This window comes from Aptenodytes patagonicus, chromosome 2 (genome assembly GCF_965638725.1).
Source record: "Aptenodytes patagonicus chromosome 2, bAptPat1.pri.cur, whole genome shotgun sequence".
Classification (NCBI taxonomy): domain Eukaryota; kingdom Metazoa; phylum Chordata; class Aves; order Sphenisciformes; family Spheniscidae; genus Aptenodytes; species Aptenodytes patagonicus.
The window spans coordinates 93,149,063-93,697,031 of record NC_134950.1 but is presented as its reverse complement, the minus strand read 5'-3'; the positions used below and the strand labels follow the sequence as shown (position 1 = coordinate 93,697,031).

General features: G+C 42.4%; 5 protein-coding genes across 18 annotated transcripts; 2 read left to right on the top strand and 3 right to left on the bottom strand.

The window, feature by feature from the left end:
* Nucleotides 1-33,212: 33,212 nt before the first annotated feature.
* On the bottom strand, nt 33,213-81,982 carry ZCCHC2 (zinc finger CCHC-type containing 2). 4 transcript variants are annotated; one of them, XM_076330414.1, is made up of 15 exons: nt 80,938-81,982; nt 67,103-67,214; nt 63,661-63,737; nt 61,093-61,164; nt 57,689-57,801; nt 55,665-55,759; nt 52,261-52,344; nt 50,432-50,489; nt 47,631-47,769; nt 46,064-46,128; nt 45,078-45,172; nt 42,319-42,447; nt 40,125-41,633; nt 39,025-39,097; nt 33,213-33,432 (listed from the first exon to the last, which is right to left on the bottom strand). In XM_076330414.1, the coding sequence occupies exons 1-14, from the start codon at nt 81,892-81,894 to the stop codon at nt 39,030-39,032; spliced, it is 3,573 nt and encodes a 1,190-aa protein (XP_076186529.1). In that variant the 5' UTR covers nt 81,895-81,982; the 3' UTR covers nt 33,213-33,432; nt 39,025-39,029. The 4 variants fall into 4 exon arrangements, with proteins under 4 accessions (XP_076186529.1, XP_076186528.1, XP_076186531.1 ...); XM_076330413.1 differs by lacking the exon at nt 33,213-33,432 and having other exon boundaries at nt 37,097-39,097; XM_076330416.1 differs by lacking the exon at nt 33,213-33,432 and having other exon boundaries at nt 37,097-39,097; nt 47,631-47,766.
* Nucleotides 81,983-121,093: 39,111 nt separating this feature from the next.
* TNFRSF11A (TNF receptor superfamily member 11a) lies at nt 121,094-150,200 on the bottom strand. Of its 2 annotated transcripts, none has more exons than XM_076330411.1 (10): nt 149,950-150,200; nt 136,954-137,035; nt 136,358-136,483; nt 135,665-135,808; nt 134,431-134,524; nt 133,966-134,060; nt 132,977-133,084; nt 131,018-131,070; nt 128,494-129,337; nt 121,094-124,309 (listed from the first exon to the last, which is right to left on the bottom strand). In XM_076330411.1, the coding sequence occupies exons 1-10, from the start codon at nt 150,007-150,009 to the stop codon at nt 123,930-123,932; spliced, it is 1,986 nt and encodes a 661-aa protein (XP_076186526.1). In that variant the 5' UTR covers nt 150,010-150,200; the 3' UTR covers nt 121,094-123,929. The 2 variants fall into 2 exon arrangements, with proteins under 2 accessions (XP_076186526.1, XP_076186527.1); XM_076330412.1 differs by having other exon boundaries at nt 131,018-131,067.
* Nucleotides 150,201-158,246: 8,046 nt separating this feature from the next.
* Nucleotides 158,247-246,290, bottom strand: RELCH (RAB11 binding and LisH domain, coiled-coil and HEAT repeat containing). Of its 4 annotated transcripts, none has more exons than XM_076330407.1 (29): nt 245,636-246,290; nt 228,303-228,392; nt 219,963-220,034; nt 219,799-219,854; nt 219,575-219,688; nt 217,481-217,684; nt 217,298-217,389; nt 215,987-216,295; nt 211,455-211,530; nt 210,957-211,052; nt 201,929-202,041; nt 197,129-197,219; nt 192,221-192,292; nt 191,271-191,411; nt 190,416-190,580; nt 189,403-189,550; nt 185,931-186,087; nt 185,232-185,355; nt 184,118-184,166; nt 183,600-183,679; nt 182,050-182,156; nt 181,356-181,455; nt 176,943-177,025; nt 175,941-176,004; nt 174,217-174,355; nt 173,157-173,273; nt 171,971-172,059; nt 167,151-167,221; nt 158,247-160,060 (listed from the first exon to the last, which is right to left on the bottom strand). In XM_076330407.1, exons 1-29 carry the CDS (start codon nt 246,147-246,149, stop codon nt 159,940-159,942), a joined length of 3,654 nt encoding a protein of 1,217 aa, XP_076186522.1. In that variant the 5' UTR covers nt 246,150-246,290; the 3' UTR covers nt 158,247-159,939. The 4 variants fall into 4 exon arrangements, with proteins under 4 accessions (XP_076186522.1, XP_076186525.1, XP_076186523.1 ...); XM_076330410.1 differs by lacking the exon at nt 176,943-177,025 and adding an exon at nt 176,197-176,279; XM_076330408.1 differs by lacking the exon at nt 219,963-220,034 and having other exon boundaries at nt 245,636-245,879.
* Nucleotides 246,291-246,585: 295 nt separating this feature from the next.
* Nucleotides 246,586-453,471, top strand: PIGN (phosphatidylinositol glycan anchor biosynthesis class N). Of its 7 annotated transcripts, XR_012994658.1 has the most exons (30): nt 246,586-246,635; nt 266,163-266,422; nt 270,443-270,564; nt 271,713-271,811; nt 277,144-277,250; nt 283,211-283,335; nt 284,596-284,726; nt 288,602-288,718; nt 294,616-294,656; nt 296,584-296,643; nt 297,726-297,818; nt 299,703-299,758; nt 314,794-314,872; nt 317,112-317,294; nt 319,991-320,127; nt 321,689-321,788; nt 321,914-322,006; nt 323,400-323,491; nt 328,130-328,241; nt 333,995-334,103; nt 337,842-337,944; nt 340,421-340,523; nt 342,695-342,781; nt 345,429-345,484; nt 345,968-346,043; nt 425,455-425,535; nt 434,529-434,645; nt 436,725-436,893; nt 452,108-452,319; nt 453,404-453,454. XR_012994658.1 is itself a non-coding variant. In XM_076330400.1 (29 exons), the coding sequence occupies exons 2-29, from the start codon at nt 266,196-266,198 to the stop codon at nt 359,843-359,845; spliced, it is 2,802 nt and encodes a 933-aa protein (XP_076186515.1). In that variant the 5' UTR covers nt 246,586-246,635; nt 266,163-266,195; the 3' UTR covers nt 359,846-360,144. The 7 variants fall into 7 exon arrangements, 5 of the variants coding, with proteins under 5 accessions (XP_076186515.1, XP_076186517.1, XP_076186518.1 ...); XR_012994657.1 differs by lacking the exon at nt 452,108-452,319 and having other exon boundaries at nt 453,404-453,468; XM_076330400.1 differs by lacking the exons at nt 425,455-425,535; nt 434,529-434,645; nt 436,725-436,893; nt 452,108-452,319; nt 453,404-453,454 and adding exons at nt 347,356-347,429; nt 350,351-350,393; nt 352,126-352,178; nt 359,722-360,144.
* An 89-nt stretch (nt 453,472-453,560) lies between these two features.
* On the top strand, nt 453,561-457,402 carry RNF152 (ring finger protein 152). Its single transcript, XM_076330406.1, has one exon. It carries the CDS (start codon nt 453,569-453,571, stop codon nt 454,178-454,180), a length of 612 nt encoding a protein of 203 aa, XP_076186521.1. The 5' UTR covers nt 453,561-453,568; the 3' UTR covers nt 454,181-457,402.
* The last annotated feature ends 90,567 nt before the right edge of the window (nt 457,403-547,969 follow it).

Here is a 547,969-nt window from a genome sequence, read left to right as displayed (position 1 = left end):
TTAACTCCAGAGTGTTTACCCCCAAGGTACTTGTAGGCAGCGATAGTATCCCCTGGCAGACTTCGTATTCTCTCCGACAGACTAAACACACTCTTCTTGTCTCCTCTGGTGAGATAGTCCGTATAGTGTAGGAACACAGAGTTAAGGTCATTTAAATAGCCTTGGGTCAGATCCTCAGTGGGGTGGACTGGTATAGTTCCAGCTCTGGATTTATGCCGCAGCTTTCTGAGTCCGCACAGAGCAGCCGCCATCTGCGATACAACTTGGAGAAGTGGCTGGGGACCGAGCTGGCCTCGCTCTCCCTCTTGCCAGGCTAACTCACCACTGCCAGCGGCCTTACTAATGAAGGGCTTTATGCAATTAAAAAACAAAGTAGCGGTACTGAAGTCCCGAGGGTGGAAAAATTGTTGGGTTTATCACTGCCCTCTGAAATCTGTTCAGGAGCAGAAGGCTGCAGTGAGGCTCCCAGCATCCTGTGAGCCCTGAGTTGCTCCATGAGGAAAAAAGGGACCGCGCTGTCGCTCTTCATAGTTTCCTGAATATGAAGGCAGCAGTTTCTGTAGTGACCCAGTATCTCCAAGTGTTAGTGGTACCAAGACTGGTTATTTCTGCTTTATGCAGGGAAGTGTGCTTGAAATCTGTAAGTATATGCATATTTAAATTGAATTCTCCGGCTTCCGAGAAAACGAGGCTATTCTCCGTTTCCCAGTAACTGAGAGATACTCTTAAACTCTCCTGGAATTGAGAATTTTGATAGGGATTAACTGTTGTTGTGAGACATGGGAATGTAGCTTACGAAATTGTTGTTTGTCAGGAGGAAGTGGAAGGGTGAAATACACATTTCCCTTTTCTGAAGTTTGATTGATGACAGCTATTTGGAAGACAGGTAAAATGAAACAGGATGGTTTGCAATCTGCAGTTTTCCAACCGGAATCTGGCAATCCTGAAGAAGAGTTTTCTGATTACAGGAGTTGTCAACAAAAAATAAGGGAATAAAAAGTAATTTATCACAGATTACTATAAATTACTCCATACCAAAACTCCTTATACTGAATGAAGAGATTATACATTCCCACAGACAGTGGCAGGAAAATGCCAGAAGATCTTGAAACCACAAGATGGCTTTTGCGGGCAATGTTACATCCAGGGTTATCAGAGCCAGAGAGTCCTCTGAGCAACAGAGCAGACCAAAGCTTAGCTGAAATCCTCGCAGAGGCTGGAGCTGTTGTGATCTTTACTGCCTACACCTCTGTCGGCAGCTACTACAGCTACGGCAGGAGGCATCAGGCTGCCGTACGCAACCGTGGAGCTGACTGAGTAACAGCAGCAGTGCTTGGAGTATGTTAACTCCTGTTCAGCTGCTTCTGAAATCTGCCTCCCCCGATTCTCACAAATTCCTGTAAAGCCCTCGGGGATACACTGTGCTGTTACGAGATGTTTCTACAAGGGGAGGGACAGATGGTGGACATCAGCTGATGTCTGTGGTTTTCCTTACTCTTTCACCGTGAATGTAGGGGAGAGGACCAGGTCCAGCTTCAATTCATATTACTGCCAGTTCTGCTCTGTTCTGTTCTTTAACATTATACCACTTCACTTCATGTAGCCCCTTGGTTTAGCTACAGTTAATATTTTGCTGGGCAATTTAATGATGGCTCATTGGTACTGCCTAATTTTTCTGAAATGTCTGCTGCGGTGGAATAGTACAAACAGCATACAGCCTTTGTAGACTCAGTTTTACCATGAGCTATACTCAAAGAGAATTTTTTAATTATATCAAGTATGCGATGATTACCCAATTTGGTTTTTGTTTTCAAAGATATCATTTCAGAATAGCATGCCCTCATTAAACAGGAATTGCTTAATCCCCAGTCCTTGACTGCAGAAAACTCGACAGACAAGTCAGTTCTGGATCAAAAGCTGATGAGCGCTGAGAAATACTAATGTGGGAAAGATTATATTTATACTTTCTCTGCTATAAGTCATCATCAATGGTGCTGTTAAATGTTCATCTGTGTTTTGAGAAGGTATGAATCACTTTAGTATTCCAGTTAACGTGTGAAGGTGGGGAGGGAGCTTAGAAGAAATTTAATGTCCTTCAACCCTGCAAAATGTTAGGGAGCTTACTCAGCTCTATTCTTCAGTAGCCTGTTTTTCTAGTAAGGGAGAATTTCCCTACGGACAGGGAAGCAAGAGACTTATTTCAATGTCAAAATGCTGAATCAAAAGACAAAACATTTGCCACTGTAAAAATAATTCAAAGACCAGGAGATGGATGAGCAAAGGGACCATTTCAAATTAAACAATATAATAATATCCTTCTTTGTAGAGAGAAACTGAATGTCATCATATGGAAGCTATTCTCAAAATAATACTTAATTTTATCAGTAGGGATGAATTTCATCTTTTAAAATGCTAGGTATGCACCTGTATCCCTCATCCATATGGGCAATTGTCACAACTGTAGGAGCAAATTGGATATGCAGGTAACAAGGAACTGAAAATTTATGTTGATTGCTGCTCCAGCTGTGAGCTAAAGCACAACGGTGTGTCTAAGTTCTGTGCCGGTTGTGCTTATCTTGGTGTGTAAGGCCTACAGTGTAGTAAAGCATTTAAGATGGTGTTTATTCAGGGAAACTCTTAATTTTAAATGTGTTCTTAGACTGAGCATAGGATTAAGAACCATTCTTGATCTGGGAAGTTTCCATTAATTGATGCCTGAAATAGAATTAGGCTGTAAATTATCTCACAGGTTACACTTGGGTTTATATATTCAGGAACCCTGGAGTCACGTTGCCTGGAAGGTTATTTGTACCTACAGCCCCCTAAATAATTTTCAGCAAGGCTTGATCTGTATTTCTGATTCCAAAACCACTTCCATACAAGTAATACCGACACTACTACATGTTCTTCAGCAATGCACCTCCAAGCACTTTACAAATGTGGGTAAGTGTAATTGTTTCCATATTACAAAGAGAGGAGAACAGAGGCAAGTACCTTCTTGGTTGTGCATTAAGCCCCTCTCAAGGCAATGGGCAGAACTCAGGTCCCCGTGTCCCGAAAGTGGAGCTCCAGGCTGTGAAGCTCTCTTCTTGCTGAATGAAAGTCCTGTCCCAGCTTTTCTGGGCGGAGGGGCTGGAGCTGGGTGCAGAATTCCGTTGTTAGCTTGTTCGACTGACACGCAGCATTACTTGCTAGCAGTATGTGGCCACTTGAATTTCAGTTTCTTGTAGAACTAACCTGTATTGTTTTCAGCGAGGTAAGGTTTTCCTAAGCCATCGTCAGCGGCGTGATGTGGAGATCCTTCGATTACACAAATGTTTCCCATTGTGACACACATAGGCCGAGTTGTGTTAGCATTGCAGTTAAACACTGGGACGTGCAGCTTCATTAGCAAATTTTGGAATTTCTTCTCCAGCACACGCTTCTTGTTCCCATCACGTATGAAGGCGGCAATTTACAGAAGTAAATAGCAGCTTCTCCATTCCTGTTCAAGGTAATGAGCAGCTGACACTGAGTTCACCGTGCTGCTGAAAGCCACGCGCAGGGAGACAAATCTGAGAAAAAGAAACGCCAGCTTTGATACCCGGGTTGATTACAGGTCTATGTTATATATTCTAGTGTCATATTAAATGCTGTATTAAAATTAAAGCAGTATTTTACAGATTTTGTTTTGAATTTGTGTTGATACTAATTGCAAAGCCAGACCTTGTAATTGCCAGTAAACTCAGCAACCCCTATACACTAATCCTCTTACTGTGTCTTCGGCTCTTCCATGTTAAGCTATGTGGGTTTTTTGTTTGTTTTTTTAAAGAAAAAGAATTTCATTGCCTGTTAGATATTAATGCACTAAAAGATTGTCTTCCAGAACTTTATAAATCCTTCCTTGTAATTATTTCTTTTTATCGTTCGTGCTCATATGGTGTCTTAAGCCCTTTTTGTTTTAGAGCTCCACAAGTCCTCGAGGTACAGTATTCATCACTACTGGTAGAGATGGGTTAATGTGGATTCATTAAGCTGCAGCCAACACAGTGACTTGAATGCAATGGTTTTACATAACATATAGCCCTAAATAGCACGACTGGCACATTTGAAGTGACCCAAGAGAGTCAGTCATTTTTGATACCGGCTTTTCATGAGGTTAGTCATCTCCCATTAATTCCCTTGTAAATATCTTAGCGGGTACTGTCTGTTGCTAAAAGGCTGTACATAAAGGCCTTTCAGGCAAGACCGAGGATATGTTTCCACCATACAGCAGGTTTGGCAACAAAATTGGTTTAGGAAGTTCATGCCCCTACTCACTTTTTGCTGCTTCTGCACGGTGTGTTGCCCGCTCCAGTGTGCCAGTGTGACTGGAGCTGCACTGTCAGTCACGTAATGGAAATGCTCTGCATTAAAATGAATTACACCTTAAGAATCTCAGGTATTGCTTTAATACAGTAAGAATCTATCACATAAATACATGTTATTTGTTTGTGAATGGCATAAGCACTGAAGTGAGAATAGCAAAGTGGAAGCTAAACTCTCAAAATACGTGTTACTGATGATTTATACTAGTACAGAGTGCTATCAACAGCTGCATCTACAGTAATTTACTGGAAGTATAAACAAAGGTGCACATTATGCCATTTCAAGGAACCTTTTTACCTTTATTTCTTCAACACCAAAGCTGTACCTTGTTAAAAGTAAACATAGAAATCCTCCAAGGAGATTAATAAAATAAAGCCTTATACAATTAAAATATTGGCAGGATCAACCTAGAAGTTAATACTAAAATAACTCACTGTCACATCTGCAGCTCCCCAAGCAGCCCTCTCAGAAGGGCTTTCAGGACATCGGTAGGGAACACATCTGAGCTCTGATTAATAGGACCAGAAAGAGTTAAATCTAGGAGAGCAGGAATTTTTTTCTTTAGCTACTACAGTGACAAAATGCCCATTGACTTCTAGGCGGGGGGCTGCACACCTGTGTGCAGAATCGCCCTCCCGTGCCAGGTCAGCGGCACGTGGGCATGCCTACCAAAGATGCCTCGGTTTAACATCTCCACCCCTCCCTTGCTCACTCGCTCAGCCATTTCAGCTATGACTGGGTAGTCACAGGGCTGCGCCACGCTGTTGCACGAGGTTAAGAGTGCTCTTAGTAATACGCTGGAACGCTGGGAATGAGCCCAGTATTCATGGATGAGTCTAAACAAAATTTCCAGGAAAATGAGGCTGCCATTTAGCCGATAGATCATATGGCTCCCCACGCAGTAACCCAGGTCACTGTAAGGCCCTGCTCTGTGCTGTCTGTCAGACTGTGCAGAAGCTGGCCTGGGACTGGTGGGGAGGGAAGCCGCAGGAAAGGGGGAACAGCTAATATTTTAGCATCCAGATTTTGCTGAGATGAAAACCTGCATCGTTAGCTTTGCAGATGTTGGCTGAGGCACAGCAAACTACAGTCACATGTATTTATTTGGCATCCAAACTGTTTCAGAGGCAGTATCATCCTGCTTTCGGTTTTCCAAAGGTGTTCTCTGCTGTTCTGTAAGTGCCGAGAACAGAGCTGAATGCTCTGTGAGACTCCACCTACTCCGGTCAGAGCAAGGATAAACCGGGTTCTACAAAATGATGTGAATTCTCATTGCTAGAGCAGAATAAGGTCTTAGTTTTTCCAAGCACATAAATGCTGAGGCACTATCACCGGTAGCACGCTCTCCAGGATATTCAGTGCCTGTGACCTACCTATTCCACAGATCAAGACATGTTTTGCGGTTAAAATTTTCATCGGCCTCTTGAGAAGACAGGCGATGACCACGTGAAAACCCATCAGTGTCCCCTGTGCAGCTGGGAAACGCTGTGCTTTGAAAGTCAGCTGGATTTTTAGGAGCATTGCTTTTGCCAACAGATACCGATAAGCTGTTTTCATAATAGTATCACAAACTTCAGCTTCCACCTACCTGACACATTTCTTTGCCACACCAAACAGATCAGTCCTGCACCAGTAGTGTGTCTAGGATTCAGTAGTGCCGGGAACTGAAGCTTTCAAGCATGCATTTCCTGACAAAGGTGTAGCCTGGAGCACACGGTGAAGGTTTTCCTTGCAGAGTTGAAGAGGCGGAGGGAGGGAACTGGCTTGGTACCTGTGACCGTGAGTAATCAGATTTTTTTAAAAAAACCCCAACAGCAGTGGTGTTTTCTCCATGCAGTTGGTCTACAGTATAGCAAATAAGACCTAGCCGTAGAGCTCTGCTCCGCAGCATTTGCAGACGGTCTGCTGGCAGGGCTCACATCCGTCGTGACTTAGCACAGCTGGGCTGCGTGCATTTCTGTGTGATAGCCAAATTTTTTGTGTCCTACCATTCTTGGCTGCCCTTTTATATTTTCTCCATATCAGATACCATGGTGTACAAGGAACCTGCAGTGGATTCTTAGGTGACTGGCAGAAAACCATTTACCACATCATTCTCCCACATGGTGGCATTGCTTGCAAAAAGTATCCTCATTCTCAGTGTGTGACGCTTTGTTTTCCGGTGCTTTAGCCAGAGTTCTGCTGCCTTGAGGGATCATTTACCTTCAGGCACGCCTGCTCTTCATCGCTTACTCTGAGAATGAACGCTCTTCCAGATCAGACGAACCATGTAGCTCTCCAAAACCAGCAGCCAGACTCAGGAGCTCTCGGAGGAGCTGTACAGGAACATGCAGAAAGTGGCAACTAGAATGGCTCTGCTGACTCTCCGCCTGTCCTCGGTGGCGTGGACCAGCTTTCACAGTGTCGGTCACACTGCGCCGGAGTCACCATGGAGTGACAGAGGTCAGGCAGGTACAAAGGCAGGCTGCTCCATGACCAATGTGCAGCCCTGAAGGGATGCATGGACAGGAAGAATCCAAGGATTTCGGGAAGCCTCTATACGAGACTTACAATGAACACATCTCATTGCAGAGGGGAAGTATTGCTAAGTAAGGTGCATTAAGGCAGATGACCTCTGGACCTCCTCTGGAGGTCATCCTTCTCAGAGCAGGGCGAATGTCAAAGTGAGATCACATCGCCCAGGGCCTTGTCATGCACAAAACCTAAGTGAGGCAAGACTTGACAGGCTGAAATTAGCAGCCTGAGTCACGTGGCAAGAAATTGGTTGTCTATGTGGTCGCTGTCGAATGAGTGTAGCGACAGATTGTCAAATACCTAACCAACGGCTCTTTTTTTGCAAAAGCTGAGATATAGAAATGATTTGTAAATCATATGTAAGATTTCCTACCTAGATCTTTCCAGGAATATAAGTGGATTAGACTACTGGTCCTTCTAGATAGCGTCCTGCTGCAAAGCGATTGTTTCCGCACACTTCAAGGAAAGATGGAAGGAGGGTGATGGTAGATGGTGTGGCATAACCAGCCTCAGAAACCTTTTCCCAAAAACTGCAGTGGTTGGATGCTGGCTTCTCCCCAGAAGCACAAGTGTAAATCCCTTCCAAAGCTCTTGTTTATTTTTGTGCATGTATTACCAGTCCTCTTTCGACTCCTGCTCAGATTTTGGTTGCGATGATACTAGGAAGGAAGGAATTTGGCTGAGTAATTGCATGTTGTACAAAAAATTTATTTCATTTTAAATGTGTCCCTTTTCAACTTAATTGAATATTGCCTTGTGTTTATACTGTGGAAGGGAAACTAGCAGCATGTATTTATGAGCGGGTTTGCTGGACAGGGGCTAGGACTGGCTTCGCACTGCTTCAAACCAGGGGAAATCACAACAGAGTAGAATAAGCAAATTAAGGGTTCTGGTTAATCAAACTCAACAGTAATTTGCAACAGAAGGAAAAACTTGAACAATTTCTTAGTAAAGTTAATCTTTATAACACACCAAAGATTTTTTTCTATTCCCCCCCTCATTTTCCTTCCAGGAAGGATTCAATACAATTTCTTACTACAAGGCAAAAATCAAGCAAACAGCCTAACCCTAACCCTTTGTTCCAGCTGTAAAACAGACACAAGAACATCCCTTATTAAAGGGACTAATCAAGTACATGATCCCTTTTTCCTTCTCGTAAAAGTTGTTGGAAAGCAACCCAAACAATGTCGTTATTAAAGTTTTGCTGGGAAAGTTCCTTCTTTGGCAGGGGAAGGGTAATTGTGATAGCAAGCTGCTTCTGTTCCCGAATTCCCTGATGTGCTGGGGTCATGTCACATGTTTACACCCTGCTTTAACAAGGAATAGCAACATGGACAGAAGTGCTTATTTGTGGTGCCACTACATTTGAGCAGATGTTCTAGGCTCAATTATCTCTGTACTTCAGCTGGAACATTGCATTATTCTCTAAGCTCCATTTCTTTGGCTGAAACCGTTTTGTTGGAAGACACTGCTTTCTGTAAGCTGGTGCTTCCGCTCCTCCATGTAGTAGAGCCTGGCAGCTACCTTCACTGAGCAAATTTATCTTTTTGGATTGCTTCTGCAGCATAGCTACAAATCACATTGAATGTACAGCTGAACAAAAGGCATTTTATAATATGGAGTATCTGCCCATTATAAGAATATCCAGCATTTTAACACAGGATCATTAGTCGCCAAGAGTAAATTGATAAATTATCAAGTTCTGCGTATTTCAGTCAGTGTTCAAATACACCACACTTGTGTAATGCAGGAATATTCTAGGTTCAGCATCCTCACAGCATGGGTGAGTATCTCCATATATAACGAAGTTGTGAAACAGAAAGACACATCCCGCAGCTCCTGAATCACAGCTCTGAAATGCAGCATGACAATTATTTCATCTCGAGGCCAACGGTGATGAGCTCTGTCAGCATGGCGAGTAATTATAAGAAATAGGGATCACTTGACTCATTTTTTCTTCCTGCCTTTGCCAAGTCTTTAAACATACCGTTTTCACCACCTAAAGCCTACTCCATTCATTTACTGCATCACCTTGTGCTGGAGTTATGTTTATGAAAAGGGACTCTGCATTTTTAAAGTTTTTTTTCTCTTTGCAGCAACATAAACATTTTAAACGCTTTCCGAAGAGGATATGTAATTTAGAATGCATAAATGAAGTTGAAAATAACTGAAAATAATGAGATAAGCCAATAAAACTGGCAGGGGAATTGGCCAAATGGTAGCTCAAACAAGGTAAATCAGATACTTAAAGAAGAGCTGAATCATTTTCTTTTAAAATCCAACTGAACACGCAAATCCTTATCTCTGTCACCTAGTGTCTGCCACATCTACTTTATTAACACACATGCACTTTGCTTGGTAAAAGGGCAGAATCTTTCACTACAATGTATAGCGAGATGAGGCAGCTTTGGACCATTTGGGTAATTCAGTAGGATTATAACGAGAGGGAACTTGTTAAAAGTTTATTATTTTAGTAGTAGTGTTCTCCAGAGAACATAATAATAAATTTCCTACACTGTGACTGTCTGAACAGATTATCCAACAATTACGTATTAATTATTAATCACCCAGTGATTCAGAAGCCACCCCATGGCTCTCTAGTGCAGGAACGCTACTGTGTTTGCAACCTAATGATATGATTTTCCCAGCTGCATGTTGCAGCGCTCAACCAGGCGGAAGGCTAATGGCAGAGGGAGCGATAAAGTTACAGGGATGCCTAAGGTTATATCTTGCCTTGCTTGGAGAAGGTTATGACAAAGTAACCTAAACAAATTCAGCAGCCAAAATACAGAAAACTAGTTAGATGCTAGATGATAACCAGAATTGGAGTGGGAGTGTGTTTTAAATGGTCTGCATAGGGATTAGTGGAAATACCTGAAAATAAACAAATAGGTAAGAAGATCTTTTTCTCATGCATTCCCCAAGAACACCTTTTCCAACTCAATGTTTAAGTGGCAAGCCCGAGAGCTGTAATTTGCATTATCTGTGCGCATTCTTGGCTGTACCTATTTATCGCGCAAGAAAACAAGATTGATTTCTCATTCTTAAGCACATTTATAATGTCTGTGCAAATGAATGTAGGGCATATCCCAGCTGGATCAATATTTATGCAACCTACTTTAGAAAGAGCAAGGGAGTTGCTTCAGAGCAGCAGGGGATCTTGTCATTTCTTTTCCTACAGTTTCCTCTTTTCCCCCTTTTCAGTGAAATTCATTTGCATAATACTCCGTGCTCGCTGCCAATTAAAGGGAGTTTTAATGAAGGGAGCCCCCCTCGTCCCTCTGGAGGGGTGAGCTGCCGCCAGGACCGGCGGCCGGAGGCAATGCCCGCGATTCGGGAGCCGCTGGGGCGGAGGAAGGTGTGTCTGTGCTCGGAAGCTGTGGGCCAGGCCCGGCGCGGCGGGCTGGCGTGAGGAGTGTGTGGTTATGGCGAGCTGTGCGAAGGCAGCGATGATTTATGCCACCCTCCGTGGCGAGGGGAGCTCTCCTCTCCTCTCCTCTCCTCTCCTCTCCTCGCCGGCCGGCGGTGGAGCTGGCAGCTTCCTCCCCTTCCCTCAAGCCCCGTCAAACCACTTGTCTTTGGCCCGTGGCTTTGCACACTTCATTCTACTTGCAGGAGAGCAACAATTAATTATCCTAATTAAATCCAACTGCGGAATATCGAATATTGTGGTTTATTTCATACTTTAAAGGTTCACCTCTTTCGTGCATGCTTTCCCCATATTGCTTGTCACAGCTAATCTCTTTCATTCATTTTGAAACAGAGGGAGGAAAGAGAACGGTGCATGTAATAAATCAAAAGGCAGTAGTGAAACATTGAAAAGAGCCAACCTCCCAGCAACATGCCAGCACCCATGTTTAAAAGGATTCTCCTAAACAGCTGTTTTCTCACAGCTCTGCTTTCATTTTCTTGATGCTTGGGAGGGGACGACTTCGCCGACCCGCAGACAGAGGTGGCGTCTCTGAATAACCTTTACTCTTTCTTCTGCCCTATTTACCAGAAATGTCTTTTTTTACCCTGACTTGAATAAACTCAGGGGCCTTCAAATGCCCCTGGTGGTGTAGGTTCCTGCACAGCAGTGCATGTCTTCAGAAATAAATTGGGAGTTGGAGATCAGTAACTTTACAATATCCGTGTCCTCTGATTCACTAAGTCAATTTAATTCTCCATCCAATAAAATACACTTTACATATATAAAACATTCCCTGAAAGCGTTATTTTTTTTCTAAAGGGGCTCCATCATGATTCAAACGTGACAAACTCTAGGCTGTTAAGGAGTCTTGATTACCATGGCCGTACCACTGAAATGCAGCATTAGCAAATACAATATATTGAATGCCTCTCTTGTAAATAGTCCAATTTTTCTGGGTAACTAACTTGGCAATAAGAACCCTGTCACTTCTGTGTTGACAAAGTATCTTAGTTACTGAGTAACTATAGAGATGTTTCCCTTATGCTTGACGTAGTTATCAAAATGTCTTTCATTAGCTGGTGAAAACTTCAGGGCTCAAAGTGTAATTCCTAGAACATAGTTCGCTGTTTGTAGTGGCGTACAAATTTAGGGCGGCACAGGCCAGCTATGCACCCACAGCTAAAAAGATTTTCAATTTATTTTTTTCTTGCCAGTAGCCCCTTAGAAGCAAACTGGAGAAGCTGAGGCCACCCTCCAAATCAAGTCTCAAATTCAGGCTGCCCCAGGCACGCAGGCAGAAGAGACCTCCACAGACACGTCCAGCGGCCACAGCTATGGCACCAGCCACAGAATACTTTGTTTCCCTTAAAGCTCCAGCTCCTGGAGTCCTGGAGACCTGTGACGATTAGGTAAGGACTAAGCTTCGCGTTTGCTTGTTCAGAAATGGGGACGCATTTGAAAGTGTGTGCAAAGCTTGCCCTGAGAGCTCCAAACCCAAAACAATACCGCTTTTGCTACGTCCCTGATCTGCAGGCAAATCTTCCTCCAGGGTCCCTGGCCTGTGCTGGTTTAGTACGTAGGGGTGGTTCAGATTTTGTCCTGCTGCAGTTCACTTTCTACACATCTTGACTCGCTGGAACCTCTGACGGACACCCCAAATCTGGATGCGTCCCGTGGCCTGGAGAGCACGGGCTAGTGCACTGCAGTGGGGGATAATTCCCACTTGGCGTTCACGCTGTGCCCTGTGTGGGTGATTTTTCTCCTACAAACAACACATAACGTGTAGAAATCCAGCCTGAGCTGTGCTCGGTAAAGGAACGCAGGCAAGAAGAGACCCCAGCGGGCTATTTACTGTCTTTGACTGACTTAGGGTATTATATATACCACACAAAAATATTACTTATAATGTAAATAATAATATATAATCTGTACCCACATTGTTCCAACAGATTGTTTGTCTTTGAAGATACGCAGTGATGGAGGTGGTGGAGCCTCCATCGCTGTCGTCTGTCCCCTGCCTCGCTGCCCTTACCAGCTACAATTATTTCTCAGTGACTAACCAGAAACTTCCTTGCTGCCCCACAGGTAGACAGTAGAGTAATTCCCTTCTGCTTTGCAGCCCCACACATTGAAATACTCTTCTTTCCTTCTTCAGGCAGAACAACTGCAGTGCATTTGGTCTGTCCTCATAGGTGATGATCTCCAGGCCCCCTGTCAGCCCCATGGCTGCCCCCGCACCATGTCCGACTGGGCACACTCCTTCTCGGGGGGCCTAACCTCCAGCTGCACCTCTGCTCCTGCAGGGTAGAGGAAAAGGGCTCCTGCCCGCGCCTTGCAAGCTGCATCCTTGTTTGTACATCCCAGCATGGCATTTGCCTTTGTCTCAGAAACACGGTGCTCCCGGGCGTAGCTCGCCGGGATCCTGCCCAGCCGTCTGCCAGCCGGGCTATTGCCCAGCTGGATTTGTCCGTTGTTCCTGCCTGACAGCACCGTCTCGTACGAACTTGTCCCTTCTCTGAATTGCACCCGCTGTTTATCCCCATCCCACCCCACGGGGTGGGTGTGCAGACCAGCGTGGCTTCCCTGCTGCCCTCAGCGGCACCGGTGACGATGCTGAGTGGTGCCAGCCCTGGCACCAGCCTGCCCTGTTGTTCCTGGTACATCTCACCACCGCGCCTGCTGCCGCTCACGCTCTTGCTATGGTTTTCCAACAAGCTTTGTGTCACCCTCTCGTAAATTTCTCTTTTGAGCTTATTTACGATGAGAATGACATCAGAGACACTGTCAAAAGTGCTCGAAAGCCAAGACACATGACCTTTATGGCCTCCATCCTTTCTGTGAGACTGGTGACTGGCTGGAAAAGGAAATAAATTTGCTCTTGCTCATTTAGTGCTCGTTCCTTTTGTCATCAAGTGTGAGCAAGTCTGATAATTTGCTCCAATATTTTCCTGGGCATTGAAATGAGGTTGGTTAGTCTTTAATTCCCCAGCTTCTCTTTTCCCCCCAGTTTTAAAGGCAGTCACCCTATTTGTCCTTCTTGACTGTCACAGTTTGACTCATCCTCCGTCAAGTCTCACAGACAAACTACTCATGGCCCAGAGGTGTCATTAGCCAGGTCTTCAAGTATCTGAGGTTGAAGTATAGCTGCCAATTTGCGAATAATTAACTTCTGCATGAACTCTTTCCCCTGTCCCTTCCTTATTAGAGGCACCTATCTTACCCTTTTGCTGCTGCTGGTATTTGCATTATCCACCCACATGCAACTGGTGTTTTGGGGAAGAGAAGTAGAAACTAAAAGGCACTAAACACTTCTACGGAAAGGAAAGCGATGAAAGCTTTCCTATTTCAGTGAGTAGAGATCTGCACTTACAGAACGATACCTGGCCTTCCTGGTGTCCCTTGCTAATCCCATCTTGGCTTATGCCTCGGCCCTTTCTTGCCCCTGCATGCTGGGGCGATGCTTTGTACGTGCTGCCTGTCGGCTTGCCAAGTCTCCTCTTCCCGGGCACTTCCCTCTCATGTTGGGGATGGAAAACGACAACAGTTAAAGAATAAAAGGTGGAGCTTTTAGAGACCAAATAAGTGAATCATGCCCTGGGACCTGTCACTATGAATAAAATAAAGCAATAAATCAGTGGGTTTCATGGAAGCAGCATGGCCCAAGCTTTGCTTGCAGAGCCAGGACAACAGATACACGCATCCACAGATCCGCACAAATGCGGTCGTTTCAGACATGTGATGCCCACCCTAGCTCGCAGGACTGACTAGGCAGATTTTTCACAGTGCTGTTTGCATTGAAAGGAGTCGGTTCAGAGTGAAAAACGCTCTTCTCCGGCAGCGTAAATCAACCCTAAGGAAACTTCACGCCCAGCCATACGGTTAACACCGGAGCTGTTGTGCCCTTTTGATCCGGGGAGCAGGGACATCCCCGAGGCAGCGCAGGGAGAGGTGGGGAGCGGGTAACGGGAATGCCAACGTACAGCTATTCGCGATCATCTTTGGTAAAAGCCAGTGGCTGCTCTTTGCCACTTACCCACCATTTCTTTCTTCTCTTTGGCTGACAAAAAAAAAACCCACCAGGTTTTGTTAATAACGAAGGGAAGAAAAATGGCTCACGGAGCCGCAGCTACCATTCCCAGACGTGCCATGAGCGGCTCCGCTCAGGAGACCTACGCTTGATTAACCTGAACCCTGGCTTCTGAAATACTGGAGCAAGGGCTGTTGTGGGGCTTCGTCCAACAGAACTGTGGGTTATTTTTTATTGCTTCTCATCCGTTTTCCCTGATTTTGACAAGGCCAGGGAGCACCTTGGCTCAGCAATCTCTGCTCTCAACAGTACGAGGAGAACCATGCATCGACTGACCTTACTGGGGTCCCTGCCACATAAAAACCCTCCTGCCACCTGGGGTGCTACCTGCACCCCTTTTCTTCCTCCTTCATGGATATTCATGGCAGTAAAACTACATATACTCTGAATTAGTACGAAATTTTAAAATTTTGCAATGAACGATTTCATATAAAATGAAGTTCCTCTGTAATTCTTCTGTATATTTGTTTCAATAAAATTCATGCATGTGCAATTCCCAGGGTGAAATCCGAGGTTTTTTAGGAGGGAATAGAAAATTAACATGATTCTCCATACACTTTAATCGCCAGACATTGCCGGTTTCCTCTCTACTGTAAACTGCTGATAGTGTCCTGCTACTCAATTTATATTTTCCTTTGCCCGCATATCACTTTCCTTTTCCCAGGGCTGCCTCTGTTCTATATTCTTTTTTTGTATGTCCTTTTTTTTTTTCGTTCCTCACATCTAAGATCATTGTTTTGTCGTGAGACACTGTCTTCCTCAAAATGCATCAATAATAGAGAAAAATGGAGAAGCCAGTCAACGCCATGGTAGGCAAAAGGGCTAAAGTAGGTTAGGCAGTTAACATTCATCAAATATTTAATAAGCGATATAAATGGAGGCCAGCTATACGGGATATTTGATATGTTTTCGCTTTGCGCAACCTGGTTAGTCCCTCGCGCGTCTCGGGGGTGTCCTCAGCAGACAAGTCCCTGCAGAGCACCCCAGCACTTACCCGTGGCCCTGACCTACATTTTGCACGGCGCGTGCGCCTGTCTTTCCCCAAACGGCAAAGCGGCGTTTTGAAGAGGGTTTCACGCCCGTTTCAAGGTGCCCGCAGCCACGCGCAAGCAGAAGCCAGTCAGTCGGCCCCCGCTCGCGTTGGCTGTGCTGTGGGCTGGTGCACGCGCTGCTGTTGTAGGTAAAGGTTCGTAAGATCTTACTGTAAAACAGCCTGTGTGTTTCCTCTTTTCTTATTCCACCCTTTCCTTATTCTATTTTTTCCTCTTATAGCAGAGGCCGCTCTGGGAGAAGCCAGTGTTTCCCAGTGGTAAGACCAGTTTAGCCAGCGTAATTTTCCTAAGCCGCAGTGCTGGAGGGTCGGCTTTGGTTGGGATTGTTTTGTGTCGGGTTTTTTCCCCCCAAAGCACCAGGAAACATGCTAAGGAAATATCCTATAAAGGCCAGGGAATGGGCTCTCCATTCAAAAAGGCTTTAAGATTCACAGGGAGGCGAAGCCAGCGAGCGCTGCGACACGCCGGGCTTTGCCCCCAGCAAGCCACAGCGCGCTCGGGGCTTACCGGGCCTCCATTCCGTGGTGCCTGTGACAGATGGGGCCAGGTCCCTTCTTACGCTGGGCTGGGCTGTAATGCAAAGTCCTGTGCCTGTCCTGAACCCATAGATACAAGGAGCTGGAACAAACTGGCTGCCTCGCCTCATCCCTTAAATCGCGCAGCGTACCCTTTCTACTGCCAGGCTTTTTTTTTTTCCAACAGCCTAGGTGTAGGTGTACTGCTTTACTCAATGACTACTTGCTGGCACGTGGATTCCTCTTTCTTTACAGCGAGCCTGGGGATCCCGACGGCTCCCGCAGTTTGTCTTTGCACCCCTATTCCCCCCACATCGAACTGCCTGCCAGACACCCACACACCTTATGGCTCCCGCAGCACAAACTTTTGGGGCCTTGCACAAGAGGTACCCTCCGAGTCCATCCCTTTGCTTTCATTTTTGTTTATCAGGACCCCTGTATGCCGCAGCTGTCTGCCAAGCGGTTCCCTACGTGTAGGGGAGATTACGAAAACATGAGGCAGCAGGATAAGCAGGGAGGCACAGGCTCAGAAACGTGCTCTGATTTGCTAAAATTGCCTGGTGAAGCTTACAGAACGACTTCAGGCATTTGCGAAACACGTAACAAAAATAGCACCTTTAGGCAAACATAACCCTAATTTCTCCACTTAATAATTAAAAGGGCAAATTTAGGGGAAAATACTAATCCCTGTCCATAGAAGACTTGCTTTTCTCTTTTACTCCAGGCTATAATTATCAATGGAGTTAAACATTTATTGACGCTTGCGCAAGCACAGCCAGAGCAAGAGAGCTAAGCAAAGGCAAACCATTTCAACAAAGAAGCCGGAGCACTTTGACGCTGGCAAGAAGACGTAGGGTTCGAAGGAAACGAAGATGAGCGAGATTGCAAAACCGGGATGCCTGCACTTGCAAATTGCTTGTAATGGCTCCAGAAATTACTTGTCTAGTGCTGTTGTTTTACCTTTTACCTACCACTAGGTATGCTGCTAAACTCATTATAGGGCTGTATCAAGTCATATAATTTGTTTACAGCTAGTTATTTTCCATTATAATAAGAATAGCATGATACATGCACGCTGGCATTTTGGTGGTAGTATGCAGGCGCGCCTTCTGACGGCAGTTTATCGCTTGCCGAGAGCCCGGTTGCAAAACACTATTTAGTCCTATTAGCCGTAATTTCAGGGGCCGACTGGGGAGCACGAGTCCTCCCTTTGCCACACACAAACACGCACAGTTTAAACTTGTTTCCTTCCTAATTGCGGGTGAGCAAAGCACAGGCGCTTTTCTTTCCGTCTGGGTCATTTAGGGTTTGAAAAGAAGAATACGAGGGAGACAAGAAATTATAACCTGAGGGTTTTTTCCTTCTTCCACATTCGCTGAACCCGTGCAACAAGCGCTGTCTGAAAGCAGTTTTCTAACCTCTCTATCCCAGTTGTAACACATGCAATCCTGTAACTTCTTTTGTAGCAGGAGCGATGCTTCGCGCTCCCAGCAGAACAGCCTAAGCCCTTCCTCTGGGTATCAGCTCAGAGACTTATTGCTGTCGTTTGGCCACAATCCTTAAGCTGACCCGGTGTGCAGGGATGACAAAGGCGGTGAATCAGCTCCAGAAAAAGGACAAAAAGGAAAACAAGAATTGTATTGCTGGCTGAACCTCAAGTGCTAATGGGAATTTGGCCTGCCTGAGGCAGAGCGCAGATTTGGACTGGTACGTTGTAAATCCTGGTAACGTCCTTCTCTGGCATTTGGTGCTTCTTCTAAAAAAAATTCAGGTCTCGGGATTTGGAAAGGGTTTTTGCAAAGTTTTTTAAGAAAAGTAAAAAAAAAAATGCAAGGAAGTAAAAACGATTCAAAGCTTTTACAAAATATGCAGAAAACTATTTCTTTTGACCAGTTTTAATAAGTACCACCAGGTTCTGACTGAGGGGCATAAACACTTTTTTTGGAATAGAAACATTTTTCCTGGTAACTTATTCTTCTCCAAGCTTGCCATGAAACACAGAACAGGTGTCAGTAATGTGCCCCATAAACACAAAAATACTTTGGATAACATCTTCTATCGCAAGATTCTGCCTTTCAAATGTTCCTCATTGCAGTGAGCACTGTGTTTACCAAGAAACAAAAGATATAAAGAGAACAGCTTCTGTTTGGTACAGTAATATATCTAGAACAATTGTTTCACGGTAATGGAAAACCCCTTGCTGTTTTCACTGTATATTTTGAGAAAAATTCTTTCTTGCCAAGATGTTTTATGAAAAGCTCAGGCTGTCCTAGTATAAAACCATGCTGTACGCTTAATTTAGTCACAGAGAGTTGATATAAAATGCACGGACTGCAAACAAGAGGTGAAATCTCATGACTTCACGTGAACCCTCTCTCGTGATAGAAGACAACTCCTGACTTCGGTTTTTACTACAGTAATACAGAAGTCCTGACACACATTTTCAATTAATAATATCTGCACAAGTTTCACACCACAGCTCCAGGGGCAAATAAACCTCGTGTCAGAACAGTGGACATCCCCATCGTCATGAACGTCACCTTTACTGAGCATTTGGTGGCTGAAGGCCGGAATCTGTGGCTGAAGGGTTCACTTGGGAGTGTGGTCTCTTTCTTGGTCATTTTTCCCGCCTGACTCCGGTGCCAGGCTCTCCCTGCCTTCCCACGCATGGCAGAAATCATCTTCTGATTTTCCTGGAGTAGAGAGTAACTTGGGTCTCTGTGTAACCCTACCCTTGTTTTTTTAGGGCTGGAGGTTTTTTTGCATTTGTCTTAGAAAACCCCAAATTATTTTTTCCACCAGTGCCGCCTTGCAGGGGTGTTTCTGCAGCAAGGGGAGAGGCTGCCAACACTGACCGTGGCAGCTACGGTGCATTTGCTAAAAGCCTTGCGATGTGCGTTATGCAGAGAAAAGTCTTCAGCTCTCCTAGTCTGGTCTTGTGGGGCTCCCAGCTGAATCTCGGTGTCTCTGCCTGGAGATGGTTATCCCCTAGAAGAGAGTCTACTGGGGACATGTCAGAAGACGGCAACTTCATCTCTCTCCCAGAAATAACCAAGATGCTGCAACTGCAAGGGGGTTACAGTGGGTGGATTTTTTCCAGAAGCAAAGGGGAAAAGATTCAAAGCCAGAGCTCACCAGGGCACTGCTTCTAAAATGTCCCTCTCACTATAAGCCAGATAAATAGGAGCAGCTAACTTTTTAAATTTTTTTTCCCTTTTTTTTTTTTTTTTTTTGGCCTAGGATGTGCTCCTGTGGCAGCATGAGTGGCCCTGGGTATGTCTGATACATCTTGGGGAAGCCAGTTTTGACAGGGATTGCTTCCCCTGGCTATTCAAAGTGGGAATTTAGGATTCACTGTGACCACATGTAAAAGTTTGCTTTGTTGAGATGTCACTGTCGTCTGATGCTCTAAGCTGGGGTTTTGCGGCCGCTTTGACTTTCTTCCCTGTTGCTCACAGATGGGACCTCCGTGAAAGACTGTTATGCACCTTGCATTTTCCACTACAGTAGACACCAAGTATTAGTTCAGATGTGTTATCTTTGTTCCCTCAATTATGCCAAGCACATTAATCTTGATGCAAAACAAATTAAAATGTCGTCATCTATGTCGGGACAGTTTCTGTGCGTGTATGTAATGTACAGAGTTTCCAGTGTCTAGGGTGTGCTTCATTACCTGAAATCAATTAGTCGGAGTTCCTTATCTCCAGTACAGGATCCAATTGTTGTGTAACTCCGGAAGAACCTTCTGTTGTTACACAACATTATTTGGTGTCACCTCCATCTGCGATACAACTGTGTGATCTAAGCTGTACTGCGAGCACGAGCATATTTGTACACCATACATACCTCTCCCTGCCTGACTGTGTATAAGTACACACACCAAACACCGCTTGCTTGGTTGGGCAAACAGGGAACAATCCTCTTTTTCTCACAAAGCATGAGGAAAATGAGGTCAGAAGCTGAAGCAGGTCTGTGACCACCTTGATTTTGTATTGGAGCTGCACGAGTGCAGGCCATTGTACACACAGGGCAGACAACCAGCCCTTGCCCTAAAGTACCGAAACCCCACACGTCCCGTGCCCAAAATGACTCTTGCAAAAGAAAACACGAATCGCCTGTCAGGTCTGCGGCTTCTGGGCCAGCTCTGCTTTCCACTCCCGACTTTATCCACCTGGGATTCATAAACCCTGGGTCGTTCCCATTTATGTCACATCAAAGAGGAGGACAAAACCCGCTCCTGCCGCCCACACACATGCATTGGCTAATCTTTGTACCCAGGGTCAGCGGGGGTATAGCCACGCAAGATGTTTTGCTCTGTCCAGAGAAGGGATTGAGTTGGACACCGCTGTACAAAAGCACGTGAGGGTCACTGGCGCTGCCCTGGGCTGCAGGACTGAGTGAGTGGCAACTATGTTGTGGCCTTCGGTGGCAGCAGGAGCACGCCGTCTGATACGACGGGTTTCTTTTATTTCAGTCAAGCTTAGTCTCACATTCTTTCATTTAAAATAAAAAGGAGGGGACACCTAATTTATGTACCTCCTCCCACACGTGCTGTGGACACGCGTGCAAGGATGCGGAGCCATGCACGGAGCGGGGCTGTGCGTGCCGGGGATGGGCGCTGCCACCACTGGCTCCCAGTGGGCTCAGGGCTCCGGCACCGGTCACACAACACGACACGATGAAGCATTTGGGCCTCGCTGCAGCCCTTGGTTGCACCTCACCGTAGCCCACCCAGGGTCATTAACACCGGTGTCTCTCTTTACAGCCACAGACCTCAAGCTGTGGCCAGTAACACCAGACACAGCAGCAGCGGGGACACCAGCACGTGGCGATTCGACTCCTTTTAACGTCCCTCAGAGAAGAGCAATAAAGGTCAGAGCTCGTCATTTTACAAACACGTAGGGACCAGTCCTCTTCCCAGAGCTCTTGCAACACCTAGAAGGTGAGCAGGCAGCAATGAAAGAGAGAACTGGGCAAACAGGTCTTCTAACAGTATTTAAGTCCCCAGCTCCCACTGAAACCAGAAGGCAGAAGTTAGCCTGGAAGATCTGGCTTAAATGAAGCAGGAGATGGTCACACTGCAGGTTGCACAGTGGTAGAGAAGACAGTAATCCTAAAGTCTCCCAAGTCCCAGCCTTATGCTCGTTCTTCCTAGGTTCATGCCAGAAATGCTTAATCTTCAAGAAGCTCATGCTAAGATTTCTGTGTTTGTTTAAAGTTTTAAAATGAAACCTAATCCCCTACAGGGAATCCTCCACTGCAATTTTTTTTTTTTTTTAGCCCAGATGCAAAACAACCCTAAACCTGCTCTGCAGATCCGCTGGCACAGAGGAGATGAAATATGATTTTGTTGGGTTTTTTAAACCCCTTATTGATTTTTTTCCTGGGTTCATGAAGGGTTCACAAGTGAGAGTGATGGTCCTTTGGGTATGACTGTCCATTTTTAAGTGCCGCCTTCTGCATTAAAGTGTTAGAGGACAGGCTGCAAAAAGAACAATATGGACAGTTATGCCAGAGGGCTTGCTCATGCCCTGCAGCCCCACCAGCTTCATTTCAAATATGGTTTTCACCTGATGTAGTTAAAGCAGCACAGAGAGGGCTGTGTGGAGGTTGTAGCCATTTTAACCAAGCATGGTGCAGTTGACTTCAAAGAGCAGTGAATTCAGAGGCACTGGCCTTCTGCAGGTGGCAGAGGTGAAGGACCTACTTCCTCTTGGACCTGCTGTCCCATCTTAGTTTGTAATTGCCCGATTGATCTTCTTGACACCGAGAGGCTGGGCTCTGTCCACAGTGCACGGATACAGAGCCATGGGCATCCTCTGGGCACCAAACCCTGGGGGCTGGGGCCAGAGTTTGGAGGTGGTAGAGCAGGGCTCCCACGAACACAAGCTGATACTCAGAAACACCTGCACGTGGCTGTGCGTACCACCCTCTGGAAAAGAGGACCACTACAGAAAGGAGACCCAGGAGCTGAGCTCAAGCGTGGACCTTGATCATAGAATGACGGATTATATTGAGTTGGAAGGGACTCATAGGGATCATCAAGTCCAGCTTGCTGCTCCTCGCAGGACTACCTAACACTAAACCAAACATCAGCACACTTCTTGCCATCCTCAGGCTCAGGTTCTTCGGGCTACAGATGCCAGTTTGTACTAGGATGGGGCCAAGCAGATCCAGTTTGCGCATAGCTTGAGCATCAGTCGCCCAATAACCCTGTAAGACACATCTGCTGGAGATGCTGCCTGGTTTCCAAGCCACCACCTGGCTCTCGGTCATGACTTTTTCAGAAATCTTGTTCTTTGAAACAGTTAGAGCATGTAAACTGGAACGGCAAAGGGAAAGAGGTGAATGTACTGAAAGAAAAGATGCTATGCAAAGAGCGTCTCTGACAATTTCAACCTAAACGAATGCCATCTGGTAACATCACAAGAAAGTGAAAAAGGAGTCTTGTTATGGGAGGTGCTAGACAATGGTGATTACAGTTGTAGTTGCCTGAACTGCAGCTATACATGTAAAAAAAAAATAAAATCAGGTGTACCTATGAATAAAACATAGAACCACACAACAATTAAGGTTGGAAGGGACCGTCTGGCCCAATGTCTACCCAAAGCACAGCTCGCTTCAAAGTCAGAGCAAGGCTTTGTTCAGGAGAGTTTTGTGCATCTCTGTGGGAGATGGTTTGACCACCATCCCTGTGAAAATTGTTTCCTAATGTCTAATTGGGATTTCTTTGGATGTAACTTCCATTTGGTGTCCCTGATCCTTTCACTGTGCCCTTCCAAGACGACTCTGGCTCTATATTTCCTGTGAGCAGCCATTAGGTAGCTGCAGATAGCAGTAAGGTCTCCTTCTCAGCCTTCTCTTCTTCAGGCTGGACAAACCCATCTCTCCCATCCTCTTCTGGTACACCGTGTCCTTCTGCTGGACTTGTGCTGGTAACGTCAATGCTCCTCTTGTACCAAGGACCCTACAGCTGGACACGGTACACTTAGATGTGGCCTCACAAATACCATGTGTTTTCTTCCAGAGAGGCTGATAGTTTGTTTGGTTTGGCTATATTCTAACTTCTCAATTTAAGGGATTTTACTTTTCCTGTTTAAATACGCTACTGACAAATGCTGGACATATGATACTCAGAAGGATCCTTCAGCTGACCCCACGTGGCTGCTCCCATCTTCTTATCTGGTTTCTAATCGTCAGAGCAACGAGGCTCCGAAACAACTGAGAGAAGCAGGACAAAATCCAGCCTAATTACCTCTATAACAGAGCTAGGGCAGTCTGTAGCAGGAGTCTACAGCGAGCTGTGGGTGATGGTACAGGTTGCAGTCTCGAACTGGACTCTCAGGATGTCTCTTAAGCCCCTACATTCCTCTTCACCATTTTAAAATGCAAAACTCCTTGCCCTTACCTCAATGCCTGTAAAGCAAGGCACAGCCTGCAGCAGCGATCTCAGGTCATGCTTTTGTGCCACTCCTTTTTTCCTCTGAATGTGCAGTCACACAAGGTGAGCCAAGCAGCTTCTCGCACCCCGCTTTCCTCGCCCCTACAGGCATGGGCGCTGCTCCCACATGCATCCTCCCTCTTCCACGCTCTTTATTTTTCCTCGTGGTCCGACTTATACCTTTTTTATTTGGTAACAAGCTCCACCTTGGCTCTGTGAGAATGTCATGAGCTTCAGCCCAGCATGGTGCACCGTCCAGCCTTGCGCACAGTCTGGTCTTCCCCATGCATTTCCTTCAAGGTGGCCTCTGTGCATTGGGAAAACATCACAATAAAAGCTAACCAGCATTGAAGGCTGAGCCAGCTTTTATTCTGATAAATAATCAGGTCGCATAAACGTTATTGGACATGATCAGTTGTATGATCTCTGCAGGCAAGTACTTCAGCAAGGAGGGTGTCGTGGTTTAACCCCAGCCGGCAACTAAGCACCACCCAGCCGCTCGCTCACTCCCCCCCAGTGGGAGGGGGGAGAGAATCAGAAGGGTAAAAAGGAGAAAACTCATGGGTTGAGATAAAGACAGTTTAATAGGGAAAGCAAAAGCCGCGCACACAAGCAAAGCAAAACAAGGAATTCATTCACTGTTTCCCACTGGCAGGCAGGTGTTCAGCCACCTCCAGGAAAGCAGGGCTCCATCACGTGTAACGGTTACTTGGGAAGACAAACGCCATCACTCCCAATGTCCCCCCACTTCCACCTTCTTCCCCCAGCTTTATATGCCGAGCACGACGTCACATGGTATGGAATGTCCCTTTGGCCAGTTTGGGTCAGCTGTCCCGGCTGTGCCCCCTCCCAGCTCCTTGTGCACCTCCAGCCTTCTCAGTCAGTAGAGCATGGGAAACTGAAAAGTCCTTGGCTAGTGTAAGCACTGCTTAGCAACAACTAAGACATCGGTGTGTTATCAACATTATTCTCATCCTAAGTCCAAAACACAGCACTGTACCAGCTACTAGGAAGAAAACTCTATCCCAGCCGAAACCAGGACAGAGGGAAAGCTCCTTGGTGCTATGCTTCGTGGTAGAGCCAGAGCTTTGCATGGTCCATGGCCAAATCCTATCACATTTGAGACGATCACATTTGCCTCTGGGCAGGCAGGCAAGGAGGAGCAGGGCAGGGGCACTGCGGCCAGCTTTGCAAAGCCTTTCTTGCTCCTCCCTACCCTTCCCCCAGCGCTCCCTCCATCCCTCCCTGCCCTTTGCTGGCTGCAGGTTTGAGGCAAGCTGAGGCACGCGGCCGGCCTCCGGAACAGGAGCTGGTGCACACCAGCGGATTTCAGCCTCGGGATGTTTCCCTTTGAATAGCTTGACAGCAAAAGCTTTCATCCTGGAGAAGACTGACTTGCATCCACGACTCATCCTCCCGTGTCAGTGGGATTTGCACACCAGTGGCTAAAACCTGGCTTTGGCTTTAGGTCGAGTGCTTGAGCGGGGTGGAGCTGCCAAGGTGGCCTTCCTCCCCAGATTCAATCCCCCTGCCCTCAAGGTCTTCCAGGACAGCCCCGGATATACGGCATGTCTTATAACTGAATTGCACCTTGGCAAAGCTGCTTGGTATTCATCCTTTGGGGCCAATTGCTGGCTATCACACAGAGCAAGGGCAATTCACGAGGAAGAAAAGGCATCTTTTTAAAAAAATAAAGTGGGTTGGTATTTTTTTCCCCTACAAGGAAGCCTGCGAGGCAGAGTGACAAGATGCATGAAGAGAACATTTATGCAGACGAGCAGCGTGGCCTATTTAAGAGGAAAGTGAAAGAGCAATTATTCCGCAGCTCTATTCTGATGTTAACCAAAAAATAAAAAAAGTCACGATTTGGCAAAAGGACCACACGCAGCCAAGGAAGCGGCACTGGCAGCAGGGGGGTTACGCTGGCAAAGGGACCCTGAATGGGAAGCAAATGAAAGCCGAGGCTCCCGCTCACAAAATCACCAACCCAGGACTCGCAGGAGCAATTGCCATAAGTAAAAGCATTAAAACCCCTCTGTGAGGCAGACTGGAGGCAGTACGGAAATTAAGCCAATTACTATTGTACTCGTTTCCCTGTTCAGAAAGGCTGCACACAGTGAGGGCTAACTCTGCCCTCTATTTCTGGCCAACCAAGCTCACACAACCTACACTGCATCTCAGACTAAGCGTGTGGTGGAGCTGTCCGTATATTCTATAGGCACAATCCCATAGCTCTTGGGAAGAGATTTTTGGAAGCCTTTGCAGAAGCCACCACTGACTTGCACTAAAAGAGAGTAGCCAGTTTTGTCTACAAAGCAGCTATTTTCTCATTTTTTATTTTGTGACTTAAAGGAGCTTTTCTTATTTCAGGTTTCAGAGAGGGGAAGAGAGGACTAAGTTTGGGGGAGAAGGTACCGGATTCGTTACCCACAGTGCAGCTGAAGTGGGTGCACCGACCCTCTCTCGGCAGCTGTGTCGACACATACAGCAACAGAGGAGAAAGTTAATGTGATGGGTCTAAGGCAGAAAATGAATTCATTTTGGTATATGAAGCACCTGTCTCAGATTTCCGAGTGGAAACCTCACCGGGATGAGCAAGAGCAGCTCACACAGCGTCAAACTACCTGCAAGCTTCAGCGCAGAGGGCCCTCCATCCCCGCTTACTCCCTCCGCTTTCCAGCCACTTTCTGAAATGGTGACTTACAACACAGTGGAATTGCCCGCTCCTGTGCTTCTGAAAGGTGGTTCTTGAGGACTGACCAGCACCCGTGGACTCTAAGCCCTCAAAAGCAGATTCCCAGGGTACTCTGCTAAATAGCTCCCCGAAGAGCTTAAAGTTTGCTCTCGTGAAGTCCAGGGTAGCAACCCTGCTGTCCTTTTTTCTCATTACACTGAAAATTTTAAACTCAACCATTTCACAATCACTGTGGCCAAGACAGCCACCTACCACCACATCCCCCACGAGTCCTTCTCTATTCACAAATAGCAAGTCTAGGAGGGCATCTTTCCTAGTTGTCACAGGTACTCAGTGTGCCAAGAAGTTATCTCCTACAAACTTCAAGAATTTCCAAGACCTGCTCGTCACAGCAGTGTGATATTCCCAGTTGATGTCTGGGAAGTTGAAATCTCCCATAAGGACAAGGGCTACCAATACAGAAATTCCTCCTAATTGCCTACAGAATAACTCATCAGTGCTTTTTTTGCTCTGAAAGCGGGGATTCACGCTCTTTCTTAAACTCGCATTTGGCATCTAACTCGGGTGCTCTCATCCCCCCCTTTCCTTCCCTGACTTTCCTCACCCCCAACTACACCAAGGATGCAGGGATGTACCTACACAGGTCCGGGAGGCGCACAGAGGACCCAGGTCCACCACCAGCACATGCCGCAGCATCACCCTGCCGGAGCCCAGCTGCGCCCTCCTGGGCAGCAGTCCCAGCAACGGCGCAGGCAGGTGCCCAAGAGGCAGCACGGGGAGGCCACCGTGCATGGCGGGGCAGAGGGGTCAGCTGCCTGGGGCCGAGTGGCACTGTGCACCATCAGGTCAGGGAACAGGCCTGATTTAGGAGTATGGACGTAGCCCTGGGCTCCTAACACTAGGCACCTGCTTTTCTCCCAAAGCCAATGCCTACTGCAGACAACGTGATTTATGCCTTCAGCTTTGTACCTCTGTTTACAGTCAGGGGACAAAAGCATCTCTGTGTCTCACAGAGGGATGGAATTAATTACAGAGAGAATTCCTAAGTGCTCAGATAACTGGATTTTTAGGACCCCTATACATACTGTAGCTACATCCTCGAGGCTTAAAAAAAGAAGGAAAAAAGCCCCATGCCACGAACATCCCCACAGCTGGATAGTGGCAGGATGCAGAACAGGACGGGACAGGGAGTGAGGCGTGTGGCTGCGTGCACCCTCCTCACAAGGGACATGACATGTTCAGAGCAAAGGAAAAAGCACAGAACGGGAGCGTGCAGCACCAGAGGGAGAAAGGAGTCACATCAGAAGCACTGGTGCCAAGCTCAGCTATCAGATGCTGGCAGGTGTGCCTCTGTTTGGATGCAATTCCACTTGTAGCTAGCACAACAGAGGAAGAAAATTGATAAAAATTGATAATCAATTGATATAAGTTGATAATTGTTAATTTTGTCCATTGCTCCCACTGTAAAGGGTGTGCAGCAAGGGCCTCCTTCAGCTGCCTGCACTGGGGCGTCTCACTGCCACCCAAGTCACCCACAGCTACTTGTGGCAGCGATGCAGGGATAGAAAATAAGGCTCAAGACATACAGGAGACACGCACGTGTCTGGAGAGGCAGCTGGAGGCCCGCTGGGGTGTGCCAAGGTTTCTCAAATGATGCTAGACATCTATGCGTGGGCTACTGAATCGAGGCCCCTGTCTATGATAACAAACACAGCATTAAGTAGGACAGGAGAAGATAGCAGCTTATTAAGGAATTGTCATGATAGATCCAGAAGGGGGATGTCCCACAGATCTTGTTTTGCATGCTTGTGGAGGGTATTTGGACATATCAGCGATGGAGATGGGAGGCCACCAGCTGAAGCGTAGTCCTGAGGGACAGCTGAGACCTGTGGGACTCGCAGCACTGGCTGGGTCAGGGCAGGATATGGAGACATATTCCCACCTCGCAGGTGTTCACTGGGAGCTGCTGAGCCCAGCAGTGGGAGCTGCAAGAGGTACAGGAGCAAAAGCCATTCAGCACCTTGAGGGCAGGGCAGGTGTGAACCGCATTTCTTAGCTTGCGTTTCATCTGCATACGTTCACCTGAGAGGTTTTTACTGCTGCTCTGTTTTCAGCTGGAACTTCAGCATGAGGACATGAAATTTTAGAGCAAAGGAGAAGCACTCTCAGCCTGTCTTTAAAAAAAACAAGTTGTTGGGTTTTGTTTTTAATAGAAGAGAGAGATAAGCCTGTCAAGGGAGGAGAGCCTCAACCCCCCACACTGATGGTGGCTTCAGAGGTCCTTTGCCTCAAGCAGATGCCCCAAATACCTTGGGGAGGAGAAACATCCAGTTTCCAGGCAGAGCAAGCAGGACAAGGGCACAGCAGAGCCACCGAGATCTGCCTGTTGCACCAGGTTGGATTTCCACCGCTGGTCGTGTGTGAGCCTCGCATTCCCCATGGGCTGTAACACAGCCAAGCTCAGCTCTGGTTTGGTCTCTGGGGCAGCAGAAGCGTCCCAAATACACGTGCACTTCCACCTCATGCCATGCTAGTATAGAGGTCAGCTGTCCTCCTGCCACCCACTTAGCTCCAGTGACCACCAACGTGACGACCTCGCCTGTGCCCGAGTTTCCACTTAAATCCCACTGGAGACAGAAACGACACCTACACTCCTGTCCAACGTCCTGTGCCCTGGACACAGGCGGGCCTTGTCTCCCCGCTGTAACCGATGTTCACCATGCATGAGAAGACAAGGCCAATCTGCTTGATGCTCAGAAGAAAATGAGTCTGGGGAGCGAGCTTGTCCCCAGTTACCTTTTCTGAACTTTTAAAACTTTTTGAGCCAAAACATGACATCATCCTAACATAACACAATGCTAAAATAAATAACACAGAAATAAAATACATAAATGAATGAAAAGATAGCTCTGGGAAATTACTCACAGCCAGTGAAATCCAAAAAAAGCAGGATAGAACAAGGTCTTTGTGGATGTGCTGAGGCAGACAAACAGCAGAGTACAGCATTCGCAAGGGATGAAACGGAGGGAAACCACGGGAAAACGGCACAACCGGAGAAGAGAAAGTACTGTCCAACACGCCCAGTGGCAGACCTGGAAGCAGGGATTTTAGCGGCTGACCCAATTGCCTCACTGGAAGCGAACAGGTACAAGGAAGAACACAGGAGGTGGTAGCACAGTAGGGTTTCAGGCCAAAAATGAGAAGATGAGAGAAGGCCCAACAGAGGCAGCACAATGGAAACAGAGATGAAGGGACAAACGACTTTATCTTTCATTTGGATAGTTGTGCCCAGCCGAGCCCAAGTTGCTCCTCCCAGGTGCTATCCACATACCCCACCTGCAAGAGCCCGGCTGGAGGGCTCAATAGATAAAACAAAGGGCAGGCAAAGCCCTAGATTGGGAACAAGCAGCCCGTAGGCTAGAAACATCTCTGGCAATAAAACAACCCTCACTCATAATGCATTTGCATTCACATTGGTAAGGCAGTGCCACAGGATTATTGCTGCTCTTTGTCTCAGGGAGGGAAAAGTGACACTTTAGACCCCACGTGCTGACAAGTGCTGGCAAATGAGTTTTTAGCTGAGGCTATGGTATCTGTACGTTAGAAAAATGTATTTTGCTTTCTCTGATAAGGCAGTGGCGGTCCAGAGCGAAATCTGCTCTCTTTCACCTGTCCCTGCTGCCTCAGGCGCACTATGCAATACCTTACCTTTAATAGGTCTCAAATGAGTGGTGAAATCCATAATCACACAGTTTAATGGCTTCTGCACTGCTGCAAAAATACTTGCATAAAAGTGTAGCTGCAAAGCCCTGTTTACTTCACTGGAGAGACACAGCTGGCTCAATCAGCACCGCATTGTTTTGGCTTTCCATTTGTTGCATGACAGAAGTTAGCTCAAGAGTACCTGGGACTGAATTGGAACCTGAACCAGCCTTAAATAAACAATATTTAGTGACTGTAATAGCTACATTTTAGTCTGATTCTTTCCATCTCCCCTTTCCTCAGCTGCATTTTGCTCTTCGGTTTTGCTGCAATTCTCAACACTTAAAATGGCGTCTTCTACAAACTGGATGACCTCCGTCTCTCTTTTATTTGCCACCCACAGCGCTTTAGCCCATAGCCGATACAGAACCAGTAAGAAGCAAACCATTACCTACCTGGAAGGGGTTTTGCAGAAGGCGCCCACAGGAGATGAAGAGGTGAGCTGTGCAAGACACTGGACCGTGCTCACCAGGGAGCTGCAGGAGAGCGAGCCGGCAGCCCCCCAGCAGAGCCAGTGGCTGGGCACGGGTCCGTCGACAGCCCCAGACCAGGTGCATTGGTGGGGCAGGTCCAGGGTCCACCCAGGGGTTCTGGAAAGAGGGGGACACCTACAACATGGGTCTGAGACCCACCTGGGAAGACCCATCCACCACTTAACTGGGATGAGGCACACGGACAGTATCGTTCCAGCAGGCATCAAAGCCCCCAGCTGAGCTAAACTGGGGCTGCTGGGCCCAGGGCAGGGCAGGGTGGGTGGAGGCCCAGGGGGAGGCTGGGCAGGCTCATTAGGGCCTATTAGTGCTCCCAAGGCCCTGATGATGTCAGCTGTTCATTTTTGCATTAGCTTTGGCTTGTTTTTTCCACGTCCTTTATTGAAAAAACACCCTGCTGGTGCTCTGCGCGGCAGGTCGGTGAAGTGCGGCTCCCCGCTCAGGGACGGCGCAGACAGCTGCAGTGGCTCCCCCGCCATCGCTCCCTCTCCTGCCTTTAAACTCTCATGTTTCCTTGTATCAAAGGCATGGCCAGCTGTAAAAATAATATCCTGGCATGGATGAAACAATTACAGCATGATATGCAAACACCTATGCAGAGCAAAGCAACGCTGGGTACAGCTCAAGCGAAAGAGCATTTGAAGCAAAATTAATTTTATTTAATTTTATTAAAGAACCAAGGGTGCTCCCCAGCTTTCAAGTGGCAACAGGAGGAGCCTGGCACGTCCCTCCATCAGAGACAGGGACGGGAAGAGCTCGCCGACCAAAGGGAAGCGAGCATATGGAATACGTTACCCACGTCCATCATGGAAGTAAGGAGCTTTAAAGAGTTCAGAAGGAAACTAGATGCATTTCCAAACAAAGAACCGCTGAAAAATTGGGGGTGAGTGACAATGCACGGTGGGGATGGGAGGGAAGAGGGCTCACATAGCTTTCCCTCTGCCTGAGTAAGCCTGAAGTCTTTTGAATATGGAAGTTGTCTAAAACTGATTAAAGATGTGCACTGAGGAGCTGAAAGATGAAACTTTAAGTCATAAATCAAGGTTTTTTTGGGAAAAAAAGAAGTAAAGGCTCAAATAACTGGTTAAACTTTCTAGGTGCCCACACTCTGGCTATACACACCATTGGTACTGTCGGGCTGGCTTGACCTACTCTGTCCCAAACCTTGCTGTACTTGCTTGCGAGAAGACTACTGGTTAGGAAGGCTTTTGCTTTTAAAATTGAACAGAAAAGCAGAAACGATTGAAATTTGGAAACGAAGCTTCTGCAGCACAGACCTCCACTGAGCAGTCCCGGTCCCTGCGTGGCTCCCGATCCCAGTGCCCGCTCCTCTGGCATCATGTGCAGCATGTTATACCCCCCCACCCATGCACAAATCAAAACCTGCTTTAAAACTATCTAGCTGCAGTGCCTTCACCTGCCACTGACCAAGAGGTGGCACTCCCCTGCCCGAGGGGATCTGAGGTGCTCTGGGAAGAGCAGGGGGGTCAGGGCAGGTCACCAGCTAAATGCAGGGTGACATATAACCTGTAAGCCACAGGATGGTCGCTGCTGAAGTGAACTAATCTTCCAACTGCCGAACACCTCCTGCTTCTGTGGTCTTTACCAGAAACGATGGGGCTGTCGGTGCAAATGAAAACAGGCGTCGCTCAGGTGCCTGAAAAAAACTTCAGAAATTGAACATCAGCACCCTCTTTCTTTAAAAACCTGTGCCAGGTTTTGGGCAGCGGTGCCCTTGTCCTTAGCCAGTAGGCAGAGTGCCAATCGGGAGATAACTGCCCTGCTTCTGCGAACCTGCCAGGCCTGCGCTAGGCGGTGGAGAAGCACGGCAGATCCTCTGGTTGTCCCGTGCAGGCACCGGCATCAAGAACCTGCTGGCAATAGATGGCAATAAAAGCATCACAGTATTCTCTTCCACGGTCGAGAACAAAAATTTAGGAAAACGCTGTCATAAGTCTCTAGCAACCTGGCTAGGCAGCTCTGGCTTGGACAAAGCGACAGCTATGTCGCGTCTCAGGGTAGCCGCTCTCTCCAGCGGCGCTGGAGGCATGACAGCCTTTGGGCATCGCGCTTTAGTTGTGGAGTAGCCAAGCACATTTGTTTTCCTGTCTAACTCTAAATTGACATCCCATTCTTTGCCTCCTTCACCTGAGAACTTGCTAGAAGTAAGATATCCTTCCTCAGAAAGGAAGAAAAATGTGGTGGTTTCCAAGTGCAATGCTAAGTCCAGCTCCCATTTAGCTGCCTTTGCAGTGGCAGGTACTGGCACAGGCTCACGCTGAAATAGTTACCCCCTTGCACAGGCTATTTTATTTTGGATTAGCAAGTTTTCAATATTATTGTCTGGGAGTTTGCCTACCATGGATTAAAGCATTTGAAATGGCCCTCCATCACGTGCATGGTTCTAGCATGCATGTAAAAGAGATTTTAAAAGGCTAATCAGGGCAAAAGCAAGATGAAAAAAAAAAGGCAAACACACAAATGAAAAATGGAAAACAAGTCAAAGGGAGACAACACTCTAAAGGGTGTTTTAGCTAGCTGACAACTCTGTGTAGCCGTAAGAATTATGAACACCGTAAGATTTTAAATGTATTATTATAGTCTGTTCAAAGTGCACATAAATTAGCCTTATGCAGGTTGCTGGAAGCGCCATCTCTTCTATTACGTGTCCGATATGGTCAGCTGCGCTGTGGTGAAATGCAGGATTCAGCTGGTTTTGTACCAAACAGATGCAATCGCTTTTTGGAGTTCTTTGCTATGAAATGGATCTGAGCTGCGGTAAGAAATCGAGTGATGTGTGAAAACTCTCACCTCAAGCACACCCCAAGGCCTGCTGGTATTTTTTTGGCATTGCTGTTGCTTTCCCCTCCCCTCCTTAGACTCTGTTGCTCTTTTCATTGGAGGTTTTTATTTCGTTATGTTGACAGAGGCCAGGATTTCCTGGATTACACGCTCAGTTTGAAATACCTAGAAGTCCTTGTCAATATGCACCTCAGAGCCGATCTGGTCTTTAAGGAGTAATTGAAGTAAGTCCCGTGATGTTTTCATCCAGAAGTCTTCCCACTGCTAAGCTGTCTGCTCTTTTGCTGGCGCATGTGCATACCTTGTAAAAAAACCTATAAAAAAAGGAAAAGAGCAATTTGATAGCAACACAATTAATTGTATACGTTATATTGACTACTCTACCTAGACATGCCATCAGTTTCCAAACTTGTTTTCAGTCAAAACAAGAAAAAAATCTGAAGTTGTTGAAAACACCACGGTTTAACTTTCAAACTACAAATGGTGTAAAATATGACTATTATAATGTAAGCATAATATTTTATTATGTAAATGATGTTTTATTATGTATACTACTATTTTTTTCTAAGGAGTCCCTAACCAGTACTTTAAGACGAAAATTAAATGGCAAATAAGTTTTTGACGCAGCAATCCCCATCTTTCATCAGTCACGCCAATCAGCATCGTAGGAGTAATTGTTCACTTCGTATCGGTCGTCAACATCCTCTGTTTCTGGAAAAAAACATACTTTAGAAGTCAATAAAAATGGCCATTTTAGATCAAAGAGGGGAGTTCTAAAATGAATGCGCTAATGGTTAAGATACAGCTATTATACCCTTTTACCAAGTTCAACAATTTTTTTTTCAGCCTGTGCTTTTGTGCATTGTTTTATTGCCCCGTTCAGACAACAGTGACCCTTCACACTAGTCAGGGAGGATGTATCAATATTAAAAATAATGGGTTTATTATGTTCCATCTCTTGGGAAACACATTCCTGAGCATGAGACATTCCAGATAAATATCTGATCTGATGTTAAATACTATATTGTGGACCTTCAGACTAAGTAGAGAGAGACAAATAAGAGAAATTATCCTGAAAGATAAGCAGACTCCCTCATGAATTATTCTGATTTGCAAAAAAGGCTATATGGGCTTCAGAAAGCATTCCTCACTGTATGAATACAAATATCTAGAACCATTTCTAATACTCGGTGGTTCGTAAGACACAGCTTTCACATTTGGCTCCAATTCTCTGGGTCTTCACTATGAGACCTGGGCTATTTTAGCTCTAGGTAGTTAATACTTCAGATATGCCTTCAGCATGCTTATTTTTTTGAGAAACAACAATTAGTGAGAAATTCATGTGAGAAAATATATAAACATGAGAAAACCCTACAGAAACTAACGTTACAAAATCACAGGTCAAAGAAATCCCCCAAGTAAGCTTACTTAGATGGCACGAAGATGCTGAAACCAAGTTAAACTGAAGCACCTTACGTGGTGCCTCACAAGTTCCCGTATATTCCACTGGTAGAGTTATGCTGCCACCTATTGCGAAGATGAACTTTAGAGACTCATTTCATTTTGCTAGGAGACATTTGCAAGAATTACCCCTTGTCTTTCTCTTTTTTTTTATTAACAGTACTTTCTTCCTAAATATCTGCTACTGATCATTGCTGGAGGCAGGATGCAGGCATAGGTGGACTTTCGGCCTGTCCAAATACAGCCGTTCATACATTTTGATCTCCCATCTACTCCAATGTACAGCGATGTACAGAACTCGACTGTCTGCAGCTGTTAGCTCAAAGGCTGGATCAAAACTAGAACCCTGTTCCTCTACCCTGATTAGCAGCCGAGGCGTACAACAGCCACGGGTAGAGAGGCAGCACGCTCTCCCTGCAATAACGCTTTGAGATGTGCGTTTCCTTCCTCCCTTGCCAGAGGAGCACAGGACTGTATGTTCGTACCTGCATCCTGTCCACGTAACTGAGGCAGCACTCGAGCTCTAGTATAAACTCAGGCCTACGCCTTTAGGACACCTCTTCTTCTTCCTCGCAAGCACAAGCGCAGTCCACATACCCTTTATATATATTGTGCCTAATTCTAGCAGCCGTAGTTACCAGCCCTGAGCAGGAAGCACTATTGCGCAAAGCTGCTTTTTTGTGCACGCAGAATTTAGGCAACCTTATTCCAGGAGAGCAGCTGCAGGAGGCCCAGGTCAGCACATCTCTAGAGGCAGCCGCGAGCAAAACTGAAACAAATTACGATGGTACTTCCATCTCTCTACAACTGGAATAGCTTGGCAGCGGTTGAGTTTTGCAGTTCTCAGCATACCTTTCTGCACCTTTTACTTTCCATCTACCTTGGCACAATGCCTGTGCCCTCTGTTCCTTCACCTCTTCAGGAGTATCAGCTAAGTCATGATCTAGGCATTAGGCCACCACTACCGTCCTAAGGCCTCTTAGCTGGGAAAATGAGGCCACCTGTTCACTCATAAGCAAGCAGTGTGCATCATCGCATTCCCTTATGCTCTCATCTTCCCAATCCTGTCCATGACCGACTCATTGTTCATTTTCTCTTCCGGCTTTAGGAACCAAACGCTTTGTTCAAACAACAGGTTTCCATCTGCAGCAGCACTGGAGCAGGCAATACAAACCGGGAGCAGCGCAGTACTCGGGAGTCACTCCTGGACAACCTGGGTAGCTGCTCAGGCCGACCAGCTAGTAGGATTTTCTCATTTATCTTTAGGGCATTCAACCGTTTCCAAGCCACTCGGTAGGAGAGAGAATCTCTCTTGAACTGCAGCTGTAGTTGAACCCGATTGCCCAGATAGTAGTGGTGTAGCCAAAGAGGAGAGGTAGGTATGAGTGCTCTTAGGTCTCCAGCAAAACAAGCATCAGAGGAACGGGGCATTTTATACTGTTTGCTGTGCCAGAGGGCATGCATTTTTAAATTTTTGAATCAATAGATCCAACCAGGATCTATTAAAGTCAGGGTTGCTTGCAGCATGCACAGATGGTCAGTCAGGCAAACGAGAGTATCAGCAACTCAGATGGCATGGTAGGTAGCAGATTTCATTTTCAGAGTAATACGATAATTCAGAGATTCCTTGGACAGGTGTACGCACTCCCTTGTGTCCAGGGAGGGGACACAAGACACTTGCAGAAATGGAAGCTGTATGATGATGTCTGTATGACACCTGGGTTTCAAAACCCCCCATTATTATGGGAGTTGCCTGAAGAAAAGAGGTCAGGTTCATCAGCAACTTCGAGCCTTCTCATCACGTTAGCTGGTTTCTCAGGAAGTAGGTTGTTCTGTGTAGTAAGCTGGGGTAAAGATCTAAGATAGTCTGTGGTCCTCAGCTCTGCAGATAAGCTGCTGCTAAGCAGTAGGAATTAGAAGCGCTGTCTATACAGCAAAGTGAGGTGACAGAGTAATTAGTACCCTGCTCTTTCTACCCGAGCACATGTGGGTACTTCATTCGTATCAAACCCTTCAGCTGTAATCTGCACATTTCTAAGCTTCTTCCCTACTCCCGGCAACTCCTGTTGTCCTTCCATTTATTTTAGCAGATAGAAGAAAGATACCACTTTCAGTTAGTACATGCCCAGCACACACATTATTTGCACTGCAGTCAAAAAAAAGCCCGTTTAAACTGGGTTTTAGCCCAAATCCAGGAGCCATCAGAATATAACACAGGCTTAACTCTTCTGAAAGAGCTTAGGTCAAAGTCCTGGGTCTATCACACAAGGTCATCCTCTTTCTCCCAAGAGATCTATCTACCTTAAAGAAGTTTAAATCAAGAGACAGTATCCTGACTTCAGATACAAGACTGACCTTACCTGAAGTCAAATACTCTCAGCTTCGCCTTCAAAGTGACAGATTCCAACCAAAATGGTAGCTTGCCAAAACCTTCCGCCATCCCATCCCTATACCCCACGGCAGAGCATCACACGTATTTCATTGTTCTCAATGATAAAGGACAGTTACTTGCACACGTACTTTTTTTTTCTTTTTTTTTATTGCTGTTAATTCAAGGAAAAAGGTTGCATAAAATCCAATCTCTTCTAGAAATATAAGTGACCTTTCCAGTACATTTCAAATATCAAAGTATATGGTAAACATACAAATAAAGAGAAGGTAACATACCTCCTATTTACAGTACAGTATTTTAAATCATAAAATAAGTTCCATAAAGTACAACTGGCAGGTAATTCACAATACAAGTCCATTGGTGGTTTAACACCCTCACTTCAACTCAAACGCAGTTCATTCATTTCAAGTGGTCCAAAAATACCCAGATCAAATAAAAATTTTAATCAAAATAATTTTCATTTACTACTTAAACTTCTTTTTTAAATTAAAGCTTTCATCTACCTCCCTCCCCATTCCCCCCCTCCAAGAAAAAAGTTTCAAAATGTACACTGGTGCTATAAATATAAATGCTACCTATGAAGAAATGTAGTAATCAAGCTTTTTTTCTTCAAGTTTTTTTTGTTTGTTTAGCAATTTATTAGACGGCTGAACCAAAGATTGATTTTACTTCATCCCTCTACCGGACACCAGGTCTGATTTTAAGAAAAAACATTTCTGCCATGAACTGTGAGGAATGCCAAACCCTATGGATATACAGTGGTAGTTGTTCATCGGTGTTGAATGCAGCAGTCAAAAAATACACTCATCTTCCAGATAACCTCAGTGCACTTTAGGAAATCAAATATTACCTGGAAGCAATTTAGTACATATATTGGCTTTTAAAAATAAAATAAAAAATACAGCAGCATTAAACTTACTTACTCATGATACTGACATGATTAATACCATCTTAACACTCATTTCAGTCTTTCACATTATACCGTAATTACGCATAGTGGTAAATTGTTATAAAATAGTGACTTTGCTATTTGGTAGACAGGTTCTAATACTAATACCTGACTATTTTGTAGAAAACCATAGCTTTTGTTCAGTTTGAAATAAAACATTTACATTCTAAGTACAATGCAACACTGTAATAGTTTAGGAAAAAATATTCAATCAAGTAACGTTCATTCTGTGTTGACACGATGTAGAATAGCTTTAAAAAAGGAAAAAATGCCGTCAACTTTCATTACAAATGCAAACACACTGAGTACAACATTCATACCATTTTTTTCACCTTTGTTGCTGAACATACAGGCTAAAAAGCTACAATGGAAGAAAAATCTGTCAATTTAAGCTCGTTCATTTTTCTAAATCTGTTCCAGTCCACACAGTTTCAGCCCCTTCCTGCTCTATGTGTTTTCATTTATTTGGGACTCTCAAGAGCTGTGTATATGTATTATTCTCAGATACAGCACACATACAGTATTGTGTGTTCCTTTGGACTCTCCTAATAGGATGTTTGAACATCTCCCCTCAATTCATGAGCATTAATTTAGAGTATGGGCAGGGTCTGTATGAACTGCTAAACACTCATGCAAGTCCAACGAATCCACGTGGACAAACAGGGAAAGAAAATAAAACAGCAGCATAAGGAGAACGGGGAGGGAGGGAAGAAGATTGTGGTGGGGAACATGACCAAGTTTCTTCTTTCACCATATGGCTGCTCCACCAGTGATGTCAGAGGTCAGAGGATTTTTTTTTTTTTTTTTTAAAAATGCAGTAAACATTGCACATGTCTCAAGTCTTCAGTGCAAAAGCATGGTTCGAATGCTCTTTTTGATTGTTTGGCTGTGTGTTTGAATTGCATGCATTACGCAAGCCTTTTGTTGAACCAGGAGGAGACCAGGGACTCAGCTTTCTTCTTTTGTATGGAACAGAGGTGCAAAAGCAATGAAAAATTCCAAAAGAATATAGAACCGGGAATGTCCCAAAACACAAGACCAACCCCCCCCGCCCCCAACCTTCCCCCAATTTCCCAAGCTTCAGTTTAAGTAGGCAATGTTTACTTGTTTCAGTCTGCAGAATCCAAGGTATCATTGGAAGGGGGAGGGGGAGGTGCGTATCTCAGTCTGTAAGTGCCTAAAACAGGAAAGAGAACTACTAAGTCACTGCTCACAATTAAAATGGATTACAAAACCACTACAAGGTATCAAAATGGACATGCTCTTCAAAAGGCACTATCATCCTCCAGTCCTTTTAAAGTAGGTCCTAAGATTTTATACTATTTTCTTTCATCTGCTTGCTAAAATTGTAAGTTTAAAAAAAGATATAGACCGTAGATACAGGACTTTACCTTTACCGGAAAAATGCAAGGAAAAGAAGACCCCCACCAAGGTTCGCCTTTCCTGTTCCAGTCTGACCAAACAAGTAAAGTCAGAATGGGCACAGGCCAAGAATCAAAAATAGTTTATGCTCTACGCAAACACTGCGTTTTCTCCATTATTCTGGATGGAGAGAGAAATGGCATGTAAGGCTGAAGCCATTCCTTTGATTTTTAGTTCCAATTGGTTTCTGCCTTTTTGCTGCAACTTGTCTGAAAAGTTAAAGCGTGTTTCATTCATGTATTGCATGATGGGGCACAGAAGGATGGCTGATTGTGCAAAGGGAAGCTTTAGAAGAGTTAAAATTATCAAATGGCCAGTCTGTTGGTTTGTTTTTTTTAAATTCTCACAAGTCTTAAGAATCCAAGTTTGTATCATAGACAGTAATTGATATCTTTCACTTTTTGCCAATGAATTCTCTCCAAAAACACACTGAACAGGAATGGAAAAATTGAAACAACATGCAAGTCTCGTCATAATGCCAAAAACAAACCAGTGAAAAAAGAATGACAATTTAGGACTGATATAGTTTGACTTCCCAGCTCCAAATCATACCCATTTTCAACTTCACGCTGTGAACCCCGTTCCCTTGCACTGTTCTACAAAATTTTCAGGTATAGATAAGATACTTTGCAGTTTTAGAGCAGGTCACTAGTGCACAACCATTTACACAAAACATACACACGCACGCACACCTTTCTGCAAGACCAGAAACAGCACATTCAGAAAGGTAAAGAGAAACTGCTAAACTCAAAAGCAAGTCCGCTGGGAGTTATCATGATTACCTTGTTGACTGGCCTCCATGGATGACTGCTTACAGTCCTGCGCATAGTGTCCACTTACACCACAATTGTAACATGAAACGTTCCCATTCTTCTTGGGTCCCGACCCATTTGTGTTGGCAACTACGTTAGGTGCTGGATATACAGGATAGAACCTCCCAAATCCTGCCATCTGCTGCATACCATAGTTGGCTTGGCTCCCCATCACTGGGTCATGCATAAGCCCGTTTGCATATGGAGACTGAGGCAGGAAGAAAGGAAGTTGTGTTCCATTGCTTTGATGTGCTTGATTGAGGTAGCTGCCATTGCAAAGTGATGGCAGAGTGAAGAAAGATGGAACTCTGTAGACTTGTCCATGAAGTGGATTATGATAAAAATAGCTATTAATCTGAAGGCTTCCATTGGTCCCACAGCTACACCTACGTCCGCAAGAACCACAAGGACCAGATCCCAACTGCTGCGGAGGTAACATTGTCCCGTTAGTGTTATTATTTCCAACAGCGTTTATGTAGGATGTGCTGTCACTCTGTGCAGTGCTGTGTGTTAAAGCAGGGCTCGGGCTAGGGGCAGGGCCTGGCGTATGTGTAGGTATTGCAGGAGGAACAGTGGACTGGACCTGACCAACACCTAAGCCAGCTGACTGAGGTGGTGAGGAAGTCGCTACAGTGTTTAGCACGTTTGTATTCTGGTTGGGCAACACACTGGTAGCATGAGGACTGCCTGGCAAAGCGTATGAAGCTGGTGGAGGTGGCGGTGCTGCTGTGGAGAGACCAGCTGCTGGAAGAACTACCTTTAGATTGGTAGGCTGAGGGATTGCTCCTGGGTTTCCCTCAATGTGAGGCACCATTTGATTCAGTCCTACCACCTGGGATGCAGGTTTTGTGATGGGATCTGTAGTAGGAACTGGGGATCCTGGGAAACTACCTGGATTGTGGACTGGGATAAAGGCAGTATTTGGTGAACCAATACTTAAGTTTCCTGTCGGCTGCTGCGGTCCATTAACTGTGCAACTTTCCGATGATCCCTGTGGAGAGGGCATTTTCAATCTATGTATTGCCAAATGCAAAGCAGGGCTACCAGGCTGGACAGAATGTGGAAGGAAAGTGGATGGGACGGGCAACGGGGAAGCCATCAGCTCAAGGCGTTTCTCAGGTTCACCAGAGGTCACTGGGCCCATTCCACCAGGAGGTGAATTTGCAGACTCTCTCACTGGCGAGACAGCAACAGGCGTGGTAACAAGCATTCCCATTGTTTTACCATCTGCAGATATGGGTGGCGGGACAACTGCTTCAGGCTTTTGGGCAGCGCTGTGCATCACACAGTGTAAGGCAGGCATGAAGGAAATATGTTGAAATTTTGCATTCAAAGGATCTTCTGAAAGGCTTCCATTTTCATTATTCACTGAAGAGATCTGAGCAGACGATTTGTTCATATTTGATGAACTGACAGCACTGTAGCCTGTAAACCTGGTTGTATTTTGATTCCCAGAGTCCTCAGAATTGCTGTCTGTATCTGTGGAGACAAAAGCATTTGTCAGAGTCAGAAGAATGAATCTGCAACAATATAGTCATGTCCTCGACTCATTTACCCATATAAAACTTCCTAAGTTTGATGATGCAAATGATAGTTATAACTTTGAGATTATTTTCATTCAGGAAAATCAAGCTAGGTCAATCTCCATCACTTGCCTATATCAAACTGCCCAACTAGCTACTGTGTCTTTGACTTGTGTATATCTGCAAATGTGAAGAGTAGGACACAGACCGAATTAGGAATTTGCATCTACTTAGAAAGACATTAACACAGCTTACTCAAATTTGGAAGGAGTGGCAAATTAAACTGTCAATACAAAAAGAAGGACCTCTCAGACACATAATTCAATATTAAATCGGTCTCTTTCATGCCGAAGTCTTTCCCATTACTGTACTGCTGAAATTTCTCAAGAGAGCCATGCCACTGAGGTCAGAAAATTACTACACGTATGTAGTAACCTAAAACTCAACGGTATTTAAACAGTCCTGCTATTTGCTAGAAGCCTTCAAACCGTCCAGTCATGAAACCCACAAAGCAAAATGTGTTCTGTGGCTAGCTCAGAAATAAAAGCAGCTAATAAAACTGAGAAACTAATTAAAATTAATACAAGAAAGAGATTAGTCTAGGAATAAAGATGTTCATGCACACTATCCATAAATACCACCTCTGTCTTTTTCATCTTCACTATCAAAGCTTTCCCTCCCATCATGTCGTGGACTAGAAGGAGAACTGTAACTTTCAGATGATGTTTCTCCACATGTGTCATGACCAGATCCAGCGTCCAAATTCAGATCTAAAAATAAAAATTGGCATTTTTATTTTTAATCTCAGTATATGGAAGTGAGGTTATTTTGGTTTGTTCACATCTCACGCTAGTTCAGATTTTTGTTTGTTCCTACTTAATTGCATCTGTCCCCTGCATTCCTAACATTCCCACTCCCAGCAGTCAGGACTGGTCCTGTCCCTAAATTTGCGATGACTGAATCCTTGGTGTTAAAGAAGGTGACACTGAAAATTGGTATTTATGCAGAGCAGTGAAAAGAAATGATCATCCTTAATAAATTTTGCGATGCTTATACCAAATTGCATTATAATAATAACTTCCTCTGAATGGTAGCAATCAAATGTTTCCTTTTAAAGAAATGCAATACTCCTTGGTCATACCAGCAAAGGCAGAAAGCTAACTCAGTGGGCAACATCAAAATAATACACCCTTTTACAATTAACTCTTCTGGAACAGGCTTTACGCAAACTGTATCAACAAAACCTGTTTAAAGCAAAAGAGGTGAACTAAAAAAGTGTAAAATTGTTTTCTAAGTTCTGAATGGGATCATGGGAAACTCATTTGCTGGAAACCAGCTTTCAGGGTGAGTTTAGATCCTATTAGTGAAGTCAAGTAGCTAGTATGCTCTGGCTTTCAAGTTCAGCCTCAGAGGTGAAGGAGCAAGACAGATGCACCCTCTCTCAGAACATATACCAGACACTAGCTTCAAGGAAACACCAATCCCCAAAACCTTGATTGGTAAGACTCCAGGACAAAAATTAGAACACTATTATTTATTTTATTAATTCTATTAAATTATTATTTTATTTATAAATTATTAATTCATTTATTATTGCTATTGCAAGCATAACAGGTTGGGATAAGTCATCAAAAAGCTGCCTTAATGCTTCAACTCTTGAAATAATTTCCTGGATTAAACCTGGTCAAATTATTTTAAACAAGTGTTTTGAATAGCTAATATAACCTGGAGCAGCAAGTGTCAACTTCACATCACTGAAAGGAAGAGTCTAAAGCTAGCCACAAAGTATCAAGTCTTCAAAGTTACAAGTGTAACTAACTGATGACTCAGAAAAGCTAAAAATAGGGAGGAAAAAATGGAAGAACACATGATGCAGTTAAGAGTTACTGACTCAAAATAGAGCATTTCAAACCAAGCCTGGATACATAAAGCTAGGCAGAGATTCAGATTGCAACATGGAATTTTTTCTTTAGACTGTATCTCAATAGGGTATCTCAAAAGACATTTTGATGTTTGTACACAAATGCACAGGTAGAAAGCTCATCTCTGAGCAGGACTTAATTGCTTCCAGCCTCTGTGGGTTGCAGTTTCTTCTTGGAGGGGCCCTGACTAGCCAACAGTATCAGACAGGCAGTTTCACATCTGTGGAGTGGGTAGTGAGTGGACAGAACCCTTGTGGCAAAGCATTCCCTATTTAATTTTGCACTGCGTCACACAAAATTGCACCACCTCTTAAAGTTATCGTCAGTTCATAAAAGCTCAGTGCGTTTTGCCTGACAACGAGAACAGTAATCAATCAGAAACGTACACAGCAAACCTGTCCTGTAGAGTATGTTTTCTGCCTGTACAGCCCTCAGCTGTAACTTTCTAAAATTGTCCTGGTTTTGCTAAGTTTGTGAACTGTGAATTCATAAAGTTTTAGTCAAATACTGTTTGTAGAAGGTAACAAAAACTGCCCATAAAACACATGACAATAATTCAGAATGGGATCCGCCTGGAACTCTCAACAGTGAGAAGTGGTGAGAAGAAAGAATGAACGCTTAATCAAGACTGTACCCCAAGTGGAAGCAAAAGCAAGACAAGGCACTTTGTAAGAGTCCTTTTAACACTTATGCTGATTAGGTGGTATAGAAGGCGGCAAATTCTTTGTCAACTTTCTGTCATGAGAACTAAGTATCAGAGAGGCAAGGCTGCAACTGATACTGGGAGCTTAGAAAACATCAAGATGGCAAAGTCAATGGGTAACGTAGCCCTTCAGAAATTTGTAATAAAGCTTGGAGACTCAATTTACTGAAGGAACACGAATATCATTTTGTCTTATAACTGACTGATGTACACAAGTCTTGGCCTAGACACTAGAGTTTGCTACATTACCCAAACTTGAAAACCCTGTTAGGGTAGCATACACAGTTCTGTGTTGTAGCTCAGTAGTCACTTGGTTTAGACACTACAGTTCATCAATGGTTCGCACCAGAGGGTTTTTATACAGGTTCCTCATGGCCCATTCCACAACAGCTGAAGAAATTAGTAAGCTGCAAAGAGAACACTAATGACGAGATGCTGGACCTCCACACACTCGGACTGCTAAATTTCATAAAGAAGAAGCCCAACATTAACTGTTTCTGTAACTACTACTCCACATAAGGAAACTTATGGAGACTTTACTAGTATTTTTCCAGTTATGTGTGGAAAGAGAGAAACCCTAAGCAACTGCATACAGAAGACTTGAGTCTAGCATGTTCTATACAGCAAGTCAAAGCACAGACTAGACAGCCAACATGCTGACTTGCACCAAAACAGATTTCAGGCTTGTGATTTCCCCTTTACTGCAGAACAATGAATAACCCAGCAACACTGGAAATTCTATTTCTTACAAACAGCTTGGGAAAAAACATCTTACCTTTTGCTGTCCCTGTACGGATGTGCTGTGATGCTGCAACTCTAACTCCATTAGTCCTGTTATTCAACCGGCAGTCAGTTTTCTTTGCTTTCTCCCTGTGTAAATAATTTTCATGGGTTTTTTTCCAAATGCATGGGCACAAATAACCAACCGTGAATGAACATATAACGCCACTGTAAACAAAGGCAGTGACTCCAGGCCAGAATTGTATATTTAATAACTATAACAACAAATGTAGGTAATAAAAAAATAGGTAAAGGCTGTTAGTGCAATATACCAGGAACAAAACTGCAAGCAGTGTTACTAAACACTATGAATAAAGATCTAAAAAAGAAAACACACAAAAAAAGAAACAGTGCAGCTGATTCTAAAGTCGCCTTTGAAAGCTGATGTGTGTAATGCAGTGTACACCAGACTAGCATAAAAGCGTCTGGCTACAGACTAACAAAATGAGAGAAAGTCAACTTGGAAGTAGGCAGAGTATTAGATAATGGTGGAAACGTTTTCACTTCCTCACAGTGCAGGACTGGGTAGCCCACAGGAAGTTCTGAAGCCCTCTGATGTGCAAATTATCTTCAATAAAAGATTTCAGCAAGTTACCACCCACCGCGTAATGTTAAAGGTTGCTGTCAATCCTTATTCGATTTTCAGTGTTTTCTGGACAGCTTTACACCTTTTAACTTTCAAATAAATATAACATGAAAAAAGGCAATTCAGTATCGGTTAAGAACCTACTTCTGCTCCTTCATCTTTTTGCTAAATGACAACTGGTATTTTGAGAAATGAATGCATACAATTACATTCTATTTTTCAAGTTACTTCTTTTCAGAAGATAAAATAAGGATTTTTATGTAGACTGGCTTCACGCTATGCCAGCTCTTGTTCCACAACAGCAAAACAAAGCACCTAATTGATTGCAGACTCTGTGTACCAAGGTGAATGCATTACACTTTGTTTCTGGATTACTGGTTACATCGGAAACCTACTTTTCCAGCTGTGGCTTTCCTTTCTTCTTGTTTACTGTAGACAGACTTCGTTTTTCTGCTGTATGCTAGACAGAAAATACAAAGACGCCAGTCAAACAACAGAATTTGTATCACAAAAACCAACAAAAAAAACCCTTCTACACCGAGAGGTCTGCGAGTCCAAGACTAGTGTGCTCACAGGTGCTATAACCATACAAACAACTACTTGTACAGTGCATCCAGGCCTTTAGAATAATGCATCATCTTGCGTTTATGCCATTATCAGCAAAACACTCAGCAAATTACTACTTGCAAATATTCCAAAGATATCAATCAAATTATTGTTTGCATGCTGTCTTTCCTCTTGAGGATAAAAACAAATGTGTTTCATCACATACCCCCTTAAAAATGCTAATCACAAGGCCTAAGGGGCTACAGAATTTATTGATTTAAGTAGAATCATTTGATGGTTGGAGGGTAGGAAGTACATGTGGCAAATTATTTTTACATAGTGACAAAGCAGGTACCCAGCCTTAAACTGGAGGTTGCTGCTAAACTAACTCTAGAATACAACCTAGAAGCACAGAAGAAAAAACATAGCATCTGCGTAATTCTTTAAGTATACGATTACTAGCTGCTAGTAATATCTCAAATTTTACTCCTTTGCCAAATACATGAAAACTCAGAAATAATCTCTGTCCAAATATGCTGTATTTGGACATCCTTTAAATAGGATGTAGCTTTTCCTCTGCTTTAGTATATTAATTTTTTTTTTGCCTCAAGTTTGCAATAGTTCAAGCTTTGATGCAGTCTACCATTTCATCTTTAGAACCAAATCTCAGTTCATTACCCTGCTTTGTGAAATAAGGAAACTGTTTTTGTTTGGCTTGCTATTCCCCACATAATAATCAATAGCCAAATTCTGCATGTAGAATAAGAGTAATATTAAAGTTCAAGGTAAGCAGTAAGCAACCTTCCTTCCCCCAATTTCAGTAGATTATTTTATTTATAAAGAATTATTCTTCTCAACTATACTCACACCAAAATTGACCACTGAAGAGACACAAGTCTCACAAAAATTGTATATCCATCTAGCTATTAAGTATTAATCTTTGTTGAAAGAAGTTAAGTTACTTAGATAATGCAGGTAAGATAGAAAGAATATGTTTAACCTGTTGTCCCTACTGTAGCATTAATATGGTTTAGTTTTTAATACAGCTTCTAGTTTATTCCTTGCAATAACATAGAAATTCCCCAGGCGTTCTGAAATTCTCTCTGATGACAATATGTTACAGTAACAGGGAAGTGTCTGATCAGAAATGAACATTAGACTTCTCTGATTACTTATATCCTACTGGGAAATTTTATTTACAAATTCATAAACAAAATATGCAACTTTATGAGACAGTAGTAAGTAATTATGAGGGTTTTTCTAATCAAGATAAGACAGTAGCAACTTGAACGTCAACACTTATTTGTACGATTTTAGCAGGGCTCTTCATCTTTTAAAGCTAAATCTAATCATGTGTAGTGGACAGTCTTCTCAAATGTCTCAGAATATTGCTTTAAAGAAAAAACAGCAACACACCTGGTCAAGTTGGTTTGTACAGTGCTCTGGGTGCTGCTGGACAATACAGCTTTTTCTTCTCCAGTCCATTACCCCATTTTGCTCAGAGTGCTGTATGTTAAGGCTATCCAGTGAAGAACATTTTGCACTGCTAGTGCTGCTGAAAGGAAGAAACAGAAGTTATGCCAACGTGAACAAACTTGCAGGCTTTTCCTACCAACACACACATTTTTGCATCGTGTTGGGAAACCGCAGTATTTTGCTTTCAGAAAACCCTAGAAATGCTCAAGAGATTTAAAAGATGTAAATTACAGGAGTTCTTGTGCTCTAAAGTTATACTAATGATCTGAACATAATTGGAGTTCCTTTTTCCATTTGTCTACTATAATTTGATGCAAAATTCAGAACAACAGAATTTGTAGAAAACAGTACTTGAGAGAAGAGTTTCCATGGATATTTCTGCATGTTTGCTTTTTTCATACCAGACGTGGGGAAATTTTCCAGATAGAAATGTATTCTGGATTAATCTTCTTTCTTCCTTATCGTTAATAACAAAGCTGGAATTACTTTGTAATCCCTATTTCAGAATTCATGAGACACTTAAGAAAAGGAACGCATGGCTACTTACAGATCATACTGCAGCTGTGTTTATTTGAATTTCAAAATAGTTATCTCGCTTTGTATTTTTACCTTCAGGATTGCTAGTTTTGAGTAGTGCTGGGAAAGGGAGTTGCACATGGCATTTACTTTGGACCTTATAATGCCTTCCACAGAAGCTTCTCTTAACAGCAGCCGATCAGAAGCAATATTTAACTAGGTCTGAGAGCACTGGTCAACAAAGACTGCTGGAAAAACAGTCAGGGTTCTAACAGAGTCAGTAGGGCACATGGACCTATAAGCTTTTCATCTATTGTACAAAACCACGCCCTATTACTGACTGGATGCACCCCCCTCCAAAAAAAAAAAAAAAAAAAAAAGAGGAGTTAACACTTTTAAATTCTTTTCAAAATACTTATGCTGATAATTGAAAGTGCCTTTTAATTCAGGGCTGTTGGCAAGCTGCTTCATGAAGGTTACTGCAATATGAAATGTTACTCAGTCCCCATGATGGCAGAAATCTAGCTCACTCCAAAGCATAAGACATGCCGAAGTTCCAGTAGCTACTTACCAAATACCTCTCGAAATTAAGTGCTCAAACTACTTAAAAGATGTACAACAAAATGTTAAAAAAAACCTTTAAGAAAATGGTGAGAACCCAAGAAGGTCCCAAAAAACAGGCATGAGCCCATGACTGCAGAGATATAAGCAAGTTCACTTTAGAAACTTTTGCCGAATGGAGTTAAGTGAATCCACTGCCAAATTTACTGTCTTTTCATGTAAGCTGTGATACTACTAAATTTTTTATTTCGTATGTCCGACCTTATTCCTACCAGTAAATTTTTGGACCTTTTCAAGAGTAAGACTGCCATACTGAATAAAAACAAAAGGTAGACAGATGTAATGTACAAATTTTCCTAAAACGTACCAATGCTATTTGAGATGAACTGCTCTTGACTCTAGACAGTTTTATACATATGTAAAAGAGAAAAGTTTTATTCAGTGCCATTTCTTTAGAACCCAAAATAACAGGCACAGATTTTAAGAAGACAGATACATAACACGAACAGGAGAGGACTAACAGACCTCTAGCAGTCAAGTAGTAAACACTTTTTCCCCTCTTAAATAAACAGAAGATAATAGCTAGAAAAAGGAGTTTCTACCAAGGAAGTTCGTGGAAAGGCCTGTCCCTGTCTTTCCTACCTGGAAGACAGATCCTAAACTACAGCCAGCTTTAGTATACTTTATTATACAATGAATAAGAAAAAGACAAATTTTTTATTAGTAACTATATGCTGGTAAGTTTGGATCCCGCTCTTACAACTTCATAGTAGGCTGTATATCCACTGGTATAATCAGATTTTGTCAAGATGACATTCTCTTCTTGAAGAAATGTAAGTTGAGAGTAAGTAGGAAGGTTAAAAAACAAAACAGAAACAAACCACTAAGCTGTTCACTTGCTAATTTCACAAGAATCTTGTCTGTGAAAGATCTGTGAACCTTAACCAACATTGTTTTGTGCTATGTTTATATTCTAATTCCAGGTAATTTTCCCACCCTGAGATAAATAAGTTTTACAGATAAAACAACACAGAACAGAACTGTAAACCACAATAAAATTTGTATCCATTTTTTCTCTTAATATAGTTGAAGTATTGCACAACTATGTGCAAACATATCCAAAGTTTCTGGTCAAAATACGTTAATGGGTGAATTCACATTACATACTTCATATATCTGAAAGCATATATAAACTACTTTAATATGGTTAAGAAGTGCTTCCACTTACAATGGACGTAAACCAGCAAGGTATACATGCTTTTGCTACTAAGCAAGGGAAAGAATGGACTACCTTCTCCTATAAGGTCATCTTTGAAGCTACTGAAGAAAAGCTTAAAATCAACAGCACCGGAAATTTGTTACTCAGCTTATAAACACAAATCGAAATATAAATGCAAGTAGTGAAAATTCACAAAATTTGGGGGAGAGTTCCAAATGACCTAGACCTACAGATACAGAAATAGGATCTTTTGAAATATTTTTCTAATACAGATTAAGTTAATAACACCCCCCCCAAACAACAAAAAATAAGACAAGAACACCCCACCCCAACCAAACAAAAACCCCACAAACAAGCTTTAATCTAGAAGGAAACACATACTCTCAAAGCACTAACAAATGAAGTTCAGAAATGTAGCATGGTCACATTACATCCTAGTACCTACTTGGCAACAGGACTTTTTCCATTATGTTTCTTGTGAACTGCTGTGTGTTGCATTACATCTGGAAAAAAATAAACAAAGCAGAATTTCAATAGCAATTCCTATTTCCTCTTTTAGATCAATCCAACAAATTCATCTTTCCATCACTACCAGACACTTAGCAGAAGACATTTCCGTTAAATAGGCTAGGCTTAATTTACAGTGCTGAAATTAACAGGTGTTGCATAGAGGAGAGATCAGTTTGTATAGACAGTATAATCAAGACTCTTTACCTTCCATTTCACAGAAGAATGAAACAGAAAGCTAGGAACTATAACAACCGTTTATGTTTGCTCACCTCTATATTTAATCGTAGGGACTAAATGCGTGACTGAGTATCACCCAGTATGAAAGGATGGAGAGAGAAGAAAGGATTCAGTCAGAAAAGTACAGAATTTTGTATTTTTTTTCTGAACTGCTAAAATTCATCTCAAAACTGTCACACATTCTGAATAGTGAATGAAGACAAGTCTTACACAGAAGTATTGCATTCTGAACCTCAAAATTCACTATGCCAGTAAAGCTTTGCAAATTACATTTGACATAAAAAGAGACACTGTTTCAAACAAGAAACAAGAACTTTAGAGATGTGGTCTACCCTTTTCTTTAAGGCAACCGTTAAATTTTAACAAAAGCAACTTTTCTTGATTCCAACTCTTGATGATCTTGACCTTCTTGGTAGCTATCACTTTGCCTGAACTCCTCTCAATGCTACACATAAGTCCAAATCATGATTGGGGGGGGGAAGGGAATCATCACAATTTTTAAACTTCTGGTAGCACTTCACTAAAATGGCACAAAAGGTGTTCTGAAATGCATTTGTAGTTTCATCAGGTGAACAGATTTTTTTCTTAAGGACAGTATATAGAAGACTATTTGAGCATCTTCCAAATATATTGTAAATTTACTTGGTGCATTCTGAACTCTAAAGAATATGGTGGTGATTTTTTTAAATAAGGAAAAGCTGTCTGAACTGCATATGCAGATTACTGTTTGCACATAAGATCAACCACAAGCTTCTTATTAGTTATTAATGTTTAACAGGATAAAAGTGGTGTCACTCTGTGAAAGCTAGTATAAGTGTTCAGTGGTCCGTGTTCACCTATGAGTCCCATTTCTCATCCTTTCCACCTAGCAGAAGCTTATACTTGTTCGCTACTGAAAGCGATGCAAAACTGGCTTGCCATTCCTTTCAAAATGAAATTACTGACCAGCCACTAGGCTGCTGCTTCCACACGTGAACTGTTTTTGAGATATTTGGAAAACACCAGCTTTCAGACTGTAATCACGACTCACTACAGTCCCAAACAGTCCTTATTAACAGTCCAGAGTATAAAAACAGCATAGGTTAAGAATAAGAAGAGGAAAACCTGAACATCCTTTCCGAGTAAAACTAAAAGCTAGATAAATTTGGCACATTTAATGCAAAACAGTCTGCAATTCTTGAAATGCTGCACTGAACTTCTAACCCTGGTAACTGAAGAATAGGTAAAGACATGAAAAGCTACAAACAATCTTGGCTCAAGTGAATTGTAAAGTGTATCTTCCTGGTTGCTCAACACAGCTGTGAACTTCTGCCTCTGAGCTGTCTATGAACACTCCCAGTCCTTGGATTATACAGCAACCTCCTAAGGAAACTGCTGAAAATATACAAAAATTCTTCATTTACATAGCAGATTTCATTCAAATCTCTCAGCTTTGTACCAATGAAGAAAATCAGTCAACTGCATGATTTCCAGAACTGAGTGTGGCAAAATTTCTCAGAGAAGAACCACCTTTGAGTACACAACTACCTTCCTCCTGACTTGAAGCTTCTGAACTGTCCTCCTTGAAGTGTTCTGGTGCCTTAACCGTCTTCAAAGAGGGTTGTAAGTTACCTGCAGAGAATAAAGTTCACGTAGTAACTTTATAGATCTTGAACAACTAGACAGTTCCTGAATGTTTGCACTAAACTGGAAGCTAGGGAAACGGAAGACTGAACTTACTGGTTTGCATATGGCAATAATTTGAACATTGTCTCCTCCAAAGCAGGCCATCTCCAAGAGTAAAGGCTCTATGGAGATACTTCTATTTTAAAGAAAAGAGTGTGCAAAACAATTTTAAAGCTATGGTGCAATTTCAAAAGGTTGGGATCGTGATTACAGTATTAAAAATATTCCTATTATCCTGCACTTTGGATTTTTTTTATAATCTTTTTTGTGTTACAGCAGGAAATGGGAGGAGACCAAATGATAGTTATTAGAATTCTTCTACAACAAGTTATACTCCTCCATTGTCAAATCATTCACCTGCCAAGGGACCTACTTGGGCCAAGGTCTTCTAGTGCCCTTAACACAGTCTTCATGAACAATTTCTGCCTTTTTATGCCAGATGGGATAGAAAAAGAAGTGGCAATAATATTTACAGGTTTTTTGCAAAAATACCACTGCCATGCTCTAAAAAAGGACTAAGTATGGTAATGAATCTACCTCCAGGAGTCTACTCTTTCCCTCTCAAAAAGTTCCAAGTTAGTGCAGATAAAAGCATCTGAAAGCTGTTGTTTAGGAGCTTGAAACGTTGATAGGAAGATCTCTCCAAATATTGTCTGCACTGAACATGCTAAGCCCCCAGAGATCATGCTCTAATAAAGTCTGTTGGAATCAAAAGTCTACTCCAGCCTGAAAAAGTGTCTAAAATAACTGACGTTATGAACCAGGAGGGAGCTAATTGATTTCCTCCTTAATGGAACCATGGCGGCATAATTACACTTACTGAATATATTATTCAGTGTGAGATCCCAACTCACATTTAAGGTATAAGACCCTTCACTGAACACAGAATTTATTTCCACATAGGTTTTACTAAAACCATACCCTTCAGAAAGAGTGAATATTTTTGTATTTCCGTGAAGAGACATTTTTATCCTGAACTCTAAATAGCAACTGAAGACCCATTAAAGCCACAACTGCTTTGTCTGCCAATTAATTCTGCACATCCGTTTGAGAACTGATGAGACTTTTCTTAAAGACACGCTTCCCCCACTCCCCTCCACTGTCATCACGTTCAAAATATGCCACCACAGGCTAGCTTGCAGTTGCAAGTATTAGCAGGATTTCAGGAATCCCAAACAGGAAACCTTGAAAAACACACAGAGGCCACCTGTGGTGAGCTACCCCAGACAAGTCATCCAGTCCCCCTTCTCAAAAGAAAAACAACTATGCTTAGATTTATCGCACTATTTGTCTTCACCAAACTTTTTCTTAATATCTAACTCAATGTCAGGGCCCTGAACCATACCAATGGGCTTTGCAACCTCTTCCCCTGCCCTCCCAAGGGCTTCACCTGCCTGTGCTCAAGATCCAATCTCATACAGAGCAGTTCTTCAATTTTGGGTGAGACTGCTGGGAAAGAACTGGCAAAGGTCTCATCTGGAGCCTCCATCCTTTGGCTTGGGAGCCACACTTGAGCTCAGGCCCTTGCCTGGGGTGCAGTGCAGCCATGCCCGTGCCTGGCCATGTACCTCACTGATCCTGTTCTTAACCCTGACCCACTAACTTGTTTTTCTGCCTTGACCTCAGATCTGCCCACTGCTTTGGACTTGTCTGGTAATCACCAGATTCTTGCCTGACCCTGGTCCTAACCTTCCTCACAGCAAGTTAAGCCCAGTGCTTTCTGTCTTATCCATCAGAGAGAACAGATCATCCTCTTTACATTATGACTCTTTGGTATTTGAAGACATAAGTCATCAAAGTAATCTCCTAGCAGAGAGGAGTTTTTCTTCCTCTCTGCTAAACAATTAAGTTCTTCATCCTATCTGTCCTGCATTCTAGATCTGACAAATCCTCACAAACTTTCGTGTACCCAATTATTTATTTATTATTATACAAATTATCTCCCATTTATAATCACATTATAATCTGTAAGACTTCCTGCAGAATTGACATTTGTCCATTTTACTCTTCTGATCTACCTACCCCACAGATCATTTCTGCCCTGCACTAACCCAGTCAAGTCTATCGTGATGGAACCTGGCACTGGTTCTTTTTCAGACCATTTCAAATTATAATCAGGTACAACAACACATTTGCAAGTTTTTCCCACTTAGATGTAGTCTACAGATTAAAATATGCATACCCTGTGCAGTGTGCCTATCATTAATGTGAATCTTTCTGGACTTTGGAAACTCTTTCCTCCGCAATTCATTACACCAGAGTTGTCAGAATTTTCACAGGAGTAAATTCCAGCCAGTTTCACAATCATCCTGGACCTCATTAGCTTAACTTTTTCACAGAACTGCCATGTAAGAATGTCCTAAGTGTTACTAAAAAAAAAAAAGTATCGCAAAATGACCTACAGCTTCTACCCTAATCACAAGGCTTCTATCTGATCATGGAAAGAATACATTTGTCACAGCAGATCACACCCATCATTTCAAATTAAAGTCAGCTGTCATGCCTCTATTTTCTTCCAAGCACATATGAGCAGTCTGTTTGAAAACTCCAACTTATTCAATTCCTTACTAAGGTCTTCTGCAATTTCTGAGGCAATGGCCTCGGAGTCAGTGCCTTAACTGTCATGGTGTATAACATGCATCGAAAGAAGGAAAGATTCAACAGAAACAAAGACCACATCCTAAGGCATCCATACAGAGAAGCTAAGGTTAGGTTGTACAAACAATTTGTAACACACAAGTAGGTAAGAGGTCCACCAAGGAAATCTCTGCAATGCAAATGCTTTGAACAAGATTCTGTATGTTCTGAAATTAGGACCGTCCCACTATTTATGTACTATATACCCCAAATTAATCTTAGTTTAAATATCAAGACAAACACTTCATCTCCAAAAGAAACCAAATAAAAAACAGAGGTGATTTTTTTGGGTCAGCTCAAGCTTTTTGTTCCAAAGTTTAAGATTTCTTAAAAGGAAAAAAGTCCCAAACTGTTGCACATGCTCAATTCCTAATTACTTATTTTAACAGCATGATGGTACAAAGAAGGAAGAAAGAAAAGAACACAAGCTGATGCTACATAGCACTTTCCCACTGTCAAAAGCACGAGTACCTGCTGAAGTGAATATTCATTGGCAGGGAGTTCAAACACGACCAGTGGAATACAATGTAACATGAATACATAATTATAAAAACATAATTAGGCATGACAGGAAGAATAGCTTTTTATAGACTTTTTGTTATATAAAACAGCATTAGAATATTTCTTACTGTGAGTGTGCAAAGATTCTGATGAAATTGATTGGAAGAAGTTGTATACTCTCTGATTCTGCAGAAAAGCTTGCGATGTATTTGAAAATAGCTGCCTGAAATTTAAGTGAGAGTTTGTTAAATATTACTTATAAAAGTAATATTCCATAGGAAGAATACAAAAATTTACTACAGTACCACTTAAGAGCAAAGTAGGCAGTTCTGAAGAAGTCCAAATGCTTGAACTTGCACGTTCGGCATAAACAATGTTAAATGCTACTTTTGAGCTTTGTTGTTCAGTGCTAGTGTAAGGTTGGAATACAGCCAGTACAAGAAATTGGTATGATGAATTTTTTTTTGATGTAAAAGGTATGTGCTTTTGAGCCATCCCAATTCAAACATTTTAGCCACCTGTAACATTTTATTGAAGAGGAGTTTGGACTGAGTCAAAAAAGCACTGGACTTTATATTTTAACATTTAATTTCCCAAAACAATGCACCTGTTCCTTAAATACACTTATTTGGTTAAATACGAAGTTGAGTTCACCTATAATGTCAGTATTTGAGTTTCATCATTATCTCCAAGAGCAAAGGGTGGGATTCTCAATACCACCATGCACTGGTCTGAGTCTGTTCCCAAGAGGTCAGTGACAACTTCTATTAGCTTCAGAAAAGAAAACAGGCCAAGAATGAATGGTTTTTACATCCCACACCAATTTTTCAGTTATTGCTCACCAGGAAGCACTACCCGGTTCTATTTTTTTGGAGGGGGGGCAGGGGAGAGCAATTTTTGGCAATTGGGCACATACTTAAGATCCCCAAATAAATATGTATTAATGCTAAACTGATACTGTAAGAAAACTCAATTTGTATACAGTAATGCTATTATCACAAGATTATTCACGTAGCATTCCAGTACAGTCACAACTTAGCTTGCAAATTGTAATTATAGTGCCATGCTACAACATGGTTGGATACGTTTAAAGGTTATCCTCAAACTGAATATCTTGGGCTTGTAATTACTGTGCAGTGAGGTTTCACCTTTCTGTATTACAGATATGTCCTCTTCAGTCAACCTGTTTAACAAGTTTATTCATTTAAAACCAGAATGTTTATTAGCCAAAAATTACTTGCACAGATTTAGTTTTTGGCTTGACAATCAAGCCAATAAAGACAGACAAATAATATTACAGGTCAAAGTAAAAGAAAATTGGGAAGGGGGAGGTTGAAGCACACAGCAGCTCCGTATCTTCTATAGCTAAGCTATTAAGACAAAACCCAAAGATCTGATATGCTTGGACCTGCAGTATATTCTGAGCAGGAGCTTGAAAAGCAGTGCCTGATTCTTCAACAAGTACCCTAAGTCAAGGGACACTGCCTAACCTGATGAATAATTTAAGTTGTTTTGAAGAAGTTGAACAACCCTGACAGGAAGGAACAAACATAACAAGGTATCTGTAACAAACAAAAAGAACAGGGAGGCCCACCCAAATTCGTATTGCTGTTCTGAATTACAAGATTTGACCAACATGTCCCACACCCCAGGAAGCATCCTCACCGCTAGACAGTAGGCTATGAGGCCATTTTTTTAACATGTGTGAGCTACAATTGGTTTTATATACATGCTTCACTATTACTGTTCATTCTTTTCCAAATTCTGTTCTGTCTCTCACTCCATGCTGTCATAAAATTAGAACATATGTGCTTTGAGTTACTGTTTCTAATATTTCTAAATATACCCTTGTATAATGGAGGTAAGACCCTTGCTGAAGCGCTAATCATTGCTATATAATGCTGCTCAGGACAAACATTTTCATAATTGTATGATTACTTCTTTAGAAGTAATCCATTAAAGTTTAATAAGAGTCTAAATTTAAAAAAAAAGAAAAAAAAAGAGTTAAGGGTATCTATTTCATCACTGCCTTCTGATTTTTTTCACAAATTGTGTTTAGGCAGCAGAATTTCCACTGTCCCTAAAAGTCATCTAGTTTGACTTCAATCACTTTTCAGGTGATGCATTTCAGTTTATTTGCTAAAATATTTACCTGATTATGGGCTCAAGATCAGCATGCCTTCGTTCTTCCCTCTTCTGAAAACCCTGATTTAGTGCTCTTAAAATAGTCTTGTCAAATGCTTCAGAAGACAGTTCCTTTGGGAGCTGAGAAAAAGGTTAATGTTAAAAAAACGAGTAGTTGACATTTTAAAGACTGTATTTGTTCACAATCAGTCTTTATATCTTTTGGTATCAAAAAGAAACTGTATTGTTCCAGTTTGAAGTAAGGTAACTTACAGACTAAAGGTACAACAAATCATCATAATTCAGTTTTGCTAGAGAAATGCTTTGCTGTAAAGCCTCACATCAAATCCGAGTGTAAGATGGTTTAAAGCTCTATTTGAAAGAATTACATTCAGAAATTTACCAGAACTATGTTCTTTTCCAGAATAATTTACAGCCTTTTTTAATTTATTTTTTAAAATATTTCACACACAGAAAGTAGGTCTGAAAATAACAAAAAAATTACCAGGGAGGACTCAATGCACTGTACTCACTAGCATCACTTAGCTAGATTAAATTATTTTAAAGAAACAGGAGTAGAAAGGAGACTGTTTCAATTATATGATACACTAGACTTCAGTGGGCAATAATGAGATTAATCAATAGCAAGTCCTTCTCCAGTTGCTATTAACACTGAAACTTCTTACAAAAATTCATTATAACTGTTTCCAGTGCCAGTATTACAAAGTGAGGTCTTTTGATGTTCTAGTTCAGAAGGCAAAATTCTTGCATCTAAAGAGCATGTCTATTTTAAATGAAGAATATTCCCTAGAACAAAGATTTTTCACATTTACCACTTCCAAAATGATGTACTTAAGTACATGAAAGCTGATCAGATTTGTTAATTTATATTTTAAAAAAAAAAAAAAGGTCTTTTAATTTTGGAGCAATTAGAAGTGAAATGCCATAGCAAAAATGCTTTTTCCTAAAGTTAAAAGCTATTGCTAGTCTGGTTAACATCTGCCATCAGTTATGATCTAAGTAATTTACACTAGAGCAGCATCTTCCTCTTGCGTATCTGGAATACACCCAATCCACAGTGCCAGCTGGATATTACATCCTGCTAGTGGTACAACAGCAAAGCACTAAGTAATTATTTCACTGAATGAAGTGATACTATTAGAGAGACACTATGTCTAATGTAGATAATTGCTTGGTAACATACATAAAAGGAACTTCTGGACAGACAGACTCCAGACAGACAGGTGTTGTTAGTATTAGATTAGTACAGTGCTATAGCACCTGAAGATATAAAACCAGAAAGGAGTGCTGAAAGCAGCTTTTCTTAACTGACCCCTTTAGCTTTAATATGTGCTATTGAGGAACTCTGACTGAAAAATTAGTCAGTATTAACCAAAAGGTATCAAAAAGCTACTGCAGAAGCATGGGGATGAGCAAACCTCCTGTCCTGGTGTTTTGTATTTAAATTAGTCTCCGGAAACAGCCACAGCTTTTTTTCTTTAAAACTTTCATTAAAAGGAATTCAATTCCTTCTGTAGTTAAAGATTCAGAGTTACACGAACCCAAGATTAGGTGCTTACTATCTTAACTTCAGGTAATGAGATAGCCTTGTTACTACACGTTTGTTAGCCCTTCCACATATGTGGGTAATTTCCTACATGCGAAGAACAACTTCTGCTTATCATGTAAGAGAAGGTGCTCTTTAAATATAAGGCATCCAAGTTATCCCATTTACTACCTTAGTTTTTCTCACCGATGCTTCTATTCTGAAACAATTTTTACAGTTATCTTACTCCTATCACCCACAACTTTGGAATTTCCTATCAAGTATTTTGACCGTTCTTTTCTCTCCCTAGAAAATTGAGCATACTACTTAACAATGCCATGCAGACTGGAAATAAGAATAACAAAAAGCCAAAATGCAAGTGCATATGAACTGGACAGCATTCGTACTTCTACGGTGCTTTTTAAAGTAAGGTGTTTTATCCTGCTTTAACAATTCTCTCTTTCTTCTCTACTTACGGCTATCAAACCAACACAAATCAAATATATTTTTCAGCTGTGCACATTCTCCACAGAACACCTCAGCAAGCTCATAGCAGCCTGTGGTTGTCCTCCTCTTGTCCTGCCATCTTCTATATATCTAGACTCTGCTGGAGCAGTCAAGCCAGCATGTGGAACACTCCGCATCTGAAGAGCTGCCATCAGTCAAACCAGACAGCTCTGCAACATTTTGGATCCTGTCTGTTTGCCTGGCTCCTCCTCCTGGCAGCATGTAGGTACTAGAGGGTTCGTTTCAGAAACTGGTGTTTGTCTTTATTTTACAGGTAGAACAGGAGGCATGCAGTTGAACACTCATCCCAGAGCTGCACGGGATCCCATATGACAGTCCTGCTTTTAAGGTTCTCTTCAGGAGCAGATGCATGTACCCTATGTTGTGGGACACCCCATCCGCAACCAGAAATGCCATCCATAATTCAAATCCTCACAAATCAAGCTCTGGGAACTCTTGGAACTAGATATTCCAACTAGATTAAAGCAGTAGTGAATACTCACTGCTTCATTTCTACAACACTAGAAAACATAATGTTGATAATTGAAACAGTGAACAAGACAATGACCTTTGTACAGTAACTGGCTTTCCACTTGTAATTAACACTGCAGTTAAGAACACCAGATGCTATCAAAACATGCCCAAAACAGATCTTTCATTAGTGCCCTGAACAGTGAGCTTAAATACAGAATTTCCCAGAATAGGTGGAACCCAAACAATTAGACACTGGCAATGAAACACACAGTTTGAGGTCATCACACTCGTGGGGTCTACATGTGGCCTATGCACACAAATGCATTCCCTGCTTGGGGCAGGGGGTGGAGAACAGCTTAGAGAACTTTTACTTTTTTTAAACACGCACAAATAGTTGCTAGATTTTCTCAAATTTAACTCCTTGCGATAGCAAATATGCCTGCCTTTGTTCTACTGAAGAACACAACAGTAAAATTAAGAACTATTATGCTCATGGCTCTGCCTCATTAATTAGAAACAACAAATGATACTCTTAAGTTCATTCTAACAGGGACACCAATCAGCAAACAACCAGTGCTTGTACCTATACATTAACTCTGTGGGGAATATTAAAAACTCATCTGGTAGTTTTATGGTAGTTCAGTTAAAACTATAAGAGCAATTTCAGATGAGACAAACGATGTCCTCCTGGGAAACTCGCCAAATATTCTGTTGAGCTGCTTTATCTGTCAAGCTGCTCCACCACAATATACATTATTTAAATAGTTAATACAATTGTGAAGTACAAAAATCTGGTAGCATGCTTTTGTTTCTGTAATGACACCCCAGAAATCACAGCTCTCCTAGACTACTTCCGAAGTTATAAACCTGATGTGTAAACACTACTTTTATATTTCAATACATACTTTTAGCAGGAATTCCTGAAGCTCCTGGTGTGTTTTTGTTACACACGTTACCGAAAGATCGGACCAGGTTACCTAGTAAGGAAGGAAAAGAGAATGAGGAAAGTTTCTTTTTCCAAGTATCATACCAGTTTGCTGGTCTTAACATTTCCATCTCAGTAGAAGGGTTAACACTTGCAGGTAAGTAAATACCAGGCAAAACAGGGATAATGGTGTACCTTTTCAAAGACGTATACTGATTTTGAGTGTACATTTTAAGATCACCTTCATGTTATTTGTTGCTAGAGAGAGTATGAGTAAATTCAGGTGAATGCAATGAAGTCCCTGAAGATTACTGGCTTACTGACTCAGAAAGAAGCCAGGCAGAAGGCTCTGTAATTATAGGACTTGTGTCAAACAGACATCATTAACTGCAAAAACCAGGTAGCAGAGAAAAGGACTGTAGGTCAGATGTACTGAATTGAGCTCTCGCTGCCATTATCATGAGTCAAGACCAAAAAAAAAACCCAAACAAAAAAAAAAACCTCTTTGTTTATGTTACCTATAAAATAATTTTACCTGCCTCAGGTTTGAATCTTAAATGGTCATATAGAAGTTGCTGTAGGGTACAATTCATAGAAAGTACTGCAAGTTACTAAATAAGTTACTCAAGAATCAGACAGCATTTTGGTATACGCTTGTATAAACTTTCAGTAGCTTATTGTTCTGACACAACATGCAAGTAGTAAAACAGCACCTTCACATGCATATTTTGAGAAAAAAGAAGTAAGCTTGGTTAGATGAGTGCTGCCTGGCTTTAAGCCCACTTCTGGGCTTAAGATTCCCATTACATGCATGGGAAGATTCTGTGTAATGGGAGTGGACATGGCAATTACAAACATTCATTTACTCCGAAGAGTTGATAGGATAACGTCAATCACCAACTGCCTTCAACTTAGTCCCCAGAAATGCCAACTACTCTTGGTGCCCTCAGTTGGGAAGCCATGACTGTAATTGCTGTTATAACCTTAAAAAAGCAGTGTCTGGGCAAGCACAAAATGATCTGCAGTGAGGAGCACAGTATATACCTGCACAGATGAGGAGAGGAAACTCTTTCCTAAAAGAACTGAGGTGGAGGAGTTTCAAGCTTACTCAAATACTTCCCAGAATATCTCCACATTCCCCCTTTAACAAAGAAATTCAAAACCACTGTCAAATCCGTCTATGTGCTGAATTTTCAAAATAGTTTTGTGACTTTAAATATTAACAATCCATATGGGCATTCTGTACAAACCTCTCCTACCTACTATTGTATTTTACCTAGTACTCAGTTCACAGAGTATTTGGACAAAAGATCTTTGACAAGGTTGAAATACTTGGGCAAGTTAACCTTTAAGACTTTGAAGGCTAAATTCCACATTACTGTCCTCAGCAAAAGAAGGGTGCAGAATTTTTTGCAAATTTCACCTTCAGACATGATCAACAACAAGGTATCTGTTGCCACTACTTGACTTCAAAAACAGAAATAGTACACATGTCAACTTAATTCTAATTTTAAGCTTCTAGTAATACCAGAAAAGACAAAACTCTATAATTCACAACTCTTTAGAGAATTCAATATCAAATTTTGGGACGAACACGTCAGTTTTCAGCTCAAAATGGCATTTTTTTAAGTTTGCCTCTTCAAAGAGCTCCCATGACCCATGTCAAATGGCCAGTTACAATGTTTCATCTAAAACATTATTTTGTTGGGGGAAAAAAGGTAAAATTTAACTCTATGTTCAAATAGAGTTTGACCAGAGTCACATCTATTGGCCAAATGACTCATAATGTTAGTCAGTCCTCGCTAAGAAAATTACTACTTTGATTCAATTAGAACATCGCCACCAACGGCCTCAGCAGCTATTACTTAACACCTACAGCCTTTAATACCAAACCTCAATACCGAATGCTTCTTTTCCAAAGTAGTAAGAAGCAGTATTTCAGTTTTGTTTAACATTCACTCACATTATTGTTTCATATGTTGCCTGTGGCTATTATAATACATGAAGACTATACTAGGTAGATCTTCAAGTTTGTTGACATTTTTTAGCTTGTTTGTTTTTACCTTAACAAACAAACCCCAAACAAACAAACCAACCAACCCCCAGTTTTGTCAAAACCCACAGGAACCATCCTCTTATGGTAAACATTCATGAAAGAGATTTAAGAGGACCATATGACTCCAAGCAATATATTACTGCAGACACAAGAACTGCGCTCCTATGCCACTTGAGCAAACAATCAACTGGTTTTAGAGTTCTTTGTAATGCTTACCCCAAACTAGCAAAAGCCAAGTTTCCTGAAGTGATGCCACACACCCAGCTATGGCCGGTGTTTTACACCTTCCCACCTTATGCCCACAATTACATAAAACACCTGATCTGCACATAGAATCCAAGAGAATTATAGGGTAATTCCAAGAATCTCTGAAGACCCTAATGTAATTCAAAACTGCCTTCTGAGCAGGTATTTGAAACAAGCTGTATATATCTACAATACATAGGTATCACGAAGACATTTACTTTAATATTCTAGAGCTTATTTGCTTACTTTGAACGTGTACTCCAAATGTTTGTCAGCCCTTTTTCTTGGTACTCCTTTCAGGGTTATCTTGTCAATGTGTACAGCTGAAAGAAAAACACCTTACTGTACACGCCAAAATTACAGTTTTAAAATGTATCTACTTACCTAGCCACTCTGAGAATTACTGTATGCCATTTACTGACTCACACAACCCCACTCTTTCTCACATGCTATTTTACTATAACAAACTGCAGGGGGCAGGTGGAGCCTTGCTCTCTACAAAGTATTTCTCTGGCCTGACCACAACCCCTTCATTGCAGATGATGGGAAACTGTGCATTACCCAAGAGCTTATTTAGACTGAAAGTCACATAAATACAACAATATAACCACTACAAGTGAAAAGACAATGAAAGGAAGTCAAATTGCATCTTTACTCCAAGAAGTAACAAGTGCTGATAAAAGCCAGTGACAGTGCCTTCCACATCCACGTTTCTGAAACATCAAGTAGTAATGAGAGCAAACTAAGGCAGAAGAACCACATTTCTGAAAGGCACTTAGGTGGAAGGAAACACTTGGGGAAGGCCTGAAGGAGACAGAAATGCGTGTTAGCAAACAGAAAATGAAAAGGAGAAGCAGAAGGCTACTACAATCGTACTGTAAAGAGTTATCATTAAATTGAACTGAAAAGGAAGAAAGGTACTTTAAAGTACTTGCTACTTTAACATTCCTTCCCCATAGCCTACTGTATTCAGGAATAGGCAAGTTCTGGCTGTGACCTGATAAGAAGCAGCACCATATGACTTTCAGGGTCTGGAGATTTTCTTGAGGGCACATAACATTGTTCAGGTAATACTCTATATAAAAATCCTCATGTAGCTGAGATGGGCTTTTCACTTTTCTTGCTATGCTGACCTAAGAATTCAAGAGAATTTTATTCCTTTACAAGCATGAACACATCTTTACATGTAAAAAAAATTATTTAAAAAACAGTTCGACCAGCCCTACACCATCAGTGCTTCCTTTCAATGCTTTTGAAACTTTTTCTTTTTTGGGGGGAGGTGGGAGGAGGGTGGTGTTACCAGCTAAAGTTTTCCTTTCAATTTTTAACTGCATGTTTACATGGGATATACTAGGAACTATGCATAACAATAAAAAATAATAATAATAATTAAAAAATCAACCTCCTACAAGTGTATGTTACAAAGCTTATTCTTGGAGATTAGCTAATTACCATTTCATCTAACTGAAGCATCTTTAATGAATTTTGTTAAAGTTACAATTATAGTATCATCCCCATCGAAAATGCCAGTTCTAAGAGAACTAAGTATTAGCAATTTCCTTAAAGGAATAATAAGCCAGCATATAAACCTATTGATAGCGTTACAGCTTCCAATTCTTTTAGTAGAGACTGACAAATACTGAGTGTGCTGGTGTTCACTGGTTGTAACCCTCTACCTGGGAGTTAGAGCGCTAAACAATCAGTTCATTTTTATCAGTTAATGAAGATTAATTATTACAAAGCAAAGAAATCAGATGAGCTAAGGATGCCAGACAATAACATACATCTATGTACTGTGAAAAGCCGAATGTTTGGTGACCTTAATTTTTACCTGTCTGGTATGGATAAAAGCACTGTTAGAAAAACGACTATGGCGTAACGTGAGTTTTGGTGCAGTAAAGTTTCTTAATGGCCAATGTTAAAATTGATACCATCAGCTGAATTGATATTCATAAGTTAGTTAAAAAGTTGATTCCCATGACTGGAACTGAGAATAGTGGTTTAAATTGCATTTCACTACATTCTTATATTTAGCATACATAATTATGGAAACTAACACCATTAACATTCACAGACAAGCTTCTTTTCTAATGAGATTATGTTTAAACTATTGAATGTTCTCAATGCTAAATATATTTGTCCTCAAGTATAAAGAAATTTTACCACCCAATGCAGTACCTTCAGCTTCCTTAACTTCTTTTTGTTGCTGTTGCATGCTTCATTGTAGTAAGTGATAAAACAGGTAATTACAGTGCTGCTGCACAGCTTTAGTTCCACAGTTTCAATAGACCACTTTAAAATTCTGTTTCCACAATCACATTTTAAATATTCTAAATGGCTAGACTGAGAAGAAATGTTTGAATATACAAGCCAACTGGGCGCGTTACATTTCTACATTTATTTTGGACACAACACATGCATTCAGGACGATTAAGTCAAGCATGTATACGTGACACTGCTTCCACTGTAAGTATGAGTTAAGATTTCTAAAAATCATATTCATCACAGCTGAGAATAAAAAACGTGTTTTATTATCATGTGCTATTTCTAACCCAGTAACGAGGTTTCTGTAGCAGGGACTCCCTTTCTATCACGTACCTATATAGCAAATATCACAAAATTACTCTGATCCTTCACTCTAGTTTCTAACTATGATAATACGAATGCTGAGAAGTATTTAAGCTCTTCGCTAGATTCAATTATTCAACTTTTCTGTGCTTCTGTTACTTAATTCAGGAGCGCTGCTAAAGAGAGTCTCCCTTTTGTGTTTCTAATTTGTGAATATGAACACTTTGAACTCTGTAAAAGGATTTGAAACAGGTTTGTTGTCTGTAATCTGCCATAATCTTTCTCTGTGTTTTTTTTCAAGGAATTAAAACTCTCAAATTGCCTGCCTTCAAAGTGTAATTAAATCTCCACAGTAGAGACAAAAGGACATTTATGAGGACAAAAGGAATAGCAATAGTTTTTCCAGATTGCCAGCTCTCCACTATCTGCAAGATAGCGTAGACTAATTTTGAGTAGACAAGTGATTCGCTAATCTTGTTGGAGAATAAAGGGTAAGAATAAATCTGTTTTCAATAAAGCTCCTTTCTTCAAAGAGAAGAAACTGTGCTGGCAATTGCACAGAAGAGTGCTGTTCACGCTCTGAAGCCTTGTTCTCATTCTCCCCAACAGAGCCAAAAGATGACTTACTTCTACGGAAAGCCTCTCACTTCTCCAAACTACCACTTGTACAAAACCTCCTAATACGTGTTTTTTCTTTCTTTGTTTGTTTTTTAAGACTAATCAAATACAACTGAATCAAGTAGCAAAAGCTATGCACTGTTTCACACTATCTTCACGTTTAGTTTTGCTTCAAAAATCGAAACATCGTTAATAAAATTGCATTAAATTTTCTTGTTTTCTCCCAAATTCCACCTCTTTTTTCAGGAGGAAGCCCATTTGCAATCAATTTTCATGCATGCAGTCACTAATAATTAGCAGCTAACAAGAATGACAACTTGTTACAATAAAGAAAAGACCAAGTAGGCAGCAGAGAAGCTATTATACTTACCAATCATTGCAGTTTCTCATTCAGATGAACAGCAAGACAGATGCAAGATTTCTACACCTCCAGGCAGAGTTTAGCATTCAAAAAAACCCCCAACTTTAAAGTGTTCCTCAAAAGAAACCTCAGACGACATACCTTCTCGCTGAGGTCTATGGGAAGCCATTGGTAGTCCATCATGAGGTGCTGTGGTTCGTTCTAGCAAACTGGTCTCATTACTTGACATGCAGTCACTATGGGAAAAGTCATTCTAAATTGAGAAGGAAAAAAACGGAAGCGTCTTAATAGAATGTATTATTATCAAAGCTTGCTCTAAACAGCAGAAATAAAAAAAAAAGTTCCTTATTTGGTGTTCTACAGGAGAAAAACCTGAAGCTCTTGGCAGTGGCAAAAAGGTGGTCATTAGCCATTTCAGTTCTTACTTTTTTATTTATTTATTAAATGTCAGCTATAACCTCCAATGTTTCACTGACCTTATTTTAAAAAGAGAACAGGGTGGGGGACAGATCACGTGCCTTTAGGGTATCTCAAGCTGGACGATTCAAGATTATTAGCTCAGAACTTCAGCGCTAATTTACTGTTAGTATGAACTCTTTCAATTACTAACCTGTGAAGTCATCTACTCACTACACTCTAAACACATTCTCCTCAATTATATTTATGCCCTGTATCTTCAGCCTGCCACCTCTTCTATGTAGGAAATCATGAACAACTGTTTGGACGGTCTGTCAGGACATACGGTCCTAACAGCTAAATCCATGCATCTCTTACTAACTAAACATTCAGAATGCAACCAGTTGCCACCAACACCCTCTCTTCCATAGAGAAAAGGACAGACTGAAAGCTCATCTCCCCCCACATTTGCATGCAGACTTCAAAATTAGATGCCAAGAATTACTACTGTTTTAATACAGTGCATAAGGAGGGACAGAACAGGAAGTTGAGGTGCTGGAGCGTGTCCAGAGAAGGGCAGCGAGGCTGGTGAAGGGTCTAGAGAACAAGTCCTGTGAGGAGCGGCTGAGGGAGCTGGGGTTGTTTAGCTTGGAGAAAAGGAGGCTGAGGGGAGACCTCATCGTTCTCTACAGCTACCTGAAAGGAGGTTGTAGCGAGGTGGGTGTCGGTCTCTTCTCCCAAGTAACAAGTGATAGGACGAGACGAAATGGCCTCAAGTTGCACCAGGGGAGGTTTAGATTGGATATTAAGAAAACTTTCTTCACCAAGAGGGTTGTCAAACATTGGAACAGGCTGCCCAGGGAAGTGGCTGGGTCACCATCCCTGGAGGTATTTAAAAGATGTGTAGATGTGGCATATAAGGACATGGTTTAGTGGTGGAGTTGGCAGTGTTAGGTTTATGGTTGGACTCAATGATCTTAAAGGTCTTTTCCAACCTAAACGATTCTATGATTCTATAAAATCATACATGACAGATAACATGGACAGATAAGTAAAAGAAGAAAGAACAAGTTAAGCTAACAATGATAAACTAGAGAAAAGTATTAGATGAGTATGGACTTCAAGTGGTTTCTCTAGGGTAACAAGAGTCTATATAATTTTTCCCAAATGAAGAGAAAACATTAATGTATCAATTTATAGGTTCTTCAGTAACCAGGTCTTGTTAAAAAAACCAAACTGACCAACCAAGCTAAAATTCAGAAATGTTTTAAAACATCCACTGACTTTAGATGCAACTGTTTTTGCCAGTTGACCAGTGTAATTCCATGTTTCAAGGAAACAACACATTGCCTTAAAAAACACACATCCATGATGAACTAGGAAATACTGGAAGTTACTAGCGAGTTTCTGGATTAATCTGTTTTAAGTGAGGCACCTCTATTTATCTGTAACAAGTAGTACAGCATATGAGCTTAGCAAGTACCTAAAAGCCATCAATATGCAAATACCATATTGATGGTAGCAGCGGCGGCAGCAGTGCAGAGGGGGAGAGAAGATGGTTCTCTGTTTAGCACCACAAATCAACCAAACACTGTTTTTTATTAAGCACTGGAAGCTAAAACAGTGGGTAGGTTTCTTGGGAAAGCTTTCAAAAGAAGCAAGTTAAACAGAGGACATTCAATGCACTGCAAATATTTAGCAACTGGTCAGCGTGAAAACTAGAAGGTAAATAAATACCTATCTTATTAGTAGCTCTATAAAACAAAATTCCTGGGAGAAATGGATACTTTTTGGAGTAGATGGATATTGAAAGTTCAAAGTCTGTTCCTCTCATTCAGGACGAAGAACATTGCTCCACTGAAAGACCTTCATAAAAGATGGGTAAAGGAAAAATATAAATCTTCAGACAGTATTCTCATTTTTAAATATAGGAAGCAAAAGATTCTGGAAGTAAGTGCCAGAATATATGTGACTTTTTTTTTTCCCCCTGAAGGACTTGTGCAACATGATGGGACAAACCAGCAGCCAAGACTAGTTTCCTTGTTTGGTACAGAGGACCCCAAGACTGTCACAACAGGCAGACCAGAATGAGGAAGCACAGAGGTGTCAAAAGACATTGGAATCCCCTTGCAATTTGTGAAGTCTTCAGTGAACTTCTTCAGATTTGACAGATGTACCAACTAAAGTTTGCTTCATCTTACTAAAGCAGCTTTACATCGTCTGTAGCGTGGGTACAAACTGTGGCAACTCCTAACAATACATTCAACTCCTTTAGGACCCAGTAAGCATACAGGCATCAAGCCTGCCCTAGGCATACTGTTAATCTAACTTTCATCAGTCACATCAACAGCAGTACACAATTAGCAAGTGAACATCTATGTGCCTTTAGACCGCACTACAGATGGTCTGAGGAACTGAATGACATCTTAGCTGTTTCATCTAAATCAGCGTATGGTTTGTGTTCTACACTGAGTGTCAGTTAATTTCAGGTTTCAAAGCAATCACTTAAAATACAGAGCATGCTTTGTTTCCTCGAGATAAAACTCACACCAGTCCCTAGTCACTCAGTAAACAATCTCAGCAAACTTAACTGACCAAAACAGTATTTTGTGCTTCAAACATCTAATAAATTATGAGCACAATGTCGGACTTGGAATAAGAAAGGAAAATAGCTGTATATCAACAAGATTGCATTTTAAGAGCTTTAGCAAATTTCCAAGTTTAGTTTAATTTAAAAAAAAAAAAAATCACAAGCATGCTCTGGAGAGCGCCACTTTCAGATCTCCTCAAAACTCCTATTGGTACTGTTTTGTCAGACATTTCATAACAACTGTGGACATAACCAAACCCAAATACTTCACTTTTTAAGTGTTAACTCCTGGTCATGCATTATTCACAAAACTGTTGGCATTTGAGCATTAAAGTTACCCTGTTAAAACTGTGATTCATTTAAGACTGTCCATAAAAAGCACTACAACTATGATTAACTGGCCGTGTCCAAACTACATAAGCTAACAAGTTTAGCACATATTTTGGTATGAGAGTGAGTGTCTTCCTGACATGAAAACAAACTACTGAACCAAGATTTCTAGAGAAGATCAATGTCAATTCTCTGGCAGAGGTAAGGTCTTCCTTAAACTACGGCCACACGCTTTGCCAAAAGCAGCTTTCGTATCTTTCTTCCACGCTGCATGCCGAAGACGACAGACATTTGGATTAACCCTGACAGAGTCTCTCAAACTATTCAATTTGTTTTACTTTTCTAAGATGTCTTTTTCCACCTCTGAAATCATGATCATAAGAGCTGAAGGCAGTGCTTCATTCATTTTAAGGAACAAGCTGAGACTTCCACCTACTCAAGTACTTTTTTTAAAAAATTCACAAAGGGATCTAAAAACAATCAAATTTAAAGTCAGACCTTCTTTTGCATTCAAAGTCAGGCTATTTGTGTTGATTAAGGGAAAAATAAATTACAGCCTATTCTAACAAATAATTGCTAGTTAAGAAGTCAAAGAAATTGTGAGCAGTTTTTAGAAGAGAGGTGTGGAAGTAAGATTTGCTTCAAAGACGTATTCTGCTCAGCTCATGTCAAAGAAGCATTAAATATTGCTGCTACACCTCCTAATACTAGAAAACTGCTTCTCACCTAGCATATACATCATCTTTGTAACAGTGTTCAAATATTTTTGCAGAGAATTATTCTAGAATGGTTACTTTTCTATCCATGGCAGCATTCGGTACCAGGTGAACTACATCCACGTTTGAAGACTCCCTCTAAAGTATTACATGGTTCAAACAAGACCTGACATCGATGATTTTATAAATCATCATAACTGTAAAAAAGTTCGTCATTTATTCACTTGAAAAATTCTTCACCTAGAAAATTAAACCAGTAATATGTACTGCATGCATTCTGTGAATGACAGCTCTCACAATACCTACTGGAATGCAGGATGTACTGTCTACCTCCGTCTAGGGTAATCCAGGGCAGTCATAGCTTTACCTTACAGCCTGCAAGGGTTATCTCTGTTACAGCTCCAGATCCTGTCTTAAGCTGCATTACAACTCTTCACATTTGGTGTTAGCTACTATGACAGTCCTACATCAAACACTCACGAGTAACTAAAATACAAGTGGCATTGTCAGAGCGGACAACTCTAGCATGGAAGTGACTGGAAAGTCTAGGCAGTCTGGAGGGCCAACGAATATTAAGAGTGACATCGTGGGTTGCTACCCGGTGCCAGTCACACCACACACACAAGTCCTTTAAAACTGGGTATGCTGCCGAGGAGTTCCTGTCGATGGTCATGCTGTATAGCGCTAATTGTGCTAGTCATTTCCTGTCAATGAATAAAATGTATTCACACAACACATGCAAGTGTAAGGTTAATTCTTGGATAAGCCTTTGTCACTGTAAGGCTTTCACATGTAAGGATTCACTGCAGCTCATAGTGCTGCTGCTAATGATTAAAATACAGTGAAGCAAGAAATGTGGGTGGCCCCAAACCAGTTGCCAGATAATTAATTTCATAATCGCACAGATCTTTGTGACAGGCTAGAGTATTAACTACATTTCTCCCAGAAAGTGAAATGAGCTAAGAGAACGCTCTAAAAATTGTCTGCTCTCACAATCTAGACCAGAGTTTTGTATCCAAGTCGTCTTTCCTCATATGGTTGAAAGCAAGTACCATATTAAAAAAAACCCCACCTGTCACTCGAGATGTTTCCCATGACTGTAAAGACAAGCCCCAAACGTCTAAAGTGGTGAGCCATCCTGCTCGGAAGGATGCTGCTCTGTATAACTAACGTGTGTGAGCAGAGCAAATCTCAGCTAGTCTATACATGACAGATGTCCAAACTCTGCCTTCTATTAACGTAGATGGCTGATCAAAAAATGTCATGCTGGTATTGGTTTGGCAGTATGTAATGAAATCTGTTATCGGATAGCCTACTAATCATCATGAGCAAGTGATTGATGCACATAAGTCTTCTAATGTTTGCATTGCACTTTCATAAAAGAACTATTCATGCATCAGCTCTGATGAGCACTAACAAGGGAAACCTGCTTACAGCAGCTGGACAGCTTGATTAGTTCTACATGCCCAAATATGAAAGCTTATTTTTCTGCAAGACTTCAGTAAACGTGCTGTTAGGGACAGCAGTACTTAGCCTTGCAGGCTGTGCAGATGCAAACTGGCACAGCTCATTCATTCATGTACAAGTGGGAACTGGCAAACAAAACCAGATGAAAGAAGGCATCTTGGAAGAATCAAGGTCTACCTCATGAGCATGAATTATCAACTACAGCATCTGTACCTCAGAGAAATTTGAGTGATGTCAGAATAATCATTAATAGATGCGGTGCCAGTTACAAGACCAAAGCCATGATCTGCTTGAAACAATCCTTACAAGCTACCACCCTTATTGCTTCACAACTGTGATACAGAGATGCATAGCTATGTAGCTATGTTAGCACAAAGGCTAAACATCACCTCTTCAGAAGCAACAATCAGCTGAAACTGCACGTGTACCTGTGTGCTGCTGAACCTTCTCTTGATGACAAGAGCAGCAAAGAGGAAGCCTTACCCAAGACTCTGTGCAACTATATCTGCACCGTAACACCTAATTCTTGCTGTTGCTTGAATATAGGGATAGAACTTTCATGCCATCTTATACTTAAATGGAAATTCAGCACATGCATTTAATACTCACAAATGCAAACATACAGGGCAGCAATGCTTCAAAATCTGTTTAATGTTGACAACTGTTGATGCAATAGACTTTCCCGTGCAAAAAATCTACTACTGTCTTGGGCAAGCTGCTAGCCAAATGCAAGATCAAGGCTGAAAACAATTTCCCAAGTGACACTGCTGCTAAGTTATGCTTCAGTTCAAGCTTTGAACTACGCAATGGCACTGTCCGATTGATTTGAGATGCAGAGAGCTGTCCTACAAGAGTAAGAACAGAATCGGCCTCAAGATCTAAGACCACAAAGATCTACCAAATGACCTCTCTTTTGGCCACAGCCAACAACTTAAATGCTTCCTTGTTAACTTATCTTTTCACATGCACAATCAACCTCCAGAACAATAATGCTTATTCCACATAGAATCACAGGCTGGAGAAATGGGCTGACAGGAACCTCAGGAAGTTCAATAAGGGGAAGCGCAAAGTCCTGCACCTGGGGAGGAACAACTACAGGCACCACACAAGCTGGGGCCTAACCCGCTAGAAAGTAGCTTTGCAGAAAAAGACCTATACATATAAAAATGTATATAAATACATCTGAAGGGAGGGTGCAAAATGGATGGAGCCAGGCTCTTCTCAGTGGTACCCAGTGACAGGCCCAGAGGCAGTGGGCACAAACTGAAACACAGGAGGTTCCCTCTGAACATCAAGAAACACTTTTTCACTGTGAGGATGACCGAGCACTAGCACAGATTGCCCCGAGAGGTTGTGGAGTCTCTGTCCATGGAGATACTCAAAAGCCGTCTGGACATGGTCCTGGGCAACTGACTGTAGGTGGCCCTGCTTGAGCAGGGAGAGGTGGTGGACAAGACGACCTCCAGAGGTCCCAGCCAACCTCAGTCATTTTGTGGTTCTGTGACCAGACATAAAATCCCATAAAATGCAAAATAAAAGCCTGACTGGCTGAACATACGGTTCAAACAGATAATGTGCAACTGCCCTATTAACTCGTATCTAGTAAGCTGGACTGCATAGAGAGAACGCACAGTTGCCCAAGAGTACTTCAAGGCATATTTGTTTAGTGAAACTATTTTAAGAGCTCACCTGTAAAAGGCAGCAACAAAACACTACAAGGGAGACAGAAACCTTTTGAAAAAACATCAGCTGATTCAGGGAGGAAAAGCACACCATATGACAGCTTCAGCAATCACATATTGACTAACTTGTAGCACTGTGAAATCATGACAATGTTGAGACAAAGGGCATACCAAGCTCTTACACAGCATTACAACTTCAGCTATCAAGGCCTGGTGGCAACGACACTTGAAGTACCAGACATATCAGCTACAGCAATGATTTACAGTGCTGGGGGAATACCGCACCTTGCGTTTGCTAGAAACACAGCACGTTCTTTCTTTAAGTCTCATCTGCATCTGAGCTTTTAACTGGACTTAAACCACAGTTTCAGTCCAACCTAGCTAGCCCATGACAAAGTAGAGAACTTGAAGCTAAAGCCAGCAATGTAATAGTTCAGATGTTACTGCATCGCCAGTTGGTTTCTCATCCAACAACTTTGTATAACTTCAGTACCATTACAGTTGTCTGTTGAGTGAATAAGAAGAAAGTTACTTGAATGTATCAGTTCAGACTTATACAAAAAATTATTCTCACAATGGCCTAGAGTGACGGAAAGATTTAAAAAACATTTGCCCCTTAAGAGTGGTTCACTGAAGTACAATTAGTACTGAGAAGAGACAATGTCTTCATTACTACTTTTAACTACTGGCAGAGGGTAATATGTCATTTTGTCCAATTCTTGAACTCAAGAGGTCTAAGCAGCATAGTTTAAAAGTATTCTTTCATGTATGGCAGTTCCAAATAACAGAAAATCTGTCATGTTCTTATCTCACTCTTAAGACGCTTCTCAAGGCATTAAATCTCCTTTCACTATTAAAAGTATTTTTACTTTCTTCTCCCAAAAAGGACAAGATTAAGAGGTTGAGGAAAGGCAAGAAGCTCACGAGGGAATGCAGTTTCCAGCCAGATCTCTGAGCTTGTCCTCTGCAAACTTCTGTCTCTGAAAGTATAAACCCTTAGACTTGGAGGATACTACAGAAATTAACCAAGTCTTGGAGGAAAAGCAGACATTTAGTATTAGTTACAGTTAATGGAGAATCAACTGTAGTGTTTCCTAGGGCAGCTATGGCTAGACACCGATATTGGCAAGTAAATGAGGTGACAGAGATTTAAGCAGACAGAATCCTACAGACTTCAGTGGTTTCATAGATACAGCCATCTTACTGCTGTTGTCTGCATCCTTTCCTCCAGCTCTTTAGAAAGAGCTGAGAGTCCTCGGTACTCCAAGCCCAGCGAGATCCTGCTATCCACAAGTAAGTCAACATTGGGCAACACTGAGAACCAGACCACAGCTTAACAACAGTAATCTAAGTGCAAGCACTAGGAAGTCATAGGTATCTTTCCAATGCCCTCAGTGCTCATTTAGTATGTTGGAGACAAAACTGGCATGGAAAACAGCGAGAGGCTGATTAACCCTGGTATAAAGGGACTGGGCAAGGCTACAAACTCACCTTGTCCTAACACCTCATATTTAGAACTACTACACGACTAAAACAACTGAGAGCAGTGAAAGTTTTTACTCCGCAATTTCCTGGAGCATTAGCATGCACATTTAGACAGAAGTCTTTCATTTTAGGTATTGTCTTTTATCTAGTTATGACTTCCTTTCCAGAAGACTTCCAGTAAATGTTTCTGGAAATCCTTAACTCCTGCTTGGAGGCAGAGAAATTCCTGTTCAGAGACAAGGGTGTTAGGTTCACTGAAGGAGCCGGAATACTTTGTATCTCAGTATGCAAAACTTGTAAAACATTCATATTTTCCTGGAGCATACCACCATTTAAAAGATCTTTGCCAAGAGTAAAATGACATTTGTTATCTTTCTGCCTCTTATTTAAACCAGACTCTGAAGACACACTTTTCCTTATACTCAATTCTAGGACACTAAAAAGAGTGCACTGCAACTTCAAAATGGGAATGCCTGTATTTTTGTTCTCACAGACAGAGCTCTTAGATTCTAAAATTAAGATCTACTACCTTGTTCTGCTGCAAGTCACTGAAGATCAATTATAAAAGCACTCTTCTAATTTGCAGACAAAACATCCTATAAATAGAAGCCTACTAAGAAAAATACTCTGTAAATAGAAACTTTCCCTTTGTTTGTAAGTAGAGACTTTTTCTGTAAAGAATCCTCCAGCCAGCTAATTATAACACTATTCAGCAAACCATTATCTCCAGGAGATTGCTTGTTTCAACAGAACCTTAGTTCTGTTACTGTCAAGTATGCCTGATTAAATGTTCCAGTGTCTAAAGCAAGCCACATTTATTATGTTAGCACATATTCAGACCTCCTTCAATATTTCAGCATTCTGATCTCAGATCTTGGATGGGATGGAGCAAGATAAGCAATAAAATCAAACAGCTTTGATACCGATACACTTATTAAACAAACATAATCAATACAAGAATTAAGCTATGTGTTCTGTTACTTAAACCAATACATATAGTGGTATCAGCACTCTTTGCACATTAATGCTTGTTTTATGACTACAGATGTGAATGCTGCTAGTTTATTCTTACACTTCAACTTTAGATTGAAAGTTCATATTCTGCATAGCTTAATGTACCAATGACTTTTTTTCCAAAAGGTGTTATTATAAACTACACCTTCATTTAAAAATCTGCAAATAGTATCAAGTGTTTCTACCTGAAGTAAAAAAAAAAAAAAAAATTCAGAACACTTTCTTAAAGAAACACAGTTTATGCAATTATAAGGCAATCCTACCTCTGCCCATCCCACTCCAACAGTCCTGTCTCCTACAACTTTTGAATTTATCAGCCATTTCCAGCTAAATTTGTTAAAATGTATCACTAAGAAATGCTAAGTTCTTAAAGGATCAGTAAAATAGGAGACCAAAAAGAGCAGCAATCCTACTAATCCCTTGTCAAGAAGCAACTTTAATGTGATGGCACAGATCCTATCCAGAAAACATAATCCAAATCATGGGAAAAAGCAAACTGCTTTATGTTCTAGTAAATCACCCACAAATTCTTTGTAGGCGAATCTCTCTAGTCCTGCTGCTCATTATAACTAAATGTTATAGCTCCTGGAAACCTCAAACCAAGACATTTTGTTAGATATGCCACATGCAATAACATAGTCCTTGCCCTAAGGAATTCAGAACCTAAACTTGACAAATAAACTACCTGGTTCAATTCCAGGTCTGAACTCCACCACCTCCGTAGGTTGACTTCACATCACCGTTGCTTGCCATAGGTACATATTATGTCATAGGTCATGTGAACAACAGCTCTCCTACCACCTCCAGGCCGTTCAGAAGACATGAGCTGAGAAAGCCCGGGAGTGTTAAGAAGACCAGAGCTGGGCTAGCAGCCTCTCAGCACAAAACTTCTCTTGTGGTTTACCTGCTCGATAAACCGGGCACACCACAGACCCTCTCGGGACAGGCCGTGCTCGCGGCAAAGCCTTCCCGCAAAGACCCCAGGGTCTTCCCACGCCCTAGGCTTCCCCCCCCGCGGCTCTCCCTTCGGGAGAAGGGCTGCGGGATCCCAGGCGTTCCGGGCAAGGACAGCTCCTCGGACCGACGCCCGGGCGGGGCCGCGGCGGGGCTCCGGCAGCGCCCGGCGGGAAGGGGGGGAGGGGGGGAGGGCCGGCGGGACGCCCCAGGCCCACAGCAGCGGGCGGCACGTGGCGGCACGCCGCCCTCCCATTGGGCGGCCGGGAGCGCGGGCCCCCTCCACCCTCCGGGGGCGGCGGGACCGGCGCGTGATTGGGCCCACGCGCCGCTACGTCGGTGCGGAACGGCCGAGACCCTTCTCGTTATGCAACAGAGGGCGCCTCCCCCCCCCCGGCGGGACGGAAAGGAAACCGCCCTGCGGCCACGTGACCAGGAACGCAGGCTCCGCCGCCGCCATCTTGAATGGGGGCGGGAAGCGCCGGTGACCATTAGTCACCGCATCCCTGGCCGGGGAGGGCTCTCGCGGAGCGGCTCGGCGGGGACCGGCCCTTTCGCCGCCATCGGCACGGTGGGGGGGGAACAGGGGCTGTGCCCTTACGGGACGGGGAGGCGCCATGATCGATCCGGCCTCCCCGCAAACAAAGCGAGAGGTCACCCGCCCCCCCCTCCCCCGGCCGTTCTCAGGCCGGGAAAGGGGAGAAACCTCCGGAGCGTTACGGTGCTCTTTGGGTTGGGGTCCCGTGTCCCGTCCCGTCCCGTCCCGTCCCGTCCCCTTAGCGGTTCTTCTGCCCTCGCAGAAGCTGGCTGTCCCTATTTAACGGGGGAGGAGAGAGTTCAAGTCCCCCTTCCAGGTGCGGCCATTGCAAAACGTGACAGGAACCGCCTGCTCCGGGCACTTCCCGTGCCGCCGTGAGGCGCGGCAGCAAGGCGGCCAGCGGGCTGGCCCTTGGGGGCACGGCCCAGGCCAGGGAAGGCTGGAAGGGCGCAGGGCACCGCGAACATCCGAAGGGCGGGAGGTAAAGCTGCTCGTGCTGCACGGCTGCTGCCTACACGGCCACAGAGCGGGTTATAACCACAGAGGGAGCCCAGCCCTTCTGACCCGCGGGCAGCGGAAGAAAAATTCAAAGAGGTCTTTCTGAACCGTTTTAGTTCACAAATGCAGAGCCCTAAAGGCACTTAAATTTCAGAGATTAAAGGAGGATAAAAAGCCTGTGGACACCTGACAGGATTTGAAATCAAGTCCAATTTAACAGTACACCTGCATTTTGCCGGGGAAGCCTTTAACACTACTAACTCCATTTCCTCCAGCATCTTACCTGCGAGGGTCCCACTCTCCCTGCGAACGTGAACTGAAAGTACTCAGCAGAAACCCATCAATCCCGCTGTTCCCTGTCAGCCATTATTTCCCGGAAGAGGCTGTGCTGTATTTACAATTTAACCATTAAGAAAGGAAAAAAAGGCCTACAGAAGGGATGCCGTTTCAGTCCTGTGTGGACTAGGGAATATGTGATGTGCGTGTTCAGCCAAGCTGACTCGGGTCTCTCAGTGTTCCCTGAGTAAATGAAACCACCACAACTTGGAAGGCTGCTGTTATGCTGAAGCCAGAATGCTGCACAAAACAGACTTCAATTCCAGTAGTTCGTGAGAGCCTGATCTCCTAATGCATTTGGTGGGACACACTGGGCAGCTACAACTGATGTGCCAGTTTCAGGCAGGGGGTATGTTTCCAGTTATTAGCACTTTAAACCCAGCAAGTAGTGTCCCGTCTTACCACTTCCTGCAACTCGATCTTCTCCTCCTAAAGATGGACTTCCAGGATTCATTTTGGGATAGAACTAGACCTGATGCAGGTCAATGAGCCGAAATAAACACTTTTTGGTCTTACACTACAAATTCATTATGATTTCAGTACCATAACTTCTACCCACTAGTTTATGACCTGCCAAATGTGCTTTGGCCTTAAAATGATACAAGCATTTACTTAAGGTATTTGAAGGCTTAGAAAGTCATCCCTGTCTCCTCTGAGTACTTCTCAAGAGCATATCCTGTCTTTACCAAACAGAAAAAGGAGCCATTCCTTCCGTATGGCAGGCAATGTAAAACAGTTTGCTAGGAGTGGCTGAATTGGATAGCACTGTGAGCAAACTTAGAAACAAAATCCAAAAACCCCAACCCTTACCGTTTCGTACCTTTTTCTGTTAAGTACCCGATGAAAACCTGATGCGTTTAGTTGAACAGCATTATAAACACCTATCTTCCAGCCCTTTCTTCCCCTTTGCACGAGAGGCCATCTATAGACCAAAAACTGCAGAGCTCCAAGATGATGGCTTGGTTGCATAAATATGGGGCAGATTTTAAAGCCAACGCTCATCAAGAGGGCAGCAATGAACGGCACTGGGGGAAAAACTTAGTTTAAACACAGCTGCTGCACAGGAGAATGCTTCAGTGGCACTCACTGAAAGTCTTCATTCTCAGTGACAGCCACCTTCTAGCAACAAGTGGCACATCTGCTTCCAAGATGTGCTTTGCTGTTTCCTGACAGCCACCCAGAAAATCAGCTTTTCTCTGAACAGAAGCTCCAGCTGTGACATCTTAATTTGCTCCTTTAGTGGAATGATTACCACCCCTTCCCAAATGTCTTCAGCCACCTTACTGAACATGGCTTTTCAGAGAACCAGCCTTAGAGCCGCTGACCCCTGACTGCTGCCCTGATCCTTGCCAAGTCCAAGCGCCTAAGTCTCATTGCGGGGGGGAGGGGGACACGGACAGACAGGTTCCATATAAAAATTATTTCAATGCGCTCTATTGTTTTAAGCCCCTAGAGAACACTCTCTTAGGCCATACGGTTTCTCTCTAGCATTATTACTATTTTTACAAGTTCAGTCAAGCTGTCGCTTGTACTTTTGCATCGTGCAACTTCTTCAGTGGCCTACAGTGTACGAGGCAGCCAGTCAAGCTGTGGCAGTACTCTGCACCCTGCGCTCCAGCAAGGCAGGATTCAAAAAGCAGTGCTCCAGAAAGCATAGCAGGCCAGAAAAAGAAGTCCTCCCTCCCCAGTTCTACTACGTCATAGTCAGGCACTGTTACGACACAACATGAAATTTGTACTAGACACTCTACAGCAGCTTGTGGGGGTGGCCGGGGCCTACACTGCCGGGGGGCGGGGGGAAATAGGACGAGCAACGAGGCAAGACGGGAGGGGCCACATCCCAATGGGGGGCTTCGGGGAAAGGCAAGCGGCCGCCCCCAGCTCCTAGAAAATCGGGAGGGGGTGAAGGAAGGAGGAGGAAACCGCCTGATGAGATGGCGCAGCGGGAAGAGACCAGGACGCGGCGTTACCTGGCCTTGGTGGCGGCCGAAGCCCTCCTCTTCCTGGTCCCCGCATAAGGCCCTCCGCAGCCGCTCCAGGTGCTCCCGCAGGGTGACCCGCTGGTGGAAGGAAAAGGCCGGGTGCAGCGAGGCCATGGTGAAGAGCAGGAGCAGCTCCTCCTGCGCGCCGAAGCCCAGGCCCTGGGCGGCGGGGAGGCTGGCCTGCCCGTTTTCTCCAGCTCCGTCCATCACCACCACCACGTCCTCCTCCTCGGCCCCCTCCTCCTCGGCAGCGCCCGCTTGGGGCCGCCGCGCCGGGCAGCTCTGCAGGATGGAGTCCACCTGGGGCAGGAGGCGGTGGAGGCGGCCGGCGGCCTCGCGGTTCTCGGAGCCCAGCAGGGCCAGGTAGACGATGAGCTTGGAGCGCACGGCCGGGTCGCGGAAGTCGCCGAGCTGCCCGGGGTCGCTGAGCCCGTTGGCCTTTGCCTCCGAGTCGCGGAGGCAGTGGTAGTCCTTGCGGGCCAGGTCTTCCAGACAGGAGCCCAGGAACCGCAGCTCCAGCGGGTTGCACAGGTCCAGCAGCCCCACCATGAACTCCAGCCGCTGCGCCGAGCCCAGCACCAGCCCAAACCACTCGTACACCGTCTCCTTGTCGGTGCGGGCCGCCGCCGAGCCGGGCCCGCCGCCGCCGCCGCCCGGAGCGGTGAACGCGGCGGCGGGGGGCGGCGGGCCAGGCCCAGGCCCCGGCCCCGGCCCCAAGCCGTGCAGCTGGCTCGGCCTCTCCAGCCCGCACCCCCTCCCCGCGGCGGCGCCTCCGCGGGCCGGCGCCCGGGGCACCTGCTGCAGCTGGAGGTGACAGTCCAGGGCACCGCCGGACTCCTTCAGCCCCAGCCCCGCGGCTGCCGCTGCTGCTACTGCCGCCGCCGCCTCTTCCGCCGCCGCCGCCTTGTGGCTCGTCTGCTTCAGGGGCAGCTTCATCTTCAGCATCCTCGGCACGGGGGGGACGCGAGCATCCGACGGGGCCCGGCTCCGGGACGGGGCCCGGCCCGGCAGCGGGGGGTGGACGGGGACGCGGCGCGGCCGGGGGCGGCGGTCAGGAGGAGCCGCTCATGCTGCCGCGGCCCTGCCGGCGCGGGAGAGGCGCGCGCAGGGGCAACGGTCCCGGCGTGTGCGCGCGTGGGGAGCGGGCGGGAGAAGGGCGGGCCTCGCTCGCGGCGGCGTCTGCGGCTCCCGCAGCGGTTCCCCCTCCCCCCCTTCCCCAGCGCCTGTGCGCGCGCCCGGCGGCCCTCGCGCGCGCGCAGAGCCGGAGGCGGCCGTTGGCGCTCGCGGCCCCGGCCGGCGCGGACTGAGCCCGAGCTCCCGGCGGGGGGCAGGGCAGGGGGACACGGCCGAGAGGGGGCGGGCGGAGCGCGCCTCTCCGCCTATCGGCGCCGCCGACGTCACCGCGCTCGCCAGCGCGCGCGGCGCCCGCCGCTTAGGCCGGGGCCTGGGCAGGGCGGCGCTGCGTGTGGTGGGCCTGGGCCTGCGGCAGCCGCCGCGCCTGAGTGAGGGCAGGGGAGCCGGCGTCCCCTCTGCCCACGGCAGGCGCTGGCGCCCAGGTCGTGAATAAGCGGAGGTCGGTTCCTCCGCGGGCGCCGCAGCCCAGCTCGCTCCGTGCCGCCGGGCGGGCCCGGGGCCGAGGCCTCGCCGCCGCTCGCAGTCGGGAGGTGCCCGGCCGCGGGCTCCCGGAGGCGAGGCAGCCCTCGCTTCCCTGGCTGGGGCTGTCTCTCGCCTCCTAATAAGCGGAAAGCGGTCGCGCTTGACCCCGGGCCGCGGGGGCCGAGCTGGGCGGCTACCCCGACCCCAGGGCGGCGCTTTGAGGCGGGGGCGTGCTGGACGGTGTGACCGCCTCCGCCGCGGGGCGGTCGGTATCGGCGGCCTGACTCCTGGCTGAGCCTCGCGTTTGCCTAACGAGTTCAGTTACGTGCGCAAATGGGAACAACTCAACAGTTCACCTGAGACCAGTCGAGGAACAAACCGCCCTATCTCCTAGCTAAAAGATTTTCCTGAGATAAGACCCCGTGTCGACTGATGACTGGGCTTTGGTGTGCAGAGGCACGTGGAGTTACCCATAGCTGGCAGGACGGGGCACAAAGCTGTGCCACGCCGATGGAATAATGCTAATTACAGAAACATAGCTGCAACAGGCTTTTACAATTCTAGGGCAATCGAAACTATTACTATTGCAAAATGTCTCATTTTTTAATTACTACTGTTACAGTATCGTGGCTTTCTACCAGGCAGTTTTACAATAGGGAAATACAGGGAATTTTACAGAAAAAAAGTACGGCAAAACAGCTTAGGGATAGTCCATCATGAAATGGCAGGCTTGCTTCATTCCCATTCCCCCTGTTCTGCTCACAGCTGTTGTGATCCACAAGGACGAGGAGCCTACAATTACAAGATTAAGCAGCACTCTGAGTAATCAGAAAGTTGCAATGCTCCTTGCTTCGGTTCCCATACATTTACATAAAGACAGTGTATTTGCAAACAGAATCAAGCCCGTGGCTTGCAGAACAAAACGGTGAAGAATAAAATGTGTTTTAATTACAATTATGCAAAGCAGCATCCCTGAACTGCTTACAGCAACAATGTATAAATTGCCAGCGCTAACTCCCCCTTATCTATCTGTCCAGAAGCCAATCGTGCTACAGTGAAGGAGCCTGCTCGTTGAACAACTGAGTAAATGTCACGCAGATTACAATAATCTTGTACGCATCGCTGGGATTTGCCACAGAGCAGTCCTGAGTAGTGGTTACAGACCGAACCATATCCTGGATTTTTATATATATGCAGCAAGCACATGTATTTTATTTTAAAAAATTAAAGGACTAACTTGTAGGTACCATATGTTAGGTTTATACGTTCCTAATTGCTGCTTGATCCTCTTCCGGTAACACGGACGGACTCGAACCTGACTCACTGCAGCTCTCCTCGCTCACTAGCATCACGGCAGCGCTGTCACTGTCGTCACGGCCTCGTCCAGGACGTGTGGCTCCAGGAGCGTAGCGGGGAGTGGGAAATGGGTCAAGTCCTACCCTTTCGTCCCGGACTGCCAGCAGTTCTTTGCTGGTTCCAGGACCGGGAAGGTGAAGAATAGGCGCAAGAAGTCTCATAAACCCATTTTATCCTCTTTTATTTTATGCTGTTTGCTGGTTAGGGCCTGTCTGGGCCCGCGAATCATTCCTACAGCTATTAGTCAAAGCAGCTATCATAATACCCCAGGATAATATTTTCTTACATTGTCATTATGAAGTAGTAATTCTAGAATTACAGCAATTCTTGTCGTATTGTCGTTACGGTTTTTTTCAAAGAAAAATTACCGTGACTATCTCAGGGGATGTGCCAAGCTGGAATCGTGGAAGCACAGAAAAGAGGCATGAGGTTTCTGCTTAGTAATTTGAACAGATATTTAGTCTGAATAGAATTTGCAGGATCAGAATTACAATGATCTGAATGTTAGAAATAACATTTCCTACTTTAACAATACGTGATTCAAATCAAATGTGACATAGTTCCAAACAGGTAACACCACAGAGAGTGGAAATGGAATTTAATTTTGGGGGAAGGGGAGGAGGGGGATGACAGAAAGGGAAGGTCTGCTGATCCATTCGTAAATCCACAAAGGTAAGATAAATTGGACACGCACGAGGGTAATGGTTGAAAGTACACTCCCCGAGTCCAGAAAATACTTGAGCCCATCCCTATTTGCCATAGTTCCCAAGCGGATATTTAGTTTCACAAATAAGCTTAGGAACCTGATTAACTCAGCCCTTCTTAAGTTCCCCTTTCTTAACGGCTTCAACTATGATACTTGAGAAAAACAGATTTGAAAGATGTGAAGTCAGGAAAGAAAAAAAAAAAGGAAAAGGAATAGCATGAGAAAGCAAAAAGAAGACAAAGATACTCCAGGTATATTCTGAAATACTACTATTTCAGTAGCTGAGGGAGGTGGCGGCAAGAAAGAGGACAATGTGGAAAGAGAACTGAAACTCCGGTGCCCAAGTGAAACGAAAGTGAAACCCAGGGCTGTGAATGGAAGAAGGACACCGTGGGGAAATGCACGAACACTGACAAGCCAGCACGACAGGAGAGGCTGCTATAAAATTTGACTTGCCCAGGGCAGCTGCCCTTGAGGTTTTTTAATCTGATTTTCTTAAAAAAAAGTCTAGCTTGCATAGATCTTTAATGACTGTTGGCCCCACGGTCATGCTGACTTAGGGTGAGCGCGGTACAGAGCCTTAGAGGGAAAAACACATCTGTAACCTCTCTCTAAGTTGAAAGCCAGATGAACTCTGATGCAACACAGAGCAGGCGGAGGAGCAGGCAGGACGATGCTGCCGGTTTGGGAGCCCCGCACCCCTGCTCTGGGAAGTGGCGCTCGTTAGAGTGCAGCAGGGGTCCGGTCTCGTGCCCCAGGTCAAGGGCCAGAAATGAGCCACGTGGAGCAAGATGCCGTGTCCAAGAGAGTCACCATTGCCACAACTCGATTTGCAGTAATAGGACTAGTGACTTCCCTGAGTCTTCCTCCACCTCGACAGCACAACCCCTGTTCAAATCGTCAAAGCCTCGGAGCCTCCTGAGTGCACAGAGGCTTCACCGCTGATCTAGAAATGTTGTCCTTGGTGATAGATCCTTCTGTGAACCTGGTTGCCGCAGGCTGCTGGCTCAGCTTTTACGCCTGGCTGCGACCATCACAGTTTGGATGAGTGAGCGGTGGAGAGCACACAGGCCAAGGAGCCCCCCGTGTTTCCTGTACTTTGTGTGTCAGCACACTGCGTACAGGCAGCCACAATGTGTCTTCTGAGTGTAACGGCCGCCCTCACTAAGTTCTTACAAAGAGGTTATCCGCATTTTGGGGTTTTTGTTCAGCAGGCCTAAAACTTCTCCAGCAATGCTTTTAGGTGGGAGAAAGCCATTAAGAAGAATAAAAAGCACGACGCTGGGACACTGGACTGAATGCTGAAGCTAAAGGAGGAACTAACAAAGTAACTTTCAACACTATCCACATACATTTATTTTGTGTTTTAAATTACCCTATTTTTTTCAATATTGACTTCTGACCAAGGCAGTCAGAGATTTTCTGTTAATTTCAGCAACGTATAAACCCAGTTTCGTAGTCTCCGTTTGTTTGTTCCTCAACCACTACTAAGGATCTGCTAAACCTTGTTTGTAAGGATGTGAATGAGGTTAATCTGTGGCCCCTTTAAAAATCAGATAAGGAAGCTGTAGGCTGTACGTATAAAAAAATATATATTTTTTAGGGTGTATATATATATTTCATAGAGAGTAGTATATGTATTTTTCATCTATAACAGCATATATATGTTTTTTTTCACGTTGATACTGTTGCCCAGCTACTGTCTCTGCTATTAGCGTTTTCACTTTTACAAAAAGCTGTAACAAATGCTCAGTGAGGATCTTTGCATGGATTCCCATACTACAGGGTAGAAGGTACGTAAATAAGGAAACAAAAAGCCTCCCTTCTTCCCTTCTTCCCTTCTTCCCTTTCCCAGACTGTAGGAAGATCAACTGCCTCTTTATACAAAGTTTGCAAATGTGTTTAATTCACTGTCAGTAATATGGACTGTAGTCAGGTCTCTCAGCCAAGCTCCCGAGGTGTAAGGGAATGGTTTCAGGCAATGTCACACAAATAGCACACAAAAAACAACCTGGAAGAAAATATAAGTTCCCTGATAAAGCTTTGAAGCAATTTTGCTGACTCATGATTTGTCATTTATCTCACGATAGTTGGCATTTTTTTTTGACTATCTATCTTACCATTTGTGAAACAGGAGGTAGTTACCTTTTAGCCCTGAGATCTGGCAGAAAAAGTCTGGAGAACATGACAACTTGAAATTCGCTAAAAATAAAACCTGACAAATCAATAGGTTGTTATTACTTATTTTTTTATTCTTATTGCTTTGATGGGTTTTGAATATTTGAGCTGGCTTATTCTTTCTTTGGGCCTCTTTCAGCAGAAGTTGAACAAGCTTATATTTGAAAACTAAAGATATGTTTAAGAAATGACATTTTTTTAATATGCATTTATGGAATGAAGACAGGCATTTTTAGGACTTTATATTCAATATGACTAGTAAAATGCAGATGACCCGTAGTCCTAATTATGTCAGCATCCTGTGCAGGAATAAACACACAATTCTAAACACAGTTTAAACAATTTCAACATAGTTTTGGATTTAAAGTTGCCGAAAAATAAGTTTAGTGTAGGCAGAGGGTGTGTTCCCAGGATCAACTTCATGATGAAAGACTATTTCTAAAGTCAAAGTTGTTGGTTATTCATTTGCAAAGGTCACCTATCCCCAGGCCTCTTTGGCAAGCTTGCCAATAAAGGTACTCTTACGAAACACGGTTGCAAATTTCAGCTCACTGTTCAAGGGAAGCTGAACTGAGGCTGCAGCCTTTCTTATACATAACTGTCAAAGGTGAATTACTACTATGTTCAGCTGGATGCAGCTCAGAAACATATGAAGGATGGAAACATTACCAAGCTGCTGAGATAGGGGGGCCTATTTCAACTTCTGGGCAAATGGAGCGGGCTCCTTACCTGCACGGCATTCCAGCCCATGGTACGCGTGGCAGTCTGTATCGGTTTGCTTTTCTCCATGTAAAATAATAAATAAAAGTTATTGAGAGAATTTCAGGAGAGGTAAGGATACAGTAGCACTGGGATATTCCTATCCCTTGGATCTTCTGGCCAGCAGTTTCCCTATGCTGATGGAAATTCTCAGTGGGATTTTACCATTGCAGAGCACAGCCTGCACCGATTTGGATCATGCCGAGTTCAAGCCGGTATAAAGTGTGCGGTACCAGGATACGTTGTACCCAGAACTGACATTTGCACAGAAAGCTACTACCTGATCTAGATAACAATTCAGTTTCAGGGATGAAAGCAATGGGATTTTCAACGCCATTCAGCTTCGGGCTTTCTAATATGCCAGCGTGGACAGTGGAGAAATGGCCGTGACTCCAGGCAGTTACAGGTGAACCATCACTGTGTGCTTTCACAATGAGCAGCACATGAACGTGTGCACGTGGGCAATCGGCATGCACAGCTCAACTAATGCCAGGGCTTTGCTGTCATCGGAAGCCCTACTTAAATAAGACCATTAGACAGAAGACTGTTTAAGTACATGCCCAAACCAGTCTCTGTTCTAGTTAGCAGTGAAGTACGTCCTTAAGTGTAAGGCAGTGAAATTTAAACACCTACACGAAGAAGAAAAGACTTAGGCCACCTTAAATATCTGATGAAAGTCAATTGAAATCTGTTCTGAAATGAGGGCTCGCAGGAGGAATGTGGGTATGGCTCAGGCACGCAAGAGCCTAAGCACCAGGCCTGCCTGATATTAGTCATGTACATGATAATTATGTATGCAACGAGCACCTGGGAATCAAACCCTCCTGAGAGGTTTATTGGCTAGATTATTTCATAATCTCTACGCTTGGGCCAGGAGGAGAAGAGCAACCTGCCGATCAAACTGTAAGGAACCGTCATGTGCACTGGACATTCTTCAGAGCAAAACTCTCGCCAGTGTGAACTCAAAGGTACTGGGGGAAGAAGCACTACATCCTGACCTTTAAAATGTGCAGTCACAGTCACAAAGACCAAGGGATGCCAGCGTGAGCTGCAGAAGAGTCATGAGTCACTTGTGAGATTTGTGCTGCAGAAGGAACATGTTATCCCTTCGCTCTGCTGGTAGTGCCAGTCTCTTTCTGTCTTAAATGATCCATCTGTTGCTGCCCAAATTAGACACGCAGCTCTCGCCATCGCTGTGCAAAGTGGTCGCCGTCAGTGCTCAGAACATGGCATTCTCCGTAGCTTGAGCCTTGCTTAGCATCTTACCTACAGCCAGGGAAACCCCCTCATGCCAAGTATGGCTTATGTCCCATTGAAGCCCTCAAAAGAGGAACTGTTGTTGCAACTGCCAGAGATGATATGTCAACGCCGCGACCCTGTAGGTCTTCACCAGCAAGCCCAGATGAAGGACAAAAGGAGAGATCTTCCTCGGGAGTTGCTGTCATGAGCCTATGGATGAGATGGGTGTCTGGTGGCAAAACAAACACCTCAGCTGCACAGCTCACAGTGTTACTGGAGGTGTAGGGTGGTCAGCAGCTACTGGTCATTTGACTGCTCATTTGTCGTCTTCTCCACACACTTTGTTTGGCTCAGGGCACACAACATCGCTGTTCAAAAAAAGCTGAATCTTCAGCTCACCTTGGTATGCCGTTGCTGTTTGTTTGAATCCACTGCATGCATTAACCTGAAATAATGCAGGTGTTACACACTGCCATTCAGTTATTTTAAAGTAGGTTGTGAAAATATGTAAATCCAAAGAAGCAACCTTCACTTCCCTCATGCTCTCTCCCACAATATATGTATTTATATTGAGGTGCCCATAGTTCAAATTATCTGTCCTCGAAAGTATTACTATTTGCTCTTTGGGGATAGCCAGTATTCAGTTCAGGGGTGAATCCCTGCTTGTAAAGCAGTTCTCCTCCATTTGGCAACCTCTCGGGAATAAAACAAGGAATTGGAAATCTCTTGATGAGTAGGTGTTTCATACTGGAGGTGTTTCTGGCTTTCCACTTTTGAATAATGAGTAGGTTGCTTTGAAATAATGACATTTGTGGGAGCTCTTTAAGTCTGATGTGTATTTATTAGGACTTTATGGCATATAAGCAGGATGGCTTACAATCTGGGGTGTATGAGGAAAAGCATCACAAAATCTATTCTGGAAAAAAGAGGTAATTCAGTGAATCAGTCGAGTGGATAACTCCTACAGAAGAAAAAGAAACCTACATAAGCTCTTGTTCCTACTGAAATTAATAGCCCCACTTCAGTGGTTTTTAAAGGACCAAGGCATCAATTTTGGTGTTCAGTGTCAAAACCTCAAATCCCGAGCAAACCTGAAGCAGGGGACCGTTGTACAGAAAATATCTAAAGCGTCCCTGGGCACTGAATATCAGCATGGATCCTTGGAGCTACTAGTGCAGCCCATGGGAAGATGTGTGCATCACCAGCACAGCCCTCAGCTCAGCCAGCGTCCAGCCTCCCCCCCGGGGCATTGCAAACTCCCACGGAAAGGCCCTCCTCTGGTTGGGTGGTTTGGTTATTCTGACGGTAGTGCCCACTCTCAGGAGCAGCTGTGTTTCTTTTTCATAAGGAAGAAGAGTAATTTCTGTGTGGGGGATACAGGGCATCTTCCGTACATACATGGACACTCACCTCATTCTCACTCCAGTTCAGCAAGGGCACTCCAGCATGCGCTTAGCTTGAACTTGCATATAAAAGTGATGATGCTTGTGCTTTGTTTAGCAGAGAGAGACGTTTCCTGCGGTTGAAGCCCAAAGCCTTATTCATTTTTTTTGTGCTCAGTTACAGGCTGTCTTTAATAATTGAAGACAAGTGATGGGTCACAAAATTACCCCATTTCACCCTTCCCCCATTTCATCCCTACCTCAAGGGATGTTTTCAACAGGATATAATCATCATCCACAATCACTTACTAACTCTTGAAATAATAGTTTAGTCATGCCTAGCTTTCTCTAGCATGTATTGAAAGAGCAATCAGTGTTTGAAAGAGGAATACCCTTTCTTTCCCAGGAATCTGGAAAGCATTACAGGCTCCGAAAAACTAAAAAGCCTGGCTGAAAAATCATTGGTAAAAAGCTGGGTTTTAATTAATAATTTTAAAAACTTTTCTGTCAGAAAACCTCTTAGCGTCTTCCTCTCAATTAAGCAACTCAAGATTTACTGACTTTTTCTGCATTTATCCCATTTTTTTTTCTCCTCTTTATGCCATTTTATTCACAACTGCTCTTCTTCCTTAAACACTTGCCATTGGATATCGGTGAGCTTCAGATGTCTTTTGGTGGCCTTTGAAAGTCATTCCTTTAATAAATCTGTTCTTAGCCCAAATGATGATCTCTTAGTCCCTCCAGCTTCAGGCACCCCTTCTGCTCTCGCAATGTTGGCCAAACAAGGTTGCTCAGTGTCATTGCCGCAGAGGTCCCAGTATTGCCTGCTGCAAGGGAAGACATTATCTGTAGAAGTCAGGCTGCCTCAAGGACAACATGGATGGGGCCTGGAGTGCTTCCAAGAAGGGCGGAGAAGATGCTTCCAGAGCTGGTGGGCTCAGGACCAGTGTGGACTACTGTGTTTGCCTCAGGTCCCCATTCAAGACCTTCCTTTTCTTCTGCCCTACACATGAATCACCCATTTTGGTGATAAACTCATTTGGCCATGACTGAGCCTTCCTCTGCATTTGTGCAGTGGCTAAGGCATTGATCGAAGCTTCTAGAAAGTAGTAGGATATATAATAACAGGGTTAATTAAGAAATCCTCTCTTAGTCAGGGACACATGTTGCTTTCTATATCTTTAATATGCCTGATGTACTTTGGGACACTAAAAGAATAGCAAACCATAATACTTTGAGTTTGCCTGAAGATGATGAAAAAGCCCTGATGATAGAGGACTTAAATTGGAAAACGTTGTGAGCATGCAGTCCACAGTGCGGCACTCTTATCTATCTTGACAACCAGCTTTATCACCTCCCAGAGAAAAGGTGGCAAAATCAGTTAAATCAAATGAATTACTGTTGCAGCCTTTTGCCTAAAGAGGCACTCCAGCTCCCTGGGAAAGGATGTTCTGTTAACTGCATTTTGAATCATTTCAAGAGTTTAACTTTTTACCAATTTAATTACTAATCAGTGTCGGAAGCCAGTTGCAAGATAATTTTGCCCAATTCTTTCTTTTTCTTCCTCTCCCATTTTAAAGGCTCTCTGGGGATCGCCCTTCTTCAGTCCTGAACACTCTGTTTAAACACTTCAAAAAAAATCTTTGAAATGTGAACATCTAGCTTGGATATGTAGCTTAAATCCAGCATCTAATGAATTCCAAGAGGTTCCCAGCTCCCTCAATTCCTCTGAACATCACAGTCTGACTAATTTAAAAATTCTATTGTCCTAGGAGCTCATGTTTTTTAAGCACTTAGCGAGCATAGTAATGAACACGAGAGAAAAGCCAAAGGAATGTGACGGAGACATGAATTTCAAACTGCAAGTGCCAAAAAAAGTGAACACTTCTTTTCCTTTTAAATAAGCTTGCAACCATAAAAGAAAAAAGAAAATAACTGTCGAAACTGAATTGAGACATGCAGCCTAACGAGGTTTCCTCTCGCTAGATCTCTGGAAATGCTTGGACTTTTCTTGCCATCTGCAAAATGCTTTTCAAACACTGTTTACTTAATCTTAACCCTCTCCTGGGGGACCGGTGGGAAATTACCGTGTTCTTTTTCAAGGTGTAGAAACTGAAACAAACATGGTTAAGCCTCATCATTTAGGAATTTATTCCCAGCAGATGTAATCTCTTCGGCAATTCCACCTTCAGGAGTGATGGCTGGAGGGAGCAATTGGAGAGGAGAAGAACTGGGAAATTAGAAAGTTTCCAGAGGAAGGGATCTTTAACAGTGAACAGAGATCAAGGAAGAAAAATAGGTAGACTGGAATCATGCTTAGGATTGGAAACGGTTATTTAGATGCTCTGCAAAATGCCTGAGAGGTAAAGTGAAATCCATAGGCCTGGTGGGGCAGGGGGAGGTGAAGACGGTGCCTCAGAGGAGCATGCATGCTCTGAAGGAAGCAAAGAGCGAGTCACACACCCGCACGAGGCTGTGGCACTAACCCTCTCCTGTTTCTGTCTTCCTTTCTCCTGCCTGCGAAATGGACCTAATACTTAGGCAGATTTCCCCAGGGAGGGGATGAAAGCACTGTGAAAACATTGAACAAAGGAGGACGTTTAATGCTAGAAGTGAGAAATACAGCTGCACCTGATTGCCTCTGGTTAGCCAAACACTGACCGACCACCATCTACCGTTGCCGCCGCAAAGACATGTATACCTAGTACACGTGTTTTAGCACTGTCAGTTCTCTTGCCAGTCTTATGCCAAACTATTTGTTTGCAGGTCAAAAAACCTCGATGGCATATCTGAAGAATACACGCTTACCCTGCCCTGCAACGTCATCAGAATAGTGGTGGTTTACTTGTTGGCTGTAAGACCTGGTAAGCAAGGTCTAATAGCTTGCTTCCCACTGGCTTGTCTCTCCTGTGGCCACCTCAAAGCTTTAGCCCGAGAAGCTTGGCAGAATTGGTCCATAGTGTGCAATTAATTGCAGATTAAAAATACAACTTCAGGAACTTTGCCAATGAGATAATGTGAGACAGCGCTCTTAGGCGCTCAGGTAGACTGATTTATCCCTAAGCATCTGCCCTTTTAAAGATGGTCTGAGCAATCAGAACTTTTGACTTTTTAACTTTAAAAAAACAAGAAAGAAAAAAAGCAAAGCTTTTGAAAATTTTACTGCATGGCATTCAGTGCGAATTAGAGAATGATGTCAGACCTGAAAAGTATTGCTTTTCATAAACAAAATTATTTTAAATAAACGCTCTATCAAATTGTATTGTAAGGGGGGCAGCAGAAGCAGGGCGTTATGTTAGTTCTGTATTCCTAACCTGCATTGCCTGACCCTGTCAATGGTCAACATGAAGATCTGTTTTACTGCACTGTAGCCATATAAAAAGGAACTTAAAATGGAAGTAAGGTGATTGGAACCAATGAGAACATCCAACAAAATGAATCTGCATTGAAAAATGTTGTTTTGTCAAGGCTGAAATGATTTGTAGGGATGCATTAGTTGTGATGAAATTCTTGATGGTCTCAGAATACTAGCATTACCTTCTTACTGCCAACCAGGATACAAACAGAAATAAAACATTGCGGTTTTTCAATCTTGCAATAAATGCTTCAACACAATTTTGTTCTGTGGCATGAAAATCGTTTCCAAACCTAATGCAGCTTGATAACACATTTTGAAACGGTGGGAGGGAATTCTTGTCCTGAGGCTAGCTACAAATTATACTTGTGTCCTCTTTAAAGACTGTTTACATGACTACAAGGGTGCAAAATTGCTGTTTTATAAATGAGACTAACTCAGAACATAGGGAGTATCATCTCAGATGAAGCTTGCATATACACCCACGGTGTAAGTATTGGATACTGTTTGCTTTTGTAGATGTGGCTTTCTATGCCCAGAAGCCTATAAAGAAGACCAGCATAGGTGTCATCAAGGAACAGCTAATAAAATAAGAACCGTTGAAAGAAATAGACCCTGGCCCATCCTTTGGATCATCATTTTACATATCAGAACTCCTGTCCTTCTGGAAAGTCCATAAAAGTAGCAAATTCTGGATACTGTTTATTCTATAGGTATAATGGGCATGTATATTTTTGGCAGAAAATGCTGCCTATTAGCCTCATGCTGTCTTTAGCACAAGGGAGGGGAAAAGTCTTTCAAACCTCAGGCCTCACCGGAGGGAAAAGTAGCTGACAGGAAAGCGATGTTGCACTGGTTACAGGAAGAAATTATGGAGAACAGAGCTGAAAAAAGAAAAATGCAAAACGGCCAGGTTTCAGCCACACTGAGGGAGACAAGGTGGAAAGGCTGTGAAGGAAAGCAAGGTTAAGAAGAAAGCACAGGACAAGAAAAGCTGCCAACTAATTTCTAGTGCTCAGGAGAGAGGCCTGAGCACTGCTCCCATGTCTGACCCGTCCACATGCCTCAGCTGTGTAAGGGTGCAGGACGGCAGTGTCAGCTGCTGGTGCTTTCCTGACCCCACTGCAAATTGGTTCAGGCAGCCAAGTGAGCAAAAAATTACTGGATTTTTTTTTTTTTCAACTTGGTAATTTCAGTTTTGTATCCTTTAATTTTCTGGCTTGCTCTTCGAACTGTCTCACCCAACTTTGTGTTGGGGCAAAGCGAGTGCCTGGCTGGAACTGTGCTTGTTCCAGCTCTGACTTAGACCGGCTTAAACTGCCATGGAAATACACCCAAGATGTTTTCTAAGCCTAGCGTGAAATCTGCAGGCCTGGGTCAGTGTTAGTTGCTTTAGAGCTATTGCTAGCTGTACACTGGGAATCTCTTCAAGTTCAAAACTTGTTTTTTGCAGAGACCACCAAGCAGACATCACAGACATAATAATAATTAGACATCACATTTGAGCTTGCTTAAACTAGCAATTGATTTGGCAGAGACCTCATCCCCTATTACGCATACCTTGAACTATTCAATCTCTATTTTCAATGTTCTTTGCTTAAATCCAAGCAAATCCAGAGTCTTTCCTGAATCCCAGCCCACCCGTAATACTGAAAGATCTGAGAACTTTAAATATTTTTATTTGTGCTCCCTTTTCAGAGAAATTAATGGAAGAGCATGGATGTATACTGCATTTGTATGTGCTAATGCACAGGTAAGTTATCCTGCTCTACTTAAAGAGCTGTAGAGGCAGAGTTACTTGATTTGGATAAGTCATGAATGCGTTGCCATTCCAAGAGGCATCCATTCCCGTTTGACGAGTACTGTAAGACTTACTGCATCCTGGTCTGAATAACCATTTTCATCTGCCAGCAAGCAGGGAAGAGGCTGCTCTGACACAGTAGCATAGTGGGACTCGAGAGCAATCGTTTGAAAGCGGTAACGCTCACCGACGTGGGAAGGCTGGTAGGAGAAGTGGTCAGGCCAAAGTGACATGGATACACATCAGAGAAAAACGTAAACTAACTGAACAATTGAGCAGAGGTAACGGCTATATCCCATGGACATGAGGGTTGAAAAACACACAGGACAGAGGGGTGGGATATAAAAATGAACAGAGGAAAGGAAGTAATTTTATAGCTTGTCGTGCTACCACAAAGAAAGTTGTCGGGTCCCAGTCAGTGGTTTTCACTCACATTTTCAGCAGTGCAATGTGAGCACGAAATGGTTGCCACCATTCACCTTTGCTGCTTTTTACACTGGTCATTGACTGGTGCAAATGTAAGTGGTTACTAAAAATGCACTGCTAATCCACTAACAGCACCCAGAAAAAAGCATTTTGTGTCCCTACAAAACCTTCCGTCGTAAAATCTTTCAACAAATTGCAAAGAGCAATATGGTAAAGCTCAGAACATCTAAGCCAGGCGGGCTTTTTTTCATCTCATGTTGCAGATAGCAAGTTGAGGTGCTGAGAGATGTTAAACACCTGGTTTAAGCTGCAGAGGCTTGAGCATAGCTCAGACCAGTAACTCCCAACTTGGACTTAGCTCAGCAAAATGAGAACCCTCCTTCCCTGAAGTAATAGTTTGAAACAGGAACCAAGAAGAGAAAGCTGCTTTGACCAAAATTTAAGCTCGGTTTTAAATTAGAGTGAGTAGATAATAGGAATACAAAGAACTGGATAATGTGTGTGCGCGGGAAAGGAGTGAAGGTAGGTAGCTAAGGAGAGGTGGTAGGATTAAACTGATGAGATGCTTTTCTACTAGTCGTAACAATAAACTGTCCAGCAAAAGCATAAAGGAAACATAAATGGTGTGACTGGAGTGTATGCATACACAGGCTAGCTCTAATCCTGCTGCCCCAAGAAATGAGAGCAACAAAAATGTGGCAGTGCAGACTGCAGACAGAGAATCAACTAACTCCGGAGAGTTGCTGCCTCCCAGTACATCTAATACCGCTTGGTACCTGAGGGGATTCCACCACACAGCTCCAGGTTGCAAAGTCAGCCGGTGCGTAGCTACCTCGCGGGTCTCTGCATGACACTTCATCACACGGCCGGGATGTGCTCTCGGAAACGAGCCCAGGCGTTGATCTGGCCAGAGAAGTACTTCAGCAGGTCGTGCTGATGAGAAAATCCAGACTTGCCAACCATCTATTAAGAGAAATGAGTGGGTTTTTTCCTGTCTTTGAGGAAGAATCCTTGCCTGTCACTTTTAATTAGCCAAATTATAGCTGTCATTGTGTTCTGCAGCTCAATAAATACTAGGAGTCTGCTTCAAATATTATGGGGAAATTAAAGAGACAGTCTTGATAAGATCCTTTCTTTCAACCAGAAGAAATATGACTTCTATCATGACACTTCACTGAATCAAGCCTTTGTTTCATCCAGGCTCATTTTTCCCCTGCATTACACTTTCTAGTAATATCTAAGGACTTTAATAGAACGGTGCTGTTCTCAGGAAAAAAGGAAAAAAAAATAAAATTGATAGATGGACAGGCCTCTGCTACCAGGCATGCTGACCTCTCACTCTTACAGCCAGGATGGTTGAGTACTGCATAGCTTTGCCTCAAGATATCGTGCACATAATGTCTTCATATTCTTTCATCAGACACACACAACCATGTACTCCTGAACTGGAATTTCCCCTCCCTTGCTGGAGTTTATGGAGTTTTGATTATAAATGTGGCACACACAACTGTTGTACTTTTTTCTCTGCATAATGATTTATCAACCTACTGGAGGCAGCTGTTGTACAGGCTTTAGTTCAAGTACAGTGCATTACAGAAACAGACTCTACCTTTCCACACTGATCCTATTTTTTTCTTGATTTGCTGTTGCTCTAAAGAAAATATAGATCCAAACCTACCTAGATTATAAACCATTCATACTAAAGTCCACATTTATATACAAAAAGCACAGGAATAACCAGTGAATAAAAGACTTCCGTGTTTGAATTCTATATTAAAATCTTACTCCAGCCGTAACAAGAGTTGGTAACAGATTTCAACTACTCCTACTCTTCTTAAATATTTAGTTACAGAAAGCCTTTGGGATCTCAGTCAAGGGTGTGGAACCCATTGTACTCAGCACAAATCCAGAACACAAGGATGGTGAGTTTACAGCACAGATATAAGGCCAGATGCAATGGACAATAAATGGGGAAATAGATGGAACCGATGAAATGATACTGATCTGTGTGAGCTGTCCTGGTCTCAGCACCCTAGTGGCTTAGCCCTTGTCTTTTCTTTTTATCAGCACCGTAAAAAAGCAGGGTGCTTTAAGGTAGCTAGTGAAAGGAGTTAATAAAATAGCCTTGTGCACACCTTCAGTAAACTGCATTAAAGTAGGAAAAGTGGCATTGGAGAAAACCTGATGGTGTTCATTTCGTTAGCTTTTTAGAAAGTGGAGATGGCAACATCTAGTGGAGAACAGCTCAAGAGGCTGGCCCTTTTTGGTGGGGACAGGGGTGGTGTTGCTCAGAGCATGAACACAGGAGCCGGCAGAGAGAGGGAGAAGGGAGTCCAGAATCAAAATCAAGGAGGGAGGCCAAGTGGGAGCAGTTAGACGGAGAGATGGAAGACGGACAACACATGGCAATAATATTGAAGGGGATGGAAATAAAATGCTGTGCTGTTTAATACAGGAAAAAGAGCACAGAGGAGAGAGGTCAGGTGGGGCAGACCCCGGAGCGAAGCTCACCTTTTCCAGTACATTTGAATCTAAAGAAAGGAAGACACACAAGATGATGCGTGCAAGGACACTAATCAAGGATGCTTCTACATTGCGTATGATGCAGGGAGCGATATAGCTGTGTCTGCGTGGGGCACCCTTGCCCCCTGTATCTCTGAAGCTTTGCCCATGTTCCAAGTACATTTCCAGGGTTTGTTATTAAATACAAACATATTGTTTACTCTCCGTTTCCCTTAGAAATACCAAGTCACCCTGGGAAAATACAGCTAACTTCTATAAAATTGTCAGCACGCTGCTTGGTAATTTTAGTCCCGTCTAAGTCCGTGCTATGCAGTTAAAAACTGGGCCATGTGCTTCCTGTTAAAGCAGAACATTGTGTCCCACCTCGAAAGACACAGCACATTCAAGTGTCCGCTTTTAGTGGGGCAAACTAATATGTCTGATGGGGCAGCAAATCTGAGACCTATACAACACTAGCCACTCATTTATCAGTCTTGCAAATGTGCAAATAAGATACAGGCTTGTCAATAAAATACGTTTCAATTTAATTTTCTCCAAGGCAGAAAAACAAAAGAAGAGACCCAGAAAAAAAAAAAAAGATTTTTGGCGCCTGAATGTCTATCCATTCATTTTTGAAATCTGCTTTTATTTATCCTCTGGTTTTCATTGATCTCTGATGATAAACGTGCCAGCTGAGAGAACTTAGTTCTAACAGACAGTTTTTCTTCCCTCTGCCAAAAATGATCAGGTTTCCTCTGTGACCCGTGCTTGGGAGTCTTCAGTCAACTCGAAATATATCTCCATTCAGGGGATTATAACCAAATTAAATACAGCTTTGCTCCAAAAGATATTTTTTTTTTAGGGTCTTCAAAATGAATTTTCATTCCTTTTCTCTCTAAAACACACAGGTTTATTGACAGCATGTGTCAGTCTCTGAAATCCAACGCAAGTTTCTTACTGGACCTTATTACATATTCCTCCTCTTCTCTCATCTTTCTCGGCCGAGCGTCTCCCCGCCCATCTGCTATCTCCTTCCCCTCCTGTCTCCAGACCCGAACGCTCCTCCGTCAGCCTGCTGGCACGGTCACCTCCACGCACCCGACCGTACAGGTCCCCAGGGTGGGGCCGGACCACTCTGAGTGCACCCGTGAGGCCCTTACCGGTGCATCCCCCACAGCGGTTTTCAGCGGGACTTTGCGGGCTCCTGGGCCACCTCTGGGTTTGCTGCTCAGGGTCCTCCCAGCCCACTGGCAGGAGGCAAAAATTAGCTACTCACAGGTCTGCAAATGGAAAAAGGTGGAAAACTGCTGCTTAAAACCAACCCGCTTCCTCCTCGCTGCTGCCAGTGAATCCCTTTTCCTCGGGCTGTTTCCCCTGGCTTATTTCCTCCTGAGCCTCTCTGTGTGCATTTTCTGTATTTTCTGACTGCAAGCATCTCAGAGTCAGCTCTGTCCCATCCTGAAGAGCTGAAAATCCCTTTTACAGCATAAGAGTTAATTCAGTAGCAAATCCCAAGGAGCAACTGATTTAAACATCATTTAATTAAGGGAAAGTCCTTCTTTTAGCCTAGATTTGATGCATCCGTATACCCCAAACATACACTCAGTGGTTGAAAAGGCTTGACAGGGCATACAACAGCATGCCACATTTGCAGTGTGAGTACTGGCACTTTTCATGTGAAATGCGGGGGGTGGTGAGACTACGTACTAGCGCTTCTCCATTTGCATACCAATACTTCTGAGTTTTCACACGGGCACTTCTGAATTTCCCTTGTGACTGACACGCTTTATATAGCGTGGGTACATGCCGGAAAGCAAATGCACATCAAGAACGTATTTCTACATGCGCTTGCTCCACTTGGTCTCTGTTTTCTCCCCTGTAATAAAACCTCCTAACCCATTTAAATCAGGAGGGTTAAATTTTAATGGTTCAAATAGCCCAGCATATAAAGCAATGGGTAAGTTGAACATTGATTGTGCTTCAGTAAATCAGGAGTTACTCGGGGGTTACTAACTAGCTATGACCTAGTCTTTACCACAAAGGAGTCGTTAGCTTGGACCGCAAAGGGGATGAGGACTTGTAGAGAAGTGGCTGCATTTGCAGCTCTATTACCATTGTCTGGTTGGTTAATTTTATTGGTAGCATAAATCAAATGAATTTCATTTGGTAATGGTGAAATAATGCATCTATAAATAATACTTAACACCTTATGTAAAAATATTTAAAATAAAAAATGGTATGACATTTTACCTTTCCTGAAATTAAACTTCCTGCCATTACAGAAATTCAATTTTAACCTACTGGTGAAAACCCAGCAAGAAGAGCAGTACAATTATTATTAACAGGTTAGTAAAAAATTCCTATGACACCACCAAATGTTTCACTTTTAGGTTGGAAACACGTTCAGCTCACAACTTGACTGTCTGCTTCTGGTTGTTTAACACCAGCAATCTAAATATCCTTTGACTGGGGCTAATGGGGCTTTTTGTATGCAAATTCCCACGGTTCAAGTAAGAAAGCGAAAGTGATTTATAGTACATGCAGCCAGGCACGCTCGAGCATCACACATCGTTGGGGCGAGTCGAAGCCCAAAGCCTTGGCACCAGCAGAGCCGGCTGTGGAAGGGGTCCCTCGCCCCTTGGCTAGCCGGGCTGACACGAGCAGGGCGCCCCGATCCCGGCCTCATGGCGAGCGGTGGGAGGGCTGCCGCTCCTGAGGAGGAGGACGTGGGACCAGACGGCGGTTGTTTAGCTTGGCCGTCCTCGCCTCCCACGGCGGCTGCTCTCTCTGGCAGCATCTAGTTGTTCCCACAGTAAGCCTGGTCTTACCCTGGGATGCTTGCGTTCACTTACTACTTTGGATGTAGCTGAAGTTTTCCTGAGGAGCTCAAGCCACGGCACGGGAAGCACATATTCAAACAGTTTGCAGCCCGGGCCAGAGCGGAGCAGGATTTCTCTGGCAGGGGGAGAAGGCAGTTTTTTTGCCTCAGGCCCGTCTCCTGGCTGGATGGCGAGGGGCGGTGGCAGGGGAGGTGGGAGAGCTCTGCACAGAAACCCACAGGAATCTCCGCATGGAAAGCCTTTGGCCGCCTGAGACACTGGCCTCGAGCCAGCTTCCCTGGAAATGAAAACAACTACTTAACAGTTTCATAGCCTTCTTTATGTTTATTTGTAAAGCACTTCGTGACAGGTGAGTTAACATTAACCATTCCACAGACAGCAGAAGCAGACAGAGGTGTCCAAAAGCACCTGGCAAATTAATGGCACAAATGTAAAGAGAAGCCGGGGCTTCTCATTCACAGGCCACGTTAAAAAAAAATAAATTAATGAAACCCGTGGAAGGTAAGAAAAGAGCAGTTGTCTGTAAAAATGTTTTCATAGGATCACTGTTTGAGCTGTGACTCCAGGTGATGTTGTTTAAGTCTGTAAGCGGACAGCAGCTTCGCAGTGTGCTCTCCTTCCTTGAGGAACCACATTGGGAAGAGCCATTTGGACAGAAGGAAACATGGCTTGGATGCTGACAACCTGGCTTTATTTCTTATTTCGGGGTGACTTAAGCCTTCAGAGGTCTATACCAATTAGCTCGTAACTTGTTAATGATGTGGTAAGTCACTACGTCTCCATTTTGCCCAAGAGATGTAGAAGACAAATTAATGGCCTGCTTTATTGTTCCTCGAAAAAAAGAGTATTTTGCTCCATTTAAAAAATGCAGTTTCTTAAAATAATATCTTATAAAACTTAAATAGTGGGTAGACTTACATCCTTGCTGAAAGCCCCATAAAACCAGCACGTACACACACCAAGAAACCTGCAAAATGATGCAGCAACCAACCCAATGCAAAGTATCATCAGCAATGGCTCTGAATCATCCAGGGAAATGCATGTCAGAATCACTCCTAGAATAAGAGTCTGTGGCTGCTCTGCTCTTTTTATTACCAGAGAAGAGTTTGATGGCAGTAGAGTGAACCACGTTTTTATTATTTGCTGCACAGTTCCCTGTGGCACTGATTTATGTAGCCATCCTCGTTAATTTATGTGTGGAGATACCACATTGCTCAACTTAACTGCACCCTTGCAGTATCAGAAATACACCTGTAGAACCGAAGGAATAACTTCATTAGCTCAGCCAGCAGAGGGAACTGCTCATCAGCACTAATTGCTCATGCTCAGGCCTAACGTATATCCTACCAAGTTCAGTAAATACCCAGTAAGTTATGTACTTCATGTTTTCTACTCTGTGTCAGACTGCAAATCCTCCAGCCTATTCCAGTACCGTGATCTCCCTCCCCAACACCCCCCAGGCCTTCACCTCCCCTCACCTTGACCTTACGGCTTTCTCTGGGAAGGACGGCGAGCTCTGAAGCCGGTTTTCCACAATAGCATTTTTGTGTCTTTCTGATCAATTGAGTACTCGGCTAAGTTCAAATCCTGGCTAAAACATGCAAAGTCTTCTTCCCCCTCATCTCCCCTCTAATCCTGCTCACATACCAAATATATTCTGCCAAACAGCAGCTGTACAAAACAAGGGTTAAATCAGGCAGCTGATATTTAGCCACAACTCAGCAAAGCCAGAGGCGGGTTTGACCCACACTGACTGGATGTGTAACTGGGCTGCGAGCTTGTACCGCAGCATCACAGCCACAACGCCTCAGCCAGCGCCCCGGCAGGTACCGCTCCTCCAGAGCCCCCCTTGTAATTCCTCCCAGCTTCCCACAGAGGAAACACACACACGAGGTACCAAATACCCCTCGCTGTTAGCGTTGCTCATTAACAGTCACTTCAGAAGCACTGTGGTTACCAACGGCTAGTCAAGGTATGGTTTGATTGCATTCCCTTCCCTGCCTCACCCCAGGCTGAGCCAGTGCACTTCACAGCTTCCAACATAAAATACTTCCCAGTGATAACAATTTGCTTCCAAGAGGGCAAATCAAGGCAATTCCTTACACCATTTGTGATAACAGTCCAGGTTGCTTTATCCAGTGCTCATCCTGGTGTTTTATTTCCCTGCAACAGCTAAAATAAAAGGTGCTTGCAATACCTCCTCCCTGCCGACAGCTGTAGCTCCCATTCTGGCAGGAGCAGCCCCATCAGCGCTGTCACACCAGCTGGAGCAGGAAATGAAAAATTTTCCATGAAACTCAGGCAGCCCAAAGGGGATTCATCAGCTTGAGAGCAAGGAAGGCACGTGGCCGAAACCTCATTAAGCAGCTTCTGATGATCTCAGATCTTGGAGTTCACCAAGCAACAAGAGGAGCTAAAGGCAGCTCTCTGTTATACCAGCCACCTGCAGGCCACCAACATCGCTTTAAAGGCCGACGGGCAGCCAGAGCGTGGGCTGTGTCAGCCATACCTCGGTTACAGAGGCCATATAGAAACCCGTATGGCAGCTCCATGACGCTTCATTTCCTGCACCCCGAACAGCATAAGAAAAGGCTTGGGTAGCTGGAGACCTAGCCCGCTGCATTCACATAAAGTCAGCAGGGGGGATCTCGTTTGGAGGAATATAATGAATTAAACTGGAAGAGGTCCAGGATTCAAGTTACACTAATTATGGGTTTAAAATAAATGTAACACTAAACACCTGCTTCCTTCGATCCTGAGAAAGGTGCCTTAGAAGGGTGTTATGTCTAATTTGTGCTTTTACAACCTTGAGAGGAAGGTGCTTTTACCATGTGAAATTAATTGCTTAGGAGCCCTCCCTGGGCCCTCACATGGAAATCGGAGCCTTTGAAAAAAATGAGGGAGTTAAAAGACAACAGCTGTAAGATGAAACTCATGATGGAATAATGGCAGCACCTTAGAGAATTAATTTTACTTTTCCCTGTAATACATCCATGGTTAGCTTAGTAGTTTTCCATCTGTTTAACCCTTCCTTTTCCATTACAGTTTAATTTAAAAAAAACCCACAAAACTTTACATGGCTCAGCTATTCCTTTTCCAGCTTGGATTATTTTTCTTTTCCATGTTTAAAACAACTAATTTAGGCACACAAAAAGCTGTCAAAGCTCAGAGCTGATGAACCTCGCCCAACCTACCCCCATCTCACACTCTTCAAGGGAGCCTCTTTCGTCTGGGGTCCCCCTGCGGCATAGCAGCCACCCTCCTCCTCCAGGTACCCTCTGGCCAGGCACAGCTAGCATCAGGTAAGCAGCAGCCATGCCTGTGCATGCCGCATGGGAGCAGAAGCAAAGCACTGCAGTCGGAGGAAAATTAGGGGGGCCACGTGCTCCAAAAAGCCCTTCAAGGGTTTCTGGGGACACCTCTGACCGCAGTCTGGTGACGCAGCTCCCACCCATCGTGTGGCAAAGCGCATGTTCCTCTCCTGCGTGACCTGGCATGCAGGTGCCTCTCCATCCTGTGGCATGGCCTCCTGGAGGGGCAGGGAGGGGAGACGTAACCATTCCCGCACGCCGATCTTTAAAAGTTGTGTGACCTGCACAGAGCCGTAACACCTGGGAAACCAATTCCCTTTGGGACTGGCTAACAACTTGTAAATACTACTCACCCAGAGCAGTTATCCTAGGACAGTTATTTTGGGACGTGTGTAGTCACTGTCATTCTTATTTCTTGCAGCAGCTTGTGCTTCCCCCATTTCCGATGCCTCCCATGTGCTGTACCGCACCTGCGGGGAGACTCGTCCCGGTCTTCCAACTTTTCGGGCAATTAGGAGTAGCTGCCATTTTATAAAGGAAAATAACGAAATACAAGAAACATTTTCCTTTTCTCTTTGCCGGCTTAGTGGCATCCTTAATCAGGTGGGAACGGGGATTAGCTGCCCGTCCAAATTTAGAGTTTGACAAACTTAGCCCTGAAAATAGCAATACTGTTGATGTCTCAGAGTCACTGGGTACTCTGTGGGGCGGTACATAGAAAGTGGAAACCATCTGACTGACTTGCATGCATTTTCTTGCTCTGCGAAACCAGATATGAGATCAACCCTCCTCATTTTGCGAGTTGAGTTTTCCCAAACTGAATAAAATCAGGTCATTGCTTCCAGCTCTGCACTAACTGTAAACACCCCTTGCCCCCCACTGCTGCATCCTCAATATGTTGTGGCCCCAGAAGTACATCCTTGATAAAATGGTCAGGCAGTCCCACTGCCGTCGCTCCGGGGGAAGGGGCGTCCTGAACGGCTGGGGGAGGAAGGTGGGAACAGGCCAGCAGGTTTGATCAGAAGAGGTGGCAAATTACAGAGCCCAGAGGGAAACAGCCCCGAGAGGCTTAACTCAGGCAAAATAGTTAAAACACTTAATTTTTGCACTTGTTGATGCTATTTCAGTGCCTCCGTCTGTAACATCTGGTTGCCTTAGATACATGAGGTAACTACGGCAACTAGATATTACAGGGAGAGGGATAAGAAATAGATCAACATGACTGAATTTGCCAGGCTCTAAAATAGCTTTTCGGTAAAGTAGGGGCAGGTGCAGAAGGTACAACAGCACCGTGGGGCACCGAACGGCAAAGGTGGCCGTGGCAGGAGGATACCCTAGCATTAGGCTGTGTAAGCCCCTGGGTGCGTTACCCCTTTACGTCTGCTTGCAGCAGGATCACTGGCCAGTGTGCACTAGCAATACTTGGGATGCTCAAAGGGGGATGCCCAGCATTCATACTGGAGCTATTTTCACAGTAAGCCATCCCATCCCCACCTCCCTACCCCCCCCAAGAAAAGGAAGGAGCTGGGAGCTCTAAGTTGTCCTCCCCAGTTTTCTAACTAAAAGGGGGGATATATGAGGAGAAAAGATTGTGGCGAACAGAATCACTGTGAGCCTGAACACACTCACACCCTAAATATCACCACTTTAATGGCACAAGTGACACTGCGCCTTGGTGATGTAATGTACTGTAATGCCACAAAACAGATCAGAAGATGATGCACAGTTGTCGTTTACTGATTATTTTGGTGCTTTTCAGGATAATTAGTTAATCTGTTAGAAGGCGAGCAGCTTTCAGGCTGTGTATGGTGGGCTGTCATCCCTGTAGAAAGTCATGAAAGTGCACTGAAATGTCCCAGTGACCTCTTTGCTCCAGACAGTAGGGAGGAGTGTGTGTTCCCAGATTTGAAAGTGAACCAGCCAAGACTGCCAGAAAGACATGTTTATGCCCAAAATGTCTGTCTGACTTTTTTTCTGGCTTGCAGGAAAAGCTGTGTTAATAAATCCGCATGAAAAGCTGGATCCGCATGCTGTCTGAATATCCTTCACCAGGATCATTCCTACACAGAAATTTTCTCTACATAGCTCGGACAAAGCCTTCATTTCTTACTTGACTCAAAACTGCAGACATTGGGAAACAGAAGAAAGCCAGCACTACTGCTCCATCTGTTGCATTTCATTAAAAATACCTGTAAGATCAGGGTGTTAAAATAGCTAACCAGCCCCGGTTCTGCAAATGAAAGGCATCATTCATTAATCCTGGCAACATTGTCTTCCTGACCACAAAGGGCACTGCCTTATTATATTGCTTACACATGAAATCTGAGCGTCTAACCCAGAAGGTCCCCGCCTTTTCACCTCAGCATGCTCCTCGAGTGAAGTCTGCACAGAGTTTTGTTTTCCTTGGGATGTTTTCCTCATTAAACAGGCTAGTTGGTAACTAACATGAGGCTGTATTTTTCCCAGCAAATTGCCCGCTTGGTATGCTTTGCTATTTATCTTCGGAGACGTGAACTAGTTAGATGAACAGAAATGAAATTCAGTCTCAGAAAATGTAAAGTAATACACGCTGGAGGAGTAGTGAGAGCAATTCAAGCACCTTAAGGGCTCTAAATTAACTGCCTCAATTTCGTAAGGTGACCCAAGTGGCAATGCATAGCTCAATGAAAATCATTGCTCAATATGCAATCAAAAATGCTGGCAAGACATTAGGAGGTTTAAAGAATGGGCTGCAAGTTAAAAAAAATAAGAAAATATTTTAAGACTATTTCAAATGACCAAGCAATGGGCAGACTCAGGTATAATATTGTGTATCCACTGGTCAAAAGATTTCAGAAAAGGTATCACAAGGGTTTGGAGGGATTTAATACAAAATAGCAAATAAGAAACATTTCCAATCAAAGAGAGATTTGAAAGAGCGAGACTGTATTCTTTAGGAAGCAGAAAACTAGGAGGGGAGCTGAGGGCAAGCATGGGAAATGAGAAATGATCTGGAGAAGAGAGATCAGGAGCTTCTCCTTTTCCTTCTTTGTAATACAAATAGGGAATATTCAGCAAATTAAAAGATCGGAAGCGCACAACATAAAAAAGGAAATACTTTTACACACACCGTGCAATATAAATCCCGGGAGACTGCTGTGAAGGCAGTCCAGGAGGTCACTGCCTGGACACCCTTTCCTATTTTGTACCGGCACTGCAGTCCCTTGAAGGACCATGTGCTGGCCTCTTGGTCACCCCACATCACTGGCTGAAACCTTAGCTTGAAACCTGAACGAAAGCAGCCACGTAGCAAGATGTATGAGGTCTGGCAGCTAGGAGTTGGGGCACCTGCTCCACGCTACTTTGTTATGGGGTTGAAAGCCACCAACAGAGGGGTAATAGCAAGTACGTGATGATAAAGAGCTGCAGCTGCTGGCTCAGTGAATATAGGTCAGAGCTGCAAAACCTTAATCTACAGAGGAAGTATGAATGTCAAAAACATAATCAGATTCAAGCAGGACTGCAAGTTGTGTGGGTAACCAGAGCCCTCAGAGTTCACCTAAATTAACTGATAGAGAATTTATCTCTTTCTATGTAGATACAAATGGGACTAAGCAGCAAGACCTTCTGAAAACATGGTGACTGATAACACACTGACGGTGTTGATAACACACCGATGTTTTAGTTGTTGCTAGGTAGTGCTTACACTAGTCAAGGACTTTTCAGCTTCCCACGCTCTACCGACTGAGAAGGCTGGAGGTGCACAAGGAGCTGGGAGGGGGCACAGCCAGGACAGCTGACCCAAACTGGCCAAAGGGACATTCCATACCATGTGACGTCATGCTCAGTACATAAACTGGGGAAAACTGGCCGGGGGGGCCGCTGCTCAGGGACTGGCTGGGCATCGGTCGGCAGGCGGTGAGCAGTTGCATAGTGCATCACTTGCTTTGTGTATTATCATTATTATTATTGTTGTTATTATTTTTATTTTATTTTATTTCAAGTATTAAACTTTATATCTCAACCTACGAGTTTTCTCACTTTTAGTCTTCTGATTCTTTCCCCCATCCCACTGTGGGGGGAGTGAGCGAGCAGCTGTGTGGTGCTTAGTTGCCAGCTGAGGTTAAACCACGACAGTAGAAGAATGGGGTCACACCACATCAGTTTGGCACAGAGGAGCAAAGTAACTGTTTTGGGGGACACGATCCACCAGAATACTGGTGCTCCACTGTATGTTAAACAGTACATATGTGAAACATCACTGTGTGTTAAACAGCGTTGTATATATGTTAAACAGCAAGCATCACTGTGTTAAACAGAAAACAGAGAAGCAATCTTAAGCCAGACAGAAATTTCTCAGAAGTCAATTAGCATTTCACCTGTGAAGAAGTTCCCTTTTAACAATTCAAACCCATCTTTAGATCTTTCTTCCCTGTAAAACTGTTGGAGGTGACTCCCTCGCCATCACCAAGTTGCCATGTTAATGCTGTAGCCACCGAGGCAGCAGCAGAGGACGGGCGATGGCATGGTTCCCGCCATGGGCAGGAGCGGTAGAAGGGCTGTTAGCAAAGCAGGTGTTTGGTGGAGGAGCAAAAATTTCAGGTGAGGAAACATTATGACTTATTTTTACAGACTTCAATTTTGTGAGGCCTTTACAAGAGCATTTTTCTTGACATGTGCCAAAATTCATATGAAAGCCAGTCACATAAGCAGTACTGCTAGGTGCAGAACACCTAATGATTTCAATGGGAACATCGTAGTTGGGCTGCTTGCAGAATCCAGGAGCCCTGCGCTGCACATAACATCTTTGGTACTGTGTCAGTCTTAATAGGGGATAAGCTGCTCTAATCGGACATCCATTTAGGGAGCGAAAAGAGACCCTTCAAGTCTTGCTCTTTGCAGACACACATCTTTCTCACTGTTACTCTGAAAAGTGACATTGATTCTTTTCTCTGTAGTGGAGCCATGATTACTTCATTTATATCTATTGAGGTCTATGGCAAAAGCTTTTGTGAAAAGAACCATAATTTTCACAGCTGACTTGAAAACTAGCATGGGGACAGACAGAAGAAGACCTAAATCTATTCAAAACTCAGCGAACAAGGTAGTATCCTACTGGGATGAGGGTTTAACCCCTCTGTATGAGCTATCTCTCAAGGTGAAGTAAGGCTATATCCCCGAGATTAGGCTTTTTTTCTTTATAGTGCCATACACAGTGGTTTGAACACTGTACCCACCTTTGGTCATTTCCTAATATTCAGGACATTAAGCCCTGCTTTAGTCTACAGAGGCAAAAGAGAAGCCTGGTCTTTGTGTGATGGGACCTGGTTTTTACAGAAGTGGATTATTGAGACTGGTTTGAACACAAAGAAGCCAACTGATATTTTTTTTTTTAACCTACTAGGCATCAGAAGCAGAACTGAAAAAAAACTCCTGACCATCTCTTTTTATACAAAGAAGTGTGGTGATCTGCAGTGGTAGCTGCATGGGCTCTGAACAAAACAGCCAGTGTTGTATCAGAGGAGGAGCGTGGCAGTATCTCAGGCAGTGCCCATGTGGACATGCCCCGTCCTCCTCTGCCAGAGCAAGGGAGCCCCTAAATGCTGCAAGGTGTGACTGGTTCAGTGAGTGATTTAGATGCTGTTGGTTGGCTTAAAGGTGGCTTGCTGTATAGAAAAGAAGAAGAAGAGGTAATGTGCTCTGAAACCAAGTGTGGTGTAACCAGGTCGCACCTTCATGAGTGCTGCCCAGTGCGCTCCTGCCTCTCGGAGGAGACGCCTGGAGACCCACTGCTGGGCACAGCCACGCAGCTGAGAGGATGTACTGCTACTGCTCCCTCCAGTGAAGTTTCTCCTCTTTTGGCAGACAGACTTCAGAAATGCAGGTCTTTCTCCAGGAGCACTGATCTTGAGGGACATATCAAACGGGGGCCTGAACAACTGCTGAAGGCTGTGACAGCTTCACCGAGGCCAGAGAAGCCCTTCTGGCCATCCCCCTGCCTCTCCACCTTCCTGGATCTCATCACCCTTTCTGACTTTGAGGCATGCTGCTGCACATAACTTGGCCACTGTATTTGGGTTGACTTCCTTCCCTGTTCACTTCTTCTTGCTCCCAATAACTAATTCCTTGTCCTCTATAGCTGCTGCTCCTCAGCCTTTCATGTCCTCATCCATCAGGTAACTCACCTTTTCCTCTGCTTCCCCTGGGGTACCTGATGGCTCTCCCTCTGTCTCACCATTTCTCCTTCTGTCCTGCCAGACTCCTCTGTGGCCACCAAGCATTTGAGGCTCACCAGCCTGCCACAAGACACCAAACGCCTCACCCCAGGGTGCCAAGGAGTTAGGAAGTGAGAAAAGATCTTCAGCAAGGAAATATTTCTGGTGCCTTTGTCTTTAAATCAATACGCATGTAACTTCAGGGAAAACAGAGAAAAAATTGTTTCAGAACGCGTGCATTTTCTTTAGTGTTTAGTACTATGTATTTTCTACATACTATTAACGTTACTTACCGGCATTGCATCACAACATTCACTCTTTAACCAACAGTATGTAAAGCCTCTGCTTTGTTAAGAGCTATCGTAGGCAAAACCAAGTCCTCTCAGTGTTGTTTTCAATGCAGTTTGAATCTAAACACAAAGATTCTACTGTTTTTTAACACTGTGTGTGACAGCTGCTAGTGCAATGAAAGTCTATCAGTCTATCTATCTGCCAATGTTTGATTTAAAAATTTAACTTTTTATAGTAGCTGTGTTACATTTCCATGCTATTTTTTGCCTCAATACGTAGTCTTTGTTCACAAATCAACAATATTATATTAATGCTTTCCTTTTTTAGGATCTATGTATACTCTTCACATATAAGCTGAATTTTATCCATGCATCATATTTACAGAAATGGCAATGGGAAAATACACCCAATTGTATTCCATCTTTAATACTGTAAGTGTCATCATTCAGACTCAAAAGTGCAGAGGTTATAGTAGGTATAAATGGAATCATTTTCTTTGTGTTGAGTTTATTATACAGAATGCAATTCTCACTTCAGGGAAGTATGTCCAGGTTAGACTCAACAGGCAAAAACTACCTCCATATTGTAATTTTCAATACAGTAAATATCAGGGATTCTTTTTCTCTGTTAAGAAAAGATTTTTTTACAGAATTTCTACTTTCAAAGGCAGCTCAGAAATGAGAAGACTTCTAGCAAAGGATTTGAAATGGAGGCAACTCTTGCCCTCGTATGACAAGAGTCAGATAAGAAAGCTTTAATACTAGCACGAAACAGTCTTTGACTTCAAAGGTTTAATTTCTAGCTGGCACAGGACCACTAAAACCAACCATTTCCTCTTCAGATTTTGTTTTCTACTAATTGAATGTCTGTTCTTGTAAAGCATGTTAGTGAGTGGCACACAGTGCTGGCTGCAGCCCAGCTCACCGAGCTCCCGAGTTTATTCATTTGATAAAATACATAATTATGCACATTGTGTGTGCGCAGCCCAAGGTCCCACTGACTTTGACAGCTGATAAGATCTCATTTTAAGACCATCAGCATCTGCTCCCAAATTATTATTCCTCCCATTCCAATTTCAGTTATGTTATTTGTTGTGGCTGTTTATCCTCATTGGCTAAGGATTTCAAAGCAGCTTCAGGGATTTAGATAGATACATTTTCTGGTTTATGTCTATACTCTTTACATTTCCTTGAAGAACCCCAGTTAGCCTATTTATAGACCTTTGTTAAGCTCCGTGACAGCAACCCCTTGTGCTTTTGGCACGAAATTTATACATTTCACTTAAGGATTGGTCAATGGGTGAAACAGATTAAAAGAAGTATTTGAAGAGCACAGGAATAATGTATTCTCTGTGTACATAGTGGCCTGAAAACAAGAATACAGGCTTGAAGTGTCGCAGTGGGGACTTAATTTAGACGTTAGGAAGAATTATTTAGCAATAGAGATAGTGACACATAGGACTATGTTGCCGTAGGATGCCGCGGTGTTTCTGTCTTCAGATTATTTTTAAGGGCAGGTTAGGTTATACAGTATTTTATGACTAGCCATGCCTGCTTTCAGGCTGGCTCTTCAGGACTTTGTGGCCCTGCAGTTTCATACAGCTTGCAGAGAAAACGTTGTTTGGTGGCGAGGCAAGGCGATCATTGCTAAAGGCAAGAGAGGAGGAGGTACAGTTTCAGACCAGAGAGGGCTGTTGGGGTTAGCTGGCTGGACCTCGCTTCGCTCTCCGTACGGAAAGCAAGCTCTCCCTCTTCACCCGCTTGTCGAGGCGATATTAAAGGTGCTGTTCAGAGGCAAGGAAAAATCGTGCCTCCTGAGGATGGGAGTCTTTGGAGAAAGGGGCTGGCAACTAAACATACCTCCCCCTCTTCCCCCTCCTCCCGGCAGGGACAAGCGGCCGCGGTCACCTCCACGCAGGCGCTTCCCTGGGCCACGTCTAGCGGCACTGCACGCCGCTGCCGGCAGATGGGCAGGAAAAGGCAGGCAGCTGCCGGCGGGCTCGCGAAGCCTGCGAAGGCATGGGGCAGGGCAAAGGGGAGAAGTATGCTTGCTGGTGTGTGCGTATCTAACACATGAGAACGGTGGTAAACCTCACAGCTGCACAATATAGTGTATATGTTATGCTGACGTCAGAGGAGATGGAGTTTTTCTGTGGTTAGGGGTTTTTTGGGTTTTTTTTCCTTCTTGACGCCGTTCTCCTGCCTCCCAAACCAACACAACCCTGTCTTACGGATGGAGGCTGGGGAAACAGAAGGGGGCCAGGGCTAGCATAGAAATCTCTCATGCCAGGCTACGAGGGAAGGCTGGACCCGGCACCTCTGGTGGCAGCGGCGACTCCAGATTTAGGTCATTTTCAAATGGCTGGTTCCCAGGTGGACTGAGGGAGGTCACAAAGATTGGGGCTCAATGAGCTGACCACAAGGTACTGCCTTGTCTGCCCCTGAGCCTTAAGAGTCAGTGTTGGCACATTCACACACTACAAGGACGGCTAAAGCAGTAGGTATCACCACAGTGCTTCAGGAGGGCTTGCTTGGTTGATCCCAACCTTGAGGTGTTATTTAAATACTAGGCGCAGTCTAATCTCCCATGTATACACATATATACGACTGCCAGAGATGTTACATTCATCTACCCAACAGCAAAAAGTAATCTGCTTATTTCTATACAGCGCTATCAGGTTAAAAGCATTTTCTCTGATCTCGCACACAGAAGTCGACAAGCAATCACACATCATACTGGCACTGCTCAGGATAGCTAGCATCCACAAAGGCATTTTTCACGCACGCTGGCTGCAGGGAATAGACACCACACTGGGACTCCTAAGTTTCCATTTTGATCACATTGCTCAAACACGAGAATGAGTCACCCACCATACTGAAAACCATGACCTTTGTATTTACACCAAAAAAGGAATGATAAGCATAGGAGAGGGAAAGAAAACTAGAGAGAAAAAAAAAACAACCCCAAACCCAAGCGTGTCTTTGCTCTTTGAAACATAGTCAGCTGTTGTTATTCAGATGCAAGCTAAAGAAGTTGTTGCTGCGACTGGGTTTTTTTCGTGTATCTGCATGAACTCCAAGGGACTCATGTCAGCGGCACTGCGGCCCCTGCAGCAGGCATATTCTGATCACAATAAAGCAGGGCAAAGCTTTGTGTCTTCGTCCATCCAGTTGCACGTTTTATTTAGAAATAGACTCCATCTGTACTTTAGGGCAATCCTGCCCTTCAGCCATCTCCAGCAAAAACATTTTGCTGTGAGGGAACAAAATGGTAGCATGGAAGAGTGCTTACTCTCAAAGTAACCGCTCAGCAAAACATGGAGATCCAAAAGCAGACAAGTCTTCAAGACTTTTAAAAATGGTTAATGGGACAGAATTCTTGAGTCTGTTTTTCCTCATGTTCAGTCTCCTCCTAAAGGAGAACAAAAATACTTAACTAATTTCTGGTATTTTTCATCAACAAAGCACCAGCTGCAAAATTTACTACAGAGTAGATAAAAGTATATAGTGTGGTAGACCCGAATGGGACCTGACAAACACGACTTTGAAGAAAACGGACTTAACGCGCATCAACATTTAAATATGGCAGGCCGGCCTGACTGACAAAACCTAAGCACTGAAGTGGATTTATTTTTGTGTGCCTCTCTATATCATACTTGGAGCATCCTTTCAGACAAAGGGGACAAAACCCTTGCAATGATTATTTGTGTAAGTGAAGATGATGAGCTGGACAGGCTTCTAATGTATCCACAAAGTGTCGCCCATCCAGCAGACAAGTTGGATCCACGGGGTGAGGATGAAAAGAACAGGAGTTGCAGGAAACATTTATGAGCAGCCTGCTGAGCTGATCATTAAAGCCACTTGCATCCATCCCATTTTCTGACACATTCAAAGGGTGTTCTCAGAAGGAAATCTGGCCGTGCACCAGCGGGCAGCTGCATTTTTAAGTGGACACCCCTGTTAAAGGAACATTTTCTGTGCTATAGCATGAGCTCTACCATCTGTTGTCTAGCTCATTTATTGCCAGCTAAGCTTGCAAAAAACCCGATGAGGAACTGAAATGATGCAAAAAGCAAATGTCCTTGGGGAAACAGTGTTTTGTATTTCCCACAGGGAGCAAGAACTTCTGTGCTTTAGAAGCACCTACAACACTAAAAGAGAGAGAAATAAATGTTGGAACTGATCAAAACCAAAGAGAATAAAGAAAGCAAGCTGCTTCATAAAGGCTAAGTAATTGAGATCTGTAATGGCAAGCCTGCATGCTGAAAAACACCTTCTAAATCCTCATTTAAGGCGCTTTAAATGATTGAGACTTCGCTTAAATAGCCTGCCATTAAAATCCAGTGAAGATCAATAGGAACAGCCCATTAGGACAGCGGTTTCTGCATGTGAAATGGTTGGTCCTTTTGTGCTGCCTTCTGATTTGCCTCTTCCGTGGCTGCCTATGGCCAATTTCACTTCATTCTGTATACACTGATTTATTTAAAATTTTTTTTTTGAGAGACACAAGGCTGATTTCGTCTGATGGAAACCCTGGATCACTTGCTGGCTGCTTCTTCCCCTGTGGGAGAGAGGGGACCCAGGTCTCACAGGGTTACACCTGGTGCTGAGCACTGGGCATGGCAAAGCCTCCGGGATGCTGCTGCCCACCTTGCCTCCACCTGAGGGGCAGGGGTCCTCTCCAGCAGCAGCAAGTTGCTGTCTTCTCCCCCGATCCCCACAGGGCAGTGAGAAGAGGGAACACGGCTCTTTCAGCCTCTCTTCTTTGTACCAGCTCCAGCCCTTCCCTCTCACCCTCGCCTTCCTACAGGCGGGAAATTTGAAGGCCCATCCCCAGGCACAAGATAAAGCTTTCAGACCTATAACTAGGCAAAGGCACAACAGCAGGGAACTTGCTGAAACATTGTTTTTTTCTGTCATTTTAGAAACTGGCTGAGGAAATAGCTGTACTAGAACAAAAGTGACAGCTTATAAGCTTTTGAGGAAAGACAGAAAAGGTGGAAGAGAAGGAGGGGTTATGCTGTCTGTAAAAGAGCGATTTGAGGACATGGGCAAGAGGACAGGTCAGCTGAGTGCCTCTGGGTCAAAACCAGAGGTGTCACCATCAAGGGAGTGCTTGTGGTGGGTATCCTGGATGGATGACCTGATAGGCAACGAGAAACATAGAATCATAGAATCATAGAATCATTGAGGTTGGGAAAAGACCTCTAAGATCATCGAGTCCAACCGTCGACCCAACACCACCACCCACTAAACCATGTCCCTAAGCGCCTCATCTACTCGTCTTTTAAATACCTCCAGGGATGGTGACTCAACCACTTCCCTGGGCAGCCTGGTCCAATGTTTCACCACTCTTTCAGTAAAGACATTTTTCCTCACGTCCAATCTAAACCTCCCCTGGCACAACTTGAGGCCATTTCCTCTCGTCCTATCGCTTGTTACTTGGGAGAAGAGACCAACACCCACCTCGCTACAACCTCCTCTCAGGTAGTTGTAGAGAGCGATGAGGTCTCCCCTCAGCCTCCTTTTCTCCAGGCTAAACAACCCCAGTTCCCTCAGCTGCTCCTCATAAGACTTGTTCTCCAGACCCCTCACCAGCCTCGTTGCCCTTCTCTGGACACGCTCCAGCACCTCAACGTCCTTCTTGTAGTGAGGGGCCCAAAACTGAACACAGTATTCAAGGTGCGGCCTCACCAGGGCTGAGTACAGGGGCACCATCACATCCCTACTCCTGCTGGCCACACCATTTCTGATACAGGCCAGGATGCCATTGGCCTTCTTGGCCGCCTGGGCACACTGCCGGCTCATATTCAGCCGGCTGTCGACCAGCACCCCCAGGTCCTTTTCCGACAGGCAGCTTTCCAGCCACTCTTCCCCAAGCCTGTAGCGCTGCATGGGGTTGTTGTGGCCGAAGTGCAGGACCCGGCACTTGGCCTTGTTGAACCTCATACAGTTGGCCTCGGCCCATCGATCCAGCCTGTCCAGGTCCCTCTGCAGAGCCTTCCTACCCTCGAGCAGATCAACACTCCCGCCCAATTTGGTGTCTGCAGACTTACTGAGGGTGCACTCAATCCCCTCATCCAGATCATCGATAAAGATATTGAACAAGACCGGCCCCAAAACTGAGCCCTGGGGAACACCGCTCGTGACCGGCCGCCAACTGGATGTAACTCCATTCACCACAACTCTCTGGGCCCGGCCGTCCAGCCAGTTTTTGACCCAGCATAGAGTACACCTGTCTAAGCCGTGAGCCGCCAGCTTCTCTAGGAGAATGCTGTGGGAGACAGTGTCAAAGGCCTTACTGAAGTCCAGGTAGACCACATCCACAGCCTTTCCCTCATCCACTAGGCGGGTCACCTGGTCATAGAAGGAGATCGGGTTGGTCAAGCAGGACCTGCCTCTCATGAGGCAGATGAACAGATGAAATCTTCTTCAGACCACTTGAAGACTGACAATGGCAGCCTTGGCTGCAGTGATAAGATGGTAGAGTTTAACATCCTAAGGGGTGCGAAGAAAGTAAGTAGCAGAATAAAGCCCCAGAACTTCATAAGAGCAGATTTTAACTTGCTCAGGGAGCTGTTAGGAGGTATCCCAGAAGAGTCTGCCTTGGAAGCCAAAGGTGTTCAGGAGTACTGGGAGACTTTCAGAGACAGCCATCAAGCACAAGAGCAGTCCATCCACCAGAGCAGGAAAAGGAGCTGGCACAGCAAGAAACCAGCCTGGTTAAACAGTGAGCTACTGAGAGAACTGAGATGCAAAAAAGGAACATGAGAGAGATGGAAAAGGGAACTGGCTTCCAAAGGAGAATATAGAAATACTGCTCGGGCACACGGAGATGCAGAGAGAAAGGCTAAAGCCCAGCTGGAGCCCAAATTGGCAAAGGATGTCGAGAGTAGCAAGAAAGCACTAACATACTGTATGTATGTTAGCAAGCAGAAGGACAAGAAAAGGTAGGTCCACTGCTGAGTGGGCTTGGCAAGTTAGTTACAAATGTCGGAGGGAAACCTGAAGATTTTCCTTCATGCCTTCTTTGCCTTGATCTTTACGAGTAAGGTCAGCCTCCCAAGTCTCTGCAGAAGCAATGACGAAGCAAACAATGGACTGCTGACAGTGGGAGAGGGTTGAGTTAGCTGAGGTAGGTGTTGGCTTCTTCCAGTTGCCTTCTCCTTCATGCCTGGAAATAACTTCCATGAGGACCCGTTCCATAATTTTTCAAGGAACTCAAGTGAGGCTGACTCATCTGTAATTTCCCAAATCATCTTTTTTGCCCTTTTTGTAGGTGGGTGTAATATTTGCCCTTTGCCAGTCAGCTGGGACTTCCCCTGAACTCCATGACATGTCAAAGATGTTAAAGTGTGGCTTTAAAGATGTTGGCCAACCCTCTTGGCAGCTTGTACATGTGGTCCCCAACACCCCTGAGCTCCTTTGCCCTCCTTGGGAACCTTTCTAAGAGTTTCCTGGGAAGTTGAAATCAGGAGCAATTTTGTGTATGATCATCTGCATATAATGTATAGAAATCTGAGACTGCCAATAGAAACATGATGCGACAGACCTGTCAACTTTGATGCAAGCAAAAGCTAGTGCAACACCCAAAGATTGATCAAGTGATCAGGCAGGCTAAGGAATGAGCCAGAAGGGCTGTGGTAATTCTCAGCCAAAACAAAGAAACCGTAAGCCAGCTAGCCAAAAGGAGAAGAAGAAGAATAGCAGTGTTAAAACATATCCAATTGGACACTCTGGCATACTCATTACTGTAACATGGTTCCTTAATGTTATGCTGTCATTGCCTTGTTCACAAGCCAGAGAGAACTGTAATAATGTATTTTTCCCTATGTTTGTGCTCATGTATACTCGCATTTTACAAAAAAATCTGAAACAAATGTTTGACAATGCGACAAGTGCACTGGAGGGCCTGAAGGCAGGACTGGAGGGCCTGAAGGCAGGACCGGAGGGCTAGCAAGCCTTGCTGCAGAGACGACACTATCACTTGGCGGCCACAACCAGCTTTGACGCCTTGCAGAAGGTAAAACCGGGCAATCAGACTTACTGAAGTGAGAGCAATGGGAAACGCAGGTATCTGCTAGTGTCTGTCAAGGGCGGGGATCCTCATGGGGAGCCCCTAGGGTACAAACACTGGATGACAGCAAAGGCCTCTGAAGGTACATGCAAAAACTGCACATTGCCCATCGAGGAGTGCAGCCTCGATGGCTGGGTAGAATGGGTTTGAAGGCATAACAAAGACTGAAAATAACATAGATTCAGCTCAGGTAAATCATCCCATACACGGTGAAGGTGGGAAGGAAGTAAGAAGGTATAAAAAACCCTGCAAGAACAGGAAAAAAGGAGGAAGGGAGAAGAATTTCTCCTGCACCATCTCCTCAGGTAAGGATACCATGTACGATCAGCAACACCACTTAAACAGCAGCACTTCCTCCTCTGGATTTGGGGGGAGGAATGCTGCTTTTTGATTTGCCCCTTACAACATCTTGCTAACGTGGACTCAGCAGTCATACGTAAAGTAGTACCTTTTACCACGGAATCAGGTTAAATAAACTGGGATGTTAAGGAGCTGTTCCTATGTGTTTTGTTTTCTGCTTCAATCTTCCCGCTCAACAAGGTGATTGATGCTGCAGCACAAAGGCAGAGTAAACTTGTATGGCAGAGCTCTGGGAGAAATCATTTATTGTATAGCAATGATTCACTCTCATTCTGAATATTAGAACAGCACCAGGCAAGAGGAAGAGAGGAGAAACACATTTCACGACCATCTTTTGGTCTGAAATGGGACTCGTTCCCATCAGCACCTGAGATGGTATGCCCCTTGCTTCAGCAGTGACTGCGACTGCCACAAGATTACCAGTTGGATTTTTCCGGAGATACCACTGCAGCTCAGGTGGTATGTGAATCGTTGGCATTTAGCATCTTGGGTGGCATGAGGTGGGAATCCTCATAGGCCAAATGCTGCAAGACAGAGGTCTGTGGTGCCTGCACCTCCAAGCAAGAGCGCTGCAAAGCAGCGCCCTGGGCAGGCTGTGAGGAGGTTGCCCTAGCATGCGCCTTTTGGGTCAAAAGTATCCTTGATGGACTGAAAAGGGCAACAGCCATTTGGAAGGAGGTTTGGAAAACTAGGTTATAAGGTTTGGAGTGGTTCAGCATTCCTTGCAAGGAACCTCGGACAGCTTGGTCAAATACACTTCAATTTTCCAGTGACTATTATTAAGTGTCTATTAATAAGCTGCAATATGCTATATTGCATACTCCAGAAATAACTTTTCCACACGAAGAATTTGCAGCCATTTTACCATGTCCAGTATCACGTGCTGGCAGAAGTGAATTCTCCAATTGTCGTAGATGGCTTTTAAGGGTGGTGGTGAGGGGGCACTACTGCCTAATTTGAATGGAAGTATCTGATAGAACTGTAGCTCTATTAAATACCTGATTAGCACAAAGACATCCTTCAGCAGGGTTCTGTTTTATAATAGACACAGGGGTGTGGTTGCTCAGATACCATCAATACGATAAAAGGAAGGGAACCTGAATGAACAAGTAGAAATTACGACATTTTAGTGATACTACTCCCAGGTATGCTGTAAGCCTTGCAGAGTGATTTCCAATCTCTGTGTGAACATGTAGCAAAGTACACAGCTTAACAGCAGTTATTGTCTATATTGATCTTTAATGCCATATTGTTTCCATGGGGATAAGAAGGGCTGCTCCAGTGCCCTTGAGCAAAAGACTGCTCCTCATTTTCCCATGGTTATATGCAGAATTACTGCTGCCCTTTCCAGGCCTGAAATGGCTGCGTTTCAAGAGCACCTAATATATTCATTGTGGATAATGCATGTTGTGACGGCTCAGAATGGAAGACTTGTAAAAACGCATGCTGTGCAGGAGGAGACTTCAGGAACGAGTTGGAATGAGTGCCCAGTTCTCAGCAGTAAAGCATTACCACAGCAGATCCGCGAGAGCTCCTGTTTGGTTCCACATGTGTACGTGGATGTGCTTGTGCATTATTGTGGCACATACTGGGGAAGGGAAGCACTTTTTGTTAAAACAATTCTACATAACAAAAAATGTTACAAAGGCCTAACCAGGAATGTTTTTATACTCACATTTGATTTTTTTTTTTTTTTTGGTCAAAATGAGCATGGGCATATAATAATGTATTTGATTCTCTTCATTAATTTGTATAAAACCTTCACTCAGGTAGATCTTTAAGATTTTTATTATCATTAATTATGTGTATTACAATAGCAGCCAGAAGCCTCCAAATTAGTGCCCAATGCATAGGGCCCCATTGTACAAACAGATGTTAAAAAACAGCCCCAGCTCCAAACTGACGACAAATTAAATCATGAGGATAAAGAAGTCCCTTTGGGGTCCATGTCTAAGCAGCCAGGCAGAGACCCAGGGAACGTGCAGCATGCTGATGAGTGTGATATGGTTTCTTCACTTTTGGGTAGACTCTGGAGGAAGAAAAAGAACCTGATCTGTTGGCACATTGCATTTCCCATAAGTGAGTGGCCACAGTGCTGAGATAATGATGACCCATTTCTTCATGCTTGCTGATGATCCTAGTTTCAATCCTTGCTCAGTAGGATCCTGTGATTCAGCGAGTGAAAAACGTGTCCTCACTGAGGACACGTAGTAAACTTCCCATTGTCTTCTCTGAAATCAGGATTTTGAGCCTGCTCTCTGGTGGCAGATACAAACCATGGGAAGAAAGAAGCTGCAGAGGGAGAAGGAGGAGGAGACAGACCTGCAGACAGGTAGTTTACCCAGAGCCAAGTACAAGAATTCAGTCCCTCTGCCCTGTAAGCAGGGCTGGTTGAATGCTTTCCAGGAAAATATGACTCAAAAAATGAAGTGGGAAAATATCTGCACCACCTTGCATGAACGTGATGCAAGGCTCCATTTCCTTGTCCCTATTGCACCAATGCCTAGAGGATACAGAATTAGGCCAGAAGAGGCTAGAAAGAGGTTGTTAAAGGATCCAGCAGGAAAGACAAAAGAATACCACGGATAAGAGAGCGCCTCAGGTACACACCTTCAAAGAAGCAGAGGTAGCTTGGGCCATCACTGAAAGGGACAACCTACCTGCCCGGCCAAGTCTAGGCTAGGATGGTCTAGTTTTCTGAATGCCATGCAGAGGTGAAAGGGAGACTGGTTGTTCATGCGCCATTTTTGCCAGCCACCCAAGAGAGAGTCTTGCATGTCTGTGCTGAACTTTATATACCAGATATATAAATAATGCAGAATTGTTCTCCTGAGAGGTGAAGGTGGCTAAGCCCATCCTTTTGTTTTATGGATGAGAAGCTCAACATGACACAGTGGTCACTTTGTCAGCTTTATAGGTGCTCTTCACCCGCAGAGCAGTACTATTGCAAACAGAGCAGCTACGCAGTGAACGCCTCAGCTTTAAAAACCTCCCCGGAGAGGAGCCCTCCTTACCAGAAATTTTTTCCGTCAGGGCACATGAGATCACACTAGATAAGAGATCCCTTTGCTGTCTGACAGGAAACACAGCACTGACCTTCCTGAAGGCTCAGACTGAAGATAGCCTCCTGCAATGCTCACATGTGCAGGAGAATGTCAGAAAATTACCCCTTGTCAGGAAATCATTAAAAATGTTATCTTTTCCTCTTCAGAGTTCCTTGAGTCTCTGTTCCCTTCACCTCTCTCTCCACAGTGGCTGCTGGAGGAGGCTGCAGGATACAGGACCTGAACCAAAGCCAACTGAGTAGCTGAGACTCCCTTTTAACTACAACTACCATTATTCTTTAAATCCAACCCTTTGGTCCCGTTGCTTATCAGCTCTCAGCGTGACAGTGACTACGCTCTGATTTCAGCTCAGACAGGCTGAGTTCTGGAAATAGCTTCACGCTACCTAAGTAAAGCTCTGCTTACTAATGAAAATATCAGAGGGAATGACAAAATTGTTTGGGCAGATGAAGGAATGTGTGTTTGACCCTGACCAAATTCTCCCTCTTTGGGTAATCCCTCCTTCTCCTGTCACTCAGGAAATGTCCACAGCTGGTTATCATAGACCCTTCCTCCACCTGCTCCACCTCCCACAGCTCTGTGTCTTAAACTTCAGTGACATTATTCGTGCAGCAGCGTGCCGGGTACACATCACTCATCTTCAGGGGTTTGAATTCCTCTGGTGAGGTGCAATAAGGCAGAGGTGAATCAGCGTCCAAAACTACAAATGCTCTTTGCTCAGGATTAATCTGGTATGCTTGTAAGGCATATCAGCTCTATTTTGCCTGTTGTTGTGCACTTGGGGCAGCGTTACACCTATTCATACCCACAAGTTAATAAAGGACAGACCAGGATCTTGGCTCTGGTGCTGGTTTGAGACTGGAGCATCTGCTCCCTTGGGGAAAGATGGGAAAGGCTGACACCACCTGCCTGATCCCCATGGGGAGGCAAAGGTCGGCAGCGGCTCTAGGCTCAGCGGCAGACATGGCTTCTGCTTCCTTCCACCACCAGAGGCATCGAGGAGGCCCAAGACCCAGCCAAGCAGGTGCAGCTTAGTTGCAAAAAGAAAACCCCAAGGCGGAGCTCAGGGGCACCCTTCAGTGCGGTCCTCTGCCATATCATCCCCTCTCCGGGAGCACCCCGCGCACCCGGCCAGCAATGCTGCTCTCCTCCTTGCAAAGTCCCTGGCCTGAAGGATCTTCTCAACTCTCCTTTGCCGCTTGCTGGGGAGAGGTGCCAGGGAGTGGGGGGCAGGCGGGGAGCCTACCGCCCCGTGAGGGAGAGGAGAGAGCCCTGCCACTGCTTCTGCAACGGGGGCAGCACGCCCAGCTTCACACGTGCGCCTGTCCCCGTTGGTAACCTCCTCAGCGATAGCACCACCACCACCGGCACGTGTGCCACAAGGGTCCTTTCCAGCTGTAAAATTTCCCGGGAGACACCAGGGGCAGCAACAGTCTCCGAATCTGTCGCGACACCCGGGATTTCAGCAGCCCCGTGGCAGCCCCACACCCTCTCACGGGCTGCCCATCAGCGCCCCGGCCCACAGGAAGGACACCGGCTCGCCTCAATTCAACACTTTCTCCGAGAAGTGTCCCAGCTTCCCCTCCTCCTGCACAGGCTGCGAGGCCTGGCCGCAGCAGGACGGGCCCCGCTCCTGGGCCAGGGGTCCGGTGGTCTGCCGCAGCCCCCCGCTCCCCGCTGCCGGGCAGGTGCCCTGCAGCTCGGCACACTTCTCCTTGTAGTGCTGGGCATTGCCGGCAAAAGTCTCGCAGCGGATGAGGTTTTCCTCCTGCACGGGGCTGCCCACGTTCTCCTCGCTCGGCCCCGAGGCCGTTGCCCCCTCCTGGGAGTTTTGGCTAAGGTAGACAACAATGATGTCGCCCTTGAAATTCATTACTTGTCCACTTGAGATAAAGGTGGAGTTACTGTTTCCAGTCACATTTCCTGGGGAAAGAGGGGGGAGAAAAGGCAACACACGTGATTAATATTTTCCCCTCACGAGATGGACGCTTAGCGCAGTGAACTTAATCCGCTGTGGTGGCTTTACTCTTGTTCCATTATTTTTTCCCCATGACACGAGGATGCTCTTCTAATCAATGCCTTCCACTGGACCTTTTCATTATTTCCATTTTTGCCTCCTCAGGACGAAGCCTGTCATCTACAGGGAGCCTGTCTGGAAGGCTTGGAAACATTTTCTCTCTCAATTGTGCTCTGGGAAGCAAGAGAGAACACGACTATCTCATGCTCCCCGTGCTGCCCAATGCACAAGCCGCGTCCAAACTGCCTCTGCCCACGGTTTGTGAGGAAATTGTTATTATTTGTAATGATGATTTTTTTTTTTTTTTTTTTTTTTTTTTTTTTAAGAGTCCCAGGCATCACATTGGGGTTTTCCCCTTTGGTAAACAATCAATCCTACCGTGTGGGCTAGGTAGCAGGCTTATTGAATAAATACTGAAAGACTTAACGTCAGACCATACAGTCACACAGTGTCCAAATGACACGGTACTCACCTAGTGCCCTCATGGATTTACCTGGATATACACCGACTCCAGTGAAGAGACAGAGTCTATATTATAGCAACCTAATGGAGTTACGGTTTCAGTCAGTCTGCCTGTGCTTATAGATTTTTCAGTATAAATGCAATCCTTCTGCCATTCAAAGACTTGGTCGCTGACTCAAATGACAGCAGGAGCAGGCTCTGGGAATTAATAAACTTCCCTCAGAGCAGAAAGAAAATAACTGAGAGCAAACTTTCAATAGCAAACTAACAAACTTGTTAAAGTTTGCTTCGGTTTGTTTAATTTTCAACCAAGTTAAAAAAAAACAACCAAACTTCCTAGCCTATGAACACTCTTCCTAAGAAATGTTTTTCCTGCTGTGCTTCACTTAATCATTACTTGTGGACTGCTCTGACACCTTTATACATTTTGTGCCTTTCCTCATTACATTCCTCAATGCTTGAGATTTTTCCATTTTCATTGCAGTTAAGCATGGCCCAGCCCAGAGAAATGCTGTTTTTCTGCCGGCCACGGGTGATGTTTGCACATCAGCAATGGACGCTGGGCTCCAGCTGTGCTGAGGTAGGACCTGTGCCTGCTCATAACCGAGTCTGGGTAGCACTTGAGCGTCTCTAATAAACCCCCTCAAGCAATCCTATTTATTTTAGCTAAACCACTGCATTGCTAGCTCTTTGCTTTCTTTCCAAGTGTTGTTGATTAACATGAGGTGTCAATAAGAGTTTTCTCTGCAGGAGCTTTTTCCCTGCTGGTTGCTTCCCCTGTGTTCAACTCGGTTCGGCTGTTTGCCATCAACACAACTGTTAGGCATAATGGGAGTACAAAAATAACTGTTTGCCTTCATACAGATTGCCTGTCACTCACAAAAGGTACTGCGGAAAAGTTTACCAGTGCTCAGTATGAGATCAAGAATTTAGAAATGTATGTGACAGTGGGGAGGAAAAAAAAAAAAAAGCAGATTAACACATTTATAATGTTTACTCAAATGTGGCTGGCAAATCTTCACTGCTTTCTGAAGACACTGTGCTGAAACAAAAGGATATTTGAGGCCCAAAAGCACAGAAAATGGACACAAGAGCTTCCTGGACTGCACTAAGAGATGTGCTTCCAACCTGGAAAGTATAAGGGACACCTTCAGAGGGTAAGCGTATTCTCTGCAACGTTTCAGCCTTTTGATCTCTTCAGACTACCTGATGATATTAATTACAATGACAGATTAATTTTTGTGGTAATTATTCACTACGAACTGGAACAATGCAGGCGATTAATTTTCTCTGAGCCATCTAATGGCCTCTAGGTGGTAAGAACTGTTCGTTGCTGCCAAAGTGGGCTGATTTGGGATCTGGAAGTGAAAGACTCTGCAAAACCATTCCTAATCGTGAGTCACCTAAGTCTTCCTGCATTCATGCTTTACGCTGTAGCCCTACACATGACTTGAGGTGGTCATGAACCGACGCTTCATGTTCTGACTGCCTCCAGGCTTGGGGGGTTTGAAAGAGCGCTTGAAGGCTTACCCCCATCTCTGGTGGTGACCCCTGTAAGTGGCACCTGTTCAGAGGTTTACTTTGGTCCTCTAGGGTTGTTTGACAGGAGGGACAGAGTTTGCAATTTCTGTTGTCATTTTGAGTGAACCAAAACTTCATGGAATTATGCATGGCCTTTTTCTTCCCATTTTTTCATCCACCCTCTTTTGTACCATTCTGTCTTAGCATGACTGTGTGCAAATTCTGTTGGCTTCAGTTGCTTTGAGAAGCTTTACAGAAAGTTATTTTGCGTGCACATTTATTCCAACTGGGCGTTTCACAAGGCCCAGCAAAATGACCGATGCCGTTGCAGCTCCACGTGCAGCCCCAGCGTGGCTGGGGTGCTTCAGTGTGGAAGCTATGGCTAAGCCCTGTCTTACTCCTCATGCAACCAGGTGTTGCCAGCGGGGCATGGCCATTCTGCAGACAGAAAAAAACCTCTACCAGCAAGCCACGTTACCTACAGATTAACTAACCCACACTCATACTGCCCACAGCTCAGTCAGTACCTGCTGGCAGCCTGCCTAAAAAATGGCAAATTAGGAATGCTGTATCTGTGCTCAGGTTTCACCAGATGGCACTATAGCATGTACGTACCCGAAGGCACAGACGCAATTAAAATCCCATATAAAGAATTGTGCTGCAGATCTAAGATGGCACTTTCTAGCACGTCGCTTAAATCCAAGCTCTCCTGTTTGCCCTATTGTTCCTTAGTATTTTCTCTTCCTCTTCATGTCAGATTTAGAAAGAAAAGCAGTACTTATGCAGTGCCAAATATGACTTGATTTTCGGTTGTACCTCAGAGTGACCTTCCAACAACAACAAAAAAGGATAATCTACGTTCTCTTTACTACTACTGAATTTTGTACAAACCAGGCGGTGAAACTGTGTCAGAATTTCAGGAAACTGAAGCACCAGAAAGAGTATCTGCTCTTAGAACGACGAATATTACACACTTTCAGATTCCCACATGGCATGCATGTTGAGAGGGGAAGGCCTTCAAAAGTGTTGCTTTTGGGCTTTGGCAGCCTGACAAGAATGTCTCTGTAAGAAACTTTAAGGCACGACATGGTTTTAAAGAAAGGCAACTGCTTATGACTGCTGTGTGTATTACAGTAATACTTAGATGTCCCAGTCAAAACTAAGGTCTCATTACGCTTGGCAGTGCATCGACATAAATAAAAGTAGAGCATCTGACTTTAAGAGATTGTAATCTAAAATGACTAATAACACATGACAGGCAGATTGCAGACTTTTATACTGAAAAAAAGTCTGAGGGAAGAAGGCTTCATCCAGAAAAGGCTCATAACTTCCCTTCTGCTAGTTTTGATTCAGTGATTTTTTTTTTTCCCTGCTTTCATTTGACAATTTTGATATATTTACTCAATCAGTAAATTGGTAGTCAATTAGTAAATCAGCAACAGTGTTTCAGAGTCATTCAGGGGACAGAGCACTTGTGTATGGAGAAACAATGTCTGTATGAAATTATTTTCAGGTGAACACTTATATCCTAGCAAATTAAAACAAAGAGAAAGAGCTAAAAGCAGAAAATTGAACATAATCTCTTAGACCCAATTGTGGCCACCAGGTTGCAGCTCCAGCTGGAGTTTCACTGACTGCCGTACAAATGTAACTGGATTTAAACCTAGTGGCAAAAATGTGCGTGCAGACTGTTGAATGGAAAATTGTCTGTCTGAGAGTTATGCATCCTTTCTTGACTCAGCCTGTAGGTCCCTATACTCTCCTCCTTTTAAGTTTTCTCCAATACACACACCTGCTATCACCAAAATACTTAAGTAACAGAATTGCCTAGCCTTTGCAGTGACAGCCAGAAGATGGATACTGCATTGCTGGTTAGATCAGGGCAGGACAATGGTCCCTCACAGTGCTCATCCTATTTGCAGAATCCACTACAAACCAAACGGTCTTGCTATTTCATTTTTGCCTTTCAGATTAGATTCAGGGCGATTAAGTGAAAAGGGATCATTTTGTTCTCTCCTTCTCCTAAATCAGACCCTCTGAATAATACTGAGCTAGCATAGAGAATAATCTCATACGACTGTGTATGGGTAAAGCCTAATAGACTTACCAGATGCTGGAGGGAGGTCTGAAGTGCTGCTGTTTGTCCCTGAAGTGCTTCTGTTTGCGTTCTGGTACTTCATGTTGGTACTATCCGAAGATGCATCTTTCATACCATGATCACTCGCTAGGGTGCTCTGACCAGCAGAGAGAAAATTCAAGCCACAGGTGCAGTGTGCACAGGATCCAGTTTCTGGGGAGGTGGAGGCACTGTCAGCTACAGCACAACAGGGTTTGCTCCACTTTCTGGGAGATTCCCTGTACGAAATGCCACACCTCACACAGACCTTCTCTGAGTCATAGTTTGTTGCAAAACGATCTGTGTCTTTGTTGCCTGTTTCCTTCAGGCAACTGTGGGCATGTTGGCAAGATTTCTGAAGAAGTTTGTCCGTGGCAGTGTGTGCCCCACCTGTGTCGGAGGAAGGGTGAGAGCCTTGAGAGACTGATATGTCCTCTGTGCTTCCAATCCCTGAAAAGTACTGATTTAAGCTGTCGTTCTCCCCTGCCTCCATTGGTTCTGAAAATGATGACACTGTTTTACTGGCAGTCCGACTCAGTAAAGATAAATAATCAGTGGTATAGAGATCCTTGTCCATGTATTCATCTTCTGTGGGAACTGGTGGGAAATGGTCATCACCAGTCTCAGTTACCACAGAAAACTCTTGGAGGCTCCCTCCCGCCTCGCAGGGCACCATGCCAGGGCTCCCGTTCCTGCAAGGAGCGTGGCCACTGGTGCAGCACAAGTTTCCAGGGGCAGGAGAGCCAGCAGGGCCCAGGAGACACATGCCTTCAGAGGTGTGGGGGACAGTAGCATTCGTGGTGTTCACGGTAACAAATGCATCCCTTGGGGGCTCCTGAAAGAAAGCCAAAAGAAAAATGTGTTTAATAAATAGATCAGCAGCAGGTTATTTTCTAGACGAAGAAAGAACAGGCAGATCTCAGTTCTTCCTTGGTGTGGAGCTGCTTGAGGTTGAGGTTGAGCAGCACCGCTATATTTGAGAGTTGAAGTGTAATTTTGTTCTTCTGTGAAACTGTGACCAGTGATGCTGGGCTCAGTGTTCAGAAAAAAAATCTGGTGGCCTGGGAGGCAGTAATATTTAATTTTGGGAGAGGACTATCCCTCGTTCTTAAGAAGGCACTTGAGAGTTAATAAATCTAGAAGGGTAGCTACTGTTCCTTACGGACCACCAATAAGACCTACTTAACTGCTTATAAGGTTTGGAACCCCCCCAGATCATCTGTGTGTCTGAAGGGCTGTTGATCTGCGAAGGCCTTACTGGGAGCAGAATCTTTATTATCAGTAATGACTGAATAAAGAAACTGGGTTGATTCAGAGGGCCCAAGACAGGCTAGAAAAAAAGAAGTCACGTGGGCAAGGTTGCTTTAACCTGAAAAACGTTAGGACAACAAATGCAAAGGCCCATGACATCACGTTGCCAGTACTTGTCAAAGTAAAGCTATGTTTTTGGTTGCAGCTCCACAAAAAAGGGTTGGGAAATACTTCAAGGCTTCCCTTCAGTTCATGCAAGTCATGCTGTAATGATGTACCCATGTACATTCATTTGGGAACTGCTACCTTTCATTTCTAGCATCTGTTCAGATCTTCCAGGATGGAGGAGAGAGTGCAGTGCTCCCAGCCACTAATCGCTGTTGATTCACTCCGCTGTCCTGGAAGATCTGAGCAGCTGCCAATGCAGGAGCTTGTATGAACACTTATGAGACAAAAGAGGAACTGCTTGCTCAAAAAGGTGTGGTTTTTTTTTGTTTTGTTGTTGTTGTTGCAATGGAATTTGAGTCTTTCAATAGCTAAGCTAGACAGAGCTCCTAGGCGGGGTGCTGGGGGAGCGTGCACCTGGGACATCTTGGTCCACATCCATGGTGTGAAGCAGGCAGTGCACATGAACTTGAACCTGTGTCCTCATCTAAGTATTTCAAGCATGCGATCTGGGGCTTTTCCGGAGCAAAACCTCTTGGAAGGTCTTACTTTTTTCACAGCCGAATGGACAAGAGGGATTTCTGTGAGCCCTAGAACGAAAGGGTCTCAGTGCCAGTTTCTTCATCTGATGGCTCTGTGCTTAATGCCTTGCGTGTCTGGCATTCTTGGCATTGCCCCAAATCCAGGTTTCTCCCCTGTGAGGACTCTGGTATGTAAAAAGGTGCAAACTCAACTAAGCTGTTCCTGCTCTTAGGATTTAGAAGGGCTCTCTCCTAGGCAGTCTCAGGTGTTCAGCAACCAGTGGGCTCACGTTTAACTTTCTCCTCATAAATATTTAATCATCACAGAGACTTTTACCACTGTTAAAACTGGCTGAAACCAGAAAGCAGGTTCAGAAGCTATTTGAGAATGGTGATTTCATACGCCTCACATTTACAGAAAACCAGACTGAAAAAGCCAAAGCTGCAAGCATTTTTTGAGGAAGTCAAAGCTTGCTTTTTAGCCAAACATTAACGTGGAGTCTACTTCAGAAGCGGTGTCAGGAATGCCGTGAGGAAAATATAAATCAGAGAGAAAATGTTAGTGTCTTCAACTTTACCTTTGTTCCTTTTATTTGGCTGCACACTTCATTAGCCCAATTCTGTAGATCTGCTGTAGGGAAAACAAAAAGAGTAGCTGTAACATATAGCAGGCACTGAAGTTAACCACAGACCTAAACACCCACAGTCATCCACAGTCCGCAATATCATATTAAATGAAAACCATCAAGACTGTTTTCAAGTGTCCCAGCATCGGTCTAGCTGAGGATTCATTGTAACTGGAACAGGGATATATTTCTGCGGAACAAATGTTTCCAAGCTCCTAAAATAGACCACAGTTAAACTGTGTTCCACATCAAATGGGGTTTCTTTCCTGGTCATATGTCACACCAAGCTATGACTGGCCTGATACCGACCCGCTCACAGCCATACGGTCTATTTCAAGAGAAGTCACATGGATGGCCCAAAGACCATTCTCAGACAGGAGCAAGGAGCCTGGAGAGAAGATGGTAAGCCACTGGAACCACGGAATGGCAGGCTCAAATACAGCGTCTTCCACCTCATCAGGGTGCAATTAATGGGGAAATTCACTTAATCGGAGTATCTCCCAAGGAAAAGCTTTAAGTCCAACAATGCTTTATGGTAAAGACTGCCACTTCATAGAATTAGCAATTCTTGTTTTCTGCTTATACTTTCAGGAGATTTTGTAGGGCTCAGGTCTCATGTACACTTGAAGCTTGTGCTGGTTTTGTGTGTCTGAAGATAGATCAGCATTGTAGCCGCTGCCAGTTCCCAGCAACGACTCTGTTCCTCTGATGTTAAGTCTGCACATTTACCATCAGTCCCCCAGCAGGGAGAGCTTCTTCCTGAGCCTGCAAGTCTCGGGGGCTCTGGTTAGCAGGATTTACCACGCAAAGGCAATGAAGGACTGTCACTGCAAAGCAGCAGGGCAATAGAAATGTCAAATAAAGAGCACTCCCCCCTAACCTGCTTTGCATTGTAAGTATTTGGTTTGCAAGGAGAGTTACCATTTCCTCCAGCCCATCCCAGGAATTCCAGATTTAGCACAACCCGTGTTTTGTGTGGCAGAGGCAGCCTATTTCTAAAAAACAGGCTGAAATATACTTTAGAAGAGAGGGTTGCTGTCTTCCCTTCCACTGCTCCCAAAACATTTCATAAATTGGTAGGGCTTGAGAAAGGAGATGATGGAAAAAATACACTAGGAAAAATTTTCCACGTGTAGCGGGAGAAAATAAAAAATGAACAGAACAATATGGGTATGTCCTAACTCCTAACTAAGGAGATCCAGGGCTTGACACAGAGTTGAGTAACTGTTGAAGGTGACTCCATTGTATTCATAATATATTCAGTGCCCCACTGTTATCCAGTATGCCTTTGCTAGAATTTTCCTATTTTTCTACTTGTACAGTTTATTCCATTTCCTTCTAGTATTTCTTCCATACCTCATCAGAACTTCAGCCTTCAGCTAAAAACATTGCCTCCATCATGTTTTCAAATACACATCAGGCCTTTATCTTGAAAACCGTATTTTAACCTGTCCAGATGCAGGTTTCAGGAGAGGAAGGCAAGTGGGGGGAAGGAGACAGGAGGTGGTGAAAGCCCCGTAAGTCTTTCCCTGCTTTTCTTCGGCCAAGGGGTCTGGTGTGCCACGTGGTGCAGAGCAGCCGTGCTGCTATAAAAGCCCCCAGCACCAGCCCTCCTTCATCCACACAGCGGTTGCATCCGCCCTGAGGGCGGTCACCGCACGGTCAGGGCTGCAGGAGGATAGCAAGTGATATGCATTATGCATAAGTGTAATTCGTTCCCTGCCTAGAGGAAAGGAATTTGAAGCCTGGCTCTGCGCTAGTTAAAGCATATCCATATGGACAGATATAGGGATAGCACAGAACTTCCAAAACAACTCCTGAGTTTCTTAACCTGGTTGTTACCCATGAAAACAGAGTGCACAGAGAGCCATGCAGTTGTCACATTCATGAATATCATTAGCTATCACGTACCTGTCAGCTTTTTTCCCTTATTCTTGTAGTATATGATGAAGATGACAATGCCAATTAGTGCCACAAAAAACAAGATGACAATCAACACATATAAGATCCTGTTTGTTCCTGCAGGATGTAAAAAAGATAGTGCCATCAACATGCAGCTTGTACTCAGCAGTATGACAATCCTTGCTCATTTTACCTACTTTTCCACAGGACAGCGTTTGTTTTTTCCTTCCTATTTGATTTTCAGTTTCTATAATAAGGACAACAGCTCTAGCACTCATGCAGTTCTGTGACAAACAGCGTTACTGAAAGTACCCAGTACCGAGCCATCTCCGTAAAAAACAGAGTCTTGGTGTCTGAGAGAGGTGTGATCCAGTCATGCTCCTCTGAAAGTCGCCTTGCAAGCTGCCAGCAGCCCATGGGCTGTGCTTGCTCTGCCTCAGGGGACGGGGGACATATCTCTCATGGAGGCTACAGACTTCAGCTGGCAAAATTTGTCCTTTATCCCAGGTTATGAAGGGTCACTGGATGCCAGGCAAGCAGCCTCTCTGGTACCATATCCACACCAGACAGGGAAATGGGCAGTGAGCAAGAAGGGAGAGCTACGTTCAGCTGAGACTGTATCCATTGCTATAAAAGAAGCATGGAGAGAAGCTCCTAGCCTTTATACAGATAATGCATGTATGGAAATCAGCAGGCTGAAAAAAGTGAGAGAGCTGTAAATGTGACGGAGGCCACGGGTATAACAGCAATGCTGCTTGTTATGCAGTTTCAGTGGGAGGTGTAAAGCTCTGCTTGGTAGTGGACATGGGCTCTAGAGCCACCAGGCTTAAAGTAATCTTTAAAGGTGGGATTTTCCAAGAGCGCTGTCTTGGTCTACAGCTGCTCACCCTAGAGTCACCCACAATGGGAATGGAGTTAAGCCAGCCAAAAACCCTAGTAAACACATCCCTCCTCCTCCCTGGTACTTTCTAACAGATAATTTGTATGAGGACACATACCGTCTTCCGATGGCGCAGGCATCTTCCGTTCTGCGCAAACTGCATCCGACTTGTCAGTCCCAGGCACTATTTCTGCCATTCCTAGAGCTGTACAGCTGAAAAAGAAGGACAAAGAGGCTAGGTTCTCAAAGAGGGAGCTTGTCACGGCTCCTGCACTTATGCAGAGTAGTACTTTCTGTTGTAATGTACAACATTTATCCTGCATTTCTCCACCCTTAAGAAGCTCAGATACCTTCTTTATTTTCAGCTGTGTTAGCTCAGCAGTTCTGTTGTTATGCTCTCTCTCGCTCTCCCTCAAGGAGAATTCAAGCTCCAGCGTGAGAATGCCTTCATCCCTGCATAGCCAACAGAGATGCTCTGTGCACTCCGCAGACAGCCTGAAACACCCCACTGAAAAACACTTTCACCCAAGCTTCTCCCTGCCTTGTGGCTAGAGCGGTCCTCTTGCAAGATACAGGGACTTACTTGGTCCAGGATTTACACTCGTCGGTGGATGAAGCAACCTTTGAGAAGTAGCCTCTGGGACATGGTGTACACATTGTGTCTTTGTCTTGTTGCACTGTGTGTAGTAAAGGAAGAAAAACTTCATAGCTGAGTTTCCCTGAGTTCCTTTCAAGTAAGGGGAAGGTGGCTATGCTCCCTATACTCCCGCTCCACTCCCCCGCCCCGCCCCGCCCCCCCCCCCCCCCCCCCGAAAGCTTCCCTGAAGAGAGAAGGAACTTAGATTACATTAGAGCAACAATGACAGTCACATGTAAGCAGAAAAAAGTATGCTAGTCTCACCTGAGCACTTATCTACATGATCAAAATGAGAAATGACCAGGAACCATTTGCAGTTATTGTAAATAACACACAGCTATTATATCCTTCCCCTTCCATTAACTTCCTCGTGTCGATGCTACGCCACAGACAGCAACACTAACTGGTATTGTCACTTCTATGAAGCCACAGTAAACAAAATGTTGTATCAGGATTTGCTAGACTGGAGAAAAAACAGCACCACTGTGCTCCAGGCCCATGCAGCATTTCATCCTCCATTACTCTATTATGTGCTGCTTTTTGGGTTCCTCGTGCTTGGCGCAGCCGATCCCAGTGTTCATTACAACTCTGAACTTGACCGTCTCTATTTTCCACCCATAAAACACCTGCATTTTGTTTTTGATCAGACTTAGGACTAAATTAAGTGTCTGTAATAAACCTTTGTGTTACAAGTCATCTAAAACAAAGAATACTTGCACTACCTGAAAGGTGTTAATCACTTTTAATTTGCTTATAACATTATAAAATGGCAAAGCAAAGTCATTGGACAAAAACTGATTTCAGATCTGACCTCAGCAACAATCCCCAATGGACCACTTCTCTGAATACTGGAGCAATGCATGTCCTAGTGACTCACAGTCAGACACCTCAGCAAACGTTAGAAATGCACTGAGCACCTTGCGACCATTGCCATGTCCACGTGGTATCTTGCAAAAGTCACTTGATCCAAGATACTATTTAAACTGCAGAGGCAGAAGCCTTCAAAACGCCAATAGTCCAGGTGGGTTATATGCAGTAGTAATGATAACTCAGATATGCATCTTCTGTTGACAGTCATCTGAGAGTATCCTCTCTAACATCACAACCCACACGATGCTGGCCTCATCCAGTAGGCCTGAGCTGGACACTTCACTTTGTATGTCCCCTTTCTGTATCTTACCAGGATGCTTGACTCCGAATCCTGGAGCACATATGGTATTTCGCTGACAGCAGTCACAGTCTTCATTCCAGTGGTAGCCCATCGTACAAGCACACTGCCGCTGGAACGTGCTGTTCCCTGGGTTCACTTCTCTCAAAGCTTTCCCTAAAAGAGAAAGCAGATGGGAGTGAAAATCTCTGATAATAAGCCTCAAGTTTATGAACCTCCTGTTCTACCTATTTGCTTTGCTTGAATGCCAGATGCAAAACCATTCACGTTAGAGGAAATGTATCTTTCAAGAAGCATGGGAGACCCTTGATCAGCACGGGGCTCCTCACTGATTGCACTCCTGAGCAATATTTTTCCTTGTAGCTGCTGTAGAAAATAAACAGAGCTTTTGCAAGGGCGAAACGAACGTGTTAGGGGAAGTGAATCCACACTATGCTGGGCAACAGGACAACCTTTAAGATCCAGCTCACAGGAGTGAACAGCCCCAGTGAAGACAGTGATTATCAGCAGCATGGAGACTATGGTCGCGGTGCTCAGCACAGCACAGAATCTCTGCTGTCTGGGGACCTCCCTCTCCGCCAGGCTCTTCTGCAAGCCCAGCCTCCAGTGTCGGGTACCTGAACAAAACAACTTCCCTAGATCCACTTTCCCATCTTCGTGCTTCACTAATTTGGATTGAAAGGTTCTTCAGTATGAATAGCTCACCTTGATCACATATTTTATGTAGTAAGCATTTATCTTCTTCATTCCAGACATCCATATACTCGTTTGGGCCACATGACTGACACACGCTATCAGAAGTACTAGTGCATCTAGCAGACATATACTTTCCTGTGAATGACAGAAGGACAAGTAGGTCGTTTGCAAGTTGCACACCAGCTGTCTAAGGAGCTTAGGGACAGTAACAGCTTGGGCTAACACTGCTGTACTGCTGTGGACAACCATTTCTTCCTGCCACCTTTTCAGTTTCTCAGTCTGGCCGCCATTTAGTGTGGCCCTGAAACATCCGTGAAGCTTATGGCCTGGGAGCAGTGCTATCTACACGCACGAGAATCAAGCTGCTTTCTGTCTCCCGCAGTGGTTCAGTGCTATCCCAACAAAATAGCTGCTATGGCTTTTGCTGAGGTCAGCAGGACCACTCCTGCACTAGAAGGCACTCGTAAGCCTGAAATCATGCACCTGCGAGGGTATGTGCCAATGGATTAGCGGAGTCACAAGAGCAAGCTGCCTTACTGACCCCACAGAGCTGTTTCTAATGAGCTTTTCAGTTATGAAGCTGGTACAGCCCAGTGCTCACATACCTGGCTCACACTTTGTGCAGCACCGTCCAGAGTATTCATAGTGTTGTTCGCTTTCACACGGCGGAGTGATTTGTAGTGACAACTGGAGGGGAGAAGGAGGGAGAGGACATGAGAACCAACGTACGTAGAGAGCTTCAGACCTACCTAGTCACAGTGCTGGCAGAGAGGAGGAAAACATTTCTTCTGTATAGCATTTTGGATAGCTAAGCAGTAAAAATTACTCAACATTTATGACTTCAAAGGTGCTTTGTAGACACGCTAAGAATATGTACTTGATGCTGTACACACAAGGACTTGAAATACAGCCAGGTGATAAATAAATAACACAATCTTGCAATTTGTCATGAACTTTTGGCCTGCTATATAACCTTTTCTTACAGTACTCTCTTATTTGAAATCTATGACTTTAAAACAATTGTAAAGAAAAAAAATTGGCATAGAGATACTTCTGTAGTCTTTTCCACAGACATGACCTCAGACCAAGAGCTGGGCAACTGAGTTTTAATGTATAGCATTAAGCAAACAAGTAAGGTGAACGATTTATACTCCTGAAAAAGAAGAAGTTCCCAGCTTCCCACTGGGAGACACAATACTCCTGGCTAGCCCCAGAAAATATCGGACTTCAATTTTGCAGCTTTTTATGGCTCCCACTGTGTCCTGCAGAGATGGTCTCATGGAACTGAGGCAACCATCCAGAGAGGTGATACAATTAAGCCAACAGCTTTTTGCTTCTCAAAAAACAAAACCAACACAAACCACCCTCCCAAACCACCTGAAACTGTTACATGAGAGGGCATCTGCAAAGCAGGTAGCAGTGTTGCCTCTAGCTCTTATGGGCCTTTGCATCCCCTCCCTGTTCTCAGCTGCCTGTACACACAGTGGTCCTACTTGCAGCCCAGCCCACGATGGAGCACGTGGCTCCATCGGATGGTCTTCAGGGCATGGCTTGTGCTGGGGATCCTGGCCAGCCAAGCACCATGCCCAGCCCGTCGCTGACCCTGCTCTGGCTGCCCAGGAGTCTGCTGGCAGCGGTCCTCCAGGCAAACTCAACACCTTACAACCAGTTGTTGATCTTGCAATAGATAAGATGATTCAAAATCTGGCCTGTAGCAAGGAATCCATTATTGGATACAGTTGTTAAAATCTTATTTACTTGGAGAAAGCTAAATAAAGCTCCTGCTGCTGGTTAAAGGGAGCTTTTGTCATCTAATAGCATATGACAGCCCTGTGCCTACTGATACTGGTTTCCATTCCTCCACTTAGCGTTCTCCCCTTGTTTCCTCCAAGTCTTTACTTCTCCTCTTTCATACTTTTCTAGTTTCAGCAATAGCAATCTCTTTAAATAGAAAATATTTTTTCCTAAGCACCTTGTCCTCTTCTAATGCTGGGAAGGGTCTTGTAACTTAAAGATAAACAAAAATGTTGAAATTTTTCTTTAAAACACCACCTTTTGGCTTGGAGTTGGAGCCATGGGTTGGTGCATAACTTGGATTTATCAAAACTGCACTAGCTGTGTCTGGAACAGAGTGAGTACCTCAAGTCAGGTACTTTTTGGTTATAAATACCTTATAGCCATTTTTTTATGATGACAGCAATCCCAGGTCAAATTAGGAGTCCAGTCTTGCAAGAAATCTTCTGTTGTCTCATTGTTTCCTTGTCTCTTTCTTTGCATTCATTAGCAGTACCTTTCTCATTATTAGGTTATACATTTTTTGGAACAAAGATTGTGTTTTGCCTTTGTGCAGCACCTTCCAGGAGGGGCACAGGATAACGATCAGTGTTGGCAAGGCGAGAGGCAATCTAGGAAAGGGAAAGCCAGGCCAGCCTGGCAGCTGAACAGTGATACTGCTCTGTGTCCCAAGGGAAATGCTGGAAACACTCCTGTAATAGAAGGAGCTCATTTTCTGTAATGCACTTCAGGCGGTGTCTGCTAAAACACTAAGCTGGCCAGCACAGGGGTGAGGCGACGTTGCAGGACTGAGCAGCAGAGAGAAGGTCTTGAGCAACTCATTCCCTATTCCCAGCCATCCGAAAAGGCAACAAAAGTGATGAGACCAACGACAGGTCCAGTCACTCGGCTTTTTGTAACAGAATGTCCTCTTCTTCCTCGTTTGCCCCAGTTTGATGGTTCCTCTTTAGAAGAAAAGACTAAAAAATTACTGAAGTGTCAAACAAGGGCAAAGTCATCCTTTTTAAGGAAGGATATGCAAATCTGCTAGAGAGCATTCAGCTAAAGGGTCTGGAATAATTTCTGAGAATCACAACTCAGCCTGAGGGGAAGCAGCGCTCCCCTAGCGCCGAGGCTAGGGGAGCAGGCTAATTGCTCGGCTACCTTTTGGAAATCGTTTCATACCTCCCTGCTTTACCGTATAAAGAGAGCTATTGTTACGGTACATCCACAGCTGCAGCTGCATAAATCTACACTCTATGTCAATAAGTAGTCTCTTCTGCGACTGTGTCCTTCCCCTTTTCACACAAGCCAACACATTCACAGAGCTGCAATACTCCCTCCTTTGATTTATGCTCAACGACATAAAGACAAGGCTCTCGGTGTCCACGTGCTAACCCCCACGTGAACCCAGCCTCCTCGCGAAGGTGAGGAATTTTGGCCTGGTATGGACCGGCTGGACCTGCCGAGCATGAAAGGTGGGGGGAGAGAGGACAGGAAGGGAAACAAAAGCAACCTGGGGTTTTCTTAGGGTGGGAGCCAATCCAGTGAACTTGGGCCCTTTTGCTAACACAGCCCCACTGAAGTCAAGCTATCCCTTGTTTAACCCCCTGCCAGGGGAACGTGCCGTGTCTCATCATCAAACTGTACGTCAGCTTCCCTTGGGGGCTGAGAAGTACTCATGCTGCTGGCAGCACAATGACCTGACGCTTCGCCATCACCAGCACATTCCCACCACAGTGTCCTTCTGAGACGGGGAAGTGCAATTCATTTCGCAGATGAGGAACTCGCACCCGGAGGCCGGCTGGCTTTACGGAGGTGACAGGAAACCAGACCGAGTCTCCCAAGTCTCAAGTTCGCCCCATAACCCCTGGAACATCCTTCCTCTCATCGGGCACTGGCCTGTGGGTCAGTGATCTGGATATCGCTGAGCTCTTATCTAGAGAGAGAAGGGGCCTCAATGAATGTGAAGGTGTCAACCTCCTCCGAAGTGATTAAATAAGACAAAAAACAGCCTAGTCATTCCTTTAATGGTCTCACTATTGGTGAAGCTGTTCATTAAATACCACCACCAAGTGCAAATGAGTGCTTCAAAGAGCTCTAGGTATCCTGTGTAAATTTAATTTGTCACTTAAAAAGTGTGCGAAGCACACAAGTTTGCACCAGTTCCTAAAAAAACAGTCAGCTTTCCCGCTTGATTAACATTACCTCAGAACAAGTATATATGACAGGGGAAGAATCCAGGGGAAAAAAGACAAACCTCCTCTGGGCTTGGTGGATGCGGTTCGGTAAAGCATGCCAACACCTGCTTACCTTTAAGCACATGAATAGCGCCATTGACTTCTTTGGAAAAACAGGCATGCTCATGTCAAGATTTGCAGGAGGACTGTGTTTTGGTGTCGAGCTGCAGGCCGCCTTTTCAGCTTCTTTTTTTTTTCCTCCTCCATTTGTTGAAAAGGACGCTAAGCAAGAGTGTGCTTGTAGGGTCGGAGAGCTTCGATGACTCAGAGCTACAAAGCACCAGTGTGTTACTCAGACCTTGAAAAAACACACACACACAGGTGCTTCTGAAGGGGGAACCAGCAGCATTCAGATTCCTGTCCTCAGGCTTAAGGAAATATTTATTCTTGGTGCCGTTGAGCAATCGGATGGCAGCAGAAGCTGTGTGTCATGGATGCTAAAATTACTTTTTCACTCAGATGAATGTTCAGACAGACATTTCAGAGAAGATAGAGTTGCATGGGCCTCTTTTCTTTAAAAGAAAAAATCTGGAAGAACAAGCTCGGGGGTTTCCGCAGCCTTTTTCCCATGTCACTTCTGAGCAAGAACCTGAGGCCTCAATGGGGATTGCTCATTAGCGATAATCTTAGTTTTGCAAAAATTGAAACGTAAAGGGTCACATCAAGGGGTAACTACCTTAAGACGACACCTTCTTGCTCAGTGTAGTTGTTTCTGGAGAGTATTCAAGTCATCTGTCATCATTTCACTAAGCAAAGCACATTTTTTTCTCCATTTAGTATTACAGACACAAAGTACCTATGGCAGAGCCAACTATGGTGTGTCCTGCCTTGCACCACCACTTGTTCTTTACACTTTGGAGCCAGAGTTTATTCAAACTACTTGCTTTTGAGGTCCTTAGCCTTACCTGCTGTAGAACTATAATATTTCTGTGGATCTGAGGCTTTATTTGCCTTCGTCAAGAGGACTGAGCTTTGACCAACATTTCCTGATCTGAAGTAGCCCCTGCAAGCACAGCACCCTGGTATCCAGCTAGCATGGCCTCTGCAGTCATCTGCTGCTTTTTCTCCTTCAAATGTGAGCCACTCCCTCTCCTCTCACAGGTATCGACTGTGTGCCCACAGCCCTCCAGCTTCCTACCTGATTTGGGTCAGCAGTATCGCTAAGCAAAAAACAGATTTCTTCAGCTCAGAGGCTTTCTTCATTTTCAGAGGCTTGCCTAAAAACTTATTTAAGAATAAAAATAGAATCTGGCTCTCGATGGGCACTGCTCTGTGGCCGGTGCTCCCAGGCACTCTATTGAGGCACATAATAGTAACGCACACAATGAATGAGTCTGGAAATTTTTACAACTGTGAGTTTATAAAGGGAAAGAGGAGTCTTATGTTAAAAACTTAATCATAATCACATGGATGCTGAATGCAACAGTTCCTTCATAGACAGTCCTCACTGTCGATAAAAATTCAATCACAGCAGCACACAAGTCACAGCTGTGCAATTCCAGTTATTCGCTTGCAGGTCTGTAATTCATCATGAAAATCTTAGATTGTGAATGAAATGCTTTTGGTGATGTCAACTTTCCAGTGACCAGTAAACCACATCACAGAACTACCACCACGTGGTAAAATATAGCCGGGAAATGGCAACAGCTAAAAACTAAATATTATTTCACTCTTAAAAATAGGTCCTTGAAACCCTGCTAGAGCCTGAATACCTAAAGAGGCCAGAAAGAACATGAGGGATAAAACTGATGATAAAGAGATTAAGAGAAAACCGTAAGTGGCACCCAGGAAGCAGACAAACGGCGGTAAAAGCCCCATCCTGACTATTCCCCTTGCCCCTCTGTTTTAGCGTGCAGCAAAACCCAAACACCTGAGCAACCGGTGCCGCTCCGCCAACGGGAAGGACCATTCATCAATCTCAAACCCACCAGAGTTATTTCTAGCTGGCAGACTACGTGAAGGAGAAGTGCTGCACTGACCACTCTTGCAGCGGGGCGGTGGGGGTAAGGCAGACAGGAACCTCAGGTATATCAGATGGGAGATGACAGAGGTGATAGATGGCAGGGCTCAAACAGCTACTGACCGAACATGTGAATCAGCCAGCTTTCTTCTGCGGACTGAAAACTTGCCATCACGTGCACAGCATTCGTCATTCAGTGGCAAAGTCATCATCATACAACAACCAAAAGGGTATACCTAACATTTTCATCGACTGGGCGGTCGGTAGTGTCTGTCTGCATGTTGCCTGCTTGGTCTGCACTTTGGTGCAAAATGTAATGCTTTAACCTATGTGTCATCACTGCCACAGTAATTCAAAGACTAATAACTACGAGGTAGAATATTTCAAAGATGAATCATAGAATGGTTTGGGTTGGAAGGGACCTTAAAGATCATCTAGTTCCAACGCCCCTGCCATGGGCAGGGACACCTTCCACCAGACCAGGTAGCTCAAAGCCTCATCCAACCTGGCCTTGAACACTTCCAGGGATAGGGCATCCACAACTCTGGGCAACCTGTTCCAGTGCCTCACCACCCTCATAGTGAAGAATTTCTTCCTTGTATCTAATCTAAATCTACTCTCTTTCAGTTTAAAGCCATTACCCCTTGTCCTATCACTACCAGAGAGTAGAAACCCAAAAGCCAACCAAACCAAAATATTTAACAAAAAGGCTTGACAGCAAGGCAACGGTTCATAACAAGGAGAAATAAAAACTGAAGAATAATGACATTACCAAAGCTAATACCTAGATGTACTTGTGAAAAGGCCTGCAAAGGCAAATCTCTTCTAGATTAAACAGGTGCAATAGTACCGCTCCATAGGAAAGCTTAGCAGTCTCACCGCTCCAGGTACAGTATCAATGACTTGCCATGAGTAACTCTACACCCATTCATGCTTAATTAAAATAATAATAATAAAAAAGGCACTAAAGACACAATCATTTATGGGGAACATGCTCCTCTTCCATTTTAGTTCAGCAGATTATTTTTAGATGCTTCACCAACTGAAGTTGAGTCTTAATGAAGAAGTGGCCAGGAGAGATTTCTTGGCTGGGCTCTTTCTGGACTCCAGATTAGGAGTTCAATGGGGACTTTCTATCCTCAAAAATCTGTATGTTTATGTACCCTTTCCTTCCATCACGCCCCTAGAGTGGAGCATAACATATTAATCTCATGGTGTGAGGCGAGCGCCTGAAATCCTAGCTGTGCTGCTGGGGAGAACGAGAAAGCTTGTAGAGAAGAGAGGAAGCCTGCTTTCACCACCTGACACTCTGCTTTGGTTTCCTTCTCCTGGATTTTAGCATCCCACATGGAACAAATGCTGAATGTTCTGCAGGCAGAAGTATGAAGGGTAGTTGCAGGGCTGTAGCCCTTACTTTGGACAATGGCCGTATAGAGGGGATGCATGTAACACCCACAGACCATTCTGCCTTGGTGTGAGTTATATTAAGAATTGCATGATCGGATCTGCACCTTCTCCATCACGAAGGAATTGCTGCCTTTATTAAAGGTCTCAGGACTGGGCTGAGAATTGGTTCATGTACTCTTTAGGTGTCACCACAAGGAACCAGCTCTGCCAGGGACCGTGAGCCAGTCAAGTCGGTGGAAATATTCCTCCCTGATTTGAATGGGCTTGGGCTTGTTTCCATAAGCAGCCTGTTTTACTACGTGTGGTATTGCAGGGAAGAATTTTTTTTCCTGTGACAGCAGATTCAAGGAATCATCTCATTGTTCTTGCTACTGAACAATGAAAAGTTACTGAAGAACATGATGGTCCTAAGGCAAAACTATTCACTGTGGCAAAATAACATGCTCAAAATAGATTCCCTTGCGTGCTACATAAGCAATTTTTAGGACTTCATATGAACCTAGTAGCACATTTTTCCCTATCTGTATTCCAGATTGATGGGTTGCCTAACAAAACTTCACAGTATTTTTTTTTCCATAGAAGATTTTTTTTCTTTTCCCTCCACTTTGACCACTGACTAAATATATTCTGCACCCATCTGCAGTCACAAATGTTGTTCTTTGTCATTCTTGAACAGATCCTATATACTTTTTTTTTCTTTTAGAGTAGCCACAAAGTGGTGAGGGTGAATGACCTCATTTTTTTTTTTTTCTCCTCCTTGGCTAATTGGCTCTTGCAGGGTGGATTAAACTGGCCAGCTTGGCTCTTTCACCGAACACAGCCTTTCCTGGTCTCTTTTATCAAGATTTTAAGAGGGGAGCAGCCAGCGGGTTCTGCAGAGCTGAGAGGCGGCTCTGGGTCTCAGCTCTCTGCCTGCCCGCTGCGCTGCCATCCTCCACCGCAGCCCCTGCCCCAGCCTCTCCGTCAGGGACATCACGGGGAAGAGGCAAGAAGCCACCACGAACACATTTGGCCAAGTGGCGTGGGGAATGTGCCTCCACTGTGGGGACACTGGTGGGGTCATGGGTAGAAGAGGACCTGGAGAATAAGGGTGAGGGTTGGGTGCTGCAGCCTGCATGATGGCAGCTGGCTAGGGGGACATACTTGCTCCCTTCCCAGGCCCACAGGGGCAGACCTCCCCATGACTTCAGTGGGGAATGGACAGGGCTCTATCCTGTGGTGATTAATGACTCTTTGGCTTTGTTTGCAGCCACGACATCCTAAGCGCTGTATAAACACCGAAGAAAGCCAAGCCCTCGGCACAGAACTCACACCCTGAAAAGGCAAACAAAAGAGGTAACCAAAGGAAGCACTGCAAAAAGCAGCCAAGGTGGCTGCATAGGTATAAGACAAAAACCAGGATGTCCTGGAGCACCAGGCGTAAGTCAGCATTGCTCCTCTGGATTGCACACTGCGGTGACACACAAACAACAACAACAAAAAAAAAAAATCAAGAAACTTGCATTACTGCAGAGCTGAAGCATCACACCAAACCCTGCCACGGAGCAGACACAACAGCAGACTGCCCTGGGTGCCAGCGCAGCCTGCAGAGCAGGTATCTCCTGCAGCCCACCCTGCGACTTTCAGCCATTGCTGCTCGTGGAAGTCCAACAACAGTCTTTCTTCTACTACATGAACTAACTTTGGACCATTTTCAAAGAAAAGTCAGTCATAAAAAGGGGCAAGTTCTTGCAGGCAGGGTATTGCGTTGTACAGACTGAGGCCTACCCAAGTCCATAGTGCAACCTGGTTAAACAGCACTTAATTTTTATATTGCATTTATAACACACAAATATTTGCCTTTGCATTTTCCGTCAGTAATAATGAACCATTCTTAGAGCAGCTGCTTCTCCATGCAGGCAATGCCAACTAATGCGCACTTAAACCAGAGGGTGAGCAGCTGCAGCAGAAGCCAGCGCTGCCTGGCAAGCTGAGTTTCCATTGAAAGGAAGAGGGCAGCCTGTGCAAGAAGCACGGTTGCAGCTGAGGATGTGATGAACCAGCCATCTCCATTTCCCTCTTCTCCCCACTGCCTGCCTCCAGTAAGCTAAACCAGCATCTGAAACAACTACCCCCTCCAAGTGTCCAGCAGCCTTCGCATTGCAGAGCTGCCCCTTGCAGCACGGGGCGTGGGATGGAAGGAGGTCTGGACTCCGCGGTCACAGCATGTGGTGGCAGGAACCCTCCTAGCTCTGGTCACCGCAAACACCTCCTGGAGACCCGGTCTTACAGAGGGGAAGTTGGCAGGGAGGAGCAGGAGGAGGAGAGCCTTGCAATAGGGGTTACTTTTTTTGTTGCGTCTACACGTGTACCTAGTACAGCAGGGTCTTCTAACACTTGAACTCCAAGGGACAGGTGGATAAACATAGCAAAGTGACTCAAATATGATTCCTCTAAATACTGTTAAGGTATAAATGCCAAAGGGCACCACTTTGAGGTTTTCGTGATTTTTCTACGCTGTAGTTATGCACGCATCCCTTTTACTGTCTGCACTGGTTCTTGCAGAGTGGTCAAATTACATCCCACTTTTCTGAGCTTGAGGGTGCTTGTGATGACAGTAACAGGCAATAGAAATGGATCCTTACGGCCACAGTTAATCTCTCTGCTTGACCCGCCTTTTTTTTTTTTCTTCCGGCACAGTATGAAGAAAGCCCTGCTGCTGCAAGGGTCAGTACCCTCGAGATGGCTGATAAGCTTTGAATTCTACCGACTTGTGAAATGTGGTGAAGGTTTGTTTTGGTCCCGTTTGTGGGAAAGAAGAAATTACATCAGGAAGATGACGCTTAACATGAAAAGAGAAGCAGCAGAGGTTTCTTAAATTGTGGATTGGTTCAGTTTTATATGCATTATATTCCTTTTATATGAGGTGCTGTAAGATTTTTCACATGTTCTGGGGGAAACTGCAAAGCAATGAAAAACTTCCCAGTTTCCCTTGCAGGAACCGTTCCTGCAAGGGCATTTTGACAAGTGAACTAATTGCATTACAGTAACTTTGAAACCCATGCTGTTAACAACAGAATAAATCCAGGAGTTGAGATTAGATATTGTAGAAGTTTTGCTCTGCTGAGTGATTCCTTTGGCCCTGATCAGACCAGGGATACTGGACCAGGAGAGCCCATGATATAACACAGCAAGGACAATTTTATGCTCTTTTTTTCCCCTCTCATCATAAAAACTGTGTATTTTAGGAAGTTAAAAGATAATCTATATTTTGGCCAAAAATTTTCTATATTACAAAGAATTCCAGATACTTGCAGTGAGCAAACTTTCCCTATAAAGTAAATATTATGGAGTAGTGGAAGAACCCATCCCATTTCCACACAAGGGAAGAAGAGTCCTTGGCGTTGAACCAGGCAACTGGTTTACTGCATATTTGCAAATGTACATTCTCACAGGCTTCAACTCCCATCTTACAGAAACATTTATGCTCTTCACCGGTGTTAAGCAAGGAAAGGGATGTGACTATTCTGTACAAAGAAGCTGAGCAGATCATGCCTCAGAAAGCAAAATACCGTGTCCTTTGACAGGCGCCCAAGACGAATCACTTGGAAAGATCATCTTGTGGCTGAAGCACAAGACAAGGAGGGCTGAGCTCTGCTCCCAGTGGTTCTGCTCCACGCTCGGTGTGTGACCTAGAGCAAGTCACGAATTCTCTGTTCCTGTTTCCTCTTTGGTGAAAATGATGACAATGAACATGTCATTCTCAGCAGAATTATGAGTACTCATTAACTTGCATTTCCAAGTGTTTCTCATTCTTCGCTGGAAATACATTGCAAATGTCACTGCCCTACCACTAGCCCACTGTATTATCGACTCTAAACTAACACAAGTGCATCAGACGAACTTCAGCCCTGCCACACTTATTCTTACAATTTGTTCCATCAGAAAACAGCACTTTTATAAGAAACCACTGTTCAAATCAGTCAAGCAAAGGAGAACCTGAAAGGCTGGCTGGGAGCAGCATCTCTCCAGGCTTGCCTTGCTTTCATATTCCTGACTTGCAGGTCCTGCTCACGGTTGCAGAGGGGATATTAGATTAACTGGCTCTTTGACACAGTATGGCTTTTCCTACGTAAGCTTACACTACAACTTTCCTGGAGCCCCCTAGTATTTTGTACTGCTACTTGTCCAAGGCATTGGCTATGGAAAGTTGCACCCTGTGCAACCACTTACAGACTCAGAATTAAGCACATGTTGAATGCAGTGGAAAAACTTTACACATCAGCCCCAAATAAATACAAGTTCCCTGTTTTGCATCCTCTGAAAGGCTATGAATTGAGAGGTGAGAAATAATGAGGAGCTCCTCCTGGCTCCTACAACAAGGTACACGAAACATGCTGGGAGCTATAGCATGGAAATCTCAATTTCCAAGGTTTGGTCAAGAGTTGAACAGGTTCCAGGCAACAAGGAGACTCCAAAGGGAATAATTGCCCAAACCCAAATGGCTCCAGAAGGAAGCAAATATGTCGTGGTACCTGGAGAAAAGGTATGAAGAACACTGAGGTCTGCTCATCATGCTGCACTGATCACAGTCCTGAACACCGCAGCAGAAAAAAAAAAAGAAAAAAAAAGAAAAAAAAAAAAGACAGATACAGAGGATACTGAGGAACGGGACAAACCACCTGAAAGCTATGATGTAAAAATCCCTTTTGAAATACGCAGGCTCATTCATATACATATGGAGGACACCTGGAGAGCAGCAATTTAAGAGAAGCCTAAGGAGCAGGGTGGACAGAATGAAGCACATGTTTTAGAGGGGAAAAAAGGCCTGTGTGGTTTTAGGCAACATATTTAGGACCAGGGATCCAGAGGAAAGGCTCTCAGGACTATGCGGTCAGACATTAAATTGTAAGCTGTAGACAGCAGAGGGTTTTTTGTCTTGTTTTGGTTTTTTATCTTTTTTTTCTTGAAGCTGCACCTTGCTCTCAGGGAACCCAGCCATGGCCCAGTTATAGCACTATGTTGAGGGAAGCACTTAAAATGACACAACTAACCAAGAATAATGAGACACAGAGAAATACTAGAAGTTCAAATGAAAGAAATACAAATGGTAGCAAGGTTGCCAAACATTGATTAATGGAGGAAATAAAGTGCCCGTAGGATGGGATTTGCAAACAGCCTGCCAGTCTAGAAGGGTCTAAATAACCCAAAGAGAGAGGAATAATTTTTAAGCTGTATAATTAGAAAAAGCAAAGTGAGATTCTGTAAATTTAAACCACTGGAGGAAATCCAATGTACGCCATTCACAAGGCTCAGCAAGAGCTGGCTGTAGAAAATGGTCTTTCTGAAAACAGGGGAAGACCAGCAATGATCCCAACTGTAAAACACGCTGACCATTAGCCACCTGGCATTGCACGAAGCTACAAAAAGAGCACACTCTATTTGCAAACAACCGCGGAGCCAAACCTCACTCAGATCTTTCCCCTTGAGAGGAAAGGGCTGCCCTTTTGAGGCAGCTGACCTGGGATTGGGGTTTGGTTCCCGGCTCTGTCATGAGCTGCATGTGAACCTCCAAGCGAGTCATATAGCCGGTCTGGGCCTCAGTCTTCCACTCATGGACCTGGGGTCACAACACCGTCCCACCTCCCGGGGCTGCTCAGGGGTTGCCTACATTCAGGACGGCAGGGTGGTCAGAGCGCGAGGGGGACTGCATCCCTCCGGGGGAGGCTGAAAAGCTGTAGCTGGGCTGCAAAGACCATACGTGCTCGTCCCACATCTGAGGGACAAGTGTGCTCACGCTCTCTTGAATAAATCTGTTCGGTAGGGTGGAGTCTGCCTTATTTTTACTCTACATGCAAATTATATCCCTCAACAACCTCACTGCAAATATTTTCTGGTTTCTCACACCCTGCCCTGGGCAGGAGCAGGCTGTTTTCCCTGCAGATCTTCTGGCTTCCTTTGGAGCTTTGGGTTTGGGCTATTTTGATTTTAAAGAAGCGAGAGAAGCTTGTGAGACAGGGCAAGTTGCGGGGAAAAAACAAAAATCAAACAACCAGAGGGAAAAACAGGCAGGTGAAGCTGTTCTGCTAAACCCTGCTCTCCCAGTGCCGGAGGCGCAAGATGCCATGGGCTCCGACTTCGCCACCTCCTCTGAGCGACAGGCGAAGAAACAAACCTCCCCGGGTGAGATGCAACACCCACCTTCCCCCTCCTCCGGCTCAGCCCTGGCAGCGCAGTCTTACCTGTTTGCCAGCAGCAGCGAGGCAAAGGAGAAGGAGCCAGCAGCCTGACGGGACGGGCATGTCTGGGTGTCCGTCTCTGCCTCCTCCTGTGGCTCCTTTTCCTGCCACCGAAGAGAAACTAGATCCTTCCAGCCAAGCCCCCGCACCCTGGCAGCAGAGCGAGGCACATTTGAGCTAGCTACTTCTCTTTCTTCCTTTCCTTCCTCTCAGCTACACGAGGGGAGAAGAGAGAAGAAGAAGAAGAAGAGAAAAAAAAAAAAAAAAAAAGGCGCCTGGCTGTAGTTCCCACAGCATTTCCTCAGACTTGACATGCAGGGTTTTTTTTTTTTTTCCCCTCTTCTTGTCCCTCCCTTTCCTTTCTCCTCCCCCTTTTACAAGAAGTTTAGTCACCATGCCCATGTCCCTCCTCCTGCCGATGGGGACTGCTTTCCCGGTCCTTCTCAGCCAGGCCATCCATCCACCTGCCTCCCACCCACCCTCTGCGCCCTCCCTTCCCAGCCCCTCCTTTCACCTGGCACCTTCCCTCGTTGTGCAGCTGTCCCATGATTGCCTTCTCTGGCCACCTCTGGATATTGCCTTACGCTGTCAGAGGACATCTTAGGCCTCGGCCATGCCTCGGATGGCCTCCCACCTCGCTCTCTGATCTGCCCTGGCACAACCGCCCTCCTGCCAGCACCTGCCCCTAGCAGTGGGGAAAGCCTTCCGTGCCGTCCCATCCCCTGTCCTATCTCTGCTCCCACGAAACAGCCCTGCGGGTGCCAGCCTTGGTGTTTTGGTGCAGCTCAAGGCCTCCCAAGTACTTTGTTTTGGCCGATGGCGGGACCTGGCAGGTGGGATTGCTGCCAGGGGAAAGAAAAGCGGAAGATGTGCTTCGGGAGCTCTCCTAAAACACCCCGCGCCATGCAGGGGGTCAGTCCCTGGCACCTGACTTGGGAAGTGAGCGCCAAGTGGCCTCCCGCCCCCCAAAACATGGGCATTGCTGACACTGCCAACACAGCAGCAACCGCCTTGCCTGGCAGAAGAGTGGCTGCAGCTGGTGGCGTGCCGTCCAAACCCAGGCAGAGCTGGTGGTGCCCCTTGACTTGTGAAGGGCGCAGGAGTCTTCTGCAGTGGGGCAGGACAGGGCAGTGCTGCACGGCAGTGCTGATTTACGGGGTTCTGAGGAGCCGGCAGAGCTGACCATGTTCTTACACCACCTTCCCTGCCTCCCTGCGCTGTGAAATAAGCCGGGAGCATGCTTCTGACTTGAGTGAATAAGGAAGTTGTTCTTTCACTTGTGTATTTAGATTTAACCCTTGACCAGGAAAAAAGTTATTTATAAGTTGCTTTATGTTTGCAAATAAATAAATAAATTCAAACACAAAAAATGAAGAGTATATAAACCAAAAATCCTTTACCTGTGCTGCTGAGGTCTGATTTCTGCTCAGAAGAGCGATCCTGAGAACCAGGGAGCACTCGCGTTGGAAACAGCTGCCAGGTTTCTCTCCTGTAGCTGGCATGGAGACCCTGCCTGCATGGCAAAACAAAGCTATGACCTTCACTTCACCTCTACGTAGTTTCCAGGGGCCATAAAGCCAGACATTTTTAATCTTCCTAAAGTTTCTTTCAACACTTAACACCCTCAGTGTCCTCTGCAAGCGTTGGGCCCTGCCCGATCTGCACTCAAGCAGGTCTCAGCGCCCACATTCCCCCGCCTGGTCTCCAACATGGCGTGGCTGTTCAGGCACTGGTAGCTCCTACATGGGTTTGATGCTCCACAATGGGATATGGAGCAAAACGACACTGCACGACGTGCCTGGCTTACGGCCAGTGGCTGGTCCTGCTGCCCGTTCACCTCAAGAAGAGCTAGGGCAAGGGACATGCCGATAGGTTTTAGCAAGCCATAGAACTTGCAATTGCATCAGAGCATCAGAGCCCTGTTGACGTGCCAGAGGAGTTGGGGTCTCACCACACTTGGGCTGGACAGGCTACAGCTCTAGTACCGAACAGAAATTGAGTTGGGGGTGAGGGGTGGGAGGGATGGCCGCAGCACCCAGCTTGCCTGGTAGGCAAGATGTACAAAGCCGACTTCACTGGGGCCTTTGCAAGGTAAGGCACGAGGTGTGGGTAACGTACGTGCCCGGCTGCTGGCAGCGGTGCTATTCCTATTCCCCGTCGGTCCTGGAGTGAGCCTGGTGAGACAGCGGGGCAGCGCCGGGTGGAGATCCTTCTGCCAGAGCCACGTCCACCCACTGCCGAAAACTCACAGCCCTGTGCCGGCCGGGGTGTTTTAAAATGTTCGTATTTAAGATACAAGGAAATGTTTCTTTTTAAACAGAACAGTCTGTTAAGTCTCTTCCCCTTTTCACATTTAGCACAGTACCAAGGCTATAGGCTGTGTTTATTTACCAGCTGCTCATTCTAACCACAGATTTACAGGAGCAAACTCACACTGTCATGAGCAGTTAGACACACTATAGGCTCGCTCTGAAGGTGTTGAGTAAAGGCTTTGAAGGCGTTGAGTAAAGCCAAGCCCTGTTCAGCTCAGAGGAGCTCCAGATAGTTCAGTATTGCACGTTAGCTCAATTACTTTCGCGTTCTCATCCCTGACCCTGCCTGAAGTATTTCTTGTTCAGCCTGAAATTTTTCTCATTTTCTACCCCTATGTGAAAACAGCCTTCTTTTTGAAAGCTCAGACATTTTCTTCCGAGTTAAATTTTATGTTTCTGAGCCCAAACCCGCAGAAGCCACTACTGGGTGCTTTATAGTCTTAATTATGTATTGCAGGAGATCGTTAGAAACTGAAATGTGAATGCTCAAAAATATGAACTAGGGATTGTATAGGAGAAAATGCTGTCAATGCTCTCACATTTATTGCATATATCATTCTATGTAGCACCAGTAAAAACTAAAACTTTACACCAAAACTGGTTTGTCAGCCTTTCCTTTTATAGAAAAGACTTTTTTTTCTATTATAGAACACTAGTTTTTCAGCTACCTGTGCAAAGCACCTATTTTGAATAAAACCAAAATGCTTGAAATCTGAAAGTTTCAAACTTACGGTGGCGTTTGGGTGCCTCCTGTTTCTGTTCACCACTGTGGCATGCGAGCCTAAACTGGACTGGCCTTTGGGCTGCTCTTTCTAAAGAAGAGAGATGGAAAACCATGTGCAGCCTTAGAAGTGCGACAGAATCAAAATAGTCCCCTGGATAATATCAGGATCCCTTCCTTGGTGAAGCCTGCCATGGAAAACAAACTGTGAGCACAGCTGACTGCTTAGCAGGTCTGCAGTCAGTACAGATCTCTTCTTACCTCCTTCCTAGAGAGAAAAAAGTGGAAATTACATCCTAAATAATATTTTAAAAGAACTACAGCATTCAATGTAATACCACAAGTCATGTAACTGAAAATGAAACCACTTCAGCGTCAGTGTAAAAATGCCTCTTTTCCAAGAGCTTGGATAAACAGCGACTAACTCCCAGGCAGTCCCTGAATTTGACTCTCGGCTTTCCAAAACTTTCAACCTGAAAAGCAAAGATAAGGAATGGTTCGGTGGATGCACCAGTCGACTGGGCATCTGAACAGCACCTGTAGGCTCACGTTCATGTCCCCAGCTATTCATTCACTTTATCCATGCCGCTGAACTCCCCTGCCCCTTACCCGCACAAGGGCCCCAGCCCCTCGTGATGCCCTATTTCCCTGGGAGTGAGAACTAGGAGGCTGCATGTTAAAACCTGGGCCTTTGAAACGACACGAAAGAAACCCATGCAGAGAGGCAAAACGGAAAGGCACGTGGCTGTACCCCAGGATGCCTTTTCACACCGCGCAGGAAGGCTGTGAAGGTGCTCCCATTCTCCTTCCTGCCGAGGGACAGGGGATGAGATGAAGGGTTTTGTTGGACCTAGATCAATGTTTTTCTTCCACTAGATGTTGTAAAGGTTGGTTGGGGTTTCGGACTCTGAACTAAATACAGGCTTTGTAAATATAAGCACCTGCCTTTCAGCAGGTGAGCGAGAAATCCAAGACGGGTGCAAAGTTAGAGCTCTAGGAAAGAGTCCCTTAAATCAGGGGGATGCCTTGGGGGGCAGGTGGGTCGCAGTGCAGCTTCTGGAGCACCAGCAACCCATGCATGGAGTCCATCACGGGGCCAGGGAGAAAGGCTACCTCCAGCTGCCTCATCACCCACCACAGGGAGAGGGCCCTACCATATGACCCAATATGTGGAGCTTTCTACACTGGGCTAAAGAGAAAAAAGGTTGGAAAATATCTGCACACTTTTAGCACAGGGGGCTCTAATTTCATTTGAGGTCTCTAGCTATTAAAATAAATCAATTAAAAAAAGTATCTATTATTTACCAAAAAAAAAGATTCATACACAAACCATGCCATCAACTTGAAACTGTTTTCTTCCTGTGAAACGCAGGCTTCCATAGCAGACTATTGCCCAATCTCCTTGAGATTTTCAAACGCACAAATATTTTTCATGACAGAGCAACTATAATGAAGCTCGTCACATTGGTGTGGTTTACACAACACACCTTTTACAATCCCACAAAAATGTACCAGTGCTGAATGCCTGTCAAAAACCTGAAGTTTGCAGCATTCAAAAGAAAAAAGCTCACAACCAGCCACCGCTAACGTGTTGAATATTTGAAGTACGTGCAAGCAGCACACATTGAACTGATAGGTTATCACCAACCACTGTGGCAATAACAATGCCTACATACTTCTGGAAGGAAATACAAAGCTGTGGTGAACTTTTAACTTTGAATATTTGTTCATGTTTACAAGAGAGACCAACCTGATGACATCTAAGGCTTAAGTCATATATTCATCCTTAGGACAAGAGCAATACTGGCACAAACTGGGGAGCTTGCACTGCCCAGGATACATCTCAAGCTCTGTCCTGCCTGGAGATGTCTCTTTAACACTGCCAAACACCCACCAACCCCTCAGCAGGAGGACTGAGACCACAACTCCTTTGAAACACCGTAGAACACCCCATTACCAGTTCCACAGAGCCACCCTGTCATTTTATCTAACAGCCCACTTAGTCTTGAACTTCTTTGAAAACTCACCGAACACTGAGATGACTCATACTTAGATCAATAGAGTGCATTCATCCCTCAGCAAAGGATCAAGTCTAAATGAAACCTTATTGCCTGTTAAACACTACAGCTGCTTCTTCCCTGTCCCCACTTCCCCAATCCCCTTGCAGCATATTTTAAGGGAAGGTGTTAACACACCTGGCAGAATGACTCACGGGACCCTACAAGGCACAGGCTTTGCTACAGCTGCTGTCACTTCAGCAGGACTCCATCATACTGCCTCCACCTCAGCTGCAACTGAAGCTGGAGGTTTCTCAGGTTTTGGGGAATGGGAAAAATCCCCATTAAAGTGCAGGGCAAAGAGCAGCAGCACAAGATCACAATCACAATAATTTTGGGAATGGCAATGTTCAAATACACTGCAAACAGCCCTATTTGTATGCACACAGTATTTAAATGGTAGAATAAAAAGATACCTGCCTCTGTGGGACAGAAAAGTTGGAGGTTAGGGTAGAGACCAGCCTGAAATAGGGTGAACGAGGGATGCGGTGAGGAGCACATGAGATACCAGCGCTGGGAAAGGAACAAGACAGACCACTGTCACAGTGTTGGCCCTTTACGCCAACTCACGAGTCAACTTTTCAAGTCACTGACTTCTACAGTAAAACTGCTCATGCTCGAAGTTTCTAGGAACTAGAAACCTTCAGTCTAAGGAAGCCTTTCACTCCATTGGAAGTATGATGGAAGTTCAAGCTCAGCACGTAGTGCAGATGCCTCCAAAGATACAGGCTGTTTACCACTGACTTGCCTGTTACAAACTCTACAGCCAGAATCATCTTTTCTTACAGCTTACCTATAAGGATGAAACCTGACCAGCATTAAACCTAAAGGCAGAACACTTTAGAAACAGCTTCTCTGGAAAATGATTACTCATTCATGGTTACTCATCGAGATTAGTTAACACACGATATATTAGCATACAGTACTAGCATCCAGGACCTGATTAGCCTATTATTCAACAACAGCACTCCTCCATGCCTTTGACCAATTTTATAGTCTAAAACAAACTAGCTACATATCAGAATGTGTTTGCTAGAAACGTTAGCCAAATGCACTCAGTAAACCACCAAACCAGTTTCCTTGAGGTCTTGTTGCCTGGCACCATACTGCAATCCTGTAATTCATCAGCATTTACATCTAAGGCAAGAACTTCTGTGATTCTACCTAGGATCAATGCCATGCCCATCAGCTTGCTGTATCAGCGTATTAATGATTTCCTGCTCCATGAAGCTTTGCTGGTACTTTGTGGTTTACTTAAATATCAACATCAGTAAGTTTCACATGGGAAATCACTTAAAACATTTTGAATGCATGATACCCACCTTTAGAAACTGCACTAAAACGTAGACCCACTCACTCCTGGAACAGAAAAATGCCATTAACGCTGTCATAACAGAGAGAACAGAAATATTCAACACCTCGGTGTTTTCTGCACCGTTTTGAATCATCTTATCATCCATATGTAGCAATGAATTTCCACAATATCTTACAAAAACTCCTCCTTGTTCTTCACAACAGATTTTTTTCATGGACAATTTTTATCTTTCAATTGTAACATTTTAATTTGCAAACATCAGCTTCCTCAGTTTCTCTAGCCCTGAATCCATTCAAATACTGCTTTTACTTCTCCTAACCAGAACATACTTTTACGTACAGCAATAGCAGTGTTTTTTTTCTCTTCCTGGTGCGAAAGGGGAGTGGGAAGAGACCGACAGAAGAAGAATGTGCAGCTTTTCTTAAGGAGCTCCCTTTATTCACCTTGATTAGAAGATAGGAAAAGAGTAATTTGCCTCATTTATAGTTTTAGAAAACAGTCTCTTTCAGAACAAAATATATGCATAACATGTCAGCCTTGTTTAATCTACAGAAAACACATTTAGATCATGAACACTCACTCAGGCAGCCACGTACCTTCAGCCCACTGATCACCTTCGCTAAAGAGCACAAGAGTCAATCCTTTAAAGAAAGATACTAAGATTCTGAAATTTCACTAGGGGCAGCAGGAGACCTTCAACACATCCCCTGTTTAAAGCCAACAAGTTGTAGAAGTTCAGGCAGAACTCAGAAAGGCAACACTTTTTTTACAGAATCCTTATTTAGGCAAAGTCATAAGCAATTGAAGATAACCCTTTGGGGATGAATCGCTTTCCATGCTGGATATCCAACTGTCTTCTTTTAATGAAGCATTTTCTCCCGAAAGGTTCACTTAACTTGTTTTGTATAATAACAGGAAGAAAAAAAAAAGTTAATTTAAAATATTCTGGTAATTCTTTTCTTTAAAGACTTCTCTCTTTTCTTTCCCAATTCTGAATGCTACAGTGCCATAGATAAGAGGAAAAAGAAGAAAACAACCCCCAAAACATCCCCAAAACCCACACAGAACAACTTCTTGCCATCTTCTTGAAAATCTGTCAATATCTGGTAAACTAATAAACACTTCAAAAAACTCCCACAACCAACATATACTAACAGAGACCTGAAATTTAGGAGGCAAAACTCCTGAGGACAACCTGCACAAGGTTTGTTGCCTACACAGAGTTTTTTTCACCTCAGTAGTTACTGTGCCGGTCTTCCTGGGATTCTCACTCGAATTCCTCCTTGGATCAACTGGTATGAAGTAAAATGCTGACTAGCAAAAGCTAAACTTTGCAAGGGGCTGGAGAGCCCGTACCTAGCTGGGCAAAGATGCTACATTTACACTACCAAACTGAAGGGCCTCAATTATCAAGAGTACGATTATCCATAGTTAAATTGCTGTCACAGTTTTTTGGCTTGTGCCGATTAGCAGGTTTCCAAACACTGGCTGAAGTTCAGTGTGGGCTAGGAGCCACTCTCACAGGCAGCCTGCAGGCAGCTGCCCTGCTTTGGAAAGTGGAAGTTTAACCATAACGAAGTCATTTTGGTCTCACAACTATGGAGCTATCTCTGGCACTGCAACTACTGGAACAGACATGGAAGGGGCCGGGGGTGGGGGGGGAAGTGTGACACAGGACAGGAGGAGACCCTGCATGAAAATGGCAATAAAGCCATGTGACTAGAAGCCAGAGTGATACAGGCACATAGAGAGAGGACATTTAGCAAGTTCAGTCTACCACCTGCTATGTAAAAAAAGTTAAGGCTAAAGAATTTCTGCGCATCAGACCTCTCTCCTGTAACAGCTGTTTTGATGCAATAATCTTTTTTGGAAAAGACTAGAAGTAACAAGACAAGGCAGGTATACAAAACTTTTTATTGACAACAGAACAATAGAGAGGAATGTCACCCACTTCCCATTCCTCAGGAATGTCTCCGTTTCACAGTCAGTCTGCTAAAAGTATACTTTCATGGTAACAAGCAACACGAAGGCATGGAGCTGTCTGTAATCTCAAGAAAAATGTTTCATCAGTGCAGTGTGAAGGGACTGACAGTGTGCGAGTGTGCAGCAGGCCCTGTCACAACACAAACATGGCAGGCAACTGTATATGCAGAGCCAACAGGCACAGACACGAAGCAGTTCGAAGCCTCAAATTATCTCCAATATTTCCGTCTAAGGGCAATACCTGAAGTGCTACTCCATCCATATTCTTTCAGAAGTGAATACTTTCTTCCCTCACTCCTTTTGCTTCCCCTGTCCTCAAAGATGTTAATACTTCCAACTGAATGGTACTGTGTCAGAGAATGCCTGAGCTTTTATATTTTGCTACCTCATACCAGTTCATGCATGCACTTGAGTTTTACTTTCAGAACCTTACACTGACATAAAGAAGGGAAAAAAAAGTGCTGCATAAGAATAAAAGAATTTAGTTGTTAATGCCTCCCTGCTAACAAAAATATCTGGTAGTTGTTGAAGATACTCCTTGCAATGCCATTTTTATGAAGTATGTATGCAGTCTGCTTAACATTTTAAAGAAACTGCACGTCAAACTCTCTTAACATAATTTCAAATACTCTGAAATTAAATTTGAACTGAGATTCAATCTAAACAACAAAATACCTTAATTTTAGCTTTCACAGTACACAGAACTGCACACTGAGTGCAAGATGAAAGCACTCTTTCTCCTGCATAAGGTTCCTCTGCCTGCAGAACTGTACTGGGACCCCTGTGTAGTAGCTTATACATATATTAACATTTATTAATTTATCATGTTTTTCCTTTACTTAGTGGATGTGCCTCTGGATGTGTAGACTGGTTGTTAAAGTGCTTTAAAATAAAACAAAAACCCCAACAGAAGAAAAGATCCCTCAAAAAACCACAGCAGATGTGAGAATTTTATCTGAAGGACTTTGTACAGCATTTACAATGTCAGCATAAAGCAGCTGAAACATGAGCATTCCTTGCAGACTGATGCAGTGCAGCAAGAGTCTCATACATTAGATACTGCAATTCCTCTGGATTCAAGATGCACAATACTTACAAAAACAACCCTAGAAGCACAGACAAATGCTGGTGGCTCTTCCTCTTCTTTTTAGAAACATAATAAAAAATCTGCATTACTCTTTCATAATTTAAATACATAAGTAATCTCCACTTTTATTACTTCATGACAATGACTTCAAATTTACATTATTTTAAGTACCATCATAATAGCTCCATGTATAATACAGATATTTGCTGATATCCTGTCAGAAAATAAAAAAAAAACAACCCTTCCACTATATAAAAAAAAAATTATGCTGGAAAGACAAGAACACAGAACAGGGACTTGGTACAGACTATGATTTCAGTTTTATATCAACCACAGTTAACCCAAAATTAACAGATACACAGCGATATTCAAAAGCAGTGCAAATATCTTTGGAGGTTAGAATAAAATTATACTACAAGAACATAAGACAGAAGAAATTAAAAGGCAAGTACTTCAAGTACAGGAACCAGTCTCTGTGAGGTCCATCTTAGTGTTAGCTGGGAGTTCCTTTTCCCATCTTACTTCTTCCTCTGAAACACATTAGCCAACATTGCACCTGATGTAGTCAGCTGGCCCATTTTGTTCAAAAACTTGGTCTTTGTATCTTCACTTACAAGGCTCGCTGCAATCGACATTGAGCTAGGAAAGTAAAAAATGTAGTGACATAAGACTACAAAGAAAAACAGAACACTGTGCTGTTATTTAATAAGCAAGTGAATTGTCTTTGCATTTTAGAGGTTTCAAGATCACAAAAGACCAGTCCATCAAGAAGAACTGAAAAACCATCACCACCAAGCCCAAATACACACTGTTAAATGAATTATCATGCCCTCACAGTCCTAGTGAAAAGTTGCAAAATATTTTTGTGCACACTAGTTTTCTACCTTTAGAAATCACCACATTAGCATTTGTTAGCTATTTGGCAATTGCTCTAGTGACAAATACCTCTGTGAAAGATCAGATTTACCTTCTCACTGGAAATATCAATCCTTGTTTATTTAATATAAGAACAACAGTACTGGTTCAGACCAAGGATCTATCTAGCCCAAGTATCCTGCCTCCGACAATGACCATTAGCAGACATGTAGGGAAGAGGAACAGCAAGGTACACAAAACGGTGACCTCTCTCCTTAATTTCCAACTCTCTTATTTTCCAAATATTTCCACCTGAGCAGAGTTTAAAATTGGTGTGGATTGTCAATCTAGTAACTCCCAATGAATCTTTACTTTCTATTATTGGTTCAGCTTTCCCTTGATCCCCTCGTAAATTTCTTGTAAACCCCAACCTGGGGCACTGAATCCTGCTAGGTCCACCCCTTGCTGGGTAAAGAGCTTTCTCCTTCTGGCTGTTGTGAATGTGACTCCTACTACCTTTGCTTGAGTGTTCCTACTTCATACGTACTAGAGAAGACAATGGAGAGTCCACAATTCTCCCACGAACTGGACTAGAAGGAGCAACCCAATCAATGCTGAACCTACAAGATGCTACAACATTGTCCTGGTTTTGGCTGGGATAGAGTTAATTTCCTTCCTAGTAGCTGGTACAGTGCTGTGTTTTGGATTTAGGAGGAGAATAATGCTGATAACACACCGATGTCTTAGTTGTTGCTAGGTAGTGCTTACACTAGTCAAGGACTTTTCAGTTTCCCACGCTCTACCGACTGAGAAGGCTGGAGGTGCACAAGGAGCTGGGAGGGGGCACAGCCAGGACAGCTGACCCAAACTGGCCAAAGGGACATTCCATACCATGTGACGTCATGCTCAGTACATAAACTGGGGAAAACTGGCCAGGGGCGCCACTGCTCAGGGACTGGCTGGGCATCGGTCGGCGGGTGGTGAGCAATTGCACTGTGCATCACTTGCTTTGTGTATTATTATATTATCATTTTATTTCAATTATTAAACTGTTTTTATCTCAACCCACGAGTTTCTCTCACTTGTGCTCTTCCAATTCTCTCCCCCATCCCACCGGGGGGGGGGGGGGGGGGGGGGGCGGGGAAGTGAGCAAGCAGCTGTGTGGTGCTCAGTTGCCGACTGAGGTTAAACCATGACAAACATCTTTGAACAACATGTTAAGAAATTATCCCAATGCTGCAAAATTAACTGATTTTTTTTGTTTTAATTTATAACAATATCATTGAGCTCAACTTCAGATATATGTAACTGTTTAGCATAGTAGGAGTAATCTGTCTCTAGACAGAGTGCAACAAGGCAAATGTATGAGAGCAGGAGTATTAATAAATATTCCATACTTCCTATATTTGTAGTTAAAATGGCAAACATTTTTCAACATTAGACAGGGCCAATTTTAGAAAACACTACCAGTGAAATTCTCCCTTGTGAGCTCAGCGTGGACTCTGCGTTTCAAAATTATACCTAAGATCACAAGATCTATCTTACTGGCACAGGCCAGCTTCCAGGAACTGACTTTTCAGTCTGCACGGTTATAAAAAGTTCTGTTAGACACTTCTGCATCAAGGCAGGTTGAGTTAAAGTTAACTCCAAATTGCTTCAACGGAATTTGAATTATTTCTTCAAAGGTAGCAGGGATGCATTCAGTATTTTTTCCCATGTCATACCACAAAGAAAGGTGCTTAGCGGTAACAAATTCTGGTTCTTTTTAAACAGAGTACTTGAAAAAACAAAAGGGAAGCTTCTCACTAAAGCTGTACTGTGGATTTACAGATACCTTACTTGTATCATAACTAAATCCTCTCAAATGTATGCCCCGTCCCTTCTACTTTTTAAGCTGAAGTGACTCCCTGCCTTCTGCGTTTCCACCGTGCCTAATGGACCTAGATCCTTGAAGGGGCTTTAGGTATGCCTCACATAGCGTACCTAAGAGTATCACAAAACATACTCTTCGGTATTTTTTTCAGTACATCTCCTATTAATGGAACAGGTTACTCAATTCAGTCGTCTCATTTTAAATCTTATTATTAGTTGGTATGTTCTGAAAGCTCTGTAAAGTTCCTTATTATCTAATATTTAGTGTTTAAGCATCATTTTATTGAAAATATGATGTCTGAATTTTTAGTAAAGTTTAAAATTTTGAAAATTGTTCTCAGGTTATATCTCTTTTTAGACAACATCTGATTAAAATTGGTATTTTAAAAATAATAATCTTTTTATTCTATTTAGCAGCCAGTGATGAAGATATATAGCTGTTTTGAAATGATTTATAAACTTTTAAAGTGAAATATTTCTTTCAGGCACAATCACATAGCCAGACATCTTTGGCTTGATTAAACATCTACAGTCAACTAGGGAATCGCATATTTTCAGTCGATAAAACTTAGCAGGTAAGTTACTACTACTGTAAGATGGATTTCTTGTGCAATTTCCCTTGATTTCATGATAAAGCAAGGGCATATAAATTATGCAAGTAACAGCTTATACTCGCGATCAGCTGGTTAACAACAAGAAGCTATTCCAGCCTATGATGTATCCTAGAGTTGTATGTAACTAGGGAAAAGGATTTGAGAAATATAGTACGTTCCAAGCATTAGCAACATTAAGAAAATAAAATTGCTCGTTTCAGAAAAGAAAGCCTAGCAATTGGTGACAAACCTGTAGTTTTAAGCAAACGGTGCTGCCATTATTCTAATGATCCTGAGTAAGTTTGAGGAAGACCAGAAAATGTTCACTTGACTTCCAAAACAGTTTGGGGGGATATCAACCATCCGATGTTAAAAATTAAAAATTAAGAACTGGAGTGTCTAGAAGTTCATGATTTCTAATATTATGTTACTGTAAATAGAAAGATGATCCACAACACTTAAAAGTTTAAGTATGCCCCAAAAGTACTTCAATTACTATACAAATTGAACATCTAAACATAATAATAAAAGCAATATGAAATCAAATAATTTGTCTCATGTCTTTAAAAAAAAAAAAAATCAGAGAAACCAGCAAGACAATAACATACCTTGTTTGAAACAAGTAGTCCTATAGAAAAGTCCTTGCATTTACTCATTATTTTAAAAAAGCAGCACCAACAAACAAACCCACAAACAAAAATAATGTGTAAACATCAAACTTTTGACCAGTGTCTAGATGAATTACATGCTACACGGAGTTTTGCCTGTTTTATGGGGAAGCTTTAGGCCAAAACAAACATTCATGCTGGACATCTTATAAAAATCAGTTTGTAACATAAGTTGTTACCCAAGATTGAAATACCTTGTTAATTGCTAAAGAAAATGTTTAACAAAAGTGGCTATCCAATATTTAAAAAGACAAAGTTTAATCTTTTTTTTAAAAAAAACCTATTTCTGTGACCCCGTATTATTTGACCAACCTTTTCTAACAGTAAGGGGCAGAGACAAGATAACCAACAGCATCTTATGATTGCTTTTGCATCCAGTTTTATGTTTGTGCATGCATTCTCATGTTAACAAAAATCAGTAATTTATCTCCTAGTTGCATTTAAATCCTTCGTCAAATATATATTTAACGCCGAAATTAGGAACTGAAATTGGCAAGGGCTTAGCAAGAAAAAGGAGATATTCATGTATATGAAAAGGTCATTTCTTCAGTGGTAAAATATTTTGTGTTCATTTTGTACAGTATAAGATGGCAACCATAGCCTGATTTTGAATAAGAAAGGGGATGGCTAATTAAAGAATGAAGCAACACATTGCGAAGACTTATCCTTTTCAGATCTTACAGTTTTCAGCAGTTGCATTCTAAAAGAAAATACACTGGATGTTGTATCATATTTGCATTTATCTGTTTCTGCAATGGCTTAATAGGACTAACTGTGATTTCAAAATATTTTCATACGAGGGATTTTAAGTAATACAGACCTGTTACATTTAGGTTAACATGTCCGCACTGATACATGCTAAAGCAAGATAAGTCTAAACCCTACATGAAATAAAAGTTGATCACTCAAACTCTAGCCATGCAGAGAACAGCTTTGATGAACGAAATAGGTTAAAACATTTGAGAGAGGCAAAAGCACACATTTAAAAAAATAAAAATCCCGTCCAACTGAAGAGTACCGCTTGAGAATTAGGAAGAGCTAGCAAAGAGATTTTGTTTCATAGCCTTAGGTTTCACAGTTCAGTTAATGCAGGTAAGATAAAAACCCTTCAGGTTAAGGTTAATGGTGTTCTTTAAAGAAACCAGTTTGATATTGCGTACATTTGCTGCATTCTGGGAGAGAAAAAAATTTCTTTCAGAATATGTTTGCCTGAGAAGGAATCAATTTCCTATTTTCTAATGATCTCTCCTAAAAGGCTGTCAAGAAGTTGCTCAAGAAATGATAAATTAATTTGCTTCAAAAAATGTTTCTCAGACATAAAAGTCTTGTCTTATACTGCTTTTATTTTTTTCTTTACATAGTCAAAGTCTGTGGTCGTGGCTTTTTTATTGCACAAAGAATTAAAATGAAAATATAATATCGGTTAGTCTGTAGATTAAAAAAAAAAAAAAAAAAAAGAGTCCATAAAACCCAGGCAGGGGAAATATTTGCAAAGTAATAGATGCCCATGTATGCAACTGATTCTAATGAAGCAACTTGTTAGTCAAAATACTAAATCATTGCTTATGTGGAGGGATGTCCTTGCACAGGTTGGTTGGTAGAAGTCTACAGCAATTGCTTGGCATCAGATCTGCAAAGAGTTTGGCTGTTAATTCTGCCTTATCACAATTACCTATTGGGTATCTACTACGTAAGGTACATAGTACAGGGAAGACCTTGATAAAACTAGTGTTTACTTGCAAAAAGTAGAATGGGTCTAATGGGGCAACCAGCAAGTTTCTATCTTGACAGGAATCATTACTGGTGGGTTGTTTTCTAAGGAAATAGCTGGCTTAAGTGCCAACCTTTAATATAGCTGAAGGCAAGCTAAGCATTCACCGTTCTTTAAAAATAAAAAGCTAATACACAGCTGCTGAAGAATCTGAAGGATACAGGAAGGGGATGGGCATTCAGAGTATGGCTACTGGGGGACACAACACAGGTATGCATGCCAGAAAGCTCCATTTAAGAGAAAACAGAAAGTATAAGGGCAAAAGTACAAAGCTTGAAGACGTAACATAGTGAAGCCCTGGGAAAAAAACAACAGCATGAACACGTGCATTTTTTGGTTCCTGACTGACTGGCTATTTATGTTACAAGCAAGGAATATGCCTGTGGAGTGATTAATTCAAATAAACCTGTTCTTATTCTGTGAATAACTAATATGAAATACCTATTTCATCGTGAAAATAGCCATTCAACTGGAATACACTTAGTCAGTACAGTCCCTACTTCATAATATTGCCACATGAAAAGGAAAGAGGAAAGAAGGTGACTAACAGTGCATTCTTCAGATCTTAAAGGCTTTGTATTTCTTCTCCCTTAGACAGGACTTCTATATGACTAGACAGAACCAACTACCTTATTAGAACAGATACACTATGGATTGTGATTTGTTGTAGAACCCGGACATTTTTAGTCTTAAAATTATTTCACTTCCAAAGTCTAAAGTTCATTTCTAGTACACCTTTAAGAGTTGACCTGATGCTCATGTCTCAAATGGATTCAGTTCTTACCACACTCCATCCATTATCAACTACACCAGTAAACAGGCTAATTACCACTAGTAAAGCCTGAGATATTTTATTTGGTGCATGAGAGACTGACTCTTTTTCCACACCATGTCTCTTCTGTTAAATTCTTGTACACCTTTCCTGTTTCAGTTGTTCTCAAACTACCAGTTGCTTCCAGGATTTCACCTGAGCTCTTTCAAGAAGTAAATTCTATCAATTTCTTACAGATACGGAAGCATGACATAAACAAGTTTCAGTAATTGTCTTGATTCTTATGGCAAGGTATCAGGACTGAGGACAGTTTTTCTCTTTTTCAGATACCTACTGTTTCTTCTCAAACTCTTCCTGGCAACACTGCTAAGGATTTATTAAGTTATAAAATAATCCATGAGAAGTTACCTGCTGGTATGCCATTCCAGGCAACAAGCAGGCAAAAGAACACATACACCTCATCATAATGACGCTTAGCTTTCCAAATTTGTGGGTCTGTTAGCTTCTTTTGTTATCAGGAGACACACACACACATATGATACCACCTCTGCCACCTGAGGCGAATTGATGCACATACACCGTGTCTGATGCCTCACTGGAGAGCTGGGTTTACTGCACATTTGTAGAATGGGTATTGTACTGAAGTGCAACATAGGTGGCATTTTCCTAAAGCCAACATATTTACTAAACAGCGTATTCACACAGGTAGGTGGGTTTATACAACTGGAAAAACTGTTCTCGTGTGCAGTAGTCACATGCAAGCAAAGACAGCAGCCTGGAGCAGGTCATTACCATGACCAGAACAATTCCTTCAGCCTGCAGGCCACCCCCATGAAAGAGGACTGCAAGGTGCGTGCCACGTGTTGCTCCAGGCACTTAGGCCAAGCACTCCCTGCTTTCTCAGATTCAGGACAGAAATTCAATTACTGCTTTAAATGGATAAAAAATAAAGAAGAAAGTAACATGGGAAAACAAGAATGTCATTGCTATGATACAAATAAAAACGTGTTGTCCTGTGTTTTACACTGGAGACAAAAACAACCACAAGCTGAATTAAAGATAAAGTTCCTAAAATCTTCTTTCAAATACCGAATATGTCAGTGCGGCATTTCTGGTCACAAGCCTTGGACACTGTTATGGAATAGACTCTGCAGAACATTAATCTGGAGGCACAGAAAAAGAGAAGTAGAAGTCTTACCCCTGCGGTTCTTGGACGGTCTTGTTTTCCACTTTCTGTTCACACTCTTTTATCATGGAGCTTAAAATAACCTAAGACACATAAGGAAGAGATATACATGACATTTTTTCTTTTGCATTAACACTTCATACGAAATCTACTCTGCAACTAATTCTGACATTACCAGAACTGTTTAAAAAGTTTCTCTGTTTTTCAAGTGCATTTAAATTCCAGCTATCTGATAATGCCTTGTGGCTAGAAACAACAAAACCATTCAAAATACTTTAAGGAAGAAAATGTTTTTGAAATAGTTACAGGAGTTCAAGACTCCCTCCTGCTCCCCCTGGCTTTTTAAAATAGAGCTAAAGCAAACTCACTTCTGTGACACACCTCCTTATCTTCCTTTTTTCAAACAATACTTTTATTTATTAGCAATTACCTTTGACATACATTCATCCTCCCTCTATTTTCCTTTAGAGTTTTCAAGTACCTTTTAAAATTCGTATCTTTACCAACATTATGCTTGAAAGAAAAAGCAAGGAAAGAAAAGAAAAAAGTGCGATGGCATCCTGAGACAACATCTTAATGGAAAGGAAGTGCTAAAGAAAACTTGGCATCATTTCACTGGTGTCTTCCAGGGTTTCTATGAATCAAGGCTTTTTTTTCTTTACTTAAGCAATTGCAGAGTTAAAGGTTTCTGCAGAATATTTAAGACTAAAACCACACCCCCCTCGACATTTTACATTTCTCCAGCATACCAAAAACAAAGGAATGTTTCCCAATAGCAGGCTTTGAAAGAAATCATACAACTCAATGGACAGGTATGTAAGTCCCTGCCCTGCCCACAACGGTACTATTTTAACACATTAAGACAAAAGCATTTGAAACACTTAGTTGCAATGCAGAGTGTGAAACTATAAACATATACATGTACCCACTGCATAAATGGAAACTTTCTCTGCTCACAGCTCAGAGCACTTTCTTTGAGACACTAAACTTAAATCTCAAAGCTACAAGCAACTAAAATTAGTAGCGTCTTACCAAACCCTGAATATATACAATAAAGGAAAAAACCTAATTTAAATCTCTAAAATACAGACCAGTCACTAACGGTTACTACCAAGTGATAACTATTTTAAACTGTATTTATATACATAAAAAAGCTGGTTTCTGTCAAATCCCTATCAGACAGCTGCAGCACAAAATATCCTTTGAAACCATTTATTACACTGATAAGATGTGGCCCCGCCTGCAGATCTGTGCCACTGTTCACTCTATTTCTCCGAAAGTATTACTTCAACATTTGAAACAGTTTGGGTAGCAGGTGTTATATACCCTTGAATGTTTCACAAAGCAGCATTCAAACCTCCGTACGAGTCCAACAGGACTACAACTCTTACTGCTAAATTTGCTGTCCTTCATTTGCATAAAACATTATGCAAGTACTTAAACTCAAGAGTACAGAGGTACAAGAGAAATGCATTCAGAATTGCAGTGAAAAAGCAAGCTTCTTTCTGCATCAAAAGAAAACTGGAATTTCTAAGCACAGCAGCCATAATTTTTGTTACTTAGCATTTCTACCTGTGCATTGGAGCACTTCTACATTTTTGTACATCTATCTGAATCTAGATGTTCCAAATATCAACAATATGAAGTCTTGATCAAGGGGAAGAATAATTCAGCAAGGACCCAGAATCATTTGAATACTGGGATGGGAGCCCCCATCCATTGCACAGCTCCTTCCAGGAAGGCTGCATGATTCTTGGATGAAGTGGAGCAATTCGTCCCTCTTCCCCAAATTAATTTGTCTTAAAGTTCAGGGTGAAACAGAGGAAAGGTATAAATATAGTATCATATGGCAATTTTACATTATGATATTGCACATACTGCTTACACTTATTCCCTTGGGTTCTCTTTGTTTGGTCGTAGGACTGACTATGAAATCATGTAGGCCTCCTTTAAGAGAGGTATTTTAGAGATGTAACTCCATATTTAGAGACATTTAAGAGACCTAACATGTGCTTAAGTATTATAAACAGTACTGCAGATGGACTAAGTATTTTTATCAAGTACTGATTATATGTCACTATCATGCAACTCAAAATCCAATTATTTTGAAAAGAAATAGAAGGCAAGTGGAGAAGGGGGAAGAAGGGCCTTGACATGGAATTAGAGATGCTGGCAAAGTATCTGAAATGTCTGCACAAGGTGAAATGTTTATTTTAAAGATGAGAGTCTGGCTTAAATGCCCAAATTGCACTTTTGTTTATACGAATGAAAGGAAAGCAAGTATGAGGAGTAAGTGGTAAACGCTGCCTGACAGGATCAGAAGCCAATTCCACAAATGTTACATTTCCAAGATGAGCGTAAACTCTGTTAAAGCCACAAGAGCTAAGGCTCTGTGAATAAGAAAATGTGGTTTTGTAACTGATTTGCCATTTGAATCATGAATAACACCACAGTGACCAAAATAATGAGAAAAGGGTTAATTCTGTTTATGCAAATGTCTAACTATTTGAAACAGTAAATCACATTTACTTCAGAAAACATAATTTTAAGACAGAAGGCTTGAAAGACAGACACTAGAACTAACTGGGCCTCAGAGGTCTCTATGATGGGTGCCTACAAATGTCCTGTTGTAGCAAGGAACTGATTAAGCATCTGATTTCCATTTCTACAGTAAAAGCTGTAATGAGTTTTCTAACTCACTGGACCAGGAGTAAATATTTTTAAATTTATGTTTCTCTCTGGCTAAAAAAATAAAGCACTTGGCATCATGCCTGAAGCCAATTAATCACAGTGATGCAGAAGGTGGTAAAGAAGGATTGAGAGCAGTCTTTATTTATTTATTTACAATCCTACTTAAGCCCTCAGTTCTTTCTCTGGCTACAAGACTCAAAGTCAATCAAATAAGCTCTTTTGTTCTAATTCAGGGCATCTTTTGAACTGACTATGTCCTTAAACCTTAGAAGTTGCACTAACTGCTATACAAAAATAAAGTATTAGTATTTGTATCAGTTATCCCATTAGTGTATATGATAGAACAAAGAAAATTAAAATAAATCCAACTTTTGCCTACTGCAGCTTTCAGATATATTCTTAGACTTCCCAAAACACAATACACCTCCCAGCTCACTGAATACAGAGTATCATCAATGCCAGATCTCCTCCAGTGCTGCCTGTGGTAAGGAAGTACAATTCTGTTGCCTTTGACTGATGCTCAGGTCAGTACTGTCCCTTCTGACTCAGTCCTCTGAAGTAAGATTCTTTCCTTTTAGGTCTGAAAGTTGCTCAAATTAATTAACCTCCAGTTCCACGTACTGTAAATTATGTAAAATAATATAATAATATACAGAAAATAAAAGAATGAGACTATAGGCTATTAGACTGAAAATATAATTGGAAGAAAGGACTTTATTACCAAGTATAAGAACTTAGAACTCCTAGAAGAATATAGTCGTCTCAATTAAGTCACTTTGGCAAACATAAGGAAAAGTAATTACTTTTCTCAAGTACAAAGTAATCCATGAAAGTGCAGTATTAACCTTCAAAAACCAGAAAGATGTTCCTTTGTACATTTTGATTAAATCTTTTCCTTCATCACTTGAAATGTTCATACTATCAAGATTTTCCCAACATGCAACTAAACTATGTCTCTCATTTTCAGCTACTGACTTAATATCTATATGTTTCAATCTCTGTTAGTGTTCATTCTCTTCAAGTATTTACAAAGAAGCGCATAGACACATGGCCAAGATTTTCAAGTTTCTCAAGTCAGCTTCTCCTGCTAACTCTTCTCTTTTGCTGCTTTCTGTAAGCTCCTTCTACCAGAGAAGATCTTGTTAGCTCCCATGTTGTCCTGTCTGCTTATTATAATCTGCTTTTTACAATTCACAGAATCACAGAATGATTGAGCTTGGCAGGGACCTCTGGAGGTCATCTGGTCCAACCCTCTGCTCAAGCAGGGCCACCTGGAGCCAGTTGCTCAGGACCATGTCCAGATGGCTTTTGAGTATCTCCATAAATGGAAACTCCACAACCTCTCTGGGCAATCTGTGCCAGCACTCGGTCACCCTCATAGTAGAAAAAGTATCTCCTGATGTTCAGAGGGAACCTCCTGTGTTTCAGTTTGTGCCCACTGCCTCTGGGCCTGTCACTGGGCACCACTGAGAAGAGCCTGGCTCCGTCCTCTTTGCACCCTCTCTTCAGGTATTTATATAGACTGGTAAGATCCCCCCTGAGCCGCCGCCTTCTTCAGGCTGAACAGTCTGAGCTCTCTCAGCCTCTCCTCCTACGAGAGATGCTCCAGTCCCTTTATCATCTTCGTGGCCCTTCGCTGGATTCTCTCCAGTAGGTCCATGCTTCTGTACTGGGGAGCCCAGAACTGGACACAGTACTCCAGATATGAAGTGCATCCCATGTATTTCAGGACTATACTTTCCTCATCCTTGCCCATCATTTCTCTCCTGCACTCCACCAATTTTCATCTGCATTTCCTTGGATATATTGTGGCCATTGATTTTAGAGTATCCTTGTTTTGATGAAGAAACAGATGGTAAAAACCATTTCCTTTTTCTTCAGTCTACAAAGGTCTATGTTTCTACATGCATTTCTGACAGTTGAATATTTCTCTGCAGAGGTCCTTGGCTTAGAAATACATTTTAAAAGATTTTACTGTTTTTTAAATCACGTGACCTATTCCTTATCAAAAAAACCCTCAATGCTATGTTTTGATACCACTTATGAGTAGCTCTCCTTAGCTTTTAGTTTTAAATACCATCACATTTCAACTTTTACTGCCACCTGCATCTTGTACTGAGTTAGTAAACATAGCTGCTCACCTCATGCTCTGGCGAGAGATGTTCCATGTCAGTTCGTAAACACTTAAGTCCTGGTAAAAAGTGATTGACCATTAAATCCTCTGAAATAACTAAAAACCAGGTTGTTAAGGTATTATAAGGATTGCCTTCTGAAATTATACAATTTTTTTTTTTCTCTCTTCTGATAAGGTTATTCTACTGAACACAGGGACAAGCTACAGCAGCAAAACCCAAGAAGACAGAACAGCATTTGGCACTTCATGGCTAATAAAAAAGAAAAAAGATGTTAAACATATTTAACTCCATATATTTCATACCTCCATACCATTCTTTTCATATTTTTTTCTTAATTTACTGGTTAAGATCAAGGGCTTTGTTTTTCTAGCCTTTTTTTTTTTTAAAGTATCTATCAGTTCCACTGTATTGGGTCTGGCTGAGATGGAGTTAATTTTCCCCATAGCAGCCCTCATAGTGCTGTGCTTTGTATTGGTAGCTAGAAAAGGTGTTGATAACACACCAGTGTTTTGGCCACCGCTGAGCAGTGCTCACCCAACATCAAGGCTCTCTCTCCAACATTCCCCCCTCACCAGTAGTCTGGGGGTGGGCAAGATCTTGGGAGGGGGCACAGCCAGGACAGCTGACCCCAACTGACCAAAGGGATATTCCATACCATATGACATCTGCTCAGCAATAAAAGCTAAGAGAAGGGGGGGGGGGGGGGGGGCATTCGTTATTACGATGTTTGTCTTCTGGAGCAACGGCTATGCGTGCTGAAGCCCTACTTCCCGGGAAGCGGCTGGACATCGCCTGCTGATGGGAAGCAGAGAATAAATCTTTTGTTTTCCTTTGCTTCCGCACGTGGGCTTTGCTTTTGCTTTATTAAACTGCCTTTATCTTGACCCACAAGGGTTTTTTCCACCTTATTTTCTCCCACCCACCCACCCCCACCCCCCCCCAGCTGAGGAGGGGAGCGATAGAGTGGCTTGGTAGGCACCTGGCATCCAGCCAAATCAACCCACCACATCCGCCTTCTGTGAAAACCTCCTCTTCACACTGAGCAGATCATGTTTTACGTCACACATTCAAAGACAAACCTAGTTATTTCTCAAGTATTAATCTTCTCCCCCCCACCAGAGAATTAACAGCTCAACTGTATTAATCTTCTCCCCCACCAATTAACAGCTAAACTTCCCCTAAAAAAAGATACAGCAACAGGAAAGAGCACTGTAGGCCTCAAACAGGTGGGTAGCGATATCCAGTCTCTTCGAATCCACAGACTGCTGGTTGTTGACCAAGGCTAACTTGTGCAAGTGTGGAATAACAACTGTAAAAGTAAATACTGGAATAAGTATTTGAAATTGCCACTTAGCAACTGTTTAATGCTAAGCAAGTCTACGGAAAGCAGTCACAGGCATCTGAAGCATCACACATCAGTGTGGAATAAGAACTGCAAATAATGGCTTTTGATGGGACTGCCCTTGCGGATTTAACTGATAAACTCAAATTTGAAATAAAACTGTTGTAACACCATCTAAAATAAAAAGGTACCTCAGAGTACCTTTGAAATAGTAACAGTTTACAGAAAGTATTTTGCAACATTATTACTCTCCTGCTGCTAAAGCTGTCTAAAATACGCTTCTATTTTATAGATACAGTTGATAAGCTAGTGACAGAGATTTGCATGTCGTGAGAAATCTTCACTGACTATAGAGGAGGCCTATCTAATGAGTTTAGCCTGTTAAACTAGACATCTGCAGTTGGGAGGCATGATAGCTTCTCATGTTTTGTTCAGAAGCATCTTTAAGACAGTCTAACAATTGATTTTGCTCTTTTATGTGCTTTACATTTCAGGTCCATGGAAAAAAGCTGTTTTGTTAATCCGGGATGCATTTACATTTAAGATGTGTGGAATACTTGAAATTTATATGCCAGCAGGGTGTGAAGCAATGGGGGAGAGTGGGAGATGAAGGCAATTTACAAGTCAAGTAATTCAAAAAAAGATAACTTCAAATTTGCTCTGCAGCAAAGCGACCAGTCCCCTCCAGCTCTGAAATCATTCATCACCATGTGCTGGTGTTCTATATACACACCAATGTTAGGTAAAGTGAAAATTATATTAGCAAAGTCTTAAATACTGGGTCATATCAAACTCTGAAAACAAGAGTTTTCATCAAACTTCTTGCAAAGACAAAAGAATATATAACCAGCATACTAATAGCTTTGGGACAGAAAGAGGAAGACTGCATCTTCCCACTGATGCAACTTACATTCATCTCTAAATCTGGGCTCAGCATTAGGTCCAACTCTTCCAAATGTTTTTATGATTTCTGTATGTAGAGAATGTTGGTCTTGATATTGAGGGTCCTCCAGGAAAGATGCCAGCTGCATTTTTACTCTTTCCAGAAGCTTGAATATTCCCAGAGATAAAAAGTACACAAAAGAATGAAGATGCTAGAAACAGTTATGGTCAGTTCAGAGTATGTCTATGATCTTCCATATTTCAGATGATAAACCTTGGAGCTTCTGTTAATTTACAGTTTTTTCTGACAAGATGTTCCAAACTCTTTGATGCAGCTCTACATTTTAAAGACTGTTAACAGTGTTTTAATCTGATCTATCTTTAACTATAGACAGGTGCGTCCATATAGACTGTCTTTCCTTCTGAGGTTTCCTTGGTTTTGATACTCATTTTTTACCTGCTATTAAAATTTCCCTCTTGCTATTAATATCTTTGGAATTTTTTGGTTTAATTAGAACTGAATTCACTTTTTTTTTTTTAATATATCTCAATTAATATGCTGAAAAATTTTCTGCAGAGAACAGAGATGCAAAAGTAAGCATCATAAAATCAATGGAATTAAAAAGATTTCTTCAACTAAAGGCTAGAAAAACTGAAAATACAACTATATCTAAGATGACATAAATATTTAATTTGCATTCAAAGTTGTAAAAATAACATTTTCTGGTACATTTTGGAAGGCGATATCACCTCTGTATTCTAAGGCTTATTGTAATTAGTGCAATGGATGCAGTAATTTTTGTGTGGTAACAAAACAGTATTCTTCCCAAACTGATTATAGGCATGCATTCCAAGCTACAAAATTGTAACTTATCCACCTTCCAAGTACTTGTGAGTCATCACTGACTTCTTACTCACATTTCCTCAAACACATTCTTTTAGAATATGTTGAAATTACAGGAAGAATGCAAGCTCTGCAAAAAGTTGCAAGGACTTTAAGAAGAAATTTGATTGTACACTTATTATATAAAACAAAATACAGTATTTCTACTCCTTACAGCAGAATCCTGGGTGTCTTTTTCAGAATTCTGATCTATTACCAAAATTCCATCATTTAATAAACAAGGAGGAATTCCATATCTGTATTATCCTCAAGGATTATTTCAGTTATGTCACTATGATGTCTTTTAACGCCATCTTGGACACCATGGGCTAAGCCAGCAGATATAACAGGAACTACAAGAGACTTGTGCCCTTCTAAAGTAGTTGGAAGGCAAGCAGGATATCCTAAAGCATCTAAAATGGTACAATATACTTATGTGGAGGTAACTGAATCCCACCATGACTTTTTGGTTAGCGTTTTAAAATAAAGCTATTTTATTTGGAAATAATGGACTTGGATTTCTCAACTGTATTGCAGAATGTTTTAAAAAAAACATTTTGGGCATGGGATTTCCCATCTTCTAGCACAGGCCTCCCCCTCTACATATCTGTTCTTCTTTGTTTATGTTTGGTTTGATATTTAGAAGGAAATGTTTTTATTAGTTAAAAGAGGGTTGGTTTGTTGCCAAAAAAAATACAGACAGACCATTGCAAAACCGGAAAGCATTTTGGAAGAGGATACTACAAAGGAAGAAATAATTTAAGCTGCCCCCCCCCCCCCCCCCATGTTCATTAATAAATTACTGGATTTCTGGATTTATAAAAAAATCACCCACTTTTTATGGTACGAAAACAACAGGGAGGTCTTACCTCTCTCTGAGTAACAGTTTCCATGATGGTCCCAAAAGCAGGAATTGTTGCAATCCTTACTGAACTACAACAGAAAAATAGAATCTTTAAGTCTTTAAGATGTATTAAACATTAAGAATAGAATTAATTAAAAATAAAGCAAAATTAAAAAAATTAGTACTTTAAGTTACATTAGTTTCTAGTAATGACAAAACAAAAAAAGCAGACCAGGAAAAAGACAGACAGGATTAACTCAAGGTCTCAATCTGAAACTCACAATTCAGGATCACTGGACAAGGTAACAAGGGCCGGAGCAACCCGCTTGTCAACTAAGGCTTCACTCATGCCTCGAAGAGTCAGCTGTAAACCAGTCAACATGCAATAAAAAACGGTTTGGTAAGCTTGAAGAACTGGGTTAGCTGTGACTGAGGATGGGCAGGCAGACTCTTGGGGTTTTTCTTGGTTTAGTCACCCACACAAGACATTAAAACGATTAACACTCTATTCATGCTGTAGCATTTATTAGTAACAACCTGTTAGTGAGATTAGCAAAGCATCCCTCCTTAGCTTGAAAGAAATATCACATCAGAACGTCCAGGAAATTAAGTACTACAGTTGTCTATCAGAAATTAGATACAGCCAAAACTATTTTGCATTTCAGTAATGCAGATGATATTTAATTTTGCAGTGGTAAAGCTGATAGCATTACAGAACATATTAATATCCAGCTTGCTGCTAGAAATGATGTAAGCAAATTTCAAAACTGAGAATATGATTAAATATAAAAAAAGTAAAAATTAAATTACATTAAGTTTTCTATTTAAAGTTTATTCAGCAGTTTTATCCAGTTTAGTTCTAGGTGTTGCAGTAAACTTTTTTATTTACTAATAAGTGATTTAAACGTTACATTTCTTCAAAAGTAATTCAATTTTTGTTCGGCTAGAATAAGAAACAGAACTGATGGTAATTTCTTCCTAAGTATTAAGAGGGATGCTAGGTATATGAGACATTCAGGAAACTTACATTTCAGGGTCACTGGAGAGAGTAATGAGAGCAGGAACAACTCTCTGAGCTACCAGAGTTTCATGTACCCCCTTCACCAACAGCTGAATGGTCGGAGCAGGGGGGGGTATCACAGGTGATGCACGGAAAGAGCGAGCACAGTATCATGGGAAGAAGAACGGCACAACCAAGAGAGAGAAAGAAAAAACACAAAAAGCAAACCAAAATTAGAAGCTAAGCAAATACTGCTACACTAGTGCTTCATATATGCAAAGGCATAAAGAAAGCTGAAGTGGTCTGGCATCAGCACAAACCTGACAAATTCAACAACATGGTGTTGCTTTCTCTATTTTCAGCTATTTTAAAAATTGAACTCCCAAAAGTTTAGCAAATAATTATGTATTATGATTCAAATACTAATATAATTATGTATTATAATTCTACATATAATTATGAAATCATAGAACAGTTTGGGTTGGAAGGGACCTCTAAAGGTCATCTAGTCCAACCCCCCTGCCGTAGGCAATTATCTATAATTAAATACTAAAGCGATGCCAATTTGAGTTTGACAGTTTAATCTAAATGCCGTTCCTAACCCAATGGAATGGTATTTATTATAGTAGGTGGCTGTCACATGCAAAATAGATGTCTTTAGCTAGGCCAAACATGTGTCGTTTTCCCCGCACTGAGCAACACCTTTCAGACCTTTTACAATGTGACAAACAGCACCTTCCCAGATGCCACTAAGCTTTCCTGAAAGTCATTCAGGACTATTTTAGATTTAACCGCCATCCAAGCAGTATGTATGCAAAACTTCCCAAGTTTCCATTGCTGGTCTATGCAGGTAGAAAACGGAGAATCCTTGGATTATCCATAAAATGTATTTCACCAAGTCTTTTTGCAAACTAAAGAAGAGATATATTTGTTGCAATACATCCCAAATGTTAACAACTGAGATTGCAGTGAAATTTATTACCCATAAATATGTGGAAATTGTTTGAATTTAGATGTTCCCAGGTGATTTTTTTATATTACTTATGTAGCTATACATAAGCATACATTTGCTGCATATGTAGCAGGTGCCCTTTACATGTTTTCTACATATGAAAACCTACTAATTTTCAAAAATGACAAGTTCCAAACTTTCTCCATATTCAGCAAAACAGGTTTTTTTTGTCTGCATTAATAAAAGGGAAAGCCTTGATATTTCCATTTTGTAACTCAGGTAAGGAAGTCTGCATATATTTGCTGGTTTTAAGAGATAAACGTAAAAAGCTTATCAGTAGTTTCTGTAAAAAATTTGAAATGTCTTTTGAATATTTACCTATATTCTAATTACTCAAATTACATCATGAACACAAATTAAATTCTATGCTTTTCCCCCTAGCAGTGTAACAAGAGAACACTTAAGATTCACAGGGCATGGGGAAAGTAGTAGCTGCCAGTATATCACACAGCACTAAAAGAGCAGACAATATTTACACCCTCTAACTAGAGAAGGTTTTACATTCTGCTATTTGTTTGAGCATTCCTGCTTGACCAACTCTGAATTTAAAACAAAGTAAATTGTGAAAGATTGGAAGGAACCTGACTTTCCAGAAGCCCTCTGTAACAAAGCAATAATTTTTATGGAGCAATATTTGTGTGTGCATGAGTGCATGGGTGCACACATGCACTGAACATATTGCGGCCTTACAGATAATAACTGCAGAAGGAAGAATGGAGAGAGAATCGTTAAGCTGTGTAAGAACGTATGCATTACTGCTGCAAAGCGCCTGGAGAGGAAAAGCTGCAACTTCCTACACCTGTTATTCAGAAAGTATTAGGAATGTCAGTTCAACTACTACATTTTAACATTAATACATTTTATGATTATTTACAGTGGCAACTACTTAAAGTGCTGATGTGTTGAGCTTAGGGGCTACTCTTCCAACAGCTGTTAAGGACACAGCTTACTGTTTGACCACGATGATCTTACTCTCATATACAGATTTACCAATTTTCCCATTGATTAAAACAGAGAATGCTTACTATTTTAAATTTTGAACAAATAGGGACTTGAGTTTTCTTTATTAATCTTAATTTTGAGAAAAGCCTAGAGGTAATGTAGTGCTTTGAAAAAAAATGCTTGGTATTTGTACAATTAGCAAACAATTGAGAATGGTCTCAGCTTCATGACTATGTGGGCTGCCACACTTCTAATTATGGTAAAGCATGGTAAACAGCATCGTTCTGTCTTACAGAAAATAAAACATGCTTTATAATTCAAGCACCGTTCTGAACCTAAGTGTTCCTAGCCTTGAACCTAAACAGACCCACAAAGCTTATAATTCAGCTATGCGCTTCATGTTCAAACCAGCAGCAAATCCGTTTGCATCAACATTCAAATGGGAAACTGCTGGCTGAAAACATTAACACAGAAGCAACAGAAACAGCTGGATGGGCAAAGTCATGTAGCAGCATGTAAGGTTACAGTGAGACAGACAACGCAAATTTTTATCTTGTTTTGATTCCCCTAGATCAATGTGTAATCATTACTTATGCATACTACACCTGAAAAATGGCAGCACAAAGCTTCCTGCCCCCAAAGGGGAGAAGGGGTAGAATGGCTCCAAATCACTTCTGTGTCCTTCCAATCCTCAACAGACCGTAAAGGTTTGGTAACACAGTCTGGCAGGCCCAAATCACGGCAGTCTCTGTGCTGCTGTACAGACCTTTGTGCTGCTCAGAATCTTTACAGTTCTCATATAGCTGTCCTGCAGGTGACATACTCTTTATCTTATGATCTAATTGCTGGGCTTTGCCATTCAGCAGCCTCTGAGATGTCAGAAATTCCTTGAATGAAGGAATCTTCCAAAAGTGAAACCAACTATTACCACCTCTTTACACAGGTGACTTCCCAAATTTACATATTGCCATGTATAAATATGTATGCTATGGCTATCAAGGAAGTGGCAATATGATACTATTTTCAAGTGAGAAAAGTGTCTGCAACATAGCTGCCTATGCTTTAGTAAAAATTGAAGTATACTAGGAAACAAGCAGTCAAACAGCATGCAGGACTGCCTAAAAATAATAAACATGCAGTTGAATTTGAGAAGAAACTGCAACCAAGACAATAGCCTGTTGTAACTGAGGTCTTTCACATGTTTGGCTAATGCTTATTAAAAAAAAAAAAAGCAGCTTATTATTAAGAATATAAAATATAAGCAATGTTCTTATTAGATTAAAAAAAAAGAAAAAAGCCAAACAAACAACTGAAAAATATTTTAAGGGTGACCAAAAATTGCCATCTCCTTTTTAAAGGGAGAAAAAGAAAAAAAAAAAAAAGACGACAAGGTTGGATGTTTTCAACTGAAGTCTCAGGGTATGTCTTAAAGTGGTTGTTTAGTGTTTATCTGCAATGATTTGCAGAGTTGCAATAAAGAACACTAGTGGTTACGTTAAGTGCTCTATTTTGAGGAAGACTTGAGATTTGTTTTTGCAAATGGATACAAGGTGGCAGGTTCACCTAGAGGTCCACTGCAAACCTACCCAAATGAGTCAAATGTGGAAGAAACACGCAAAAAAAAAAAAAAAAGAAATGGACTGTAATAGTGCGATTAGAAATGTCTTTCTAATATGCAAAAAAGAAAAAAAGATAATCCCTTTGTTCAGCAAGTGGAATATGTCCCAGAGTTTTTGTATATGCCTTTTTTAATTAAAACTTGATGAAACAAAGGCATGATGTGGAAATAAAAGCAAACTTACTAGTTAAATGTAACAGTCTTTATCCTGAACAAATTTGTAGATGTTAAGGGAAAGATAAAGCTGTCACTATGTAGCAAGTAAAGTAATTGTAAATTTTTTTTAATTTTTACAAAAAATACAAAATTGGTTAAACATATGTTTTTTACCACCACATTTGGCACCAATGGAAACTAGTTCGAATTACAATGCAGGTGCATTGTACGAGTATACACAAAAAGTACTGAAACTTGTGAATTAGGCTACTGATGATGTGTTGAACAGCAAAAGCAAATGTTAAAACTCAGAGACGCTTGTTTACATTTACAGACCTAAGAAAACACCTTTGACAATGTATTTAATTCTGGTTTGAACATAGTCTAGCAATGAAATGTGTTTTCATAATCGGAAAATGTTTTTCAGCATGCAATAATCAGAATGCAACAATCAAGTCAGCAGCAGATCAAAGAACACGCACACAGTTACTGCAGAAACATTTTGCAACTGGCTAATGACAAATTGCTTAATGAAAGATGTGCTGTTCAACAGAGAACAGATACAGAAACAACTGCACAACAACTTCCATCACACAGTACACAACTTAAGCCATATGTAATTTTTAAGAATGTAGCAACATTATCTGAATGACTGTTTTTAAAAATAAACTCTACTTTTAAAAAGGTGTAAAAAAGTTTGGATAACACTTACCTCAAACATTCTAGCAGCTGTACATCGAACAAGAGCGGAAGTATGGACAACTCCATACCATAAGACAGTTAATAGCAGCTCATGATAAGCTGGGTTTGCACTACAAGAAAACAGTGGGGCAATCAAAAAAAACCCCTCCCAAACCCCAAATATGTTCTTTGCCTACAAAATGAGGTCTCAAGAATCCATTGCTCAACAAATCTAAAAATCCAATATTTATCCTTTCTGAAGGATACATATAATTTCTCTCATTCTGAAGGACATGCAACATGTTGCTGTCTAGAAAGTATGTTGCATTTTGAAGTTCATTTTTGAAAAAAAAGCAACCCACTATAAGAACGTAATTTTCAATAAATTATGACACTGAACTGAATGCAAATACATATCTAGGACACATCACAACAGTATGGAAAATACAAAATGAATTTCCATTTTCTCCTCAATGACTGATTTTTATGTTTTTTTGTTTGGTTTTGGTGTTTCTTTTTTAAACTTCAGAATTTTTTTACCACCACATTTTTAATCTAGAGATTAAAAGTTTAAATTTTGTGAAACACCAAGGAAAAAAAAAAAGCAAGTATACCCTTTATTCACCCAAAGCATCATGGTTATTAAAATTACAGCCAGATTAGCAGCTTTTAATAAAAACTTCTAATGTATTTAGACCTAGTCAACTCCAAGGTATATTCTTTACCCCAGTTCCACAAAGGAAGCTTTCAGGCTATCAAGAGGAGCATGGGATAGTGAAAGCATGGTCATTACATCTTCTAAGAATCCAACTAACAGCTTGCGGTCTTCTTCCTGAAAGAAGAGCATACAATGTTGAATGTAGTAGAAGTATTGCTGCGGTTGTGATGACCTACAGCTACAAAAGAGACAAACAATGAACAAGAACAAACTAGATTTAGCCTTTAACAGTTGTCCTGTTTCGGCTGGGGTAGAGTTAATTTTCTTCCTAGTAGCTGGTACAGTGCTGTGTTTTGGATTTAGGAGGAGAATAATGTTGATAACACACCGATGTTTTAGTTGTTGCTAGGTAGTGCTTACACTAGTCAAGGACTTTTCAGCTTCCCACGCTCTACCGACTGAGAAGGCTGGAGGTGCACAAGAAGCTGGGAGGGGGCACAGCCAGGACAGCTGACCCAAACTGGCCAAAGGGACATTCCATACCACGTGACATCATGCTCAGTACATAAACTGGGGGGAGTTGGCTGGGGGGGGCCGCTGCTCGGGGACTGGCTGGGCATCGGTCGGCGGGTGGTGAGCAATTGCATCGTGCATCACTTGTTTTGTATATTCTTTTATTATTATTATTATTATTATTACTATTTTATTTTATTTCAATTATTAAACTGTTCTTATCTCAACCCATGAGTTTTCTCACTTTTATTCTTTCGGTTCTCTCCCCCATCCCACTGGGGCCGGGGGGAGTGAGTGAGCAGCTATGTGCCGCTCAGTTGCCGGCTGAGGTTAAACCACAACAACAATCTTCTTATGAACTTCAAAAATGTGGTTTAAGAACAAGAACCTTTCAAAGCAAACACAAGAAGAGACTGTATTTCTGTACTTCATCAACTAAGCACATACTCGTGCATAAGTTACCCAAATTGTTTTACTAAAGAAACTTCTAAGAAGAGTACTTCAGCACTTTCATGGCTCCTGAGAGTTTGTGATTGCTCACAGTCCACTAAACATTTGTGAGATGAAGTATTTATTTTTTCCTGTAAGCTACATATATGCCAGTCTATAACTGCTGGTTACTGGAGGATTAGGTAGTATTATTTATGGAGTATTTATTTTAGTACTAGATAACACTGAAATTTTAAGACTGCAGCTATGCCCAAAATGGCGATTTACCTCCTTATCTGTTTCAGTAAATTTTGCAAAATTTTGTTTGCAGGGGACACAGTTAAATGGCCAAGAACCCATTTATAGAATAGCATTAATATTTTTGATAGAGGCACATGGCAGTTGTCAATGTCTGAGAGTTAGCAGCAGTGAAAATGCCAGATGTCATTTTAAGATTTACTGAATCCAGGTTTTAACACTGATTATCACCTAAATGTAGTAGACAACCTGACCAGAAAACTTTGCTTTTAAATGTGTTTACAGCTGCCCACTTATCTACCTATGTTCAAAGCACAAGAGCGCTGTAAGTTTTCAAAGAAAACAGTGGGGGTATGTGGTGGAGTAAATTTTACATATTATTATACATTTAACAAAAAACTAGAAAAACAAACCTACCTGAATATAACATGTAAGGACCCCTGTTGCATAGATGGGAACTGTGGCTTTTGTTAGCACTCCGTTACCTGCTGTGGAATCTAATGAAACACGGTGAAGAATTTAGGTTTTATATACACATATATGTGTATATATGTGTGTGTGCAATATATGTTTATACACTACATATTTATATATTAAAAATGTATACTTATATGTGTGTAATATAAATATATACATTCATCTTTTTATATATAAATGAAGAATTTATATACATATATATGCATATATACATGCACACACGTGCTAAAATAATGCTCAAGTGGTATTTGGATTTGAGATTTTATTTGTACTTTACACACACATAATCTACAACTGCAGAGATTTCCATTCAGATTAAGATTAGATTTTCAACATTTCAGGAAGATGACAAATTTGAGAACTGCAGTCTGAAAATGTTATTTGAACAAGAGATTGACAGTTTTTTCCCAGTTGCATTTAAGATCAATTTTTATTCATTTGAGTAAAAAGCTACTTACCTATGTTTTCCTCAGACAGTCTTAAGATTTCCTGGAACTGTGGTTTTACCTGTACAAAGGATGATGAATCCCATGTAAGAAAATCTGCTACCAGTGTCAGTTAACTTAGGAAAAAATTAACAATAAAAAAAAAACAACAGAAAAAGGACATTTTGAAGGTACAGAAAGAAAAAAGCCTTTAAAAAGCATAGCCAGCTTTTACGAAAATTGAAAGTATGCATAAGAGAGTAAAAATTTCTATTGAGTACCCACACTGAGGTAGCAGTATTTAGCACTCCTGATACCAAAAGTTGAAGTCTCTTAGCAATATGCTTGGCTGGGCTTTAGGGTTTATGGTTTTACCAAGCTATATGTAAAAAACCAAAATGTTTGTTCGGACTTTGCTGTCCATGAAGTGCTCTCTTCCAAAACATAGCTGTGATAGTATCAGAACAATTTAATAGAAGCAAGGGTTCTAAAGACAACTTACAGAAGGGGCTTTCAAAGACCAGAGACTGGTTTTAATCTCCTCTCTGGAGGCAGCACATAATGCTAATCCTGTTTTGTAATTTTATCTTTAGGTAATCCTCTCATGTTTTATAATTTCCCTTTAAAATATTTTTAAATTATATTCAGAAGTTATTTTATTGAGAAAAATGAGGTATTTCCTTAATAAAACTGTTTAGATATCATCTACAGAAAATATTTCGGGCAGGGAAAGCATTAATGTCAAATTTCCAAACAAGTACAGGCTGGAGTACTTATGTACACCACAAACACTGAACAGTATGCTGTTCTAAAGAGAGAAAATTGCTAAATCACTAGAATTAGGATGATCTCTCCCATTCTCTATGCCATTCACAGAGCAAATATGAAGAATACAGTTTAAAAAAAAAAAATCCTTCCTTGTTGGGCAAGATGAGAAGGCCATTCCAAAATGGTCAAAAACAGAAATCAAAAGGATGCAAACAGAGGTTTAAAAATAGCAGGTTTAAATATACTTATGGAAAAGCATCAGTGTGGCATGCAAATATAAATGGTCACATAAAGCGCAGGTATTCAGACACACTGTTAATATGGAGAATATATATTATCAAGGTACTCTTTTTGTAGAGTATTTAAGGTAATATCTTACCTTAGTGTTTGTAAAAATTTTCCCAAATGTCCTGCAAAGTCTCCAGAAAAATCTAGAGAACTCATGGACACAGGCAGTTGATGCTACATTGATCTTGCCAACTATTTCTATAAGCTGCGGTAGCCTAAAAAAAAAAATCAGGAAATAAAAGGATATTAAACACTACTCAGATCTTTTGTTTCTCTCCAGTTATATCTGTATAGATTTACAGTTTATATTAATAAATATACACACACACACCCCCCACTACTGGTTCTAATAAAGTTATCTACATGTTCTGTACAATTCCTGACCCTTGAAGAAAGGAAGGGTTTAAGTGCCAGAAAAGTCTGACCTATACTTTCAAACATCTGTTACTTCAGAACAATGTATTTCATGAGATATTCAGAATACAACAATCTTCACATCAACAGAGAATTGACTATATTAGTACAAAGATGAAAGAAACCATTTTTTGGAGCAAGTAGTTACCTACACATTCTGCTAGATAGTTGATATTTTCTGAATAAGATCAAAGCCAATTGAGTATGAAAATTAAAATGCCTAAAAAAAATTTCAAACTTTTTCTCTTTAATAATTCTTAAACACAATCATCCTTAAAATTCTTATGTTTAATAACTGTTAAATAGAATCATGCTTAAAAACTATTAATTTGGACACATTTTAAAATTAGGAATCATAAGATACAAATTAACTCACAGTTGATTGACTACCCATAGCAAAGTCTCCCAGCCTGTGGTACCCTCATGTTCTAGCTGATAGTCATACAGTTGCAACAACACTGCTAATTGTTCACGGCTTCCAACGATGATGGCCACATCCTGAAGAGGCGATACAGGTCGGGGAAATCTAGTGACTGTAACAGCAGAGAACAAATGATCATGAACAAAAGAAGATGAAAATACCTTGGAGACGATGTCAGTAAAGATAGCTAAGAAAGCCTGAAACTCTTTAGTGCCTTCTGTGTAAGGTTATCAAATTGCTTTTTACAATTCTATGATGGAGGGAGCACATCAGTGAACAAGGGAAGAACTACAGATGTCGTCTATCTGGACCTCTGCAAGGCCTTTGACACGGTCCCCCACAACATCCTTCTCTCTAAATTGGAGAAATATGGATTTCATGGATGGACTTTTTGGTGGATAAGGAATTGGCTGGATGGTCGCATCCAGAGAGTAGTGGTCAATGGCTCAACGTCCAGATGGAGGTCAGTGACAAGTGGTGTCCCTCAGGGGTCTGTTCGGACCAGTACTGTTTAATATCTTCATTAGTGACATAGACAGTAGGATCGAGTGCACCCTCAACAAGTTTGCGGATGACACCAAGCTGAGTGGTGCAGTTGACACACCAGAGGGATGGGATGACATCCAGAGGGACCTGGAAAAGCTGGAGAAGTGGGCCTGTGTGAACCTCATAAGGTTTAACAAGGCCAAGTGCAGGGTCCTGCACCTGGGTCGGGGTAACCCCCAGTATCAATACAGGCTGGGGGATGAAGGGATTGAGAGCAGCCCTGCCGAGAAGGACTTGGGGGTACTGGTGGATGAGAAGCTGGACATGAGCCGACAGTGTGCGCTCGCAGCCTGGAAAGCCTATCATATCCTGGGCTGTGTAAAAAGAAGCGTGGCCAGCAGGTCGAGGGAGGTGATTCCATCCCTCTACTCCGCTCTGGTGAGATCCCACCTAGAGTACTGCATCCAGCTCCGGAATCCTCAGTACAAGACAGATATGGACCTGTTGGAGCGGGTCCAGAGGAGGGCCACAAAAATGATCAGAGGAGTGGAACACCTCTCCTATGAGGAAAGGCTGAGAGAGTTGGGGTCATTTAGCCTAGAAAAGAGAAGGCTCTGGGGAGATCTTATTGCAGCCTTTCAATAGTTAAAGGGGGCTTATAGAAAGATGGGGACAGCCTTTTTAGTAGGGCCTGTTGCGATAGGACAAGGGGGAATGGTTTTAAACTAAAAGAGGGTAGATTCGTACTAGACATAAGGAAGAAATTTTTTACGCTGAGGGTGGTGAAACACTGGAACAGGTTGCCCAGAGAGGTGGTAGATGCCCCATCCCTGGAAACATTCAAGGTCAGGTTGGACGGGGCTCTGAGCAACCTGATCTAGTTGAAGATGTCCCTGCTCATTGCCGGGGGGTTGGACTAGATGACCTTTAGAGGTCCCTTCCAAGTCAAACCATTCTCTGATTCTATGATTCCAAAGAACACACCGCAGATTTACAGTAGAGTGACTTGCAGGCAACGTTTCCTGACTTCTATTGCTACACTTTAATCATCTAATTGCTCCAACCTTTATATATGAAGTAGTTTTTGACACTCCCCACTCCCTCCCTCAACTCCTTAATTATTTGAATTATCAGAAGAGAATAATTTACATGTAAGAAGCAAGACCTCAAAAAAATTCTAGACCATTAAAGTATCTGGGAATTGAAAGCCTACTACACCAACATTGCTTTTATTATTCTCAATTCATGTCCAGCATACTTAAAATTATTCAGCAATGAAGAAGTTAAGCAACAAGAAAATAATCTTTCCTATTGCAAAATTCAAGAAAGCAAGGTTGCAGTTCCTGCAATGCTACTGGATTAGTGAAAAGTACATGAGATTTTTTCCTCTACTTTTGTGGAGGAAAAAACTGTCAGACTAGGCTGAAGCCTGAAATTTTTGAATTCCTTATTTAAGTAGTAGCCACTTAGGGAAAAAGTGCTCATCTTCAAATGACTCAAGTCAGCTGAATGAGTTTTACCATGGCATGTTTAACACTTTCACATTAATATCGTACAGTAACGTACCACTAGCTACTTTCCAAATTCTCCTTTAAAGTTGTTACCCTTTCTTTGCATCTTCACACACAGCACTAGTACCAGCATGTGACAGGTATTACCAATAATATCTTTAAAAAGTGTTTGTAACAAGAGAAAACATTCTACAGGCTAGGATTGCTGATCTAAGTATAACTTCACTATGAGGCCATTCAGTCTGCTAAGATATTACATAGATACATAACAGATGGTGAAGCTCCTGCACTAGGCTGTATTTTTCCCACTTCATGAAATTTTTTATTTGTAAGAGTTAACTGAACTGAGGCCAGCCTTCTTGAGCTATTATTGGTTATTAGTGGAAATCAATTCTCTAGAAACCTTTAGGAAGTCCAATTAAGGACTGCTTTGCTTTCTCAAAAGCTTCTTTTAAGAAGTAGAGAGAAACAATGAGATGAAATAAAAACTTTTTTTGTGATAATCTGGTCTCTCAAGCATAGAAATGGGTGGGAAAAGGAAGCATTACTTAAGGATTTGCTGAGGGAGACCAATATGAAAAAACATTTAAGAGGCAAATCAGAAGGCAAAACTGGTGTTTCAGGTTTTTTCCCCCCCCCACAATTTATGTTGTGTATTAGGACAAAACAGTATTTCATTGCAAGACTCTCATCGGATTACATAAAGCTATGTCACTGGGCACAAAGAAGCCATTTTGCCTGTAACACTGCTAAGTAAATACAGAAAAAAAAAAATCCAAAAGGATACCCTTTAGTTCTCCTTTATTCTACTGACAATCATTTCATAAATATTCACGACTTACATATTTCTTCTGTATCAATAAGCTGGTATTTGTAATTTGTTAAGTATCTGATATGGGTTCATGTCAGACTGATTTCTTTCACAGGGATGAAGCAGGAGCAGAGAGAAGAAAGGAAGTAGAAAGATGTTTTCCCAAAAAGGGAAAAACAGAACAAAGAAAAAAGTCATGACAAGTGAAGACAAATCTTCCTATGCTGGAATCTGCCTTTAAAAAAAAAAAATTCTGTCAACTCAGCAACATTAAAGAAAGAAAATTCACAACATGACAGAGGTTCCTTGAATTTCTTTCTCTGTACTTGCTATATATGAAAATACAACATAAAGAACAAGGTGGATTAGAAAAAGAAAAGGCTTGGGGACATAAACTTAAATCATTATTGTACAGACAGTGTGCTATAAAAATCTAAAGTTTACACATAGATTCTGCAACTTACGTTTATGTAGTAACCTTAAATACACACACGTCCCAAGTCGTATAGGGGACTATTTTCTGAAATTCTTCCTTTGCAGTTAATAGTGATTTTGAGATTTGTCACTGAATTATACTTAAGTTTATAAAAATTCCACATATCAGAAATTAATCATTTACCTTCTATTTGTGGTACTTCTCCCTGAAGTTTAGCTTTGCTTGTGAAAGGTGCATTCTGTAGCACCAGTGCAAACAGTGAAGGAATCAATGACTGCAGAGCAGACAGATACATGTGGAGTTTATGTTCATCCAAGCCATGTTCTCCTTCCTGAAACAAACAGGACATTTACTTAAAGTTTTCAGACTGGATGATCTGTTGCTTAGGCATGTATTCCCTGGCAAGAGATCAACACATCTGTGATGAGCTTCTACACAGAGACGCTTATTATATAGTAACTTATCCTAACCACATGCTTACTTTGTGTCACCATCCAAATCCCCTTGTCACACTTAAGTCACTTGTACTTAAAAGATTCAAGTAATATAGCCTTTGGCATTTAGTAGTTCATGTTGATGAACATACTGATATTGAACATTTTTCAGCACATTGGTCTCAGAGACCAATGCATCTAAGAACTGAATAAACTAGTCGCCTGTACTCTGAAAATGAGCATCTTGGTTAAGTGTGTTAGATCATTATGGGATACCCTATTTTCCAGAACTTTCCAGATATCTACCAAATCAAGCATGCAAACTGGCTCATAATTGTAAATGACCTAACTAAACCATTCAATTCTACTTATTTTTTTTGTTTAATAAATACTGCACTTTATTAAAAACTACACTATGTGACACTCAAAAACAACTTAAATATAGGGCAAATGCACTCAGAATAACAGGTATTATCCAGTCACAGCCCTAGGCAAGTGTTTTCTGAACTGCACTTTGATTATTGGGCTATAAAGCGAAACATTGTTAAAGAGGAATATGTTTGGGTTTTAGTGTTTTGTTTTTTTTCCTTCTTCCAAAGGACACGTGAAAGTTAGGGAGTTACAACAAGAATCTCCAGAAAATTTTTCCCCTATAGAACATTAAGTAGCAATTATTTACGTTTTTGTATTTTTTAAAAAAGCCTGCGTATGTAATGAAGATACAAAGAAAATTCTCCAATGTAGAAACAGCTGAACACATACCCTGAGCAATTTTTCAATTTTATTAAGCAGTGTAGGTATAAGATGGAACTGTAAATTTCCCAGCTCTGTTGTCCAGGCAGCATAAGCAGGTAAAAATACCTGATGTGTTGCGCTAACTACACGTTCTGAAGGGTCTCCTAAAGCTGAAAGCAGCAGTTCAAAGCCCTGGCAAAAAACAATAAAGAATGTAATTATTTTCCTAAAATTTTTTGCTAAAGTTTCCCACACAAAACATACAGACTAGAAAAAGATTATCATCTATTTTTAAAACTTTACATTAATAAAAATAAAACAAGACAGTACATGGACACCTTTCAACAGATATTCCCACCACTTCTACAAAGGTAAACAGTAGGTGGTTCAATGATCCTGCTAGTATTTCCCTACAGTCGAGTTATCAGAATCAATACAAACACATTTTACCACTCTGCCTTCAAAAACTCAGAGACAGGATTGCAAGTTCTTCATTTTCACTTATCTGAAACATTATTAGGCAGTAGTAAGTTGAACTACAAGTAGACTTTGTTGTAGTAGACAAATCTCTGTTGGCAAGTGATATCAAATTGGCTAATAGTATCAGGTGGGCAATGAAGTGGTATGTTCTTGAAGGCGAATTATGAATTATTAGAGAAGCTTCTGTATAAGGCTTATACCTGAGGTTCTAATGATACTTGTAAGTGTACATTTTCTTTTTGGTCTTGGTGATACAATAAAAATCAACATTCATATAAACCATCAAAATTTTTAAAAGTGTCTGGAAAGATTTAATAAAAATACATGAAATTATGCATCCCCCTATTCATGAAATAACTATAGAAGACATTTTATACATACAGAACCCCAACCAAATTATACCTGTTGATATTTGTCTGGATCATCAATATATCCCATAATGATGCCAAGGCTTTTGATCACAGCTTCTCGTACCAGATCTGCCTTATCTTCCATTAGCATTTGCTGCAGCATGGAAAGTACTAACGAACTACGAATTTCTTTCTGTTTGTAAACAAGAAACATACTTGTCAAATCCAATGAAGCAAGAAATGTGGGTTTATATCAATTTTTATAACTAATTTGCACTTCTATTAGTGCTCACAAACAAAATCCCTTCCTCCAACCATAGATCCCTTTATGAATATTACACATTCAGTTTTCACAACAGAAGATGAACGAATATAAAATGTCAGTAGCCTCATTAGAGAGCCTTTTGTCCTACTAAGCACAGAACTCAGGTCCTTTAATTCATATGGAACCACAAATAACTAACAGCAAAAAGCTACTATAGGCCTAGACTTAAAACAGAATCTTTAATCACTGCATTCCTAAATTGGAGAAGTGGGTTTTTAATTTGGGTTATTTTCCTCTTTCTCTGAAGCTTCAATTTCTAGTTCACCACTGACTTAATTTTGCTGCTGCTTCTGACTGGCAGCAGTCTTCATGTAACATTCCACAGTGTCTGAAGAACTCTATTATTGGGTGCCAATTATTTTTTCAGAGATTATTTCCTTAGCTGGTCCTAACTATCTTTACTTCATCTTTACTGAAACAAAGATGATTTTTTCAGAACATACTGTCTTTAAAGACATTTTATAGCTAGATTGACCTGTATTCCTCTATCATAAGCTATCTCGTCCTTAATGTGATTTATTGAATCTCACGTGTGATACAAAGTAGAAGACAATGTGACTGTATGCATAACATATACACTTGGGAATATTAAAAATGATAAAGGATGTTTACATTATGCAACAGATTTTCACCTTGCTTTCACTAGCAAAGTATTTAGAGTCAGTATTAATACTTACTGGAAGGTAAGGAGCTAGAGCTCCACAGGATTCTGCTACCAGTAGCCGTCTCTCTGGGTATTTGTGGTTGATCTGGTAAAGAGAAACAGAATGGCTATTTGCTTTGCAGTAACCAGTATTCAAAATGTGGTTAGAATGAACTGCAATGGAGTGATACGTCTGCACCTCTTCGATAAACATTGACTGTGCCCGTAGAAGTTGCATATGGGTACTAAGCAGCCTCAAATTCTCGCACTGAGGCATAAAGGCAAGACAGATACAGCCTTCTCTAGTTGCCCTATAAAATAGAGCTTATGGTAAGAGAAGAATCGGAGAAGCATGTATGTATTTGCAGTAAAAAGAAGGGTGGAAAGCAGTGTAGGGGCTGCTGTACTCTTTAGAGTATGAATAACTTCTGAGCTGGCATGTCAGGAAATATTTTGTCTTGTGTAGCCGTTCAAGAGCACCGTTCCTCTAAGAACTACACAAGTGCCCTCTAGTGCTCTGAGACAACCAGTGTAGCATAGCTGCCTAGGTCTTGCTAAGTAATCGGGGTCAAAAGACAACACACATACTAAGCCAAAAAGTACTTGCATGCTATTGAAGTTCTGCTCTCAAGTCCAGCATAAACATGTCACACCTCTAAAATGTGACTGAAAACAGCTCCTATTCCCAAGAACCTCTTGATCCTGTGCTACCTCCCCTTTCCACTCAAAACCCATTCGAAAATTCTGCCTTACAAATTTAATATTGACACTTCGGAACCAAGTTTGCATCCTGGTGGAGTCAGCTTTAATGGCCAGTGTAATGGCTGTACAATGAAATGTGTGATATGTTTCAATATACTTTGTGAATAAAAAATTTTAGGGTAAAATGGTGAGAGGGAAATGTGAATAGTTTGATCCTGCCAGATAAAATAGGACATGCATGCAGTGCAACTATTTCTTTCTCTCTTGCTATGCAGTGTATAGCCTTGGTAAGACAACCATCTTACCACAGAAAAGACCAAGGTACTCACTGCCTTCTTTGTCTCGGTCTTTACTGGGAAGACTTGCCTGCAGCAGTCCGAGGTCCCTAAAACCCATGCAAAAGTCTGGACCGAGGATGACTTACCTTTGGTAGAGAATTATCAGGTTAGGAAACATTTAAACAGATTGGACATACACTAGTCTGTGGTCCCTGATGGGGATGTACCCATGAGTGCTGAGGGAGCTGGCTGATGTCATTGCAAGACCACTCTTGACAATCAATGAAATGTTGTGGCAATGGGGGAGGTTCCCGAGGACAGGAAGAAAGCAAATGTCACTACTATCTTCAGGAAGGCCAAGACAGAGGATCCAGTGAAACACAGGCCAGTCTGCCTCACATTAGTTCCTGGAAGGTGTTGGAGCAGTTAATCCTGGAAAGCGTTTCCAAACATACGAAGGACAAGAATGTGGTTGGGAATAGTCAGCATGTATTTATATAGGAAAAACCATGCATGACCAACCTGATAGCTTTCTGAGATGACTGGCTCAGTGAACAAGGGGAGAGCAGTGAATATTGTTTATCTTGACTTCAGCAAGACTTTTGATAGTTTTTCCTGTAACATCCTCATTCACAAACTGATGAAGTCTGGGCTAGGTAAGGACAGTGAGGTGGATGGAATACTAGCTGAACTAATGACAGGCTCAAAGAGTTGCAGCTGGGGGCCAGTCCCCAGTGGTGCACCCCAAGGGTTCATTCGGGGCCCAACAACGAAGATGTATAACATCTTCATTAATGACCTGGATGACAAGACAGAATGCACCTCAACAGGTATGCAGATGACACAAGATTGGAAGGAGTGGTTGATATACCCAGATGGGTGTACTGCCATTCAGAGGCACCTCAACAGGCTGGAGAAACAGGCAGACAGGACCCTTATGAAGTTCAAGAAAGGCAAGTGCAAAGTCCTGAACCTGAGCAGAAATAATTCCCATGCACCAGGACAGACTGGGGGCCAAGTGGCTGGAAAGCAGCTTAGCAGAGAAGGACCCGGATGGCCTGACAGAGACCAAGCAGAGCCAGCAATGGACTCCCTGCAGCAAGGAAGACCAATGGTATCCTGGGTAGCACTAGGATAAGCATCACCAGCAGGTAAGGAAAGTGATTATCCCTCTTTACTCAGCACTGGTGAGACCGCATCTGGAGTGCTGTGTAGAGTTCTGGGTTTCCCAGCTACAGAGACAAAGACGTACTGGAGCAAGTCCAGCGGAGAGGCATGAAGATGATTAAGAGATAGGAGTATCTGATATATGGCAGGAGGCTGAGAGAGCTGGGATTCTTTGGTCTTGAGAAGAGAGAGCTCAGGAGGGATCTTATCCATACGTATAAATATCTGTACCTATTGGCAGAGAGGTGAAGAACACAGCAGTCCCCAATGAAAGGACAAGAGGAAATGAAATAGAGGAAATTCTGTTTTACTGGGAGGGTGGCCAAACCTTGGAACACGTTGCCCAGAGATGTTATGGAGCCTCCATCCTTGGACATATTCAAAACCAGACTGGACTTGGTCTTGAGAAACCTGCTCTAGTTGACTCTGTTAAGCAGGGGGCTTGGACTACAGTGTGTTCAAAGGTCCCTTCTACCCTCAGCCATTTTGTGATTCTCTCAATTCTACTGGCTTAGGAGAAACTACAGATGAAGGCATAGCAATAAATCAACTTTGGACAACTTCTTACCTCAACTTTATTTCCATGGCACACTGAACAATGGTATCTGACCACTGATGTAGTATTAATGTCTTCAACTTTCTCACTGTTCTGATCTGAAATCACCAAGAACTCTCTCAAAAATGACGTGTCACAAAGATCATTTGAAAGAGACTCAAATGAACAAATCATGAGCTCCAGGACTAAACTGAAGTCTCAAGCATGGGAGAACGTTCTTTGAGTGTGTCTATCATTATTTTGCATTCATTCATCAGTAGGGCACCTGTTACATTTTTTTGGAAGTACGGAGATTTCATAGATGAGAAACATTATGGGCATGCAACAGGCTGCTTTAATACCTATAGTATCTTTGACTTATGTGCCATCTTTCCAAATGCAAATTCCCTACTGGTACCAGAGATACACTTTGCCTTCTGGAACTCTGCCTACCTGAGGGGAACAGCAAAGACTAGTTTCAACTGGTTTAGATGGACTGGCAAGGCAGTATAAATATCACCCCTGATATTGCAAAGACATACTCACACAGTGGAGGAAAAGACTCAAATTTCCACAAGGTTTGTGTTCAGCGAAGATTATTAGCCTTTGGAAACTTAAACATAACAGTGAAATGTTTATTACCATTTCTTTTCCTTTTGTCTTTAATAAGCAGTATTATAATTTTGGAAGCCAATTAACTGGTCACTAGTTCTGAGGGAACTTTTAGCATTCACAGAGCCTCGATCTAAACTCAGATGAGCCAGCTACCAAATTCTACCTCTGAAGAGCAGGTAGAAAGATCACAAAGACTAGCCTGATAACTCTGAGCTCCAGAATGTGTGGATGAAAATGCTGAATCTTCTGAGGGCCCAGTCCTCTGCATCCGTAAACAGATTTTGGTTTGAGACCAACTGCATGAATGCTTTCACGATTAAAGCATCTACTGAGAAAAGGTAGAAAATTATGTGTATTTTTGAGTTCCTTCTACAAACTCAGTCTTGTGACAATGAGATTCAGCTGGTATTTTGCCAGAGAAAATAATGACCTGGTTTCAGTACTGCAAATAAAGTCTGGCAAACTGCATTAAATAAATGCATGATGACATATGGCTTGGCAGCCTGATATGCTGTACTGTTACAGTTGGACTGGTTTCTCTTTTGCATCAGCAATTAGCAAGAAACTGGTACCATGAAGATGTGCTCTTACTGAAGGGAGACTGTTTTTTTTAAACACTGTTTAAATATCATGAGAACGACTAAGAAAACAAAATGTGGTTTATTTTGTGTTCAACTACTATTGCCATGAGTCCTTCATTTAATCAATAGATACATCAGTCATACATATAAGCACAAATGCTGCATATAATACTTACTTCTACTGTCAGAAAGCATTAAGACTATTAAAGCTTGGACTTGACTGTGAAACACAGATGGCTGCGTTATGCAAGAAACAGTAGCCAATTTTCAGACCAGAAAGACTGTGCCATCAAAGCAAGCATTACCACTCCATCATGGCTTAGTCACTCACTGTCTTTTAGGCAACGATGAACTCCCTTTTCTTCATTATGGTAGGAAAATACCATGCATTTTCACCTGAACTCATGTTGTTCTGTTTCTATGCCTCAGATGAAACAGTAAGAGCATTTCAGTTTGGTTGTTCGGTTATTTCTATTAATTTAGAGTATCTGTGGAAAAGGTCACTGTGATTCTAGAAGTCACGTGTGAACTTCAGGCTGATCTTACAGGTGTAAAATCATGCCCATCTACAGGGGACTTATTTCTGACTACTTTGATCTTTAATTTTCTGTTTAAGAATTTAAACTAGCTGAAGTGTGGACACTGCTCCAGGGACTTAATACAATATAAAAATCAGCAAATTAAATCTTTGAATAAAAATGGATTTCCAACAGTCTGGAAATTAGAGTACAAATTATAAAGGCACCTACCTGGCAATAGGTTAGGCAACACTGATGATGAACATGTGCATATCTACATTTCAATACAACAAACATGCAGGTATATGCAGGTAACTAGAATCTCCTGATAGTCTTTGACAAATTTTCTGCTCCTGAGTTCTTTTTAATGTTATATAAAAGTATATGTAAGAAGGACAAAGAACATCCAAATCTCTTTCTGAAAAATACTTTGAACTGCCATTCATCGAAAAACAAAACCAAAACAACCTCCCCCTCAAACAAATAAAACTCAACATTTATGAATTTTTAATTAATTTTCCAGCGTAAAGGACAAAATAATGTTACCTGTTCCCAACACTGTGGTAAAAGCTCAGCTTCTACACGTGTTGGTCCAACGTGTCGGGCAAATGCCACACACCCGGTCAGTATCATCTGTCTGAAAACATAAATTTAAAGCTTTAATCTGTTTATAAAGTAAAGTTCTACAATATATAGAATATATTCTTTAAGTTAGGAAAGGCGGATGCTGTCAGGCAACAGGTAATTGTCTACAGTCAAAATTTCACACCACACACACTGACTTAAAGGCTAAATCTTAAATTGAAAGCCACTATTGTCCCTGCTCATTGCAGGGGGGGGTTGGACTAGATGACCTTTAAAGGTCCTTTCCAACCCAAACTATTCTATTATTCTATCTTGCTTTCTATTTAATATGCCTTTTCCAGAAACTTGCAGATCCCAAACTCCATAAACCTGAGCCTGAGAATCTCTGATTTGGGAATCTCTGATTTCCTAATGTCTGAGATCAGGAATCTCTGACTAAATCTCCCATTTAATTCTTATTACTGAATACTATGATTCATTATGGAGTAAAAGGATCTAAATTACTTAATACTATCATGCTACCAGTATTTTAGTCAAGTACACATACTGGTTTTATTTAGAAGCATTTGTGTGATTTAATGAACTTTGTTCAAAGCAAGTAACTTAATTCTTTTACGACATGGTTTTGCAACATTCTAACATGCAAGTTACTGTCATCTCTCCCAAAATACTGGACTTCACTCTTGTCAGAAATCTTCTAAAGTCCATTATAAAAGGGAAGCGATTAATCAATCAGTAGTATCTACGATCACCTGAGTCATTTGTATTTATATTCTTTCATTTTTTAACTTTCCTCAAAGTTTGATGGAACAACAGTGATTTCTTGCAATTTCATAGGCACAGAGATATATTTAAAATTTCAATAAAATTTACTTAACTGTCACTTGTAATATTTTAACTTTTATTTAATGAGTGCTTATCTTGCTAAGATTTTTTACTTCTAACTATTTCTCCTGTTTATAGGATTCGAATGATACCAACTTTGCATGCAGTTCACCAGTTCTATTTACTTTCAGTGCCTACATTGACACTTAAATAACCAGTTTCGAATGATAATGCGTGGACATGAGACACTCATCACCTCCACAGTAAGAATAAGACACCACTGAGAATTTGCTCATTATTACTTTGTGGAAAGTAAGCCAGAATTAATTTGTTACCGTTTTAGTGTCATCTCTAAACTCCTCCATATATACTGCAGCTAATAGTATGCCCTTAAGGTTGAAAGGCAGAGATTCTGCTGGTTATTTCTTAACCAGTTATACAATATACTCCATCAAAAAAAAAAAAAAAAAAAAAGAAAGACTCATTCACCTTCAGAATCTTTTCAAGGAGAAATAGTCTATTAAAAATATTTTTTTCCCCAGCATTCTTTAGGCCAACAATCAGAGCAAGCTCTTTGGTTTTGTGTTGTGTTTTTTTTGTTTTTTTCTTCCTCTACCACGTACAGAGAACTAGACCTTTGATCAAGGTAAAAAGGTTGGGGGAAAACAAAAATGCAATGATTAGATGAGACTCAAGAAATCAACAGCTGATATGTGATAGCAATATGGAGACAAAAGCCTGTGGTAATTCCGAGTTCTACAACAAGCAAAATAGTTATTTGAATGCCTGTCTTTGGTTCTACATGCTACACCTAATCACAGAACTGGGCAACAGAATATACTTTTATAAGATATTAAAAAAGCAAATAGCAGAATACAGTAATCACTTGAAATCTTCTGCATAAGAAATGGGGAAAACCAAAATATATAATTTTTTTTTTTTTTTTTAAAATCATACTTTCTCAGAAAAGTTCCATGAAATCTCAAAATTAATGCAGATTTCCTTTTGCCTTGCCTATAAAGTCGGGAACTTTAAGATATTGCAAAAACATTAAAAAATAATGTTTTAAATATTTTACTATAAGCATCTTAAAAGTATATGACAACAATTGGTATTTCAGGGGAAGGAAGGGTTGTAAGGATCTCAACAACAGGTCATTGAAACAAAAATGTTAACACTAAGCTGTTGCAAAAATTGCAGTCTAGGCTGGATATGGGAAAAACTTCTTTCTACTTATTGTCATAATGATCTCTTGTTAACAAAATGCTGGGAATGCTTTCCTCAGAGAGGTCTCTCCAGGTTATGTACGTATGACCACTTAGGCAGGAACATAAAGCAAATCAGTATGATTCAGCAGGGCACTAGTTTGCTTCATCAGTACAGAAACCAAAGTGAAATCAAGAATCAGACTAGAGGAACAAGGCAGAAGTTAGAGTAGAACAGACGTAATTTAACACTTCTAAACTCTTTCTAGAGGTTTTAGAAAGTGACTGCATGCACTGGTAAGCAATTCAATCTCATATTACACAGTTCAAAGTTCTTTTGTCACTCCTAAAGGTTATATTAAAAACTTACTTACTAGAGTTTTCCTTAATGTGTCAGCAAGTTATGTGTGTTCTGTAAGAGGTGGTATCATATGACCAATGAAAAGTCATACTAGATACACTAAGCTTAATGTATTTTAGCTTCTTTTAATTAAGAGTGCTGCTTCTGGGTACATTACTTGGAAATCTTCAAGAGTTCACATTTTGAACTATGTTTTAACCTTGTCCTAAAAGACACCAACATTAATCTGACTTCTTCATGGCTCCTTAGCTTCCAAAACCAACATAATTGTCCAAAAAGCAGTTTACATAAAGCTAACACGTATTTGTTCGTTTGCAGAACAGAATTTGATAGACATTTTGAAAAGTTGAATAGTACATTAATGAGCAAAGCCTTGAGGATAAAAGTGGCCTTGTTAAATATAATGTTAGTGTACAAGACCATGGCAATATGCTATATCTGCATGCACCAAAAAGCCTCTCACATGGGCAAGAAGTATAATACAGGCTTTCTGCATAATTGTTAACATACTTTACAAGGTCAAATATTGAAAATAAAATACTTATTTTAATGGGTACGTTATTAGAAATGCAATGTCACATTTCAGTCTCTTGCATTTAACAAATTAAAAAAGTCAACTTGTTATCAATTGCTACTTTAATGTATCATGTAGGCCTGTACAGTATAGCAGAAGGTAGACAAATAACGTATGAGATCATTAATACCATTGTTCTGGTGACTAAACCTGAATGTCTTTGCTTACTTCTATCGCAGAAGACTGCTAAAATATTACTTAAACTTATTTAGATAAAAAACAAGCACGCAAAATATACTTCCATACAAATATATAAGTACAAAAAAACAACTGAAATTCTGAGTAAGTATTTTCTGTCTAATTTGTATTCAGAATCTCTTTTATTTGATGGAATTTTACTTATTCTTCAGTCAGGTGTTATGGCACCTTTAAAACAGATTATGATTTTTATGTGTGTAAATGTAGATTATGTATATACATGTTTTGTCCTGGAGGTTATGGCAGAATATTCTTCCCAAATTTCTGATGAAAATGAACTATTTTTATATCTAAATCTCTAACTCACAACAAAGAATGAACAACTTCAAGGAAAAAGAAGGTTGGATTTTCTTCTTTCTTAGCTGCTGGAAAAGACACGCCTAACTGCAGCTAAACAGGCATATGAAAAATCTGCTTGATAGGCCACCAATCCTGTGACAAGTTAACTACAAGAGACTACAAGCGAGATGCAACTTCCTTTCCCCCTCAACCACAAAATAATTTCAGCTTCTCAATCTGCATGGGACTTTCAAAACATTTTAGATAATGGTAGATGTTTCAGAAGTAGATTTCTAATGAATCTGAAGTAGAACAAGGACTGCATCTTTTTGTAATTTCAATCTGCATAGTGCCACTGTGCTACAAGTTGCTTTTATTTATTTATGCATTTTTTGTCTCCAAAACCATCTCTTTCAATTGTACCTCATCTCTAAATTTTACCATGGGAACAATTTAGAGAGACTCCAGAGCACTTCAGTTTCAGGGAATCTTCAAAAGAAATGCTTTCCACCTATTTCATAAAGCCTGTTTTGTCTGAAGACAGAATAGAGCAATGATAGATACAGATGCTTCACAAAACATCCCTAATGAAAATAATGGAAGAGCTACAGATAATATGAAAAATCTTTCCACAGTTAGAGAAGGAAACATACCAGCTAGGGTACTGTCTTTCAACCTTAAGGATATTCTTATTAAGATCGATACAAAGTCAGATTTCCTGAGTACTAAGGACGAACTAAATTTATAAAACAAAATAAAATGTATACTTCATTTCAAAGTCTTAAGCAAAATAAAACAAAGCTCTTAACACTTGTCAGAACTAAATCACTGCTTCAGTCTTCTGAATTTTTTATTGCTACCATAGCAGTGAACCATAAGTAGGAAGAGTACTATTTTCTCATGCTATTTTCCCCAACTAAACATGGTAGTTAACTTAGAAACATACAGATCACTAAGATACACTAAAACAGAGGTTTAAAAAAGCTATCTTGATTTCTACATCAACCATTGCTAAGAATTATGATCTTAAAGCTCCTTTTAACAAAGTGTTTCAGTTCACCTTTAAACAAAAAAGGAACTGAAATGTTACACTGCAGCTTACCAAGCACATTCTTACATTTCAATAACTAGAAAGTACAGGTCATGGAAATGGAAAGTCCCAAAGTCCACATAAATTTGTCAACACTATACCAGCGAAATGTCAGCTTAAGTGAAACTTGGTTAAAATCATCCAATAATATCCAGTTTCTATTAGTTCTGCTTCTTTGACAAAGAAAAAAAGTTCCTCCTTGTCCCGCAACGCACAAACGCAAACACACCTTTGCTCATCATCTGGTCGTTTGATCAAATTGAACAGTATGTGTAGAAGCTGATCTCTCTCTTTGGGTTCAGGATGGAGGCAGGCTGTACACAGTATGAGTGGGATCAATTCCTAAAGTTGTGGGTAGGGGAAAACCAAACAAAGTAAAAACGCTTTGGGCATATATTCATTAATGGCAAAAGAAACTAAGAAGATAAATCTAGCCACATAACATCAAAACAGTTAGAGAAGATGTTTTAGAGTCTTGATCTCTTATTAAGGGACCTGAAAAAAGTGAAGGTCTACAAAAGTTAGAATTATTTTCCTGCTAGGAAAGATCAGGGGAGAACCAGCACATAAAATAAAAAGCTCTGCAAAGATTACAATTAACATATGCAGGTCACCTGTAACCAGAATTAGAGGACAATCATGGTTTAAATTGTCTTCACTACCTACTGAACTGAAGCAAGCTCCACAGACATCTATAGAACAAAACTCCTATGGAAAAAGCTATTTCTGATGCCATGGAGTTAAAGATTAAAATTTCCAATTAAGCATGCACACAGTTTTGTGCACAAGTTTGAATAAGCACTGAGAAACATGCATTGGTAAAGGTGACTGCAGACAGATATCCTCTATTTTGTGTTGACTGAGAACTATATAATTTTTTTAAAGGTTTGTTGGTTTGGCTTTTTTTTCAATAAAGAGGCAATATCTGAAGCTGAGTTTTCTTTTTAGAGCAATTCAATTCCCTTAAGGAACAAACTACCAAGAAAATACTGTGTCAAACATTAACTGAAAGAAAATATAAGGCTGTTCACAATAGTGAAGACCTCCTCCTTTCTAAATATGCCTTCAAAGCTCATGGTATTCATTCCCAGAAGAAACAAATGTTTCGAAGACATGGACTGGAAGTCCCTTTCCTTGACCTTGTTGATGTGAGCCTTTACTCCAACCAAACTTGGAAGCCACACAATTTCTAGGTGATTTAGTATCTTAGGGACAGCTCACACTGGGAGGTCAGGGGAAAAGAACAAGACAAACCTAAGTGTCTGCAGAGGAAGCATGGGCAAGTAATCTGGAGGCTTCCTCTCCCACCTGCTGCATACTTTTGAGCCACTTTCAGCAGACAAGCTTTTTGTGAATTAATAAGCTGTGACAAACAAGCAGATGACAGTGGGAAACACTTCTGAAGTTACTAGGAAAGATTATACAAAACCTGGAAAAATCTATAGTTATTTGTAATAACTTTGCAGGGAGGTGCCAATTTCTTCTTGCAGACATTCAAAGTGACCTATTCATGATGTTCTTGAGAGTAAGCCTATATTAAACAAGGTGGACACGTGGAAACAACATTAAAGACACCCTCACTGCTCAACTTGTATTTTCCTAAACAGCAAGTGCTAGGTTTATTTTAAACATGGAACAATATTCTATTTTAGAGCATTGCCTAAGCTAGTCAACTCCTGATAAGCTTTTGTTTTCATTTTACAAGAATTCTACTTAGTGTGCTATTTTTCCCTCCTGAAGATGACTGAGACACATCCCAAAATGTATTTTAACGTTCTGGAAGATATTTTGGCAATATTTAACCCAATTATGGTACAGATTAGGGAATTTATGATGAGAGAGAGGAATGAATGTGGAAATATCCTACTCACTGCTTAAAACTTCTGAAAGTACAGAAGGAGAAATGAGAAATAAATATGAACAAGTTGGACATTTCTATTTCTCGATATTTTAAAAGTGAGCCAGTTTTTGGGTTTGTTTTTAAATAAGTGTAGCACAATGCAAAATAATGTGAATTGAAAACCTGTATTAAAGAAACTTTACAAATTACATCACATGAAGAGCTAAATAACTTTCTTCAGCTGAAAGCTCCTTTCCCTCTAGAATTTGCATGTTAGATTTTATTTTTTGTGTACTTAACATTCAGGTTTTGCTCATTTAAAGTTCTAAGAAGGCAGGGGGCTTAACCTATTTAACTGGTTTTTTTGTACTTCACAGCAGCATTTTCTCTCCTGCAAACACTGTTTTAACTCAAAAAGATTTGAAAAAAAATTATAAAATAAAATAACTTCCTGTCACTCTAAATACCACTACTTATACATTAAGCTAACATCTTTTAAAGAGGAAATCAGATTGCAATTTGTAGATACACAACATAATTACTAACTTCACCATAAAGAATATAGCTCATGGAAAAAACATTTAAATCAAAAAAAACCTGTGTTACTTTACTGAGATCTAACTTTCTGAAATCTACCTTAAGTTCACACTACCAACTGCTCTTGCAATTATTATTAAGTACTCCTTATAAAGAATTTTTTAAAAAAGAATACACCCCATGAAAAGGGACATGAATATTTTTTATGATCTGGGGTTTTTGTTTCATCTGTTGAAACCACCACACTGACTTCACTTTCCTAGTATGTTTGAGTACCTACTCAAAAATCTCAACTGCTCACTCAGAACTAGTGCTAGATTTCAGAACAGTGCCATGAACTTAATTTTTTTTTTTTAAGCTTCTTTTCAAATTTAAGGAAGTTAAAGTTGTCTTTTCCAGCTGAGTCTGTATGAAAGGAAAACATCTCCAAATATTCACCTAGATACTACTACCTTGTGTGTGAAAGACTAATGAGTAACCTAACACCATTGACATGGGGCAGATACAAGGCTGGTTCTTTACCTTGCAGAAAGCTGGTTATTATAGCTGACGGGATTAGCTGTATTTTCTTGTCCATTGGTCACATTCTTTCATGCATACTATGGGAGAAGAGAGTGTTCTCTGCATCGCTGCATCAGTGCTTCTACAGTTCCTTCTATTAAGGGGAGTGGAGAAACAGTGAGAAGTCTTGAACAGCGTTTTATGCACTCCCTATAGACTTAATGGACAGGAAGGTAAAACTGGAGGTGAAAGGGACTTTCTGTGGGACAAGAACAACAAAACTGCTCTCATAGACGGACAAAACAGGCCAAGTGAAGTCTCCCAAAGACCTAAAAGGGGACAGATTCTTCTCGGGATATTCAGGATGATTAAGAACAAAAAACAACCTACAGGCAGGTTCGAGCTCATTCCTTCCTGTTGCTAACGGCCATGCCTTAGATGTAGACTTGTTTAATAAATCTCAGGTTTTTCATTCTCAAAAACAGCAGAGAAGTGCTGTAGAAAGTGGTAATTTTCCAGTGAGACACAATAATATTAGCATTTGGCTGTTTAAATTCAAGAGGACAGTTCATAACGTTGTCATGGAGAGTGTATATAATTATTAATAATCAAGGAGAGGACTTCCAGTGCTATTTGAAACACTCTGCCTTCCTTGGGAAGGAATACCACTTGTGCTGACAGTCATAAACCAAGAACATAATTTTTAAGAAAACCAATAACCCTCCCTCTATTTAATTTGGGATCCTCCCTATACATCCTGTCCATCCCCAAGTCCCTCTTTTCCCTTTTGCCTCTGACTTAGGAAAACTGATTAGTTCACGTTGCTGTTAGTCGTCAATACCAGGAGGAGTGACTTTCAGAACTGCGATACTGTTTTCCCACTGGATGCCAAGCAGACTGCCATTACAACACTGTCAGCACTTGCAACTTGATGAAATAAAACATCACGTGTCAGAGGTCTCACCTCCGCTGCTGAAAAGGCAAGTTCGTATCTGAGGCAGTTTATATCCTTGAGCTACCCAGATGTAGACTAGAGAGAAAAAAGTTACTTTGTTTTTACTGTGATATATGCTACATGCAGGTGAATGACGGAAGGCTATGAAGCTGACCTAAGACATTGCACAGGAGAACTGAAATGGCCTGTCTTCCCTCTGTTCTACTTCTGTATGACTGTCCACATAGGTGTCTCCAAAGAAGAACTCACATTCTTTTTTCACCACAGTACCTTTGGACAACTTCTCCGTAACTTATAACAACATGTTCTGTTATCTTTGAACAGGATTCACTATTTGAGCTGATTCAAGTTCTCAATAAAGGCAACATTTACATGGGCATATGGAGCAGCTCTTCATTATGGTCAAAAGAAGGTGGCTTTTTAATGGTAACTGGTATCACCTCAACTCTATGCAAAACAGTTCCTCCTACATATTAAAAGTATTAAAACAAAATATTAAAGTCTGGGGTTTTTTTTAAATGTATCCTATAGCAAGCATTTGTCTATTTTGCTGACAATTTTCTTACAAGGTAGCGAGGAATTTTCTATCTGTGTTGTTGCCTTCATTATAATTTTTTTTTTAACATTCTGACAAAAGTCTTCTACATCTTAGTTTCTCTCACTAATTAGTGTCTTTTTGTTGGAGTGATCTTAAGCAAAATTATTATCTCAAAGAATAAGTTTAATTAGTGTTAAGTATCAAGACCGGTTACTTCAATAGCTTAGGACAGTAATCTTTTTTATTATTTCAAATATTAATGTAGTAATATGGCAAACAGCTGACAACATAATATATAAACCAGGATGACATTATGATTGGTTTTGTAAATGTGTCCCTTTTAATCTTCTGTAAGTCAATGCTTATATTGTGAACCAATGCTATGTTAAAATTCTTCTGTAACTTAGCCTCTGACAACCAGTAAATAAAATAGAATAATCTTATCTGCGGCAACTGAAATAGCTGCAGGTACTAACGAACTACCGATACAGAGTCTCTTGCACAAGAATGTATTTGAAGCTCAGAATTCATCCTTTTAATTTTAAAATGAAAAAATATTTAATCATAGGATTAATACATGACTCGGAACTTTGTGCTGCTCATCTTATTAATATTAAAATTACAACTCTAATTACATTTCATGGGATGAGGCTATTATTCCAGGATCCAAATTAAGCCTCTCGGTAGATCCCAAAGGGATATTTCTACATAAGAATCAATGCAGATATGGGTGTGAAAAAAAACTTTATACTACTTCGTTTATATCTACTGTTTATTAGGAAACCTGCATATAAAACTACTGTGATAAAACTAGTAACAACTGGCAATTCAATTCATAAACATTAAATTCAACTCCTTGCATCCATGAATTACGTTACATTTAAAGACATGGTGTTGAAAGACATCAGCTTTCAGACTAGAGATGAAAAGGATACTTTATGAGATTGAACTATTTCATTTTAAGAAAATACACTAGCCCCTCATATCCAGAGAAAGGAACTAAAGGACTTAAATTAAAAAATGGTTATGTCTCTCTTATGTGTGCAGTGGGCAACCACACCCCCAAACAAAAAAGCCTCCCAAACCACTACCAACACCCCACGTAAACCAGAAGAGAACCAGCAAACAGGCTGTGATCAACACTATCCTTATTTTTCAGAAACACAATCTATACAAGCGTACCACAATCTAAGTTTTACAGAGTAACAGAAAGTATTTCAATTGTTCATTTAAATTTTTCTGTTCTCCCCTATTCTGTGAAATAGAAACAGTCACTTAGAAAATACTGATGGCTGACAATTTTCATGCCCAGGACCTCAAACTTATATACCTTTATCCATATCCAACCAGAATGACATCTGCTTGACACAGCCACTGGAAACAGCCACTTAAATACACTGCCAAGCTCTGACACAGCATTCTTTTACATTTGTTAACAAAGCCAATATTTTATGGCTTTTAAAGCATAAGACTGAGATGAAAATCTGTAATAAGATATTCAGCTCTACTGTGTTTTAAGAGACAGCTACCTGTCGGAGAATGAAAGGGCCTCGGTGATGTCTGTGTGTAGTTACTACACACTAACGTGAACAACTTTAAATCTACAGCATTAATTTCTTCTAGCAGAGTTGAGAACAGCGCCCATTCAGAGTTTGCAGATTCAGCGTTACTTTTGCTTCAACTTTACAAAGAAATAAAAGCAAACCTCTATTCCTAACATATTGAACTCCATATAAATAACAGTTTCTCAGTGTAAAAATTTAGTGGTGCACTTTTAGTAAACCATTACTATCGTGATTTTGCTAAGTTTGCATAACACAAATGAAAGTTACAGAAACTAACCATGGAATAATAGGTGAGATGAAAGGTATAAATAATTAAGGAAAAGTGTTTTTTGATTAAGAACAAGAATAACAAGATCCTGATATTAAGACAAAAAGTTCATTCTGGCCCAAACACTGCTAAAGGACTACATACTGCAGAGCGTGGAAGTTGTACATTCAAACAAGGTTACTCCTGTTGCCTGACAAAAAGATACTGATTTTTACATCTTATAAAGGGTGAGAAATCAGTATTGCACTGATTAGTTATCACAAAAAAATTAAAAGATTGCTTTTCTCTAATTACAGTTTAGCCAAAGGAATCTTTTTATGGTATACCTTTTGACAAATAGAAGGTGGCTGATTTTTTTTTTTTTTTTTTTTTTTAAATCTTAAATGTGTTTTAGTTTTAAGTGGTAAAAACACAATTGAGGAAGCGGATTCCAATGCAGATGAAATTTTATGAACTCAAGCTCCTTATTTGGCTGCATACCCAGCCAAAGGGTTTGTTGGTTGGTGGTTTGGTTTTTTTTTTTTTTTTTTTGAAGAATAGGTTTTTAGCATTTTGTTACTGTTCATTCCAATTTCTGTTTGGCTTGCAGTATCTCCTTTGTTTGTGAGCGCATTCACATACAAATCTAAACGTTAACATACACATTCTCAAGCAGTTAGGATAAACTAGACAATTGGGATAAAAACAAAATTAAATTTATATGTTGATACATGGAATTTTAATGACTACGAATTGCTTTCAGGTAATTATCCTATAATATGCATTATTGATTTTACCCGGTTGAACTCCTCTTTTAGAAACAACTAAAATGATCTCCTCAGCTACCCTACTCAATACTGTATTTCTCCTTCTTTCTTATCTTCCATTGGAACCTAAACTACAGACATTGAAGAACAATTAAAGCTGCACCAATACACAGAAATAACACAAATAATTTCAGAAATGCGTCAGACATTCTGACACTAACTGGTCACTCAGATGTCAACTGTAATATTTACTGGACCACTTATTACCAAGTCAGGCAGGCTGCTACTGACCTTAAGAGGGTTAAAAGCATTGGTGAAATGGCTTCTCAATCTCTGGTAAAGGACAATACCTACTGAGAGATTGTCAACCTCCACAAACCCAGTTTCTCCAAAATGAAAATGTATAGCACAACATTTTCAGCTTAAGATTTTGCAACCAATTGCAGCACGATGGATGCTTGAAGAACAAAGATAGGTACTTTAGGGAATCATCACAAAATTATGTTTAATTCTCATGTCTAACACACTGACAGTGTAAGATCTTAAATACTACCACTGTATCTTTTCAGAGCAGACTGGTGATTCACTTTGCATTATAACCAGAACCTGTTATGTATCCTTCTCAAATTAGTGATCTTCTGGTATATTTTTACACCACTTCTCTGTAAAATTGTGCTAAGACTCTCCCATGGTAAGGTTGTTTTTGAACAAGACCCAGAGTTGTACCTTGTTGAAAAGAGCCTAGTTCTCAGGTTAGCTTTCTGTAATACTGATGTTAATAAATACTAAACAGATGGTCTAACCAAGTTGTCCTTCAAATTCCATGACTACATCTGAAAGAACATTACAATAGTTATAGCAACGGGAGGTAACTGAGAAAAGCTATTTTTAAAGCAAATTTCAATTCTTGGAACATTAAGCATCCCATGCAATACAGTTACACAATTCTCACTTGCGGCTTTTTCAATCAAATTGAAACAGATGATTCGTTTAAGGCAAAAATACATGTAATCAAATGTAACTTCAACTGTAAAACAAAATAAGTAGGAAATAGCCTAAAAGCTCACAAAAATATTAAATGCATTACACGGATTATGCTACAAGCTGTGAAAAGAAGCCAAAATACCACATCCTGCCAAGCAGAGGGAAGGAAAGGAATAAATAAGAAATCAGAAATTAAGCACTGATCCAGGAACATTCACGGAATTATTCTGAAAGACTATTAACAGAACCATTTCCAGAGCACCCAGTTAACACCCCCACCCCCTCAGAAAAAAACCCCCCTCAAACATTTATAAAGTTTGAGACTTTCAAAACGTGGCACATCTCAAACTCACCGTGTCAAGTGCTGATAATTACTTTATGTTATAAAATTTTAGATTATAGGATCAGTACAAATTTCTTGAGGATTTTTCAAAGCCTTAAAATTAATTTATGCAAAACACACTACTAAGTCTACCATACTGTAGGTCCCCTCAACAAGGACTAAAACTTACTCAACAAGCTACGCTACTTCAAACCCCTTATTTCAGTGTCAACTATAAGGCTGTTGGATTTTTGATACATTTTCTTATTTTTATTTTTTACACATTTAGTAATGTGCAATATTTACAACAAAGCAATACAAAACCAGTCTTTTTTTTTTTCCATCTTCAATCAGTCTTCCTTTTCTACACTATATAGTATGAATGATTATGCAAAACACCATCTTCATTTACATTCCAAATAAACATTACATTTTCATAATTTCATTTAGCTTCATTTTAAATTTAAGGAAAACATATAAGCAAGATTGCTAATTTTCTTATGAAGGGGTGTTTTTGATGAACCTTATCTTGGCTGATACTGATACATGGAGCTTCTAGAAAAAGACGGTAAAATAAAGTTTTTGTTGAAGTACATAGTGCTGCAAAAGAACCTGAACATTAATCCTTATTAAAACTGATAAAATAAACCAAATTTAATGTTTGAACTTATATCCTCTGCTCTTTATAACACACATTAACCATGGTCTTCTCTAACAAAAACATTTGTGCTACCACAAACAGATGGACCTACAGTAACAGTTAGTCTTGCTGAATGCTAATGGGTGCCTTAAGCAAAGGAAGAAATATTAGGATACCATGCAGGTTTACTGAACTTACCTGACAGAGGTGTAAAACCATTTTCTAGGAGCAGAGATGCATGCACAAAAGTAAGAACATGATTGCAAGTAACAGACTTTCATGAAATTAAGACACAACATCTTCAAAATGAACAAGAAAACATCCTGGTAAAAATAAAAAGTAAAATTTCAGGGTTCCTCACCTCTCGCTTTGCAAGCAGCACATTAGGAACAATATGAGGCAGGCAGCGTCCCAACATTAACATGACACTTTTTTCACTGTCTGCAATCCGAGATACCTAGAAAACCAAGTTGTTTGTTTGTTTTTTTAAAATGATGCACAGGAACAGAAAAATACCCTTTCAAAGGAATAATAAGAATTGCAACAGACTGATCACTTAGCAGAAAAAATTTAATTTACTCACACACACTAAGCCGTAAGTTTTTGATCTGGCAGTAACTCCAAAAGCATGAATATACTTGTAGAGACTCAAAACTTCCCAGTAATTACATATCTATCACTAGGTTTCATATTTAAGCTAAAATCTGAAAGCATATCCTTATTTCTTAAGTTTCATGCACATAAATTTATCTCTCCATATATGTTAGTAAGTCTTGTTTCAAAGCAATTATTGCTTGTTTAACTATTGCTGCCATGCAGAATAAAGGATCTTCTAGTTTATGTCAACTGGGAAATATACCTCTGATCCCAAACGGCTGTCTGCTGACATCCGACAGAAAGACAGTAGTGCTTGATGGAAAGCTGGTGACAATTTCCTGAAATATCGTCAAAAAGGGAGGGGGGGTGGGGGGGGAAGCATAGGTCAGGAAAGGTTACTGAACAAGTCCTTTCACTCTGGTTTAACCAGCTAGGTAAAATGACATTTTGAAATGAGCATGTTTTAAGTGAAGCATACTGCAGAAGTTTTTGTTCAAAATTACCTTTGACTTTTAGGGTGCTTAGTCTGTAGCAAGAAAAAAAGTGAGTGTCCTAATTATGAAGTTACTTTTAGTTCCGAAAAGTGTAACATCTTTAAAACTGCTGCACAGACAAAAATAGGACTAAAGCACGAAGAAAAGGAAGCTTTAGCAATACAAGAGGAAGCATACAATTATGCAAACTGGGGGGGAGGGGCAGAAATCACAAGAACAGTATTTTTGCTTAATGCTCTGATTCTGCACATTGCATAAAAACATTTGAGTAGTCAGCCACTTACAAGCTTCAGGATTAAATAGAGATTGCTCAACTGCCACTTTGGGATCTAAAAGTTGGATTCAAATGTATAGCGATAACCTCGAAACTAACCTTAAATTGCTGCCTAATCCTTAATGTAGATGTGTATCTACAGAAGTACTGCCTCATGGCCATGCACAGCATCAGCCAACACAGCCAAGCTCCTCAAAGCCTTAAGCATGCACAGAAAGCCCTGATAAGAGTCTCAAAACAACCTTGCCCAAGGAGGATAATTTAGCAGAAATGTTCTCAGAAAAAAACAGTTACTGGACTGACCATTACATAAAACAGGCAAGCATCAGCAGCATCCTCCTCTTATTCTTCCCAGCAATGACAACTCCCTCTGCCTTATCTGAGGCTTGTATTTAGATGCAAGTCTAACACTGCCTCATCTACTATGCTTGAAGAGGAAAAGAACATTTGTCTTCCAAAACATGCACAGAAAGCATCTCACCCTACATCATCATCTGCTGTTTGAATCCTCTAATGACACTATATGAGTTTAAGGGAGGAGGCAATTCCTATTTCTTATGTGGAAAGTGGTATCACCTTTCAACTCTTAAAAATGCTATTTTGTGCACCTGAGCGCACATGCAATTATGTGTATGAACTTATATATTTTTATCTAATAGATTGAAGCATCACACTATTTCTAGTAAATGCATCATAACTCACCCTTTTCTAACCAAAAAAAAGCACATTAAGAATCTAAGTTCCTACTTATAATTGTTTAAACTAATCCAGGAGGATACGGATAAATATACCAGAGTAGTTTTCCTCTTCTGTTTACAAAATATGATAAATAAGAATTTATGTTTATTACTTAAAATCAAGTTTCTTTCTTTGCAGTATGGGTTTTTAAAACACGTTTTAAATTTTAATGAAGTAAGTTTGTTCTAATTTCAATCAGCTTGCTTTTGTATAAGGGTTCACTTTAAAAAAAGTTACTAAACGACTCAGATGGTAGCGAGTTGTAAAGGACCTCTGTTTAACAGTACGTTAGTCCTTATTCTGTAAAAGTATTCTTGAATGACAGATTTACAGGCTCTACTCAAGGCTTTAGGTTTATTTACACTGGGAGAACAGGGGCAAGCATTGCAAAGCAGCAGCTGAACGTTAAAAGAATGGTAAGGCCTTGGCCAGCCTTTTGCCCGGGCTGTCCTTTACCTCGGCGTTCGTCCCGCAAAACATCAGATCCTTCCCCACTTGAAACCTTAATTAAAATCCTACGTAAGGGCAAAGTTCTATCCCCATTTTGCAGAGACTGAAAACTAAGTATGACAATATGTCACTGAATTTCCCTGTGGGTTAATTAACAGCAAGCTCTGGGCAGCATGGATCCCATTATGATTGCTGGCTATATTTAGAGTCAAGAAAGCTTCTCCTTGATGAAGTCTATTAAAATCCTTGATGGCTATGCTGGACAGAAACGATGACAGACCCAGGCCTCTTGTACACAAGTCAGTGGAAAATCTTTTCAAGGGCCAACAGATGCCAGCAGCGAAGATGTTAAAATATAAGAAAGTATGATGAATTCAAAAACCAAGTACTACTATTCTATTCCATATAACACTGGGACAAAAGAGTCAATTCACTGAAAAAGTCAGGAGTGACTGCTATATACAGAAAACACCTTGTATTTGGTGCAAACTACCAAACACCTAAAATGAGTTGAATAAATACATGTGGTGCAATCTATTTAAACTGCTGCTAGTGCTTTCTACCGCAATCTGTTAGACAAGGCATTTTTCCAATGATGGCCATGTCCTCGTTTGCGGGCATGCACGCACAGCTGCTGTGAGTGAAGTCACACAAAGCAGGCTCACTTGCTCTTCTATCTTCTCTTCCCATCTGGGCAAGACTTATGCCAAGAATCCACTCCCTAGCTACAGTAGCAACAATCTTGCCTTTTAGGATAGAGTCTTTTAATACCTCTTAATACATTCTGAATAAATTGCAGTAATTGTCTTCTACAAGTAACCACCCCTGGACTGAAATAAATAAATATCCAGCACTTCTATCGTGCTTCCTCTCCCACAGATCTCAAAATACTTAACAAATATAATTCTTAATGAAAAGATTTACTGTATTATTACAAACCAAGTGCATAATCCAGGAAGAAAATTTAGTGATACGGATCTATAAAACACTGTATCAAACATGGTTTCCTTTGACCCTTCACCGACATGTTAAACCCAAAACTCAGTACAAAAACAGCTACGTATTACACATGCGTTACTTATTTCTGCAGTGAACTGCATTTGAGGGGACTTCTGAAGTTAACTCAATGGGGATTCAAGGCTTTATTCAACTACTTTTCAAATAAATCCATGTGCAATTATATTTAAGAGCTGTGAGCAGCAAAACAAATTCTGTTTTTCTAGAGACTACTGTCATAAATCCCACTGGAGATATTCATAGTTCCTTCTTCACTCAGCGATCTCATCCTATTTTGATACCCATCCTCACTATCCCCAAACCATCAATCTAATATTCATGCATTTAATGCCTCCCAGCACTCCCAATTACTCTGAGCAAAAAGAAACTTGCAACAAGCCACAGATGAAAGTAGGTAGACAAGTTTATAGCAATCCATGTTTGACAGCTATAAGTTTTGATTATTACATAGTCTACATATTCAGCTAGGATATGAAAGAAATTAAAAAAAAAAAATCTGGAAAGCTTAAATGGAACTACTGCAAATTTTCCAGAAAAATCTATGCCGAGTTTTACTTTCCTGTTAAACACTAGTGTATTCAACTAGAAGAGAAAGAATTTGTAGTAAGACTCTAAGGTACTGTATTCAGAAATCAGAAATCTTTCCTCCTGCTCAATTCTAAAGTTAAGATGTGACTGAAAAAGTGCCCCTGCCCCTAAGACTCAGTGCAAGAAGTTCAGGAAATCCAGAGAAAACAGGACACTTGGGGTTTGCAAGAAAAGTTAATTACTAGCAGCAGTAATTTTTTCCTTCTTCTTCTTCTTCTTCTTCCCCCCCCAGCTTGTATTGATTTTCCATCTGCACAGAATATCACACATAGATTTCTACTTGGTATTTTTAGATGGAAGATAATTCTAGAAACATATTACTGTATCAACACCAGCAAAAGAACGCTAAGGGAACTGAAAAAATACAAAGCAGAATGGCTACCTGCTCCCCTAGGAATAGCAACGGTAAGACCATAAGGTGAGCTACTTGGGCATCTTTGTCCACAATGGTAACTTTAGAAATTGTACATACCCTCATTAAGTTTGTGGTCCGTGTTACTCCTGATGGCTACACAGTGGTTTATCTATTACATAATAAACATGTTACTTCCCCTCTTCACTATAATGCTTAAAAAGACTGTGTAGATTGGAGAGGCTTTCTAAAGAACACTCAGACACACAAACTCAGTCTTCATGAGAGAGATAACACAATATGAATACCCTATTTTAATTAAAAGAATCATAGTTACCCAGTGAAGACTTGCCCCAAATTCAAAGCTCAAAAAGCAGAATGTCATCGGACACCCTTTCTGATTATTTAAAAAAACTCCATTCATACAGCTCTCTAAGGTACTCTAAGAGAGTTATACACGTCTACATAGGAAAAGTAAAAAATTTCCCAACCACTCTTCAAGCAGAACAGAAGACATTTCATTATGAAATTAAAATTTAAAAAGAGAATGGAAATATCTTGTCTTCCCATTCACCATTTTGATTTTAGCTTTTTTTTTTTTTTGCAAGGAACAGGACTGGTTTTAGAAACAAGTATGAGGTGAAAAGAAACCCTTAAATTTGATACAAAAAAATGTAGGTTTGTCAGATGTACTCCTTCTTAAAAAGATTAGGAACAATATGAAAATATCAGCACTGTACCCTAAAGGTATGTTAAATCTTATATTTGCATTCAAAACACAAATGATCTATGAATATACAGAATTTTACTGTTAGAAAAATACCTATCCACTTTACAAGAATTTTTAATTAAAGCATTCCCGTTTAAAACTTATCACTAACCTATTAGGTTTATCGAAGTGGACTGCAGCTTTAGTTGACGGAGCACAAGAGGATAGCTTCTCTGTTTCTTTACAGGGCACAGAATTTAGCGTATCATCTTTAGAATTCCTTGAATCCACTTCAGCTGATAAAGAAAGGCTTGTTTCCTCAGCATTTCCATGTTTATCATCATTCTCAGAGCTCTTGATATCCAAGTACCGTCCATTGTCCTCTGAGACTGCAAGAGGCACTTGTTTTAAAGAAGGATGGGGAGCTACACCATAAACTGTTGACACAGCAAAGTTTTCATTCTTGAGAAAATCTATTTCACTAAAAAAGGAAAAGCAAAGAATGAAATATATCTGTAGCTTTCATGAGAAGGTTGTTGGAATCACAAGACTGAAGCACAGAAGTAAGGACAACATACTGAAGAGCTCCCTCTTCAACTCCAGTACATTCAAAAATTCCTTTAATAGAAATAACTTATATCACACAGGCTGTTCAAATGAGCATTGTTTTAACGGAGTTCTTGAGTCAATAATTAGCAGTAGCAAAAGTGTTGCACTCAGAGTGAGTGAATCAATGAAACGTGAATAACAATAGTGTTATCTGCTTCTGGCTGACATCTGAGCACTGAGACACAAATTGTGACGAGACAGAACTCTAACTGGGATGCAAAACTTAAAATACTATAGTGGTGAATTAATATATACTATCCCACCTGGCTTTGAAATGGTAACTATGTAAGTCAATAAAGCCACTTAAAAATTATGCACTTGCCCATATGTTGTATTGGTGCATCTCTTAAGAGGAATGATATCTTACAGCTTACAGAATTGTATGTTTTGACTAAACTTTTAAAGTCTCTTTTTTGTTTTTGTTAGAGATACTGTCATTTCTACTAGTCTTGCTCTGTAGAAAGAAAAACTGTGTAGAAATAAGTTATTAAAACAAACATCTTTCTAACAGTGTTTGCAAGCTGTACACACCATAGTACTAAGGAGTGAAATAAAGCTGACTGAAGATAAAACCTACACAAAACACATCAGAACTGATTCTGTTTTCAAAGAAGTAAATAAAGAAGTTGCATCGAAAGAAGAAAACTGATTACAAAATTAAGTGATGTAGGTAATAAAAGGGAAAGAGTCAGTTTGAAGTCTCTTCCTTTTTCTAAATCAAATACCATGTATTAAAAAAGAAAGACTGCCCTGCTCTGAAGAAATCCTAGTCATTTTATAAGTGTAAGCTGTACGTTTTCATATATGTGCTAGAAAAACATTAGGAAGTTATTCCAACATTTATCAGCAGTCGAGGAGATTGATAAATACATACCTCTCAAGTCTTTGGATTTGTTCCATCAAAGACCATTTCTCACTGTTTAACACACTAATTTGATCTTCTAATTTTTGCACTATTAAACATTGCTAAACACAAGATAGAAACAAAAGAGTTTAGTACATTAAAGTTAAGTAGTGCTGCAAACAGCTGAAACATTTCTTCTGTACAATCTCTTACTTCTATTGACTGTGGTGTTGTTTCAAATACAGGGACACTCCCAAGTATAGGAGTAGCAGCCTCTAACTCATCATCTTCTACACCAACTGATACATCCACCACATCTCTTGCAGTAACATGATGGTTTCCAAAGTCACGATAGAGTTGTAACAGGTCAGGAGGTTTTGGAATGTTCAATCCTACATCATCCCAAAGTTCAAAATCCTTCAAAAGAATAAGAGAAACTAAAGCATACAACATACTTTCTTTTATTTTCGTTTCTCTTCCTCATTTGACTGCAGGTCATACAACAGCAAAATAATCGCGTCAAGATTGCACTGTAGTAAAGGAGATGGAAAGCTTAAATCAGATAGCAAGAAACGAAAGTAGAAAAAGGATTCATTTCATGACCCAAAGCAGTTTCACCCTAAAGGCAGCTCTAGGTAATGTACTAAAGAGAGGACCTTCCAAAAACACACAGATCACAATTTTTTTTTTTCTAGGACATGAACACTTTTTAGAATCAGATATAATGTTGACCAAATTCTAGCATAAGCCAGTACAGTTGACAGAAGGCTTTCTACTGATAGGGGTATCGTTTTGTTCCCATCCCATTCACAAGTACAGGTGTAATTTTCCAGAAGCAGTCAAATAGCTCTGTAGATGACTGACAGACGGGGTGCATATTGTCAGTGAAATTTGGACATAAGTGTATTAAATGTGTAGAGGTGTAAACAATACTAGAGCCTCCTGTCTCAAACCATCACTGTATGTCCTTCCTTTTCTCACTGACTTGCTAACATCCTATTATTACAAGATTATCGCATGTCCGTATATATAAATAAGCATGTGCACTGTTATATAGGAGTTGTGATGGTCTCTTTAATGACATTAAATTTCAATTTTTAATTTTTTTTTCCTACTGCTCACAATTTTCACTATATTTTTCTATAGTCTGTTTACATACACCTATTCGAAGAAAGATTATTTTCTGAAAGAATGATGTGAATAATTTAGAAAAAAAATGTGCATTCTATATGTTAATTGTAGTATGTTTATATTTACTTTTTAGAATTAAGGACTTCCCCGGTGTTTTTTTGCTAACTGTCTCAAAACATAAAACATTTTCAGTTGAGAACACAAAAAGTAAGGATAAATTATTCATCTTTTTTCTTTTTGGGGCTGTATCCTCAACAAGTATTTGTATGAAAACTAGCACTGTTAAACTCAAACCTTAAGTGGATGATACAGAAATTCGATTTAACAACCCATCTTCTTTACAGATTAGGATATGAATTGTAGGAAAAATATAGGAGGACTAGTTATAGACAGAACTGGTTGAAATTCAGTATTTAATATTGAATTCAGTATTTAATTCTTCTGGCAATATTCCAGTTTTGTGCTGAATATATATTAGGTGTTGATGTTACTGGGTGCTTTGTTCACCCAGTAACAGTCAGAATGTAATTAGAACCTTCCAAGCATTTGAAGAAATTCTTCCCATGAAATGCAAGCCAATAAAGACATAAAACTCATCATCTTAAGCAAAATGCATCAAAGCACAGCTGTGTTTGGAAATATCTAACACCTTATTACTGAGAGCTTCTCCAAGACTGTATTCAATGTTACAGTATGATTAAGTATACTCATACACATATATATGCCCAGGAGATGACCAACAATGAGAATATTGTATATCCTGCACAAATCAACTGAGTATGATCTAAGGAAAAGATTACATTCAAAATTTTACTACATCCAGATCCTAGAGTTTAACCGAAAGGGTGTCCATCAGAACCCAGGAAAGTGTATAGGTACCTGTAATTCACAGTATTTTTCTTCTTGTTTTGCTTCCTTTAAAGAATGCAAGCATTCTGTCTCCTTCCTACAAATTTTGGGAAAATACTCCTCAAAGTGCTGGGTTTTCAAACCATGCTTTATATATGAAAATGCTAACTAACACATTTAACTCTCAGAATACTCATGTATATGAAGTGAACTACATGCACAGGAAATATCATTTAAGTTCACTTGAGTTTATGATAAGATCAGAATATGGAAAGCAGGCATGTAAAAAAAAAAAAAAACAACAAACCTTTAGAAAGAAAACTTTACCTGATCGTGATTTTCATCTGAAAATGTTATTGATGTAAGCTTGTAACTATTCTTCAATAAAAATTCATTAACTAGGAAGTTTAGAGCTCTTTTCTCAAGAGGTCTGATTGGCTCCTGGAAAAAAAGAAAACAATACACTACATGTTTCGTTCATCTTCCTTTCAGCTATGGAAGCATATCCGTCTTAAAGTCCATGCAAAGCTCAGTTGTCACCAGCCACCTACCTGAATTTCAGGACTTGATTTATAATTTTTTCGTTCCTGCAAAGGAACTTCATTTTCTGGGGAGGAAAAAAAAGTAACTAAATTTTACTCTTTCACACAGGATGAGCTCAGCTACTTCTACATTGTTCAAAGTAGAGACTTAAGAAAAGGTTTATGTACACCACCTGCAGCCTGAGTCAGGTTGGCTCGGAGGGCCTGTATGGTCTCCTTGGCTTTCCGTAGTTCAAACTCCAGGACTGGACAGGGATTTGGATTAAACACACACAGGCATCCAACCAAGGCAAGGGAAACAAAAATAAAATATAAAAAGCAAGGATGGGTGTGAAAAAAAATATACAGTTTGTATTAAACAGAAAGCATGCAATCTTTATGGAACTTATGAACACATGCAGCAGAGTTGGTCTGAAGGCAAACTGGTGAACATTTTCCATAGTTTCATTGGCCTTAAGTTAGCTAAGTCAAAATTTCAAGCTGTCTGACAAGGACTCGCTGTAGGGTTTTGGGGTCTTTTTTTCTTTCTCTTTTTTTTTTTTTGGCTTGCTTTTAACTTTGCATATTAATGGGAAACGCTTGTTATTTCTTCCCCACTCTTACAATCAGCTGATGCTGTCAAATGTTTTGTTTTCTTGGGGTAAGGGGAGTATGCAGGCAATCGGAGGACAGATGTAAATGAAGCAAATACATGCTGGCAGCAGAGGAAGCTGTCTCCATGTAGCAAAGCTTAAACCATGAAGTGAATGTGCTGTCCCATTGAGACTACGGATTTTTTTTTTTTTTTTTTAAAGAAAATTATACAGTGAAATTTTAGTAGTTTAAGTGGCAGAACTTGAAACATACTTTACTACTAAGAATAATCTCATTTTAAAACTCTGTTCAAAAATAGTGGAGTTTTAGGAATACCCTAGAGTCAATTAAGATTTTGAATTTAGTTGGATACATTTAAGAGATGCACAAGACCAAAGAAAAGCAAAATATGCAGCTCTCCTATAGTACTTACAGAGAAGCTTGAAACAAAAATGCCTTTGCTCCATTATTCTTAAAAGTTTCCAGTGATTCTAGACTATACAACACTTTCAATGATCTAGAGTCAGCTTTAGAGATTCAAAAAGATGTAATTCTAGCTGCCGTTATCACCTGTGCCACCTCCCCACCCCCTGGTCACTGTTATGTGTTTCTCATGTTCCAATGTTTCCTCCAAAAAGGGCGAGTAGTGCTTTGTTTGCACTGGAATTTCATGTGTTTTGATGTTGAGGTATACTGTGGCTTCAAATTTTAAAACGCTGTACCTTTGCAAAACATATAGCAAATTTTCTTTTCATAGCCATTTACAGTTAGAGCATCTAAGGGAACCTATTTAAGGAATTACCACTAATTCTCATTAATTAATTCAATTATTTCATTAATTCTCAAATTAATCTAATCACGCTTAAATATACAGTTACCAGAAAGAAGGATTCTTGTACTTAAACAGAAGAGATGAGCACAGAACAGCTACCATACTGAAGTGTTAAACTATTCTAAACAGGTTATCTAACGTTTACTTTATTCCCATGCAAAACTAAAAGTGTTGTAGCTGCTTTTAGTAAGAAAATATTAATGAGATTTTTAATCATTGCCTGGAAGCAATTTAACATGGCATTTTGAAATATTTACACAGAGGACAATGCATGGCAGAAACACTGCATTGGCTCTTGCTTGTAAGAAATGCTACTGAAGACTACAAATAAAATGTTTTCCTCTTTTGAACATCTGTTCTAAGAATCTTTTGATAATTATCACGCATGGAAAAAAAGATTCACTCAGTTTGCATTTATCCATAAAAACTGAAGGAGTAACTACAGTACACCACATTTGCTACATGAAAGTAACTTGTTTGATGCACAGAATTTTACTGCAGCGATACAAAAGCACAACTGAGGATACAATGAATAAAATATGTAAGATCTCTCTAGTATTCAGCAATGCTGATCTGCAAATACTTCTGTGCAACAAAGTTAGAAAATGCTCTTGTAGTAAAATATCTAATAATTTTAGCACTTCCTTGCATTTGAGTTACTAATTCACAGTTACGATTCTAAGTTGTAAGCTACTAATTTGTTAGTTTTTTGAAAACTGTAAAGAATTCAAATTAAGTAATTCTTCTGATGGAAATGACTATGTGTTAACATTTTACTCTTGTCAAATATTTTCAAAGACCAGAACAGTTGCAGATCAGGAGTGCCCTGCACTAGAATGATACAAATAATTAAAAAAAGTTAGAAAAACAACACAAACGAGAAAAACTCAGGAATCCCATTAAGGAAAATAGGAGTAAGACATGTCTGAAGGCGTAGAAAGCCGAAAAACTCATGTCAGACAAACCCATGTCAGACGGCAAGAATTAATTTTTAGTGAACTGTCATGATGCTGAAAATTCTTAGAAGCCATTAGGACTTTACCCATTCAACCTTAAAAGTAGATTACTCTGCTGCATGTTTCTCTGTATACAGTGGAAGATTCTGGACATAGTATATTTGAGAAGTTGTCACTTCGCAGCATGTCACAACAGCCACATAATTCTACTACAACACAGCATTGTTACAGTTGTACCTCATCTCCTAGTCTTACTAATGCCACCATACAAACCTTGATGCATCTAAGTCAGTCACAAATTTAGCTTTTATATGAAGAAGTTTGTTTGTAGGTTTTTTAAATATAAACATAAATATTTGAAATTATGTTGTAGCTATTTACAATCAAATTTTGAATTATGATTAAAAGCTCTATTTTAGAAGCTATACTGAAATGCAATCTTTTGCCAAAATATGTAATGATTTTTAACTCAACAAGTATACTAATGAAATCAACACTGGAAATCCCCATTTGTTGATGATATGACATTCTCTTAAATAAAAAAAGCAACCTCTAACCCCTTTCTTTGTAACCATTGTCAAGTACTGACTTTTAAAACAAATGAGCTGATCTCTCTCTCCCCCTCTCCTTCTGTTGCGAAGCTTATGTACCTTAGAGAAGTTAAGCCTTCAAAAGCATTGATAAAGCCAGCTAAAGTTTAACTTCATGCTTGACTGAACTGATAACGTGTAACTCATAGTACTTGGTCAAAGGAGCTGACACTCCTTAAGAATGATGCACAGAAGAGTTTTGCTGCAGACAGGCTAGGAAAGGAAACCAGATTGATTCTCCTCTACATCAGGAAAGCAGAGAACAGAAATTTAGAGCTATGAGCTTGGTTAATCTTCCTACAAGGAAAGGGCATTTCTGAACAATCTGTTTTGCCTTAGGGGAGAAAACTGTTCTGAATTCAAGTGGCTCTCCTGCTTTTTCTTTTAATAAAGAACTCAAATCACTACAGCTACCATTCTGAAAAACATTACTTAGACTTACTTAAAAGAGCTGAATCTTTCAAGCAAGCAACTAAGCATTAGACCAAGGTTTTCAGATTAATGATTTTTAAATGTTTCCGTTTTCATGCAGCTAATCTAATACACCTTAAAAGAGAAGTGCATATCAGGAGTGGGTAGGCTGTCTGCTCAGCTTTGAAATTTAAAAATGAAGCTTTCTCAAGGATCTTATTCTATTCACCCACATTTGTTAATGACTTCATAAGTTATTGAACCATAGATTGAGAAGTTAGCTATAAAGAACAACCTGTGATTTGGGATATTGAACAAGTTGAGATCTACATGAACAGCAGTCGTCTTAGGCCAAGGCCAAAAAGTTGAAGAAATGAACAGTACTTCTAAAAATTTTCAGTACTTGCTTTCATACAAGCAGTATTCTTTCCAATTATACTAGAATTTTACATTCTACATATGAATTATCTTGTCAGACTTTTGCATACTTCAGTATGAAGTACTTCAGACAACAGTAGAAAGGTAGTTTTACATTGTGAAGCCACTATATGGCATTCTGGCATTTTCTTTTAAAAGTAGTTCTCCTCTGAAGTATCATGGGCCCCCTATTTACCTAGCTTTCCTCAAATTGGACGTAGTTACAGGTTTTGTTGTTGTTTGCTTCTTAATTGTCATTTCAAGTTCTTCCTCCTTGTAAAGTAAATGTAGACCTCTAGATGTCCGAAATTATGCCCTCTAAAACATGTCTGACATCCCATTATATTTGATGGATTTGTGCATACATTTTGAGTCAATCAGAAGAAGTTTAAATTCTCTTGACTATAGTTAGCGATGGAGCCACTATCACAATATACTTCAAGACCTGAGGTTTCCTAATTCCCACTTCCCTGATACAAGTCCTAAGAAGAAAAAAAAGTGACCGTATTTACAGTCAGTGTGAAACACCTCAGGATGTAACACAAATAGACCTGAATCAGAAAGCTGTACTACAGCATAAGAGATGACTATCAAGCTACAAAAATTATGATCAGCATGACAATTCATGAGCAAGCTAACAGAGAACTTGTTATCATTCTAATAGTGGGAAGCCAACACTTGACTCATTAGCCTCATTAATGCTTTTAAGTTAATGAGACAGGACCAGCTACAGAGAAGACCTGAACTACAGCAGACTTGTTTTCAGGTTCAAACCTTGGAGACTATCGACCTGGAAGGAAATTAAGGAGGCTTACAACTGCTTAACAGGGCTTAAGACAGGAAATGGGAAGACAAAAGCAGACCTACTTCCAGGATGAACAAATTGAACACACAATGTTAGTAGATGATTGCCTTTTGTGTTTTGTTTTTGTTTTGTTTGTTTGTTTTAAGATTCTCCTCTGATTTTGATTGCACACAAGTAATAGCACTTATTAAAAACACAAACAAAAAGGTTCTACAAAAAGCAGAAACTGTGAACCCAAGTCTAGATAAATGAAATCCTCAAAAATAATAAAGTGGTTTTTGAATTTGTCTCTTCCCTTCAAATCCTGACAGGGACAGTATTTCATTCTGCTAATCAGAGATACACGGTCTAGCCAGAAATCAATGCTAATGTATGGAGATCTGAGAACACAAATAATTGAAATGGAGTTTGATTATGAGAATTAATTTTATTATCATTGAAAAACACAGCATTGTGTTTTTAAAAATTATCAGATTCTCAGAACGGTAGATGTCAAAGGCAGGTTAGCAATACTAAATGTTTTGAATTATGGAAAGTAGGGGTTTTAGATCACAAACACACTTGTGCACACAGTCAATTTAAGACGTAGCAGAAGATTCAGTTCCTTAGATTGAATGTCAGATGACCTATTTACACCAAATGCTGTGGGTATTTGACTTCAAGTTAGGCATACTCTTATTCCACAGGAATGGAACAGGTTTTCCATTCTCTGGTTGTTTTAAGAAAATGAGTATTTGGAAGGAGGTTTACTAAGCCTAATAAATACTTCAAGTACTGACTTTATCTTAGCACCATTTCAGCACTTCATACATGAATTTAGATTCAAGACTTATTAGTCTTAGAGAACAAGTTGTTTCCGTCTAGTAAATTGCAAGCTCTAAGGATGCATATGTTTTCTGAAACTCTTCATGGATTACAAATGTATTATCCAATTTGTTATACAGCTCTCTACATTTATGTTAAGATTCATGTTTAAGGAAGAAAATTGATGTTTTCTAAATTGCATTTAGTTTTGTCATGCTCACATCCCAACTGGCTTTTGTGACTTGCAGGTTTTCAGTCAAGCTGATAGTAATATTATAAAAGAGACTCACTTAGCTTCCTTCGATCAGATTTCCCAAGAGACAAGTTCACATCAACTCTTCAAAACATGTTTGCTTCTAGGCCAAATTTTGATTGTAACACCAGATGGAATCAACTGGGCTAACAGATTTGAAATACTGAAATCCATTTCAAACAAGAGTCTTTCTAGTTATTTCCAGGAATTTTTAGATTGGTTAAATAAAAAAAAGGGGCAGCTAAGTCTAACACCATCCATAACAGCAAAACAGAAATATGATGGCTTTGTATGGCATACATGCACATTTTTTGATTTGGTGCTTTCTAACATTGCCATAGTATGGAAGTATTTGTAACTGGATACATTATAAGTTCAGTTTTAAAGTCCTTCTGACTCAGGACCAGTTTCTTTTAGTGACTGATGTGCATTTATTTCCTATCCTTCATTTGACATTTGACTAGGGAATTGATATGGAAATCACGGGTTCTGTCCAAACAGTAAAAAACAAAGATAACAGCATGAGAAAGGCATTTACAAAAAGAAATTATTCAAACCTCACTCTGAGAACTATCAAAAGAAAAATATGACTATCAGATCATGGCCTCAAGCTTTCACAACAGATTACAATTTTACCTCCTAAGCATCAAAGTTCTTCGCTGAGAAGAAAGAATATGACAAGAAATAAGCAGGATGGACTTCCAGTTATGTTTCAAAGTGCATTTGCAGCTAAGAACTACTTCAAAAGCAGAAGTTATAAGCCAGAGTTTGTTCAAAGAAGGAACTGGATATGAAAAGTTTTTGAAATCTCTACTGACATAATTTTTTTATGTGCAAATTAAATACTTACCAGTTTTCTGAAGTTTATTGCTCAGGTAGATGGTTTTAAACAGAATTGAGGCAAAAGATTTTAAGCAATTATAACTGAACCAGAATTTTAAGTAGAAATAGGACATTTTGGAAAACTTCTAGTCTCTACAAACATCCAGAAATAATATCCAGTCTTGCTTTGTTCAAGTTCTTACGTCACTTTTTAATAACTCTTTGAAAAACCTCTCTAAAGGAACACAGAAATGTAATGTAAATACCCTGCCATATAATTTGTCTATTACATATGACAGTGGTCAATTAATATACTGCAATCTTCAAAAATCTCTATCTATTTTAGGATGTACTTAAGTTTAATATTTAATTTTAGGATATATTAATTTCACACTGGAAGTAATCAATATTTTGTCATTAATGTTCCATCAGAAGATTAATGGTTCTACTGGATGTCAATTCTGACTGGTCTTTACTTTCCATAAGCATCTCTAATCCAATTCAGTTACTAAAGGCAGCACCAAGCAAAGATCAAACTAGTTCTCTCAGTAATACTATTGCCAAGAAATATTGACTAGAAACAGGAAAAATCTACCAAGATGATGAAAAAATTAAAATATTTGGAATTTGCTTGTTTCTTCCTTGTATTCCAGGACACAATTCAGAAATACTTGGGTTCCTTAAACACACTTTGTTTAGAAGATTAGCTGTGTATTTACAACTATTGCCCCTTGAAACTGACTACATATATCGAAAAAGACAGTAATTAGATAGTAATAAGTATCTGGAAGTTTCCATATAAATCGAACAACAGCAAGTACCTATGGTTCCAGACCAGAGCACTAAAATACCTGAATTTGCTTCATGTTCATGAATTTAATCCAGTCCTTTACCACAGAAACACTGGCTGGGTAAGAAAAATGATATTTTCTGAAAACTTTTGTTTCTTCTCTCTGGGTCAATACTGGTTACCATTTCAGACTGACCGAGAGAAGAAATTTCAGAATCAAGATCCTTTAGAGAAATATGTTTCACCAGCCTTTTCTTTGCCTAAGAACATCACAGTCTTTCTGCTAGGATGAATCATGGTGGTTCAGAGCAGAGACAACAGCGTGGAACAGACATAGCAGCTTGCATCATTTCAGGTTTTATAAAGCTAAACTATGTGATCAAAGGTCACAGTGTGCACAACCTCCATGTGCTCATGATATTAAACAGTATTAATTGACAAGAAGTAAACAGAGTTCTGTAGCAGTTTCTGGAGAGCTTTTATGGGTTTCTCTATAAAAGCTCTGAATAACTTAATATCTGAACTTAGAAAAAAGCCTGGATTAGAGAAACACAGCTCATGTGCAAAAGAGATTATTATAATAACTTCAAATGTAAGAGAAAAGCAGTCTCTGCCTTTGGCAAGATAATCGTAAATCCTGAAATTAAAAATGCCACAGGATCCTAAGTTCAGAACAACTGCAAGAGGCAAAAAACCCTGTCACTTTGAAACAATCTTATACAATCAAGAAATCAAATGGGAGAGAAGAAAAGCACTACAATTAAGATTTGTAGCAAAGAAGATTTATGGAACTGAGAAAATTCTGAATTTACTCTGCATTTGGTAATGCTTGTTTGATCTACACGTAAGCTATATTTAAGAGATGACTTGCTACAGATCTTTACATCAGAAAGCTATCACCCATGTAGCAGTCACAGACTACTACATAGAATATTTTAGCGTACGTTTCAGCTAAAGTAGTAGTCAGAAGGCAACATCAAGATACTGTTCCACTGACAAAAACTGGGCACATTTTTCAAGTATACTGCTTGCTTCTAATCTGGTGACATCTGGAATCATACAGAAGTACACCTGCCTGAATATTTACAATAATTATAGTAGAAGTGTCTGAAACATTATTATATCATTAAGTGACTAGTTAAACCACCACAGTGAAGTCTTGTCATCTTCAGGAATGTTCATTTAAATATACTTATGCTAGAAACAAGTCAAACGGTAAAGTTAGCATTCTACGATTCCTAAATCATACAAATAACTTACCTGCTACTCTTTCGTCTGTTTCCCTATTGCCATCATCAGAGTATCTTGCAAAATCTAAGGAATCAAGAGTACTGATGCTTCCGGCACGGTCTTAAGGGAGGAAAAAGAAAAAAATATATAAGAAAAAATCCCGAAGAGCTGACTGGCTTTGCTAGAGAAAGTCAAAACATCTTCTCATTTCAGAAACTATAAATCAAAGGCTAAGTGTTCTGCAAGACTGAAATTTTACTGCATTTTCTAAAAGTCTGTCTCCAAGTATAGAGTATGTCAGTAAATTTGAAGAAAAATACAGCATTACCGCAAGTTCAGTGAACAGACACTGTAAGAAATTCACCCTTGCTCCCCCCAAAAGACGGCACTTCTACCCTGTCCACAGCAGATGAGGAGCAGTGCAGTGTAGCACTTCCCCTTTTCGACAAAGGCCAGGGACCTTTGCTTGGACAGGCAGGTGAGCACGTACAAGAAACCACACAGATACAAACTGTTCTGCAACAAGTTTCAAGCAGTTCTGTTCCTATTTTACAGAAAACTAACTGCCCCAAATACGCTACTTCCCTTTCCCTTTTTTAGTATTTTAAGGCATATTAATGTTACCAAATACTTTTCTACATATCTCCTGATCTAGCCATTAACTTCAGTGCATACCCACTTAATACAACATTTACTAAGGAACACATTACTTAGTAAAATTAAAGCAAAGCAAGTACAGTTCATGCTATTGCAGGTGTAACATTCACACTCTAAAATTAAATTGTTAATAAAAAAACCATTCAAGAAATTCAGTAACCATCATAAGGTTCTGATCTGACCCTGACATTTTTCATTTTGGGGGGGGGGGGAGGGGGATATCAAACAAAATGCAATTTTGATAATTTCAAGTCTGTTGAAGCAAACATTTACCTTTTTATTAGAAAAATGCGCAAAGAAATTACTCAGTGACAGAACCCAAAATAAATAGAACACATTCCTAACACAATTGAACATGCAGAAATTATATTAAGGAACTTAGTATCTTTCCCCTCCTTTTGAAATTAATTTCTATGTAGCACTTCAGAAATAATTTTAATTACATTAGAGCTGTTGTCACATTAACAAAGAACAAATTCCATAGGGCTGTCAAAAAAACTCATAACTGTCAGTGGAAATAGAAGCAATTTCATCACTTGTCAGTCAAATTCTGTCATGACTAGCATCACATTAAGTATTTAAATCACCCCCAATTCTACATATGTAAAAAAAAAAAGAAATCTATTAATGAGTTTCTTTCTTGTACCTTTGAGCCTAAGTTGTCCCCTAAAGTCTTATGACACCCTCTCTACATACAGGCCAGCACTAGACTGAAATAAGAACTGGATTGAGACTGATTAAAGCATCGACACTCACCTGAAAAGCTAGAGAGAATACTAAATTTGCCAACTCTAGCTGAGTTACACAGTACCAAAACTAAAGTGCCTGGTAACCCTAACTTGTCTGTTTTATGGAATAAAGTATATGATAGTATACAGGTTATATTTAACCACAATTTTTTTCCCATGACTATGCTTTGTCATCCAGGCAATGAAACAAGACTGTTGCTCCTCAACGAGTCTCTATTCAGTATTTAGTTTTAAAATTCACTGTTCATTTGTAGGTTCTGGTCTTATCTACTGCATTTTTTCCAGACATTAATCTGATTTAATAATTTTCTCTAGGCTGTTCTATAGCACTTAGCAGCACAGTACAAACTCTTATTTTTACGGTGTCTTTGCAAAATGGACCATTGTGAAAATAAACCAGATTTTATATACAGGGAACCACATTTAGGGTGGTTAAGTTCAAAAGTAAACATGAATTTTGCATGCACAGCATGAAAGTCTTCAGAGCTGACTTTTCAAAACACCCAACACCTTGTTCAGTAAGTACTGCTCCAATTTATTTCATTGGGAGCTGCAAAATCATTTTCGGAAATCAAATTCAAGATTCTAGTTAAAGAAACAGACAACATTCAAATAGAGATCTTAATGAAAAGCTGAAGTTTAAGAAAAGTGACCCAGTCTCACATATAGCATCGCTATGGCAAAAGCAGAAATACAACTCTCTCTCTTCCTGCAGTCTTGGCATGTTCACAGATCAATTTTCTTTCTCTCTTATGAAGCAAGTAACATCACAGAAACAATGCTCAAATTTGCAGATTAAGTCAACCACATCATACTTATTGAAGCATCCAAAGCTGTAAGCAACAAAACCTTTTTAATATGATTAGTGGCATGCTTTAGAGGCAAAGGCTCTCCCCCCACAACTGATAAAACAAATCTAGCCATAAAACACAAACTTATTTGCCAAAGCAGCAAGAAACTTCTTGGAAAAAAACCCCAGTTTTCTAGAAAAAAGCATGGGGTAATCAAAGTCTATATCAGGATGTACACAACGGAAGCCATTTAAGATCATACCAGCAGCTGCAAATCCAGCAATTCACAATTCCCAACCAGTGAATATCAATCAGTTTTACAACCTTAAGAGTCCTTAAAGAAACTAAATAAAACCAAGGGGTTTTATGATTTTAACATTCAGAAACTGCCTGAAGCACCACATCTACATGCACAGCAGCAACCTGTAGGGTTGAAACTTGTACATTCACCATTTAGATTTTTCCTTATCATTACAGTGTTCATGGTAACAGCAAACGTCTGACACACCCTTTACATACAGGTTGGCATTATAAAGAGACACAAATACCTGGATTCAGATTGATCAAACTAAACAAAGACGTGCTGAGGAACACCAGCCTCATGGCCTGTTTCCTGCTACCATTATTTCCCTCTCCTAGTAATGCTGATCCTCCTTCCCATTACAAAAGTACCTGCCCCAGTCATCATCATCCCCCAAGCATGCTGTCATTACTAAACCAAGCCAATTTGGGTGCTAGAAGTCATTATGTCCACAGTGTTCAATCTGAAGATAAGGCTTATATGCATTGCATTGGTGGAACCTGAATCTACACAGAGAACTGTGTACAGCTATCCAAACAAATGCTGAAGGAAATGAAACAGTAACAGAGACAACTGTATACATACAGAGGCTGAACAGTATCTTCTCAATTGGGCGTCCCACTAGATGATACATATTGCAGAACTCAATCAAGTTGGGAATTACAGCTTCCATAACACAACTCAAACTACATGGTTAGCTTGAATAATGTAACAAGACTTCTACCACTACGTTGCTATAGGATACTGCCTTTAAAATATGTGGTGTGGCTACAGAAGTGGTTCCTGCTGTTACGGTACGAGGCCACCAGTGCTGAAGCAGTTCAGCTGAGACATCTCCTGGCCTGACTGGCTCCACAGGCATCAATGAATCACCAGTGCTTAGGTTATACCCCACCAAGTCCCAGCTACAGGGAAAGCCCAGTCACAGACACTGTTGCACTGCCACAGCTCCCACTGAAGCAGGTGTTTCAAGCAGCAGGAAAGGAAGCGATGCAGGAGCTGCTCCCTCTGCCTTCAGTGCTGGTGCAGCTACTTGTTTCTGCCACCCACCTGGAAAGACAGGCTTCCACCACAGCCAGGCTGGGTGAGGTCCAAATGGCAGCTTCACCCCCTTCCAGTCATACTGCAAAGCCTGTAGTGCCACGTGGCCCTTGCCTGCCTTGGCTACACTGCAGTCTCTGCCCTGAGGCACAGTGGCTGCAGAGCCAAGGCTGAGGGGAGAGCAGGCAGCAAAGGGACCTGCTGCTTCTATCAAATGACACGGCAGCACTAGTGACCTGGATCTTGCCCCACTGGGACTAGGCGAAATGAATTTTGGAGCCATTATTGCACAACATACTGAAGCTTCTCAAGGAACAGAGCCAAGCACCGCACAGGAACTTAGACAGTGGGTTTAAACAGCAAAGAGGGATTTCTGACAGAGCCTACTAAGGTATCAGCCATGGGATAACAAGGTGAGAAGAGAAAGCTAAATGAGACAGTTAACTGAAAATATCACCCAGGAAGGTGAGGGCTGGCAAGCCCCCAGATATATCATCAACAGCAGAGTCATGGCACTCACACACTGCCTGGCAGGCCTGTGCTGAAGACTGCCCAAAGCTGAACAAGTGGCAAGCCTGCCCCATTGCTTCACCTACCTAAAATGTCACCGTGGGGGTAACTGTATCTGTTGCCTCACTCCTTAGCACTCTCTTCGTAGGCAGTCATCTGCAGAGGTTCATCTCCTACAACTAATGCCATCATCCAGAAAATTACAGAATAACATCTTATAACCTCAAATTTTACGCTTCCATAAAGGATGTACCTGCTTAGCACAGGATCAGAGGGTGAAAACGGTACCTCCCTGCTGGCAATGCAACAGCTTCATTCACCAGGAAAACGAGCAGGGCTCTTTGAAGGAGAGGAATCGGCAAAGGAAGGGCTGTGCTCAGCCATGTAGCTCACCTGAGCAATGTGAAACATCACCATTTTTCTGAAGTACAAATGGTTGTACTCCAGTACACTGAGTGGAAGTATTTCAACTAAAGCATTCAGAAAAGAGAACTACTTTCTGAACTGAAAGGGAAAAAGAAAAAAGAAAAAAAACCAAAGTTTTTAGGAAAACAACTTATATTTCTTCACTTTATTTTTTAATACAAAATAAAAATCTTAGGTTTAAATTATTTGGCAAAAAATAATCAAAGTAGAATCTTGCAGGGGGAAACTGCTGAAAAGGAGAAGTACGCTTTGGCTGAATTCTGTTTCTTTTCTAGAAAAAAAACCAATGTGACACAGCAGTGGGAAGCCATTTTGCTGTCATGATATGCACATTCTTACCAACAGTCTTCTGTGCATCGATTTTGTATTTCTTTCTCTGGTATTCTGAATTAAAACACTTTTCTCTCTAATCAGCAATTCCTTTTTGCTAAAAGCTTTCCTAGTGAACAGTGAAAAAAATAACTGCTGTCAGTTCAATGTTTCAGAAATGGTAAAGCAACATAACAAGAACAGTTTTGACAAGCAAGTATAAACAACTCCAGAAAGCATATCACTGCAATATGGAACAAGAGAGTGCCACAGGTGCATAGAAAACAAGTGAAATAGGCTTAAGCTTTTCATAGCTTATACTAGTGAAATGCCAGGAGATAGACTGGGACAGTAAAAGAGAGCCTGTGCATAGTTCTTGTCTCTTACCTCTACCACTGGAAAAGGATTAACAAAATCAGAAAGCTAAGATTTCTATTTGATACTCAAAGCTACGATGTTTTTTAATCTATTTGTTGAAAAATGCAGTGTTTTTAATTTCATTTGTGAAGTTAAAAATCACGTTCACCACCACGTTTTGCTTTTTAACTTATACAATCTTTTAAAATACTGCTTCATTCCAGAGGAAAGGAATTTTAATTCCTTTCTTATTCCCAGAACTGTCACCTGTATGACATGCAGATTTCTGCTGACAGCTTCTGTTCCCTAAGCATATTCAGCTCTTTCACTGAAAGCTGAGTTTAACTATATAAGGAGGAAAATGTAAAAAAAAAAAAATCTCAAAACAAAGTGATACATCCCCTTCCACTGACATATGTAATGTGAAAGAGGTTAAGTTTCATGCACTCTGATGGTAAAAACAGATTATTTTTACCAGCTTACCTAAAGGGACACCAAGAGGGATCATATTAGCCATAGTTTCACAGTACATGAATTAAGCAGAAATAAGTTGCAGTCTTCTACAAAAATACATTATTAAATAATCTTTACACGAGCATAACATTGTAAATCAGCTAAAACCAGACAAACCAAGGGATACTAGTTCTTGATAGAAAGGCTCAAGAAAAAAAATTAAAAAAATATTTCAGAAGCTATTTTATATTACTTTGCAAACTTCTAAATTTATTTTTAAAATTACTAGTTGGTAAAGCAGCCAATAAGTTGTCATATTTTCTCTAAGATCACAGAAAATCATATCATCATGTACTAACAATTAACCAAACGGAACATACGAAGACCAAGAACTCCATCTTTTTCCTTGAAATTCAAGAAGTAGTAATAATGCTATGCTTGCACAAGACAAATTCACTTTGCATCTCTAAGTGTTCACTTGTACTGAAAAATACTTGCAACAACCCTGAAACAAGACTGTTGCCGTATTTTAAACTGATGAGTGAAATAGCTGGCTAACCACATCTTAAACTGATCAGAGAAATAACTGGCTACTGGAAATTTGGTTTTGATTAGCGTCCATATGGAACAAGATGCAGTGCAAAGTGAATCCTTCCCAACCAAGATCAGAGCAGCTTTCTGCTGGATATTCCATACACTAGGACAAAAAAAAAATCTTTCCCAGTTTAAGTCAGGCTTTACATGAATTTTTCTGGTTATATGTAGGAAGAAACAGCTGTAGGCAGACAGCTCACATATCATAGGAAGATACAACCTTTTTTGGAGATAGTAAAAGTCCAAAGTCCATCAGTCTGGATAATAACTTGTACCTATCATGCTATTACAGAACCATCATCTAGACTCTTCAGGAATCCATCCTCACACACCACTCTTCAGAGAAGAAATAAAAACCCCACTACTTTGCATTAAAAAAAGAGAACAAAAAACACTATTTGAAGACATTATACCTGATTGTTTAATATAGTTCTACTTGTCATGTACTGTAGCCTTACTAAACAGAACACGCAGCATACACCACAGGCTTGAAAAAAACTGTTATGAACATTGTTTGGGCTACTGGATACAACAAAAGATTTATATAGAGAATTCTGAACATTTATCCAAGCAGAGCTCCAGAAGCTCTGCTTGCAGAAGCACTTTTTTTTTTTTCTTCTTTTTTTTTTCTTTTTTACTTTAGAGAAAGTTAAAATGTTTTAACATTGGTGTTAGAAGTATCACACAAGTAACTTGATCCACCAGAAGTAATTTCGTTTGATAATAATACACTCTCTTCACTAAATTAAATTTTCACTACATAGGATTTCACTAGGGAGAAACCTTAACAAGGCCTCTCAGTTCACTCTCAGGTAGAACTCTACTTACAAACCATCTCGGGTTAATGCCTTCTAGCTTCTCCTGAATAAAATCAGACGTTGAAAGTTACATAAGTGAATGACTGAGGCCATCAAAAATTATTCCTTAGCATCATCATCTTGATGGCTATTTCTAGAAAAGAAGAAAAAACAATAGGACTCCAGGATGCAATTCTCTGCAGCAGCAGAAATAAGTTGTACTTCATTCTTGAACTGGTCATTGAAAATTTGTTTTGTAGAACAAAATTATTAAAATAGGGAGTTGCTAGGGTTTAATTTTCTTATGAATTAAAGAAAACCCATGATAATTCAACCAACAGTCATGCTACATCTTAATATATGGCAGTAAATTAGACTCCAAATGTTATGAACTACCATACAATGAAAGTAGTTGCGGATTATAAATGTCAGAAAACTATGTAATTACAGCTGTATGTGAGAGAATTCAAGCAAAAATTTCTAATTCTGAGATACTCTTTCAGATCTATGAAAAGTGAGAAGCTAAAAAGCCCCCTACTGCAACGTTTTTCAACCTACAACCCATGGACTATTACTAAGACAAGCTTTATGATAATGAAGGATGTAGTTCCATGTAACTTTAGAAAAATATACAGAAGTTTTTCCTGATGAGTTGTGCTATTGTTATGAGTTAAGCTCTCCCTCCTCCCAACATACACATACAACCCTTCTTGCATGGAGGAACCTCTAATGGAAAATTTTCCATTCAAAAGAAAATTACGTCATAAGGAGATCAAAGCTGAAACTTTAAGGGATCTGCAAATCAAAGGTTGGAAAAAAGCTTCATATACGTCTGGAAAGGACAACAGTATAACGTATTTTATAGGGTACAGCTTATCTTTACATTTAGGACATGCAACCTAATTTTGAAGTTCAAAGAGATACAGGCAAACCAGCAAGTACTCTGATAACAGATCCCGATTGAGAAGTTTCCTTAGAAACTACTCAGGTCTGCCACTTTTTTCCTTTTTTCTCTGTGCTACAGGTACAATAAAAGAACTGCTGAAGTTCAGTCCTAAGGAAATGCAAGCGTATAAATACATATTTTAGATCGGTTTCTGTTGGTGGTAAAGAAGTCAACAAACTAGGTATTTTACCTACCTTAAATATTCAAGACCTAGAGTAAACTAGCCCTTGTGGCCATGCAACAGATGGCCTGCTCTCTTCTAGAGATACACTGGCCTGGAAAAGCATGACCTTGAATAACTTGCATTTTCAGCTGTCCTGCACGATATCACAGGCACAAAACAGCAGAAGCCAAGGAAACTGGGGACAGAGACTGTTTGGGAGAAAGAATTTGTATTCTTCCTCTTGTATTTACTTCCACATGCTTAAGCCCCATATTAGTACTGAACTGCACATGTGAATTCACTACGTATGTGAATAAACCAACTGGCAAGAGGGATAGCACTCACAAAAGATGTGGAATAATGTAAAAACCTGAAGAGCTTTAATGGAGTCCTTTCCACATTAAATCAAAGAATCAGACATCATTAACACTTTAAAAATTGATCATCAATTCAGAGTTTGTATTTGTGGCTGCATTAAGTAGCAGCTGAAATAGAGATGTTGTGCAATACATATGAATAAATGAATTAAACTGTTTAATTCCCCATAAATGATACTGCAAATTTCTTTAAGCCTTACCAAATTTCACAAGACAACTCTGGAGCAATATTACTTTGAGAAGTCTTAAATGGCTGCTGCATTTAAAACTTCTGATATGTTTCAACTTGTTCCAGGCTTACCAATGCTGGATCAGCCAGCAAAGCAAACTTGATCCATGGCAGCAGATACCAGATCTAGCATAAAACCTTTACGGTAGAAACAGACTTATGTATCAATTTTTTAAACCAATTTGAACTTGCAGAGTAAATTTTACCAGATCAACACATTCCACATCGCTACGGTAACTCTGAGATGGAACTAAGAGCCTTAAAGTAATTCATTGCATCAGGCACCAAATTGCAAGCACCTAACCTATCAACCTTATTTTGCAACTGCAAGTGCATCTTTTGTTCTCTCCCAGATGTTCTTACTCAATGACACCTGCTGAATTTTGAAAGTTGGTATGTTCTGAAAAGAAGTCCTCAGACCATCATCAAATGAAAAGGAAACTAAGTTAAGTAAAGCTACTAGAATAAAATTAACTTTCAAGCTGTCAGAGCAATCCACTCACAAATTACCTAGAACGGGCATTCAAGATGATCAGATAATACTAGTCCATAATGGGCAATCCAAACCAGATTGAAAACAAATGATCAATACATTTACCTACTTCATATTACTAACAAGCTATGAAAATTCATAGAAAGTATATGAGGGTAAAAACCCTAAAGCTACTTGGAGAAAACTAACCTATGCTTACTAGCCAAGAACAGCAGAAAAAAATTAACCAATCACCAGATATGTAAAACAAATACTTTGCAGATACATTGCAGTAAAAATATATAACCCTCGCTCCCATGACAGGCACACAGCAGAAGCTCACGAGAAAGATGAAATTACAAGTAGAAAATAGATAGATCTTGCACCCTAGCACAGAAATAACCCAATTCAGTGAGTGTGTTAAGATACAGATGTACCTGAGCTGATCTCATGGGGAGCCATACCAATAACATACTGCTTTTGTGGGGGGCTTACTGCATAGACAGTCTCAGGCAGCATCCAAATTAGTTGAGTCCGAAAGAATTAAGCCAGCCTTGCACAAAGCCATTTGAATGTTGGTGCAGTAAACACTGAGGTCCAGAGGCATGTGACCTTGGGGAAAGCATCAAACCCAGCCTAGCTCCCTACATATGTGCTGCATTGTGCTTGAGCTACCAGAGCTTCCCAAAACAAAAATGCTAAGGGAGAAGCATGGCACAGAGGTACTCTTCAAGGTACTTCTTCCAGCTGAAGACCCCAGCTGGCTTCAGCAGAAATCAGAAAGCATCAACAGCACCAAATTAACTCCATATGCTCAATGTTGCAGCACTGTCCGGAGTGTATCAATTAACTTGCATTACAAGGATTTTTCCATTCTCCACAGTAACCCAGCTTTCCGTTATACTCCCTGACATCAAGCAAAGTTTCATCAGTCTAGTCCTTAAATGGCTGTCTTTGCTGAGGGACTACTTGAAGCATATAGATAACACCCATCTTAATTCTCAAGCATTGTATTCTCTCAGTTTTCTTCATATTTCAATTCTAGTATCTTCCCCTTTCCCCGATTTCTACATTTATCTCAGGACAGTAGTAAATTTTCCAGTTAAGTTTTAACAACATGTGTCCACATGAATTTTATAAAGAATAAAAAAATAGTAAAAAACAAAAAACAAAAAACCCCTAGCGACTAGAAACCAAACCATCTCTCCTGTGAGGAGAGTCTGAGAGCTGGGGCTGTTCAGCCTGGAGAAGGCGGCAGCTCAGGGGGGATCTCATGAATGTGTATAAATATCTGAAGGGAGGGTACAAAGAGGATGGAGCCAGGCTCTTCTCAATGGTGAGGCAGTGGGCACAAACTGAAACACAGAAGGTTCCCTCTGAACATCAGGAGATACTACTTCTACTGTGAGGGTGACCGAGTACTGGCACAGATTGCCCAGAGAGGTTGTGGAGTTTCCATCCTTGGAGATACTCAAAAGCCATCTGGACATGGTCCTGGGCAACTGACTGTAGGTGGCCCTGCTTGAGCAGGGAGATTGGACCAGATGACCTCCAGAGGTCCCTTCCCACCTCAACCATGCTGTGATTCCGTGATTATTTTTGCCATGATTTCTCTTACTCCAACAGTTTTGTCAAATGACAAAACATCTGATAGCTCTCTCTCCCCCCTCCAACATCAAACCAAGATGAAAAAGTACTTGTTACATAAATAAAAAAAATCTTATTCTGTGAGTTTTTACGTAACAGTATTTCCTTCAATTCAACAGCAAAGTAATCAGTTGCATCACCATCATGCAGCGTTGTATTGCAGGAAGGGAGGAAGTAAATTGCCTCTCCCCTATGGTGTGCCGGGGGAAAGAGTTCAGTATTTCTCAAGAGCTTTTTCAGCTTGGTCTGTCTTAAAAAAAAAAAACTTTACAAATTTTTTTTTAACTTTTCATCCAGCAAACTCAATATACTTTGTACCATGTCTCAGACACGTGCATCATAAATAAAAATGCAAGGCCTACAACCTTTACTGAATCACTCAAAGTTTTAGCCTATGCTAGAGGAGAATTCCAACTCAGTTTCTAAAGTCTGCATCTTTACAACACACTAGAAAACCAAATACAAGTAATACAATGAAGATAAAGAGTTATAACTTTGAACACACAACAGCATGAGGTTTTATGACTTATCTTTATATACCGATAGGAAAGAGACTTCTGATGCTATATTTTAAATAGTTCCATATACATAAATTACCTAACTCAGAATTTGTAACAAATCTTAGTTTAGTTTGAAAGTATGAGAACTTCCTGAAAAAGATTCTTTTACCATATATTCATTAATTCTGAGTTTATAGAACATAGAAGTCCAGTATTTACAAGTTTCAAATTAACAGAAATGATGGACTACACACAGATCAGCTTCCAACACAGCTGACATCAATACCTACTTGATCATGACTTGCTTGCAAATACTAGGCAAATCTTTTTATATCAGGTAATGAATCTCGTATAAAATTTCCAGCAAGTGCTCTCTCAACTGAACAGAATGAGAGTCACATCTTCAGTCAAGAAAAAGAATTCTCAGAGGAAGAAAAGCTACAGGAAACTCAATATAACTTATACGGAATTGAAATTATGTACAGGGAAGCTTAAAGAAGCTTCCAATGGTTGGTTGTGAAATGCAAAGCTCTAGCTAATCTGATTGCTGTTCCCCTTCTTCTCCCCCCGCCCCCCTCCAAAATCTCTCCTTTCCCTAACACCAAAACTGTCAGAAGAAAACGTGCACTGCTTCAGCACAAAGCCTGCTCGCTTTGCTGAAGCTTTCAACCAAGGCACGGTTAGATTCACACATAACTGAACTAGCTACAGTGCATATATACAGAGGTTCGCTTCTGCCTTCCCCAACATAGGAAAGTAACAGTAACTCTAGCACAGGAACAGAACAGAAAGTCAGAACTAAAGCAGCTAAATTGCCCATAGCATATCTGTAAACATCCTAAGAGAACAAGAACACACAAATAAGTTACTACAAGGTAAAATATAACGTGGACATATGATACACTTGCTACTCAGTGATAACTTGATATTTGTCTGTCCTTCTTTGCCCATCAATGTCATGTTTATCTCATGCTACCTTATCTTGTTATTTCTTTGTGTAGTTATACCCTTATGGGGACTAACCCGTCTTCTGAACTATCTACCATTACAGCCCAAATCACTCCAACACACATATCAGCCAAAGCTTAAACTATCCACTCATCCATCAGTAACAGCTTCCAGCAGACCTGGTTTCACTCATTTGACAATTGTAACAGTTGCAGAAGTCTTAAACTAAGAAGCTCTTAAGCTATGAAGTGCATCTCACTGAAAACTTTTCAGAAATACCAGTGTCGGTAAAATGGAGGGGGGTTTAAAGCAGTCACAAGTGAAGAAAGTTCACGTGGCTTCTCTATCAGTAAAGCCAACATCAGAGCACTATGAAACCTCTCAGGTTTCATCCAGGCATTACTGTTTTCTGGCAGGTCTGCAGGGAACTCTGCTCACCTTTCCTTCAGCGTTACATACAAAACTCTTACTCTTTCAACTGTTTTCTGTACTTCTTTTGAAAAGGCAACATTCAGTCTCTCCCATCTGCCGATACCAGCAGCTTTGATTACCTATTTATCCGCACCTTTCCATCCTGTCCTTACTAATAGGAGCACCTTTCCCAAATCAGGTAGTAAAACCACTGTCTCACCCACAAGCTGTCATTTCACCTCACAGCATCTGGAAAGGTAGCCAACAAGACTATATATTTTTGCTTACTTTCATAAAGTAACAAACAAAAGACTTGAGCTGACAACAACAGAACACCTAACAAAGAACTAGTCATTAGAACAACAGAAGTTGTCTTCTTCCCAATTTCCTACCTTATTTAGACTACCATTTAAGCTGAGATATAATGAACTGTTTTGAGGTAGCCCTGTTCTGCTATATATTCATACAAAACAAAAATCTGGTGAAACACTGATCATGACAAGGGCCTGCACATTGTCACAATGTCTGTAACTCAGGATTGAGAGCTGTTACCAAGACACCCCGTTCTCACAAAAGCATAATCAATATCCTCTTCCCACGTGGCTTTTTTCCAGTAGGACCCATCTGAATTTCAAAGGCTACAAGCAAAAACAGAGATATACTTCACAAGATCTGAAACAAAAAAAAAAAGGAGAATCCCAAATCGTAAACAAAGCCAGGAGGTTACTACAAAGAACCAGCAATACTTTATATTTTTGTATTCATTGATTAGCTTAATATAACTGGAATCAAGTCCCCAGAAAGTTATAAACAACTTTATTTTGGAAATAACTAGAAACAAATAATCTCCTGAAAAACATAAATGTAACACAAACGTTCAAACCCCTTCTTTATGATTTTTGTAAAAGCTATTTCAAATTTTGAGAATGTTGAGCTTTTGTAGCCATAAAGAAAAAATAAATGGCAGATTTTAAGACTAAAGCTAGTTCTAGCAGTGTAAGCTGCATCCCTTCAGGAAAGGGCATTTGCCAAGCATAGCAATCGAAGGGCATCATATCAATCACCTTTGGGAAAAAAAAAAAAAGGTTTCTTCACCCACTATGCTCAAGCTTGAATTATGGCCATATGTATATATGGGAAAACATTTGTGGTCTGGGAACAGGGATGAGACATTTGAGCCACAGTTTTATTTCTAAATTTCAAGCATCTCAATTTGTACTGTACTTTCTTATGCAAAGATGATAGGGAAGGGGACACAAATTTAATATGTAGGCGCCAACCAAAGCCTTGTAAAAGATCTGGAATACTGTATGAAGGAGGAACTTCCAAACCATACCACTTACATGAGCAGAAAAGTGGTATCAAAACGGTCTAGCAGATGTGGAGCTACTGCTATTGAAACCAATGGGAGAAGCTGTCAGAGAAGTTTGAGAAGATCTAGCAGAGATACAGGACATGAAGGATAACTGTACACAAATGCTGTGCATCTAAAGGAACAGTGTCAACACCTTCACAAAGTGAATTTGCTTCAAACTAGAAGAGCAAAGTTGCTAGACACAATATACATTTCCATATTTTTCATTACAATCTATCTTAATCTCTGTTAACAGCTGTGACATTACTGCTGCTGGAAAATGGAAGGGTGTTTTTGCAAAAAACTAAGAAATCCTAGTCATCTGACTATCATTTGCTTTTGTAACCAAGTGCTCTGAAGCATGGTTCAAAGATAAAACAGCTTCGAAGTTAGTAGCTGACCACGATGCTAGTTGTTTATATCCTATGATACTTCATCAAAATTTATAGCAGTCTATAAAGAGAAAGGTAAGAAAAAACAAAAGAAATTCCAGCATGCACTCATAGTTTAGCTTGCCTAAAAGGATTCTGAGAAGTGCCAATGAACACTCACACTGATATTCTCCCATTCTGTATAGGAACGCACAGTACAAAAGCTTTCCATTGCTCTGGAAATCCTCAGGCAGCATTCCAAACATACTTCACATTCAATAAGAACTGCCAGTCACACTTTTTCTGCATCCACTCAAATCATCAAAAACTTCAGTATAAAAACATAGAAATTCATCTAACCTGGGGACAGGGAGGTGCAAAGCTAGTGCTGAGAAGAAATTCTGACTTTAGACATCAACAGAAATAAAGAACTTTGTTTTTTTAATCTGACCACATTAAGATTTTTTTCCCACTGAAGCACAAAATTCAAGTGACCTTGAAATGACAATCATGCCAAACTCCGCTACTTTCTACATCAATAGTTTCTATGAAGAAAACTATTGGTTTATTCTCAAATACCCATTGGCATGTTAAAGCAAGAGAAGGTACCTGCACTACTCTCACATACATTCTCCGCAAGTCTCCATGTGAGGATCCACAAATGCGGGCACAACAAACTGGACCTCTCATCAAAACTGAACTTTTTGACTAACGTAGGAAACTGTTCAGACTTACTGTTGGATCTGGCCTATGCCTTAGTCCTCTATCTAAATCCAATAATACCGGATGCTTAAGAGGGAAGTGAAAAGAACTCTTGCAAAGACCATATAATTTTCAGCCCATCAGAGTCTTCTGCAATCTATTTTTTCGCATTTGGAAACTGGCATAAATTCAGAGGCATGAGACTATCAGCTCTTGTTGACATTAACCAGAATTAGGCTGAACAGCACTGTCACAATTGCTAGCTCAGTGCCGCACTCCAGATTACAAGAAAGTCTGATGGCAGTAAGTTCAAAAATCTACTTGAGCTTGGAAAAAAATGTATTTTTGTATTTGTTCTCAATCTGTCACCTTTCAATGTTACTCAATGTGAACTGCCTTTTGAATCATTGTTGAGACAAAAAAGTCATTTGAAAAGCACACTCTAACCTGTTGTAGATGTCAGATTTCAAGACACTTACACCTAACCTTTAACCTAAGGTCTAGCATGATATTTTTATCATACCTCAGTATTCTTAAACTGCTCCAAAATAAGTTTAAGTCTCCCTCTCCTCTCTTTCCCCTGCCTCCTCCACCCTTTTTTAATAGTGATGTCCCATTGCCATCTATTATTCAGCAGGTCAACACCATAACCATTAAGATGTTCTCACATAAGTGTACATTGGTCTAGGATTGCAAGAGGTCATTTTTTTGCGTGCATAACACAACAGTTACACAGGCTGCTGTTTTTCTAATTCTGCTGGAGTACGTACATTATCAATAACTGGAAACATATCATGTTACCAAAGAAAAGAGAATGGTTAATCAATCAGATGAATTGACTGGAATCCCCAAGGAAGCTGCTTTTAATGAAACAGAAATTTATATCAGTTCGAAGCCCTGAAGCATGAGTTTTTCCAACATTCACCAATCTTATCATGAAGACCACCACACTGAAGCTCTCAGTTGGACAAAGCCAAGTATGAAATTTTAAGTATTCATAAACACAATAACCAGAATATAAACACCACAGCATGAATTAAAAAAAATCCATACAATTTTTAAAAGATGTTGAAAAGCAATAACAAGTTAAAAGTTTAGATGTCTCCTATTACCCCAGCCATCTAGATACTATTAGTTATTTCCAAATTTTAAGTCTAACTGCATGTCTTTGCAACATTAGAAACTTTTTTTAAAACAAACAAAAATATGGGACTATTTACAAAATGCCTTTAGGTGTCTTAGAATACACATAAATAAGTCTTGCAACTGTCTGCTAACCACAACTCCTTTCATTTCAATACCTTCCCATGAGTTCATTAAATCCTCAAAAGTCAGGTGGCTGGGCAGCTTCTCTCTCTCAAAGTTGCTTCCATAAGCTACCTCCTTTTTAGAACTCTACATTTCTTGACAGTAATATTGATAAGACACACAAGTAATTTTATTCTAAGCCATCTGCTCTACTATTAAAACTCAAAAGCTTTTAAGGCCAGCTGTTCGATGATTTTCCAAATACCTGCACCACTTTTTCTCCCAAAAGCTATACTAACCCAGTATATTTACCGCTCCCCAACTCCAAACCCCAAAATGGTTAGCCAAAGACTGCAGGCACTTGGGTAAACGTGCCAGCATTAATTATAGGTAACACTGTATTAGTTGTGCATGACCTGTGAAACTCTGACCTATCCTTGGATGACTTAGCCATTACAATGCATCAGCAGAAATAACATGCTGGCTCCTGACACCCCATTTTTGACAAGTTTTAGACTTTAAATGTAGCAGCCATAGCTTAACACCCAACTCCTCCTCCTAGCAGCATACGACTTGTCTCTTGACAGCAGGCACTAAAGAAGACACAGGAAACCCCGGGACAGCTAAAAATTAAGGCTGAAATTTCAATCCCTCACATTTCTTCCACATCTGACACATGCGTGACCTTCACAGGAAGACTGAGGCTCGATAAGGTACGTGAGGGGAACCAGGGTAACACCGGTCCTGGCACCCCATCTTCTCAGCCCCAGGCTGCCCCGCTCCTACAGCCCCCGCCAGTCCCGCACGCAAGTTACAGAAAACAAGAAGCGATGCAAAACGCCTTCCCCGGCCGCCCAGCTTCCCTAGCGACACGCACCGGCAAGGGCCGCACCGTGAGGCATCCCCGCCCAGCCCCGCGCGCCCAGCGGCGGCTGCCACCGCTCCCCAGAGCCCCCTCTTGCACCGCCCGCCGCCCCCGACCCGACCACCCCCTTCCCCGGGTCACTTACTGAGCTGCCCGGAGCCGGGCTCCCTGCCGCCTGCTCCCCCGAGCACGCTGCCGCCCAGGCTGCCCAGGGCCCCGCCGGCGGGCGGCGTGCCGCTCTGCCGCTCGAAGTTACCCGGGTTGGAGAAGAAATCACGGAGCCGGGGCAGCTCCCGGCCACTCTCCAGCAGCTCCGTGTGCAGCTCCAACGCCGTCAGCAAGAACTGATCCCGCAGAAGCTGCGCTGCTATCGCGTCCATCGACACCCGCGGCGGCTCCCCCGCGCCAGGGCCCGCGCCGGCCCCGCCGCCCGCCCCCGCACCGCCGCCGGCATCGCCCGGCGCCGCCGCCCGCAAACCCGGCAGCTCCTCGGGGCTCCCCGCGGCTGTCACCGCCTCCTGCTGCTGCTGCGGGTACGCCGGCCCGCCCGGCTCGTTGCTGCTGCTGCTGCCGCCGCCGGGCCTCGACTCCTCGGTCTCGTCCTCTTCGGAGTCACTGAGGAAGGGGTTCACGCTGCTGCCCCCGCCCGCCGCCGCCATCTTACAGCCCGACACGGCGCGACCACTGCCAAGGCGCTTCCTCGGCAAAGCCTGCGCGGAACCGCCACAGCCAGCCACTTCTGGCGGGGCCGGGGCCGCTCCCAGCCCCCTTCGCTGCTGCGGGCGCTGCCGCCAGCGGCAACAGCTACTCCTTCCCTCCCGCCGCCACCGCCGCCTCCACCTGCCTCCTCCTCCTCAGCCACCTCCCACCAGCCCCGCTACCGCTTCCGGATCCCAACTCTCGCGAGAGCTCCCCCAGCCAACCGCGCGCAGCGCCCCGGCACGCAGAGCCTTCCCCTCCAGGCCTCGCGCCCGCCCCCTCCGCGCGGGAGACGGGCGGCAGCTCCGGGCGGGGCCTGAGGGAGCAGGAGGTGCCTTACCGAGGGGCGGGGCTTGAGCGCGACGCCTGGGCGAGGGGCGTGGTCGGAGAGCGGGAACAGCCAGGCGGAAGCGGAAGCTGTCGGGGCTTCGCGGCAGGGGAGACGAGTGAGTCCTGGCGCGTGCGTACTGAGCGCTTCCCGCGGGGGGAGGGGGGCTGCTGCCGCCGTCGCGGCGGCGGCTCGGTTCCCTGGGGTGGGGGTGGGCGCGGGCCTGCGGCTCCCGGCCTCCGGAGAGCTCCGGCTGGTCTAGGGGCCTGGCGGCGGCGGCGGCCCGGCCGGTGGCGTAAGGGCGTTGCTGGGGTGGGGGGGTTGCGGGGCGGGGCTCGGCGTCAGAGCCCGGCCTGCGGCCCAGGCCCCAAGGTACCTGTCAGCCGACCCCGTGCCCGAGTTGCGTTGCCTGGGCCGGTGTGGGGCTGCCTGGGGAAGGCAGCTCCGTCCGAGGGTACCCGGGCCGGGCGGGTGCTTGGGCGGCCTGGGCTCCGCTCCCCCAACGGGCGTGAGCCATCGTCCAGCATCGGGTGTGCCCGATAGGCCTGAAGTTAGGGAGGGTGTAAGCACGGGTGGCAATAAGTTGTGTCTCTGGAAGCATGACGCTGTCACTCTTAAAAAGATTATGCGAAGCTGTTGCCTTGTCTGTTACCTGGCAAGAAACTCGAATTGAGGCTGGAGTGTAGCAACAGGTGGCATTTGCTACTGAAGGAAGTTCAGCTCACTAGAAATGATGCAGAACAGGGTCAGCGTTGGTTTCTGTTCTGTTTCTTTGAAAATAATGTACCGTTCCCACTGATAGGAGCTTTGTTTGTGTAAAGCTGATTCACTAGGAGTTGTTTGCTTTACTGAGAGCAAAATTGGGGCTGAAATCTCTGTGATAATATAGTGGCAATGTTTTGCAGTGATACCGAGATCTAGAAGCAATATTCAGTACTGTGACTGCGAACTACTTCGTTCATATCATGATAGTATGCTATAAAAGACTAGCACTTTCCTTCTGTTTTTAATTTGAATAAATTTTTCTAAATAGTGTAATCAATTTTGCATTCTGTCTTATAATAAACTTAGAAATTTTTTACTAACTTACTGTTTTATGTTGGTATACGAAAAGAGAGTAAGTAGTGGAGTGCGAGCTGTTTGTAGCATAAAGTAAAATGGTGGTATATTGAAAATACTTCAAAATTTGACACAGATCACAATAAAAATAAGAACAAAAATATTTTACTGTTGCTGCTCCAGTGGAATTAGGAACCCTTAATGAAGTCTTGTGCTTTTTCCTTCCCTTTCTGGAGAGTTAAAGCATGTTCAGTATGAACTTGTTAAAAGTTGATATGCTGGTGTTCTGCCTCTTCCCTTAAAATGGAGGCTCTAGTGGCGGTCGGCAGTGTTTACATGTGACTTGAAGTTGTGTAAAGGTAGTTCAAACACTAAATTCTGCCTTTCTTTTAAGAGACTCTTTTCTGCCGACTTCTGTGTGCTGTTACAGTAAGGACTAACTTTTTTCACTCTTCCTTGCCTAAAATAATGTAAAAGTATTCCTTTGTTTCTGTACTTTGAAAGAGGTTTGTTTGGGTTTATGAAACTAACTGAAATATTTCCAGGTGTCACTCAGTTGCTCCAAAATAATTTATGGATGGCTGGGATAAAGTTAACACAGCTGAAATGTGTATTCCAGAGCTGAAGAATGAAGGGAGAAAAATGTGCTTCTAACAATATGCTTAAAAACAGTTTCTTATGGCATACCAAAGGGGTATTGTTTTGAGAGACCTGAGGAGAAAACGGGATAAGGAAAGTGTAGCACCTTGGAGGATGTGCGAGGCAGAAAAAGATGCATAAGTTCTGCAAATAAAGCATTATATAGGTCTACTTGAGGCAGACAGCTACAAATTAATTTTTTCTTAATTTATTCGGTAGCCATTCTGAGAGAGGGATATTGTTCACCAAGCTGCTTTGTCTCTTACTGAAGTTAGTGTTTCCTTCTAACTTTTAAAGAAGAACAGTCAGTTCTGTATCTGAAGAACAGCATACCTAAATACATCTCAGAAAGTGTGATTTCTAAAAACGGGTCTGTCAAGCTAAGTGTCCAAAATACAAGGGGCTTGGAGAAAAAAAGGTCTTCAGAGTTTTTTGGAGGTGGTGGTGTGTATAAATAACTTTTTCAGTCTATGCATGTTTTTTCATGAACCTTTAAACTTACGGTTCTTGAGATGGAAAATAAGTAGAAAAAATTCAGTCTCTGCTTTTACTGTGTTGATTTTGGTAGGAGTGTTAAATCTTGAGCTAATGCTTCAAAGTTTAACGAACTTAAACACATGACCAGTTTCGGGTTCCCTCTATGCTGTTTGATGTGCTCGTGTGTGTGAAGTATGCTTTCTTTCTGTGCTACTCTGGTGCAGTGTCAACTGCTCTCACAGTGAGTGAACGCATAGTTTAAGTCAAGCTGTAAGGGGTTTTCTGTTTCCGCTTCTACAGGCAAGGTTAATTTCCTTTTAAAAAAATAATTGTTAGGTCTATACTGGGTTTTTCTGTGCTGAATACTTGAAATGTGTGAATTAATGTGTTCTAGTGAGTCCTACAGTGAAGTAGAGTAGCTTTTTTTTTTTTTTCATTATTGGAGTCCCAATCAAGGCACAGGGAACAAAATAATGGAGGAAAATCTGAAGCAAATCTGATTTCTACTTTAAAATAACGCAGATCTGTGAGTTCTGCCAACTCTTGCTTAAGTCCTCTTCTAAAACTGAGCTACCTGAAAGAATCTTTGTCTGTTGATGTTTGACTTTTACCCCCTTTCAAAAGAAACTTTAAGGAAGTTACGATTTTTATGTTTATTTCAGTCATTAAAAAAATTGAATTTCAGTGCTTTGTAAACTCTCTAACCTCAAATATTTTGATATTCTGCAGTAGCTGAATAATGCAAATGTTGAGACTCATAACGTTGGTAGTTTGTGCTTGAAGACCTCTGCTATTTCTCTGAAATTGTATCTGTCCCTTCCAGTTTTGAGGGCTTGGTTTTTAATGAGAATAGCTTATCTCAGTAGTTAATAGTTACTTGTGTGTTAAGTACAGACGTAGCTTTACCCAGAGAAACTGACTTTAGAAAGTGTTTGTTAAATTGGGATTTGAAGTAAAAGTAGTACAGCAGTGCAGAAGGGGCTCTTGGAAATATTTTCAGCCTCACCAAAAATGTGATAATGTCCCATGAAGTCGTATGAGGACCTGAATTAAACAAAACAAACCCCCAAAATCCCTTTGAATCAAAGTTTGGCTGTGTTTTTCTACCTCTAATACTGTTGTTTTGAAGCAGTACTGTGAACAGTGAATATTTGGAAGCCTACCATCAAAAATACAGTGAGTAAATACACTCAGAGCCTAAGGAGTATTTTAGAAAACTTGTTCAAGTTTCATGATGTGTGCATTATGTTTTCTGTGAGAACGAACAGATAGGAAGAAATGCTGTTACAGTTGAGTGAGGAGACATAATTTATGAATAAAAGATATGACCATTTATGACACCACAAACACTAAAATATTGAATTGCTTGGGCTTCATTCACCCTGGTCTGGAAGAGGGAGTGTGTTGTCTGGAAATGTAGGCTGCACAGAAAGCTGTTGTAGAGGGTAACAGACTGCTCTAAGATGGTATGCCTTACCATGGTGAAGGACAGTGTAGATGGGGAAGGGAAACAGTGCACTGAAGTGAAGTATGAAAACAATCATTGCAAAGTCATTCTTGAGTTCTGAGGTCTAAAGGTACTAAATTCAAATGAAGAGCTGTTTTGCCTGAATTTGTTAAGGTGTCTTTTATTGAAACTTTGTGGAGGTCAAGACAATTAAGGCTTGACATTGAAAAGGTCTTGTTTATTCCTGTCTCTGCAGAAGCATGGACCAACTTGCAGAGATGTTGCTACGCTGACTCCATGCTGCTGCTCTGTGCTTTTGAGGGTTGCCTGCTTCACTTTATTCCTCTTCAATTTAGTATTTGCACAGTTTTGGAAAAAAAAAAAACAAAACAAACCTTATATTTTCCTTATACAGCCTGCTGTTCTTCAGTCATGTTCAAATATAAGGGGAAATATGATGAGAGATTTGAGAGAGCCTGTGGAAGGGGTCATGCAATAAACCAGGGTGTTAATACAAGGAATACAACTAGTGAGAGATGTAGGCTTTGGAGAACAAAGTAGGGAGTCTGAGGACATGCTTTGAACATGCTGGGTTAGCACTGCTGTTGGGAGGAGGTGCAGTCCTGTCCTGGTGCCAACGCAGAGGTTTGTTTTGGGAATTAGACTGGGGAACTAAACTACAGCAAAGTTATCTTTACTCTTCCTTCCTTTTTTTTTTCCTTGATGTTATTTTCAGTTGAATTCATTCTCCCGTCTGCTTGACTATGCAGTTGTACAGATGGCTGTGCCAGCCCAAGGCATGCAGTTTGGCATGGGAATAAGTGGGCAGGAGCAGAGGACAGGACAGCTCTCTGCAGCTGTACTGGCTTCGTTTTCCTTGCAGTATTTGTGACTGTGAAGACCTCTTGTTCTTTTAACTGCTACTCCCGTGACAGCCATTTTTGTATAAAATACCTGATAAAATATATTTGCCTTGCTGGTCTTAAGTATTTTGGAAAACATACTTTTAATTACAAGCAAGTTTCTACAGATGGTAAGGTACAGGTGAATAACTGCTACACAGAAATGAGTAACAGACTTTTTCTGTCATCTCAAAGCTAGCTGGTTGTATCCTCTCTGAGAGCAGATACTAAGATAGGTAGACTTTGCCTTTGTGTTCTTGACAGGAAACTGTATTTGGTGTCTGTCTCATAATAGTAATTGTAATCTCTTTGGAATCTTCTACTTGCCAGTGTTGTATCACTCCCCTCTTTTGCCAGCAGAGAGATAAGGAAGCTACGAATGATTCTCCATTTTGGGGGGAAGATGAGAACTGGAGAGATGTTGCCCATCTGTGTTCTCTAGGTTTCTGGGTCTCTGTCTAACAGTTTTTGTCTTGCTCTCTGAGCTTTTTTCCTGCGATGAAGCTGTTGCCATTTTTTTGCCAAAAATGTTTGAGTGGTGGGGAGCTTTCATTTTAAATCAGCAGTGCCCCATATTGCAAAGAGGCAGAATACTGATTGTTTCCAGGAATCATTTCCTGGCTCTGTTAATTATTAGAGTCAGTCAGCAGCTGAAAAATAAAGGTGGCTTACAGAAATGCAGTGTGTCTTGGCTTTGCCTTAAAAACAAACATAAGCTCACAGGGTTTCAACAGAGGGTGTTTACAAGTTGATATATCATAATTGCTAACAAATGTTAATTACTTTGTTAGTAGAGATTGCTGTAGGAGCAAAATGTATTGTAAGTATTTCAGGATGCAGTAACTGATAATTTGAGTGGGTTTTGTGTCTTACACATACTTGGGAAAATGCTTTCTATGTAAACACCTTGCAACTATGGCTGCTAGTGGAAGAGTTAAAGAGGAGGTGACTCCTTTGCATAAAGATTTCTTACTAGACCTCAAAGTATCCTTGGGCACATACCGTATATACCTACATTACTATTTGAGAACTTGAATGCTGTCTTGAAGGTGATATAATCCATCCTTTTAGTGTTTTTCTGCACTTGACGACTTGGCTATTGCAATTATTTATTTTTTTTAACAGTTTGTTTCGTTTGGTGATTGAAGGAATTGGAGAATTCCCGCCCCCCCCTCCCCCCCCCCCCCCCCCCGCTTATTTCTTTATGAGGAAGCAGTACTTCCTGACAGCATGTTTTCAGGGTGGGATTTCCCAGGGACTTGGTCTGTCACGGTGCCGAGCGCTGGGTCGCAGCCGCCAGCTCGAACGGCTTCGTGGGCCCGGGAGCGGTGCAGGACCCTGGAGAGCGCCCGCCTGCCGCGGGTGGGGGGGCTGCATGTCCCTGTCCCCGGAGGGCACTGGCCGCCGCTCCCCTCCGCGCTCACAGGTTGCTCTTCTGGACTGTGCTCATCGGTGAATTGTGTCGCATAATGCGCCTCCGGTTTGGATTGCTTTCCCTGCAATTCACCTCGGGCTTTAAATGAGTTTTTGTTCCCAGTGGGAAACTTAACTTACCTCTATCTGTGTCAACTTTGCTGTGAACTGAAGTTTGGTAGGTAAAGATATATAAAATATCAATTATGCTAGCCGGTTGAATAGTATTCAGTTATACATTATATTCAATTGGCTAGCATAATTAAGTAGTACTTCTGAATGCCAAAGCTCCGAAATCCTTTTTTAACAAAAAATGCTTTTGAAGGGGTGGGAACCTACAAATTGGTTATTTGACTTCTGTATTCCTTTTATTGGAAGTATTACTGTATGCTTAGAAGGTTGTCTTGTAGTCTTTTTTTTTCCTTCAAACTGAAGCTATTGGCAAATTGGCATTCAGAGGCTTATGTGCAAGTTTCAACAGATGTGTCTTCTGTCTTTGACATAATTCTTGTTTATTTGTAATGGTTGATATCGACAAGAAAATGTGACTTAATAAAAGACAAACAACTGTCAGCTTTTTTAAAGCTTCTTTATTCATACTAGCTTCTAGGGAACGCACTTTAAGCACTTTGTTTTTTTTGTCAAAGGGTGTTTTCCTTTCTGTGTGCATACAGAATACATTTGCAGGTGGGTTTTGCAAAGCTCAATGAAGCTGAAAGTTGTTCTTTTTCCATCCTTCTCCCTGTGTGCTCTAGGTTAATATTTGTTGTATGACTTTAAAGAGTTTGATCCTTGTCCCTTTTATTGCTAAAGGGAAGAACTGTGCTGCTTGTATTGGCGCATGTGCTTTATTGCAGTTGTACTGCAAATCTCTTTAAAAATATCTCAAGGGGCCTTCAGCCTTGGTTTGTCAGGGAGGGCTCCAATGAGGCAGCAAGACTTCTGTGGCAAGCTGTCTTCCATGCGCTTGTGTTCTTGGCACTTGACCCTAGCAGCCGGGGAAGTCAATGGGCTGGGTTCTGTTAGACACTCTTAGGCTGACGTTCTTTCCCTAAAAGTATCCCATGAAACTTGTAATATGAAAAATCTGTCTACAAGATCTCCAAACAGGGCAAGAAAAAAAAATGACAGGAAAAAAAAATTCTTATTTTTTGCAAGAATAGAGAAATCTGAGTAACGCAAGACACTCTTGGCAGTGCAAAAAGAATTAAACAGTCCATATTGAGATGAAAATATGATATTAAGCTGTAGAACAGTGGTGCTTGAAGAAGGCTTGCTGAGAGTATTGCTGAATGACTCAGAAGTCAAGAAATACCCAAGAGGATTTGCAAATACCTCTTGAAAACAGGCATAGACCCCCCAAATGCTGTTGCCCAGTGAAATAGCTGATTCGCAGCAAAACCACTCAGGGTTTATTGTTGTTGGGTTTTGCTTTTTCTGAGTTCTGAATTTCTAGCTGCCTGCATACTGAGCAGATATAATGCTGAATTTCTACTCTTCATTTTTTCTGCGCTTGGCTAACAGGTGTTACCAAAGGGTGATGCTCTTGTTTTCTCTTTCATGCCTCAAAGCAGTCATCGTTCTTAAAGAAGTACCCTTGTTCTCTTTGTCAATGCTGTCCTGTTAGCAGTGTTGTTCTCAGGTATGTGTTTGTGCCTGGGAGACTTGTGGATATGATTTCCCATGTTTACAGGATAATTCAGAGAAAATTGCGTAGGCTGACATTGGGGTAACTGATTTGCAGTACGTTCAAGTATTAGGACACTTGATGTTTTATTGGTGCCTTGCAGGCCATAGTCAAATTTCTCCTTGAAAAGTTTTGGCAAAAGAGACTTTTCTAGGCAGGCAGAGTAATTTTGATTATCAAGTGATGTTAAAAAGAAAATTAAATATTCTTTGAGCTCTTTGCCTCAGGTTTGGATGTGCTTTATTGAAGCACATTTAAAATTTAAAACAGATGTCATTTGTTGTTATAATCCCTAAAATGCTCAGTGAAGTTGTTGAACATAAAATAATTTTAAACAGATGGTTTGCATTACGAAAGCCACTTCAGTGCAAGAGCAAATGGAAATACTGTAGTTGCAGTTTCACTGTCTGGCAGAGCATGTTATGCCTCAATAGAGAAAGAAAATGAAATTTTGGAAAGGAGGAAAAGGGACTTTATCATTATCTCACTTCTATTCATAATATGATTATATGATGAAGTCAAGATGAGGATTTGGGGCTTCCTATGTTTAAATAGTGTGTAAAGATATGAGAGAGAGTTACTCTGAGACTGGCTGGTAAGTCTCTTGTATAAATTAATCTGTGCAGTCAATAGGTGTATGTACTGTGACAGCAGGAATGACTTGATTGCATTTCTTGACTAGTATAACTCTTTAAAAATCTAAATTAATAAAAGAATAGGGACTGCTACTACCATCTTAGATGATGTATAACTGCCATACCATGCAAAATACTGTCAGTTAGACCACACAGCTTCCACTTTGCTCCCCTGCCTGAAGCAAAAGGATCATTTTGTATGTACAGACAAATTGTACAGTCACCACTTTGACAGTTTAAATTATGAAATACACAACACTGGTTGAAAAATGTATTAGTCAGCCAGAAACATAGCAGACATTCCTGTATATTTCTTTTTTCTGTGAAAGATACTTACCAAGGCCATTGATGCTTATTGAAAATACGTTTCCAATGGATTTTCTTCATCTTAACCAACAGACTTGACAGTATTAGTGAAGCATGGTCCCTCTGAAAGACATGACTAATATATCTTGAGCTCCCTGTCTTGTCACTTTATTATCCTTAAAAAAAAATTCCTGCCAACATGGTATATTCCATGTAGTATTTTGTGTATGTTTTATTGCATATTTGAAGAAAGAAAAATATAAAAGGGAAATGTTACATTTCTCATGAAGAACATTGTATTGCAGTACAAGTATGGTTTTCTTTGCCTTATAAATAATGCTGAGAGATTATGACTTCAGAGTAATGCAGCTTAGATGTAAATTACTTTGGGGAAAATGAGGGCTGCACTTAGTTATGCCAGCCTTCCTGTTAAGCGCTGGGGGACCTGATCCAGCTTGGGGCTGTGGATATAGCTTCTGTGGCATGAGTCAAAAAAAGGAAAGAAAAAAAAAGTGTCAGCAAGTTATGGATCAACTTGAAAAGAGGGAAAAGCTCCTGTGAAATAAACTGCCTGCTTCTTGTCTCTGATGGTTGAGCTTAGGTGGCTCATTGCAGCTGTCTTGCTCCCCTGTCGCCATCAGAGTCTGTGTGTTTTAGTCCTCGCACTGACATGACTGTTGGTGAGGAACTCGCAGCTAATAGCAGGATTTTTTTGTATTGTTTTGACAGGTGTGAGTACAAAGAAAGAGAGGGTCTCTTCATCCCATCTGCCACCAGCCGGGAGCTGAACTTTCTGAGGATTGGGGGGTGGGGGTGTGACCAAACCCAACCAAAAACTCCTTCTCTAATCTGCGTGAATCACTCTATTCGAGAAAAGTAATTAATTGCAGTCAGGAGGTCCTTGCTGCTTTTCTTTCTTTAATCTCCTAGACTTCAAGAAAGGTGTCTGCTGGTTTTGCCGCCTTGTCTCTCAGAACAATTGCTCCCCTGCTTCTGCTCACTCTTTTCTCTGCTTGTGTACAACATCCAATAGAGTGAGAATCTCTGAAGTCTGCTGAAGCCCCCGGCATAGCCAGGGCAGTGGTAATTTTCTACTTGCTCTGTTCATGTGGACAACTTGTATTTAACAGGCAGTGAGTAGCTTGGTGGATCTTTAGTACTTTTCTGTTACAGATCTGAAAAGGGTCTTTATTTAAGAATCCACACCAGCTTTGTGTTGTGGGCTCCAAATTGTTTGAACAAAAAATAACTTATTGGGATAATTTAAATTCTGACATACTGGAGGTTGGACAGTATCATTATTGGCTCTGTATTTAGTTTAGGCGGTGGTGACAGAAGGAGAAAAAATATAGAAAGAAAAGAATAAATCTGAGTCTGATACATAGTTTACTAGTTGGGTTGAGTCTGTAGAGGAGGTGAATTGGCTGTCTGAACTGTATTATAACAAGTGATATGTTTGGATGGACAGTAAGAAATGGTATGTGGCAAATAGGTTGCAACATGTTCCTCTTATCTACAAGACTAGAAGCTTCTTTCTCTCCTCTTGGTGTGATAGGCAATGGCTTAACAGAATTAAGTAGAATAATGCAGTCAGGATTTGGGCAAAGCTCATGTTTTGCTTTGTGAAAATAAGGACTGTGGGAGGTAGCGCACTAAGTCACTTGCTAAGGGATTGCCTGGGAAAGTATCAGAGGACACAAATGCTGAAATATCCTTGGCTTAAGTTTTCTTGACAGAAAGATCTAAGATATATTTTCAAGTGATAGTTTATCTACTTTTTGGGTGGCCAGGCACCTGAGGGCAGAGACATTTTTGCACTATTAATAAATACTTAGATCAGTCTCCTTGTCCTCCAAAGTGAAAAGGGGTGGTGTTTCTATTTTTCTTCTCTTTACAGGCTGTGGCTTTTGCTTTTTCTTATAAGCTAGTGCTTAATCCACTTTTTTCCTTTTATCCTTGTTATTTCTTCCTTTTAGCATGCCTTGCAAGATTTCTGCCCTGAACCATCAAGCACCAGGCTCTACAGAGAAATTTGCTCATGATGACCTCTGTAATGGAGGGGGGAGGAGAAAACTAAAGGACTCTTTTTTTTTTCTTTTTTTTTTTCTCTCCTTTGTGTGGTATCCCATAGAAGCTGGATTTCATTTCTGTATCTCATGTGAGATACAGAGAAATAGTATATAGATAAGCATGTTTCCTGCTAGGGCAGATGCATGCACAGTGCTAGCTGTGCTTTCTCTGTGCCTAGAAGGCATGCGAGTAGACACTACAGGTCTGAGGGATGTCTGAGCACCCAAATTTTACTGGGTTAGCTGCTCTCTCCTCTTCCCAGCCAGAAAAGCATGCCAGAAGGCTGCTGGGCACCAAGGAGCTTGATACTGATGCTTCCATTTGCAGCTCCTCCTGATGCTGACAGGCCTGTCAGAACACCTGTAAGATCCTGTCAGCCTCTGGTTCCCACATTGGACCTGCAGGTTCAGACTGGCTCTTGAACCACCCTGTCAAATGGTGATGCAAAAGCACAAAGGGGAAGAAAAGAGGAGTGGAAGAGATCTCTGTATGGCAGAGGACTCAGATGAGTGAAGATCTGTGCATTTTCAAATTTAGAGGCGCTGTCAACTAGTTCCAGCTGTTCCTGCACTGGTTGTGTGGAGGCTGTATTGACTGCTAAGTGACATCCCTCCTTGGACTTGCAGTCCGAGACCTTGCATTGCATCTTTGAGAACACAGATCAACTGATGATTCCACTCCTTTTGGAAATGGGTGGGGAAGAAAAGGTGTAATGCTAGAGCATATCATAGGCAGAAAAAACCCAGATGTCCCAGGAGCTCTATACTGAGGTTTTTCCACAAATCTCGTTTTTCCTAAATCTCCTCTTTCTGACTCGTGAAGATTGTGTCCCACTCCTGTAAGGAAAAGGATATTTTCAAGATAAATATTTAGCTTTCCCTCTCCATATTGATGGTCCCTCATGCAAGAGGAGAGATGACCAGAAGTATCCAATTCATACTTGAAGTGAGAGATACTAATCTTTTTCATCTGTTCGTGTCTCAAACGCTTGTAGCTGCAATTACACAGCACAAACGTTGCTTAGCATTAATCCTCCTTTTCTATGGAGGTCCATTCACAAATCCTAGAGGTCCCTCTGTCTTTCACCTTCACTTTCTTCCTTGGTGGTTTCCCTTTCATAGTTCAGTGATCTGTGGTAAATCAACTTCTAATAGTAGGGTTCCAGGGGATGGATGGCTGCTCTAAGAAGACATGTTTTTTCTCTGTTGCCTTGGCACCCATTGAACTGATGACTCTTCATATCAAGTAGCAAGAAATGCATGGACAAAATTATCTTGTTCCACAGCAGAATGAAAGGTGGTAGCCCATCCCAGATTTAGGAAGCTTAGATACCTGCAAATGTGAATTCAGGTGACTTTGGCATTCCCAATTAGGGAAGAGTGTTGTCCTCCGATTTGCAGGACATATATTCTAACACTTGAAATCCAAAAGTTTACAATTAAATGTTGATGTTGATAGTGAAATGCTGGTGGTCTGGCCTTGTCAGCTCTGTCGGCCTTAACTGAGAGTGTAGCTGGGGTGACCCTCATTTTTCTTACCAGTGTAGGTGCAAACTGAAGAAGGCTTCTGAATGGTACCTCTGACGCTTTTTTTTGATTTCTTTGACGTCCTGTCTTGCTGGCTATTTTAGTTAAAAGAACTGTGTGAAGTACCCGTTGGTAGCAATTCAGCCAAGAAATGGGCCAGTATCAGCCAAGACCTGTTTATGCACAGCAGTGGATCATTTAGACAAACCCTTTCTCAAAATGCAAACTGGTTTTTATATGGGAAGGGGCCATTTCAGCCTGTTGTTCAACTGTCTTCCACCCATGTCTGTCTTTAGACTGTGGTACTTGTAAGTTCAGAGGGGCCTAGTGAAGGCATTTCTTTGACAGGAAATACTTTACTGCATTAATATCTGAATCTGTTTGTTTCCAGATGTGAGTATTTGTCACATCTCTGATAAGTAATTTTGTAATTCAGTGAATATGAATGACTGAATGTGTTATCGTGGTTACTGTTTGTTGTGGTTTAACCTGGCAGGCAGCTAAACACCACACAGCTGTTCGCTCACTGTCCCCCTGCCCCCCACCCCACCTGCAGTGGGATGGGGGAGAGAATTGCAAAAAAATAGAAAGTAAAATTTGTGGGTTGAGATAAAGACAGTTTAGTAGGACAGAAAAGGTAGGGAAAAATAATAATAATGATAAAAGAATATACAAAACAAGTGATGCACGATGCAATTGCTCACCACCTGCCAACCGATGCCCAGCCAGTCCCCGAGCAGCGGCCCCCCCGGCCAGCTTTCCCCAGTTTATGTACTGAGCATGACGTCACATGGTATGGAACGTCCCTTTGGCCAGTTTGGGTCAGCTGTCCTGGCTGTGCCCCCTCCCAGCTCCTTGTGCACCTCCAGCCTTCTCAGTTGGTAGAGCGTGGGAAGCTGAAAAGTCCTTGACTAGTGTAAGCACTGCTTAGCGACAACTAAAACATCGGTGTGTTATCAACATTATTCTCCTCCTAAATCCAAAACACAGCACTGTACCAGCTACTAGGAAGGAAATTAACTCTACCCCAGCTGGAACCAGGACACTGTTTTATCTGCAGTAGGGTGGCTCAGAGCCTGGTCTGTACGTATGGTGGTTGCAGTGTCTGTCACAGGCAGCATGCCTGGGGGATCCCTCTGGCTGTCTTCAGTCTCTAGGAAAAGCTTTCTGGAAATTAACTTGCCCATTTTCATTCACGTTGCCATGCCTTTTAGGCAAACTAATGTTTCCGCATTATGGGTGAAAACAGAAAGTTAACTCTGCATTCAAGGACCCAAGCCTTGCCCTTCCCCTGAGCATCGTCCCCCTTTGAGAGGACTAAGGTGCACAGTTGTTCTTTTCTGACACAGTCTCATTGCTCTGCTTTGTCAGATCTCTCCTGCCTGCCCTGTTCGGCTGTTAGAGAAGAGGATCTCTGCAAGAAATGTCATCCGTGTGCCTGCTTGCTTTTCTTTCACCCTTCTCGATAGTCAAATATGTATCAGTATTGCAGGCTGAGAAGAAATGGGGGTGTGCTCCAAGTGGCATAGCATGTGTTGAGAGGAGCTGACACTGAGATGGGAATGGACCTGTGGAAAGTTGGGTCCAAAAAAGCTTGGTCTTGGGTGTTTGCCCTACAGGGGTAGAATGGGTGCTTTGGTTTGGAAGTCCCAGAGAAACCCAGGCAGTGATAAAGAACTTCCTTTTCCATTGAAAACCAGTTACTAGAAATGTTTTGTTCTTCCATCGTACTTTGGATATTTGAAGAGGATGTATTTCACAAGTCAGCTGTCTTAAGTGAACTTTAGGCTGGCAATGACCAAGTTTAACATATGACAAATTGTAACTTGATCAGGATGAAAAGGTGTAGAAGGTCACCAGTGCCTCTCTAGAATTGCTGTTGACTGTATTTAAACTTTGAGTTGGAGCCTTCTCTAACCACAGATGAGTGCTCGTTTGCAACACCTCGCCCAATGGCTTAGTAGTTTGAAAGCAAGACTGCTGTTAGGAAAGGGCGCCAGGTGCCATTCTGGCATTCAGCTGAGATGCAGTTAGGAGCTTTTCAAACACTTTATGCCTGTGGGAAAGTATTTGTAAGCCTGAGGATAGGATGCTCTTCACAATGTTATGTCACAGTGATGATGCAGAAAGTCATGCATTAGAGCAATGTAAGCAGAAGGAGCGGCTATGAGGGACGTGGCAGAAGCAGGTGCTCTGGGAGCTGCCTGTCTTGAAATCATCTGATGGTGATGAGCAGTTGGATATGCTGTGCCCCGGTGAATAGTCTAGTGTAATATAGTCAAACTGTGGTTGCAAAAGAAAGTATCTTTTTTTAATTAATTCTGCAGATAGCTATAGTCTAAGACAGCATTAAATTTGAATTGTGTTGATCGCGCTCTTTTTGCCGCAAGCAAGGTCTCAGGCCTGGGGAGAGTTAAAGCAAAGAGAAAGAGCTAGTGCTGAAAACAGATTAGGTTACTAATACTTTAATTAGAAGAATTTAGAATATGTTAAGCTATAGAATTGTAGCACTGGGAGTATACAACAGCAAGTATCTGATTGAAGTAACTGCTTTGTTTAGTAGGGTGTTTAGTCTCATAAGTTTAAGGCATGAATAGTTTGGATTCTCTTATCAAACACAACTACATCAAAAGAAAAAGCCCTATGGAAAATAAAACTGAGGTTTTATTTAAAAATAAAATGAGGTTTGGCATTCAACTTAATGGTATTTCTGTGACTGTGGGTTTATGTATTTAAATTCATGCAGGAGCCCTGAGTACTTAAAAATAAAAAATAAACATACTGATATTTACAAATATTCCAAGTCTCTCTTGGAATCTCACTTGTAGACATAGAAGCATGTAAGTTCCTGATTAATGAAAAGTTTTTGTTTGATCACTTAAGTGTGACTACTGCGTGTCTCTTTGAAATGTTGTATTTAGTTATCTCGTTTACATGGTTTTCTCTCCAGACCTCTAAATTGCGAAATTACTATGTTGATGTTTCTGATTAGGATTGGAGTTGTTGCATCTGTGTTTCAGTAGGGAAAACGGGTGGAATTGGAAGTTATGGTTAAGTTGCATACAAATCTGAATTTGTATTTACAAATCTGGATTAGTAAGTAATAATACATATTAACTTTCAAATCTTTTTTTAGTGTGTGGGTTTTTTTCTCTGGTTTTCCTGGCCCTTTAAAATTTTTATTTTAAAAAACATCTTTCAAAGTTTTGATCAGAGTTAAGGGTATGTGGTAATGAAGCCTTTTTTCTTTATTTGATAAGAATAATAATCTTACCATGTGGTGGCTGTCTGTGTCTGTCCAGCTACTGGAATTCTGTAAGTAATAAGATAAACTTATATATTGTCATTTAGAAGCACTAACTAGATTCTGAAACAAAGACTTTCTTTTAGAGAGAGGTGTATATTTACATAGGTAATATCTGAACCTTCCAGTCTGTTAGGAATATCTGTTTCTAAATTGGTGAGGGGAGGTGTTGTTTAGAATCACAGAATAATTTGGGTTGGAAGGTACCTCTAAAGGTCATCTAGTCCAACCCCCCTGCCGTGGGCAGGGACATCTTCAACTAGATCAGGTTGCTCAGAGCCCTGGCCAACCTGACCTTGAATGTTTCCGGGGATGGGGCATCCACCACCTCTCTGGGCAGCCTGTGCCAGTGTTTCAGCGTAAAAAATTTCTGCCTTATCTAGTCTAAATCTACCCCCTTTTAGTTTAAAGCCATTCCCCCTTGTCCTGTCGCAACAGGCCCTGCTAAAAAGTTTGCCGCCATCTTTTTTATAAGCCCCCTTGAAGTACTGATAGGCTGCAATAAGGTCTCCCTGAAGCCTTCTCTTCTCTAGGCTGAACAATCCCAACTCTCTCAGCCTTTCTTCACAGGGGAGGTGTTCCATCCCCCTGATCATTTTCGTGGCCCTCTTCTGGACCCGCTCCAACAGGTCCGTGTCTTTCCTGTGCTGAGGGCTCCAGAGCTGGACGCAGTACTCTAGGTGGGATCTCACCAGAGCAGAGTAGAGGGGCAGAATCCCCTCCCTCGACCTGCTGGCCGCGCTTCTTTGGATGCAGCCCAAGATACGATTGGCCTTCTGGGCTGTGAGCGCACATTGCTGGCTCATGTCCAGCTTTTCATCCACCAGTACCCCCAAGTCCTTCTCGTCAGGGCTGCTCTCAATCCCTTCATCCCCCAGCCTGTATTGATACCAGGGGTTGCCCCGACCCAGGTGCAGAATCTTGCACTTGGCCTTGTTAAACCTCATGAGGTTCACACAGGCCCACTTCTCAAGCTTGGTCCCTCTGGATGGCATCCCGTCCCTCTGGCGTGTCGACCACACCACTCAGCTTGGTGTCATCCGCAAATTTGCTGAGGTGCACTCGATCCCACTGTCTGTGTCATTGATGAAGATATTAAACAGTACCAGTCCCAATACGGACCCCTGCGGGACACCACTTGTCACTGACCTCCATCTGGACGTTGAGTCATTGACCACTACCCTCTGGATGCGACCATCTAACCAATTCCTCACCCACTGGACAGTCCACCCATCAAATCCATACCTCTCCAGTTTAGAGAGAAGGATGTTGTGGGGGACCATGTCAAAGGCCTTACAGAGGTCCAGATAGACGACATCTGTAGCCCTTCCCATGTCCACTGATGTAGTCACTCCATCATAGAAGACCACTAGGTTAGTCAGGCAGGACTTGCCCTTGGTGAAGCCATGCTGGCTGTCTTGAATCACCTCCCTGTCCTCCATGTGCCTTAGCAGAGCTTCCAGGAGGATCTGTTCCATGATCTTCCCAGGCACAGAGGTGAGACTGACTGGCCTGTAGTTCCCCGGGTCTTCCTTTTTTCCCTGTATAAAAATGGGGGTCATGTTTCCCCTTTTCCAGTCAGTGGGAACTTCACCGGACTGCCACGATTTCTCAAATACAATGGATAGTGGCTTAGCAACTTCATCCACCACTTCCTTCAGGACCCTTGGATGGATCTCACTGGGTCCCATGGACTTGTGCACCTTCAGGTGCCTTAGATGGTCTCGAACCTGACGTTCTCCCACAGTGGGTGGCTCTTCATTCTCCCGGTCCCTGCCTTTGCCTTCTGCGGCTTGGGCGATGAGGCTCGGGTACTTGCTGGTGAAGACCGAGGCAAAAAAGTAATCGAGTACCTCCGCTTTCTCTGTATCCCAGGTAACCAGGTCTCCCGTTTTGTTCCAGAGAGGGCCTACATTTTCCCTCGTCTTCCTTTTATCCCTGACGTACCTACAGAATCTTTTCTTGTTGCCCTTGATGTCCCTGGCCAGATTTAATTCTATCAGGGCTTTAGCTTTCCTAACCTGATCCCTGGCTGCTCGGACAATTTCTCTGTATTCCTCCCAGGCTGCCTGTGCTTGCTTCTACCCTCTGTAGGCTTCCTTTTTGTGTTTGAGTTTGTCCAGGAGCTCCTTGTTCATCCATGCAGGCCTCCTGGCATTTTTGCCTGACTTCCTCTTTGTTGGGATGCATCGCTCCTGAGCTTGAAGGAGGTGATTCTTGAATATTAACCAGCTTGCTTGGGCCCCTCTTCCCTCCAGGGCTTTGTCCCATGGCACTCTACCAAGCACATCTCTGAAGAGGCCCAAGTCTGCTCTCCTGAAGACCAGTGTGGTGAGCTTGCTGTGCGTCCTCCTCGGTGCCCTAAGGATCTTGAACTCCACCATTTCGTGGCCACTGCAGCCCAGGCTGCCCTTGAGCTTCACATTCCCCACCAGCTCCTCCTTGTTGGTGAGAACAAGGTCCAGCATAGCACCTCTCCTCGTTGGCTCCTCTACCACTTGGAGAAGGAAGTTATCATGGACGCACTCCAGGAACCTCCCGGATTGCTTATGCCCTGCTGTGTTGTCCCTCCAACAGATGTCAGCGTGGTTGAAGTCCCCCATGAGGACCAGGGCTTGTGAGCGTGAGGCTGCTCCTATCTGTCTCTAGAGGGCCTCATCCGCTCAGTCTCCCTGGTCAAGTGGCCTGTAGCAGACCCCCACCGTAATGTCACCTGTCCCTGCCTTCCCTTTAATTCTGACCCATGAGCTCTCGGTCAGCTCCTCATCCATCCCCAGGCAGAGCTCCATGCACTACGGCTGGTCATTGACATAGAGGGTGACAGCCCCTCCTCGTCTCCCCTGCCTGTCCTTCCTAAAGAGCCTGTATCCCTCCATCCCAATATTCCAGTCATAGGAGCCATCCCACCACGTTTCTGTGACGCCAATAAGGTCGTAGCCCTGCAGGCGTGCGCACGTCTCTAACTCCTCTTGTTTATTCCCCATGCTACGTGCGTTTGCATAGAGGCATTTAAGTTGGGCCCCCGATGAAGCTGTCTTACTGGCTGGAGTTCCTTTGTGCCGCTCTTCAGGCGCTCTCCTGCTGACCTGTGATCCTTCTCCAGGCTCTGGGCATCTATTGCTGGCCCTGGCACCAAACTGGTAGGAGTGGGATGGATTGAGGTTCCCCTCCCCCAGCATCTCTAGTTTAAAGCCCTCTTCACCAGCTTTGCAAGCCTATGACTGAAGATGCTCTTCCTCTCCTCTGACAGATGGACCCTGTCAGCCCCCAGCTTTACTTAAGGTTGATAATTAGCTAATATTTAAAAAAACCAAGTTAGCAGCCTGGACGGCACTAATAGTACTTTGTCAGAACTAAGCCTCATTCAGGCTCAGATCCCACACTTACCTGAGTCAATATACATATTTGCCTTGCTTTCAGTAGGCATCATATGAACCCCTCAGTACATGTGACAGACACGTACACTTCCAGTGTACCTGTTATTAAGCATATTTGTATCCCTAACCTGACTTCAGAGGATGACAGGGCAGAAAAAAAACATTCAAAAAGGGAATATCATTATCCATGAAACATAAACTTTCAGCTGTTGTACTTTTGTCACCTGTTTTAGAAGAGGAATAGTGTTCTGCACTCAGCAGAGCATCTTTGTTCCTTTAAAAGAAGTTTTCTGTTTCTAGGCAGAACATAATGAACCCAGAATTGATAGTTAACTTAGAAAAAGCAACTTTGGATGGATGTTTGCTATAGGATGGCTTTTCCTAGCTGTCTTTGACTTGTGTTTGCCTGAACAGACCTCAACACTGTCATGCAGTCAGCCGGTAGAGGGTAGTATGTTCATAGAGATACTGCATTGTCTGAGTCTTCTGTCACTGAGGTAGGTAACAAAAAACTGCTGAATATCAGACAAACTGCTTGATTCAATGGTCTTTTGAAGCCATCTGATGCCCCACTAAACACCAGAGATGAGTTGCTGAGCCATAATGACTATCTGAAAGTCTGAATTAACCATGCAGTGACTTTTGACCAAAACTTCTGGGAAAAAGCTTGTTGGAAGCAGAGATTGATTATGGATCTTGGGTAATGACTGTGGTCATGGTACTCCCGTTCTGTAACAAATGAAATAAATATTGATTCTGATAAGTCTCATCTGCCTAACTTTATTTTTCTTACTCCCTCTCAGTGTTGGACTTTGCCTTGCCAGCCCGCTGTTGTCATGGGTGTATCAGTCTTCATACTCGCTGGTCTCCTTGTGCATTGTGTGTTCTTGGTCTCCATTTTTGACATCTACTTCAGCTCTCCCCTCGTTCATGGTATGACTCCTCAGCAGACTCCACTACCACCTCCGGCAAAACGTCTTGTACTCTTTGTTGCTGATGGTCTGCGGGCAGATTCGCTGTATGAATTGAACAGCAACAATACGCCCCGAGCACCCTACCTGCGGTAAGTCCATCTGAAAATGCTACTGATCCAGAAGATGTTTGCTTCTGGAGGCAGCTCTGTGTAATGTTGAAAAGAGAACAAGAGGAACAACAGCAACTGTGGTGGCTTGGGTACTGCTTTCCCTCTGCCTTTGAAGTAACAAACTTTGCAGAGTTACACTCTGCAGAAATGCATGAACCTGAGTTGGTGTCCCCTTTTGTCAAGTAAAGCTGCTAAACCATGAACAGAGTAAATTGAGTCAATATTGTCCTCTGAAAACGACAGCTAGCCAGTGACTGAGCAGAGTGTGAACTTTCTCCGTTCATATCAGTATGGTATAAATTCTGAAGCCTAACAGAGTCGTTAATTTAAACTGCTTCTTGGATGTTCAGTTTAGGAGTAGTAGTTCATTAATGTGCTTGTCTTCTAATTCTAAGCTACTGATGAAGCTTTTTAAGGAGTGAATGGATCTAACAGCAGGCTGCCACTTCCTATTTGTTCCACCCTTCCTGCATGTGTGACCCTGCTGCCTCCCTCGTGCTCTCTAGTGCGTGTCTGATTGCTTAATGGAATGATTTGGTTTAAGATTGTGAAAAACTAGTCCTGCCAAAAAAGTGTTAAAAGTCATATCCTTGAGTGCTTAAAACTAATTTTCACCAACCTTCTCTGTTTCCTTATATCACGATAATTATTTGATCGTAAGACAAATCATTACCTAGACTAAAAAAAGTAGACAGTATTAAATAAGACTACTTTTGTGTAATAGCACTGGTCTGGCTTGAATATCAGAGCAAACCCAAATAATCAATCATCTGAAGCTGTCAGGGCGTTTGCAGTCTGCTACAGGAATCTGAGGAGCCCTTGCTCAGCACTTGCCAGCTTATATGGGATTACTTGTACCTGCTTCTCCTGTTGTTAGTGTTTTTGTAAGGTGCTGTCTGCCACCGGCAGATGTCTGCCACATCAGCGTGAGTTTTCCCTGTCTTTTAGCAGTGGACTTCACACTTCTTGCAGAGCAGTTTCTTCTCTTGGCAGTAAAACTGTTGGTCTTTTGCACCATCAACAAGGTGTGAATGCTCTAATGGCCCCATCACTAGGAGCAGTGGTGGGTAGTGGCTAGGAAAGAGTTATAATGGATATTGTTGCCATTAAGTGGTTTGAGTTTTTCGGTTTCACCCATTCAGCGTTATCACGTGGGTCTACAAATAAAAAAAACCGTGTATTAGCTTGTCCAGTATTTGGAAGTTTGCACTTTTGCTGTCTCTGCTTTACCTTGTTTGTGGAGTTACGGGCTTTCTATTTCAAAATCTGTAGAAGTAAAACATTGTCACCTGTGCTGAAAGTACACAGGTGAATGGAGGGGAAGAACTGCCTTGTAACAAGCAAAGATGCTGGTGGGTCACTGAGTGGAATAAAATGCCAGTAGAGGTTTGAAGTGCCATCTGTATTTCTCTGTGTCTCATTCTGCATAAAATGCATGTGTATGTGAGAGGTGATGAAAAGAGAAAGCACGTGGCATGTTGTGCTTTCTGAAAGGTGGAGGGCCGGGCAGTCCAGGGCGTATCTTCAGCTCTATTACATATATTGCTACAATTTTGAAGCAAGAGGCTCAGTGTTTTGTCACCGAACCTTTAAGCTACACAACTTCCATAAGTTAACCTTGTAAACAGTTCAACAAGATCAGATGTTGGTTGCTGGAAGTGTTTCCTTTTTTATTCTGCCAAGTTATTGCTGTCTGAGCTTTCCTTTTTCAATAATATTAACCCAAAGTATATGCAAATTAATACAAAGTTCACTTTTTTGCACATTCATTCCTAATTGCCAAGTGTTCAGTCCCTTATTAATGGGCAACGTAACAGCCAGATTACTTGTCTCATCCAGGTGGAGCACTTTGGGAACTATTGCGTTGTTAATGAGGAAAGATTATCTTTAAATGAGCAAGAACCATTTGTGTAGCAATGTGCTATAAATAGAAGCAAAGTTTTAGTAGGTACATAAAATTAATAATAAATATCTATTAGGCTTGGAGCAGATTGCTGGCTGATGTATGCCAAGTACCTAGTCTGTTCTCTTACAAATAATCTTGAAAAATCTGTTTTTCAGCAGTGTTCTGATAGCTGTGAGGGATGGTAGGTGGTCTGAATTGCTGTGGTGGTGGTGGTTTTGGGGAAGATGTTTTATTCCTTGCCTGTCATGTTTCAGCCATATTACTATATCATATTCATAATCATCATTGTTATTATGGGTAGCTAATGTTTATACTGTCAAGGAAATTAATTTTTTTTAATGGTTCTTTTGAGAAAAAGGCTTTGAAATAATTCAAAATAGCTAAATGAGTTTTGAACAGGTAAATGACCATATCTGGCGATTATTTTTTATGCCTGGTATGTGTTGTTGACTTCACGTCCTGTGATACAGCCCCACAAAAGCAAAGTTAAAGGATTACTTTCCAACTCAATAGAAATCAAATTCTAATTAAAACAATTTCCTACCTGTTGTGACAATGAAGTGTAAGGAGGGCCAGAAGTGTTTTATTTTTGTCTTAAATCTTCCACTAATGCTAGTGCAATGCATTTTGATCAGTCTCTCCAGTGAGAATAAATTAGAAACCACTTGAACTAATGCTTAAATCCTTTTTTCAAATTAGTACTTTTTTCAGTACAACTCGTCTTAAAACCTAGCTGAGAGCTAGGAATAACATGTCAGAGTGCTATATCACCTTTTACATTTTTCACTGTAATATTTGGGCTATTCCATATAGTCCTGTGAGCTTTCAAGTAGGCCTGAGAATGTGAGGTCTAAGATGAGTTAAAAAAAAACCAACAAGCAAACTCTGAATCCTGCAAGCTTAGAGTGGAGCCTGAAATGTTAGGTTGTGGTTTGATTCTTACTTCATTAGCGAGAAATATATTTAAAGCTGAGTGTACAGATCTTGTAATTAACAGTTGTATAAAATCTCTGTTAAAAATAAAGTTACAAAGCATGAACTTAAAATCTACTTGGGCTAAAACACATCCCATAAAAATACAGCAAATTTTGTAGCTTATATCATGAACAACAAAAATACAATTTCCCGATAGATTTGACTCTTAAAAACTGCTTTGAATTTGTTCAGAAGATTCTGCTGCTTTTTTCCTAAACATTAGTATAAGGTATGTCCTGGTGTGTTTTGTTTGCTTTCTTTCTCCCCTTGCTCTGACAGTGGGCAGTGAATCTTTCTCTTCTTCCAGAAGATGGAGACAAGAAAACAGCATATGGTAGTGCTCACCGCTTGCTCTCCAACAGGCTCCAGCTGTTCATATCTTCAGCAGACAAGAGTAGTTTATGAGGCTGTTTCTTACATTCGGGCTTTGTCCTCTATTTTCTTTGCTTTTTATCTGTTATAACTATTGTATGTGCATAATCCCTAGACAATTTATGTATTTCCGTATATGTGGTGAGAGGGTATTCTCCTTCACTTCGGTTTAATTACAAAAGATACAAGGTTTACTTAAATTTTCTCCATGTTGCTGAAATGATTTGCACCTTACATTTACGTAGTTTTTTAATTCTCTTGATGCTGGCTTCCAATATTCAGCACAGATAAAGGCAGACATGGTCACAAGAACTAATTATAATTGAGCATATTTAATGAGTAAGAGAAGATTGAACTAGATGCTTTCAAGCTAAATGGAAAGAACAAAGGAAAGTAACACCAGGCAGAAACAATCTGTTGGGGGGGGGGGGGGGGGGGGGAGTAAGCTATAGCAGAAGAAAATAGTATGTTAATTCTAAGTGTATTAGAACACCACCTAAACTCATCTGTTTGCAGTGCTGATGGGCCACAATAGTAATGTTCTCTGTGGGGTCTTATAATATAGAACTATTTGCAGGTTAATGTTCTGCTTGTTTTGCTGCATAGCAGGCGATAGTGAAAATTTGTTTTAGTCTGTGTTTTTTTTTGCATTTCCTGCCTTATGTCTACCTGTCACTCTTTTTATCTGCAATTCATTGTACCTTCAAGAAGTCATAAGCATTAACTGCCTTGTATCCTGTTTTCAGGGGTATTCTAGAGAATAATGGCAGCTGGGGAATCTCTCACACCCGGGTCCCTACAGAATCCAGGCCAGGGCACGTTGCACTTATCGCTGGATTTTATGAAGATGTCAGTGCAGTTGCTAAAGGTATGCTGGTCCTAAAGCTTTGAACACTGTCCTCCAAAATAAGGTGTTTCAGTGATGTGCTGGGCTTCTAGATGATTATTGATAAACACCTGCATAGTGGTTTGTATACCAAGATTATATAGAAAAAAATAATTTTGGATGGATTTCCCACTCTTAATATTGGTAGCTATGAAAATAGCTTACATAAGTTAATATTTTGTAACATGGTAAAATTTAGCACCCTGAGTCTAAAAGCGGAAGTATCTTATGGAGCGACCTCTTCACGTAACAGAGTTTTTAATTATCGTTTGGGATCTAATGGGAGATGGCTAAGTAGGTGTCGCCAACAAGAAGTGAACTGTGGTGTCTTAGCTGAACCTTTGCTAGGTTGAGTTGGAGAATCAGTAGCAAAATAAAGCGAAAACCCCAACTATGTGTTTTGTCCAGAGCTAGCTGTTACTGCATGCTTGGTGGTTAATAATGTGGAACAAGCCTTTGCATTACTGACTTGGTCTTTTGTGTGGTCCTCTGCCTTCCCCCAGGCTTCCAGGCCTGAACACGTGTAATGTGTGTTGGTTTTGGACAGGGAGGTCAGAGGAATTACTTGGTCTTGTCCATGTTCCTAATCAAAAGGTTCTTCCTTCTGACATCTGCTACAAATGCAGGATTGGCAGGAATTGCCGTTAAGAGCATCTCTATATTTCTGTGAGCTGCTTTGTCATGGAAACAGAAGATCTTGAAGGTTTTATTTTGATGAAGTGGAACGTGACTGCTGGAAATACGATATATGAGTGTGTAATTTATTGCCTAAAATGCCAAAAGCTGAGTTCAGACAACAGGGGATTTAGAATTCAGGATAATTTTAGCTGTTTAGAAGGTAAACCAGCTGTGTGTTTTGTCTGTTTGGATCCCTGCATAATGAGATTGGCTTAGGTTTTCAGCTCACTTCTGGGGAGTGAATGGGGGACTAATTGCAAATAGAGGTTGAAATCGAAGTAAAACCAAGACTCACAAAGTGGAGTTCATTGTGAAATAATAGAAGGGAAACTTTAAAAAAAAAAAAAAAACACCAAACCAAAACAAAAGACATTTTGCGTGTACTATCAATCTTAGCAGTCAACGAGATCTTCTGGCAACCCCAGTTACATCCAGGTATGTTTGTTTAACAGGATGGAAGGAGAATCCAGTGGAATTTGACTCTGTTTTCAACGAAAGTAAATATACTTGGAGCTGGGGAAGTCCAGATATTTTGCCAATGTTTGCAAAAGGTAAGGTTTAAATTTTGTGAATCTTTAACACGTAGTTATCAGGTAGTAATGTTGTCCCACAAGCGGGGTCCGGTACCCAGTGTGCAGTAAACCAATCTTACACACAAAGACGAGATATTTATCTATCTCCTGTTTGTGCGAAGATGGGTGCTAGGTGGTAATTCCACACAGCTAGCACCCCACACAAAAGAACTACAGCATATTTATATTGTTACATGATTAGTAAAAACCTGCCTAAATTCATGCTGATAGGTTAGTTATGTTCAAATCAGCCTCGCTTGCCATGTAAATTTGCACGCATGCTCCTTGCAGGTGTCGGGAGCAAGTCTTTCCAATCTTAAATTGAATTGGTGGTTGCGATCTCCCCCTGCCACCTTTACCTTTCCCCTAGTTACCGCAGTTTTTTGCTGACTTCTTGGTTTTTTGGCAATCATCTAGCCTCTGATGCCTTCTAGGGCAGGATGTTCCCCTTTTATCAGTCTTTTAGTTCTTCTTCAAGGGCATAGTCGTTGTAAGGCATGCATTGTTTATACAAGGTAATCAGGCTAGTACAATGAAGACTATGGTCTAGGATAGGTATTAACCCAAACACATGGCTACAGTAACATAGACACTTACAGTTTTTGAGTTAGAGAAGAAGGTGAATGAAATATTTCCAGTTTGCATATTTGTGTATACCTGATTTCTAGTTTGTGAATTCAAGACTGGGTGGAGAAAAAGAAGCAAGCTTTTAAAGAGGATATCCCTATTTATTACTCATCCATTTAAAGAGGCCTTCCCTAATTCTATCAGCATACTAAAGGAAACACACCCTTAGTTAAAAGGACCTAATGCTTTTTTCTTTGGTTGAGGTTTAAAGCTCTTGTTTGCAAGCCTGCAGCTGGAGTTTTATTTCCTCTGCATGCAGCTCCCAGTGAGTTGGGTGATAGAACTGCAGCCATCCTTTTTGAGTGTCTGAGCTGGAGAAGTAGTTTATTGTGGGTTATCCTGCTTCTACTCCAGAACAATAATGTGTAAAGGGAAGAACTGTATGCAAGTAGGAACTGCCTGGTTCTATTCCTGAAGCTGAGATCTTTTCCCCGTGGTGTGCAGTGTGTTAAAGTCTTGTCAGCCCAGTGCAATTGGTCTTTGAGCATGCAGAGACTGCTGAGCAACACTTTAAACATTTAAAGGGTCTCCAAGTTTAATTTCGTTTTGTTCTTGGAAGAATGAGGGCATATACACCCTTTCCCATAATCTCAGAATAAAACAGACTGAAGTGAAAAGGGGACAAGCTAGGGGCATGTGCTGCTGTTCTAAGTATTGCCATTGACAGATCAGAAAAATGTGATAGGCAGGATAGGAGTGGAATTTAATATTGGTTTAGAAAAAGCGTACATGATATTTCTCGTGATGATTCTTGAACTTTTCCTGAACTCCAGTCTCTTCCCCGTCTCCTCCTGATATTCTGCCCCACACACACCTCTTTTCTGTTCTTTGCTTGATCCTCATAAGTTTATGGTAAGCTGTAAAAATATCTCCTGATAATTTCCCATGACCTCAGATTACAGCTTGTATTTGGGAATATTGCGATGGTGGCTGGGGAAAGGGGAAAGGTAGTACACTGCCCTTGCACGGATTATTTACATTTTTTTGAGATACGTTCTTGGGAAAATATTTGGGGAATTCAAGAATTTCCCAGAGCCCTGTCCTTCTACTGGTTTTGTTTGAGTAAGAAGATAAGCAGAGGGCTTGGAAGCAGCTTTGATGTTATCTGGAGGGATGTGCAAGGGTAATACCATACTGTTGCTGTGTCTCTCAATACGGCTTGTTCTGAGTGGCATCAACAATGGAGCTTTCTTTTGCTGGAGGAGGGAAGTCTCCCAAAATTGAGAAAGGTTTAGTGCAGCGCTGTATCCGAGAAGTAGATGCTGTATGGGGAAAATGAATCATAGTTTCTCATGATAGAAAGGTAGATTAACTTCTTTTGGTAGAAAAAGGTATTTCCCCTTCTTCCAAAGAGGACAACTTTTATAATACAGAAAGGATTTTATAATACAGAATTTCCAAAGAGGAGACGTTTTATAATACAGAAGGGAATGGAATCAAGTGTTCGCTCTTTACTTTTACAAAAAAGCCAAAAAGGAGATAGGGGAGCATAGCTTAATTTCTCTCCCTCTTATTGTGTTGCAAATTAGTGAGGTCACAGGACTCTTCTTGTGTGTATTCTATCATGCTAAAATGTTCAGAATTTTATTAACTGTTTCACTGCTTTCATTGGATGATGCATAAAGAGTATGTAATACCTGCTGGTTTTTGGGAAGGGGAGAGAAATCCTTTGTTTCCTGTCCTTGTTTATGTTCTTCAGGTCCTTTTCCTGTCATAAAATAAATATTTCAATGAAATGGTTGAGGATTCTATAGAGAAGGTAAATAAAATGCTCACAGATCTCTTTCAATATCAAAATAGATATGCATGAAATCTAAATTTGTTAATTTAAATGTGTGATTAGTGGTTTAGTTTGAGAAAATGTCCGAAGTACCTTTGGAACTGGTGTGCAATTTACTTACATCTTAAGCAGGATTAAAAGGTGTTAGTTTCTAATAGTTAAACTTACTTAAGCTACACAAGGTTAAAATTGGTACACTGAATTTATTTTCTATGATATTTTTAGATTATGACCTTGAAATTACCTGAAAATGTACTTTCAAAATGCCTGTTTTATTTCCAGAATGCTCCTTAAAATTTTGAGGTTTTCTTCTAGACTTGCCAGAATTTGCGGTTTGACTGGAACAGTCCAGTCCTGTACTGTTTTGTCATGGGTCTAGGTTGGAGTATAATCCAGAGTATTAAATGCCATGCTGAAAAAGGAGCTGAGACTGTTGCTTCTGTTAAGGGAAGTAGGTATTAGTCCTTTGCACCCAGATTGCCATTTGTTCCACAGGTTCCCTTTCTCTCTCTTGGAAACTAGCAGCAAGGCTAGGGTCATTGTTTAGCTTGAGTATGAAAAAGGGTATTGTCAAGACCATGGGGACAAGCAGGACAAACCTTCATCAGGGTTATTCTGGACAGACAGACCTCTTGGTCTCCTCTTCTAGTTCCTTGTTCCTACAGCGCACAAAGAAAAATGCAGAATTTCTCACATTCCTCACCTGGCTGTGTTTGATGACAGCTCTCTGATGCCCACGCTCTGTCGGCTCAGTGTCTGACTGTCCTTGTGCCTTCATTCTTTTTTCCCCTCTTTTGTGCCTGCAAAATTTGCTAGCAAAAATCTCTTGCTGGTCTGGGTTCTGACCCATGAAAGGCTTGTCAGACACAGGACCTGCCCTGCAAGCAGAGCAAGAGCTTTGCTTTCTGCAGGATATAAATCTTATTGTAAGAGAGTGATAACTTGATCCCTGATCCTAATATTTGAATATTGATGCTGAGGGCGAGATGATGTGCCAGTCAAGTCTGCAATAGGAATAGGAAGTATCTGGTGTGGGAGTTTCTGGCACCTCCAGTTATTTCCCTTAGTGTAATGGCAGCACCAAACCCAGTAGAGCTCTGTGCTCGCTTCTAAAGGATGTTTTCATCCCTGGCATCCTTCTACTTCTCTATCCCATCTTTGCTTCCTCATCCCCAGACTTAAAGAAAGTATTGGGCATATTGTTGCCTGCCACCTCTCAAACAACAGAAATAAAATAATATTTTGTAACACTTTGCATAGTAGGGTTTCTTATTTAAAAAAAAAAAATCAATTATTTTATAAGCTATGCAGGCACTCCAAAACTTTCCTAGTATGGCTTCATTTTGCCACTGTTTCTCTTCATAGCAATGCAGGGTTGGGTGGGGGTTTTTTTGCTCTAGTAGAAATTAGAAATGGGTAAGCAGTAGATGTGTTCCTTTGCCTGGTCTGCTAACTGCATGCTTTCATTTGGCTTCTTTGGTGTGGCACCTCTCAAAGACAGATCCTCTTGGGTTTGCTGTGACACTGCAGAAAAACAGTACAGCATTCTACCCTCTTAGACCATCAGTCATCCTGACAATGATGGCCAGGGCTTATTTCTTTTTCTGAACTCATTTATCTGCCAGTTGAAACTCCTGAATTCACTTTTTAATGCCTGGGAGTATTTTCTTCCTTTTCTTTCAGACTGTGAGAACTGCAGCAAGTGTTCTGGGTGATGAGTAGTAGCAATGTCTCCTGGGGGGCGGGGGGAGCTGCAGAAAATCTGTGCCAGCTTTCATCTTCCTGGCCTGAAATACCTGCATCCCTTGTGTGGGTTTGAACATAATCTTGGTAAAACAGCTCCCTTATACTGGGATGTTAGTTCATTCACAAGCCTGGAAGGTTACAAAACTGCATTATATAATTGTGACATCCAGCAAATCTGTTATATTCTCTCTGGCCATCAACTGATTGAAGAACATTTTCCCCTCTGGCAGTTTACGTAGTCATGGTAGAAATAGCATCCCCGAGCTGTAACAGCTCAGCCATTGACTGAACTATTTCATTAAACCCCACCTAACTTCAGATCTTTCCAGGACTTCAGAAGTTTATTTTCTTCTAGGTCTTCATCTTTTTTCCCCCCTTTCTCTGCTTTGCTCTCTTGACAGTGAGTACAGAATGAAATTGCCTTGTCCAGATGCTGTGTTTTTGCATCAGTGGCCCTCATGTTGTATTTTATGCCTGAACATAGTCCAGTAGATCTCCCTTTTATATTTTAAATCCATGTTTTAAAGATGCAGACTTTGAATATTGCCTTTCTGAAGTTGTCCACTTGGCTTTCGATACTGCGTTGCCTCCTAGAATTGATGTACAGTAACTAAGTAACATCCTTCCTGTTGCCTTCCTTACATGTGATATATGATGTTTTCCTGTGTAAAAGGCCTTATTGATAGGGCATTGTCTTGTATGATTCAGTTTAACAACCAAAACCTAAGTAAATTTTCTTACACACACACCCAGAACACGTGTGTTCAAACAAGGCTCTTAATGTGTAGCTTCCTCTGTTAGAAGTTTCTCAGTGAAATTCCTTGTTTCAAAACTAAATTCTGTTTAATTTGCTTTAACTGGGATTTGTTGTACTCCTATCTGCTTTTCCATACTTTATTTCGTCACCTGAGCATACTGGATATCAGCACCTCAGGGGAATGAGGAGCAGTGTTAAGCTAATGAGTTAAAATGGTATCCAGGCTTCAAAAAAACATAAATTATGGGAAAGTTTAAAATAAGGAGAAAACTTCTTTGACTTATCTCAGGATTGTCATTCTTGATAGGTTTCTACTCCTATGGATTAATATTCATTTTTGACTATGAGAAAAGGAAGAAAACTTTTCTCTGTCTCCTATTCCATCTATATTGTTTTTGCAGGTGCTACTGGAGATCACGTTTATACATTTTGTTACGCGGCAGAAAGTGAAGACTTTGGAGCACAAGATGCAGCCAAGCTTGACATGTGGGTTTTTGATCATGTTAAGGTGAGCAGAGAATCTTTTTATGCTACCTGTGTATAAAAAGCACAGCTGGGTGTTAACTTTATCATAGACCATGTTAACTTTATCATAGAACTAGAAAGTAAGAAATTTTTGAAAGGCCTATCGCTTGGGGTCATAAGTAAAAATTGCTTGAATTGATTATCATGAGTAGTGTAATGGAAGCTTAGAGGAAGTATTTGTCATTCAATGCTAATAAAAAACTTAACACTAATAGAAGTACCCTTTAAAAACATTCTTCGCTTTTCTTTGTCTTAAATTTGCATATAGTCTGAAACCCATCTTAGAGTACTACAAACCCTTTAGAATCTTGAATGTGATTAGTTAAGGATTTTATAACAAGTATTATGGCATGGCAGAAACAGTAAGTCTTCATTATGAGAAAGAAATGGACAATATTAATGACTTAATTTTTGTCAGGCTTGTCCCCGCTGTAATTATACAGCGTGGCTTGTTCTGAAGCACGTAGCTGGCTCCTGATTACCTACTGTGGTTCATGCTAGGCTGTGGCTGCCAGAGTAGTCACAGTTAGCTGCGGGAGGGGAGGGCGCAGAGGCAGCTTAGGCCCTGAAGCAGTATAACTTGTTCACGTGGTGCTCTGCTCAGCTGACTTGGGTCAGTGCTGGTTCATGAGTGTTGTTTTCTGTGATGCTGTTACTGTAAGTATTAATAGTCCAAGGCACATAGTTTCTGACTATTCATTAATTCCTATATTCATGTTATTCCATGCTACCTCACTTGTCATGGATTAAGAAATTCTGATAGTGGGTATTGGTGTATAAATACCTATATCAGTGGAGCAATTAGGTGAGTTACTTTCTGGATCTCGTAACAATGTTAATGGAGTTTAAGACTTAAAACTTTTTCCACCAGATCTCTGGACTGTATGCATTAACGTTAGCTAACCAGCATAAATCAAACCAAACCAAAAATAAAACTAAATAAATCAATAAACCAAATCAGCATCTATATTAGGAAGCCAAGGGTGGGTCTGCTTTAACAGTGACATAGGGTGGAAAAGTTCATTATAGTTTGCTAATTTTCAGAGGAAGTGATTTTCTGAGTTTGCAGGTGAAAAGATGTTTTTTCTGTCATCCTCTCCCTGAACGTGCACTTGTGCCAGGTTGCATGTTGTAATGTGTATGAATAATACAAATCAAATCAGGCTGTCAATTACGCTTGAATAGCTGTTGTCTTAAAGTTGCGCCCTGCTGTCGTTTGGAGCTGCACAGGTATGTGAGGGTGGTACTACCTTTCTTTTGCTTCAAAACACCTAATGGCATTTCTTCTTTCAAACTATAATGATACATTTAATATATATGTCATTACTGATGACTTTTTCCTTGGAACTGGCACCATTATTTTAAGGACTTATTTTTCCCATCTAAATTTCATATGGATAGGACTTGATTGACTGGTGTAAAACACTCATTCCATTAATCATCTCTTCAATTACCCATCAGTGATTGCTTCAGAAGCGTGAAACTTGAGGCTGACTGAAACTGAGGTCACTGCTATTATAACTTGAACAACTCAGCTGTGCTGGTGAGATTATATATAAGTAACAATGACAATTTGCTGAAATCTAAATTCTGCTTTGCCTACTTTTTTTTTTCTCCTTTGAGTTTTATCTCAAATATTTAACAACATGTCGTTGAACTCTGTTGGGCAAGGTGGTCCCTGGATTTCTGCCTTTTTAGGAAGTAAGATATGTACTCTCTCTCTCTCTACTGTGTAGTCAGCAGGTCCCAAGCACCACGAGAGCCACTTGTGGCTTCCTCTGCCCCAAAAAAGATGGAGATAAAATGGAGAATGGCTAACTAATGTTTGGGCTACTAGTGCTGGCACCCTGAAATTGCTTGTGTTCTTAAAAAGTGCTAACTAATGATAACTCAGTTGGTCAGGAGGTATGAAACTCTGACTAGTTTTTATTTGTATGGATCAGGAACAGATTGTTTAAATCATGAGTGGCGGAAAAAATGTATGATACTTGATAGTTCCTGTCATGTCTGCTTGTGGTACAAGGTGATCCTAGCCCTTTCTTGGGACAGAGAAAATTGAGTATAGGCTAGACTGGGTGGGGTTTTTATCTGCAGCTGGGTTAAAACTCAGTAATTTTAATGTGTGGTAATAGCTTGGGAGTGGCTTGGAGATCTGGATGGGTATGGAGTTGATTGTGGTTTTTCTGGTTTTGGGGTTTTTTGGTTTTTAGAAGCCTTCAAAATAATTAAGGGACTGAGTGTAACTTAGTGTGATGTGGCCCAGTGATTCTCAGTTAAATAACCTTTACCTAGATCATAGTTTGAGTCTGTGCTAAGGAAAAATTAGGGAGCAAAATACTGGGAGTCTAGGTTAACTAACAGGGAAAAAAAAAAGATCTTTTTTAATGCATTTCCAATTTTTTAAGTATTTTGTGAAAAACAGTTTTATAAGATTGAACTCTTTTTTTAGGGTAAAATAATTAAAATTCCAGGAACTCAGTCAGTGTCGGAGATGAGTCCCAGTAATGGTCTAACCACAATTTATTATGACCACAGGGTTGGATATGCTCAAGTTGATGTCTTCTGACTTAAATGGACATGTAGGTGCAGATGGCAAACATTTTTTTTTTTTTCTTTTCTCATTTTGAACACAGTACTTCATTCTTCCTTTGGCCTTTTTCTGCTGGAAGAAGGCCAGACCAAGCCTTGAGACTGTCCCTTCTGTGCCAGGGTTGGGGCTGGAGTCCAGAACTGAATGATATTAAACTTGAAAGCTCTGTAGACAGTGCCATGACTTGATGTTGATTTCTGCCAGTGGATTTCAATACAGATAGCTCTGCTCTAACTAGCAGTATAATGGTTGAATGATTTATTTTAAATGTGTAGGAGTCTCATGCATGAGCATGCTCAACTGATATAAGCCTGGCATATATATGTTTATCCCGTCTTTGTACATTTATTTTGCATCTAAAAACTGGCATAACTATTTAAACTCTTGCATCAGCACAAATCAGCATGCATAGCTTTAATCAACCAATTTAATTAAGTTGTTCTGGATTTATGTATGAAAGAGCTTTGTGAAAGGAGAAAGTTTGTTTGGTCTCTTTCTCCCTGTACATCCATGCAGTCAGCAACAGTTTACCAGCTCTGTTAAAGGATCATGCTTCCATGGAGAGCTCTGTTTGGGGGAACAAACAGTCCCCAACAACTTATGTTAAACGTCTATGGAGTCCATATTTTGTTCAGACATAAGTAAATCATGTATTTGCTAGACCTTCTAGGTAGTCTTTTTTCTTCTTTGCTTTCTCCCATCCAAGGAGGGAGATGATACTAAAAGATTTCACATAGTTGTAACCAAACTTCTATTGTAATATTTTAATTAGTATTACATTATAATTAACTTTACAGTTTACTGTGAATATTTTAATGGGAAACATTGCTGATCTTACTGAATTGCGTATCAGTTGTAGCCAGGGCATTAGTTGTTGTTAGTTGCCAGAAAATCATAGAAAAGTTGCCAGAATCATGGAAGAAAGCTGAAGTGGTCATCGAGTCCAACTCCCTGCATGAAGGAGGTCCAGTTAGAGCAGGCTGCTCAGGCCTTGCCCGGTCAAGTTTTGAGCATCTTCAAGGGCAGCAATTTAACAACCTCTTGAGCACCTGTTCCAATATCGGGCTACAGTTATGGTTTATAAAATAATTTTTAAAAGTTTCTTTATCTTACTGGAATTTCCCGCACTTCAGATTGTGAGTTTCCCCTTGTCCCATCACCAAGGCCCTCTGAGCAGTCTGGCTCAATATTCTCTTCACCCTCCCAGTAGACGGTTGTAGGCAGCAATGAAATCTCTCCTTAGCTGCCTTTTCTTGACACTGGAGAAACTGAGTTCTCTCAGCCTCTTTGTTGTTTACTCCCATCCCTGAAACTTCTTGGTGACATTCGGCTTAAATATGCAAGGGAGGTAGTATTACTGAATAGAGCAAATAAAAGGGAAACAAAAGAAATTGAGACAGAAAGATATAGATAACATATAATGGTGGCTTGGAAACTAGTGTTGAGTGGCAGTAGGTCTCAAGTTTTGTGAATACTGAGTACCAAAAAGAAGAGGCCTTTAGCAGGCTACGAGGACATATAAGGATAGTGCTGGGCAAACAGTTCAGCAACCTCCAGAGCAAGGTGAAGTGTTTTTTGCCCCTACTGTCTGGTGTCCTGCTTACCTACTCAACACCTTTATCAGCCTAAGATAACTCCTTGTGGTGAACTTCCTATTTGTTTTTTTCAGTAAACCATTTAAAAAAATGTTCCATGGGATAAAGTTTGCTATTTGCTCTGGGAAAAGATGCCACATCTTAGGTTGCGCTCATCTTCCTTCTGTTGTCTCGTTCTTAATTAGCCAGAGGTTGGGCAAGCTCTTCTGGCTGCTGCTGCTCTGGGTTACGAGGTGGCTGGGGCTGGAGGAGTGGGGTGGTTTTAGTACATCATGGGGACTCGTCTGGTGGGAGAGGAGAATCTCAGGCCTTGCCTTCCTCACGACAGTTTCTTTTGCTTAATCAGTCTGTGATAGAAAAATGCCTGCCTTCTAACATTGATCTACATGTTACGATTTAATTTTGTGAGTTTCCTGTTTGTCTGTTTTGATATGTTGTTTCCTTTTACTTAATTAAAAATAAGAAAACAGAGTTATACTGTATCCTGCAAATTACTGGTGTGCTCTGGAAGGCTGCTTCAGTCTGCGGTCAAATATGTGCAGGTGGACAGACCCCTGTGAGAAATGGAAATCTCCATAAAAATAATTCTATTGCTATTGAATGTGATCAGATTTTGTTCTTGTATCTTTATTTAAAATATCTCTCAACTTTGGTCATGATTTTGTTTGGACAAAAGCTGAAGTTGGGAGCCTGCAAATATTAGTCCATGCGGCTTGTGTATATTCAGGGGGGAAAAAAAGGTGGAATTGTGTACTGCCATGCTTTCCTGACACAGCTTACTATGATACTCTTGCTGCCAGTTTGGTCTTCCTCTCGGTACAGTGACTGTTGTTTACACAGGGTGTGAGCTTTAGTTTTTAAGAGCTCCACTGCTATCACAGGTGTGTGATGGACTGCTCTGTCTTCTGGTGGCAGAAATGGTTCACTGGCTCTACCAGCATTTTCTGTGGACTCTTGTGTGAAATTCAAAGACGCTTTCCTTTATATTAGTGTACTGAAAGGTTCTCTGGATGCTCTTTGAACTAAAACCCTACCCAATTTTGTTTCCTTGGGCAGTGCTGCTACTAAGGAGATCATGCTGGAATAGCTGTCTGCCTGCATTTTGCATTGCTGTAATACGGCTGGTCTAACACAGAATAGCTATGTCAAGACTCATTCAATCTAAGGGGAAAATCCCCCCAGCATCTGCCTCAGGGATGCTTAAGTAGGACATGTGCAAGGCAGATGTATGTTCTGTAGTTCATGTATTTGCAAAGTGTGTCTTGTTTTGTTCTGTTTTAATTTGGTTTCAGCAAACGAGTGGTAGCTTGGTATCTCAGTCCTGCAGAACCTGCTACCAGAGCAAGAGTATTTGAGACCTTTGCTTCTAGCTTGAAATCAGTAAATCAATGGAAATATAAAGCCATAAGTGGATCTCAGGAATGGTGCATAGTTGTGATTACATAGGAGACAAAGTTATCTGGTATTTTTGCCTAAAGAAACTCGAATAACATTCAAAAAAACCCCCCCCAAAACCAAACAAAAAGACCCCTCCACTTGAGGAGTGTTGCCTGTCTTAGGCTGAAACTTTGGACTGACTGTATTGATGGTAGTTATCCTCCAAGAAGTAAATTGGGAAGTAATTAATTTTTCTCTTTCATAATTCTAATAACTACTAGTATTTTGATATGAAAACAGCTGCATTTTAGTTTTAGTAGACTGCCTGTCATCTTTTTCCACTGTGCTCAGATTGATATTTTAATGGCTTATTCCATACAGAGCTTCTTTAATTCTTCCAGAAGTAATCAAACATTGTTCTCTGCACTGAATGAAGAGAAAGTGGTTCTGTTCCTGCATTTGCTAGGCATAGACACAAATGGACATGCTCATCGGCCAAACTCAAGGTAATTGAGATATTAAGCATATCTTTCTTATTAGTTTTAAATGGATACAGTAACTTTTTTACCAGTGCTATTTATGAAGCCTGAAACAAGACTTGCAGTCCTGAGGGTTTCTACAATAGGTCATATATGTCACCGTGATTACTTATGGTCTGAATTTTCTGGGGTTTTTTGTTTTTAAGGTCTCCTCTGTAGAAGTGACAGATTTTTTGCTATATACCGTGTGCCTGGTTATACTTCTGTACTCAAGTCTGATTTTTAGCAGATCATCTTAGTTATAGTCAACACATAATCAAGAGGATATGTAGGAAATTGCAGTTTTAAATATAAAATGGAAACAGTTCTCCAATTCCCCATGGCTGAAATGGTATGGTTGAATTTTTAGACAACAGTAAGCTCAGGAATAATGGCTGCAAGTTCTAGCATTATGTTTTAGCTTTCTTAGGACGCTTGAACAAAGAGAAGAGTCTAGATTAACAGTACTTGTCACTAATTCATCTTGAAGTACGTTATTTGAGAACTTTCTTTTCATTTCCTCACATGCTTTGAAGGTAGGATATTGTGTCTTTCTCTTGATCCTTGCATACTTTCAAAATCCTTGCTCTGATTTCCTACATCATTCCAAAGTTCATACTTGCTGTATGTCTCATGTTCTTTTTGTTATGATTTTTTGAAGACAGAGTTTTAAAACTGCATTTAGCAACAGCAACAAATAGAAAATTAGTTGGCTGAAAGTTAATCATGGTCACTTTTTCTAAAAATACACAAATTTTTGGTTTAGCCTTTATTCCACAAAACTCTGGGATCTGTGCTGATCTGTGAATCATCTCAAAACAGTCCCTGCATGGTGAGATCTTTCTTTGCTATTTAGTTACTGGCTTAAAGTAATTTTTGAAACTTACAATCTAAGGTGCTTGAGTTTCCAGAATTCCTTAGTTTTGGCATTCTCCTTAACTTGCCTGATAGCTGTGGGTGATTAAATTATAGTCTTCCATCGAGGACAGGTCAGATTTGAAATACAAATAAACATACATTTGAGACTGTAGTTTCAGGAACCTTCAAACTGTGCTGTGACAATTTAGTATCTCGCATAAAACTTAGAGGAGGAGAGATTTTACATCTAGGATGCCTTTTGTTAGCTTGAGGTTCTGCAGAGGATAAAGCTGTGTATAATCAAAGGACTGGGCATTATGACCATGGATAACTTTATACCAAGTGTGAGAGCCACCTTGAATCTAACAACATTTTGTCTTACTTTTCTAGGGAATACAAGGAGAACATTAAAAAAGTTGACAAGGGTGTAAAAGAAATTGCTTCGATGATTGACAATTTCTATGGAAATGATGGAAAAACTGCATTTATTTTAACTTCTGACCATGGAATGACAGATTGGGGTGAGTCTTTTAAAATGTTGAGTCAGCTGAGTTTATGGGTGAGTATCTGGAGTGCGATTAGAGCTCTGTCCCATTAGAAGCTTTGGAGCCTCTACTTTGATTTGATATCCTAAGTGTTGCTTGTATATGAAACCCATGCAAATTACGAAATGGTTAATTGGCTGCAGGGGCCCTCATCAGCCCTGTGACAGCTGAGTTGCATATCTGGACAGAAAAAAGAAAATTAATAGGGTAAAACTTAACTCCCTTAGTGGCTGCTAGTAGGGATAAAAAGACTTGAATACCACCTCTGTCAGAGCCTCCCTGTAGAAAACTAGCCCAAGCAGGAGGAGATTGTGTTATTTGGCTGCCAATAGCAAAGTTGGTCTTGTTCTAGCCCATGTGGGAGATATAGTTTTCACTTTGGTGCCCTGAAGCACCTGGAGAAGGTGGTAAATCTGTCCAGGAGCTGGTGAAAAACTTGAGGGGGGGGGATCTTTTTGCTTATTTTGGCCTTCTAGGCAGAGCAGAAAGGATGGGACTGCTGTGTGATCTTTCTAGAGGAGACTGGTGCTGGAGACTAGGTGGAGCAGCTGAGAGTACAGAGAGTGAGGCAGGTGGCCAGCCAGGCTGGTATCCACAGAGGGCATTTGTGAAGGGCATGACCACAGCGGCTCAATGACTTGAGGCAATTTTGGCGTAAGTAGGTTAAGGGCAGATGAGAAGTTTACGGTGGTGAACCCATTTAGACAATTTTTTTTCCCTCCTTTTTCTTTTTTCAATAATTTTAAGAACACTCCTGTCCTTGTGTGCAAGTGATAAGTCTCTCTTCCAATGCTGTGTGTGTTTGTAACTCCTAACTGTGATACTTTTGAACCAAGGATGCTTCAGGCATAGTCTTGGCAAAATTCAGCATCTTATTCTGTGTGTGAAATCCTAAACTTTTTAAATGGAAGGGATGCAGACTTTTTCTGTCATCAGAGATGACAAAAATATTCATATATTTATTCAAAATCAGCCTAATTAGCATCTGCTCATTTGCAAAATAGTCCATTTTGAGTATTATTTACTGTTGAGCTGATGGCCACTTGCAATAAAATTTTAATTCTGGCATATATTTTTTTTGTCTATTTCAAGTAATCATTTCATAATGTTTTTATAAGGGAGGTGTGTATATATTTTTATATATTTATATGATATATGGTCATAGGGACTTCAGGAGGTCCAACCACCTACTCAAGGCAGGATCGGCTTTGGGATCAGACACAGTTGCTTGGGCTTTATCCAGCAGGGCCTTTAAAACCTCCAAGGCTGGAGCCTACGCGACCCCTTTGGGCAGCCTGTTCTGCTGCTTGCCTGCCCTCATGGCAGGGGAAAAGGTTTTCTTTATCTGCAATCTGAACCTCCTTTGTTTCAACTTATGCCTGTTCTCTCTCATCCTCCCATCATGTACCGCAGTGAGGCCCTGGCTCCATCTTCTCTCAAACCCCCTTGCAGTGGGGTACAGGCAAGATGCTCTGTTACATCCTCCCTAAAGCCATTTCTTCTCCAGGCTGAACAAGTCCCAGTCCCTTAGCCTCTCCTCACAGGACAAGTGCTTGTCCGACCAATTTGGAGGCCCCCCACTGAGCTCATTCCAGATGGTTGATGTCTTTCCTGTAGTGGAGGGGCCCACAATTGGATCCAATGCCTAGAGGTTATCTCACAGGTACTGAGTTAGAGGAGGATAATCCCTTCCCTGGACCATGCTCCTGTTAACGCAGCCTGGGGTGCTGTTGGCCTTCCTCGCTGCCAGAGTGTGCTGCTGGGGTGTTCTCGTTATGTACTGGATCCTTTGAAGGAGGAATAAAAGGTGATAGGAGTAACTCTTCAGGCTTTGAGAACCACTGGTCTGTCATAGTTTTCTGTCATCTCTTTCTGTCTTGAAGAAAAAGCTTGATCTTCTGCCAGAAGATCAACTTTAAAGTTGACTTCAGTGAGTCCGAGAGCAAACCCAGAGATGATGCTCAGGCCATAGCCAGCAGTCAGAAGGCTAGTTCAGTAGCTTTTTATTTGAGCTTGTAGTATCAGCAACTGCTGCAGTCTTTCAGTGGTTTTTTGCAGCATGGGATGTGCACCAGTTTTAAAATAAATTAAAAATTAAAAGGGCAGGGGGGACCTATTAGGGAAGAGAACATGTTCTGAACTTGACGCGATCAAAGAAACTGTGGTTGTTGGCAAAGACCAATAAAATCACTTGCTTTCTCAGTCTGACTCCATGATGTTGCTTTAAGCTGATCTCAGATGGAACTGCTGAGCACCAACATAGGTGGTCCCACACCCACCCTCACCTTGGCCACTTGTTCCTGCTACCATCCTGGCACAAGTACTACTGTGTGGTACGCTGGACCAGAGAACAGAAAACTAAACAGCAGCACTGTTTCCCTCCCTTTACCCCTGAAAAGGTGTGTTTGGAGGGTGCTGAGAGGTGGAACAGGGAACTGACCCAGCTGAAAATTAAATATTTTTTTTTTCCCCCCTCTTATAATTCAGATCAGGCTGGAACCTGGTTCTTATTACAGGGGGAGGGTGGATACAGCTGCCTCTTTCAGCTGTATCTGCCTTAAAGTATTCATGGAGGCAGAGTCTCAGTAAAATGCTGATGGAGCTGGTGGCTTGGCTAAAATGAAAGCTCACCAAAAATTGCACTTTCCTCCTGCAATAGAAGGAAATAACTGATGCCTGGAAGATGGAGGAAGCGCTGTCTCCATCTGCTTTTTTCCCAAGCTCTGCAAAGAAGAGCAATTGTTGCTGCTTTTGAGCCCAGAGAGTGCCTTCCAAGCGATTTCTGAACATCGGAAATCTTATTCCCATACCTGTATGTTCTTAAGCTTAGGGCTGTTTAAGGAAAGGAAAGCTGGCTCTTCAGCTCTGCCATAGTGATTGTCGTACAGCCTCAATGCTATTCCCAATTCTGGTTTGTTTGGGTTTTTTTTTAAAAAAAAAAAAAGCTGTCCTTAAGACAGTGTTATTCTCTGTCCTTTGTATACAGACACACAGAGAGGGAAGAGTGTGTGTCTATGCAAATACAAGGAAAATGTATAATCTTGTAGACCATGCAGTGACCGGCATAGGTTTTGTATAACAATGTCATTCCCTTTGAGACTGGGTTATCTCACTGCTGTGGTACCTCACCCACTGAGTTCAATGACCAGTGTTTCTTTCAAGCTTGTGTGGCTTCTGCTTCAGTGCAGCAGCTGTTGAGACATCACGGTTTTAAAGCTTTTTCCTTTTGGCAGCTGATATGTTAATCTGGAAGGAATTAATTTCCCCGGGGAAGGAAGTCATGTTTTATCAACTTAAGGAGTGTGCTACCAGGCTTTAAAACCTTAAAAATGAACTTGTATCACTGGGGAAAGGATGACAGTTGCAATGTATATTGTCTCCTGGTTTTGAAATGGAAGTCTAATCCTTACCTGGGGACCAGAGATCAGTTCTATGTGATTTTTTGGGCACGTGCTTAACTTTACTCAAATCAACCATCCCTGGTTTCCATGGGATGCTCAGGATAGCACACGCACGTGTTTTGAGCAGGTAACTCCTCTACAGCTTGAGGTTTTCAAATACTTTGGCTTTAGTTTCTGTATGTTAACAGTTTGGGTTTTTTAATATACAAAGTTATATCTTTATAGGCTTGACTTAAGTGGTATCGATTTCCCAACTTGCAACTTGAATTTAGCCTTTATTGTTAGTGGCATAAAAACAAGCTATGAAGCTGGAATAGGTTGTCTGTAACAGGATTTTTGTATGTATACTGTAACAAGAACTTAGTACATTTGTACATATATATAGGTTTTGTTTGTTTTTACACCATGTGTCTTAAAGTTTACACTTTTTTTTTGTTTGGTGTATCTTAGGATCCCATGGAGCTGGTCATCCCTCAGAAACTTTAACACCACTGATTGTTTGGGGTGCTGGGGTGAATTATCCACAGAAAGTCACATCCCAGTTCTTTGAAGACAATTTTTTGAAAGGTAGGTAAAATATAAAACTTAAGTGCAAGATTTTGGTGGAAAGGGAGGTGTTTAACCATTACACCTGTTGATCTTCACTGACTTTTGTTCCATTACAGTAAATATGACTTGCTTTGTGTGGTGTGGAAAGAAAAGGTGACAGGGCATGCCTATGGAGGATATTGCAAAATTGGGTAGATAATATCAGAGTCGGTTTTCTTTTCTAATCATAGAGTTGAAGACTTTCTCTCTTTCAGTACAGGAGGCTATTCATACTCCTAAAACTTCGTTCCAGAGGAGACTTAATTCTTAGGAAGACTCCCAGAGGTTAAAAGCTATTTGTACAGAAACATGATAAGCTGACATGTCCTAAGACTCTTTTCTAGCTTCACAGCACAACCCTGGGGACTTTCCAGGGGCTTACTGGAATATCAATGGATTTCTAGAACCATTTGTGATTAAACTGTGCAAGCTCTTCCTCTTTCATGTGACCCATTCTTGTAGCCTGTTCTGTTTCTTAAGGTGCCTTGAATCTGTCAGGTTGTTACTTGCAATCAGTGAGGTAATGACTTTCTATTTTATTGGATTGTTTGTCAAGCTACATCAGAGAAGAGAAAACAGGCAAAAATGACTTCAGCCCTGAGGTCTTAACCCTGCCCTGCTGTTGAAAAGGTATTTGGTAACAGATTAGACAAACAGGACTTCTCAGATATAGACCATGCTAACATTTCACTCTTTGTGATTAACTGCTGCTATAAAACTATGACATCTTTGACAAAATTGAAAATGAGTTGTAGAATAAAAAATAGAAAACAGAGTAAAACCAACTGATTTTGGTGTCTGTGATGGCGATCTGCTAGAATTCTAAGGACACTTGTTGTTTCTAAGGGTTGATCTGTAATAGTTGATTTTTACAGCTGTCAGTTTCCTTGATTCTTACCAGCTTTAGTACAAACCTCAGTGTTTGATTTCATGTAGTGATGAAAATGGTGTGAGAGCATTTCAAAAAAGATGAGTATTGAGCTGACTTCCAGGTACACAATAGGGGAAGCTTTTTGGCTGTCATCTGTTAGGAAATGTGTATTTTCTTAAAGGAGGGAATGTGTCTGCACCCTGCTGTGCCTGCTTCATTTTTTCCTGCTGATGGTTTTAAAAAAAAAAAAAAGACAAACCAACAATCCCACAAAAAACCAAACACCCCAAAGCAAACATCAGAAACTCCTCCCTTCATTCTGGACTTGCTCTGCAGCTTCCCAGCTGTCGAGCATGTTGTTGGTCTGTTTAGACACTACCTTTACAGGTTCTTAATTGCCGGGGTAATCTCTATTGGAGATTTGGGTCTCTCTGAGTATCTTGGGAGTTTGAATCTCTATTTGAGTAATAAGTATCTTCTTAAAAAGTGACTATTCTCTCTATGGTAGTACATTATAGCTTCTAGTAGGCTACGTAGCTTAAAAGTAAAGAAAAAATTGTTGAAATGGAACTTGGCACTTTCGCAGGTCAATACAGTTCAGCTACTCCATTAAGTTACAATCCCAGGTATTTTCACAAAGCTAGCATATGAAAGAAAAGATGCTTAAAAGAGGTCTCTTGAAGAGTTCTTTGAATTTGCCTTTCCTGCTCCATACAAATGCAGCTGAGATTGTGCAGGAGAGGAGAGCGTTTTCAAGACTGCTGTGTCACTGATGTATGCGGGTGTCTGACTTATATTTGCGATTGCATGCACCAATGTTCAAGTTCTTGCATCTATTGACAGTCCTTCCTAATTTCTCCAAGTTCATGGAAACAGCAGAATATTTCTAATGATGACAAACTTCTTATGCTCTGTTCAGTGCAAGCAGGCTGTAGGCAGCTCAGTGAATTGTCTCTCCTCTCATCATTGCCATTGAGGGTCGATACCCCCAAAGGCAGTGCCAACAGGCAGGACTTAGTCTGTCCAATTTGTCATAGAAAGATTAATGTGCTCCTTGGATGGGCGGAAGGGCACAGTGTCTGCTCTGGGATGACAGCCTTCTCCTCATCAGTCCCTTCACCTGTGCTCTGCCTTCCCTCAGGCCTGGCCATGCAATCATAGAATGATAGAATGGTTTGGGTTGGAAGCGACCTTAAAGATCATCTAGTTCCAACCCCCCTGCCATGGGCAGGGACACCTTCCACTAGACTAGGTTGCTCAAAGCCTCATCCAACCTGGCCTTGAACGCTTCAGGGATGTGGCATCCACAACTTCTCTGGGCAACCTGTTCCAGTGCCTCACCACCCTCATAGTGAAGAATTTCTTCCTTATATCTAATCTAAATCTACCCTTTTTCAGTTTAAAGCCATTACCCCTTGTCCTATCCCTACATGCCCTTGTAAAAAGTCCCTCTCCAGCTTTCTTGTAGGCCCCCTTCGGGTACTGGAAGGTTGCTATAAGGTCTCCCTGAAGCCTTCTCTTCTCCAGGCTGAACAACCCCAACTCTTTCAACCTGTCTTCACAGGAGAGGTGCTCCAGCCCTCTGATCATCTTTGTGGCCCTTCTTTGGACCTGCTCCAACAGGTCCATGTCCTTCTTAAGTTGGGGGCCCCAGAGCTTAACACAGTAGTCCAGGTGGGGTCCTGGAGACCGCTGCATGAGAGCAGAGTAGAGGGGGAGAATCACTTCCCTCGACGTGCTTGTCACACTTCTTTTGATGCAGCCCAGGATATGGTTGGCTTTCTGGGCTGCAAGCGCATATTGCCAGGTCATGTTGACCTCATCAACCAACACCCCTAAGTCCTTCTCCTCAGGGCTGCTCTGAATCCATTCTCTGCCCAGCCTATATTTGTGTTTGGGATTGCCCCGACCCATGTGCAGGACCTTGCATTTGGCCTTGTTGAACTTCATGTGGTTTGCACAGGCCCACCTCTCTAGCCTGTTAAGGTCCCTCTGGATGGCACTCCTTCCCTCCATGACCACACCACACAGCTTGGTGTCATCAGCAAACTTGCTGAGGGTGCACTCAATCCCACTGTCCATGTTGCTGACAAAGATGTTAAACAGTGCCGGTCTCAATACCTACCCCTGACGAATGCCACTTGTCACTGGTCTCCACTTGGATATTGACTGCAACTCTTTGAGTGTGACCATCCAGCCAATTCCTTATCCACCGAGTGGTCCATCTGTCAAATCCATGTCTCTCCATTTTAGAGACGAGGATGTCATGCAGGACAGTGTCAAATGCTTTGGACAAGTCCAGGTAGATGACGTCAGTTGCTCTTCCTTTATCCACCAATGCTGTACCTGTGTCATAGATGGCCACCAAATTTGTCAGGCATGATTTGCCCTTAATGAAGCCATGCTGGCTGTCACCAATCATCTTGGAAAGATTTGTGATGGCAGCCCTGCAACTTGTGAGCGACGTGTAGTATTACGCATTTGGCTGTTGGCTTGACCCCTCTTCAGAAAGAAAGAGAATATAGAGCTGCTCCCCGGCTCCTCAGTGCAGGCCCCACCAGGTGGCCTTGGAGCACGAGTCCAGAGGAGCTTGTAAGTGAAGGCACAGCCTTCTGCAGCAGAAGTACGTGGGGTGGTTGTTTTCATCTATACACATCCCTGTTTTGGAGGGGGTTCAGCCTGCTTTGCCATGGTTGAGGGAGTTCAGTGTACCCCTTCACTGGTTTTGCTTCTGTAAGGTTTTACGTGAGATTTTCTTTGGTTCATGTAGCCTCAGCCTCAGCTTCTTCTTGAACTGGTGCTACCCTGCTGTTTCCCCTGGACTGTTTGCATCTGACTGCCCAGCGGGCTGCAGTAAAAGCAGGGCAGGATAAAGAAAAAAAAAAAAAGCCTTATCAAGTGGGTGGAAAACTCTGCGTAGCACTGTACAGGAAACCTAGACAGTGAGCTGGAATTGTAAACCAGTGTGGGCAGCACGTACACCCAAGGCATCTCACTCCTGGGAGTTACAGCCTGGACTGGCTGGTCTGCAGGTGTGTCCCAGTCCTCGGGAGCTCCTGGGCTCAGTGTCTTACGGCTCCTGGTCCAAGGCAGATGACTTCAAGTCTGTGCCTTTTGGGAATATCTGAGTAGGAGAAGCAGAGATGTAAAAGCTTCTGACAAAGCTAGATGTTTCTATAGCAGAGCTACAGTTTCTTCCTGCCTTAAGCACGTTGTGTGCGTGTAGACAGTTTTCCAACATTTTTTTATTGGAAAACGTTATTTAAAGGAAAACAAACAATGCATTTATATAATAGAAATATGGGTGAAAGTCTGTATCTCTAGAAATATAAACCCATTTCCTTTTCTGGGAAGCAAAAGGAAGCAAACTTGCTCATTTTGGTGTGAGTTTAACACAATTCATGATTAATGCTGACAATAGTTCCCCTGCGTTGCCATGGGAACTCACTGTAACTATGTCTCGCTGCTGTTCAGGTACATGGCTGCTCTTTAGGGTGCTCTTGGGACCAAATAACAGTGGATCTGTATTCAGACCCCAAAGCTAGCGGTGGTATGAACTAATTGCTGAAAATAAGTTTGGTACATGCAATGCTGCAAATGTGGATTTTTCCTGTATTGGGCCGTTTTCAGCTGAGACAGGTTTGGGTCTGGCACAGACGGTGTATCGAAAGATGAAGAAAGGGTGGTATGGTCTAGGATTTGAATGCCTGTTCAGAGAAAATAAATGAGATTGAGCCAGACCTTTGAATGATGGTTTACCAGTATTCTTCATGAAGCCTGTTTCTGGTGCATTTAAACTTGCACTTCACATAAACCCAAAGGATAATTTTGGGCAACATGGCTACACTGTCAGTGGTCTGAGGTACTAAGCAGACTCCTGCTTCCGTCTGTGCTGTTTCTGCGGTGTCATTTCAGCAAGCGGCGTTAGCAGGGCGGTGACGGGCCCATTTAGCTTTCTGTGTGTACTGAGGAAGGTGGCTGTGCCCCTGTTGCTAACACTAAGTTTGGTTCGCAAGTTTAACGTAGGTGCCCCCAACGTCTTTACTGCTGTACTTGAGATCTGCTTTAGGTAGGTCACTGACAGTATTTTAAGTACTGTATCAGCAAGTCTGTTTCAGCCCCTATCGTGTTTTCCTGTGTATCTGATTTTTTTTTTTAAGCTTGAATTAAAAAAAAAAAGCTGTGTCTCATCTTTTTTGGTTGTTTTGGGGGGGGGTTTGTTTTGGTTTTTTTCCTGCTCACATTATTACTGTGGGTAGCGGGGCAGCGAATTTAAACATTAGGAAAAGAAGACATGGGGGAAAAAAAAAACCTGCTAAACTCTATTTTTAAATAACTCTCCACCCCCAAAGAAAACAGGCAATTTCTTTATTTCCTTAGAGGCTAATGGAGAGCAGGAAGATACTGTTTTGAACCAGCTTTTTGTATGATGTACTACAGCTTTAGGGGCTTGTACATTTGGCTCTGTCTCTGCCTTCATTGTAGTTGTTATGATTGCCAAATCGTTGAACTTTTCCCTTGAGCTCGCTCTTGGCCAGTATTGCTTATGGCAGACATGAAGTATGTTTGTACCACTCTGTACCAGTATATTGGGGACCTTGGGTTAACCTTTTTTAAAAACTATTGAAGAGATTTAAACAGCCCTTCTCCTAAACGCAAGTTTGAGTCTTTTAATTGGCACAGGAAGTAATACATCACTTTCTATACTGTACTGAAAAAAAATAAAAACCTTGGACTTTCTTCAACTGATCTGGGTCACAATTGCAGGCAGCAATTTATCCTGATGGATAAAAGAAAATGTGAACTGAAACGAATGCATTTTATTGTTTCTGCCTGTTGAGTTCCATCTGTAACCCCTCTTGAGCTAGCATCCTACAGGCAAATTATAATTTTCTTTAGTAACAGCACTTTACTGAAAATGGCAACAAGACATTAAATGGCAACTGAATTATCCCTTTCAAATCTGTGTAGATCAGCTGTTCATGTGCTCTGTTATTTCTTGCAGAATGGAAACTGGAGAACTTGAAGAGGCTGGATGTCAATCAGGTATCAAACATATCTATTTTAATAGCTCATAAATTTTCACCTTAAATTATGAGTTTTGTGTGATTTAAACTGATTAATGGAATTTGAGTGAATGATCACACTGATGTAGCATTTCCCTGGAATGCGTTACTTAAATGTTAGAGTTGCAGGAACTGCACCCATACTGAACGTAATATGAAAAAGTTTTTAAATTGCTTGTTAATCCATGTAGCAGCTATGTACAACTTCTCTTCCTGAAGATGCATTATCACGCTATTTTTAGTTATGTGATCATATGCCATTGTAGAAGGAGTGCAGTACAATATGCCAGGTACTCCTTGAAAACTCAGTGCGTTATTTGAAAGTAATTGGAATAGCATCTAACATGTTTTCAGAGTGGGATTTGCTTTTGCAAACCTTTAGAAGTAATTTGTGATTCTTTCCCTCTACTTTCTACTTCAAAACTGTTCTGGAGCTGAGCTTACACCTTGGTGTCTCCTATGAAGGTGCCCAGCTAATTATAAAGAAAGCATGGTCTGATGACCATGTTTCCCAAGTTAGTGGGCATCTGCTGTATGCTTTTTGCTACACTTAAGTTATCCATGCGTATGTTCAGTGTAGGTTTTCAGAGCTATCTATTTCACTGTCTATATTTTGTCACTTTTTCCAGAAGTTGCTATCATCATTGAATCAAAACCAATTCTTGCTATACTGTTAAACTGTTTTTTTTTTCAACAGGGACTGTGATTATGGCCCAGCCACTTAGCAATTTAGACAGTTTGTACTGTAAAGGAAGGAAAAAAGGTAGATGACACTAACCCTTGATACTAAATCAGACAAGCTTTTTTAGGTCATGATGATAATGCACGTATATGTGTGCACCCGAAGCTTGCTTCTTACTTCCTACCATCCTATGAAACCACATATATAAATAAAAGACTCTAAACCTGCTAAAACAAAGGAAATAAACTTGTGCTAGAAGGTTGAATTTGGGAATGTTCTGGATCAGCTGCTTTCAGCAAAGCCTTGGCACAAAATTAGAGATTAATTTTCCTCTCAAGGTTGGCAGGTGTTATGGGGATGTCATTTTGAGACTGTATAGAAGTATTGAGTGTTGCTTTGTTCTGGGTAACAGAGTCCCCAAAGACAGAGCTTTTGTCCAATATTCTGTGGTACATGTGGAGTTACGGGTAAAAATAGCAAGCTGGACTTCTGCTTACTGTTACACCTGCTTTGTCCTCTACAAATAATTGTTTGGAGTCTCCTTCCACACAGTAGATCCGAGGCTGGAGCAGTGCCTGTAGCTTCAGTGTAGTTTCTTCAGATTTATGTTGGAGAAACAAAGCTTTTTGGTGCATAGTTTTATATAAAAGGAAAATAGAAACCTGGTGAGAGCCAGTGTTTATCATCAGAAGTAGAAGGTACTGGTAACTTATTTTATGAGAAGCCTTGGTGTAGATTGAGGGGCCTTCTTGAGGGCTGACTGGACACACAAAAGTGCAGAATCCCCCTCTGAAGGGGAGAAGGTGAGTAATCGGCACCGTGGAAACACGGGATAAGGAGTGCTGTGAAAAGCAGTATATTCAGTGTACTGCTTAAAACTGTAAATATGAAATTAGTTCTTTCTGTGGTATAAATAGTCATAAAAAGTCATATACCTCTGAGTGCGGTGAAGGAGGTACTAAATTCCTGTGAATAAATACAGTGGGGTTTTACTAAATGTATTTTTGAAGGTTTATCAGTAGTGGAGCCTCACATTTTGAATCTAATCATGCCATGATGACTACTGGAAACTAAAAAAAAAAAATTATAAAGGAGTTTTGTGTGTCATAACTTCACAGTATTATACCATTTACTTTTGCAAATGCAGATACATTAAAATTAAACTGAATTTATTAGCTGTAGAAGCTGGAACTATCTTAAAATGGGGATGCTTCTATTTGCACAGGCTGATATAGCACCGCTGATGGCTTCCCTTATTGGTGTGCCTTTCCCCCTGAATTCTGTGGTAAGAAGTACAAACGTTTTTCCATATTATAGAAATCTGCTCGCAAAGAGGTTTTGGGGACAAGACTTGAGGCGTGTGAGGGGGAAGATTATAAATTCGGAAAAGTGCTGTAGGGTATGGGGACTGCTTGTAGTTTTAGCTTTATGTATATGTCTTCAGTTCAGAGCATAAACTCAATCTCTTATATATTGTATAGTGCTTTCAATTGGAAAGGCAGCTGATTCTCTTCTAATCTGCAACTTTATACTCTTGAGCTACATAAAAGTTTTTTGTTACTTTGGTTTTTAGGGATGGTAAAAATGCAATATAGTTTGAATAACACTTGATTTTGATCATGAAAGCTGAGCCTGTAAACAAGCTGGTTCCTGCAATTTAATGCTTAATTATTTCTTGTTTAAACTAGTGTACTTTCTTCATATGGTATCTTGTGCCTCTAACTTAGTGAACAGTGAGTGCCCTCACTGTGAGATGGCTCTTTCTTTGAATTTCCTTCATATATTATTACATAGTCCAAAGGTTGTCTCATAAATATCTAATTGACAATTAGCATTACATTAGTGTGCTTTCATGCTGCTTGTTTCATTTTTAAAACACTTATTTACAGCACATTTTTCGAAATATTTCTTCTGGAGACTCTGCCCCAAATTCTGTCCCCCTATCCTGCACTCACTGCTGGTCACGTGAGGAAAGCTGCCCAACATAGGGTGGCAGAGGAACTGCTCGCTTTCCCATCATGAGTACTGGGTGAGTCAGGCCCAGGCATGTCTTTCGATGGAAGACTTTTAGGTATTTCAAAAATGGCTTCTAATTAGAAGTTGAGGTTGTATTACTATATAGTATATACTTTAATAATGACTTCTTTTATTTACCTTTTTTGCATTTCTGTAGGAGCTGGGATATTATGAACAGTCCCTGTAAAGTTGAGAAATTATGCAAGAATAGTATTTTCAAAGGAATTACAGTAGTTATTTCAGCAGTAATTTGAAGTATTCTTACTGCTCATTTGGTCTGCCATTCAGTTAGAGAAATTCCTGTTTCTTCATTTACATTTTTTTATGTATATATGTATTTTTCTTCCCCAGGGAACTCTGCCTCTTGAATATCTGAACAATAGTGCTCATTTCAAAGCAGAGAGCATGTTTACCAATGCTGTTCAGATTCTCGAGCAATTTAAGGTAACTAAACATATGGTAAAGAAAAATATTTCTTTGAATAATAGTTGTTGCTGTGTGTAAAAATAATTATACTAGGACATATGCTGTATATAGCTTGCTGTAATTCAAAGGACTAAAATTTAATGCGCATACTGGGTGATGTTGGTTGACTAGCTGTGAGCCATATCTGAAGGAGTTTGAAAGACTCTAATGAACACCTTTTTTGAAAGGAGAATGAGTAACTTTTTTCTTGATTCTTAACATAAATGCTGATGTTTATTGATGTTAGTGTAAACCTACTTGCAGTGTGTAGGTAGAATCTGAGTGCTGATACCTGAAAAGGGAAATAATGCCTTTGCAACAGGGGCTGGGAGACAAGGCTGTAAGTCAGGATCAGTACACAAACAGATCAAAAAGGTAACAGGCACCTGTCCGTTAAAGAAATGAAATTAGTGGCCTAATTAACTTTTAGCTAATGCTATTGTATCTGTTGTTTTGCTTTGCAAGTGTTCATCTCTGGCTTCTCTGTCTTGATTCATCTAATATTGGATATTATCATATTATGAGAACACATATGTGGTCCAAACAAAAAAAGGTTCTGTTTCACTAGATGGTGGAATAAGAAACAGTCCAAAATCCAAAAATCACAGTTTTGGCAAGACATAGAAATGCTCTGAGGGAAAAACATCCTCTCCACTCAGGAAGCAGAGCCATGCAAGAACTGTTGCCCTGTCAGGAAATCTGTGTGCTGATAGTGGAACAATGAACTAGCATGAGATCACCTGCAAGAGATTAGCACCTTCAGCACCTTCTGTCCCTTGAATGCCAGGTTCCCAAATGTGTGGATACCAGGTTGGCAGTGTCAGCAGCAGAGTCACTTCCAAATCTATGGTGGAAAGCTGGCATGTAGCAGGGGAAGTGACTGGTGGGCTGGACATGAAGTTGAAGCATGCTGATACAACCTCCACAGTTGGAAGACTTCTGCTCTAAGAATTAAGGATGTGACTCAGGTCTCCCTCAGTTAAATTGGTGTCTTGGGGTTTATTTAAAGAAAAAAAAGTTCTGGTCCTCCTTTTCCTTAAGTTTATTTTTATTCTATCATTTTGTAGTGCTAAGTTATCTATTTTCTTGTTGGCTGACTTGTTTCTAGCATTGTTTTGGAATGATCGTGTGTGAATTTCCTTTGTGTTTCTCTGCTGAAGCAGAAATAGTGCACTGGCTTAGACATGCCAAGTGGGTTTTTACTTTTCCTGTGATGGACTGACCTGACCACAGTTTGTACTCCCTGAAGAGGATGTTGCCTTGGATGGATAGGATGAGACATGCGGGTTGCTACTTCAAGCTGTCAGATTTTGGGAGCAGTGTGCTTAGAAAGTTCCTGTTTGTGCCTTATGCCAGCAGTCAAACTCAAGTCAGGCTGCTGCAGGAGGCCTTAAAGATGTTTTGAAGGGCCTTGGGCAAAGTGGCTCTGACAGCATCAAAACCTTCTATTTTTATCCATGTGCAGGTTAATCGATCTAACAGCATTGCTTTGGCAATGTTCCCGCAGTGTACTAGTTCCTGTCTGGCATAAATAATACTGGTTTCATTGAGGGAGGTTGTCACTGAAGTGGTAGCACTTCTAGCCGTATCTTCCCTTTATCCTGCAAACTGTAGAAGTCCTTCTGTGGAAATCAGTGGCTGGGGAGTGGTTTGTTTTACCTACTTTAGAGCAGATCTGGGTTTTCAGAGGAGTTACACATATGGGAGTATAACACCCAGTTTCCTGGACAATATATTGGCACTGTGATTTCATTCCTTTTCCAAAGTCTTAGAACTCTTCCTGTGACTTTTAGTTTAATTCCTGATACAATTTTTAGTCTTGTTGCAACTTGCATATAATGGTTTAATGCTTTTTTAATGCAGGTTAAGATGAGTCAGAAAAAGGAAACTACACTGTCATTTCTGTTCACACCATTCAAGTAAGTGTCTGTAAAAACTATATGTATTTTACCTGATTTTTTGTCTTATCACTTCGGTATTTCAGTGAGATGCAACAACAGAAATTCAGTCTCTTCAGTCTTTTTTTAAATGATAGAGTTTATCTGACTATGAAACTTTGCATTAGAACTCTATGCAATTAACTTCTATTTAAAAATTCTGGTTAGAAGTAGGTTTTTTTTTTAAATAATCTATTTCTTACATTTAGTTTTCCATTAAGGGTTATTTGCCTAAGGTTTTTGACAATATAGCTATATATAGACTGCACAGTAATTTTCACTGACTCTTTTTTTTTTTTTTTTTTTTTTGCTATGTTCTTCTAACATTCCTTGGGAGATACAAGTCCCTATAGGGTCAGGAAATACAATCTGTTCTTGTTTATATGTATATAGAAGTTGAACTAAGAATTGTTTCTTCTGTGATTTAAATTCTAATGAAAAACAAACAAAACACCTTGCATCCATAAAAGAAGCTCAAAATCTTTAGAATTTGTGCTGCCTATTGTTAGTGTTTCCAGGGCTGTGAAGGAGTCTCTGTAGTGATTTGTGTATCTGTGAGCTCTGTGTTCTAGTGTATAGGGCAGTTACTGACCCGCTCACTCTTCAGCCTTATCTAATTAAAGCTGCTTTTTCCTTTTTCTTTCTCCCCTAAAGGTTTTTGAAAGCTTTGCTATGGGTGCATATGATACTGTTCAGTTCTACTTTCAGTTTGTGGAGTGCTCCAAAAACGCTTTGTCACCGAGAGCAGCTGTTTTCCTTTGGGAAATAAAACTGATGTTAATTAAGATCTTTAAATCATAGCAGCAGTAAAAAGTACTTTAATCTCTTCCTGTGAAGTACATTTAATTGCTAAAAAAGATTGCTGTCTTTCTGAACAGAGATTTACTGTGTTATTTTATACCACTAGCTTCTTCAAAGGGAAAGGTTCAAGACAGTCTCTGAGACACAAGTCAAGTCAATCTTGGGCTCATAATGAATGTTTTAGATCAGATTCTGATTAAGAATGACAGGTGAATTATCAAAGAATTTATTGATCTGTACGGAACAAAAATGCCATATGGAAAGGATGGTCAGTCATCTTTGATTCTGTGGGGAAGGCTATTAGTTTGATTTCACAGCTCTTGTTTAAATTTTAGCTTTTCCCAAGAAATGAGACTGATTCTGTAAAATAGGATGTGTTTTTCTTAATGCTAAATCTATCTTTAAAGGAGCTAAGTGTTATTGATTGCCTTATGGACTGGTGTCTTTCTTTTTTTTATGATATGTTGGATTGTTTTAAGTGGAAATGCCCGAGACATACATCAGTTTGAAAATATGACTAAAACTTGGTATGAACATGTTGTGACTTTGGTATGGTCCATTGCAAAAATAAATTTATTTTACTGTCTTTTAGGTATTCTTAAAACTCTTCTGAATCAGAATTTGGGTTAATGGTCCTTCCAGGAAAGGTTTTTGTATGAGACCAAAATAATTCCTTGGATGTGTGAATTACCTTACAAAAGGTGCCTGTGCTTGCATGTTGTATGGGTAAAGACTTTCTTTGGTTCCTCAAGATGATATTGTTTATCTTGGAAAACAGACTCATACCACAGATGGTCACGTTAATGCAAATACTCATCCACAGTGTGCTGGAGGGGGGATGGGGGGGGCGCAGTTTGGCCAGATTCTACTTAGTCTTCACAACTCTCCTTGACTTTCAAAACTTGGCCCGTGTCTGGGAAGCTACCAAGGCGCCTTGTCCAACCAGTTACTAATAGTTGGGATGAAGTGGTTGAACACCAACTTATTTTTAAGCAGACAAGTAACTTCCTAGTGCTCCAGCTTGCAGGAACTGAAGGAAAACCTGAGGTAGTTTTAGACATGACCTGTCTACAGATCTATCCCCTCCTTCACATGGAGGTGACTGACTGTGTGTGAGCAGTGAACACAAGCCTGAGCTTCAGCTGCAGGTCATGATCTGATGCATTAGTGTAAGGCAACCCTCATCAGTGCTTCAAGCAAAATTTGTTTGAAGAGTGAGATACTGAGGGAAGGCATGTTCCTCTTTTGCTGGCTTTACTGCAACACTGTTTTTTGGTGGTAGATAAAAGGATATAGAAGGGTCCAGTTACTCTGCCTTTTTCTGGAGAAGTTAAAAAGGCACAGTTGGGGATAGCTTACTCCTGTGTCTGGAGCAAAAGATCTCTTGGTATACTGTGCTATGTTTCAGAGTAATCGGTAATGGTATGGAGATTGCATTTCTTCACAGCTATACGCCGTTTGGACTTGTCAGGCCAGGTTTAATGGCAGGTTTGCCCACTAATTTGTGTTAATCTATGGTTGGCCTTGTCCGCTGCTGCAGCTGAGCACAGCTCTGTGCTGTGTTTCTGCTAGGCACTACTGTCCTTTCATTCAGACACGAATAGCTTCTTCCACCACTGTTCATCAATTTCAGTTGTTATACAAATGAGTTATATCCATTTTTAATCCTTCTGGTGCCTGAAACCTGTAACTTGAAGCTCAGAAAGTGTGTGCTCCATCAGAATGCTTTATTCCTTCCTAGTTTATTGGAGGTTAGTGAAGCATAATTCATGTCTGAAGTGCTTTGGGACCATCAAGTTATGTAGAAATTGAATATGTAAATATTTTGTTTTGAAATATTATAGATTTTATGTATATTTCAGCATCTTGAAATAATCTGAAAATGAAAAAATGAAAAAAGCTATCTCTAATAAATGCCTTTCTTAAATTATTTAAATTAAATGATGTAATTGAATAAAGTCTGTATAACAAAAATGTAATATGAGTTCCAGAAGAAATCTGAATCTAAAATTTCAGATTGAGACATTCTGGTTTCAGACCGGTTGATACAATTACTATTGAAGATGTATTTATCTGAGGGGGGAGAATATGTTCACAAATAATGTGTTCTGTAGAAACTACAACTTAACAAAAACCTCAACTTAATTTTTCAGCCAGAAATAGCATTAAAAAGTTTTGTTTTAATATTCTGAGGGGAAAATCCTGTTTCCAAGCTTGAATTTCAGGTGGTTTATTACCAAGTGACTAGAAAACTGTTCATGGCCTTCAGATGCAATGACTTAAAAACTAGTGTTTGAGTTGTATGTTGAATATATTGCACCAAAAGCATTAAGCTAGTTCAAAAATATATATATAAAACAAGCCTATTTTTACTCCTTATTTACACAATGTTGGTAACAGAGAAAGTATCTTGAATTGATATAAGGCTTCTGATTTCCACGTGGAATGTCATCCCTAGTACAAGCGTGGCTGGCACAATGGACAGGGAATGAAGGAGGCCATTAGACATGTGCCCTTTCCTGCTTGGATCTAAATTGCGTCTCTTTCTGAAATCCATCTGTCAGGTGTATAATGATGAGGAGAAGGATGGAACTGATCATTGTGTTGTGTGATAGAGACTTCAGTAGTGTCTACTTGACCAGGTTTGAGGCAGGTTAGAATTTGGATAGCTGTATCTATTAATAAGGAAGTGTCTGGCTGCCAGTAATGCCGTTTTCATTTTGTCAGAGCGCCTTCATCAAGGAGCAAATCTGTGTAAAAGCGTATCTTGAGGCTACCTGTGAAATTGTTGAGAATACATTTCAGAAAGAGCTCAGCTGCAAGTGTCTGCTGATTCTGCAAGGGAAGGTGCATAACCTGCTCCTAGGGGAATGAATGCGCAAGAGCAGAACAGTGTCGCTTGCTGATATTGAATACTTGTTTAGAATGCTTATCTGCAGTTCCAGTTGGATACCTGAAGGGATTTACTGTATGAAATGAGTTTCTTTCCCACTTCCTTGCACTCCCTACCTTTTTTTCCCAGCTATGAAAGACACAGCAAATTTCAAAAATTTGCTTGGCAAAATCAAGAGGCTTTTCTTATCAGGATTCTGAGACATAAGCACAATTCTTTGACCTTTGTGTGTAAAAAACAAAACAAAACCCAAACACCAAAAAAACCCAAACACCAAAAAAACCCAAACACCCACCCAAAAAACCCAAACACCCACCCAAAAAACCCAAACACCCACCCAAAAAACCCAAACACCCACCCAAAAAACCCAAACACCCACCCAAAAAACCCAAACACCCACCCAAAAAACCCAAACACCCACCCAAAAAACCCAAACACCCACCCAAAAAACCCAAACACCCACCCAAAAAACCCAAACACCCACCCAAAAAACCCAAACACCCACCCAAAAAACCCAAACACCCACCCAAAAAACCCCAAACACCCACCCAAAAAAACCCAAACACCCGGACCAAGATGCCAGATGCTTTGAAGGAAGAGTGAGGATCTGAAGACTGCTGACAGAGGAAAACTGATGTCCAGGATAGTGAACTATCTTATTAGCTTTCTGACCATTTGATGTACCTTAAGGCAACTGTCGAGCTGGCACAGTTCGAAGAGGAGTATGCCAAGGGGCCAGATGCTACTGTTGCAAAAGCATTCCCAAAGCTGGCATCTCTGGGCTGTGAAAGTAATCCTACAAGGAGTAGCAGGAGGATGGTATAGTGAGGTGAGTAGATGGGACATCAGTGTTGCACTAAAATCCTCTTAACCAATTAATGCAATTTGATTATCTCAATAGGTACAAGAGATTTAAGATATTAAATTACACAAAAGCACAGGAGTCCTTTTGTGTATGCCTGGTGTATACAGTGCTTTTAGGGAAGACTGCTTCCAGCTGTTTAAGTTCTGGTGCCTCACAGTAAGATGGCAGGAGCAGTAGTTTAAGAACCACCATATACAAAAAACCAAGAGATAAGCAGCTGAATTATAATCAGTGCTTGCTTTCCACTAGCTGTGCTTTTTTGTTGAATGTCTTGAAGTTTATATCAAGGTGGTTTGGTTTTTTTAGCAGGAAACAGCTTAAGCATCTTTCTTAAAGTCAAATTTGTATCTTCTCATATATGAAAAATCCCATACCATCTTGATGCTGGATTTTTAAAGTAACTTAATTGTTTGAATACTACATTTTAATCATCCCAAATACTTATTTTTGTGTGTATAATCAAGTTATAACTTGCAGAGTTATATAGAAAGTAGCTGCATTTTTAATGTGCAGCGTACAACTATTAAATAAAAATGTGCCTCTCCTTCAATGTATGAAAATGTAACTCTTTCCCTTTCCTCTACCTTCCAATATGAATTGAGATATAACTCCCTTAAACATTTGCATGGATTTGAAGCAAGGAAGTATCAATCATGTAGACTGAGTCTTTCCACATAATTACACATCATGTATTTGTCATGGTGATAGAAAAGAAAATAGCTCTTTCGTATTGTAGTGTCTTTGAAGATGTACGGCAACTTCAAAGAAATGCCATATGCACAAATACCTCTCTTTTCTTCCTTTCTCTGATGACTGGAGATACAGCACTACATTGTTCCCTCTGTCTGATGGCCTTTCAAAACTTAAATAATAGATACTTCCACAAAATTGACATTTGGAGCAAAGTGAAACAAGTGATTTCTCCTCCACCATTAAGTGGGGCAGGGTTCCTTAAGATGTCAGTAAACATAGTACATCCTTTGAAGCATCCTATTCTTGTTTTGTTTAAATAAATACCATTTATTTAAATAAATGGTAGTATGCAAGATATTTGTGATACATGTGATAATGCATTGCAAGAGCAAACATGTAAGGATTGAATGTCAGGAGGAAAGGGTGAAGCTATTGCAGTAGGGGTATTTCTAACAGTGATTACTCTCCCTGTCCATTTGTCTGAATACTTTGTGTCTCCAGAGGAACCTTGATTTGGCAAAGGTACTGATTTATCAGGGAAGACGTTTCAGCCCATTTATACTCTGGTCAAGAGTGAGGGACAGCAGCTTCTGTCAACTTCTAGTGAACCCTGGAAAGGCAGCCAGCTTTTTCCTTTCTCCACTTTGTCCCCACTGTGTTACCAGGTGGGAATCTAGGTATCATCCTGCTTCTGGGGCAGCTGGTACAAGCAGGCCAGTAAGGGTACCTTTAGCCTGTTGGTGTCGGGGAGGCAGTCTGGCAGCCCTCTCCCCTCCACCCTTGGCTTTAGGAACCTGTGTATATACATGTGAACAAAAAATAGAAATGCAGTGCTGTAGAGACAAAAGTGCTCAAATGGAAATAATGGCTTCATATTATTTTTTAAAAAACCTGAGTAAATAGTAGATGTATTATCTCTTTAGGGAGAAGTCAATGCCTGTGCTATAAAATGCATGTTCTCTGGCAAAAATGTCAGCGTCTCTTTCACTGAATGGGCTGTGTCTGAAACACTGTTAAATGCTGCTCAGGGAGGATGCAATCCTCTTAGAAAGCAGGCATCCTGCTGGTCTCAGGTTTCAGCAGCACACTCAGGAGCTTTTAGTTTGTACATGAAATGCTTACTGGCAGTGGCTTCTGTGCAGGAAGACCGGGCGTAATTGGATTTACTATCAAGTAGGAAGTAGGTAAGGTCTTTAGAAGGAGCTAAGAGGCTTCACGTAATACTGTTAGTGCATTAAGATAAAATATGCTGTTGTATTTGTTTTTGAAAGTTTTTTTCCCTAGAAATGTGTATTTCTTTCATCCTTCCAGTATGGCTGTATACCAAATCTTCACAAGATTTATGTGTATTTCTCTATTTCCTTGTATAAATCCCTTTGGCCTTTTCTTGGAACTTGTGAAGCTTCATGCAGTGAGGGTGAGGGAGGGTGTACAGGCAGGTGGTGGGATGGGATGGGCAGAGGATGTTCTGCACTGGGGTGTGAGGTAAGAGAGACAGTGCAAGACTCTTTCTGGATCTCAATAAGAAAGGCCTGATAACAAAGCTTAATAAAATAGCTGTTTTAATAAGATAAAAGAAAAAGAAGAATATAGATAGCAAGTAAATCGTACATCCCTTCAGATGCTGGGTACGCTGTGTTTGTGGAGCATCAGATGGAGCCCGGATGGGTTTTCCCACGGTGCTGCACAGATCCTGTCTGTGAGAGGTTCCTTCTTTTTGGTCATTCAAGCTATTATATGATTTTCTTGCAAGAAATCAACTCTAGTAAGCATTTTTACTGTCAAACACAATGGAGGTTCACATGAGAACTTCTTGCTGCACTTCTAGATAAATATGAGGACAGGCAGGCAGTGTAATCGCTGGTACAGAATGGGAGCTGCCTGCAGGCTCCTCTGTTACTACAAGCTGGCTGGGTTTGTCCTGTGGCCAAGTATTTGTGCAGCACAGCCTGAAGCCACGCTGGACGGGCAGCACAGGCCGGGGCCTACTCAGGTTAACTGTTATGTGGGTCACCGGCTCCTTGATGTACAATGGTCTCCTGGTCAGGATTAGTTTGGGGGGGCCTGCCCAAACGTATTTTGGTGGCCGGGCGTCCCGCTATTGGGTACCTGCCCAAACACAGCACGTGCTGCCTGCTCTGGATACAGCTGGTTGGAAAATGGCTGCTACAGTTTAGGTTTGGCATGTAGGATCATGGAGCAGAAGAGGACCTGTGGCACAACACTGCAGATGTCTAGATCCAGCTAGATGTATGACATAAATCATCATACGTTTTGCAGAGGTGAGGGCTGACTTGCTGCATAGGTAGGGCGTTGTTATTTAGAGTCAGCACGTGTCCCCTGCAGTACTGAAGTAGCGGAGACTTTAAAAATAGTGCATTTCCTTTCCTTCAAGGATCTTCATCTTCCTTATTAAGCCGTTTCCCTTTTCAAGGCTGCTGCATCATGTCCTGCTGGCTCTTCAGGCAAAACCCCTGTCCCTGCCAGATCCCTGCATCCAGCTTCTCTGTTCCTCTTTGAGTGGGCCGGAGGGACCGCTTCAGAGCATGGCCTCCTCCCTCCTGGCCTCTGGTTGTCTGCAGCTCTTGTCGTAGTAGTTTGCATGCAACATCTGCTGTGTGCAGCCCAGTTATCTTAATTGTTTCTCTCTGTTCAGTGAATTGGCAGCTGGCAGTTAGCTTGCCCACTCCTTTTTCTCTCATCTCTGCTATCTAAAGGATTTACATAAATATCCTAAGGCACTTTGCTGTTGAATACGTGAATATGCTGCATCAGGGATGCTGATTTGTGGAAATTAAAGGCTATTTTAATTCCTATGACTTGACATGCCAGGATTAGACCATTAGCAGTCAGACCACTTCCTGCGGTTTCACTGATGTCCCGCTGTTTCCTCCTTCGCATGTTTGTAAATCTGAAGACAAAAGCATAGCTGTACTGGTAGGTTTTTGCAATGTGTCAGTGAAGATGCTTTTTGCTGTCTTCGGCCTGTGGAAGTGTGTGTCCCCTCCCTTCATTTCATTATGCTTTAAAGAACAAAAACCTCAGAACTTAAAACAGGAGCCTCTTATTGACTTTCTTACTCCTTTTTTTTTTTTTGGAGTTCCTGATGCATGCAGCTGTGCTTTTTAATGCTGCTTAAAAGAAAAAAGGTTGCAAAGATAACTAAGTACAACCCTACAGCTGGACTGGCTGATTTACAGTCTAACATGGTAGTCAGAAAATCCAGAAACACAAAAATGTACTTGAAATTTAGACACTCCAAGACACAAACTCCTGGCAGTGGAACAGCAGGAGAAGAGAGAGGAGATCAGGTCGGGAGAGGGAATATTCAGGGTCCTGAGCTTTAAGAAGCCATAATAAACCATTTATTGTAGGTTTATGTGGAGTACCTTTTCTTTAAAAAAACACAGCTTTAGCACACTAAAAACATTGCTGTAATTTTTTTATCTGTAAACTACATGCATCTTGCTTCTGAATTATGAAAATCAAGTTTCGTAGGACTTCCCTGTTTTAGTAGCTTACCTGAAAATATTTTAGTAAAGAATTAAAATTTGGGCCATCTAAACAGATTAAGGACCACTGAGTTACCCACCAACTCATTTAATCTTTGAAACATCACTCTTTGATCAAAACTAAATCATATGCAGAGGACTGTCTCTGTATCTCATAGTATGTGCTTTCAGTCTGTAAACTTTCAGGCAGTTACAGTAAAACACTTTTGAGTAGGCACATCTAAAGAACTGGAATTGAACACATTTTGAAAACGGGAAAAATCAGCTTCTGGCTATTAAAATTCATGTAAATATGTAATTTGGTAAAGTCCATAGAACTGTAACACATTTTTTTCCTGATCATTGCCTCTAGTAGCATCATGTACTCTGTACTGCACAGCGAGTTCAACAGAAAGTAAACATCATGGCTCCAGACTTTGATTTTTGAAATATTTATTTCATCGATTTTTCCATGAATGAACTCGTGACTTTCCATTACTTGCCATTCACTTTCTCTCTGATGATTCTCTGCTGTTGATGGAGAAGTGGGAAGGTTTTATATTGTGCATTTCATTCTGCTCCTACAAGGCTATGCACTATACCTTCAAAAGGAATGATAGAGTTAGGCTAGTTTGTGATTGCTCTATCATTAATATCAAGTCTCTGCACTCATGGGTTGCTAACTGGGGTGAATTTGATGTGGAGCAGGCATAAGCATGCAATCATGTTTCTGACAAATTAATAGTGTTCAATGCAAGATCTGTGTCTCTACTTTCCCATTACCCACCTGATGCTTTCTGAGGTGCTGTCTCTGTTGTACAGTGGGAGTGTTTGAAGGCAGCTCTCATGGGAGACTGAGTCTGTTTGTGAAGCCTGTTGCTACTCTGAAAAAGGCTTTGAAAAAGTGTTCGATTACTTGTGTAATTTTTTAATAGCAGCCCTGCAAAAACATCAGGCCAGTCTTACATCTGCACTTTCAAGATGCCATTTTGCCAGCAGCGGTGATGTGGATCAAAGCAGTAATAGTGGGTCCTGTAAGTACTATTTCAGCTGATTGCAGAATTGCTGGACTGGAAGCGACCTTTCCTCCTTAGTATGGCCCTCTCAGAGGGATGGGTGGCAAACAGAGTTTGAATGTATTCAGCTGCTTCTGTTGCTGGCAGTTTTCTCCCATGGTGAGAGCAGAGAGGCCCTCTCTGTGGCCAAAGTGGCAGGAGGACAGGGGTGGGCAGCAGAGGCCTGGGCTGCTTGGTGGGATGGTGCCAGTGGGAGAGCTTCATGGCAAGAGGGGCAATGTTAACCCAGGGGATTTCTTTCAAGTTGCAAGGTACCAAGATGCCAGGGATCTTCTTTCTGGAGAAGAGAACGAGAACCTGTGGCTGCTCAGCCTTTTGACAGAAGAGGTTGCTGGAGTTGTTTGGACAGTGACAGTCTGATGCCTTTTTCACTGCCAACCATTTTGAACATAGAAATATCATAGCAAAGCAAGTGAGGAGGTCTGCCCTATGTGGTGTTCAGGAGAAGGTGACCCATACAAAATCCTAGCAGGCTTTATTCAGATGGCCTTGCCCTGCCTTGGGGCTATCATGAGGTTCAAGGGACGTATATCCTTATCCTCTAGCTTTTTCAGTTTTGAATGAACAGGAGGAGTTGGTCCTTTTCTCCCTGTCCCCTAACAGCCAATATGAAAAGTTAGAAGGCTACTTCTAACTTAGCAGCTACTTAGAAGGCTACTTCTGCTTAGCAGCTACTGCTGATCTTCTGCTACTGGTGGATGTGGGTCATTGAAATGTGATTACTAGGTCTTCTGCAAATCTTGCCACTCTCAGAGGGTTGTGGGATGCACAGTTTTGTTGGGTTTTTTTTTTCTAGTGGAGGGTGTGAAAAGGCAGTGATAGAACGGTGTAGGTCTGCATGAGCTGACAATAGTCAGGTACATGGAGTTTATGTTGAAGAGATTATTGAGTCCTCCTGCAAGAAATTAAGTTCTCAAGCATGAGTAGTCTATCAGTTTTACATACAGGGATGTGCGTGTGGAGTGAAGCAGCTGAAATAAATTTGTTTTCATCTGACAGTGAGCTAGGCAAAGATCTCAGCCTTTCTCTTTGTATGTTGCATCTTCAGGTCTGTGATGCTTCCTTAACTTTCATTATTAAATCTGCAGCATTTTAAGTGTTAAACTATTACAGATCCTAAGGGGTTATTTTTTGTTGTAGAATACTGGAAAATTTACTGCACAGTAAAATGACTATAAATCACTACCCAAATAACCAGGCATAATAACAATATTAACAAACAATAACAATAACAACAAACTAGCAGTGGTGGATACAGATGTATTTGCAAGACATCTCCTTCTGTTCCAAGGTTTTTATTTCATGATTTGACTGCAGCATGCTACCTGTGCCGTTGGGGATGGTAATTTCTGTAGTGTGATGATAAACAAGATTCATTGGCCGAAGAGACGTCCCCTTGACATTGCTATGGTGAACGTACTTCATCACAGTCGTCTTGTTAGTGCTGTCAAATAGCTTAGCTTACATGAAGCGTGAATGATGTGTTGGAAAGATTAATTTGTCAGGTATACTTATGACAAGGGCAGCTAACATCTCAGAAGGGAGAGTTTACAAGCACTTGCACAATTAGCCCAATTGTTTTGTTTCATAATTAATTATGTTTATTCATGGCTGAAGCTGTGATTTCTGTCTGGAACTAGAAAGTTAATCTCTGATAGCCGTTGTGAAAAACAAAATTACTTTTCTAGAACCACCATCGTTTCCTGTGAGAAATGTAATCTTAAGTCTTTAGAATCCTGATGGTATTGTGAATGCATGTGTGTTTATAATACATGTGACCGTAGAGTTCTTGGGTTTTCTTGTAAGTTAAACCTCAGAGTACTACACTTTACAGTGCATGTGTTTTGCAGTAGTTTCAAGACAAGAATAGGAGGACAGAGTTGAGTCCACTGACTGAGTTCTCTTTGTGTCTGTTTGTTAATTAATAGGACAGGTATTTTTGTGTTATACAAAAAGACTTTTGATTTTACTAGTCAAGACTATTCATCTTGAATTTGGTAGAATTGGATTTTGGTGGTGGGTAGCTGAGAAGAGCATGTACATACATAACTTACTTTTCTTTACAGAGTTCAGAATCTTTCTGATAATCATCAGTAAATTCACTTCATTACTGTTAATATGATTGCATGGATGTGTGCATTAAGTGACCTTGAGAATACATTGGCATACTAGTAGTGCCTCTGGCATGTTGCATACTAAAACACAGGGAAATAACTCTGATCAGTTTATTCTTTTCTAACACTATCTGTCTCGTATTCAAAACCTTTTAAATAGTTTAAGTTAAAATTAAGTGGTGCTAAGAATTGTTCAAGCTTTAACTTCTCAGATTTAAATTTTCCATGTGGTTTTCTTGTTTGAGTCTTGTAGATTTTATAGAATCACCATTTCTAAAGTTCCTGCCTTCTTTCTATAGGCAACTTTCCACTTCTGTTCATGGCTCAGCTTTGTCTCTTTAAGCTTTCTGCTACATCTTGCAAGGGGCTCCTTTTAAATCTCCCATCTGCTTTGTCAGCTTTAGGAAGTGAATCAGGGTCCTCAATGGATGATGAACTGCTTATAATGAGCTATATCTGTTCCTTAACCAAGAGATAATCAGCATCTTTGGTAACTCTTCTTTCTAGTCTGGTGTGAGGTGCAAAATTTCTCTAATCACTACTTTGAGCTTTTGCTTAATATGGAGGCAAAATATATCTAAGATGACAGTCAAACCTTGCATTTAGAGTGAAATTTGCATTTTGATACAGTTATATATGAACAGTCCTTAGTTTCTGGTGGAATTCATAAACTTTACAAAAACGATCTGTAGACGATTGTAAATTCAGCATCTTGAAAAGCATGCATATGGAAGTAAGGTAGAATGTGTGGTATGATGTTAGCTATTGAAAATTAACAATGCACCTGCTAATGGTAACCCCATTTGACAAAATAATTGCCTTCTGCATTTGACTTACTGAAGCTTTACTGTTTAAAAACCCCATTTATTCTGTTACACCATCCATGTACAGAGATCCCAGGTGCTGTCATCTAAGAAGGAACAGGTAAAGACTATTGTTCGTTAATAATAAAATGATTCCTTGAGAATAAAAAGATAATTAAGGGGTTTATAGCTAAATGACTAAAGATGTCAAGTGAAAGATAAAAATAAGGCTTTTTTAGCTTATTAAAAATTTGCATTGAATACGACAAGGGTAAAATCCACGGAAAACAGTATCTGTAAAACAATAAAAATGAGACAGTGAACATAGGAACATCTTGGATGTATTTAAGTCCTAAATAAAGCTGCTTAATATTTATTCCAGATTTTTTAAAATCCTTACCTAAAAGCTAAGATACCTTTTTTCCTCCTATTAATCTGCACACATGGTGAAAACTCCCACCTTCGTTTGGTGTTTTGCTCCCTTTCCTCTGCCAAAAAACTTAGCAAAACTTGAGGGTTACAGATTTCCTTGAGGCAGTACTTGGGTCTGGTTCGCCTACTTGAAGAACTGATTCTGACTTGTCATCATCAGCCTTGGTGCACACTTGTTGGCTGCATGCTGGAAGCCCTCGGCCTGTGGAGCTGTAAGGTTGGCTTTCATAGGGATGTGTCACGAAGGTGCAGGAACAACCAACGTTCACTCTGCTATTTTTCAACTCTGTTTTCTAAAATCCTCTGTTCTCCCCCCCCAAAGTTAAGGTGATCAAACACTTACCATCACCTCGTCATCTTTTCCTCCCTTCTTCCTTTTCCACGGGACCTCTCTCTTCCTACCTGTTTATAGATATTATCCTTCAATTCTTTTCTAGATTGAAAAGAGTCAAACGTTTTTTAATACAGTTATTTCATTTACTCTTCTCAAAAGTAAGACACATTGCTGCTGCTATTATCCAATATGTTTTAGAAGACTCCTGCACAATACTTGCTGTGCTCTGAACTCAAGGAAACAGTATTAAAATATACCAGGATGTTATTAGTAATAAAAATTCAGATTGTTCAGGCACAGGATCCTTTTAATATATTTCAGGGCTCAATATATGATATGTGTGTATTGTTGATGATGTATCAACTGCTTCTGGGTGGCAGGCAGAAGTGGTTCCCAAATGTTTGATGGGAGCTGCAGGAATGAGCATTTCCATGCAGTAGTTGCATAAGATCAAGACCTGTCCCTGTGGTTCAGCTGAGTGGACCACACAGGTGATTTCTGCTGATTTAAATAGCAGGAGTGAGACCCCAGGGCCGGTTCTGATGTGGCACAGCCTGAAACATGAAGTTGGTGGTTGTGTATGAGGCGTGTGAAGGAGCGGGAGGGAGGGAGGCATGCAGCTGGGCCATCATGTGCTGGGGATGCTGAGGAGATGATGCTGTGCCACAGCGGTGTTGTGGAATGCATGAAGGAAAACTGCTGTATGCATTCATCAGCTAGCAGAAAGTTGTGACCCATGATAGTCTGCCTGTGGTGCCTAGAGTGACAGTGACTGTGTTGTGGCTTATAACTTGCCCAGGGTAAGCCTGGGATCCTCTGGCTTGCCACCATTCTTAACTTGGAGAAAAAAAAAAGGTACAGGAAAAATGGCTCCTTTCCCCTTCGTTTGTTGGAGGTAGGTTGACTGGCTTGTTCCTCCATGTTGCTACTTCCTGTAAGGGAAGAATTGTAGCAATTATTTAGGTTAATGATCAAATTCGTTAAAAATCAGAGATTTTTATCACTGACCTCAGTGTAGCCAGGTAACTGCATTATCCCCTGCTCGGGGGACTCTGCTAACAGCTCCCTGTGTAACAGGAGACAAACTATTATTTAGTGTGGAACCTGAACAATTTGTCCTACACTGACAGGCTTATGAACTGCTTACAACCATCTATCAAATCAGTTAAATAGCTTAATTCCTGTATGTGCAGTGCTTCTTCTCCAGAGCAATGGTCAATAATAATGCACAAAGGAGATAATTTTCAGCAGTATTAGATGGGAACACCTACATAAAAGAAATGTCTATTAATGCAAAGATCTTGGGACAAGTTAGCAGCGGTGTTGACACAAGTGTGAAGATGAATGTAGAGGAATGGATTAGTTCCAATTACCTAATTACCTCTAATGAAGTTCAGAATATTTTGGTATGTTTCATTCCAGAGTATTTTTTTTTATTACAAAGTTAATTTTTTTCTGCCTCTTCCTCTGCTCCTGAAAGAAGAAATGTTAATATCTCTTTATATTGTTGTACAGACCACTTTCTGATTCTGAACAGATCAACTTTTTGAAGAAAACGAGACTATACATTCAGCAGCAGAAATACGATGAAGCGGTAAGTCTCTTTGCTATATGCCTTCTAGAAGCTTTTTACAGGAACTTCTATTATATGTCAATACTTAGATTTGTTTAACTTGAAATGAAACTGGGAAATAAAACTTTTTTCCTTCCTTATGATGCACATCTCGCTTATTAACTCAAATAAAATCCCACTGTAAGTCTCAAATTTTGCATTTTGACATCAGTTCTAATGAATAATACTGACTTGCTGTATTTTTTCTCATACTTCTTGAACTGTTTGTTACCATTCCGTAGTATACTAACACACAGTGTATGTTTTTATTTTCCACTGTAAAAAAGGGCAAATTGAGAGAGAAACTGAGGAATGTAGTTCATGTTCACACTTCTTAGGCTGCTAGTTGCATGAAAAAAAAGTATGATGTCTTGCTCCATCATAGATCCTGCTTTGTTTTGTTCTTTTACCTGAACCAGCTGTTCCTGTTTTCAATTTCACATTTCAGTTTGTCAGAGACTGGGAGCCACATGTGGAATCATTCTGTGCTTCCCAGTTCCGTTATTACTTTGCGAAGTGTTTGCTACCACTCACTGTGTGACAGGGTACTTGATGGGTGCAGTTGACCAGTGCTTGTATTCTGACATTCACAGAAAGAATTTGTAGAGCTAAATGATACAAACAAGTCTTTCATTTTAACAGGTTTAGTTTGGTCACTGACTTGTTAAAAAATACATGAAAAAGTTAAATATGTAAGATTACATTTAACCTGCCAGACGCATGGAAGAATAATTCCATTATGTGTTAGGGTTCAGCTCTTCTTTTTCCCTAATATGTTTCTCAGGGTAATAAATTATTACTTTATGCACAGGACAGCTAAATCTATTTTATACCTTGTGCCTTTTTATTCACCTCATTGTAAATTGGAAATAGCTCAGTTTAAATCAATGGACATATTTTGCTGTGGGAGCAGGTTTTCTTTTTGGTTTCCTAATACTACTACTTGGCTGTCACACATTTACTTATAGGAGACATTTTATACATTTCAGCAATAGAACCTGCGAGTTTGTGTTGTTGGATATGTATAAATTTTACCCCTTGTTCACTTGAGTGCCCCATGTGTTCAAGTTCACTCTTGATCACTAACACATTGGGCTTGTGCCTGTGCCCTGGTTATCATCAGTGTCCTATAGCGCAGTGCAGAAAGGTCGATGCATTACCAGCTGCTGGGGTGTAGATGATTCTTTGCCTCCTCAACTCTGCAGCTCTTTGCATTGCAAATATGCGTTCATAATTGTATCCTCAGGAATGACATGATTTTGGGTGAGTTTGCCCATTGGCAGACTTGTGATCTCTTCTGTAGTTGACATACCTTTTTCCGTTGATTGTTGCTGTTAAATCCCAACTGGATACCTGGACATATAAAGAAGCATCATTATGTATGCCCAACTTCTTATACTCTTCCTTACAGATCTTTTAATCAGCAGAGAATCCTCTGTGATCACAAATTACACAGCTGAGCTTCCCATCTTTGGGTAAATCACAGGGGTCAGCACATCTCTGTGTAAGGAATGACACTCACGGTGGGAAAAACCATTGTCTTTATCATGGTGTCTCCCCAGTGGAGGTACTGAGTAAGGGGACTTGTCATTAGACTGGGTACAACCCTTCTTGTGTCCAAATGATTTGCATCCTGAGAGCCCCAAGCAGCTGCTTTGTGAATGAAACTGGGGCTCCAGTTCAGTCTCTGAATTCACCTCTGGTGCTTAGGCAAAGTGCTGGGGGGTATCAGATACTACTGAAGTGGAAGACATCAAACCCCAGGAAGGGGGTATTTCAGGCTGTGGAGAGTGACCATGTTTCAGCTGTATCCATAATCCTCCTCCTATGTAAATGTGCCTTCAGAAGAACAACTGGTTTTCTTTGGGAGTCACTTACAGTGGAATATATATATGGTCAAATGCTTGTGGGAAAAACAAGTGGCATGCTTGGTAGTAGGTGGTGTTCAAGGTGTGCTATGTGTGTAGCTTTCACCATCTGACCACTGTTGTGGCCAGGGGGGGTGGCGAAGGAGCCAAATGATGGTTGACTTTATGTCCAACAGGAGTCCAAAGCAGTGTGTACTCCAGCAGTTGGTGCTGGCCGAAACACTATACCTGAGCGCGGAGAGGACACGTGCCAAGAGTGGCAGAGCTGCTTGAGCTCCAGTTGCTGTCAGGTTGATTTGTGGAATGGAGCTTATGCTATTCTAAACTGTTGCTTATGTTTTGTCTGCCTCTAGGTATCTCTGTGCAAAACCCTGATTAACCTTGCTTTGGAAGGCTTGTCTTACTACCATACTTATGATAGATTATTCCTGGGTCTAAGTATTGCGATGGGTTTTGTGGGCTGGACGACTTACGTGATTTTGGTGATTATTAAGACCCATACCAATTTGACCAAGACTGTCCAGACTAATAATAAGGTAGGTTGGAAACATGCAATGATTCTTTTCTATCGGTTTTCAGCATTATATGTATGCTCAGTTTCTCTGTGTGGGAGACCAAATTGCACACCTTCCACTTCTTTTGACTATGTGTGGAAACTGGCAAGCTGTGGAGTTTTCTAGCTACTGTAATCCTGCGTAGTGTTACTGTTTGGTCCATTTATTAGGATCAGTATTCCTAAGCCGTGTAAGTCTGAGTATGCAATACTGTGCTTTTTCAGTTTCTTCCTTCCTACAGCTGTGCGTTTTACTAGATGCTAATGCAAGTGTAAGCAAACGTGATTTAAAACTATTGAATGGTCTGTCTTTAACCAGAAGTCAATTTTCAGCATTAATTGTAGTAAAGTCAGCACTCTGTTGTAGTAATACTTGTTTGGAAGAATACAGACTTCAGGCTTCCATTTTGATTTTTGTTCTTCACTGTAAGGCCAAAAAAAAATTAGCATGTAAATTATTTTATTCCTGTTCTCTTTGGCAATGTGAAATCAGTTTTTAGAAGCTGTGCAGTCCGATCATGGCGTTTTTAAAAGGTATAACCTGTTTTAATAGAAAGGTGAACTGTGGTTTCGCAGATCGGCTTGCTCTCTTGCTCTTTGCGATTTGCAAGGGTCCTGCAGAAGACATCAAAGATGAAGGAAGCTCGTTTTGACAAGATTGTTATGGTTTGATTTTTCACAAAGTACAAAATCCTAGGAAATTCATTTACTTTCAGTCATTCATCAGGAAAAGAGATACCTCAAAAAGGTGAACAGGCAAAAAGCTAGCATTTCATTAGAGAAGAATTAAAGCCTTGAGCCGGGGTGTGCGTGTGGGAAATCTCCCAAACTTCAAGAATTTGTTTCAGAATAAAAGGAATTGTTTCATTTGGTAATGTAAATGAGAATGAGCACCCACTTAGCATCTTTACTGCCTTCAGTATATTACTCTGAGAAAATTCCTATCATGCTATCTTGAGGTTTTTACTACTGGCTGAAATGAGAGTGTCTTGGCCTTTAATGAAAATGATCAAACAAAATTGAAATGGAAAATATTCATAAGTGCTGTACTGCATGATTTAGGTTTTCTTTCATCAAATAACTGAAGAAATAATCCAAGATGCATGTTATGTTAGATATGAACAAAATAATTACAGTAAATAGACTGAGTATTGGGCATATTAATAACTACATTAAGCAAAAACTTCACATTTTTAGCTGACATCAGATTTTCCTTTGGTATATTGATTTTACTTGTTGAAGACTAATTTTGTGCTAGCGACACTGGTAGAAAAAAATTAGGTTTCTTAGTTCTTCGTCTATAGAATTTTTCCTTCCCCAGTTTTAGTAAGAGGCCCTTTTCTGTAGAAACCTTTTTTAGTGTTCCTAAATACTTAAGGAATCCAAGTGTGAGGCTAATGCTTCATATATGGAAGTTACTTGGTTTATAGCTAATATTGGAGCTACTTAAAAAATTCTGCTCAGAAACTAATCTACCATTGACAAATAGTCTTTTGCAAAGCACAGCCTTATAAAATCTGAAAGGAGCCTCTGAATAATGAAACTGCATATCCTGTATATAGCATCTTTAAAAATTGTTGGCTTCTTATGCTGCATATGAAAAAACTTTTTTTCTTTTAGAGTAGTGTGTTGTTTTGCTTAGCAAGAAGCCTAACCTTTTAATCTATTTTTAAACATCCACAGAAAATGCAAATCTGGTTTCGATTTTCAATGCATGACCAGCTATATTGGACTCTATAATATTTATGTCTCTATATGGAATAAAATGTTGATTGTTTACTCATTCAATGATAAATTATATTGTGTGCATATCATATCTATACATATTCATTCTGTCTATATGTCAGCAAATGTAAAATTTAAAACTAACAAAATTGCATTAGGTCAGCTTTCTATGAGACTTTTTTTCTTACTTTAATGGCATAACTTGGCAGAAATTCTATTTTAAAAATCATTTAGAACTTGCATTTGCTGTCAGTTTAGATCAAGGCAGTTGTATGTCAGTTACGGGGGGGGGAAACCAGAAAAAATGTTAACTCGTCTATGTGAACTGCTAATTGAATGTCTTTTCTTCTCAGCATATTTAACATAGTCGCGTATCTGTCTACATAACTCATTCAAAGAAACTGGTATTCGTGTAGAAGAAAACAGTGTCTTCAGTCATTACCTACACAATACACTAAAGCTGCCTTTGCTGTGTCAAGTTGCAATACATAAAGATAAAATTGTTTATTTAAAACTTGTACATAATCTTTCCTTACCAGTAATTCTTCTGATATCCGCATGTCCCTAAATAAGGAAGAGTAGTTCAATGACCAGGTAAAAAGCAGATGCAGAGTGATTGTTTAAATGCTCCTCTTTGCACAAACAAGAGATTGCTGCTACCTGATGATTGAGGACTAGCCTACCTGTCTGAGGCCACCCGTTTTAAAATTTCCTTTCTCTCTTTGATTTAGAAGTAGATCTTCAAATCCTACTGTTGTTTTTTTGTTTGTTTGTTTGTTTCCCCATCTGGCTGCAAAAAGTGTCCAGAGTTGTGTACATAGACACAAGGCAGCTTGAGTGGCTGTGTTAAAATAACATTTGCTTTACTGTGTAACTAACAAATGGAGAATAGTGTGTAGTTTAAAACATTTTATTGCTGTTTCAGGAATGTTTGTCCAACCATTTGTTTTTCAGGAATCTACTGTTCTCTTCTACAGTTTTGCCTTTGTTGGAATGATAATAGCTTTTTTCCTGTTGATTCAAACGTGTCCTTGGACATACTACGTATACTGTCTCTTGCCAGTACCGGTATGGTATGCAGTTGTGAGAGAGTAAGTAAAGAATACGTTTTACGAAGAATGTTTTCTAAAACCAGGTCTGTGCTTCCTTTTTGTTGACAATTAAATTTTTCCCATAAGTTTGGGAGAAAAAGTTAGATATAATTTTATTAAATTTCCTGGAATGCTTCCTGAGACATTCCAGAGGACTCTGGTTTATATTTCACTTGACATATAGAGTAGTTTCCAAATTGACTGATACAGCTGCCAATTCTAGAAGATAACTTTTCTATTAGCAAAAATATATTTTGTCTTGGAAAGACAATTTTTTAGTACTCTTGTAACTGTAGCAAAAGGATGCTAATATCTTGGGCATGTCCTGTAGCAGCTGACTTCTTTTGTAAAATGGGACAGGTTGTTCCTTTTCGTCGGTAATTTTGAAATAGTCTGATCCTGCAAAGTGTCAAGTATGCTGAACTCCAGCTGCTTTTGGAGAACATGTGCTAGTCATGTCGAGGATTGTGCTCTGATATTGAAATGAACTTGTCTTGTTTTGGTCTCCTGGCTGGAAAGCTGCCTGGTGGAAAAGGACCTGGGGGTGTTGGTCGACAGCCAGCTGAACATGAGCCGGCAGTGTGCCCAGGTGGCCAAGAAGGCCAATGGCCTCCTGGCCTGTATCGGAAATAGTGTGGCCAGCAGGACTAGGAAAGTGATTGTCCCCCTGTACTTGGCACTGGTGAGGCCGCACCTTGAATACTGTGTTCAGTTTTGGGCCCCTCACTACAAGAAAGACTTTGAGGTACTGGAGCATGTCCAAAGAAGGACAGCGAAGCTGGTGAGGGGTCTGGAGAACAAGTCTTATGAGGAGCGGCTGAGGGAACTGGGGTTGTTTAGCCTGGAGAAAAGGAGACTGAGGGGAGACCTTATCGCTCTCTACAACTACCTGAAAGGAGGTTGTAGCGAGGTGGGTGTCGGTCTCTTCTCCCAAGTAACTAGTGATAGGACGAGAGGAAATGGCCTCAAGTTGCGCCAGGGGAGGTTTAGATTGGACATGAGGAAGAATTTCTTCACCGAGAGGGTTGTCAAGCATTGGACCAGGCTGCCCAGGGAAGTGGTTGGGTCACCATCCCTGGAGGTATTTAAAAGACATGTAGATGTGGCACGTAGGGACATGGTTTAGTGGTGGACTTGGCAGTGTTGGGTTGACGGTTGGACTCAATGATCTTAGAGGTCTTTTCCAACCTAAACAATTCTGTGATTCTATGAATGTTTCATCAGTTATGACAGACATTAAGCACAGCATAACCAGAAATGTTCATAAACTCAGAGTCAATTTGGATAAAGAATAATCTGAAGCTTGTCCAAATACTGGTGAAGATGTGCCAGAAATGGGAGGGAAAAAGCTGGAGGGTTTTATTGTTGATTTTATTTCAAGTAAAACTGGGCAGAAGGAGCCTCAGGCCACCACCCACTCTGTTTCTAAACAGCAGGCAGGATCAGCAATACCTGAAACATTTATTGTGCTCTGACCCACTCCCCGCCCTTCAAAGGTAAAATCCTATATTATTTCTGTTTTTTAAAAATAATGACTATCTTGTACCATCATTTTGAACAGACTTCCTGTTATTCAAGACCTTGCCACCAATCTCATGTCACTTCATATCGGTCAGTCTATAGGATTCCTCTTGGTTTGTACACTGGGAATTGAAATACTAGTAAGTATTTTATCCATATGTATCAACAGGGTATCTCATTGCTAGCATTCTACCTCTTCGAGGAGTTGTAAGTTTTATTAATGTGCTTGTCTTTCAGTCTTCTGTTGGAATTTTTTTTTTATTAGGTCTTCAGCTTTTTCTACCGCTCTGCGCTTACTATTGGTCTTCTTGTCTTTGCTGGCTGGCCAGTGATCACGCAGCTGTGGGTTCAAGCAAAGGTACTGCATTGCTTTGCTTAAAAAGAGCATTTTAAATGGCTAACAGCTGATTGCATCTTAGGATGTTGGGACTGGTCTCTTTGGAATTCTGCTTTAGATTCTTGTTCAGTTATGGTCTTATTCTGATCTCTGCCATGAGCAGCATGTAGCAAGGCAGTTTAATATGATCTGGATACAAGATAAGTAGTAAGACTGCTTAAGAATTTCAGGGTAGCTATGAGTTAGCTATCAGTTTTCTGTTATTGATAACTAAAAAATTCTTGACTTAAAATCATATGAAATACACATAATTTATCAAATTGTCACAGTGGTGAAAGTGTTGATATGAATGATTGGTGAAAGTGTCACCATTTAAGTAATATGGTCATTTATGGAAAAAAAATTTTGATGATAACTGAAGAATGCTTGTCAATTCATTATTGTCTGCAGTCAGCTGGCACACATCGTTCCTCAGAGGCAGCTTTCTGTACTGATTTTCCCAGGAAAAAACTTCACTTTTGTAGATACGGGTGTGAAGTGGCACAACCTTTAATATAAGACATTTCTTCCATTAGTTTATTCAAACATCTCTTATTTCACAGGATACCTAAAACCTAGAGTTCTGGGGTAACATTAACATTTGAATTAAAAGAAAAAAAATTGGAGTCAAATTGCTAAGTCTTGCTCTGCAAGAACTGTCAAGATGGAGGCTTGTATTTGTTTATTTACAATTTTTTTTAATTGTATTTGAGTAATCAAGTAACTTGTCTTAAAGCTGGGTATACACAGATGATGTTCTGTAGCACTAAAAACTTCCTTTCAGGAACTTGATCTCACTTGAGCTTGAAAACTTTAAGTGATATAGCTCTTAATGTCTTTATTTAGAGTAAAATACCTGGGATAGGTGTTTTTTTTTCCTCCTAGCAAAGAGTTGAGAGAACTACTTAGATGATTATGGTGGTTAAATCAAATGGCATTCAGATTCAAAGACTGGAGAATGTTACCATGTTGCTAGAGAATAGATGGTTAGTTAGCTGCTGCAAACTTCTGATGAGCTTAGTTTTATTCCTTCCTCCATAAGGTTACTCATCAGCTTTCTGGCGACTGCAATGTGTGAAGGCCACACTTTGAGAAAGTGCTTTTAAGTATAAGCTTAGCTTTAATTCACATTGTCTTTGGTAGGATTTTGACAGCTGTGTAAATGAGATTCTTTTCTGTATTAAATTGAAGTGCTGTAACACCAATGACCCTGTGCCCTTTTTTTCAGTTAATTTTACTCTTGATAGATGCGGGAGTTTTTTGCCTGTGAGAGATGCTAGTAGCCGTTAGTAGTTTGCTGAAGTATTTTTTCTGATTAGACAATTGTCTGTCCACATGACCTCCAAAAAACTCCCATTTGTTTTTCTTCTTTTAGACAACAGCATTGGTCTGGACTCTTCTGTGTGTGCTCCTGGCAATATTTCCTTTAATGCCTGTTGTAGGAAGAGAACCAAACATTACTCTGGTGTAAGAATCTCATGTTGTTCTTGAAACTTTTTATTTCCCTCTTTGATATTCAAAATTTAAGCTGATGTTTGATATATGTGAGGAATTGTATTATTGAAAGCTGGCTGAGACAGGTATTGAAATTCAGAATTCAAACAACGTGATTATAGAGACCTCAGTTATTCACTAATGTGAATGAGAATAGACTTTTAATTCTTTTGCCACATCCATTTGTTCTTTGCATTATTCTGTAATTTCTTGTCGAGGGGAAACATTTCTCACAATACAAAAATTTGCAAATTTTACATGAAAATAAAGGTTATCATTAAAGGAGGAGCTTCCCTGGGGTGCAAACATGGTAAATAGCACTGACATGTGAATAAGAACATTTATTCAAAAGCAATTTACTTTGACAGCATCTTTCTGAATTTCTCCATCTAATTTTGAATAATCTATCTCTGAATAGCACTCTGTACCTAATGAGATATTCAGGGAAATAGAACAAATAGGATAGGCAGAGCTCTCTTCTTCCTTGGTGTCTCCTTTGTCTCTTCTTTTTCCACTTCCACTTCTCTGTTCTGCATTTTCCGGTCTGGTGTTGCTTGTCTGATTTTCTACAGTTGTTGATTTGCATTTTTTTCTATTACGTCTTTGTCGTCTGTCCCTCTCCTCCTGTGAGTTACTCTTTCATCATACAAGCATTCTCTTATATCTGGATGCAATCCAGCTGGTTGGCCTGAAGGCGTTAGGCTTGTAGTATCACTGTAGTTACTGCAGAGAGAGACTTGAATTGACCTAGACTGCAACGGCTCCTTCTGCTCTCTGGCAGAAGATACTGTGCCCCATCAGAGCCAGGGTGCCTGATCCTCGGTAAAATATGGGATTTGAGCAGTAATATATGATTGCAGATAGAATTATAAGCCCAGATATTTCCAAAATTATTGACATTCTGCCTCGATATTTTTCACTGTGATTGCTCTTGAAAACCCTTCTTAGTCTTGATGCTTGAGCGCATTAGAAATATTCAGGACAGATTTGCTTTGGCTGTATTACAGCCTCTCAGCTGTATATACACATATGTGTTTCTGCTGGTCCAAACTGAGTTTTTTTTATTCTTTAGAACATTTGAGCACAGCTTAGAAATCAAAATGGAATTAAATTACCTTCGGATCTTCCTCCCTGACACTTCTTTACATTCACCTTACCCAGGCTGTACGTCTTCCTGTTTATTCTTCTAATGAAACATTGTACCTCTGAAACAGTTTGCGCCTGTCTGAATCTTGTCAAGGGAGTTTTAAATCTGAAAAGGCTTGAGGCAACAATTAAAAATATTATGACATATTATGACATAATATGTGACAAAATATGTGACACTTCAGGATATTGAAGATGAGGAGATGCTGGGAGAGAAGATACAGGAGGGAGAAATTAGAGTGCCAGTGAGAAATAGGTGCATTTTTAAAATCTGTTCTTGAGCAGTGGCACTATATGTCAGGTCAGGGCTTCTTCAGTACATTAATAAAACTTGTATGGTACGAACAGAGAGCTCCTGACTCAACTCAGCCATAAAAAGGAAGCATACAGGAGGTGAAAGCAGGACCAGATGACCCAGGAGGAACATAGAGACACTGTCTGAATATGCAGGATAGGTTAGGAAAGCCAAAGCTCTCCTCGAGTTGAATCTGGTGTGGGATGTAAAGTGCAACAAGACAGCGTACAGCAGCAAAAGGAAGACTAGGGAAAATGTGGCCCTGCTGCTGATTGGGATGGGGACCTGGTGATAAAGGACACGGGAAGGGCTGAGGCCTTCTTTTGCCTCCATCTTTACTGGGAAGACTGGCCATCAGGAACCCCAGCCTTCAGACTTCTGAGACCTGTGGGAAAATCTGGAGCAAGGAAGACATAACCTTAGTGGAAGAGGATTAGGTTAGGGAACACTTAAACAAATTGGACATGTACGAGTCTATGGGCCCTGATGGGATACACCCGAGAGAGCTGAGGGAGCTGGCCAATGTCACTGTGATAATCTTTGAAGAGTTGTGGCAACGGCTGGTGGGAGAGGTTCCTGAGGACTGGAAGAAAGCAGATGTTGTCACTGCTCCCTTCAGGAAGGGCAAGACACAGGATCCAGGAGACTACAGGCCAGTCAGCCTCACGTCAATCCCTGGAAAGGTACTTGAGCAACTAATCCTGAAAGCAAACCATTTCTAAACATATGAAGGACAAGAAGGTGATTAGGAGTAGTCAGCATGAATTTATGAAGGGGAAATTATGCTTGACCAACCTGGTAGCCTTCTAAGATGAGAAGACTGGCTCAGTGAGCCAGGGGAGAGCAGTGAATGTTGTTTGTTTTGACTTCGGTAAGGATTTTGGTACTGTCTCCCATTACATCCTCATACACTGATGATGTGCAGGCTAGATCAGTGGACAGTGAGGTGGACTGGAAACAGGCTTAACTGTCAAGTTCAAAGGATTATAATCAGTGGCACAAAGTCCAGCTGGAGGCCAGTCACTAGTGGTATACAACAGGGGTTGGTACTGGGGCCAATGCTGTTTTAACATCTTCATTACTGACCTAGATGATGGGATAGAATGCACCCTCAACAAGTTTGGAAGTGATATAAAACTGGGAGAAGTGATTGGTGCAGCAGATGGACGTGCTGCCCTTCAAAGGGACTTCAACAGGCTGGAGAAATGGGCAGACAGGAAGCTCATGAAATTAAAAAAAGGGAAGTGCAAAGTCCTGCACCTGAGCAGAAATCATTTCCATGCACCAGGACAGGCTGGGACCAACTGGTTTGGACACGAGCCAGCAATGTGCCCCTTGCAGGAAAGGCCAATGGTATCCTTGGCATCACCAGGATGATGATGAGAAAGGTGATTATTCCTCTCTACTCAGCCCTGACGAGACACATCTGAAAATGCCGTGTCCAGTTCTAGGCTCTCTGGAAAGAGAGATGTGGACATATTGGACCAGGTCCAGAGAATGGCCATTAAGATGAGTAAAGGATTTAGAGCATCTGTCACAGGAGAACGAGCTAGAGCTGGGACTGCTTATCCTGGTGGAGAGATTGAGAGAGCTGGAACTGGTTATTCTGGGGAAGAGAAGACTCAGGAGGATCTTATCAATGTATATAAATACCTGTCTGGGGGAGAAGAGTAAAGAAAACAGATTTTCTGTATCCAGTGAAGAGACAAGAAATAGGCAAAAATTCAGGTACAGGAAATTCCATTTCAACATAAGAAAAAAGCTTTTTTTACACCGAGAGAGGTCAAGCACTGGAACAGGCTCCCCAGAGAGGTTGTAGAGTCTCCATCAGTGGAAGTATTCAACACCCAGCTAGACACGGCCCTGAGCAGCCTGCTGTAGTTGGCACTGCTTTGAGTAGGGAGTTGGACTAGAGTTGGAAGTTGTAATCAGTGGCACAAAGTCCAGCTGGAGGCCAGTCACTAGTGGTGTACAGCAGGGGTTGGTACTGGGGCCAATGCTGTTTTAACGTCTTCATTACTGACCTAGATGATGGGACAGAATGCACCCTCAACAAGTTTGTAAGTTATACTCCCTTTCTCACAGCCTCCATTCTGTGAGTAAGTAGCCTACAACTGTGTTCCTGTATTGGTTAATCTTTACTTGGAAATTGCTGTTGAGATGCACCCATGTAGCCTGATTTTACTGAATATGAGGTATTTGTACATTTTTGTTGTGCCTGAGGAAACACGAGTGGAACAGTCACAAATGGACATTTTTGTCAGTAGTCTCTCAGTGGAGATGCCAGGGGACAAGTGGAAGCGAGGGCTGTGTGGTTTGACTACTTCCCTGTCAAGGTTGTAGCATGACAGAGAAATACATGCAAAAACTTCTGCCGTCTTTACAGTTCCTCTGCTTGCTTGATGACTGAAGGGAGACAATCGGAGGTGATATTAGTATTGATCTTTTAGTGAACCATGTCTGTTATTTTGGAACAGTGTCATAACTAGCAGATTTACTCAATAATGTCAAGCAGTATTTTCTTTCCTGTGTTTACATGATGAGTGACAATCTTCCTGTTAGTCTTGCTGTTGCATTTAGACAAAGCTATGTATTTGATAGTAATGATGGTGTAATTACCCTGTTAGATGACAAACCTGACAAACCTTGAAACCACTAAGTTTAGATCACCAATCATTGTTACTATTTTGTTCAAAATATTATTTGGAGGTAATCGAAAGTACCTAAAAATAATGGGTGACAGATCAGACACGTGGCCAAAATGGAGAATTTTTTTTTTTGCCACTGCCATGAAAAGAGCATAATTGTATTTGTGGATGGCCAGCTTGTATAAAATAAATAAAAAAAAAAACAAACCACCCCCCCAAAAACCAAAAAGAACAAACAAAAAACCCCCCACAAACCCATCCCCCTCACACCCCCCACACCCCCCCAAAAAACCCCCCAAAAAAACCCCAACCAACTGCTACAAAAAAACCCCAAACAAACCACACTTGATTGTGGATTGGATTTTGTTTTTCTAAAGCTGGATGTTGAAGTTTCCTTAATATATTAAGTCTTGATACTGTAATGAATTATTTCATCTTAGTGAAGAACACTTCTATGAAAATTTCCTGAATTTATTCATGATATTTCCTGGGATTTTATTGTTCTTTTGTTTGTTTTTACAGAATAGCAACTGGTTTGCTGACTTTCTTGATCTCTTGCTCCTCATTGGCATCTCTTTGTAAAAGCGAAAATAAGTACAGAAATAACGAAGATCTGAAAGTACGTTTTTATCAGGTCAGTTGCTACTTTTCAGGTAATTCTGAATGTTAGAGGGTTTTTACATGCAAATTTTTACATACTTTCTAAGAATTTGTTCCTACCAAGGCCACAATTTTCAAGAAGAAAATGATTGTTCCTAAGAGTTTTCCCCTTGACTATTTCAAGAGGACCATGTGCTCATGGTAATATGCATTTTTAAATATCGTAATGCTGTGTTCCCAAAAGCTCATCCTGTGCATATTTATGTGTATTGATACATAGATGTGCATGCACAGCTTGATGCTCTACTCAGAGTTTGAGAGTTTGTCCTGCTTTCAGTCTGTGTATGTAATTTCCAGTGACCTTTGCAGGAATTGCACACGCACACTAAGGACAGGCTTGCTGGTTCAGGAGGTTCTTTCCAGTTTCTGGCTGTTGAATAACAATGTGAGACTGATACTGAGCCGGTTTTCTGTTAGTCAAATCTTCTTTCAAATGAAAGATGAGATCTTTTTCTTTATAGCTTCATGAAATAGGTAGATCTTTTCATAGTAGGTGCTAATTAAGTTCTAGAGAGCCTTTAAGATTCTAATAATACCATGCATGTCTACTGTCCTCTTTTTTTTTTTTTAAACTTATTACAAGATAATGATTTTATTTCAGGACCAGCTTTATTGGTTATGACTTACGTGCTGGTGTTTCTTATTGAGCTAAGCAATGCATTCATTATATCAGTGATTTAGGTATGGAGCTCAAATTGGTTAAAAGGAGGAGGGGAAAGAATAATGAATGCTTAAAATGCCTTTACCTCAGCATGCACACGCGTATAATGTGCTGGTGGTTTCTCTTAACTTTTCCAGCTTAACTGTGGAAAAGAGGTATCGGTTCCTTTCTTAAGCATTTAGGACAGATATTTTCAGTATATACTCAGCAGGGGATTTCTCACTGGAATGCCTGAAAACAAATTGTACTGGATGGGGGAGTGAGAGAGCAGCTGGGTGGGCATCTGGCAGCCAGCCAACATCAACTCACCACACAACTGCTGCAGCATCTCATGCAGTGTAACTTTGTGGAGAAGCTAACAAATTATGATGATGATGAACTAGATCTGTAGTCAAAAAGTAATGCCAGACTATTCTTCAGCCAACTTTAGAGAATCAGAAAATTCACTCATAGAGCCCTGAGATACTTAATTAGATGAAAATGTTCTGGCTGCTTGTTCAGGGAGTAACGTCTTCGTTTTTCTTCCAACCTTTAAGAAGATCATAAAGCTCCTCAAATTGCTCCTTAATCAGAGGATATTTTACAATAGTGACATCTAATTACTAGTCTCTATTAGATTTTTATTTCAAAAGCTTACTTGGGAATGGGAAACATGGGATCCACCATTCAAACTCTGGGTAAGGAAAGGATTGGGGGGAGGTTATCAGACTTAGAGGGGGAAAAGGACATTACAGAGGCATTACCCATTTCTAAGTAAATAACTTGGTTTGAGTTTAGGTTGCATTTAGTTGCCTTGAAATGTACACGAATACGGAAGGAAAATGTTTGTTAGAAGACTAGTATTTCTAGGCAATGGAATTCCCTTGTTCTCCTTTTTCTGTTGAGTTGGAGTTTTTAGTGGGGACAGGGAAGGGGGTAATCTTCAAAAATGCTGGTTTGGAGCATTTTGAACACATGAATTTTGGTTTACAACTCCCAGGCAGTTTTAAGGGTGAGATGAATCCTCTAGTCAGACGAAACATACCTATTTTGCAATGACAGAGAGTGATCAGGGCACTGACATTCATATACATAAGCACACATGATCAGGTTCCTGCTTTGCATCTGACAAGGAGTTTCTTAAAAGTAGTTTTTGCAGCTCCCCCATATGTGGTGTTTGGAGGCAGTCACTGAAGGTTGTGCTTTCCTCTGATAACGTTGTTCCTTCCTAGACAAGAAACTAAGATTGGTTGTTTGATGTTTCTTCATTTTGGGGAATGAGAAGATAGATTAATTTGCTACAGGTATTTCTTCTTTGTGTGCCACGTTCCTCCAAGTATTGACTGAAGTGGAAGGGGAAATACGGCATCCCTTCCTCATACTCTTTATGGCTTGTCTTGGGGATTCCCTTAGCCACTCTGCTAACATCTTTTATAGGTTCAGCTCTGACTAAAAGCCTTTGAATTACACAATGGAGAAGAAATAGCTGGTGTTTATTTTTTTTCCTTTTAGCAAAAAGCCTACTGATCTGGCCAAACTTCTCTGATCAGGATCCCCTGGCTCTTTATTTTTGTTGTGGTTTTTTTTTATCCTTTTCTTTGTTTTGGCAGTGTCTGTGTGTAAGAACCCTCTTTTAAATCTTTCATTTCACCTCACCTCAAATTTTTGCATCTGCTCATTTGGGATGAGATGTATTTTCGTACAAAAAAAAAAGATAATATTTCCCAAAGGCTCAAGTAGTTCTTGTGTGCCTGAGTTGTTCTTCACAAGTTATTTTGGAATTTCATCTGAATAAAGACACTTCCCTTTTAAGTTCTCTTCCTATTTCAGTCAGAGAAAGAGAGGGATTCGGCATATGGGCTTTTTGTTGTGCTTATGACGAATTTTTTTTTCCTCTTCTGAAGACAACTTTCTTTTCTTGTCCAAGTGAGCTTCCTTTTCCATCTGGGAATTAGCCTGTAGTGAAAATATCATGCCTGGTAAGGAACAAAGCTTGTTCCATTACATTAATTGCTCTCCTTTTGACCAAAAAGAAACCTGAGTTGGCAGAGACCCTCAAAGTAGGCAAAAAACACACCAGTTTGTGTGTAGTCCTCCACACAAAAGATAATTCCCTCCGATCCGGTCCTGAACTATGTATTTTTGTGTTGGCTTCTCCATGGATGGGACAGAGTGTACACCTTAGCAAATGAGTATGAACTACATACCTGTATGCATCTGGGAGGCCATTTACAGGCTACTCATTTATTCACTGGTTTTTGTACCTACATGCTATAGATTTCCAACATGGATATTAGCTTAAAGAAACAAAAAAGTCCCAGACAACCAAACAGCATGATCAAAAAGATTTTTCAGCAAAAGTGTATAAATAAAGAAATTTTAAATAGTAGAAATGCAAGCTTAAATAACTTCATGTGGTTACATTTACATTTCTGTTACAAAAACTTGTTATATTTAGACCTAATTTTGAAGTTTTGATACATGTCACTGTTTGCTTGAGGCAGAAGATACTAATTACACCCTCACAGTTTCTGAAAATTGCCAAGAGTTTCTCAGGTTTTCTCTTGATATCATTAAAGCAGGAATAACATTTCTTTGCTAAATTTTGTTTGCTATGACAAGGAGAGAATTGTCTTTTGGTTAATGCTACTTCTGTCTTCTAGCGAGATGGGTGTCAGTCTCTTTTCCCAAGTAGCAAGTGATAGGATGAGAAGAAATGGCCTCAAGTTGCGCCAGGGGAGGTTTAGATTGGATATTAGGAAAAATTTCTTCACCGAGAGGGTTGTCAAGCATTGGACCAGGCTGCCCAGGGAAGTGGTTGGGTCACCATCCCTGGGGGTATTTAAAAGACGTGTAGATGTGGCACGTAGGGACATGGTTTAGTGGTGGACTTGGCAGTGTTGGGTTGATGGTTGGACTCGATGATCTTAAAGGTCTTTTCCAGCCTAAACAGTTCTATGATCTTTGAGAAGTCATTAAGACTTCAGGAATGGTGAAAACAGGAGTTATTTATAATCCCATCAGCTAGACTGCTGCAATGCTTACTGTACAACTTAATTTTTTTTCTGGAGAGAACAGCAGTTTCTCTTTGCCAGCAGTTTCATAGGTGAAGTCTAGTTTTTGCTGCACTACAATGGAAACAGCAGTGGTTTTGGGTTGATAATATTGGGCCAAGTTATTATTCCTAGGAGGCTTGAACTTCATGTGAGTCCAAGGTGGTCAGTTTATTAGTTTTCTCCTCTAAATTAGGAGGAGAAATATACAGTAGGAATCCACATCATATCAGTGGAACTCAGGGACAGGAGGATTGTTTTCAACCACCCTTGTATATTGTCCAGCTGATGATGCTGGTTCTCCTACCATTCTCTCTATGGGTTGTTATCACGTTACATGCTTAGGACAGCTCCCAGCCAGAGCTGCTTGCAAAGAGGTGTTGGGACTGCAGATGTCATCCTTGGTTTCCTCTTTCTAGCTGTGACCTACGGATGAGTGTTTCTCAGAGGCCAGCTCTTAAGCTGGAAGTTCAAGAACTTCTCTGAACTTCAAAGAAGGTTGTAAAGGGGGAAAGAAGACAGATTCTTAGCTGGAGACCTCAGTTTGCATCTCCATTTGGTTCTGTGCTGTTCCACAGTCCTGGAGATGGTAAAAGCTGAGAGCAGTTTGAACATTAAACTGCAAACACAGGAGTCTCAAAAGCAGATGCTGAGCCCTTCCCTGGACACTGGCATAGATCTAGCAGCAGTAAATTGGGTTTACTAACATGCCCAGGTCATCACAAGTCTTCCAAGGCACAAGGTATGTTATAGATGATGACACAAAGTGAGTGCAAAGTGACTTCACCAGTGGCTAGGGGATAGCAGAGAGATTACCAGAGCTCATGACGCTAAAAGAAGTTGAAAAGAAATGTCAAAGGGGAGATATCTGGCCTGAAAACAGCAAAAGCATCCCAAATAAACATCAGAAGTCTAAAGGGGCCAGTTCCCTGAGCTTTTGGAGGCTTAATGCTTTGACCTAGCTTACTGATGTCACACAGAAATATAAGCTACATGTTCTTGTGGCCTGAAATTAAATAGAAGCAGCGGATACTGAGCACCTGTGAAACCAGGCCAAAAAAGGATGCTGACTGCTAAGTGTATCCTCTGGGCAGGTACCACTAGGTATCGCTGCTCTGGCAGGGGAATGGCAGCTATTCATATGGTAAAAAGTTATGGATGTGAACACTGTGTAGTTGCTTTGCACTAAAAAAGCCACAACAGCAATTATATCTTGTAATGCAGTTTTAAAGCACATGTTTGCAAAGTACCGTGCATGCTTGATTTGCCTTTTAGTGGAACTGCAGAGTTGTGAATAAATAGCAGTTATTGAAAACTTGGCTCAGGTATTTTCTTGGATAATTGTTATCTTTCAAAAATAACTGACTCATGGGGTAATTTTCCCAAGCTTTTTTGCACCTACTTGATGAGTGAATGGTGTCTCCTGAATTAGTCAAGAAAAAAAAAAAACCCTCTTCAGCTTCACTGCTTCTCCAGGGCAGAGGGCTCTGCTTGAGGTGGTTCAGACAATTTCATTTGAACACTCTGCTAAGATTGCGGCTTCTTTCCATCTCTTAAAATCCACCTCCAATCTGCTCTGCTGCTGCTGTCTCTTCTTACAGGAGCTGTGCTGCTCATGCAAAGCTCTTGCCTTAAAGCCAGAGGTTCTGCTAGTTCTTCATGGTTGCTGTTTGAGGACAAATGCTCCTCAAAAAACTGGGGGCATATGTTTTCTGTGGTTTACATGAGCGTTTAAGTAGTTACTCTTGACAAAGAGCATATCTCGTCAAATCAGTGATCCAGGACACTTGTTTAAACTAATTAAAAATAGCACAAATAAATAATAAGAATAAAAAAAAATCCTAGAAGGAAGTTTTTAAAAGCATAAATTGTAAAAAGCTAGAAATACTCGACACTACATATCAGACTTCACGTTCTTATGTTGATTCAGATGAGGTGTTTATGCAACTCTAAAGCATATTTACATATTTAGTATGGGATGGCAGAGATCCATACATTAATTATGTGTTTCTTTGTCTGATTCCTTCTTTCTAGATGTTGAGTATTGCACTTTCGACATACGTTGTGAGCAGTACCCATGACAGTCTTAAGAACAAACAGGGATTGCCTGTATTGAATCAAATTATTAGCTGGATGACTCTAGGTAAGAACATCTTACCTCCCAAACTTACATGCTGATAGTTTGTGGGGTTTGGGTTGGGGGCAGTGACACTTTTCTATTAACGTCTTACTTTCACACATATTCCTTTATTTGACTCCTAATAGTTTTTCCGTGTGTTCACTATTCTTGCCTAAGTGAGGTTTTTTTGAGGAATGTGTTAGAAAGTCTTCTAAAATATTATTCCTTTGTAGGTTTGTAATAAAATGCAAACAACTTTGATTTACAAGTAGCTTTATCTTTTGTTTTGAATATTCTGAATATCTTGAAGACCCTTTTTAGGGATATAATGGTGTAAATTCCCTTTTTGTTTCACTTGGAGCAAGATAAAGGGCAACCTGAGATGTTCTGCAAGCAATCCAGTTAAGCATAGGGAAGTGAGGAAAGATTGTTGCAGCTGATGGCGGAGACCCTTGGGGTATGGAAGTGCTTTTCAGAGCTGCCTTGCAAAATACCTTTGAACTAATGATGCTAATGTATGTTTAATATCTGTTAGAACGTAATTATTAAAGAAAAAAACAATTTACAAGTCTATGGATTTTTCACCACTCTAAAATTAAAATCTTAGGATGATTAAACAGACCAAATGTACTTATCACTGGGGTTATGGAATACAGTAAAGCAATACTTTCGTATTTCAGCTATAAAATAATTTCTGTAGGGCTCCATTAGAAAATGTTAAGCATTGTTTATCCCTGAGTGATACGGAATGTGGGATTTGTTTTAGAGCTAAACATATCCCATGCAAAGTTTGATAGCAGCTCTTTGCTAAAAGTCAAGACCGGGAATTTAAACATAGCTTAACAGAAGGATTATGACTCTTGTTATCTAGTTGCTGGATGCCTTGTGCATTCCTGTACTGGTGACATTGTTTTAACTTAAGCAGATCTTGTCAGTTTTAGCAATCCTGCTTCTGTTTGAGCAAATGGATTCAAGATTAATACAACTGATTGTGATCAGTGTGTGTGTAAGCAATGCTCTCTTTGTAATGTAGCTTTCTTTGGAGCATTTCCTTTTCCGTCATGCTTTCCTAACTCTTCGTAGCCTGCTAAGCTAAGTGGGGATCTCTGTGTGGATGAATTCCTTGCAGTTGTAAAGTCAATGAAATCAATGATGTCCTGCTTGGCTTACTGGAGCAGAAATTGAGGGTAAAGGTTATCTTTCTCTCCTGTGTAAGGGTGAGAGGAAAACATTTTTCATCTAAGAGATGATTTGGGCAGTCAGAGAGGTCTAGAGTTATGAGGAAAAAGTATATTAGAAATCCTCTTTGCTGTGAGTGATTTTTCTATGATAAAAATAAAGCTAACAGTGAAGTAAACTGTGTATACCCAAAAAGTCTACTTGCTGCCATGATAGTATTGAGTATTTTAGCAACGTCTTTCAGGCTGGAAGTAATCATTTAAAGTTAATATGATATACAAGGTAGGAGCTTTATGTACTTGCTGAAGTTGTTCTACATAATTAAACACAGAACTAAGCAGGTAAAAAGCTAAGGCATCCAACAAGATGTCCTCAGTACTCCTGTTGGAGGGAAATGCCTTGTCACTACCATAACCACAACTAGCATCTGCCTTGTCACGAGTGTGTACCACAAATGCGGCACCGTAAGAATTAACGTACCAAGGCCTACTGTAGCTTTTCCAAGGTTAGTGACATTACAGGTGGTCAAACTCCTCTTCATCTTTTTGCTTAGTTGTGGAAGAATGGCACTGTTACTTACTGAACTCTCATTTTGCACCTCTGTGTGTATTTATATAACCAGAAACACAGTTATCAGTATTTATTCATAATACTGATATGAGTATTATTGTCACATCAGTATGATAATGAGACTTCTGAAGTTTTCTAGCAAATTGTTCCCCACTCCCCAGCTATTCATTCTGATTAATATGAAGCCTACCCTGTTTAAAGTTTTAATTTAGGCCTAAAATTATTTTTTTGAAGAAAGACTGTTTTTTGGAGAACGAGGCAAATGAATTAGCGATGGGTGGGTTCCTGCAGGCCTGTGTCCAGCCGGCTTTAGCTGTTATGTCGTATGGTTCGTGCAGTGTACATTAACCACAAACATAGAGGTAAAACGAGGATGCATGAAGTTAATCCAGCTGCTTCCCCTGTTCTTCAGAACCGTCTTTATGTTAGCAGATATTGTTTTAAAGTTTTCATCAGTGGAAATCTATCGTAGCAACTTGCCAAATTTTGAGGAACTTTGGTGTCACAAGTGTGTGCGGGGGACACATACAGAGATTTGTATGGGTCAGTCAGAAACCTGCAAGTGTTTTGGTGGTTAATATCTGATGTGTCACATCAGAGATGGAAGGGAAAGGCTAATTATCACCTACCAGCCACTCATCTGTTCTCATCTATGATTGCACTCAGAGAGTGATACACATCTGATGTGTTGAGTGTCATTCACAGAGGCTGGGTGCCACACTGAATTTCTTTCCAGCTGTTCTGACTTGTGGTGAGGTCCCTGGAGTTCCTTCTTGAGTTGGGCCTTCTTTAAGTACAGAAAGCTACAAGCGATGCTGAAAGGCTGGAGCACCCTTGAAATAAAGTCACTTATTCTGTAATTGTAGCAGTGGCCAAGGCTGAAAGCCAGGAAATAAAACATGCTGACGCACAGGTTTTAGAAACAGCCTCATCTCTCTTTCATTGATATGTTTACTATAAATACTTATGTATACTATGACAATACGCACAAGTGAGCACTTTCCATATATTATAGTTTTATTTCTGTTCCTTAATAGAATGATTATTAATTATGACTTACTGTTGATGCAGTCTTTGAATGATTCAGTAATGTGAGGGCACTATACCACAATGAAGAATCACACCGATGTTATTTGTCAGCGCACTTTATAAACACATAAAATTTTCATATTAAAAAAATCAGGTTTAAAGATTAAATCACAGCGATGCTTTTCCTTCTCCCTTTCCTTGCCTCAAGCACTGGCCACTTTTCCTCTGCTTTTCTTCCTCTTTACTCACTCTTTCAGTAGCCTGTTTCCTCTCTTCCCAATTTTCCTCACCGCCTGCAAACGGTTAGGCCCTGTCATCACCTGCAGAAGCTTCCCAGCTAGAGGAGTCTCTTTAGGGGCAGCAGGGACTCTGCTAACCAGGGCTGGCTGGGCAGTTGAGCAATGAACATTACAAATTGAAAGCAAGAGGCATGAATCATGACAGATAGGTCCCCTGTAGTTCCTTAAATGCTCCTGTTTTAAAACTTTCAAGTAGAGAAGCTAATAAGTTGATAGCTTCTGTATCTTTACTACCAGTATTTTCAGTTGCACCTCAAATTGTGGCAGGTTTCCTAATCGAATCCAGTGGAGCAGTGGCTCTGTAACCGCAGTCTTTGAGCTGCCGGTGGTCCTCGGGGCCATGGTAAGTGGTTCTCAGAGTAGTATTAAACAGGACTGGTTTTTTGGGGTAGTGCTTCTGCATCATCTTAAGGACTTACTAACATCAGTTTGTGAGAAATTATAAAGGCTGTGAGGTAGAAAGCCAGGGAATTAAAATGATAGAGAACTAAAATTACTTTTGATAAATATTAAGCATTCCAAACACTGGGTTTTCTTTAGCAAAAGTAATTTCTGAAAATAGAAGGGCATATATGACCAGTATTGAATTTCTGTACATAAAGTGGCAAGATTTGAAGAATGTTATCTTGTTACCGAGGATGAAATGTTTTGCATATAGTGATTGACGGGTCTCTTTTTATCGCAGTTTCTTCCTCGGTGTTGCCGTTACTGAGCCCCACGTTTCTCTTTCAGCGACTGTTCAGCATATTGCTCTCCCTGATGTCCACCTACCTGCTCCTCAGCACAGGGTACTGTTACTTACTCTGTTTGGATTGTCTTACATATGAAAATCAAGGGCTAAATGTGAAACTGCTGAACCTCATGAACACTTCTGTTAAAGGTGTAACGTGTGCTTCCAGCTATAGTCTCACCATTTATCTCCTTGTTTAGTTTCCTAAATAAAATTGCAGGGGAACTTCCATATTCCTCCTTGTTTTATAAACACTGTTTTGTTGACATTCCTTTCAGCTAGACCAAGCAGTGGCTGGAAGGGTATGTATTCAAATAATCTTGCACCAAAATAAGAAAATCTAGTTTAGTTTGTCTTTTGTTGTTTTGGCATGTGCTTTTCTGCTCTCAAACAAAGGGAAATAACTTCTCTCCCAGCTGCTCAGCACTGGTGTCTAGTTATAGCTTAAACTATGTGCAACAGGAAACAGATAGCCCTAAAAGGAGGGAAAATTTTATTCAGAGAGATTTTCATGGAAGTAACTTTTTTCAAAGGGATGCTAGTCCCTATAAAGAGTAGGGCTGCTTTCTTTTTGGATTAAAGACAACTCTTCAGAGCTTGTAAATGAGGAAAACACTGTGCCAGCCAACCCTTTTTTTTCCAGACTCAGTAGCTCTTAAGAGCATAATTAACAGGGAGTATAGGAACCATTCTTTCCGCCTCCCCTCCCACTTATCCTCTGGATTTAATTACATAAAATTAAGTGGAATAAAATGTCTTGCAGTAGACATTTTGCAATAGCTGCCTCTTGTGGATACTCTCATTTTAGATGAAGCATCTTTTTTTTTTTTTTTTTTTCTTTTTATCTCCGGCCTCCCCTTCTTCCCACTTCCCCATTAAGATTTTGATCCTAATCTTACTCTTGTCCGCGCACACACCCTTACACTCAACCTTCTTAGCCTGTCCTGGCTACTGGATAAAGCATGAATATTGTTCTCTCTGAGGCTGATAACCTCCTTCTTTGTATTTTGGCCCTGCACGAGACCACTTAAATGCTGACAGCTCTCTGCTGTCTTCCTACAATGTTCAAATAGACCAACAAACGTCGGAACAATTCCTTTAAAAAAAAAAAAAAAAAACAAAACAACAACCCCCCCCCCCCCAAAAACCCAAAACCAACCAACCATAGCAAAAACAAGGCAATCAGTGCCAAAAGTATCCAGTGTTTTTTCTCCTCAGTGCTCTGTTATACCATGTAATGATAACCCAGTGCATGGCTAGGTAATTACAGCACCTCTCTATGTGCAGTTAAGTGGAAGTATTGAAGCCAGCTGAAGAGCATGGTTGCATACAACCAGTTGTCACTGACTCAGTTGAAGACATTCAATTTGTAGGCAAATGTAGACCATTGTGAGGATTGTAGGTACTTTTGTTACTGTGACAACCCAACCATTGTTGTCTTCATGTTTAACTGCTTGTCATTTTGATAATTAAAGCAGAAATGTCTCTCCAAAATTTTTTGTTGCAGTTTGAAGCTGCTTTGTAGCTACACTAGTGGGGAGGCACAACAGAAACAATACCAAGATTTAACTTGAATGATTTTTGTGTTTTAGACAAATAAGTGTGTGTCCAAGGAGGGGAAAAAAAAAAGAAAAAAATTTACAATCTTGTCAGTATTACTGTCGCAGTCAGTGTCAGTATTATAATTTTATCCTGAAAGAAAAAAAAAAAAAACCTGAGGCACCATGAAGTGCAACTGAAATGTAGAAGGCAAGGAGAAGCTAATATTATCCAATTATAATCTACACCCCTAAATTATCTGGCGGTTTTAATCTCTCATGTAAGTACACTCATAGTTTGCGATGTTTGAGTGCTGTAGGAGCCAGAATTACACCTCTGAGATTGGGGGTGTGGCTAGAACAGCTTAGTGGCCTTGGTTAGAGCGTGACTTGACGCTGCTATTGCGATGGATTGGTATATAGTAAAGAAAAGGACATTTCACTTCAATGAAATGTAATGCTTTTTTTATTATACAGATGCCTCTGCTTGGAATTAGACTGAGGTCACCGGAATGAGTTTGTGTGATTACGTCCTAAAGAGAGACAATCTCTAGTCGCTGTCTAGGTTGGACTGTAACCCCTCAGTTCCAAATAGCTCTCATTAAAAAATTTTCCATTTTGCAGAAAATGGGTGCCAAATGTAATTCCTTTTTTCCTGTTTCTTTTTAATTTTATTCGTTTTGTTAAAATTAATCATGACAGAAAGGGCACTCATCCAGTATTGTGGCAGCCATCAAATGAGAAAATGTGTGCAAAACATGACAAAGCTGAAGCAGCCTCTGTTTCTCCTACTTTTATCATTTAATTACTGTCTGGCTTTAAACTTCAACCGACCAACTGTGGGTACTCCTCAGAAATGGGGAGACAAGGGGGAGAATGCCCCTAGGTCTTTGGTATATCATTTGTGTGAAGAAAAAAGAAAAGAAACATGTCAGTATTTGATGTTAAGTAGTTGTTAGTGACTGCACTTACTATGATTATTATGTTACTCTTCAGGTATGAAGCTCTGTTTCCACTGGTTCTGTCTGGTTTGATGTTTGTGTGGATAAATATGGAGCAAGAAGCACTGCAGCACTATGGTCTCTCATTCAAACCAAAGGTAATAGCTCCAGATAGCTATATCAGGTTAATTATCAGCTTTATCTTTTTTTTTCCTTGAGGATATATTCTGAGTGATTTTCATAGAGCAACACTTTGCATTTCTTTAAGTTTGGGAAGCCAGCATCAGCTGGTTTATGAAATAGGAATGTGACCTTGTAAGAGAGATCTATGATTTATGTTATTGAAGATATTCCACGTCGGAGCCCTTTCTAGGAATGCAGGAAATCAGTTTGACTTAGTGGTGTATTCTGTAGGCTACAAAGCTCTGTTAGTCAAGTGTACTGCTAATTCAGCATAAGGTACAGTAACTCTTTAGAGTAAGTACAATGCCAATGTACTTTTCTTATTCTGATGGCAGAGTCACAAGTGAGAGGCTGAAAATAAATAATTTGATTTCTGAAATGACCCATAGGAAATACCAGAAATCTTAGTTTGACTTTGTCCTTCCACTCTTTCTTCAAGGATGGAGTTTTATTTCTGATTAGACAGACAAGGAGCTGGAGACTAAGTTGGAACTAGCACCTTCTCAGATTTGCCTGGAGAGGGAGTTTTGTAATCAGTGCAACTTCTTTCACCTTAAAATTTAGTATATTGTCAGCAATTTTCAAAGCCCACGCTGCTCGCACTGCATCTTGGCTTTTAGATTAGGTCAAGGGTTTAACAAACTGTGGCTATGCCATTGATTCGGTTAGATCCGAAGTGCAGGTTGCAGCATCGTCTGGTGCTCAGAGCCAGGCAGGTGTGCAGCACAGCTCTCCCCCGCTTCTCCCAAATGTGCCATCCTTGATGCAGGTCACGGAGAACCTGGGTACAGATGCCTGGGAGTGGCCAGAGTCACTTGTAAGAGAAGTGGCAGTACACACTTTTCCTTCCTTTTGCAGCTCATAATAATTAGGGAGAAGTGCCGGGAGGTGAAATCTGAGCCAAGGCAGTCGCCAGAGTGGACCTGACACATGCTGTGGTTTTGTGGTTCTCCTGCAAGGGAGACAGTTTTAAAACTTGAGAGAGAACAGGAATTCAGAGCTGAATATCAGAAATGAAAATGGGGATCGCTTTTTATGATATTGCTATGTATAGTTACGATATTTTGTGTGACCATGTTTTGTAGCATTTTAAGACGACTCCTGATAGAGGAGGAATATGAATGTAAAAAATGCACACTTAGTGTGAGGCCATGATTGCAACCATGATTATTTCTAGCACAGCAGTCTCATCTGTGGGATGTACTTTCTCTTTCACTCTAGAACCCGCTCTACCTTCTGCATCTTGTAACAAGGCATCTGTGATGCTTGTCTGATGGTGGTCTGATGTTCTGTTTGTTTTAAAATAAAATTCTATTAAAGCAGTATTAAACAGTGATGAATACTTTGTTAATCAAATGCAAATGACGAGAACATAGGTAAGCTGTAATTAAGTTTTCTGTTGTCACTCCCTGTATGTCATTTGACTTTTGGTTTCAACTGAAAGGAACAATAATGCTTACCCCTGCTTCTCATTTTTAGGTTAGAAAAATCATCTGTAGAATGCCTGTTAATATATGCCACAAAGTAAATCTTGTATTAGAGAATCCAGCTCAGTTCTCTGATGATGTGAGATTATTTTTCATTAAAATGTTGTCAGTGTTGAATGTCTATTACTTGAATCTTTTCTTTTCCCCAGTGAAGAGGAGTTCATTGACCTCTTAAACTGCAAGAAGACAATTTTTCTTCAGGTCAAGTGATATTGTGCTGAGAACTGAGTGAAGGAGATGGAGAATATTTTAGTATTCTCACTCACAACATAAGTCAAATGAGGATAATTGCAGTCTTTTATTTCTGTGGATCTTTATCCACATGTTCATGTGAGCAGTGGAAGTGCGTGTGTGTAGGAGGAATAATTATGATGAAAAAAGATGATGGTAAGTCTAAGGCATAGAAGTTCATTTTTAGTGTAGATAACAGCGGAAGCTCCACTGTTCCTTTGATCATCTCACTTGTACAGTCTTTCTGGCAGATTCATTAAAGTATAATGAAAATATGGGAAAGATTTGAAGTCCTCATCGTAATACTACTCTAATAACAGCTGATAGGGAAGTAGGTTTATTTCTCATTCATTTCAGTAAAAATATGGTGGTTCTATCAAAGTACATCAGTTGATATTGGGTATTGATTTCTTCTGCTGTCTTTCCAGCTTGCTGTTTTCAACTTCACCTATGCTACTGATATAACTCAGTTTCGACAGCTCCACCTAGATGACATCCGCAGGTCTTTCTTCTTTGTATCCTTTTGCCGGTTGCTGCGTTCCAGGGAAAAGATGTTTGTTTCAAAAGGCCCCGCCATCAAAATTTATAGCCTGGTAACCACTGGAAACAGAAGCTGGTGAAGATGATTTGACTCATGTTGCTCAAAAGACAGTGGTCTTGTACATTATGTTTTTTGACAAAGTAATAAAAAATTCAGTACGAACTGCACTGTTTTGGAATCTGGCTCCTTGGCCACTTTGAAAAGTTTGGTCTCTTTATGAGCATTACAGTTGAGGTAAACTTTCTTCTAAGGAATCCTGTTTTCAGTTTGGTTTTAGTTTATTACATTTTGGCTGAAGGGAGCTCATTCAACCTTCACAAATCAGTTGGAAAAGGTGATATTAAAGTCATTCTCATTTTCTCATTTTTAGAGTATGGCAGTGTGTTAGGAAGAAAATGTTAGGGGGCAGGCATTGGCCATGGCCAGACAGATGAGATGAGAAGGAATGTTCCTGCAGACTCTTAGTGAAACGTGTTCCCAGAATCTGGCCTAGAATTATTTATATCACACGTGGTTTCTGCTGATAGAAATTATATGGGTTTGGGAGGGAAGAGCTGTTTGTTCACTAACATAGCAGTTATTTTGCAGTACTGTAACTGAAACTACAGCTGATTTTTTTTTTTGTCTTTTTTTTTTGTTTGTTGTCATTTTTCTCTTCCATCGTGGGACTGCAGATAAGTGAGAGGTATTTGGCAGCAAGGGTGATGGGTGTGCAAGTGGGAGAGAAATTATGAGCCAGTCTAGAACATATGGGTTTCTAGTGGAGCTGGGGAGGTAGTTATCTGAATACTGGTTCCTCCAAAAACAGTCTTTATAGTTCATAGAATAACCAAATCTGAGAGGGTGGATCACCGTTGCAGAGTCTATGCTGTTGGAACTTGGGACAGCGCTATTGGACATTGGGAACCTGCAGCAGAGGAAGTGTGACAGACACCTCATTAAGAAGGCAGTTCAGTGCTAAGGAAGGAGGCAAAACAATTTGCTAGGTATTGAACGTTTGTGTTTGCTTTAGAGTATACCTAAAAAGCAGCTGAGACGCTTTGCAGTAAATTTATCAATTTCATTTGCTATTTTAACAAAAAATAAGCTAACTTTTAGTAAAGCTACTGCTGTCTGTCAGATGCTAAAAATTAGCCAAACCAAAAATCAGACAATCCAATTGTATTTTTTTTAAAGCTCTAGCATAGTAGTACTTTAACACTTGAATGTAGCACTACTTTAATCTCATCTTAATCTAAAACATTTAAATGGATTTTGTTCAGCTCCTGAAAAAATACACAATTTGCAGGTCGTCTTTGCAGAGACCAGGTATGGTACACACCTGCTCAAAAGATGTGACTTTTTTAATTTAGATGCTGTTTAATGTTTAGAAATAGTGGTATTAGAAGAGAAACCTTTTCTACTAGAGCAGTCACATTGCAACTATGACCCTGTGAGCTGTATATCTTAAGATTGTCTCAAGGTTCCTATATAGGGCCCAAAAGTCAGCATGTGCTGAGGGGCCTTATAGCCTGATCTTCCAGAAGAAGATTCAGGTTGCTTATGCTTAGCATTTTGATTAGACCTATGTGCTACTAATATTTTTTTGTTTTATTGCAGAACTGTTGTTCTTATAAATCTTAACTGGCAGAACTGTGCTATGCTGTTAGACTTCTGTGTTACTAAACTTGAAATGATGTGATACTCTTGGGAAGCATAATTTCTTTTAGTTATGCTGACCTAATCCTTCCAAAATATTGCATGCAGAATCCCAACAATTCTGCTGAACAGTTGGTAGCAAATTGTTTATGCAGAGACTTAAATGATCCAGTGCAGGAGCTATAACAGGAGTGGAAGGACCAGAGGGAGGTCTGGCAACAGCAGCCATCGTCACTGACTAACTCTCTGCCTGATGCAAAAAAGCAGTTAAAAACCATTCTTTGACTGAAGACATGAGCTATAATGGGCACCAATGAGCTCAGGAGGTAGAAAAATGTCTTTCATGGGCTCCTATAGCAGCAAGTGTACCTAGATGAAAAGGGTAGGGTTTATAAAAAAAACTTCCAGCTATACAGATCTTGCCAGAGTCGTCCTCCCTCCCTCAAGTAAGGAAAAAACTGGGAGTCCCATGTTGCAATGGATAGACTCAGCATAATCTTTGGACAACAAACTTATGGGACGGATAGCATAGGAACCTTTAGTCTTGTTTCATAGCCAACTACCTCTTCCATGGTCAATTCCTCAATAAAGCCATCTCTTTTTGGTGTGCAGTACACATGTATATGTCATTACTTTCTGCAAAAGCATGTGTGTTTGAATGCACAGCTGGGATTGTGGTCCAGGGATGTTCCTATCTTGCTAGGTAGGAGCCCAGGAAAAACAAGCTGCAGCTTTCTGGCAGGTGCCTCAAATCTTACCCAGGCAGTCCCTGTCTTTTAAAATTGACATAGTCATGTGTGAAATCTTGGGTAGAGCTAGACAATACTTTGGATTTCTTAATGCAGTGTAAAGCTGTAATAGTGGGTCAGCTTCTTGTAGTTTCATGATAGGGTTTTGAAAGTAAATTGGAATGAAGGGGGGAAAAGGCTGGTTTTGTTTTACTGCAGCCATTTCTGTAGTGTATTTTCCTTAAATACATCTAGGTTTTCTTCATAGTGACAGCCTTTTTTGGCACTGGAAACATAGCTTCTGTTAACAGGTAAATTTTATTCATTGATTTGAGACACAGGGTACAAAAAATTCTTCCTGCAGTTGGTGTACTAAATATAAATCTGGTTAGCAAAATCAGGGCAGCAGAATTAAAGCGATAGTCAGTGGAATAATGATAATTTATTTCATTTCTGCTCTCTGTAACATGTTCCCTAAGAGCCTGAGCTTGTTGGTTACGAGGTCGTCTCAATTTCCATTAGAAGTTATTGGCAGCATGAGCAGAGAGAGCTCAGCTGCTCACCAGCAGCATGGCACCTTGAAAGACACAAGCAGAGAAAAACTGTAGAGAAAGAAAAGTGAGGTAGGCTGTCCTTGCTAATTTAATATTTGAGCAAGAGAAGAGAAAGTTGGAAGCCTTGTTTAAAAAGGTATATACATACAGTGTGTTACAGGAGTAACTAAATGCTCTGGGTTTTTAATGGAAAATGCCATTTCAAGGATATGTTGTAATGTCTTTTTCATGTTTCTCTAGTTTTGATCCTGCTTCCGTCTATTGTTTCTTGACTGTGTTCAGTCCCTTCATGATGGGAGGCTTGCTTGTGCTAAAGGTTAGTAATCTTACCTTAGTGAAATTTTCTCAAAGAACTGTTTAATAAATAATATATCATGTACATAGTTGTTACTTTGCAATTTACAAAAACATATATATATGTATTTGAGTTTCATTAGCCTTCTTAACCATGTGTGAAGCTTTCAGCCTTTGTAGTGTTTCTAGAGACGGATCCCTCTGTTTCCCAAGAGAAGCAAAAGTGCATGCAAGTATAATTTAACTGCATTACATCAGTTTATTGTATTAAAATGGAAATTTTAAATGTTGAAAGACTTAAATTACCTAAAAAATTATAAGCTCTTTCTCTATAGTAGACTATCTACAGAAGCATTGAGGATATATATATTTTATTAGCTCTATCTACATTACATTAAGTACAGGCTTTGAATGCTCTACTGATTAGATTGTCATTTTACAATGAATATTATTTTTTATATTTTTTAATAGTCTATCAAAGATTGGGTTGCACTACTTGTTTGCAGGCAAGGTGTGGGAGCTCTTTTCTAATACTTGAGTAAAGGATCTGCCGGCGGGGTAAAGAGGCAAACAGGAAGGGAGATGTGGAATTTATGGGTTATTGCTAAAATAAGCAGTATTTCCTGCCTCTGCCTTTCTGCTGCTTCTGTCCCAGAGAAAGCAGACTTAAGTTACAGGTATACTGTGTGTTATACTGCAGGACATAAGTGGATAATGCAAACCACCTGGATGCGAGAGAACAGGTTTTAGCAATGCATTTACACTACTAACTTAAGGATTACAAGTCAACTTTGGAAAGAGCAAAAGGCAACATTCATGTTTCTAACTTGTTTGTTTGTTTTGTTCTTAATTTACTGAACTGTTTACATTTGCTTGACTTGGCTTTGGAGTGGCAGTGTGATCCTTCCCTTACTGAATACATTCTATATTCAGATTTTTTTGTGGTTGAGATTGTCCTATTATGCTTCGAGCTCTGCAGCTGGTCACGTGAGATATGGATCTGAATAGTTCTGTCTTCTAGCCCTGTTGAAGTATTTATCACTAGTGCTAAAATGGATAAATGAAGTGAGGATCATTAATGTGTTTAAATTAGTTTTCCATATTGCCTCATGGCTTATTTCACTGCAGTTCAGCTATGACTGTGGAAGGGGTTTTTTATTCATTTACTAAACATGCTTCCTACAAAATGAGTTTCTACCCTTTCTTGCCAATATTTTATTTTTGTAACATACACATTCTGTGATAATTTCAAAAGCAGGAAAATGTTTCCACAACCTGCCAGGTTGTTTTGTAAATATGGCTATAGACCAAAATGTAGCTTGTGTTTTGAACAGGTTGTAATCCCGTTTGTTCTGGTATCATGTGCTTTCGAAGCTGTTCAAGTCACAACACAACTGTCTTCTAAGAGGTACAGTAAGCGCTATATTTCTGCATTAGTAAGGGCTTCAAATCTAGTTTGCAAGAATTCAGAATTGTCAAATGTCAATCTAAATGTAAAAAAAACAGTAGATCACATTGTTACTTCTATTTGTTATTATGGTTTGGGTTTTTGTTCAGTGATTTTGCAAGCTCAGGAATTCTTTTCTTAGTGATAAATGAGTATAAATGGAAGTGTTGGCCCTGTCTGAAACAATCAGATATCTAATATTCTTTGTTGACAATACACAGAAGGAGCAGTTTTCCCCCATAATGTAGAAAAATGAGCAGAATTTAAAGTCTGATTTTTGTTTTATATTGCATCTCTGCCTATAGTACAATATTTTAAAAATAACCCATTTATAATGTAACCAGTTTGCAGCTTTGTAGCACTGACCTCACCAGAAATAGCATTTGTATGGCGGGCTGTATGCCCTTCCATTGCAGTTCAGTGCTTCCCAGGTGTGTTCAGTATTACGTATTTTTTGCAGTAGGACTAGATGGCTGCCAGTCCTTTCTTCATCTCTAAAGACTTTTCAGAGAGAATGTGGGATGGGTGCTCAGCCTCACAGAGTGCTGTATCTGGGCTTGAACTACCCTCACTCTTTTCACTGTCTCAAGATTTTTATATTTTCAACTGTTAGCCCTCCCTACCCTTTTCAGTGCACCCAGCTCACATGACTGAAACCTCTGCTCATCATGTGGGATTACGAATGGTGCTGAGATGGAGGAGGTCCCTGTCAGCCATGTGGTTTTGAGTTTGTCACCATGGGATGTTCTGTGGGGTTGACCAAAAGTCTCGCTGGACAGTGGCAGGGGGACCACAGAGACTCTCTGCCCTGCATATTGCTCAGCTGAGCAGGAGGAAGCTGCCTTTGCTCAGTGTGATGCCCTCTGCCTTCCTGTTTGTTTTCTGCCCTGCCTGTTGTCTCCTTTGGCACATTGTATTGCCACCTGGTACTAATGAGGGACATGGCAGCCTGAAATCTCACTTCTTGTTGGAGAGGAAGCACAAGGCTCACCATCCCTTTTACCTTCTCTGCCTTAGCGGTGCGTGCAGCGTACTTGGGCTGTCCCTGGACCCTCAAGGAAGGATATTCGTCTTCCTCACTAAGGCTTATACAGAAGCAGGGCTGCAGTGAGGAAGCAGGGCTGCAGTGAGGAAACAGGGTTGCTCAGAAGACTAGCTAGCAATCTACATTTCTAGTGGTCAGGCATCATAAAGGTCACCATTTCTTAACTTGTGAACGCTTGCCTTGGCAGCACCAGTGATATTGCAAGCTTTTATGGAATGTGCATCTGAGTGTGTGAGAGGGGAAACAATATCGACTTCTTAAACCAGGGGACATGAGTACATCTGTGCCGCTTTATGAGCCTGTGGTTGTAACTCCGGCTGGTATTTGTGCCAGCTTCATTTATCTGTGCTCAGGTAACAATAGCAGTGATACTGCCACAGCGTCAGCCTGGGAACAAGGCAGAAACCACAAGATGTGCCCAGGATCCCTGGAGAGGTGGTGCTCTGTTTGTCAGCACATCCTGAAGCTGTGCTGCACTCTTTATTACTATTGCTGCCCCTGCTAGAAAAATTAAGCCATCACAGGGGACAATCTTGTCTTTGTAGTGTGTAAGCACACCCTGAAATTCGTTTTGTCCTTCTGTTGTGAAAGGCTTCCTGCAGTTCAGAAGGGCAAAAAGTAGTTTTTTGTTATTTGGACAAATTGCTCCTAAACTCCCTGTTGACAGATTAAAGATTTTTTTTTTTTTTTTTGCTGTTTGTGGGGAATGTTCTGTCAGAATATGTTCTTGGAGCTTGCCTGTGAAAACGGCCCTCTAGTTGAGTGCCTCCTAGGCACTACAAGATTGTAACATCCTATCTGAGCCATAGGTAAGTGGAGAGAAGCCTTTCAGTGCGTCTGAGACACAGTTGGTTTGCTGCATCCTTATTTACTAATGAAGCATAGCTGACGTAGGCAGTATCAGAAACTTCCTCATCAGGAGGCATTGGTATGGGTGTCCCCCCAGTACATGCTCGTGCAACGCTGCAGCAGGACGTTTTCCCAAAAAAAGCTTCGTGGATTTATGATGGTGTACTGATTGTATTCTGGTTAAAGACTATTCTGTTAATGGGTCAGCTGTTTGCGACGTTGCTTCAATGTCATTAACTTAGAAACTAGTTTTAACCAGTTATAGCAATTGTTTCCATGTAATTTAGGGTTTACATAGTCTAATGAAAAGAAGATTAGGTTAATGGGGGGGAAAAAACAGCTCTGAGTGCTCCCTTCTGGTTCCTTTTACTGCCCGCAGCCTACTTTCCAGAAGTAACCTGCCACCTGACAGAGAGGCCCGTGGGTTTGGGAGCATGTCACCAAAATGCTGGCAGAGCAGCTTACGGGCACCCAGAGACCTGGAAGGGGGGCAAGCACCTCCTTTAGCCGCCTCCTACCCAGCAGGGTGGTTGTCAGGATAGGACCGATCGGCTCAGGTATCTGTCTACCTATGCCAAACAGCTTTGCTCACTCTTGAGTTCATCTTGAAGCTTCTAAATCGGCTTTATTTGGCTTAACCGGCACGTGAGCTCCCTGCATGAGGAACGGGCAGGTGCTGTTTGTAAGATGCTCTTGTCCAAAAAATGACTCGTGTTAGGTTTGTCTGTTACAAAATTGAAACTCTGTTAATGTGAATGTCTTTCTTAAGCAGGGTGGGATTGCAAATGCCAGATGTCCTAGTCATATATTTTTACTGTTCTCTAATACATTGAAATGTATCTGAGTGATTGAAAGGCAAGTGCAGGAAATCATATGTTATTAAAAACCCCATAAAGAAATTAAAATAAGCTTTGTAACATCTCTGGCCGTAAATAAAGGTTGATGGTCTGGTTCTTTTTTTTTTTTTTTTCTCCTTCCCCCTTTGCAGCCTTTTCCTCATTGTTCTTGTGATTTCAGACATTATGGCTTTGGTAAGTTGTTGTTGCACATTCTCTTCAAATAAGATCAAGAAGCAGAGGGTTCTTCTAATTCCATCTTAGAGAGATCTGAATTTGTTTCAGACTTCAAAGTTTTTGTAACTAGGGCAGTGAATTGCATTGAAATCCTAGCATAATTTAGAGATAAAACTCCTCCAGTTGCTACTCTTTGAATTTCATGTAATTAACGCTTCTGAAGAAGCACTATTCTCATAACAATAAGAGACAAAAATGAAGTAATAAGTTATCATTCTGAGTTTTTCATGTGCTTTCCAAACAAATTCCTAGGAAGAATTTAAATAAGAATATCAGTTTTAGCTATGTGCAGGGACTAGTTAATTTTTCAGGAATTTCGAACCTTTTACTCATCCCACCTTCCCTTGAAAAAGAGAGGAAAAGGAGATATGCATTACCCACCAGCTCTGTTAGAGTTGCCAGAATCCAGGAGATCAGCAACATCCGAAAAGACACTTTGTGCCCTTTGTAATAAGCTGTTATGAAATGCTATCTTCAGAAAGCTTGCGTCCACAAACCAAGCTAGCTAAAACAACCCAAAGCTGAACAATACCCCAACATAATTTTTACAGATTAAAAGTACATTTTCGTTGCCCCCTCAAACTGTCTTCAACCCAGCAAGCAGTGCCGCTGGGTATCACAAGGTAAACAGAAACTTTTTCAAAGCAGCAGGTAGAGCTGGTGTTCTCACTTTGTACATGCTGTTTTATTTTTGTCCCTTTGGACTAAGCATTCCTGATATGATTTCCTTGTACAGTGTGATCTGTGGATCTCACCTGATAGTCATTATTTGGTTTTTTACTCACTGTTTTTCCTAATTTGTCTGTAGAGTGAGAAATGGAGAAGGTATAGTTTTGTGTAGCTTCAAATAAAATCTGAGATTAATCTTATTTTTGATAACTTCTACAGGAAAAGGATTAAAATACCAATAAACCACACTCACAGCGTTTCACTAATAAAATCAAGTCTAACTAGACCAAAAGAAGAGTGCAGACATGTACCAGTGTGTAGCAAGCCCCAGTATATCCAGGCCTTGTATCTCATGTATTCTCCTATTTTGGTTTAACTATTTTAAAACAATTAGCAAATATGTACTTGATGTACAATACAAAATATTACCAAAGAGGTTTGATATGCAGGAGCTGTGTGTATATCAAGGAATGAGAAAGTTGGCAGGGAAAAAAAAAAAGAGAACTGGTTTGTGGTCTTGAATCAGTGTGGCCACCAGCTAGAATTTGGGGGATTCACTAACAGACAAGTGCTGTCTTCTCCCAACATTATTCCCATTTTACAGGTGGGGAACTGCCAGAGTTGCCCAAAGAAATTTGTGGCGGAATTCCATGCAGATAATATGTAGCCTTCTCTTCGGCACTAGGCGTTATTTGGGATCCTGTTATTTCAAACAATAAGGTGGCTTGGCTTTTCTTATTGAAAAAGTTTTCTGCTGGTAATCTTCTGTTTCTTGCAAGCCCAGCTTGACAGAACTTAGTCCATCTTTAGCTGTTTGCGTTTGAGACCATGTTAAATCTATTTCTGTCTCCTAGACCTTGTTCTTTACTTTGGTCCAAATGAGCATTCTTGGAAAGGTCTTGCCCTTGTTCTACTTGAAGAATTAGAAACTTGGAGTAAACAGCCTGAAAACATGGGGTTTAATTTTGTGTTTCACATTGTGCAATGTTGATGTACTAATCAAAGTTGTTTTATTTCCTAGCATTTTTTCTTTTTGGTTAAAGATTATGGAAGCTGGCTGGATATTGGAACAAGGTACAGTATTTTTTTGCCTCCATTGCATTTTTAAAAGGCTCATAGGTTAATATTGTTGTTTATCTACTCAGAACTCTTGTAATTTTTTCCAATTACTCTCCTTAATCAAATGCTTCAGTGATGTTCCCGTACTTAAAACGCATGTGCACACACATGTGCACACATGTGTACATGTATATATATCCCAAGCTAAAACTTGTGTCTTAAAATCTGTGCCAGAGCAACATGGAGTAGTTAATGAAACTAGCATGGCAAGAAATACAGTTTGTAGGATTTGTTTGATTTCTAAAGAACAGTAAATACACAAAAATATTTTTAATTATTGTTTTTCATTTTAATTAGTTATAATCACTGTTAAAATAACAGTTTATCAGAATTGTAATTGTCTTGACTCTAGTTAAGCCTCCATATACAATCCCCTGTGAATTAATGAACCTCGTGCAAATATGTTGGTGGCTACCAAGACCCATGCATTTATCCTCCCCCTCGTTGGGGAAGAGTAAATCTGTAGTATTTAAACATAAAAATCACAGCTAAAATGAGTCATACTAGCCTCCACAGCATACATCATGAGGTAGGTTTTCAACGGTGCAGTCTTACTTGTGAATAGTCCAGAAATAACAAACACAAGGAATACACATTTCAGATTTACCTTCCTCATGTTGTGGAAATAGATAATATGCTGTAATAAGCTTAGTTAGGGAATGTGTTGTTAATAATCCAGCCAATCTGGTCACTTGACGCTGTTATTTAAACAGAAGTTGAATAGTGACCCATTGTTAATATTCTGTTCAGTCTACATTTACTCTGTGCTTTGCTGAGCCCCAACGTTCCCTCCAGTGCATGCATGCGTGTACACACGCACGCACACATATTCCACCTGTTTTCTCTGGAGGTTCAAATTCCTGCTTTTGAAGGTTCCTAATGGGAGGAGATGCAGTTAGATCAAATAGTGGAAACGATGTTTTAACATCACACTTCCTTGCTATGGTCAGTTTATGGTAAATCAGATGGCCTCATCCTTTGGTTTGAATTCCTGTGCAGATTAATAAGGATATTAAAGACCTCAGAAAAGCTCTGTTCTGCTGGGCAAGAAGCTTTCTAATTGGGACTTAGCAAGCAAAAATATAAATTGTTACAAGTACCCAAAAACTTCCTCTCTGATACACAGTCTTCATAGCATAGAGATTTACAACGGTGATAGATTGCTGGATCCATTTCAGCTGGAAGTTTGCCTTATCATGAAGAGTTTAAGGGATCTCACTGTGCACAACTGTAATTCTGCCTCTCCACGTATGTGTTTTGAGCACTGAAGAAAGCACTGAAAAAGTCCTTCAAAAGAGTAATGTATGATTAATTTTTAATGTGGTAATGCATAATGCTCAGGCAGCCTTAAATTTGTCATTACTTCACTTTTGAGTGCTTGACTTTGCCACCTACGTTATTTTATTGTAGTCTCTATATATGTTTTATATGTGTGTGTATATGCATGTAAGATAAAAATGACTAGGTTGCATAAGAAAAGAGGTGAAGCCATAGGCACAGAGCTGAAGTGGTCCTTCTTTTACCTAGCATGAGCAATATTTTGGCGCCTGAACATTCTCCTCTGAGCAGATTTCTAATGTGTGATCCTCAAGCTTGGCAAAATTAGCAGGCAACAGCAGGTTTTTTTTGTTTATTCCTGAAAGGGAAGATGGGCTTCATGGAGTTTTGGGCAATTTCCAAAACCAGTGGGAGAGAGATACTGACATGGCTCTTTCCTGTCCTCCTGTTACAACTGCGGTGACAGCTCTGTAGCATTCCCATTGCAGTGTTGTCTGTTGTTGCTTTGACAGCAAGGTCTGAAAATATCCCATCTCAGTTGACATTTTAGGTGTTGGCAAAATTTTCCTGAGAAGGCTGAGTCAGTTAAGGATATAACGGTTCTTTTTTTTTTTCCAACTGTTTGTATCTCAACAAAACCTGTGTAGGATTGCATGGAACAAAGAATAGCAGTGCTCTTAGGGACAGCTGCTCTCATCTTTTTTCTTTTTTTTTTTTTGTGGCACTGATAGGAAGTGTGTGTGTGCGTGCGCAGTTATCGGGGTTCATTTTATATTACTAGTTACCACATCATTGAAATCACAGGTGGAAAAGCAGCAATTTAATTGCCCAGTGAAGATTCATTCCTCTAAAGTCTGTCAGAGTCTAGTGTTATATGTGCCTGTCATGGTTTAACCTCAGCCAGCAACTGAGCACCGCACAGCCGCTCGCTCACTCCCCCTCCCCAGGTGGGATGGGGGAGAGAGTCGAAAGAGTGAAAGTGAGAAAACTCGTGGGTTGAAACAAAAACAGTTTAATAATTGAAATAAAATAAAATAGTAATAAGAAGAAGAAGAAGAATACACAAAGCAAGTGATGCACGATGCAATTGCTCACCACCCACGGCCCCCCCGGCCAGCTTTCCCCAGTTTATGTACTGAGCATGACGTCACATGATATGGAATGTCCCTTTGGCCAGTTTGGCTGTGCCCCCTCCCAGCTTCTTGTGCACCTCCAGCCTTCTCAGTCGGTAGAGCATGGGAAGCTGAAAAGTCCTTGGCTAGTGTAAGCACTACCTAGCAACAACTAAAACATGGGTGTGTTATCAGCATTGTTCTCATCCTAAATCCAAAACACAGCACTGTACCAGCTACTAGGAAGAAAATTAACTCTATCCCTGCCGAAACCAGGACAGTGCCACATTTGCAAAGCTTCTGTTGTATATTTCTGTACTTATTCTTTTTTGTGGTGATAGCTTTCTATGGATTTTCTAATTACCACACCTCAAAACTTTTGTATGTCCTCTCTCTTACTAAGAATGTGCAAGTTCAGCAGGAAACCCTTATTAGGCAATACTTGGGTTTTTCAGTACCGGTGCTCAGGAGTTTCATGTGTAAGAGCTGGTTTTAAATCCCTTGCGATAAAAAGACCACCTTCACTGCTTGTTTTTATGGTGATGTTTTCTTCCCTAGTGGATCTCTCTCATTGTTTGGAAGTAGGGTTTCTTTACTGAACTGGCATATTTCCTTTTTCTAATTTCACCCCTAACTCCTGGCTTTTACATCTTATTCTACCATGCCTTAACCCCATTACATGTCATTTTACCATGCCTCATATCTGCCTTAACAATGTGATGTCTTTATTCTCCCGGTTGAATTCACCATGCCACTTAAGTATTGTCTTTGAATGTAAAGAGATTTCTACTTTTCCCACTCTTCCAGATTGTAATGAAATGCTGAGCAACAACAGATCCAACATACGGTCCTGTATTACCACATTCAGCAAATTATCCACGCACCATTGATTCCCTCCTCTCAGTAAATTATCAGTTACCATAAATATTTATGGCTTCTTAGAAAGTTTTCAAGCCCCTTTGCTTAATGGTCGTGCCAAAATCAATGTGAACTTGTTTTTCAGAGAGTGCTTTTCATTGTTTTGATATAATAATGGCATAATAATCTTGCAGTGAATGCAGAATTCATAGCAGTGGCTTACACAAGCTTCTGAGGTCTGCTAACCTTACTGTCTACCTATGTATGTTGAGGTCATCCTAAATTGCATCATATGCCCTAGAAGAACACACCATTACATTTCATAAAAATAATAACGCAGTTTTTCTAGTATTTTTGATGTATCAGTGTGTAGTACGTGATCATGAGAAGTTTGTTCTGACAGATTCTTTTATTTTTGAATAACAGACAAATAGAATAGCTAGCTTTTCGGCTTCTTTATCACTAAAATAATTTCTTTATGGCTTAAAAGGTATGTTTATCTATCTCTATAGGTAGATATAGCCTTTAAAGCCTACTATATCTATACAGTATATGCAATTTGTAAATAGCTGTATATTCAGATAGTCAAGATAAACCCTAAAGCTTCTTTATATGACAGTATTATATAGTTTTATAGAGACAGATCCTGTACTACTCCCTCCCTCTTTTTATAACAGTTGCTGGAAGATAAAGAGAAAGATACGGTCTTAACTGTTCTGCAGTTTCAAAGTTCAGGGGACATAGATAAAGCACAGGAGACTGTTTTTTAGGTTTTAGGATAACAGAATCTGTTTCAGGTTCAGGATGCTGGGGCTTCTAGGTCTGACTATTAAAACAAAGGTCTTGTAACTAGGAGGAAAACAGCGTTTACCAACAATTTCTAAAACAGGAGCTAGGAGTGATGTGTGTTGTGATTTGTTTTGTGTGAAACAGAGGAGAGCGAGTGTGGGAACCCAGCTGGAAATGCAGTAGACTTAAAATTCAGAATCTAAATCTGGGGTCTCGGTGTGTGCTTGGGAACAACCCCACAGTTCAAAGTAGCGTATCATGTAGAAATAAGGTCCTCGGACTCTTCTGGAGAGTGTTCTTCCAAGTCCTTGCACGAGTTGTTTCTGTTTTACTTGTTTTGTTTCTAGTTTTTTTAATTTCTATGGTAACTTCCTTTCTTCCCAGCTTCTAATCTTCCTGTAACATCTTCCTGTCTTCCCAGCTTCTAATCAGGTCTGCCATCTTAGGAATTAGCCTGTCTTGGGAGAAAGCCATGTTTTGGAGCAAGATTGATTCCCCCCACCCTCACTCATTTTTTACTGAACTTTGATTCTTCTTGTCTTCGATTAGTACTTCTCACCCATGTACTCTGTCACAAACAAAGCCAGGAGATGGTAGCACCTCATATGTTCTCCTCTTGCTTCCTTGCCACCGAAACAGGTGTCTTCCTCCCTGATACAAAAATTTTCCAAGGACCAGCTTTGCCTGTTGACCTTGATCCATACGTAGGGCACTTACCTTTCCATTGAATAGTGCTGCCTTAACTTAGATCATCCGTGATCCCCTACACCAGCTGCCTCTTCTCTACCATTACCTCTCCCTGCCCATCTCATCCTTTATAAGCATTGCCCCACTGTGCCCCACTATGCTATTCTCTTGTACCTCTTTAATGTCTCTTCTTCCTCCACATGGATCTAACTTGCCTGGAGCCTAGAATCTTGCTTCTTTTTCTTATTAGCTCAGGTTTGACTTCTGATGGAGGAAGCTTGTTTTGAGAATTACCTGCTTCACTGTAACTACAGATCGCCAAGGGCGCAGTTCTGGGTTGTATAGGGATCAAGATTTTGCCACTGCTGTTGTGGCATATACCTGTAAGAGTCTTGCTTTGTTTGTTTGTTTAATTACAGCATTACCCTAGCCTGAGAACTAATTTACCAAGCAGAGCTGCCTGCAGGCACTGCAGTACCAGTTGTTGATAGCCCCAGAGATGCTGGCTGTTTGTAATTATGGGACAAGTAGACTGAAACTGTTTTTAATTGTGCTCTATGGCATAATATACGTACTTATTTCTTTACTCTGATCATCTGATATTTTAATAAAGGAGCATAACTATTCAGCCTTTTGCAGTATAGCAAGGGAGAAGTGTGTGTAGCACTCTCTTATTTACGAAAGCATGGAGGACCCAGTCCCTCAACTGACAGGTAGCTAAGCAGAGTTTGTGGAGAGTTTTTTCCTTTGAGAAAGCCCCTCTCTGTGCCCCTCAAAATAATTGATTAGCACCCACATCTGGAAAAGCTCCTTTTAGGGCGGACAGGAACTCAGATGCCTGTGTAAAGACCATGCTGATGGCAGCAAGTCACCAATCCTCTGGTGACTCTCTCAGGGTGTCTGTAGGAATAAAGGCAGGGTCTTCATTTGGCTTCTGATTTTCAGATTTCTCATTCAAGCTTTCTCTGAAAGTAGAAGGGAAGTGGTGTTGCTACTTACATGAAAAACTGCAACTCTGATGCCAGGTGAGAAGGAAAGCTGACGTGTTACCAGTAATGCACGAGATGTTAAGCCATCCAGCTATTTACCAGGGTGGCTGTTCCCTTAAGAGCCACGCAAACTTCTGTACCTGTGGTGCTTGTACAGTCCCCAAGGGCACATTACGCCATGAAGATAACTGCAAGGAGGGTTTGACTTTCAGTTGGCAACATGTCCTTTCCCATGGAGAACTGAAGCCGAGCCTGTAACACACCCAGGTGGACTTCCAAGGGCAGCTCTTGAGGGAGCTGTGTTATCTTTGTTATTGTAAATGTGCTGTGAACTACGAAGTCTGAAGTGCAGTGACCAGGTGAAAGTATGCTTTGTGCCTGACTTCATGCTCTCTGTGTCATCTTACACGTTCCCCACAGAAACAGAGCAGCAGTATGGCTCTGGTAGGTGTGCTGTTCTGCTTAGCTAAAGCTGGAGGGGGAGATGCTTATAGGAAAGGCACGTAGGGAAGATGGTTCCTGTCTGAGATTTTAAACCTTGAGTTGTTCACATTAGTGAATATTTTCAGTTGCACTGTGTACAAGTGGGAGTTTACAGAGATGCAAGCTGCAGGCTGTTGGGGTGAATTATGCTTGTTGAAGTCTGACCCCATTTGTCCTGGTGGATTTTTTTGCAACTGGTTTCTTAAAACTATGTATTCTGAGCAAGGTATTTGTGAGAAGGTTTAGTCAGACTCAACAGAAACAGAAAAATCTTGTAGCATGAGTCCAAGTCCCTTTCAGTGTTCTCCATCCACTTTGGTCAGACCCCCGTCTCCTTTGGTTGCTGGTATCCTGGCTGTGGAAGAGCTCCCACTCATTAGTGAACTTTTTGTATTACTTTTATTCTCTCACACTGGTTAGCAGCCCAGCTTTAAGAGCTGGTGCTTCTCCACTTCACAGAGCTAAATTGCGCTAGGCTAGCGCCAGGGTTGTCATAGTCTTGGGGTCGTGAGGGTTGATAGCATTGGCATTATGAGCTTTACTGCTCTTCTGTGGCTAAACTCTCAAACTGAATGAGTCCTCTGGCAGAAATTCCAGGTCATTAAACCAGCAAGTGCTCCTTGCAATCCTTTTTTGTTACTAAACTCGGACTTCTTCAAGTCTGAAGTTACCCTACTCATCCTAAAGAGCCATCTGCTTTGAAATAGTGGAGGTGGGTGCATCAGGAGGTATGGGTACCTCTCATGTCAGAACACCAGTATCTTCAGTAGTCCCAGGAAAAAAAAAAATTCCACAATTTTTAGAAATGTTGAGTGAAAAAGTAGTTTGTTTTTTTTTCTTAAAGCTGTTCATCACTGAAATAGTGTTTTCTCTAGAAAATTGCACTTCAGCTGACATAAATATCTGAGTTGTCTTACTACCGAGGAATGTCTACCTGATGGCAAGTTCTCCCTAGATTCTCCATTATCAGTTCACAGCAAACGGAAATTTTACAATGGTTTCAGTCACATACGTTCAATTACCCACTTGAATGAAAAATACACCCAGTACCTCTTATTCACTTGGTATATGCTCAGTTGTGTTTTCTATTGTCCCCACCATTTTATTTTGTCACAGACTTTGTTTTTTACACGGTAGTGCTGCTATAATAGTTGTCTTCCAGGAGTAGCATATATAAAATGGCATACTAGGCCTAGTTAAAAAGAAAAAAAATATTCAGAGGGTTGTTTATGTCGTGTTTTTTTTTTACTCTGCAAATTTGCATTTTTTCTCTCACTTCTTTTATCTGTCTCCTCCTTGCAGCATTAGCCACTATGTGCTGGTGATGTCATTGACCATATTTATGATGCTGATGAATGGACTGGCCCAGCTGCTAACTACAAAGAGACTTGAATTTCCCAGAAGGACTAAGCACCATTCCACGTGATAAAGCGATAAATCTTCCTGCCTTGTTCCCATCCTCAGGCTTCCTCTGAACCAACCTCCACCTCTGGAATGTAAATATAAGTTAATGGACTAGAGTGCCATTAACTGGGCATCCCAGTTAATCCCATCCAGGGATCAGAGCGCTCTGCTGATACAGGTTAAATGCTGTCCCGTGACTGAAATTTGCATTTGGAGTTTGCCATTTAGACATCAACGGGGCTAAAAAAGCCTCAGCTTTATTCTCCAAGTGTACATATTTCTTGAAAATAAAAACAGCAAAAAAGTCCTTTTTGAAAGAAATAGGCAACCATCTTTTGGGGGTTTTTTTTGGTGGTTATAATTTGTCTGCCAGCTGTTTCTCTCACACATGCTCACTCTCATTAGGAGTCTGCAAAGCCCTAGCTTCATTTCATGTCTCGCCTAAGCTTCTCACAGACTAAAGCATAAATTAAATCAGTCTGGGCAGATCACTGATTTGTATGTTGCCGATGTGGCATACGCATTTGAATATCTCTGAAACTGGCTATGCTTTTTGCAAGCTGTGTCAATGTGCATGTGAGAATATGTTGAGGCAGGCTAAGACTGGTACGCTGTGAGGCTGTTACTTGTAAGACAACAGATTTTAGCTAACCTCGGTGTGAACTGCTGCTGCTGACCACACTTTCCTGCTGCCTCCTGTACTTGGGTGAGCTGAGCAGTATGCCAGCTCAGGTAATTGATCCAAATGAAAAGAAACCTGATTGAAGAATTGTAAAATAGCATTCAGACAGATTTCCTGGTCCAGCTCATGAAGGGGCAGGCAGGAAGGTTAAGGCTGATTGTTTCAGTGGCAGCCCAGAGTTAGATCAGCATAAAGAGGTCATGAAGCTGCAGCTGGAGTTGGTGGTTTGCATATAGTGATGCCACACAGACTTTTTTCTTTTCTTTCCTTGTTTTCATTTCCACTTGTGTTCTGCTCCTGATTATAAGCGTCAGCCTGGGTAATGGCTGCACCATGAATCAAACGCAGACACAAATCCCCTAGTTGTACACTGATTACAAGTGAGAGCAAAGAGCCAGAGTGCTTAGAGGCTCTGCTTGTTGTGGGTGCTCCTGGGGACGCAGTAGCTGTAAATACATTGCATGAGGCTTCGAGACAGGCTTGTAACTTTGTAGCCTTTCCACAGCAACCATCAGCTTCCCTACCACTAGCCCACAGCTGATTAAGTAGCTGATTAAGTAGCACAAGCTACAGTACCCACCTACACCTCAAAGCTTCATCACTCCCTGAAGTCATCTGTTGCGAGAATTAAACAAAATTGTATCTCCTGAAGCAAAAATTGTATCTCCTGCTCAGCAGGAGGCCTGCACAGAGCTAGGTGTCCTGCCTTTGAAACAGCTTCTTCCATCCACACCATCAATAAAAGGGCTTTTGAAGCAGATCCCTTTGCACAGTGAAGGGAATGAGTGAAAGAAAAAACTTTCTTCTTTCTGTGCTATTATATGATGGCATCACTAAAAACTGTGCTATGTAATATCCCTGTGTCACACTCCCAGCTTGCAGCCAGGGCTTCCTATCTGGGAGCTGATACATATGGTATGTGATGCTGGCAGCCAAGGCTAGACATTCGTCATGAGGGCTGCTCCAATACTCTTTGCAGCCATCTGGCATTTGGCCGTGGTCACATGTCTGTTTAATGCTCTGGAAACTAGTCATCCCTCTGCAGGAAGTTTGGCTGGGAGAAACCAGTCACCTCCATCTGCCTGTTGAGTGCTAGAAAAATATCGTATGGTGGGCCTGCAGTCATCTGTGCAGCTTCAGGGTGCCCCTTGAGAGCGTCTGAGCACTGGAGAGGGAGTCATTTTTCCACTAGGTAGTGGTCCGGTGGTCCTACTGGGCCTGTTGCTAGCACAGCTGGTCTCAGTCACAGAAGATATTTCGCATTTGTTACAGACTTGCATGCCGGAAGGTGGGCATGTGCCCACTGCTGGCAGTCATGCCATACAGCCAAGGCAAGGAACAACCACGAGCAGGTGGGAAGTTGCTGCCACAGCAAAGACTATGTGTAGGCCTGGGAATCTGCCACACTTGTTCTCCTTAGGTCCAGTGAGTTTCTGCTATGGAGAGCTATGCCCACCTCAGCCCCAGTCTACAAGGTGCACTGTAGCACTGCAGGGTACTGTATCATCAGCTTTGTGTGACCTAACTGATGTCGTGAGACCTCTGCCTACAGCGCTGTCATTTCAGTGCACACAGCTATAAGCAGCTGTACCACTGAGCATCCCAGCCTCCGTTGCTGGAGTGATTTCTTTGCAAAACTACTGTTTGTAGAGCAAATTTACTGATGGGAGCAACTGAACAGCTGGTGTTGGTGTGATGCGAAGCGAAGGAACTGACTGAAAAAGTAGGAAGGTGGGACCCACATGGCTGCCACCCTGAAGGCACATCTTCTGCAAGCAGGTCAAAACTGCTTGTTATCTATGACAAAAGCAAGTGGATGTCCTAACTACCAAGTGAAAACACTGGAGGTACATACTGTCTGGTGCATTATTATTGCCACAGGGGGCTGGTAATAAAACAGCATCTCACCCCAATGCATCTGGTGCTGCTCATCTATGGTAGTAGGAATAATCCATATACTCTGGTATGCGGGCAAGTGGAAATGACTGTCCAAAGGATGACCTACATAAATTACTCTTTCTGCTTATGGCTTCCATAGCGTCTCTTTCCACAAAGTAGGTTTTGTTTTTTACATCCGTTCTTGTAAGAGCAGAAAAGGGATGATGCGCACAGGGGAACATTTGCAACATGCGCATTGGTTTTTCCCCAGTGCTGCTCTGCAGGGGTCTGTTCTTGTTTGCCATTTGCTCTGGCTGGGCCATAGTGGTAGCAACCTTAGCTGATCTCTCCCTTTCCCCTGCTGGTCCCTTGCATCTCTGTGCTATTTGTGAATTCAGTTTCTAGCAGAGGCCGCGGGAGTGCTGGAGAGCAGCTCTTGTGGAGAGGCAGGATTGGCTGTGCTATTCCCGTGTCTCCCCAGGGGAGCCTCTTGCTGGAGCCTTGGCCTGCACTTTTGGGTTTACTCCAGCACAGGGAGGTGTCAAAAATTCTCCCACTCAGCTACTTTACACAGCCCCATGGGGTGTGTGACAAAGTCGACTCTTCCCTCCCACAGATGTGTGTTCCTCTCCTTTCCAGAAACAAATGTCATCAGCAATAAAAAGTCCTCCCCAACCTTAGGAGCTAAGGTAGGGAATAAAATTTTGTACTCACTGAGTTTAAGCTTTTTTTTTCCTCTACTTGTGGGTCTTCAAGCATCATCTGTCTTTTCATGGGGCCCAGGCAGGACTCGGGCCACAGAAAGGGGGGCTCTGAGCCAGCAGAGCCTTGCGGGCCAGTGCAGCTGTCACCCAGCCCCTGTGTTTTCTGCTAAGGGCATGAAGGCAGAATTACCCTGAGCCCTCCTGCCTGCCTTCTTTCACTTGCAGCACAGCTGCAGACTCTCTGACTCCTAGAGCAGGTGAGGCTCCAGACAGTGAAAACCTCAGGGAGGGAAAGGCAGGTAGATCAATGTTGTTATTTATGCCTGGGGCTGCACAGTTTTTTTAAACTATACTTGTAGTGTAAAAACCTCTGCAAAGCTTGTATCTTCTTGCTTTCAGAGCTGTGGACCCCTGAAGAGCTAACCATAAACCTGGAGTGCCCATCAGGTGGTGTAATGCGAGAGAAGCTGTACTGAAGAGCAGCTGGTACAAAGATCTTGCAATCTTCAGCGCTAGGAATTGTTCTCTGCTATTGTGTTATCAAGGCTGTACACAGTAGCCTTTTGATATCCATCCAGGGAGTGAGCTGTTTCTTCAGAGATGATGAAGCTTAGATTGTATCAAGACCTCTTATGACTCAAACTAAATTACTTACCCTTCCTCCTCACAGAGTAAATCAGATTTTACAAGCTTTGGCAATTTCAATGCATGCCATGGCTGTTAGTTGTAAGGCTGCTACAGCCTTCACATTCTTGAATGAGAACAAAGATATGAATGAACATTCATGGTCTTACCCAAACCTCGCTCTCTAGCATCGTCCTTGGACTGCGGTGTCTGGTTTGGCCAAGCCACAATACAAACGTCATTTCAGCTCCTGCTACCCCCGCTAATCTGTAAGGGTGTGATGCTCATCGCTTTTCAGAATTGTCCGCATGAATCCTGTAGTCCCTTTTCCTGTGTCTTTGGGGTGGTGAGGGTACTTCTCTCAGATGCCTTTGGTGAAGAGGATGAGAGCATGGAGGGTGCCAGGCTTGCTACTGCATCCTGGTAGATGTGGGGTGCTGTGAGCAGGAGCCGGCTGGAGAGAATATTTTGGGGAGCTACAGTTGTGGTGGGGAATGGAGAACATCTCTGTCTTGCACCTGCTCTGGGGTGTGCTCTGCATCACAGTGGTGGGGCAGCTCCAGGTGCCCCCTTCTCCATCGTCACATGGTTTCATCCAGCCTGAAGGCAAGAGACTTTGACTTTCTTCTCCTGTGTGTTGTCTTTGGGCAGCTGCCTTGTGAGCTGCCATGGCTGGGGAAGGTTTGGGAACCTATCTTGCACTGCTGCCACGTGTGTGGAACAGCCCCAGATCAGCCCTGGTCATATATGAGACAGGGCTCGTGGTGAGCTGGAACTGACCGTCACAGCGGCCAGTGGTCATCAAATTATTTAGAACTCTTTCTTCAACTAGTCTGTCCTGGATGGGTTACGTTAATAAGGATGTGCAGGGTTGAATCTAGTTCATCGGCTTAAAGAGGTTCTGAATTCAGCTGCTTCCTGCAAGGGCTCCCTCCTCACCCTGAGGTAGGGCATGGTGTTTGAGGAGGACTGACAAGGGGAAGGAGAATGCTGAAAGCATGGCACTCGCCCCCTTCCTGTGACCTTTGAAATCAAGCTTGTTGATATTTTCTTTGTTTATTTATTGGCTTATGCTTAGCAGCAAGCTTCATAACATTCTGAATTTGAAGGTGGATAATATCAAGTGGAAGTAGAGGAAAACGCACCTTATTTTGTTTGCATTTTATTTTCCATGTAAGTTCTAAGAGCAAATGCCTTTTTTTTTTCTTTTTTTTTCCTTTAATGTTACGTAAGGTGAAGTTGACTTACAGGTTTACCTTTCACGCGGATCGGTACCGCTGACAAACCTGTTAATGGCTGGATATCATCCAGTGCATTCTCTGAGAGGGAGAGAGAGAAAGCACCGCACCGAGATCCCCAGCCAAATATGCTTGCAATGGGAAATGACCAGTGGTAGAGCCCACTTCTGCTCTGAATTTCTTGCCATCTGCAGCGCTGCTTCTCAGGGTGTCACCTCCACTGCACGGAGGTCCTTCCTGACCTGAATTGTCCTGTGATCCAGTGTACAGGCTGCCAAGTCCTGCACGCCCTGTGCTTGGGCCAGTGGCTGAGCAAGGGACAGGATAGTGCAGAGTCAGACCTGGGGAATTTAAATTTAAATCACTGCAAGTGCAATCACACCCGGGTCCAACATTTTTGCCTCGGAGCAAGATGGGAGGAGAAATATGAGAAAGCCATGTGTCACTAGCATGGCTCTTTGCTGTTCTTGCCACCTCCTCTTCCTCCTCGGAGGGTTTGCAGCGTTGCTGTAGCAGTACCCGCCCAAGCCCGACCCCAAGCTTCAGCAACCGCAAGCTGATCCAAAGGGCATGTGTCCAGTAACAAAAGTTGCAAAATTGAACCACTGGCATTTAGGGTTGGGGAAATCTCTGACCAAGACCTAAACTCTTCTAATTAAACTTAGCTTATCGCTCTGGCAGAAATGCTAAAGGACAAGGCATTCTGAGAGCAGTTCTCATATTGACTTTTCTGTGGAGTAACCTTTATATATCTCAATAGACGTGGCCTTTTGTGCTGGATATCATTATTCTGTCTTCTTGGCATATGAGACAGTGCAAGACAAAAACTGCAGAGTAATTTCAAGAGGGGCTGAAATTTGGTGGTGTGAGTCCCGGTGAGCACACAAACAGAGACAGGCTCTGAAAATACTGTTATTTTATTTTTGTATCAATTTCCATATTAAGTTAAGAGACACTAGTACTTACTGTACAAAGCTCTGCTACCCAGAGCTATATTTAGCTGCTCACATGTTTGTGTCTCCATCTCACTAGATCTCCAGAAATGAGTGGATATTTTCCATCATGGGCTTTGAGTAAGAAGCTTGTTGTATCTGACCTACTGTGAAAGGAAAATATCCATTTCACCGCTGTGCATTTTTTCATACAAGCGGTATCTTTCTGTGTCTCTTCTAGCCTATATTAACACATTATATTTCCTTTAAAATACTACAAACTTACTTGCTTTAACGTAACTTGGCAATTGACTGGTATTTACGGCCAAAAGTAGAAATGAAACGTGCATGTCATTTTTAAAGAATTGCGTAGTGAATGAAAACCTCCTAGTATTTGGAATGACAGCCAAATCTTCATCCGGGACCTGAGTCGAACACAAGCCTTCCGAAACGTTGTCCCAAGCTCCTCCATTTCCTGGGGCTTTATTTCCCTGACAATCCCAAAATGGTCATGCAGTGAACCCTGCCTAAGTTTTTTTTTTTTCCCCCGAGCGTGGCTTTCAGCAGTCCCCCTTGAGGGTCCCTCCTACCCTTGCTCCTTCGCCTGTGTCCTGGGTGGCCCAGGACCTGACCTGCCAGCCTGGCTCTGCAGCAGAAGCTTGGGAGCATTTGCAGAGTCAGCGCCAGAGCCCAGGACAGTTGGGGGACGAGTTTTGTCCTGTTCAGTAGGTCACGATGGCAGCTGGTCTGTCATGGGGGAGCCCGTTTGCTTGGTTTGCTGCTTTTGTTTGTTTGTTTAGGATATTTTTTTTAATGATACTTAAAGCTTGGGGTTTGGTTTTTTTCAATTAATGACTGGGAGACCAGCTGGCGGCATTAATTCATTTTAATATGACTCAATCTGAGAAGTGCTCAAGCTTCTTCTTAGAAAAAGTGGCTGACTGCATTTTTTTTCCAGGCAGTTTGCTTGACAGAGAATAAATTTTTACAAAAATTGCTCTACAGAGCAAGGGAACAGACTCTGTCCTTTACTCATTTCTTGCAAAAGTACCTGACATTTGGGGAAAAGCAGCCTTTTCATTAGTGGATGCATGGAAGGCCCCACAGGCAGGAGCGCAGAATAACTAGCTCTGCAATCTACAGAATGGCAACTAATTGTATTTTAAGGCTCTATTTCAGCAAGGCACTATTGCCACCTATCATTCCAATACAATATATTGGAACTGAATGGCAGCAACTACATTTTCTCTCCTCACGGCATTTTTAATTCTTTTTGAAAAATCACGGGAGCTGTGAGCTTTCTGAATACGAAGCAGCAGGGCTCAGGTAAGTGGAGGTGACGTTCCCCTGCGGTTCACAGCAATTAACCTCAGCCACGGAAAGAAAAGTTAAAATGGTCACTTGTGTTTGGGAGAATTACCTTGTGATACATTGCAAATACCCTCATCGTAGGCAGTTATTTAATTTAATCTGTGCCATAGTTATGCAAATATGCTTATCATGCGTTTGACGGCTTGCTCCCATTCTCGCTGTAGGAGTGGCAGTGTGTGTAAGATGGATCGATGTACACGCTCCTGAAGGCAAAATGCGTGATACTCGTCAGGTTAGAGCTAAATGGCATTATTTATTTGTTTATTTTGCAAGTCTGTGAATGCGCCTCACTATTAAGAAGAGGAACACAGTAATGATTCTGTTTAATTAACGGAGAAGTAACTTTCTTGCCAGTTCTAAGTGCCGTTTGATCTATCTGAGATGTCACAGGAGTGGAGAACTCCTGTAAAGGGCTGAGAAAGCATTTGTGCTCGGTGCGTGCAGCTTTATGAAAGCAATTTACATATTTGCACACTGAAGCATAACTACCAGCACATAAGCAGGGTGATAAATGATTAACTATAAAAGATTGACAGTTTGGGCAAAAATCCAGCAGAGCACTTAAGCGTGTGCTTAACTTCAAACAACCTGTCTCTGCTGACTGCGGTGGGGCAGTCAGGTCCTCTCTTTAGTTCAAGAAACCGCTCGTGCGCTTCAATTAGACATGTGCTTAAGCGACCTGGAGGACCAGAGTCTGGCTAAGAGAGCTTAAAAAAGGGAAAAACTTTCTCGTATAACACTTAAATCAGGATGGCAGCAGTAAGTAGGACTGTAAACAGATCGGAGCTCGTCATGGATGGAGCGTCCCCAGCTCCTGTTGATGAAGCGGGAGTTGTCAGTTGCCTAGCATTTCTCAGACTTAGAACAAAAATAGAGGTATTCCAGCAAAAGACTAATCTAGTCTGCTCATTTCAGAACAGCGTTTTGTTCTGTGCATTTTGTTCTGGTTTGTTTTGTTTTTAATTTTGGGGAACATACATAAACATATTAAATATTTTATTGTTGTTTTGTGAAAATCTCATTGTGCTTTGGCCAAATATTGCTTTCTCTAAATGGCTTAACTGGAGAGGGAATTAGGCCAAGAAAAGCTAAAGCCCCCAACCTCCCAACAAACAGTGTTTTCATTTTCCAGTAACTTGAAACTCTTCCCCAGCATTCATCCTGCACTGGCCTCACGCTACCCACCAGGAATCCTGTTAGTAACCTCACTTCATCGCAAGCCCCTTTCTTGCAGTGTATCTGGAAGTTCCTGAAGCTGAAGGTGGAAAAAGCTGCTCTGAGCCACAAGTGTTAATCAGAGGTTGAAGGTCCAAATCAGGGTCATTCTGATGAAATTGGTTTTGGACTCCACATAACAAACTTTCTTCAAACTCCTCGGGAATGATTTCATGTGCCTGAGTGAAATTCAGCAAACTAGAACTACAAGTGAAGTCCACTGCTTTCTGTTTGTAACCCTTCTAAAGGAGAATACTTGGGCTTCTGTCACTGTCAGAAACATATGCTCCTCACGTTACCACTTCCACCTCCAGCAGATACCTGAAAGCAATGGCTGCTCTATGTTCATCAGGCATTCACTCAAGCATGAAGCCTTCACGATTCAGACTATCTTCAAGGCTTTTGTATTTCTTTTTCTTTTTTTTCTTTGCAAAATCAACAGGATTGTGTAAAAATACCTGAATCCCTCAGCAATTTCTCCTCCTAATGGAAATAACTTGAAAGACACTGAACGATGATCAAACAGCATGACATGCAACTACTCTGAAGTAGTCGCATTTTTGTAGTCGGGGGAGAGGGGCCTAGAGCTTTCTCTATATTTGTTTAAAGCATCAAAATAGATTTTATGCTCCTGTAATACATGGACCTTGGATATAAGCCAACAACCACCAAAATCAGCAGGAATTTCCCAAAGCCCGTGGAAGCCAATGGATCAAAAGGTCGATCATAGATCAACAGTCAAAACGCTCTCTCAAGAATGTAACGTAAAGGCTGGTTGTTACAGAATTCAAGCGCTGAATTCAGTTTGTAAGTCTGTTATCATTCTGTTTTTTAAAGCCGGGTTTGATACACGGGACCTGCATGGAGGTTGTGGCTTTTGTGTGTATGAGCAACATGCACATGCTATTACAGGTGCTGCGTTGCTGCAACTTTTCCAAGTAATGGTTCTGGTTGAAATGATTGAGCTGACTGTCTTCTCATATGCAACCCACTCCACTCCTCCAGCCAAATCCTCCAGCTCCTGTGGTCTCAAAATTTGAAATCCCAACCTTCACTCAAAACTCATTGTATATTGGTTGACTCATACGAGCATGGGCGGGAGCAATGCCTGGTCGGCTGTGAAGAGGGAAAAATCGCTAGCATTCATTTTCATAATCAATCCTGATTCCTTGGGGATAAGGTACGTTGGGGTGGATTTTATCGCTAGTGAATTAGCTTGAGAGTGGGTGAAGGATGTGGAGGAGGAGGAGCTCACAACTCTGACATGAGCATTATTGAATGGTTTGGGTTTGCTTCTGTTACTAAAGGAAACTATATATGTAGTCTTTTTTTGTTGTTGTTTGTTCCTCTGGACTCAGACAATTCAGAAATCAGTAAATCACATAAATTCATATCAGGAGAGGCAAGTTTATTGTCTTCCATTTTAAACCAGTTCTTCTATGTTTTGTCTTGCCTGCAAAATCCTTCCTGCTTCTCAAATGCAAGATAATGCAGGCAGGCAGCATTTCTAATATAAGCCAGAAGAGATGTAATGATAAATGTTTAACTGCAGTTTTCCATTTCATATGCTGAAAGTAAGAAAAGGGAGGAAAAAAATAGACGTTAATGTTGTCCTATCACCATCATATTCTCTTCAGCTAACGTGGGAGGAGGATGCATAATTACCTGGACAGAGACTAAGTATATTGACTTCAGTTATTCCTCAGCTGGAGCTGTTTTTCACTGTGTGAGCACAAAAAGCTTTAAGGAATAATGCATAAAAATGCTATTATCTTTGGAAAAAGCAATATTCAGCTGGCTTGGCCATTATGTAGGTGAAAGCACGATGGGTACCAAGACTGCCGAGCACATTTCCATGAGATTAGTTAAATCATCTAAGCCAAATGTCCCCCCTGTCTGTTTCTCCCTATGCTCAGATGCTGAGGAACTTGGAAGCAAAAGTAGCAATGAAGATGCAACGCTGCATGAGCAATTCCATTATTTTTTGTGACAAAATAGGAGGCACGAAAAGGCGGGAAGAGTCACATGGAACACTAGTGGGGAAATCGGCGGCTCTGGGTTCTGTTCTGTGCTCTGCCACAGCGTGTGACCTCGGGCAACTTTATTAAGTGTCTGGGATCACTTTTTTGCACTTGATTTTATTTTGAACAAAACTTCATGACACTGAAATTCCCACTGCAATCCACAGCATGTGGTAGGAGGTACAGCCCACATCAGTACTTCCCCTGTGAAATGGGAATCGTTTGATGGGGTGACCTACACTTTACTCCTTCTCTGAAAGGTTAATAGCCTACCTGGACACAAGGGGCAATTTCCTATTGCTACCTTTGTACTGCGTGCAGCGGGAGTCTGATCTCAGTTGGTGTCTTTGGGAACCGCAGTAGTGCAGATAATAACCACCCCCCCAGCATCGGCTAAACGCCATTTCCCAGGTTTTGATCACCTGGTGCCGATACGGTCCGATGATACTTGCCGGAGCCGACAGACGCTAGCCTTTCCAGCATAGCACTAATATGTGCTTGCCAGGATGGATGGGGTCTTTTTGCGGGCTGTTTTTGCGTTGTTCCGGAGCCTTCGTTGGCAATTTAGAGAATATGTCCCCAGGACATTGTGCTTTGGAAAACAGGCATAGGGATTGGGGCGTGTTAGCTCAGCTGCAGTTTTATTGGCAATATGGGACATGAAATAACACAAAGTTTTCATCTGGCCGTAGAAATGACTAAATAGAAGTACTTTACGACATCGGGAGTGTTACATTCTTGTCATGTTTCAGCATTTGCAGATACAACAGATGAAGTAAATTAAATTATGCATGCACTAAAGGAATGCATTGTTAGCCACAGTCTTTGTTAACTTGCCTGCAAATAAATAAACAAAAATAAGTAGAAGATGTATCTTAAAGATTTGGTAGGTGGTGGGGGGGTTGCCTTATGCTTATACGTGTAATATATGTGCATGTGTGTGTATCTGTAGGTGAGTCGTCAGCCATACCTGCTGCGCTTGTTACCTGGTGGGTCTCACAGTGCAGGAAAAGCCACATGGCTGCACATCCCTCATTTGCATTCCAGTTGTATACAGCTTTGGCAATTTGTTTATGCAAGTGAATGTATGCAATCATCAATAACACAGTCTGCAATAAGTCCCAATTAACGTTGCCGCAGGAATCTTCCTTCATGTTTGTGCTGGCTTCTGTAGATTTAAAAGCTCAACCTTAATGATGCATTAACATTGTTTTCTTCTTTTTTTTTTTAAATGCTGTGCTTGCAGTATAAAGTCCACAATTTATTTGTTCTCTTTGCCCAGCAGGGACACTTTTTCCACTGACTCTTTAATAAGAAGCCTTCATGAGTACGAAAGCCATTTATCTTTATTAGTTGTATATTTTGCTCATCACCTTTCTTACATCTATGAATTAAATATTTATTGATTTTTTTCACAAAGAAGAATGCCCCACTGCGCAGTAAAAACAATTACCACCAGCTATGCATGGAGAACCGTGAGCAAGCCAAACTTGCATTACTTCTGTAAGTCTTGTCAGAAGTGACAGGCACTGAATCTATCTTTTAATGGAGATCCTTGTGGGGTTGGGGTTTTTTTGAAGAAATGTGTAAAATGGGCTGTGAAAGAAGGGCCTGCATCTGTTTGTTTGCTTCGTTTCATTTTCTTTTTTTGCTTTGTGATACACAAGCAAAGGTGAAGGAATTTTTGTTCTTTTCCCTAATTTTTGCTTGTAATCTCATCAATAGACTAAGAGAACTCATGAGTATTTGTTCTGTCTGATATCATGTGATACCTATTAAATTATAACTGAAAGTGATTAGCTTACTCTTATTTTTTTATTAATTCATTTTAAGGCTCAAAGGACCAGTGTGGTCAGCTACCGGATATTACTGCGTCAAGCCTACAGCTCTAGCTGGAAGTCACTGAAGGAAGGTGTGCAACCCCAAGCAGAAAACTTTGTGTTCATGTAGCATACATGACAAATCCCCATCACCTCTGAAAATATGGGGCTTGTTTTCAACCTAGATTATGTACCTTCAAACTGCAGCCATGGAATTTGATGCTGAGCCTGTATCCATAGCACAGAAAGCCCCCCTCAAGGAAATCAGTCACAGAAAATAACTCCAAAAGTTGTTTCCCCTCCCCAGCAATACCCTGTATTGTTTGAGGTTATGTCCCGTGAGCAGAAGACCTGGCGGAGCCTGGGCAAGGCTGTGCCTGTGCCCCTGTCCCCTGGGTGCCTGGCCGCATCCCCCGGGTGCCCAGGCAAGGGACTGCTGGACGAGTGGCATTTGCTGACCCACCGGCCAGTTGTGCCCAGTCTTCGCCACATGCTTTTCCCTGGGATCTCTTATTCTCCCAGGCTGCTATGTCTTATCAGCCTTGTAGAAATTCAATTATTTTTGAGACTTATACCTCTGAGACTCCTTTGAATTCAGCTGAAATTGGCTTCGAGAGAGAGGCAGAGAGGGATGGAGTAAGCCTTCTCTCCTGAGGACACGGGCTAATAACTCTGGCCTCTCTCTGCCCATCCTTCCCCTCCCCTCCCTTATCGCAGCCCTTGGCAGTTGGAGGTTAAAGACAACTTGTGCCCCCTGGTAGAAATCAGCTAGGTAGATCACCCTTTTCTGGGCAAATACTGCCTCTGGGGAGGCAGCCCTCTGCACCTTGTGATACAAATGGGCCAAAACTAAGCCCGTCCCACTGTTCACTACTGACTCCCTTGAAGTTGGCAGAGTGCCCCGAAGACCTGAGCTTCGATTTTTTTTCAGGATGGAGGGAGTTTGGGAAAGAAAGGGAGCTTCTGTCCCCCACGGGCTTGACGTGTGTGAGAGGCTCCCCCGCCGGGCTGGGCCTGCAGCTGGAGCTCAGCCCTTCGCCGGGGAGCTGCCACGCACCGGCCCTTCCTGAGTGCATGTGCAGCTGTAATTGCTTTTTTTCTACTTATTTCTTTCAGCTGGGCTGGCACCACCAGTGAAGTGGGGTCACCCTAAGGAAGAACACACAAGAAAACGCGGGAAAAGGCCCTTTTGCCCAACGTCCTTCACTGAGGGATGCCTTGGGTTTAACACTAGCGGAGCCAGCAAGCTCAAATGGCTTCACCCCGGATGCGTGTTTCAGTGGGCTCCCATTAAAAACACTTTTTGCCAGCGCTTTGGAGTTTGCTTTTCTTTTTAAAGGAATAGAAACATAGGGAGGAAAAAGCCTTTCCTCAGCAGCACTGTTGATACAGTTGTAATTTTCGTTATCTGCACTTTGCTTCCACAGCAGCAATAATGTCACCTCCCCCCGGCTCCTGTGGGCTCTTCTGACACATCAGTCAAATGCTCACAGCGAGATTGCCACGAAATGCCTTTTGACAGGAACGGCAGCTCGTGGCCCACAGCTACGATGGCTGTTACGACGATCGGTGTGAGGACAGTGCACGGGGCAAATGCCGAGGTAGCGTCAGGCATTGGGCCTTGCACCATGTTCTTCAAAACACTCTTTAATCCGCTCTTCTTGCAGGACTTCTCCCACTGCGCTTCTGATGGATTAATTTCTCCCTGGGGCTGCAGCCCTGTGTTTGCCGTTATCTCTTTGCAGTGAAACACCTCTGTAACCATCAACTGAAAGGCAGCAAAACTGAAAGAGATTTTCGGTGTGTCCTGTCAGAGAACGTTTGGGTTAACGCTTTCTTGCCAGGCACAGGCCATCCAAAACTATGCTCTACTTAGTCATACTCCTATATTTAAGCTCTACTGATACTGCATCTTCATTTTATTGTTTCTATGGCAGGTAAATCCTTTCTTTGCAAGATGCTTTCCTCTAGCTGAGGGCGTGTAGCCCTCTATGGAGGTGACCATGCCACTGGGATAAATACCCCTGAGGGCAGGAACCGCAGTGCCAGGAGGTCCAGGTGGAAGCATTGCTGCCTGGTGTTAACGACCCCAGCTTGTACGGTAAGGTGAGCAACCCGCATTCTAATATGCACATCCTGTCTCTTTGTCCTCCCCCACTGGCATTTCTAGTGTAAGGCGTTGCAATGGTAAGACCCCGTCCCTTGGCTGCCAGGGTGCTGGGATGCTCTCAGACGTGCAGAGGGAGGAGGTCAGCTCCATATCCTTTGCTGCTACGCTCTCCCCCCAGGGTGCAAACAGGGTGCCCCGAGGGCAGTTCGGTCCCAAGGGGCCCGTGCCCACCAGGGAGAGCCCAGGGCTCTGCAGCAGGTTTGTCGCTGCCTGTTGGAAATGGCCCGGCTCCGCCTGACAGTGAGTGATACATTCTCCAGTGGCATCAATCCAGTCGAAGCTTCACCCATATCGGGTTTATGATGAAAGATAATCTCCTTTGCCGCCGTCATCATCATCACCATCTCCTCCTCCCCAGGCCTGACTCTTTGAAAACCAAACCCTGGCTGGCTTTCAAAAGCTGGCAGTTAAAAGAGATAACAACGTGCCTGCCCATGAAAGCTAACTGTCCTGAATGAGCTCATGAGAAAAATCTGATCTAACCTGCCTGTCTGAACAGTATTTATAAACACTGCTACCCAAGGATTAGGCAGCCCAGTCCAGCTGCACTGATGTAGTCAGTGAAAGCAGCTGTTTATATTTCAAACTTTCTGATGTAGCGGGGTTTTATAAAAAAGACACAAGGTCACACTTTTTCTTTTACTTTTTTTTTCTTTTGGCAAAGCCTCTAGAGGAACAAGCAGTGCTTCAAAATGCTCCTGTCTCCATTTATTTAAACATTTCAGGATGTTGATGTCATGTCCCCACCCCCCATCCCAAACCTCAGCAAATATCAAGATTTGTCTTCAGAGCTGTAAAGGAAACCAGGATTCGTTCTACAGACCAGAGCCTCGCTGGATCTAAATTCCTACAGCTGCACCTATGGCAGGCACGCTGAGCTGATTTACACCAGCTGATGAGCTTTAACTGGGAGGGGAAGTCACTGCTTTGGAGCAACTTGCATGTGGGCATGGGGACCACAGCCCTGCTCCCAGCGCTCTGCCAATGCAGCCCTCCAACATGCATGCAACACTCAGTGCCTGCTGCCAGTGCTCTGCTGCATGTAGGGCTGGGGTTTTCAATCAGGTCTGGCCAAAATACAGCTGTTGTATGCCTCCTGGGTTGTGAGCCACTCAGATGGGGTGCCCCCGGGCTATGGGTTTCAGGTGGCCTGTTTAGACAGAGGGGTTGGAGGATGATGGGAAGCAGCTGGGGGATGAGGGGCTGCCTGCTGAGCCCAAGAGGTGGGATTGCTGGGGGTCCTCCTGCTTATCCTCTTCCTGATGGCTCCAGTATTCCTCCTCCTCCTGCCCTGGGCTCCTTCAGGTACGTGTCCTGGGCTCTTGCTGTATGGGGTGTTTGGTATGTGGCTTTTATCACGAGGCAGAAAGGCTTTCAAAGCTGCTAGTGTATCTGTGCTGGATACCCTCTGGGCTCAGGATCCTTGCTGCTCTCTTGCTGCACATCAGAGGGACTCTGGTGCCCAGCTGCTGTTGAAGGAGATTTCTTCCTCTCTGCCCTAGCAGCTAAGCAGAGGTCTGTGCTGTTGCTTTTGTGATACCCCAGGAATATTTTTTTTCAGCTGTTGTTTGTTGCAAAAGCACGCTAATCCTCTGATTCCACCCCAGTAGGAATGGAAACCCTTGTTGTTTTTTGTTACTTGACCGTCAGCATTTTCACTAGATGAGATTGAAGGATAAAGGATGTTTACTTAGGACTGTGGGGGTGTGATACTAGAATAAAGTTAATAAAATAACTATTAATATTGTACTTAGCCTTAAGTATTTTTTTGGCTATTTCTGCAACCCAGTGAGCTTTTTGGGGTAGTTCATTAGCTGCTGCCCCTGGGGCTGGCGTGTTCTGGAGTGTTTTCTGCTACCTTTTCCTCTGATTTTAAAGGTGGCTGCTAGAGAGACTATTCTGGTTGCCGTGTTCCTTCATAGAAAAACTTTCTTTTCCTCCTGGCTGATTGCCTCTTGGTGCCCGTGACTTATCCCTGGGACCTGGCTCTGTAAGGACTTGCATCACTTCTGCCTTCCCGCCCTGCCTCCTTTCAGGTTACTGAAATTACATTTCTATTGTACAAGGAATTACCTCATTCTTGGCTTCAGGCTGCATCCTTTTGCTTACGAAAACACTGTGCTGTGACTCTATAAACGATACATTACAAGAAATGTTAACAGTACAAACTCCTCTTATGATTTATAATTGATAGCTTGCCACAAACATTGCGTACAGCCTAAATGCATAAACATGACCAATGGGTGATCTGAGGATGTGGTTCCCAACATGGTGCGACGCTTACCTCCCATTTTATTAGATTTTTGGGACTCCACCCCAACCAGCTGCAGAAGAGATGCTGGGGTTCCCATAGCCGATGAAGGGCAAATCCCGTACCCATTGCCATGCCCCATTTGGCAGCGTGTCGCTGCTTTTGCAGTGGTTTTTCTACATCAATATCTTTGGCAGATGCAAGCCCACAGAAGTGAGGGACCTCCAGCACCCGGCTGGTGGCCTTGAGGAGAGGCTTCTCCAGCCCTGTGGTGTTCAGGGCTCAGCGGTCCCCTGCCAAGACGATGGCATTTTGCTGCCATGAAAGAGAGGGCATGGGCTAGCGGGATCTCCCGAGGAAGGAGCTTGCTGTATTTGCCAAGCCTATTCCTCCCTGGGCTTTACATACAGATGGGCATGAGTGTGCACGCACGGTCTCTACCTCCCTGTCTCTCACACCCCCAAAGGTGTCTGCAGGACTTGCCTAATGGTCCTATGGATATGACCCTATGGACGGCTGGCTGCCCTCCACTGAGGCTGCAGAGAGTTAATGCTCCTAACTTTGTTGCGTCGATAAACCCCTTGCATTAGATGGGAAATGCCTAAAGTACATCTCCCTTATTCCTAGTCCTGCTCCCAGTGGAACCAAGTGACAAAAATACTACTTAACATCAGCAGAACCAGAAAGTCTCAGAAATCCTGTGAAATGACTGAGATTGGATCTGGGCCCCAAACAGCTGAATAAAAGTAGCAGTTTGGGCTAATTTAAAGAATCTCTTTTTTCAAAAATACTTTTAAGGGGTTTGAAGGGTGTGGAGACTATTTTTTTTAATCTACTTTGAATTAGAAAGAGATGGCAGTGAAGATGGTAAAAAATGTAAAGATTTTTTTCTCTGAGAAATTATCTTATTGACTTTGTTCTATATATATATATTAAAAAAAAAAAAGAAAATCTAATGAAAAGCCTTGCCCTTCCCCAAAAGCCCAGCCTTTTCAGAGTTCACTTTATGATCTTTAAAAAGGTAGTTTGGAAAAACACTTTTAACGGAAGGGCAAGGCTAAAGAGGAAATGTTTTGCCAAAAAGTGATTTCTATCTGAAAAAATAGCTCTCCTTTGCCTAATTTCTATATTTAAATTTTTATCACAGAAAAAACGATTTTTGCAGGAAAGTTTCTGTGCAGAAATGTTGATTGGTTCAGTGCAGGAGTCAGAGTCTCAACACAGGGTAACTCTTCACTGAGCCATATTCCAAAAAACAAGCCTCCAACTAATTTTCTTTTTAGTGAAAAATACTCTCTGTCACTTGCTGAGCGCGTCTGGCAAATTTCAGGCTAACAGTTCTGTACAGCAAAGCTGTGCTGAGGCTAAAATAGGGCTTTACGTTGGAAAGCGACTTGTGACCTTCTGTCCTTTTTCTACTGCATCTTTATAACAGCTGTAAATCCATGAGATTAATTGTCAAGATGGGTCTGAAGGACTCATTTGTCATATCCTTATACATACATATGTTTGCTCTTCTCAAATAGGGATGATGTTAATAATTTGCAGCCAAGGCTTGATTCATAGATGATAAAGCAGCTCTGAAATGTGTATGTTTGCTTGATGTAACCCTTCTAAAAATAATTCACAGGATTAAAAATCTCTGTCAGGAAGCCAACTAAATGGTAAAGCTAATAATCTCTGCCAGGGCCCCAGGCATAGGTTGTCACCTAACAAACGGTTGGGGTTTTGTGGACCTTTAAGAGCAAACATCTACAGTACAGCTTATGGGTTAGTAAATACTCTGATGCAATGTAGCAACATTTTAGAAGCATGAGGGGGTGGGGAGGGAAGTCAATCCGAATATCTTGTCGTTATTATCTACTTGAAAACAAGAGCACTGAGAGTGAACTCTTTTGTCGGCCTTGAGGTTTTAAGTTAACTGTTAAAACAGCAGAGCAGTAGTTTTTGTAACAGTTAAATGCTAATACTTTCCTTTGTGAGGGTAATCCTATTTTAATGTTTCTAATTTATAATTAAGCTAATTTCCATTAGAAATTGTACCACCCTCCTTCCCCATAATCTCGCAATGCATTTACAGTGATAAAGGCTGAAAATGAACTGCCTTCTCCTTATGACTGAACGGATCTGTGTGTGCTGGAGCATGGAGACAGGCCTGTCCTGGGCAAGGGGTTCCTCAGCAATGGGCAACCCCTTTCTCAGTCACCGCAGGTTAAAAGGGTTCAAGAGCTGTGAGAAGGCAGGAGGCTCCCTCTGAGATTGGGGTCACGGTATAAGATGGGCTGCAAAGCCTCTCTAGAGTCCCTGTTCCCCTGCAGGGTGCAGATGGGATGGAGGGCAGTGGTGACCCCGATGCTCTGCTGCGAGGGAGCGAGCCTGGGCAGGTGGGTGATAACCCAAGCACGGTTTTGCCACTTGGTTGCTTGGGTCCAGAATAGGCACCCTGGATGCTCGGATCAGCTCGAAGGTGCCCTGCCATGCAGCAACCCTGGGGTTGGAGAGGGGGAGCCAGAGCAGGGCTGGGAGTCCCGACCGGGGACACCATGGCAGGCACCCAACCGGTAGGCTGCCGTGGGAGGGGGGACCGCAGCAAACGAGGCCCGTTTCTGCTGCTGCCACTCTCTGCATTGGCACTGGGGAGAGCCCTGATTTGGAAAGGTGCAGAGATAAAGTACAAACCCCCTTTCCCTCCTGAAAGCCTGGTAGAACATCAAAACGTTCATCCTGCAAAATGTTCAGAGAGGGAATTTTCTTGTCCTCTCTCTTCATCAACGAGTTTCCTTCCTTCATCCCCTTGCTGGATGACAGTGTTAGTAGTAAATTGTTGCCCCTTTCGTCCTCAGGGGTCAGTCTTTTAAACTCTAACTCAAATGGCTACCTGGTAGGGAAGCATGCTGTAGTATAGTAGTTCTTACACGTGTTTTCAGAAACATCAACTCCATGGATATCCACCTATTTTAGTTTTTAAATATCAAAAAAGCCTGGACAAACCAGCCTAAAATCAGCTCTAAGTTGAGAATAAAAATGAAAACTGGAAAATGTATTCAAAACTTCTATAATTCAACATTTCTTGATTCCCGGTATTAAGAAAAGAAATGGAACTCAGAGGTTTTGGTACTGCGACCTGGGGGGACTATCTCCCAGAAAAGATGGGAGGAGGGATCTGAAAGGAGGTTTTGCTTTTAGTTGTTCACCCGTTGCTCATCTTAGCATGAGGCCTGCAGTTGAGGAAGCTATGCAGTTTGTAATCTTCTGGTCTGTTGGGTTTTTTCTTGCTGGGAAAACAGTTTTAATAAAGGGCCAAATTTATGACAACACTTGAATGCTATAAATCATCAATGTCTTGTAATGCTCCATCTTGCTACAAACACGAAAACACAAAGGCTTTTGGGGCTGGACTTGACTGCTCTGCATTATTTTCTCCCTTCTCGTCTCACCCTCTTCCCTTCCAGAATCACTGATGCATCTCTAATAGGAAAAATGCAAAGTGTGCAAGTTGTCTTTGCACTGTGGCTCAACATCTTGTCATGTTGCACTATTATGTTGACTCTTCTCTTCTATGTGGGGAGAGCGCATGAAAAAATCCCAGAAGCACTGTTCTGGTTCAGGCAACCACAAAAGCAATTCTCCTTGTTTGTTGGCTGTGGGAAAAGAGATTCTACAGAGATGGGCATCTCGGAGCTAATCAGCTGGTTTGACTTAAAGGGAGCTGTATAGAGGAAAGCCAGTGGCATACTGCAAACTTAACTGTGCTCAGACTTAGCTATTGTTTCTCTCGCCTGCTTTTTGGATGCGGAAAGAAAAGAGGAGCTGCAGAATTCTGCTTCCAAAAACTGGGTGTATTCATTGGTCGTAATTATCTTATAAAATGGGAGGGGATGAAAGCGGGAAACTTGACCCAAGTGTTTTCAAGACTTCTGAGGGATGAATTTAATTATTTCAGTATTTTGTGGTTATGCCCACTGAAGTATAAAGTCCTTCAGCTACATGTGTCTGTCCATGTGTTTTAATTTAAGATATTTATAGATTTTCACTATTGTGGTAGCTGTGCCTTTCGCAGTCCACAATTCAGCACATCACTCTCAACTGGTATTGGTGACGGCCCCCCTCTGCACAAAGGGAACTGAGAAAAAGCATATGCATTTTTTGAACTTGGAGGGGTTTTCTTCCTTGTTTAAAGAAGCAGATTTGTTTCGGTATATGTTTTATCATGTTTAGTCTATTCACCCAAGACTTGAAGAACCTCAGCACAATGATTTTGAAACATTAAACCCTATCCCAGATGATGCAGCCGATGTTCTAGTGCTTATAGCTCCCGCCTGCCCCATACCCGCATACCTCCTGTAACATAGCCTTAGCACGGTCTGCCGTGGATAAGAAATGGGACCCAGTCCTTTCCAGAAGTAAGGAGTCCTCAGCAAAAGGAGAGAAAAAGGCTCAGCAAGGAAGCAAAGACCTTCATCCCACCCTTTTCTTTACTTGATTACAGAAGGGTTCATAGCAGACCTAAGGCTAAATTCTTCAATCAGAGCAAAAGCTTCTGAACTTTTTCTCGTTGGCTGTGGTTTTTGTAGCGGTGCTTTATGAAAACAAGGGTGCTCTCTCTGTTCTACTTCACAAGAGCAGCAGCAAATTACCAGCCTGATAAATTATTGGTTTGCTCACATGATGTGTGCCCGCTGAAAATTCTTAGGTCAAAATAAAACTGAATAGTAAAGCCATGTGACTGCTAATGGAGAGAAAGGGCATGAAGAACAATGCAGTAGCATATTAGAAAACACTTGTTATAGGCTTGATTGGAAAAGTATTGAGATTAATAGCGATATCTCCTTCAGCAGGTTCGGATCAGGCTTTTACAGAAAAGCATTCAGGCTCGTTCTGTGGTTGCTTTATGTATGAGAGATCTGTGGTTTGATGATCGCAATGGAGGGATGCCTCAAGGAGCTTTACACAAGTCACTTGGGCATGAGCAGCAGCCTGGTCACGCTCTGTTAGAGCAGGGGCCTGGGAGGATGCTCTGGGGGGTCATTCCCTACTCTCTGCTCTCAAACCTTGCTTCAGCAGTTCTGATACTTCAGTGATTAGATTTCCTTAGAAATCTGCATGATTACAATTGTTCCAAGCCTTGATGTTGACATGCTTGTTTCACTATTAAAGTTTATACAGGAGCAGTCAGCTCTCCTTTATCTGAAAGGTATGCCAGACAGAAAAGGCCTCTGAAGCAAGTCTTGCCTCTGTGCTGGAAACCATTTGGGTTCAGGCATGTTAACACTATCCCATTGGAGGTCTTTGGGCTTCCTGGGCCTGGCTGATCATCAGAGGTGAATCCTTACCCCCCAGAGCCCCGCAGTAGCATCGCGTGGTTCAGCTGGGAGCTGGATGCTTTAGGCAGGGCTCTGGACTGTGGCTCAGCACCCTGCGCTGCATCCCTGGAGATCCGCTGTGCTGGGGACTGCAGTGCGCAGGCACCCCAGTGGCTCTGCTGAAGTGACCCTGCGTCCGGCCAGACCTGTCAAGCTGCTGGGCACGGGCTGGCCCTGGATACCTGGGGCATCTCGCTGTGCTGGCGGTGGGAGGGTGCCAAGGGAACAACTTATCTGTTTCTGCCAGGTTGGCTGGCTGTCTCAGGCTCCCTGCTACACAAAAATGGGGAATCTCCTCCTGGAGCTGAGCTGCTTTGGAGCCAGTCTTTGGCGTGTTATTGTGTCAGGGCAGATAAGTCTCCCAAAGCTTGAGCTGAGTTTTCATAGAGCCAAGTTCAACCTACAGCCACGCTAGTCTGCAACTAAGAAAAGCCATCCCTGCATAGCTGAAAGTTGCCTCTCGATAATTTATTCCCCGCTATGACAATACACGTTTTAATACTGGTGTCAGTGTGTCCACGTGAGCATGCGCTGCCTTGCCATGCTGCTCATTTAGCAGTACCTAAGCTGGGAGGGTCCGGGCCTTTGCTCCCTGTCTTTTGCCTGTAATACAGAAAGGTGGGGCAGATGATCAGGTTATTTGTTTTTTCAGTGAGAAAAAAAATGGGAGGTGATTTCACCACCACATTGTTAGCTGAGGTCACCTTGGCTTTGCTACATCATATTCATCAATACATCTGTCTTGAGGTAGCGTGGTGCTTCTGCAGGGAAGACAGAGATCCTGTGGGATTTCGGGCCCTTGGATCAGGGAGGCTCATAACACCTCTCTGCCTCACTCTCACTTTGTGAAAGGGAAATTTTCCACATATAAAGTCTGGTAGCTGTTCCTCTGAAATGTTTAATTCCCTAATGGGTAAAATTCATCCCTCTAGAGATGGCCGTAAAACCCAGATAACACGGCTTTTGGTATGCTGAGGTGATGCTGTGGCTGGCTCACAGCACGAGAGAGGATTACACCCTGGTGTTGGCAAAGTGTTTTGAAACTCTCCAAGGAGAGCACCCTAGACTCATAATTCATAGGATTTAAGGCCATAGGATTTAAGGCCAGAAGGGACTATTGGATCACCCAGCCTGATCTGTATAACGCAGGTCATAGCATTTTGCTAAGTAATTTCTGCTTCAGTCGTGTAACTTCTGTTTGAGCTACAGTGTACCTTATAGAGGAACATGTAATTTTAATTAAATTAATCCAGAAATTAAGATTTTTTTTTGTTATTCAGTGGTAGTTTGGTCTAGCAGCTAACTGCTTTCAATGGTTTGTGATGAATAAAATAAATTGTATCTTGTTTCTAAGCTAAGTTTCCAGCCCTTAGACGTCACTACACTTTTGTCTCCTAGAATAAAGAGCCATCTACTATCAGAAATATCTTTTTAATGTGAAAGTTTTAGCTATGAATTACAAAATCCTGAAGTTCAGGATCTTGATCACTTCAACTGGACACAATGAAAAGAGGAGAACCTCTGGGTTCCTTAGATGGATCATGCTTTTTTTCTGTATGTTTATTAGGCCTGCAGAATGGACTTGGTATTCGTGGAAATTGACAAAGCAAATCCCTTCTAATACATCAGCAAACACGGCTCAAAGCCTGTTCTTCAGTCAGGCGGAGGAATTGCCTCCTGCCTTGGAAAAAACCTCAGCTGAAATAAAAATTGATATTAGAGCAATGCAAAGCATTTCATCGGACCTCAGACACAGTTGAACTTAGCCTTGGGCCAGAGGCTGACTGAGTTCATGAACCTCAACTTGTGCTGGCAAAAATTCAGCTGTGAGAAATGTTGCTTCTCCTCCCACAACAATTTGCACCTTCTACCACGCTCCCCAGAGCCACCGGTACAAAGAGGACACGGAGGGAGATAAAAGCAGGAGGAAGCAGCTTACATCTCCTGTCACCGCTCATTTTTCCTGGGGGAGGATTTGGTTGCCCTTCCCGACTTTCCCTCAGTGTGTGGGGATGCGGGATGGCATGAGAGTGTCTGAGATGTTCATGATGCAGACTGCCTTGTATTGTCCTTGAAGGAGTTTCTGGGTTGTTGGATACTAAGCCTGCCCAGAGGAAAAGTAAATAAGCAAGATAGCTCCCATCCCATCTGATAATGTTTGTTGGGGCAGGGAGGAGTGGCACGCTTTTGCTAGAGCAAGGCATCTTCATCAGAAGCTCTCTGCTGTTAAAGTGCTCTTGACATAGAGGCTATAAGAGTCCCCTAAACAAAATATATAATGACTGCAAAATCATGTTACTGCATCTCACAACTTCTGTTTTCAAATCATAAAATGGAGCTGCTTGCTGCAGCTATGCTGAGAATGTTAAGTGTGGGCCTGACTTAGTTCAAGAGAATCTCTGTCAATGTGGGTGGCACATCTGGTTAGTCACCACAGTGAGAAGTCAACTGTGAGGTAGAGCCGCCTGATTAGCAAGTTTGTTTGTTTTTTTTTTTTAATACAGAAAGCAAATTTGGAAAGAGTAAGGGTTACCCACAGATGCCATCATCTCTGATAGTTATGCAAAAGATGCTAGATACCTACATAACTACTTTGATGTTTAGGTTTCCTCCAACAGATATTTATGGAAATTCTTCTCAGGTTTCTATTTTGGCTGCCTGCCCTAATTTCCCTTTTATTTTCCAAATTCTTCAGCTGTGCCTATACTGGAGAAACGTGCACTGATAGGTTGGTGTCTGCAGTGCATAGTGCAGTAAGAAGCTGGTGAGGAGGCCAGCTATGTGTTGCTGGGTTAGCACCAATAGTTGGCCAACTACATGAGGCCAGGCTAGACACCATTGCATTTTCAGTCCTCCATGTCCTACTGTTCCCATTCCATGGGGCCAAGGGGATAGCAAGAGATCTATTAAAAACATCCCCTCTACTTATCATGTGCTGGTCCTAGAGTAGAGAAGTCCTTGGTGGCTCTTTTGGGTGTGGGCAGCATTCTCTCAGCTGGAGTTTAGCAGGCTAGTCCCCACCTGCAGCTCTTGATAGCCCAGTTGCTTTTTTTTGTTCTGGCTTAGCCTCTGCTGGCTGGTATATAGCCTTTCTGAAAGAAACCAAACCAAATGGAAGTTGGAGAGAAAATAAGGTACATACAGGTGATACTGGAATTCATAGGTGTGATGCAAGGTACAGGGGAAAGCGAACAGCAAGCTTGGTTGAAAAGCTCACACCATAGTTTTGTGAAGAGCCACGGTAAAGGAGATAGGCCTCTCTTCCTTGGCTGCTTGTTCCTGCCCTCGTCTTTGTTTTGGCACAAAAGGTGATGTAGCTGGAGATTAGGGTGCTGATCTGGCTGAAAATAAATGTGAGAACCAGCAGTCTGCTAAGTTGCTGGCTGCAAGTGGCGAGCAGTCTGTACAGAGCTTGCTAAAAAGGTGCAAAACCTGGTGCCCAATCTGGCCATGAAAAGCAGTTGTTACCTATCCCCTGGCCATGTTTCTTTCCCTGGTGACTGCATGCAGAAAAGCAAGCTGAGGTATTGAGTCCATAAATATTTTGATAAACCAGATGGATCCCTTGCCAAGCCATCTGATTTTATTTAGTTTTATCTCCACATTTCTTTTACAGCCAATTTCTATTACGTGTCTAATGAAACCGTAGTGCTACTATCTGCTTTGGTAATTGTCTTTCCTGTGCATTGACTGTCATGTTGGCAGATGATCGATGGCCTCAGGCTGCTACATAAAAGACCCAACACTGGCAATGCTGGCAGGACTGTAGCAGATGCTTTGATGTTGCTAACGTGGGGTTAACGTTAGACTGTAATGCATGCAAACGTAAGTGCCATTGATTTCATTGAGACGGCTGGCATGTAGTCATCACTCAGATCTGAATGCTTCATAATATTACATTAGGCATTTCCCTTATCCCACCTGTAACAATTTCTTTGTGATGAAGAGGCCTGTGTAGCACTTGGAGAATGGTGTTTTATGTGGATATTTGTTTTCTGTAAGTATATAGATATCCATCTAGATGTATAATAAACACCCCATAAAGCAGCTTGACTCTGCATGGAGATTTGCAGCTGTGTTTACATAGCATGACACTGCCATATCCATACATCATCCCTTCCTCAAGGAAGTCTTGCTTCTTTTTTATCTCTTCCTGCCTTTTAAAGGCTCTGAGTTAGAATTTACTTTGCTCCCACATGACCAAAGCTTACCATCACCCCATTGCATCTGCTTCTTAGCAGATGTTATAGAAACATGACGGCATAATAAAGTGTTGCGCTAACTTGATCCAGCTGCGCTTGGAAGAGGTACACTTGAACTTCAGCACCACTGGTGGGAACGTGGCTTGAATTAGTGAACATCTAGGTCAGGTTTAGACCTCATTTTCCTTAGGCCAGCAGGCTTCGAGTCCCACAGTCTTCTTGGCTGGAACTGTGTTTGTATGAGATCATTAACACACTCTTCCCCAAGCCTCTCCAAAGATGCTAACAAATTAGCAAAAGCCCTGTTCCTTTTGTGCTCTGCTGGTATCCCTTGTTATCAAGGAATGGGTTCTGCAAAATTCATCAATGGAAAGCAATTCTTCATCTCTGTGGGCGGCTCGGCGCTGCAGGCACAGAGCTCAGACCTTTCAAAGGAATTCCCACCTTCTGGTTTGATTAGCAAGGCTTTGACTTGGGGTTTTCTGAGCTCGGCTAGGCAGAGCTGCCTTGTTACGCAGTCCTGCTCTCTTGCATGAGGTCTAAGTAGAGATTAATTTGTTCCTTTGTTAGAAATTGTGCAGGGCCAGCGGAGCCTGTCACTGTTACGCGTCCCTAGGAATACCTAAATAACACCATCAGGCTACATATGCATGTGTGCATTTGCACGCACATACTCACACAGAAACACACACACACTTCTCTAATACTAGAAGTTTCCTGTAGGTGGTAGGAAACTCCACAGTTTACATTTACCGCTCATTATCACAATTTGCCTTGCAGTGGCAGTAGGTAGAAGCTCCCATCTCCTTGTGCTGGGCATCTTCCACACACAGCGGCTAAAACTCTGTTCCTCTCCAAAGAGCTGGTACGGAGTTTCCTCCACACGGTGTTTGTGGAAGGTCGTGCCTCCTCTCCTTTGCTGCTTTCCGTTTTCCTGGCTGCAGCGAGGCAGAGGAGGTGTGGGGACGGAGGGCAGGAGCCCCAGCGGAGGCTGCTGAGCTGCAGCCCCGGTTGTCCCTTCTGGCAGCTGCTCTCCAGCATGATGCCAGTCATCTGGAGATCTCTCTGGGTGCCTCCTGGGGAGGGCAACGTGAGCCACAGATGAGGCTAAAGCTCTGCCTGGTTGAGGCAGTGGTGATTTCCAGCAGATCTAAGTGGAGCACGAGAGCAGATTCTCTATTCTTCTGCCCAGCCACCCCCCCCACCCCTCCACCCCCCCCCGAGCTATAAATCCCTGGGTCACGCACACCCTGGGGCTCCTTGGGCTGAAGGATAAAAAAAGCAATTGAGCTTCGTGTGCCTGATTTTGCTACCCTTTGTACTGCACATGCAAACTTGATACACAGGCCTGAGGCTTTGAGTGAGTGGGGTAGAAAAGCCGTGTTTATTTGCTGGCAATTCTCCTGTGCAGAGTTACACTGTGTGCTTCCCCTAGAGATCACAAAATATTTTACAAGTCGTCTTAGCCTCATTTTCACAGACAGAGATGCTGCGGTGAAGGGAGGGGGTGCTTCCCCCACAGGTGGATAAGACAACCTCGGGGGCTGTCCAGAGGGAGAGGGCTGTTTGCTGACATTTAAAGCCACAGCAATGTTATGCAGTTTGAAAGCATAAACTTGCCATTAGCCTAATGTAAATAGCTCTTCCATATGTTTGGTCTAGTCATCCAGCATGTTTTCAGTTACGCCTATCATGCTGCTAATGCTCAGCAATGCTTGTAGAAAAAGCTCAGAAGAAAAACAGGGCTTCCCTCCTTGTCCAGGCCTGCGATATTTCTTTCACGTTCCCCAGAACTGCTCATCAATCTCTAGGAGGAATTTAACTGTGATTCTTTGTCCTGTTCAGGAAATGCCCTGTCAAAAAGGATTGTCCATCGAAGTGGTTTATATCTCATAGTACAGTTTACAGGGGTCCACTCTCAAATTGCTTTATTCCAGATGCTCATGCTCGACATCCATATTTCTAGAATTTACGAACTTGTATTTCATAGTAGTTCCTAGTGTGTCCTGCAGGTGAAGGTGAGGATTTCTGGGTCAACCCCAAAGCAGCATTATGAAAAGGGAGCACATTGGAGAAGCAGCTTCCACCACAGCCACTGCAGGTTCCCTTGCTGGCAGCATGGGGTTGCCTTCACTGTGGCAAAGTTCTTAACAGTGATATTTTGTAGTGTGGGCAGGATGCCTCAGTTATTCAGGGTAATGAATTTATGGCTGCTCTCAAATCTCTGTATGACTGTGTGTCTCAGAGTATGCACGCTGCTCAGGTTCCACGGTCTTTCTCATCCGTGCTGAGGCATTGTAGGATGGTTGCCCCCACTTTCCCCACAAAGCATCCTTCAAAAGACAATCGGGCAACGTGTAAGTCACAAGTAACGTTGCAGAAAATTTCCGCTAAGATTTTTCCAGCAAAATCCTCCTTCTGTGCTTCTCCTCTAACTATAAAGCCAATTGCCAGCGTAGGATAAATTTTAAAGTTGGGGTTTTTTTTTGTTGTTGTTTTAATGGTTTTCCAGCCCTTGTTTTAAGCCAGATGCTGTTGTGACCATTTACACACACGCGTGGCAGACAGGACCGTGTAGTTGAATACTTGCGTGTACCTTCGTGCTGCTTTCTGTAACAGTAAGGTGTTTTTTCTGTGCGTTGATCAGATGGAGATTCTCCCTTCACCCCTTTTTGGTGTGTTCTTCCTCCCTGCCCTTCTGTCACCTACTCAGCAGACCTGTGTGACTCTTCCTTCCCACTCCAGCGCATGCTGAAGCGACCCGCTGGCTAATCACCCTAAACTTGCTCACACTGCTGGGACCCGACTTGCAGATTCCAGCCATCTTTACTTGAGGAACGGCAGCCTGGCAGCCCTCCAGTCTGCCTACTGGAGCTGGGCCAGCTATTTATTGTGAAACTTTTGCTCCTCTTGGACTTTGCAGCAATTTGCATCCCCCTGGGTGGTTTGCCTAGTACCAGGTAGAGAAATCCAATAAAAAGCCCTGGGAATTTGCTCTGTGCTCAGCAACACATAGTTGCTACTGACTTGAATCCTGTTTCTTCTACAGCAATATACAAGGGACTGTAAAACCAATAAAAGGTACTCTAACCTGTGACTGCAAATATTTTGGTGGGAGTGTGTGGCAGGGAAAAAAGCTACATATGCTGGGAATTGAGCCAGGGTCCAGATTTGAGGATCGGTAAGAATCGTTAGAAGACATGTAGAAGAGCATTAATTTTACTCTCTGCTTCACTTCTGGACCAAGACTGAACTTTCTTTCCCATGCATTGCTAAGACTCCTTTCCTTTACGTGTATTTATTAAAATGAGGCAAAGAAGCTGAGTTTCTGTTGTTCACTGTCCTGGTTTCGGCAGGGATAGAGTTAATTTCCTTCCTAGTAGCTGGTACAGTGCTGTGTTTTGGATTTAGGATGAGAATAATGTTGATAACGCACCGATGTCTTAGTTGTCACTAAGCAGTGCTTACACTAGCCAAGGACTTTTTAGTTTCCCATGCTCTACCGACTGAGAAGGCTGGAGGTGCACAAGAAGCTGGGAGGGGGCACAGCCAAACTGGCCAAAGGGACATTCCATACCATGTGACGTCATGCTCAGTACATAAACTGGGGAAAGCTGGCCGGGGGGGCCGCTGCTCGGGGACTGGCTGGGCATCGGTCGGCGGGTGGTGAGCAATTGCACCGTGGATCACTTGCTTTGTATATTCTTCCTATTATTGTTACTGTTATTATTAGTATTTTGTTTTATTTCAATTATTAAACTGTTTTTATCTCAACCCACGAGTTTTCTCACTTTCACTCTCCTGATTCTCTCCCCCATCCCACCGGGGGAGGGGGAGTGAGCGAGCGGCTGTGTGGTGCTCAGTTGCCAGCTGAGGTTAAACCACGACAGTCACGCTAGCCTCCACTGCTGCACTCTATGCAAATACTGTTCCCACAAAGTGGGGCCACGCTGCATGCTCTTTGCCTACCCTTTGTGCTAGCGTAAATGGCTTCAGAGGGGCTCCTCACTGAATAATACCCAAGGCAATGGGAGCCAGCACTTTAGATGCATGTCAGTTAACTAAGCGCTGTACACCAGGTTACAGAAGCGTTGTTTTCCTTGCACAGGAGAGAAACATCCGTCTTAATATAGCCACTCTGACAGAAGAAGCAAGCGTGCGTATGAGCTGTTCCTTCGCGTGGAAACTGCTGATGATGATCTATGTCACCCTGTGCACAAACCACCGCTTGCTCATATATATTTTAATGTGGGATGTGGGAAATCGGTCAGAGACTGAGGTAAAATGCAAACCTCTGAAGGCAGCAGGTCAACTGGAAAAACACCTTTCTCCTACGTTCCCCGATGGCCATGTAAAGAGGTGACCCACAGCCGGGAAGGCAGATGGCCGGCAACTTCACCGCACTAACCTTTTGCCTGTGCAAATGTGCATTAGGTTGGAGGTGAGGATTCACTCGATTCCCACAGCTTTCTGTATTAAGCCCCTGTGGCCAAACAGCCTGGCAGTTTTGGGGGCTGCGTGGCCTCCTGCTTAACAGACACCAAAGATCAGTGCTAAGGGTCAAGGCCAGCTGCAGAGCTGCTGTGTCCCCATCCTGAGCCAGAGGCTCGCTGAGAGCCTGCAGTCACAGTCCCCAGCTGCAGCTCTGCCATGCAGGCCCCAGGGTCGGGTCCACAGAAACCGTGGCACGGGGACGCAGCACCCTGTTGGTGCGTTGGCTTCTCTTGCAAAGCACCAAGCAGCAGTTTTTTTAGGGTGTCCCACTCAGGTTCACAGTGCTTAAGAAGTAGCAAATTTGCTGGTACTTTTTACTGCAGCTGTGTTCCTAGTCTCGCCCTGAAAGCTGCTTGCAGGGAAGAGGGTTGACACACCTCTTGTTTCTCTTCCTGAGCTGTAGTTGTGGGGTCTCCTAAGGGGCACGGTCACGTAGGGAGGGGAGCTGGGAATCGTTGCAGTGCTGTCCTTCTTGATCCTGTCTTGCCATGATCTTGGACCTTCTTAAATGAAAGGTAGCAATTACCCCTTCCATTACCCTTGATAATGTTTTATTAGCAATTGCTGTGATTATCTGTAATTGCCTGTCTTAATAGTATACCATGATTGGCAAGGTTCAGCTTAAGGCTGATTTCTGCTTTGTCAGGGGGAAAAAATGGCTGTTTAGTTTGTCACTGCTGTCTTCTATAATAATGTGTTTCAAGTCCACTAAAGCCACAGCTTAGGACAAGGTAGTTGTATTTAGGATGTTGGACTAAATTTGGCTTTCCAAATTAAGTCTAACGTCTCTCTCAAGCCAATTCCAAGCTACAGAGACTTCCAGAAGTATCTGGGACCCCCTGGAGTACATGCTGCATTATGCAACCATACTTTGAAGAAGTGAATTGTGTTACAGAACATGCCCATCACTAACTGTGAGCTGAATTAAGTAACATCCAAGTACCAGAAAACTTGCCTCACCTGCATGGGGAAGGAGTTGGTTCCTTGGTTTGACATTTTTATAGAACCACCCCTCCAAAACAAGAATTTCTATTTCAGAAAGCCTAGGCAGAGAAAGAGGTAGGGCAGCTGTACGTGGGGACTGGCTATTTATCACCATGTGAGATAGAAGAAATCCCATCCCAAAAGAGGGCTCCGTGGATTGGTTTCCTGACAGAAAGCAGCGTCCCTTCCTTGGCCCCGAAACAATATGAGAATTGAAAGAATTGCTACTCAGATATTTACCAGAGGTGTTTCTGGATCAAAGCCCTGCTACAGCCTGTGCTCGGGGAGTTTCAGGCTCAGCTCTCGATTCTCACCCTCGCATTTCTCTGCTGGGCTGAACGTGCTTCTTTGAAACTCCTGGAGTTTTGGGTGTGTTAAAAGGAGGTTTTCTTGGAGAGGAGAGATGAACGTAAAGGCTGTGCAGAAAGGAGTGTGAAAAATGGCATGAATGCAGATGCACTTTATTGCATGCCTCTGCAGTTCCTCTCTTCAGTCCTCGTTAGTTCCCTTGTATAGATAGAAATTCAGGACTTAAACCTGCAGTAATTTAGCATGTATGATGCATGCATACATACATATTATTTGCTACCTCAAAATGTCCTTTCATAGAGCCTGATGGGCACTTTTGCTGTATGCAAACCCACATACCTTACAAAGCTCTGCTCTCCAGGTTTCCCTCCCAGGTTATTGGAACAAGGTGACCCTCTGTGGTTACGAAGTGGAGGTTGGTGACCTGCTTGCTTACGGGATCAAGGTGGGCCCAGCAGACTGATGACTACCAGAGTGGGACCTGGGAGCAACTAGTTTAAAGCCGCTTTAAACTAGCTTTTGTTTTCTGCCTGAGCTGACCCAGAGATTGGGGAGCAGTCTCGACCAGTTGTACGTAGCCTGGTGCATCCTGACAGTAATACACTATATCCTGTCCTGCTGGGGACAGGAGGCAACTCAAAGCTGTTCTCTCAGGAAACGGCCTTGTGCAGCCACTATGTAAACACCACAATACACATTATTTTTGAGCAGGCACCACTGGCTGAAAAGATTTTTTAAAAATCTTTTTCCGGTGTTTTTAGTAACGACGTGACTTATTGCGAATGAAGAAAATGTGAGAGAGTTGAATGTGATGCATATGTATTTGCTCATCTTTTTGCATGTTTGCTTTTAATTAATTTGGGGGTTATTCAATGAAATTTGGCTTCATTTTCTACCCACTGTCTAGCTAGTTTTACTTTCAGGCCCTAGGGAAAAAAAGGCAAATTTTAAAATATTTTCCTTTGTAGTGTTTCTTGGGTTTGAGAAAAGAATCACAAGCATTAGGGGTATATTTGTTTTTATGTATATTTGTGTAGACATTTGTTGTTTGTGTAGAATTTGTATTTTCAACCAAGTTTGTCCCTCTGGAGTCTCTTTCATCCTATTCAGTCAAACCTGTTTTTTTCTGGATTCTTCTTGTGATCGTATAAGTGTGTGTGGTCTGATCGTTGAAAAAATGAGTTCTTTAGCTAGACACATACACTACGATTTCACATGGCCATAGGTAGTTCTGCATTGATGGGCTCAGTCTAAGACACTGTAAAAGAGGCTTAAGCAATTTTAGGAAGTGCTGAGGATGCTCCCTTTGAAAAACTGGCCTTTTATTTAAAGACAGGTCCGATCAGATGCTCAGGAACTAATGAATCCTTCACGCTGTACATCTCAAAACCCCTGGCTTTCCATCCGTGACATGTGGCTGTCCCTAACAACAGGCAGATAAAACCCAAGTTAATGGTGCAAGAGCCAGTTTAGCTTACAGATATGTGCATTTTATTTAGATAATTGTAGGAGATACAATATGCTCACTAAGAAATGTGAAGACATTTACAGGCATGCCTTATGTCTGTGTAAAGAAAAATTTGGGGATATGGTGTTTAATTTCCTGAGAATGACCACATGAGTAGGAAGCTGAACATCAGAGTAGGTCATGAAGGATCTCGGAAGGGAAAACAAATGCCCTGAGGAGCAAATACTCTGTATATATCTTTTTTTTTCTTTTTTTTCTTTTTTTTCAGTGGAGCTTTTGTTTAAGCCTCTCTTTGGATCCTAGCTTCTTCACTCAACAACTCCAAAGTGGATTTTAAATTGATACTCTTTTATGAAAATGTCTAGCTTAATTTTACTCAGAGCAGTTTAAGGAAAAAAAATCCCCTGACATCCTTTGAGATATAAAGCGCCAGACTTTTAGGTAGTGTTTCTCCCTTAGGGCAACAGAAGAGTGCAAGGGCCTTTAACCAAATCCACCGTGGGAAACCCTGCATCACGAAGGTGTTTTGCTAGCACACAGTGGCTCCTGAGACCACCTTGCCCCAGCCTCCCTGAAAGGGAAGAGTTTCTTGGGATCACTAGAAAAAGGAAACCTTGTCCCACTGCCCCACCCAGGGGATACTTTCCCGTGTGCCGGCTTCCCAGAAAGCAGTGTAGTTGGGATGCTGGTTCTCTCTGGAGCAGCAGCGGTGCCAGCACCCTGCTGGCTCGCCGCACTGAGCATGGCTGAGCGCTGCCTGGCATGGACACCACCCTGTGACCGCTCCTCTCCCCACGCATCCCTCCCTGCTCTTCTCGATGCGACCCCACCTCTGCTCCCCTCCCCTCCTCTGAGGTGCTACTGCTGTTAGCGAGGCACGTTAGGTGATGACAATGTTACTCGTGACTTTTATGCTCTTGGATCTCGGGCTAGAGGTGAATTACTGCTATCGTCCCGATTGCCGGCGTGCGAAGGTCTGGCAGGAGGGGAGCCGAGCACAGCTGAGCGGGCTCCCTTCCCAGAGGACTGACCCTGCCACAGCAGAAAGGCACATTTATTCTCGATTGACGCAGGTTGCCCCTGGAAAGCCATAATATTGGTATCGGAGATATCATTTATCACCACAAAACACGACGTGGCTACTATTACATACTTCACCTGCCATAAAAAGCTGTTCCTCTCCATTTATCAAGGCATATAAGCTAATGATGCTGTTGTTGGCTGCTGCTAGCACTTTGATCCTTGTCTGCTGCATTTGTGCAATGGTGGCTGCATGGCCCGGGAGGCACGTGCCAAGGACAAGGCCCCTGGACCCCAAGAGTCATGTGCATCCACGTGACTCGGGAAGATGCCCGAGTCTGAACATGTTTTAGTATGATACGTACCATGCCTTTGCTTGTATGTGTGTTTTGTGCTCTGGGGCTCCTGTGGGAAAGGGCAGTCAGCCGGGGCATCACGCCAGTTTTGGGGGAGCTGTTAAACCCCACGGTTTCCATCGGGTCTGGGAACATGTTTATTGCCAGCATGAGGCAGGGACCAGGCAGATGGGGACTGCGGGGTTGGGAGAGAGGGGGGAAACAGTCCTTTACCCCACTGGTGTATTCACAGTTGGGTGTGTGGCAAGCTTTACATTCCTTAGTGGTGCCTCCACTGACTTCCTGAGGTATAAGTGAGCCAGGCCAAACAGTAATAATAAAAAGTATCAAGAATATTTCCCCCCCCTTCCTTGAAGAACAAAGCAGGAGGACATTCCTTTCTTGCTAAACAGGCAGGAGGGACAGTGAGTTGTGTCTTTTTGTAGTACAGTCTAGGCTAGACAAAACTGCTATGCATATTTTCCTAACCATCTTACCAAGGCCCTGAGATAATGCTGCCTCTTCTAACAAGAATAATAATAATAAATTGTTTTATTGCTGCTAGGCATTTTATCAATCTCTTCAGCAAGCTCTGACTTTTAAAGACACGATAATAGGTTTTTGGCTTTTTTTAAAGCTTTCTCCTACCAGTTATTTGGACCTGGAGCTCTGCATTCAGAGCATTCCAGAAGGAACCATGCACAGAAAACGGGGCCACATAACAGCGGAAATGCTGTCTCTTCATGCAGAATTTGTGGGTAAACACACTATGAGAATGAGCTGAGACCCTGTCATTGGGACAAAACGTTATGAGCCCAGGACTCATAAATACTCAGGCCTTGACAGTCTTTGGCCTTGGGCAAGTCATTTAGCCTTTTTGGCTCCTCTAAAGAGAGCATGATAACACCTCACAGGTCTTAGTGTGAGCTCATTACTTAGTGTCCATAAAATACCTTGTAGATGGAAAATGTAGTTGACAGCAAGGGCCAAATTCTCTTTTTTATACCAGCCCAGCCACTATTGAAGTGAATTGAGGCTGGGCCAGGGAAACCCGAAGGAAGATTTGGCTGTAGGTGTAAAGTACTGTGATTGATCTGTCTGTGCAGAGCTCCTCGAGGCAGCTCCTCTGGCAAGCTCTCTGGCCCCTGCTGGCACAGAAGCCCCATGTTTATTTTTTTTTGTTGCTACTTCTTTTTTTAAATCGGCTACCGAGGACCTGGTACTGCTCTTGCTGAAGCCAGCGGGCTTTGGCTTGTGTTGGCTGGGTATTTGCAGACAGAGGCAACTCACCAGGTTCTGCAGTGCAGCAGGCATCACCTTGGGGCAGGCGATACAAAAGTGGCTGGGAGCCACCTGCGTCTAACCCAAACTCCTCAGATGAACCAGCACCAGCATGCAGAAACAAGCCCCAGAGAAGCCCTGTGAGGCTGGGGCGACCTGGGCTCGCTGGTCTAGTAATCATCTGGCAATGGACCACTGTATAGGTTGAGGTGCAGTTATGCCAGGCATGATGGCCAGGGCCATCCCCACAAGGGAACTAAGAAAACGGGAAGACCCTCTGTCAGCAGGATAAGGCGGCTTGACTTTTGAGGCTATCAGCTCTCTGCTTTTGGGGAGGGTGGCACTGGGTCAGGCAGGGCGAGGGGAAGGAGCCCCCTGCCCCAGCCGGCTGGATCACTCTGCAGGGACCCATCAGCTGCACGCAGCCAGGCCCCACCTCTGCTTCTGGGGTATTTTGGCTGTAGTGAAAGGCTGAAAGAGCTAGGGAGAGGAAAAGCTTGCTCTATGCTAAATTGACATTTGAATTATGAAATGCTTCTAACAAATTGCGTCTCAGGGAGTGTCGTTTGGCTGAGTCTGATACTGAATAAGGTGGTATCCTATAACGCGCCACATCTGATTGTAGGCTACACTGAACCAGCATCATTTCATGGCAACGTGTATCCACAGTTTATTGAAGTTGGAAGGGTGGAGCCCAGATGTTTTTTGCTGCTAGAGCACCTGTGTTCTTTGATTTCCTTTACTCCCACTCCAAATGCAGCCCGATGCTTCCTCTAACATCTTCCTTAATTGCAAGCAAGGGCTTGAAACTCACCCATGATCAAAGGCTGCATTTTGACAGTTCAGGTGCAATTAAATGCGAGTATCAAGTAGGGTGCCTGCAGTTTAATATTAAATCTATGCTCAAGTGTGGGCATAAAACTAGAGCCACAGCACCTTCTTGCAGATCACGTAGTTAGATATCTAAACGCGTGCACTTGCAGACACAGAAAACTATGCTCAAGTCATTGGAGGCTTGGGCAAAGCCCAGCTAACACTGAATAGCCTGCCACTCTTATAACATTGTTTTTCATTGGATATAAGTCTCTTAACTTGCTAAGAGGGAGCCAGGGGCAAGCATTCGACAAAAAATGTCTTCAATTGTGGACCAGGTATAAAGGAGCCAGAAAGCTGCTGGCTTTAAAGTGGTTTTGAATCAAGAACATTTGCAGTATCCTTGGTATTTACACTCAAAGGCTTCTCTCAGAGCAAATATCTGCCTGAGTGTGGAAAGGCAAGATCACATTTGCCTTTGAAATCTGTGCTCTGGTGGATTAGAAACAGAAATGTTTAATTCACTCTTTAAAAAAAAAAAAACAAGTAAAGGAACTCCGTTTAAGTAACCTGTCCAGTGGGATCCAGACAGGATGAATACCAGAAACCTCTTCAAATATTTGTTAAGGTAGAGGAGAAAAGTAGCTGTTCTCTAATTTCCCCAACTTCTGAAAAAGCACTCTCAGCTTCTGTTCTTCTATTATAAGGGATCTTTAAACATGCTCAACTACAAGAGAGAATTGATGAAAACTCCAAGAATCCAGGTCATTGTTTCTATGGTGTTTATAGGAGACGTCCTTGGAGGCTGGAGCAACAGGTAAGGTTCCCTCTGGAAGAAATATGCGGTCTGCTCCGTGGCTGTCCTATCCACTGTTGTTCCTCCTTGTCTCCCATCAGAAAATAATAATTTGTACTTCTCTCTTGTGAAAGTAATGAAAATCTTTCCTCTTTTGCTGCCACCTCTTTTCTTGCTGGATCGATGGGTATTACGGACACTACTGATGTATTGTCTGAGGCTAAAACTCAATAATAAGCTCAAATTAGATTTAAGGAAATGAGGCAATAAGCAGAACAGGAAGGAAACAGACCAATTTAAGCCTAGAAAACCACATACCATAGTGTAGTTCTGGGGTTTAATACCTTTCTTTTTACTGTAAAACTGTGGACATGAACTTTCAGGTGCAATGTCTGTGAGGGGCAATGTTCTTACTCTGTCTCAAGTCAAAACATATTAATTATAAAAAAATCAAATTGGCACAAGGCAATTGCTTTTGATGAGGTAAGACAAATGTTAAAACACCACTGAAAGAAAGCCTGGTGAAAACTGTCCTGAAAACACTGAGGAAAGGCCAGAGAAGGGAAGATGAAATCAGGACCAAGAGAGTGAAATGCCAACCCTGTGCAGAGACCATGTGGCAGAAGGAACAGGGAAGGGGTTTAGCCCTATGCTGGAAGTTTCCACCTGAAGTTATAAAAAAGAGGATAGTGTGTCCTGGAAGGTTTTAAATACAAATTCCTGCTCAGCCTGTTGCTGCCTGTAAATATTGAAACATAAATTGCCCGAATGGGCTGGCTGAAGTGCTACTGCCCGAGTACCATGAGCAGTGTGTCGACATTATTGCAGGGGAAAGTAAGCCAAACTAACAACAACTGCCAAAAAAGTAGAACAAAAAAGGTATACTTTCCCCTATGTGTCAGAGGCTGACTCCGTGCCAGGCTCTGTCAGGATGTGAATGGAAACATGCCCAAAGGCAGCAGAGTCCCCCAACAGGCCTTCATTTCCTCCTCTTAGTATTTTACCACATTTATATTTGGCCAAGCGTAGGGGGACGGTGATAAGGATAGATCCATTCTCGTGGAGCAACGGGGAAGACAGGACTGCTAGAAACATCTGTTAATTTGGATTTGGGGCCTGGAGGCCACTTCGTCTTCTCATGGTCCCCGAACCAGCCACGGGAGCTGAGGGAAACCTCACTGCGCTTCACACCCCAGCGGTACCTTCCAGGCGGGGGTTGAAGAAAGCTTAGAAGACTATAAACAAGTTTTCGAATGCCCCACGAGGTAGCTTTTATTCTCTCTGGTTTGCATATTGTGAAACTGGAGCACTGAAAAGTTGATTTTCACAGTTTCCTACTGCTAGACACCTGCATGAAAGGTCAGGGTTTTAGAAGTGCTTCAGGCGCTTGGAAGGAACGGAGGGCAACTGCTCTTTCTCATAACTTTGAATAGCAGACACTTCTTTGCTGAATTTGCTAGCATGCAAATGCTGGTGAAAGTCAGCACTGAAGTTGACTACAGCAGAGTTTTGAATCTGTCCTCTCAGCGCTAGATAATGCCTCTCATTATCCCTGTGGTTTTACCCTCCCTAATGACTACTGCACTAGGAATAAATCAGTGACATGCAAACTGGCACGTTTTTCGGTAAGCACAATCGCCCATGAAATTTGTATCATTTTTCTCCTGCCCAGCCTGCCCACTTAGCAGCATTCCTCTTTTCCCTAGGAAACTGATCCTTAATTTGGAGAGTCATTTACAGGACCGGCAAATGACTGAAAAGAAGCATTATGGACAGAGATGTCTCAAAAGGCCAGTTTCATCCCTTGGTCTATGAATAGGAGACCTGGTTGCTCAGATTGGTGTTTTGTCTCATGATGGCTCTGGTCAGGGAAGAATCAATGTTTCTTTGACCCATGAGCATGCTATAATCATCCCGGGTGTAAGTGAAGAGCTGGAGCCACCGTCACTGAAAAGGAGCCGGTGATAGGGAATTTCACCTGACGTATCTGGTAACATTTTACAACCAGTGGCCCAAACTCAAGCACACAAACTGCTATGTACTTATTGCCCAAACATATATAGGGCACTCTAAATTTTGGACAGCTGCAATACGGTGTGTACTGCTGCTGTAGTTTTGACAGTGTTAGCTCGGTGAAATTACTAATTGCACTTGAAGTGCTGAAAATAATACAGCCGTATGTGTAACTGCTGTGTATACTTCATAGACGAGATGGTGCCACCATAAACTGTGAAAATAATGCAGCTGTATAAAATTAGAGTGATGAATGTGCGTTGGCCTGCAGTTCTTCTAGTGCAAGCCAATGCCGATACCAAAATTCCCTCAAAAATGTGGTTATTTAAACCTGCTTTGTAGGGAGGCAATCGCATAGTATGCCCTTTGTTTATGTGCAGAATACAACACCGTTTTGTTGTTTGGGTTTTTTTTCTTCCATCCAAATTCTTGGATTTTGGTAGAAATGGGAGTGTTAACTACTGACATTTCTGGTTTGATGGTCGCCCTCCAGGGTAGGTGGGCTTGGCTTCAGTTTTGGAGAGAAACACCCATTCTGGCCCACAACCTGCTGCTGTGGTCGGGAAGCTCCCGAGTGGAGGGAAGGCGAGGAATGGGGTAAAGCAGAGTATGGCAATGGGGAGTGTTTGTCTTTGCTGCAGTGCTGCCCACTTGTGTCTAAGGCCAGAGAAAATCCTCAGCTTAGCAGGTCGTCACCATCACCATCACCATCTGCATGCAGCTCCTCAGGGACCCGACTGGGCAAACAAAGGACAAGTTAGAACAACGGGCCAAACAAAGACCGAGGCCATTAAGAGTTGAGAGCGGAAAGACAAGGAACAGGATTACAGTCAAATGACACCCAAGTAAGGAGACAAAGGACCGGGGGTAAATCCTAATGACTCACAGAGGTGGGAGAGGATAGGGAGACAAAGACCGTGATTGCTATCAGCGCCTAGAGGGAACATCCCAGCCACATCCCAGGCTATCAGATGGTTGCCCCGAGGGAGGAGGCTAGGAGAGATGCTGAGGACTGGCTAGTGACTGGAACTTAACTCTCTTTGTAGTCAGAGAGAAACCTGGCCAGACTGCTGGGACATTACCTAGAGAAGACAGTGCTGATGAGAGCAAATGAAATCGGTTTTGTTTGAAAATAAAATCATCTGCGGCTGCTACAGTGTTGGAACATTACAGATGAAAGTTTAGAAGCAATTAAATCTCTGGCCAGTGTGACTACACTGCTGGATGTTTCCCGAAAGAGGCACACTCGGGATAAGGGTAGTTAAGCCATCAGCAGGTAAACAGAGATTTGTCAGCTTCCACATCCTGAGCAGTCTCTGGAGGTGTGGGTGCATTACTGGGGAGTGACTGCCACTGTTTATCGATCTCGATAAGTATACAGAAACTTCTCTGGATAAATAGCAGTCAGGGCTCTTATCATCAGGACCATAAACTGAGAGAGTCTCCCTCTGATATCACTCAACACCCCCCCCCTACATCCCAGAATTGGTTAGCAGTGTGTGAGAGACCTGTAGAAAATACTGGTGGGTCCATATGGAGAGCCGTGTGCCATAGCACACTTTTCTTACCTAATAAAGCTACAGGTGGCTGAATGAAATTGGATGGTGCACTACATGTACTCAGCAGAAAAAGACCACATGTCACAGCCAGAATAACCGCGCTTTTTAAATATTCACTCTTTTTACTTTCATTTTTCGTGCCGTGGCAACACCATTGCACCCCCCCGCCATGCCTTAAAACATAGTGTCAACAAGAACCAACCCGCTGGTGAGGCTGTGATGGTGCTTCAGTTGCAGACATGACTACATAGCATCAGCTCCAGAGAGAGGTTTGTCATGCTGCCATCAGCACTTTCTTGTTATATGGGATGCCTGGACAGGTAGGAGAAATATTAGGCTCTGGCAAGCAGCAACTTGCAACTGCAGCTGTTTTCACAGCTCGAAAATAATCCAATGCGAGGCAAAGATTGGCTACGCTGAGAGCAGCAGGAGCGAAGGACCAGAGGCGGGCTCCCTCCTCAGATTTACAGCTTGGTCCTCCTCATTCATTTGAGCGTTTCCCCTGAAGCCGCCTGGCAGTCTCCTGGAGCCACTGTCGCACGTCAGAGAAGTTTTCCTTGTAAAATAAAGGGTAGAGCAAGCCAGCTGTGACTGGATCTGGCTGGAGCAGGGTGCTGTATTTATAACACGTCAAAGATGAGGAAGGTGGTTACAAGAGTTCAGGCCAAATAATATACTTCATAGCAGCAGGGAAGGAATTAGGGGGCATGAGGTGAAAAGCAAAAAATAAAATCCTAGCATTGAGAATGATGCTGCTTGATCTGACTGCGATAAAGCCACAGCGAACAAGATAAAACTACCTGGGCCAATGGGTCTCCCCTGAGACCACCCTGAGAGCAGCCTGATTTGCTTAAGACAGCTATGATGGGTAGCAAAGGTGAAATCCCAAGCAGTGGAAGGGTTCAATGAAGTTGGTCTCTCGTGATTATATTTGGGCATTTGCCTAAAAGATGCTGATCTCGATTCAGAGCCTGTAGACCACTGGATTTTTCCACTCCTGCTATAGTCTGTCACGTGGAGTAGAAAATCTGTCTTCTGTCATCTGTCACTAGCAACACAAAAATCAGTGTAAAAACACATTCAGAGAAAGCAAAACCCTTCTGACTTTCAGATGCAATTGAGCTCTGCCACACATAGGTGAATCCTGCTTTGGAAAGCTCTGCCTATAAATATTTTCTTCATGTTCATTTGCCACATTTTTCTTTAGGCACCAGCATCATGTAATTTGAAAAAGGCAGAATCTGCAGCTTTCAGCCAAACTCATAGTCCTTAGCAATGAATTTCCTAGCGTGTGTTGACTGCTATAGTTGTAACTTACCCAGTAATATCCTTATTCACTGTAAGGTTTGGGCACATGTGATGTAAGCATGGAGGTACGCTGCTGTCACTTCTCCCATAGAGGACCTTTCCCTGCGTGGATCCATGTCTCCTTAGCTGGGTTCCTGCCCTTGGGTCAGTGGCAAGCAGCTGGGGAGGGACTTGCAGAAAACGGTAGTTGCACCTCTGCCATTTAAGCATAAGCAATGGTTTGGAGTCGAAGATTTTTCTTTGTTAGAAGTTGGGAAGATGGCGATGAAAGAAAACATTTGCGGAGAAAAGAGTAAGATAAAAGAGGCTCGGAGGTCTGCAAAGTATTGTGGACCTATGTCAGAATGGTTTTAAAAGAAGACTGAAAGAGGCAAATGAGTAGAAAATTAAGCAATGGAGGGGAAAGACATGCAGATAAGGTGAAAATAGCAGCGTAGGATTTAAAGGGAGAGAGACAGGGAGAGAACAACCCATGAGAAAAACAGAAAAATGGACAAGGCGATACAGAATATGGAGAGAACATATGAAGACACCATAGGAAAGAGAGAATGAGAAGGCAAAGGATGCTGCTCTTCAAAGAAAAAATGAGGAAAGAAATATGAAGAAGAAAAAAATAATAAAAAACATGGAAAACAATAGGCTGGCAGAGAAACAAAATGATTAGAAGGGAATTAAAACGTTAGAGGGAGAGCATGAAGGGAGAGCATGAAGAAAGCAGTGTAATATTAGGACTAGCAAAATGTATTTTATTTATTCGTGTTCCTTCTGGATTATTTTTCCCTGGCAGCCGCTGAGGGTCCAGTTGCTGTGCACTCCCCTTCCTCCATGGAGGGCAGCCAAGCACTTCTCTTTGAGGATGAAGAATGCGCAAAAACGGTCTTGAGCACTTCAACTTTAAAGAAAGTGCTCTCCAAAGCTCCCTTCTGCCTTGGGCAGCTTCCCCCCAGCCTCCCTGGCAGAAACCTGGCAGCTTTGTTACAACTCACATGTAGGCTCCCATGAGCTCCTTTTGCAGGCTGGTCCATTATTAATGCTGCAATTGGGATGAAATAAGTGAGAATCGGGCTAACCTTCCTTGCAAAGAGGAGAGACGTAATCTACTGCCTCCTCCACATCTCTCCTTGCCATTGGCGCACACGGTGTGTGCAGGCTCCTTGCAGACAGATGGGCTGGGATGTCAGCTCTAAGAGGTATTTAGCAACTTCTCTATGGGACCATCCAAATCCTACTGTAGTCAATGGAAACTCCTCCACTCGTTTTAATGGGAATTGGTGTGGCCCTGTGAGGCTCGCACCCGTGAGACTCACGCCCAGCCGTACTCTTTGGCCTCTTCAGAGAATTTGATTTGCTGAGCAATTTAATCAGTGGGAAAGTTGGGAAGTTGAGAAAGGTAAGAGAAGGCCTTTAAACCTTTTCTTTCTTCTCCTGGGCAAGGGGAGGCCTTTTCCAAGCCTAAAAAGGTGTTTGAAAGAAAAGCTTTTCTCACAGGTAATTTTTATCAGTCCAGACAGTGACACAGTAAATTTTTTGAAAGCTTCCTAGTGATTTAAGGTGTAAGTCCCATCTGACTTCAGAAATGAGGCTTGGGCAATTTTTTGCCCTTCAGCCACATCTTCCTGCTCTTCAGCCAGTTCTCTAAGGAGGTCTGTGCTCCTTTAAGGGAGATGTGAATAAGGGGTTTTAAACAACTCTTTTTAAATCAGAGGCATGTGTAAGAGCTGACATGTCACAGGACTGACATTAGACACATGGATCAGGCAAGTCTCAGTGCGCAGAGGTCTGAACTAAGAACCTCCACACGTATTTTCTGGCAGCAATCTTAAATGTGATATAAGTGGGGTTGTGCTAGAAAACATGAACACACTTGACGGGAGCTCTAGGAGAGTGAGTATTAATGAGATGGATCTATCAGCTTAATAAGAAGCTTATTCCCTCTTGGACCATAAGCAGGGTGTTTGGAAAAACACATACTAACTGAGCGAGGCTGGGAAAAGACAGTGTTTTAGAGAGCTCTCCCACCGCCGCAGTAGAACGGATACGGCTCTGCCACATTAGTGGGGGCCCCAGCAGTAGGACCCCTACCAGCAAGGGTGTCTGCACCGCTGCAGCCGCAATGGCTTTCTAGCCAGCAAGGTCTGAGATGCTTTCAGCATCATCTTGTTTTCAGCAGGGCAGGAGGAGGAAAGCCGATAAGGACATACAGCAGCAACTGCAGTCCACCGGACTCTATACACACTGACATAGGTTTGAATGCCCTTGCCTTGGCGGGTCTGGTCCTGAAGACATTTGCTTGCATGAATAGTCTTCAAATTAGATGCTGCTGAAATCACCCAAGTTTCTTCCAGAGGTGCGAGGACTGCAGGATGAGGCCCTGAATGACAGACTGCAGTGCAAGGATTGCCTCAGCCAGGGCAGTCCCATCAGGCATCTCTCGCAGGGAGAGCGTTGGTTTTATGTACTTCCCAGCCACCAGCAATGCCATCCCCTCTGCTGAGGCATAGACAGGGTGCTCTCATTTTCAGAAGCCCCAATAAAAACTCATATTCACTTCATATTCATGTACTTAACTAGCCATACTGTCTATCCCAGGAAATCCATGGGATCTCCTAAAGAGCTTTGTTAATTCATTCATTTTAAATGGTGGTGAATCTGCAGCTGTAGCGTTAACTATAAATGATGTCATTTTCAGGAAGCGTCAGGATGAAGCATGTTCGCTGCCATGCTAACACTGAGCACGTAAACATCCCACCGTGCTTGTTTTTCCATGCGTGCTTCAGATTTGATGCTGAAGTTCCAGCCCTCGGTCTTAATCCTGTTAACACTTAACTATGTGAGTACAGTTACTGAGCTGAGGATGCTTCAGTGTAGCTTCTTGTGCAGGTAAGGGCTGGCAAGATAAGCCAGTGGTTTGCAAATGTGTAGTATAAACAAGTCAAGCAAACAAGTCAGCATAAACATAGACTTCTACGCCTCGCTTTATTTTCTCTGCTAAAGTACATGGCGGGACCTGTCCTGGTGATCGCTGGACTTTCATTGTTGGACACGGGCCAGGCGCTCTGCCTGTGGTAACCATAGGTTTTATAACACCAATCAAGAGGTGTAAAACACCCTGAACCGGCTGCGTTGTTCAGTCCTAATGAACTATGTTTAGAGGGTTTTACACAGCGTGATTTCATCTTCTCAAGGCCTGTAACGTGAACTGTGGACTCATACTACCCTAAGGGTAATATATGTGGTACTTGTGCTAGGCTAGAGAAAATAACCTTTCTCCTACTCAGTTCACTTTAATTAATGTCTGAGTTGAGTTGCACTACTTTTTTTGCATATTCTGTAACTTGTTGAAACCGTAACCTTTTGGGCTAACAATTTCTGTGCCAGATGACTACTCAGTCTGATTCTGGAGGGATGTTTCTGGCTGTTCAGCTCTTTCTAGGAATTTTTTTCCCAGAACAGCTTCTTGTGGAAGACGTAGTGCCATTGCACTTTGGAAAGGGAAACCACGATCAGGCAGTGATAACGTTACATGGAAAATCTAGTTTCATGCATGTGTCTTTTGTGGCTCCTGTGAAAAATACCCAGATTCGGCCAAGTTATAAGCCCTTGGAAAATTGCCATTTGCACACACCCGGTGGAGGCTTGTAAGTTTGGCTGCTGAACTCTTTGATGTTTCTGTCTGCGGAGACCGTGCCGTGGTCTATGACTGCAGGGGCTGAGCAGGAGGTTTCTGGTAATGCTCTTCTTGGTGCCTTCTGGCACAGCCACAGAGACCTGCGCTCTGTGTCATTCACCTCCTGGACCCCAAACGGTGAGGAGGTAGGGGCCTGGGCTTTATTTGTGGAGGTGGCATAAATAGGTGGACTAAAGCAGCCTAGAGAGAAAGATTGAGGCTGGGGACTTGGGGTGTAGAAGACACTTGGGCCCCGCTGTAAGAAACCTGGTCTGGGAGTTGGGGTGGGAAACGGGGGCTGGAAACTGCTGGAGTGAAATGTGCCTGGCAAGGAAATCTGGGGAGCTTGTGCTGAAGAGTGGAAAGTGGCCCACCAAGGCTGAAGACCAGGGGTGAAGGCACAGGGAGCCTGGGACACGGAGCTGGGTTGTTGGCACAGGGGGAGGTGACAGGGGAGGTCGGCGGTGGGGAGCAGGATGACGGGGTTATGCTGCCGAGATCCCACACAGCTGAAGGGAAGGCCAGGATGCTGTGAAAAGCAGCATGCATTCATGTAATTGAAGCGTCTGATTATGTCAGGAGGGACTTGCAGAATCAGCCTTAATTTGGGCGTTTTCTAATGTTGAATGCTTGCATTCGCAACCTCAACTTTCTTTTTAATGGAGTTTTTTGTCAGCGATAGGACTATCTGTAGTAATTCTGTAGTGAGCTGATGCCAAAGGGCCATTGTGATGCTCTAGTATGCAAGTCCTGAACAGTGAATGAAGTAGTTGTTGCACATAGTAAATTATGATGAAATAGCTGCATGTCATTTATTTGTGTTGTGTTTGTATATGAGGACTGTAATTCTGTTAAACCTCAGCTACTTCAGAGGAGAGTGAATTAACATGGATGAATGAGGGGCTGTCTAACTAATGGACTTTCAATATAGTTAATGCCCAGCAACAAATTCAACGTTGCTTTGGATAGCAGAAGAGTTGTTTTTCTTTTTTAAATAATCAAGTTTTGGTAACTGATATTCACTGATGTGAGAATATTTTTCACATAGATGTTTACTCTTTTGTTTAATATACAGTGAACTATTAATTATTGAGAAGATACAGGTATGACTCTGTCCTGATGTACGGTAAAAAACAAAAGATCAAGATTTGATTCATATCAGTTTATTTTTCTAAACATCGCCTTGTGACGGGGCAAGGGGAGATAAGCATGCAGCTCTGCAGATAATTGCCAGAGCTCATAAACACTTTTTTTCCCTCTTTCATTTCTTGACAACTGCAGCAGCAGAGACAATATCCAGGACCGTACAGAGAGTAACCGCTGCGGTAGCACCCCGGGTGTGTTTATCCAGCACTCTGCACCGCAGTAAACGTTCAAAACCCAGCAGGAGATGGCCCTGAGCGCCCTGCTGCTGGTGACCATGCTTTGAGCAGGGCGTTGGACAGGATGACCTCCAGAGGTCCCTTCCCACCTCAGCCATGCTGTGCCGAGGTGGGCTGGTGGCCGGGGTGCAGCTCGCCCAGTGTGCCAGGTCTGCACGTCGCAGGCACGTCCACACAGGCTGCCCAGGGGCCGGTGGTGAGGCAGTGCCATAGGTGGGACCTCGGTTGGTGGGACACAGGGTTTGTGGCTCCTCCAAGGTGGCTCCCTGAGGCTGGTTTAGGTTGGGCCACCACTTTAAGGGAGGCAAAGGGACTATCAGCACGCCCAAGTGGTCTCCTGGATTGGGAGCCTCAGGGGGCTGAGGCTATTTGCGCTGCCTATCTTTGGGCACTAGACTTCAGTGCAGGAAGCTTTTTCCCCTATCTTGTCTGTGGAGGGAGATTAGCCCAGGCAGAAGGTGACTCAGAGTATCCGAGCTGTATTCCTGCTCTGAATCACCTCCTGGGACATCTCCCCTTTGGTTGCAAAGGCAGCTGGCCGACACTGAAGGAGCAACTTCCCTTCGTTTTGTACCTAAAGATGCTGACGCACCTTTGTTTTTAAGGTTATAGTTAATAGATGAGCATTTACAAACTATCACAGGAGAAAATTATTGGTCAAATTTCTGTCCCCAACCCAAGGACAAAAAGTGGGCTGAATGGCATGCAGGTGAATACAGAATTTGTTGCTCTTCTATGGTAAGCACATTGACCATCTTTGCCTGCTTGAAGCCTTTAATGTTAGCACAGGGGCGAAGGCTCTCCTCCGAACTAGAGACTATTTTTTTTAGAGAGCGAGAGAGACTGAGTGTTCGAAGCGATTTATTAAACTGAGTTACTGCAAATATGCGGCCTTTTTACGTGCCCATTTTCAGGTTAGCAATCTGTGAAAATACTCACTCTGCTGAATATTTTAAAGCATGCAATAAAACAGTGTTTTATGAAAGAGAACAAGGGAATGTGTACGAGCCTGTCAGATTTCGATGAGCCAAAATGTTCATCGTAATTTTATCACAGGGTATCAATATGAGGAGTGACAATTACCTGTGATCAGCAGGGCTTGAACCTGTTTCCACCGATAGATGCCTTTGTAATCTCTACGGGCTATACTTTTGCCTCGCAGTTTAGGCAGCCTTTGGCAAAGCTTTTGTGCAAGGCGTGAAGTTTGACAGGCCCTGACTCAGTAGCAATTTTAATGGTGAATGTAATCTTTTCCCACTGCTCCTCATTTTTTTTCCATTGAAAGATGTTACGTGAGCCGGGGATATTATGAAGTTTGGTTAGGTACTGCTGTCTCGTGCATGTGTGCTCGCTGGCTGCCGGCCTGAATGGAGAAGAGCTGAGCTCTCCCTGTCTCTTGCTCGGAGGGGGTCAAAGAAGTTTATTTCCTCTGCCCCATTAGTGACTGAAAAAAGAAAAAAAAAAAGTAGGGACATTACTGTCCCTGATTTCTCCTCCTCTGACAGCTTGGCCAACGGTTTCAAAAGCAGCTGAAGGAAAACAGGAAGACAGGAAGATACACAGACAGCGTGATGATATAAACTTTGTTTCTCTAGGAAACTAGTCTAAAAAAAGTTCCTAGGCCTCTTAGTAACAGAATAAACCTTGGGAATATGATTTAACTCTCCACTGTGGGCTCAGAAACGAAAAGGAATGGATCCCCCATGTGCTGATTATTTTTAAAACGCTCGCAAGCTCCAATTCGGTTTTATGATTATTTGGTGACTCGCTCCCAGAGCTGAAAGTTTGACACTGAGGTCTTACAAATATATTGCCTATTAGAGGTCCCTTAGGTGACTGTAACGGAGAAACCAGGAGTTAGTTACCTTTGTTACGGTATCCCAGTGCTATCCCAGCACTTGTAGGGATTACTCCTATTATCCCTGTGAATGATGGGGGACCCCACCTCCCCAGTACGAGCTGTGCTTGAGTGAACGTGTCTGAGGGCCATTCGCTTTAATTGGCTGTTACATATGATGTGCTTGTAAAAACTGTTAGAAAATCCAGATGGAAGAAAAAAAGGCCCCTTGATCCAACCAAACTGGTGAGAGAATAGCAAAGGGCAGCAGAGCACAGCTGCCTTTGCAGGGCAGAGCGCGGGGCTGTCCTGTCTGCCCTTCCACGCCCCTGGTGCTGGATGAGCCTTTTTACGCTGTTTTTATCAGGTAGGCACTGAGAAGGGCAGTGCCAAAGAACTTGCTGCCTTTTACAAATCTGCGTCCCGGTGAAAGGAGTTTTATCGAAATAAACCGTATGGAGCGATCTGAAGCTGAAATCTATTTCCCGTCCTTTATTTCAAGCCTATTGCTGGGAACTTTTCAAGATTTCTTCCCTAGAGATTTGAAGACTCTTCTTCTCATAACAGGTGCAGCCTGGGGGACAGCGTCGGCAATGCACGAATCCTCCTGGGAGTAATTACGCTTCCTTTCCCCTTCCCCTTCTCTGTAGCATCTCTCTGGCAGTGCTTCTGCCAGCAGCTGTGCGCATACGTTAACTTCAATCCATTCAGAGAGGGAGTCAGATGCTAAAATCTAAGTGTGTGCGCCAGCCCCTCCAGGATCAGGACCTTGTATTTGCATGCAGGAGCAGAAATACTTAATTCTTTGCTGCCCACTTAACCCGGATGGGGGTGGATGGGGGTGTCTTACTCTCAGCTGGGCTGCCTAAACTCTGCTGCAGTGATAAAACCACAGCAGCAACAATAGCAATATAATTACCAAAGTCGTCGTGCCAATGCTCTTCAACACTGCCTTGCGGGATCCGTCTCAGCGAGCAGGTTATCTTTCTCTACAACTGTGTAGTCCCCTGGCCTCCTTGACGGACATCGTTTGCAGTAGTGCTGGCCGGCGCTTAGTCGGAGGGACGTTTGTTTCCATTTTGTAATGAATTTTCCTCTCTTGTGTCCATGGAGATCTGGTACCGTAGCATTGCTTGTGGGCATTAGCTGCCACTTGTTTTCTAAGGAGGAAAGGGGGGAGCTGATCTAGGGAATGGTAGGGACTTGGCGCACAGAGGCGTGTAAGGAGCTGTTCCTCCCAAACTTGGCGCATCTCTTCAAAAACAGGATGTTACACAAATACTCGATGTGAATTTGGCGTAAGGATCTCCTCAGATTGTAAAAACAACCGTGCACCCCCCCTCCCCAGCATCTCAAAGGCTTTTTCTGAACAAAGCCTGGAGAACCTTGAGTGGCCGGGGTGGGAAGGCATGGGTCATAGCCCGTCCCCGAGAGCGGAGGGGGAGACGGCAGGTGGCCCCCAACCCCTGCCCAGCTAAGGGAAGCCTGGAGAGAATCAACTTGGGCGTCTGCTCTTCAGATGAGTCAGCCGGGCGGGGGGGGGGGGGGGGAGCAGCGAAATCTTTCGCATGGTCCTTCTAGCCTCTCAGTGGCAAAGCGAAAGTCAGCTGCATGGGCTAAAATTATGTTTGTGGTGTAAAACGTCTTGAGAAGTCAGGGATGGTAGTGACTAATACTTTGGAGGCAGACATGAGGGGGGAACCAGACCCAAACTGGTGGCTGAATTTGGCCTATTCAACTTCTCCTGTCTTACCTCCGTTATTTGATTAGGAAGGTTTGAACCAAGAAACACTGTGGGATGTGAAAATCTGCTTTGAACGTTCATTCCGAGAGTGGTAATTGAGTTTTAAATATTTATGGCAGAACCTGGAGTTGTACTAGTGAACGCACTATAGACTCTCCCCAGTGGTAGGCCCGGCTTGCTGGAGACCCTGCTCTGCAATTAGCCCTGTTGCAGAGGAGAGGGGGAGAAGGAAGGGGAGGAAACCAAGTAGACTTCTGTGAAAATGATTTATTTTGCTGATTACTGAGGCTTTACTCCTCCACAGTCAGTGCCTTCAGCGTGGAGCTGTAGGAGCTGGGGAGGAAAGGGCTGTTCTAACCAAAGCCAGCACCCAGATAACCTGCAGGCCTGCTTTCACACCACTTGCAACTGTTTGCCCAAAACCAACACCGGCTCTGCAGAAAGACAAGGCAGTGAGGAGTGGAAAGATGCCTGTCTGCCCTTGCCATCTGTAGCTCTTGCTGCTTGCCATTACTGATCCCATGTGAGACACTAGGACGTACATATGCATTTTTCCTTCTACCGCTGGTGTAAACAGGATTGTTTTCTCTGCAGGCAGCACAGAGATGAGTCCGTGGTCCTGCGCTCTGTAGCAGATGTAGGCCTTGGTGCAATGAACAAAAGGGAGGCCTTATTCCCTAGCCCAGCCCTGGGTCTGCTACGATGACAGCCTGCCACATGTACCTCTTACTTACTTTAACGTGCACCAGTAACACAGCTCTAAGCCTCCAGCTGGGATTGGAGGTCGTCAAGGCGCAAGGCACCAGTTACCTGAGCCCGAGAACCTGCCTTGCATGGGGTCTTTAACAGCCCCGTGTACCTCGTTGAGGCAGCTTTGGTGGGACGTGCGCTGCTCTGCCAGCCGCACCAAGGAGGACACGCTCGGGTGCAGTTATCCGTCACCCAGTGCCGAGAGGCAGAACAAGCGGCATTTTAGAACCGCAGAGCCCTTCCCACGCACTGAGGAGCCCCCCGAGCGCCGCACCTTCCCTGTCCCCGCTGGCGGGGCCGGGGGTGCCCGCGGCTGCCGCTGCCCGCGTTCTTGCGGGGCCGAGCGGGGCGCCCCGAGCGGCCGCCTCTCCCCGCCCGGGGCGGCGAGGGTCCCGGTCCCGCCGCTCTCCGCCGGGCAGCCACGCTCCCACCCACCCGCCGCGACGGAGCCGTGGCCGGCCCGGGGTGGGGTAAGGCGCACAGGGGTCCGGGGCGGCTCCGGCGCTCCCCGCCGCCTCGGCCCCGCCTCGGCCCCGCACCCCGGCGGGGGGGGCGGACGGGGGGCGGCGCCGGCTGCCGGGGCGAGGGCGCCGGCTGCGGCGGCGGGCGCGGGGCTGCCACCCCGCGGGCAGGCGCGGCGGCGGCGGATGGCGGCAAGGTCAGTGGGCGCCCCCTCCCCGCCGGCGGGGCTCCCCTCCCGGCCGGCCCCCTCGGGGGGGGGGGGCGCGGCGGGCGATGCTCGTGTGCGGTAGATACAGCGGCGGGGGCGCCTTTCCCTCCTCCCCTTCCCGGCGCGGCGGCGGAGGAGCGGGGCCGCCGCGGGCGCGGATGCCCCCCGCCACGCCTCCCTCCCTCCCGCCCGCCCGGGCGAGGGGGAGACGGGGGTTTCGTAACCGCCTGCCCTGCCTGGCCCCGCCGCGCACGGCTCGCTGCGGGCAGAGCAGGGCTCCGCTGCCGCCGCTTCCCGGCTCCGCCGCCCGGCGCTCCCCCCGTGGCGCCCGTCCCCCTGCGGGGAGGGCGAAGCCAGGCGCGATGCGCGGTCCAGGTGATCCGCCGAAACGTGCGCGGGGCTGCCCGCTCCCCGCCGCGTCCCGGGAGGGCGGCGGGGCGCGAAGGTTACTTTGAAAGCCGGCAGGGTTGCGCCTGCATCGCATCAGCGTTGTTTCAAGCGGAGGAGGGTTATCCTTGTGCTTCGTGAGCAAGTAAATCCGGATAACTTATAGACGGGGGTTTTGGTGGGGGTCCTTTGTTTTTGTTGGAGGTTTGGTGTTGGTTTTGAGTTCTTTTTTTTGTTGTTGTTGTTGATCCCCCCCCTTTCCTTGTGCTGGCAGTTAGCGGAGAAGATACGCGGTAACTCGGTGTTGTCATTAAGTGCTAGGCATCTCGCTGGGTTTTTGGAAAACGGCTTTAATTTTTTTAAGCAGACGAGAGGAGAGGCGTGAAGCCCCCTGCCCAGGTAGGATCCCGGCTCCGCGGAGTGGCAGCATTCAGAGTTCGTTACAGCGTTAGACGCTGCCTCCCGGCTGAGGTCGAGCTGCAAAAATGCGATTTACAAATGCTGCCGACATCCATCACCCGAGCGCTTTGTTCCGACATGCCGTCCGGTGGAGGGACTTCTTCGGAAGCAGCTCTCTGCCTCTTCTGAATTGTGGATACGCTTAAGACGTGTGCACCAGGCTGTTAGCTGGGGAGGCATTCAGCGTGTGTGTTGGTGTCTGGGGGGGGGTGGGGGGGAAAGGCGGCGAGCAGGCTTTTGCTAAGGTCCCATTAATTGAACTCTAAACATAGTAATTCCTCTGTTCCTGTTTCCTCGCTGAAACTCTTTTCCTCCTTCCCACCGATACGGCCCGTGGTTTGTTTCGGGTTTTTTGTTTTTAATAGTACGTTTCGGAGATATTTTCTCTTGATACAGATTTGTTTGGGTTTTGGGTCAGATTGAGGCCGTTGGGAAATATTTGTAACCTTCCAACTTCTGATGTATATGAAGGTCCTGTTTTTAGCCTTTCTGTATCCAGGCTGGGGTCACAGGCCTTTTTGAAATGAGTCTCAACTGATGCAGAGCTTACGGGATGGCGCTAATAGCAATTCGGGAAAAAAAACCCCTTCTGCTGGAAACGCTATTCTTGGTTGGCCATGTAACGGTGCGCGACTGGATTTCAGCTTCTTGTTAACTGCATGAAAGGCGAAACGTAAAAGTAGCCCTGGCCGAGGACTACGGAGCTGGGACAGCCCTGTGGTGCTGCTGTCGGTGGCACTGGTGTGTCCGTGGCTCTCAGGACGGGGCTCTGTGGAAAATCCCCGCCGCGCACACGCTTCTGTTGGCAGTATAGTTAAAAAGCCCAAACCTCTGGTTCAAACCTGTAAGGTCTGTCAGAGGGTTTGGACAGCTTGCCAGGTATGTGAAGACAAATGAAAAAGACGTTTGTTTTCTGCTGCTTGTCTGGGGGGGGAGGAAAGTTGGTTGGGCCACACCTCATGGGAAGTTTTATACGCATGTTATGAAGTCTTCTTGGGAGCACCGGGCAGTGCTGTGGAATAGACAGATTAGAAATGCCAGCAGGACAATAAATATTATTTTGGCCTTAAACAGTGTGTTTAAATTATACATGCAAATACAGTAACTCAGAACGAGCTGCTCATCCAAAGGTATGCTATGGCTTGGCAGAACGCGCAGGGAACGGGCAGGTAGGTGCTTCTGGGCGCTGGTCACTGTTCCCCAACTGACTCACTTGGGCCTCCAGCTTTGCCAAAATCCCTGGGTGTTTTTCTCGTACCTGTTTCTGGCTCCAGTTCAGGGTTCTCACCTTGACCCCTCGATGAACTGGAGCATGAGCTCCATCAGCCACAGTCTGACAGAGGCTTCAGCACAGTTTTAACTTTAGTTGTGCATGTTGCCCCAGTGAAATTGAAGAGGGATACACACAGGCAAGCTTGCATGCAAGGGTTTTAAGCTCAGGGCTGCCTCTCGTAAGCTTTCCCAGGTGTGAACCACGCATCTTTTTTACTGGCATGGTGCTGAGAACAAATGCTGTATCGTGTTTGGGTTCAGTACAGAAGAGCTGACTTTACTTAGGAGCCATACCTATGGAGTAGGAGCAGTGGTGCTTCTCTGATGGAGTTTTATGGAGGATTAGTTTGCGCTTGGGACCTGACGTCTTGCTGGAAGCTAATGAAGCTTATACTTTTAAATGCTCAAGCCATCCTTTTGAGCAGAATTTAGTTTTCTAAGTCTGTGAAATATTTTTCAGACTGTGACTCCAATCAGTTGATGGTGCCTGGAGGATACAGGTCTAGAGTGATGTGTGTGACCTAGATGATGCCCTGATCAGTTGGTGTGACTCTACCAAAGACCCAGTGATTTGCAGTTTTGACCACGTGGCTGTTGACTTTGGGACCTGGCCTAGGGCACCAGCGTTTTAAAAGGGCGGTCTTGCATTGCCTTCTGTATACCTGTATTTATTTGTCAGCCAGTTCTGCAGCCCTTCCATGCGTCAAGTAGCAGTTATTCAGGCAAGTAATTCCACTGGCTTGAGCGTGGTTATTCAGCTGAGTAAATGGTGTGCAATCTGAGCTCAAGGCGGTAGATTTTGGGCGTGAGTGCTCTCTTTTTGTGGAGAATGTGGGAAACTAATTCCCAGAGCCTGGGATCCTGGCATGCCTTAAATTCTCTCCTCTTCTTATGCTTTGCCCCTATCCGGTGGGTGGGGGGACTGGAAGTGAGGTGGGAGGCTGGACTTTTCCTCCCCTTTACAGTAAGCGGCTCTTCTGAAGACATTCCACAGCTGTTTCTGAGTCTGTCCAGAGTTGCCCGCTTGCTTTGCCGATGCTATTTTCTACACATACAGGTTTTCTGCTGCTGTGCTGGCCTCTGCGAAGGGAGCAGAGGAGCCCTTGGAATCGATGTAGCTCTGTAGCACAGTCTGTCAAACCGAGCGGCGCTGGAGGAAACCCTTCCAGCCCTCATCAGCGCAAGCTAATTGTGCAGCATCTCCCCATGTCCTGGGCTGGCAAGGGCTCAGCATTTGCTGGTCCGACCGCAGCAGAGTCAACCCCTGCCTCAAAGGCACCCTCTTGGTGCAGGTGGCCGAGCTCCAGCAGCATGGGCTGAGGGAGGCTGGGGATGGCGAGGGCAGAGATGCTGAAATCTGGGATGAGATCACCTCCAGGGCTGGGGCTTGTGAAGGAGAGAGGAACCCCAGCAGCTTCCACACTTAGTGCTGAGCAACAGTCCTTCAGCCCTGACAAGGCGTTTCACCCCTTTCAGATGCAAATGACTTTGCCTTCCTTGCCTTCCTGCTGCAGAAATTACCCCTTCAGAGTAACCTTCAGATGTAAATGAGTTTGTAATTTGCCCCTTCCTGCTCCAGATGCATAAAAGCTGGGCAGTTACCGAGCTTAACTGCAGTGTGTGCTGTGCAGCTCACACGCTTGATTGAGCAAGACGTCGTTTCCTGGGACGTAGCAGAACGTGGAAACACCACTAATCAAACGCACCATAGTTTTAATCTGGTTTTATTTTATTTCATTTTAACTTAGTTTCCCCAGGAAACGAGTGCTGTCTGTATCCTGCCCTTTGCGTTTGGGCAGTTTCAACCAGATTGCACCAATGGTTGGCAGTCTTGAAGATCATTAATTTCCCACTTGTTTTTGTTAAGATTAGTGGCTGGCTGGGAAATCTTTGAAGCAGTGCTCTCTCTGAAGAAAAGGAGACTTGTTTTCAGCTATTCTCCATTCTGCCTGGTAGCAGCTGCCCGGCCAGGCATTGCATGTGTGGTGGTCAAACATGCAGCCCCTTTGTAGCCCTGGCCACCTTGCGAGGTGTGCGTGGTCTCCAGGGCAGGGCTGGGTGTGGGGTAACGTAGGAAGGAGCTGCAGTGGCTGTGACGGAGGGGCAGGAGGGCAGAGGACACGTATCTCCAGGAGACAGGGCCTGTTTGTTACGCCTCCTTGCAGTGTGGCTACCCTTTTGTTTGTCAAGCTAAAGCCACTCGAGATTTAGGAAGGCTGGCAGGCTGACAGCCATAGCTTGGAGCCTACTTTCCTTGACCTCCAGGACACCTTGGGCTGAACGGAGGTGAGCATCGGAGCAGACGGGAACGTGCAGCCTGGAGAGGACTTAGGCAGAGGTGTGTGTGTGCATGCAAACTGCACGTGTGCAATGGCAGCGTGATTATCTGGGTGTTCACTGGTGTCATCCTGTTGAATTCAATGATAATTTGACAGCGATGAAAAGATGACATTCACCGCTGTATGTTTCTCCCAAAAGAGCTTCTGTGAGCGAATACAGTCTCTGATTCCCACGCAGCCCCCACCCCCACGGTTACTTTAGGCAGGTGTGTACTAGGGCTGATGCAGTGCTGTGAGATATCAGGGACATGCTTCTGTATTGCTAAGTGCCCCGGTGTAGGTGCAGCTGGTCTGGCATGGGTGTCTTGGGTGCTCTGCCTTGGAAATCTGGGCAAAACTATACTAGGAAAAGTAGTCTTACCCTCACCCAGGCTGTGCCTGTGCTAGACAGCTTTTCAGTATAGCTGTGCTGTGGGCAATGGGCACATTTCTTCCAGACCTGGACTGAAGGAAAAGACAGGCATCTGTTCAGGCTGCGGCATAAGAAATAGGAGCGTCAGCATGTCAAGGAGCATATGTGGGATGCACATGCAATTCCTCAGCCAGTGCATGTTTTGCTACCCTCTCTGTCGCTGCTGGTCTTCAGACAATACACGCCTGTTGTCTTGGGGCCTAGAGCGTGTTTTTTTGATTGCCACTGTTACTCTCTAATGTCAAAATATTGTGTCACCCTAGAGGGCCGAGCTGAATCTCAAACACCCGTATGCCACTCCTTTTCAGATAGCCTGTGATGCAGCTAAGATCAGATGCATCTGTCAAGGTGAGATGAAGGGAGGAACTGTGTAGCTGGCTCCCCATCATGGGTTACGGAGGATGTAGAGCACCAAGCCATGCCAACAGGGCAAAGGGGGACGCCGTTCCCTCTCCCCCCACACAAACTCTGCCTGCTGGAGATGGGGCTGGGCACCTCTGGCATCCGAGCGTAAGTCTCTACACTGTTAGAGATGTGGCACTTAGTGAAGGTGGACGTCTCTTGCTTCACTTTCCTTTCCCCTCCACGGGCACCAACTCGTACCACTGGCAGCATGGCACAGTAGATGACTGTGGTAGCTAAGAACGGGCTCTTGAGCTCGGACCAGACATCTTGTGCAGGTCCCTCCGCTGACGGTGCTGGCCACCTCAGCTTCGGTGTGAGAAATCCTGAAACAGGCAGTCGTGGGATAAAACGTTGCTGCTGTAACATTTCTGCCTGTTCTTGTTAACTGTATCGTGGTAACTATATACATTTAGTGATGGTGTAGTGCTTTCTCTGTCAGGTTTTAAACCAAACTGAGCGGGTTGCATGCCAAGAGGGAAGGACTGCAATACTTCCACCACCACGACGGACTTTTCCACGGTGGAGCTTTTCCAAAAGATGTGCACTGGAGAGAGCTGGTGTGGCCCGAGTGCCTGGGACACTGCAGGCTCTGACTGGCTGCACCTCAGGGACTTGATAGCTCCGGGTTTTGCAGGCTCTGGTCTCTGAGGATGGGGAAAGATGGAAGTGAAGCTTGCTTTGTTAGGAACAAAAAGGCATTTAAATCTTGTGGTAGCAGCTGCCAGTGCCTGTTAGGCAAGGTAAAAATACTACTTAAAAGAAAGGGGGTGTGTGCGTTTACAAATGGGGGCATACAAAGACAAATAAGACTTTTTAAAAAGTGTGACGCCTACATAGCGAGCATGCTGTCAGACACACTGCCTCTTGCCAGCTATATCGTCCGCAAATAAAACAAGTTAGGTTGTTGCTGTTGCAGCTGCTTTCCCTCATGAAGCAGGGTGAGCCAGACTCGTCTGACTCTGAGAAACGCGTTGGCAGTTTGCCTGAAGTCCGAGGCGCGCAGGGTAATTCACTTAAAAAACCCAATATAACGATTATCATCCAGGATGAACACATACAACCATAATGTTTGCTTGCAGTTGTATTTTCTACGACACGCTCTCAGAAGTTGCTCGTTGGCTGCATTCACCAGCAAACACAGCCTGGAGGTGGTCAGCTTCTTCCCTGACCTGCAGTTAACAGCAATAATTATACTTAAATGAGTTTTAATTTGGGAGGTAGGAGGGATTCGGCGGCTTGGGCAGAAGGCTGTCAGTGGGGTCATTTGGGATCCAGGCCTTGGGAGCTTTCCTTCTGACCTTGGGCAAAGCACATCAGCTGCTCAGTGCCTCTGCTCTTTAAATCTGATCCGTTACAATTCGTTTCAGAGCAATTGATTGATACTGGTCTTGGTTTCTTCCTCTGAAGCAACCCCAAAATCCCCAAATGTTTGTGCATGGAATTGAAGTTTAAATATAAAGTCTCCCTCTCTCCTCCCTGCTCTTTACCTTGGATAAAGGTGGAAGAAAGAATCGTTCACAGCCATCTGCTGGAGGCATCAATCATGCTGGGAGCAGAGTCTGCCAGTTGTTCCACACGTTATTAATGATGAAAAGATATAAACATATGAGCTCATAATTATGTTGCATTTAAATTACTTACAAAATAATGACATTAGGAGAACAATGGGGTTACAAAATCAGGACAAAAGCAAGGAAGTGCCAGGACTAATGTTGCATAGCTCCCCTTTGCATCTGCATTATGATACAATCTTTAATTCTATAATCGCACCATTTTTTCCCTTTCACAGAGTTCCTCTTTCAGTGAATGGGTAATTACTGCATAATTCATTTTCTCTTCCCCACATTTACTTTCTGCATGTGCCTCCACATCTATTTATTTTACACCCCACCCAAACCTTGAACTGAGCAGTGCTGCTGATTCCTTCCCGGGGGCTTCACAGGCGGGGAAGTTCTTATTCTTGCCAGATCTCAGGTGCAGGCCCTGTCTTCGTTTTCATAGCTGAGGAATGGAGGCAAAGAGCAAATAAAGCTCAAATGATGGAAATGTCTTCAATTTCGGCTGCCTCAAAGAGATATTTAGGGATGATTTTATTTTTCACTCGCCCCAGAATACCTGGCATGATGTAGCAGTTCAACTGCTGGAAGCACAAGGACGATTGACCTCAGCTGTAAGTCTCCGCACTCTTGCAGGTTAGCCCTAGATGTCTTGGCTTTGCAGAGGGTGGAGCCTGGCCCATTAGGGGTCACCTGAAGAAAAACTGGTTTCAGGGACTAGCTGAGCATCTTATGAAGACTGTGGAGCTGAGAAAGAGGCAATTCCTGCCTGCAGGTGGTATGTCCAACTTCCTCAAGCAAGGCGGCTGTCTGTCTTTCTTCCTGTGTTGCCTCGTTCACTAATCTTCCTGACCTCTACTGAGTGAGGCAGGGTCTGAGAGACAGCCATCGCTTTTGTCACACAACCCTATCTTTTTCCCAAAGCAGTTGATTTCCAAGGCTCAAATGATTTGTGAACATTGAATTGGAGACAGAATCAGTGCAGATGTATACAGGAGCTGGATGGAGGTTGTATGGGCAGTCTTCATTATGATACCTCTTAATTTTGGAGTGCTCAAGTTTGCAGTCTTCGTATTAAAAATTTAACATAGCTGGGTTTAAACATAATTTTATAAACATACAAAGGGAAAAGGGGGAGATAAATAAAACTTAGTCCTGTCACATGAATCTGCAGTGACCCGGGTCATCCAGAGGGCGTAGACCTTTGGGCTGTAGCATTAATTTCTAACCCATGAGATAACGGCCTGCTTTAAAAGCACTATTTGGTTATGGATGGTGGTAGTTGCCAGAGTGGGGTGACATGCTCAGCAGGTCATCTGCTGCTGTGTTGAGGGTGTTTTGCAGCCCAGAGCCAGGATACCCTCAGATCCCATTTTAAGGATGGGGTGGGTAGAGCTCTGGTGCTTGCCGAGTCCTCTCTGACTTGCCTGTGTCTGTCCTGCTCTTCCCTCTGTGGCAGCCTAGTTTCTCATCCCCTTAAACTCACCCTCCCCAGTTCCCCCTCCTTCCCATCTGTTCCTGTGCATCCCTAACACATGCCACCGGCTTCTCCCCTTGCTTTCTGGTACCATTGCTCTAGCCCATGCCCATCTTTTGTTACTACTGGTGCCACCTATAATTTTCCAGAGGTCGCAGATCTAGATACCCAGGTAGGGTTGTGTGCAATCTTGATTCCAGTTTAGATCTGTAATTTTTGCATGTTCAAACTGTAGATAAAGGCCAGCCCAATACCTTTGAATGAAGCATTTTAGGGGATACATCTTCCTTACTTTCGATCTAGAGCCATTACTGTGGGCATCCTCTGAGATCAGGCAATAGGTAAACAGCTGCTTTAGGCCAACTCTGTAAAAATAGTTTACACCTAAAGAATATGCTGCGTTCTGCCCTGTTTCTCAGTGTTTTGTTGTATGCAGTCTTGCTTGATCCCACCTATCTTCTACAATTAAGCCTAGGTGGACGTGCCATTTTATGGGGCTGAATATGAGACTGAAATCATATCAGTTCACAGAAGAGTGAGGAAGACTGGCTGCTCATGCTTTTTTGTTTTTTTGGAATTAACAGAAACATGATAGTGCAAGCAAGAGTGTGCAGGTTCCAGAGGCTGGGCTTCCAGCTGAAATGCAAGTTGGTGCAACTCAGCCGCTTCCCGGAGAAGTGATGTCTGTAGTCCCAGCAAGCCATTAGATGCTTTTGGCCTGCATGTCAGTCTTCTGACCAATTTACAGTGAGTTTCTTCCTACAGTTTTGTTCAGAGGAGGGGAGGGTGGTTAGTATAAACCTCATGCTGAAGTAAGAGGGGAAGCAAAAATTTCTGATAATGCTCAAATGAGTGTAACAATTGGCTTTCTTTATGTACTTTGGGCTTTTTTTGTTTTGTTAAACTAGAGGAGGAAAAGAGGACGATACCAGCAAAGAAAATACAGTTGCCAACAAAATCTGGTCTTGGAACAGACCAGGCTGACCTGCAATGAAGCAGTTGGGATGAGAATGATTTTAAAATCATACTTGTGTTCTTGGGAGTTTGCAATATAAATCATGGCCATGATAGATAGAAACCATGTCAAACTAGGTTCATAAAATAATGACAGAACAGAGTGTCTTAAAAAGTTTTGGATGACTCAATGGCTTGTACACCTTTGCAAAATAATTAATAAGCCAGATGCTAAAAACTTGCACCAACCAATTCTCCCTGCATCACCACTGTGTGTAAGTCCAAGAGCTGGTATTTGAGTACTGAACTTCACATATTTGAACTACTAAAAGGAACACAGGACTGGTTTTCAGTGGGGCCAAAGAAGTGAGTCTGTGAAAGGTAACAGAGAAATGGCTTGTGTAAATGGAGAGATCCACACATATTTCAGAGGAGGGGGAAAAAAGGTTTTGCAAATCAAAAAAAGATTGCGAATCAGAAAAAAGATTGCACATCACTGGCCTAGCCATCTCCTGCCTGGAAGGTGGCAGTGAGCCTGCATGCCTAGGATTTGGTCTGAGTTTGGGTAGACCACAATTAATCCCTGACACAGCCTTGTTCTTTATAATTTTTGTGTGTGTGTTTCTTTTGAGGTCAGCATATTTGGGCAGATCTTCAGGCACCATAAGTTGCTGTAGCTCCCCTGGGAAAGAAGTGGCTCCTCTGTGAGGTGGCTCCGGTGCTGGGTGTGCCCCGCTGGCCTCTCTCCACCCCCCATTCTTCCTCCCCCTCTCCTCTTCCTCGCAGCGTCTGTGGTTGGATGCTGAGAGGCAGGGACAGGGCTTTGAAAAAGCTGGCTCAGCAGAAGAGGTGGAGAGCCAGCTGATGCCAGTCTTAATATTCTTTCAGAATTGATGGATGAGATGATTATAAAATTGCAGAGGGAAGTGAAACTTAGCGGGATCCATGTTTTAATTGCATTCTGGATTTTTTTCAGCAGCCAGCTTCTGAGGTGCAGGACAGAGCGAGCATTTTTTGTGAGGATGTTGATGTAGACTGCACAATGTATTGTTTTTAAAGAAAGAAAAAGAAAAAGCTTGGGCCAGTCTGTTTTCCACACTCTGGTGCTCTCAGTCTTCTTCAGTTGCACTGTGTGGTAGCATGCTGTGTCTAGACGGTAAATCAGATCTGAAATACTGTCCCAATGCAGCTAGAGAAAAAAGAGTCTTGCAAGCAGTTCCAGATTTACCTGTAGTGTTGAGACGCCCAAGCTTGTGAGGGGTACCTAGGTGCTGGACTTGCAATTTCCCCTGTGTGCCCTTCATCCCCGTGGAGAGGACTGAGGATGCTGGAACTGTTTGGCTTGCGGTGACTGGCAGCGTGGGTCTGTGTTTCCTCCACGCTGTATGCCTGCCATCTAGCACTGATGCCCACTTGCCTTTAAGCTGGGGAAGATCCTTTTTCAGCTGATGAAGCCCCCTGCCCAGTCTTGTGAGTAGCACTCCTAAATGGATGGCCTGCCATGCAATGGGAGCTTTCTTGCACTTCAGTTTATACCCTGCCTTCTCGTTTTCCTTGTTATTACTGTTGTCGCTGCTAGGAGGAATGCCTTCCTGGCCCTGCGGAGTGTCTGCACTGAATTTCAGGTGCAGACACACATCGTTCATGATTGGGGTGGAGGCTGCACATGTGCCTGCACTCATTGGGGCTGCTTCTGCCCCAGTTGAGTCTGTTGCTGGGCTGTTGTCACTGGTACAGCTCCCTTTGCCTCATGGGTCTGGCTTTTGAACCCTGCAGTATGCAGTGAAGGTCCAGCAAGTATGCAGTGAAGTGTGCTTGTAGGCTCTTCATGTGACAGTGGTTCATTTTTTATTTGATGGCTTTCTGAAATGTTGTTCAATAACTTTGGTAGGCTGGCTTGCATGGCTAGAGTGTCTTTGTGCCATACTTTGTGCAGTCCTGATAGCCACTGTGGTCAAACGCTTTCCTCTAAGCAGAAGTAGTATATTTAGGTGGTCTGCAAAGAAAAAGGGAAGGCTATGACAGCAGGAAAATAGTGATAATGATTTTAGTCATAATGGATGTAGGAGAACTGGAGGCAGTGGATAGCTTACTTCTAATGAGTGCCATCTTGAAAATATGGCCCAGATGTTTGTCTGCTGCGTGAGGTTTTCTCATGGACAGGTATTTTGCTGGAGTATGTTTCATCGAGGGTTGGACCAAAATACTCTCTAGTCAGTTTTGTTTTTCTTTGTAGTATTTTTCCCTAGCCTTTCTTTCCTCTGGGATTGAGAACTTCTCTCCACAGTCTCCTTAACCCAAACATGACTTGCCCTAACTGGGCATATTTTGAAAAAAAACATGTGTAGGTGGTTTAGTTAAGAGGAGAAAGCATCAGCCTTTTCTCTTGCGTCCTCCTGCTTTCTCCCAAGTCAAAAGCTGAGAAGGAGATACCTTTCAAGATGTTCCTGTTCAGGAGTGGGCTCTTAATTAAGTCCCAGTCTTACGAAGTCCTGGCATCTTCAGCAGACAAGCCTTCTGCTCCCATCAGCTGCATGTGAAGTTGCATAAGAGGAGGTATGCTCAGGGGCTTGGAGAGCTGCTGTTTCTAAAAGTGAGTAATATGGGGTGGAGGCGGTCTTCTGCCTGAGTGCTTTAGCATGCCTATTTTCAAGCTTGGTGCCCTCCACCTTTCATACCTCCAGAGGATTTCTGGGGTCCGATTGGGCTGTGACGAGCTCCCCCCTTTTCCCCTGCTTATCTCCCTGGGGCAGCAGCTGCAATCTGCGTGGTGAGGTTTAGAAATTAGTTCCTCTTGCTGCATTTCCTGCTCTGGTGTTGGTTGGTATTTTAATGGCTTCAAGCTAACATTAGGGAGGGTAGCGTACCAAAGAGCTTCAGGACTGCTGCAAGAGGAAAAGTTTCTTACGTTCTCAAAGGTGGTGTCCTCGCAGGTGGTAAAACAGGCTTGTGAGATGTGGTTGCGATCCTTGTGAGTTACAGAGGTGTCTTAGCTGGGCAAGCAGTAAGTGCTGAAGGTGAGTGGCAGATTATAACGGCCTTTTGACATCCTAAAGGACCTGAAATCTTTGCGGTGTTTATTCTGAAAATATTCTCTCTGCCTTTCCAGAAGTGCACTGTTTACACATGCACAAACGTTGAGATTTTGCAGCGTACATGCTTGCGGTTGTTGTGCTTTGGGCACAGCTGGTAATGCCGATAGGAGGATTTCTATTACACAAACACTTGCTGCTTAGAAGGTAAAAATTCGCTGAGAGTGGCACTGGAAGCCCAGCAATTCTTTCTCCAGCAAGGAAGGGAACTGCTGGTGTCTGCGCTGTGCTCGGCAATGCGTGCGTGTGTGGTCACAGCAGGACTGAAGTGCTGGTGTTGTTTTTTGGAATATTTGAATTCCTTAAGCTTTTTTTTCCTAGCAATACTTCCCAAATATAATTATTTAAAAGTAAACCTGAATTATGCTATTTTGCAGATGCTTGGGAGCCTGTTTTCTTCCTTCTGCCACGGTAGATCTGTTAGCACCGGTGACTACAGCTACAAGTTGCTTGTCCAGGTATAGCTTGTCTTTGCTTTTGTGGGATCAAGGCCTGTTTGGTATTTTTCGACTTGATTCTTGCAGGATTTCCTTTGTTTGCTGCACTGTTCTGTATGCCAGTTTCCCTGTAAATGTTACGAGAACTGGCAATACGGGCCTGATGCCAAGGGTAAGGGGCTAACACAGATACATTTTTTATTTTGGAAGCTCTTGCGTCCACACTCCGCTGGCAGGGCGGTAATGATGTTTCACAGAAGAATGCCTTTCTCATAATTTGATTTCAGGGTGCTCCTAACGGGGTCCATCGACAGCCCTAGGCAGGGCAAGCGATGCACCAGGGCTAGGGTCCATCCAACAGCAGGAGATGGGGGCAGAGATAGGACTGGGGACATGGCTGCAAGCGTGAGCCTGAGGTCCAGCCAGGGACAGGGCTGGAGACAGGCCCCACCATGGTGGCATCCCTGGGGCAGGGATGGATGGCCTGGGGGGGCTGAACCGGGGTCCTGTTTCTATTTTCTTAAGTGCCCATCCAGAGCAGTAGCCATTCTGCTGCATTGCTTACTCAGTGTTTCACTTTAGGAGGCCTGAAGGTACGTTGCTGTAGCCAAACAACGCCTTCTCCATGAGATCCCTGCATTTGCAGTCTATGGCTGTTTCATGTGTGCAGAGCTAGGGACAGAAGTGCTCATGAGCCGTCATGGTAGCTGGGGGACAGTTTAGGCTCCCGATACGTGGCTGTGCTCAGCAGGCTACTGCCTGCTGCCGCGAAGCGTGACATACGTAGCGTTGTCATGCTGAGGTTATTTCAGAGGGACATGGCAGCTTTTGCAGCCAGGGCTGAGCAATCTTAAGGGCACATTGTTTAAGCCGGAGAGACACTTGATGAGAGGCCAAGATGGTTATTTGCATTACTGATGAGATGATTAGTTGACGGTGTTCGTGATTCTCATTAGAGAATCACCTGTGGAAAACTGGGATCAAACAGAAAGGATTTGTGTGTGTGTGTGTGTGTAATTTGGGGCCTGCTGCTCAAACCTCCATTAACACTGGCAGTGGGGAAGGGAAGCTGGGAAATACTAATTGTGTCGTACACTCTCAAGTGGAAACAAAGGTGGCCATTGCATGCTTTCCACAGAGGCTCGGATGCTCCTCGGTGCTGGTGTCACTGCGGATCAGCAGCGTGCTGCAGGGCCAGTGTAGGAAGAGTGCAGAGGGATCTGATTTTCATATCCTCTGAATGTCAGTTTAGAACTGATGATTGGCTTCCTTTATATAGAAATATCCTTTTTTTTTTTTTAATAGGTGAAATCAAAGGGCCAGGCTCTTTGGTCCGAAACTATTTATTCTCAGTATTTGTCACATGTTCAGCTGATTGAATTAGTTCAAATGGAAAACGCCTTTTCCAAAACACCAAAAATTTCCGTGAAAAAATGTATTTTACCCGTTTTTTCATTTAAAAGCAAAATGTAAAAAGATTCTTCTTGTCTGCTCCCTTCTCTCACCCTCTTTCTGCTATATTTCTCTTAGTGGCAAAATAAGAAAAGAAAATGGCTGAAGAAAAAGTTTTGTATGTACACTCACACATGTATATATGGAGGGAAAAATAAAAAGGATATTTTTGACTTACCAAAAAAAAAAAAAAAAGCTAGTGACAATCAGTGATTTATGAAAATTTACTTTTATGAAAGAGATGCTTTTAGCAACTTGGCAGTAACTTTTTGCAAGTTATTCTGCCTTGTATTCTGGTGGTACATAAACAGCTTGATCCTCCAGTTTCTTGCCCTTGCTTATCCTTTTTTAACTACAGCGCAGTTGTATTGATTTAAAACTAGTCTAGGGTATTGGGTAGCCATGCCCAATTATTTTTCTGTTAGTTCGCTAGTTTGGTTTTTTTTTTTTTTAATATTAGTTAGTACCACAGGTGGTGGCAGCTCCTAGCTCTGAAGTGTGCCGTGCACGTCTTTGAGCGGCCTGGCCTGCCTGTTGTTTAGCTGTCCCTGCATCACGCTTTGGGAGCTTCTCTTCTCCATTTCGTTCATGATGCACGGGTCTGAGCAAAAGCCAACGACTGCTTTCAGAGGGTCTGAAGTTGCTGGTGTGGTATGCTGCATACTCTTGAGATGTATCGGCTTCTCCCTTTTGCAAATCAGATCAAAGAGGGTAATGTGCAGATCCTGTTTTGTTTCAGCATGGCTTGCTTATGCAGTGGAGAGGACGCGAGAAACACATGCAGTCATCTAGGTGGATTGAAACTATCTTTGAATGTTTCAGTAATGTCACACATGACAGAAATGCTGAGCTTCTGTGTTAAATAAATGTGTCTCTTGCAAGAGAGGAAAATCCTTGACAGTACTTTTAAAAGCTATTGGGAAACTGTGGGTTAAATAACTACCTCTATGACCACATTAACATTTTATTTTCTGTTCTTGCCACTTTTCTGATTTTGCCACCGATGTGCAGGCAAGAAGAAGAAGAAAAAAAAAAGGTGAGAGAAGGGAGCAGTTAGTTTGGGGTTTTGTTTGTTTTACTTCTTCAGTGCATCTTCCTTGTCTGCATCTGATTCCTGGCAGTGCTTTGTGACCTCCAGTGAATCCCATCGGTGCTCTCCATTCGGAGCCTCCCGAGCGGGCAGAAACCTGGAAGCCAGAGCACTGAAAGCACTGAACTACCCGAAAGGAACAGCATCTTGCATCAGCTCTTCCTCTTTTCTCCCGTGTTGGTGAACACGGGGAATTTTTTAAATGAGCTGAACTTTACTGCAAAAGCAAAAAGAACCAAACACCACCAAACTTTCAATGTTTTGAGATGATTACAAAGAGGATTGAGCATTACTGTTCCTCCTCAGGACACTCCTGCATTCATTGCTGGCCTTATTTTAATACATCTTTAAAGTTTTTGAAGATCAGCTTCATCTGAAAAGAGAACTATGCTTTGGTTGTGGTGCATGTGGGAAGTGGGGGTTATTCTCGAGTGTCAGGATACATGCGTTTAGACTCTGGAGCTGAAAGTGAAAACCGGGAGTCACCTAGGCATTAGCTGAAGAAGAAAACATCTTAGGCTACTGCAAAAATCATAAGCAAAAGAAATACAAGTTGCAGTTCTTTAGTGCTACATAAAAGGAAACTGCTAAACATGTTCACAGTTTGTGAGCTGTATTGTATTACTTTTTTTGTAAATGTCCCCATTTCATCAGCTCCTGTTCTAAGATAGATTGCTGGCACCTTACGTTCTACAACCAAAAAGCTAGAAGAAAGGTTTGTGGGAGTAGCAGTTTCAGGAGATTGCTTGGAATCTCAAACTGCTTATTAGGTTACTTTGAATTATTGGGTGATGTATTTGGTACCTGGTATTTTGTTTCAGAAGTACATAATGTAAATAAATTTGATTAGAATAGTGCTTTTGGCTGGATTTTCTAGCTTGGTAAAGCACAAAACTCCAGGTATTGGCAAAATTTCTTCCTGTGAATGTCTTTCCTGTGAAAAGCTGGTGCAAAATAGTTCTGTTATAGCAAAGGGAGAGACTAGTAGGTGTGCTGCACCTCCCGAATCCATATAGGTCTCTCTGCCACTTTGAGGATGCATGCCATTTGTGATTTAGCTGTTCCTTCATCACAATTCAAAAGTCCCTCTTCCACTGTGCCTCAGTTGCAATTGCACGGCCCTCTACACCAGTAGAGGAAGGCAAACTTAGCATCCACCTGCCCTTACCTGTTAAGAAAGGGTGCTTGGCATCTGGGAGGCAAAAACACCATCTTGCAACCCTTGCTCTCCCCAGGAAAGCTGGTGCAAATCAGAAAGAGCTAGAGAATCAGGGTCCTGCAGTCCATACATTGTCGGCTTCCTAGGTCTTAAGAGCGCGGTGGATGTTTAGAAGCAATGAAAATAGGTGGCGGTGTGCCCAGTGCAAGAAATTAATAACTGCACTGTATTTATTTTCATAGTGAAATTGCATTTTCATATCTCCATTGTCCTGGTTTCGGAGGTATTTTAACGGGATACAAACCCAGCAAAGCATTTCTTTTTGTAGACATAGTGACTTTCGCACAGATGTGATGAAACTAGCTCCTCTCTTGATGAAAACACACTGAGCTGGTAATACTGCAGTTTTGCATCCTCTCTAAGGAAATTTGGCGGTGCAGCTATGGTGGATGGAGGTCGTATTTCTTTACACTCCAGATTGACATTGCTGTGCAGGAAAAGATACGTCGGACAGGCATAGCTTTAGCAAAGTTAAGTGACTGTGATTTCAGAGTGAAACATGGGATTAATAACTACCTAGAAAATAAGAGTATTATTGGATGGAAATTTGATTTCACTTTTCAGTGACTCAGGAATGTGAACACTTAAGATTTGAGTCATGTTTTTTAAAGGTGTTTTAACAGGACTTTCAAAGTTACAGGTACGTTTCATTGCATTCAAGTTAATATACATGTAAAAGCTTGAGAGCACTGTCTGTTTGTGCTTGTGAATTGGGTAGTTAGTGGCTTGGCCATTGCATTTTGTGTTTGCGTGCAAAATAATTTGCATTAGCAGTAGAGCATTCCATGTGCATATAGTGTGTGTTATAACTAATCTGTATGCAGACAAAGTAGGTCTGGGAAATGTTGCTGTAGGAGGCCACGTAGGTAAGACTGGATGGTTTCTGGAGGCTGCTAGATTGTGTCTTGTCTTAAAAACAGAAGGGGAAAAAAAGACAGTGCGGAGAGGGTGGGGGTTACCTGGTTATTATAGTTAGGATCCAGTCTACTTAAGTTGACACAGCGCGCTGTTGATGTTAGAGAATTATGCAGGGCTCTGTTTCAACTGGTCTCCAAAATGACTCAGTGTAAGAACTGACAGTGAGGTCATATGGATTTTTTTTTTACAGGCCCTGTTGGACTAATTACCCTATGTTATGTGGCTTAGTGTTAGTTAAGCATGCCCAGAGTTACTTACTGGTAAGAGTTCAGCCTTTAATTTTCTGCTGGAAGCAACTTACCTTCAAGATTCAGAGATGTACAGCAGTTGTCATTAGAGATTGTAACATTAAACCCCAAAACACTGTATAAATTATGAGGGAAGGAAAGAAGCTGCAGAAAGCAGGAGGGGAATTAATTGTATGACGAGGGCCATGCTGAACAAGGGGATGGCTTAACACCCAGTATCGCAGGGAGAAGATCGGTTGTATTGGTGTTTAGTAACTACTTTCACTGAGTCTGCCTCTGTGCATATTTTATATATATATATATATATATATATATAAAAATAAGTGGCTGCTGTGATTGCATATAATGGCTTATTGTGTAATTGTTTGAACAAGGCAACAGAGAAAGTACGACTTCCAGACTCTCATTTCTTTTGCTGATTACAAACATTAAGTTCCTCTCTCTCCACCTCCAGGCACTCCAAACGTTGCTCACACCTTATCTGTATTTGCCCTTGCTTCCTGCTCGCTCTCTACCCACCGTTTCCTCTTGTTCCTGCCCTGGCCTCCAGCTCCCGTAGGGAGTCTGGTGTCTCTTCTCCTGCTGCTTTCTGCATCCTCTCCATACCCTGCCTAATCTTCAGTAACACAGTCCTTCCCTAACAGATGTAAATCAGGCAGATTTTTAGTTTCCCCTTAGTTTCTGTAGCATATGTAAGTTAGGAGAGAACATTATTTTAAAAATTTTTAAATGTCTTTGTCCAGCGCTAGTCTCCAGATACTGTAGAAAAGAGTATTTCTACAACACCTTAGAAAAAGAGTATTGCTACAAGGAAACTCTCTCAGTATAAATCTCGCCAAACTTTACATGACTGAAAAAAATCTTCTTCTCTTGACCTCTAATTCCAGGGAAGTAATTTTATTGGGGTTCAAACTCTCAGGTTTTATATTCTAGAAAGTTTGTGCCCACTAAGGAAAAGCCTTCATCTCTCATATACTGTTGGCTGTTTAAAGTCCAGAGGCAAAATTCAAGTCTGGAAGTGTGAGGCCGTGTGCCTGTGGGAGGGCTCTGCCTGTCAAAACCGGGTCTTTGTACTGCCAGACTGTGGGGCAATACGATCAGATTAGCCAGGGCACGCAGTGGGGTGGTTTTAGTGATTTTTGCCGATTGCAGGAAGACAGAGACGACCTGACTAGTCACAAAGTCTGCTGGACAAATGCATTTAACCAGTGAAAAGAGTTTGAAGCGATGCTGTGTTGTATGCCCCTGGTATCTATGAATGGGTCTTGAGTGCCTCAAGACCAGCTTTGCTTTCATGTGGCATGATGGCTGCGTCTGTGGCATCGGGAAGTCTGTCCCACTACTACGTTCAGCTTGGTGTTCTTCCTCCAGTGCAAGACTGCCTTGTTTTTCTGCTTGGGTTTTAGTCCAGAAAAAGTAACCCCGTCATCAGTGAGCCACTGGGTGCGTACAACGTGCATGTCATATGTGATATGTCCCGAGAGCATGGCATGCCCTGCTTAGCAGTGGCGGCCAGCGTTGAGTCCGGAGCAGTTCTTTCCCTTTGAGCTGTGTCTGGTGTTGGCGCAGCCTAAGCTAAACTTAAACCTCCTGAACACCGGCTTAGCTAACTTGTTGTTCTTTGGGACTATTCAGTCTTCCCAGTCCAGGCAAACATGACTTCATTCCCCCTCTCCAAAGGCTGTTGTTACTTGCTGCTTTTTTCTTTTTTTCTCCCCCCCCCCGGACTAACAGCTCTCAGTGGCACCTCCAGTAATCTTTCCTCCTTTTGCATGGCAATGAAACCACTTTGTCAGCAGCCTACTTCAGGCAGAGAAATTTATATCAGGCAGAGAAATTTATATCTGAGAGAAGCATATGTACAGAACAGCAATTACTCAGATCATCAATATTTATACAGCAGATAATAGTCATCATGGACAAGATGAATATTGTCACAACAGCAATAGCTGCTGGGGGGGGATGCAAAATATAATTGCTAGGTTTCTTTAAATGGGATAATTAATTAACTTTCAAGTGATTGGTGAAAGTAGCTTAGAGTCTGAATTAAATATTAAGTGGGAGCTCACCTGCTTCTAGAAAGTAAAGGAAATGCCTCTCCTGTCTACCCTCATGTCACACAGTGAAAGCTGCCCGGGATGTCGTCCTTTACATGTGGCTTTTGCTGAAGGAAATGCTGGTGCCAGTCGCTGAATGAGGAATCATAAAAAAAGAACGAAAAAAAGAAATCGAGCAACTTGGTTTGAAAATGAGTTTTTGTTATGTCTGCTGCGGACAGACATGTGTTTGTGCATGCGGTGGAGGCACAGTCGCACATGCTTTACTTTTAAAAGCTGTACCCAGTGTCCAGTGGGAGGCAGACACCCTTAGGGCAGGTTTTTATCAGGGCTTTCCAGCATCCCGCTCGTCAGCTGATGTGACACCAGTTGCCTTAGTGGTGCCTGGCTGGACAGGCAGCCCAGCAAGTCCCCGTCCTGGCTCCGGCTCGGCAGCCGGCCAGAGGGACTGCCCGGGTGGTGGCTTCCTGTTTGCACAGGAGATGCAGCTCCTGATTTCTGCAGAGAGAACGGCTCCTTCCACCCACCCTTTTTAACCTTTCTATGGCGGTGTGATTATTCGGAGGGCTTACCTTTGCTGGCAGGAAAATCTGCTAGGTTGCCCTGTTTTTGAGAAGTATTAAATCAAAAACTACCTGCATGTGAGCTGTTTGCTACAGATAATTTACTTGCTGACTTTTTTCTTCTGCTTGTGAAAAGCCTTTGAACGGCTCCATTTTTCCCTTACACTGACTGACTCTTCAGATGTGACTGAGTATTTGAAACCCTGTACCTCCTCGACTTCTTTCTGTTGAGGGGGAACAATGGATGGGAGCGTGCAGCACTTGGTGTTCAGCATTAGGCTCAGTTGGGTTGGCTGTCATTTGCAACATCACACACACAGCTCAAAGTTTTCGAAACAGCAAAGAACATTTTCAACAGAGTAGATGCACGAAAGACGTTAAGTACCGCGGTATCAAACTTCCAGACACCGTATCCTGTGGGATGCACGTAACGAGGCTTCTTGTGCAGTGCTGGGAGAAAAGTTGGCCCAGGAGAGGATTTGCAAAAGCCGGCATCCCAAATAGGGAGACGCATGAGCTGGCTACAACAAGGGAGAATCAAGAGGAGGTCTTTTAAGTCGGCAGCCCTCTTTCTCTTGCAGGAAAACATGCTGAACTGCTCATTTTTATGCCTTTCTGGAGTTAGGTATCTTCTGCTGAGATGTAAGCAGTGGAGGAGCTAGTGGTTGCTCTCTAACTCAGAAGTTAGGTCTGATACTCAGCCCGACGGAAGCTGTGACTGAGCTCCCACCTTTATCTGGCGGCATTTGATCGTGGATCTTTTTCTCTTTGTAGGTAAACCCATTAGACTGCCTGGATACTAGCCCTTCTCCAAATGAATTTTTAATATAAAATAATTAAACATTCATTGGAGCAGAGACAGGAACCCAGGTCTCTGCTTTCCCCTCATACTCACTTTTCCTTTCTGACCTGAATATTGAATTATGCACTTCAAAGTGGAATGGCTTCAGCAGGAGGCATTGGCGGAGCTCTGCTGAGCTACTGAAATTGCTCGTACTTAAAACTTTCATCTGGGAGAAGGGAAAAGAATATTATTATTTTGTCAGATTCACCCTTAGTGGATGAAAGTTTTCTTCTGCGATGAGCGTACCCAGGTTCTAGTGTGGATTCACTGAGTCTGCCCCTCCGGCATGTGGCTTCGGGAAGTCCTGACCCTGTGGCATGAAAATTAACTTGGATTGAATGTGTGTTTGAAGCTAAATTTAGGTCAGCTTAGATCTTCCTGATGCAGGTAAAGCTGAGACATCCAGTAATGACAGTATTAATACTTCAGATGCTTGTCCCCAGTGCATAACTCTTAATAGAGATGTTTTCTAAATAGCAGATCACAGACCCGGTATTGCAACTATGTGTCTTCAAACTTTTTCTTATGTAGTAGCCCCTAGTATTTTACTGATGGTAGTGCAATCTTTGCTCAGAACTTAAGCTTGCAGTCAACAGACTTACTTTCTTAGTTACCTTCCCCAGATCCCCTTGAGGCAGCCACTGCATGAAGAGACCCTTGCTGTTGAGAGACTGTTGGGGGATGATCTGCAAAGGTGTTAATCCAAACTTTTTTCTGCCTGCAGTTCTGCCTTGAGGAAGGTAAGTACTGACCACCTCTTGGAGAGATTGCTGCAATTTATAAGCCAGCCCCTTATGCGGGTGACCCAGACCTGTGATAGACCCATGCTCAACACGTTGCTGCTTCCTTGTAGTGCAGCTCAGAATAGCTTTTTTTCAGAGCAAGGAGAACAACAAGGGGCCATTGAAGAGAGCAGGTAATCAGCACTACTGATATTTCAGTTATTGAATTGTGTTGAAATAATGAGGTTTTTCATCAGGCTAGATTGTTTGTACCTAATTCTCTGAATCTTCCCCCCCCCCGTAACTTGCACTGGGATCTGGAGATTATGAAAGGGATTGCTTCCCTCCACATTTAATGGGGTACTGTGTTTTGGCCTTCTTGTCCCATTGCTAAGCCCAGACCCCGTTATATTCTAATCAGAGGACGAGATGTTAGCAGCGTGAGGAAATGGGGTGCTTGCAGCATCCAGAAGCCGTGAGCCCCTTTTAATTCCATTTCACTTGAGTGCCAAGTGCTGGGGCACCAGTGTGAAGACTGTAGATCAAGGTCTTTCTGTCACGCTGGTGCAATGTAGCTAAAGCTTTGAGGGGATTTGAAGAATAAGGGTTTAAAGATCCAGTCGTGTGTAGTAGTTTTCTTTTAAACTAAAAATGGGCGAAGGATGGAATCGGGGATATATCGGTACGGAGCCTCAGGAATGTTCCTGGAGCAGAAAAATCCCTGCTTCTGAGCAGTAAAAGGGTGAAGCTGTTTGCCTCTTTGGTTGGTTTTACAGCTAGTTTGATGATTTGTCCTGCACTGCCTTCTGGAAGTTTTGTCTGCATGCTCATTTTGTCAAAGTTCATTGGTTTATTTTATGGAGGGGAAAAGACCCCAAATCTCCTTTCACTGAAAAATGGGACCGAAGGGTTAGCTTTAGGAATGCTAGCACCATCTCCCATGGGAACTGTAATTAGCATGCTTTGTTTTCTCATTCTTTCCTCGGGGCTTGGCTTTATGGCTGGCTTCCATTTCCTCTTTTCATGTTGAGTTGCCATTGTGGTTATGGGAGACAGTAATCTAGCTGGGAAACCTGATCTGTGTTGGAGAATGGGAACATGGGTCATCCCATATGCAAGTACCTTGAGTTGGTGTGGGCGGCATTTCACAGTTCTGTGAACGGGTTGCCAAATTTCTATTGTTTAGTAGAAAGGCAACACTTCCCTTAGCAGAGGTGACATAGCTGTTCATTTCACTTCATTCATAAGGTGTTCATTTGAAACCCTAGATTTCCAATAAAACTCACTTTTGTCTAATTTTATTTTAAATCAGCATCTTGGCTTAATTTGCAAGCATAAAATACCATTTGTTTTAGGGGCTTGCCTTGCAGTAATGTGTGATACTAGAATACTGGAATTTGTTGTAAGTTCGAAGTACAGCAAGTTGGAGATGGTGATTTGATTTGCCTGAGGAGATTTCTCTTGCTGGTCTGTCATAAATACTTCTGAAGTGTGGAATGGAGCTAGACTGGGAATGGGAATAAAGTACACTTCAGATTTTACTTTCTGAAGTAGATTCCCTTCTTAAAATAGAAATCAACAGAAATACTGGAGTTGTGTTTATTGCACAGACTGATACATAGTCTGTGGAGTAGGAAATATGTCAGTGTATGAAGTTTAAGCATGTCTAGAAGACAGAAGCTGGTCAGTAACAGCAAATTGGTGAGAATTCGGTGAAGTTGTATTGCAGTGAGCTATTTTTACAAGGACACTGTTGCTACTGTTATGGTTGGCTAATTAGCAGCCCCACTTCAGAACCCCCCCCCGACCCTTTGAAGTCTTCAAGTGTACAGAAACTTGTTCTTTTTATTCTCTCAATTTCACGATGTCTTCTGCCTTTCAGCTTACAACCTCTTGCAAGCTGCCACTCTCCCTGTTTATGTGACTTCCACAGAAAACACAAGTAATAGCAGGGAATAGAAAGGGAATTTTAGAATAGATCAGGAAATCTAGGGCTTGTCAGGATGATTTTGAGGTGGTCTTAAAAATCCAGCGGTTGCCTTTTTTTGAAAGCTTTTGCTGAATGTTTTGAGATTTAGCCTCCTTTTTTATCTAAAGGTCAGGAAGAGTGAGGCTTTCCTCTCAGACAGAGCATGTCACATACATCGGCATTTGGTGGAAGCGGGACAGCTTGTGGGATGACCTGTGCTCCAGTGGAAGGATTTCTAGGCAAGTCTGGCCCAAATCTGCGCTAGAGAACAGTTACCGTGAAAGAGGCTTCGCCCAGGTCAGTGGAACTGCTTCATATGGGGGCGTCACTGGCACAAAGAAATGCTTGCAGGACTGGACCCAGGATGGTTTTTGCAGCTCTGAAGAAATGAGGCTTTAAAGAAATTGTTTATCCACCTGCAAAGTCCTTGTGATATATATTTTTTTAACACGTATATAAATTTAGAATTATTTTCATACGTAAAATAAATGAGTTCATGCTATCATACTGGTGTTCCTGAACAACCTTGCAAAAGGGCAAGGTAAGCTGGTGAAAAGGATTTTGATAAGGAAGTGTGTATTTTAAGAAGATACTGTGCCCATGTTCAAAAACAGTTTTGGGAAAAAACCTCACACTGACTTCCCTCTTGGAGTCCTGATTTACAGTCCAGGTCTTCTCCCTTCTGATGCAGCCACAACCCTGACACAAGAAGGTGTGAGATAGAGGGCTGCTTGTGGTCTCACCTCGGTAATGAGGAATTATTTAAAGAAAGATTACAATTCTGTGACGTGTTTGCTTTCTTCCTTACGTCCACTTGTTTGGAGTCAGCATGACCCAAAAATGGGTAGTGGTGTTTGGTGAAGGGCAGTGGAAACATGTCCCCATGACTATGGGAACTTTGCTGTTGTAGTCCTTGGAGGAGCTACAGAAAAAACCCCTTCATATTTTGGGGAACCCGACTCATTTTCTCCAATGTTTGAGTTACATTCCTGTGCTACTGCTTCCTCTGCTGCCTGAAACTCCTCTATGTAGTCCATTGGACAAACTCTTATCTCTTTATGTTAATGGGTGGTTATGAAACAAGAACAAAAGAATTAAAGATCATGCACTGGCAATTTAATGAAGTGATAAGAATCTACAGCTTTGTCCTTTAATAAGATTATAAAACTGTTGCTTTTTCAAATGAAGAGAGACACAGAGGTGGCTGTAACATGTACATGTGCAATTTTAAATCAGGATATCATTCTGAGTTGAAATTTTTCAGTTCTCTCCTTTAAAGGTCTCATTTTCCAGCATTTGTGCCCATTTTTTTAATGTAATTTTAAACAATATACAATAGCATTTTTCCATCAGCAAAGGCCTGTGCATTTCGGTGACCTTCACTGCTTTCTTTAGAGGGGTTACACAATCAGACATAAGGGAAGGAAAATATTTAATGATTTTTTTTTGTTTTGTTTTGTTTTTTAAAAAAGGTCTTCAGCTTATGCCTGTATACTTATGGTTGTACTACTCACATTTAGAGCACCTGTGTTTTGCACCTGCACTCTTATTTTGAGGAGCCTGAAAGTCTACTTGCAAAATCTGAGCTCATTTGCGAAAATCAAGCTAAAAAGAAAATATAGGTGGATAGACAGATCGTCTTTAAAGCAAGAAGCTTTCGTTCTAATGTTCCTTCCCTCTTTGGTCCCCCACCTCCATTAAATATACGATATTTTCTTCTAAATTTAAATTCAGAACTTACAAAGGGATTGACCCTTTCCATAGCTATTGACTAGTCAGTGCTGGAGAATTTTGCATGCCTTTCTGAACCCACTTACAAGCACTTGCCTACATTTTGCTGCTTGGGAACATTAAAGCTCTTGAGTCCACACTAATTGCAGTCTCCTCTATCAAGAGAGGTTGCTCATTAGAGAAGGCGGTTTGTTGTTCCAAATAGCGAGGAGAATAACGAAGCCTGGCTACCCCTTAGTTCTGCCTTCTGATCAGGTGGGTGGAATATCAGGGAGACCATGCATCTGTTCAGGGAGATCATGGAAACAGGAGATCCAAATAAGTTCTTACAGCAACAGCTGTGCAACTTGCTAACTTGGAAATATTTTTGATGTCTCATGATAATCAGCAGACAGTTACACGCTTCATTGCTGCTCAGTGTTACGGGTTACAGTTATGCTTCATGACTTGCTTTTCCACGTGTGACTATTTTATGAACCAAATCCACGTTGGGATAGCAGCTAGGAAGGCAGAGTAAGAAAGAACAGTTGCCCTGTTACTCTTTCCATGCCATCAGCCATCTTTGTGTATTAAAAGATACTTGTTCTAAAAACATGTATTGAGCAAACTTTTGTGCAGTACGTGTAGTACATAAACCTTCAGCTGAATTGTGCCTCTTTCAGTGGATGACGTTAGTGAACCATTAAGAAAAAAGGTATGTGTTTATTGCTTGTGGGGAAATGAGTTCGGAATTCTAGATATAAATTGTTTTCCTAAAACATAATGGATATCATGTGGCATTGATTGTGAACCCCCTTCTGCAAGAAGGGCACACTGCCTGGTTTTGTTTGGTTTGTGTGTTGCTCATATCCACAGAGATGACCTTAAACTTTTCCAGTTTTGTGTCTATTTATATTTGGGGTCAATTCGAGGGGGGGAAATGCCAGTGATCCACTGACATATACAAGAGAGGAAAGGAAATTACTTTCTGACAGATCTTTTTTGCTCTTTCCACATGGGCAGATGGATCCCATGGTACAGGTTTGCCTTTAAGGAGAGTTTAAGCAGTAAATACTTATGCTTTTAGCAAGAGGGCTGGTTATTTTCTGTATTTGTATAGCTTTTAAGTAATTCATAAAGACTTCTGATAAAAATGCAGGCTTTTTTCCACCTTCAGTGTTTTAAACTCTAAACTTTTCCAGGGGAGAATAATGTGGGAATTGCATCTTTGTCAACTGAGCCAATTCATTACCTCTCTAAATGTTGACTGCTATGCTTGATGCCTGGAGTTGGATAGAACAACTGGCTTCTATAGCTTTTCTTTAAAATTTCATTGTCTAAGAGAATAGCAACAATCTTCCTAGATTTAAGCGTACCTCGTCCTATCTCCCCCAAGTTGCACAGTGTTTTAAAGGGCCTCATTTTGAAGACCGAAAGATTGGGAGGGTTTCCAGCAGGAGCAAAACAAGCAATTGCTCTTACAGTTGGATGAGAGTTGCAAAGACCAGGTGAGCCACAGCTCTTTGAGGTGGATTTATTTCTTCTGGCTGAGGAGACTACTATACAGAGGCTTTCCTGACAGTCAGTGTTTGACTGGAAGAAGTGCTGGTTTGACTGACTTTGCTGCGGGAGGAGCACGAGTGTTGGGGTGAGGCAGAAGGCTCAGAGGAGGGTGGGAGTCTTCACCGCGCCTCAAGGAACCATCTGTAGTGATGCTTTCTAGCCATGCAGGTGAACACTGTAGCTGTTACGTATGTGTAGGGCACAGCTAAAAATAAAACGGAAGGGAAACTGGTTTCCTAATCGTTAGGGTTTGTTTCTTGTTGTTGCTGCTGTCTTAAAGCAATAAAAGCCAGCATTATTTCAGCTATATCCCAGCTTGCTGCTTGTTTGGAGGAGTGTAGGAGAGTGGTGGGAGGCAGTAAGACGCTGCCACCTCTCCATGCACAACGTGGGAAAGCAACTCTACCTGCCCTGCGGGAGCTCTCCCCACAGTCAGGGAGTAAGTAATGAGCTCAGCACTTTGGGTGCGCTGGTACCCTACTCTCTTTTAGAAAGGACTGCGTGAGGTGCACCTCACCTTGCTGATGCATCCCATCCAGCGCCAGGATAATCTTACGGTGCTAAAAGATGGGACTGGCAGCATTTGTCCCTGCTGTTTGGGAGTGGGAAAGTGGAGACGGTCATCCTAAACCAAATGAAACCTCCTGAAGGGTGCTAAAGCAAGCTAGTGGGACAGCCAAGCAGAACTGGCTTTCTTGGTCCTGCAAGCCCTGGTGCTTAATGCTTTATATTCTGGAGTGCCACCTGCTGGCACTTGCTCTCTTCGCTCTCTCTTTTCTAGAGGCAGCTGCTCTAGATGAGAGCTTAGAGCAAAGAGCATGGATGTTAGTAACAATAAAAGTACTAATTATTTGTATTGATCATTACATTATTGTTTTGATTGTCATTGCACTTAAGGACCCTGTTTATTGCCGAAGATCTCACTCTGGCAGGTGTTCTGCAAACTCATTGTGAAAGAAACTGGCAGACGCTTCACTGCTTAAAAAATACAGAGCACAGTATGAAGGACTGGTTTAAAGTATAAGAAAGGATTTTTCCAATCCATGCTGTCATTTGGCAAAATGTAAAGTATTTTTTTTTCTTTCTGTCTTGATTTAGTAAAATATTTCGATCATTTCTGTGGTGGCAAAAAAACAAAATTACTTTTCATAACTGTGTATATTTGCTTTTTAAAGCAGTAACCATTAAAGTGAAAGACACCTGACAGTGAAGTCACTTAAGCAAACATTAGGAAAACACTGACCCAACTCTAAAATGTAACAGTGATGTCAGTAAACTAAACAATTCTGAAAACCTTTTCGCTGGAAAGCAGGGGAACATGGCAGTTTGTGGCACAATGCAAATCTGGGTCCAGAGCTGAAATTTTTTTTCATCCTAGTTGAGAACTTGTTTTGGCAGTAGAAAAGAGGTATTTTTTGAATCTGTTTTGTAACATTGATTTTTCAGTCTGTGGGCCAAATCCTCAATGGGCGTAAGTCAGTGTGGTTCCTTGGCATCGATTTGGTTGTGTGCATTGATGTTTCCTGTGTTCGGTGCACCACTGTAAGGCACACAGATATAATACTACAACAAAAATGGAATAAAGACCTTAACTGAGTGGAATCTGGTCAGATCCTGCATAGATGCATAAAGCTGTGTGCATGCACACCGTGTCATCTTAGATCATCTCTTCCAATGCAACACTTTCTAGAGTGGCCAAACATGGACTTTTGGCCCTTTTCCCTTTCTTTTGGTAGTCCCACCTCTTTGGTTCCTAGCTGCTATTCTGTGTGATGCTACATGGAATACATGTTGGAAATAAGTGGTGAAGCTTATCTGATGTAAGTCTTCAAAAGCGATTAATGACTTTGGTATGTACTCTTGAGACCCTTGGGATGAATGTGACTTCTTTTTAGAAAGCCCTGAACCACCTGCCCTTTCGAAGTAAGATCCTTTAGATCCTTAGCAAAAAACACCTGTAAAAACCAGCAATCCTGTCAACCACATAGTCTTCTTCAGCCTTTGATCACATCATGAAATGTGACTTGTCTGTTGAAAATGCCCCACATTGTGATTTTTTTTTTTAAGCCAACAACTAAAAAAAGCTGAATAACAATCTTTGTAAACATGCTGCTATGAAACTACTGCTGATAGTTGGAATGTATTTATCTCATTTGCTTTTGCTAGGCTGGGAAAGAAAAAGAAATCATGGTGTATTGCTAGACTTAAGGTTCCACATTCAGCAGTAGAGCAATGTGAGTAAGAGAGACTTCTGGCTCACTCTGTGGCTGACCGCATCAGAAGAAAAATTGTTGCGGAGTCAGTACAAAAAGCTTTGTTTGCCCTTTGCGTTACCTTTTTATAAATTTCTTTTTCTAAAAGAAAATAGTCAAATTGAAATGAAAGTTGAAATGAGCTGACATTTTAATGGAAATGACCATTTTTGCCTAAGGAGAAAGTATTTGCTTAATTTGATCTGAAACTGCCAATGAATTTGTTCACTTCAGAACTACATTTCTTTAGTTAGCTCTAACTCGGATGCAGAAATCATGAGACTGGCTTGCAAGACAGAGACTGAAGTTTAGGGGGTTCTGCCTAACTGGGATTTGGGGCTTCTGAAGTTCATGTTTTCAGGCTTTTCTTCAGAAAAATGGGGCTAGCAGCTTTCGTTTTACTGAGTACTGAATTGATTGTCCATAATCCTGTGAGCCTAGGACTCACCGTGACCGTATACTGTCAGGATTGCAATGAAGTTTTGAGCATTAGCAGTATTATGCTAGTTACCTTTTTTAAGTTTGTTCTGCTGTTACATTGCAAGGGCTGCAGAACTAGGCCCAAAATTGAGAGGTAAAGCAGTTTGCTTCATTTTGATTGTTTTGCTCTAATGTAGCGTAACACAGTCCTTTCCGAGCATTTGCACTCCTTCATACAGCAAAAATGCTGTATACTGTTAGTTAAGTGCTGCCAAACGGAGGGTATTTTCACACGAGGATGTTTCAAAAGCAGAAGTATGATGAGTGATGTCTGGCCCGAACTTTGAAACTCACTGTAAAGAATGAAATACAACCTGACAAAGCTTGGCAGGTCTGATAAGCTTCTTGCAGCCACAGAAGGTGAGTGACTCTTGGAATCGAATGCTGTCTCTGTGAAGGAAAGCAACAGCAGATTTCCCATAATATGGGCAAGAATAGTTTATCTTCCTGTGCCTGAGCATTTGAGCAGCCAATTGCCGGTCCCCATCACAGCGTGGCTGCCGGAGCAGAGGCTAGCAGCTCTGCAGCTTTGAGCTCAGTCTCCCGGAGCTGTAAATTATCTCAGCCCACCAGAGAGGGTTGTGGTGGTGCTAACCTGAGTTGCTAACCTGAGTTATGGTCGTCGCCCTTGAGAACACCGCATTGCTTAGCTGCGAGACTTCTTTTGTCTGCAAACGGTGTTGGTTCATATGAAGGAGAGACTCAGTGCAAATCCCCTCACTCTGTTCTAGGCTTCATCCTAGAAGTCCATCCATGGGAGTCTTCTCCTTTCTCTCATGGGCATGCCCATGTCTGTGGGCATGAAGGAGGGAGCTGCGAGCCTTTCCTGGTGTCAGTTTGTTGTCTCCCCACTAGTCTGAAATTTTCGCTGGTGGTACTGGGGCTTCGAGTCATGATGTGGAGCTGGTCAGCTTAGTTCATGTGCAACCAATTGGTTTAGTTGCAGCTGTTTTGGGAAGGTTGTGTTGTGTTACCTCAGGTTGCATGTTTTCAGGGTGGCGCAGGGGAAGCAAAGGCACCTGCACTTGGAGATTACCTTAATCTGCCTGTGGCTGCTGACACTGGGTACTGTGTTGGTTGTGTTAGTGGATAGTGTGTTAAGTATGTAAATGTGCAACTGACCTCAGGAGCATGTGTTATCCCATTAACTTCCGTGGCTAATGTCAGGCCATGCGCTTCATAACTTGTCTGAACTGGAGCTTGTGGAGTGTTTATAGTCACGGGTAGAAACATGTGGTTTAGAAAAGTAATGGAAGAAATTATTTATCCAGTATAGCCTGCTAAATCTCCTTTGGAGGATTTTAGTGGTGTAAAGACAGGGAGGTAAATCACGAAATAGGAAGTCATCAATATGTATGCAGTTCAGGCTTGGTCTAACTTTGCTTGTGATCCATATTTCCAGCCAGAGTTGGACTGTTCCCAAAATTCAGGAGGTGAGGGTGGTATTAATATTACTAGCTGACAGTGTTACAGGGTGAATGATTAGTTTCCAATAAGAAAGGAGCTTTTGGACTGGTTCCAGTTCCTTTTGGTGTAGTCTGCAAACCAGAATGACCAGTGCCGTGACCTGCAGTAGCTGTAGCGCTTACCAGAGACTGAAAATGCATGAAGATCATGATTTGTCTGCATTAGGAAATGACATAGCAGTTGACCTTGAGGAGGCATATTAGTTGTCTATCTTCCACTCTGTTGTGAAGATAAGCTCTTGGAAGTGGTTCTTCTGTGTTAGGACTTCTGTTACACCTTTTCTCTTGATAAACAGGGGACTTTACTCCCTTGTGCTGCCCACTTCAGGAGAAAGGTAAAAAGATTAAAAAAGCTCCCCCCCGCCCCCCAATCTCCTTCAAACATTTTTGTACTTCTTTATGGTCTATGAAAGAATAGAATTTCCTTACTTATGTGGCTTCTAAAAAAATATTTTCCAATTTCTTAATCCCATCTACTTCAGTGTAAAAGGATGAATTATTTTGATTCCCCTAGGTCTGTTGCTTTTTTTTCCTTCTGAAGCAAAAAAAAGAAACAACCCCTTCCCACACCCAAACAAAACAAACCCCAAACCATCCCAGCCCTTGAGAGCAGCCGTGTGCAGGTAGCTGTTCAGTGATGTGGGTCTCAGAATCACATCCTCAGGAAGCCGTGCTGGGTGAGTGCAGAGTGCAGAGCATGTTAAGCAGGTGGGGTCTACAAGGTGAGAGTGCAGAGCAGAGTTGCAATGATTAAAACTCTCATTTGAAGGACTTATGTTTCCTGAGGTAAGTGTGAAATTGAGTTTTCAGTTTTTGCATTGTATAGGCAATGCATGAACGTGTGAGTATCGATTCCTTTCTCTCCTCCTCTGTTTGAGCCCACAGGCAGGTAGGTTTTGACCTAGCTTTATCAAAACCCACTCAATGACCTCAGAGAGCTGTAACACTCTCCTGTAATTATAGGCTGGTGTCTTAATACACTAATTCAAGCTGATTCCCACTCAAATTACCCACTGACCTGTATCAGTGAGAAACATCTGCATTTGAGCTTTATTTAAAATTACTTTTTTTTTTTTTTTGGATGGTGTATTTTGTAAGTCTAATAATACCAAATCCTTGGGGGAGGGAGGGAAGAATCTTTTAATTAAGTTTCTCTTCAGGTATCAGGCAAATTCTATCAATGGCAGATGAAGCATAAAGCTCTAATGGGAGAGCAAAATTTGTCATTGAAGTGATCAGGTGCTTCATGCTTCTCTCCCTCTCAGCATTTTGAATGCCACAGAATTATGTCATGTTGCCATAAATGAAAATCTCTTAAAAAGAAGATGTTGCATTGCATTTAAAAGCTGTTACTGAGAGTGAGTTTAATGCCCATAGCTTTACTCTGCTTGGGCAAAGCTCCTCCTGTAAGGTTGCGGGATTTTGGCCTTAGTGACTTAACTTGTGACCTCACTTGTAAGTTAGGGAAGCAACTTCTAAATCTGTCTTTGCCAACCACCCGCTCCTTATGTCCTGGTCATAAATATCTAGCAGTGCTGCTTTTATTCAGGGGGTGAGGGATAGATTTATTTTCATGCCACCCCTCCCACCCCTGTTCCTCTTGATGTCAGCTTGAATGGCAAATGGGTCTCTCACTTGGTAGTAGAAAAACCTGGCTTTTAATTCCTCTCACCCTGGGGTTTAGGAGTGAGTCAGGCATAATTAAGAGCAGCCAACAAAACTGAAGAAGTGCTAATGGCCCTGCAAGTGTTGTGCTCAGAGTGGGCTGTAGAAACAAGCACCATCCCTTGGATGCTTTGAATGCTGGAGATTTTGTTTATTTGCAAATTGGGAGGAACCTTTTAATATCCTGTGCTGGGAAATTTTCATTTGGCATGCCTTAGGACCACAGTCAGGTCTCTCACCCTGTCAGTGCACCCCTCATGCGGGAAGAGAAACGCTAGGACTTACGGACAGCAGAAGTGGTGAGGAGCACCTTCACACTCCTTCTAGCAGGGCAGAGCTGCACCTGTTCTCTGCCAGGCTGGAGGGAGCCTGGGAAATTTAGGGAACCATAGCTCTGGGGCAGTTTGACAAGTGACCTTGTAAGAAACCTGCAGAGGTGTCGGAGTTGGGCTGGTGAGGAGCAGGACAGGCTCCCATAGCCTGGGCTCCAGGACCACCTGCACGGAGGGCTGCCAAGGGGCTGGGTGGGCAGGAAAGCTGCCTGTCAGACAGCTGTCTGTCTGAAAGGACAGACTTTCTGTCTCTGCCTGTCTGAAACAGGCACATTTCTGTGGAATATTTTGATTTCAAATAGTGTTTCTCACTGGTAAAGCAACTCATGTGAAAACTGGCTGATGAGCGTAGCTGTACTGTTTTGAGTCAGCAGTAAGAAACTGTACCCCTCGTTTGCTGACCAGGCATGTTGCAGGTGATTAGTATTGTTTGCTCTTGGAACAAAGTGCAGCTTATCCTGGTCATATTTGACCAAAATAAGGTCTTTGGAGCCAGGGAATGTGGATGTGTCAAAGTTTGCAGATAAAAGGAGGGAGCAGTGCAGCTGGTGATGTGAGATGGAACAACGAGCAGCATGTGAGTCTCTCTCTGTTTTCTATAAACACCAAAGATTGGTGTTTTCCCCTGATCTGTTTTTGCTCTGAAACCATAAACTTCTACATCTAGTTACATTCCTGTGGGTGACCTTTCTGCCTCTGTCTCCTGTTGCTAGGGCTGGCTGGTGACAATTTCGAAGGTAAATGCTATGGGATGATACCTTGCAACTAGGCTCCTCTTCCATGATCCACCTCCGATTGCTCAGCTGCCAGAGAGGCAGGACAACTGCTGTCCTGTTTGATCTGTGCCGTTGAGATCATCCAGACCAGATTCTCTCCCCATCAGCATGGATCCCCTGGTGCTGGTTCCTAGGTTGTAGGCTCATGTATCATAGTTTCACTCAGCTTTATTTTTTGTGGCTTTATGTGTCCGGGAGTGTGTACACCCGATTCTCATCTTGGCAAGGGCTGGACTAAAGCTAAAGGAACAGCGCCAGCTTGCACTGGCTAAGGATTTGGCCAAATTAAAACACTTCTGTTCTGCAATATTTCTGTGCAGTTGTGAGTAACTAAATGGAAAGGATGGTGGGTGTAGGCTGCCTGGCTTAGAGGAAGGTGCCTGGAAAACAGGTAATTCTGAAGAGAAGAATGGATTAACTTTGTAATCTTACTGTTAGCTTTATGTCCCTCAAAATGCATATAGTCTCTCAGTTGTATGTATAGTCTCTCAGTCTCTCATGGTGGATGAACTGTGTCCGTGGAGATACTTTAACTTCTGGATCACAGGCTCTCATGATTTTCATGGTCTGTGGAAAAGCTGGTATGTTCAACGAAAGCCACAAAAATCTCAGGTATACCATGGAGATGCTGCCAGCTGGAAGAGACGGGGAGAAATGGGTGGTTTTCTGAACTTTGTTGATTCTCTGTTGCAAAAAAGAATCTGTCCAGAATCTGTCACCTCTGCCTGGTGGCTCATGAGGTGAAAAGTGGAGCTGTGATGAAGTTGTCCAGGAGCTTTGAGGTAACCTGGGTGGTGCTTGCATGACCTTGGACCAACTGCTTCGTCTCTCAGCACTTCTTTTCTTAGATGATTAAAGGATATAATGATGATAATACTTCTCCCTTAATAAGGGTATTGTGATGAATAAATTAATTAATCGTTGTGCTGTTCTCAGTTACTATGGTAATTAGCGCTACAGAACAGCCTAAAAATAAATAGGATCATTTAGTGAAGGATATCCAGGGAAAATCAAGTAGTACGTCCTGGGCATTTGTAACAGCCCCAATGTGTTTTGTCCAAACATGAATTTGTTGAAAACATACACGGATGCTGAATTTTGTAGCAGAAATGCTTCCAAATACTAAATATGTTCCTTCTTCCTCACTATCAGTTTGAAGCGACTCTAGCACACATTTCCTTCCGTATCTGTGGGCAGATGATTCTTGGAATTAGTTCCCCTGCTGAGAACAGTACTCCCTCCTCACCCCCATCTCCTTTCCAGCCTAAGGGCACCTGAAATGAGTGCATCTTTCTTCATCATAAATCATACATACTCAGTAATACTGTCAAAGAATTCTTAATGTGTTTGGGGAGTTTACATAATGAACCTTCCTTGAGAAAGGTGAAGTATTGTCAATGCCTTGCTGAAAGTCTGTTATTAACCTTGCCATACAGCAAGTAGAGCATGCCTAAATATGTGCATAAGTCTGTGCAAAGTTTTTGAGGCTTTCTTTCAGTGATCAGCTAACTACATCAGCATGCCCTGAAGCCAGTCTTTAAATATGTGATATGGTGTTTAATCTTCTGTGAATTGTATTAGATTCCACAGGCATCATTAAAGTATATTTTTGGGGCTTTCAAGTTAATATAATTTTGGGCCCTAATAAGTTAGGAAGCATATGTGAAGATAGTTCTGAGTTCTTCCGTGGAGGTAGCACCCCTTCAAGGCTTTGGTTTCCATTGCTTAGTATCACTGAGGCTGTCCTTACATAGAAAAAATATTACGTCAATAGGCAAGGATTTGCCATTACTCTGTTCTCTGACTTGTCCAACTCCGGTCATGGATGTTCAATGTCTTTCTTTGCACTGGGTTCCAAAAATAGCTGTCTCTTCTGACCTGGCCAGTTGGGGGCCACTTTATAGTCAGGGTTTGTGCAGAGCTTTCTCTGCAGCAACCCTGTGCTTTCTTCTTCCTCTCGCCGTCTGTAGCTGTGCTATGCTAGCTGCAGCAATCCTCATCTGTTCACCTCCTGCAGCACCTCCCTACGTTGTGCTCGGAAGCTAGAACTGCAAGAGAGCAACAAATGCCCCTTCCCCCTTCTTCTCAGGGAGTGGGAAGCTGATGCCTTGGCATTCCTGGCCTCCTGCTCACCCAAAAAAAGGGAGCTTGGGGCTCTGCTGTGGCCTCCGACAAGGTACTGGCAGAACAGATAGCATGACTGACAAACAGCCGAAATACCTGTTTTATTCTCCAGACCTTTATTGCTCTTGAGTCACATCATCATTTCTCAAATCTTAAAAACTCTTGGCTCGTGCAGAGGGCAGCCCAAATCTGCAAGGAGGACCTTTGGGCTGTGCCACTGACTGTACTTTGATCAGCCACCTGGCTGTACTTTGATCTTCTGCTGCAGGGGTCATCAGCTCTGCAGGTTTCTCCCTGGGTCTCTGTAAACACTTGCGAATCTCTCGTCTCACCAGCCAGCAGCAGCCCTGTGGATGCTGGGCAGACCCATGGCAAGGGGAAGAGGGTGCAGGGGAGGCAGAGAGGTCTCCTGATGCTTCTTTGCAAGACCTTTCTCTTCTCACTTTCCTTGCTCCTGCTGCACCTTTCTGACACCTGATTTTTGGAGCTTGTGGATTTTCATACCCAGTTAGTTTTTATTTGTGTTACTAGTTAGATCTCGGCCCCGGAGAGCTTCCAGTTGCTGTCAGGTTTGTGCCAGGCAGGGTCACCACTCGCAGTTGCCTCTGTCCGTGTGTATGGTTTCACTGTCATAGTCCCCAGCCCTCCCTTCCACATGTGTGCTCCTATCCACACATATATATACACTGTCTCTCTTGCGGAGACCTATAGATATCCCTGACAGTCTTTTCTGATTCCCACCCCCCGTTTTCCTGTCAACAGTCCCCTTGCCCGCCTTGGGCATCACTGGGCAACAAGAGCGAATAATGACAAAACAATGTTTTTGGCTGATGCTGACATCAGTCGTGCCCTCCCGTGCAGCCCAGCTGCCTCTTGGTCTTCATGCTCAAAACACTGAGAAGAGTCCAGTCTGAGTAAGCTTTGAGTGAGGTATTCACCTGTGATAGCTCAGTACCTCCAACTGGTATGGGGGTGTGTTGAGCACAAATTAGAGAGTTCAGTCCCCTGTCCAAGAGGAGGTCTGCTGCAGTATTAAATCTTGGCATAGTTATTAAAGTGAAGTGGTAGAAGAGTACTAAGAGAGCTCCCGTGGCTTTTTGCTTCCTAACCACGTACTGCAAAATGAATCAAATAAATATCATGCTGTTTAATTCTGACTGTAGGTGATGGCTTGACTTTCTTTTATCCCGAAACCGAGCTGTGGCAGAGTGCAGGAGGGTTGCGGGGCTTTCAGTATGGTTGGGAATAAAGTTACATTGCGCCCATGAAGCTACATGTGCAACCTTTGAACAAGGCAGTGTCAGCAAAGGCCAAGGGGTTAGATGGCTGTGGCTACTCTTTAACTTGTCTTTAGATATGTTTTGAAGGAATCATACTAACCTCTCTGCTTACCAGTTGTTACCGCTGATCTGTCAAAATATACCTCCAGTCATTATTTGAGACACTTTGGGAAAATGAGAAATGTCATAATTCGGTATAGGTATACACACAATGCAACCTTGTTACTTGAAATAATGTTTATAGTTCTTTCCCGGGGGGCGGGGAAGTGTAATTTCAAGACACACAGTTGCAGGTGACTGTTTCCTTGATTCAGCCCCAGGTCAAAATGGGGTTGTCACTATATTTACAGCCCCTACCTTAACCTTTTAATTTAGCTCTATTCTTTTCCTTTTTCTTCCTATAGATTGCACTAATGCTTTAAAACTTTGATCTCCTGGAGAAATGCTTCACAGCATTACTTAGCATTCAAACCAGCCGAGATCTTCTTGTTGGGATGGGTTTTATTCTTTTTCCTTAGGGCGCTGTTTACCTGGAGGTGACACTTGTTTTATTCTTCAGTTCCGAATACCTCATCTCATTCTCTCCTAGCACTGATCTTCTACTGTAAGGATGTCACTGGGACAGGGATGAGGGGCTTGATAGTGCATGAGTATACAAGTCCTGGACAAGGATATGTGGTCAAAAAAGTGATCTTGATCCCAATCACATTCACATCAGTAGAAACTGGTTTACCTTTAGCACTGTAAGTGGAGAGAGATGGTTTGTAGGTGACAGCTGAATGAGGTCGGAGAACTTCACCAGTCGGTTCACTGACATCCAAAATGCGGAGGGTAGAGCTTCTATGCAGAGATACTGATTTACATCTGCAGAAGGAGTACTTCCACCCTGTTTTTAAACATAAGCCTTACCTTCTGATTTTCCCGGCACTGGGGCTTTTTCTCATAATACTGCAGTATTGTTATACCTGGGGTTTTTTTGATAGATTTGCAGATACAGTAGATCAGAGTTGCGTCTTGTAATGTCTGAGCTCAGGTTTGGCTTGGGTAGTGCGTAACTGTGAAGATTTTGTATGGATACTTCTGTGCAAAATAGAAAACTGCAGGGTTGCTTGTGGCTGAAAACTGGATCTGATGGCTTCAGTGATTCCTTCCTGAGTTCCTATAACTAATTTCTAATCTGGCCTTTGTCTCTTAATGTTTTTTTCAGCCGGGAATTGCCTAGCATCGTGGATAGCTCTCTCCCATTTTTCTCTCTCAGCTGCACGCTAGTCTTTCAGTGACCCTTTCTGACAGTCTTCCTTTGTGCCTGCCTGTACCGTAGGGATGTGGAGATAGTAATGGGAAGGAGAGGATAAAGAAGATGAAACCTCTACTCATTTTCTTCCACTTTCCCTCGGTGCGGCTTGCGTGCGGGTGGGTGGTGAATGCATAGCCTCTTCTGCGGCAGTGTTAGGCTCCCTCTGCACACGGAGTATCTGTTAACGTCGTGTAATACGGCGCTGGGGCAGAGCAGGCGCTGCATGGACCCGTGCTGGCTTCATGCTGGCAGGGTCTCTCCCAGCAGTGGCCTCTCTGCCACGTTCAGGCAAAGCATCCCAAAAGTGCCGTTTGGGTGGCTGGCACATGCCATTTCCCCCTGCAGCCGTTGCCTGTGTTTCACAAGCTCCTGCCTTCGTAACTGCAGCCCCTGCTCCCTCCTGAGTCAGGGTTGTCACTGCGTGTTTGTTGAAGCGCCTTGTGAGCCAAAATCCACTGCTGTTACAAAATCAGCAGCAGGGCCAGTTCTGCCAATGTCGGTGATATCAGTCATTAGCATCTGAAGGGATGACGTGTATTTTATTTTCCCTATTCAAATACTGCCAGAAGCAGGGTATGGGACAGTGTGGTCCAGAGGGCTGTCCTGCATTGCAAACCCCGTGTCTATGCCTGCCTTCTCTTCTTGAACTACGTTATTTCTGTTTTACTGACGTCACCCATCGATTAGCGTGTTGCAACCTATTTGCTGTGATCCGGAGAGAAGAACAAGAAATAATTGTATGGAAAGGAAGAAGTCGTCCGACAGCTGTGGTCCTCAGGTGTTAACTCTATTTTGGGAATAACATTGCAATAAGAGAAGATCAAAGGTCACCATGCAAATATTTTGGGTTTTTTTAATTGTATTCTCTGGATGCAAATTCAGGCTGATACTTCTTCAAATACAGCAAGGAAGGCAATGTAGAAAGTTGTAAAAAAGTCACCCCTTCATATTTATCATGTGTTGGAGTGACCAAAATCAAACAAAGCTAAACAACTCACCGTGAAAGTAAATACAGCTATCTTTTTTTGCATAGCTATAAGAAATAAGTGGGGAAATGCAAAGAATCCATTTATAATAAATAGTTTAGAACAAGGTTAGTAACAATTTGCCTTTAATTCAGTGCATTAACAGATTGTTTTCTGTGGTGTTCAGCGGTCCTGGGTCTAAACAGAGCCTTTTGTCTCGGGTGAAGTTTTCATCAGTGAGAAGGCTTTATGTTTCAGAGGGCCGTGTTCAACAAGCTGCTCGTGTAACCAGGCAAACAGTTAATTTGACTGAAAATGATGCCGTTCCTTTTTGTTGTGCGCAAATGTGGGTGTTTCAGTATAGTTACTCGGTTGCTCATTCATGCACAGGCATAAGTTCAGGAGCCTGTGGAAATGCATCCGTTTAAACATATTTTTTCTTTCCCCCACCTTTCACGCAGACTTAGCGGTTGAGCCAAATAGCTAAAAATCCTCAGGGGTTTAAAGGATTAAATGAGAACAATTGTTAAGGTGCAGGAAGGGCTGAAAAGTCCTGAAAATACGACAGGAGGTAGATGCTGAAGGACCTGCTTAGTGAACTACAGCCTCCCTTGTTACGGGTATAAATATAACTGTAAGCGGCAGACTGGTGGGTTGGTAGGGATTTTATAGCTGGGGGGAAAAAAAAGGGAGATGTAGTGATGGCTGACCTGAAGGTTTGCCGCTGGGCAGTTTGGTGAAGCCAGTGGGATGATGCTTTCTTTTTAAGGGTCACAAATTTGTTTATCCTGCCAGATTACAAGGTCAGCGCTAGTTTTCATTCCCCCTTAGCTGGACTCTTGTTCGCACTGGTTCCTGTAAGTAACCTGCTCCTTCACATTTTTCTGTTTGTCTCAGGTACTGAAAGGTTCAGGCCGGAGGTTTTCCTGCGCTCTCCATAGCCGCCGCCCGGCGCTGCCCTGAGGAGAAGAAGCGGCGGGAAGGCGGGTGCTGCCCCTTGGCTGTGGGGGGTGGGGGTGAGGCTCCTCACCAGGGCCGCTGTGCCTCCCTGCGCCGTCCGCCATGGAGACCCTGTCCCAGGACTCTCTGCTGGAGTGCCAGATTTGCTTCAACTACTACAGTCCCCGCCGGCGGCCCAAGCTCCTGGACTGCAAGCACACTTGCTGCTCGGTGTGCCTGCAGCAGATGAGGACCAGCCAGAAGGACCTACGTTGCCCCTGGTGCCGCGGGATCACCAAGCTGCCGCCGGGGTACTCTGTGTCGCAGCTGCCCGATGACCCCGAGGTGATCGCTGTCATTGCGATCCCCCACACCTCGGAGCACACCCCCGTCTTCATCAAACTCCCCAGCAACGGGTGCTACATGCTGCCCTTGCCCCTCTCCAAGGAGAGGGCGCTACTGCCGGGAGACATTGGCTGCCGCCTCCTGCCCGGTGGCCAGCAGAAGTCCCTGGCGGTGGTGACGATCCCGGCGGAGCAGCAGCCGCTGCAGGGCGGCCTCCCTGCTGAAGGGGTAGCGGAGGAGCCAGACCGGAGAGGTGTTGTGAAAAGCTCCACCTGGTCGGGGGTTTGCACTGTGATCCTGGTGGCCTGTGTCCTGGTCTTTCTCCTGGGCATCGTCCTCCACAACATGTCATGCATTTCCAAGCGCTTCACGGTGATCTCCTGCGGCTGAGGCGGGGAGGGAGGTGTGCTCCTCGGGGGTTGGGTCTGTGGTGGTGGTGGTGGTATCGAGCGAGACAATTCACCGCAGCTTTGCCCAATGACTGCAGAACGCTATGCACTGGGGCAGCGGTGCGCTGGCCCGGCTGTGGCCCCCAGCGGTGCAGCCTCAGGACTCTTGGCAGCGTGCGGAGAAAATCATGTCCCATGTCTGGCGGCAACAGCACTAAGGACTGCATGCGTCACCATAATCATTTATCAAAGGGACTGCAACTTACAGTGATTTTTTTTTTATCGTGTTATGAGATTAAAGACATCTATGTAGCTGATTATACTGTAAAGTATACGGTATGAGCTCTTCTCTAAACACAATAGATTAAAATCAAAACTGCTCCATGTAGAATTAAAGGAGAAGTGGCGCGCAACTCTGTACAAGGTGTTCAATACCAGTCCACACATGCGTTATTTTTTAATGGGGGAGGGAGGGAGACTTGTAAAACCAAGAAATCATTTAGCTTGTAAGGCATTTTATATGTTTTAAACTGCACATTAATTAAACCAAGTTAGGAAGTTGTACAGTAGTTTTACAAGCAATCATTTTGTTCCCTGGTGCGTGTTTTTTGCCTCTCTGTTTTTCCTCATTTTTTTCAGCTACAGGGAAGTGGCACTTCCAGCATCTTTTATGTAAAGGAGCTTCCGAGTACGGAAGCAAAGTGGGCTAGGAGGAAAGCCTAAAAACGCAGCCAAAACACTTCTGCCTAACTGGCTTCACGCAAAGGATGGCTTTGAACAGTAAACACTGGACACGCTGTTTTACCTCCGATCTGGCAGCAGGGCTTCCCGATGATCTGACCTTCACAGCCATTAGTAAAGAAATGGGTCATGAGAAGTCCTAGGAGTCCTTCCTGCAAGGACATGATAGAAAATTTTTCTTCTTTTTCTAGAGGTTGGGTTTTCTTAATTGTTTTTAAAGACTTTAGACCTATTTTGCCTCCCTCTTTCCTAGGAGATGCAACTGTGCACCCATGGATGGTGTAACACAGGAGTTGCTCTAAGGAAGCCTCACCATCCCAACTGAGACCAAGGACCCTTACGTGCAATCATCTAGTAAGAGGCAGTGATATAGCTGGAAGGAGAACCCAGGCCAACCTAACCTTCTACTGGATGGGCTACCCCTCCTAAACCACTGTGGCTGTCCTGGTGTCAAAATGTCTTGGTGAGCATAACAGAGCCTTTTCCCACATTTCAGTCTTATAAAAGCTGGTGTTTCTAAGGACAGATTTTAAAAAAACACAGGAAGTGTCTCCCTCTACCCGTGAGTGTCATGAAACCCCAGTCGTTTGCAGTTCACTTCTTGGAAAGAGCCAAATTCCTGAACCTTCACTGCAGTAGCGCCTTGCTCTAAGCAGTCCCACTAGCTTTAGTAGTACTGCTCATAAGTAAAATAGAGCTTAGTGTGAATTTGGGTATTTGGCAAGTCTGAAAGCTGAAATTTGTGTGAGATTTAGGGATTGGATCAAGGGGCACATGACAGACCTTTAATAAGACATAAAAATCTATTGATTTGCACTGGTTCTTTTTGCAAGTACAAAGCGTAACCTCCCTGAAGCGAGACCTCTTGTCGTCTACCTACTGCTCTTTCTAATAATTAATTAGAGGTTGCTCAATGCCATATTATAACACTGGAGAACATAATTTTGACTATGCAGTGCCCAAGCTGGCCCTGTAGACGTCAGTGGTTTTCTGGTTATGTCACAAAATCCAGTTGCTGGTTCACAATAAACATTCTCAGCTAGGACTTCTGTCAGGAACATACCTCTAACTTCGTGCTGGATTTCTTCCCCTCCCTGTTCCCAAACCACCATTTTCTTCCTTGATTCCTGTTAACTAAAGAATAGCATATACGGTGCTTAATTGTTATGGTGTGTGTTGGGTCATGTATGGAGAGGAACCATTGTGCTGATTTTTGTCTACTGTCATGTATGCATAACACAGCAAAAAAGAAAAAAAAAAAAATCCTCGGATAACACATTCAATGCCTTTTTCGTGCAAGGCCCATGTGCAGTATGCCTTGAACTTGGCTTACGAGTATTGTAATTACATGGACACCTCTCCGCAGCATGTTTAATTTGGTTGCAGTAGGGAACAGCAGGAATTCCAAAATGTGTCTTGTGAACGTGCTAGTCTCTTGTGCCAGTAGGTAGCCAGATTTCTACTGACATCCACCTTATGCTGCTTATTGTGTAAAGGAAAGCCAGTTCACAAAAAAATCTTGCCTTTATAAGACTCTTGAGGAAGTGACCAGATACAGGACTCGACCCTCTACTGCCTTATCCCCTGTAGCAATTGCGGGGTGTACCAGGAGCGTATAGCATAGCTGGAAGATGCTCCGAGAACAGCGCTGATATGTTTTGCACCAACTTCTGCATTTGTTTATCCGAGTTGCCAATGACTGCTCAAAAATGTGAGGCAGTCAAAGAGCAGGTCCTGGAGATACAGTGCTGATAATGTTGACCTCCTTCTGGCCGTACCTGCCCGACTGAAGCTCTTGAGGCTGAGGTTTCTCTGGCGTTGCAGCGAACGGCTGTCTTGAAAACCCCTCTTCGTCCCTACGTGGAGGGTACAGTATGAAAGAGAAATCAGAAATTAGGTTAAAATACTACACTGCATAACACATTATGCAACAGGCAGACCTGGAGTTTATCCGGTATTAATGACGTAAGTATTATATTAGCAGAATACCATCCTGTATTACGTAACACAGTACATTGTTTCGTTAATATGAATTTCCTGTACTTTTTGTGCCTGCTGAAATGCATGTTTGACCTAATTTCTGATCCAGACATTTGCCTGCTCACAGCCTTGTGTAAGAGCAATAAGTAAAACCTCAAGATTTTTGTCTGCGTGCGTGCATGCGTGTGCGCGCGGTGTGTATGTTCATTCCTTTTTATAAATAGGAGTTCTGGAGATGTTTTTGTTCTGGCTTTAGACTGTGACTATCATTTTAAATTTGCAGCTGCCATATCATGTTGGATCACCTAGCTTTTTTGCTGACTTGTGTAGAAGTGAACTAAATAGTTTGTTGTAATGTACAGTGTTAAAATGTTTCTCAAGTATGTCGATAGTCATACTACTTTAAAAATGCAGTGCAGTCTGTCCCATTCCTTAGTCCAATACCTGGTATTAAAAAGTGATACTGCTATATACACCTCTAAGTTTTTATTTAATTTTTTTTTTTAAAAACAGCCTTGTCTTTGTAGCTTTTCTCTGTGGAGAAACGCATTTGGACTTGTGTCAAAATCACCACGTTCTAGGCTAATTTTTGTTCTCTGGTGTCCAGTAAGAAATCACTGCCCAGTTCCACCAAAAAAAAAAAAGAAAACTTACTGTGACTCCAGTACTGTTTGAGCAACCAAAATTTATGCTAAAACTTGTGGGTAATTACTCAAGCACCTGCATTTTTAGAGCAAATTACTCTGTATGAATGTGTATTTATTTGCTTGTTTAATGGGAAGGATGTGTGTGTTGGGGTCCAGTTTTGGTTTTTTTTTGTCAAGCGTCCCAACTTCCACTTTTGGCTTGTGCTTTCTTGGCAAACAGACTTTAGGGTTCACTCTGAAATTTTTTTTTAGTGAATTTTAAAAATTCAAAATATGCAATTTTGGTATGCGGGATTTTTTTAGGAAATTGTGTGTTCAGTGATTGTTCGTGCTTAACCAAGATGTAAAGGAGCCTGGATGTTTTGTAAACATGGAGCAATCATGAGTCCAAAGTTTCATCTTTATTAATGAAGCTCAGTCTGAATAAAACATTAGCAGGAAAAGAATGATATCAAGTGAATTATGGTACCTCTGTTACTTTGCCATCAAATGAAGAGCATGGAAGGGAATTTGGCAGAATTGCTCTGTATTTTACAAGGGGGTAGCTGAAATTTGACTCGGCGTTTTAAGGCAAAGTGTTAAGTGTGGGTTGTGGTAATAGTATAAAGGTTTTTCATGTTTTAATTACCTTGGAATACAGAATTATAGCTGATGACTACTCAGCCACACAACGGATTTCTTTTTTTTTCTGTTTTAATCAGATGACTTGAAAGTTTACTTAAAACTTTTTGCTTATGGAAGTGAGGGATTATTGGCCTTGACTTAAGCATGTATCATACAGACTGGCACACTGGTTCCCCCTTCCCCTCGAGCTCCCCTTCCCAGTCACGTTATTATTGCTGGAGCCCTGGGCAGCCCACCTTTCTAATGCTGCAAATGCCTTTCTGGAGTAGAGATGGCTATTGCACTGGTTTTGTTACATTCACAACAGGGCTAAAACAAACACAAACAATTCATACATGATTTGAGCTCTTCTGTAGGTGTCCCGGTATCAAAAGCTCCTGGCACCAATCTACTGTGTAAACTGCTCCAAGCCTGAGTGTTCCCCGGATCTTCTTGCAGCAATGCCACACCACAAAGCGGAGGATGTTGCTTCCTCCCAGTCATAAAAAGGGGCCATACCCCCCATCCACAGCTAAACTGCCCCCAGGGAATATGGCCTGATGGCATTAGACACTTGGCATGAGTACTGCAGGAGACATCTGCATGTCAGGTGAACACATCTCAAGTAAATGTTGGGGTTGAAACACTTCCTTATCCTAGCCGCACAGAAAGCGTGGCTTGAAATTTGTTTTTTCCGGACTTTTTCTATGGGTGGATGGAGGGGGGAGGGAGGGAAGAAGGTACATGGCAGCAAATGAGACCCAGCATCATCTGGGAGGCTGTCGAAGGATCTGCTGGCCCTGAAGGCAAAGGTGATTGTGCAAGAGCTTCAGCAGGGCAAGATTGTCTGGAAATGCTGCAATGGATTTACAGCACGTTGGTGACCTTTCTGGTGCTGTACACTGTCCGTAGGCCTGACAGCTGGGGCTGTTGTGTTCTTTCTCTTTGTCACTTTACCTCTTGCATGCTCGTGTCAACAAGCAAAGCTGCTTGCTTCATCCTCAAGTTGATCGATTTTACAGACATTTCTTAAGTTGCCCTGAGCATCTCTAATGAAAAAAATTACCTTCCAAGTTCAGTGAAATTTAATGCTTAATAAATGTTTGGAAAATGCATTTTTCAAGCATTTCTTTATGCTTCAGTACATTTTTGTTTTGGTTCTAAATAACTCCTGTAATTTTTGTGCTAAGCATGTTCCTGAATGTCCGAGGCAATTCTGAGGGATTAGGTAAGATCCACAGCCAGAAGAAAGTATTTCCTATCCACAGCCAGAGGAAAATATTTCCTATCCCCCTGTCCATCCCGCAGTCCCCTTCAGATCTACAGAAGTCTGTTTTCACTCTCCTCATTGATCGGACACCGAAGCACTTAAGCATGGGGATGAAATGGGGACTCGTGGGCATGCATGGAGCCCCTATACATATGAGCACAGGGACGTGTTTCCATGCTCAGGGAGGGGCATGCACACAGCACATGCTCACACGTAGTAGAGAGAGGCCAAGAGGATTGGTAAAAGGGCCTCAGGCCCTTGTCTCTCAGGAAGGTCTTGTACTTTATGGTGCTGGGATGATGAGGTGCTGAGATAGCTTGGTAGCATGAAGACTAGGTATTGCTACCTGGATTTCATGTGGGGTGAGCTGCCGCCCCCTCTGAGCTGTCCCCTGCAAACTGACTCCTACTGCTTTTCGATGGGACTTGCTGCTCCACAGGTGACTGACGTCTCGTCTGGGGTTCACGTGAGGAGCCACATCATTGCTCTGTGCCTTCAGGCTGGAATGTCCACCCAAAAGGGAACAGCCAGGTGCCTGGGCTTGTCGTTTATCAGGGGTCTGTAAGTTCAAGTGGAGGTCTTTTGAAACAGAGCTGCATAAAGCACTCCTGAAAGCCTGAAGGCAACATACAGACTCGGCCTGAACTGGTTTGAAAGAGTGAAGAAAGGGTGCAGAAGGAGAAGGACACCTGGAAATGAGCAAATGATTAGGCAGTAGCCTGGAAATTCAGGTCTGTATGTACAAAAACATCTACTGGGCATGTTTTGTAGTAGCCTGCATATGTCATTTCTGTCAAATTGTATCTGAAGAACTGCAGTGAAACTCCAGATCTTGCTTTTCCTTCAACACCTTTGAGCTGGGAAGCTGCCTATTTCAAAAGTGCAGTTTTCCACCTAACTGAAAAACCTGATGGGTGTGCAGAAATTTTTTAGAGTGCTGAATCATCACTGAAGCTCAGGACTCAGACACAAGCTGAACTCAGCAGGAAGAAGTTGGGATAAAAAAAGCAAAACCTTGAATTCTCAGTGTGTGCAGATGTGTGTGTTTAAAATAAAAACCTCTATTATTTGCATGTGTGTTGACTGAATGTACAAAAGCAGGTGGCCATCTCCCAGGGCAAATAATGAAGTTGACAATGTTGGTAATGCCAAACAGCTAAGGACAGGATTTATTGAACCTACTAGATCTGAGAAGCTGAAAATAGAAGCAGTGGCTATTTGGTACAGCTATGGCACTCGAGAAATAGTAGCATTAGATTTGAGGTCTGTAGCTTTCTGGCTTGGTTTTCAAGATGGAGTAAATAAAATAACAGAGAAACCTGAGTAGATTCATGCTGAAGGTTATTTACTTGCCTACTTGAGAATTACGAAAAGATGTATGTGTGCTGTCACCACGCTGATCAGTTTTGGTGATCCTATAGGCACCCTATAGGTGCCTGCATGCACTGACTATGTCTGAATCATTGGGGTTTGCATCTGCGTGAGAGAAATCTGGATCTGCCTCAAGATCTGAAAAAACCTTCCCCTGCAAGATGGTTTGAATTCAGGTTGTCATTGTAAAGTGTGGGATCTCACTTTGAAGAATTTAAGAACGGTGGTGGATCTTACCATACTTTCAAAGCAGCGTGTCATGTGGTAGACGTGTGTGGCTGACTACAAGCATAAAAGGGAGCTCAGTTCCGAAGCATGGCCAATTTGCTGATTGAACTGCAAATGAATAATTTCTTGCTTAAATTATTTGGAATAATGGTCACAGATGTTTCTCAAAGATTTGCTTAAGGAATGTATTGAAATATTTGGGACATGATTCAGGAAAATATGCTAACTGAGAAAGCACTAAAGCATTAAATCTAAGGAAGCTGAAGGGATTCGGTCACACATGATTAAATACTTTCTTGAATAGAGGTAGACTTTACACTTAGGGGTTTGTTTCGTGATACTTGGCTAGTTGCACAATTCTTAAAGAACATTTGAAGGAATAAGCTTTGCTTTGGGGAAGGTTTTATTTTGAAATTTGAAAGCGTATTGACTAGGAGAGGCTCTGTAATAGTCCAAGGCAGCTGTTTTCAATCATTTGAGTGTAGAAACCTGTATTTCTATAACTCCTGTTTTTAATTGCTCATTGTACATAGCTGAGAATTCTTAACTCATGGTGAAAAAAAAAAGCTTGCAGTTCAAACCCACAGCAAAACCCACCCTAGGAATCCAGAGTGATGATGATTTAAAAAACTCGGGGGAAATAAATTGAATTCTAATCGCTTCTTTCCTGCTGTGCTGAAATGCTGAGGGATTTGCTAAACCTACAGGTTGATAAAACTGAATCCCTGCTTAATGATTATATTTGCTAAACTGGCTAACTGCAATGGACACATAGAGTGTTCTTTCTTTTCCTTTCTGACCTCCTCTGGTTTAGAGAAGACAGGATTTGGACAGTTATAGCTGGATTGAACAGCGTGATAAGAGTTGTAAAATGTTACCAGCAAGGAGCGTGGTTTTGTGACAAACAAAGAATTGCAACACTGAATGTCTTTCGGCAGCCATCCAGGCAGAACAAGCATGCAGCAACTCCAGCAAACCCCGGGGATCGAGAGAAATGATGTCAGGAGGAGTGGATAAATTAGGATATTTTTTAATACCCTAGATACTGTCTGTGTTTGTTATTGCTGATGCCTGACATCTTTGGGTTTGGGTTCTTTCTTTCATCCTTTATAACAAGAAGCCTAAAAAGCACTTTGTACTGCTTCCTTACGAGCGTGCCGTCTCCTGGTTCCTCTTCTTCAGCCTGTTGTTTGGCCATCCTGTTTCCCTGCAGATCTGCAAGGAGAAACTTACCTTTGTATATTTGAGCGACTGCAAATTCCTACTGCATTTTCAGTGATGAAAATGGTAACAAGTCTCCACAGAAATAGGAACATCTCCAGGGCTCCATACAGAGTCTTATTTGCAATACCCCTTTGTCTGCTGTTATTATCATAGGTTCTCTCTAAATGAGTATTTTTGGTTATTGTTTCTTTACTATAGCCCTAATATTTTTGAAAAAAAGCAAACCAAGAGAAAACAACTCAGAGACTAGAAATTATTTGCACAATCTGATTTTTAAGATAAGATAATTCATTAACAGCTTTTTTGGGTTTTTGTTCAGTGTATCAGTGACATTAATTTTGCGATTCCACTTCCTTTGGCGAGGGAGGGAGATAAGGAAGAAGAAAATCCATATTCATGGCTTGGATTAGGTCTGCTGAGTTTCAAAATGTATGTATGTGCTTCTGGTTTTTAATACCTCATAAACCTCCTAACAGCTGAAAACTGCAATAGCACCAAAATCTTAATGAAATGTCACGTGCTGCCTATTAAGTTTAAAATGCCTGCTGAAATGTGCAGAGCCTGGACTTTGGCGTGTCAAGCACACGGAGCACTATACGTGGAATTAGTTGTGACTGTCAGTTCTCCGAGATCAAACTCCAGTCTTATGCCTCATTTAAAGCTGTTAGCAGACTCGGCCTCTGAGGATCTCTGTCATATGTCCTATACGCAGTGGCAGTCCTCATTTTATAGATCTAAAGCAAGCAGCCTTTGATAAGGAGATATTTACCAATTTTGAGGGCAAATTATCCGTCTCCTTAAGAGACTGTTAAATCCTTCATTGGGTCACGGACCCGACTTTTGCCAAAGGAAGATGGGAATTTGGTTAAATCGTCCCGGCACAGTCTGCCCCCCCCATGCTTGCTTGGTGGCCCAAGGGGAGGAGGTGTCCTGGGGCGGGTGTTGAACTGGGTGAAGCATGGATGTGACCCGCCACAAATCTCTGTTGACACAATGGCCCCATAAGGACACACTGCGAATACTCTCCTTGCTGGAATGGTCCAACATAACATCTCTGGTTAGAGCATGGGATCTTATGGTTCCTCTGCTGTAGATACGACTTTTAAGGTTTAAAAGAAACATGAGAACCTTTCTGTTAAGATTCCTTCAGCTTTCTAAGTCATCACAAACGTAGGGCTCTTCTGGCCGCCTGGTATCCCGCAAACCGGAGAACCTGCCCTTCTAGTCAGCTTCAGGTGAGAAAGGTAGTCCCAAAGTAGGCTGCCCCATGGCAAGGCGCTGCATCTGTTGCTGCGCTGAGGTTAGCGTGCTGTTCAGATGCTCTTTTGTGGTAGGCTCTAAAAAGTGTTTCTCATCCTCCCCACTCCTCCCCCACCCTCATTTTGCTTATAATTGTTTTGGAAAAACAAAAACAGGCGCTACGAAAAACAAAAAGAAGAGTAAAGCTATTCTTCATTCAGGCCACGTTTGTACCATCTGTTCTCTATCTATTTAAACTGTTGGGAGAAAGCAGAGGTGCCCCTGAATTTCAGCTATGCTCCAAATGAATCCCAATAGGCTTCCTGTTTTGGAGACTAAACCTTGCTAAGCAGAGGACCTCTGAGAAGAAAAATATTTTTAAGTCCTGGGAGTCAGCAGATGCGGTCAGTGGTTGCTGGAAAGTGAAGAGGGAGCAGTGGCAGTCCGTGCAACGAGGCATTCTCCCTGCTGCAGTCCCTGTGGTTGAAGGCCAGCGGGCTGTTGTGGCACAGGGCTGTGACGGAGAGGGCAGGACCGACTCTGCACGCACACACACATATTCTCTAGGGGAGCTGCTTGTCAGCTTCCCAACGTGTATTTTGAGCTACTTGCAGTTGGTATCAGTTTAGATTACTTCAGCTACAGTATCCCTAATTGCTCCAAAGGCATTGCAAGTGAGCTGTAATCTAAAGCAGACCTAAAAAGCCCATCCCAAAAGGCCTGTCTTTACACTATCCCTATTAGCAAAGTTTTCTGTATTCCTAAGGGAGATAGGAAGGAGTGGGGATGGTTGGATGGTTGGGGATTTTTTTTTTTAGTGAAGGCAAATAAACTTTGACAAGTGTTAAAACAAAAAGGCAGAGGAAAAATACTGAACAACCTATGTCAGCTGAAGTGTCCTCGGCACAGCTTTGAAGTGAGAGCTAGTTCTCTATCTCAGTGCCAACCTTGAAGATGTGTGTACGTATTCATGCACTTAGTACGTTAATTAAAACAACAGCTGAATGAAGGTTTGGCTCTTATTTTAAGAATCAAAGGCAGAAAGGCCTCCCTCCACTACCATCGGCCTGGTAGTGCCGATGTCCTCTTCCCTCCCCCTCTGGACTTTCAGGCTCGTTAATAGTTGCACCAGAAGCTGGAAGGTTGAGTCTAGCCTCGGGCACGCAGGTACTACGTGGCTCTCCTACAGCTCCAGCACCGTCTCTGCTCATTGTTTTACACTCTGTTTTACATGGCCCCTTGCCATCCCTAGGCTCCCTCCCCACCCCTCGTTAATTATATTCTAGCTAAACAAGCAGGCTGGCACTGTTCAGTGGCTGTGAACTGAAGTCCTTGACGTGTTTCAGAAGCAAGAACACATATAACTTGGTTTTAGATGACTTTCCCCTTCTTTTCTTGTGAAGGGCTAACCAGCCCCTACACATACATGAACTGCTGGGCCGCCGTGTCAAAACCTTGCCAAGTATTGACTTTATAAAGGTGAAATCAAAGTGCTGTAGATAAATCTGCATGTCTGGAGAAGCATTCTTTGCTTGCTTGTCTGTCCTAGAAGGCATCTCAAACACTGCTGAGTTTCTAACCGCCCCTTCCCCCCCCCCCCCGTTTTAATACATGTTATTTTTGTAGCCAATCTCTGGAGTCTTGTCCTTTGTATATGTAGAAGCGCTGATTTTATGAGAACTGTTCAAACACATTTGCTATGATTAAAATTCTTAAAAATGATTTTCAATAGACTAGTGTGTGCTTTTCTTTTTTAATAGAAAAAGTAAAATTGGCTGGGACATGCGCTCATCGGTTCCACTGAGAGCTTTAATAGAGTTGCGCAGTAATAAAGGAGGACTGAGATCCTCAGCCAGGTTTCAGATGGGTGGAGGTGACTTTCAAGTGATCCATCAGAAAGCCGCTTTTATAAGCTTGTGAAAGAGAGGGAGAAAAATGAATGGGTTGCACTCCCCTTCTTTCCCTGGGCAACTTTACCTCTACAAGTTTGGTACAACTTTGGCCTTGATTTGGGTGCAAATCTCTGTCCTTTGGGATGGCAGCTGTTGTGACATTTCCCTGTGAATGCTCTGTGATACCTGAGTGTACACGTGCTCATGCACACGCATGCCTATGCTCGTGTGTGTAGGTCTAGAGATACTCTCTTACCTCCTTAACTGACACATATCCTTATAAACATGAAATTAATGGGCTACTGGTATTAATGAATGTAAATCCAATGACTTCAGAGGAGCTCTGAGGATTTACAACACCCAGGGTGAGGACCAATAGATATAGATAATTTTTTATATTCAGCAATCTCTGGGGTTTCAAATGAGTGTGTTGCTGTGAGCAAAAGTGCAGCTCATTTTCCTTGTAAATCTTCCATTTTTAAGCCTGGTTTCCTATGGAAATGAGACATGCACACTCATGCTCTGCATCTGTGTGTCCCTTTCTACTGACCTTTCAAACCAAATTTAACACAGTGATAGCCGTCTAAAAGATAATTAAATTTCTGTTTTGATGATGTGTGGGTAGAAGAGTAGAGGGAAGAGAGACAGATCCTGTATGTGCCAAACATATGAAAAAGCTACAGTGTGGACTTGAATCTTATTAGAAATGAGAAGGACCACATGGGAGATGCTCCCCAATAAATGACTCAAGCAGAAGAAAAACTTAAATTGGAGCTTGCAGTGAACAGTGAGACGGCAGTGCACAGGAAATTAGATTTTATTTTTGCTTCTCTTCATGTAATTCCTTTTCTTTTGAAATGCAGCCTCTTCTAGCATTTTACACATATATTTCAGTCTTGAGTGATGAATTATGGTGGTACCGGTTGCCTGTATACAGCCTACAGCAAGTGGAGTTTTGCAGTCGCCAGAGGCTGAATCTCTTCATTAGTAGTGCCATGACACAGCTTTTATGACATCGCTTTGCATTTAGTGACTTTAAGCAGTTAAGCTTGGGTCATCCATTTTCACTGTGATGGGACAGATACCAACTGGCAGAACTGTAGAGGAGCGCCATCAAAGGGAAATGCCTGGTAATGGTGTGTTTGATTGTTTTTTAATATCAAAAGCAAGGCAAAACCATACAGTGCTCTGTCATTTATGATAGCTTAGTAAATATGGTTGTTTTAGCTGGGATGAACTAAGAGTGTAAATTAGGTTTGTCAGGTGAGGTAACATGTTTTATTAGATGAAGTGATAAACTGAAGAAAAAACATGAGGTTTTGTGCCCACAAGCTCCTCTTCTTCAAGCCTGCAATAAGAGTAGCCTACATCAAAACTAGATACAGGCAGACGACAATTGCCCTGAATTTGCCTTAGTTATGCCACTTAGTTGGAGTACTGAGAGAGTGAGGGAGATGTGATCTATGGAGGAGAGAGGAAATTTTACTGAGAGTCAGGAAAGCTCTTGGCCAAACAGAACAGGTAGAGAGTGAAAGAGGCAATTTCACCGGTGAAAAATTCAACTGGTTAAGGGAGAAAAGGCCTGAGGGAGACTTATAACGGCATGAAATACTGATATTCAGTAGATCCCAGTCTAACAGATGAGGAAATCTCAGGATCCAGTACAGCTGTTAATTCCCAGGCTAGATGGAAACATTCTCAAACAACAATGGTTTTTCTTCCCCTATACCATCAACAGGCAGGCATAATGGACATTTCCAGTGTCTTTAAACTCAGTAATGCCAAATAGGGCTTCTGAGTAAAGCTGGAAAAAAGGGAATTTGATATTTTTAGTTGTGTAAGTTTGTTCAAAGACGACACATTGCTTCAGTAGTAAAACCTTTTGTATGTTATCAACTAACTAGAATAGCTTAAAGAGTGCTAAGCACTGAAAACACATCTGGGAAGCAGAAATTTTGTGTCAGCAGTTACTGCTTCAAAAAGATGGAGAATGAGAAGGGAGAAAAATAAAAAGACTGACCTAGGCTTATCTGGGGGTCGGATAACCATTAGGAGATCCAGACTCCCCTGAATCCTGCACTTGCATCTGTCGTAGGCTACACTGCTGCAATCAAGGGCTGCATTTCCAATGTGAGAGTCATATATGGCACCCTGTAATACGGACGAGCATCTGGCCAGCAGTAACCTGCTCAGCTATTTGTGTAACAGGGGTTGTACGGGGTGTGTAGGGGCACCGTGCAGTGTGGGTTTGCTCTGCTGAGCGTGCCTTTTGGTGTGATGTTTCCGTACTTTTCTGAGTACGAAAGGAAAGCAAAATGGGGCCAGCTGTAGTGATTCTGCTGCCGGGCTTTCTCTCTGTTGCCCTTGTGGGAAGTTGGGAGGAGGCTCCCCACGGGAAGTGGAGTGAGGCAACAGCTGCACACAAAGGTATGAAAGATGTTGTCTCATCAGAACCACCCCTTTACTGCCAGATGAAGGCATTATAAAAGATTGCTGGTAGCTGCAGTCTTATGCAGGAAGACAGGTTAAATTATCGCAGTGCTCTTCACGGCCTCCTAGGCAATGAATCTGTGAAGCAGTGAAGTGGGTTGTTGCTTTCACCACAGAGGAGTTCATCATGGTAGCCAAATTAATGACTGCTTTTCAAAAGTTTCTCCTGCTATCTGAAGGACTGATTTGCTGCCTGCTGTTTGTTGTCTGTGGTATTTTTAAGTTTCACCCAGGTGAGTGTATTGCTTTGTGTGTTTAATGCCTGAATACAGCCTTCCTAACCTTGATGGTGTTCATTGCTTTGCTTTCTTCTTTCCCTGGGCTTGATGATGATATTGTAACAATTTACCCAGCTAAGACCCTCTTATTCATTTCCCTTGTGGCTACATTAGTGAGTTCCCTCTGCTCCTTCGGATGGGCATGCTTGCAAGTTGACCTTGTGGTAGGAGCAGTAAGGCTGTGATGTTTCGTTGGTGTTTTAGGCTGTGTGGTCTGCGACTGAAGATGTAGCGTAAGGCTCTCTACGGTACTAGGGAAGGTGGAACGAAGCAAACAGGTCAAAGGAGTGGCTGCAAATGAGCTTGTAAAGTCCTAACTGGAAGGCATAGTACTGACTAGCTGATTTGCTTTGCTGTCAGCATTGGGCGAATATACACCCTGAGCTGGGTTTAGCCAATATAGATTATGGCCAGCACTATCCTGATCTGGGGTTACCACTTACTTTTTTTTTCTCTATGTGCTTCTATCACCTGTCATGGGCTGAAAGCTGTGGAGCAACAGTCGGAAGGCTGCCAGGGCAGGGACTGATTGCAAAATGCAATGGGTTAAATTAATCCTTTAGGAAACCTTACTGAGTAGAAGGGTGTTGGTTGTGTTCCCTGGCACGTCTGAAAAATGTATTAATAGAATAAATACAGTGGCATGGCTGACAATGAATATGCAGTGGTTTTCACTCTGACGCTATCTTGTACCACAGAATATCAAGTCTCCTAACTCATACGAATTAATCTGAGCCTTTCATCAGCCTTGTATACAGCTTTTGCTGCTGAGGCATCTGAATACTCGGTGTTGTCTTCAAGTCTGATGTGTCCAGGATAAACCAGAATCCCCAGACTTCAACTAAATGAGATGTCTCCTTCAGAGTCAGTGAGCCAGCTCCGCATCTTACCTGTATTTGGGAAGAAATAAAAAAAAAAAGGGGGCCCCCCTGTAATTTAAGACATATTCAGGGGAATCAAAACACACAGATAAGTAAACAAGTAAACAAACCAATGTTTTCATCCATTGCTGCCCTGGTTAGAAAGCCAAGACAATTGTCTGTGGCATGCAAGCAGCTCCCAAGCTACTGTTCAGCTCAGCCGTGTCCCTAGCCTAATTAATTGGTCACAGGTGCAGATGGGCACATTAATTGCACCAATGTATCACTTTTGACCAGTCCCAGTCATGCCTACGTAAGGGGAACAATGCAACTTGTGCAGCTTTTTGTGGTGGCTCTACAAGGAGGGTGGATAAATCATGAAGGTCCAGTTCTGCCACCTCCGTTCTCACGGAGCAAGATGCCTTGTAAGGAGAGGCGTTTGAAGTGCCGGGACTAATGGTGAGTAAAATACTCTCAGCATGAGTAAGTATTACTGAACAGCAGATTAGCACATTGTGCCAAGCACTTATCTAAAATTAAGTGTTTTCCTCTACTTACGCCTTGAGATTCTTGTCTCCAATTATGTTTGTTTTATTTGCTTTTTCTTTTTTCTCTGTGTATGCAAATATTGATAAAAGAGAAGTCTACACAGAGACCAAGGGATGGGTAAGGTCTGAGTAGCACAGTAAAATAAAAGCACTTGGGTGGAGTTCAGCTCTTAAATCTTAACTCTATATTTAACCTATTATTGTCTTCAGTTGGGTTTGAAGTACTAAAGTACCTAGGCAAGAAAACAAATTTACAATGGCTTGTTAGGAATTCCCTCTCCAGGAAGAGCTAGAATAAGCAAAACGTAGTGTGAAACAAGGCCAGATTCCCCTGGGACATATTGAAAGGGACCTTCTTGAGAACAAAACAGTTGTGTGCTATTAAATTAACGCAGATCCCCTTTGGTGTGGGGTTGCTGAAGGCAGCCCGCAGGCGGACACCCAGTCCCAAGGCTGCATTGCAGAGGTGTGCTGCAGAGTGGTGGCACTCCAGCAGGACCAAATCCCCTCCTGTCGTGGCTGGTTTTGCTGGGGCAGCATCTGCTGACATGGCTGCTCTAGCTTTGCCCCTTTCCACAGGTGAAACCACACCTACCCCTTGGTCAGACCCCCCCCCCCAGCCTTGTCCTGTCTCACAGCTCCCCTGCCAGCCCTGCTTTGGCTACTCTCCTTGATGTGCTGTTCCCTAGGGGCCATTTTGGTGTTGGGTCCGAGAACAACCTCCCTTCCCAATGCCCGGCTTTCCTTTAGGCGTGGGTCCCCGTGCCTTTCCCTGGCTTCCTGTGAGCAGCTGTGTTAGCCTCCTGCCATGCCTTGCAAGGGAGGCTCTTGTTTATCTTTCCTCCCAGAACTGGGAAGTCCTATGTCTGCCGGCAGTGTGTTTGGGCAAAAGGAGCAGGGCTGGAGTGTTGGGTGTGTTACAGCCAAAGCAAAGGGAAGGTGGAGACAACTGCTGGTGCAGTAGCCCTTATGTCAGGATCCTGTCCTCTTCCTCTCCAGCAGCTGGCTTGGTTTACCAGGAGTCCGGTAGAAGCAAAGTAGGAAATCGGGCCGTAGGTGTTTTCCTGTGGTTGACAATCTGCTGCCCTAAAAAAATTATTACTTTGCCTATGTCGAGAGCCAGTTCTGAGGGGAGGATGAAGATTGCAACCTCCTCCGCTGGCCTGTTTGGAGGTTGGGAGGTGACTTTATTAGCATATGCAGGCACCTAAACACAGTCGGGAAGCTAATAGTAGCACCGCTTTTTGACTTCGCCGATAGACACATGGCATTTTTCAGTGCTTGTAGGCAGAATATTGAATGGAGCAGCTCGCTGTTGGCGCCGAGCATCCTCTGAGATGCCTGATGACCATGCCCGGCTCACATGCTTTGGGCCATGGTAATCAACAAAGCTGAGGGCAGCAAGAAAATTTCCCTCCCGGGTCAGATGGGTGTTGGTGTTCCATCTTTTTATGGGCAGAGAGGTTCAGCTGCTGGGGTCACCTGCACATATCTGCCAAACAGGCTCAGACACTGGAGAGCCGTCAGGTGGAGATGATACCTCTTTCTTGCTTTCCGCAGTGCCCCATAATTTGGCTTTTGGAGTAGTGACACATACCTGTAGCATCAGGATATTTGGATGAAACTGGGAAATGAGATGGGATCAGGCTAGATGCTCTAATGTTCCCTGCTACCTTTAAGTTTTATAATGCTACTTGTGCAAGCCTAAAAGAAAAAAAACTCTACCAACCCTCCAGATTACACCTCCTGCAGACCTTGTGCAGCAACTATCATAAAATACCTTTTTAAAAATATGTTCAGGTCTTGTTTTTAAATGAAGGCTCTGACCTTGATCATTTGAGAATACATGGCTGAATTCAAAATGAACTACTTAAAACTTGTTTAAAATATTGCCATACATTATTTAATGCAGAAAGACATTTCAGAATATGGTTTATACGAAAACCACTACAAAATTGAATTGTATATTAATGTATCAAAATAAAAAAATGTATATTAATGTAACTAAAACAACCCTTTCATTGCTTTGGAAATTATTTAATGGTTGATAAGTTCTAAGGCAAACGAAAGTAAAAATTTCAGACAAACATGGTTTTGTCCTTTACTTTGGTAAGGTAGGTATCAGTGTTAGTGAACTGTTCCTCTTGTATGCCTGTATGGTTTTAGTCAAACAGCAAGTATGTTGGACATACCATGTCAGAACTGGATAAGTTTGTTAATAACAATTATTCCTCAAAAGTGTTTGTGTGAAATTAAAAAAAAAAAAAGGCACAGTCAGGTGTTCCTTCACATTTATCCAAAATCTATGTGTAAATTCAGAAATGTCACAAGCTATATGTATGTGTGTGTGTTTATCTTTAATGATATATACGTCATAAAATTTCACATGGCATTACCTGAGAAGCCTCGGGAGCATAGCATATGTTTTTGTAAGGTTATAAAAAACTCATAGGGAAAAGCTTGCAAAAACCTTTCATCTAAAATAATAAGGTTGGAGATTTTACTCTTCAATGCAACTCACCTCAACATGGAGCTTTTCAGTTTTGCAAGGAGCGTTCTCTCTCTGCGCTTTCACTCTTTCATGCACGCACACATACGGATATACCTTCTCATATGATGTGACTCCAAATTACTAGATACTGGTACTCTAATGTTAAAAGACCATCTCCTTGTCTCTTTCATCTTGCAAATAATTTGATGTGAATGTCCTATGCAAATCGATCTGTATTATACACTGATGTAATATATGCATGTGAAAAACTAGAGGAATGCTTCACAGCAAAGCTGGGTGGACATTACAGTAGACCACATATTGCCTGCGAGTACCCCAGTGTATTCTCAACCATACTTTTTTGCTCAGCAGTCATCAGGAAATTAGAGTTAAGTGAAAGCCAAAAGCATGGTGAACTGTGGATCAATGGAGATCATATGGATCTGGTTTCTTTTTGCTGATTTTTTTTTTTTAATTCAAAATAAAAAATGCATTTGTTGCCACTGCACTCTTAAGATGGTTGCTTTTGCTGCTATTCCTTTGACTGAGTATTTGAGGGAAGCAAACACAAGTGGACGCTCCTGAACTCATTACCCAGTTAACAGAGCATCTGGGGTAGTTTCCAGTGTGTTTTCACTGCCAGCTGAATGCAAGTGAGATTCTTGCCCATTTCTGGTTGTTCTGTTGATTAATGGGACCTTCCTTTTTTGCTGCAACACTTTTTGGACTTTTTTCTCTCAAGCTTCTCCAAAGTACAGCTGCTGCTAGAGCACCACACTTTCACACTTACAGTCCATAACCCCTCAAGAGCACTGGAAACACTGCAGAGGAATAACTTGTATGCCCAGGTAAGTTGCATAACTTGGATCTGGATCCTGAAAAATGTGCAAAATGTTCTGTGGGAGACCTTATGCTAGGGCCTTACCAGGTAAAAGAAATTAGGCTGTGGGGCTTGGAGGCAGGGAGGTTGCTGGGAAAAGTGCACTGGAGTAAATGCCCCTTGCATTACACACACATGCATGTAAACTAAACTGAATTGCTGGAATTTCTTACAGTATAGCAAGTTTTGTGTCATATCTTTCGTTATCCTCTCTGTGGGTCTTTCACTTTTCCCCCCCTTACCTGCAGCGCAACAGTTCATTTTTCTATGCTTATGGTTGCCACCTCATGCAGGAGAAGAAAATACATCGTTTCCAGGATAATCCTGCCCACGGAGTTTTGGCCACCATGCAAAACAGCCCAGGTCCAGACTGAAAAAACCCCCGTAAGCTAGAGGACGGGCTTCCTTCCATTGACATTTCCCAGAACAGAGATTGTCAATTGGAAAAGTGCTATGCAGCTGTGTTTGTTCCTTGGAGGGTTTGAGCAGAGTCCTGAAAACATCCACAGCCGCGGGGTGGGAGTGAACAAACATCGGGTTTCTCCAAAGCACTGCTGTGCTACAGGGCTTATTCGGGCTGTGGTTGCAGTCCGTATGGTTTCTCCCCTGCCAGCTGGAGCTGTACAGCTTGTTTTCAGCTACAGGCACCCGAGCTCTGCTCCTTTTGTAGTTTGCACAGAGGAGCTATGCTTACGGCCGGGCCAGAAAGCTCGAGGATCAGATAACAACTCTCTCATTCCTTACTCGTAAATCATCCAGGAGAGATAGTGTTTACCTCCAGATTTAAGAACTGTTCTTATTACGGTGTCTGCAGATCGGACTGATTACAAAAATAAGCTGGATGTAGAAAAACAAAGACACCCCTCTGGCCTTTCAAAGCAGCAGAGAAGCTGCCACCTAGAAACCATCAGGGATGTGTACCTTTCTCTCCTGTTTTGAGCCAAAGGGCAGTTACTCTCCTATTAGCTTTTCCATGAGCTGACTTTCTGTGTATTGATTTTATGACCTTTCAACCACTGTCTGTCAGTCTTCTGCACTGACAGCTTTATGAGGATCAGTTGTATGGTCAGAGCTCAGAAAATGTTTATGTCTTTGGTTCTTTCAGTCAGATGGGTTCACAAAATCCTTGGGGCCGGATGATGATATCATTTCTCACCTCCAGCAGCACCGTACTTCACAGGTCAAATCAATGCAGCTGCTCAGAGAATCGGAAGAATTCAGGCCACAGAATCAGCCTTTAGTGTCCATTTCTGCCCTTAGTGACGTTAGGGGGAAATTCCTCCAGGATCAGAGTGGCTGCCTGTGTGCACACAATTGTTCATGCACTCATCTACTGAAATCTGTTATTAACTTATGTTGAATTCTGCGCCTAAAAATAGCTTTCTTTGTGGAAATGAGAGGTTTGCTTTGTTTGTGTTTGTTCCTTTATCCCTGACTGATTGTTTTTGTCTGTCAGCAGCAACAAAGCCTCATTGTTTTGGTGCTCTGACTGGGATGTGTTAAATGGATCCTATTTTCAGAAACTGCCAAGCCTCCAAGCCCTTGAGATGTCTGCCCATTAGAGTGTTTCACCTTGGCTAGCCCAAAATGGTGGCAGTTGCACCCTCTCCCCATAGCAATATTTGCCTTAGATGCAGCTTCCTGCAACGTAATAATTTAAGCCTACCTAGTTTGTGATTGTCAGGGAGAAGAGATAATAGATTGCTCTTCAGATATTCAACTTGGCTTTTTGTAGAAAATAATGTCACTTCTTTGCCAAGTGATCTCTCACTTTTGTTCGTTCTCATCCTGCTGACCATTCATCCTCCATTCACCAGGCTCGCAAACAACCTCATTTTTCATACCTACTTCTCCATTTGTTGACACTTCAGGCTCCTGCCCATTGCTCTCCCTCAGCAACAAGCTCATTCACATTCCATATTCAAAACCCACAACGTGATTCATTGAACAGAAAAGTGCTTCTGCTTTGCACTGTTTGTCTGAGACTGACCTGGAGGATGACATTATAAATGAGCTCTTATATCTGAATTGCTTTGTCCTGCTTAGCAAAGTCAGTAGAAAATGGCAAGGAGCTTTTGGTCTTGAGGGGTATCAGCTGCTTCTCCAAAGTCTCTCTTCTCACTGATCTGACGTCTTTGCTTCCTTCTGATGTACGGAGTGTATCAGTTTCAATTTTTAGGCTCATGAGGGAGGTTTTTGAAAAGGACAGTTTGCTACAGACAACTTTCACACCCCCACCCCCCCCACCCCCCCCCCAACACAACAGAGGTGGTATTCAGGTATGAAAAGAGGGGGATGAGCTGGACGCTGGAAATGTTGTAAACCATGAGAATGCTGCCACTCTAATTTTGCTGATTCAAGAGGTTCCTGACTGTGCATTATTCAGATCATTAAAATTAATGGGAAAATTCACTCCTCATTGGTAGAATTCAACTTACAAACTTCACATTATTATCTAAATTCTTTGATGTTCATTCAGACCAATATTCCAAATCCAGATATGTGACTCTTGATGCACATCACCAAAAGGGAATAACCAAAGATCGGTCTGATTTTTGTCTTCCACATATTAAGGTGAAAATATTGCCCCAGTGTGCTGTCTGTTTTTCCAGATTTACTTGGCTTTCTTTTAATTTCAGTCATATTCTGCATCCATGCAATCAAGGCCTCAGTCAAGCCCATTGACTACTGCTGATGTCAACATCAAGATTTACAGAGCTACAAAATACTACTGTGAGGGCTAAGACTTTATTTTGAGACATAATGAGTCTCAATAGATATCATAATAGAGATTATCAAGTGCTTTATTACATACGGTAGTTATTGTTGCCCAGCTTGTGACATAATTTTTTTTTTCCATTGTTATATTCAGGAAAAGGAGTTTAAATTTGAGATCTAGAAGAAAACTGTCCTCAGAAATGTGATCAGAAAAGCTTGTGAGCTTTCCTAGCACCCGGTACAGTTCACTGATATGAATATAAGTCCAGAGTAATACAATTGGCTGATAAAGAGCAAAGTTTGTTTTGTTATAGAAAAAAGTGAAAGGTGGGAGTGGCTAACAAACAAAAACATAGGTGAAACAGGTGTCAAACTTGTGTCTTAACACTGTTGAAAATTGGGACTTTTTTGGTTTAGTAAGTTATAGTTATAGGTATAAACAGGCTTTGGTGGAGTGGAGTACTAGTCTCGAAAAACCAATGGAATTCAGAAATTAGAACTTCTTTCAAAGCAGGTGAGGAGGGGAGAGAGAAGGAGGATATAAAGAAAGCAGTTGTTGTTTTTACTTTAGGAGTGGTGAAATATAGCTGATACTTGTGACTAATTTACTGATTAGGTAATAGTTTGTGACCTATGCCATGTCTGGCCACACTGAGATTCTTAGAGTCTTCCAGTGTCTGCCATTTCATAAGGATTTTGGAAAACTAAAGAGGAAACATAAAGGAAGTGAGAGTGAATGTTTTTTGAGGGCTTGGGAATCTAGTGTTGAAACAAGACTTAAGTATCTCGGTTTCTTTTATCAGCAATGAGAATCAAGAGCTGACAGGCTTACGGTACAGAAGTTCCTTCAAGGAGAGATAGTAATGAGGTCTAGACAAGCGTGTGACATGATCTTGTAGCTGGAAGCTAAAATTACACCAGTGGAGACAGCAAATAAGGCACAGATTTTGAACTAGGAGCTCTGAGTAACAACATAACGAAAACCCCACAGATTTTTTTCCCCATTCTCCTGACGTTTGTGTCACCTGTTTGGAAAGTGTACTTCAAGTACAAGATACAGGTTCCAGTACAAGACTAGGTAGGTAAGCATTCATCACTTGTAAAATACAGAGAGACATACTGGATGGATTAATTACTGCTTTTTGTGGCCTTCAGCTCTGTGAATGTATTACGCTCGCTCCTTTCAATCACAAAGTATTCAGAGATCAGGGTCATTCTGTATTATTTGTTCAGATGTAGTATCTTCCCTCTGTGTCATGAATGTAAGATATAAAAGTGATAGATACTCTCCTTGTTCCTTTAGCATTCAGGTCCCTCTCCCATCAGCTCAGACTTAAGGACTGAGATTGCAGATGCTGCTTTGTCATGCAGTCTATAACTTTCATCACTGTCATCATTTAAATGTAGGATTTCCGTTTCAGATGTGGATGTTATCACAGGATTTGGACGTAATGCCATCATTCCTGCCATGCAGACATAGGCAGCATGTTAAACAGTGCTTAACTGAGTGTGGTCTTTTTCATGGCTCATGCATTTGCTGTCATCTAAATTCTAAACTCCTAGACCTTGGGCACTAACTTTGAGGCATCATTGTCCTGTGGTTAATGAATATAATGCGATCATTTCTGGCACAAAATGACCAGTCACATTCTGTACAATACAAACTCATTTCTACATTACAGTTTCTCTTAGAGGGGAAAAAAATAAATCTCACTTCAGAACTGTATTCCCCTGTTGCTATTACTTACTTGTTTATGAGGAGTGATACAGTAAAGACTGGGGAAAAAGCATTTGAAATTCTAAATATAAGGTAAAAAGATGCAAATAGTGGCTAAAAGTGTAAGTGGAAGACAAAATAGGTATTACACTTACTTAGCTGTTCTTTGGTTTTGGAATTTAGAGTGGAGTCTGGGAAGCTTTCCTCCTAGATGAGTGTGGGATGGAGCTGCTCCTTCCCTGGTACACAGGAAGTTAATCATAGGGACAACGGCATCCTGATCTCAGGCTTGGCTGTTTATCGTGTCTTCTACCCCAAAGTGAAATCCAGTAATTTAATCCTCACAGAGGAAGATGTGGAGGAATTAGTGTACAGGGTTTTCTGATTGGGATGCTGTAGGAGAAGTCTTGCCCAGAGGGAGGTAGAGCAAACGGGCATTTTGGCAGCGGGAGGTAAGCGGGAAGAGGATACAAGCATGAAGAGAAAGATGTGAGGAATGAAGTCAGAACAGAGGACAGCTGATTTGGGGGGTCAGGGCACTTCATACAACTGCTTTTTCTTGCCTGCTGGGCTGATCCTAGCACTGGCCATGCACCAAAGTGAAAGAGCTGCCAAGTCACTTCAAGTGGTGTCTGTATAAAGAAGGAGCTTTGTGAAGGTAGCCTGGCTGTGCAGCCATTGCTCTCGCAGTAATCGCGCACACTAGGAGGTGCAGGCAGACATGAGCTGCCTGGGTTGAAGCCTTGAGCTGGAAGGGCAGGGAGGAGTGGGCAGAGACCTCTGAGCTGTGTGGATGGAGCCAGCCCCGCTCAGGGTGCAGAGCAGCGCTCTGCTCGGTGGGACCGAGCTATGAAGCCCACTGTGAGGACGTGCAAGCACTCCCAGTTGTGTCATGGGCTGTTTTGGCTGCTTGGTTTTACAGCCTGCTAGCAGCTCTTCTAAAACAGTTTGTGTATGTGGGATAGACACGCTTTCTCCATTTCTGTGTGCTCTTTTCCCAGAGAATAGGCATCTGTGACTCTACAGCACTGTACTGCTGGAGTCATGCCACTTCCATCCCCCTTCCTTAAACTGGGAAGATACAGCAACCGGTGTAACAGGGTTCATACGTTTCACCCGAGAGATTTCTGACGTACTGGGAGGAGGAGGGAATCTCTGTGTGTGTCTTGATATGGAGCCAATTTAAGCCCAAAGGAAAGATTTCCATTAATTATAACACAATTTAAATCTGGTCTGTAATATCTACTAAACAACAAATCATGTTGTGATCCTTTTAAGTCATCACTGTTACATAAAATCGGGAATTATTCTTATTTATTATCCCTTCCACTTAAACCTTTTGGGGATAGCAATGCATTTAGTTTTAGTGATAAAGAAAATACTGCACTCAATGGCTTTGGAAAACCACTAGAAAAAAGTGTTTGTGTATGGGATTGACCCAGTTTATATCCTGCTAAGTAGCTATTGTGGAACAGGAGTGATTTACTGAAAAGTTGTGGAGAAAACCAGATCACAATAGTCTTGGTATGTCATAGGTAAATCACGGAGAAAAAGTTTTAAAAATAATACAATGATGTCAGTGCTTTTCATAGCTTGTAGGGTTTTCCCCACTAGAACTCAATTTCAATATGAACACAATTAGCTGGAGTAGGCCACTCTGGGGAGCAGAGGGGGAAATCCTTTAGTGTTTTCAAAATTGGTGATGGAAGGACAGTAGCTGTACTTTAGCTAAGACTGAAGCTTGTTTTTTCTTCCAGCCCAGATTTTACCTTCTCCAGTAAGACTACGACATACTTGAAGCTGGTACTCTGCAGTCTCATTCCTCATTGTCATCTTAACTGCCTAAAACTGCCTCTAACATTTGAATGAAGAAACACAGGAACAAATCACATAGCAGAGTTCCTTGTGTCTTTCTCAATATGATCTATTTTTAGTATACACTATTATCTGAAATACTATTAATCATAGAAACATTTGTTGTGTTACAGTTAGTGCTTAGTGCAGTTACAAAAATAATACCTGTGTATTTTGGAACAGTAGAGTTATCCTGCAGTATGAAGGCCTTGGCCATGTGTCCTCAGCCTTGTAGGACAGCTTGGGAGTAGATGACTGCTTGGTGAGTTTCTTTTTCAAACAGTATTGTTTAAAACCCACAGGCATCAGAAATACTGAGATTACTGCAGCTAACCTCCCTATATGGGTCTCATGCCACAGTAACTAAGCACCTTGTATTTTTTCTTCCACAAGAGATCTGTTTTGTCCTCACAGCAGACTTGAAAGTTGCCTGCTCTCACTCACAGAGGTTGGGATACCGTGTGGAAGTCAGCCCAGAAAGTCCTGTGTAAGCAGACTGCCCTTTATCTCCTGTTGGCTAAATGTGGATTTGTATCTTGATTACTTGCTGTTCAGCCTCCTTCAATATAGAGTTTAAAGCATGCTCTGGATAGGTATCTATCTTTGGGGGGCAGCAAAAGTATATTTTTCTGTGGAATGGTCCTTCTCACTGAGTTATTTTCCAAATTGAACCTGCAGAAGGTGCCTCCCAGTTTGGTAGAAGTCTGTATCGGCTCTGTACCAGCTCTGTCAGTCCCTGCAAGTCGATGCAGGCAGTGGAGCAAGAAGCACTTTCCATGATGTAAAACCTCTCTCTGAGGTCAGAAAGACCTAGCTTTTTCTAGAAAGCTAGCACTCGTAGCTACTTTTTTTTGTAGGTTCGTTAAAGACAGTTTCACTATTATACACATCCACACATAGCCTGTAAATTGTACGTCTTATTTTTGCACAGGCTTATATGATTGGGAAGGGGGTCAGGTGGAACAGCACCTTTGCTTTTCTTTGAGTGGCTGCTTCCTAACTTCTCTGAGGATAAAGGCAAAAGCATTTGTGCTCACACGCTCTGACCAGATTTGGTAGACACCTCTTTTCGCCACTCAATAGATTGCCAACAGGGGGCATCACAGCTACTTCTGGAGAGTTAAGCCCATGCTGCCTTGGAGTGTTGATAGGTGACCCTGGTGTGCAGATCAGCTGCCCTCAGGCAAATCCATTCTCCTCAGCAGAAGCTATAGTTTCAAGTGATTACATTTCAAGGGTCCGTGAAGGCAGCAACCCCACGCTGTTAGTCATGTGCAAAGACTCCTTATGAATTACCTTTCAAAAGTTTGAAAAGGGTACTTAGGCAAAGCAGAGTCTTACAGTTAAAGTAGAGTTTGCACTGTGACCGAGGAGAGTCCCCTTCTCAGACTCCAGTCAGTGTGCAGATGCATCTCTAAAATGGCTTTGCTTCTTGCTCAGAAATCCTGTGATATTCATACTTCAGAAGCGTACTGGCTCACCGAATGCCAGGCTTTTACTGCCTGAGGAGAGGGCAATATTTCCCCTTACAATCCAATCTTGAAAGCTTCAAGGCAAAACTTTTCCTTGACAAAGGCAAAATATTTTATTTTGCCTGACTAAGGGACCAGCACCTTAATATATGCAATCTTTTAAGCTGGCTCAGGTTTTAATGCTCACAGAACTGAAGTGGCTTATGAATTACAGACTGACATCTCCTTTATCAAATGAAATGACTATGTTGGACTCATTCATGGAATGTTTCCCAGCACAAAACTCACTCTGCTTTATATTTCCATCAAGAGCTGATCCATAGTGTTCTGGTTTATACTCACTGGTAGCCATTTAACTCTTTTTATTATAAAAACTTTGCATGATGCCAAGTGTGGTTCCGTAGAAACATTCTCTCCTGTGCTATAGTGATAGCTTTAAGATAAATAACGGTATTTTCAAAATTGTTTGAATTTTGTTTATAGCTTCATCTACCACTTTAGCAATAATGCACAGTGCTTTAAGATACATGAAATCATCTTTAGGTTCCTGGAGGGATGAATTTAGAGAGTACTTTGAAAACTCATCTGACAGATTTACTCGTAGCAAGAAAATAAAGCAGATAAAAACCATCATAAGAAAATCCACCCTTTTATTAAAGAGGTTCATCTTTCAAGCCCTTTTGTGAAACTACTTCACAGACCTTCAGTCCAAAATTCAGCTGATGTAAATGAACACCTTCCTATCGATACACAAGAAGATGTGTGGTTTTTATACCACGTCTATTCCCACATATCAATTGCACAGTCTTTCTTCAGAGCATGCATTTGTAATTCCATTAATTTTGGAGGGAGATCCTTGCAGCCCCACATCAGAAATGACATCTCCAAGTTTTGGTTAAAAATACTGCTCATCAGAAGCAATTGGTGTTTAATGTGTTACCTCTTTCCAGTTCATCTAGGGTCACTGAACTCTGAGTCCTTTCCAATTACAAAATAAATACATGAGCTTGCAATACTCCTAAAATGATTCTTTCTTAGATGCACATAGATCTCACCTGACATTGACCTGACTTGGCACCGGGATATCCATTAGATTTCACTGCATTTTGATTTCCAGGATTTTATCCATAACATAGCTAATCTCAGCACTGATTTGAAGTAATTTCCTTGCTTTTTGTGTTTTGACAGTGACTAGAAGTGCAACCATCTTGGCACTGATGGTGCAAATTTGTCATTGTGATTCTTCTTTAAGGTCACTTTCTGCAACTCCTATGGCTTGCCAAGGAAAGACTCCCAGGGTTTCTGAAACAGTTGATAGCATAAGAGATTTACTGGTGAGGAAGAGCCCTGCTTGTTCTAAGCTGTGCTCCAGTCTCCTCTTAGCAGCTCATGTATCTTTTTCCAGACCAATTACTTCAGGTCTACAATTTTCCACATTTGGGCTCAGACCATTTACCATTTTGATAAGGGTTCACTTCAGCTTGTTTGAATTCCAGGGACTCATACCCAAACCAAGGAAATAATTCTGCTTTCAATACCTTTCCCTACCTGCACCTCAGATTTTTTTTTTGTTTTGTTTTGTTGCAGACAAAGATATAATTCAAGATTGTAGGAGCAATTTTTTTTTCACGGTTGGTGTGTTTTGTGACAATAAGAGCCAGAAACAGAAGGAACTCATGGACTGAGTGTGGTCTCCTGCTATTCCAGCAGCCAATAGTTGCCATCAGAAAACTTTCAATTTCCATAGTATTCCATTAAGAGGTAAGTCCTGAAATAAATTGGTTCAGCAGGTAGGCATTGAAAATGGAAAATGGTCTTAATCCAGCAGTTCCAGTTCAATTACAGTGTGAATTGCTGAGATACTTTCATACGGTTATGAAAAATCTCTCAAACAACAAAACAAAGCATAGGAGTATTCATAAATGCCACATGGCTGTATTTTGCCTTATGAACGCTGGACTACACTGTTATCAGAAGTATTTTTAAAGCAAATAAAAATGTTCCTTCTGCAAACACAGGTGCTTAAATATTAATCAGAGCTCTACCACAATCCTGCTGAAATACTTAATGATTTTCTGGCTGTCACTCACTGTAATTCTGACAGTGGTAATGAAATGCTGATGTCAGCCCTGCTTGTCAGTGGCCTGGGAGACTGCAGCAGGTGTCATTCCCTTTTTAAAAAAAATGATGCACCGGCAACCAATTTATTTCCATCTGGAAGTGTGCTGAGTCCTATGTAAATACAAAGAGCCAACATGACCCATCCTTTGCAGACATGGTGTGTAACCCCCTCTCTCCCTCTGCTCAAGGCAGCTGCTAGAAATACCCATGTGGGGTCTGAAGTCGCCTTCCAAGTCCACTGCCACAGGAAGGGTCCAGTCTGAGAATATCTAATGTCTGAACTCTGGGATTTTCCCTTTAAGGTAAAAAGATGGGCCACAGGCTATTGGTATGGGGTCTGGATAGGAAACGTGTATTTTCTGTAATTAAATGACATTTGAATATAACTACTTCTGCAGCCTATCTAGACTTATTGCAAAGTGTGTGAAACTATTTTAGCCCTGAAACTTTATCTAGAGGTCATTTTATAGACTTGACAGAGATGAGAAACAAGCATAAAAATGACATTTACCTCTAATTCTGTTTGTGTTATTAGGCCTTGAGCACAGAGAGAGGAGGCAAGAATGCCATTTAGGTGTACCACTCTAGCCAAAGGAATACATGTGCATATAAACAATAAAAATTCCTCAAATGGCAAGCCTTTAACTTTTCACTCGGTGGGTACCAACTTCCTGTGTGTGGGTGTTTTTTTTTCCCCACTGAAAAAGTCTTCTTTTTACAATGCCATACTCCCTTTAATATTTTTGGTACATTTTAGACTGTTAATGTAAAAAAAAAAAAAAAAAACCACGTATAATTCAATTTTGTATGGATTAAAAATTAAATTAAAACCCACCTATAAAAGGATAGATGGCTCTTTCTTTTTTCCAGGTCTTAATGATAAATTTTCTGGGAAAAGTACTGCACTTTTTTGACCGAGATTTCCAGTATACTAAGATACAAAAATATCCAAAGGTTTTTCTATACTGCCTGTAGTATTACTTCTGTCTTAGAGGGGCCCAAATACTTGTATGCATTTAACATACCGGCATTTCTTTTCCTCAGCTACCTCCATTTTGAAAGCCTATTCCATTTATTTTTATGAACTGGAAGGTATATTTTAAAAGTAAGGATGAAATATTGGCTGGAAGATTGGGCGTGCCAGCTGTGGGGGCTTGTTCTCTCAGCAGAAGGAGCTAATTTATTAGGTGGCTTAAGCGTGGCTGATATGAAGCACCCGTGTTTGTCAGTTGTTTCAATGCTGGTATAGCATTCAGAAACCATAAGTGAAATGAGACCATCGGCTATGATGACACTAATCAGTGAATTTTACCTTCTCTCCCACTGACCCTGGCTAGAGGTTGGCCAAGCATGTTGCAAGTCCTCTGGGGCTTCCTTCCAGGAGAAATGCAGGCACGGGGAAGCTCCTCTGTGCCCAGCTGTCGCTCAGGTATGAAGGCAAGATGCTGCTGGAGCAAGGTCCTGTGTGCCCCAGCTGAAACGTGGCCTCTGTGTAATGTGCAATGGAGATGCAGCCTGTTATCTCTGTATTATAGGCAGGCAAGGGCAGTATCACAGAATCACAGCATGGCTGAGGTGGGAAGGGATCTCTAGAGGTCATCTTGGCCAACATCCCCTGCTCAAGCAGGGCCACCTACAGTCAGTTGCCCAGGACCATGTCCAGACAGCTTTTGAGTATCTCCAAGGATGGAGACTCCACAACCTCTCGGGGCAATCTGTGCCAGTGCTCGGTCATCCTCACAGTGAAAAAGTGTTTCCTGATCTTCAGAGGGGATCTCCTGTGTTTTGGTTTGTGCCCACTGCCTCTGGACCTGTCACTGGGCACCACTGAGAAGAGCCTGGCTCCATCCTCTTTGCACCCTCCCTTCAGATATTTATACACATTCATGAGATTCCCCCCGAGCCTGCTCTTCTCCAGGCTGAACAGCCCCAGCTCTCTGACTTTTCTTGCAAGAGAGGTGCTCCAGTCCCTTCATCACCTCGGTGGCCCTTCACTGGGCTTTCTCCCGTATGCCCATATTTCTCTTGGGCTGGGGAGCCCAGAACTGGATACAGTAGGCCCTAACTTAGTGCTATTCCTGTTATAGCACCTTAGGCCAAAACTGCTCGGAGTGATTCAGACGACCAGCCCTCTGGGGCTTCTCGACCTCAGTGCTGGTGTGTCACCAGAGAGGAGCCCTGGTGCTGATTCTCTCCCATGGCTATGGGGTGATGAGGTTGGAGAGCAGTTTGTGGTGCTCATGCTGATTGCTGTGTGGGGCAGGATGGCCCAGTAAGAGTGCTCTGCTCATGTCCTGCCCCAGAGGACGTGAAGGCTGGCTCTCTGAGCAGTGCATGGTGCTTGGGCAATCCATGGCTGCTTGCCACCGGATAGCCTAGGCCGGTGCTGGGCTTGCTGCTGCCATCCTTTTCTGAGCAAGGGCATGTGCTATGGTGGCATCATGGGGAAGCAGCTGTGTTTACTCTTTCCCTTTTCCCTCCCTTCTTCCAGCCTCTGAAAGTATCAATGGCAGTTTGACCCTCCATGCAGCCCCATTTCTCCATTCTTCTTCCCCTTCTGCTCAACCTCTTGAGATGTCTTTGCCCCTTCATTTTCCCAGAAAAGCAATTGCCACCCACCTCACCTCAGCCTTCTCCTTCCCTCTCTCCCTGGGACCCTAGTTTTTTTTTTTTTTTTAAAGGATGAGAAAGGTGTTATCTATAATTAAGTTAGCACATGGATTCTACATTTATATATATTTATGAAATAACAAATAATGTTTGAAACAACAAATAAAGTTAATGCATACAAATAAAATCAGTACACTGGGCTGCAGATGAAGCTGATCTGCATATTATGGTACGTTTGTGCATTTTTTCTCTCTCAATATAGCTCTAAAATAAGCAGAAAAACGAAATGTTGAAATTAGAATTAATATCCTGTTGTTATGCTGTAAACAAGAGTCTACATAATCTTAAGGATCAGAAATGGTATACAGCCATACTGGAAGGATGAAAGAAATACACATTTCTAGGGAAAAAACTTTCAAAAACAAATACAACAGCATATTTTATCTTAATGCACTAACACAGTATTATGCTGAGGAACAGAAATAACCTTGGATATATGCTCAAGTTTAACAATTAACAGCTGCTTCTGAAATTATAATTTGCTTATATTAAAATGTCTTTTATAAAGTAAGTTTATTTTTAAAAACTTATTAGTTATATATTCCCTTTAATGTGTATATAAAGTATATAGACCTTATTAGTTGTAGAAAATATTATTTCCCCAGTCAATTTGAGAGAAAGTGTTTCAAATAAAAAGCTTTCTATTTTCAATTGAAACTCAATATTGATTTTTTTTTTTTCATACTAGATCTCAGAAAACTAAGGAAAGAGATTTTTCTGAGTAACCTAATTCTTCTTCCCCCTCCCCGCCCCACTCTTCAGATCTCCTTCAGGTGAGAGTTGCTGCTCTTGAGACTTCCTCCATGGGTTGCACCAAGAAGCTGATGCTCAGGGTGAGTAAACAAGGGGCAGAGGTAGGGGAAGAGGTGGAGAGCCTTAGGAGATGGGGAGGAGAGCACATCTTGACTTTCTGAAGTTGATTGGTAGGGATCATTACTCTGTTCCCTGTGGGATGCGGTGGATATGGATTTCGATGTGGAAAAAAATGGGAGTAATCATCGCTCTCTACAACTACCTGAAAGGAGGTTGTAGCGAGGTGGGTGTTGGTCTTTTCTCCGAAGTAACAAGTGATAGGACGAGAGGAAATGGCCTCAAGTTGCACCAGGGGAGGTTTAGATTGGATGTAAGGAAAAATTTCTTTACTGAAAGAGTGGTGAAACATTGGAACAGGCTGCCCAGGGAAGTGGTGGAGTCCCCATCCCTGGAGGTATTTAAAAGACGTGTAGATGAGGCGCTTAGGGACATGGTTTAGTGGGCATGGTGGTGTTGGGTTGACGGTTGGACTCGATGATCTTAGAGGTCTTTTCCAACCTTAATGATTCTATGATTCTATGATTCTAATAATGGTGTGTTACCAAAATCTGGGAACAGGAGAGTCAGAGGCAGTGCTCAGAGGTGAATGGTCAAAACACAGCTTTGTCTCTGGACCTCCTGGCTTCTTATGAGTGGTATCGCCTGGCTTTTCAGAACCGTGGGGGTGTTAAAACTTTCAGCTCTGTTCACCCACCACAGGTATCCACCGTTCACCACCCACCAGCATGGTCAGTGCTTCCTCTGAGCTTGATGAAAGGTACAGCCCTAGCTCTCCAGCCTCGAGCTCAGAAAGGGAAGAAATGCTCAGGGCTTTCTGACTGAGGTTGAAGTGGAGGCATGAAGGGTCAGGCCTTGGGGCAGCATGAGCAGGCTGTTGCAATGGGGAGAGAGTCTCAAAATCCAGATTTTAGTCCTCAGGACTGGAGGCATCCTGGCCTTGCAGCATTGCTGGCAGGAAGAGGTAATAAGGATTAGCATGGCCTGGTAGTCACATGTCCTTCTCCAAGCAGGGAGCAGTGATGTGGAAAGTCCTGGGACATTTCTTAGCAGTATTATGAACTCCCAACAGCCTGATGCTGAGGTGGAGCCTGGTCAGAAAGCTCTTGTGCTGCAGAGCTGGTTGTGTCACACAGGAGAAACCTGGAGTCATGGATGAGCAGTAGGAAGATATGTAAAGAGGCAGGAAAAAACCAAGGATGGATCTTAAGGTAGGTGGTTGTCTGGGTTGCCTGCCAGTTTCTACTCTGCCCCACGTGCTGGGTGGTCTCTTCTTCTGCAGAGACGCCCCGCTTCATCTGGGGCGTGAGTGGCAGGGCAGCAGCTCTTTTATGTGAGATTAGGGAAGGAAACCGATTACAAAATCAGCTGAAAATGGCAATGGGTGAGGAGATGGTTTGTGTCCCACTGCATGCTCTGCTCTTCCAGGAACTGCTCCACTGCCTTTCAGAAGAGTTCATGCTTTTAAAAAGGAGGAACATGAGAATGAGGCTGATGGCCTCATTTCTCAGACAGTATCGTATTTTTGGATGCTGACAGGTTTTAACGTGAATTATTGTCATCCAAGTTCACTGCTTGGTTGAATTGTTTTGCCTGCCCCAAATGTCCCTCAAATGTACTTGTTCCACAAGGCTTGTCACCTAAGCACCACTGCAATAACAGAAATCTCTTGTCATATCCTCTTCATTCGTAGTCAAGACTTAGCACTGCTGTTACTCATCAATTTGGTGGCTTCAGAACAACTTCTAAGTATACTTGGGAAGGACTTTTCTCAAGGTGCACCTGAGCCAAGAAGTATAACAATGAGAAAAGTTGTTACATCAATTTCAGTCACTCACCTTTAGTGGGGATGCGGTTGCAATGCTCTTGCGTTATATTAGTCAATATTTATCTACAGAAAGAATCAAAACAAAACAGAAAAGCCTCACTTTTTGCCTAAACTTGTTATTTCATCAGTCGTTCTGCCTTTGGCCATTTCTATTTATGTGTGGATTGACTGTGCGTTACTGTAGATCTGTTTAGAATTCTGCTAAGACATCTGTGTTATATTTTAAAAATAGTATTTCCTTTTAATGAGAGCTACATCCCGTGGTGCCGACAGGCCTGCCATTCTAAGTCTCAAGTGTTCTTGTTGACAGTAGGAGGCAAATAAGACCAGATCTTCCCGACTTGCCATTTTCTCCTGGGTGAGCTTTTCTTTCTGTGTTTGTTTAGTATTTTTAAATATTAAAGTGGTATTTAGCTTGTAATCTCCTATTAAATCCAATGAGATGGGAGTGCTGATTTTGTTTAAGTCTGTGGTGGTGAGAGCCACTTGCAGGAAGATATTTCTTTGCAAAAGGGACATGACTAAATAATTAAACAATGATTAATTATTTTTTTCAGGCAGCAGGAGAAGGAGCTCAATAGGATAAACACTCAGGGTATTTCTCATTAATTTAGAAGTCACTTTTATGAGGACAATAAAGAAATCACTTGTCAGAAGAGAATCCAAAGTTAGCTAAGCCTTGATTGTGTAGTGACAGATTTGCTGTCTCCGGTGGTTTATATTATGGCTTTAGATTAGCAGCATTGTTCTTTAAAGTTTGGTCTTGGAATTTGATTGCATAAGAATTAAACTTTCACTTAAAAATAAAAAGAAGGAGCTTTCTGCAGTCTAGAGGAGGACTTGAAAATGCCACCTGTGATTAGGATTAAGTCACTTTGCATAAAGGGGGGTGAAGGGACCTAAGGAATATTTATGATGCGGATAACCCATTTGCCACTGCTGGTGGTGATCCATGTAGACAAGCAGATGTGCAGCAGAACCAGCAGCTGAACACGTGCCGTCTGTGTCCAAATCACGGCCTTTGTTGCCTGATACTTCCACCGTGCCCATGCCCCAGCTGTGGCTTGTCTTTGTGCTGTTGGATGGCGGAAAACCACACACTCATAAATCATGCGTGGGCTCGTGCGTGAGCATGGGTTATATCATATTAAATCAGACCTTTATTTAACCTAGTGGGAGGACGTTACAACCTTTGTTCAGCATGATTGAGCAGAAATTATAGCATCCCCTCTGTTTGTTACTGTGTTTTGTTTGATGTCGCAATGCCAGAAGACTGTGGATACTGAGAGTGCAAACTTTGATATTAGTTTTGTTGCTAAAAAGGTGGATTTTTCCCAATGGATAGCTAATGTGGGATACTTATTGTGCTCTAAAACCATAGTTTAAACAAGACATCCGTATTTCTTAACCTGTGGTAGCAAGATGAGCTCAGCATTCTACCTGTTTAGTTTACCTGTGGGTAAACTTCTAACTTGCCTAGAAGTGATAACTACAGGAGCTTTGTCTTAATTAAAATTTTATTCAGGATAGCAAATGCCAGCTTTAAAAGTGTATCTTCTTTAGTAGTGAAGAGAATACTCTGAGAAGACTCAGAGTCTCTGAGTAGCACCTGAATATTCTGAGTATCCTTTTCCAGTGTGGTGACCATATGCTTCCCTGAGCAGTTCTGTGGCAAGTCATCACTCCTATGCCAATACCACCAATGCTTATCCTAAGACCATACCACAGCGTGGGAGAAATTCATACCTCTAAGGAAACCAGGAGAGTTAATGTCTGTATAGGAATTTTTTTAAGACTTTGCATCACTGCTAGTGTGCAAAAGTAGGGAAGGGGAGTAAGCAATGGGAGGGAATTCACAGCAGAAGCGGTGAATTGCAGTATTTGCTTAATGAGACTAGAAAAAGAATTATGAGGAAGCATTGCCTGACAGGGAGTATCTTCCCTCCCATGTGAGGAGGTTTTAAAAATAAACAAAGCTAAGGTGTGTCCATGAACTGTCATGCTATCGTTACTTCAGTGGGGACGTAGCAGTTGTTGGGAGAAGGGATGGAAAGTGGGGGTTTGCAAGCATCTAGGGGCCCGTTGACACTAGGAGGTTTCTACCCATATGCCCTGTTGCTCCCTGCTAATTATATACACTTGAATTTACACCTCAAAAATACCTTGACCTCTATGATAAGAAGTTTCAATCACTCTCTGTCTTTCCAAGCAGAGCTTTTATTCAAACATGCGAATAAAAACTCACATTCTCTCCCCCAAAGAGGTAGAGTTGTGCTCATCTGCCTCTTGTCGTTTTCATCACATGACTCTAAACAAAATAGTGAACAATGAAAAATATTTAGGCAGAGTTAAAAAAGGCTAAAAAGATAAACCAACAGATATTTTGAAAGTGGATATTTGCCATCCAGAGGGACCTTGACAGGCTAGAGAGGTGGGCCCATGCGAACTTCGTGAAGTTCAACAAGGCCAAGTGCAAGGTCCTGTACCTGGGTTGTGGCAATCCCAAGCACAAATACAGGCTGGGCAGAGAACAGATTGAGAGCAGTCCTGAGGAGAAGGACTTGGGGGTGTTGGTGGATGAGAAGGTCAACATGATCTGCCAGTGTGCGCTTGCAGCCCAGAAAGCCAACCATAACCTGGGCTGCATCAAAAGAAGTGTGACCAGCAGGTCGAGGGAGGTGTTTCTACTCTTCTACTCTGCTCTGGTGAGACCCCACCTGGAGTACTGTGTCCAGCTCTGGAGTCCTCAGCACAGGAAAGACATGGACCTGTTGGAGCGGGTCCAGAGGAGGGCCACAAAAATGATCAGAGGGATGGAACACCTCTCCTACGAAGAAAGGCTGAGAGAGTTGGCGTTGTTCAGCCTGGAAAAGAGAAGGCTTCGGGGAGACCTTATAGCAGCCTTCCAGTACCTGAAGGGGGCCTACAACAAAGCTGGAGAGGGCTTTTTACAAGGGCATGTAGTGATAGGACAAGGGGTAATGGCTTTAAACTGAAAAAGGGTAGATTTAGATTAGATATAAGGAAGAAATTCCTCACTATGGTGAGGCACTGGAACAGGTTGCCCAGAGAAGTTGTGGATGCCCCATCCCTGGAAGTGTTCAAGGCCAGGCTGGATGGGGCTTTGAGCAACCTGGTCTAGTGGAAGGTGTCCCTGCCCATGGCAGGGGGGTTGGAACTAGATGATCTTTAAGGTCCTTTCCAACCCAAACCGTTCTATGATTCTATGAATTATAGTTATATTAATCTCTGGTCTAAGCAGATTGCACACCATAGAATTCAGTGCAATTATTCTCTTTTGTACCAGCAGTGAATATGACCCAAGAGCAAAAAGAAAAGGAACAAAAACATTTCTGGCGTGTTTGAGTCAGGTTTATTTTGGTGATGACTTCTTGCTCAGCTGTGCACATCAAAACAAAGCAATTGTTATGCTCTCGGTGAGAATTGTATTTATATGCCATGACACTACCAGTACTGAATCATGGTGTTCTTCCAACTCTCCCCAAAACAACGGTCTGCCTAAAAGTATTTAAGAAAATACAGCTATTATTGTTTTCTTACATGTCTTCATACACTGAATATGGGAAGTCAAAAAACACAGCCAGAGTCTTGCTGACACTTTTGTTTTCATACAAGTGTAATTTATTGTAATTTGTTTCAAAAGGAGGGTTGCTCTCCCATCAGGGAAAATCAGAGGTGTCTCAGGAATATCAGTAAAAAAAATAAGACTTCCATTCTTTGGTCAGTCGGTGGGTTGAGGGCGCTTTGGGCTTGCTTGGAAAGATATTCAAGGCCATGCTCTGCTATCTGCTTCTCACAGTAAAACAGTTAACAGCATGCTGTGTTCCCTGCAGGGCTTTTGCTGAGTTCTGCCTCTACCAGAGCCATCTCTGGATACTTTCATCACTGCTTTTGTGTGACCTTATAGCTCTCCTGACTCATCAGAACTTGTTTCATGTCAGGAGACCACTTTCTTTGGCATCTTGCCTGCATCCAAATAACTCCTCTCAAGGCCTTGTCAGAGTACTTTAGGGATATGAAATTTTTGTTCGTGACCTCTCTTTGGATATGTATGCATCTCTGTGTTTAACCAACTAGAGGCTGTTCAGACTCTTTAAATCTAGACAAGTGCCTATTTCTTACCAGGTGGGCCTTTGAAGACTTTTCTTTCTGCTGGGCAGCTATTTCTGTTTAAGGCCCCCAGCCTCATGGAAGGAACCAATCTCCCACTGCAGTGACTACAACTACAGTGAGGTATATAATTTTGTAATGAAGGAGAGGAAAGCCTGTTTCCTCCCTTCTCGTTGTAACTATCTAGTAGGAAGCTACCCAGCAGCCTCTCAAGAATGATAGATACTTGCTGAGCAGAAACTTGCTTCTGTTTACAACACTCCGCAAATGGTCATAATGCTAAGGTAGGAGTGGCTTGACTGAACCTTTTATGCTGAAGTGAAACCAAGAAGTGAAGAAGGGATAGGGGGAAGTCTGCCCCAATTCCCATACTTTCTGGGAAGTACTAATCTTGGCTTCTCCAGTGAGTTACATTCCAGCCTCCTTCATAAGCCAGAGCAGTGCCTTTGGAGGGACAAGCCCAAAGACCAAGTAACTGGTCAAAAGAGGTGGAGAGTGCCCGCCTTGCTTCTCTCCCACCTCATGTTCTGTGAACCCAAACTTACAGCTACAGATGTGCTAAGCATCACTGCCCCAGTGGAGGGTGCTGTTGTCTAGGTATTGTCCTTTCTCCGTCAGACAAGGGCCAGATGAAGTGCCCATCATCATCGCAGCATCGCTTAATGTAGAGAGTAAGTATAAGCAGGCCTTCATTTCATTATTACTAGTTTTGCTGATCCAACAAATACTGATTCCTAGATCTTCACAATCCAGTCCAGGACCTCACCCTGACTGTGATATGACCCCATCTCCTTGAAGAATTGTGAATCTCCCACTGAATTGTGCCCTGTCCTGCTGTCTGTGTCTGCTTCCCCTGGGGTCCACAAGCCACAAGGGTCCTGTGTCCCTCTTCTGTTACCTCAGAGGTACTGGTGTATTTTAACCATCCCCTAGCAAAGTAGTTGAGTAGTAGTCTCCCTTTCTCTTCTTGGACTTCATTGCTTACAAAACAGAATTACGTTGCTGTGGATCACAAGCACTACTCTAGATCTGGTCTCCATTGTGATGGTGCAGGTACTACACAGAAAAGCCTGATTTTTTTCACTGTAAAATTTTGTCATAGCCTCCTGTTTCCCATCAGTTTTAATGGCTGAGGGTGCAGTCTGGAGCACTGGTGTTGGCTGTGCTGACTGACAGCCTGCACTGATGTTCACCTATTCTCAGCAGGGCTGAGTTGTAATAGGTAGCTGCCCACTGACATCTTGGCTAAGATTTCTTACGTGTCTCTACCACTGACCATCACCGTATGGGGGCAGAGCTTTTTAACTGATTAATGGGCCAGAGCAGATTGTTTTGGAGGAAACCTGAGCAGATGTGCAGTGGTGAGTGAGGGTGAAATAACACTATGGATTAGGATTCAGCGGCTCAGTGTATAAATCGCTGGTCAAGGGTTGTGAGGCAAGTCTGCTTTGTGGGAAGTCACTCATGAGACCCCAGGTACTCTGGTTGCTCATACGAAGACAAGGGTGCCACGGCAACATCTGAGTGGAATACCCGTAGGGACAATATCAGCTCCAGCTAATGAGACACTAATCCTTGTTAATATATGATCTATACCCCGAAGAGCCAGAGAAAGCAGCAACAACTTCTGTGGCTAGTTCTGTAAAGCCAGACAATATAGACAGCTGTTGTTCTGGGTTTGAGGTGCAGTATACAACAGATAAGGGTCACAACATGTATAACGCACAGGTTTCACCTTTAAACAGTAACAGTGATTGGGGAAGTGTAACAGATCACCCTCTAAGTGTGAAAGCTAGAAGTCACCTTTCCCATTTGTTCAGCCTTCGTTGATGAAAAGAGATTGACTTTGCCCCAGTGAACTCAGCAGTTTAGTCTTGCTTTGCTCTGGGTAAACCAATCTTGTTTCATTGAACATCATAGAGACACACTTTTCCATCTCTTGTGGAATCTCTCTGGCCCCCACTTGTACACAGTGGCAAGCTACTTATTTTGGGGGCATTTAAAAAGCAACAGCAGAAATCCAGGCTTTTATCTTTCTGTGTGAAGAGGAGATAAAGTTACTGTTCCCGGCCCTGCTGAGTTGCAGAGAATGAGCCCATGTTGTTGTACGTCTTTCCTGTAGATGTTGATGTATTGTAGACACTTATCTGTACAGCCCTCTGCTCGCTCTGATAAGTTTTAATTGAAGAGAGGAACTGCTGAGGTGTACGTCTGAGTTCCTGAATCCATTCACAATGGCATGAGAAGGAGTGATTTAGCAGGAAAACATAGAGCCTGTCAGCAAGGTGTTTTGCTCAACTGTTTCTGACAAGAAGTAGAAATTACAGTAGGAAGTCCCCTGGCATAAGGGTCAGCCCAGTCCCATGAGCCTGCCTCTGGAGCTTGACCTTCTCAGTGGCATTCTCCTACCTTCTGGCCAATCCATTAGCTCTTCTGAACAGGATACAAGAGGAAGGGAGAGCAGAGCTGGATTTAACCCCTCGTTCATGGCCAAGCGCATGCTGGATCACAAACCATCATTGCTGTGTCATGCACGGTTTCTGGTTTACAACTCTGTGTCATAACACAGTGCTCAAATTCCATCCTAGTCCCCCTGGCTTAAACTGCGTAGGGTCATAGGAGATTCCCTCCTGCCCCAGATCATCAAGTCCTACTTTTGGCGTGCAAACACATCACACAGTCTATTCCACAGACTAATCAATCTCCATTTAAAAGCAGTTAGAACTTCCTGATCTCTTTCTTGTGTCTTCCATTAGAAGGCTGGTCGTGAATCAAATTGCATTGCTGGGCCTAATTTGCAGGCTAAATTTATTCATTACCTGTTTTTATCCTCTGGCTTTTTGGCTTGAATAGTTCTTTTCCATATCTCATTTTCACAATGTTTCATGTGTTCGTAAAAACCAGCTCTGACACCTGCCAACCTTTTTTCCCCTTTCTTCTTTTCTAGGCGAAACAAGGCAATCTTGGTGTCCTCTTGTAATGTAGGGCTTCCACTTTCTCTGATAATTTTGGTAGCTGATATCTGAGCATCTTTCTTGTACATCACTGATGCTTGGTTTCTTAACCTATGCTATACTTCCCTCAGAATTCCCCAGCCTCAGATCATGTTCCTGATCACATTAATCCAGTGACATTCCGAGACTGCTTAAGAACAGTTTAAGGCTGTGCAGAAAGCTGGCTGTGTGTTGAGTACCACAGGTTAATCCCTGTGAATTCAAAAAGTCATTCTAGCTTTTCATGGTAAGGTCAGTGAACGTCATTTAGAAATTATAACCCCTGAATAACAGCATCATTATTGGTACTGATGGCTAACCATGAAAATAGGTAATACAACAGACCAACACAAATAGCTTAATTTCTTTCAACCAAAAAGCTATTAAAAAGCTGTTAAAGATTTTTTAAATGTGTCAAGCACAGAGACACTATTTATAAAGAACTTCCATTATTTGTATGGGTTATCAAGTGCAGTTTGTATGCTGATATCTGAAAATGTGCATGTGGAAATGCTAATTTGAAAACATTAGACCCTGTATGATAATCAGTAAAATACCCTCTGGGCTCTCCACACATGTATACCACCAGTCTGTACACATGGTGATGCTGCCCGTGTGAAATGAAACTGACACCACTGGCAGTGTCTCTTCAAGATTAGATTAAAATCTCAAGGGCAGGGACCTTCCTCTTTGTTTGTGTGTAAAGCTTTGTGTGTCTTTTTGACACCTTGTAAATAATATAACAGGGCTCTGCTCATTTTCTTCCTCATATATGAGCAGTTTCTGTCACAGCAATAGACAAGGATAAACTCAGTAATATATGAAGATTAAGGTTGGATGTTGGGGTTAGCTGATGCAGACCTTTTATTCTGTGCAAGCTCTAGCTGAGAGTTGCAGGTGAAACAGCTATTTAGACTCTGAAAATGCTTACCTGTTTACATTTGCTCTTCCCACCCACTAGAAATCATTTAAAATGAGCTGGGAGATGGAATTAACAAGAAAAATATGAGTATAACCATAGAATGAACACAGCTACTTGAGAAAATATGGATGAGACTCATTGAGGATGGAGGAAAAGATACTGAATGATAATTGGAGTGTTATCTTTGAAAGTCAGTTGTTTTCTCATTGCTAGGCCAGCTGTCCAGGCAGTCTTCCTACAGTCGCCTCTTGGCTGGGAACATAAATTTATCTGTGTAGCTCATGCTGTTCTTCATTTTTTTTCTCATTGACAAGAATAGGGTAGCCTACCAACCTTTACTGTTCTTGTCAGCCCAGGAATACTGACTATGGCATTATAGATATCCTTAAGAAACAGAATTTCAGGGCCCCTGCGATATGTTTTCTGCTCCAGTGGTTTTCACCCTTGGGGTAGTTATGATGTGTGATGCTGATGTATTGGGCATAACTGTTACCTCAGCATGTTGCTAGCTATGCTCTGTGTGGAATTTGAGATCCTCTCTCATCTGTACTGTCGGATCAAGTCTTCTAACATCTTGGCATTTAGTTTTTTTATCAACCGTGAGCCAATGGTGGAAGAAACTGATTGCAGAGGTACGAGGGTGCTTCTCTGCCTCTTTGTTCTGGTGATACTCAACCACTGCTGTGAGGTGAGTTGCTGTACTCCAATATGTTTAACTATAGAGCATCTGACTACAGGGGAAGGCTTGACTTTTGACTGGTTTTCTTTTGTGTCATTTACATTAGCTTTTAACCTATTTTACTCTTCCTGGCAGGCACACTGTAGCAGCAGTAAAACCAGGATGAAAAAAAAAAAAATTAAAAGCCCAGTCTGTCAGGCAGGGTATAGTGCTGTCACAGTTGCTGTCTCAGTTTCATGAAGCTTATTGTCACCTAGATGAAATGCAAAGTCGTCCTTCTCAGAAGGAGCATACCTCCCCAGACAGTGCTGTGGGGAGGGCCACTGTTTTGCTGGAACATCAGGAGTGGCCGTGCTGGATCAGAAGAAAAGTCCATGTGGGTCAGTGTCCCCAACTCTGGCAGTGGCCAGTGGCAGACTCTCAGGAAAAAATTGTAAGGAGCATGACAAGCCCAGAGGGATACCTCCTCGAGAAATCTTCCCTGTTGCCAGCCGTAAGAACTTCTCACATCAGAGATTATATTGGCCTCTTTTACGCTTTATAAGTGATTGCGATAGCCCAATTTTAAACACAGCAAGAGCTGTCATGGATTCCGCTACCAAATTATAGAGGAGGTTTAAACCAGAGCCTCCTGCTTTCTCTGTGTCCTGCCTCTTGCTTCTCCTCTGCAGCAGTTACAATCACTGTCTGTAGGGGTTTCCCCAGCCTCCAGATCTGACTTCTGTCTAGCAGGCAAAAGTACTGAGTGTGCCTGACATGCAAGCTATGCTGATACATTTGTAACACTAACCACATGTCAGACACTTTCCTTAAGGCGTTGTAGGAAGAAGAATTCACTGGGGGGTAATGAAAGCCCACAGCAAAGATTAGCGGAAACTCTTTCTGCAGCTTTGAGGTTCCCTTAGGTGCCTCTTCTCTTTATGGCTTCAGTGGCTATGTCCCTTGTAGCGCTGGGTGCTGATCGTACCGGTGCAAGGGAGATAAAAGATGGAAGAAGTAACCAGAGATTGTTTGGCTCCATGTCAGCCATTTCTTTTCACTGGTATGGGGATTTCCCCCCTCATTAAAAGGAGATGCTTTGAAAAAGGTCATCTGGTCTGAGTGTATCCTCTGTGACTAAAGCAGTCCAGCTATTGACTACTGAGGTTCTGCTGCCTTTCATAACCCCCAGCTGCTAATTTGTAAATTCCATCAGCATCTGCATTAAGCCACGCTCTTCACATGATGGATGTAAATCAGAATAGCACCTGCGCTGTGGCATTTAATCAGCAGCAGTCATTTAGCACAGCAACTTAATTGTAGTTACATAAGTGAGTCAAGTCATCACGGACTAGCACCTAATAGCTGACTGCTTGCTACACAAAGCTATGTGCTCTGGCTGGGATTTTTATGTCCAACTGTTGCTAAAATGAAATCAGAGACTGATCCTGGTTAATGCTGTGCTGCATTTCCTCTTTTTCTTCACTGTATTCAATATACCCCTTCCCACCCACTGCTTTTTCCCATCAGGGTCTGTCACATGATAAATCTCCTGAAAGTCTTGCATTAATCATGCCCTTATGAATTATCTAGCAACATATTTCGTCTGTCAGTCAGCCTCCAATTTGAAATTATAAAGCCTGCTTGCTTGTGACTACTGCATTATCACTGGCTGCCTTCTTACTGGCTTTAGTAGCAGAATAAATGGATTTAGACTGGTTCATTTGTAAATCCACAGCACATATATCCGCCTCTCTCCAATTCTTGAAAGTTGGAAGTCCAGATGAAGCATAGGCAAGGTTTTCCAAGAGCTAATTTAGAAAAGCCTGCTTTTGGCTGTAGCTTTGTAGCAGTGTCCTGCCCTCAGAATCACTCAGGATCCAGATGAAGTTCACCCTTACAGTATGATGCCAGTACTGTAATGCCAGTACTGTAATATTCTCATTAAAGAATCCCAGATATGGGGTTTTTTTAAGAAACTGTCCTGAATTGATTGAATTAAATCGGAGAAATAACACACTAGCTGTGTTGCATGTGCAGAGATTTCAGTTGTTAGCTCAATTAGTTTGTCTCTATAAAGAACAAGTGGAATGCCTAGCCTTTAAGTAAAAAAGGAGTGTGATAAGGAGAAGAGAAAAAGAAAAAAGTTAAGTAATAGATCATTTTAATGAAAACAGTGTTTTGTATGTGGATTAAGGAGATAGTTTAGGCTCTCAGATACTCTGGTGCATGGTGCCAGATTAAAAATATCACACTTCTGTCTGCATGACTGTGTCTATTAATGTTACACATTATCCAAGAGATTGCAGTTCTTTTATTACATTCCTTTTGTGTATTTCAAAGCACTTTTGCATGGAATAATTTCACTCTTTCCCTGATGTACTGTCAAATGAATCCCTTGTTGCTTATGTGGATTTTTCCCACAACAATGAAGGAGGAAAAATAATTTTAAAGGCAAGTGTAATTACAAAACCAGTAAGCATTGCCAGGGGAATCTGGGATGGGAGCAGTGCTATTATCGTCTCTTTGGAAGACTGAAGACAATAAGTCTCTTTACTGTCCCTTTATGAATCCCTCTTCTTTCCTCTCCCTCTCCTTTACCTGTATTTTCCTGTATATGAAACCGCTCCATACTCTGCGGAAGTTCCCGTGTTTCCTTCAAAGGAAAATGCCCTGCAAGTGCTAGTCACAGCCCTGCTTCTGAACACCGTTAACTTGAGGGAGTGGAGGAATACCTAGATCCTCTTTTGGGGACTTGCACTGAAACACTGGATATGGTAAAGCTTTTTGAATGCAATGATCTTGGACACAGAAAAGCCCTTTAGATACCTAGTGGTTTATATTTATAAGGGGCAAAACTCAAAACCTCCTAAGAGTCAGCCAGCAGTGCACCTGGGGGGAAAACAATCAAAGTTTTGTTTGTTGGCTTAGGGCTCAATCATTTAATGGTAGACTACAAATTGCTAATAGCTTTTGCTCCTGTTGAGATCAGCTGGCGAGGAGTACCATGTTGGAAGTCCACAATACCTGGTAGCACTGACCTTCACTACGAAAACACAGATGTGAGCAATGAGCAGTGATGCTGGATGAGGGATCACTTTCTGCTAGTCCTGCCTATTTCTCAAAGCTGGAAATGGGAAGTGTAGCAATACTGACACAAGACTGTCCTTGTTTTCCCATTGATGTTAGAGCTAGAAGAGAACATTTATTCCCCACACACTACCACCGGCTTAATGGCAGGCTACTGTTTTCTCTTAACTAGTTCATTCCCTTCAAAGTTTCAACGCAGCAGATCAGGCTGTTTTTCTGACACTCCATTTCTTTGTGCACATGCCAAAATTTGAAACTAGTAAATATGCCTTTTCTTTCTAAATGGACAGCTTCTGTTACTGCTGTTAATCTGCTGTTACTCTGGAATTGCTTTGTGGAGAGCATTTCACTGGGTAGCAGTAGCCCTCTTGTCCACACTAGCAGCCCTCTTATCCACGCTGGACACACATCGCTACCTCTTCCAGTATGTTTATGATCTGTTGTAGTTAATTTCCCCCCCCCCCAAGTTCTGATCCTTGTCTTAGGTTCTGCTTTTTGTTAACTCTGAGGGTAGTAGCATCATGTGTTGCAGGGCTTCTCATTTTCTTGAATTTTGCATGTTTTCACTGAGTGTCAGGGCCCTGAGGGTGCTATCAGGCCTTGCTGTGTCCGACCCCAGTTCCCCTCGCAGGGCCTGACCCCCCACGCACAGGTCCACCTCCGGTCCCAGCCTCCGCCCGTCCCCCTCCGCAGGGAGGTGCCCAATGCCCAGGGCTGGGGCTGCCCTGGTGCCCCCCGGCTGCCCTGCTCCTGGCTGGAGTGGAGGGATGGCCCCTGGCTGCCAGGCCCTGCCATGACTCACCCGGGGGAGCCCCCAATGCTCCCGGGTGCCCAGCCCCGGGGAGCTGCCAGCCCCCGCAGTGCCCTGACATTGAGCTTTGTGTGGCCGTTGTTTTCCAGCTTTGTTTTGATTAGTATCTTGTTATTTCTACCATATTCACAGTGCGAAGCCATTGTCCACGTTTAAGCTCAACTTTCCTTTGGGTTGAGTTCCTGTGTTTTCACAACTCCTCCAGAAATTTGTTTCCCTGTGCTTGGTCCCGAGGTACAAGCACGACCTGAAAAGTGCTCTTGTTCTTTGCATTAAAATGTGCACAAAGCTTTCCGTTTCCCTGCCTCTTGCTTGAAAGCATCTCTGCCAGGTTTTTATCTGATGTGCAGGCCTCCTCCAGCTCCTATAATTGCGTTTCATAACCTCCTGTACCTGAAATAACTAAAAGCTCTTTAAAATGTCAAATGATCAGAGTCAAAGCCTGTCAGGAATGGAGCTTGTCAGAGACAAAGCTATCTTCTTTTTGCTCTCAGCTTTGCTGGCACCCATTTCTTGCTGATACATAACAAAGCTCTATTTAAATCCTTGGCAGTAGCTTCCTATCTTTCTTTCCATTTCCCATGAGTTTCGTCTCTGGCTGGGGCTTGAATCGCTCCATTCTCCTGAGGTGTTTCCTGAGTTTGCTTTACCCACAGGACCATGTGTTATTTGGGAATCGCTCACAGCCAAGGAGGCCAAAACCAGCCTGGGCCATGCAGGGTGTGAACCTGTCCTCCCAGCCTGGTGCATGGCTGAACACCTCCTTCCTCTGGCTGCCTCTTCCCAGAGCACCCAAAGCACATACAGTTCCTCATAATCCCATTGCTTCTGCTTAACGAGGACAGGTTTTGTCAGGAAAGTCAGAGGATCTGCTAAGAGCAGGCTGACCTTTAAGTCTGCTATTTATGACCTTGTATGGAGGTTACTTCTGTACCATTCCTACAACTCATTTCTCTTTCTGTTGCTTGAAAGCGAACGGTCCTCTTAAAGTTCTTAGTCCCAGGGCCTCAGTTCTCTAAGTAATGTCAGCTTTATACGCATGCAGTTTCTTCGCTGGTTTTACATGTGAGTTACCCATGTAAGAGGAGGATCTGAACCAAGAGCTCCTTCCCACAAGTTTCTCTGTGCCTTTGGGGGAGTAATATCTGGGTCACTCTGAGCATGAAGCCCTTCCTTATGCCTCTGATAAAAGGAACAGGCTGCTTGAGCTCTGCAAGATCAAATGAGAGGTAACAACCGCTATCAATCATTTTCCTTTTCCTAGAAATAGCAATTCATCTAACCTGTCTAGGGCTTTCTAAAGACAGAAAGGTTGTGAGAAACAGACCCAGCTTCTGCCCAAATCTCAAGACAAAATATGAACTTTGTTGATTAATGTTTCAAAACTTTGTGTCTCACTCAGGACTGCTCTACTGGCTGTTCCTGTGTAGTGTGGTAGTTTTTATACATCTTTGCAATATTCTGACTGGGAGTTTTTGCTTTAAGAAGTTTACTGCCCTTTGCAAGCCAAGACTTTCAGAGGGCCCATGTCCTGTTAGTTTAAGCCAGCACTGCCCTCTTCTGGAGATGACATTAAGCCTTTTCAGTAGGAATGATGGTCTTTCTCAACCATCAGCTTCATCCAGGACCTGACACTGGGTCAGCAAAATACTTACTCAACTTGTATATGTAATGTAAAGCAAGTCAGTAGTTCCTCTGCTTAGGTGCTTAGGGGCATCAACACGTCAAACTGAAACCATTAATACTCTGACATAATAGCTTCAGTGGAAACACTTGTGTATGAAATCACATGTATTTATACCACACTGAACTGTGTCTTTGAATCTTAAACTTTGGGAGCAGCTCCTTATTTGACCCTTGCCAGAGGGTCAAAAATTTCATTAGACTGTGATAATTTGCCCACGCTAAGCATCTGCCCTTCAGCTGCCTTACAACCACACCACCTCTAATCTAGCGTCCGTAAATGTTTCATAAGCCTTACTTCTTTCTGGCAAGGTCCCTTTCACAAAAGGGAATAGGCACTTGTAGTTGCTGGAGAAGGCGGCTATGAACCTCAGCTGCCTTGTCAGGAGGAGGCCCAGGTGGCCACAATGTCTATGCCTGTTTTGTGTGGGCTGGATGCATGCTGTAAGCCGCTGCGGTGTCCTGGCCTGTCGGCTGTGCCCGTGAGGGGCTGGGTGTGCCTGGGATGTGCACATGGACCTGACAGCTGGCGGGAAGTGCCGCGAGTTGCACAGCTGAAAGTCACAGCTGATACTTTGTGTAGGTGGTTCTTGTGAATGCCTTGAATTTTAAGCTACCTATCAAATTGCACAGCCTTTTTGGGAGCAGTTTATCTTACGGGTTGTGATGTGCTCAAGTGGTTGTAAAGGCTGAGAAGCAGAGCTAGATTAACTTTATGACTGTCACCAAGCCCAGATTTCACTTTAAATATTTTATGTGGTGCATTTGCAGCCCAGAAATTTGTACCCTCCTGACAGTATTGAGTTTCCTGAAAAATATGATGTGGGGAATGAAAAAGGAAATCGCAAACCAAAACTCATTCAAGTACAATGAAAAGTACAGTGCTGTATCACTCTCTAGCAATTTCAGCCAAGAATTAGTGCTTTTCAAGAATCAATGACAAATGATTTGCAATATCCTTGCAACATCTAATGTATGTTGTAATGACAGAGCCACGTGAAGTGACTGACACCAAGTCATTCAGTACCTCATCTATAATTGAGGATACCTGATGTCTAATTGCATCAGACAACATGGTTATTTTGGTATGATTGTCTACCAGGATTGCTAAACAAATAAGAACTAAACTTTGTTGATGTTCAATAGAGTTTGAAATAGACATTTTGCATCCTTTCTTTCTGTGAACTTCCTAAGTTTAGACACTCCAAGAAGGAAAAAAAAAAGAAAAAAAAAAAAAAGAGTGAGCTAATTGATCTTTTAAACATTATTATGCCACTGGCATATGAAAACATTGCATGCAAGACTTTCTTTTGTAAGTTTTATTTCCTGATTGGTAACACTTGGGAATTCTGAGGGATTATGCAAAAGACTGAAAGTGGATATTTATCCAAGTTCTGAATATTTCAGTCACTTTCACTAATTATCACTAACTCTTTGTCCAGCAAGACCTTGACATTGGTATACTCTGAACTTTTCCTTTCAAGTTGGTCACATTTTTAAGAGAGAAGAGTCTTTCACAATATGTTTTGGAAATGTTCAGCACAAGGTGATTGCCTTTCTGATTTTTCCACAGACAACAAATGTTTGTCTTTTCATTATATGTTGTGTGAAAAGATATGTACAATGCTTCTCACATTCACTGACAGAAATCTCTACTGCCAGTGTAAATTAGGAGTAACTCAGGCAAAAGCTATGAAGCTCAACTGGTGTGAGACTGCTCTGAAGAATTGATTCAAGGGCCGTTGGAGTTAATGGGAATGTTCCCATTGGCTTCCATGTGCTTTGAAGTATGTTATGCATAATGCAAAAATAAGTAATGGACTTGTGGGCTGATGCCAGTGGTGAGCAGAAATGTTCAGAGATTAATTTCAGCATGGGGAGAGCAGTTACCTTTAGTCTTCCTGTAGAGTCAAAAGGGAAAAGGTGGTTTCTCTTCTGGGCTGTTCTTCCTTGTCACAGCTCTTCGAGTCAGTAATTCACTTCTGCTCCAGTCCTGCCTGTCTGATGCCTTCAAAACTCCACTGAACCAGTAATTCCCCACCCTTTTAGTAGTGTTGATTAGTTTGAATTATGTTTTAATGGTTTTGCTGGCAATAGTTTAATTGAAACTACTGAAAATGATGAGGGGGATGGAACACCTCCCCTGTGAAGAAAGGCTGAGAGAGTTGGGGTTGTTCAGCCTAGAGAAGAGAAGGCTTTGGGGAGACCTTATTGCAGCCTATCAGTACTTCAAGGGGACTTATAAAAAAGATGGCGGCAGACTTTTTAGCAGGGCCTGTTGCGACAGGACAAGGGGGAATGGCTTTAAACTAAAAGGGGGTAGATTTAGACTAGATAGAAGGAAGAAATTTTTTATGCTGAGGGTGGTGAAACACTGGCACAGGTTGCCCAGAGAGGTGGTGGATGCCCCATCCCTGGAAACATTCAAGGTCAGATTGGCCGGGGCTCTGAGCAACCTGATCTAGTTGAAGATGTCCCTGCCCACGGCAGGGGGGTTTGACTAGATGACCTTTAGAGGCCCCTTCCAACCCAAATTATTCTGTGATTCTATGAAAATCCCATGTAAATAGTACCCAAGGATGTTTTATATAGTATTAGTCATACTGGGTATAATCAGGTACCCAGTTCTTATAATAGGGTCAGCAATATTTTCAGTAGAATTTTCAGTATTTAGGGATTTGAAAAAGTTACGAACACACAAAAGGAGTCAAGGACAATCCTCCTGAGCACATAGAGTCTTCACACAGAATCTTGTTGCTGAGGTACCTGCAAAAGCAATAGATTTTGAAAGAAAACAATGTCTTTCAGGATCGGAGGTCTCTTTTTTTTTTCTTTTTTATAGCTTTCCTTAATGGTAGGTGGTCTAGAAAAAATCTACAACAAACTTCAGCAACAAAATGGATGCTCAACTCTGAGCTAAGGGAGACTTCTTGAAAAAAAGAGCAAGGCGATGCTTCACGGAGTCTGTGCTCTGCACACTGCAGCTCTGCTCTGCCTTGACAGCTTTTTGTTGTGATGTAAGTACATTTTTCTTTTCAGCTGACAGAATAGCGTTAATTTCTCCTGCAGTACCATGTTGGAAGATGAAAAGTTTTTTGGCTCCCGTGTGGTATATTATAATACAGGCAAAAGCTGTGCAGGTTTTTTAAATTGTGTTTGGCCTTCATTATGTCAAGATTTCATAGTGTTTCATAGAGATTTTATAATATTTCTGTGGTTATTACAAGCAGTCAATTACTGTGGAAATTATAGACTGTACTTGAATGTTTGGAGTGAGAAATTATAGATAATTTCTGGTATGTTGGTCCAGTTTCTATGGTAATCTGAATAAGTGTGAATTAATTGCCTGTTGTTGCCATGGTTCTTTATGGTAATTCCAGACTCTTAATGTTTGAAATATACCAGGTTACATTTTATGCATATCTTTAGTACTTGTTAACATACCTCTTAGGATGTTCCAAAGATTACTGTCATCTCATTTCCCCTGTTTTTGACTATCTGAGGATGTTAACATGAAGAGTTGGAAGATAATCTTCTTTAAGAAAATCCCTCTAGCCACAGTGGCTTTTACTTTGCAGTCCAAGAAGAAATCTATTAAGGCCAATTTCCCATTACTACTTTAGGCTCTGGTTGGGGCCCGTAATCTTTCTTGTGCAGCAGTGATTGGCAGGCCATTATTTTTGACTTACCTTTCTCTCCTGCTGTTGTTAGATGGAACTGCTGCCAGCCTCAGAAATGTCTTGGGCAAAGTAATGACCAAGTCAGCACAAAAGCAACATGCAAATCCTTCTAAATGGGGATTTGGGGGGGGAGGGGGAAGAAAGAAAAAAAGAGAAGACGAAAATGCTGAAAAAATGAGAACATTGAAAAATAAAAGCGTTCACACCAAAAGAAAATTATTCTTCCACTAGTGTTAACCTCATGTCTGGTTGAATCCACACTGGTGGATGATGACAAAGAATCACTGCACCCTGAATGCCGTGGTACAGAAGTGAAAAATTGCAATGGTCTTCCTTAGGGGGCAATCACTGTCTTCAAGATAAGAATTCATGGGGAGTGTAAGGTATCATCAAGGGGTGAAACCTATACTTCTTTTTGTGTTTGGCAATGTGGTGGGTAGGTATGTGCTATTGTGTAAATTACAAGGACGTGCAGACTCCTATTCAACATGTTATTAACTCTGAGCCCTGTGAGCTTCAAAACAGACTCAAGCTCTGCTTTATTTGTTATTCAGATGAAATTATGTGAAAAACTTGGCTATTTAAGCATCTATCTTACCCACCATGATAGGTAGATGATTATGGGTCTGTCATATTAGTCATCATTAGTTACACACAACCCCTAAATTAATTAATGCTATTCAGATTGCAAAGTCAAGTGTTCAGGAAATGCCAGTTGAGTTTATGAATGACAGAATTAAGGTATTTGCCTGTGCAGGCTCAACTCAAGACCCTTGTGCATGGGCTTTGTGATCCAGCCTTTGATTACATGTTCACATACTGTTTTTCTCACATTCAGTGCCAGGACGGCCAGTGCTGTCTTTGTAAGCCAGCTAATTGATATTTTGCACTCATACTTTCTTAGTGGGTGGTGCCAGGATTATTTATGATATTCCAGTCAGACACTGTAGATGTGTTAAATTCCCTATTATCTACAAAGAGAGCGGGGACACTGATCACCAGACCATTTTCAGAAAAATTACATTTAAGGGAGAAAGAGGAAATTCGGGAAAGTTGACAAATTCCCTATAGTGATCCTTCCACATCCCCATTGTTTTGAAAAATGCAGAGCAAGGGGAAATTTAAAAATGTAAAAAAAAGAAAAATTTCAGCATTCTGGAAATACTGAAACAGATTGGTTCAACATTTCAACACAAGCCTGTGAATCTTTTTTGTTTGAGAGCAGCGTATCTTTAGACACTGTATTAAAAACAAACAAGAAACCCCAGAAAAACATTGAAATGGTTAAGCAACACAAAAAATTGCACCAGGCAGTTGTCTTAGATGGAACAAAATGGTTTGGGTTTACCTTAAGTAAAATGTGTTGATGCTTGTGATTGTCTGGGAAATATCTGTTTTGACTGGATCTGAAACAGTTTTTTGATGTATTCCTTGTTTTAGCTGGTGTGTTAAAAAAATCAATTATTTTTACAGTAAAATGCGAGAGTAACTGATAGCAGTAGTAGCTTCTCCATTAATCAAAATGAAATTGTGAAGTGATCTTATCACTGGGCGTAGGTACTTATTGATGGGAAATAGCTCATCTCAGGGTAGGAGAGCCTTACAACTTTGCTAACAAAGGTGTAAAAAGATTCAAAGATGAAATTAGATAAGTTTTATCATGAAGTAAAAGGCAATTGCTTAGCAGTGAGCCTTAGAAATTATTCTAAAAGCAGCCATGAGAAGGGGTGGATTCACTGTTCTTTGTGACTTTTCAAAGTGAAGCTGTGGTTTGGTTTTTTTTGTTAGCTTTTTTTGGTTGGGGTTTTTTGGTGGTTTTTTTTGTGTTGCTTTTTTTTAAACATGAATTAAAGTAACTTCTGAGGAAAAAAATATAATTATCAAGCTAGTCCACGTGCTTGGGAAGAGTGCTGGCGTGGCTGGATGCAGATGTTCTGGCTGGTTTAGCAGTTTGTAGATCTCTCATATTTATCCTTTTCTTCTTGGGTCGTGAGAACATATTGCCTGCAGTATCTTCAACATAATTCTAATATTTGCAGCTCTCCTGCAGCCCTCTCTGAGACTGATTCGAATCATAGTTTATGTTTCAGGATAGCAGCTGTTTGCTTGCATTGGTCAGGAAGGATTTCTGTTTTCTCAGTGTACAGCCAGCCAATTCTATCCTACTTTTTTCCCTTCCTCCTGAAGCAGTTGGAAGATTGGATGGGTTGACACAGAGCATGCTTTTCCTAAGCTGTCTGGCTGGTGTGTCTTGCTTGCCTACTTGGTTTCATACTGATCGCTGTGTTTTGAGCGAGACATAATTTCTCTGTGTCAGATGGGCTGAGAACTTGGGAGTTTTAATCTTTCCCGCACATGCTTAGTCTGACAGGGTCATCTTGTAGAAATCTCAAGTGCAAGTAGCACTTTGACTAGTAGCACTTTGACTTCACCTGTGCTTTCACAGTAACACTTTGCGGACTGAAAAACATCCTTCTAGCTAAAATATTTAGCTTTGGTACCGGTGCTGCTTCAATACAGGAGAGAACATAATGGTCCTCTCTTGCCTTGAGCTCTGTGAAACTCTGCTTTGAATAGCACTAGAGTAAGATGGGGGAAATACCCTTTGCCAGAGGGTTTCAGAGATGTTTGCTAATAGCAGGGCTCAATGAACTTGCTCTTGGGTGGAGGCATGAATGCTTCAGTGAACACAGACTCTTTCATCTCTTCTTTATCTGTCTTCTTGCTCCTTCTCCTCAAATCTGCCTCGAAGGGGGTCAATGAATGCTTGATACAATATGGCAAATCAAGCAACTGAGCCCTGGGAGTGATTTGTGAATTGAAGTTGAAAGACAGTCTCCAGGCATCCTGTGAGAAAACTTTGGGGTCTGGAGAAGGGCTTTCTGGATCCTCAGATCATAAAGACATGGAGGACACTGCAGCCTGATTTGTTTCCTTGTGTGACCAGTGTTACAAGGCCTCTCTTGTGTCACTGTACTTCCTTGGCTCTTTCTGATGCTTCATTCAAAAAGATAACAAGGATTTAAAATTATTGTCATCTGAGGAATTTGCCCAAACAGTAAAGAGAGATGCTTGCAGCCAGCATCACACACTTCAAGTTCTGTTGTGTTTCTACACACTTTCTTAGCTTTGGGTGTTTTAATGTAGAGAGATGCATTAAACACTCTGTGGTAAAAGAATGTTCTTATTTCTTCTTTGTTTCTTGACTCCTAGATGTCTACTCTAAACTTTCCTCTGTCAATCATCTTGAAAGATTACACAAATGAATAGCTATTTTGAGATTATAATGTCCTATCACATGACATCAATTTATTACGACAGCTTACAACATGTCGTGTCATTATGTATCATTTCTACTGATGTAATAGAATAAAGTGTAATGAAGACAGACAAATAGGAATTTGTCTATTTGTATAGACAAGTAACACAGTATTTTGAAATTCTTTAAGAGAAGAAAGAAAAGGAGGGCTCCAAAAGGTACTGGTGAGGCTAAGAGGAAAAGGCAGAAGGAGATGGCTCATCCAGTTTCACCTGGTGTTTTTATTCCCCAAGACCAGCTGGTAGAAGATGAATGCAATCAACAGTTTCCAAACCGTCACTGAAGCTCTTATCTTCTATGTGGTGGAAGTCCCGTTGCTGCCTTGTGAACAGACAGATGCCTGGGAGGCATCTTCTCTGCTGGGTGAATTCAGAAGGGCTGTAAATCTGTTAAGGAAAGATCATGAAACGGAGGTGTGTAAAAGACCACAGCCACCTCTAGGATTTCTTCCTGCTGTGTGCTCCTGACCTCCATGTATCATCTGGGAGTGTCTATGAGGCCATCAAGTACCAACCACATCTGCCACATGGAGTGAGACTCTGCAGAAAGTCATTACTACACCCACCTCTCCTCTGCAAAAGAATTGTCCTGGCCCTGGCTGCTCCTTTTGATGATCTTTGAAGATAACTAACATGCATAGTCCTAACAGTCATCCAGTCCTCCTAACTTTGTGAGAAAAATAAAATGGTTATTTGCCATCACTATAAAAAGAAAACCAACAACAAATCTTGTATGTAATTTCTTGTTTAAATTTGTCTTCAGCTACTGGTCAGTATTCTACCTTTCTCTTCTCTTCTCTTTTAAGGGATTGCCAGTGTTTTCTGTTTAGGATGCTTCTTCCTCACCATTGCAATTACTTCTGTATTTGTTGTTAAGGGCATTGCACTCATTGCCTTTGTTCCTGTAAAGCTCTCAGATTTTTTTTTTTTAATAGGTTTTATTTTTCACACACATTTTTCAACAGCCTTCAGGAAAACCGGCCAAAAGAACCACATGTGTTTGTCTGGGATTAGTATGAAGTGCATGAAATACAGAGGCAATGTCACCTCCTTTTCCTCCTAATGACTCTATTCTTTATGGATCAGGGCATCTCATCAACTGCTTTTATTACAGCATGGGAGTCTGCATGGAATTGTTTGTTCGTTGTGGCCATAAGATTTTTTTTTTTCCTCAGTCCTTCAACTGTGTAAGGCATAGGTTGTTCTGACAGGAGGGCATGACACTCTGTACTTTATCTGATTGTGCCACTTACCAAATTTTATATTCAGTGAGTATTTAATATTTATTGCTGAATAATTAATAAAAGTATTTGTAAGAAGAGATTGTTGTTAAGAGGACACTCAGACCACAAATACTGTAAATGAGATCTCTGCAGGGTGGGAAAGGCCTGCTCTCCCTTAAGTGTGTAACTCAAAAGGTGTGCACACTTGGGAGCTCTTTAGTCTGGGGCTGTAAACTACCTATAAAACATTGCAAATTTCTTTCAAATTTGCATTGTAAACAATTACCGTATTACTATATTCCATTGCTCTGTCTTTTAAAAAAGAGAAAATACATCTAGCTTTGATGATTTATATTTTATATTTAATATTTAGGGGAAACTGAGTCAAATTAATATAGAGTGACTTGAAAATATTCTTAAGGTGACACAGTGCCAAAGCCATGAGAACTGCAAGCCCATTGATTCCTAATCTCAGGATCCGTTGCCTTATCTTCCTTGTCTCTATTTTCTACTTCAGGCATAATTCAGCTAGAAATTTCTGCATGTCCTTTCATCATCTGTCACCAAAAAGAGGATTTTCTGTGATCTGCTGCCTGTGAATTTTGTCATGGTCTGGCTGAGCCTCCCTAGTGGATGGTGACCAGATTGTGTTATTTGGACCTAGTGTTTAAATTCTGTAGTAGAGCCATCTTCTTCAAGCTGAATTCACTCCTCTCTTCATGATGTGGAGCTCCTCAAATGCTCTTTCAAGGGCACATCTTTTTTTCTAGTCCCTTTCCTGCATCTCAAAGGCAGTGTTGATACATTCTAAAGTATATACATCCTGGCTTACAATTTAACCCCTTTGGGGAACTTCATGGCAGTTGAAATAAAGAACACAGGATTTGCAGAGGAACTTCCCAAGCACAGATACATGACTTTAAACAGTGCAGGAGAACTGCAAGTCCATAGAAATCAATACCTATCTGGATGCAGTGCTCTTTTCATACTTCTGAAACAATTTATCCTGACATTCAATGGATTAAGTCAGCGTCCTTCAGTTCTTTGTCTGAGAGTTCACTTTCTTTAATGTTTACCTAACAGTAAACAGTGCTACCTTTCCTCTTTCTTAGCGTTTTCTGGATATTTTTTATGCCTCAAATCACTGTAGGATTACTATGGCAAAAAGTCATTAAAAGTCAATGATTTTGTCACAACAGCTGGCTGTCTGCTAGGATAATACTTGTTCCAGTTAGATGACCCTGAGAGGACCCCATTCAGCTTTCTGGACAGGGTTTATTCTTGTTTTTAAGCTGAGACTCTAAGTGATACTGAAGGTTGAAATGAGAAAATTACTGTATTATTTACTTGAATAAGAACTATATTCCAAGAACATACATACCCATGGACTATTAGCAAGTGGTGCACTTACCACAGTTATAAACAGCTAATTTTTAAAGAAAATCTTGAAAGAAAACATCCTGGTTATTATTTGTGTACTTTATTCAATGTATTAAAGTCATAAATATAATCTGACGTATATTCTGCAATCTGTCGCGGGTGTTTTTCCTAGACAGATGCTACAGCTCAATCAGATGTTATGTACTCAACTGACAAATGACATCTTCCTCCTTTTCCACAGCCTGGCAGTCACAATGGCTCAGTGGAGTCTTCTGACTCTTCTGATCTTGCAGTGTCACTTAGAAAATGTGTATCATCTGTGGTGTATTAGCTCAGACTTATCAGAGAGTTATATTTTTGACTGTAGAACAACAGCAAAAAATACTGGAAAAACAGTACATTCTTATTAAAAGAAAAATGAGTGAAATAATTCTGCAGTCCCAACAAACTAAGCAAAATTGCAGTGTAAAACCACCAGAACCTCCCCAGACTGGTGGAGAGCTTGTGAGCCACAGACCGCAGTCACTTGGCAGCAGAGCTTGCACTGATGCTAATGGGAATCGCATGTCTGGCAGGAGGGCAGACATGTGGTCCTGAAAACCAGCTTCCTGGAGAGACACCATTCTGGCGGTGTCTTTGTGTTGCTGTGCAATGTTGCATCATGGTTTGGGGGGATGGAAAAGAGCATCAAAGAGGTTGTCTAGGGGTGGAAGATGAGAAACAAGGAAAAAGGTCATGATGAAGGTAAAAACGAGAGAATGTTTTAATAACTTTTGTCAGGAGAGAAAAGAAATGCTCTGTAGTGTTTGACTCACCTTGCGTGTAGCCCTGAAAAGTACTAGTGTTGTTTTGGAATCAGAAATGAGGATGCCTACAGGTGAAAACTCCACACTTCTCTTCTGAGGGTGAGCAAAAGCTGGAAGAATATTTGGATGAAGTGAACAGACTTCAAAAGTGCATGGAGGCACACATGGAGGACCTGGTTGAAGACCTGAATGACCCTCTGCAGTGCCAGCCCTGATGGGTGCTATCACTGCATCCAGGCGTAGCTCTGCATTGCCCGTTCTCAGGATTCCATCTACAACTTTGGATATTCAGGGTGTAGGTTCATGGCTCAAAAGTGGGAAGGGCTGGGAGCGTAAGGATGAGTGAGAGAGAAGAGAGCCCATTAGTGTCCACCGTCCACTGAGGGGATCTGCTCAGAAGTTAACCCAGCTAATTCACGGGTTTCCAGAAAGGTAAATATTCTCAGCAAGGGGTTGGCATGCTGGGACCTGGTGACAAGAGAAATGCAGGGGATCGTGTTGCATGTGGTAGTGTGGAAGTACGAATATAACAGATCACTGAGGGAGAGGGTAGGGTAAGCAGAAAAATCTATATATTCTTTTCCTGCTGGGAAAACGTGAAGGAAACAATGACCAACTTCACTTCCAACGTGACCTCTTTCCATGTGCTTTACGTGGGAGGTGTTGCAGAAAAGAAATGCTAAACAACTCAGCATTGATTTATTCTATCTTCCAATATTTTATGAGGTGATGTATACACTATGTAAAGCACTGTATGCGATAAATACTGTGTTGAATATGATTATAGGTATTGTGGCATGGCAGATACTTGAGAAATGTCATGTCATGTAAGCACTGATAGAGGGAGATATAAAATGGGAGAATTTATTAGAGCAAAGTTAGGTATTGGTCCCCAGGAAGGAATGAAAGCACAATCACTAACTGCTGTTCCTCCCATAAAAATTGATTTTCCTGTCTTTCTGTTTTGGGTGTTCTTATGTGGTAGTATAGATTTTAAAATATCATCCAGGGAGTAAAAGAAGAATTGAGATGTGAGCGCATCATGTTTAATCCAAAATTCTTGCTATAGAGGCAGTGGCTCACCTTCGATTTTCTGAGATTTGTGCTTTCTTTGGACTGCCTTTTTTTCTTTTCTTCCAATGAGATTGCCTCAAAAACATGTATTAGAAGTATCTGGTGTTGACGTAAGGATGGTGGTTACAGTGGCAGTAGCATAAAGACTAATGACAAACTGGATTACTGGAAACCTTGCTGATGCTGAAAAATGCTAAATGAAAGACAGGATGAGAAACAATAGTTGGACCATAATTTTATTTTAGTAGATAGTTTTTCCTAACATTATTTTTGCATTTAATCTCTGGATACTGTGGATCAGAATTGTTGCTGATTACCTACCGGTGTGAGAAGATGAGTAACAGGCCTCTGGCATTCATGCTTCTCTGGGAGGAAGCTGTCTGAGCTCTAGAGAAACCAGTGGAGAGTCACTGGCCCCAATTAACTGGCTGAAGGAAGTGGTACAAGGTGGACCGCTCTGAAAAGAAGCTGGGTCTGCTGGGACTGCGGGCGTTCCCAGTGCCTGTGCTGTTAGTAGTAATTTCATTTCAGGCTTTTTATCATTCTGTGATGCCAAGTTATTAGGGCTTTTCCCCTTCCCAATGCTCTTTCAAGCTGATCAGGGAAATGAATATGTTTCTTTTAGGGTACTGAAGTCCAGCAAAGACGAGCCTGAGAGGCCAGCAATAGCTTCTTCCACCCTTCTCCGGATGGCGTTCGTGGGTAGTTAGAAGGGAGGTCTTCCAGTTCATCTAATCTTCTTACAGAGAATTTTACCTCTTAGGCAGCTGTGAAGAGGCAGCTTCATATATTTATCTACCTGTTCCCAGGCTCTCAAAGGTGATTTGCCGTTTTCCATCAAGGGATGGAGTGGGTACATTCAGACTTCCGTTATTTCTCTGTAAGAACAAGACAACTGAATTGAAGAGAAAGCTCTCTTGTAACATTGTGCTATTGAAGAACTAATGAGTACAGCACACCACAGCCATCCCAGGAATATAGAGCCACTTTGAAGCAGGTGATAACTTTTTTAATAACTTTCTTGTCCTCTGATAGAATTTTAACCCCTGCTAAACTTGTTCAATGTTTTGGCTGTTCGCTCCAGCCACTCTTTAATCTCAAAGAGCCCTGTCTGTGGCTTCCTTGCAGAAGGAAAAAAAAATAAAATTGAATTGTTTCATTGTTACCGATTTTTATTTTGCCAACACCCTATATTCTGCATTGAAGTCACTGGAGACCCATTTTCTGTGAGCACAAGACCATCTCTGGGTTAATAATCATCATAATCTCTGATAGATGAGAGGGTAGCTAAATGGCATGAAATGATTCAAAAAAGATAGTATTAAGATGCAAAGCCAAGTACCCAGAAACAAAGAAGTGCTGGAATTCATGCTCAGCTGAAGTCTTAATTTGGTTCCTTTCCATGCAATACGCCTTTTGTTTACTATTTGGTCATGGTTTTTCCACAGGCCTCCTGTCTCACCCAGCACACAGGACACTTGGTGCTCATTCACCAAGTATCTTTTAAAATATTTTTTCCACTCTTCCTGGATATGGGATTGTATACTCTCCCATAAACATGGACTTCTTCATTTCATCTTGGGCTTTTCTAAGGTTTTTGTGCTGGAATAACCTTCTAGCTTTCAAATATTAAAGAGTTCACAACATCTTTTAAGTAGAGGGGATAATATCATCCACTTTTTACTGACTGCAGACTGAGACCTGAAGATTAAAGCCAATAGCATCAAAAGGAAATCCAGCAGCAGAGACAGAGATTGGATACCGTTCTTCAGGTTGGCTTTCAGTTTCTTTATCTATGAAATCTTTTTGCTCCTCCTCCAGTTTCCTGCCTCCTTACTGTTAAGTCTTCCTATGTCAGTAACAGATGACCTTGATCTTACAGACAAATGCTGTTTCCGCCATGTGCTGGTTTTGGCTGGGATAAAGTTAATTTTCTTCATAGTAGCTGGTATGGGGCTATGTTTTGGATTTGTGCTGGAAACAGTGTTGATAACACAGGGATGGTTCAGTTATTGCTGAGCAGTGCTGACACAGAGTCAAGGCCTTTTCTGCCTCTCCCACCACCCCACCATTGGGTAGGTTGGGGGTGCACAAGAAGTTGGGAGGGGGCACAGCCGGGACAGCTGACCCCAACTGACCAAAGGGATATTCCATGCCATGTGACGCCATGCTCAGCCTATAAAGCTGGGGGAAGAAGAAGGAAGGGGAGGACGTTGGGAGTGATGGCGTTTGTCTTCCCAAGTAACCGTTACACGTGATGGAGCCCTGCTTTCCTGGGGATGGCTGAACACCTGCCTGCCGATGGGAAGTAGGGAATGAATTCCTTGTTTTGCTTTGCTTGTGTGCGCGGCTTTTGCTTTACCTATTAAACTGTTTTTATCTCAACCTGTGAGTTTTCTCACTTTTACCCTTCTGATTCTCTCCCCCATCCCGCAGGGGGGGAGTGAGCGAATGGCTGTGTGGTGCTTGGTTGCCGGCTGGGGTTAAACCACGACACACCACAAAAACCCAGTTCATCCCTAGAACAGGTTTATTCTGCAAAATTAACAGAAAAAAAGTGAATTCAGAAGGTTACATCCAAGGAAGATTCCAGCTAGCAACTACTGCATGTGGAAACCTTGTGGGATGTGGGAGATTGCAGACATTTCAGGAAACACAGCAATTAGCACGTTTGAGAGGAGTGTTGTGTACTGCCCTTGCATGAGCTGGTGGCTGTAGAAAGAAGAAAGTCAATGAAGACAAGATAAAATCTGCAGAAATTAAGTGATTAAATGGAATAGCGAGAGCTTTGAAACTGCAGAAAATACAGGAAAAAAACCCAAAAACCAAATGGCTAGTACAGGGCTGTGGTGGGACATTCAAGAAGGACTGCTAAGAGAGCTTAGCTGTGCATCAGGAATGGACCCAGAAAAGATGCCTGCAGTATACACCCATATAAAAGCAATGAAAAGCAAAGGAAATCTGAATGATGTATCAGTGAAAACTGATGTGGAACAGAGAAGCTAGGAAATGAGTACAGACAGAAAGCAGATGCTCTGCTTCTTTCTGAAGCTGGAAACAGAATTAAGCAATTGCACAGGAAGATGAGGAACGCCTCTGCAAGACTTCTGTAGTCCCTTTGTGTAGACCTGCATTATTCAAGACCTATCTGATGTGCTAGGAGATTGGGGGTAGCACAGCGTGCTGAAACACACTGTAAGTTCCCAAAACTTTGAAGTCTACCTGTGACAGGACAATTAAAAAAGGCTTAATGAACTTACAAGTCTCTGCAGTCATTTGAGGGATGCAGCCTTCTCCACAAATGTGGGAGGACTACAGGTGCTAAAGGTGGAAACGAGTTTTCCTTATTAAGGGATGGAGAATGGCAGTGCACTTTCATAATGATGTCTCATCTCCATGTTACAGTGATGCTGATATACACTAAAAAGGTGCAGCTGCTAGATTCTCAGGTGATTTGCACAACTGAAAGCAAATTGCAGCACTTTCACAGACATATGCATGATTTTCCCTCCCTGTGTTTGGTTACCGTGCTCACCCAAGAGGGTGAGCTCTTACAGCCTTTCTGATGTGAAGTTTAGCTCATCAGAGCTCCTTTCCCAGACCTTGTTCAAGAAAACTTCTTAAAATATAGCCTTTAATCTGAAACCTATTCTTTACTGTCACACACACACATATCTATCCTACAAGCATATATCTAACTTTGGATGTGGCTTTGGCTTGCTAGTCTTGAAGAATATTCCGAACACATTAATAGCTCCTGCAGTTGGTTACTATGTTTTTGTGGGTCATCTTGTAATGAAATGGCGTAGAACCATTTTGTTTATTTCCTTATCATTGGATTGCAGAATTGCAATTCAGCTGATTCTTTACCATTATGAGGACAACACGTAAGACTAGCCAAAACCATACATAGATACGTGTAACACTCTGAAACACTGCCATCTTTTGGTCACTGGGAAATGTATTGTATGATTTGTTTTGGATTCCTCATAAGTGTCTGGGAGGAGAGAGAGGTATTCATACACCCCAATGATTTTATCCTATGCAGCAATGCATTACATCGAGAAGCCTGGAGAATCACATCCCTAAATTTTGGTGGGAACTTCAGTGCTTGGAAAGTGCTGCATTATTTTCCTTCCTGCCCCTGTCCTGGAAACGCATACACAGCTCTCTCCTTAGGCAAAAGGAAGAACCGACTACACATGGCAGAGTTGTTTGATGCTCTGCTGAAAAATGCTTACACAGTCCATTAATGATGGCTTTATGAGACCCTGTATTGAGATCCTTTAGGATGTGAAGGATAGGAGATTAATAAGCAAGATCTGAACATCGTACTTGACATTGTACATTTTTGGGAAATATGCATCTAATTCCCTCTTTGAAGTTATGCATATCCTCCAATTAATAAGATTTCCATCCTGTTTCTATTTATTGTACATTTATGAAGAGTTTTGAGGCCTGCCTAGCTTTCTGCCCAAAATGTTTGTCAGTACTGCTGGGGACCTTTGGCTTTAGACTGGGTAATTTAGGAATGAAACCTGGAAATAAGGAGAATGGAGGAAGAAACTGCAGATGTTCTCCAGGGGCAAGTCCCTGGCATGCTGAGCCCGGACACAGGATTCACAGGCTGTTCTCTCTGTGCTGAAGGTGAATACAATCAAGGAAACTGTGACAGTGGCCTGAATCCTTCACAAAAGCTGTGTTGTGTCTTTACCTGACCGCCTTACCTGATAACTGTAGTGTTTTGGGAGATGATTAAGGTGATTATAAAGTAGGACTGTAATCAGGAAAAAAAAGATAAGGCATTGAAGTTATATTGACTAGGCTTGACTTTCTTTTCCCCTGTGCAGCTTTTTATGTGGAGTTAATTCTATTACTGAAGATTTACATCAGTGCAAGGAAAAGCAGAATTAGGCTCTCTGATGCAGATGCCACATGCTTTGACAGCACCTCTAGAGCAGCAGACTGAAATATGTGAAAGAAGACTTAGATGCTCAGACTTACTAATAGATGCTTACTGATATGTGATTGTACAAGAATACAAGTTGGTACAATTTTTCTTGGCAGAGAGCCAGAAGAAATTGTCACACTAAATTAGGAGGATCTATTTTAATTTTCTCCTTCTGACACCCTCCCATTGATTTGGTCCAAGTGCCTTCATTCAGTAATTCTACTAAATGAACACCAAGCAGTCTAGTTGCTTAAATAGCATTTATTTATCAATACAATTTTTAATACGCAGAATTTCGGTCTGTCAGGACCCAGCTTATTTATGAAAGTGTGTAATTAAAAAAAACCAAAAAACAACACAAAAGTGTATTTTAGCACATTAGCTGGCTGGGAATTAGCTGTAGCATGGAAACACTCTGTTCTCAGGAACAGCCAGATTGCAGATTTTCAGCAATAGTACTGCCAGGTACACATTGTCTTTCAGACAGGATCTAGCTCCTTGATTGTTTGGTGTAAGAGAAATAAAGTCAATAGATGTTATATGGCAGGAGGGGATTGTTACCCTATGACAACATTCTAGTCTGATGAGATTATCACTTAACCACAGAAATAATTGGAAATGAAAAGGTCATTTGTGAAGTTGTTTGGAGGCACCATGTCAAAAAAAAAGTGATGTGAATATTTTCTGAATAGGGTGACATCATATCTAAATCTTTTGTGATGAAGAAAAGGTTTATGTGCTATCTTGTCATGAGGATTGATTACAATATCAGCAAAGCTTTAGTATGTCTATTTCATTGCACTATATACATTTGGAAAATGTAGGTCATGATTGTAATATCTTCTTTGGAGGAGAAGCAAAACTGAAGTCTTGGTAATTTGTGCTGCTGAATTTGTGGGGAAACTGAGGCCTCCCAACCTGGTCAATTCTATTTTGTGAAATAATGTTGTGTCTACTTCAACACCTCCAGCAGAACCAGTTGGCAATGGCACTTTTGTTCACTTCCTTGTCTTAACAGCTATGTTTTGTTACTTCTCTGTGCTCCTACAATTTCTAAAAGCAGTGACAGCATTTCAGGGGTTGTTGTATCTGCGTTTGCATGTGTATGTGAACATAACTGTTAATAATATTATAGGTTTTTGCAGAATTAATAAGAAATTCATTCAGGTGCTTACTGTGGATCACTTTGCTGGCTGAGTTTCTCTACTGCCGTAGAGAAGAACTGGTGTGAATATACACGGCTCACTTGTGAATGTGTAATAATTACTGTCAGGCCCCAAATTTGTGGAACCTCGTCTAGTCAATGAACGATTATAGTGGTTTAGTATTGATAATATGCAGAAAGTTGGCCATTAAATATTCATCGGTAGGCTGCCTAGTATACAGAACTGTGTGTGAGGAAGGGAATATTTGGATGAAGACATGGAACAATAAAGAGAAACTTTAGCAGAGTTCAAATAAATGTGGTCTCTCTTGTGTAATTTGCACACTTCTCACATATGCATTATTGCACCCAACGAACTTCAGCAGGAAACTTCTAGCTCAGCCTGCTAGACACCCAAAGACACTATATGAAGAACTTAATTACAAAGTTTAAGACTAATTAGCTCTTCTGTTACTTTAGTAGTGCTAATTCATTTAAATGGATTTGATGGAGTACAGTTTGATCAAACAAGGATCAGAGAGAGGCAGTCATTTATGGCAGCTGATGGGAGGAACGGACGTCAGGAGATTTGTTGCTTTCTTCCCCCATCCCGTTGGCTCTCTGAGAATTACTGTTTGTAATGATAGCAGGCTTCAGAAGAGGCTTGCTGCAGTAGCTAACTTATGATCCTGATTAATTTTCTGTAACTCAGTAAACTGTAAATAAATGGATTAAAGAGCCATTTGATCTTCAAGAAGAAGTTTAAAGTGGCTTTGATGACTAAGTACCTGGGGGAATACAATGGATTGTAATGGATAATTGATTAAAGAAGAGAGGACATTAAATTGACGTGTATGTGAATACATATAATCTACAGTTTGTGCATGTGAGTTCTGTATGTCTGCGTGCATGTGCATAAATGTAGACACATATATGAAAGAGCAGAGTGGGTGTATAGAAGTATACATGTCACTATTTATTTACTTTGTCTTCTTTCTAGTTAGGAAATGAGAGATGAGACATTACTCCGTTAAACCATAATTACATTTGGAGATACAGCAGCATGCTACTAAACTCCAGGTGAAGTTCAGGCACCAGGGAAGTTTCTATCAGACATGCTATCCATTAGTAAAACTGTCTGAATGTAAAGGGCAGCACCATAACTATAAGCTTGTGTGAGCTGAAGCATTCAGTGATGTTTGAGAAGGTAGACAGGTGGTGTAAATGATAAAATACATTAAAAATCATCTCCCCGTAAATAAGAGCACAAGAAAGCTTGCTTGCTTTTGCTTTGTTCCCCAGCGTGTCTTAGCTTGGATACCAACACCTCTTTCTACTATGGGTATGTGCTCAAAAAGAGGACTCCGAGGAAAGCTTAAAAACATGTAGGACAAATAGTAAGGGGATGAAAAGATTAAGGAGCTGCCCCCTCCAGCTTTCTTAATGGAAGAACATAAAGACTTGTCTCAGCTTTTAAAAGACTGAATTTTAAAGTCCCACGTGGCCAGAAATGAAAATAACATAAGGTAACCCTGAGACTAGTTTTGTGACCTCTTCAGATTAAACAATTGGCTCTCCTGCTTTGTAAACTGGATTTCAATCTGCAGTATATTAAGTCAGCAGAGCTGTATAAACCTGCTAAAAATAAGAAGTGAAATGGAAACAACAAGTCAGTGTTGACCTTTTCTGTGAAGGCGAGCTTACAGGAACTGAAGCAAATATATATATTGTTTGCTCTCAATTTCTTTCTTTATTTTGGACAAAGTATGTTTAATTTTACAGATTCATTTTTCTTTCCCTTCATTTTAGTAAAGACTTTGGAATAGGGAAGGGTGAATATAGCTCAGGGAGGGGAAGAAGGAGGTGATGTTTGTACCTTGTGGCAGTTACTCTCTTGCACCCATGATGGTACTTTTAGTTTTGTCAGTTTTGTAGTTTAAATGATAACTTTACAGATAATACAAAAGCAAAATGATATAAAACAATTCATTCCTTGCTTTTGCTCCTCTCCTGCATATATTCCCTGCCCAGCCGTCGTTGCTCTTTAAAATTAAGTGGAGAGAGAAGGATTTATTTTGCACCAGGGCTTTGGGAAATCTAGAAAGCAGCTGTTCACTTCCACTAGAGCAACAGAGATGGCACAGACTGTCTTCTGGGAACTGACATCGAGTATAGTGCTGCATTATAAATACCATCTCCTAAATACAGACTAGGCTCCCCGCGGCTGATGAACAGACCCATGCTGTCTTAGTACAGGGAGTTAAAGAACAACATTTTCCTCACTTTCAGAGCAGGGGGAGGCGTCTCACAGCATTTCTTTTACTCCACCAATTGTGTGTGTGGTTGGATAGACCTTTAACAATCATTTACGACTGACCTTCACGCTGGCTCTGGCATCGCCATCTCCCACTGAGGTGAGCTGCGATTAGGGGTGCAGGTCTTTCCCAGTGGAGTGAGAAGAAAGACGTGAGTTCGGACCCTTCTGCGCTTCTGGGCTCAGGCACTGGTTTGACGCATAGCCCTTGATAAATGGCTTCACAGCATCTTTGCATTGCATTGCTGGTTTGTGAACTGGAGCCTAAACTTCCTCATAGTACTGTGGGGATATAATAAGCCAGACTAAATGAATGTCGGCTTCACTGAGTGCCTCTCTTTTCTTACTCATCTGAAATAACTTTCCAGTCTCATTTGGAGAGTTTAACTCCTCTTGCATGGTAGGAAGGAATTAACTCTGTACAACCAATGCAAACTAAAAGAGACAGTAAGTAACTGGGTAAGCTCCCACTGAATAACTGCTGGAAATGCTCCTCATTAGTGACTGCTCATCTCTTTGGGTGCTTTCTTCCCCTTTTGTGTTCCCTTTTCTGCAGGAAGATATGACTCTTCCGATATTTCATATTCTCATGCACCTGTTTGCCACCAGGCATTGTCTGAGGAGGTAAAAAAGTGAAGCAGAAGGCACTTTACAGCTCCCTGTATCAGCTGTGAAAAGTCTCCTGTGAATTACAGTTGAACAGATATGTCCTCTCTTCCTTAGAGAAAGCAGCCTAAGACAAGACTGTGCTGTTAGGAAACAAACAAACTGCAGGGGGGGGTGATTTTTTTTTTAAAAAAAAACCTCTTAAGTGAGTCTTTACTACTCTGAGGGTTTCTTAATTAATCAGCAGAACACAAATGATTGTCAGCATTCAATATGCTGAGCTGCATGATCATTTTCTTTCTGAAGATTTGAAATTGCAGTAGCTGCTAATGTCTCAGTCCTAATTAGAGCTAAATTACAACTGAAACTTAGGAATCTCCTGTCAAGGTCACTTTCATGCTGTGACACCAGCCCAAGAGCCAGAGTTTGCCACATGCAGCAGCAATATGAGTAGTGACGCAAGAAATAAGAAAGAATCCTGATTTTGCCCTCTGCACGAGGAAAAAATGAAGCTGGAAGAGGTAAATACAATTTTTCACAGGGTGGAGCGGTGTTGATTTATAACTTCAAAGAAGACATTGTTTTGGGAATGGAAGAAGACTTTTATGTTCTCTTGATACACCCCCTCGGTTAAAGCTTCACAAATGAATTCCCGAAGTTCATTCTTTCCATCTTATTTTTCAGTGAGTTGCCTGGTTATCAGAAAGACAGCACCTACCAGCTGCTATTGAAGTCAGTAAAAGCAACCATAATGTTTGCCTTTTATTAATTGCTTCTGTGCAGGGGATTCTCCCCTGTGAATCTGTCCCTTCATTTTTGATTAGGAAAATGGATATTTAGAGCAGTGCTATTTGTACATACTGTAAGAACCAATCAACCAAATTAAACTTGTGTTTAAAAACTGATTCCCAACACTGAAGAAACTGTAGTGTAGATGAAACGTTAGGAAGAACCAGCTGGAAACTGGGTGAGGTTTTTCTCATGAAGAATTTAAATAATTTTTAGTAATTTGTCAAAATGTCCAGCAGATGATCTCGGTTTTTCATTGACAAAGTGAATAGTTCATTTTTTCCTATCAAGACAGAGCAATATTCAAGGAAAGAATACACTTCATGTAATGACATTATCGTAATAATAATAATAATAATAATAATAATAAGGCAACAGGTTTAAGTTGATGGAAAGGATGCTGGAACAGGAGTCAAGGCAAAACTGATGGGTAGCTCTGTGCGCGGAGGTTCCCAGGACCTGTGTCACCAAATAGCATTGCCGCAGCAATTAAAATAAAAAAAGGAAAATTAAAAAGAATCACAGAACTCTTCTTATTAATCTTCCATTTGCAGATGTTGCCCCTTCTCGCTGTGTACAACCAGGCATCTTATGCTTTCTGATTAGCAAAGAAGTTATTTTAGGGTAGATTTAGTTATTTATATTTTATATTTATATTTAGTTATTTCAGATAGATACCCTCTTTTCCTTTTGACTGCAGGCAGCTGAGCGGATGGGACACAGAACTGATTGTATCAGTACATCCAATAAGGTCACTTTAACTGCTACTGAACATGAATTTTTCAGGTTACTGTACTATCCGTGTTCCCTGTCTGAGTGTGCTGTTTAATGCATCGTAGCTGTTTACCTTGGAAGTAAACCCAGAAATGATGATTCAAGTTAGGTTTAAAAACCGCTGATCTTGTGTTTGCGGCTTTGCTACTTCCCTTGAGTGTAGGCAGAGCAGAGCTCTTAACTAGTGCGCGGTGGCACAGCCCCTAACACACAGCAGAAATGGTGCCTTGCTCCAAGGCAAATTCAGGGCAAGGAAGCCCGAGCGCTGCCTTTCCTTTCTTGTGTGTGTCCTGTCTCTTTGGAGCAAAAGTATTTCTGGTGTAACGATGACACTAAATGAAAGTAAACAGGGCTGATGGGCAACTTGCAAAGAGTTTAGCTCAGCTAAGCATTCTGGTGTTATTTCTTATTAATTATTGAGAGAAGCTGCGTGCTGGAAATGGTGGAATGCACGGAGGATAACATGAACTAGAGAACACATAGTGTAACTGAGTCACCATATTGCTTTTCCACCAAATGCAGTTTACTGGGGAAGGGCGAGAAGGGGAAACAGTTTTAGAGTCGTCATGCCTGTGGGTCAGGCATGTGGAGACACGGTGACTTTCTGGAACATTCAGAGCACACGCTTAGGATGAATTCTTACATCAGAAAGCCTGCGGTTTCTTGCCCTTGCTAATACCTGGCTGTCAGGTGGCATGGAGAAGCACAGGCTCCCCCTGGCCCCTTCTACGCCTGGTCCTCCTGCTGTTGGCAGTGATGGTGTCAGTCTGCTTAAGGAAAAACTTGTTCTGGATTCTATGTTTTCCAGTCTATTCCAGCACGTAGCCCTGACTGTGAGAAATTAATTCAGGACTGAGCCATGCCATCCCCTCGAGCTGAATGGGATTCAAGCTGATGACTTAAAAGGGAAGAAACATATAAGTTATTGGCAGTGTCCTGTGCCTTCAAGCTCTCTACACACCTGTGAGAATGAGTCGTCTCAATTTTTCTGCTTGGAAAAGTAGTGGATGAAGTTAATAATTCTTTCATAGTAGAGTCAAAAGATCTTTTCACAGGACTGTTTCATTTGGACTAAAAATTGCTGTAGGACAAAATCAGGGAAGATAGAACTGTTATAATTAAAGTGATGCAGTCAGAGAGTGCATGATGTGAATCACACATACAGCAGCAAGCAAATGTGCTCTGAGTAAATTGCATTTGACAGGAGGTTTAAAAGACGGAGAATGGGACCCAGTTTTCAAAACTGAGGTGTCATAGTGCCCTTTCAGATGCCCTCCATCTCCTACACTCTAGCTGCTTCTCCAGAAGGTTGTGGATTTGCAGTCTCACATCATGTGTCAGCCCCACGTGGATGTCTTATGTACTTAAGGGCATCTAAAATGGCACTTCACGCCTATGTTCAGGCAGCCGAAACTCCTCTGAATGACTACTCCAGAAAGTGCTTGGGTGGAGCTGTGCGGCCTGATCCTGATTTTCGCTCTGTATTGTAAGTCCTATTGACAATTGGTTGTTCTGCATCACTGTTGAGACTGAAAATGAAGTAAAAGCATCCTTTATCACAGGGTATTGTGCATTTATTTCTGCCTCACTGCACGGCAGAGGTAGAAGCAGTAACCTCTCCTAACTGAGGTTTGGAAAGTGAATAACTTATTGCCACATTAGGAGTGGCTGTTTTAAATCTCTGCTTGAACCACAGATTAGAACCTTTGACCGAGTCAAAGGGTAACATCATTAATTTTGCTAAATTAGGTTTCAAAAAGATCCTGAAAGTGAATGTTCCAGATCATATAAAATTGAACATAGTATTTTCAGTCATTAAAATATTTTCTAGACAGCTAAAAGAAGAGCTGTATTAACCAGCTGCGTACTAATCAGTGGCTACTTAGGACAGTGATTAACATTACCATAAATGCTTGATAGTTCTTGGACTTGAGTTTGAATACTGAAATGTTTATGTGCTGTATTTGTATGGTCTCATTCTCTCTCTTTCTCTCTTTTTCTTTTCTAACAAGATAATAAATTCAGTTCTTTGACAACTGTTCCGATTCTTTTCTTCCCAAACTGTTCAGGTTCCTGTCTGTGAATAATAATTGCTTTTTAAAGCAGTTGTGTGTGCAGTGGAAGGCAATGCGTTTGTGTTTAGACACTCCAAAGTTTTCAAATAATTAGACTGAGAGAGCGATCTAGTCTTTTTTGTATGTCCATAAAGCACTGTTATTCTATTCTGTACAGGGCCATACGTCATTCTAGCATCTGAGTTCCTTCTGGCACTGCAGTAAGCAGTGTGATTAGTGTTTTGTGGTCCCTGAATTCCTCTAGACCAAAAACAGAGCCAGAGATTGCATTTCCTTTGTTTTTCCAGCTACAATAGGGAGCAGTGAGCACGCTTTGTATTTCATACTTCTACCTGACCCTGGAAACACCAGAGTTATAAAACCTTCTTTACATTGGCTTTACAGTACTGTGTGTTTCCTTGGAGCTCAGACAGTCCCAGTTTTGCAAATGATTTGGACATCCTCTGAGATTTTAATGCAATTTAGCTTTCCCTGGAACAAAATAATGTTATCTTTGGGTGTTTTAAGGACTGCGACTTCCAGCTAGATGAGTTAATCTGATAATAACTATGTGCCCAGAGTTTGTTGGTGATCCAAAATTTGCAGGTTTACATACAGAACAATTTTTTGCTGAGGAAGCAATGTATAATAAGCCCTGGGAGCTGCCAGCTAGCATCTGCAGCTTTCACTTGTGCAGCTAAAAAATAAATTCCTCCCTGTAAATTGTGAACAGCTCCATGGGAATCTTTTTAATATGTGTAAAGTAGGGTGTGCATAGCAATAGCAAATGCACTGATACCACAGTGCAAACACTTTGGAGCAGGAAAACAGTGTTTTTCACACTGTTTTATTTGTTTCAACTAACTCATGTGCAGCATCAAAAATTATATCCAAGACTAACTTTGAATTCTTGAAGTCCCTGTACTGTGTTAAACTGCAGCAGTGGGATGATGAAGCAGCGTGAAAGCGAAGGAAATATTGCCCTGCACATTACACTTTGCTGTGCTTTGTGTAAGGTAGGCCTTTGAGACTTGTCATGGGTTATTGACTATCTGGGGAGAACAAAGAGGTTCTGCAATGATTGCTTGCCCCAATAAGTTGTCATACTGGTGTTCTTATCAGGGCACATTGCCAAGGCAGGAAGGCACTTCAGAGACTGCTAACTAACAAGTTACCATGCTTGGGTAGCAAATTACCCAGTTTTACTGGGCCTCCTTGTGAAAAAGCTTCAGTGATGCAGCTCTCGCGTTTTGACTGCAGTTCATCGGCCGGCCAGCTGCAGCACGATGTACCGGCTGGTGGGATGCTAGCTGCCTCTCCTGTGTCAGTGCTCGCAGGGCACTGCACGTCCTGGTGAAAGCTGTAGGTCAGAACTGCCGAGACTGGAACATGACACTTCCCAACAATGCTCCGCTGCAAATGTATCTTTGATATCAAACATTGAGGTACCTTTGCAATCTTTCTTTTCCAGTTAAGCTTTGGGCAATGATGACTCTTTAAAGCTTTTAGTTGCTGAGGTTGTACAAAAGCCCAGCCTTTCAATGACTGCCATGTTGCCTCTTGGCACTTGTGCACTCTGTGCCTTCTTTATTTTGTTTACTTTATTGCTTCTGCTGTTTTCTCATAGAATTTGGTAGGCATGCACTGTACTGGCTGAATAATTTTTATGTATGTGATGTATCTTCTACAATATCCTAGTTCTTCAAAAACATCCTGGTAAACTTTCAGCAGTGCGCTTCAGGTGTTCTTGCACTGTGAGCAGCCTTAGATAGATGCTTTTCAATATTCTTAGTTTCTTATTCCACTTACCTGCAGGACACGATTGCCTTCTGGCATGCTGATCATTCTTTGAGCAGAAAAAGAAGAAAAGAGAAGATGTGTAACATGCAGGCTTTTTACTCTTTCTGCCCATATATTATTCTCTGTTACTAAGTGAAGCAGAACTCTCTTAGTTTGTAGGCATAGCATTCCCTCTATACAAGAGCTCTTTTTGTCATCTGGATCCTGTTAATTTTTCACCATTCTCTGAACATAAACTATGAAAATTGTCCCTTTTCTTCCTCCCTACCTTGTAAATCCCAATTATAAATTGTGGGAGGGTCACGATCAAGATGTACAGAATACAAGATGTTGCATTATAAAGGTTTTACTGACACTTATTTCAGATGACCTACATAAGTCACTGGTCATGTTAATGCTTTAGAAAATTAGAAGGCATTAATTTATAAATGAAATTAATGGAAAAAACGACCATGAATTTTAATAGAAGTGTAATATTTACAGGAATGGAACTCATTAAACTTTGAAATATGAGACAGTCTTTTCATCCACTAGACTCCACAGCTGTGATTATAATTGATGGGGATTCAGAGGTATTAAACTGGCTGCATGAAGGCTTTCTAACTGGCCCATGAATAGCATAAGAGTAAGGGGAAAGGAGGGAGATAGTTGCAGGAGAATAACAAAGAAAATCAAGAGCGAGGGCAAGAAATATTGAGCTTATATGATGCCTGTTCTCCAGTCCATGGTGAGTTACAATGTTCGTCATCTGCACTACCCGGGGGTTTGGTCTCCCCAGTAAGAAAGCTGGAAGAGTTTTTCTCACCTCTTGCATCCTTGCTAGTGTGTGTTCCCCAGTTAGAAGTATTTTTCTGCTCTGAGCACGCATACTTTTTCTCTCTCCTGACCCATAAGGAGCAGCCTCTGTGCAACCTGATGCTCCCCTCTGACTACAAATGCTTCACGCCACCGAGAGTGGATACAGAAGCAGCACCTTTTTCAGTTTGGCTTGCTTCAGACTGAAACACAGCTCTGTACCTTGTATCTCTTGATTTCTCTTGGTTTCTTTCCTGCCAGGCAATGCTAAGGTGTCCTATGAATACCTGATTATAAGTTTTCAAAAATGTTTTTCTAGGTAAAAAGCATTCCTCTGTAGGCTGATGCTACCTGATACATGCAACTGAAATGTATGTGTGTGTGTTGTCTGTCTGCCCATCTTGCTACTAATAAATCTCTTTTTTTTTTTAAAATTAAAGGTCATCTATGTTTTGCCAATTTCTTCAACTTGATACCTGATGTTAGTTTCTTTTCTGCTCATGCTTTTCTTGTGTGTCTGATTGGTGCTTAGTTCTGGTTCACTTAATATGCATTTATACACCTTACTTTTCAATTGAACTTCTACCCGTCACAGGCTGAGAGGCAAGTTATATTGCCAGGCCTCAGTTAATTACCAGTGCCATTATTTTTTTATTTGTGGTGCCTGAGCAAGCAGGAGAACAGCAGGTTAAGTCATATTTGCAAAGAGATCATGACTCAATTAGTGCTTATGAGTAAAAAAGAAAAAATGGAATAATTAAGGGTATGGCAGTAACAGCATTATATCCCTGCCTAAGTGCTAAGGAACCTGCTCAAAATAGAAACCCAATAAAAGAACGAAGGATTAGAAAGGATGTGTATAAAGCCTGAATGCAACAGGGAATTTGTGTGAGAGACTCTTCACACAGAGGAATTAGAGAAACTTGTTAGAGCAGGGCACAAAATCTTGGCTCTGCTTTTGCAAAATCAATGGACCTAAACACCTTGGTTTTGGAGGGTTTGCTGTGTGGCTAGTTTAATTTTGGTTGTGAAAGCAAAAATAAAAAGCACCAGATACTCAAGATCATCCCTGTCCACTACAATCAGAAAGGCCCAAATGTATCAAAGATTTGCTTATAAGATCTGCTGTCTCTCACTAGGAAAACAGTTTTTCCCTTTAGGTTCAGCTATGCTTCTGCTACCTCCAGCGGTTTATAGTTATACTAATTCACGTTATTGTTAACTACTTGCCTCAAAAAGTGCCGAACTGCAAACTCAAGAACTGAATGGATCGCTGCATGGGATTGGAAGGGCTGTCTGTGATTTTGTTCTTCACTGGATGTACTTACAACCTGGTGGTGCTGACCATCTGGACTCTGATGTAAAGCGATCTACGGGCAAAGAGGTGCATCTCCCCTCAAAGTAGGAGAGCTACGGCAGTTGGAGCCAGCTGAAGAACTAGCTTTTTGGGTTACAAGTCCTTCCCTGAAAAGTAACTTGAGGAACATCACATACATGCTATTTGTTAGCTTGGTGAAAACTTTCTGAATGAAGTGTCAGTTAAAGGATTTTTAAAGCAATTCTGGGGAAGAAATTGTTGTACACAGTAGCAGGGATATGCCATGAAAGGTTCTCTAGCTTTTAAAATTTAAGGTCCAAGCGTGTGCCCTTGAAAGCAGTGTGCTGATTTCAGTGAAAGCAGGCTCTCCCACCATCACCATGTCACCAGATCCAACCAGTGCCTGGAGCTGCAGAGATGGAGCCACAGGATCCATGCCCTGAAAAATTCTCCAAGGATCACCCAAAACCACAAAACACGTAAGACCACAGTGTACAAAAAAAAGGAATACCGCGCCCCCCCCGCAATGTAGATCTCCTTTTCCACTGAAGAGGCTGCTCTGGCTTGTCCTCTGCTTCCAGGCTGAGAGGAAACAGCCCCTTGGCTGTGGTCTGCTCCACCTCACACTGTGTATTTGTCTCCCAATTGTGTCAGCTTGCTCACTCATTGGGGCAGTCTGTCTCCTTGTGCAATAGACAGCTGCTTGCCCTTCCTACAGGCTGCTGGCTGGGAGGATAACACGTTCTGCATGAAGGGAGACCAGCCACTCTTAAACCTGGGTGCCTTTGACTCATTTCTTTGTGGCACTGTTTTACCCTTACTTCTTAGTTTTTTAAAAAGTTCTGCACAGCCCCTGTGATGTGAGTCTGAGTAATCGGGACTGGCAGCGATACACAGTTGGGTAGGGAAGATGAGTTGCACATCTAGTGCAGTAAATTATAATACTGGCACCACCCCAGTCTGCGGCAATGACTAGATGGTGATTTCTTTTAAGCATGGGTACATTACAGTGACAGAGGTTGGTTTGGGTTTTTTTTTCCCCTGTTGTGGTTTAATCTCAGTCAGTCGGCAACTGAGCACCACACAGCCGCTTGCTCACTCCCTCCTCCCCCCCCCCCCGGTGGGATGGGGGAGAGAATTGGAAGAGCAGAAGTGAGAAAAACTCGTGGGTTGAGATAAAAACAGTTTAATAATTGAAATAAAATAATAATAACAATAATAATAATGTAATAATAACAATAATAATATACACAGCAAGTGATGCACAATGCAATTGCTCACCACCCGCCGACCGATGCCCAGCCAGTCCCCGAGCAGCGGCCCCCCCGGCCAGCTTTCCCCAGTTTATGTACTGAGCATGACGTCACATGGTATGGAATGTCCCTTTGGCCAGTTTGGGTCAGCTGTCCTGGCTGTGCCCCCTCCCAGCTTCTTGTGCACCTCCAGCCTTCTCAGTCGGTAGAGCACGGGAAGCTGAAAAGTCCTTGACTAGTGTAAGCACTACCTAGCAACAACTAAAACATCGGTGTGTTATCAGCATTATTCTCCTCCTAAATCCAAAACACAGCACTGTACCAGCTACTAGGAAGGAAATTAACTCTATCCCTGCTGAAACCAGGACATCCCCTCTGTGTGTGTGTGTGTGTACAGATCATCACAAAAGGCAGATGATGGTGAATGTGATTTTTTTGCTGAGCGACAGATCCATCCAGTGATAAGACCCCAGAGGAAGTTGATTCTGCAGTGGAGAATGGCCACTCTGCTGTTGCCATTTGAATATACAAGTGCCAAAATGTTTATACCCCACAATGCCATGTAGCATACATAGGGAGTATGCTTCTCCTACTGGAAGAAGTAGTTTGGTATTGTGGTGTTCTGCCCTAGCACTGCTATGAAGCAAGGGTTACTATTTTGAGAAAAATGAAATTTTTGTGCAGCCAGATTGCAGCTAATTAGCATGTGAACTTTTTCTATGGGACAGGAGTATGCAGTAACCCATGGGGCCTCTGAAAGCTCGTGCAAGGGAAGGATTGTCAAATAATTTTTTTTTTTGTGTGGGGGGTGTGTGTTTAAAATTGCACGTGTCTCTTTGCAAATGTTTGCAAATATTTTCTGAATCTGGAAAACTGATTAGGAAGCACATTCCTTCACAGAGCCTGTGACCCTTCAGCAGGTGAGCTCAGTGCAACCTTAACCAGCTGAGGGCTGCAGAGGCTGCACTTAGTGCAGACATTTCATGTGGATCTAAACAGGCCTGAGGGTTTGATTACATCTGCTTTTCTTATAGAAACATTGGCACCAATCTCTTCCCTTGACGGATAAAACCGAAGTGGACTAACCATACACGGAATTAGCCGTTGCTCAATATAGCACTTGGAGCAGAGGGTAAACTATTTTCTAAAAGAACACAGTCAGTGGGTGCTGAGTGTGATCTTTCCTCTGGTACATATTTTAGTGGATGAGGATAAAGAGTTTTGCTTACTGTGTGGGGGAAATGGAATAGAGATCTGTCTAGCAAGAGTGCTGAAAAGTTCATTTCCTCATTGTTTCTTTAAATGAGCAGCAGGGTGCTCTTATGCCTCCTAGCTGGCCTTTGGTAGGGGCAAAGTATTAATACTAAAGAGCAAAGGAGGAATATCAGTGTCCCAGAGTCACCGTACGCATGATAGAGAGCCCTGTCAGAAACGTTTGCTAGTGGAAATCCATGTAATGAGATGGGAGATGCTGCGTTTCCCGCTGCTCCAGAAGAGCAGGAGCCTGTTGACCTTCAGGGGCAGGCTGCCGGGTTAGTTATGCTCCTTTGCCCTTGAGCTGCAGATTAAGAGCTGGAGATTAACGGCTTCGAGGGACTGGGTAGGTCAGCTGGCTTTTGTTACTTGTGTGAGGGGTTGTGCTACGGGTATGTTCACGATGAGAGAATAGGGGTTAATAGGGCACTGAGAGATGTTTTAATATATGATTAATTAGTTATCATGCATGCTGATTGATTGCCTACCTATTAAATCTTCTGTTGATGGACTTATAAAATGTATTACTCATCTGTAAAATGGTTATAACAGCTATAAATCATTTAAGAAACCTTATAATTCTTTTATGAACCTATTCTTTAGAGTAAAGCGGGAGTGATCTTCATCTTCATGCCCTGTATTTTTAAATTATACATCTGATGACATAACCTCATGAGAGCATGTCTGTCGTACTGGGCAATTAAATAGAAAGGATCCCAGGTGTTTCATAGTGACTGCTTATTTTCCTCTCCAAGTTTTGGTCCTTGTCTTTGTGAAAGTTATCACGCTGCCTTTAAAGATGCTCTACAGGGTCTGTTGCAAAACCCTGTACAGCTATTGGAGCTGACTGGAACACCGCCATTTGCTCAGCCTGTGGGAAGTACTGCGTTTTGGGCCCTTACACCACCGTGAGAAGCGAAAGGTGTCTGCCAAATGCCGAGTGGTCCTGTCTGGTGGAAACTGGTGGGATTCTCAGTGGCTTACAAGGAATAACACAAGCTCTTGGCCAACACTGTTTTGGATTGATAAAGTCATAGGTAGCCTGCTTTAACCTGGTGGTCCTTTAGAGCATTTCTGGGATTGTGCTCACTTATGCCTATTTGTGGCGCTGAGGAATAATTCCAGGGACTGTGAAAACCTGGGAGTGAAACATGTTCCCAAACCCTCTTTTTCACAGTAAACCCTTCTCTGTCTGAAAGGGCGAGGGGGGCTATGCCGGCTTTGGGCCATACTGTCATTTCCCTGCTTCCGGAGAGACCCTGTGGAGGACTTGCAGGCCCTTTTGCCTGACTTGGAAGCTGTGTGGCTAGGCCAACGGTATAATTCTGGCTGGTTTTATGGCCACAGTTTCTGGCACAATTTAGTTCTTTGTTCACGGGCTGGGACTTGTAGTCTCTAACAGATGTCACTTGCTGAACACCGTGGGTGCCACCGCTAGGTGCCGGTGCGTCTCTGAAGAAGCCGCCGGGAAGCAGGCGCACTGGCACTGCCTGCTGAAGCCAGGGATGTGGAGGGCTCTGCGGCGGGAGCGTTGGGCAAACTCACCGAAGACTTTTTTGTCTTTGTTCTTTTTTTTCCCTGATTCACCTACAAATGCCCCACCGCTGCTGCTGGGAAGAGACTGCCAGGGCATTTTTTTTAAATGAAATTTTCAAATGCTTCCCTCCCACCCCTTTACTTTTTGTATTAGCCTCTTGGAAATTGGAAATTGAAATCTGTTTCCTCCCTCAGGTTTTCTTTTTCTTTTTTTTTTTTTCTTTTCTCCCTTATATTGCTCGAGCATTTGATGGCTGCTTTTCAAAGGCAGCCTGTAAGTTCATGAAAACGAACAAGCCAAGAAACGAACTGTACTATATTGAGATGGGGAGGATGTTAATACATTTTGCAGAAAGGCTTTGCAGACATCAGACACAGACAGGAAAGCAAGGACACTATAGGTAACGTTAGCATGGACTGCATCCCATAAATACCTCTGTGCCACTCTAGCACAGATGTGGGTTGCCAATAAGCAGCTGGAGCCAGACAATGAAGTCTATAGACCCTATGTAATTCCATGCAAGTCTCTGTGCTGTGTGACGAAGATGTTTATAGCTGCTGGAGTGCCTCATGTCTGATACGTCTTTCAGGAGGTTATTCACATAGGTCTGTCCTGTGTCCTGGAGACCTCGCTCACTTGCAGAACAATTAAGAGTCCCAAATGAAATGTGTCTCATTATGGCATATACTACATTATGCCTCAGGACATGTTGTCATGAAGGCTGGATGTCAGAACGTTGGTCCAACAAACGATGCCAGTTTCTCTCCCTGTCCTGTTAGTGCAGCAGGGTGTGATGTCATGCAGCCATCTGGAGGTGACGTTGACTCAGTCTGGGCTTCCTGGCACTATGCCCCTGAAACCCATTGCCCCTCAGGATGCATCGGTACCACAAAGCAGGCGATGAGCCTGTGCTTGTCTTATTTCTCTTTCCATGTGCCCTTCCCTCCTGTCAAGTGCTTAACTTTAGGTATGAGATACTAAGAAAATCAGTCCCTTCTTTTATAATAAAAACCTGACTCCAGGAGTCCTGGTCAGTGTTGCTGGCTTTGGGGATTTCGTCACAAAATTCAAGCAATTTGTGTGTTTTCATTAAAAGAACAGCCTCCTAAAAAAGCAGCTCAGCTTTTCAATTATTTAGAGAGGCAAGGTTTTCATGACTAGGAGCTCTGGGCCGTGAACTCCAAAGTTGCCAGTGTTAGTGGCAAATTGTTAAAAACAAAATGCAACTTTTTCTTAAAAGAAAAACATATTACGATGAAGCAAAGAAAGTTTAATAATTTGGGGATAGCTGACGTGTTTTTTTGAATGCTTGTAACTGATATAACTGTTCCCCCCTATAAAAGCAACCACAGGGCTACAGCAGGATTAACTGTCCTCCATGTCTCCTTCTAATTCCAGTATGATTTACCCTTCATCTCGATACTTAGTATTAATGACACTAAAAACATAAATTAATGATTTTTTGTTGTTGTTGTGCAACTTTTAGCTTCATTATTGAGCACTTACCAGAGAAGGGCTTCTGGAAATGTTCAAATTAGTGAGCACAGGTATAAGGATAGGATATTTTTCTCTTGGCCCATGGCTTTGCATGACTGTGTAACCTCCTCACCTGCATCAGAAATTCCAGCATGAAGTAGCTGCTGCAGCCATTGCTTTCTGTTCATCCTCAGATCTTCGTTCACACATTTCTAACACGGTCCTTACTTCACTGTCTGCCCCTTTTCCTCTTCAGCTAAAAGGATGTGAAGTGGGATCAATGCTTTCCTATTATTGTTGTCCTGTCCTCATGTTCCGAATGTGCTCTTTGCAGGGATAAACTGAACATCCTCACAGCCAAATACTTCCAGCTTCTCTCCTCTGCTGATTCCCAGCCCTTTTAAGTAGTGCTTTCTGTCCGATGTGCCCCAAATCTCATGATCACACAGCAGCTTCCCTCCTGCTTCCTGCTGCTCTTGGATCTGCACACTCCCCAGCCCTGAGATGCTACGTCCTCCCTTTTCATGTGTGCTGCGCTGCCCTTTAATACGAGTCCACTCGCACATCTCAGCCATGCGCCCTTGTGCCTTGGCTGACCCATTGCGTGGGTCCCATGGGCCTGCATGAAGCAACAGGGAGAGGCCAGTTGCACCTGATGGCAGTTTGGGATACGTGCAGCCTCCATGGGGTCTCGGTTCACAATCAGATGCATTTTGACCCCCTCTGATGTTGGCATTTCTAGATAGAGCCCACCCACTCCAGCACAAGCCTCAGGAATTGATTACCCTTTGCCAGGGCTATCATGAATGCAAAGTAGTTATTATTCACCGTGAACTCTGTCCTGGCCGTCCCCTGTACAACATGACCCCCTTATCAGCCATGCTTGAAGCAGCTCAGCACTGAGGGAAATCCTGAGCACAGTTAAAACAAACAAATGAGCCCTGAAGGCAAGAGCTTCCAGCCACGAAAGACTTCAGTTACAAACAGCTCATCCAAGCACCTTAAAAATATCACCAGGCTCCACAGACACTGCTGCAGTGTGTCAACCCCGATTGTCACCAGGATCCACAAACACTGCTGCAGTGTGTCAACCTCCAGAGCTTTTCTCATTTTCCGAGTGATGCCGTTGGAGGTCTTGTAGGGTCAGGGCGGGCTTCATTAGCTACATGGAGCACCAGGGAAGTCAAAAGGGATGAGGGGAGGCAGGAGGCCAGCAGGTGCAATGGTGCAGTTGACTCGCAAGAAGTTGCATTATAGCTTGACCATACCGTTGCTCCTGATCCCTTGCCTCATTTTCAGCAAAGGGAGACAGTCCAGCTTTTATAATGTATTGATTAGCACGGAAAATAATGTGCGTGGCAATGCTGTCTGTAGGCTCTCTCTGCGAAACTTTCCAGCCAAAACTAGGTCAGGTTTAAAAGCCTAACGTGTGCACTGAAGTGCAAAGGCAGCGAGAGATGACTGGTTCCCAGTAATGATATTTTAAACAAAAGGAAAGAGAAGGCATTCTGGTTGTTTCATGGCTGCAAGCTGATTTCACTACAGCTGTGTTTTGCTTTTATACACTATCACAGTATTTACTTGCAGAGACAGGACAATGAGTTGCAGGCAGAGGCTGGCAGGGAGGATGCTACAGCAAAAGTAGCTAAATAGCGTAATTTTCCTTGTTATAATTCTGATACATTGCAGTAGCCATTACCCACACACAAAATGAGAGATGCTCCCCTGGCCTTACAGGCAGAGTAGCTAAGGTGGAGGAGACCATTATCTCTGTTTTGTGGACAGGGATCTGATACTAATAGACTAAATGGCTTGCTACAGGTCTAAAGAAAGTCTTTACCACAACTGTGTATGAAACCAGTGCCACGTTCTTGCATCTTGTCTTCAGTACAAACGTCTTTTATTTAAAAGAGAGGTTGGCCAACTTGTTTTTGCCACATGCCAATTTGAGCAGCAGAGGTGGTGGTAATTGGTGCTGACAGCACGTATATCCGCCGGCGGTGGCAGGTCTCACTCACCTCCTTTCTGGGCTGTACACCCTCGTGAAGCAGCGTGTGCAGCACTACAGGTACCCAACAAGCAGTTTGGATTCCTCTGAGATTTTACTCTTCACTAGTGTCTCTTGCACTAATGTCTCAGTGAAACCCCTCTTCATCCCTGTTGGAGATGTGCGGTCAGAAGTCAGGATGCCTTGAGCAGTCCCCTGGGCACCTCTGGCCTCAGGTGCCTCCTGTGTGGCCAGCAGCCGATGGCCTGGGGAAAGAGAAACACTCTTCTGGGGGCTAACTCTTCCACTTCTGAGAAGGGTGTCTAAGGTAATACGATTTTCTTGCTGGGGAATCTGCCTCTGTCTCTATTGTCTATAGAAAGAGCTTAGACATTTAATTTTTAGATCTGTTCTACATTTTTCTGGAAAAACGAGATCTGCTTTATTATTGGTCTCAAATCCTTCTGGGCTGCACCAAGACACTCAGCTGATTTTCTTTAGCAATAGTATTAATGTGTAATACTCTCCAAGGGCTACCGATAACAGAGTCACCATACACATCAAGGATGCTGTGCTGCTTCAGTAATTCATATTTGCTGTGTGCTTTGATGTTTTTGGAGAGAAGGTCTGAAAAAGAAGCAAAATATTGTGAGTACAGCTGATAAAGTGAGACAAAGGGAATGGATTAGGATCTGGCTTGCTACAGCATTTTGCTCAAGTCTATTCCAGATAGGCTTTAAGGGAGCCTGCATCACTACAATCTCTGAGTGCCTTCCAGTAGTGCGTTAAGAGATGCTACCAACATCTGCTACTTGTGAGTCATCCTCATTTTCCTAATTTCCCAGAGCTAGAAGAGTATGTGCTTTTTGAAAAGAAATATGCAGTTTTATATCCTATCTAGCATGTGCCTGGGGCCCTAAAATGCTTAGCAGTCTGCTTAAATAAATACTAAAACTGTTCACATTGTTATGCTGCTTTAGAGTGCGTAGCAAAGATGGTTATCCCTGTGGTATGCCCGGTGGAAAGCCATAGCACAGAGAGACCTCAAAAATTTGTCATACTCGCATGTAGCATCAACATCAGAGTCAAAACCAGACCCCCAAGTCTCGTAGTGCCTTGGTGTTGCTTGTTAGGGATGAGCTGGGAAAGCACATTTGGCAATATGTGGCTTATACAGGGTTATGGCTGTTGACCAAACATCTCCCATGTTGGTGGGAGATGCCTTGCTTTCTGTGAACCCAGATATAAAGACATGATACTGGGATCATTGGGGAAGTTTTCCAGCCTTCCTTTCTCCTACACCGGACATGTTATTGGGGTGGCTGCTGCACTGGTTTATACAGTCTAACTCTATCTGTGGGATGGAGCCATTTTCCTTACTGACATTAGTTTCTCTTGTGCCAACCTGCAAATGAAGCCAGGGCTGGCAAGGCACTGAGCCTAGACCCCATCAGAAAATGCTGACAGATAATGCTTGTTTTATTTGGTCTTGTTCTAAGAAAAGCCAACAGTCTACTACATCTTTGAATGTGCTGTTCATTTATCAAGCAGATCCATGAGATGGCTGAAATTTTTCAGGGATGATGAAGGAGGCTCTGTAGCTTATAAATCGGTCAGTTTGGAGCTCTCACTGTGAGTGATGTTTCTAAAATGCTAATATCATCTCTCATTTCTCAAAATTACGCATAATTTATGTTGTGGTTGTTCACTACTCTAACAGTTTAGGAAATACTTTACAATTAGCTCTGGATGGTAAGATTTAATAAGAGCTTTCACACATTTTTATCCTACTCATCTGTTTTGAGTTGTAAATGCAACATTGACTTTTGATTTCTTTAGTGGTTGGACAGCTGGCTGAATAGTAGTTGAGAATTTCAAATATACAGGAATCATGAAATGAAGTTTCTTTGGATTAGTAGCAGAGAGAATTTTCTGTTGTGGGACTATATTTCTCATTTTAACCGATAGACATGTTTATATTATCAGTAAAAAATAACTTTGCACCTGAGCTATAACTCAAAATTCCATTGCACACCTGCCATCTATGCCATAGGCATAAATTACGAAGTCATAAGAGGAGGTCTGCTTTGATCAACAGACTGTTGGGACAGGTTATCATTTCTACAATGATTTCCTCTGAAATCTTCATAATTTTTTTAACTTCTCCGTGCTTCCATTTATTTGTGTATAAAAAAACCTATGACTATTCTGTACCCCATATGAGGGCCTTACTTAACTTCGGTTTGCAAAACACTGCAATCTCAGGGCAAAAGCATACAGTCTAAAGGCAGAATATGCATGGTTTTCCTTACTTCTGGTGGACACCTTAAATGCAAGACCGTGGACAGTAGGCACAAGATTGAGGCTATTGAAAGTACGTACCTCACTAGTTAGTTTTCTTTTCGAGAACCTGTCTCCAAGCCGGAAGTAAACAAGAGTTTTCTAAACCAAAAGGTTGCCCCAAGGTTTGAAGAGGTCATATGCAGGCTCGGGCTCTGTTTCTGTTGCTATTAAAAAGTCACTTGATTGCTTTGTACCATTTTTCCTACCTTTCCCATCCATGATACCTATGACCTTACAGAATAGTTGGTTGAGGTCCTTCAAAAAGAAGTGGCCGTGCTGGGCAGGTTGTTTTCCTTTGACTGCTCCAAAAAGAATGTATGCAAAAAGAAAAACAAATAAGGCCAAACAACTCATCCTGTGTTAGCACTACTGCTTGGGAGAAGAGCAGTTTTTCTCCTCTGAGCTTGGAAACACTTCTTCTGTAAGTTCATGGCGATACGTGTTATATCACAGGTAGGGAACATGAAGGTTATGAAGCTGTAAAAATTCTCCTGTTCTGAATTACATCTTGGGCTACCCAGGGGCAAATACCTCCACACCTGAAGGAAAAAGGGGATTCTTGTGTTCCCTGATTTCTCCCTCATAACTGATTTGAATGAGGACCAGGTTAGGACAATCTGGGGCACTTAGAGACCCACTGGGGACCAGCAGTGGCTCTGATGCTCTGCAGTGTTCATGGCAGTGAACCCTCTTCCCATTGTAAAGGGGGAACAAGAGGTACAGGGAGGTTTCGCTGTACCCATAGCAGTGGCAGTAAGGAGAGTGGGAGCAAAAGGGAGGACAGGTTCCCTTGCCATGGGCTATCTTCACTACTGGTTTCAAGAGGATCCCTCTTTCCCTTCCTTTGTCCTTCCTACCTGGGAGGGGTGGTCCTTGTGCTGAAGGACTGGTGTCAGTGGAGTGCAAGAGCATTAGGCCGTGCTGGGAGGAACAGGACACTGCACACTGCTCCAGGCTCTCTGCATGCTCCAAACAGCATCCAAATGAGATTTTCCAGATTTTTCTTTTTCTAGACTTGGTGGAAAAGACAAATCTCCTATTCTACACTCATCATGGTACTCTGATGCTGAGGAGGATCACGTTGTACTCTGACTTACCCGTGTTTGCTTGGCAGGATGAACGTCTGGAAATAATAAGCCTTTAGCTAGGGGTTCAGCTTCCCGAGTCCCATGATGAGATTGGGAACTTTCACCCTTCCCACAAAACAGGACCCCCCCATTGTGATAGACATTGTCATTATTATTATTTTTTGTTATATGGCATGGCAAGCACTTCTGCCTCTAGTATTACATGTTGTAGCTCATGCACCTTTCAGAAAAAAATTATAGGATCAGTCATTGTGGGACTGGCCTTATAGATATTAAGATGCTAACTTGAAAATTCATATTCCCCAAGAGACCCATTCCTTAATAGTGGGCTTAATAACAAATGAGGTCTGAAAATGGTGTTCAGTGTACTGTCTTCCACATCAGCTCTTAAAAAAAATCATATGCTTTTTTAAAGTAATTGTAAAGTGACTCTCTTCCACCTCCTTCGCCATATTACTCTAATATCTCTTGGGAAATATAGTATCGGCATTGCACTGCTGCTTCTCCTCAGAGCCAGTGACGCAAAGGTGGCCTGGTTTGCCACCTCTGAGGCCAACAGTAAAATATCTTGCATGTCTGTGGGGGCAGGATCTTTAGAAGGTTGATATAGGAAAGCAAAACTGAAAATTTGTCCCCAAAGCTTTGGTTTGTCAGTGAGACTCCCCAACCCTTATTGCTTTCCTTGGATCATAGCTCTGACTCCACCTCAGGTTCGCAGCTGTCCCTGCTAATTTTCCTCTGTCTGTTTAAAGAGGATGCACTGATACAGATTATTACTGCATTACAGTCCAAATGAGAGGCAAATCACTGACCTCTACGCATGAGAACGAATCCCTTAGGTGATACAGCTGTTTTGTAGCAGTGGCTATCTTGGGGCACTCTAATGGCATGTACATTGCCCTGAGAGAGACACGGCACTACTGAGTGAGAGGCAGCTCCTCCTCTTCTGAGTGCTGCAGATCTCAGCAGGCACAAATTAGGATGTCTTGGACAGACCCACTCCCTGTTTACACCAGCTGCATGTGAAGAGAATACATTAAGGGCTATTTCTTGAGCAGGTTGCAATGGGCTGCCTCACATCCTGACAGACAGCAGGAGGGAGAGCAGCAACATACTTAGCTTGTAGCAGTATGGATTTCCTCACATGCTGTCCTCACTTGTTATTGAACCCACCTTCTCTTCTGGGGAGCAGCAGCCTCTCCTGGCTTTGGTCTCACTGATAGCTAAGCTAGCATAAACCGAAGTGATCACATCTGACAGCACCTTAGTAATAAGACCCTGGCAGCACAAAGGCAAAAGCAACTGAATCTACTCAACTTTGAATTTGTTCAGGTCAGAACTTTTCTGGACTCTGCCAGGCATCATTTGTGTCTCTTTTACGTGCCTCATTTCTCTTACTCATGGCCGGGACAGGTAAGATGTGGTGCATATGCAGGGCAGACCTCTGGGACCCATCTGTCCCTCCAGTCTGATGGTTCCTGGGAGCTGTGGTCAGGCAGCAGGCAATGAAGCAGGTTCTAGTTTGTGCTATATGACAGTTGCACCAAGCAAAACCCAGGCACAGGCTAGTAAATCATTTTTCAAGGTGACCAAAATATAACTTTTGGTTCCCCCAAGGATCTGTGTCACTATTTGTTTTAATGAATGGTCTAAAAGGGGATTGTAGGCAGCAAATGTGACGGTGGCATAAAATGATTAAGAGCAATAAAAGCTGGAGGAGAAATGACAAAATCAAGAGGGACCTAATAAAGCTGGATAAATGGGCAATGCAGCAGCAAATGAAATGCAGCGTTGCAAGAAAATTTACGCCAGAAAGAATGGCGTTAACTCTTTTTATGCATTGAGTTATGCATTTTGCTCTGAAGAGATCTGGGCTCTTGACAGACAGCTTAAAGAGAGCTGCTACTCAGAGCCTAGATGTGACGACCAATGCAGCGTAAGAGATTGCAGGTCACGCAATCTACCTAGACAAGACAGAGATGGGTGGGAGGAAGGAAAAAGGAAAACATCAGAGACTGTAGTGTTTGCCCATGGTCACTCATAAAACCAAATGTAGAGCAGAGGGCTTGAGAATGTCACGCCTAGGGCCAGACTCTGAACCGCATGGATAAATCCCCAGAGGCCAGGCTATTAATTGAGAGAGAAGCACCTCCAGAGGGCTCTAGTGTCATACAGATGGCCAAGACAGGGGGCATAAATCACTCTTTGTCTAGCTCTGTTAGTTAGAGAGACAGCTTAGATGGGTTGCTTAGGCCATATGCTCAATTTTTAAGTGGCTGGATTTAGTAAAATGACTTACACCCTCTGTTATTTTTTCCTCTGAACCATTTATTTTCAGCCACAGCTGAGACTAGGGGATTGTTCCTGGATGGGAGTCCTTCTGTTTTGTCCTGAGAACTGGCAGCTGTGGAAAAAAAATGTTGTCAGAGGAATCAAATGAAATGAATAGTGATAAAAGCTCTATGCACTCAGACCGGCCTTGGAGCACAGGGGGACTGGGGACACTGGTGAGGGCATATGGGATCTTGTCCTGGCCCTCTGACATTTCTGCCCTTACATCAGGGCAGTGGGTAGAGTGTGGGTCCCACACAGGACGGGCTGTCACTTGGAGGTGTCTGCTGGTGTGGAGAAGCCCAGTCCCTCCACCATGGCAGGCTGAGCTCCTCGGCTGTAAACCACTAGCAGGTTTTATGCAGTGCTGCAAATGTTCATGCACACTGCCAGGCCTGGCCTTGAGGAGCCCCAGGGCAGGAGACTGAGGACCTGCGTGATCAGCACGTTTGTTTCACTGCCAGCCTGTGGCACCATACACTTCCTTTGGGCTTAGGGTCTTCTCCCCTCTTCTACTTTGGGCCAGGCCTGCTGAGCCCTGATGTGTCCATAAATGGATTCTTTTTATATCACATAAGTAAAACCAGAATGTTCTTCAGTTTTGTTTGTGGGAGGGTGATAGATACAAGTGTTGGTTGTTTGCATAGAGATTTCACAGACAGCAAAAACACTGTCACCTGTTCCATAAAATGGAAAAAAAAAAAAAGCCAAGCTGCCAAGTGCCTACTAAACACCAGCTGGTAAGTGTCACAGCATTGGTGGGAGACGTGGTGGTTGGAGGCCATCTTGGGCTTAGCGACCATGAAATGATAGAATTCTCGATTCTTGGTGAAGTAAGGAGGGGGGCCAGCAAAACTGCAACCATGGACTTCCAGAGGGCGGACTTTGGCCTATTCAGGACACTGGTTGAAAGGGTCCCCTGGGAGACAGTCCTGAAGGGCAAAGGGGTCCAGGAAGGCTGGATGATCTTCAAGAAGGAAGTCTTAAAGGCGCAGGAGCAGGCTGTCCTCATACGCCGTAAGAAGAACGGGCGGGGAAGACGACCAGCCTGGCTGAACGGGGAGCTCTTGCTGGGACTCAGGAAAAGAAGGAGAGTTTACCACTTGTGGAAGAAGGGGCAGGTGACTCAAGAAGAGTACAGGGATCTCGTTAGGTTGTGCAGAGAGGAAATGAGAAAGGCAAAAGCCCAGATAGAACGCAATCTGGCCGCTGTCGTTAGAGACAACAAAAAATGTTTTTACAAATATATTAATGACAAAAAGAGAACCAAGGAGAACCTCCATCCTTTATTGGATGCGGGGGGGGAACATTGTCACCGAGGATGAGGAAAAGGCTGAGGTACTTATTGCCTTCTTTGCCTCAGTCTTTAACAGGCAGACCAGTTATCCTCAGGTATTCAGCCCCCTGAGCTGGAAGACAGGGACAATGAGCAGGATGAACCCCCCGTAATCCAAGAGGAAGCAGTTAACGACCTGCTGTGCCACCTGGTCGCTCACAAGTCTATGGAACCGGATGGGATCCACCCGAGAGTGCTGAGGGAGCTGGCGGAGGAGCTCGCCAAGCCACTCTCCATCATTTATCAGCAGTCCTGGTTAACGGGGGAGGTCCCGGACGACTGGAGGCTTGCCAATGTGACGCCCATCTACAAGAAGGGCCGGAAGGAGGATCCGGGGAACTACAGGCCTGTCAGCCTGACCTCGGTGCCACGGAAGATTATGGAATGGTTCATCTTGAGGGCGCTCACAAGGCATGAGCGGGACAACCAGGGGATCAAGCCCAGCCAGCACGGATTCATGAGAGGCAGGTCCTGCTTCACCAACTAGATCTCCTTCTATGACCAGGTGACCCGCCTAGTGGATGAGGGAAAGGCTGTGGATGTGGTCTACCTGGACTTCAGTAAGGCCTTTGACACTGTTTCCCGCAGCATTCTCCTAGAGAAGCTGGTGGCTCACGGCTTAGACAGGTGTACTCTTCGCTGGGTAAAAAACTGGCTGGACGGCCGGGCCCAGAGAGTTGTGGTGAGTGGAGTTACATCCAGTTGGTGGCCGGTCACGAGCAGTGTTCCCCAGGGCTCAGTTTTGGGGCTGGTCTTGTTCAATATCTTTATCAATGATCTGGATGAGGGGATTGAGTGCACCCTCAGTAAGTTTGCAGACGACACCAAATTGGGCGGGAGTGTTGATCTGCTTGAGAGTAGGAAGGCTCTGCAGAGGGACCTGGACAGGCTGGATCGATGGGCCCAGACCAACTGTATGAGGTTCAACAAGGCCAAGTGCCGGGTCCTGCACTTCGGCCACAACAACCCCATGCAGCGCTACAGGCTTGGGGAAGAGTGGCTGGAAAGCTGCCTGTCGGAAAAGGACCTGGGGGTGCTGGTCGACAGCCGGCTGAACATGAGCCGGCAGTGTGTCCAGGTGGCCAAGAAGGCCAATGGCATCCTGGCCTGTATCAGAAATGGTGTGGCCAGCAGGAGTAGGGAAGTGATCGTGCCCCTGTACTCGGCACTGGTGAGGCCGCACCTCGAATACTGTGTTCAGTTTTGGGCCCCTCACTACAAGAAGGACGTTGAGGTGCTGGAGCGTGTCCAGAGAAGGGCAACGAGGCTGGTGAGGGGTCTGGAGAACAAGTCTTATGAGGAGCGGCTGAGGGAACTGGGGTTGTTTAGCCTGGAGAAAAGAAGGCTGAGGGGAGACCTCATCGCTCTCTACAACTACCTGAAAGGAGGTTGTAGCGAGGTGGGTGTCGGTCTCTTCTCCCAAGTAACAAGCGATAGGATGAGAGGAAATGGCCTCAAGTTGTGCCAGGGGAGGTTTAGATTGGACATGAGGAAAAATTTCTTTACTGAAAGAGTGGTTAAACATTGGAAGAGGCTGCCCAGGGAAGTGGTTGAGTCCCATCCCTGGAGGTATTTAAAAGATGTGTAGATGAAGCGCTTAGGGACATGGTTTAGTGGGCATGGTGGTGTTGGGTTGACGGTGGACTCGATGATCTTAGAGGTCTTTTCCAACCTCAATGATTCTATGATTCTATGATTCTATGACAGCATCAAGCTGTCTGACTATTGGACTGGGCTCACAAGCTGAGGCAAACCTGAGGATAATCAGATAGCCTAACGGTGACATGCAGCTTAGGAAGGTGGGTTCAGAGCCTGCTCTCCCTGCAGGCTCCCCTGTGGTGCGAGTGCAAGCACCTAACCCAAGTGCCGTTGGTCCTTCCCCACCAGGTGATACACAGCCTCGAAGCTGTTCTCAGCTGCTGCATAGCCTGTCTTTCAGAGGCCGCTGATGGGGGCTTCTGTGGAGTAAAACCAGACCTTGGAGCAGCTTGTCCTGGGAAAACCCTCAGTAAATGCACTAGGTATCTTCAGGTTGACTGCAATATGATGCTGGACTGCATTTCTAACCCCCTTCCTCCCACTCTGCCTACAATGGGAGAGATAAACCATTGAGGTATCAGGACACAAAGAACTTTTTGTTACTGTACACTGTGACTAAAGGGAGAGACAGTAATGGTCTGAAAATACCAAACCGTAGCTCTACAGAGGGACAAAGTCATCTGTGTGCATTGCAGGCTTGTATGGCAGCAAAGGATACTTGCCTTATACTTCCCAGGGAAGGCTTTCAACACTGAGTGTATTGATGCAGTGGAAGATTGCCTAGAAAGGTTACAGAGCCTTAACAGTCGGGGGTTTTAAGAATAAAGAGGCATCTGCTTAAAATATATAAACCTGATGATTAATTCAGACAGGGAAGTGATGGAATAGATGTCCTCTCTCTTCGTTCCTGCCCTATGTTCTGTGATTCCTGTTGCATCAGGAGGTGAGGAAGCTCTCGGAAGTCTCAACACCAGTTTTGTGTGCTGTACACCACTTCCTTGATCATGGTGGTTGCAGTTCTTTGTCTAGTGTTATAAAATCAATATGATATGGGAGGGTAAGTGCTACAGGATGAGTAAAAGAATCATTATCACATAATTTTCAGTGCTCTTTCTGCAATGGTATAAGGCAGGTTCAGGTTATAAGCAGAACCCATGGTGTATTATATTTGTGAAGGCACAGATTTTCGTCACGTCAGATGAGCAAATGTTTGAGAAGTCACTAAAACTTTTTTTTCCTTGCTGGCTGCCTGACTCTTCAGGGGTGCATGACTTTGTATGAGTTTGTGGAAATAAGGCTCCTGTCTTAAATTGGTAAAGCCTAAGTTTAGGCAAAGTAGAGACAGCAGTGTTTCGTGCGCATCTGCAACAGAAACTGAGCACAGCACGCACATGGTAAAA

What these genes read in the sequence shown, in the direction of transcription:
- RNF152 (XM_076330406.1), top strand. Translation starts at nt 453,569, where the DNA reads ATGGAGACCCTGTCCCAGGACTCTCTGCTGGAGTGCCAGATTTGCTTC.
- RELCH (XM_076330407.1), bottom strand. Translation starts at nt 246,149, where the DNA reads ATGGCGGCGGCGGGCGGGGGCAGCAGCGTGAACCCCTTCCTCAGTGAC. An exon ending in GCCCGGCTCCGGGCAGCTCA is followed by an intron (nt 228,393 to 245,635) that starts GTAAGTGACCCG and finishes TCCTCCCTTAAG; the next exon opens with ACCGTGCCGGAAGCATCAGT. An exon ending in CTATGGGTAGTCAATCAACT is followed by an intron (nt 185,356 to 185,930) that starts GTGAGTTAATTT and finishes TTTTTTTTTTAG; the next exon opens with GCTACCGCAGCTTATAGAAA.
- ZCCHC2 (XM_076330414.1), bottom strand. Translation starts at nt 81,894, where the DNA reads ATGCTGAAGATGAAGCTGCCCCTGAAGCAGACGAGCCACAAGGCGGCG. An exon ending in ATTTGGAGTACACGTTCAAA is followed by an intron (nt 61,165 to 63,660) that starts GTAAGCAAATAA and finishes CTTCCTTACTAG; the next exon opens with GTAACCTGGTCCGATCTTTC. An exon ending in GGAAAAAGTCCTGTTGCCAA is followed by an intron (nt 47,770 to 50,431) that starts GTAGGTACTAGG and finishes TCTTCCTTTCAG; the next exon opens with CAGCACTAGCAGTGCAAAAT.
- TNFRSF11A (XM_076330411.1), bottom strand. Translation starts at nt 150,009, where the DNA reads ATGCCCGTCCCGTCAGGCTGCTGGCTCCTTCTCCTTTGCCTCGCTGCT. An exon ending in CTGCACAAAGTGTGAGCCAG is followed by an intron (nt 136,484 to 136,953) that starts GTATGTGAGCAC and finishes TGTCATTCACAG; the next exon opens with GAAAGTATATGTCTGCTAGA. An exon ending in GCCAAATAAAAGGAACAAAG is followed by an intron (nt 129,338 to 131,017) that starts GTAAAGTTGAAG and finishes GCTTTCTTTCAG; the next exon opens with GAGCCCCCAAGGGATGCATT.
- PIGN (XM_076330400.1), top strand. Translation starts at nt 266,196, where the DNA reads ATGGGTGTATCAGTCTTCATACTCGCTGGTCTCCTTGTGCATTGTGTG. An exon ending in TTTCTGTTCACACCATTCAA is followed by an intron (nt 299,759 to 314,793) that starts GTAAGTGTCTGT and finishes ATTGTTGTACAG; the next exon opens with ACCACTTTCTGATTCTGAAC. An exon ending in TATTAGCTGGATGACTCTAG is followed by an intron (nt 334,104 to 337,841) that starts GTAAGAACATCT and finishes TTTTTATCGCAG; the next exon opens with TTTCTTCCTCGGTGTTGCCG.